Source organism: Pongo abelii, chromosome 2 (genome assembly GCF_028885655.2).
Source record: "Pongo abelii isolate AG06213 chromosome 2, NHGRI_mPonAbe1-v2.0_pri, whole genome shotgun sequence".
NCBI classification, from domain to species: domain Eukaryota; kingdom Metazoa; phylum Chordata; class Mammalia; order Primates; family Hominidae; genus Pongo; species Pongo abelii.
In genome coordinates, this window is record NC_085928.1 from 57328469 (window position 1) to 57905184 (window position 576716).

Here is a 576716-nt window from a genome sequence, read left to right on the forward strand (position 1 = left end):
CAGTGTATGGGTCACAACCAGTTTGCTACTGGGGGCCCTTCCTCCTATCTTCTTCTGACTGGTAAACAGAGTTTGTATTAAGGAGCACCGTCAATGTAGAATGCTCCTCATTCCTTGCATATAAATACCATAATCTGTGAAGGCTGATACAGACATGACTGGGAGAAAGAGAGAGAGGAAGAGCTTGCATATTATCTATATTTCATAGATAATATAAGACTATACCTAGAAAACCCCATAGACTCTGACCGAAGGCTCCTAGAACTGATAAACAACTTCAGCAAAGTTTAGGGATACAAAATCAATTTGCAAAAATCAGTAACGTTTCTATACACCAGTAACTTCCAAGCTGACAGCCAAATCAAGAAGGCAATCCCATTCACAATGGCCACAAAAGGAATAAAATACCTAGATATACAGCTAACCAGGGAGGTGAAAGACCTCTACAATGAGAATGACAAAACACTATTCAAATAAACCGGAGACAATACAAAGAAATGAAAAAGCATTCCATGCTCATGGATAGAAAGAATCGATATTGTTAAAATGGGCATACTGCCCAAAGCTATTTACGGACGCAGTGCTATTCCTATCAAAATACCAGTGACATTTTCACAGAATTAGAAGAAAATATTCTAAAATTTATTCTGAACCAAAAAAGAGTCCTAATGGCCAAAGCAATCCTAAGCAAAAAGAACATAGCTGGAGGTTTCACAATACCTGACTTCAAACTATACTACAAGGCTATAGCAACAAAAGCAGGTTGTTACATGGTACTACTACACACACAATCAGACAATATCAATCAATGGAACAGGTTAGAAAACTAGAATTAAAGTTGCACACCTGCAACCATCTGATCTTTAACAAAACCAACAAAAACAAGCCCCGGAGAAAGGACTCCCTCTAGAATAAATGCTGCTGGGATAACTGGCTAGCCATAGGCAGAAGATTGATACTGGATCCCTACTTTCCACCATATACAAAAAATCAACTCAAAATAAATTAAAGACTTAAATGGAAAGCCTAAAATTAAAAAGGCCCTAGAAGAAAATCTGGGAAATACCATCCTAGACATCGGCCCAGGCAAAGACGTTGTGACAGAAAAACTCTAAAAGCCATTGCAACAAAAACAAAAATTAGCAGGTGGGATCCAATTAAACTAAAGAGCTTCAGCACAACAAAAGAAACTATGGACTGAATAAACAGACAACCTACAGAATGGGAGAAAATATTTGCAAACTCTGAATCCAACAAAGGTCTAATATCCAGAATCTACAAGTAACTCAAATGAACAAGCAAAAACCAAAAAGCCCCATTAAAAAATGGGCAATTTTAAATAAACAGACACTTCTCAAAATAAGACATACATGCAGCCAGTGAACATGTGAGAAAATGCTCAATACCCTCATCATTAGGGATATGCAAATCAAAAACACAATGAGGTATCATCTCACACCAGTCAGAATGGCTATTATTTAAAAGTTAAAAAAAAAAGAAAAACAGAGGATGGTGAGGTTGTAGAGAAAAAGGAACTTTATACACTGCTAGTGGGAGTGAGTATTAGTTCAGCTGCTGTGGAAAGCAGTCCGGAGATTCCTCAGACTTAACCCTGCAATCCCATTAACGGGTATATATACCCAAAGGAATATAAATTGTTCTACCGTAAAGACACATGCGCATGTATGTTTGTCACAGCACTATCCACAACAGCAAAGACAGGGAATCAGCCTAGATGCCCATCAGTGGTGGACTGGATAAAGAAAATGTGGCAGATATACACCATGGAATACTACGCAGTTATAACAAATGAGTTCATGGCCTTTGCAGCACATGGATGGAGCTGGAGGCCATTATCCTAAGCAAACTAACGTTAAGAACAGAAAACCACATGCTGCGTGTTTTCCCTTACAAGTGGGAGCTAAACACTGAGGACACATGGACATAAAGAAGGGAGCAATACACACTGGGGCCTATTTGAAGGTAGCAAGTGGGAAGAGGGTGAAGATCAAAAAACTACCTATCACGTATTAGGCCGATTACCTGGGTGACGAAATCATCTATACACCAAACCCCCATGACACAGAATTAACCCATGTAACAAACCTACATGTGAATGCCTTGAACCTAAAGTAAAAGTTGGAAAGAAACAAAAAAATAAGAGAGGTTGGATGAGTCAAAGAGATGTTATTAAAAACAATGGAGAAGTAAAGGACTCTTTGTAACATAATTGATGAACGTGATAGCCGCCAAAAGCGTATGAAAGCAGATAGGGAGGCCAAGAATGGGGAAAGCTGATAAAAGAGATGCTAATGGCAATGAGAGAAATGAGTGTTCCAGAGAGTTGTTATATTGTGCTGTGTTGTAAAGCTGGAGAAGGCTAAGGTGAAATGACCCTACCAGTAAGAAGAGAATAACTGAGTTTCTTAGTGTCTGAGCTAAATGCTGGCCAAGTAGAATGAACTTTTTAATGCACCTTCTGGAGTGATTTTCAAATTTTTGTGACTCTCAGGCCATGACTATGAAATAAGGAAGGTGATTTTCTTAAAACTAAATAAAGTTGGTTACTGTGGTACATAATGTTTTATTTTCCAGCATGTTTTTACAAAGCAATGGTGTTAGAAGATAACCCTCAGATTACGAGGGTGGTGATATATTATTTGGGCAGTGATGTATGTTTGTAGTCACATTGGTCCACTGAAATATAAAACCATTTCGTTGAGCGATCAAGAGGTGATGTTAAACCAAGCTTGCTTAACCTTGAGGTAATGTTGGAGTTAATTTGTATGTGGACCACAGGTGATTTGCATCATAAACTAAAATATAACTTCGAAAAGATTTAAACTCTCCATAATCTCTACACATATAAAATGACCCTTCTCCTAAGAACTCTGAGTTTCTAACAGCAAGTTCTTACAAGGCTTACAAATCAGCTAAATTGACTTTTTAAATCACTATAAAAATGAAGCATACCTGCAGCAATCAGAATGCCAATTATTTGATCTAAAATTTATTTCAGATAAATTACATTATAAACTATCAAAACCCAGACTAGAACGGATTATAGCATGGTATTGCATTCATTGATCTCTCATCAATGGCCAGGAAACATTACTGAACAGTCAAAATATACAGTTTCATAGTTTACCACATGTCAGAAGTTTTGAGAAGACAAAGGTGATATGATTTCAGTGTTTTCAGAAAAACTCTGAGGATTCATTTTATATCAGAAACCCATCGAATTATGTTGCAAAAAGAAACCTGTGTTCTTCTTGTTCTGTGGTAGAAGGCAAAGAATAGAGGAAAAAATATTTGGCATAAGACTTCTTTTAAAAATAAGTACTTCAGCATGATTATCTAATTTAATGTTTTGTCTGCTCAGCATGGATTTTTCCTTCTTATGACATTACTGTTCTATTTTTCTTTACAAAAACAATTTTGGTAAATCTGGCTCCAGACCATCTTGCTCTGAGGGGATGGAAAGTAATCTATATCCAAACAGATTTATAATGAGAAGTTCAGGGACAGGCATGTGACTGTACCTGAACTAGGGTACAGTGAGTTAATCACAATCCTCTTTTAATTTTTAATTTTTTTAGAGATGAACGTTTCACCATGTTGCAACCAGCCTGGTCATAAACTTCTAGGCTGAAGGGTTCCTCAAGCCTCATCCTCCCAAGTGCTAAAACTAAGGCACACACCACTGCATCCAGCTAAGCCCAAGATTCTTTCAGAAATCTTTCCGAAAGACAAGTGAAATTGCTAAGCCAAGACCTGCCACGGGTCTCTGTATAGTGAGAGCTCACCTAAGAATCGAGCCAACACAGAACAAAAGAGCTAAGAGATGGATAGAGGGAGGGAGTAGTGGAGACAGGGGAAGGCTGACCAAGTACTGATGTCATTCTTTGGATATAGATCCTCCTGAAGCTCCCTCTCTTACTCCTGGATTTTTCTATTGTGTGAACTAATAATAACCCCTTTGTATGTGTGTGTTGTTATTGTTGTAAGCACATTTATAATGGGAAATATGTCACTTAAAACTTAAAGATTTAAGTTTACAGAAACTTAAAGATTTAAGTTTACTTGAAGGTGGAATACATTATAAAATTTTGAATTGACTGAGTCAAAGTGAAATATGAGAAAGGTACAATTTGTCTATCCCAGGGAGATCACTGACATTACCTATAATGCAACAATAAAGTAGTGGGCTAAAATATGCTTTGTTATATTTTAAGATTCTGGTGATGTACCCACTGTAACTGGAATTCTAGGTTAGTAGGTATAAAAATGTCAGTAAGACAGCTAGCTACATCTTTTATCCTACATCCTTACAGAGAGACCAAGAGTGTGTCTCCAAATCTCACACATCTGAAAGCAGAAATAAGGGAAAAATACTGTTATTTTTAATTTTCTTTTCATTTAGTCATTTGTTTGTTTGCTGCTATGAAGCTACAATTATCAAGACAGAAAGATACTGGGAGAATAATAGACTAATAGGTTAATGGAAGGGAAAAGAAAGTGAAGAAATAGATTCTGCTTTCCCTCAAAGTCACACCCAGGCCGTTCAGTGGAGATGGTAAGTCTTTCACCAAATAGTCTGGAAAACTCAGATAAACATGAGAAAAAAAAATAGTAATTTCAACCACTATCTCCCAATAGTAAAAATGTAATTTAAGACCACTGTAGACCTAAACATAAACTTATACTATAACATTTCTAGAAAACAACACAGACAAATATTTCTGTAAACTTGATTTAGGCAAGGATTTCTCAGAAAAGACCAAAAAGTAAAAAGAAAGCACTAACTACAAAAGATGAAGAAATAATGCATTCTATTTCATCTAAATTAATAAAAATGTCATCAAAAGACACCATGAGAGGACAAAAAGGCTAAAACAGTATTTATAATACATATTTTTGACAATAGATTTGCATCTAGAATATCTAAACTACTGCAACTTGGTAATTTAAAAAAACCCACAACAGTTAAAAATGGGTAGAACATGGAAAGACTTCACAAAAGAAAAAATTCTAGTAGCTAATAAGCATATTAAAAGATAGCCAATATCATTAGTCATCAAGGAATTGCCGACTGAAACCACATCATGTCAAGTAGAACACAATGGAAAGAACTGATAATACCAAATGTTGACAAGGATGTGGAGCAACTGGAACACTCACACGTTGCTGGTGAGAGTGTAAAATAGTATAACCACTTTAGAAAACTCCTGGACATTCTTATGAAGCCAAGCATTTGCTTGCCCTATGGTTCAGAAATTTCTCCCTTCAATATTTACCAAATAAAAAGGAAAATATATTTTTAAACACAAAACGTTGCACATGAAATTTTAGAGCAAGTTTATTCAAAGGTCGCCTCAAACAGGAAACAGCCTAAATGCCCCTCAGCAGATATATGGAAAAATAATGTGTAGTCATAACACTAGAATACTTTTCAACAGTAACAATAATATCAATACAGAATTACTGATGTATGTAATAGCAGTAAATTACTCTCAAAGATATTATGTTAAACAAACAATAAAACCCAGACACAAAATATTATCTACTGTGTGTTCCCATTTATATGAAGTTCAGGAAAAGGTTGTTTCTATGAATCGTGTACCTCATAGCACTTAGCTTAACCCTAACTCTAATCCTAATAACGTTACTTCCATTTCAGCTTCAATTGCATTCAGGGACTTTCCTCTGCTTACTCAAATTAAAATCTCCCTCCTGCTTCAATTCCACCCACTTCCCCACATGTCATGTCCTAGGGGAAAGGAGAAAAGGAAACAGGAAGCAATGGTTTGTATACCCTATATGACGGAGTTTGTAAGATGGGCAGCAATGGACAGGCTTCACCCTACATTAAGTAGACATGTTTTATAGGGGGTGTGAGCAGCAGTAAATCCTTACACCTTTAGTATTTCTGACCTAGATAAATTGGCAGGAGTAGAAAACAATAAAACTACTGACCTATGGTACTAAAATCAGAACAGTGGTTGCCTATGTTAGGTAGGGAGTAACTTGAGAAGGGTTCAAGGTAACTTTCTGGGGTTATACAAAGGTTCTAGACTTTGACTGGGGTTTTGGATATGTAAGTGTATATATTTTCAAAACTTACTGAATTATAAACCTAAGATTTTTGAATTTTCTTATATCTAATTTTTTCTTCACTAAAAAATGAAAACTATTATGATTAACAATACAACCTACCTTCCTTCCTTCCTTCCTTCCTTCCTTCCTCCCTCCCTCCCTCCCTTCTTCCTTCCTTTTTTCTTTTCTTTCTTTTCAGAGGTGATCTCACTCTGTTGCCCTGGCTAAAGTGAAGTGGCACAATCGTAGCTCACTTTAACCCTTAATTTCTGGGCTCAAGCAATCTTCCCACTTTAGCCAAAGCACTGGGATTGAAGTGTGAGCCACTGTGCCTGGCCATTAACAATATTTTTTCTCAGTGTAGGAAACAACAAGCAAACATAAGATCTTAAGACCATAGGTGGCCGTCTGTGGCCAGTAATCTGTGATTCCTGAAAATCAGTTAACCTTCAGTTTTATTGGATTGGAAACGTTGAATTCTTTGTGAATAATATATTTAGTTCCGGGAGAAAGCAGCGTATCAGGCTGAAACGAAGGAAAGCAGAGCTTGGATCTCCATCCCCATCCTTCTGGAAAATTCCTACTAGAGAAGTTGGTGAAGCACCACATCTGAATTTCTGAAATGGAAAGGCTTTCAACCTAACATCTATATTCAGCACAATGATTAATAAAGCGAATGGCTGGAATAGAAACATTTTCTGACATGGAAGAAATGAGAATTTAACTCTGAAGAGCCCCTTCTTAGGAAGCTCTTTGAGGATGTGCTTCAATCAAATGATGTGCTTAGGAACACACAGGATCCCACCTGACCCCACACAGGATCAAGGAAAGAATACAAGAAAAGTCTCAGCATGGCCATTGTGTCTACCAGGAGCAGAAGGCATCCAGTTTCAACTGAGCAGGAAGGAGGATTCTCCAAAAGCAAAACAAGTGTGTACTGGGGGGGTGGGGTTAAAGGAGGGGTTGGGTCATGAGACAACATCAGAAAGAATGTTTCTTATGTCAGACAACCGTGCAGGTTGCAGATTACTGCAAACCCTTCAAAAAAGCCTTTAATATGATCCCCAAGAGGATCAGCCTGTGAATATCTGCCACACAGAAGACACCAGTGGCTGGATTACAAAAGCACCAACGATATAAGACATTTGTTACTTTTCCCCTAAACGTCTCACCCCTTTGCAGGACCCAGGAAGTATGAGAGTGGTAGGAGAGTTGAAGGAAAAGGGAAAGGACAGACTCTATTGTAAGTCTCTGAGTCTAACCTGAGACAGCCTGAGCTTGTTCAGGAGGGAAACTGGGAATTCCAAATAATTCAGGTTTAAATTGGAGTAGTCTGGACGTAATACCTAAAGATAGTCACAGTTAACTTTTTCTTCTACATGAAAGTAACTAGAAAGGGATGGAGGAAGGAGAGTTGACAGAGCACAGGTTTAAACACAGTGATTAGAGAACAAATCCCCTCTACTCGCCCTGGTTTTTACCCACTGAGTTCGAACTATTCAACAATCTACTTAGAGTCTCTGCCACCTGCCTGTTCTGATGATCAAATAATAAGCATTTTTTTCTTCTGTTACAACCACCTATGTTTCATTCCTGGTCACCAAATGGAGGCACACCACAGCATCTGATTCAACATATTGGTTGTTTACATCATTGTGCCTCTGTAAATATGGTTCTTGTGTGAATCTACATAGACCAATATGATTACATTCTCAATCTGATAAAGCTTTGCACTTTCCTTTAGTTATATTTTGCCTTAACTTTTCAAGATTCAAATGAGAAATCAGCAACTATGTTTTTAGCACAATAAAGACTCTTAATAATTTGTTAAAATACCTAAGTATATATTAACTTACTTGTGTTTATTTGTATTGTTTATTTGCCTGTGTCTGAAATTATGGTGTTGTATATTCTGAGGATGCTGTATTGTTTGGATTTGGATCTTTTTTTTTAACTTCTGCATGTTTTTGTTGGTTTACTGAGTGAAATAGAGTGAGTCTTCTTACGTGGGCTATACTGTAGCCATGTTTAACCAGTTCTGCATCTACTTACATTATGTGGCCAGAAAAACAGACAGATAGATGGATGGATGATAGGTAAGTAGGTAGAGATACGTGGGTAGACAGATATAAATATTTACATGTAACAATAAACATAAGTATTTCCTATATATGTAATATAAATTGTATAAAATTGAGGCAAGTTACTTCATAGTATTGTGAAGATTTATTGAAATAATTTATATAACAATATTGCCTATCAAACAAGTGCTCACAAATATTGCTTATTATTTTCAGAATAATATGCAAAGTTATTCTCTCATCCCATAGCACATTAAGAAACAGGGACACATTCCAATTATAAAAAAGTGGAAAGCACAGTACTGGGATTTAGAAGAACTAATTTTCAGTCCTGCCTTCTGCAACAAGCTAAATTTGTGACTCTTACCAAAATGTCCCAGTTCTATGGGCCATAATTTCTTCATCTATAAAATTAAAGGGCTAATATACACTTTCTGTCTAATGTTTACCTCAGCCTTAAACGTCCATGATTATATTACTTTAATAAGTTTTCAGTTAGAGAAGTTTTGTAAAACCGAACGAATTAAAAGGGAAATTTGGAAACAAAGACTAAGTTAAAGAAATGTATTTTTTCATGGCCATATATGCAATAGACTTGGCAGAACAGATTAAACAATAGTTTGGAGTTGTTACATTTAACAAGTATTTACTGAACATTTACTATAAGCAAGATTGCGTAGTAAAAGACTGGACTCAGAACTGGGACGCAAAGGGATTTCTGCAAATTTGGGGGACCATATCTCCAGTAAGATAAAAGTAAGATTCTATATTTATTAATAATTTCTCTGTAAAGCTATAGCCACAGCACAACACCTTATCTGCACAGCTTTAGCACTATATTTGTATAGCCCCAGTACCTTGAACTCAGACTGCTATAGGAACTAAATGCTACTCGTGAATATGTTTTTCTCCCCGGTAACATTTGGAGCCAAGTCCATCTATCAATGGCTGACTCTGTGGCAGCTGAGAAACCACTTTGGGAACACTGCCAGCTCCTGCTTCTGGGCTGATTTCTAATAGATGTCCTATCTTTGTGAATCCCCAACTCTTTACTTCAGCTGCTGTCCTCTCCACTAACAAAAGGAGCCTCCCAGCTATTTAATGCACGTGTGGAAAGCCAGGTAGCCCAGTGGATGCAAGCACATCTGGATTAGCATTGCTCTTTCCCACTGACATGCACACATGTCGTATCTCATTGCAGCTTGCTCGCTCTGCTTCAGAGCTGCTTGTGAAGGGCCAGGCAGTTTGATAGGTTTAATACAATGACTTTGGGTCATAGAACCACAGAAGTGACATTAAAGCATTAGGATGGATGTAAGATGTCACAATTCAAACACTTCACAACTGACCACACACACAAAAAATTTACCTGGGATAACAGAAGTATTCAAGTGAAGAGACTGAAGCATTCAGGAGCAAGCCACATCTGCCCCCTTTGGAATTATATGACACCTTCTGATGAGGATGTGACTTCAGATTCCCATTTTTAGGAAGGTTTCATTAACACCACCAAGTGTGGGCCAAAAGTTAAAATAAGACATGTTTATTTCATATGGCACATAATTTCATCTGGTAAATGCTGTGTTCTCCCACAGCTTGACAATAAGTACAAAGCTAAATAAAAATGGTAATTATTTTGCAAGCTTTCCTCCAGCTTACGAAAAAATGAAAAAAGATACCTTGGGACTTATTTTCGAGATACAGATTCTTGAAATTCTTTATTCTTTTATCAGCTCTGTTGCCCAAGGGGAAATCTGTACAACAGGCATCATATGTCTTTAATAATGAAGCAAACTACTGTAGCTCACTCTTTCGAGCAGCTAAGAAACTCAATTGTGTGTAGGAAATGCCGGAAGAGTTTGTTCTACTAGAGCTGTAAATTCAGCAATATTCAGGGGGTAGTCTCATTTCAATCGAAGGCAGCAAGACAAAACTGATGAAAACATTTTAAAGGATGTTCCACATGGAATGAGTCTGAGGGAGATTTCCCATGAAGCAAACACCATCCTTATAAACCTGGGAGTTCTAGGACTCTTCCACTCCCTTTTTTTCATTTGTTTGTTTAAAGGTTCAAACTCCATAGGACTTCTTAAAACCATTAAAGTTTCATCCTTCTTGAAAAAGGGAAAGGATATTTTTTTAAGTGTCCTATAAAATTTCTTCAACTGATAGGTTTCCCCTGTGATCTAATTTACAAATCTGCATTTCAGATTGAAACTGCCGAATTGCAGTTAGCAACCGGACAAGATGCTGTTTCTAATGACACTTTGTTACATGAGACAGCACATTATATGCCTTGCTGGCAAACAACAATGGAAGATACATGGAAGATAATGATAAAAATAATTGTATTTAAAGCATTTTGTATACATTTTAGCCATCATTTCCATATGGTCTTCTAGGATCTTCAAGTTGATGTTCTGTTAAGTACTATCCTTTAAGATTTAAACTAATGTCAATCCAAAAAAGTCAATTCAAGGTACTACACATTCAAAGTCATTTTTCTTTAAAAACATCCATTCAGCAGAAAAACATGTAATTTTAATGAAAGAAAAGGAGCTGGTTTACTTAGATATTTTTATATGGGAGACCTGGGCACTATGGAAAGCATCATACTGAAAATAGACCAGCTTTGTCCTTAGCTAGGTCAACTAGGGAACAGCATTGAAACTACCTGGGTGCCTTTGGTAAATTGAAAGATCGTGTGAGATCTTAGCTAATGTGCTTTCTAGCTTTAAGACTCATCATAGGTCTAAAATTTACATGTCACTTGACAACAAGCCTAATTCAGGGCAAAATCCAAATGAACTCAATGTAAATACTGCTCAAAATAACCCCTTATTTCGAGAGAGAAATCAGATTTAAGATTCCGTTTACAAATGACCTCTTTTATAACTTACAAATGGGAAGACTCTATCTGTCCTAAAGTATCTGGACAGCCCAACTGAAATAACTCAATGTTCCTGTTTCAGAACTTAGTGTATTAGACAAATATCCTTACTAAAAACTTTTTTAGATACAGTTCTAAAAAGCATGCTTATTTGACTTTCTAATCTAGAATAATTTAGAAGCAGAAAATTAGAAGGGGGCATGACCATATTGGCAGGCCATCAAAGAACAGCAAAAAATGACAGCTGACAGCCTGACAGAAAGGGGCATGTCAGAGGAACCATAATATACACAAAATCATTTTAAAAGTAAGGACAACAAACTGACCCAGATATTTAAAAAGCATAGCCTTTGGGACAAATGTCTCCTGGAATAATTACTTCACTGTACACTGTACAATTGATATGCACAGTGACGACCCTGAATTGTCAGAAAAGCATTAAGTTATACACCCTGCTCCAATAACGCAGGAAGTACGACCAGGTCAGAGAAATAGTCTTATCAAAATACTTAGCTTACTTTTTATAAGCATCAGTAATTCAAGTGGTTTATTTTGTGGAAAATCTCATTCCCAATGATGTTAGACCACTAAGAACCAACTATGTTTACAGGAGAATATAAGATACTTAATATTCCTGCCAGATGCTGACTCATAGCTCAGGAAATAAAAGGAAAATCAGATGATTTATTTGTAAACTAAAAAGTGAAATACAGCTACAAAGTCTTCATAATTATAAGATTTGGTATCTTCAAAATATTTCTTTGAATATCTGAACATTGATTTTTCACTCCTCTTTGGTCAATCACTTATGTTGTTTCCAACAGTACCCTAATTGAAACTATGTATCTCAGGATACTTTGTAGATTAAATACAGAAGAAAAGGCCCGAGATAAATCAGAAGGACATGTGTTTGTTTAGGTAGCTGTCCAAAGGAAGGACAAGCTTCCATTCTCTTAACACTAGTGGTGCTGGCTTTGTTTCTCTGTAACTCCTCAGCTGTGCCAGGCCAGGGGCACTGGTTTAATCTCAGGAATGTCTCCCTGCATGGTTGCAAAATGCTTTTAGCAGTTCCAGCTTCCCATGTCCACAAACCAAGATGTGGCGCAGAGCAGAGAATGTTTTCTTTTCTTAATTCTCTCTCATAGAGCCTCAGAAGACCTCTTTTCTGTTATCCTTAAAAAGACTCCCTCCAATTTCACTTTCATGAATCACATTAATCCATGTACCTGAGGCCTGTGACCAGCAGAATGTCACTCAGTAATTGGCTTAGGTCTGGATCATTGATGTAATCACTGTGCCATGTGGCATGAGATTTGCCTGAGACATTCAATCCCACTTTTGAGGCTGTGGTAGGGGAGGTGACCCTGGAGGAGTCAACTTCTGTATAAAAATTGGGTTTTTATGAATTTGAGGGGAATTCTAGGTAGCAACAATCATTGATTGCTGAAATAAAATACACGTTGTATGTACAGAATTTTCCCTTTCCTTTTGATTTTTTTCTTTGGTGTGGTTTGCCTTACATAAGAAAAAATATTTTTTATTTAATAATGGAAACTTCTTGGGTCACAATGACTGGAATCCATTTAAATTGTTTAAGCAAATGAGGAGACACTGGAGTATAATTAAGATACATTGTCTTGTTTTCCAGAACAGTATACTTTCCATTTGTCTAGGGAAAGTATGTTTAATGGGAGCAGACTTATTTCGTTTTTACATGCACTTACACTTTTCTGGTAACAAGAACTGGTTGAAGGATGAACAGCTGATTCAAGCTCAGCCAATCATAGTTTCCTGTGTCCCTGCCTGGATTGTAATTGAGGGGATATATACATGGTGTAAGCCAGTTCTGGCTGCCTTCCAAAGAGTTTTTTTTGGTTGGTGTTTTTTTTTTTTTTTTTTTTTTTTTTGAGACAGAGTCTCGCTCTTTCACTCAGGCCAGAGTGCAAGAGTTTTATAAGTAGGAATTGTGAAACTTGAGGGAGGGCGATTGAAAGCCCATTTTGTTTTATCTTGAAAAACTGTGCATGCCTAGAGCTGCTAGTGGTCATTGCTCCGGCCTTGTGGAGAAAACAGGTTTCAGAGAATAAAGCCAGAACTCAAAGATCAGCAGCACAAAGAGGTGGAATGAAAGAATCCTGGAGACATCGCAGCACCTGATTCTAGTTGTTCCAGCAGCATTCTTAGCCTTCCAGTTTATTTGGGTAGGCAGTTTCCAGAATAACCTTTTTCGTTTGTTTCTTCTATAGATTGGCTACATATTGCTAATTTTCTTTTCCAAAATATGGAACTAATTTACATCATTACTGACATATTTCATGATAAGTCAGCATGGGTTTATTATTTAAAAGATTACATACTGGATACTTTTTTAAATGCATATATTACAGAAAAGTAGTAGTTGTGAAGGAAATCTCCTGTAGCAGAAGATACATAGCCTTTGGGGTCAGGCAAGCCTGAATCCAAAAATCTTGTCCTCCTGCTTGCTAACCACATAATTTGTGGACAGTTACTTGAGCTTCAATCACTTCCATTACAAGAATGGGCATATCAGTGCCTAGCCAGCATCCAGTTAAAAGCCCAGCATTTAATTAATACCTCTTCCTTTTTTCCTGGAAGGCAGAGATCTGTTTTATTTCTAATTTAACCACAGATTGTTTTATCTAGGGAGTTCATGTTACCCACCTTTCTGCACATCATCTTAATTTTTACCTGAGAGATTTAAAAATCTCTATAAAACCTATTTTTTATAATGTTTAATATCTCAAGATTTGTTAAACACTGTTATATCTTCAATTAGAAATGAATGATTTGGCCAGGCTCCTGTAATCCCATACCTATAATCCCAGCACTTTGGGAGTCCAGGGTGGGATGATCGCTTGAAGCCAGGAGTTTGAGACCAGCCTGGGCAACATAATGAGACTTCATCTCTACCAAAAAATTTTAAAAAGTAGCCGAGCATGATGGTGGGCACCTATAGTCCCAGCTACTTGGGAGGCTGAGGTAGGAGGATCACTTGAGGCTGCAGTGAGCTATGATCATGCCACTGCACTCTAGCCAAAGTGACAGAACAAGGCCGTCTCAAAAAAATTTTTTTAAGTGAACAATTTGCATCAATGCAAAAGAAGTAGCTCTGACCTTTAAAATTACCATTTAGAGAATAATAGTACTTTTTGTTATTACTCCATTGCTCTTCGAACCATTCATGAGTTAGACTTTTTTTGGTTGGTGGCATTAAGCCAAGTACAAGGTGATAAAACTGACTGGGGCTTTGGTATTTCCAAGAAAGCCATTCCCAATAGTCAACCAGAAAAAAACCTCAGAGACAGGCTCTCCAGAACAAATTAGCTTATTTGGGAATAGCAGAGGGTTGCAATCCAGGATTTCATGCTGTAACTGAACATAGGCATATTCAAGGGAATGGGGGCAAAAGGAAGATTTGTAAAGCCAAAAAGAATAAATGCACTTATGTTGCTTTAAAACAAACTTCATAGGTGACAGAAGTCATTGCAGGTATTGGCATTTGGTCAAAGGTGCACCCAGCCATTGCTAGTTAAGTGACCTTGTGCAGGTGGCTTATCTGGAATATTGCAGTCTTGAGGAAGTTCTTGTGATAAGTGCTGCTACTGGTCTGCGTGCAGAAATGTCCTGTGAAGAGTCCTGTTATAGGCATATATGCATGAAAACTCCCTGCCATGGCCTCTCAACTCCATTTTGTTAGAATTTGAAATAAGTGACTCCATTTTGGCACCAGCAACTTTCATGTACTCTTTATATTCTCTTTGCTTTGTTCAGTAACACTTTGCTGCAACAAATTTATATCTTTGGAGATTTAAAGGTATACTTAGAATAATGCAAAATCTACCTGTGTGAAATCATTGGTTTTGTGAGGCTGCCAATTATATACTAACAATGTATACAACCATATAAATGTCATGTGTTAATGAACTTTTATAGTAAAATCATGACTCTATATGATTTATCAGAATTCCTATATTGATAGCTATGTCTTTGTAGACTTTTTCAACTTAATTTGCAAGCTGTATAGGAAATATTCATTAGTATATGTTCTTGCAGTCTGAATTATTTTTAAGCGTTTAATGAATCATTTCAGCAAGTTCACTTTAATTCAAAGAGAATACTTTATTGCTTAGCCTTAAATTTTAAATTTATAGGTATGCTTACTTCAGAAAAGCACCTTAATTATTTAAAGCTTTTCTTAACATATGCAGATATAAAACAATAGTTTTTTGAAAGCCGAAACATTTTTACACCAGAAGAGACTAGAAGAAATGGATGAGAGTAGAAACACTGCTCTTTTTCATTTCCTTAACATGCATTTGTCAGCTAAAGTTACTTTTCAGGTCAGGAAAACTTGTATGCTAATCCCTTCTGATGAGAGCAGGAAGGAACCATGCTGGGACTTTGGCTTTTTTAAGTAAAAGAATATTGTAATATTCAGAATGGTAGAGACGTGTGTAAATATAACCTTACATTCAATTTAAAATTCTTTTCTCACTTTTATATTTTGGGGGGGTATAAATATCTATAACCCACAAATATATACACACATACATCTTTAAATTTATCCTTATTTTTTTCATTTACCAAATTTTTCTGAAAAAAAAATTACCAAATTTTTCTGAAAAAACTCCTTAGTGAAGTTTTCAAATCTCAAATCTCTTTGTAATTATTGCACCATGACACTTAATCCAGAAAGCCTCTAGACACTTTTATTCTAGGAGGAAAAGGATCAGATATTACATAAGGCTAGAGTTGTACTCAAGAAACTTGAGAAGTAAAAGGTATTAGAGGAAATTGGAAAAGGGCAGAATGTTGAGTGTTACTTTACAGTAAAATAAGCAATTTGATTTTTCTTTCATTTAATCCTTATTCTTCCCTAGCAACACACATACACACACTTATACACATGAACATGAACACGCAGAAATCACTGTAATTACAGAAACCTTAGCCAGTTGGCAGTTTGCTGCTTTTTCTCAGTGGGCAGAGATAACAAAAGTGAAAGACATTTGTCTTTATGTTTTACTCTAGACCCGTTCTTGAATTTGAGGAACCCGCTGAGGTTAACAATCATGGATATTCTCATACTATATCTGAAATAGGTAAGGAGGAATGGTAGATTATGGCACACATTCAGGATGGGAGTTTTGTTTTGTTAGTATCAGGGGAGGTTTGTGAGGAAGTTAAATATAATAGTAGCTATGAGTGTTTTTGGTAAAGGCAAAAGCAACTGGTAGTCACTGAGAAATTATTAGCATCAGGAGGAATATAGGTGTGAGTGAGACTGAAAGAATGAGACTGTGATCATACAGGGGTATATGGGATTTCAAGATTTCCGAGGGGTAGCAGCAGCTCCTCTTCCCAGGTCTCAGTATATAGAGGAAGCAATGACTATGGTATCTAGACTTCAACACTTTTTGAGAGTAATAGAAGATTAGAAAATGACAGCTGTGAGAAGGGGTGAGATATGGTATGAAACTCAAAGAAGTAAGGGGTTTTGCACAAGGGTAGAAGAATAAATGTTGGGAAACTGCCGCGCTTTCTATCATAATGAAAATGATTTCATCTCTGTTTTACAGTCATGAAGGGCATTCTGTAAAACATAATGGGTATGCATTCTGTTGTCTGAGAGTAGTGTCAGGTGAGGCCACTTTCCTGTTATTTGCTAGCCTCCTACATACTGGCTTGACGTTGATACATTACCTTTTAATGAATAAATTCATTGAACAGTCAAGGTGGCGAAGCAAAATAAACACTCTGAGCATTTTATTACTCATTAGAGATATTTGGTCATTTGTAAGGTTGGCATATGGCTGTGTTTTCACTTCCATTTTCTTCAGCTAAGTCATAATGCTCAATTGTGTCTTCCTTCAAAATGTCTCTTATATTTATACATTCCTCTCCATTCTCTTTTTCTCAGGAGTAGTTCAGTTGGAAATCTGAAACTATTTTCTCCGTCTCTCACCTTTCTTCTCTTTCAATCATTTTAATGCATCAGTATGATTAATCTTTGCAGAAGAATGATGTCATGATCTAATTTTATTGTGCAAGAACATACACAGTATTGATTCTCCACCGGGTACAATATTGAGTTCTATTAAGGCCTTCATAAATCTATGTCTTCAGCTTTGTTCCCCCCCACACCCCACCAAGCATGGTCTACTTTACTTTGGCTGTTGCTCTCTCTGTCCTGTGCCATAAAATGTTTACACTCTCATTTGTGCCTTTCCTGATCCTATTTCATCTCCTTCAATTCACCTTGCGTCTCCCATCAAGGAATTCAAGTTCTGCTCTGCTTTATGGCCAAATTATTGGCCTGTCTAAAAAAATTCATTTGTAATATTCCCTCCTACCATAACCTTGTCTCAATTTTATGCATATAACTATTTCCTTGTTTTGTGTCTCCAAATAGGTTTTAAGCTATGAGAGGGAAAGTGCCATCTTGAATGGTACAATCTTGTCTCCTGCCATTGTGCTTAGGAAGATGATATTGGTGATATATTGGCAGTCATATGTAGCCATCATTGTGTTCTCAGCATGCCATTAAAAACAACATATTTCTTGACTGATTGCCTTGATATTTTTCAATGAGTTTTATCAAATGTTTACTGCTTAGTATGACATTTTTATGTTGCTTGATCATTTTCCATATCAGGATTTGCCAAACACTACTGCCTCTTCTGAATTAGTCACCTGCTAAAATAAACTCATAAGAAAGCCATCACTAAAATTATCAAAGCCAAAACACAAATGGACTTTGATTACAGCTGGATGTTAACATTCAGATAAAAAGTTTTGACCATTCAATTTGTAAGTCTCCATTAAAAGACACTCCAACGACCTCAGCCTTAAGCTTCAGGAAAGCCAATTCAATTTGTAGTTTCATAACCTAAGAAGCCAACACTAGGTTACTCAGTTCTGTGGCAGAAAGTAATATTCAGAATCATCTGAAGGTCAGTCATGAGTAAAATCTCCAGTTCAATAAAAGAAATAAAAAATAAATAATTTTAAAGCGATGCATAACATAGCATTTCGCTGCAGTTAATTCTATTTTCCACCTCTTTGCTATAAGACAGTCCAAACACGAGAAATTATAATTCTCTTTAAACCCTGGAAAACATTTTTATGAAGAATTAAGTGTGAAAGTGACTTAGGTTCAACAGTAATGAAAGTATTCCTATGCTGCAAACTTATATTGAAGAAAATTCAGACAAACTAAATTTCTACAGTTAGGGGAAGGGAAGTCAGGCTACACATTTTAAGGTAGAAGACAATCCTGCTTAAGTTTTGTGTGGCTTTTGCTCTGGCTGTTGCCATTGTTCTTCTCCATTGCCTTCCATAAGTTAAAGTAATCTGAATAAGCATTCTTGTGCCCTTACCTGCAACACGAAATAGTTAAATCTGATCAGCCCTTCTACAATGAGCCACTACATAATAAAAATTTGATTATCATTTCAGTATGTTGGAGTTAGTGAACTGCCTTGCATGAATCTTTTGTAAAACAGGCAAGTAAAATACCAGGGGGTAAACGATATGTTTGGGTACAAATTCTTCCATGGGAAAAATTATTTGTCACACTAGAAATTAATTGGGCATATTCTCTGTACAACCATATGGCACTGATATGGTTTGGCTCTGTGTCCCACCCAAACCTCATCTCAAATTGTAATCCCCATGTGTCAGCAAGGGAGATGACTGGATCATGGAGGTGGTCTCTCCATGCTGTTCTCGTGACAATGAGTCAGTTCTCATGAGATCTGATGGTTTTGTAAGCATCTGGTGTTTTTCCTGCTTCTACTTCTCTCTCCTGCCACCACGCAAAGAAGTCCTTCCTTCCCCTTCACCTTCTGCCATGATTGTAAGTTTCCCAAGGCCTTCTCAGCCACGTGGAACTGTGAGTCAATTAAATTTCTTTTCTTTATAAATTACCCAGTCTTGGGTATTTATTTATAGCAGTGTGAAAATGGACTAATACAGATACACTGCTTTGTGGTTTGAAAAAAATGAAAGCAAGCCATGAAATATAAGGACCTGAGCGCTGAAGAAGCACGACACACAAACACGAAATAATCACAACAGTGAAACAACATTGCATAAAGATAAGTCACTGGGAAATGTAACATGCTATGAGTTCATGAGTACAGGACATCTGTGGGTCAAAAGATAAAATTCATTTCAGCTATTGTGTTGAAACATAATATTTGTCTATGTGCTTGATGCTTATCTTATCTCCTTTGAGGGAATTTAAAGTGGGCTTTGAGCAGGAAGACTTTTCGCACAAAAGGAGTAATCAAAATCTGAGGTCTGTAAGAGGGAGAACAGAAACATAAATAGGCTAGGCAGAGAAAAGAAAAGTTTGGAAATCAGGGGAGTATAGAAATTCATCAGGAGGTGAATGCAAAAACTGCCAATTCCTTCAGTGAAGCCACATGATTGTCCTCCCGAGGCCCCTTCACCAGCTCATCAACTTTGCTGTTTAAAGATATCTTCCTGGATTTCAAAAGCAGCATAGAGTGAGTGTCCTTTCCTTGGAGCTTTATTCAGCACACAACTAGCAACTGACACATCCAAGGCAGCTTCTAAACAAAGTTTTGACTACTTGTGAGTTGCTATGTAACCCAGTGGTGAACATGGGAGAGGTTTAGGGTTGCACCTAAATAGATTTATTGTGTGTGCATATTCACATATAATTTTATTTATTGCCCTTCACTTAAGCCATTTCTTTTTTATGCCAAGTCTCTTGGTCTGTGGCCTTAGCATGGCCATCTTTTCCTCTCCCATTTTCATTGTCATTTCACTGTGCTGTGAAAAGGATTTCTCTACCCACACACAAAATACATTCTGGGAACAGAGTCGTTAAATATGAAAGTCACTGGTGTGTCAGCTTCAGCAATTATATGAGGTCGTTAGGTTGACCATGACTTTATTTCCACTTTTCTTGAATATATTAAGGTTCTAGTTCTTTTAATTCTGATTATAAATAATTTTTTTGGTCAATCTCCAGTTTAGGACTGTGATGTTTTAAAAGAATTAATTTTTCTTTATATTCCTTGGCTCAGAGCTTAATTCAAGTTAGGTTTCTTCTTTTAATCAAATATTTTCTTTTTTCTAGGCAGTTTCAAAGCAAGAATTGTACATTAGTTGATAGAACTGATGTGTGTGCATCCACACCAAACTCACACAGTGAGCAAATAAGACTCAGACCCAGTTCATTGTTTATTAAGAACTATATGCCCAAATGGAAATAACTATGTAGAAAGAAAGATACTTGTAACATTTTCCAGCTCACTCACCAAAAGGCACCAAGCTATTAGGTTTTATTTCTTTAAAAAAAATGAGGCAAACTCTTTCTTTTCTTAGAATAATAAGTTGGATTTTTTTCCCCACTATGGAAAAATCAATTTGATAGAAAAGAAATTATACACTGAATAATGTCAGAAATGAGCCCATAGGAAAAAATCTTCCCAAGAAAAAAAGCAGAAGATCCAACAGTCTGACAAAATTCTCAGAAAAAAAGATAAGTACAGGTAGGGCTGAAGAAGCATGCTAGAGTATGAATCTAATTATGTATTTGAATTTGAAGATAAAGTATTCGACACTGGTGAATATCTACAGAACTCTTGTAAAGACAGAGACTTTTTTTTTTTTAAAACAAAGAACTACTTGCCACTCCTTAATAAACTTGATATTTACCATCACCCTGTACTACAATCACTATATATTCTCAATTATTTCCAACTGGTTTTACTCTTCTTATGCAGACACCCTTTTTAACAATGCTGTTTCTAACACTAAAAGATTCCTTTCCTTCATTCCACCTCTCGGAAATTTTCTTAGCTAAGAACTAAAATAGAAAAAAAAAAATAACAAAAATTCGGCTTATCCATGGGTCAAGTTCACATGATCTAACCTACCAGTTGAGATAAAACAACGATGAGACAATTATTTTAGGTATGTTTTATCAGCTCCTGTAGTGAATATTGCAAACCATTCTCAGCTCTTCACAAGTTCTCAGTTTGGCGCTCCCTCTTCCTCTTGGTGCAATGGACCTCTCCATTCAACTTTAAGGTGAAGTGACATGCCAGTGAAGCCTCCACTCATTTCCTGCTTCATCACCTAATAATCTGAGTTGATACCTCCACCCTTTTACCTCCCTCTCAGGAAGAATTGCCCTCCTCCTGTCCAAGTCACCCTCAATCTGTTCTCCTGATCCCAACCCTCTAGCTGGGCTCAGTGGACCACACCGGCAATCCCAGCTACTCCAGAGGCTGAGGCAGGATCACATGAGCCCAGGAGTTCCAGGCTGCACTGAGCTATAATTGCATCACTGCACTCCAGACTGAGCAGCAGAGCCAGGCCTCCATCTCTAAAAAAGAAAAGAAGAAAAAAGAAAAAAGAAAAAAAAAGAAAGAAAGAAATTTTAACCCTCTCAACCTCTGCTAAACTGTCATCTTCAATTTTTATCTCTCTACTAGCTCAAGGTATATTAGATTTTTTCAAGGTGTATTATAAAGCTATCCTTTCTTTCTCTAAATAAATAAATAAATAAATAAATAATACAGTCCGCATTTGCTAGTCATCAACTGCTCACTCACTTCTCAGATCTTCCCAACCTCCTTCTTTTATTTCCAAGCGTTTTATCACCAGTTTTCTATAAAGAATCACCATTAACATTTTAAATGGTAGATTTAATGAGTTTTTACTTAGGACTTACCCTACTTCTCAGCAACATTTCTTACCATTGCCTGTCTTTGTTACTGTTGCCATTACTTCTGTTCTAAAATTCACTGCCCTTTGTTACACAACTTTGTACTTTCTCCATTCCTTATGTCTCTCTTCGTGCTACCATCCACCATTCTCTGAGCTTATCTGCTTCACACCATGTACCTGGGAGCTACTGGAAGGGTCTGAGGTCAGCAATTTTATTTCCTAACTTCACTTACCACTTCTTTGTACACGGCATTTTCATTTCTAGCTCTAGCTCCTGAATCTCCTGAGATGGAGATTGAAATTTTAGCAGCATGCTGGGTGTTTCCACATGGATTAGCCTCATGCACTTAAAATTTAAGAAGTTCGTGCCAGGCGGCTCACGCCTGTAATTCCAGCACTTTGGGAGGCCGAGGCCGGCGGATCACGGGGTCAAGAGATCAAGACCATCCTGGCTAACACGGTGAAACCCCGAATCTACTAAAAATACAAAAAAAAAAAAATTATCCGGGCGTGGTGGTGGCGCCTGTGGTCCCAGCTACTCGGGGGGCTGAGGCAGGAGAATGGCGTGAACCCGGGAGGCGGAGCTTGCAGTGAGCCCAGATGGCGCCGCTGCACTCCAGCCTGGGTGACAGAGCCAGACTCCATCTCAAAGAAAAAAAAAAAAAAAGAAGTTCGAGATCAGACTCCTCATTGATCCTCGACTTCTGTACTGTTTGTTTCTATGTCAATTATTGGCATCACTATTCTTCACCCTTTAATTTTACAGTTATTGTTCATTTTTATTTTCCTCAAGACCTCTTCTTGACATATTTTATACAAAGAAAGAAAACAGGCTAATTGTCATTGTTTCTGATGTTTTAAACTACTATGTACTAAATAGATGTTAGTTTTGCTATTTTTTCATTTTTCTATTTGATTTTAACTGATAATAAGAGACTCTTTAATAGTTTGACAAAAATGTTAAAAGGTTGTAAAACAATTGTTTTTTTCTTTTTGATTAAGATCATTTTGCATGGTTTTAGCTTATACTGTCATTTTTATAATTCCTCATTACTCTGCAAAGCAAGAAGGCCCGGGTGCACTATGAATTCAGTTTCAACAGTCTTTGCACATGTACTGCACTGTGCATGGGGTGCTCTTCCTCAGCAACTTCATTACTCTTTTTAGAGTAAGGGCATCTGCAGATGGCAGAAGGGAAGTTTCGCCATTGGCTTTCAGCCATCCTCCTGAGAATTAACCACTTCGGTGCTGTAGGCAGCTGTGATAATCAAAGAAGCTTCCAGCAATATCTCGGTATCCTCCTGAGAATCACACTGACTTTAGTGTTTCAGAGAGCTGCATTTATTAGCAATGACTTTTCTGTAGTTCCATCATTTCTGGAATTTCTGAAAGCCAGAAGTAACTTCCTGACATTTGCTGTACCAGGATTTCCAACATTTGTCTCTATGCTCCTATAATAAATCATGTTGTGTTTGTAATACCTTTAGTGATGTCTGTTTTCTTGTCTGCCCCTGACTGATAAATCATTTGGCACCATAAGCACTTCCTAGGTAAAGAATCACCTGAAGATAGTATTTTTTATTGGCTATTTCATTTAGTGAGATTTGTAGGCAGTAATGACTTTATCATCGGTGGAAAATGAGATGAAAGTCCATAAAATGCAGACAAAACAGTTACTTAAATTGTCACTTGTAGTTACCTGGCATACAGAGCCTAATGAAAGTGAAGCTGGAGAGTCCAAGTGACTTGGAAAAGAATGACAAGGAAGCGATGAGCACAAGGACTGTGGGGGAAGATGTCTACACTGAGATTAAAGAACAAAAATGCTCAGGATTTTAAGTTCTCAGCTCAAGGCATGATCAGAACACTAGAATGCCTATACCTGGACTGGAATCATCTTTTATCTTCTGTAGCCTCAGGACTGATGTATTAAAAAATCAGACCCAAACTTTGAGGCTGCAGCCTGCAAAATTACCATGCAAGTTAAATTCACAACCTCAACAGTTCTATTCAGTAAAAGGTAGGACACTGACCGTGAATAAGTCAGGATGCAACCAGAAAAAGAGAAACTGTTCTGAGAGCTTAAAGCACAAAGAATTAAAAGCAGAGGTTTGTTTACACTGTTGACGAAAGAGGCTTAGAATCTATTTAGGATCACCGATACACATCCCTACCTGTGTAGCTCTACTGAAATTTCTCTGGTTTCAGCCCATCACCATCTCTGGTGTAGCAACTGAAGTAGGTTGTAACTGGTAGCCCAGCCTATGACATTTATTTTCTTCAAAGTACATTTCAGAAGATCTTAAAGCACATCTCTGATTTGCACCCTACAACGAAATACAAAAATTGGCTAGTGTTCTGTAGACTTGTGGTCAAGTCCTAACTCACAGTGGGATAATGGGCAAAGACTTCTCTGAGTCAAAATTTTCCGATAAATAAAATTTTAACATTGGCATAGACTGGTAGATTTGAAATACTATTCACTTTGGGATATTTTGTTAAAAGCATTACTATGTGGGATTATAAACAGATTAAAGTAGAGTTCCTACGAATGAGGGCTCTCAGCGCCACGAAGCCATGCCCAGTAAGCAGCCCCAAACTCTGCTCCGGCCCCTCCCTGCCCACCATGTAGCTGTTAATGAGGATGTCCCATTGCATATTTTGAAAATCACTACATTAGAGGATTTTAAGGTTTCTTCAGCTCTAAATATTATTTTTTCTCTCACTTTGTAAACAATTTTTAATGACTCTAGAATCCATAAGAAATTAAATTCAGTCTTCTTAGCTTAGACATTGAAGGCTATTTATAAACTGGTTCTAACTTACTGCATCTTTATTTTTAAATCATTTTCTTCACAGACACTGTGCTTCCATCATTTTGAACTACAAGTTCATGTTGAGGGAATTCATGTGTGTTTAGAGAGCATTCGATGTAATTTCCTAGTTCTAATATACTAATGTGCTTTCTTTCTGTATGTCTAGAGCCCTGCTCACCTACCTACTTGAATCTTATGTATCCAAGGCCAACTTCTTGATTGATTTATCAGTTGAGATCATTTAGTTTCATTGATAAGTGAACCATTTAGGATTGTATTGACTGCAAGTAACAGAAAATCCTAAATATATTAGTAAATACATAAGGGCTTTTTTTTTACATGAATAAAGTGAGTAAAGGCAGCTCAGAATTGTATGATTGGAAATTATTGGAAATCTGCATCCTTCTTTCCCATCTGCCACGAAGCATGTAAAGTTGTCTCATAGCTAAGATAGACGCAGATCTCCAGCATTTTATACACATTCCAAGCAGCTGAAGGAGAAGCTTGTTAATAGTAAGTGTTCGAGTTTTCTGTTTTTCCTATTAAGCAGTAATCCCAGAAGTCCCACCCAACTTCCTCTTTTGTCTAGAATTTAGACACATGGGTGAAACTAGTCATTTGGCACCTGAATAATGGTTCTATTACTGTGGAAGACAGAATAATGGACATTAGATAGGTGACTCTTAGACTCTGACACAATAACAAATCTATTTGCTCCTTTGTGACTACAGTCAATTTACTAAACTGTGAAATTCTATCTTATGTATCTTTACTTTCCAAGAACCTGGCACAGTATCTCAATATATGAACGAATAATAATGAATCAATAACAACATTGTCTATTTTAAACTGACATTTGGCTAGCTAGTCAGAATGTCAAGAATAGACCCATTTTGTGCTCGTACTATTTCTATGAGAAATACTAGGAATAACTGGCCAGGAGAGACAAAAATAATTTTTATTTGAGAATGATCCTTCAAAAGAACAAAATGAAAGCTGAACATTATTAACTTCATTTTTATGACTGCCTGTCAATAAAGGTAGGGTATAATATATATTCCTGTATCCAATATTATTTTTTATTTTGTCCCATATTAACAGCTTCTCTTAACTTCTCACATATATCTAGGTAAATGATATATTATACATTTTTTAATGATTTAGATATATAAAGGAATGGAAGTTTCATTAAGCACATGTAAGCATTTATTATTTTGCCACACCAAGAACATTTATTAATTTTTGTATAGACTTTCCAACGTTTTACACATTAGAGTGAGATGTAACACCCTGTTTTTACAACATTAAGCAGAAATCTCCATGAATTTAGAAAATCCAGGTTTTATACTAATAAAATATCAAGGGAAGCTCCTGCACTTCTCATTAGCTTTAAGTGGTTCCTCAGCAACCAGTCACAAAATATTGAAACAGATCACTGTGGACAATGCCATCACACTAGGAGCCATATTTAAAACATCTACTCATCTATCTATCTATATATCTATGTACCTATCTATGATCTGTCTATCCATCACCTACTTACTGCCTTTCTCCAAAAATAATGCAAATAGTTTACAAATATACATATACTACAATAAGTGATATAAAAATGAATTTTAAAATATAGGCAATAGTAATCAGCAAGAAAGCATTAGGCTGAAAAAAAAAAGCAGATCAATCCAGCAATTAAATGAAATGTTTATCCTAATATCCTGCTCTGTTTCTAGAAGTTGATCGTTAATCTGGTTTTCAGATTTCTCATAACCCAGAAACATTCATTCAAGAGAACTCTGAGGTCAGTACTTGGGGATCCAATTAAACACCTCTCATGATCCCATGGAGATAGAGAGTAGAATGACAGGTACCAGAGGCTGGGAGAAATGTCTGGGGGTAGGGGCAGAGAGACTGGCTAACGGGTACATACATACAGTTAGACAGAAGGAGTAAACTCTAATGTTTTATAGCAGAGTAGGGCGACTCTAGTTAACAACAGTGCATTGTGTATTTCAAAATAGCCAGAAGACAGGACTTGAAATCTTCCCAACATATAGACATGATAAGTGCTCAAGGTGATGGATATCCTAAATTCCATGACTTGATCCTTACACATTCTAGGCATGTGACAAAAATCACACACACTCTATAGATGTGTACAAATATTATTTATCAATTTTAAAAAACCTATCAAGAGATTTCTGAATCTAAAGAAATGAGATCGTCCATTGAGTTAATCACAAGATCATCATTGTAATAGAAATGTTGACTCCCAGATCAGGTGACCATGGAGGAAAATGGACTGCAAACGCACAACACACACACAAAAGGGAGTTAGAAGGAGGGAGTTATTGGTCATAGACACATTAAAAAAAGGAGAGATAAATTTATCTTTGTGTCACTGTATACTGTGTTTAGGAAAATAGAGCTTTTTCCCCCCGAGATGTTATTGATGTTCCCTGTGAATGAGGACTGAATTGAACACTGTTAAATGGGTTTGGGAAATACTGAATTAAACAATGCTAGATCAATTTCCTTATTTTAGGAATTTTCAGGGCCTTTAATATTTAATTTGCATCATGATTCTGTAAGGGGGAATAAAGTATATAAGATTTCCCAGATTTTGTTGGCAATTACGGGAGATGGCATGCTGTTTACATTACACTGTTCTCCCTCTTAGACACAGGAAGACCCAGCCCGCTCTGCAGTTAGGTCAGGGCAATATGAATGAGTTTTGACTAATAGGATGGGACAGAAAGGACAGTGGGAAGAGGATGAACCACTTCCGTGCCTGGACATTTTTTTTTTTTTTTTGCAGTTCTTCAGTTTTCTCTTTTTCCATTGTGACTTTGGAGGCCACAGATTGAAGATAGCATAGCTACAGGATGGATGAGAGTCCCTCTCTATTCTGTAGTGAGATGTGATAGAAATGAAAAATAAGCTTTTGTTTTGTCCAGTCATTAAGATTTTAGGATTTACTCGTAAATTCGTCCTAGCTTCTCCTAGCTGAGAATTGCAGTCACAGCTCCTAAATTTTGAACATCTACAAACATCTTGTCTCTTAACATGAAATGTAGCTCCTAGATACATGGCTGAAAAGTATGCGCCCTAGAAGCTGTTACTCTTTATTTAAGTTACTGAAGAGTAACTCAATGTGAAAGACATTTTACAAAATATCCTGAGTTTTGTTTCAGAATGTTTTTATTTGTTCACCTGTACACGAATACCCAAATAATAAGTGCAACATCTTAAAGGAAGTAATCCAACACAGATCAACAAGAGACCTACATATTAGACATTTGCTTTCACGCAATCATGGTTTTACACCTTTGCTTTGTCTGTTGCTCAGGGAGGATGCTGAAAAACAATTGGCTGTCATTTTTCCAGTCACTTCAGAAAACTGCGTTGAGGCTCCTGATCCCAGTGTCTTTCAGCCCTGGTTTGTTTCCCTGGGACATCGGATGTAATTTGTTGTAACACTGTACTTCTCCAGTGAAGGAGAACTATCTATTCAGGTATCTGTTTTTATTTTTCACACACACACACACACACACACACACAGAGTTAAACTCTACATCTGGTTTGGATTTCACTAGTTTTTCCACAATGTCTCTTTTTTGTTCCTGAATCACATCTAGGATACCACATTACATTTAGTTGTCATGCCTCCTTAGCCCCCTCTGGACTGTCTAGGACAGTTTCTCAGACTTCCTTGTCTGGCATTTCTTTGTCTGGTCATGTATTCTGCAGAATATTCCTGTGATAGTTACTCTTATGTGTCAACTTGGATAGGCTATCATGCCCAGTTATTTAACCACATCCCAATCTAGGGGTTGTTGTGAAGGCTGACACCAACGATGTTGTGGCTAACATCAATGATGAATTGGCATTAAGTAAAAGATATTACCCTCGATAGTGTGGTTGGGGCCTCATCAAATCAACTCACCAGCTTTATTAAGCTGCAATTAATAAATGAAAATTGTATATATATTTATGATGTGCAATGCGATGTTTTGATATATGTATACATTGTGAGATGATTAAATCAAATTGACATATCCCTCATCTCACACTTAACCATTTTCTTGTGATGAGGACAATTAAGATCTACTCTTTTAGCAATTTTCAAGTATATAATAAGTTGATATTAACTGTAGTTACTATGCTATATAACAGATTTCCAAAACTTATTCCTTCTAACTGAAACTTTGTACCCTTTGACCGACTTCTCCCCACCCCGCAACCATTGCCCCAGTCCCCAGAAACTACCATTTTACTCTGCTTCTATGAGTTCAACCTTTTTAGATCCCACATATAAGTGAGAACATGTAGTACTATTTGCCTTTTGGTGTCTGACTTATAATTTTGTTTCTTTTTAAATGAGTGGAATGGGGACTTTAAGTTGAGAAATAAAGAAAAGATAGAAGCATCATGCTCAAAATTTTTTAAGAAATGATGAGGATAAAGGTGAAATATAAACAATAATTCCTAGTTCTCCTTATGGCAGAGACAATAAAGAAAATGATAATGACTTGCTGAGGAGTCAAATGACAGTATACAGTCATCATGAGGCAAAATACCCAACGAGGAAATGAGGGAGAGTGTGAAAGCAGGGGCTGAAAATGGAGAAAAAATGCAGATAGAGGATGACCCCTGGCACGAGCTCTCAGTCTTTGGGGCAGTCCTCCAAAGTCATGCCTCATATCTCACAGCAAAGTGGGGCATCCCACTCTCCCATGTGGCTTCAAGTGCCACCCTGTCCTCCAACAAAGACATTCAGATTCAATTAAAGGCAAGCAAGCAAAATAATACAAAAGAGAGAGCCCCTCTTTTGATCCCTGATTTAGAGATTTCTGGTGATCCTCTGTGTAACTAGCATAAGACAGCTGAGAACAGTGAGATCAGCACAGCCTAGACAAAAGGGGCGCAGTAATAATAATTTTGCAGTTTAAGAATAAAAATGTGCTTAGCACAGGACACAGTAAAAAGAAAAGCCTCAATACATGGTAGCCAATATAGTATGTCTTTTAAAAAATAGGTGTTTCAGTAAAGAATTAGGTATTCTACTGCTTTTTCTACATAGAAAAGTCCCACTGAGTGATGCCCACTTACCATAAGAAAGAACAAGAGGGAATAGAGAGTGATTTTGTGTTTGTATGTGTGTAATATCATATGATCAGTTGTAATCAATAATTGACAGCGTGGCTTGGGGTGTGTGTGCAGTGAAATTGCACACAGTATTTTTCATGTATATTACTGGAGTCAATGGAAAGTGACACTACAAACAGTTAAAAAAGAATCCTTATTGGACATAAATAAAGAAGGGATAAAGTTATTTCATCTCCTTCTGCTTCCTTTCTAAAGGAAAAATAGAAGACTCATAGCTAAATAGTGTGAGGTGAGAAATTCCTAAAGATTTGAAACATATGTATTGCATTTCATTGCACAGATCTAGAACCTTCTTTAAATCCAAATAAAATCATTTGTTTGGGTTTGATGCTTGTATGTAACCAGAAAAATACCTAAAATTGAGAACAAGTACCACATACAGAGATCAAGTGATTCATTGGTTCAAGCCAAATATTAGAATTAGTGAACTTTGTGTGTTTTCAGTTGACTTACAAATTATATATCTGTGTTTTTTCCACACATTTATATGTGTTATAATATGTATATGTTGGATGAGTTTATTCACACATTTACAGCTTTCTATTTCCTGTATTACCTTAGACAAGTATGCATAAACAATCTGAACACTTACTTCATTTAATTCATATTCCTGCGTGGCAAAGTAATTTGGTGTGATAGCATTTTTGTCGGTTTTCTGTTTTGTATTGCCGTACTGTTACTACCAGACAGCTGTTGAAATTTCAGGCCAATGGTTGATATCCCTCCCCCATCTTCAAGAAATTAACATCTCGTTGTATAAACATTTATTAATAACAATGTGTGTTCTTGAGTACAGACTTTCATAACGAAAAAAGATGAACCAAACTGTTTCTACCTACGAGCTCTCTTTTGCAATTCTTGCTTCCTCTGTCAATTATTCCTTCTACCTGTAGTCTACCTAGGTTGTGAGTAGGAGGGGAAGAGGGAAAGAAATAGAGAACCTCAACACTTGGTTGCTATGATGGGATCTAAGGCTATTTCATTTTGTATACAGTTTACATTGCGCTCTTGGTTACCATAGAGATATTGTTAAATGTCATTCACAAGGTTGGGCTGTATTAGTGCAAAGCCTGAGAGTAGCTGAAACACTAGGGGGGCATTACACCCACCGTAGGGGAAAGGAATTCACTGGGACATCCGAATGTTCCAAGAGGAAACACAAGCAATGAGGCACTGAGCATGAATAGCTACAACTTGAGCCCACCTCTCCTGACCACTATATCACACTATTCTTTTAAAATACAGTTCAGGTTTCTGAGTAAAACAGTTTACACAGCATATATGAGGGCTAAACACCTCTCTCTGGTCCAGCAGAAATGACAAGAAAAACTGTAAGTCATAAGTAAGCTTCTGAATGACATGTTGTTAGCATAAGCATATCTAACACAAAATACATTTTTTAAATGTACATAAACTTTGCTTTCTCTGCACGGTTTTTGCCAAGAGTTAAAATCCAGATGTAACACTTTATGGAGACAAAAACACTTATAGCTACTGTATTATAATTCCTCACACTACCAATTAAGAAATTCTGCCCTGAAGTATGAATGTTTCTCTGAAATTCTCTACAAATCACCATTAATAAGATAATAGGGCAGAAAAATTAGCAGGGAGTTCATTTGATTTTTCCCCCCTAAAGGCTGGCTTTAGTTAGAAAATTTATCTACATTTCTATTCTAACACATTGTGAATGATAAACGAACTCTACTGCTTAAAGGACATGACATTGCTATGCTATTTTCTCTCATCAGAATATTCTACCTAGCAAAGTTCATAGCTCAGTGCTTGTCCCCTTATAAGGAATAGAGAGGGAAATGAAACTCACTACTCTGAAGACCTCAAGTTTAGGGCATGACTCAAAATAGCAAAAAGAAATAGTCTGAGAGGCACAAGGCCAGCCAGAAAGCTGATTCACTGTTTTGGTCTCTATCAAGTCTGTCTGTTCCAGCTCATTCTACATAGGAAAAGCAATAAGGAAGCTATTTTACATTGCTTTCATCACCAGATTCAATGGCTTCAGGACCAAAGACAGTGAAAAGGTATTTTTCTGGAAACTTAAAGCTGAACGCGAGAGGAAAACACATGGCCCTTCATCGCCTCCCCGCAGATCTGTCTGCACTCTCTTCCATTCTCTTCTGTATTATTTCAAGAACAGCCTTCTTATTCAGACAACCTCCTGTATGATCCCCACAGCAATGGCTATAACCCTGATGGGTGACAAATGTTGAATTGGTATTGCTAAGGCGAGTGCTTCAGTCAGAGAGAGAGAGAAAAAAAAAAAACTTGCATTCTTTTATAGCTGTTACAAGAAAAGTCAGTTTATTATCACTGGTTAGTTTTTGAACTTGAGGAACACGGTGGCTAACTCTCTTATCTTAGGTTAGAGACACACACGTCTGCTAAGAACAGGGCAAAGTGAGAAACATTGTATTTATAGAAAAGAGAATATGAGAAAAGTTGACTCAGAGTTCAAGTGGTATAAAGTGGGAAACATTCTAGGAGAAATGTTTACAATTCAATTTATGGCTATTATGAGCGATGGTATTTTCTGAGTAGGCTATTTATTTAACGACAACCTTATGCATCACTACCATTAGGTGTAAATCCTATTACAGATAATAGGGCAACTACTAGAACTCGTTTGCTAATATTAGAAAATGATAGCAAGAAATCTGTACTCATGTCTTCTAGAACATAAAAAACCGAAACAGCAAAATATTTATTTTTAAAAAGTCGACAAAGACAGGTCACTCATTTCTGATGTTGGTAATAAACACGTCAGAGAAAAAACATTATAAGGCACATTATAAGAGTAAAATTTTGCAACTGTTTTGATTATTGAAACATTTAGCCAATAAAGAACTTTCTACAAGATGACATAACAATGAAAATGTTACTAATACACAAATGAAAAGTCCTTCAGTAAAAAATATTAGAATATTAGAATGTTCCATAAAGGTCAGCTATGCTGTGATATAACCCAACTGCTTTCCATTTTGGACTCTTAATATTTTATTTGTTTGTATGGGTTTTTGTAATTCCTACCTAGCAATATGCATTTATTGATCTTCTGGGTGGGGGAGAAGGGCACTTGACAGGGGCAATTAACTTACATTACATTGTTAAATCCTAACTTTAGACTGTGAAATCTAAAGAACCTATTAGCAAAATCAATCAATATAATGAAAATAAGGCATATAATTAGTCCGTTCTTCCTCACTTTGCCACAGAGGTCAAAATGAAAAGTAAATGTGTTCTAGGTGTTAAATAATTTATTGTAATTTAAAAACCATACCTAATAAACAGTATATCTCTTCATATAGAACACATGCAAAATTAAGGAACTATAAACTAGAACATGAAATATCAGGCTCCATGGTTCTATGTTGTGTTTTTATCAATAACTGTCACAGTACATGGATCATGCCAGTGCTAAGATATTAATAACGTCCACGCAATGGGAAAACTATTACAGATGACTTTCAGTAATTTTCCCCAGCACTTATCATTATCAGCTGACACTGCTGATTCTTTCAGGAAATCAAACTACTATTCTGTTTAGAAGTTAAAGTAAATAACACCTTTCACACTTAGATACTCAAGGCTTTATTTAAAAACAGTTTAAGGATGATGGTTAATATACAGTATAGGCTTGGCTATAAAAATGTTTCTACTGCTTATCTCTCCTACTGAGTTTTTAATGAAAGAACTCATTTCTAATTAACTGCAAATAATCGGGCTAAAAACAAAAAACAAGCAGTCAGTACTAATATTAGGGAAAAATTAGTTCTTTTTAAAAAAGTAGCAGATACTTTATGTCCCATAAGTGCATTATAATCTCTCAGTTATGAATCAATGATCTTAGACCTGTGTCCTGGTATTTAATTAACCAAGGAGCAAATTCATGAAGAAGTATTCTACTGAGTGGAGATACTTAATTTAGCTTCTAAAAGTGTTCACGTTTACAACGAAGGAGTAGCTTAGATATCAAAATTGGTTAGTGTGATTTCAAGTTACAAAATTGTGCCTAAAAAAAATATTAATCTCCATGCTTCCTAGTCCAACATGTAGATGTGAATGTATGCGGAGAAGGTATTAGAGTTGAGATAAGGCACAATAACATTCATTTATAATCAAGCCCTATAATAGCATTGCAAAATAAACATTAGCAAAGGCAATTTTACAAAAGCTTTTTATTGATTGAAATGAAAGACATTTTCTGAAATGCTACAATTAGCATTTCAGGGCTTCAGAAAGACTGAGGTACTGGCATTTAACAAGATACTTGGTGGACAAGCGATCACAAAATGAAACTTACACAAAATGAGACATGGATGAGTTCATACGTAATGGCTTTTATATTATCTTGGATATAATTCTTTATTTTATATCACTACTGCGTATTTATTACATTATTTCTAAACACAATTTGAAAAAAAAAACAAAGAAACAATCTTGGTACCTCATAATTTACACCAAAAGATATCAGAACAAATAGAGCCACCAAATATCCATCTTAAATACTGTGTACATTTAACAGAAATAATCATACATGACAAATGATTCAAATTTGAATTTAAAAGGATCAAATAATTAGCCAGGAAAGCAAAATGTTTTTAACATATTATATATAGCACTTCCATTTGAGAATCCTAGCTGCTAAGATGACTTGAAAACATGGTCAAGGATTCCTAATATTTTAAACATATTCTCCCATCTACTTAAATAAAAGTTTGCTGTATTTGCATAAACCAATATTGAATTTCAGACACCTGATGGTTTTGCTAGACAACTGTATTCTGAAAAGCATACATGTTATAAGCTGTGGGACAGTGATAACAAGAAAACAAAACACAAATCTGCATCTGGTGGAGCTGAAATCAGGCCTCTTCAATTCAGCAGATCCATATTCTGAAGGATGAGGGCCACTCTGCTTGGAATGTACACCTACGTCAAAACAATTATGTCAGTGCAATTGAAGAAAGTACCAAACGGCCTGTCATTATGTCAAAGAAACATAGGCATGACGCAGTCTCACATCTGCCTAAAGTTACAGTTACCTTTACAATTTTACAAGCTCTTAGAAGGCTCAATTTCACAGTTTCAACAGTTCTAGCTGCAACATGACTACCATAAAGCAACCACCACTAGAGGGCTCCATACGACTTAATGAAAACCAATGCTCCTTACACAAGAATGATGTGAATGGCCCGGTTACTGCCGTGTTGAGGCTCTATCAGGTGGTGAAGGAAGCCTGCCCTACAGTTTGCAATGTTACTACTTCACTTAGATGAAGAAAAGCAATATACAAGGCACTGGTTTTGCATCAAGACGCTTATTTTTAATCTTGTCTTTGTTTTTTTCCTTTCAAGAACAAAAACTGAAATGTAATATAAGGAATCCTAACTCTCAATTTAAACCAATGAATCAGCTTGCCACTGCACTTAAACTAGGATTCAGATTCTCTCCATGGCGTGCACAGCCCTGACTCGCTCCTCCCTGCCTAAATCTGATATCCTAGCTCAGCTCCTTGCTTGCATCTTCACCCACTACACTCTAGCCACAGGAGCCTTTCAGTTCCTTGGACACAACAAACACTCCCTTTTGTTGGATCTTTGCCTATGATGTGCCTTCTGCTGTAAACACTCTTTGCCTTGCTGGTTCCTTATCTCTTGGAAAAATCCCAGCTATGTGGAGAGGCTTTCCTTGACAACCCTAGATATGATAAGTTCTTCTTTTCCAATCATGGCAGCTTTTTCGTTTCTTTCTGAACACTTAACACAATTTGTGAATGATTTTTCAAGTTTACCATCTGTTTCCCTCATTAGACTATGAGCTTTACAAAGGCAGAAGTCATACGTTTTATTTCTAACTCTCAGTTGGTGCCATTGAACAAGGCAGATGTTGATGACTGAATTAAAAAAATGAACAATGAATGAAGGAATAATAGTGGATCAATAGGTGCGTATTTAACAAGATATTATCTAATATATCTGAAATTTTTTTATAAAATTGAGAAGTGATTTGAATTGCTTAATGCTTATTTATATGCTAGTTCAAACAACATATCTAAGTATTAACAAAGCAAACAGTAAAAATAATATTGTAGATGGTTGTCATTGTGACAATCTGTCTTCATCTCTGACTTTGCTGATATTTTACTATTTTCAGTCACTTTATCTCTAAATGAAAGCTTGCCTGATGGTTTAAAAAAAAAAAAAGCTTTCAGAGGTTAGAACCAGAATGAAGGTGCAAAGCAAACATGACTTTAGGAAAAAAATCAAAGAAATAGAACAGTTGATTTTCACTGAATGAGACTTGTATGTCCAATGCATCTCAACTCTACAAATGTTTTCTCTTAAGGTTTCACAATAAAGAACCCATACTACTCTTAAAAAAATCAGACATATTGATACAGTTGGTTAGTTTTTAACATCAAAAGTTAAAGCAGTTTTAAAATGGTGGCACTTAAATTTATATTCTGGATTTAATGGCTAGAGAACAGTTTTTCTAATCTTCATTCAAAGTAATAGTGATTTAGGAAATGAAAGTCATCTGCAAAAGATTAACAAATGCCAGCAGTCGCTGTGTAGCTCAATGTCTCATGGTCTGTTTTGCAATACAGTATTTCCAAAAAGATAAATATTACATCCATGTAGTCACTAAGTGTGAGAAAACCATGTATTTCAGTGCTGCAAACTGTTTCCCTAGAGTTTACACATTGTATTTAATATCTCATAACTATCATATCACATCAGAATTTCACTGCTAATGCAATCCTTTCCATGCAATGTTTTCTCTTTGTCATACGTAAGATGTTATGAGACTGATTCAATAAAAGGAAGCTGGAGTTATCCATGAATAAAGCAGGACTATTACCAAAGATCCAGACAGACCCAGTCCAAAGGAGGGCACATTTCCATAATCAAGCTACAGACAAAATGAACACGAACCAAAGCAAAGAAGGAGAAAAAAAAAAACAAAAAACAGCCTGATTCAACCCATTCCCTCCCTACATCTTAGCAAAACATGTACAAATTGATAAAGTGACCTACTCTTCTACAGGAGTTTCCCATGTACTTATTAGGAGGTCTAGTCTACATCTTTCTTTCTTTCTTCCTTTTTTTTTTTTTTTTTTTTTTTTTTTTTTTTTTTTTTAAGATGGAGTCTTGCTCTGTCACCAGGCTGGAGTGCAGTGGTGTGATCTCAGCTCACTGCAATCTCCGCCTCCTGGGTTCAAGCCATTCTCCTGTCTCAGCCTCCTGAGTAGGAGTAGCTGGTATTAACAGGCACGCAACACCACACTCAGCTAATTTTTGTATTTTTAGTAGAGATGAGGTTTCTCCATGTTGGCCAGGATGGTCTCAATCTCTTGACCTGGTGATCTGCCCACCTTGGCCTCCCATATTGCTGAGATTACAGGCGTGAGCCACCGCGGCTGGTCATAGTCTACATATTTCATTTTGGGGATCACAGTAACTGGATTTAACTAATCAGTGGGACAGAAGGTTCAATTCGAATGGTTCTGAATTGTTCTGCCATGAGCAATCTAAAAATGAAAACCAATCTAAACATTTTAGTAGAACCAGGAACTGGACAAAAGAATTTCAGTTCCCTCTACATTGAAAACATTTCTCTTATAGAGTATCGTCCTACAATGCAGGTAAAAAGACTCTGATAAGTCCCAGGTTCCTGGGAAAGTTGCAATGAAACACATTAGACAGGCCTAGGATAAATAATGACAGGTCTCTGTTAGTGCGTGTTATAGTGACATATCTCAGATTTGGGTCCTATGCAATTGTGATATCTACTGTTTCATTCATAACCTCTATTTCATTAATGAAATATAATAATAATTACATAATGATAATTTAGAACCAGTCTTACTCTTTGATGTTTTGGCATTTTAGCTTGTCTAAATTTAAGAGGTTTTTTTTTCTTTCTCAAAGGAGTTTCGCTCTTGTTACCCAGGCTGGAGTTCAATGGTGCAATCTTGGCTCACCGCAGCCTCCGCCTCCCAGGTTCAAGTGATTCTCCTGCCTCAGCCTCCCGAGTAGCTGGGATTACAGGGATGTGCCACCACACCTAGCTAATTTTTTGTGTGTTTTTAGTAGACACGGGGTTTCTCCATGTTGGTAAGGCTGGTCTCAAACTCCTGACCTCAGCTGTTCTGCCTGCCTCGGCCTCCCAAAGTGCTGGGATTACAGGCGTGAGCCACCGCGCCCAGCCGAGGGTTTTTTTTTTAAAGGATGCCATAACAAAGTTCCAGGTTTGTAACATATGCACCGCAATATATTCCCATTGTGGCATTTAATGGTTAAAAAATGCTTCAAGAATACTCACTAACTGATGCTGGTCTTTTTATGTAAGGAGGTTTATGATGACAGTTCCGTCATACTTAGAGACCTCTTAATGCAATATGCTAAAAAAAACCCCTTTGGTCCACAATTGTACAGTATCATTAACAGAAATACTTTGTAATAATATACATATATTTCACTGCACTGTTAATTACCAGAATGTGTTTATATTGCTCCAGAGCTCTTGTGGTATAGGCAACATGGAAGAATTTCCCTAAGCCAGTGATTTTTCTTAACTATGGCTATTTATGGAATTTTGAGTTTTCTTCCGAGTATGTAAATCAATTTTCTTAGTGGTTAGAAAATTACTACTAATTATACTAAACAACGTAAGATAATCAGAGCTAACCCTTATGATGAGACAATTACAGACATGAACAATTTGGGGTTCCTAAAATTTAGTCTAAGTATTGGCTCTGTAATTCTCATTTTATCATTTTAATTTATAAAACAGTTTTGATTAATATGGCAAGAGAAAAGAAACATGAACACATTTAAGTAGATTTAAACACAATCATTTAAGTATATTTAAATATAAAAAGTATATTGATGTACCTGTATATAGAAACCACTTATCATTCATGATAATATGCATGCTGATAAACATATCTCATATGCTCATTTATTAGCCTGTAAGCCCTAACATTTGATACCTAGAATCGCCTTAAGAACATGAGACAACGTAGTATACAGCCATGAGTTTCATTTTTTTCTAGCTATATTAATAGTCTGCTCTTCACAAAGAATCAGAATAGCACAGTACAATCCAACTCATTTATTAAGAGAGTCAAATGCATGCTAATCTACTCAGTTATTTTGACGACTTTAATGACTTAATTGACTCGCTAACCATGAGTGTGGCTAAGAAAATAACTGTTCACACAATGGTCTATTTTATGTCATTCAGGCAAAATGTTATTTTCCTCTAGGACTATATTTTCCTCTAGGACTAATAATTGACTTGCAAAATTTAATTACACAATTTTTGAAAACACAGCGTCAAACATTTAAAAAAAGAAAATTTTAAAATTAAAAAATATTTAATACTTTAAAGGGTAATTAAAAAATTCCTTTAGAAATTGTTAAGTTTAGAAATAGCACATACACATATAATTCTGGTAGAATGAAAACATCATTCAGTGGGTCAGGCATAGTGGCTCACGCCTGTAATCCCAGTACTTTGGAAGGCCAAGGCAGGTGGATCACCTGAGGTCAGGAGTTTGAGACCAGCCTGGCCAACATGATGAAACCTCGTCTCTACTAAGAATACAAAAATTAGCTGGGCATGGTGGTGTGCGGCTGTAATCCCAGCTATTCGGGAGGCTGAGGCAGGAAAACTGCTTGAACCTGGGAGGTAGAGGTTGCAGTGAGTCAAGATAATGCCACTGCACTCCAGCCTGGGCAACAGAGTGAGACTCCGTCTCACAAAAAACAAACAAAACATCATTCAATGAAAAAGTCATCAGATTCTTTCATAGTCTACATACACACTTCTTTTTCATAATAAAAATCACAGTTTTTTGAAAAATAAAATGATATAAAATAATTTTAGTTTTCACATACATGCTTTAGTTCATAAAATACTTTTCTAAGAAAAAATAAATTTTATTCTTGTATTCTAATTCTCATTATTTTGCATTGGGGTTAGGAGAAAAGTGACGCTAGTATTTCTGTATAGAAATGTATATTAGCTCATCTAACTAATATACATTTAAAAAGTAAACTAAAAATCAAGAATTTCTTTCTTCTAAAAAACTATTTTCATAATTTTGAATAGAGCAAAAGATATTTTCCAACTGTTAAGTTGTATTAAAACTTATAACTGAGGGGCAGTAAAAATGATACATCTATGCCAAATCCTATATTTAAATCAAGTCTACTTTTGAACCTCCAAATTTAGAATGAGAGTAAACACATCTACTTCTTATTGATAAGAAACCTAATTGCCAAAGTAATTAGTGCTAAACCTACTGCTTTATTCTCATTTTCAGCATCATCATTCAGTTACTGTAAAGAAATCTAATTCATTTAAGGCTCAATAATCTCTTTTCTCCCATTTGTGCCATGGAATTTGGTTTTATGAATCAGAGGAGAGAAAGGAAGTCCCCTGCCTCCAATGCACTGATTAACATATAGGTTAACATATTAAGTTCCTGTATCAGGAATCAAAATATAGAGAAATGATTGTGCTAAAATGGAGTTTCCAATAACTGCCAGTAAAGCAGACTGGCGGAGCTCTGCCCTATCACTTTTGGACATTTTTGACATACTCTGACCTTAGCAAATACATTTCAATGGCGGTATACATGCAGTTATCCCTGGCTTCACAGTTTCAACTGAGGGAGCACACAGAGACAACGCTAGAGTGGTACCTGCTGATGCTGCAGCATGTATGGCTATTTTAAGATTCCTTCGGGCTGTTTGTTGCTATCTTTGAAAACAGATTCGACACTTATTCAGCAGATCCTTTGGATTATTAAGCTTGCAAATTAAGCTTTAGCAAATGCTGTGTACTAGTTATGATGGGCAAAAATTTCACGGAAGAAGGAAAAATTGTGTTTTGTTCTTCCTTCCTCCTTTTAGTCTGCGAGTATGGGAGGTATGAGTGATCTCACTGGAAGTGGTATAAGACCTACAGCACTTATGATCATGTTCAAGCAACTCCACTGGATCCCAGCACATATGACTCAGTTTAATAAGGAGTTCTCTTATAATGAAGCATTATTAGAATAGGTACATTTGTTAATGTGATTTTTTTTCCTCTGGCTCCTTGCTGAATAACTTAGGTAAAAAAGAAAACCTGTTTGCCTAGATTTTCTGTATTTTACTCATCTGTGTGGGCTCCCTTAATCTGACATTAAAACAAGTGATCTTATCATCTGGAGCCTAAAGGTGTATTTAAACGAGTAATTCCTGAAGCACTGTAGTCATCGAAAACAAGATGTTGCTGCTGGGAAGAGAGAGCTAGCCCTTATCTCACGGCTGCATTGGATTAGAATTCTGTTGCAGGCAGCGTTCAGCTCTTTTCTGTTTCCCATGTCCTTGCAGTGCTGTCCTCCTCTATGTATTACTGATACTTATGAGACATTCTTTATTCTAACTGATAATTTACAACTGCATTTTCCACATTGGTGAGATCAATTCAATTAGTGATTGAAAAGTAATCTCCTGATGTTGCTGCCACTGGTTAGTTGGCTTGTTTTAAATAAGCCAGCATATCTTTACTCTCACAAAATTGAAAGGATGCCAAGATATTTTCTGCCCACCTCAAAAGAGTCTGAGCCGTCGCCTAAGATTATCATTTCCCCAAAGCTGGGAGAAGGTATTCTCAATTGCGTGTCCTCGAAACACTTAGTATTTTGACATGTTTAAACTACTGAATAATAATTGCCTCTCCATGACAATAACAACTTTAAAATACATGTGCAATAGCATTTTATGGTTTCCAAAAAGCTTGGGCATGTTAAAGAGTTTCTGCTTCCTCAGAATCTCTTGCTGTAGGGAAGATAATATGAATCATCTTCATTTTACAGGTGGGGGAAACTGCAGTGCAAAAAAAATTAAATTACTCAATGTCTCAGTGAGTAAATGGCAGACTAGGGTCAGGATTCCAGGTCCTGTGCCAGGGTGTTTTGTGATCTTTTCACTGTACCTTCAGATTCCTCATAACAGAACCCTGTTGGGGTACACGGACATTTAGAAAAGCTGGCTATGTAAGAATTTTGCTGTTTGACTCTTTCCAAGTCCTTTCAGTCTAGTTCCATCAGTGAAAGTTCAGTTTTATTGCAATCAGTTGCTCCTTCCCCGTGACTCCCCTTTGTGAGCTGAATCATCTTTCCTAACCCCTAAGGGCATCTAACTCTTTTGATTATTTCAGAACTTTATGGTAATATTCGTATTCACTTCCAAAACTATTTTTATCGATCTTATTTTACATGTCAAAATTGAATGTTCTCACATAGTAATAATTCCTTGAAGAATGTGATAGCGCCCTTGAGCCCTCTCTCTTAAAAATATATATCTTTCTCCAAATATATCTAAAGCTGTATCAACGTCATCATCAACACACACCCATATGCACACACATACATTTAGGGCAACACCTAATTCTCATAGGACTTTCCATTGCACTTTCCTCACAACCCATAATCCAGCAACTCACTCTTTGTAATCCCTGCTCTTTTCAATGATTTTATGCTATGATCTTTGGCATATCACTTTTATATATAATATGGCAGCTTACAAAGTGGAGTGTTGGAATCACTCTGAGAGGTGGGAAAACAGTAGAAAGATGGAAGACCTAGGGGTACCATAGAGATTCTCATGCCTGACTTCTATCTAAACTTTTGAAAAGCGAGAGAATTTAATGAAATAAGAACTTTAACAGCTATGGCAAAGTCATGTATTTGTTAGGTACCTCCTAGAATTAGGAATGGTAGATGTGGTTTTGAACCTACTATATGGCCATAAATTAAATAATGAATTCCTCTGAATCTAGAAACTTACTAAATTCTACATATTTTAAAGAATTTAAACATAGTAGTTTAAAGCAACATTCTAACATTCTATTTGTGTGAACACCACAATGTAAAAATTAGTTATGTCATATAATGCTTCATTCAGTAATATAAAAAATCCAGAGAATTTTATAACTAGAATGAATTCAGTCTTCAATTTACTACATGAAACAAAAGATACATTTTTCATTGACTCTTTTAAGGTGTTTTAAATTAAACTTCATTTGCTAGTCAATAATGTAGAAATCTGCTTAATATAAAATGTTATGGAGAAAACAAGAACAGAAGGAAAGTGAACTGTTGCATAAAGAATAGAAATGTTCATAATTGAAAGAAAACTAAAAAACTGCCCTCTGCTCATTTCTTGAGAAACAGTTTTGAATCCTATTAATATTTAATTTTTGCCAATTGTCCCCTAAATATCCTTTACTATTAGTTTTTCCAAAACCCAATTTTTACACACATTACATCTGGGCAAGCGTAGTCCCCTCTCCCTAACCCCTTTCCTTCATGCTTTTATTCCATGTTGCTTATTTGAAGAGTTGTTTATTTGAACAAAAACATTACTATAAGAATAAAAGAGTAAATTAAAATAGCAGGAAATAGGTTGAGAAACTTACTTACCAAAAGGGAATAGGGACGCCCATTATGTTCAAAAGCCTCAGAAAAAAAGTCAGTGCTGTGGTCCAGTCTCTGATGCCCTCCATATTCTGCTGCATCTGAATCTAGCACAATTTTGAATGTACAGCTCTTAAGGAATTCACAACAGTTGAGGAGTTGAATGAGACACTGTAAAATATGTGCTGAGAGAGCAATTTAGAAGTGAGTTTTTGAGCAGTGTTAAATCATAATTTGTGCTAAGAACTCATTTCTTCTTTTATAGTTCTATGTTTGAAAGGGGCTTTATAGGCTATCTACTGCACACACTCATGAGATCCCTGTTATGCTTCCATCACGACTCATCAAGTGATCACCCAGCCTGGGACGAAACACACCTAATCTACTTTTCTCTTCAAGCAACCCATTCCACTTGTTATAAATTCTCCTCCAAATTGAATAGAAATTTTGCTCCTTGAGATTATACTATTTCTACCAAGACAAGCCACAAAGAATAAGTTCAACATGTAGTCATCTTTTAAATATTTACTAATAGTCATACTATCTCCATGTGTCTGCTAGATATATTACTAAACACATACAGTCAGTCCTCCATATCTGTGGATTTTGCATCTATGAATTGAATCAACTTCAGATAAAAAATATTCAAAAAAGAAATGCATCGTTGCATCTGTGCTGAACATCTGATTTTTCACAATAAGTTGTTAGATAGTATTAGCATATTTACCGTAAAATTAATAAAAGCTATCATTATGTTCAAATTTATAAGGCTCAAAATGTCTAGAAATGGTACTTGATACAAAAATCTACAATTAAATATGCATTGGTATCTTAGAAATCTTAAGTTTCTTCTAGCCTAAGTAGAAATACAGACAGTTTAAGTGCTTTTTGTTTTGATTTCCTGGAAAATATATCATTAATCTCAGAAATATTAGTATATTATCATTACTGCAAAAATTATCACATTAATAGAACCTGTGAGCAAGGAAAAATAAGCCATCAGTTTCAACCCTTGAAAATCTTTGTCTAAGTCAGAGATGAAGATGGACATGCTACAGAAACTTTTGCTAGTAGTGTTGCCTCCATTTTAGTCAATCCAGGTCAGGCTTCTCTAATTCAAACTGAAACTGATAGAATATTACTGAGTTGAGAAAGAGAGAAAGACTGAGATTCAAATGATGACTACTAGGCACAGGGACATTTAAAGTCACTCAATATAGCTGAAAATGATTTGAGCCTATCAATATATTAAATGCTGAAATCTGGATAATGAAAATAAATAATCAAAGACATGGCAAATAATGAAATATTGTGGAATTAAAAAAAACTATTAACATAGAAGTTTAGCTTTTGTTCTTCAAAATACTTTGACAAACCTTTCAAAAACTAAAACAGTACAGTTTAGAGAGTAATGTTCTAGAATACTTTAAAAAACAACTGAATTAAAATATCAATTAATGAATTACTGGTTCACAACGTAGGCTTTTGATAGCAGTGGCTAAATAAAGCAAGTATATCATCAAAAGCAATGGTTCCCAACCTAGGTGTTAAGAATCACTGACTGGTACTTGATACAAAAATCTACAATTAAATATGCATTGGTATCTTAGAAATCTTAAGTTTTCTTGTCATGTTATTGTAAGTTCTCACTGAGTGAGTAGTTATATTATTATAAGGGGTTGGGAATCTATATATGCATTAGGCATTGTCTAAAGACTAAATTATGTTGTTATACATGTTTGACACTGTATTTCAAAGAACGTACATGTTTTTACTATTAAAATGCAGATTATATTGTTCCCTTCTTTGTGTCCATGTTACTCAATGTTTAGCTCAAACTTGTAAGTGAGAACATGAGGTATTTGGTTTTCTGTTCCTGTGTTAATTCAACAAACACCAGGGCCTACTTGAGGGTAGAAGGTTGGGGGAGGGTGAGGATGGAAAAACTACTCATCAGGTACTATGTTTATTACCTGGGTGACAAAATAATCTGAGCACCAAACCCCCACAACATGCAGTTTACCCAGTAACAAACCTGCACATGTACCCCCTGAACCTAAAAGTTAAAAAGAAAAAAGGAAAGAAACCATCAGGCCCAAACATTTAATGTGCCTTTTACACAATGAATGATCAATTATGGGAATGTGACAAGACACAAGAGCTTGTGCCGGGGGCAGTAAATTGTGGGAAAACAACGAGGAAATATATGGGGGAAACTGTTGGAAGACAGGGGTTATTTTAGTAGGTTTGTTTGTACAGGTCTATTTTGGAATGGCTTCCCAATGTCTGGTGATGAGAATGTCCTCCTATTCCTGGCACAGGAAAGGCAACTTTTTCATGGGTAATTTTATGATTTGCTTTTAGGTAGAAAGGAGGAGATCAAAGAGCTCTTTCTGCATCTGTTGTTTCTCAAACAGCTTCAGCTCAAAATAATCAATATGCCAAAGTGGCATATTTCGGGGTAGCATGTTCTGAACCCCTTCCTAACGAAATTCAACTTCTCACTAATACTAGAGATGACTATTCCTCCTATGAACACTTTCATTTTAGTCACCTGAATTATAATTTTTAAAATGTTATAGGAAAATTATTTAAGGTTGCAAAACTAAAAATAAGAATTCCCTCATTTACTTAGGGGCACTTTTTTTTTTTTTTTTTTGAGACAGGGTCTGGCTGTCACCCAGGCTGCAGTGTAGTGGCACGATCTTGGCTCACTGAAACCTCTGCCTCCCTGGGCTCAAGCAATTTGTCCCACCTCAGCCTCTCAAGTAGTTGAGACCACAGACACATGCTACCAGACTGATTTTTATATTTTCTGTAGAGATGGGGTTTCACCATGTTGCCCAGGCTGGTCTCAAACTCTTGAGCTCAAGCAATCTGCCCACCTCGGCCTCTTAAAGTGCTGGGATCAGTGAGCTACCATGCCTGGAATGCTTTTTTTTTTTTTTTTTTTCTTAGTAAAGGAGCATGTTCTCAACAAAATTATTTCTCTGACACAGAATTAAATAATATTTAATCGTTATTTTCAATGTTACAGTAAAATAAAAATCACGTGTCCATCATTTTACATGCTTTTCCCCCAGTAAAGTACAGACTGAGCTTCACAAACCAAAAAATGCAATTTTAAAGTCACAAAATTTAATAGTTTTTGTGTATACTTTTCTCAATCAAAGGACAGTAAAAAAACAATTGCTATATAAGGATTCATTTCTCTTTGACACTGAAAGAGATCATCATATTGAAAATGTTAGAATCTACTTACTTTATATAATTGGTAGCCGTAAAGGGAAAGCTTATAAAAGCCATAGAGAAAGTTTCAAAACATTGGTTTAGACATGTTTCTCTGGCCTATAATTTAAAGAAAAAAATTTTCTGTGTCCAATTGTGCAATCACCCAGTTCCGTGTCTACACTACCCAGGGAACACAATAGCTTCCTTTAGAAAATGTGGCCTTTAAAATCCAGAAATTTATACAAATTTAAACACTAAGTGAAAGGTAATGCATGTGAAAGAGCTTTATCATTGTGAATTGCTACCATATATTATTCAACTATCAGGAAACTACATGTTTTAGGAATACTGCTTAGAATTAGAACAAATCCTTTTCAAGCAGGTTATTTGAGCAACTGATTTGTTTGTTTTACACGTTCTCTCACTTGGGTACTCCCTCACTCTCTCTCATGTGCATGCACATACACACAGATGCACACATATGTACATACATGATACGGGACCCACACAGCACCACAATTCCTACATCATCCTTTTTCTGTGAAAATTTATCTCTGAAAATATGACTCAAAGCCAATGTATACTTATTTTAAACTACCTTCGTTATATGGTTTCCAATACATAGCACACAGGATAAATTTAGCAGGACACCTTAAAAGATCATCTGTTATCCATAGCTACCTCCCTATGCCTAGCAGAGGACCTTCTCATAATAGGTTCCCAATAAAACTTTGAAAATGATATTCAGAATGACAACACTGACTTACCAAGAAAAGCCAAATTACATATATTGTTTTTTATAATTGAGGAAAGTACAATAAATTATCTATACTCCCCCATTCATTTACTAAGTACATACAATGTACAAGATATTGTGCAAGAAACAAAAATAACGAAGACATGGTCTTCAAGTACATGTGACTTACAGCCTGTAAAGGGAGATTAGGCATGCATACGAACATGCATAAATAGAGCAAAAAGCAATATGCAATGAGAGGGAGAGTCAAGGAAGAAAAATATGAGGGATGAGCCATATATGAAGACTTTTGAAGGCTGGGTTAAGGTCTTAAGACTTATTTTATTGGTTAAGTGTGATAGTGTTTAAAATTCTTGAGAAAGTGTATCACAATAAAAAAAAATTAACCTGGAGGTTTGTAAACAGTATAAAACAGACAGTGGAAAGACTAAGTCGGGAAAAGCAGTCAGGAGTCTAACAACAGTCCAAGGATAGTTAAGTATGGCTAATCTCTGACTGTGGGAAAGAAGAGACATAGACTGAGTTTTAGAAGTACAAGTGACAGTACTCAAAAGCAAGGAAACTGAGACTGAATTAGGGAATCAGAAGTGGAAGGGGAGAGCAGTTGTGCCCAAAGGCAGACAACTTGTTAAGTGGTAGAGTTGGGAGGTGCGCGTAAGTCAAATGTAGATCTGATTACTTTACTCTCTATATGTGGCACCAATTTTATGCCAAGAATACGGCAGTGTTTTCATATACAGTTTCTTGTTTATTTCTCAGGTTGAAATTCTTCATATTGTTATATTTGAGATAATTCATAAAGGAAAGAGGTTTATTTTGGCTCACAGTTCTGCAGACCATACATACAGGAAGCATGGTGCTGGCATCTGCTTTTGGTGAGGGTCTTAAGAACCTTACAATCATGGCAGAAGGAGAAGGGGTCCAGGCATGTCACATGGCAAGAAAGGGAGCAAGAGAGAGCGAGGAGGAGGAGTGAAGCTCCTTTAAACAATCAGCTCTCATGTGAGTGAGAACTCACTTGTTACCATGGGGAGGGCACCAAGCCATTCATGAAGAATCCTCCCTCGTGTCCCAAACACCTCTACCAGGCCCCACCTCCAACACTGGGAATCACATTTCAACATGAGATCTTAAGGGGACAAATATCCAAAATATATCACATTCCAAGCATAAAGAGGACAGAATGAAAATGACAAGAGAAGAATAAAAACAGAAAAATCAGATAAAATGATATCCATCTAAATTACTGACATGATTAGACATACAAGATTGCCATTCCTAAAAGTAATGTTGAGGTCTGAATATCTGATATTTACTATACTTGTTCTAGTCCATTTCTTATTTGGTCCATTTGATCATTTTATTAGTAAATACAAAACACTGGACCATAAAATTTACCTTGTTCAACTGGAAAAAAATACAGTGGGGAAAGAATGAAAATTTTTTTAATAGTTTTTTTTTTTTTTTTAAAAGGAGATCAAATAGGTCCCTATCAGTTTGGATAGCATTTTAAAATATTATGATTTCTTATTTTAAATTCAAGAGCTTCCTAAGTATTTGATATATCTATCAACAGGCTGAAGTAGATAAGTTTTCAGCCATTATTTTATAATCCATGTCCTTAAATTTGAACCAAGGAAGAGCCAGTGTTCTGAAAGAGGCCTGTACTAATAAGATTAAAGAACAGTGAAGGCATGAAGACTCTTAAATTCAATGGCTCTTCAAATACTTCAAAAGCTGCTGTGTTTGCTCAGGCACTTGATAAAGTGTCTGTTCAAAGTATAAGGATTTTGATGTAAGAAGTACTATCATTTATATCATTCTGCACTAAACTCACTTCACTCCCACTGATGAGGCTAAGGAAATTTATTGTAAGGTACAACCCTTGAGGTTTCAAATTGAGTGACAAAAAGAAGAGTTCTCCAGTGACTAGATGACTATAACGATGGCAGAGCGGGTAAGTTACCATGTATCTTCAAATCTAAGACATCACCCATTTCAAGATGAATTATTTTATATATCTCTAATAAAGTGAAAAAATATCACTACCACATCAATATTGTAAGGTACATTCCAACTGAAGAGAGGCTAAAATGTGAAATAATGTAGGTTTTTGGAATATGAATCTAGCATGTTATTTTATATCTAATTCTTTAATCAATCCATTCATATTACCATGATTAAAATAATGCCCAGGAGCTAAGTGACCCCAGGAAAGAGAATTTATACTGAAGGCGGAAAATATCAGGTTCAAAATTCTAAGGAATGTTTTAATTAATGGAAATGTGAACAAATGTCTGGTAGGGTAAGAACGGTTGCTGAAAAGCAAGGAGAGTTTTATGATTTTAGTAGTCTGAAGAGATCTATACAGCACAGGGCTTGCCACAATGTTCCAACACAATCCTTCCCTTTTTATGTTACATGGATTGAATTTTATTTATTGCTGGTTATACTCCACAAAACCTAAGGTTATAGCTATCTAGCATCTCAAATAGATCTGTCCATTTATTTTATAAACATGGCTAAATTATGCCTACTTTATTGTCCCGAATCACAGAAAAGGCTATGAACTACAACTTTCAGTTTCTTTCTCTGGTCTCTTTCCAAATGCAGGAGTGGCAAAGACTTGTGATATATTGCTATATAGATAATGAATGTGCAGGTCTGTTAGTGTGTGGTGGAGGGGTGTCGTGGTGGGGGGGGCGGTGTGTGTATGTGTGTGTGTATTTGTGTATCTTATTTAGGTAATTCCATCTTTACTTCTGTGATCTAGAATACACATTAAACTTAAACAGTCATCATTAAAAATGATAGTTCTGCTAGCTAGCTATTTGTAGAAGACTGAAACTGGACCCTCCCTTACACCATATACAAAAATTAACTCAAGATGGATTAAAGACTTAAATGTAAAGCCAAAACTATAAAAACCCTGAAAGACAACCTAGGCAATACCACTCAGGACACAGGCGAGGGCAAAGATTTCATGACGAAGACACCAAAAGCAAAAATGGACAAATGGGATCTAATTAAACTAGGGAGCTTTTGCACAGAAAAAGAAATTATCAACAGGGTAAACAGACAACCTACAGAATGAGAGACAATTTTTGCAAACTATGCATCTGACAAAGGTCTAATATTCAGCATCTACAAGGAACTTAAATTTACAAGGAAAAAAACAAACACACCAATAAAAAAGTAGGCAAAGGACATGAACAGACACTTTTCAAAAGAAGATATACAAGCAGCCAACAATCATATGAAATAAAGCTCAACATCACTGATCCCTAGAGGAATGCAAAACTACAAAGAAACACTATCTCACACCAGGCAGAAGGGCTATTATTAAAAAGTCAAAAAATAACAGATGCTGGCAAGATTGTGGAGAAGAAGGAACACTTAAACACCATTGGTAGGAATGTAAATTAGTTTGAACATTGTGGAAGACAGTGTGTTGATTCCTCAAAGACCTAAAGACAGAAATACGATTTAACCTAGCAATCTTGTTACGGGGTACATACTCAAAGGAAAATAATTCATTCTATTATAAAGACACAGGCAGGCGCATGTTCACTGCAGCACTATTCACAATGGAAAAATCAGGTAATAAACCTAAATGTCCACCAATGACAGACTAGATAAAGAAAATGTGGTACACATACACCATGGAATGCTATGCAGCTATTAAAAAGCATTAGATCATGTTCTTTTCAGGGACATGAATGGAGTTGGAGGCCATTATCCTTAGCAAACTAACACAGAAACAGAAAACCAAATACTGCATGTTCTCACTTAAGCAGAGCTAAATGAGGAGAACACATGGACACATAAAGAGGAACAACACACCCTGGGGCCTCCCAGAGGGTGGAGGGTGGCAGGAGAGAAGAGGATCACGAAAAATAACTAATAGGTACTAGGCTTAATGCGTCGGTGATGAAAGAATCTGTACAATAAACCTCCACGACACAAGTTTACCTGTATAACAAACCTGCACTTGTACCCCTGAACTTAAAACATAAGTCAAACAAAAAATGAGAGTTCTGATATTTTAATTACTTTTCAAAACTATTTATGGCCATGTGATCTTTATGATTATATTTCTTTCAATGGAAAATATCCAGTTTGTTTTTTTTATCTCCCTGACTTTAGTTTTTAAAAATCCCCCAATATTATAATATTTCTAAAATAAAATTTATAAGAAAGTAATGTGGAATTAAACAGAGAACTTGTCCGGGCGTGGTGGCTCATGCCTGTAATCCCAGCACTTTGGGAGGCCAAGGTGGGCAGATCACGAGGTCAGGAGATCGAGACCATCCTGGCTAACACTATGAAACCCTGTCCCTACTAAAAATACAAAAAATTAACCAGGTGTGGTTGCGGGCACCTGTAGTCCCAGCTACTTGGGAGGCTGAGGCAGGAAAATGGCGTGAACCCAGGAGGCAGAGCTTGCAGAGAGCCAAGACTGCACTACTGCACTCCAGCCTGGGTGACAGAGCAAGACTCCATATCAAAAACAAACAAACAAAAAAACAGAAAACTTACTAATGAATGTAATCAAAGCAAATTTTAAAATATAACAAAATCCAAATACAACTTTTTTCTTTATACATATATGTGTGTGTGTATATATATGTGTATATATATATATATATTTGTTGCTATTAGATTACCTTAAAATTTTAAAGACGTTGAAAAAAGCAAGATCTTCATGCATAAGCTAAATATGCATTCAAATTTGTGAACACTGTCTTCGTTAAAAGTTTAAATGACACCCGTACATTTTAATTAAGTGCAAAACAGAAGCATATTTCTATTATAGTCTAGGATGTGCTCATTTCATCAACAAAAGGTTTCTGATTTTACACTACAAAATAAATTCCAATCCCTGCAAGTATGCTTCTTCGGCCATACATTTTTAGAAACTCTACAATGCAAAATAGCAATAAAACAAGCTCAAAGGATGAGGGGCTCAAATGTCACTATCTACCAGGTTAATTAACGGATTACTATGCTTTTTGAAATGCATTTTCATGCAAATTATTAGTTTATTTTTAAGCATGCTTAATGACATATCAGTAAATAGCAAATCAAATGGTAATACAAAATTTCGAGTACTACATATTTCTCTATGTAAATAGGACAATTATTCTAAATACAGAATACTTCTGACTAACCTACTTAGAAACTTTTCTGTATCCTAGAAGATTATATAACTTAAACTAAAAAATGTCACTGTTTCTCAATAATTTGAGAAGGAAGAAAAATAGAAAAATGTGCTCACACTTCTGCACTAACCTCTCCCTAAAACTGTTGCTCTCTGTCTGTGCCTTTAGGATTCTCCAAAGAACTTGTAAATTCAATTATCTAATGAAGCGATGGCAGTTATTTAGAACTGAAAAAGAAAAAAATAACAGATTTTTATTCACCTTTTTAACCACATCTTTTATTATCAAAATGAGTTTACACCCTGCAGACTGAACACTTTTTTTAAAAAAATTGTGCTTTTAAACTCAAAATAATTTTGATTCAGGCTATAAACACCTTCCCCCAAACAAACTTACTCTGGGAACAGCCTTCAATGGAGTCAAGTGCAATATATCTAAATAAAAACATAATTGGAAATGGGGACGTCTCTGAAAAATAAAGACAATCATAAGCAGTAAGAGAGCATTATCCGAGCCATTTCAGGCAGAAAGACAGGGATAGGAAATAGCATTCTAAAACACTAAAATATGGTGAGTACCTCCATGGGCTTTAGGGTCTAACAACTGCATTCTAATTCCAGTCCTACCAATTGCTAATCGTGTGTCTCTGAGAAAGTTACTTACTTCCTGGAGGCTCAGTCTCTCATTTGTAAATGGAGGTAACACATCAGAGGGTGGGTGTAGAGATTATCTGAAGCAATCTATTATTGAGTGCTTAACACTCTATGTAGCACTGGGAAAAGTGCTCAAATTATTAGCAGCTGTGGCTATTACCACTATAGACCCTGGCTCACTTAAATTGCTTTCTCAAGGGATGAAAAATATAAAAGTGGGTCTATTAATTCTTTATTTTACTTTTTATACTTGACTTGGCCTCTTCTTCCTTTATGATCTTTATTTCTATTCCTCTTTCTCCGTGTCTTTGTTCTCACTAGAATTTGCTATTTAAAAATTTTTACATTAAAGTTTAATCATACAGTACATAGAACTCTTTGAGGACTAGAGTCTTTTTTTAAATTTTAGGGTTTGTCTTTTTTTTTTAAAGAAGGTACTTCTCAAGTTTATGAGAAATACTGAGAGAGCTTTTGGTGACAATCCTACCTGAAAATTAAATACCTCCACACACGCTCCTGCACCTGCTTTGATTTTTCACCGTAGTATTATCAGCTTTTAACATATTATACATTTAATCATTATATTTGTGCTTCTCAGCCTTCTGGCTAAGATCAAGTGTAGTATCTGTTCTTATCAGTTTAATTTTTGTCTCTCATTATTAAAATACAATCTATATAAGAAATTTCTTTTTTTTCTCTGCCACATAGGACCTAGATTAGAACCTGGCATTTGAGTGAGTGAGTGTATCTTTTCATTATTTTCCTTTGCAGTCTCCTCCCTGGGTTTTAATTTTTAATCTATGCATGTTTTTGCTAAACTTTAAGAAATAATTTCATACTACTTTGGTCATCAAAGACCAAACTTGAATTTTTCCCTTTGTTTCATAGAGTTAACATGTAAGATCTGTATAAATATAACTTCTATCACAATTCCATTTCATTACCTATAAAGTTTAACTTAGACATTTTAAAAGATTTCATATTCTTTATAAATTTACAATAGAATATTTATAACAGAAAAAAAATCCTTCATTTTGGATAATTTATAATAAAGCATGTTAGTTTGAAGCAATTAATTCTCAAGTTAACTATTTTGATTGGTATGAGCCTTGAAGATAAACATTTTATATAATTCTTAGTTGACATGGATACATGATTCCAAGTTTATTCAAGTCGGCACAAACTCAAAGACTTTCCGTATCTACTTTACTGGTTAGCTTTCTCTATAAAAACGACTGAACTTAAGCACAGAACATCAAAGGGGTTTGTCAAAATAATATATCTAATATTTTGGCAGAGCCGGAATATGCTGTTAGGTATAACAGTTTCTACCACTCTACCACCATCTTCCAGATAAAGCCTGCAAAGTGTATAAACTTTAATATATTTAAAATTTGGAAATCTGATTATTTTAGCTGTGGTGGTAGAAACATCATTTTTCTTTATTTGAAGTCTTAACTTATTTGGAGTCATATAGTTAATGTATAGTCCTCTTTCTCTTTTAAGACTAGATAGAAAATCACAGTACAGGTCTCACTCAGTGCTGTAGCAAGCCGAAGAACAGGGGCTAAACTAGTGTCCCATGAAAAATTGTAAAGCAAAGCTTGCAGGTGTGCATATCTGCATCATCACTTCAGTCTTTCCTGAGCACTTCTGGGCACATAGCCCATAACTACATCAGATTAATTATTGTGAGGAGAAAGATTCAAAGTAAACATTTCCCCATATGCATTTAAAAAATTGGGTACATTTTATACTGTTTGGGTGATGGGTGCACCGAAATCTCAATCACCACTAAAGAACTTACTCATGTAACCAAACACCACCTGTTCCCCAAAAACCTATGGAAATAAAAAATAAGCAAAGGGAGTTTTAAACACACATGCATGGAGATATTTTAGTCAAAGGTACAAACTTTCAGTTATAAGATGAATAAGTTCTGAAGCTGTAATATACAATACAGTGACTACAGTTAATAATAATGTGTTATATACTTGAAATTTGCTGAGAGCTGACCGTAAGCATTCTCACACACACACAAGAAAATGGTCACTACGTGAGGTGAGGAATATGTTAATTAGCTTGATTGTAGTAACCATCCCACAAGGTATATGTATATCGAAACATCACACTGTACTTTAAATATAGATACTTTTTATTTATCAGTTATGCTTTAAAAACAAAAATAAACAATGGGGAAAGGACTCTTTAATAAATGGTGCTGGGTAACTGACTAGTCATAGGAAGAAGAATGATAGTAGATCTCGACCTTTCACCATATACAAAAATTAACTCGAGATGGATAAAAGATTTAAATGTAAGAACTCAAACTATAAAAACCCTAGAAGAAAACCTAGGAAATAACTTTCTTGACATCAGTCTTTGCAAACAATTTATGGCTAACTCATCAAAAGCAACTGAAACAAAAACAAAAATTGACAAGTGGGACTTAAACTAAAGAGCTTCTGAACAGCAAAAGAAACTATCAACAGGGTAAACAGACAACATACAGAATGGGAGAAAATATTTGCAAGTTATGAATCTGACAAATGTTTAATATCCAGAGTCTTATGGAATTCATAAGGAACTTAAACACTCAACAAGCAAAAACCAAATAACCCCATTAAAAAATGGGCAAAAGACATGACCAGACACTTCTTACAAGAAGACATACAAGTGTTCCCCAAACACATGAAAAAAATGCTCAACATCACTAATTATTAGAGAAATGCAAGTCAAAACCACAATGAGATACCGTTTTACACCAGGCACAATGGCTATAATTAAAAAGTCAAAAAACAACAGATGCTGACAAGGCTGCAGAGAAAAGGGAACACTTACATACTGTTGGTGGGAAGTATATTAGTTCAGCCCCTGTGTAAAGCAGCTTGTAAATGTCTCAAATAACTTAAAACAGAACTACCATTCAACCCAGCAATCTCACTACTGGCTATATATCCAAAGGAAAATAAATTGTCCTACAAGAAAAAAAAAAAAAAGACATATGCACTTGTATGTTTATCACAATACGATCTACAATAGGAAAGGCAGGGAATCAACGTAGGTGCCCATGAATGGTGGATTGGATAAAGAAAATGTGGTATATGTACACCATAGAATGCTGCATAGCCATTGAAAAGATGAAACCATATCCTTTGCAGCAACATGGATGTAGCTAGAGGTCATTATCTTAAGTGAATTAACACAGGAACAGAAAACCAAATACTGCATGTTCTTACTTATAAGTGAGAGCTAAACACTGGGTACACATGGATATAAAGATGGAAACGATAGATACTGGGGATTACTAGAGCCGGGAGAGTGGGACGGAGGCCGTGTCTGAAAAACTACCTACTGGTGCTATGCTCACTACCTGGCTGATAGGATCATTCACAACCCAAAACTTCGCAACACACAAACAAAAACAAAAGCAAACAAACAAAAGAACCTCATGTAACAAACCTGTACATGTATGCTATAAATCTAAATAAAAGTAGAACTTAAAAAGATATATATATACACATACAGTTAGAAAAAAATTTTCCACTGACATTCATCTGTGCTTTTGAGTGTCAGACACCAGGATAGTATTACCCTGCAGAAAAACATTTAGTCAAAGGCATCATTAACCTCTACAAATATAAACAGAGAAAAAAACTAAAATTAGTGAGACACACTTCATGTACTTCAATGGCATTTCTAGAGGGCAACAAAAAGATGAATTATCTGGTGACCAAATGTAAAACTGTACTGAATTTAGAGAAACTAGATTTAAATCACATTGATTCAATTACTAGAAATATGACCTTGTGAAAACTATAAATCTTTCTGATTCTCACATGTAGATTGAGGACAAAAAATGCTTGCCTAACCAGTATCACTGGAGATGATGTGAGGATAAGATGGGTTAATGTAAATAAAAGCATTCACATATTATAAATTGCCATGCGAATTTAACTTTTGGTACTAATTTTGATCTCTTAAAATAAGCTTGTATTTCAGACACATGATTCATATGACTAATCTAATTAAATTCTCATAAAAATTGAAAAAAAAATAAGCTTATATATATCTTAAGTAATTTTGTTTCATTTGAATGGGCTGAGCTAGGTTATACTAGAGTTTTTCAGTTTCAAAAATTTATAATTCCATGCTGCCCAGTTTTGCCTAACAGTCATTAAACATCACAAAATTGCCCACTGCTTGGTGAATAGGACACAGGTCAAGGTGGGGAGACTCATTAGGGAACATCTTCATAGAGCTGATAGCTGAAGGGTGGGTGAATTTTTCAGGGAAAAGTGCAAGAAAAATGAATAAATGGATTTAGATCTTAAAAAAGATAACATGAAGAACAGGTGGAAAGAAAAAGAAATCAAGACAGTGCTGCAGGATACAGAGAAAGGGAAATAAGAAAGAAAGGTGGACAAATAGTACAAGAGTGAGGAAGGGATTGAATAGGGAGCAGAAGAGTTTCAATTCCAGCACTGTGAAAGGACTGAAAGGAATCACTGTGTCGTGGTGAAATGGGAACTAGTACATGCGAAAAAACAAAAATCAAAAACAAAACAAAAAGTAGGACAATAGAAAAAAGACAACAGACAGGATTAGTACCTACTTGTCTTTCCTTTTTATAAAAATTCCTTTTTATTGTTAAAATTTCTAATGCATTTTTAGAAGATGACGACAGTAAGGATGTCCATTACCCTTACTACTTGCTAAGCTCAAACGTGGGCAACACTGGTGTTAAGCCTTGCACGCACATTAACTAATCATGAACTAATTTAATTCTGACAACAATTCTATGAATAGGTGTTCTACAGATGAATAACCAAGAAACAAAAAGGTTATTTTCAAAACAAAACTAAGTGGCAGAGATGGAACTTGAACCTCAGATAGTCATATTCTAGAGCTCAAGCTAACCACTATCCTTGCAACGAGAGCAAATTTGTTTGTTTACAAATATAAGAACAAGAAACACTTGTTACTTCTGGAGACCTGTGTTACATGAGCCAATGGGAAATAAAAATGTTAGAAGAAGAGAACAAACTGAAGAAAATAATGTTTCAGAATTAGAAAATAATGCTACTACCAGAGAAAATTATTTTTCCTATGTTTTCTTTAGCTGGCAAAAAGGACAGATGTTAATAGGGAGGCCGGCAAAGTGAAAATTGGCTCTCTCTCTAAATAATAAAGAACACATGAGAAAAAAAAAACCAGTAATGTTTATAATTTTACATACAAACATAATAATTTTTCATTTTAATTATGTTCTTGAAATAAAATGATCATTGTGTGACAATAAAAGGTATTGAGTGTAATCATTTCATTCAGTTATATGTTAATGAAATAATTTTATTTGATATTATCTAAACACTTTCTTTATTCAACAGCTGATACCACATAACTACAAAAAATAACCATAATTAATTTTGCAAATTAATGCTTATTTATAGGAATTAGGCATTTTCCCATCATTAGGCCAGCAGAAACTACATTAATAGAATTAGAGATGGTTCTTACGCATGATTACAACTGAATCCACTGCTTCCAAGAACACACTGTTTATGGCTCTAATATTTCCAACTTTCTCTGAGAAACAGAAACTTCTTTTGGTTGTAGCTTTCAAAAATGCTTAGGAGCCCTTAGGTAATTTTAGCGAGCCAGTAATTATATCACGTCTTAATTTTAAGAAATCATCTGGGATACTCAGGTAATACTTTTATGTAAATAGAACACTGACCACTCAGTTTGATCCTGTGAGATTCTGATTAAGAAGAGCTTAACAGAAAATGTCAGAAACACGAATAATATCTCACTTAGGCAGGCAGGAGATACTCAGTGAAAAAGGTAATTTCTACTGGCCAGAAGGAAAAGTAATATAACATCCATGTTAGAAATTTAGTTTAGACAGAATGCTCTATTTAAAACACACTGGTATCAGGTATAAAGATGACTAATATAATTCATTTTTTAAATAGAAAAAAACATATATTTTGGGTAAATTAAGTAAAGCCTAACTTTAAAAGGAAAGGCTCAATGTGAAATCTTTCAGGCCAATGATACTACTGCACCAGCATAGCTCGTTTTATTGCACTTTATTGCACTTTACAAATACACATTTTTACAAATTGAAGATTTGTGGCAACGCTGCATCCAGCAAGTGTATTCACGCCATTTTCCAATAGCATGTGTTCACTTTGTGTCTCTGTGTCAGATTTTGGTAGTTCTTGCATTATTTCAAACTTTTTCATTATTAATATATATTAATATATGATTGTCTATTCATAATTACATTATTTTTACATTGTCATTATGTCTATGATGATGATCTGTGACCAGTGATTTTTGTTACTATTGTAATTGTTTTGGGGCACCACAAATCATGCACATATGAAACCACAAACTTAATAAATGTGTGTGTTGACTCCTCCAAACTACTGGCTGTTCCCTTGTCTCTTCCCCTTTTCTTGGGCCTCCCTATTGTCTAAGACCATATTGAATTTAGCCCAATTAATAACCCTACAATAGCCTCTAGGAGTTCAAATGAAAAGAAGAGTGGCATGTCTCTCACTTTAAATCAAAAACTAGAAATGATTAAGCTTAGTGAGAAACGCATGTTCAAAGTTGAGACAGGACAAAGGCTAGGTCCCTTATGCCAAAGAGTTAGCCAAGTTGTGAACGCAAAGGAAAAGTTCTTCAAAGAAATAAGAAGTGCTGCTCTGGTGAACGCATGAGTGATAAGAAAGTGAACACCAGCCTACTGCTGATAGGAAGAAGTTTTTGGTGGTCTGGATCTAAGATCAAACTAGCCACAACATTCCCATAAGTCAAAGCCTAATCCAGCAAGGCCCTAGCTCTCTTCAATTCTATGAAGGCTGGGAGAGGTGAGGAAGCTGCAGAAGAAAAGTTTAAAGCTAGGAGAGACTGATTCTTAAGGTTTAAGGAATAAAGACATCTTCATAACATAAAAGTTTAAGGTGAAGTGGCAAATGCTGATGTAGAAGCTGTAGCAAGTTTTCCAGAAGATCTAGCTAGGATATTGATAAAGGTGACTATACTAAACAACAGATTTTCAATGTAGACGAAGCAGGCTTCCATTGAAAGATGCCATCTGGGACTTTCATAACTACTGGGAAGACAGTGCCTGGTTTCAAAGCTCCAAAGAACAGGATGACTCTCTCCTTACGGGCTAATGCAGCTGATGACTTTGAGTTGAAGCCAATGTTCATTTACCGTTTCCAAAAACCTATGCCCTTATGAATTATGCTAAAGTCTACTCTGCTTGTGCTCTATAAATGTAACCACAAAGCCTGGATGACAGCACGTCTGTTTACAGCACGGTTTACTGAGCCTGTAAGCCCAAGCTTGAGACCTATTGCTCAGAAAAAAGATTCCTTTCAAATATTACCTCATTGATGAAAGCATCTGGTCACCCAAGAGCTCTGACTGAGATGTACAAGGAAATTAACGTTGTTTTCAAGCCATCTAATACAACATGCACTCTGCACCCCATGGATTGAGAAGTAATTTCAACTTTCAACTCTTATTATTTAAGAAATATATTTTTGTAAGACTATAGCTGTCATAAGCAGTGATTCCTCTAATGAATCTCAGCAAAGTAAATTGAAAATCTTCTGGAAAGGATTCACCATATTAAGAACATTTGTGATTCATGGGAGGAGGTTAAAATATCAACACAATAGGAGTTTGGAAGAAGTTAATTCCAACTCTCATAGATGACTTTGAGGAACTCAAGACTTCAGTGGAAGAACTAACTGCAGATGCAGTGGAAATAGCAAGATAACTAGAATTAGAAGTGAAACCTAAAGACATGACTGAATTGCTGCAGTCTCATGATAAAACTTTAATGGATGAGGAATTGTTTCTTACAGATGAGCAAAGAATATGGTTTCTTGAGATGGAATCTATTACTGGTGAAGATGCTAGAGATGGCAACAAATGATTTAGAATATAATATAAACCTAGGTAATCTTTATCAACTAAGTGGTGGGGTTTGAGAGGATTCGCTCTAATTTTGAAAGAGTTCTACTGTGGGTAAAATGTTACCAAACAGCATCACATGTTACAGAGAAATCTTTCATAAAAGGAAGAGTCAATCCATGTAGTAAACTTCATTGTTGTCTTAGCCACCACAACCTTTAGAAACTCCACCCTGATCAGTCAGGAGCCATTAACATCAAGGCAAGAGCCTCCATGAGCAAAAAGATTATGACTTACAGAAGGCTCAGATGACCATCAGCATCTTTTAGCAACACAGTATTTTTAAATTATGGCATGTACATTGTTTTTTAGACATAATGCTATTGCACACTTATTAGACCACAGTATAGTATAAACATAACTTTTATATGTGTTGTGAACCAAAAAATTTGTGTGACTTGCTATATTGCAATATTTGCTTTATCGCAGTGGTCTGGAACCCAATCTGCACTATCTCCAAGGTATGCCTGTAGATTGCCTTCTTCCATATTTGCAGTCTAGGAAAAGAAATGGTTAGCTAATATGGTAATGAGTATAAAGTACTTTCAGAGTGCAGGACATATATTAAGTTTATAAGAGATGGTAGATCTTATTATGAAGACCTGCTCAGCAAGCACATCATAGTATAATAATATATTAATTGTGAATTCTACAAAATTATGATGTATTTTATTGATAATAGCTTATCAATTTTTATACCATTTAATTAAATTACTGTTTTAAGGGAGAAGCAAATCATTTTAGTACTATTTGTCTTTTAATTACATAATTTTAAACCTTCAGGACTTATTTCACCACTAGATAGCTACATACTCCATTTATCCATCCATCCTTCCGTCTGTCAGTCAGTCTAACAGTTCATCAACCCTCTATCCATACTCCTGTCAGAGATTTAGCTCTCTGTTTACAGGTACCTAGTGTATTCTAAGTAAACATATCATTGTTGATATATGGGTAATACTCTGTCTTATCATTCATCTTGAAGTTTACAAACACATAATAGTATCTCCTTTTTAAAAACTGATGAAAATGATCACCTTGGGCAAAATGTTCCTCCTGCCCAACCCCAGTGAAGGATACTATTACTAGGTGATTATGCACTATCTTCTTTAAAGGTTATAATATTTCTGATTTATTTTTCCTCCAGAAGGGCAAGAAATAGAAGATAGAAATTTTGACTGGGCTATTGTTAGATGACTTTCCGAAGTGAAGAGGTAGGTCATCATTGCACAACTGAGCTATGAAACAAAAAAAAACCGAACTGCTGTTAAATATCTGACAGCACTGTGATGGCTATTCAAAACAACAGGACCCTGGTCCCCCTTCAAGAAAAAAACCCCAAAACTAAATACATTTGTGTGCAGTAAGGGCTTACTCACTATTCATTACTGCCTATAATCTTATGAATATATATTAAGGCAATCTAAAAGTGTTATAGCAGTTGTAATATTTTAATCATGCAAAATACTTTTCTTACTTGGTGATTCATCCCTAATTCCTGGGTAGAGAAATGAAGCTAAATCATAGGCTTTTTATGACAAAGGGAGGGGAGGGTACTGGTCTGTCATTATCATTAAATCACAGGGGTTGTTAGACAGTGTTTAGCAATGAAAAAAATGATCAAAAGGACCTCTATGTTTAAAAGTATTAGTCATTTCAAAACTAAAGACAGTGAACCTAAGCAATGAGCATACATCCACTATGAAGCTATTTTAAAAAAGGAGGACCTATATTAAATATAAAATTGTTAGTAGGATCATCTGTTTCAGCTCTCATAAAGCTCATCATCAATAAATTGCAGCATAACATAAAGGAAAAAGAAACATGCCTGTATCTGGTGAAAGTCACTGTGTAGAACTTCTGGAGAAAACCCTGAATTTGCTTTTTTACCAAAGTATCCAAAACCTGGAAAACTAGAAAGTTGAGATGCTCTATTTAGTCAGACCAGAAATTATCCTTTACGTATATAATCTGGACAGAATGTGGTAGTTAGCTAATCCTAAATTAAGTCCTTTGTTTTTATTTGTTGCATAAAGCACAGATTCTAATAAACACAGAGTGTTACATCATCACACTTCAAAGCCTTCTGTAAACCAAGCAACTCACAGCAACATCTCTGCCTTCAGCAATCACACTGCAGTAAATCACCCAAGTGACCTTATTTGCTTATTAGAAACTCTGTGTACAGGTTGCAAATGTCAGAGTATGAATTTACATTTTAAAAAGTGTATCTTGCAGTGGTTTAATGAAAATATTTCAACAATCTCAGGTCAAATTCAACTATTTATACCTCTGCCTCCTTGGGTTTAAAGATTTTGTCCTAGATTCACATATTCTTCACAAGCCATACTTCATGAACACTCCTCTTAACATCTCAACGTTGTAACAGTTTGAAATGCCATTTGGAAAGGGGGCTGTTACTACACTATCATTTCCACTCCCAACTCAATAGTATGCCGATAAATAATTTAAACGTTTGATTCTTGTGTTGTTTATGGTCTCAGAATGATATTTATCTGTATATACCAACACAAATACTTTATAAATAAGCTGGGGGGGGGTTTAAAATTTATATTGTATATCATGTATTAACTTAAACTGATGTAACACATCAGTTTAACTCTGAAAATAGAACCATGACACATTCATATTCTACTCTAGAATACAGAAAAAAAAATCACAATAATTGACCTTCGTATGTATGTTTTGCTTTAAAATTATTTTTCTTCTTGTGGAAGATGGCAAAAAAGATCACCAAGAAGAATTTCTGGGGAAGAATTTGTCAGGGGTTATGGCAGGGCAGTGAGAAAAGTCAGTTGATTAGAAAGAAACCTGCCTGGGCCATGAGTCTGTATGTAATTTTCTCATTCTACTTATATTCCCAGAAGTATTTTCAAAATTATTTTGAACATTACAGAAATAAATCATCAATAATACCACCACTGCTACCACCCCCAACCACATGTACATACTCCAGGAACAGAAAGAGGCACCAGGGTGTAACAGAAAGAATATGGGCTGTGGAAAACACTGCGTAACCTTTACCTGCCATGGGCTGGAGGAAAGGCTTCAGTTAATTAAAGGCCTCAGTCTCTACAACATGCCTTATAGTGTGGTCCAAAATACAGTCATAAGTTGCTTTGTGCACTTCACTTTATTGTGCTTTGCAGATACTGTGTTCTTTTCAAATTGAAAGTTTGTGGAAACCCTGGCTGGGCAACTCTGTCGGTGCCATTTTTCCAACAGCATATGCTCATTGCATGTCTCCGCAGCACATTTTGGTAATTATCGCAATGTTTCAAACTTTGTCATTATCACTATACTATATTAAACTGAATACTTTATAAAAATGATTAGCAAATAGAAGGCCCACAAAAGAGGGGCCCTAATACTCACATTCTCCCCACATCATTTAAAATGTGGTATAATCATTTGTATTATTCAAATGGATTAGAAAGAGCACTCTGGCCTTGGGAACAGAGTTTTCTTTCTGATTTAATGCCAACTTGATAATGTTCTAGGTGAAGAAATGCCACTAAATAAATATAATAATGATTCTGATGATATAAAAGGCATTATGTTTCTTTCTTTACGGCTAAACAATGTGAAAACTTAAGTGAATATAATACATCAGGAAAATGTATTTTCTTTCTAAGCATGAAATATGAAACCTGCCTATTTATTAAGTACATTTAGGTCTCAGCATTACCCACATTTCTATCTATTGTATTAAAGAATATTGGTGATTATTACACTGAAGATTAGCAGCTAAAAAGACAAATGTGAGACTATACAGGCAAAAGGTTTTTGTTGTCGTTTTGTTTCTTGATTTTTTCCTAGAATATGGCTGTAGATTCTATTGCAGAAACAGTAAGATGTCCTCTGGTAGTCACCATCTTGATTTTTTCCTAGAATATGGCTGTAGATTCTGTTGCAGAAACAGTAAGATGTCCTCTGGTAGTCACCATCTTGATTTTTTCCTAGAATATGGCTGTAGATTCTGTTGCAGAAACAGTAAGATGTCCTCTGGTAGTCACCATCTTGATTTTTTCCTAGAATATGGCTGTAGATTCTGTTGCAGAAACAGTAAGATGTCCTCTGGTAGTCACCATCTTGATTTTTTCCTAGAATATGGCTGTAGATTCTGTTGCAGAAACAGTAAGATGTCCTCTGGTAGTCACCATGAAGGCTACATTCAAAGCTTTATTGATACAAATCAGTCTTGCCTCTCAGTTTTCCAAAAGTATCCTCTATTTTGAAGAGATAGTTAAGAGCATCCTTAAACTTGGCTAACTCTTTGGCATAAGGGACCTAGCCTTTGTCCTGTCTCAACTTTGAACATGCCTTCTCACTAAGCTTAATCATTTCTAGTTTTTGATTTAAAGTGAGAGACATGCCACTCTTCATTTGAACTCCTAGAGGCTAACTGTATGTATGCTCAAAAAATTCAGACATGTTACCTATAGCAGGGTTATATTTCCTAGTGACAGAGGAAGTTTAAGTGGCTTCTTTAGAAAAGTTAAATTTGTTCTGGCACCAAATCCTGCTTCCCAGGGAATTAAAAATTTGATGAATTTTATTACTTGATTAACACATGCAATCTTGCCACTGTAGACTCTTCACAGTAAAAATCTGTATTCAATTCACTTGCTCAGTAGTTGGAAATACCAATGGCATACAATATTTTGCTAAAGACAGAAAATATACCATTTAAATCCTAATTTTTAATACTTTCTATATCTGAATTCATTCTATAATATTGAACTACACTGTAGGTTAAAAGCACAAGAATAAAGTCAGAAAGATAAAAGGCCAAAACGAGACAAAAAATGCAAGGGAGAAGAAAAAGGAGTCTTAAAGCTAAGCTTGGAACAACAAAAAGTTAAAAGAAGAGATCCATTGGCTGATTATGGGAGATGCTACAATCCTAACAGATTAATAACAGAGAATTGTCCTGTAATATTCTTTTATCTTTTCTAATAGGTTAGAGGGTCAAAGTTAATATTGTACTTTTTCATGTTTAATGTTAAATTTGGGATTTTAGGTTGAAATTATTAACTGAATAAATAAAGAAAAAGGAAGATATGACATAATACTAGGATACAAAAGAAAAACCCAAGATTTTTATTTGGATGGAAATACAATGTGAAAGGAAAATGTGATGGCTGCCAGGAAAGCCAATACAACTTTAACTCCGTGAATAAGAGAGCAGCATCAAGATAAAGGAAGGTAATGGGGCTCTGTACGTCATACTTGCCAGACCATATCTAGAATACTCTGCTGTTAGTGTAGGAGGAATGTGAACGATGCTGGGTGCATTTTGATAAGGGAGATGCAGTGGTAAGAGGTTTGGAAAGTATCATGAGAATCGATTTAAGAAACTAGCAGTATCTGGTCTGGAAGAGTGAAAAACCAGGGAGAGGTGGTAATCTAAGAAGTATGTTAAATGTCTTTCTGATTTGAATGGCTGGCACATAGAACATGTGTTAGCCGCAGAGTATAGAACTAATGCATTGATTTTAAGATAACATTTTTAATTATTAAAAAACAATACTGTTTATCTCATGAAATAGTGATATTCCTAGCACTGCAAAGTATTCGAGTAACAGGTGATCATTTGTAAGAAATTTCTAGATGGGACTTCTGCACTGAACTGGGAGGGTGAAGCAGAGTACCTCACAACAGGAAGATGTTGTGATTTCAATTTCAGAGTTATGGCTGGTGTTATTAAAATATACTTAATTAGAAGGTGTGTTGTAAATTATGTTGGAAATGCTCTCCTGCACCTTTCCTGCCCCCCCAAATTTAAACTATATAAAGTAAAAACACGATACAATTCTCCCATTACCTATTTAGACCATTACATCTTCAATACTTTGTGAGTATTCAAAGAGAATTATTAAAATGCAAATATTCTCAGAAAAAGCAATAACGTATGTGAATGTACCACTTGTTAACAGAAAGACATGGAAGAGATGGGTTGTAAGAATAATTAAGGTCCAAGTGGGCACAAATCTGTAACAGGCAAAATGTGGGAAACAGGTCAACAATATTTCTTCAAGGTTCTCTTGGAGACCAAATAGATGACTGAGGATTCAACTATAATTTCTATAAAGGATGGCTCAGTTTTCCAATGTCCGTATCATTGCAACTTATAACTAGTATAGCTTCCAGAAGAGGTGACTAATGTAAAAACATTCAGTATTTATTTATTAAAATAGGACATCTTCGTGTAACAAGTACCTATAGACATTTAAGCAGATAACTAAATTTCAAAAGACCCAATTTGTGTCAAGATTTTCAAAACCGAACCAGGCTTTCATATACAGTGTAATTCTGTGTCATCATATATAAACTAACATTTGGGGGTCTTGCTGACTTATGGGGGTCATAGTAATACACTATACTATATAATATAGATAATACATATATTACTATGTATGCTTTCATAATATTCAATATTTGTTAAAGTTAATATATTAATATATCTTAGATAGATCTTTATAGCTTGACCCAAGATTTTTCTCCTAAATATCATCATGGAAAATTCTATACATTTCCATTTGTTGACAATGATAAAATAATTTTTTAATTTAAATTTAAAATTTTTATGGGTATATAGTAGGTATATACGTTTATGGGGTACCTGAGATATTTTGATACAGGATACAATATGTAATAATCACATCAGGGTAAATACAGTATCCATCATCTCAAGCATTTATCCTTTTTTATGTTACAAACATTCCTAATACACTTTTAGTTAAAATTTTAAAATGTAGAATAAATTACTGTTGACTGTAGTCACCCTGTTGTGCTATCAAATATTAGGTCTTATTCATTCTATCAAACTATGCTTTTGTAGCCATTAAGCATTCCATTTCCCTCTCACTACCCCACTACCCTTCTCAGCCTCTGGTAACCATCCTTCTATTCTCTTATCTCCATGAGATCAACTGTTTTAATTTTTAGCTTCCATAAATCAGTGAAGATGTGCAAAGTCAGTCCTTCTATGCCTGGCTTATTTCACTGAACAAAATGACCTCCAGTTCCACCCATGTTGCAAATAACAGGATTTCATTCCTTTTATGGCTGAATAGTATTCCATTGTGTATATGTACCATATTTTCTTTATTCATTCGTGTACTGATGGACACTTAGGCTGATTCCAAATCTTGGCTATAGTGAACAGTGTTACAATAAAAGGGGAGTGCAGATATCTGCTCCATATACTGATTTCTTTACTTTTGGGTGTATACCTAGCAGTGGTATACTGGATCATATGGTAGTTATATTTTTAGTTTTTCTGAGTAATCTCCATACTGTTCTCCACACTGGCTGTACTAATTGACAACCTCACCAACAGTGTATGAGGGTTCTACTTTCTCCACATCCTCACCAGGATCGTTATTGCCTGTCTTTTGGAAAAAAGTTATTTTAACTGGGGTGAGAAGATTTCTCATTGTAGGTTTGATTTGCATTTCTTTCGTGATCAGTGATGCTGAGCACTTTTCCATACACCTGTTTGCCATTTGTATGTCTTCTGTTGAGAGATGTATATTCAGATCTTCTGCCCATTTTTAAATAAGATTATTAAATTTTTTCCTATTGTTTGAGCTCCTTATGTATTCTGGTTATTAATCCTTTGCCAGATGGATAGTTTGCAAATATTTTTTCCCATAATGTGGATTGTCTCTTCCCTTTGTTTCCTTTGTTGTGCAGAAGCTTTTTAACTTGCTCTCATTTCATTTGTACATTTTTGCTTTGATTGCCTATCCTTAGTTTAGGCATAAACTATGTCTAAGATTTCAGTCTTTAATCCATTTTGATTTGTTTTTTGTATATAATGAGAGACAGGGATCTAGCTTCATTTTTCCACATATGGATATCCAGGTTTCCCAGCACCATCTGTTGAGGAAGCTGTCCTTTCCCCATTGTATGTTCTTGGCACCTTTGTTGAAAATGAGTTCACTATAGATACATGGATTGATTTGCGGGTTTTATATTCTGTTCTACTGGTATTTGTGTCTGTTTTTATGGCATTACCATGCTGTTTTGGTCACTATAGCTCTGTAGTATAATTTGAAGTCAGGTAATGTGATTGCTCCAGTTCTGTTCTTTTTGTGCAACATGTCTTTTGCTATTCTGGGTCTTTTATGATTTCAAGTAAATTTTAGGATTGTTTTTCCATTTATTTGACAAATATCATTGGTATTTTGATAGGGATTCTTAATTTCTTTCTTGACCTAGCCTTGGATTGGTATGGTCATTGGTATATGGCCATTCAGGAGCATATTGTCTTATCTGAATGTGTTTGTACAGTTTCTAAAATTCTTCTTATTAACTTCCGGTTTTATTCCATTTTGGTCAGAGAAGATGCCTGATATTATTTCAATTTTTTTGAATATTTTAGGACTTGCTTTGTGGCCTAACATATGGTCTATTCTTAAGAATGTTCCATGAGCTGAGGAGAACATGCCTTCTGCAGCCGTTGGATGAAATGTTCTGTAAATATGTATCAGGTGCATTTGGTTTATAGTGCTGATTACATCTCACGTTTCTTTGTTGATTTCCTGTCTGAAAGATTTGTCCAAAGGTGAAAGTGGGGTATTGAAGTCTCCAGCTGTTATTGTATTGAGGTCTATCTCCCTCTTTAGCTCTAATAATATTTGCTTTATATATATGGATGCTTCAGTGTGGGGTGCATATATAATTGTTATATTCTCTTGTTGAATTGACCCTTTGTCATTATATAATGACCTTATTTGTCTCTTTTTATAGGTTTTGTCTCAAAATCTATATTATCTGGTATTCATGCTGCTACTCTTGCTGTTTTATGCTTTCTGTTTGCATAGAATATCTTTTTCCATCCCTTTATTTGCTAGTGTATGAGTGCTTTTATAGGTGAGGTATGTTTATTGTAGGTAGCAGATATTTAGGTCTTGTATTTTTATCCATTAAGCTACTCTATGTTTTTGATTGCAGAATTCAGTCCATTTACATTTAATGTTATTACTGATAAAGACTTATTGCTGCCATTTTGTTATTTGTCTTCTGGTTGTCTTGTTGTCTTCCTTCTTGTCTTCCTTGTTGTGAAATTGATTGGTGATATGTTTTAATTTCTTGCTTTTTATTTTTTGTCTATCTGTGGTAGGCTTTTTGATTTGTGGTTCTCATGAGGCTTGCAAGTAACATCATATAATCCACTATTTTAAACTGATGACAACTTAACTCTGATTGCAAAAACAAACAAGCAAAGAGAAAAACTGATAAAAACTCTACCCTTGAACTTCATCTTGCCAGCATTTTAACTTTTTGTTTGTATTTGTATCTTATTATAATTATGTCTATGTCTTAAAAAGCTGTTGTAGTTAGTCCATGCAACACAACTGAAGCCTTATCATATTCCATATTTGTCTGTGTACTTATTATTACGAGTTTTGTGCCTTAAGGTGATTTCTTATTGCTTATTAACATCATTTTCTTTAAGACTGAAGTACTCCCTTTAGCATTTCTTGTAGGTCAGGTTTAGTGTTAACAAAATCCCTCAGCTTTTGTTTGTCTGGGAAAGTCTTAACTTCTCCTTCATATTTGGAGGATATTTTTGCTGGATATAACATTCTAGGATAAAAGTTTTTTTTCCTTCAGCACTTTAAGTATGCCATGTCACTCTCTCCTGGCCTGTAAGGTTTCCACTGATAAGTTTGCTGTTAGATGTATTGGAGCTCTCTTGTATGTTATTTGTTTATTTTCTCTTGCTGCTTTTAGGATCCTTTCTTTATCTTTGGCCTTTGGGAAATTGATTTTTAAATGTCTTGAGGTAGTATTATTTGGGTAAAATCTGCATTGTGTTCTATAACCTTCTTGTCCTTGAGTATTGATACCTTTCTCTGGGCTTGGAAAGTTCTGCGTTACTATCTCTTTGAATAAACTTTCTACCTGAATGAATCAATCTCTCTCTCTCTCTCTCTCTCCATCCTCTTTAAGGCCAATCACTCTCTCTCTCTGTCTCTCTCTCCATCCTCTTTAAGGCCAATCACTTTTAGATTTGCTTTTTTGAGGCTATTTTCTAGATCCTGTAGGCATGCTTCATTCTTTTTTGTTTTTTGTCTTTTCTATGCATTTTCAAATACCTCGTCTTCAAGCTCACTAATTCTTCTGCTTGATCAATTCTGCTGTTCAGAAACTCTGATGCATTCTTCAATTTGTGAACTGAATTTTTCAGCCCCAGAATTTCTGCTTGATTTTTTTCAAAAGTATTTCAATCTCTCTGTTAAATTTATCTGACAGAATTCTGAATTCCTTCTCTGTTAAACTGCATTTCACGAGCTTCCTCAAAACTGCTATTTCATTTTTTTTTTTTTTGGTCAGAAAAGTCACATATCTTTGTCTCTCCAGGATTGGTTACTGGTGATTTATTTAGTTTGTTTGGTGAGGTCATGATTTCCTGGAAGGTCGTGATGCTTGTGGATGTTTGCCAGTGTCTGGGCATTGAATAATTAGGTATTTATTGTAGCCTTCACGGGTCAGCCTTGTTTATATTGGTCCTTGGGAAGGTTTTCTAAGTATTTGAAGACTTAGGTGTTGTGATCTAAGTCTTTGGTCATTGCAGTGGTATCTGTATTAAGGTGCTCCACTCTTGTTGACTCATAGAGGTACTACCTTGATGGTCTTCATTAAGATCTGAGATAATTCACTAGATTATCAGGCAGAATCTCTTGTTCTCTTCCTTTACTTTCCCCCAAACAAAGTTCGTCTCTCACTCTATCCTGAGCTGCCTGGAATTGGAGGAAGGGGTGATGCAAGCAAGTTCACTGCCAACACCACTGGAACTGTGCTGGGTCACACTTGAAGCCAGCACAGTACTAGTCCTCACCCAAAGTCTCTGGTGACTATTGCCTGGGTACCAGTGATGTTTATTCAAAGGCCAAGGGTTCTTTAGTCAGCAAGTGATGCATCCTGCCAGGCCTGGGTCCTTCCGTTTAGGGCAGTATGTTCCCTTCTGGCCCAGAGTAGGTCTAGGAATGCCATGCTGGCGCTATGGCCTGGCACTAGGAACTTTAGAAACCTACTTCATGCCACAATTTACTGTGGCTGAGGTGGCACCCACATTGCAAGCAATGTCCCTTTCACTCTTCTCTTTCCTTTCCTCAAGCAGAAGGAGCCTCTCTCTCCATGGCCACCACCACCCCAAGGCCATGGCACCCACTGCCTGGTTATTGCTGATGTTTATTCAAAGCCCAAGGGCTCCTTGGTCAGCAGTTGGTGAATTGTGCCAGACCTAGGTCTCTCCTTTCAGGGGAGTGGGTTCTCTTCTGGCTCAGGGAAGGTTGAGAAACGCCAGCTAGGAGCTAAGGCCTAAAACTGGTGGCTTTAGGAATCTGCTTGGTGCTTTCTTTTACTGTGGCTGGCTGATCCCCAGGTTGCAAGACAAAGCCCTTTCCACTCTTCCCTCTCCTTTCCTCAGGCAGGCGTCTCTTCCCACTGCCAATATATCCGGGAATGTGCTGGGTTACATCTGAAGCCAACATGGTTCTGGGTCTCATCAAAGGCCTGTGGTAATTGCTACTTGGCTACTGTCGACGTTTACTCAAGGTCCAAGTGTTCCTCAGTCATTAATTAAAGAATCCTGCCAGGACTGAGTTCTTCCCTTCAGGGAAGCAAGTTCCCTTAAGGCATAGGGTGGGTCTAGCAATGTCTTCTGAGAGCTGGGGCCTGAAATAGGGGCTTCGGGTCTCTGCTTGGTGTTTTATTTTTACTGTGGCTGAGCTGGTATCCGAGTTATAAGAAAAAGTCCTCTTTACTCTTCCCTCTCCTTTCTTGTGTATCCCATGTCCACTGGCTCTAATCCCAGTACGACACCAGGACTTGCTCAGATTTATCTGGAACTCCAAGGTACTTTAGTGTGCAGTGTTGGGTCTAGCTGGAACTCAGGTTCCGAATGCTGGGACAGCAGACAATACCCCTCTGCCTAGGGCTGGTCTAATGGCTCTCTTTGAGGGTGCTGGGTGAATTCTGCCCATGTTACCTTCTGCTGTGACAGGGCAGCAATGAGTTCCAATGCAAAGTCCCACAATCACTGTGTTTTCCCTCCCCTAAGCAAACAGATTCTCGTTTTCCATGTCCCACGTGGTGCAGCCAAGGGGTGGGGGAGGGTTGGTATACGGAATTCAAGACTGTCTTTCTTACCCTCTTCTGTGCCTCTTTGCTTGAAATAATGTTAAAATGAGGTACTATGATCGCTGACCTGATTTTTGGTTCTTATGAAGGTGCTTTCTTGTGTGGATAGTTGTTCAATTTGGTGTTCCTGTAGGGAGGACAATGGCTGGAGAGTTCTATTCAACCATCCTGCTCAAATTTATATTTTCTACTCCCGCAACTGGCTTCCTCTCCTGGCTTTGGTATCCTCAGGAATAATACCACCAGCATACTTTCTATTGTTCAAAGTGAAACCTTACATTTTCCCTTCTATACTCCATGTTCAAACAGATTCTGAGTTCCTTCACTACAAGAAAGGGCTTCGTATACTTTTTCTATTCTATTGACATTACTTTAGTTCATGCCCTAATTATCTTTTAGGTGTACTGCAATTTCTCATAATTAATATCTGTACTTCCAATCTCTTTCCTCATGAAAGCTCCCTTACACACTGGTACATGAGAACTTTTACTAAAGCCTACATTCTTATCAAGTAGCTCCCTAGTCAAAAACCTGCAGCAACTCACTATAAAATCATAGAAAAAAGACTAATTAATATGGCATTAAAATCTTCTATTATGTGATCTCCATCTATGTTTTCAGCTTTATCTCTTAATACTTCTTTCTATAGTCATCATTCTCCAATTAATCTATTGTACTGTTCATTATCTAAGAATAGTCTATGATTTCTAATAGCTGAAATGGCTTTCTTCATTTTTTCCTGCTATAATCTTGTCCATTTCCCAAGTCTAGGCTTAAAAGTCTTTGTCTTAATCTCAGTATCTCTCCCCTCCTCCCCTGCCACTTATTTTTTCATTTTTCTTGTCCTCTCTTCTCCCATGGAACATTCTTGCTCCTTGTTCCTTTTCCACTTATTGCATTAAGACTTACATCACAGTTTGGGTTTTATACATCTCTTTACCTCCACTTAAGGGTCAAGGACAGCACTGCAAAGATATAACAAAGATTGAAGTAGATACCAGTATTCTGTAAATGTATTTTGGTTTGATTATATTACACTACCAAGTATAGAAGGGTTTAGTCTAGGAGCATTACTTTAGCACCCGGGCGGTGAGAAGGATCATGTACAAATTGCTACATGTCTAGTATTTGTTTGGATTTTTTTATGGAAATGAAGAGGATATTTGTTTCCCAGAATAGTACTGTACTTCTTTAGTGTAGATAACCCATCACATTGATTTATTTGTCGGCATAAAGAGACAGACAAACAGAGCATTCTGTGGGTTAACTGGGGCACATTCGTGCTATCAGTCACAACTACAGCCTCCTCTCCTAGGTGCTCTGATGTTATGTGGAACAGTGATTGGTTGGGTGGGAAGAAAGTAGGGAACCATCTCTCTTTCCCCTCAATGTCACTGAGCAGCACAGGGTGGTGACAGATGCTGCAGGCTACTTACTAAAAAGCACTGGCTGTTTTCTTCTTACTGTCAGAGTAAAATTCTGTCTGGGTGTCCACTTCATCAAGTGATGTCTTCCTGAGACTCAGGGGTAATTCCTGATTAAGTCACTCATATTAATATCATTCCTCTTCCTAGAAAATTTTTCTGGAAGATGTGAGACCCAACTCTGGTCAATAAAATATGAAAGAAATTTTGCTAAAGAAGTAACTTCATTCTTGAAGAGATACACAAAAAAATCTGTTTGCATTTTGTTGTATCTGAAGGTGGGTGACACTTGGAGTCATGGCTCTTATCTAATGATTAACAGGTGCCACCCTTTGGACATTGCTGGCACCCTGAAAATTGAAAGCAAAAAGAATAAACTGGGGAACTTGATACTGTCACAAGTGCTGGGGAAACTAGACTTTAGGGTTTTTATTATGTGACAAATATATTTTCCTTATTATTTGAGCCAGCTGAGTAGGAGGGTTTCTTTATTGTAGCTGGAGCCACCCTGACACATAGGACTTCATGTTGGCATCAGGCACCTTGCTCAGGTGGCAGATGCTAATCATTATTACGGCTTCAGGGGACAAGCACATTATTTCTATTGCCTGCTTGAAAAATTGTGCTGATTTGTTGCTAGGTCCTGAATCTGCCATTTTTTTCATGGATCTAGTAACATGTCTTTAAAATATACTGTACATTTCCTTTGTAATAATTATCAAACTTACAATGCCTAATATTTGTAATAATTATCAAACTTACAATGCCTAATATTTATCTTCTTTACTAGTTTAAAAGCTCTATGAGGGCAGTGACTGTATCTGCTAGGAGAATTCCCATATTTACAGTAATCAGCTCAGAGCTGTCACAGAGGTGTTCAGTAAATAGGAACCCAGTAAGTATCTGTAAAATGCATGAAAGAAGGAGTAAATGAACACACAGAGAACATCAAAAACATTCTCCCTGGTTATTTCTATTGCTCACACCTCCCCTGCCTTGCCTTCTTACCAATTCAGGACTACAAAGGTATGCTGTGTCTTGAATTTTAGGAGAAGAAACAGAAAAAGGAAGGATGCTATCATTACAACTACTGTTTGCTCTCTCCCACTGAGTGGAGGAAAATAAACAAGTCTCAGAGGTAACTTACAAAATATTTTCATAGAGTAAAACTACAATCATCTCCAATATTGCTTACTAGCTCTAAATATTATTTAAGAAATATTATTTAAGAAATATTTAGTTACACTTTTTAAAGCCTGGTCCCCTAAGTCCAGAGCCTCTGCTATTATCTCAGAAGACTTCATTTATTGTCTTCTGTGTTGGTGGATGTGGGGACCTGGAGAGCAGGGCTCCATATTGAAACCTTCAGGACAGCAAGATCCACAGCTCTTTCCTTTGATGTGAACCACGTCTGCACTAACCTCTCTGTTTAAAGCCAAAATGAAACTTAGGAATAATTCAGTATAACTGAGCCGAGCAAAGATTTATCCATCAACTATTTTAAGTTCCTCATTTTTCAGATGAGGAAAATGAATGTTTCTGTCATTAAGATCAACCTTAGTCTTTTTTTTTTTTTTGGTCCTATAATGTAATAAAGAAGTGAATGTGGACAGTCATATTCTCTGGTAACAAAAAGGATATTTCCCTGGCAATGCTGTTCCAACTCGGTAGTCAGTGTAGCTCTTGCTTGGATGGAAGTTGAAAATGAAAAGAAGACCTGCTCTTTCAAAAGCAATGATCTTATTGCCTTCATGTTTTTCACTCACATACGCCTGCAAGAAGTAACACACATGTTACATTTAAATATTACCTAGATGCTGCTACAAGTACATTATTTTTTGTCTTTCTCAATAGCCTGGTTATTAAATCAAAAATGAGTATTTCAGAACACTATATTTTTTTGAACATGTTACAATTTTGCTGTACCTAACTGTGAGCCAAGAACAGTCTCAAAAATTGTTTAGTGGAGTATACAAAGCTCACCAGCCACTTGCCAACCTCACAGCACAAATAGAGAAACAGTGTTGTGGCTCAGGTTTTAAGTAAAACCACTGTACCTATACATACTACAAAGTGTTTGTTTGTATATATTAGACCTACTTATAAGTGAATTTTCTTTAAGACTTTTAGTCTCCAGCTTAATGCGGTTAGGTACATAAAATTACTTTTTAAATTTTAATGTAAACATTGTTATTTTAATATAGTTTCTGAAATTATAGTTCTCTTAAACATTTTACGTTTTTACCCAACTTTGTCAGATTCAATGGCAACCTAAAGTCAATTACAATACTTTTTTTTTCTTAATGAAAAGATAAGGTCTGAAAAGAAATTACATCTGTAAACTCTCTTCTTTTATTCATTATCATGTATTTACAGTTGGCTGTGAAAAGCCTTTGCTTTTTCAACACCACCCTCACTCAGCCCCAGCTTTGAGAGGACTTATTGCCATGCATATCCGCAGCACCACTCTTGGTAATTCAGAAATGTGAACTAAAGCTCTAGAGTAAACAGGGTGCCTTTTGGTATTCAACGTTGTTCCTATTGAAAAGGAGCATCATTTTGCTCTCTCTTCTGGAAATAGCATTACTAACAAACGTGATTAGGGCATTCGTGTCATGGAACAAATCTTACTGAATATATAAATACCTTTGTTCAGCCATTAAAAAAAAAAGACTCATAGACACCAAAGTAAAAACACATCAACAGTAATTTCAAACAGCCCCAGTATAAAGTAAATGGATTATAACGAAGACATATCATATGTTAATTTTTGCCAGGATAAAAGAAGCCTGTATACAATTTTCACTTGTTAATTACATTTTCTAAAATTTGTTGAAAACTGAGACGTTAATTCCAGAGGACAGACAGGCTCATGAAAAATACAAAACAGCATGCAGGTATAATGGCATCTATTGAAATGACAAGTTAGAGACCACTAAAGAAGAGAAAAAAAAAAATGAATAAAGAAATTTACATGTTGTCAAAGTAGTTTCTTTATGACAGCATAATTATTTACATAAAAAAGTGCTCCAAACAATTAAGATGTTTCCGCAGTAATTTCCAAAATGGGTTCCCTGCAGAGCTTTTATTGTTTATTTTAACCAATAAAAATACAAATTACTAAATTTAAACAGTAACAACAAACAAACCAGGAAACTAAGCAGGGCATTATGTTTAAGATTTTCATTATGAATTGGAGAGACTTCAGTGACATGTTGTGACAACCTGAAGTATGGTACAGGACACTACACACTGAATCATAAAGTGCTGTTTAAAAGATCTGCATAGAGATTTAAATTGGTTGCCATTCTAGGCATGTACCTCATTGGTGACTAAAACATAGCATTCAGAGTGAAGAGCTTACCTGTGGAGCTGCAAGCCAACCACATCTTTCTTCCAATCTATTCATATCCCTGTCAAAATTATTTAGGAACTTGTAGCGAAGAAGGTCATCATCAGTTAAATGAAACTGCCGTCTGGCATAATGGTAACTCTCATTATTTCCTCTTCTTGGGAAGTCTAACCATTCAGGATGCCCGAATTCATTACCTGAATTAAAAACAAATGTAAATATCACCCTGTAATATTAGAATTTCTTACTAATAATAAATCAATAATTATATGTTTTTAATGTTTTTTAAATTCAGTTTAGGCTATCATTTACTAGACCTGTGTCCTGTGAATGATGTACAGGTGTAGCTCAAAAATAGCACGGTCTAGCACAGGAAGTACCACATTTGGACTCAGAAGCCCAGGGTCCAGCTTCAGTTTGGCTGCTCATTACTTGTTGCACATCTTGGTTTCCACAAGCACAAACTGAAGACAATTATCGATGTCATACTTATTTCATTTCTGAAATAATCTCTGCGATCTCAGAGTAATTTCTGAAATCTCTATTTCTATAATCTGAAATCCGTACAATGCTTGACAACTTCCAAAGGCTTTTTGTGTAGGTTATTTTTTGATCCTCAAAGGAACTCTCTATTTTATTCATTTCACAGATGAGAAATCCAGAGCTCTGGCCAGTTAAGAGACTTGCCCAACTTCACATAGTAGGAAAGCAACCATTAAAATTGAGTTCCTCTCATTAAAGTCCAGTTTTTCCTACCACATCACATTAGGCAAATATCTTGTAAACTTCAGGTGCTAAGGAAACTCAGGTCATTACTTTTACTATGAATTTTCCATATTTCTTTTTCAGATCTATTTCTTACTACTAGAGTGTGTACCTTTCATTTCAAGTGTGCCTGCATGCTTATGCTTATTCTTCTGTGTGTTTAGCTGAGACCCCTGGCTGGGGATTTATATAATATTATCTCTCACTATAATGATCAGAACCAGAAACCCAATAAACTTAAAAATAAAATAAAACAGTAACAAATATATAGTTTCCATTTTGAGAATCAATTTTAGATATTAGTCATCTAACCGATTGGTTCTTATTGTTACCCTTAAGTTCAATTTCTACTTTAAGCCTTCTTTTCTTTCTCTAAAAATTAAATGCTACTTTCCAAACTTTTCTTTCAGTGCTACAATGAATTATTGCTGTGATTTTCTAATTAGTGCTACAAATTTCTAATTAATGCTGCAAATTTCTAATTAATGCTATAAATTTCTCCAATGAGTTAGAAAGTATCATAGCCAATACAAATGTGTCCTACTTCAAATAAACTGCATATTAATATTATAACAAATAAAAACTAATAAACTAGGATGTAATTCAAAATAATTTACTGCAGAGGTGCTTTAAATAGTGAACTTTACACTAAGAAATTCTGCAACTTACATTTAACTTTTCAGGACCACATTCATCCAAATAAAAATATCATCCAAATAAATAGGTGTATAGCAGTTTCTTAAAAATTAAAGTGTCTACAAACATTTTGCTCAATTCAAATTTCAGTCTAAATGATAATATTTCTTAAGATGTTGTCCACAGTGTGTCATAGCAGAGAGCCGACTTTATGAGGCTATATTAGGATGCTTTAAATTGACACAAGGAATGTCCCTCTGCTATATTTAAAGGTCCTATCTAGGTCTAAAATCTGATTCACATCAGCCCAAGGTATACCCATGGCACAGCTTACTCCTTCAACCATGAAACTAGCAAAATAATGTACCTGCAGAATTGCAATTGGAGCAATCTTTACTGATAATGAAGGGACTTCCAGTCTGGGAACAAGTATATGTCCACATACCAATCAAAGGACTAGCGGGATTTTAACTAGTGGATGATTTACGAGAGACTAGAAATGCCATGAGGTAGCGATAGTATATTAGCCTACAAACTGGATCCAGGCTTCCTATAGGCAAAATACTTTTCTTCTGGGACAGCCGTGGATCTCTGGGTTGATCCCAGTATTAATAAGCAATTCCTTTAGCCCTCTTCCATCGAGACTGTTACATCATTGTTATCATGATGACAGTAGAAGCAGCAGCACATGCTTAATTTCTGTTTATCATGTGCCAGGCACAATTGTAGGCATTGCACATGAATTAACCCTATCTTCGACAATTGTCTAAGGTAGGTAATATTATTATTTCAATTTTACAGATAAGGAAACTGAGGCACAAAGATGTTACACAGTAAATAAGGAGTTGGGCCTGTGAACCCAGCTAGTCTGGTTTCAGCCCCCTGACTCTTAATTACTACTATAGCATGTTGTGCACAAGTAAATTCTATGGAAATACAGGGCCAAGAATGACCAACTTCTCATACCTGGACAGAGATTCCAGGTATGTATCAGATGCACAAATGCATCAGAGTGAGAAAGTGAGATGTAGTAAAAAGTTCAGTTTAGCCACAAAATAAGACTTGTGGTAAGGAGATAAAGCAGGATCATTAGGACGAACCACATACATTTTGTACCTTATATTGCAGGCATTAGGGAATCAAAGGCTATTTTAAAGTAGGGAAATGAGAATTCCAAATGTGTTTATTATTAAAATATCTCTGGTACCATGTGGAAAAAAGACTGGATATCAGGGAAAGTTGAATGGTAGGAAAACTGGTATGGAATCCAATGTATAACAGATGATGAGATTCTGTGGAAATGGAGAAAAGAATGATCGATTCAAATGGCATTTCTGAGATGGAAATAACAAGATTTGATGACAGACTGACTGAATGGAGACGGTGAGGAAAAGGAAAGTCGGAATGCAATTTTGAAGTTTTGAGTTCAGGAGGCTGAATAGTGACAGCGTTAACTACACTAGAGGAAAACGGTGACAGAAAGTTTGGGGTAAGAAGATAATGAGTTCAATTTTAGGCCTGCTAAATTTAAGACACGAAGGATACATCAGCATCTGTAGATTTAGAAGAATGATAAAAATAAGGTCCTGAAACTCAAGAGAGAATTGTAGGTGGGGAGAAAGAGTAATTTATAAAGCCTCAATAAGCAAAGATAATGAGAGCCACCAGAGAAAAAACACCATGGCCAGCATACCAAGGAACTGAAGGCAGAAAGAAGCCATGTCAGGGAAGACTGAGAGCAATGGTTAGCAGGGTAAAGGGGACATTAGAAGAAAACATAGAAGGCTAAGAAGAGTCCCAAGGATGGTGGTCGGTAGCATTAAATGCTACCAAAAAATAAAATCATAAATAAGAACTTGCTACATGATCTCCCCTCGGATGCAGAAATCAGATGGTGTAAAGCTATGCTTTGCAATCTATACTACATTCCAGAATCACCAAGGAAGGCTGTTAAAAATGTTCACCCCTACCCCCAATGATATGGACACATTACTTCTGGAGTGATTAATAGGCTAGAATCTACAGTTTATCAACTTCTCCGTAATATTGTGAAAGTAGTCAGTTATATAACATGATGCCCATGGATGCAGATTTCCAAGTCAGCAAGACTTGGGTTTAAATCACAGCTATGCCACTTATGAGTGATGTGAATATAGGCAATGTAATCTCTCTAGTGCTCGGTTTCCTTATCTGTAAAATCATCATTCTGAGGAGAGAACCAGCTGCCCACACAGGGAACAAGGATGAATCCAAAGGGTTGCTATAGCTATTTGGCTCTTCTTCATACAGGTTTTCATGGAATGGCCTTATTCCATTCTTTAAAGTGCTGAAGTTCTGCACAGATGCATTTATTCATATTTTAATAATACAAACATATATCCCAAAGCCAAATATTAATGTGCTTTGAATCATCTACTGTTTTAGATCTTAAAGACAGAATTGAAAATGAAAATAACGTTGTTACAAGACACCCAGACTGATAGGGTAAATCAGATTACTATGTTAGGAATCCTATATCCACCCTCATGGAAGCCTCACTATTCTACATGTTCACCTTGCAAAGCCTCTGAACAAGCTCTCAAAGGTTATTTGTAGTTTAACTGGCAGTTGATTATATACCACTTAAAATTAACATTTTAGGCACTATCTAAAAGTAGAGTTCTGCTCTGGCTAGAACACTCCTGGCACCTGATGACCTCCCCAGCTTCCCATTTCTTCCTAGCCTGCTGAGAAAATGTGACCTGAGGTCACGCTGTTGCTGCTTGCTATCTTTACCAACCGCCTTGGGTAGATTAATGAGGTGAAAACAACAAATTCATTTTCACTGTATACTTTTGCTTGCTCTTAGTATCTTGCCTTGGTAGTGGAGTTTTCAATAGTACAGAAATGAATGGTGAGTTTGACTAAAACTATCAGAGGATGGTATTAACTCATCGCACAATCTGATTAAAAGCTAAGTAACTGCTCCCCAGGAAAAGACACACACACACACACACACACACACACACACACACACACCACGATACAGCCTCAGAGGGTTCACGGACTCCATAAAAATGTGAAATTACACTATTATCATTTATTTCTAACATTCCAGTGTGAAAAATTCACATGCTTATAATCTACAGCATAAATAAAGGTGATGGGCTGCAAGTTGCCCCCCCCACCTCGCCCAAATTCATATGTTGAAATATTAACTGTTAATGTGCTGGTACTTAGGTGATGGGGCTTTGGGAGGTGATTAGGTCAAGAGGGTTGAGCCCTCATGAACAGGATTAATGTTGTTAGGAAAGAAGTCCCAGAGAGCTCCCTTGTTTCTTCTGCTGTGGAGGATACGGTGAGAAGACAGCCATCTGTGAGCCAGGAAATAGGGCATCACCAGATATCAAATCAGCCAGTGCCTCGATCTAGGACTTCCCAGCATCCAGACTATGAGAAATAGTTTTTGTTGTTTAAGCCACCAAGTCTATCGTGGTTTGTTATAGCAGGACAAACAGGCTAAGATAATAAGGACTGAAGAGTAGCATAATTACAATTAAATAGGTAAGGCATGTAAATTATTTAGAAGCATATACAATACATAGTATGTGCTCAATAAATATTGACTTCTATTACAATGTTTTATTTTTCTTTTATTTATTAATTTATTAAGTAATCCACTTATAGAAATATTTTTAAAAATCACAATTACACACACACAGATGTTACAAAATAATGTTTTTCTTTTGATAAACACTGTATTTATTTTTGTCTATATCCACATCTGTATATTTATATCTATATTGATACCTATACATACATTCATACCTATCTACCAACTACCTACAACTTGTTTTTGAACAAAGATAGACTTGTATTACATATTATTTTGAAATTTAAAATGAGCATTTTGCATATCAATAAGTATGCATCTCCATGATGGTATTCCATTGTGGACCATGTAATGAAATTTTACTTAACCAATCACCTTAAGCTAGTAATTTTGACTTTTTGTAATATTTCTGTGTTATAAAAAATCACCAGTCTTTTAAATGTATCTTTGTACACCTGTCTGATATTTCCCTAACATAAACTGAATAAATATAATATCTGCTCAAAGGTAAACAACAGATATTCTAGGATCAAACATTTCCCAAGTTTTGAACACTGCTCATGATTCAAAGATACAGGCACAAGTTAGTAGATTCTCCTGAAAATAATTTTCAACACACAAATTATATTCCTTAATGTATATGTTTAGGATTCTACTTTAAAAGTAGAATATACATTAATGTATATGTTTAGGATTCTACTTTAAAAGTATTTTTCATCATTTATATTTAATGTTTCATTTTAGTGCCCTCTAAGATATATCAATTTAAAATATTCATTTATCATTTCAATACCATATAATGGTATTGAAAAATTAGTAAGCATTAAGAAAAAATTCATCTGGGGACTACTAGAGGCAGGAGAGAGAAAGCAGGGAGGGCTGAAAAACTACCTATTGGGTACAATGTTCACTACCTGGGTGACGGACATTCACACCCCAAACCTCAGCATCATGCAATATATCCACATAACAAACTGCACATGTACCCCCTGCATCTAAAATAAAAGTTGAAATTATTTTTAAAAAGTAACTAATTTTTAAATGGAGAAATTTAATTACATGAGGTTAATTTCAGTACTTAGAAAAATCTGAGAAAAAGGAAAAAGCACACAAAATATTTGGTAATATTTGGTAATGTAACTCATTTTAAGATTTTGTTTATATTTTAACTTTTACTTCATTTATCAAGTATAAATTCACTACTTTAAAGAGCATCTCAAGAAGCGTATTCATATAATATGTAATATGAAATTAAATTTCTAAGTTAGAAAATAGAACTTTAAAAAATTCAAAATAGGGTAATGATTCTATTTTATTAGAAAATCATTTATTAATCCCTATTAGGCATTTAGATTTTCTGAAAATGTTCCTTCAGAGAGGCCTCTTTTTAGACTGAAAAATATAGAAAGTTGCATATAACATAAGAGAGACAGAAAAATTGTATCAGTGATTGTAGACAAAACATTCTACAGGGTGGCTCTGAATGTTTTCTCTGTTGTAAACGAGCTGACAAGGGGCAAATTAAGTTTAATGTAGACAAATGCAACATTAAATTTCATATTTGGTTCCAAACCATAAACACAAGCATAAAATAAATGGAAGCAAATCACAGAAACACTTTCAAAGTGACCTTGGGATAATAGTGAACCATTCTTAAGGCTGGAGAGAGAAAACTGGAAAATGCCTGTTAGTATCCTACACTAGCTCACAGCTCACAAACCTAACGAAGAAAAATACTATCATTAAAACAAGTTAAGAATGTCCTTCTCAGCTATGATCTACAAATTACTTAGGATATATGGCAGTAATTGAGACAGTACAGTGAAATATGGTGACCCAAATGAGCCTATAAGTAAGGGCTGCTGTGTACAAAAATGGATCAGAAATCTAAATTTATTCAGGTGATGGCAAACAATATAATTGATTTATTTTAGTATAGATGACTTGAGAGAATGCAAACAATATGATCTGAATCAGCATTTGAATTTAAGCAATATGTATATTCCTAAATTATACATGAATATGATAGGTATACATACATATATACATAATACATGTATATGTTCCTCAATGAATGCAACAGGTGTTCACAACTTGGGGTTCATGAATTTCTAATGATTTTCTAATATTTCATGCAAAATGTTGTATGTATGTTCACATGTATTTTTCAGAGAAGGGAAATGTGTTCTTTGGATTCTCCAAGCATCCAAAGATTAAATGTATTTGTGAAAGAACCATTCACTATATTAGAATGTCAGCAACTAGAAGAATGGGTCACAAGTAAGGGCTTTTAAGCAAAATAAAAAAGAAAAGTAGAAAGCTAAGTTGAAGGAAGCATTTTTAAAACCTTTGGCTGGTTTATTCAACAGATAAGAGGCTTAGAAAAGTCACATTTAAACTAACTGTAGCGCACAGAGGCAATGACTGTGACAGTTAAGAACAATAGTTCTGAGTCCAAAATACGCATTACAAGTAATCTGGCACTAACCATCAAAGCATGATCGTTCTGCTCATTAAATTATGATTATGATCAGTAGTGTAAGACATAGAATGTTCCTCGATTCAAAATGAAGAGAGGATAATCATTTTTTGAGCCATCACTTGGGACCCTTTCTAAGAGAATTCAGAATTCATGACATGATTCATTGCATTCAATATAGTAACAGAACTGGGTGCTCCTAGAAATGAGAAATCTGAAAACTTTGGCTAAACCTTAAAACAAAATCACGGAAGCAGGTGACTAACATTGCTATAGTTAATGATTCTAAAAAAGTCTACCAAGTTCCTTCTCTCTAGTTCCATTTCCTCCTTACACAGCCCCATTCATGTCTGGTTAATTGTGAAAAACCTCTAAGCGCAAAATTCCGATTGGGACTCCTTCTCCTGTAATTAATTTTTTTGCTGTTTGATGTAAAGGTCCAAACTATAAATTGACAAGAAGCCAGCTGGTACAGTGATGAAATTCAAGGCAATATAACTAATGAAAAAGCCCCAGCTCTGTTGGCTGAACATTTTGATTAGCAGGTTTGTGTATTTTGTTTCTGTAAACTATAATGCATACTAATTTTACCTAGGAATTAATTAAAGTACATCAAAGCCTCCATGCTGTGGATGTTACATAATTTGTTATTGTTCCCCAGTTTACATGTATATAAAAATAATGTATAGTCCTAATGAGAATATAAAAACGTTAGCTCCTACTCCTCTTTACTGTACTAAATACTAACTTTTAAAAGAAAATATCTATATTAAAATGAAATTCTTTGGCTTGTCTCCGGTATTGCAGTGAGTACTTAACTCACCAAAGTGTGAAGCACAGCACAAAGCAATTTTTTAAACCAGGGCCTGTGATTTTTCTTTAAAAAAAAAAAAAAACAAAACTTGCGATCACCGCCCCTGCTCCCTTTGATACTAATCAGTGTGGTTACGGGAAGGGGCCACATCTAATGTTTCTCTTTCATTCTCCACAGCAAGCTCCAGTGCACTGCACCTACAACAGAGTCTCCTTAAATATTTGTTAAGATTTGATGTTTTCCTCTGTAATTATTAAATGTCCAACATAATTTCTCTGGAGGCACAGAAGCAAAATATAGTGATCAGAACCAGAAGATGAGAGAAAGGATGACATGCTGGATGAGGCCAACAAAACAGAACTCAGTGCTCAAGAGAACAGGATTTATCATTACAGTCTATCACAGCCTCCCTTTTGCCTCCAGACTGTGAATGGTATGTAATTCTTTGTTGATATCAAGCGTGCGTGTGTGTGTGTGTGTGTGTGTGTGTGTGTGTGTGTGTGTGTGCATGCCAGTTGTACTCCACCAGTCCACTCTTTTCCATGGTTTCACTTTCCATGGTTTCAGTCAACTGTGGCCTGAAAATATTAAATGGAAAATTCCAGATATAATTCATAAGTTTTAATGCACGCCCTTCAGTGTAGCATGATGAAATCTTGTGATGTCCTCCTGCATCCCAATCCAGATGTGAATCATCACTTTGCCCAGCATCTCTGCACTATCCACTACCTGCTCATCAGTCATTTAATGGCCATCTCAGTTATCAAACAGACTGCCATGGTATTGCTGTGCTTGTGTTCAAGTTAACTTTATGTTATTTTGAATGGCCCCAAAGCACAGGTAGTGATACTGGCATACTGTTATAATAGTTCTATGTTATTATGTATTACTGTTGTTAATCTCTTACTCTGCATAATTTATAAACTTTATTATAGTTACATATGTAAAGGAAAAAAAAACAGTGTATATAGGGTTCAGTAAAACATGAAGTTTCAGGCATCCACTGAAGAACATACCCAGTGGAAAAGGAGAAACCACTGTACACGCACATACACACACACACACAAACTCACACACACAAACTCACACACACACACAAACTCACACACACTCTCACTTTAAATACACACACCTGTACACACTTATATTACAGGCAACAGTCCTGATGAGAATATTAAAAACAAAAAAACAAACTCCTAACTCTCATTCCTCGTAACTGTACCAGGTTTGTCAGAGGTGTCTGAACCAGAGCAACTCCATCTTGAAGAGGGGCTGGGTAAAATAAGCATGAGACCTACTGGGCTGCATTCCCAGACGGTTAGGCATTCTAAGTCACAGAATGAAACAGGAGGTTGGCACAAGGCACAGGCCATAAAGACCTTGCTGATAAAACAGATTGCAGTAAAGAAGCCAGCTAAAACCCACCAAAACCAACATGGTAACGAGAGTGACCTCTGGTCTTTCTCACTGCTCCACTCCAACCAGTGCCATGACAGTTTACAAATGCCATGGCAACATCAGGAAGTTCCCCTCTATGGTCTAAAAGTGGGAGGCATGAATAATCCACCCCTTGTTTAGCATATAATCAAGAAAATAACCATAAAAATGAACAACCAGCAGCCCTGGGGCTGCTCTGTCTATGGAGTAGCCATTCATTCATTCCTCTACTTTCTTAATAAACTTGCTTTCACTTTACTCTATGGACTCTCCCTGAATTCTTTCTTGCCTGAGATCCAAAAACCCTCTCTTAGGGTCTGGATCAGGACCCCTTTCCGGTAACATCTTTCTGGCCACCATGGAAGGATCAATACTAAGGAAACTCCTGACCCAAAGACTAACTTTGGGTAAGTGGTGGGGTCCAGCAACATCTTTCTGGCAGATCATGGAAGAGAAGAAACTAAAGAGACCCCCAACCCAAAGGAAAATCACCTGCATGTACCAATTGGCCAACTTTGGGTACATGGGGTGCATATACCCGAGTGAAGAGTGGGATTGGATTAGAGGCCCAATTTAAGGGAGTCAGAGTCTCTCCTAAGACAGATTTAAAGGCTCCTCTCAGTAAAAGGCAAGGAAGCTTGACTGAACTCGGGTTCGAGGCCCAACTTAGGAAGGTTAGAGTCCTTTATAAGATTTAGGGGGTTAGTGGACCCTCTTAGTAAAGTCCTCGGACAAGAACGGGTTCAGCACTATGGGATGTTAACTGCTATGCTCTTTGGAGTAATCTGCTTTGCAGTCTTTGCTGACAGTTGCGGGTGACAGAATTACACAAGTAAAGGACCATGGGAAATGGGGAGTTTTTTCCTCCCTCAAAGGGGAAATTTGATAATTTTCCTCTTTGTTGCAGCTTGTTAGCCAGGGCTTTGGTGCAGCCAGCCAGGTCACTGGGGCCACTCAGGGCAAGGGAACCCAGAAGCCTGGCATGCCAGCAAAAGGATAAGAATTTCTTACTAGTCAGACTTCTAGGTTCGTTTGTTCTCTCTCTCTCTCTCTTTCTCCCTCTGGGCAAACTGGTTGAATGAATGGTAAAAATCACTGTTTATCTTCTCTGTAAATGTTCGATTAATGGGAAAAAAGGATCCATGAGGCTAATCTTAAGCTGTAGTGAATCTGGTGTGCTTTGTGTGCCTTTCTGTATTGTTTGGTCATAAAGAAGGGTATCTTAGGATAGAACGCTGGCCTAGGACACCATAAGCCTGCTGTTCAAAATGGCCCAGAAAACTGGTCAGTTACAAACTTCGCTGCAGGTCCCTGAAACAAAACTGAATGAAGTTCTCCTCTTCTCTTGTTCTAGATCCTTGGGCGCTTGACCTTTTAACCACATGGCAGTACTTTCTCTTGGTCTCTGCCATCACAATGGCTGCTCAGGTTCAGGGTTCAATTCCTGGCTTAGGAAATGAGTCCTTTCTGGTTTGATATCGGTGTGACATTTGCCATTTTTTAATTCTCTTCCCCTCTAGGAACCATCTTTGGAGTAATCTGCCTTGCAACCAGAATTTGGCTCAAAACAGGTTTTTCTTAGAGCACTAATCGACACTTTAATGAAAAATTGTAAAGGTTATAAAAATTGTAAGGGTTAAAAAAGGTTTATGAGTATCTTACCTTATGGTCAAGCACTAAAATTGGGTAGATATGTCAATGAATTTTATTAAGAATTGGTTTTAACATTAATAGTACACTAATGTAAAGGTGAAATTTGGCTTATTTGGTACAAAAATCATACAGGAAGCACTGTCACATGTGAAACAGTGTCTGGCTTTCTTGGGGCTATATTTGTGTAAATATGTTGTTGGTATGTGTTCCAAAATTATGTAAAACTCCTCTAATTCTAATAGGACTTAGTGTATGTTATTATAATTGTTACATAAAATCATATGCCAGAAAGGTAACCAAATTTGTCAATCATGTTTTTAACTGTGGCTGCCCTAAAAGATTTTGTCATTCACAGAAAATTGTTGTGTTGTTTTGATCCTCTTCAAAAGATTGTTTCATAATCAGTGAAAGGACTTTGATAGTTGCTCTTAAATGCAGGTTTCTGATTACTCTGAATAACTTTGGAATAGAGGAAAAACATTAAGGACTCTCATGAGAGCTGAAATGTTTATGACTATCAAACAGAAACAGGAGTTAACTGCATGGACTAAACTAATGTAAGATTAAAGAAACTTTTTTGACATTTTGCTTAAAAATTGCTGATCATTTGCTTTGTTTTTCAGAGTCAAGGTAACTTCTTTTAACCTACTTGCAGCTTTTAACAATTAAGTAAAGTATACTCCTGTGAACAAAATTTGAAGCATATTTGTTTCTCTCTACTTAATTTCTCCAGAATTTGGAAACTATTTGTGAGTATTCCTTTTTTTTTTTGAGATGGAGTCTTGCTCTGTCACCCAGGCTAGAGGGCAGTGGTGTGATCTCACTCACTGCAACCTCCACCTCCCTGATTCAAGCGATTCTCCTGCCTCCACCTCCTGAGTAGCTGGGATTACAGGTGCCCACCACCACGCTGAGCTAATTGTTGTATTTTTAGTAGAGATGGGGTTTCACCATCTTGGCCAGGCTGGTCTCGAACTCCTGACCTTGTGATTCACCCTCCTCAGCCTCCCAAAGTGTTGGGATTACAGGAGTGAGCCACCACCTCCAGCTGGGTATTCTTAATTTATGGCAATACAGTTATTTGCATAAGTGCAATAAGAATCTGTTTTCTTTTGTAACAGGAAACAATTAGCGAAACTGGTTATTTTACCAAGGCATTGACTGGAATGGTGTGCTTTCCTTTAAGGAACTGAACTTGACTTTAAAGCCAATAAAAGCCTCTTGGGAAAACTGGCCTCATACCTTGTCTACACAGTCTCTGTATAGGGTTCTTGACCAGTGATAAGCAAAGAACGTCACTTTCTGATAAGCCCAGGAGCCCCAAGCTATCTTGTGACTTCAAGAGTAGAGGAATTTATCCAACTCATAGATGTTTGAGGTTACAAACCCATGGCTGGGCTCAACTTAAAAAATAAGTCTTATCTGAGATTCCTTATGCAACAGAATTCCAAAGCCAACTAAAAAGTCTATATCAAAAATAATTATTCTTGCTGTACTTTACACAAATAAACAGGCCAAGCATAATAAGGCAAATCAATCTTACCATAATTTGTCTCTAGTAAAAATGGGAAACTGGAGAGAGAAATTAAATGACAAGAACTATAGTTCGCTTGTTATTATTAATAGATTCTAGTCTCATCAGTTGTTTTTGAGTTTTTTCCTGCAATTTAGGCTGACCCTGCTTACTCCTGTAAACCAACCTGTGATCTCTGGATGCTGCTCAAAAGAAATAAAAAGGATGAGTAATATAAAAATCTGGAGTCAATATTCTAATTCTGGGAACACTGGAACTGGCTAGCAACCCCATAACGGCTTGGTTCCAACAATTGCCCTGTTCATGGAAAGCCTTCTAATTCAGTTTACTTGGGATAATTTTACTTACTTTACTTTACTCTTGTGGAATACATTGCTGTTTTACTCCACGTGTAGGAATGCAGGATAAGCTTACTCAATGTTCTCTTAAACTGGACACTTATTAATCTTCCAGATATCACCTTTTTTTTAGCACTCAAGAGTTATGAATGGCTGTCACATACCAATGCTTTCTGACTGAGCTCCTCTCTACCCTGAATGCAAGAGACTGAAGAGCTCGGTAGGAGCTCGGTAGGAATATCATTGCTCTTATTCAGCCTGAAGAAATTACAGAAGATGGATCTTCATCCCTCTATAACCCTTAAGAGTTCTCTTATAAAATGGAGGGAGAACATATGTCAGAGGTGTTTGAATCAGAGCAACCCCATTTTGAATAGGGACTAGACAAAATAAGACTGAGACCTACTAGGCTGCATTCCCAGATGATTAGGCATTGTAAGTCACAGAATGAGACAGAGGTTGGCACAAGACACAGGTCATAAAGACCTTGCTGATAAAACAGGATGCAGTAAAGAAGCCAGCTAAAACCCACCAAAACCAACATGGCAATTAGAGTGACCTCTGGTCATCCTCACTGCTACACTCCCACCAGCGCCATGACAGTCTACAAATGCCATGGCAACGTCAGGAAGTTACTCTATGTGGTCTAAAAAGAGGAGGCATGAATAATCCACCCCTTGTTTAGCATATAATCAAGAAATAACCATAAAAATGAACAACCAGCAGCCTTTGGGGCTGCTATGTCTACGGAGTAGCCATTCGTTCATTCCTCTACTTTCTTAATAAACTTGCTTTCACTTTACTCTACGGACTCTCTCTGAATTCTTTCTTGCCTAGATCCAAGAACTCTCTCTTGGGGTCTGTACAGGGACCCTTTCCTGGTAACAGAGTCACTGTTTTAAAACAAAATGCTTTGGTCTCGACTTTCTCTCATGTCTTTCTCATGCACACTCCTCCTTTAAAAGATACAAGCCAAAGAATATATTCTAAGCCCCATGTTAAAGTGGTCATATGTTTAACTATAACAGAAGAATACAACTTTAGAACTACTTAAGCGTAACTGTGTATCAGATAACATGCTTAATTGCTTAATATACATCAGCATCATCCCTGTTCTCATAGAACTTACAATTTAATAGGAGAGATTTTACACAACCATAAAATATCCATTTCCTTAACATGATGGGGGGTGCTGGACAAGAGAGATCAAAAGAAGGCTTAAAGGATCTGTAAAAGTTAAAGAAAGTAGTAGGAGAGTGTGAAAGGAAAATAAATCCTGGGGCCCCAGAATCACTAAGCTAAAGGGAAAAGACAAGCTGGGAACCGCTTCTATTCAAAGTTACCCCTCTGCTCACTGAGGTAAATGCATATCTGATTGCCTCCCTTGGAGAGGCTAATCAGAAACTCAATGCAACCATTTTTCTCTCATCTACCTATGATCTGGAAGCCCCCTCCCCACTTCCAGTTGTCCCACCTGTCCTTCAAGTTGTCCTGCTGTTTTGGACTGAACCAATGTTCATCTTACATATAACTGATGTGTCATGTCTCCCTAAAATGTATAAAACAAAACTGCTCTGACCACCCTGGACACATGTCATCAGGACCTCCTGAGGCTGTGTCCGGGCACACATCTTCAACCTTGGCAAAATAAACTTTCTAAATGAACTGAGACCTGTCTTAGATATTCAGGGTTCACAGTGATATGAGACAAATGCTCCTGTTCCATCTAATCATGCCATGGTGACAAATATCCATACGCCCAATTCTAGAAGAGCTGAAAGGGGCCAGGAATGTGGTGCTGAATGTTAGAACTAGGGAAGCATGCTGGGTCCATACCCTCACTCTACCCCTGCTCTCCCAGACCTCCTCCTGATAAATTATGTATAACATCTTGAAACAACAGCCGAATGAGCCATGGGCACTTGGAAAACAATTTTCAACTTGAACTTTGGTTGATCTGGCCAAACCCATCAATCCTTTGTGTTATCTACATGATTACAATTGCTTTGGGTGATTAAGTTCTCATCAATAAGGCAAAGACAGGATAGTGGGTGAACTAAATTCTTAGGTCCAATGTTAAGAAGGTCATCAAAATAGACCAGGCGTGGTGGCTCACGCCTGTAATCCCTACACTTTGGGAGGCCGAAGCGGGTGGATTACCTGAGGTCAGGAGCTCAAGACCAGCCTGGCCAGTGTGGTGAAATCCTGTCTCTACTAAAAATACAAAAATTAGCTGAGTGCAGTGGCAGGCACCTGTAATCCCAGCTACTCAGGAGGCTGAGGCAGGAAAATTGCTCGAACCTGAGAGGTGGAGGTTGCAGTGAGCTGAGATTGTGCCACTGCACTCCAGCCTGGGAGACAGAGCAAGGCTCTATCTTATAAAAAAAGAAAAAAGAAAAAAAAAAAAAGAAGGCTGTCAAAATAAACAAACAAAAAATAATTTTCATCAGCAATGTCCATAAGTGCAAAATCAGATTTCTATATTCCGCATAAATGTGGCAGAATGAATATAAACACACTTATAAACCAGTTTTATTTGAAATGCTAAAGACTTATTAGCATTACTATATTGAACGGTAATTATACATCTCTTAATTCCTTTTTTTAAAATTGAGAAAATGGAAGATGATTTTAAATAAATGAAATGTAAAATAATCACAATATTAAAATAAAAGCAAAATCATTTATTGAGAGCCTCCTATATACACGGGCTTTGTGCTACAATTATTAACAGTTACTTCAAAAAATAATCTTCACAAAAACCCTTCAATATGGGAGGGAACATGATTTCTGTTTTCAGATAATAGATCAGAAAAGTAATGTGACTTTCTAAGGTTATACAGGTATGAAGTATCAAGACTAGTATTCGAACTTAGATGTCTCTGTGTACGTTTCATTGTATCTGGCACTAAGTACATGATTTGCACAACATTAACTAGAAATCTATTATGAATGTACAGGCATTAGGGAAGGTAATGAAAGAGCTATAAAAAGATGTGCAAGAGTGTACTTCCAATTCCACTATCAAGTGTACAAATGAAGTCTATTTATCACTGACCTCTGCTTTCTTTGTACCTTGCACATCCTGCTACTGCTGGTGTTAGGATTCCACGTTGTAGCTGTTTGGTCTCCTGAGAGTTTTTTTTTTTAAACTCCTGCAAAAAGGCTTTCGTGTTCTCCTGTGCGTCCACTTGTACTCGGATATATATTTTTTTCTTTACTAATGAAAGTATTTAAATAGCGTTATGCTGTGTTTTGTATGTGTGTGTTTGTATTGTTTTTGCCGATCTTTCTATTAGACTGGGGACAGATATCCTATATTTTCATCTATTATTTCCACTACAGGAAGCATTCAGTATACACTCAAAGATTTATTAAATAAATGTTGAAAGGAAAAAAAATAAAGTAAATGATGTCTGCTTGCATTAGTAGACTATGTATTCCTTATGGAAAATGTCTTTTTTTTTTTTTTGAATACCCAGTTGAAGTATAGAGACAGATAAAAAAGTGTCTAACAAATGTTTCTTTACAGATGCAAAATGGGTTTCTATGAGAGCCATAAGAAAAAAAAAAAACACAGACAGAAAGTACAACGGGGTAGAAAGAGGGTGGATAAAGAGGAACATATCTATACCATCAGGGAGAGAAATATTTAAATCAGAAGAGAACAGATAAAGCACTTCAGTTGTCTGTTTATCAGAGGTTAGGTTTCCTTTTCTGAATGCCACACTAATAGGAGACACAATTTCAAATGTTCACGTTGCTGTTCATACTTTGACCTATATGCCATTTTTTGGCACATTTTTAAATTTAAAATAAATAATAAAAATATAATAAGACGAGGATAAGACAATGAACAAAGCAAATGAGACTAAATCGAGAATGAGCGTTATACTTTTGCACACAATGTTGTAAGAACCAGATATTATTTTCTTAATACAAATTTTCATAGCATTTCACCATTCATTTTGAAGCCATTCTGATGTTGCATGAAACAGGAGACTCAAAATACTCTACTGGGAGAAAATTAGCTACACAAAGGAAATGGGTGGGGGGGGAAGGTTATTTTACAAAATTCAAACTGAATTCAGATTTTTTGCAAGTTAAGTTAAAAATGACTCAGAAAATAATTTGCTAATGGAGAACCTTGTAAAAATGTATAAATGTTTTGCATGTGAATAAGGCACCAACTGAAAGATTCCACACCATTTTAAGTAGTAGAAAATAAGGCAGAAAAACGGGATATGAAAGCAAGGAATAAATTAGCCGACTATGAAATTGATTCTACACATGTGGCTTTGTGGCTATTGCAACTTTAGGTTTAGACTCAAAAGTTTAGTAGTGAAGACAGACTGTGCTACTTTGTTTGCCTATGATTAGGATATGCTACCGCTAAGTCAGAGTTCCTGTGGTCACAGCAAACACACATAGTGACAGAGGTTAACAAACTTCCCTAGTCAATTACTCTTTAAGAGCTAAGAACAGACATTTAAAAGGGAAGCACACGGCCACAGGGGAAAAAAATAAAAAAGATTAGTAAGAATGTGTTTCCTTAAATACTCAGAATTTGATAACTGACATCGGTTTAATTGAATACTGGTATCATTCCAGGCTGGTGGAGTGTTTCTGTAAGAATCCAAGGCTTGTTCAAGGCACAGCCGGCTGCTGCTTTTCTAGGTTTCCATCTCCCACAGCCTTTCTTCTGTAGTCAGAGCTCTAACTCTCCAAGTAGAGAGACTTATCTATCTGCTTATAACTTAATCAAAGAGCCTGTATTGGTTTGCCTTTGGATGATGCTTCTATTGCTCCAGGTTCCTGCCAACAGCTAGTTAGCCTTGTCTGCTTCCCTGCTATCAGCTCTTGCTTCCTCTCAGGCCACTGGTGCCAAAGAAAGGAGAAAAAAGTTCCATAGCAGCATGACAGCTGGTGGGAAACACTGTGAACTTCTTCCCACAATAAGAAGAAAAGGTTCTCAGTGTTTGTACTTGCTTGCTTCAGCCCTCTCCCTTTGCTCTGGGTAATGCTGATTTTGATTTTTGAAAAATGTGACTATAAAGTTATGAATTGGGCTATCAAATGGCTTTGAAGGTAATAAAAGGGAGAATTCAAACATATACAGGTTGAACATACATAAACAAACAATCTTAGTGTCTTTACGATAATGGCACTTAAACACAAATCTTTTGTCACAACATACAAACTACCACCCTCCATATAGGTAAACCATAAACTCTTCCATATGGCTAACTCATTCTTTGTACATCTACAGGAGACAAAGCTCTAAATGACAGAACTAGTATAGCAAAGGAAAGAACACAGACGTGAAGCAATATAGTTAGTAACTTAATGGGTGCTGCATTTAACTTTTGTCATATCAACAGTTTCATTACTTAAATTATGCCATTTGGAGGCGCTCATCTCTACTATTCACACCCAGCTGAGTAAAGTTTCTTTGCTATCTTTTGTACTTTATCTCCCAATATGCAGACCCTGCTTCAAAGAGCCAGATGACATGTAATAATCTGATCAGGACCCAGGTTTCCTGCTTCTAAGCCTTCTCTCCAGTTAATTCTTTGACTTGCAAAGCCTGATTTTGCCTACAGAAATTCTGCCCATTCTTTATTAACCAAGTTAAATATCCCCTCCTCTGACTGAGACGTATCTTTCCTTCAGTCAGAAAAGCGTAATTTTTTTAGCTGGATAAACTGCTTTCTAGAGAATAGACATTTCCTAACATCCCTTTATAGCTCCTTGTCTTCTTCAACGACACACAAACAGGGTTGTTATGTGAAAATTATTTCAAAGGAGCTAAGTCCAATACAAATAGTCTCTTTTTGCTCCTCTTCTTCCTTGTGGTTTAGAACTTTGATCTGGACTATGTAGGAAGGACATTTCAGTTTTGTGCCTTACTTTGTACAGTGAGATGTTTTGTACATGTAGATAAATTCTATTTAACGTAATTGTACCTAAACTTGTAAATTTCCAATCTTCCAGTAAGAAACCTGGGTAGTGCAGAAGGAGACTTAAAACAAAATATGCTATTATCACAGATCAAATATCTTACATATTTAATGTTCACTTAATGTCAAATAAACATAATATATTCAACTTTAAACTATATAAACAAAGCTATTCACAGATTAATGAAATTGCTCACCTAGAGAGTAAAAAAAAATCCAAGAGAATTTAATTACCCTAAAAAGATTAAAATAAGAATCCAGAATTACGGCACAACAGTTATTGGAGTCCCTCATAAACTGGCACATGAATGTATAAAAAGGAAACTTTAACAAAGTTTTCCTTCTTGAAACTTTACAAAGAATCATTAAATGTGTCAGGTATTTGGGGGTAACGAGAAACTTTTAACACTCCAAGTGACAGATGTCAAGACTCATGAATATCTAAATATTCATAACTCAGGAGACATTCTAGACTACCATCCAGGAATATATACATACTTACTTTAATGTTCTTCCTGAGACCCATTAAAGAAATACTTTTTAGGAATGGTGGGAGCACAGGGTATAAACATCAAGAAGGTAAACCCTGTGAAATGATTTATTTAATTACAAACTATATTGCAGTTTTACGCTTTCAAATAATTGTCTGAATATAACTTAGTCCAGTCTCCAGTTAAATAAAGAATTTCTCCTATAGAATTTTTTAAAAGGCAAAATGATGTGTCATACAGTGGATGAAGCATGGAATATGGATACAAAGGACATAAATTTTAGGACTTAACTTAAAATTTGTAATATGTCACTTACAATGTGTAACCTCCTGCTGTGTAACCTTTTGTTTATCGAACATTTATTAAATAAAAAGCATCAACATAAACTCTTAACATAATTAAATATTTTCTTACAAATGCCCAGTAAAATAAGTACCATTATAATCCCCTTTCTTAAACGATGAAGTTGAGGCACAGAAAAATTGAGTAACAAGTCAAAAATGATACAGCTAGGAAGCTAAGCAGCCAGGATCAGAATGTAGACAAACTAGCTCCAAACCTGAACTTTTAACCATTAATTTTTGCTGTCCCAAAATAAAAATTATAAAAAAGATACCGACCTTGCACATTGTTTGTAAAAAGTGACATTATGCATGCAAAAATGCTGCATAAACTGCAAAAGTCTAAACAAATGCAACAGACATATAAAATTATGTGGAAGTGTATATGGGGAAAAGGTCACGAAGAATAAGGATACTGTGACTTAGCTACGGGCTGGATGTTAAAAATAAACAAATAAAAGGAACAACTAAGATGATTCCCAGATTTCAATGGTTAATTACCAGAATAATGAGGATAAAGAAGAAAGAAGAGGAAGAGGGAAGGAGGAAGGAAAAGAAGAAGAAAGAAAGGAGAAGGGAGAAGGACAAAAAGAAAGAAGAAGAAAGGGTATCAAGATTTATAGGGAGGATGACTTCAGTTTTGGATTTAGTGACTTAAAGGAGGCAGCAAGATAACCAGGTAGAGATCTCAGGCAGCTTCAAAATTTATGTTTGTAATTCAGAACAAAAGGTTGGATTTGGAGATAATGATATAGGAGTTATTTACATTAAAGAAATGGTCGAAGCATAAAAGTAGATGAGCTTTCTGAGAGAGGTAGGGGAGCAATAAAAGAGAACCAGCAGAACACCTGAGAAAGATGTATTAATACATTACAGAAGAAACTGAGGAGAAGGAGTCTGTGAAGGAGACAGGAGAATCATAACATAACAAAGAAGAAAGAGAAGGAGAACCTGAGGAGTCAAACTGAACCAAGAGGTCAAAGGAGTTCAGGTAGTGGGTGCAGAGATCTGCAAGTCAACGATGATCTTGGAAACCAAAGTTCGTGAATTGTGAGATGGCATCAGGGAAAGTGCAAGAGTTTGAGAGGTGGGTAGAGTATGAGGAAGCAGGATCAGCACACATAACTATATAATGAAGTTTGGCAAATAAGAGAAAAAATGATAAAATAGTAATGAGCTTTACGGGTTGGTAACCTATTTCTCAATTTGTAAAGTATGTATTTTAAGTCAATGTGTGTGTGTGTGTGTGTGTGTGTGTGTGTGTGTGTGTGTGTGTGTTGATAGTTTCTCAGGTTCATTTCCTAGTTCTTTTATTATAATTACCAAAATAATTAAAACAAATGAATATTAAAATCATGGTTAAAAAGAACCATGTTCAGTCCAATGCTTACTGCTGATATTGCATATTTTAGCCACCCTAAAAAAGAAGACATTTACTGTTTTATTTAATTACAATTTAAAAACAAAAACAACTTAGGTATCACATATATATCATCTATCTATCTATGTATCTATCTATGTATCTATCTATCTATCTATCTATCTATCCATCTATCTCATCAAGCTGCAAAGGAAATTCTGGTTGTTATAAAATATTTTTTGCTATGGGTCAGAAAATAGCAAAATGTCTGCTAATTAGCAAAATTCAAAAATTCAGTTTTCTAACTGTAAGTCCTAATAATTATATCAGCTTCTTACAATTGATCTTTCCAAGACAAAACAAGATAGCAGTTATGAAAATATTTGTGACTTATGAGGAAACAAGTCTTGTGTGTACCCAAGGTAATGATTTTAGGAAACAAAACCACGCTTAAATATGCAGATTTCAATATATTAAATGTTAATATGTATAATGATTATTTTCTTCACTAAAAAATAATTTTCATTATATCCATATAGTAATATCTCTATATTAGACCTTTCTATAATTTAAACATGTGACCTTGAAGTGAACTGATTAAAATGAACAGATGTCCTTGTCTTTTACTCAAAAAATGATGGGTGTCTGTAGGAAAGAAAATTAGAATTTAAAAGTATCAGCTCTTTATCTTAAGCTGTCTGGCCTTTGATGTTATATTTGCTCAGGCAACTCTTGCCCTCATTTAGTTGGGGGCAGCATATACTGGCAAGAGAAGGAGAAAAAGCAAGGAAGAATAAAGGAATTGGAAGTAGGCTGGCAGTCACAGAAAACTTTTTTTTCATTTTCAAAACAGTAAAACATATCTTAACTTTTAGCTACTTGAGAAGTATTTTCAAGAGAATAAGTATTCTCAATGCCAACGTAAGGAACAATATGAGGACAAAGTCTTTATTTTACAAAGTGGAACGTTTAGTAAAATGCTAATGCCTAGGCTGGGACTAAAATCTTACCCTTCTGCCCTAAAAGAAGAATTTACACATCAAACTAGAAAACTGAAACAATTATCATTAAGGTACTATTTTGAGGTAATCAGACTCTAGTGGGCAACCCTGGTGTAGAAGGCCCAGAAATGACAATATGAATAATGCAGTGTTGCTCAATTCTTTTTTCATTACGTATCCTCCCTACCTACTACTCCCTCACTTACCCTGCAGAAGCCTCTTCAGCCATTTTTTTCCAAATTGTATACCCACCCCATGAAGTTTTGATGCTCCAAATACTACTGCCTATCTGTTTATATGCTGCGGCACTCTGGAGAGCCACACACTATTGTATCTAAGGTTTTATTTGTTCTACCAGAAAAATCAATTTTTGCCCCTATTGGGGTTGATATCACCCCGCTGAGAATGCACAGATGACATACACCTGAAGATAGCCACGTTGCTGGAATTGGGTTTATACACTCTGCTTTATGCATAGAGGAGGTGTTCTGCCTGCATCAAGTAATCAAGTAATTGTTTGATTATACCTCTTCAAAAAGAATACAAAAGGAGTACACCATCAAACTCTCTTTAGAAGCTATCAGAAAAGCCTGCTCCAAAAATATTTGGAATGACTAATGAATCAATAAAACAGTAGCTTTCCAATGTTGCAAGCAAAATAACATGTTCAACTTTTCATTTACTCTACTAGTATCTATTTGGCCTCATTTATAGTACAGTCCACACACAAAGGATTTTAAAATACCCTAATTAAAAGAAAGAAACAAAGAGAGAGATCCTTATATGTTCACATAGCTTTCATGAGAGTCTTGCTTTAATAAATAAAATGTCTTCTAAAAAGTCAATAAATGGATTTCTCAGAATGCACCAGGCTTACGAATGGTTTATTTGCTCAACACATAATAATTAAGTTCTCATCATACCACAGCTTTACAGTCTATAGGTAACTAAAAAATAAGCTGATCTAAAAAAATATTTTAAGTGCACAGCATTTCTACATTATAACAAAAAGGTAAATACAATTTAAAATGTGGAGAAAGTCGTAGCACTTTAAAATAACATTTTTAATCACATAGATCAGATAATGTTTCTTACTAAACTATAAAAACCATATTGGAATAATCTAAGATATCTGACTGTCTTCTTGTTTATAGAAAGTTGATAATACAGCTGACTACTATGCTGGGAGGGAAAGGCTATAAAAATAACTCAGTGTAACAATTCCATAATAAATTTATCAATTTGTTATCAAGTATACCATGAAAATTTTATCTATGACCCATATAAAATAAAAACATAATGTATAAAAGATTAAAGTTCTGAAAAGGTATGAATTACCTAGGTTTTCAAACTTATCTTTGTCATTTCATCTTTTCATCTCCACATGGTCATCTCTGCGTATTTCAAAGTGGTATCTCTGAATGATGGTTTTGTGTGTGTTGGTGAAGCTCAAGCACCTATCACATTTGGCTTTATTAAATTTAACTTGGAAGAGTCTATTAGACAATTGTGTGCGAACAAAGTTGAAAAGCTGTTTCTGGGTTATTTCTCTTATGCTATAAAATTCCTTCATAAAAACTGAAATTAGGCTTATATTTTTAAGCTTAATAGTACAATCTTTTTTGCTAATTGTAGATGTATTTCCTAAGTGTATTTTTAGAGGAAAGACAAGTATTACAGGCATTTCTACAGAACTATTTATGGTTTTAAAAGTTATAGTATTATATTTTCTCATTTATAACTTACACTTCTATGGGTACAACTTACTTTAAGACACATAGTTATATAAAATGTTTTTTACAAATGATAAATCAGGTGGTAATTTTTGCTGTATTACAAAATTCCTTTAAAAATAAACACATTTTTCAACTGCACCTATTATTACTGTTTACAAACACCAAATTAAAAAAAATTACAGATGATAACGTATAAAGTGTTACACCTATACTACCTTATATTTTTAAAATTGCTTAAATCAAGTAGCTGTGTCAGTTTTGAGTTGTGAAATATAATGCAGAAGTTGATTCAAACCTGTACAGTCAAAGAAACACAACTCTTGTCTCATAGACTAAAACAACTTTCCAGTATTTGATTACCTAGAATATGAATATGCAGTAAAAATAATTTACCTGAAATAATGTAATAGTATTTTATTTTGTACATGATAAGTTAGGCAGAGTTAATGAATATCTCTTTTATTTGAGTCAACAGAGGGATAGAAACTTTATTTCCCTCGTAATCTTTAGCAAGACCTTATTTAAAAAAAAAAAAAATGAAGTGGATGATTTCAAACTGCTCCAGAGTGGCGGTATATAAAATTTACTGACTGATGTGACAAGTGTGGGAAGAATTTAGACCTACAACTTTAAACCAATATGAAAAAATTCTGGTGGCAAAAGGTCTTTCATTTCTGTATTTAGTTTGAGGTGACAGCCCCTTGAAATCCATCTTTTACACTGTCAATCAAGTAACATATCTAAACTGTGGATGTGGCCATGCCAATCTCCTGCAAAACCCTTCAAAAGCCCTCTGCTACCTGGCCTCTGCTTCTAGGTTCAGCCTTCTCTCTCATCACTCATGATCTAAATTAGTATGGTCCTCATTCTGTTTCACCTTCTTAGCTTTGTGTAGCCACCATTCCAATGACGGGACTACACAGAGGATCAGGATGGAGGTGAAAGGGATACTTTAAACTTAATCTCTTCTTCCAAAGCAGGCCTTTCTTCATGGCCTGCAACTTCCTTGCCTAAATATTGGTTTCATGATCTTTCTTGAAGTACTCACGGTGCTTTATGCAGATCCTGAAGGTGAAATTTATTACCTAACACACTTGCACCTGCCTTTCTTTGTTTCCTCTCTGGAGAGTGAGCTCCTTGAGTTAAGACTAAGTGTTCTCTTTTGTTACCCAGTTCCTGGGATAGCGCCCGGCTCAGCAGTAGGTGCCAAATTAGTGCAGAATGAAGAAATAACTATCACAAGTAAACAAAGAGGACCATTAAGTAATTTGTAACATTGGTTTATAATTTGGAAACAAACTACTTTCTCCCTTGATTTGTTTGACAGACCACAGTACAATACAAAATTTGATCTGTTGTTTTCCTCTTTGTTGCATCTCCTCTGGATGAATGACTGTAGTTAGAGCTGCACCAACACCACTACCAACATTACCATTCATTTCGGGCAAAATAATACTACTGTCTTATATAGGGTAGTGATGCAGAACCTACATTTTGGAGACAGACCAGCTGGGTTCAAATTCTAGCTCCTTTATAAATCTGAAAGCCACTTAACCTTACATTTCCCTAGGTGTGAAGAGAAGGGAATCATATCTACCTCTCAGGAGTATGACAAAGTTTTAAATGAGATTATATGTAAAGCACTCAGTGCACTGCCTTGCTCTGAGTAAATTTTCAAGAAATTATAGCCATTTTTAGAGTAGTAGGGTGCTAAAAGACTGTCAAGTTGAGACAAGTCATCTAAATAATCTGTATCCCCTCAACCTCTCAAAGAAAATATATCGCCAAAGAGAAGCCTATGTCTCTCTTAATGAGAAGAAAAAATGAAAACTAACTGTATTTTCCAAGCAACTGAGAGATTCTCTTTACTATTTTGAGATAGTATGTATAGGTCACTTTCATCTTTTTTTTTTAATGGGAGGGGGCCAAGTTGGGATGGAGAAGTAAGGACTCAGGTAATAATCTAAAATTTTAGAGGCAGAGAAATTCATCTTTTAAACTCCTAGTCTCCTATTGTTGAGTTGTTCAGTAGAAACGTTGCCAGAGCAAGATATCTGTGTTTACAGCACTCATCACTACATTCTATGAGATGACAGCCATATAGCTCACCAGTTTCACAATACATCTCACATTTTTCAGCCTATGGATCCTTCCAGCCTGCATGAATAACACTGACAGAGTCTGGTATTCAGTCTTTGTGCTAAAATGAAGCCTCTGATCAATTCTTTTCGGAAAGAAGATCTGTAGGTTTTCTGGTAACCTCTAGAAACTTACAGAAAGTGTGCTAAGTGGCTGTGAGCCAAATAACAAGCATTACTAATATAGCAAAATTAGAAAGGCAAGAATTAGTGAAGGTGAGAGATGATTTAAGAACTTAACAACACGGCAGAAATACTGTGAAGAAAACCCCTACCATGGTACTCTGTAGAGTGATGTCAGGAAAGGGGAGGGCTATTCATTTGTTTGCATGTCCAACGATAAAGTGAGGCTCTCGCTCAGGTGGGTCTTTGGGATCAAATCGAGGGAAGGCTTAATTGAAGATGTAACACCAAATTACAGACTCAAGGCTAGAATTAATGCCCATTGTATATTAATTTATCTTTATTCCTAGAGTAGCAATCTATTCCCCTGCACCAGCCCTTAAAGGTGACCTATCCAGTTCCCTGTATTTAAGGGAATCTTTTGTGAGTCACTGGGGCTCATGGTTAGAAAATGAAACTTTGAAGTGCTTATAAAATGCTAGGTAATTAAGTAATAAATAAGGCTTGATAAAAATTTATATATTTCTATATAATGTTAAAGTAAACCATACCTCCATTCTGCAAACTCAATTGTCTATAACCTAACAATGGAGCTGGAGAGGTTTAGATGCTATAGGTATCCTTCTAAGCCAGAGTTGTGTGGATAATGAATACATTCAGGGAGGGAGAGATGGAGAAAGGGAGGGAGGGAGGGAGGGAATGAGGGAGGGAGGGAGGAAGGAAGGAAGGAAGAAAGGAAGGAATGAAGAAGGAAGGAAGGAAGGAAGGAAGGAAGAAAGGAAGGAAGGAAGGAAGGATTGTTATGGTTTAAATGACAATATCCCCTCTAAAATTCCTGTAGAAATTTAATCACCAATGGAACAGCATTAAGAGATGTGACCTCTGGGAGGTGATTAAGTCATAACGGCTCTTACATCACAAATGGAACTAACACCTTTATAAAAGGGCTCCACATTTAAAGGAACATTTTCCTGCACCTCTGTGCATTTCTCCATGTGATACAATGTCCATCCTCACATGGACATTGCCTCAGAGGCATGATAACAGAGGTGGACCTAGCTTAGATGGATGAAAAACAGAGAATATCTGCACCTGGTCACACCTGGGCACCGCAGTGGGTGTATTCCTATGGCTCCCACTCCATCTTTAAAAGGGCCTCAACTGGATACAGCCCAACTGAGGAGAAATTCAAAAGGAGTCAATACCACAGCCACTGATAATCACAAATATCCCAAAGGAAGAAATGTAGCAGTATTTCCGGGGCATCCTATCCTGAGACCAAGACTGAAAGAATTAGAGATAGTTAGGTTCAGTTGCTTCTTTTTTTCCTCTCCAGAATATTAGTATAATCTTTTTATATTTGTAAAAGATTTTCTGTATTCAGTTTGGTAAATGTGGGTGGGTAGAAAAAAATGTGGGTAAGTTACATAAGCAATGTTCTCTAAAGTGACTCTTCTCAAAGGTTAGGATCATCAGGAAGGATCTGAGATGAAATTGTTCTTGTGAAAGCAAACCTGGCAGGAGTTTTTCCAGTAGTGGGCATTTAAGTCACCTGGGAAAGAGGGCTAAAGACATTCTCTTGCCTGGCTTCCAGTGATTCCGGCACAGTCCAGGTCAATCTGTCTCTCTCAACTTTCATTTTTGCATGTTCTTCCATCAGTGGATCTCTATGTTATACTTCCACAAATTAAAATCATTTGGTGTGATTTTTCAAAACAACTACTGCCAGAGCCTTACACTCAGCGATTCTGTCTCAAATGGTTGGGGTCAGGCTCTTGGGCTTCAATACGTTAAAGCTCCCCAGGTAATTATAGCAGCACTTCCTTAACTCCTAGTGCAATGTCATGCTCATGGTAGGTTCTCATTAAATGCCAGCTAACCCTGGTTAACAGTGTGCTGTGAATCAAATCAGGGCTATTGCTTTTAAGTCTGTGCCATTTGGAATATATGCTATTTGTATCTCTGAGCATTTTAACAGAACTTCAAGCCATTTACAACTGCTCATATTTAGAATTTTGCAGTTTTTCACAGCTCAGTTTTATAGACTTCTATGAGTCATGTTACATTCGGTAAACTTGCCTCAACAAGCTAAAAGAAAATGCCAAAATATAGCACTCCCACTGTTCAGGAGAGTGTATTTTGTCTTTCTGTAACTGCCTCAATTCCAGCACTTAGCAGGAAGACATTTAAATCTTTATTGTATTCCTATCTATCAGAAAAATAGAAGAATTTACAAGTTTGACACTAAACAACCACAGATGGAAGATTTGAAGTAAGATCACACGTTTTATACTGAAGTCTAACGTAGCAATCAACAAACGCAGACTGACACTTAGGACAAAATCCATCTGACTTCCCCTGTGGCTTTGGGGAGGATGGAACATATTCATTAAAGAATGTCCTACAGAATTTTCAAATGTCAAAATACAATATAATTATATTGAGAAAATCCTTTAAATTTAGTAATGGAAATTTCATAATACTGCTGAGAGAGAAAATTGCCAGTTGGTAATTATGCCTCTTTCTCCACAGGTATCACTCATTACAGAAACTAGAATAACATCATGATAATAAGAGTGCTAAACAAGAAAGCAGGAAAAACATATGTACACGTATCAGATGACCTACATTATAAACAAAAAATACTTTGTTCTCTATTGCCATGATTTTTGTTTGTATATAAATCTATTTACATACATTTTGTATATATCTGTATACAAATCTATTTATATGCAAACAATATAAGAAAGGCAGAAAGGCTTCTGATTTAAACTTTATTTACTGATGAAAATATATTTTAGAAAGCTTCTCAATAATACCCAGCAGCAGCCCCATTCGGGTTTGCTTCATTTCTTACGGGAAATCCAAGTTCAGCCTCCTGGCCAGGCACTGAGAGTTGAACTCACCACATACCACAATCTGAACTTTTCCCCCAAAATCCTCTTGCTATGCTCACTACAATTTCTGTTCTAAAACAGGAGAACTTTCCTATATCTTTTACGACCTCTTAAAATTCTCTCTTCTCTTCCTAGCCTTAAGAATCACCTGGGAATCATTTTAAGATTCTTTTTCAATGCCCCAGCCCTAGCCAAGACCAATTAAATCACAATTTCTAGGTATTTGTCAAAGACATCAGCGGTTTTGAAACTCCCCAGGTGATTCCAATATACAGACCATTTTGAGAACCAGTTGTCTGTTGCTTCTTTAATATGTTAGTTATTTGCTAGTACTTTCAAAATCCTTCCTTTTTTTTGACAGGTGCCTGACAAAACTACAATCCTTGATCAACACTAGCCCTCTAGGAAAAAAGGCACACAACCAAGAGGCTGGATCAATTTGTACTCCTGATTACAAATATCTAACGAACATGCAATATTACCTGGACACCCTACTATAGTTCTCTACTATTTTCACTCCTAGAAATGTCTATCTCATACCTTCTATTCTTTTTTCAAACATCTTATTCCTTCCTCCTTTTGCTCTCAAATGATAACCCACTGAGAATATAAAAGTTATCAAACATGAACTTTTTCATCTTCACAAAACCCCACTTACAACCAACCTGCACCTGTATTTTCGTCTTTTTTCTGGGGAGAAGGAGGACTTCTGTATAAACATTTACCTCTCCACTTGTGCTTTGGAACTACAGTTCTCCTTTAGGCAGCCCCTTTCCCTTCTACATTGATCTTGCTCTCACCACGGAATCATTCCCTTTGAATAGGCCTTTTCTGAACACAAACATGTTCTTATATTTCATAGGAAAACAAACCTCTCTTGATCCCCATCCCAGTCCAACTGCCATCTTATTTATCTGCTGCCTTTATTAGACAAACACCTCAAAAGAGCTGTTTGCAAAAGCATTACTTGACTTTCACTTTTAAACCCACTCCATTCTGGCTCTCACGCTCATCATCCCCTCAGAATCATGCTTGTCTAGTTCACCACTGGCAACTTATTTGTCCTCATTTCATTCAGCTGTTTAGCATCATTCAACATGGATGGCCATCTCTTCTTTTTTCAAATACTATATTTTGGTTTTCAAGGTGTTGAAATCTCAGGATATTTCTTCTTTTTTCCCTATCATTCCTTCTCAGTCTGCTTTTATGCCTTCTCTTTGTTGAGATATCAGCGTTCCTCTGGGATCCTGGACTTTCTTTTCTTCCTGGTTCATGGTTCTCAATTCCAGGAGCTGACCTCATTAGTATCACGGCTGTAGCAAAATTCATATGTTGAGAAATACCAATTGTATTTATCCAGTTTTCTTGAGTTCAAACTGTTTACCACTTCATTTGAGTATTTCAAAGAAACACGAAGATAACATACCTAAAACTAAACTCCTCACCTTCACTTCTAACCTGATTCTAGCCTTATTTATCTCATACACAGTGGTACCAACAGGTAATGGCTGCTTAAGCCAAAAACCTGAAGTCATTATTTGATTCCTCTATTTGTCTTATGGCTAAAGACTATTACTAAGGCTTCTTGATTAAGTCTACCTCCAAAATTATAACTTGACTCTTTTTGCCTCTTTCTATCTCCACTGCTATCATTGTCACTCTTTTGACTACTTCAACAACCTCCTGAGTGGTATCCCTACATTCACTCTTGCCCTAGTCAATCCTTAAAAAGCAACAAAGGTTATCTTTGCCAAACAGATTGCACCTTTGTATGACTCTCTTTAAAATGCATCTGAAGTTATAATGCAATGTCCACTTCTTTACCAAGACTTATAATGACCTTTATGATCTAACTCCTGTCTGCCTCTCCTATTTCTTGAGTACAAAGTTATAGTGACACTAGTCTCCTTTCATTTCCTTGAATTCCCCAAGCATTTTCCCACCTCTGGGCTTTTGAACACTCTGTAACCTCTCTTTAGAGAGTGTTTTTCTGTGATCTTTACAAAGTATGTTTCAAATATTTAAAGATCTAGCTTACAGCCATCTTTGAATTCTCAATTTTTTTTTTTTTTTTTTTTTTTTTTGAGATGGAGTCTCACTCTGGCACCCAGGCTGGAGTGCAGCGGCACGATCTGGTCTCACTGCAACCTCTGCCTCCCAGGTTCAAGTGATTCTACTGCCTCAGCCTCCCAAGTAGCTGAGACTACAGGTGCATGCCAACATGCACGGCTAATTTTTGTATTTTTAGTAGAGACAGGGTTTCATCACGCTGGCCAGGTTGGTCACCAACTTCTGACATCATGTGATCCACCGGCCTCAGCCTGCCAAAATTGTATTCTCAATTTTAACAATGTTTTTGTTTTCTTTGTGTCACCTATCATTTGCATTTTTTTTTCACCATTTCTCTCTGTTGCCCTTAACAGAAATTAAGCTTCCTGAGGAAAGAGGCTTTATTTATCCTGACCACTTTGCATGTCAAGCATTTAGTAGAGTAACTGAAACAATTCCTAGTACGGAATGTGTACTTAGTAACTACCTGAGTTAAATGAATGAGTGAATGAAAGCAAGCATTCCAAAAGTTCCCAAATGCTTTAAGGACTGTTCTTAAAAGGCTGACTTAAGGGAGGAAAAAGACTTAAAAAATATTGTGTGTCTATATCTGTGTTAGACACGAATGTGTGTGTGTATATATGTATATATATATATATATGTGCATGTGAGTATATGTGAAGACATGTATGAGTATGTATGTGTGTGTATATATACATATATAAACGGAGAGTAGCATTTATACACAGACTGTGAGCTAAATGGAGAGATTACATGTATACACAGATTGTGAGCTATCTAGGAGAAACTATTGACTATTAAAATGCCATAAACATTCCAGCTACCGCCCCCAAAATATGAATTGACATTTTAAAGATCTAAAAAAAATACCGAAGTAATTGCATGTGACCAATATTAGAAAAGAGCTATACTTAACATGTTACTTCAATTCACTAGTGACACAACTGTTTTATGGAACATTTATATTTATATGATAAAAATTTAATTTTTCCCAAACGTCCAAATCACATTTGAAAACTAATTTTTTAATGTTTTGAGTATAGTTATTACTGACATTAGTACTAATAAGGGTAAACAATAGGGGAAATAAAAAAACTAATTTAAATGTAGGACATTAGGAATTAAATTTTACTTTGGTTTCAATGCTAAGATAAAAAATGTTACAGGACATGTAAACTGTGAAATATGCCATTTAAAAATATTTCTCTTATAGCAGTAACACATAGCAATATGTAAAGGCCAATTAATATTTTTTGACCTTGTTGTTCTGCCATTTACATGATATGGCATTCCACCAGTGAGTAGAAGATGTGGCAAGGGGACAGAGACGTGCATGCCCTCGCCATTTAAGAGCATGACCTGTGAGTTGCTTATACAGCACTACCATTAACATCCTTCTGGCGATAACTGCTGGTCACATGACCTCAGCAGGCTTCCAAAGAACCTGGGGAATGTGCTTGTTATTCTGGCCATCCATGTACCCAGTTAAAATTTGGAGGAAAAGTGTTAATGGAGAAAACTAGCAGTCATGACCACAGCTATGAGAGAGCAGATGGAGTATCTATCACACAAATACAACACATCAGTAAACACTTAACTGAAAAACTGTTTCAAACATTGATTTCTAATAAAGAAAATAATTGCCACTTTTCTTTGCTTACTTATTTTGTTTTATTTTATTTTATTTTTTTAATTTCAAGATTTTGCCCTTGTTGCCCAGGCCGGAGTGTAATGGTGTGATCTTGGCTCACTGCAACCTCCGCCTCCCGGGTTCAAGAGATTCTCTGCTTCAGCCTCCTGAGTAGCTGGGATTACAGGTGCCTGCCACTACACCTGGCTAATTTTGTGTATTTTTAGAAGAGATGGGATTTAACTTGCAAGGCTGGTCTCAAACTCCTGACCTCAGGTAATCCACCCGCCTCAGCCTCCCAAAGTGCTGGGATTACAGGTGTCAGCCATCACGACTGGCCTGCTTACTTATTTTTATAAAGCCAAAGACAATATTAATTTTCAGACTAAAATATATGAGTTACTAGGTGTTTCTTTTACAGTGATAACTTCTAATTAACCTAAGAAACAGAATGTTAAATTCGAAAAAAAAATTCCTAAAGGCATGCAGTTGACATATTTTACAGAAATCTATGGGATTAAGAATTTGTACCATTTGTTCAAAGTATCCTGATTGCCAACACAGATTCAGAACTCATAACTGATCTATTGGCTCTCAGGATATGGTTGTTGTACTAAAATTACAGATGTTTCCCATAAGTGTGAGCAAGATGTTATGAATCTCCAAGCATGAAAGATATTCCCAAATCTTAAGAGGGAGAAGATGAAGGTTGATGGATTTCACACGAAGTAAAGTTGCATAAAGTTACCACATGTGTTTTCAAAAAGTTCATGATCTTTATGATTTAACACCTGCCTGATTTTTACTTCCTGTGTATCAGGAAATGAAATTGGAGACTGGTGTAATTGTAACTTAGTACTCAAGAAGTAGGAAGCAGAGATATCTGGGTGGAAAGGTAGGCAGTAGCTGGATCATAAAGGATGTTATAGGCCTTCATAAAGGGGTGGGCACTGCATTATAAGTTCATTGATCATGTGTATATAGCATGTCTTTAAAAGCCTGAATTGGAACACCACTAGTACTTAATTCTCTTAATTCAGTTAGAATAAAAGAAGGTATGGGTTTCTAAAGAGCCTAAAAAACCATAAACATAATTATATCTGTAAACGTGTCCCCATACATGCTGGAAAGTAGAAAAATAACTCCATTTTTATTTTCTACCAAGTGCCCTGTATAAAAGATAATGATAACATGATTGCTTTTAATGGTAGGAATTAGGCTTTTAAAGTCAAGACAGTATACACTCAGGATCTAAAGTCTTCTTTAACAGGAAAAGCAACACATTACTCTGAAACAAACAAAAAAAAAATGGAGGGAAAAAGGAGGTACATTCAAGGTGGAAGGATAGGAAAAGACAGAATTCCAGGAGTCTGACTTCCTACATCATGTCCCATAGCGTTATCTGCACACACAGCTCCTCATATAGCTTTTTACTTATTTTCTCCTTTTATTACTTTTCTTCGTTGAAGAGGGAAGAGATTAGACATGGAAATAATGAGTTTGATTTGAATGAATTAAGGAATGAATGAGCAAACAAATAAACCAATGGGTTTAGTTGATTCCAGATTTCTTCTGATATTTCAACTTATGTGTTAACATCTGATGTCATGGGGAATATGTTTTATGATGACAACACAGGTTTTCAGTTATCTGGAGCACTGAGCTACATTACAGAAGTGAAATGTTGCTGGTTTTGTTGATTTAAGTCTGCTAGTTCAGTATTTTTTTAAATGAGAAATGTGAATCATTTATGTTTCGAGGTATACCCGGAGAGTTATATAAAGAGTATTAAATTTCAAATAGAGTGAAGCTAAGACTCATTTAAAAAGTGCTCTTCTATAACACTATAATCCCCAGGAGGAAGAAGAAAATGACAACTGATGAAAGTAAAGCCTCTGTTCCAAGAATAATTTTTACTTTAGTTCAAAGGTATTCTGAACAAGTGGAATATTAACATGACAGTACTAAAAGTGATTCAGGTCACTCTACATTTGAATCTTTACCTACACTTTATGAAACTAAAGAAGAAGTCAAACCAGGGTGGAAAACAAAACAATTTTGATTTAAATAAAACTGGCAGTAAGCTATTGATAAAAAAGAGTCCAGTACCCATAAAGAAACCTAAAGGTTATTTTTTTTAACTTCCTCAGATTATCAGATAAGAGACTTGATTACTTGAGAACTGACATGGTTAGGCTTTGTGTCCCCAGCCAAATCTCATCTTGAAATGTAATTCCCATAATCCCCACGTATCAAGGGAGAGACCAGGCGGAGGTAACAGAATCATGGGGGCAGTTTCCCCCATGCTGTTCTTGTGATAGTGAGTTCTCACAAGATCTGATGGTTTTATAAGGGGCTCTTCCACCTTTGCTTGGCACTTCTCCTTCCTGCAGCCTTGTGAAGGTGCCTTGCTTCCCCTTCACCTTCTGCCTTGATTGTGAGTTTCCTGAGGCCTCCCCAGCTATGCTTAACTATAACTCAATTAAACCTCTTTCCTTCATAAATTACCCAGTCTCAGGCAGTTCTTTATAGCAGTATGAAAATGGAGTAATAAAAGAATGAACAAAATATGTGGATTTAGCTGTCCAGTATAACTTTCTCCTTACTATTGCCCAATGTAGTATAAAGTTACAAAGATCTTTCTGAGAAGCCAGAAAATGTTTCACAAAATACCATTTGTGTCCCAATGATGGCAAGATTTTTAAGCAGGTTATTTTTTAAGTTCACATTTAAAAAGCCATTAGACATTATTTCATTTTCAAATGTATGATTAATTTTTAAATTTTGTTTAGTTAGCAGATTCTTCAAATTACATTCTTCCTTGCCTGTCAATATTTAAATCAGCAAGATATGTTCTTAATTCTTGTATTTCAATTCATGCTTTACTTGATATTTTAAAATATCTGTACATGTTTAAATATTTAAAATGAATTAAATATTTGGTTTCTTCACTTGTTTTTTTATAATTCTATGTAGCGTTTAATAAGAAAATCCTTTAATGCCCTTATTTTCACATTCTATGGAATGAATATTGCAGTATCAGGGTTGGTGTTTTTTCCGTAGCGTGATCACTGGACACAGTAGTCAATTTGCCTGCTTAAACCAGCACGTTCACAGCAACACTCCTGAGGTCACGTGATAAGGCCATATGACTCTAATCCCTGTGCCTCAGCTGACTGAATTAGCAAAGGATAGCATTTCCATGATAACCAAATAAGCACCAGAAAGCTGAGTAGAACACACTCACTGAGGTCATCCTATGCATAAAGTTGATGTTTTTTATATTTATTTTTGAACATGAAAAATACTTAGCCAATGATTATTTTAAAAAAATAAACCATAATGCCACAAAACCACTGATACTAGTTCTAACTGAAGAGTTAACAATATTTTAAAGTGACTGAAACTCATCTTTTCACTAAACTTGCCAATCAGAATGGCATGTAAATTGTTTTCTTTAGGCCCCAGTTTTTTTCATTTATTCGAAGTTTAATAATCTTAACTGGCTGTAATCTCAAATTACCAGTCAACTGCTTCAAGACTACTCTTACTTAGACTTTTACTGATCTCATACATAACCTTGTGGCTTCCTATTCCAAGTTGGTTTGGCTAAAGCATATCATATTTTTACCAACAATCTCCAAAACAAGTTTCCTACATATTTACACAGCATTTTCTGCTTACCAGTATCACTGAACCTAGGGCATGCATTACTATAAAGGTATTTGTCTATTACTTGCCTGTATTCCCTTTTGGGTTTTAAGGCCTTGAGGGCAAGAACTATTTTTCATCTCTGAATACATACCACTTAGTAATACCTGGTATAGCATAGATACATATAAATGTCTTAAGCATAAAGAAATTTTATAACATTTTAGAATGCATTATGAATATATTAAATTTATAGTTTAAATTAATATATAACTCAAATACACTAACTTTTCAAAGTGAATTTGCCCTAACTCAATTTGCCTTCTCTGTGTGTGTGTGTGTGTGTGTGTGTGTGTGGAGAAATTCTGTGCACAGGTACCATAAAAACAGTAAATTGCATCTGATGCTCTATCTGATGCATATATACACATATAATTATATACACACAAACGAAACGGCCAATTCATAATAAATGTTAACTGATCAATATGATACTGGCTTATCCCAAAAATAAAAACAAATTGAGGCAACTCTCAGACTTCCTCATACATGAAAGCTAAGGCTGCCCTTTGAGCAGCGTCGTTCAGGAGACATCATTATGACTAAAAAACTCAGAAGGTAAATTGGTGAGACTTAATGCAGAATGGCTTAATTTATTACATAACATAAATTAGGAAAAGAACATTGATTTTTAACAAATCACTACATTTACTGATATTTTAAAGTAGAAATGAAATAATCTTTTATTTTAAACAACGTACTATCAGACAACATTCTAAAAAACACAATTAAATGGAATTAAGACATCAGCATTCAGGTACCATATAGTTAATGGAATAACTGATAATATTAAAAAACAGTAACTGTCAATTTAAATAATAGTTAACTATAAGCTATATGCCTGCAAATACTCTGTGTTTTATGTAAGTATAAAAGTATTAAGTCATTTCACCCTCAAAACAATCTGACGAAGTAGGCACCCACTTCATCACTGAGCCGATGAAGGCAGAGTTGATGCACCTTACCCAGATCACACAGCTAAAAAGGGAAAGGCACAGATTCCAACCCAATAGTATTCTTAACCACTATGCTGTACCTTTTCTCTAAAAAGTATTCATAAACCATGTATTTGTGGCTAACTAATCTAGATACTGATCTCAGAGTAATTTTCATTACAATTTTCTCAAATTGGAAATCAGAAGAAAAAGGCAACTGACCAGCTGCCGAATTTTTCTGGTTGTGCAAATTTAGGCATGTCCCTATATGTCTCTGAGTTGAAGTTTTAGCAAAATGGACTCAGAATGTCTAAGTAGCATATTTTATTACTTTTTTAACTTTTGGCCCCAGGTTTCTTTTGAACAAATATCTGGTATAAAAAATAAAAAGGAAATGGAATGTTCACTAAGATAATAGATATGAAGTGTTTTAGAAAGTATAGAATGAGGCCGGGCGCAGTGGCTCATGCCTGTAATCCCAGCACTTTGGGAGGCCGAGGCCGGCGAATCACGAGGTCAGGAGACCGAGATCATCCTGGCTAACATGGTGAAACCCCATCTCTACTAAAAAATACGAAAAATTAGCTGGGCGTGGTGGCAAGCACCTGTAGTCCCAGCTACTTGGAAGGCTGAGGCAGGAGAATGGCATGAACCCGGGAGGCGGAGCTTGCAGTGAGCAGAGATTGCCTCACTGCACTCCAGTCTGGGCGACAGAGCGAGACTCCATCTCCAAAAAAAAAAAAAAAAAAAAAAGGATAGAATGCTATGTCGATGTTACTTACAAAAATAATTTAGTCATTGCTGATCTCCCTTCTATATTCAATTATTTCATATGAGTATATGATAGAAGAATAAAAAATAATACAAATCTATTTACTCATAAAACCATTCACAATAACCTAGCAAATCAAAAATGCATAGTAAATGTTTCACAGCTATAACCAGAGTGAAATAATTTTTTTGAAATTCAAAATTAGAATACATAAGACAAAAACGAAACAAAACAAATCAGCCAAACTGGTATTCTAAAAAAAATCTACATTAATCTTAATGATTTTTGATAAACAGAACATATATCTGAATGCCTGACAAATAAATTTACATAAACATGTTTTTATAAAAATATGTGCTATACAAATGTATAGTTGTTTTATTTCTTTTGACTCACTGTTTCTCTCCAGGAGGAGAATAAAAAATAATACTCCAGAAAATTAACAAGTTTAGAAATGCCTAAAAGATAGGTAAACAATCAAGTTGCTTCTTAGTTTTGAAACAATTTCTTAAATTGCTCTTTTTAAACATAAATTTCTATATGCCATTAGAAAATATTCCTTGCTTATAACTAAAACTGGTTATTGCAGCTAATGAACTAATGCTAAAACAGTATTACAAGGCAATACTCCATATACACACATACACATGCACACACACACATATATATACCATATATGTATACATACACACACACACACAAACACACACACATGCAGAGTCATGTGATGGAGGATCACATATATCATGTGTGTCTGTGTGTGTGCACGTTATATTTTTAAGAAAATTTTAAGAGCCTTGTGATGTGCTAGATATGGTGCTAATTCCCAGACATATAAAATTGTAAACAAAACACAAATAACAACTGTTTTCACTGGGTATTAAATTCACTTTAAAAGTCATGTATTTAATAGTTTTCCAAGTATAATTTTCTTAAATACCATGAAAGGTAAGGAGAAACTGTATAAACATGTATTTTAGGGAAAATTAACCTAGTGTGAGGCTTTAGGGAAGACTCCCTCAGGAAAAGACATTTGAGAATAAAGGATTTGGTCAGGTATGGCAGGGAGTGTTTGAGTGGGATGATTCCAGGCAGGGGTAGAGTGCAGAGTGGAGGAAGGTTCGTTCATTCAATGAATGGAAAGGCAGCCACTACAGCTGCAGCAGAGTGACCAAGGCGGAGACCCGGAGACCATGAGAGCTTTCCGAGGCTCAGAGGACAGCTGGAGAGCATAAGGGTCATAGAATGCCTTTTTTTAAATTTTTTTATTTTTTGAGACAGAGTCTCGCTCTGTCGCCCGGGCTGGAGAGCGGTGGCGCGATCTCGGCTCACTGCAAGCTCCGCCTCCCGGGTTCCCGCCGTTCTCCTGCTTCAGCCTCCCGAGTAGCTGGGACTACAGGCGCCGCCACCACGCCCGGCTAATTTTTTTGTATTTTTAGTAGAGACGGGGTTTCACCGTGTTAGCCAGGATGGTCTCGATCTCCTGACCTCGTGATCCACCCGCCTCAGCCTCCCAAAGTGCTGGGATTAAAGGCATGAGCCACCACGCCCGGCCACAGAAGGCCTTTTAAGCAGGACAGTGACCATGATCAGAAAGGGAAAAATAATATTTAAAATCGTGACAGCTCATAGGATATATTAAATTTAATAAAACACCACCAGTAATTAGAAATTATTCATCCATTAGAAGATTATTGATTTCAAAGTTAGTAGACAAACACTGTATTTAGGTAAGACACTAAGAAAAAAAAATTAACTTGCTATATTGGAGTTTAAAATATTAGAAGGTATTTGTTTCAAGGACAAAAGATTAAAAGATTATACCAAAGTATAATCTCAAAATCATATTTGATGTAATAAATATGATCAATTTACAAACATAGAAAGATAGATGGTAGAAATAGCTATAATTATTTATTTTGTTACTATTGAAAGTTCCATGAGAAGAGTGTCTAAAACTGAATGGATGCTCAGCCTGCCCTCAGTTAATAGATACAGTTAAAGTGATATTAATATAAATATTTCTGAAATTTTATAAAGTTTCTGTAGATTCATCAATGTCCTAGCTCTCCAGAACATGCTTTATCCTAGGTAAGACACTACCCAAAAATCAAGAAAATAAGTCACATTATAAAATATCATTAGGCCTTTCTTCACTGACAAGTTATCAATTTTACATTAGCCATGACCATTAAGTCTCTATCATGTGCAGATAGCTTGGTTTTACCACAGGCCAGATCTGATATCTTCAACAAAGGACAGCATCAGGAAAAGGAATCTATTAGGTACTTCCTGATAAATTCTAGACTCTGGTAGAGGCATCTGAGTTGATGTTACTTATGTAGCTTGCAGACTAGAGCAAAAGACTCAGTCAGGATTTCTATATTTTCATAGGTAGCAGGCTACAAGGATTAATGACATAAGACTGCCTGCGTGAATTAGGTGTCCATTTTATTTTGGTTCTTTGAAAAATTGTTTTAGTTTACAGATACATAAGGATTTCCTTCTGTAGATGATAGTAATTTTGTACTTTTGTAAATGAAATAAAGCATTTAAAATATCTCACTAGGTCCTCAGTTTCCTTACTTTACGTGGTGACATGGTTATTTGCATAGGTTCATACAGTCTACTTATTCATCAGGATATAGTTAAACAAATTGGTTATATAACTAAGGCCTTATGGAGGTGCCCTTATTGGAGAATGATGCATCCTGAGTCAGGCACAACCATTGCTTTTAAGGAACTAAGGCTGACTTTATTTCTGGAACCAATCATTGCAAAGTCCATCCAGGGAACTTGACCTGATACCTGGCTGACGCGACGCAGTCTCACAAGTCAGGAAGGTCATTTCCTGGAAGGCTAGAGATGTCAACAAATTTCAGTGACCCTGAGAATAGAGGATACACCCAAAGTACAGGTAGTATAGGTGAAATCTGTGTATGCTTTCTTGGGGTTGGCTTCCTAACCTCCAGTTAGTAATAAAGGCTTTTAAAAGTTCAATCTGAGATTTCTTACAAAAATTTCCAAGTAGAAGTGAATAATTCAAAGATCCAGGGCTTTTTTAAAATTAGAGATAGGGTCTTGCTTTGTCACCCTAGCTGGAGTGCGGTGGCATGATCATAGTTTATAACAACCTCAAACTCCTAGGCTCAAACAATCCCTCTGCCTCAGCCTCCTGGTTAGCTAGGGTACAGGCACGTACCACCACACCCAGCATTTTTTTTTTCTCTTTCGGTAGAGATGGGGCTTTTCCATATTGTCCAGGTTGGTCTCTAACTCTAACTCTTCGCCTGAAGCCATCCTCCTCCCTCAGCCTCCCAAAGGAATCAGATTAAAGGTGTGAGGCACCATCCACCCTGAGTCTTTTATTGTAGAAAAATAAATCAGCCTTTTGTATATATTCCCCAGTCTTTGTGTCTTTCTCTAGTCTAAAAGCTGTTAAAATTTCCTAAAACTCGAATGTTTCAATGTCTGCTGTTCACCAAATAGGACAGTCAATTTTTATATTTTATTTCAAGAGCTTTCAGACAAAAATGACCTTTCAGTATTCATATTTTTCTATTTTAAAGAATAAATTTCTTGGTTGGAGCCAAGATGGCCGAATAGGAACAGCTCCGGTCTACAGCTCCCAGCGTGAGCAACACAGAAGACGGGTGATTTCTGCATTTCCATCTGAGGTACCGTGTTCATCTCACTAGGGAGTGCCAGGCAGTGGGCGCAGGTCAGTGGGTGAGTGCACCGTGCGCCAGCCGAAGCAGGGGCGAGGCATTGCCTCACTCGGGAAGCTCAAGGGGTCAGGGAGTTCCCTTTCCAGGGGTGACAGACGGCACCTGGAAAATCGGGCCACTCCCACCCGAATACTGTGCTTTTCCGACGGGCTTAGGAAACGGTGCCCCAGGAGAGTATAGCCCGCACCTGGCTCAGAGGGTCCTACGCCCACGGAGTCTCGCTGATTGCTAGCACAGCAGTCTGAGATCAAACAGCAAGTCGGCAGCGAGGCTGGGGGAGGGGCGCACGCCATTGCCCAGGCTCGCTTAGGTAAACAAAGCAGCCTGGAAGCTTGAACTGGGTGGAGCCCACCACAGCTCAAGGAGGCCTGCCTGCCTCTGTAGGCTCCACCTCTGGGGGCAGGGCACAGACACACAAAAAGACAGCAGTAACCTCTGCAGACTTAAATGTCCCTGTCTGACAGCTTTGAGGAGAGCAGTGGTTCTCCCAGCACGCAGCTGGAGATCTGAGAACGGTCAGACTGCCTCCTTCCTCAAGTGGGTCCCTGACCCCTGACCCCTGACCCCCAAGCAGCCTAACTGGGAGGCACCCCCAAGCAGGGGCAGACTGATACCTCACACGGCCGGCCAGGTACTCCAACAGACCTGCAGCTGAGGGTCCTGTCTGTTAGAAGGAAAACTAACAAACAGAAAGGACATCCACACCAAAAACCCATCTGTACATCAGCATCATCAAAGACCAAAAGTAGATAAAACCACAAAGATGGGGGAAAAACAGAGCAGAAAAACTGGAAACTCTAAAAAGCAGAGTACCTCTCCTCCTCCAAAGAAACGCAGTTCCTCACCAGCAACGGATCAAAGCTGGACGGAGAATGACCTTGACGAGCTGAGAGAAGAAGGCTTCAGACCATCAAATTACTCCGAGCTACGGGAGGATATTCAAACCAAAGGCAAAGAAGTTGAAAACTTTGAAAAAAATTTAGAAGAATGTATAACTAGAATAACCACTACAGAGAAGTGCTTGAAGGAGCTGATGGAGCTGAAAACCAAGGCTCGAGAACTACGTGAAGAATGCAGAAGCCTCAGGAGCCGATGCGATCAAATGGAAGAAAGGGTATCAGCCCTGGAAGATGAAATGAATGAAATGAAGCAAGAAGGGAAGTTTAGAGAAAAAAGAATAAAAAGAAACGAGCAAAGCCTCCAAGAAATGTGGGACTATGTGAAAAGACCAAATCTACGTCTGATTGGTGTATCTGAAAGTGACGGGGAGAATGGAAACAAGTTGGAAAACACTCTGCAGGATATTATCCAGGAGAACTTCCCCAATCTAGCAAGGCAGGCCAACATTCAGATTCAGGAAATACAGAGAACGCCACAAAGATACTCTTCGAGAAGAGCAACTCCCAGACACATAATTGTCAGATTCACCAAAGTTGAAATGAAGGAAAAAATGTTAAGGGCAGCCAGAGAGAAAGGTCAGCTTACCCACAAAGGGAAGCCCATCAGACTAACAGCGGATCTCTCGGCAGAAACCCTACAAGCCAGAAGAGAGTGGGGGCCAATATTCAACATTCTTAAAGAAAAGAATTTTCAACCCAGAATTTCATATCCAGCCAAACTAAGCTTCATAAGTGAAGGAGAAATAAAATACTTTACAGACAAGCAAATACTGAGAGATTTTGTCACCACCAGGCCTGCCCTAAAAGAGCTCCTGAAGGAAGTGCTAAACATGGAAAGGCACAACCGGTACCAGCCACTGCAAAATCATGCCAAAATGTAAAGAACATCGAGACTAGGAAGAGACTGCATCAACTAACGAGCAAAATAACCAGCTAACATCATAATGACAGGATCAAATTCACACATAACAATATTAACTTTAAATGTAAATGGACTAAATGCTCCAATTAAAAGACACAGACTGGCAAATTGGATAAAGACTCAAGACCCATCAGTGTGCTGTATTCAGGAAACCCATCTCATGTGCAGAGACACATAGGCTCAAAATAAAAGGATGGAGGAAGATCTACCAAACAAATGGAAAACAAACAAAGGCAGGGGTTGCAATCCTAGTCTCCGATAAAACAGACTTTAAACCAACAAAGATCAAAAGAGACAAAGAAAGCCATTACATAATGGTAAAGGGATTAATTTAACAAGAAGAGCTAACTATCCTAAATATATATGCACCCAATACAGGAGCACCCAGATTCATAAAGCAAGTCCTGAGTGACCTACAAAGAGACTTAGACTCCCACACATTAATAATGGGAGACTTTAACACCCCACTGTCAACATCAGACAGATCAATGAGACAGAAAGTCAACAAGGATACCCAGGAATTGAACTCAGCTCTGCACCAAGCGGACCTAATAGACATCTACAGAACTCTCCACCCCAAATCAACAGAATATACATTTTTTTCAGCACCACACCACACTTGTTCCAAAATTGACCACATACTTGGAAGTAAAGCTCTCCTCAATAAATGTAAAAGAACAGAAATTATAACAAACTATCTCTCAGATCACAGTGCAATCAAGCTAGAACTCAGGATTAAGAATCTCACTCAAAACTGCTCAACTACATGGAAACTGAACAACCTGCTCCTGAATGACTACTGGGTACATAACGAAATGAAGGCAGAAATAAAGATGTTCTTTGAAACCAACGAGAACCAAGACACAACATACCAGAATCTCTGGGATGCATTCAAAGCAGTGTGTAGAGGGAAATTTATAGCACTAAATGCCCACAAGAGAAAGCAGGAAAGATCCAAAATTGACACCCTAACATCACAATTAAAAGAACTAGAAAAGCAAGAGCAAACACATTCAAAAGCTAGCAGAAGGCAAGAAATAACTAAAATCAGAGCAGAACTGAAGGAAATAGAGACACAAAAAACCCTTCAAAAAATTAATGAATCCAGGAGCTGGTTTTTTGAAAGGATCAACAAAATTGATAGACTGCTAGCAAGATTAATAAAGCAAAAAAGAGAGAAGAATCAAATAGATGCAATAAAAAATGATAAAGGGGATATCACCACCGATCCCACAGAAATACAAACTACTATCAGAGAATACTACAAACACCTCTACGCAAATAAACTAGAAAATCTAGAAGAAATGGATAAATTCCTCAACACATACACCCTCCCAAGACTAAACCAGGAAGAAGTTGAATCTCTGAATAGACCAATAACAGGAGCTGAAATTGTGGCAATAATCAATAGCTTACCAACCAAAAAAAGTCCAGGACCAGATGGGTTCACAGCCGAATTCTACCAGAGGTACAAGGAGGAACTGGTACCATTCCTTCTGAAACTATTCCAATCAATAGAAAAAGAGGGAATCCTCCCTAACTCATTTTATGAGGCCAGCATCATCCTGATACCAAAGCCTGGCAGAGACACAACAAAAAAAAGCAATTTTAGACCAATATCCTTGATGAACATTGATGCAAAAATCCTCAATAAAATACTGGCAAACAGAATCCAGCAGCACATCAAAAAGCTTATCCACCATGATCAAGTGGGCTTCATCCCTGGGATGCAAGGCTGGTTCAATATACGCAAATCAATAAATGTAATCCAGCATATAAACAGAACCAAAGACAAAAAACACATGATTATCTCAATAGATGCAGAAAAGGCCTTTGACAAAATTCAACAACCCTTCATGCTAAAAACTCTCAATAAATTAGGTATTGATGGGACGTATCTCAAAATTATAAGAGCTATCTATGACAAACCCACAGCCAATATCATACTGAATGGGCAAAAACTGGAAGCATTCCCTTTGAAAACTGGCACAAGACAGGGATGCCCTCTCTCACCACTTCTATTCAACATAGTGTTGGAAGTTCTGGCCAGGGCAATTAGGCAGGAGAAGGAAATAAAGGGTATTCAATTAGGAAAAGAGGAAGTCAAATTGTCCCTGTTTGCAGATGACATGATTGTATATCTAGAAAACCCCATTGTCTCAGCCCAAAATCTCCTTCAGCTGATAAGCAACTTCAGCAAAGTCTCAGGATACAAAATCAATGTACAAAAAGCACAAGCATTCTTATACATCAATAACAGACAAACAGAGAGCCAAATCATGAGTGAACTCCCATTCACAATTGTTTCAAAGAGAATAAAATACCTAGGAATCCAACTTACAAGGGATGTGAAGGACCTCTTCAAGGAGAACTACAAACCACTGCTCAAGGAAATAAAAGATACAAACAAATGGAAGAACATTCCATGCTCATGGGTAGGAAGAATCAATATCATGAAAATGGCCATCCTTCCCAAGGTAATTTACAGATTCAATGCCATCCCCATGAAGCTACCAATGACTTTCTTCACAGAATTGGAAAAAACTACTTTAAAGTTCACATGGAACCAAAAAAGAGCCCGCATTGCCAAGTCAATCCTAAGCCAAAAGAACAAAGCTGGAAGCATCACGCTACCTGACTTCAAACTATACTACAAGGCTACAGTAACCAAAACAGCATGGTACTGGTACCAAAACAGAGATATAGATCAATGGAACAGAACAGAGCCATCAGAAATAATGCCACATATCTACAGCGATCTGATCTTTGACAAACCTGAGAAAAACAAACAATGGGGAAAGGATTCCCTATTTAATAAATGGTGCTGGGAAAACTGGCTAGCCATATGTAGAAAGCTGAAACTGGATCCCTTCCTTACACCTTATACAAAAATCAATTCAAGATGCATTAAAGACTTAAATGTTAGACCTAAAACCATAAAAACCCTAGAAGAAAACCTAGGCATTACCATTCAGGACATAGGCATGGGCAAGGACTTCATGTCTAAAACACCAAAAGCAATGGCAACAAAAGCCAAAATTGACAAATGGGATCTAATTAAACTCAAGAGCTTCTGCACAGCAAAAGAAACTACCATCAGAGTGAACAGGCAACCTACAAAATGGGAGAAAATTTTCGCAACCTACTCTTCTGACAAAGGGCTAATATCCAGAATCTACAATGAACTCCAACAAATTTACAAGAAAAAAACAACCCCATCAAAAGTGGGTGAAGGACATGAACAGACACTTCTCAAAAGAAGACATTTATGCGGCCAAAAAACACATGAAAAAATGCTCACCATCACTGGCCATCAGAGAAATGCACATCAAAACCACAATGAGATACCATCTCACACCAGTTAGAATGGCAATCATTAAAAAGTCAGGAAACAGGTGCTGGAGAGGATGTGGAGAAATAGGAACACTTTTACACTGTTGGTGGGACTGTAAACTAGTTCAACCCTTGTGGAAGTCACTGTGGCGATTCCTCAGGGATCTAGAACTAGAAATTCCATTCGACCCAGCCATCCCATTACTGGGTATATATCCAAAGGACTATAAATCATGCTGCTATAAAGACACATGCACACGTATGTTTATTGTGGCATTAGTCACAATAGCAAAGACTTGGAACCAACCCAAATGTCCAACAATGATAGACTGGATTAAGAAAATGTGGCACATATACACCATGGAATACTATGCAGCCATAAAAAATGATGAGTTCATGTCCTTTGTAGGGACATGGATGAAATTGGAAATCATCATTCTCAGTAAACTATTGCAAGAACAAAAAACCAAACACCGCATATTCTCACTCATAGGTGGGAATTGAACAATGAGAACACATGGACACAGGAAGGGGAACATCACACTTCAGGGACTGTTGTGGGGTGGGGGGAGGGGGGAGGGATAGCACTGGGAGGTATACCTAATGCTAGATGACGAGTTAGTGGGTGCAGCGCACCAGCATGGCACATGTATACATATGTAACTTACTTGCACATTGCGCACATGTACTATAAAACCTAAAGTATAATAATAATAATAATAAAAATAAATAAATAAAATAAAATAAAATGTAATGAACTTGCCACAGAAATGTAAGTACTAGATCCAGTATCAGATCCTATACCTAACTACAAAATCTATGTTTTTCTAACTAAAAATGTTTTCCTATCTACATTTTAGTAACATAATTTTTTTGTTTTCTGAACGCTTCTTTACAGATCATAGTCCTCAATAAATAAATCTTTGCAAAAAAATAAATAAATAAATAAATTTCTTTTTGTCCATCACAATATCTCTGAACCTAAGTTTACACATTTATAACCCAAGTATACTGATATAAAATTATCTAAAAGAAGACCAATAATACCAGCTTGCCATGGTATAATATGATAATTATATCTTTCTTGGATTTAATGTGCAAATACTATAACAATAAAATTAACTCAGAATGATTAAGTTCAGAATCATAATTCTGGATGTTAAAAACAGGTAAGCCCACTTGACAGCAATATTCAATTAAATATCAGCTTTTAGACTATACTTTTGTATCATATATTAATATAACAATAACCTTATAGTGATTTAATTTTATTTTTGCAATTTACACGACAGTATATGAAATAAATAGTTGTAATTTTATATTCTAAATCTGAAAAGCCAAATCAAAATATTCTACATGATTTATGTCATTATAAGTTAACATTTTAAACACAAATTGGATATGTGCTTAACTCACACTTACCCATGAAATTGAGATAGCCTTCTCCACCAAGCCCATGCGTAATGAGTCGAATCATTTTATGAAGCTGTATTCCACGATCAATAACTGGAGTAAAAGGAGTCAGGACACTCATGTTTGTATACATTTCGGCATCCATCAACCAAAATGCCAGCGACTTATCCCCAACCAATGCCTACAGAAATAAAAGTAATGGAGATAAATGAAAAAAAGAAAGTGCTAAGTAGTTGTGATTTACAATAGAACAACACATGGTTACAAATGTTAGGAAACATCGTAGAAGAGTTGGGTAGATTAATATTAATTTCAGGTATTTTCCACTGGTGATTTTCTAGGCTCAAGGTAAGCTGGTAAAATATGTTAGACATCAACACATTTGTTTTCAGGACTGGACTGATTTTTATTTTTAAAATAGGTTGGTGAAAGATTCATGATAAGGTACCTAATATCTGTTATATGTGAGCTGACACCTCACATTTTCTGAAACATTTATTATAATATTGAGAATATTACATAGATTTTTAAAATAGATTGTATATAATGATTTTATTTGCTTTGAAAGAAGTTTCTGAAAAATCATTGATATACATAATATATATATTATTTTGCTCATATATATGAGTAATATATAATATTGTATGTGTATAAATATATCACAATAGTTCCTTCCTGCCCTCAGCAGAGAAAATAAGTTAAGAACTTTTATTTAAGTGTAAATTTGCTTTCTCATTGTATTTGCCATTTAATCTAAATTTAGTTTGTTTTACCTGAAAATATAATAATTATTAACTGAGGCACGTAACTCAGAAATGCCCTGAGTAACAGCAGAGAGACCTCCTAAAAATCTGAATTATTTACAGTTCAAAACATCTAATGCAGTGTTCATCATGGACAAAACAATAACATAGAGTAAAATGTATAATAGAAATTAACCCAGAATCTCAGTACCCTATTACAGTTCTTTTCATTTTCTAGAAAAAAATTTTGTTTACAATCTTTTCTATCTTTAACCTACTTTAATTAAAATGATTTTTCTTTAAAAATTGTTATACGATTTGTATCACTACTTCTTAAACAACTCACCTTCTCTCTACTTGTTTTGAATTATTTAATTATGTTTTTAGCTATAATTATTTATTTCTATAATCTCTGATTCTATTATAAAATTATTTTAATAACTTTTGATCAGGTTCATAGATAAAGCTTATTCTCATATCAAGTTGCCCTCTTATAAAATCCTGTTGAGATACTGGTGAAATTAAGTTTACAAATTTAATTGTTAAGGATTTATCTAAAATGTTTAAAATAACATCCACATTTTTACTATAAATTATATATGTTTATTTATTCATTTTTATGTATTCATATACATTTATATTTTTTATCAGGCTTAAGAATCAAAGTACATTTGCTTTTAGAGAGAACTAGGCAGCTTGCATTATTTCTGCTGTCCTGAGAATTCCTGAATATATAAGACAGGATTACCTGAATTTTTAAAGTACGAAAGAATTCTTGGTAAATCTGTTTCTTTACAGATTAGGTAGAAAGTTACATAAGAAATCTATCTGTTTCATCTTCCATTTGTTCATGCCACTTATTTGTTTACTCTTTCATTCATACAAAATAAACATATGCTGGGAATTCACTATGTGCTGCAACTTCAAAGAGTTTGCAATAGAAAGCTATAATTTATGCATATATTTTAATTTTCAAATTGTTATGTATTTGGTGAGAGTTTCCCCCTCCCCACCCCCACCACTTACCTATTAAACTAATATTATTCTTTTCTAGATTGGGTTCTTCTTTTTTAGATAAGTATTTATCTTATCTGCTCTATAGACAAAGATAATATAAATTTAAGTTGATAAGAAGGCACAGCCCCAATTTGGAAGATGCAAAACTTAACATGCGTTTACTTCAGAGGTCATCAAGTTTCTCTAAGGGTGGGCCACTTTCTCTGTCTCAACTACTCAAATGCATCATTTTGGCACAAAGGAGAATACGTAAACAAATGAGCGTGGCTCTGTTCCAAGTAACCTTATTTACAAAAACAGGCAGCAGGTAGGATTTGGCCCATGGTCTTGGTTAGCCAACCCCTGCTTTACTTACATTTTCTTAACAATTAGAGGAGACACCTGAAAAAATCATGTTTGCGTTAAATGGCCAATTTCTGCAAAAATGATAGAGAAACTTATTTAGTTTCAATTTTTTAATAAAGATACTTTAAGTAACTTCAAACATTTTATTGTCTACATTTTAATCTACGAAAAGTAAATTTTATGTTGATGTGTATGAGAATTAATATGAACTTAAATAAGTGGCCTTTTTTCTCCATTTTAAAAATATTTATTAAGTGATTACTAGGATCAGTCACAGTGCTAAAGGCTGGAAATAGAAAGACAATGAAAAAAAAATTCTGTCCCTAAAACATAATGGAAACCTGGAGGATGGGACAACTAATTTTTCCCTACATGACCCAAGGCAGGCTTCATATAGAATGCGACGTCAGAGCCAGGCAGTTAGGTCTGAGTAGGAACTTCCCAGATGCAGATGCGTGGGGAAAAGCACAAGATTGGAAAAAGCTGACCTATTTGGAATGGGTAGGGATGTCAAAGTATTGAAGAACAGGAGGCTGGGAGAGCTGGGCAGAGAATAATGCTGGAAACTTCGGCTTGAGCCAAAACAGGAGTGGCTTTGAATTACAGGCTTCGACCAGGGTACCTGGGTTGACAAGACGAGCTTTCCTCTTTAGAAAATACCTTAGGCTGTATTCGAGAAGACAGACTAAGGCTGCATGGAACAGGGGGCAGGGAGGTCAATTAGCAGGAGATTTCAGTGACTGAGGGGAAAAAATGAAGAATGCTTGTCAAAAGCATAAAAGAATACCTCTAGAAGGCAGCCTAAGACGGAAACTAAAATAACCCTAGTCCAGCACCAATTTGCTTCATTATGATAAGGGAAAACATATAATACTTGCAACTGCAATGTATAATCTAGTAATTATAGTTTGGCAGGACAAACATACTACTGCATTTTGAAACTGGAGTTTCTCCATCTACAAATTTAACATTTTTTCCAATATACGTAGTTGTATTGTAAAGATATATATTAATACACACACACACATACATACATACATTATAGTAACTACAGAGGTTTATATTTCGATATGTTTATATTTAAATATGTTATTAAGGAGAGGGAAGGAGGAAGAGAGAGAGAGAGAGAAATAAATGAATTTATGCACATATTCATTTACCTGATCATGGCTCTCTGCATAAGCAATGCACTTCTCAAGGTAGCGCCTGTTTGTGAGCGTGTATACTATATCGCCCATGTTCCAGTCTTCATCTTTAAACTCTTTAAGTAGCTAGACACAAGAGAGAAAAATAAGCTTCTGAGTAAAGCATTACTTTTCTTATTTTTAAATCACAATCTGAAGGTATGCATTATATCAGTGCAAACTATTTGGTATGCACATATTAGCCCACCCATCTAGCAAAGTTATCACTGTTTAAACTTTTACTGAAATCACAGCTTTTATACAGAATGTCCAAATGACAGTGGTGTAGAGTGTGTGTGTGTGTGTGTGTGTGTGTGTGTGTGGTGTTTGCTTTTGTGCAGACAGTTTAATCATTATATTTTAGGATCTTTGCAACTTTTTTTCTGTAATAACTGTCACCTCTTGATTAATGCCCACAGTAATGTTATTGCACGGCATGTCTTTCTATAACTTGTACATGGTAGAGATACACTTGTTACATTTATTTGTTTATATGAAAAAAATTAGTAAAAAAAGTGTTTTGCTTCATTTTTACAAAGTGATAAAACAACTGTTTCAAAATTTAAAGCTAATTATCATCAAATAATTACCCTCTTAACAGACCACACATTTTGTGTCTGCATTTCAATTTCTAGTCAGTCTTCAGTCTGGCTCTGTCCCTCTAACACTATACTTTTATGCAACTGAACTTGCTGAGGTTAAGCTTGTGGTGTGAGCTTTAGTAATTGCTCTCTCTTAAGTAGATTCTTGCTATACATATTGACACTGCTGATCCTATCTCCTGCGCCTGAACTTCTCCCTTTATTAGTCTACCACTGTGAAACTCTTGCTTTATATTGTTTTGTTTCTTCCCGCCACTCCCGACATACTATAAATTCTCTTCCTCTGTTTGTCCTATAAAGGCTGATGTTCCTCAGGATTATGTCCTAAATTTACTCTCCCTCTTTAATTCAACACACTGTCATACAATTATGGGAACATAAGCAGTTCTGATCATTGCAGTGCGAATCTTTGGGCACCAGAAGGCAGAACGTGGAAGGCAGAAGAGCAACCATCCGTAGATGTGTAGCCTAATCCACGAGAATCTTTCTAAAAAGCAGGCATGAGTGTCAAAATAAGAGAGAGATTTGAAGATGCTATACTGCTGCTTTGAAGATAGAGGAAGGAGCAATGAGCCAAGGAATATAGGCAGCTTTTAGAAGTGAGAAAAGGCAAGGAAATGGCTTCTCCCTTACAGCCTCCAGAAGAAATGCAGCCCCGTTTACACTTTGATTTTAGTCCCAGTAAAACCCATTTCATTTTTGTAACACATAGAACTGTTGTGAATTTGTGCTGTTTAAGCCACTAAGCTTGTGGTAAATTGGATATGGGAACAATAGAAAACTAATGTATAGACCTACACAAATGGGCCAGACTAATTTTTGATAAAAGGGCAACAGAAATTCAATGGAAGGTGGGCAGATGTTTTAACAAATGATGCTTAAAGAATTGGATACCCATGGGTAAAAAGAGAACGATAAAGAACCTTGAGCTAAGTCTTATATATTGCACAGAACTTAACTCAAAATGGATCATGGGCTTAAATATAAAAAACAAAAACTATAAAACATTTAGTAAAAACCATAAGAGAGTCAAAAATTTCTTAAACTTGATACCAAAAGAGAGACCTATACAAGGGAAAAAATGATAAACTAGCCTTCAACAAAATTCTTTAAAAATTGCTCTGTGAAAAGCCAATGTGAAGAGGATGAAAGAACAAGCGTCAGAGTAGGAGAAAAAAATTGTCAACCATATATCTGGCAAAGAAGTTGAATCTAAAATATATAAAGAACCCTCAAAACTCCACAGTAAATAAACAATGAAATCAGGAAATGGTTAAAAGACATGAACAGATACCTCACCAAAGAGGGTATGCAGGAGGCAAATAAGCACATGGTTGGTATCCAGCATCATAAACCATTCGAAAAATAATAAAACCACAATGAGATATAACTACACGCTGATTATAATAGCTAAAATAAAACATAGTGACACCACCAATGCTGGTGAGGATGTATAGAGGCAGGTCTCTCAAACATCACTAGTCAGAATGTAGAATGTTACAGCTACTTTGGAAAACAGTTTAGCAGTTTCTTAAAAGATTAAATAGGGAATTAGTATATGGTTCAGTAATTGCAGTGTTTGAGCATTTATCTCATAGTTATAAAAACTTATGTTGATAAAAAATGATAAAAAATGAGTACACACATGTATACAGTAACTTTATTCATAATAGCCATAACCTGGAAGCAACCTGGATGTTTTTCAATGGGTGAATGGTTAAACTGTGGTATACCCCTGCCTTGGAATCCTATTCAGTGCTGTTGAATGCAATGTTGATATATGCAACAAGAATGCTGGATGTAACAACATTGGAAGTTTTCTTGGATAAATCTCGAGAAAATTTTGCTAACTGAAAATGCCAATCCAGAAGGGTCACAAACTGCATGATTCCATTTATATAATATTTTTGAAATGACGAAATTATAGGAATGGAGATCTCATTAGTGGTTGCCAGGGGTTAAGGGGTTATTAGAAGCAGGCAAGATGAAAATAAGTAGGTGTCACTCTAAAGGTAACATGAAGGAATCTTGTGGCAATGAATGTGTTTTGCACCTTGAGTACATCAATGTAAGTATCTTGGTTAAAATATTGTTCTACACCTTTGCAAGAAGCTACTGTGTCTGGAATTTGTGGGTTCTTGGTCTCACTGACTTCAAGAATGAAGCCGCGGACCCTCACCCCCACGGTGAGTGTTACAGCTCTTAAGGTGGCGCGTCTGGAGTTTGTTCCTTCTGATGTTTGGATGTGTTCGGAGTTTCTTCCTTCTGCTGGGCTCGTGGTCTCGCTGGCTCAGGAGTGAAGCTGCAGAGCTTCGCGGTGAGTGTTACAGCTCTTAAGGCCGCGCGTCTGGAGTTGTTCGTTTCTCCCGGTGGGCTCGTGGTCTCGCTGGGTTCAGGAGTGAAGCTGCAGATCTTCGCGGTGAGTGTTACAGCCGATTGGTGTGTTTACAATCCCTGATCTAGATACAAAGACTCTCCACGTCCTCACCAGACTCAGGAGCCCAGCTGGCTTCACCCAGTGGATCCCGCACCGGGGCTGCAGGTGGAGCTGCCTGCCGGTCCCGCGCCCTGCGCCCGCACTCCTCAGCCCTTGCGTGGTCGATGGGACTGGGCGCGGTGGAGCAGGGGGCGGCGCTCATCGGGGAGGCTCGGGCCGCACAGGAGCGCACGGAGGGGGTGGGAGGCTCAGGCATGGCGGGCTGCAGTCCCGAGCCCTGCCCCGCGAGAAGGCAGCTAAGGCCCGGCGAGAAATCGAGCGCAGCACCGGTGGGCCGGCACTGCTGGGGGACCCAGTACACCCTCCGCAGCCGCTGGCCCGGGTGCTAAGCCCCTCATTGCCCGGGGCGGCGGGGCCGGCCGGCCGCTCGGAGTGCGGGGCCCGCCAAGCCCACGCCCACCCGGAACTCCAGCTGGCCCGGAAGTGCAGGGCGCAGCCCCGGTTCCCGCTCGCGCCTCTCCCTCCACACCTCCCCGCAAGCTGAGGGAGCCGGCTCCGGCCTTGGCCAGCCCAGGAAGGGGCTCCCACAGGGCAGCGGCGGGCTGAAGGGCTCCTCAAGTGCCGCCAAAGTGGGAGCCCAGGCAGAGGAGGCGCCGAGAGCGAGCGAGGGCTGTGAGGACTGCCAGCACGCTGTCACCGCTCAGTACCACTGGGGAAAACTGATGAATGAGCATACCAGATCTCACTGTATTATTTCTTACAACCGCATGTGAATCTACAATTATCCTAATATCTCAAAAATGTTTAATTAGAAAAACTATATTTATTAAAAATACTAGGTGCTCAATAAATATTTGGTGGAATTAACAGATCAATGAATGAGTTCATTAGACACATACATCACCTTAACACAAACACTTCAAAAATGATCAAATAAAATGGAAGGAAGTATAGTAAATTTGGCATAATTTAGATAGTCAAATATTTGGACAGTAATTGATTAAACTAAGAATGATATTCGAAACTAATGACTTTGAAATAATACAACTAGGAAATGATACATAATTTGCTTTTGAACAACAAAAACATGAATAAAATCTAGCATTCTAATCTAACTCATACTGTATGGGTAGACAACATCGCAGGCCATATACATTCTGAGTACAGTTGTCGTCTGATTTAATAACTCTTGTGTGTTTGATTCACATGTAAGGAGAATGGGAGCCACTTATTGAATTGTTTTTAAATGCACCGGTTACAAAAGTAGAGGAAAATCACTGTGTCTAAGGGTTTTATTGTAATACTATTTTAACTTTAGTTTTATTAACTAAGGGGGGACCCAGTTTGGTGATACAATAAGAATTTTAAATAATTACATAAAATAGAAGATGATAACTGCTTTCAGAGAATTTACAATCTAAAACAGGATGGTCATATCCCAAATTTAGGATAAAATATTTTTCTATTTGATAACTATGATTATTATAGTTATCATGTATAATAAGTAAGTATGATACATTGCCTAATGCATTACCTTCATCATACAAAGTAATAAAATGTTTATTAGGTTAAATTTCAATTTTTTAAGCTACCATGAATACTCAGAAAGAAAATACCTCACTTTGTGCTGTTACTGACTGAAAAATAATTCTAGGTTGACGTACACCTTAAAAGATTATTGAATGTGAACAAAGAATGATTAAGGCTTTTAGCAAAAGGTTAAAAAGTAAGATTTGTCACTTGTGAGGAAAAAAAGTCTACATGAAAAAACTAGAAACAGTAAGAGATGGGGCTGATAAGGAACCTTATACCTAGGTGAGAAAATTGAAAACCACAGCATTTTTTTTTTAAAGTAACAAATACAAGCTACCTTCCCATGTATTAAAGGAGAATACTCCTTTGTTTGTTTGTATGTTTTCTAAGTAAAAACCTTTATAAAATAGTTGCTTTTTGACCTGATAATGTTTAAGGAATCATTATAAATGTAGGAGCATAAGTTATGATGGTCGAAATTTAATGTCACAGCTATGCATTGCACAAATTGCCCGGGGGGACAGGAAAGACAGCTAAGAAATGATTATAGTAACCACTTCCTTAAGAGTAGGCTCTACAGTTTTTCTACCAAAAATTAAGCCCTTCTACAACTGTGGTCTCATGGCACCAGTTCATGTCTGAAATAAAGGGCTCATCAGAAAGCTATGATTATTTGTATACATATCTGACTCCTTATATATATATATATTCAGCCCATGAATGTCGACATGGCTGCTAAGAAATGTTCTATATCAAACCTAAGTCTACATAATGACATTAGTCCTTTAGGCAAACATTAAATGAAAAAAAACAAAAACAAAAAAAAACCAAACTACTTGAACTGTCATTAAATTTAATAAAATTTTATTGATAAATGATGTGCAAAGTACCATGTATAGTTATTCATTCCTAGTGTCTGACAAATGGTAAGGACTTTTTAATGTTGAATAAAGGAATGGATGAATCCAATCCAAATTTGTTGAGGAAAAACCATACTATTAAGCAAGTACTGGGAATTAAGGAGTAACTTTTATATTAATGCATGATCTGTAGGCATAAATGAATGCTTTAATGAAGTCTAATGTGTATTAAATATAGAGCACTGAAGTTTCATATAATTGCATTGATAATGCAAAATTCCATTTATACAGCTAACATTATATTAATCATATTTTCCCTTTGCCCGAATACGTATAAATACTTTAAACCAGAACTTTTAATATTTTGAGAAGCACCTCATTAAAAAGCATAAGAATCGACAGACTAATGAAAGAATTTAATACTTCAATTATAATATCTGTAACTAATGATCACAACCAAGAAATAAATTAAAGATAAATGAAGCAACACAGTATTCACAGAAACAAAAAATATTTACATGGACTCTTACCTGAATCCACTTATCTGGAATTGCCATGGCTAGTCGATAGTCGAAACCGCCCCCTCCCTGGGAAATTGGAGAGCACAGAGCTGGCATTCCTGATACATCCTACAACAAAGAATATCGGTTCATAATGATCAAACTTTTAGTAAATATTCTGACCGTAAAGCCCAGGTCAATAAATGAAAACAATAATAGGGGCATATATTTTTGGGCTGCTTTGGTAACATAAAAGTTGATGAAATTGTGATAGCATATCTCATTTCCCAGAAAGATTTTTGCTTAATATTTTCACTCCAGGCAAACTTTGAGCTCATGAAGCTATTTATTTCTTTTCTTCAGTATCGCCTAGAGAACACAAAATAGTAAAACTATTATTGCTAAAACATAGTTTCTTATTTTTGAACTACTGTAAAACATTTTTTATTAGTTTTGTTGCTTTCACCAAGCACAACAATACATGTGGCATAAATCTGTTATAGTTGTTCTTTCTGTATGTAGCCCTGATAGGGAGTGTATTTTTGTGAACACTAGCTTTTGATGAAATGGAATGTAGAGTTAGTACATTAACAGTGAAACAGTACAATAGCTTTTACTAGAGTAGGTTACACTTAGAAGAGGTCTTTGAGATTAGGTAGGGATTTTCATTTAGCAGACATAGAAACAGAGGCTTATTGAGGTGAAGGGATCTCTCAAGATAGAGAATTTTTTTTTTTTTTTTTTGACACAGAGTTTCACTCTTGTTGCCCAGGCTGGTTTACAGTGGCATGATATCAGCTCACTGCAACCTCTGCCTCCCAGGTTCAAGCAATTCTCCTGCCTCGGCCTACCGAATAGCTGGGATTACAGATGCCCACCACCATTCTTAGCTAATATTTTTTATATTTTTGATAGAGATGGGCTTTCATCATGTTAGCCAGGCTGGTCTCGAACTCCTGACCGTTCCAAGACAGGAGTTCAAACTCCCGTCTCGGCCTCCCAAAGTGCTGTGACAACAGGCACGAGCCACCACACCCAGTCGAGAGAGAGGATTCAGATATTCAGCTTTTTGACAGGGGGTCCTTTCTACTCTAGACAATTAGTATCCAATAATTAATCAAATAAATAAAATTAATTTAAAAATGGGTTTCAAAGATTGGTACAGGGACCCAGATGTAACAAAAGATATTATTAAGACAACTTTAGGAAAATATGCGCTAAGTATTATCAATTCTAATTCCACAATATCTTTCAAATAAGTTACTTTCCTTTGCTCCATTACCACAGCCACAATCTTATTTAGTCTTCATTACTGCTTGCCTAGACCATATCCAAATGGCATTCCCCATCTCTACCTTCTCTTTGTACTAACTGCTGTCAAATTCATATCTTATGAGACAGTCCGCTCCTATTGCTGACCTTCAATGGATTTCAATAGCCAACAATAGAAAATTCAAATTCCTTAGCTTAAGATTCAATTCAACAATTACACACTAAGCATTTACTATATGATTTACTATCCAATTAGCTACTCCCCTACTCCCTGTTACAGTGTAAGACCCATGAGGGCAAGAGTTTATAGTTGTTGTTCACCGATATACCCTAAGAATCTAGAATAGTTTAATAATACTTGGCACAAGCACTTTATTCAGTAAGTACCTGTTGATGAATAGTGAGGTGCCCTGAGGGATTAAAAGATAAGACATAATATCTGACTTTCCAAGATTAATAAACTAGGACCTAAATACACACAAACATACTTATAATTATGAAATGACCATGTGATGTAGTTGTGATCATTAACTAAAGTGCACAGAAAGTGAAATGGAAAGACATCTTTCCACCATTATTTCCTACTATTTCATTTTAATTACTAAGTACTTCGACCACTTTGAAATATTCCCCTTTGCATGTACTTGTTACAAGCTTTTCTACATCTGTCAATGCCCAAAGTTTTCCCTAGATTATGATCCTTACTTCCTATAAAAGACTATCACATACCATAAGCTCTCTGAGACTCAGGTCAAATGCTTCTTCTTTTTTTTTTCTTATGGAAGGAAGGTATAAGTAAATATACTATATGGTAGAATACATCCATAAGAAAATAAAATGTTTGCCAGTAATCTTATTTCTGCATAGTTGTTCATGGTTTATAAAGTAGAAAAAAGATCAGTAGAAAATAAGCCATTTCAATCATTCTATTTATCAAAATATAAGTTACATTTCCACAGACAGGATTGGATAAATATGTATTAAATATCAGGCACCATATTAGGAACTAGAATTACAGACACAATGCCCTCTGAAAAGAGTTTCGAAAGACCAAACTGTCAAGAATGACTGGTGATGGGCTGGTATTAAAGATCAAGATACATTTTCTCAAGAAAATATTAAGGCATGTTCTGTATCCAGTCTCAATGTTGTTTTAGGAAATAGAATCTGCTAAGAAAAACATATGGTAATCATGAAACCCAATCATCCCATAGACAGATTTTTTTGGATAAACATAGAATTCAATCCTTTTGAAAAGCTTGAAACCTATATTTGTCCCTCAAGCTTCTCAAAAAAAAGTATCAAAGAACTGAAGCTCACCAAATCACGGCATGCAATGAGATGCCAGACCAGTCATTCCTCATGATTGTTTCCTTACCCTTCTCTAGTTCTGTTTTCTTACACATTGTTACATTTATTTCTTACTATATAAACCTCTAATTTTAGTTAGTCAGAGAGATGGATTTGAGACTGATCAAAGCCTTCTTCTATGGCAATAATCATTGTCTCAGTGATTGGCTTTCTGTGCAGCAAGCAGCAGGACCTAGACTGAACCCCTGGTGATTCGGTAACAATCATATAGTCTTGACTCCTAAATCTGATTTCTAGAAAGCTGCCTCATTAATGCATATGAGTTGTTTCGGCCCTCCTTTTGAAGGTGGAAAGTTAGTGACTGTTCTTTTAAAATTTTTAAGAAAAAAAAAGGTAAATCATAAAGGTCATCAAAATAAACATACTCTAAATATAAAACAATTGATGCCTATTCATATGGCATATGAAAATGATTCTGTGTTTGGGATGAAATTAAAATAGTTCTAATTTTTTACTATCTAAAGAGCACTTATAACCACTCCAGAGGGAAAGATATATCAACCAAAAATGTTTTAATTAATATAGCAAATATAATAATGTAAAATGGTAGATACATTTGAGCAAAATAAGGTTTCAATTTTTGTAATTGTCATTATAAATAAATTCATATTTCTACTAAAGGAATTTAAATAAAATCACATTGCTTATTCATTCAAATACATTCCTTTTCTTAAAAAAATAAAGTTCATGGAGATCAATTCTACATTTGGAAGAGACTCCCGCTAGACAGAAAAGTGATGTATTGAAATTGAAGTAGTTTTCAATTTAAGTAGAATACATTGAAGGCACATCTTGTTTTTTAAAAAAATCTAAAACCAAGTAATATAAAGCAGGCTAAAGTCTCAAAGTTTCATTGGTAGAAACACTGATAATCAGACCAGAGCTCCCTAGATGATGAAACTATTTTACTTGAAATGAATGGAAAGATCAATGTAACAATTTTAACTTTCATGTATTAAATCATTGCTTCTTTTTCTTCAGTACCCACTTTTGATTTGTGCTGTCATTAATTGTTGGTAGTAATTTGTCATTTGTAATATCTCTGCTTTGGACTGCCATAAATATCATTGACAAAATAATTAATTTTTTGATGTTTGACAAATAAAATACAAATATACAGAAGACAAAAGTTTAAAATACACTCTGATGTTAAAGATATTCAGCACAAAAAATATTAGCACAAGTATTAGTAAGATGTGCTATGATCAAATGTAGGTAGGTCATGACTGTGAAATAATACTGGGTGTCTAAATTGTATGATAGGTTGCTGTTTGTTTTTTAATTGTACATAAGAACCAATTTCAGGAAAGGCTACTGTCTATTCCCAGAAAATACTTAGAAAGTAAAATGCCTGAAGGGAATAAAACTATTCTCCTCTATCCAAACAATGAAATCATACCATTTGTAAAACTGGAGATTTCTGATTTTGAGAAATGGTGGATATAAAAACAGTCTATACAAAAAAATAAATACTACAGGAAGGAGACTATTCCATTTCATGCCAATAAACTAAACACCAACAATGTAAAAACACACCTTAATTCTAATTCTTTTTAACAGTAGTCTTACTATTTTTACATGTCAACCACTATACTTTGTATAGAACAGTTTTAACATGCTAAATTCAATTTTAATAATAATTCCTAGTTAGAGAACGTAGAAAACCAGAGGGATTTTAGCACTAAATCTAAATTAGCATAAACATTTAACAAACTTCTTAATTTATCACATTTATCACCAAGAGGGGAATTGTCAATTATGCATATATGGAATTATATCATTACAGTGCAGCTTTGGGACAGTTAATCATGAACCTTCAAGAATCATGAATAACTAGTGAACATTTGGCAATCTGAGAGCAATAACATAAACAAGAAAGGTAATCACATCAGAACAAGAAAGGCTTCACAGAAGCTTGCAGGCAGCGATCCATCCTATCTCTAATGACTGAGCCAAAAAAGAAAAAAAAATAATAAATGGACAGACACACATTAATATTCAATTCTTTTCTCTGCTGAAGGTCTCATAGCGAAGGGCCTGTCCACTGATTAGGACATTTAACTCTCCAACCACTGGCATTTTCTTTTTTAACAATAGAATGGTGACAAGTAATTAGTACACATTATCTTCGAATAGGGAAACAGTGAATTCTAAATAACGTGCCACCCATACAAGATAGCTGCACTATACTCAGGGTAGAATTTCATTTACGCAATCATTGACAACATGAGATTGATTAATCAAATACTGTATGCGGACAAAATGCTCTCTATTAAAGGGGGTCAGAAGGTAAGACTTCACTATGGCTTTACCTCAGCTATTGTTATAGAATCTGGACACAGCGTGTGAACCAAATGATTTGCCAACATGAGGTAAGTCAAGGCATCTTCATCTACTTGTAGTCCGAAATATTCACTGTAATCACCTGAGAAACCTTGACCTTAGAAAAAGAAAATCAATATGGATATATTATGTTAACAAGCAAGTCTTAACTCTGCACAAATACATCCACCAATTAGTTTGTTTATATGAATTTTGTTATTGTAGCAGTTTAATGATAACATAAGCATCAGCAAATATACTGACTTAGAAAAGTACTACATGTCAACATTCAGAGTTGAGACAATTCTGCAAATCAATTTTGTTTGACAAATGCACACACATGAGAAAAACAAAGCACTTTAAAGATTTAATTTAATTTTAGCTAAATTATATGGCAAAAAAGTGAAATCATACTAAAGGGAATTCTAAATATCAAATAATTGTCAATACATTTTCTGTCACATTAAGATCTTAATGTTAGTTCGTATTAGATCCCTTTGAGGTAAGGAAAAGAAAATAGGAAAACCATCATAAAATTGAGACATAATATTTATATATTATTTCAAACATGCACTTCAATTTATGCAATATGGAGTTCCCTATGATAAAGAGATTATATGTTCTCAAACTTCCTCCTACCTCCTCTTCTCCCACATCCTAACTTTGGTTGGTTATAGTATATTTCACTTACTTGGGTTATACCATTTACTTTCTATTCTTTCAGTAATTTACTCTTATTGTTATAATCAAATCAAATTTGTGCTCAATATCAGCCTTTTACCGTTTCTCTACATCTAAGTTCTATTGATTTTTTTTTCTCAGTTTGCCGGAATCTATCACTGAGGGATATTTTCAAGTATAATTATGGAAGTCTTATTCTTCAAGTTCTTTCATGTTTGTATTTCAGCAGCAATATAACTACCAAGTTTCTCATTTTTGTTTGATGCTGTCATTCTTTAATTTTAAAATATTTAATTGACAAATAAAAATTGTATATATTCAAGGTTTCCAAGGTACTGATTTGATATTGGTATACATTGTGTACTGATTACTATACTCAAATTGACACATCCGTCACCACCCATAGTTACCACGTGTGTGTGTGTGTGTGTGTGTGTGTGTGTGTGTGTTAAGGATACTTAAAGTTGGCTCTCATCAAATACCAAGTAATATTATTAACTATAGTTACATCAGATTCCGCCTAGCTTATGCACCTTAAAATGAAAGTGTGCCCTTTGACCAACATCTCTCCATTTCCTCCACTCCTCAGCCCCTGGCAACCATCATCCAACTAGCAAATGTTTGAGTCACACTTTGTAAGAATTTGGCAGACATTGCTTCTGTAAATAGAATACTATGAGTCCGACCATTTTTTTTTCATGCATGCAAGTAAATTGCAGGTAAATTCATGACTTCCTGATGAATTTCTCTTTATTACTGAGTTTATAAATCAAATACTGTGTCTTGATATTAACTGCCTTATCTCAACTTTTCTGGTATTCTATTTGACCTTCTGCTGTGCAGTTTCAGGGATTTTGTTTGTTGCTTTCTCTGTCATTCCAAGGGAGAAAAAAATGTTAAATAACTCAATGTTTTTCTTTAACCATTTCTTGGATTCTGTATCTATAAAAAACACATCCCATATCCATAAACTTTGGTTCATTTCTCTAATACCACGAATCCCTGGAATATACTCCTCTCTCAGTGAGGTAGTTTCTGCAGGGGCACGTAGGTGTTTAAATCTAGGAAAAGATTTTTCTTAACTTTTGCCATGCTTGCCTTTGCATACCATAAGTCAGCTTCCCCGAAACTGGAAAATGGATATCAATAAAATCTGCTGTGTTTTACAGATTCAACTTCTTTCCTAGGAACATTTCAAGTGGGCAGCATCATGAGTAAGATCAAGCAGTAGCACATTTTGAATGTTTAGCTTCTTTCCTTGGCAGTCACTTTTCAAGATTTACAGGCACGTTTTTCACGCCCTTTGTTTTTTTTTTCTGTTTATTGCTAGTGAATATTTAGCCATTAAAAAATACTAATAATTGGCCGGGTGTGGTGGCTCACTCCTGCAATCCCAGCACTTTTGGAGGCCAAGGCTGGCGGATCACCCGAGACCAGGAGTTTGAGACCAACCTAGCCAACATGGTAAAACCCCGTTTCTACTAAAAAAATACAAAAATTAGCCGGGTGTGATGACACCTGTAATCCCAGCTACTCGGGAGGCTGAGGCAGGAGAATTGCTTGAACCCGAGAGATGGAGTTTGCAGTGATCTGAGTTCACACCACTGTACTCCAGCCTGGGCAACAGAACAAGACTGTCTCAAGAATAATAGTAATAATAATAATAATTGTTTCCATGTCATCTGTTGAGGGATTAGTATTCTGTGATACTACTTCTTTGTACAACTTTTAAACTGAGAGTCTGATAAATATTTAATTTCAAATTAATTTATAATTTAATTTTAACCAGGTAAATCTACAATTAAAATACTTATTTTATTCAATGTGTAATATGTAAAAACCTATGCCTTCACAACTGTTCTCATTATTTTTTATTTTCATTGGAAGTGCTGTAGTGTTCACATCCTAAGGGTGTTATAATAAATGGTTTCCTCAAAAAAATTTTAAGCTACACACGAATGATAGCATACTCAGTAGATATATTTCAAAGGAAATGATTACCTTTTGTTTACTTATAAAATGTACTGATAATCTACCTCTTGCCAAAATGGGATAATAAATTACTGCAGAGAGAGCATATGTAATGGAACTAACAAAAATCAAGACACCAGTAATGGCTATTGCAGCTTCTGCAATTAACCCCAAACCTGATTATATCAGGTTACCTACCTACTCCATGGTGATGATAAAGCATGGATGTAACACCATCAAAACGAAATCCATCAAAGCGATATTCTTCCAACCACCATCTTATGTTTGACAGAAGGAATCGTAAAACTTCCCAGCTAAAATATAAGAGAAATACATATTTAAGCAAAATGTAAAGAGCATTTTCCTTAACTGTTATGTTTGCTATTAACTAAAATTATAGGGCTCTATCTCAAGAATCATAATGTTCAAGAAACATAACATATATAAAAGTCACAAAACTAACAAGAATCTCAGTCGGTTGATGAAACTCATTCTAAAAGGAAAAATTATTAATTTTTATAGTCCACAAAGTCACTTAATATCTAAGAAAATTTAGGGAAAACATTTTTTAACATGAACTCCAAAACCAGAGACCCTGTCTTATTCAATGCTGTGTTCTCAGCAACCGGAAAAATGATTACTACATAGTAGTGTTCAAAAAAACCAAAGGAATAAAATCTATTACCAGTCCCTGAATTTTTAAAAAGGCTTTTCATGTAATATAACCATAATTATGTGATTTTTCTCCTTTCAGAAAAAGCATTTTCATTATCAGTAGAAAAAGTACTTTCACTGACTTTTTGCTTAAAATATTTCCTCATGCTACAATTTCAAACAGATATCATTCAGAATAAAAAGTAAAAGATAAAAACAGAAAATCAACCACATGATAAGCAATATTACATTGACTAGACTGTTGTTTCGTGGAGGTAAACAAAAGAAAACCTAGTTACCAAAAACCACATGTGTAATAAAGTACAAAGTTTTACGAGTTTAAGAGTCCTGCATCCATAAAAAGAGAAGGGAAACAAAGAAACTGTATAGCTCAATTAAAAACACCACACGAAACAAGTCTATTTTTGACAACTGAAAATAAGGCATCATCAATTAGTATTTTCTTTAGTCATATAGTTATGGTTGAGTTCTCTATCTTATTTTAACTGTGGTGTTAAGACTTTAATACCTCATTTAGTTTAATGACAAAGCTCCATAACAGTGTACACAAATCTTTACCCCAGTTGAAATTTATGTATTTTTAAAACCTTCCATATATTAAAGAACAATCTGACATAAATGAAGATTAAGTCATCAAAATTAACTTCAGAATTGTAAATCCAAACTTTGGGGAAAGATGAGTGTTGTTAGTAATTAACTGTTTTAAATAAGCTACTTTGAGTTTTGAAAACTTACTAAGTTAAAAAAAAAAACAAAAAGAAAAGAAATCCAAGAAATCTAATAGATATAAAAGGGAGACAGGAGGTTCAAGATTTTAAGGTTAAGCAACCTTGAAGATAGTATTTGCTTATGGTTCTATAATTGCACATTCATACGGTTTAAGGGTGAAATCCTGTTTAACAGAAGAAATGAACAGAAACAAGGAGATATACTAGAACTGTATAAAATCAAAATCACTCTATTTTGCATAGGACTTTTCATTACCATATTGTTTATAGTTTTCTTATAATTAGTAAATTTTATTTTTCAGAGTTTTAGATTCACAGCAAAATTGAAAGGAAGATGAAGAGAGTTCCCTGTCCCCAAGCATATATCTATATTTTGTAACAAGTTTGCTATACGAGAATTTAGAAAGAAGACTTGAATAAAGTTGCATACAAATAATCGTTTGAAAATAATTTTTTGAAAAGAATATACTCTTCTAAGTAAAGGGAAAGATAAGTGAATTATATTGCAATTCAGTGAAACACAGAAGAGGGAAAGGACGTGAATTTGATCACTGAATAGAAAGAATTGTCCAGTGTCACAGCAGGTTTCATCAAAGTCAAAGGTAATGAAAGTCCTGTTGATTCCTTTTACTGCAATATTTAATCTATTCTACTCTTGACCAAAACAGGAAATAAACTGTGTCTAAAAATATTAAAATAAAAAGACACATTTGGGAATAACTATGTTAGTAGACAGATTCTTGGCATGTATGAACAACAAAAAAATTCCTGTGATAATCAGAAAAGAAACAATAGTGACGATGGAGCACCTAATTAAAAAGTTCTCATGGGTTAAAAACTGCATGCTATTCTTCAGATCTCTGAAATACTCTTACACATTGTCTGAAAATCATAAACAGTCTTTTAAAAACCACTACGAGATTAAAGTGATAAATCAAATTTCTAGTGCTTTTAATTTCTTTTATATTTTATGAATCATTAATGAAACACAATAGACAAAATTTTATGAGAGTAAACTATCTAGAACAAAATAGTAAATAACAAAAATTTAGAAAGTTTTATTTTTTAACCAAATATCAGGAAATGGATCTAAGAAAAAGCCAAATATAAAATTTAAAATTAGTAGCAGCAAGTGCAAAGCAAAAGTTAAAAGTATTAATTCTCTGGCTAAGTCAATTTTCTTTTTTTTTTTTTTAATATACTTTAAGTTTTAGGGTACATGTGCACAACGTGCAAGTTAGTTACATATGTATACATGTGCCATGTTGGTGTGCTGCACCCAGTAACTCATCATTTAACATTAGGTATATCTCCAAATGCTATCCCTCCCCGCTAAGTCGATTTTCTAAAACCAGATTATTCGTATCAGTTACGCAAAAATAACTAGTCTTATAAGGGTAACATTTTATAAATAACTAGCCTTTGTTGCATAAGAAAAAATGAATTGTCAGCTTCTAAGGATAGTAGTCTTAGTTATGCTATGTTAAATTTTCTGCACAAAAGCACAACCTTTTTGTATATAATTATAAAATACATAGGACACATTACTGGAGAAAAAACTTCTTCCCTAATCATTTTGTCTCATAGGTACCCAGAGTTCAGAATCAAGTGGAAGATTCTCAAATATACATTAAAGATCCAAGTATGTAAGGACATCCAGCAGAGGTACCCTGTTCTGCACCCTACCCTCCAGCAGCCACATGGAGAATGAAAACAATAATCTCATACAGGAATGAACTAGTTCACTGAATCTAAGATTTGTCTTTGAAATAGAGCAAGCTTAAAGAATACGTCACCAGTGAAAATACTGATTTCTGAAAGATGTTCAATATTATTTCTACTGTCATAATTTCCAAATTCAAAACTCATAAATTCCATTTTTCCTTTTTTGGGGTGCTGAGAGAAAGAGGAGTTACGAATTATTCCAGACTATGACTGAATTAGAAATATTGTTCAGTGTTCTCTCTAGTAGTAAATGAACTGAATCACCTCAACCGAATGGTTTGCCTTGAGTCAGAGTATGACAATGTCTGGTAAAAAGTACAATAAAAAAAGCAATTTACTTTTTCTACCTCAAAATGTCATCAAACAGCCCATAACACAGTTGATTAGAATCTCATAAAAATATACAGCAGAATTTAAGACACAGTTTTATTTTGGTGCGTTCCAACAGACAAGCCAGGACTTAGATTACTCCATTGGCTTACAGCTTTTATAGCCTGTCTTTACAAACCACTTACTGGCCAGAAGCCTAATTTCTGAACAATTGGAGGAGCTAGATGCTAACTTTTAGATAGTGATGTCAAATATATATATATACATCTCATTGGTCACAATGAATGTGTTTAAGAAGTAACCCATTTTAGCTCTTAGCTTTATATCTTAAAGTAATTAACACATACATTAGAAACTAGCACTGTGCTACTCACACTGTGCATAGTCAATTGATGAGCACACTCCCAATTTATTTTTTGGAGCAAAACAAAATCTCTAATATACAGAAAAAAACAATGAAATGCAATTGACTTTCTTTTGAATCATAAACCACTAAAAAAATGTTTAAATCAAAGGTGCCTAATATAGAAACTGAATACATCGATGGATAATACATACATTTAAGGATTTCTGGCAATCAAAATAATCATGATTCTAATTGGCTTAGATGTCTGAAATATTCAACCTGTAATCAAGTAATGAGGATTTATTAAGGAAATTTTGTCACACACAGATAATTCCAATATTAAGGTTTTTAGGAAATATCCCTAAAATCAAAAACTGTTGATTGTCTCACATTCTGCCAATAATCTTTATAATGAAATATAGACAAATTCTCTCAGTGAGCAACTATAATCAAACATAATGACATTTATTTAATGACATTACATTTTGTAATCCAAGCTTATTTGCCTAATGTTCTATTTATTTGTGGTCCAAAAATACCTCTGAGATTTTCAAAATTTGCAACTTAGTTCACTGGATGTTACTAAACCTAGTAATATTGTATATTAATAAATAAGAGACATTACTAAGCAGTGGCTAAATATCAAAAAAAAAAAAAAGGAAAAAATGATGTTCCTCTTAGATATTCCTTAGGCTTTTAGGCTGAATGGGTATTAAACAGTACATCATAAAACCACGAATCAAAAACCTCATGTTTTGATCTATGTATTTCAATTGAGGCAGTAGATTGTAAGGAAAAATGAGAAAGGTATAGAATGCCAAAAAAAAGTCTTAAATTACAATAAAAATGACATTTTTACAAAGGTATTCTAAAATGTCAATGTTTAATATAATAACATGTAACATCAAACTACCTGGTTTATTTTTAAAAATTAAAAGAATTAATCAATTTTAATTAAATTAACCAACAATTAAAAATATTATGTTTTGCTCATAATTTGTATAAGTTACATTACAAACTCAGCCAATTGGAATTAAGAGAAAACTTGAAATGATTGAAAAGTAGTAATTCATATCTAGTAGTAGATAACAGTATCATCAATAATAAAATAAAGTGTATCTGGATTTTAGACACTGAGAATTATATAGAGGCTACTGTATATATTAATTTCAAATACTATTAGATAATGAGTAGCACAAAACTCTAGTGAGACAAATTGTTCATTCAACTACTAAAAACTTGTAATAATAGAAATTTCAGAATGTAGGTAATTATTATAAATTATGGTTTTGAAGTTTTCTTTTCAATATCACATAATTTTCTGGATTTTATTCTGTGCAACTTTATTTTATGTAAATTAATATATTGTTTAATCAGATTATATCCACTGAGCTCCAGTTATCTATATCCATTAACAAAATAAAGCATTTTCTTCCCATAAGGCCTAAATTGTACTTAGCATATTAAATACTTTATTAAAATTAACTCTATTTGTATTACATGTAATTCCAATCAGGTATTCTCTAGGAAATAAGTAGAAAAGGATGATATGGTGCTTTTAAGGCTAAATGATTCCAATTAGACTTTTACTAAAAAATAAAATACTTGAGAAATTTCCAAGTCACGTTCTTCTCTAATTTAACCTGTATTCTTAAAAATTGGTTATCTGTCAAGTAAGATTAGCAAAAGGCAAACCTGAAGTGTCTGTGACTGTGACTGTATGTACATAAAGTGTGTGTGTGTGTGTTTGTGTGTGTGTGTGTGTGTAGGAATTGACAGTGGACAGCAGTGAGAATAAAAGTGAAGGCTAAGAGTCTGATATGATGGAAAAAGACAAGTGTAAAAGAAAAAATAACCCACTCTAATAGAGCACACCTATGCAAACCTAGATGGGAGAGCCTACTACTACACATCTAGGCTATATGGTATATAGCATATTGCTCCTAGGCTACAAACCTGTATAGCATGTTACTGTACTGAATACTGGAGGCAACTGTAATGCAAGGGTAAGTATTTGTATATCTAAACAGAAAAGGTACAGTAAAACACAGTATTATCATCTTATGAGATCACCATCTTATATGTGGTAGCTTGTTAAAATGTCATGTGGTACATGACTGTACATACATATAGACATAGGTATATACACACGCACCCATGTTTTTCAAACAAGTTTAAAAAATTCTACCTTATCTACAAAATAAAGCTAATGACTAGTTCAAATCAAGTGGCAGTGACTTGAACATATGTAATATGCATCATGACAAATGTCATATTAATACCATAAATGGTAATCAGCTTTAAAGAGCTTATTTTAAAGGTAAAAGTTTGGAAACATTAACAATTCATATACTCCTTTTTCATTTTTCCCTTCTGATTTATTTCTAATAGATTAACTATCATATTTAGATAAGCAATTGGCTGGGTGCAGTGGCTCATGCCTGTAATCCCAGCACTTTGGGAGGCCAAGGCGGGCGGATCACGAGGTCAAGAGATCGAGATCATCCTGGCCAACATGGTGAAACCCTATATACAAAATTTATCTGGGCGTGGTGGTGCATGCCTGTAGTCCCAGCTACTTGGGAGGCTGAGGCAGGAGAATCGCTTGAACCTGGGAGGTGGAGGTTGCAGTGAGCCGCGATTGCGCCAATGCACTCCAGCCTGGTGACAGAGTGAGACTCTGTCTCAAAAATAAATAAATAAATAAATAAATGACTAAATAAGCTATTATAATAATTTTATGATTGAAAAAATACACGCCTCAATTTGATAATTTCCCATTATCTCATTTAAATTTATAATTATGTGTATGTATTTATTTACTTATATTTAGCCAGTTTTATTTTAAATGATGACTTGAGGCAACTTATAGAGATACATATATCTAAACAGTATCAGCCTCCCAAAGTGCTGGGATTATAGGCCTGAGCCATGGTGCTGGGCTCTAAAAAGCATAAAAAATAATTTAGAATAAAGATCTTATACAAACATAAAGTATCTGGGAACTGATTTTTATTGCAGTATGAAATAATTATTTTACAGACTACTGACTTTAAATATACTACAACAGGATTTTCCTTCACTATTACCTCAGAATGATACTTCAGGACAATATTCAAGGAAAACCCCATCATAACGTATATAAAGATGCAGATATTTAGGATAATACTACAGAAGTTATTTTAAAGATACAACAGTGTACTTTGAGACCAAAAAATGGATAAGCATTTTAGAGAGGAGATGAACTGGGAAAAACTAGCTGTACAGCAACTGAGGTAGGGAAAGGTGAAAATATAGAGGTGCCTAGTTCTTCAAAAAATGAATGGTGTGTGTGCACATGCATGCATGTGTGTGTGTTCTAGGAGCGGGAAATCAAGGAAAATATATAGGGTCTGCTATTGATTATATTTAAATTTCGAACATCACTCATCAATGGTATTTGAATTTGCACTAGCTTTGCTAAATAATATATACATTTCTAATTATATTTGGATACATTCCCACAAGCAAAAGGAGCTAGCTTTCAATGGGCTGACCGGAGTGGAGCAGAATAGAAAGGGGAAATGTGATATTATATAGAAAAAAAAAAGGAATTCAAAGTCACCAAGTGTCTACTAGCTTCCAGACTCCACCCGTTACACAGCCTCATTTAATAAGGCTGTGATATGATATTTTATGGTTTGGGAAACTGAGGTTTAGAAAAGTTAAAAAACCATGTCCAGGGTCACTCAGGTAATAGGTACAGGTGCAGCTCAACCTTTTGAATCTAAAACCTCACCTCTTAACTGCAATTTTATACTCCACATTCAGCATGACTACATTAAAAATTATTTCTTGTTTTTGGCAATGTCCTGGTACAACATCTTTTAAAACCCTGTAATTCCCACATATCCATAATTTTAATATGTGGTCATGCCAGCTGTATTAATCTTCTCTAAGTCTCAGTTTTCCACAATGTAAAATGGAAGATAATTTCTGCACCCTCCTGAATGGGGATTAAATGGAATGGGTATAACGTGATGGCAGTGTTTGCTATGCTGCCAATCATGAGAGTTCCTATTAAATAATAAATTTTGAATATTTGTTTAAATATTACATATAAATTACATTTATGGCTGTAATATATCAATGTGTTCTATTAGTTGTGATTTTCTCATACTGAAATAAATCATAAAGATAAGCATGTTTTAGCTAACATCAAAGCTAAATAATCCCTTTTTTAAATTCAGCATTTATTTTTCCTAGAGTTTTATTTTATTTACCTATTTGTACATTCAATATGCATTTCTTAACTACCTGCTTCGTACCAGGCACAATGCCAGGTGCTGGGGACACAGCTATGAATAGCAAATACAAAGTATCAATTTGTGTGGAGTTTAGGGTCTAACAGGAGAAACAGACATTTTACAACTACTAACACAAACACACTTAATTACAATAGTGATAACACAAAGAATAAATATGGCAGTATGAGACTGTATTGAGAGAGAAACAGTTAATCTATTCTGAGGAAGTGAAGCTAAGCTTCTCAGAAAGTGAGAGTGAAAGTTGAAGCCCATAGGATAAATTGGACAATATAACACTCATTCAAAGTTATTGGAAATCACCTTACATTAGTTCAGAAAAGCCCTCAATCCACTTTTGACAGGCACAGCAGGAATATATTTTTATTACATACTATCAGTTCACTAGTGTAGTCGTTAACATAGGACTTCCTTTAAAGATAGATTCAACATAGTCAACAAAATCAGATTTTGTGGAAAGGTATCTATTAAATTAACCATTTGTCTTAGTTTAAGCTCCTATATCAAATTGCCATAGACAGAGTAGGTTATAAACAACAAAAATGTATTCCTCATAGTTCTGCAGGATGGAAGTCCAAAATCAGGGTGCCAGCATGCTCAGATTCTGATGAGGGTCCTCTTACGAGCTGCAAAGTGCCCATTTCTCACTGCATCTTCACATGGTAGAAAGAGTGTGAGGGAGCTCTCTGGGGTCCCTTTTCTAAGAGCGCTAATCCCATTCAGAGCGTGGAGCCCTCCCAAAGGCCCCACTTCCTAATATCATCACCTTAGAGATTAGAATTCCAACATACAAATTTCAGAAGGACAGAAACATTCAGAAATAAAAGGAAGAGAGGATGAAGAAATAAGAAAAGGACATTTTTCTTTATGTGTTAATTTTGTGTGACTGACTCCCTACATAATGCTTAACTATTCTTTCTTGTTTTAATCACATTTCTCCAGAATTTTTCTATTCAAAGAAAATACTTTTGAGACAGTCTTTCCAGCAGCATACATATCTAGAAACTTCCCACTCGATACTCCTTCTGTACCAAATCTCATCTTTTCTTGGCTGACTCATGCCCCAATTCTTGTCCTCTTCATTCCAGACTCTGCTTACTCTCTGCCTGGAGAATGCATTCCTTTCCTCCTTACTCCCTATGGCTTCTCTATTCCTAAACTAGCTATCCATATGGTCTCTTATTCTCTTTCCTTCCATTTTCCTCTTCTAACCTCTTCTCCTCTCTCCCTTTCCTCTTTGTTAGCCTCTCTTCCTTCTTAAATCTTGATTGCAGACGCAAATGTAAAAGCCTGTCAAGCAATCCTAGGAACTGCTTATAATTCACTAAATATACATATTTATATACGATTTTGCAAAAATAAAGATATCAGGTACTCTGACTTCATGAATTTCATGAGAAAATTATGTCATACTTCACTTAATGAAAATTAACTAAGCATTTTTAATATACAATGAAATAACACTGAATTAGAAGTCAAGAAAATTATGTTCTAGCCAATTTTGCAAAAATCAGTACATAAACAGATAATCTCTCTGAAAATCAGTGTGATAATTTTTGAAAAGAGGGTATTAGATTATTTGATCTCCATCTTATATATTTTTATACATTTAAATTTATTTTATTTTATTTTGAGACAGTCTCTCTCTGTCGTGCAGGCTGGAGTGCAGTGGCGCGATCTTGGCTGCAACCTCTTCCTCCCAGGTTCAAGCAATTCTCTTGCCTCAGCCTCCCAAGTAGCTGGGATTACAGGCGCCCACCACCATGCCCAGCTAATTTCTTGTATTTTTAGTAGAGATGGGGTTTCACCATGTTGGCCAGGCTGTTACTGAACTTCTGACCTCAAGTGATCCACCCACCTCGGCCTCCCAAAGTGCTGGGATTACAGGCGTGAGCCACCATGCCCAGCCTATAAATTTAAATTTAAACTGAAAAATTAATTCAAGATTAACATTTCTGAGTTTTAGCATACAGACTAATTTGAATGATTTCACTGTATTCTACTAGAATACAGACACAAAAGTTTATGACATTAAATGTGCCTTAGAAAATGATAGAATAATGGCCTGAAAAAAAATGACATCCACACTCAAAAATATTATAAAACCAAATTCAACCAGCACCGAATCCCACAATCTCAACTGATAGCCCAGCACAAGGTTCACAAAATCTTCTTATTTCTTACATGAATGTCATGTGAGAGAGAGACAAACTGGTTCATGCAAGTAAGTCCTGTTTTCCCAACGTAATCATAAATTATTGTCTAAATGTTAAGAACCATATCTTACGCCTTTTATTTATATTAGTTTCAAACAAACTGACCTGAACTAAATTAATAATGTACATAGAAAGCTAAGACACTCACATAATAAAATATTAACTTTTCTTTTCTTTTTTTTGAGAAAGGGTCTCACTTTCTTGCCCAGGCTGATGTGCAGTGGCACCATCTCATCTCACTACATCCTGGACCTCCTGGGCTCAAGTTATCCTCTCACCTCAGCCCCCAAGTAGCTGGGATGACAGGAGTGCACAACGACGCCAGGCTAATTTTTGTATTTTGTGTAGAGGCAGGGTTTTGTCATGTTTCCTAGCCTGGTCTTGAACTCCTGGACTCAAGCAATCTGCCCACCTCGGTCTCCCAAATTGCTGGGATTAATTTATCTTTTAAATACAACATTAACTCGGAAGCAGTAAAAATAAACAAATTGAAAAGTAATATATAAAGTTAAATAATGTTTTCATAGTCATTGGAAATGGAATCGGAAATTAAGAACAACAAAACTCTTTACTTCACTAAAATAAAGGCACATAAGCAATGATTATGATACTTTTTGGAAACCTACAAAAGTGGTATTTTCATGATGAAAACTTACGTAAGAAATTATTTAACTGAAATATTCAAATAATAGATTTTCCTCTTCTTTTCTTCCTTTCCCCCCACAGCTTACAATTTCTCTTTAGAGACCTTTCATAACATGTTTAACACTATAAGAAGTAAAATCATTAAACTCTTCACTGATCATCTTTCCGTATTGTTTATTAGAAGTTTTAACACACATGGGCATTCATGCAAACATATACCTCAATTTTTTTTTAAATAAAAAAAATATATGGCCAGCCTTTAGTGAGAGTAAGCTCATATTGGTGAATGTATGGCCTACATTGGAATAAAAATGCTTATGATTAAATATTGAAAATTTCCCCAAATGTAATATAAATCTCTAGTGATGACAACAAAAGGAAGAAACCACAAAAACATCAGTATCCTTAAGGAATCATCAGCTTCTTTTTGTTTGCTCCAGTTATAAATTTTGCATTTGCACATTGCTGCCTAGACTTTCAAAGGGTTCTGCAATGATTAATTTAACAATCTACCCATATTGCTCTAATATAACCAAAAACTTTTACATATATATAATTTATAATATCCGAATCAAGGATAAACTAGTGGCCAAAATAGAAGTTCCGACATCCAGGCATGTTATTAATGCAGAAATGGCCAAGTGTCACCAAAATATGGCTACTTAAACAAATACTTCTCAAGCTTGGGTGCTTTACCTCTAAAGATACATGGAAACACACATAACAGTGCATATTTATGACAGTCAATTTGACCTGATTATTTGACAGTAAAAAAATGAATGTGTAAAAATTCTAATACTTACAAATATATATTGAATGCTTACTAAATAAATGGCAGGCCTTGTACTGAGTGCTTTGCATGAATTATTTCATTTAATTCCCACAATAACCCTCAAAGGAGCACATAATAATAGAGCTTGGCACACTTTTTTGTACAGAGCTAGAAAAAAACATTTTCGACTTCGTGGCCACGTAAGGTCTCAGCGTTGCATGACTCAACTCAGTTGTGGTAGGGAGAAAGAGGACATAGGCACTGTGGAAAGGAATGGGTGTGGCTACATTTCAATAAAACGTTATTTACAAAAACAGGCAGCAGTCACACTTGGCCCACAAGCAATATCCTTTGCAGACCCCTGCAATTAAAATTCTCATTTTACCACTGGTAGTGTGTAACATTCATATGCCCACACAGCTGGCCAATGAACTCAGGTCTCTTATTGCAGAATCAAAGCTGCTAACTACTACATATATCTGCTTCTTGCCAGCAATTTACACAGCTATTCTATGGTAAAATAAAAAATATATATATTTTGGAGTAAAAGGCAAACTGATATGTTTATAAAAGACAAAACAAAATATTAGAAGAAACCTTGCATTTACAATGCTAGTGATGCACACTCTAGGAAATAAAAGTCTATGCTCCCCAAAACATCAAGATATCTGATGAAATTTAGAAAATTCAGTCTATGCTTTAAAAATGAGCTTTCTTTAAAAAGTTGTATACTTTTTAAAGCTCCTCGGAATCTTTTAGGGTTCTTCTTCATATATAATGACACGGAGGAATTGCTAAAACCATGCACCAGGTGCTATACATTGTCATCAATGTCCATGCCCATTTGCAAATGTACAGCGTATGGCCAGACTGAGAATAATGATTTATGTTCAGGTCAAAATCCTGCCCAGGCAGGAAGACCCTGCGCTATTTAACAAAGTCTGATTTCACTTGGAATAAAATCCAGTCCACAGTCCTGGTTACAGGTCCAGTATAATCTGATCCAGTCTAATATTTCAACTACTGCCCACTAAGCACACCAGCTATAGTGCCCTTTTTTCTGTTCTTGAAGCACAGACAAGCTCATTTCAGACATAGGTACTTCTTACCAGCTATACTCTCTGCCTAGAATTCTCTTCCCTTGAGTCAGACCCCGGCCAACCGTCAATTAGATTTCATGCAAATATGATCTCTTAGAGGACTTCTCTGGACACCCAGTTACTCTGCCAACCATATCACTTTCAGTTATGTTTTGCTTAGCATTTATGTGATACTATGATCTTTTCTTGGTTTATTATTATTTACCTTATGTGCTATTATGTAGCATTTTAAAATTGATTATCAATCTTCCTCAATATAATAAATCTAAGCTGTAGATGTACAGATGTCATGTTTATTTAGTTGTTGCTGTATTCCCAGAGCCTAGCAGCTGGCCTGGTGCTTAGAAACCATACAGTAAATATTTGTAAAATAAAGAAATGAATGACACATATCATTGTTCTGCAGGCTACACCATATTGCCATTTATGGTTTTATTCACTTCATTTTGGTCAATCATGCACAGAAAAGAAAAAGTTGTTTAGACCTCACAGAAAATGATTTAAAATTCACAGTGCCTTGTTATTTTATTCAAAGAAGTTCCTTTTTAGAACTGATAGTCATTGCTGTCTAAAAATGGGGGAAAATCTATTGTTTAGCTCTTCATAAAGTTTATTTAAAAAATAAATGGCAGGCCAGGAGTGGTGGCTCACACCTGTAATCCCAGCACTTTGGGAGGCCAAGGTGGGCAGATCATGAGGTCAGGAGATCAGGACCATCCTGGCCAACATGGTGAAACCCTGTCCCTACTAAAAATACAAAAATTAGCCAGGCTTGGTGGCGCATGCCTGTAATCCCAGCTACTCGGGAGGCTGAGGCAGGAGAATCACTTGAACCCAGGAGTCAGAGGTTGCAGTGAGTCAAGATTGCGCCACTGCACTCCAGCCTGGCGACAGAGCGAGATTCCATCTCAAAAACAAATAAAAACAAAAACAAAAACAAAAACAAACTAAATAAATATGGCAATTAATTCTGCTAACTATTCATTTTGTCTTGTCATATTTTAATTATTTGAAATTTATGTATTTTTATCTTTAATTTCTTTTGCATAATATTACCTTATTTATGTAATTTTGTCAAAATGTTTCCCAGTTTAAAAATCATTTTATTTGACCTTAGTCAAGTCTAAAATGTCATCCATTATGCAATTAGTAACAATTTAATTCTTTTTTCTTAACTCTTTTCTAATTGAATTTCCCAACACTTAAGTTTTATTTTAATGCAACTTTTATGCTAGAATGTTTATCATTTATTACTTTTTTGTATTTGTTATTATTTTCTAAATTTTATTGTAGGACAGCATAAAAAGTATAGATAAATGAAGATCACAGATAAGAAGAGCCAGGTTTACATAAGAAATGTTATGCTCCTGTTCATCTATGATTAACTGCGTATTAGCCCCAGAAGTCCTTAGGACTAAATCCACTTTTACCAAAATTCATGTTGTTGAAAAGTCACTAAATTGGATACTCACTGAAACTGATGTTCTCTTTCAGCATGTCAGCATGTCACTATTCATATATAACTATCAAGGGTTTTCTGGGTCAGTGTTCAACTTTCCTATGCTAAACCACTGATTTCCAATAAGAAGGAATTTGTAACCTCAACCCTACCACATCCTCCTCTGTCATCTCTGTTTATGAGCTATGCCATATGTCAGTACTTTTGCACAAGGAAAGAAAGGGGAGGCACCATCTAGTTAAATCCACTGTGCTTCTTCCATTGAAAACCCTTCTTGAGAAGTATTTTATTTAAGAAATATAAATTCTGAATGTTATTACTTGATTAAATCAGGCATTTAGGAAAGCCGCTTATTTGTGCAACACTATCTTTCTCCTTTCCAGAAAAGCCCTCCTAAATTACATTTTCAAAACCTCTTTCAACCTTCACTAAAGGTCACGGAATACATTTGTGATACCTGCTATTTCACTGACATGTAGAACTGTCATTGTGAACACTTGCCACAACATTATTCAATGACCCCCAAACAATACATACATGAGATAATAGCTGTCAGTTATGATATATCTGTTAACTCCTTAAGATGATTTCCTCTCCCTTTTGGCTGCTGGCAGTCTGCATGCTGGGATAAAGAAGAGAAGACTATCCTTTATTGGGAATCCATAATGTGTCCAGTGCTTTATCCATATAATCATATTTAATTTTCTCACTATATTTTTGGTAGGGTAGAGGGGAGGCAAAATCTTTACCTTTACCTGTTTAGGGTATCCAGCTGGGTCTGAGAGTTAGATTGACATAAGACAGATTAACAGGAGAAAAGCATACAAATTTATGTAACATAAGAGCCTTCATAAGAAAATGTTGACTCTGCTAGATGACGAGTTAGTGGGTGCAGCACACCAGCAAGGCACATGTATACATATGTAACTAACCTGCACATTGCGCACATGTACCCTAAAACCTAAAGTATAATAATAAGAAAGAAAGAAAGAAAGAAAGAAAGAAAGAAAGAAAGAAAGAAAGAAAGAAAGAAAGAAAGAAAGAAAAGAAAGAAAGAAAATGTTGACTCAAAGAAGTAGCAAAACCTGAATGCTTATAAGCTGGGTTGAACGAAGAATCACAAATATGGAAAAGTAACTAAAACAAATGGAGACACTAAAGGAAGAGTAGAGTTATTTTTCACAAGGTCTGTTTGTACAGAATCCTCTAGTCCCATCTCTGGTGATAACATTTCTTTCCTCCTGGCATAAGGAGGGCAGCTCTTACATAGGAGTTACATCTGCTTTCAGGAACAAAAAGGGGGAATGAAAGTGTACTTCTTGCGCCAGTTTTTCAAGTGCCTTTTACTGAAAACTCAAAACCAGTAATATGCCAACGTGGCCAATTTTGGGGTGACAAATCCTGAACCCCTTCAAGGAGTTATCATCCTCTAATTACTAATGAGGAAACTGAAACAGATATTAAGTGATTTTCCAAAATCACTTGGGCAAACAAATGAAGGACTGGAACACTGGTCTACATCTGTCTGTCTCTTCACCCTCAAAAACACTGCTGAAAGCCAAAAAAAAATTTAAAGTCAGATTTTACTCTCAGACACAGAAAATATACCAATGATTACAGGTAATATATTTCTATACTTCTAAAATCTTATTTTCTAATTTTGCTCTCTAGGATTTTGGGGTTTTTTTTGTTTGTTTGTTTTTGCTTTTTTACTTTCTTTTGTTATTTTGCTTGTTATTGATATATTAGTGAAGTTAATAAAGCTTTGGATGTTGTCACAAGCAGCTCATGGACTTGATGGCAATCCTCCCAAACTTGCCTTTTCTAGAGCCCACTTATTCACAAATGTTTTCTTTTGATTTATACCTTCACAAAGTGTTTCATTGTTAATACTGTTGGTTGCTAATGGTCAAACCTACTTTGGAAAGAATTGCGGTATTAGAACATTTTACTGCAGACGTTAGAGATTGTAAACATATAAATTGCTCACAACAGAGTCTCGTAGAGCTCAAATTTGGCACTCAGACTTGTTACTAACATAAAAATGTGATTGAAATTTATTCACAGCCAGTTACAAGAGGGATAAATGAGGAAAAAAGAGTAAAAGGGTATTTAAAATCAATAAAGATACAAATGTGAGGAAATAATGCAATAGGCACAGAAACATGTGAAAGTGTCAAGAAAATAATGGATTACACAAAAATTAGTATTGCTCTAAAGTATAAAGTCTTCTCAAAATTATCTTACTTTTCCAACTATTATGATGCCACATGTCTGGCCCATTGGTTCAAATTTTGAGTTTTTCCCTAGAGCAATAGCAGTACTAAGTCAGCAACTCTCCCTATCATCATCCAAGGATACAACCCCTTGACCTTTGATATAGCATGTTAATCAGTGAATTATTTTAAGAATCCTTTCTTTTACAGACACTTGCTAGTCTTTGGCAATAGTTTTACAATAAACTGAAAAGTATCTCTTTTAAAGTTGAAAGAGTACTAAGCAGTTGAAGATAAATATGTTCTTGTGAATAAAATTTTGTCCATGTTCATAAACAAAAGGTCTACATTTGTTTCTCATAATCCATAAACACTTCATAAGAAAAGACCCCTTTGAAGGTTATCTTATTAAAACAGGAAAAAGAACACCATTTTTGAGAAATTGGGGGTGGCATATATATTTCTAATGTGGCTTTTGAGAGACAAGGTTTGAATATGGCCCAGGAACTTCAGAGGTACTGTCATCACAATGGCTGGCAGAAACAAAAATACCATAGCTCTCTGAAGCACCAAGGCTTGCGGAGAACACCTGTGACTGCAGGTGGCTCTACTTGAAAAGAACTGCACCCCTTTCCTCTTCAATGGGGGGCACCGTGTTCCACAGTGGGTCAGAGGTGACCAGGGTGCTTTCAAGTTTAGTTTTATAATTTTGAAGAACTGGATTGTGAGCACTGACAAGTTTCCAATTTAGCCCGTTAAAAACATAAAAGTGGTCGGCTTTCCCTCCTTTAACATAAACCTTCATTCACTAACTACAGCAGGAGATTTCATCTAGTGACCTTCTTTTGAAATCCAATTTAAATTAAATGATTGATTTTAAGATTTTGCCAGACATATACTGAGGCTTTAAAAAAAAAAAAAAGTAATCTTTATAGTACTCTCAATGGAGATTAAGTCAGGTTAGAAAAAAAAAAAAATTGTCACTAGTGATTTTTTTCCCCTGCTACCTTGTATACAAATTATTTATAGACGTCTAGAAGACAGAACAGCACCAAATCTTCAGACACTGAAAATATTTTGACACAATTGCACTTTTCAAGTATAAAATAGCAAACAAGGATGTGGTGGATGCATTCCTGTACTGGGCAATGGCTAAGAAATTTCTGACTAAAATATAATATGAAAAGTCAGAACTCATCTGGTATAGTACATTCAGTTCAGTATTCCACATTTAAGAGGGATATAGACAAATTCAGGTTTGTTAATAAATAAGAATTCAAAACCAAGTAATGCAATAGGAAAAACAATTAGGGGAAAATGGAAATATGCACTCTGGAAATAGAAGAAGCCCCAGGGCATAACACTCAAAGGCACATGATGTAGAAAAGTGATTGGATCCGCTTTGTGAGCTTCCATGGGTTACAAATTGGTAGACAGATTCTAAACTCAATATAAAAAAGAATTTTCTAATGGAGAGACCCATCCAAATATGAAATGAGCTATCTTACAAGATCAGTTTCATCTTCTGAAGACATTCAAGGGAAAGGTGAATTAGGGATGCTAAAGAAAAGACTAAAGATTAAACTATAATATTGAGGTCCTTTCCAAGTCTAGAGTCTGAATTTTTTAGGATGAGAATTGTCTATAATTGGACAGCTCTCAAACTGATAAAGAGGGCATGTCAAAGTAAAATACTAGCATATAATGAATAGCATTAGTTAGTAGAAGAAATAAATGTAACTAAGACATAGTTTACAAATGCTTTTTTGATGAAGAGTCAGGGAATATCCAAACACAAGCAACACGACAAGTTTTTGAATTGTGAAAACCAGGATATACTGAAGAAACACGAGAAAAACCTCAAGAGAAATCATATTGGAAAAAAGCATTTTTGACATCATGCCTAGTAAAAGCAAACACTATTACTAATCTTACTAATATGCATTAATCAGTACTAACTTAGCAGTGGTGGGAAGAAACAAACACTAGTTTAAGAACGCAAACTTTCAAATTGTAGGAATATTAGAACTTTTTAGGCAGGAATGGTTCATAAGACATTTACTTTATCAAGATTACGTATCTACTAAAATCATGCCACTCTTAAAGTGTTAAATCCACACTCGTTTAAAAAAAAAAAAAAAAAAAAACTTCAAGAAGCTCTCTGGTTCCTCATGTTGCCTCTTCCTGCTGGCTTTATTCTGCATTTGACTTTAGTGCTTCGTCAAATCCATTCCAGATTTCCATTTGATTTCGGTGGACTTTGAAGATGGATCACCACGTTCATTAGGATGAAATTATTTGGGAATAATTTTATTTTCAAAGTAAGGATTTTCATCAAAATAAAAATCGATCCTGTAACCTGATTTAATATCTTCAAATTCTGTCACTTCAACTCTGGTCAAATAATGCAGTGTGTCTTCGTCCTCCTCGCCAAGCAGTGTGAACACTTGGTGGATGGTTGACAAATGTTGTTACACCCAAATTTGGGATGTTGGTGATCAGTTCTGACCTCTTCTGAAAAAGTGGTTGGCGATGTTTGTTACATTTCTATTCAACTTTCAAAATCTCCTCACATTAAGTCTATTTCATTTTGTATCTCATCAATGTGTTCAATTGCTTATCGCTGTTCTTTTTGTCCCTTCTTCGGCAAGCCTGAAGGAGCAGATGTCTCCTTCGGTCCCACAGCAGGAGGTGGTCCAGAGAGCTTCTTTACCTGATTTACTGATCATTCTGATGCAGGTGTGGATGAGTTAGGAGAGTTCATCAAAGATGACATTTGGCCAAAACCATTACAGTACTACTTGGTTCCTAATATGGATGATGAAGAAGGAAAAGAAGAAAAAGATGATGACGATGATGATCATCATCATCGTGCAAAGGAGGAAGGATGATGATCACCTCCATCGTGCAAAGGAGGAAGGATTAGAAGATACTGATGAAGTAAGGAATAAGGATGAAGGTGAAGAAGATGAAGATGATGAAGGGGAGGAAAGACAGGAGGATGAAGGAGAAAATGACTAATAGAACACTGATGGATTCTGACCTTCCTTTTTTAAAATGTTCTCCAGTCCCTGGGAGCAAGCTGCAGTCTGTTTTGTTTTTTTGTTTTTTTTTGTTTTTCCTCTTGTCCTCAGTCGTCCTGTTCTTGAGGTCTCTTTTCTCTATACCATGGTTCTCAACTTATTTTGGAGAACATACCTTGAGCAGAATAGAATGGGAAAAGAGTCGCTACCCCTTTCCGCTGAAAATTCATTTTTATCCCTTCCTGTCTGAATTCTATGGAATCAACACCACCAAGCTCTGTGGGAAAAAAGAAAAATCCTGCTCCCTTCACGCTACTGGAAGCTGGAGGGTGCTAAGCCCCTGTGTAGTGGTGCATAGAATTCTAGTTTTTTCCTCCTTTCTCTGTATATTGTGATCAGAGAGCACACTGTGTCTCTATGTGAATATGGACAGTTAGCATATACCAACATGTATCTACTTTCTCTTGTTTAAAAAAAGAAAAAAAAAACTTAAAAAATGGGGTTATAGAAGGTTAGCAAGGGGTGAGTTTGAGATGTTTCAGTGGGTTAAGTGGACATTTTGACAATATGGTTTCTCCTTTGGCATGTTTAATTATGATATTTGACAGACGTCCTTGCAGTTTAAGATGACACTTTCAAAATAAATCCTCTCCTAATGACGGCTTGAGCCCTGCCACTCAATGGGAGAATCAGCAGAACCTGTGGGGTCTTATTTGGTATTAACATTCTCTATTGTAATTTTGTTGTTTATTTTTAAATTTTCTCTGTTTCACCAGAAAGGAAAGATGATGCTCAGTTTTAAACATTGAAAGTGTACAAGCTTTGTTACAATAAAACTAAACGTGTTCACACATACACATCGAAAAAAAAAAAAAAAACCTTAAAAGTACTGTTTGCCTTCATAAACTCTGGAACAAACAAAGGTAAGTTGCTTAGTGAACCCCAAAATCTGAGTTACTTTTTTTTGTTTTTTTAGAGTCAGGGTCTGGCTCTGTTGTCCAGTGGTGTAATCATGGCTCACTGAAGCCTGAAACTCCTGGGCTCAAGTGATCCTCCTGCCTCAGCCTCCCAAGTAGTTGGGAATACAGGTGTACACCACCACTCTTGGTTCACAATTACTTTTAAAGCATCTATCTCATCTAATATCACTAGGTCAACAATTTTTAAAATATGTTTCTCTATAAATTTGGTGTGTGTCCCCTATAGCTCAATCTAATCTAAGGGGGGAAAAAACCCTACCATAACTTCTGAACTGTGAAACTGAAGATTAGTTCTCAATCAAAATGTTCTTAATTGGCATTGATGTTCTAAGTGACTGCATAAGCAGCAGATGTCCCTGATTTGACTAAATTAAAATACAAGTTGCTTTTTAAGAATCTATTTGAGGCCAGACACGATGGCTCATGCCTGCAATCCCAACTCTGTGGGAGGCTGAGGCGGGGGCTGGGGTGGGAAGTATTGCTTGAGCCCAGGAAATTTGAGACTTCTTTTCTACAAAAAAATAAGGAAAATCAGCACAGTGACTCATGCCTATAATCCCAGCACTTTGGAAGGCCGAGGCGGGCAGATCACGAGGTCAAGAGATCCAGACCAGCCTGGCCAACATGGTGAAAACCCTTCTCTACTAAAGATACAAAAAATTAGCTGGGCATGGTGGCACGTGCCTGTAATCCCAGCTACTCAGGAGGCTGAGGCAGGAGAATCGCTTGAACCTAGGAGGCGGAGGTTGCAGTGAGCCGAGAGATCACGCTATTGCACTCCAGCCTGGGAGACAGAGCAGCATTCCATCTCAATAAATAAAAAAATAAATAAGGAAAATTAGCTAGGTGTGGTGGCATGTGCCTGTGGTTCCAGCTACTTGGGAGGCTGAGGTGGGAGAATCGTTTGAGCCCAGGGCCCAGGAGCTCAAGGCTACAGGAGCTCAAGTACTCCAGCATAGGTTACAGAATGAGATTTTTTTCTCAAAAAAAAAAAAAAATTTGTATTGTTTTAAAAATAAAGAATCTATTTGAAAACGTATTAGCTATGTCAATAGGTTTTGGAAAATGAAGACTACTGCCAAATGCCATCAAGAGGGAATACTTAAATAATTATTAATTGTGGGTATATTTTCTTCCAGCTGCTTTAGAATTTGTATGCAAAACCAAAATTCTTAAACTTTTTATCTTGAGAAAGCCGTAGATTTATATGCAGTTACGAGAAATGATACAGAGGGGTACTGTGTTCACTTTACCCATTTTCCCCAAATAACATCTGGAAAACTATGGTACAATATCACAGCCAGGATATTGGTATCAATACAGCCAAGATACAGAACAATTGTATCACTAGAAGGAATCCTCTTGTCCTTTCATAGTCACATCCAGAGCACTCCTGTTTTCTCACCACCACCCTCAGCCCTGGAAAACACTAAATTCTTCTCCATTTCTTTGTCACTACAAGAATGGTAACACAAATGGGATTAAACAAAATGGAATATGTCCCTTTGGGGATGAGCTTTTGCTACTCCACATAATCCTCTAGAGATTCATGCAAGTTGTGTGTATTAATAGATTACTCATTTTTATTGCTGAGTAGTACTCAGCAATGTACTACATGATATGGATGTACTACACTCTTGTTTAATATACTGAAGAACAAGTGGGTTGTTCTCAGGTACTGGCTATGATGAATAAAGTTGCAATGAACATTTAAGTGTATGTTTTTGTATGAAAACAGTTTTAATTTATTTGGAATACATACGCAGGAGTGCAACTGCTTGCTGGCATGTACGACAGTTGCATATTTAGTTTTACAAGAAACTACTACACTGTTTTGCAGTGATTATAGCATTTTATATGCACACCAGGAATGATCCAGTAATCCTTACCAGCATTTGGTGTAGTTACTATTTTAATTTTAGCAGTCTGATAGATATGTAGTGATATCTCATTGTAGTTTTAGTATCCATTTCCCTAAAATGATGTTGAATATATTTTCATCTGCTTATTGGCCATCTATATATTCCGTTTTCTCGCCATTTTATGATTATTTTAACTGTAGCATTTTGATACATTTATGTATTGTGGATTTGAGACCTCTTTGGGTATGTGCTTTGCAAACATTTTCTCTGAGTTTCTAGCTTGTCATTTCATCATCTTAACAAGAACTTTATATCACAATCTTGAAGTAGTCAAATTTATCAATTTTTCCTTGTATTGACAGTATTCTCATGTCAAGTCTAAGAACTCTTTGACTAATCCTACAGCTGAAGATTTTCTCCAGTTTTATTTTTCTAAAATTTTCACATTTTACGTGTTAATCTATAATCTATTTTAGTAAACTTTTGCATAAGGTAGAAAATTTAGGTTGAAGTTTATTTCTATGGATGTCCAACAGCTCTGGTATCATTTGTTGAAAAATCCATCATTCCTCCACTGAAATGCTTTTGTACTTTTGTCAAAAATTAGTCATGCATATTTGCGTAGGTCTATTTCTGGGTTGTCTATTCTGTTCCATCAGTATATCTATCCCTCCACTGACACCATACAGTCTTGATTACTATAACTATGTAAGACTAAAAATTGGGGAGACTGATTCCCCCCACTTTATTCCACTTTTACAAGATTAAGTGTTCTAATGTTTGTCTTACCATATACTTTTGAAATAATCTCTATGTATACATCTATAAAAATGTCTTCCAAGAATTTGATAGGAATTGTCTTAAACAGCTTTTGATTTGGAGAAAAATGACATCCTTATTACTCTGAGTTGTCCAATCTATGAACACAGTATGCACCTCCATTTATTTAAATTTTCTTCTTTCATCAGTGTTTTATAGTTTTCATTATACATTCCTGTATATATCTTATTGGATTTACATCTTACTACTTCTTTTAAGAGAGAAAAAAGATGAAGGGAGGGATGTAGGAAGGGAAAGAGAGAAGGAGGGAGAGAACAAGTGTTTATAAATAGTATATTTTTTAATTTTAATAACCCCTGTTCATTACTAGTATATAGAAATACAACTGCAACCTTGCTCATCTCATTTATTAAATTCTAGAGGGGTTTTGTTTAGATTCCTTGGTATTTTCTATATTCTATATATACAATCATGTCAACCACAAAGAGAAAGGAAAGTTTTATTTATCCATTCTGATCTCTATGTCTTATGGATTTCTTTTTATTTATTTTTGGCTTTATTTCATTAGCCAGAATTCCCAGCACTGTGTTAAGTAAGAATGGTGATAGTGGACTTCTTTGTCTTGTTCCCAAAGTTAGAAAGAAAGAATTTAGACTTTAGCCACTAAGTATATTGTCCCATTTCAGTTTTTAACAGATCTTCTTTATTAAGACTTGACAGTTCCCCTCTGTTCCTATCACTCTGAGCCATTTTATTTCAAATGGGTGTTTAATTTGGCAAAATACTTTTTCTTCATCAACTAATATAATCTTTTTTCTTCTTTAGCTTGTTACTGTGTTGGGATTTTAAATACAAAACAAGCTTAATATTTCTAGAACAAACCCTACTTGGTTATGTTGTATAATTCTTTTTATATATTGCTGAATTGTATTTGCTAATATCTTGTTAAGAATTTTGCTCCTAATTCACGAGGAATATTGACCCGCAGTTATCTTCTTATTACTCTCTTTATCTGGTTCTAATATTAGGGCAATACTGGCTTCATAAAATGAATTGGGTAGTGTTCCTTCTTTTTCTCTTTTCTGGAAGAAACTGTACTAAATTAGTGTGAATTCTTCTTCAAATGTTTCAGAAAATTGTCCACTGAAAAGACATGTACATGTAGGTTTTCCTATGTTACATGCTTTTAAGTTACAAATTAAATTTTATTAATAGTTACAGGGTAATTATAATATTTCAGATTTGGTAAGTTGTGGTAGTGATTTTTTAGAAATAGATCCATTTCATCTAAATTACCAAATATATGTATGTAGAGTTATTCCTAGTATCCTTTTACTGTTATTTTGATGTCTGCACAGTGACATAAGTTAAAAATTAAAGAGAAGGAAACTTTATTGTATTTAGCCGTACTTTTACTCTTTCCAATTTTCCTTCTCCATTTCATAGAATGTCCATTAACCATTCTAGGATAAGTCTGCTGGCAACAAATTATCTTAGTTTTCGTTCATCTGAGAATGTCTTAATTTGATCATCATACTAGAAGAATATCTTCACTGTTTTCTAATTAATAAACTTGTAAGAAATATCTTAATGCACAAAGCATTTTTAACTTATAGTTGGCCTACAGCCTTAGAATAAATTACCTTATATTTAATAATTCAATGATCATGCTCTAGGACTTATTAACGTAAGTACTCGCAAATTGTTTCCCAGAAAGCTAGCAGAAAATCAGACACCAAGAAAAAACTGTAAAGAAGTGATCCCTAGTTGACCTCAGAAAACTCAACTCCACACTCCATGATTCTACATGATCCCACTGAAGAGGATCATTTATCGTGTTAATTTTTAGGCAGGACAAAGAGGAATAAACTTTGAATAGCAGTGAGAAGTTTCTTTCGCCTTTGACATTCTAAATCAGGAACTGTTTCCTCACACGCTGGTTCACCTTGGCATTTTGCTTCACTTTTCTCTCACAGTTCAGAAATTTCATTGAGGATGCATATCCTATCCTGAATCTCCCTTTGTATTAAGAGGTTAGAAATGAATTTAGGCCAACTCTCATTTTACACATGTAGAGTAAGTCCTTGAAAAAGAAGCATTACTTAGTTACTTGCATACTTACTTGAAAAATTAAGACTAGAGCTAAAGTTATTGATGTTCCTTTAGTGATATTCACTCTTCATAAATCTACTCATCAGTCATTTTCTCAGCCTGAAAAACTGCTACACACCCAGAAAAGAAACACCGTACCTAATATACTTTTGGAAATCTTTGAACTTATATATGAGATTCTTTTTAAAAAATGACTCTTTAAATTATATCAAAATAATGCAAACATGCAGAAAATTACTATATAATTTTGTAACCTATTGCAAGGAACATGTAATTTTCATTCATTTATTTTTAAAAAGGGATCTCTGGTAAAATCATCAATAATATTGATATGTTTAGCATTTGTCTCTGCCCTATAAAAAGAAGAATAACAACAATATTTTGCAGACCCTCAGCACCATGGCTAAACTATGCAAGTAGTATTCATTCTATAAAAAAATTGTCCTTCATATTATCCAAGTCTTTATGAACTTGATCCAAATTTGTCTTGTAAATATATCTACACATACATATATGTTAAGATAATTTACCATTTTCTCACTTAGATGGAACAAAATGGTTTTATGGTCTTCTGCTATATCTGTCCATGTTGAAATTAGAATAAAAAGAAACATATTTCACATATATTAAGGGTACAACTATAGATTATCATGCTAATTTTTTAAAACTGACAATTAGATTATTTATTTCATTTGAGTGTATATGTCCACATTTGCATTTTAATATAAATTGTTTATTGATTCCATTAATCAAGAGAAAATAAAATGGGAAGTTGGAAATTATTTAACACTTAACACATCATTTCATGGGGGCTCATTAAAATAAAGGCTTAAAATTATGACTATGTGGGATGGAAGAAAATTATAAAGCAAATAATTATATACATAATTGTTTTAAAATTATCCTCTAGGTTGGAGACACTCACATTTAAAAATTCTTTAGGGACTTAATTAAAATAGAAAGAATTATCACTTTTCAAAAATATGACCAAGAGATTTAATTTTGGCTTTTCACATTTATTTTGACATTTTAAAATGCATTTTAATGTGAGGAAACAAAACACCATTTTACATTTAAAATGAAGTTTTTCTTTTTACCTTTTTTTGTAGATCTCTTAGAGTAAAACCTTTTCATAGTAAGTTAAAAAGTGTAGCATTAAAATGTCATCACCATTAAAAAACATATAAATTTATAAGGTAAAATAGCTCCATATTTAAAAAATATACTTTGCAAATTAGTTTATTACAAAATAAATCATAATTTTTATTTAAAAATATTGCTTTCATAAATTGCTCAGGAAACTACATTAAATCAATGATATAAAACATAGCAATTTAAAGGCTGTCATATATGACAGCATGAGAAGGTCAAATTATTTTTGACATGGAAATAATTTTTTTTTTTTTTTTTTGAGACAGAGTCTCGCACTGTTGTCCAGGCTGGAGTGCAGTGGTGCGATCTCCGCTCACTGCACCCTCCGCCTCCTGGGTTCAAGTGATTCTCCTGCCTCAACCTCCCGAGTAGCTGGGATTACAGGTGCCTGCCACCATGCCCGGCCATTTTTTTGTATTTTTAGTAGAGATGGGGTTTCACTCTGTTGGCCAGACTAGTCTTGAACTCCTGACCTTGTGATCTGCCCGCCTCAGCCTCCCAAGACATGGAAATAATTTTTAATAACAAAAGCCAAAATTAATGGCAGACCATCTTGTTTTAATATATGAAATTTAAAGAGCACTTAGTATATATACTTTTATTTTAGAAAGAATTCTAATAGTTAATGAGCATTTATTTGAGAGCAAGCATATGCTATGGAAATAAAGTCAAAAGGCAAGTCGCTGAAATGACATGTGGTCCAGTAAAAGGACTAAAATGGGGAGGGTTTTTATTTTGGGAAGTGTAATTTATACAATATTAGATTTGTTTAAGTAGATTATACTTAAACAGTATTTAAATAAAAAAGGGAAGTCCTGATTGAGTTGCAGTGAGGTGGCGGGGATGAATGTCAACCAGGCAGGAATGAGGATGAAGACAGGAGACCTTCTATGAAAGTTTCTTATAAGATAAGAAAGATATTTGGCCTTAAAATATAAGATAGTCCATAAAGCAAAGTAGAGGAGGGAGTGCATTCCAAATGAAAGGAAATGTCATGTGTAAAGTCACAGAGACTCAGTATATGAGAGGACAGCAACACCTAGGAACTCTGCAGGGAGACGCCATCAGCAAGAAGAGACCTCACGGAGGCAGGCCCCTGACCTTGGAGTTCTCAGTCTCTATCACTGTAAGAAATAAATTCCTTTTCTTTATAAATTACCCAGTTTCAGTTATTCTGTTATAAGCAACAGAAAAGACACCACTGAATGTTTCACATTTGTGAGTCACATGTCAAATTTGCATTTTAGAAAGCTTACTCTGGTAACACTTTGGAGAATACATTTGGTGATGGATTGAGTGTATTCGAATCAACTGTCTCTCAAGGTTACCTTATAATTATACCTCCTGTTGTGGCTTATTATTTAATGCTATAATTTAACAGATTCGACCTAGAAAATTGTGAATCTTTTTATTGTTGTTACCATTTTGGAAAAGTTAAGTATATGAAAATGTAAGGGAAATGGAGAAACACCATTGTCATTCAAACATTTTTGAGGGGATCCTAAGAGACTGCCCTCCTCCTGGCTTTCAAAGAGCCGTGGTTGTGACTTAAGGGAAGTCACAGCATGCTTTGGTCTCCTTATAAGGTTGTTCCATAAGCCAAAATATTCAGTGCCCTCATCCAACAACTCTTCACCCCGCAACAGAGAATTACACCTAACCACATCTTTTGTACCTACTATCCTTCTTCGGCTGTCCTGTCCATGCTTATCCAAATTAGAATTCTCACAGTCTATTACCCGAATCATTCCTTTACATCACTCTTCTAGTCCTAACAAAACTCCACCCTTAGTTGAATCTGATCCCTAAGGAATCCTATCACATTCCCTTAGTGAACTACTCTCTCCCACTCTTGCAGTGGACAACACCATACTTCCTCTCACCTGGAATTTCCAATACCTCTCCCTCACTCACTTTCACTGGATGGCCTTGCCTTCTATTTAAATGAGAAAATGGAAGCAATTAAAAAGCATCAACACCCAATCAAATCTACCATATACTTCACCTACTTTCTTATTACATCAGATAAATTGCCCCTGCGTTTTTCAAAGAACCCTCTCTATCAGCTCAATCCCATCAGCTGAACTATCACCTACCTTAAAAGAAACTTTTTGACTTTTGACCTCCATTCCAGCTACCAAACCCACTTTTCTACTACTTTGTAAATATCCTCTCTCTATACATAAAAGTTTTCTACACTTGCTGCCTTCACTTTCTCACTTTCCATTTTCTTCATAACCCATCTGAATCAGAATTTCAGCCCAACCATTCCAACAAAACCATTTTTAGTCCAAATAAATGACCATCATGCTAAATCAATGGCCAATTCTCAATCCTCATCTAAATTAAACTCTGCAAATGCAGCTGGCATTTTGAGCATTAACTCCTTCTAAAACATGCTTATTTAAATAGGTCCTCCCATTTCACCTGCATATCCTTCTTTATCTTCTTAGCTCCCAGCTTCTGTTTTTCTTCCTGACCTCCTTATGTTAGAGTAACTTGGAGCTCAGTAGCTCAACCACATCTTTCTTCACACACACTCTTCAGATGATCTGATACAAGCTCACTGCTTTGAATGCCTTTTATAAACAGATGATTTCTGACTCAAATTGCCAGTCCGAACCTCTCCACTAAATTCCAGGCTTATATTTTTAAGTGCCTACTCAATATTTCCACTTATATAGCAAACATACATCTCACACTTGTGATATCCAAAACTAACCTCTTGATTTTCCCCCAAATCCTTCTCCTCCCAGTTCCCCATGGATTTGTGAATGGCTACAGTGTACCTTATGCCAGAAGTCCCATTTTCAGAGGCCTGTTTACCTCTTGGTCAAAAACTTCAGAGTTAACTTCTTTCTTCCCCTCATATACAACCAATCACTCAGCAAGTTTTTTTTCTTTAAATCAGTTATACTTTCAACATGCACTCCATGTTTAATTTAATTAATTATTAAAGCCCCTGATGCTACTGCACTCATCTAAGACAGCTTCTCACTGGACTACTGCAATACAAATATCTTAAATCTGCCCAAAAGTTCTACATCTGCCCAACATCTATCTTCCTTCTAGAATAGAAAAAAACGATCTTTTCAGTAATGTCATACCATTTCCCTGATCCAAACCTTTAAAAAGCTGTTAAAACAGCTCCCCATCAAACACAGAATAAACTGAATAAAACAGAAGAAAATTGAATCTCCTTACAAGGGCCTACAAGGTTTTATATGATCTGACAACTGCCAAACTCTCTGGAGTCTCGTGAAATTCTCCCTCACTTACCAATCTACATCTCCCTGGCCTTCCTTTAAACACACCAACCCCATTGTCCCTGCAGGGACTTCACAATTCCTTTTCTCCTCACTGTTTGCTTATTCTCAGAATATGATATTGCATGTCACTTCATTCAGGTCTCTGCTTAAATATCACCTTTTCAGAATGCTTATCTTGACCACACACTAATAGACAGCCACTTTACAACATAACACTGAATCTTTCTAGCTGATTGCCTTTTTCTTCATAGTACTTGTTGCTACCTAGAAATGTACTCTGTATTGTTGGTCTTCCTCACCAAAGTATAGGGCTCTGAGGGTTGGCGTCTTATCTGTTTTCTTCACTGCTTCATTCCCAGGGTTCAGGAAGGTTGGGTATCCAGTAGGTACTCAAACTTTTGTTAAATTAGTTAATTTAGCATCTATGGTGTGCCAGACATTATTATTATTATTTGAGACAGGGTTTCACTCTGTCACCAAGGCTGGAGTATAGTGGCATGACCATGGCTCACTGCAACCTCCTGGCCTCACTGCAGCCTCCAGGTTGCCTGGGCTCAGGCAGTCTTCCTGCCTTAGCCTCCTGAGAAGCCTCATGATGGACTTCAGGTGAGAGCCATCATGCCTGGCTATTTTTATTTTCATTTTTTTAAATAAAGATGGGGTCTCACTATGTTGCCCAGGCTGCTCTTGAACTCCTGACCTCAAGCATTCTTCCTGTCTTGGCCTCCCAAAGTATGAAAATTACAAGCATGAGCCACTGTGCCTGACCCAGACTTATTTTTAATATAGAATCTGTATTAGTCCATTTTCATACTGCTATAAAGAACAGCCCAAGGCTAGGTAATTTATAAAGGAAAAAGGTTTAACTGACTCACAGCTCCACATGGCTGGGGAGGCCTCAGGAAACTTACAATCGTGGCAGAAGGCGAAGAGGAAGCAAGGCACCTTCTTCACAAGGCGGCAGGAAAGAGAAGTGCCGAGCGAAGGAAGACAAGCCCCTTATAAAACCATCAGATCTTGTGAGAACTCACTCACCATCATGAGAAAACATGGGGGAAACTGCCCCCATGATTCAATTACCTCCACCTGGTCTCTCCTTTGACATGTGGAGATTATGGGGATTATGGAGATTACAGTTCAAGATGAGATTTGGGTGAGGACACAAAGCCTAACCATACCAGGATTCTCACAAGCATATTACTTAGGCATCAACATTTGTTCATAAAGCCTCCTGCTCCTAACATGTAATATTCATATATTTAATACAGAAACAGTATTTCATATCTATTTTTAAAGTAAACCTCCCACTTGCACACTCTAGAAATGTATAATCTTGCCCTATTGTCTATAAATTTTAGGTGTGTTGAGATTATGAATTGCAGAAAACCAAAATATTAAATAATATATGATCAACGGGTATAAACTTTTGGACTTTAGATGTGATACACACACATGCATACACACACACATAACATGTAAATAAACAGGAAAATAACCTAGTGGATATTTATTTGAGCTAGTTCATATCTATAAGGTAACATAAAAACACACACAATACAAGAAGCATATCTCTACTTTCTATGGGATGTTAATGTATCCTGCAGAAAGAGTGGAAAAGAATCAAGTCTCCTTCTGGTTTGTTCCCAGTGTGTCTGAATTAGCTACATTTATGCTCAAATAGCCTAAAATATTCACATTTCTTAAGGAAACTTTCTAGCAGCAGCCACTTTTTTCTACCTGCTAAAATAATCAGTATAGCAGGGAAAAGAGCCAACCACAGGGAAGACAAAAGAGTAGGGCCCTAAAATAAAGCCACGGCTACACTTTTCCTGACATAGACTCAAATCCTTCCCTGCCTCAGAATCCTGCCTGCCCTTATGTTATGAGGGAGGGGGAGGGGGAGGGGGAGGGAGAAGGAGGGATGCAGTGGGGGGAAGAAAAACACAGAAACCAAGAATAGAATGCTTCACTCCTGCCTTGATAGGAGATATTTTCAGGTCTTTATCAGTTAAGAGAATACTATCTAAGACTCTAGACACTACTGATAGCTTCTTCTCAGGATATTTGATTCTGACATTCCTATTTTTGCATTGGCTATGATCTTTTAATATTTTTACACTTCAGTCACTGGAGGCACCTGGAGTCTGTAAATTAAGACTTTTAGAAAGAACATAGAGACTTTTAGAAAGAACATATCTTTCCTAAAACTGATAAGTACCAATAAAAAATAAAATCCTGGACTTTTTTTTTTTAGACTGTGTCTCACTCTGTTGCCCAGGCTGGAGTGCAGCGGCATGATCATAGCTCACTGCAGCCTCGGACTCTTGGGCTCAAGCAATCCTTCCTCCTCACCTCCCAAGTATCAAAGACTACAGGCATGCACCACTATGCCCAGGTAATTTCATTTTAATTTGGTGTAGAGAAAGGGTTTCGCTATGTTACCTAGGGTGGTCTTAAACTCCAGTGCTTAAGTGATTCTGCCACCTCAGCTTCCCAAAGTGCCGAGATTACAGGACAGTCACCATGCCTGGCCCTTGACTTTTATTTCTGGTTTTTGGCTATCTTCTTTCAAATATCACAAAGTTTAATCACCAAATGTACAGCTGATATCTATTGGAGTATGGAGAGAAAAGGAAAGGTAATGAGAAAGAAAGAGAAGGAGAGGAAGAAAGGCAGCCAGAGAAACTTCTGATGGGCTGATGAGGAAAGGGTGAAATTGTGTTTTATTTTAAAAAGCGTAAATACTGAAGCAAGTTGTGCTATTATCTTCTGCTAGAGGAAATAACCATAAAGAGACTTCATTTCCTTAACTTGTATGTTGTAAATAAATAGTACCACATGTTGATGCTAGTTTAGGGGCGGTAAGATTTCAATAAAGTAAACAACAAAACAATGCCGGCACTGCTCAGTAAGGAGCAGCTCACGCTCGGAAACAGCAGAGCCTGAATGCCAAAGCATATCTATTCTAATTTCATCCACTCACTAGCTCAAGCTATTATCACTATATCTGTATTGGTTAAGGTAGTAGTAAAAATCTTCATTTTCTTTCAAGGACATAAGGTTCAAACAGGATATTCTTTACAAAACAAAAGTTAAATGACCATTAACAACGTTTATAGCACAGAATTTACATATGTACACTTATGCAATGGAATAGCTCTTAAAGGTAAAATCAAAAGAAAATTGGTAAGTTGTAAGTATTTCAGAATATAAAACATAAATACAATCACAACTTATAACTACAGATTATAAATAAGTAAAGGATAAAAAGAGGAAGCCTTGAGCAAGCATTCCCGACGAACTGATTTTAGACTGGCGAAGATAAGGAGAAGGGGCTTTTACACTGAGGACCAGAAAATAAACAGGAGATGGATACCAGGGAACTACTCCAGGCAAAGAAAAAAGCATGCACAACAGCCCCAGTGCAGGAAAAGCACTGGAGTGGCTAGAGCTTAGTAAGCAAGAGAAAAAGGATGTCAAGATGAGACTAGAGCCAGACCCTTCAAAAACCCCATAAGCCATGTTCAGACTCATTTAAAAAAAAAAAAAAAATCTCTTCTATGTGCATCTGAAGTGCTTCAAGGTCTAATACATTTGAAAAATGAAGTATTATTGTATAGCACTTACTTGGAGATTCAAAATGTATACTAGCTAATTAGATTCCAAGAATTTTGATTCTAAAGAAGTGTGCTGAATTTGATTTAATTTGGGGTTTTCCAAGTGTATTTGAGCACTGAACACCTTTCATGTGCCACACTTCCTAATTTCCTGCTGAACTTTCCTCCTTGGTGGATTATTTCCCACTTTCCCAAATAAATTATATGGAACAAAGAGCTATAATAAACCTGGATGCCATTGTTATTTCGTGAATGAAGTGAAACACCATTTTCTATATCTGGGTATAAAAGGACCTAAACTATTCAAAAAAGTATTACTTCATAGAGATACTGGGCTTCATTTCTACTCATCTGGACAAACTTTGACAGTCTATTCTCTAGCAGGCTCTGAGGCACTTGCTTAAGGAAGAGGATTATAACATCTATATTCTAATCCGGGAGAACTAGCATAAATGTACTCATTTATTTATTCATTCAACAAATCCGTGTTTAAATGTGTCAAGTACCGTTCCGGTCCTGAGGAATAAAGTGGGAAACAAGATAAACATGGTCTTTGCCCTGCTGAAACTTATATTATTGGCTTCGTATAAAGGAGAAAAGCAAACTAAGTACAATAATAATGCAATCCAATAACTGGTATAATAAAACACATACTCACATGGAAGAGAACAAAGAATGGAGGTGAATAATAACAGCATTTTTAACATAGGGTGGGGAGTAAGAAAGAGAATCTGGATTTGAAAAATCATGTGGAAGTAAAATAAAGAGGGGAGGACCTGTAACAGTTAAATGAATGTGTGTTGTTTATGTGATACATCAATTCGAGCTCAACTGAGAAGTCTAATTTTAGAATAAACCATGGCAGTTATAAGAAACAATACTAATTCTTATAATATGCCAAGAACTGTTGTAAGAAAATTATATATTTTACACATATATATATAACATATATATTTGTTGTTGTTGTTGTTCTTGTTATTTCCACTTTGTCGCCCAGGCTGGAATGCAGTGGGCAGTGGTGCAATCATACCTCACTGTAACTTCAAACTCTTGTCCTCAAGGGATCCTCCCACCTAAGCCTCCAAAGCACTGGACTACAGGCTAGGATTACAGGAGTGAGCCACATTGCTTGGCCACATATTTTTAATATTTTAAATCTTATAATAGCTCCATGAGATAGGCACCCTTTAAATTAGTATTTTAAAGAAGAATCTGAGACACACAGAGTTTACGTGACTTGCCCACTCCAAATTAGAGAAAGGGAGGGGCCATTTGTTCCAGAGGCCTTTATGACAATTCCACCCCCTTTCAGACTCAGGTGCCCCTCTTATATGTGTCATCAACTATCAATATGTCACCCCGGGCTGCATAAGCATACATATTGTGTATCATCCTCTTTAGACTTTTAATTTCCTGAAATGGGGCCATGTCTTTCTCTTCTTCAAGGTGAGCAGGTGCAGCATAGTCTCTACAACAAAAAAGGTACTGAATTCTTGAAAGAATGAATATCATGGCCGTGAAGGAGAACTCAGGAAAAGCATACAGATAAGAACATGAAGAAGACCCTAGATGGAATCTTGTGGACTCTAACAGTGAGGGCAAGAGCTCTGGGAAATCTGAAAACCGATTTATTCATGTGATAATTGTGGAACAATGGCAAATGATAGAAATCAAAAATTCTGATCAGAGTTAGGCAAAATGCCAAAGAGCCAGTGATGAGTTTCTTCATTACTGCTAACATTGTTTTCTCTATGTAAATGATCATGTCATATTTACAAAATTTAATTAATGAAACTTCTTTGAAAATTCATGACAAAACTCAATTGAACAGTCTATTTCACCATATATTTATATATTCTACCCATCATTTAAGCAAATAGCCTACCCTTTAAAATATAAAGGAGAAAGAACAATTGCATATATATAGCAATAGAGTATGTTACTAAATTATTTATTTCATCTTAATCCCAGGATAACTAAATTTTATACAACTAAATCATTCATTCTAATTCACTTATGCCTGAGTCATATTTGAGAGGTAAAAACAAGCCAAAATAATTACTTACATGTGTTTACTGGCTGACAAATTGGTGATTTTACTGGTAGTTCTATAAAACAATTCTTGGCAACTGATTAATAATTAGTGACTATTTTGTTTAAGTTACATGTTTAATTTCTTGAGAAAGAGACATTTAGTACTTTTCATAAAACATATACTTTTTTAGTTTATTGCTCCTAAAAGGGTTTATTGAAAAATAAAATATTATAACCACCTAACTCAATAAATGGATGTAGATTTACCCAATGTAATGACTACAAAGCTGTAACAGCAAGAGCCTTCAGACTACTTGCTATACCTGTGTCATTCAATGCAATTTACATGGGGCTACTGAGCCCTGGAAACCTGGCTAGGGAGGCCACAAAACTGGATGTTTAATTGTATTTTATTATTATTATTATACTTTAAGTTTTAGGGTACATGTGCACAACATGCAGGTTTGTTACATATGTATACATGTGCCATGTTGATGTGCTGCCCCATTAACTAGTCATTTAGCATTAGGTATATCTCCTAATGCTATCCCTTCCCCCCTCCCCCCTCCCCCCTCCCCACAACAGTCCCCAGTGTGTGATGTTCCCCTTCCTGTGTCCATGTGTTCTCATTGTTCAATTCCCACCTATGAGTGAGAACACGCAGTGTTTGGTTTTTTGTCCTTACGATAGTTTGCTGAGAATGATGTTTTCCAGCTTCATCCATGTCCCTACAAAGGACACGAACTCATCATTTTTTATGGCTGCATGGTATTCCATGGTGTATATGTGTCACATTTTCTTAATTCAGTCTATCATTGTTGGACATTTGGCTTGGTTCCAAGTCTTTGCTATTGTGAATAGTGCCGCATGCTTCAAAGAGAATAAAATACCTAGGAATCCAACTTACAAGGGATGTGAAGGACCTCTTCAAGGAGAACTACAAACCACTGCTCAATGAAATAAAAGAAGATACAAACAAATGGAAGAACATTCCATGCTCATGGGTAGGCAGAATCAATATCATGAAAATGGCCATACTGCCCAAGGTAATTTATAGATTCAATGCCATCCCCATCAAGCTACCAATGACTTTCTTCACAGAATTGGAAAAAACTACTTTAAAGTTCACATGGAACCAAAAAAGAGCCCACATCACCAAGTCAATCCTAAGCCAAAAGAACAAAGCTGGAGGCATCACGCTACCTGACTTCAAACTATACTACAAGGCTACAGTAACCAAAACAGCATGGTACTGGTACCAAAACAGAGATATAGATCAATGGAACAGAACAGAGCCCTCAGAAATAATGCCACATATCCACAACCATCTGATCTTTGACAAACCTGACAAAAACAAACAATGGGGAAAGGATTCCCTATTTAATAAATGGTGCTGGGAAAACTGGCTAGCCATATGTAGAAAGCTGAAACTGGATCCCTTCCTTACACCTTATACAAAAATTAATTCAAGATGGATTAAAGACTTACATGTTAGACCTAAAACCATAAAAACCCTAGAAGAAAACCTAGGCAATACCATTCAAGACATAGGCATGGGCAAGGACTTCATGTCTAAAACACCAAAAGCAATGGCAAGAAAAGACAAAATTGACAAATGGGATCTAATTAAACTAAAGAGCTTCTGCACAGCAAAAGAAACTACCATCAGAGTGAACAGGCAACCTACAAAATGGGAGAAAATTTTCACAAACTACTCATCTGACAAAGGGCTAATATCCAGAATCTACAATGAACTCCAACAAATTTACAAGAAAAAAACAAACAATCCCATCAAAAAGTGGGCAAAGGATATAAACAGACACTTCTCAAAAGAAGACATTTATGCAGCCAAAAGACACATGAAAAAATGCTCATCATCACTGGCCATCAGAGAAATGCAAATCAAAACCACAATGAGATACCATCTCACACCAGTTAGAATGGCAATCATTAAAAAGTCAGGAAACAACAGGTGCTAGAGAGGATGTGGAGAAATAGGAACACTTTTACACTGTTGGTGGGACTGTTAACTAGTTCAACCATTGTGGAAGTCAGTGTGGCGATTCCTCAGGGATCTAGAACTAGAAATACCATTTGACCCAGCCATCCCATTACTGGGTACATACCCAAAGGACTGTAAATCATGCTGCTATAAAGACACATGCACACGTATGTTTATTGCGGCATTATTCACAATAGCAAAGACTTGGAACCAACCCAAATGTCCAACAATGATAGACTGGATTAAGAAAATGTGGCACATATACACTATGGAATACTATGCAGCCATAAAAAATGATGAGTTCACGTCCTTTGTAGGGACATGGATGAAATTGGAAATCATCATTCTCAGTAAACTATCGCAAGAACAAAAAACCAAACACCGCATATTCTCACTCATAGGTGGGAATTGAACAATGAGAACACATGGACACAGGAAGGGGAACATCACACTTCGGGGACTGTTGTGGGGTGGGGGGAGGGGGGAGGGATAGCATTGGGAGATATACCTAATGCTAGATGACGAGTTGGTGGGTGCAGCGCACCAGCATGGCACATGTATACATATGTAACTTACCTGCACGTTGCGCACATGTACCATAGACCCTAAAGTATAATAATAATAATAATAATAATAATAATAATAATAAAATATGACACATAATAATAAAATAAGACACATATACTGTGTCTTTATACATATATACCTATGATAAAGTTTTATGTATAAATTAGGCACAATAAGAGATTAACAATAACTAATACAATAGAACAATTATAATAATATACTGTAATAAAATGTATGTGAATGTAATCTTTCTTTCTCTCAAAATATTATACTGTACTCACTCTTCTTCTTGTGATGCTATGAAGATGATAAAATGCCTACATGATAAAGTGAAGTGAGGTGAATGACCTCATTGTGACGTAGCATTAGGCTACTATTGAAAACTAATCAAAAACTTATGAACTGCTTATTTCTGGAATTTTCCATTTAATATTTTCAGGCTAAAGTACTATGAGTAACTTAAATCACAGAAAGTAAAACCATGGATAAACGGGGGAGCCTACTGTACTCTGAAAGGAGTGATTTTTTTTTAAGTCTATCTTTCCAAAATTTCTGACAAACATATGCTCCAAGCATATATATTGAATAATGCAGCATAGTATATGTGTATCTCTAACTTTACCAAATAATACCAAATTGTTTTCAAATGTGGTTGTACACGTTTATCCTTTGTATGCGATTTTTTCTGTATTTTTTTTTGTTTGTTTTTGTCATTGGGTGAGTTGTTCTTTTTGTAATTCAATGACAAAATCAAAAAGTAGTGTATGACTTAAAAATCCTTTTAAAAATAATTTTAGAATTTTCCATTCATGTCATGGTTACTTAGTTTTTAAATAATCTTGCTAATCATGATGGTGTCATATACTCGTTAGCTAATATACTGATGCATAATAATCCTCAAGTTAATACTTATCATTGAGAACTGATTTGGTCATGATGTAATATCATTTATAATTATGCTAAAATTTTGTTTAGAATACTTGCATCTGTGGTCATGAAGGCTTACCTCAGGAATGCAAGACTGGCTTACCATTAAAAATCAATTCTAATTAACCATAGAAAAGCCATATGGTAAGATATCATAGAATAATTACCTCTGATACAAAAATCCACTCTGAGCAGGGATAACCCCTTGAATTTCCTTCCACATACTAACTTGTAGAAAATGCCCACCATGGTTAAGAAGCCCCAAATATTACATATAGTGTCTATACTAAGAGTACTTTATTCCACATACTTATGACCCTAAAAAGGCCAATTGGACTCACTTTTGTTTCTGAAAACAACTCTAGTTGCTCAAGAAAAGAGAGTATCTTTTAGCCCAATGGTTACCATATTATGAGCTAAAGCTGATGAAATATAATTATATTAATTTTGTGTCCAAACATAAGTTTAAGGAGGAAAAACATGAGCATTAGATCTAGTTTGCTATCTCCTTTAGAAGTCAGTATTTTATCTTTGAAAAATATTTAACAAACAAAAGATATTCATTTGAAGATTCAGTAATGGTTATAGCATAATAGTTATTTAAATCCAACTAGTTTTCATTGTCTTAAAAGTGCATTTATATAGCGCCAGAGGAACGTGCAAACGGAATTTAAAACTGGGACCACTACATGATATTCATTATTACTAATTCTAGAAACTCCTGAAACTTACGGGTGACATACTCGTCAGAAAGTTCTCTTTACCAAATACAGGACAACCCAATCACTGTGATGAACTGTCCTTACTAATTTAGCAAAGCTAGAAGGCAGTTCAGCTGAGTAGACAGAAAACTAAAACATGGGCAGCTCCTGATTGGAAATTTATTCATAGCAGGTAATGAAATAGCACAGTCAGGATCTCTGCTATTACTCAGAGTAAGAGATTTAATTCTGATAACTTTGATGATGGCACTTGAATCACAGATTCTAAACGGTGACAGGCTGTGACATATAGAAAGGATAAAATGAGCATCAGCAACATATCTCTACAGAAGCAATTCCATGACATCAATTTTTTCAAACAGTAAATATAATAATTTCAAAAATTATGATAAAAGTTTTCAAAGAAGAGGCTTAGGTCTTAAGCAAGCCATGTGCCATATTTATGTCTGTTTGTCAATGGGTTATAAAATTAATCAGCCTAACAAATGTAAGGGGTGGAAAAATTTATATTTAAAATATGAAACATAAATTGTAGTTTCTGATTTCATCTGAATAAGGAACAAACTCAAAATTACAGGCAGAGTAGCTATTTTATGAAGAGGGTGAAAGTGAAGGATTGGGTTATGTATTTCTATGCATGTAAGGAATATTCATTAAATGCGTTCACATATAGCTAAATACAAGTATGTTGTTCACATTTTTAAAATATAGTTTTTTTATTTTGAATTTTGTGTGCCTTTTTAAATTTTCTAATATCTACAATGGCATTATTTTATAATGAAAGGTCTATTTTTTTAAAAAAAATTGGCTATTTCAGACATAACTCTCTGATAATTCTCATAACAGAAATATGGCTGAGTAAATAATATTTCCACATGAACAGGTATTTCAATACATCTATTTTGAATTTGTAAAGTAGCATATTCGTTGTGTGTGGTTAAAATTACTTAACACCCCTTCAAAGGGAGGGGCGTTAAGGAATTTTAAGGCTATGTGCAAAAATTCTCTTATCTAACAAGTTTTATTAGATAAACTAACAAGTTTTCAAGTTTTCTTGAAACTGTGATTGACCAGTAGTTTTCAGCAGAAATGGCACTCTGCCATGTTCTAAACCCAGACCATATAAAATGGCAGCTTGCACATCCTGTCTTTTGGGACTATCACTCTTGTGAGAAAGCCCACATTGTCTGTGGAGTGGGCTAGGAGGAGGGGAGCTGGGGTCCTCAATCTCACAACCAAGACTGAGCTCCTAGCTGACAGCCAGCACCAACTGTAGGTCATGTGAGTGAACCATCCTGAAAGCAGATGCTCTGTCCCCTATATGAGCCACCCCAGCTGACACAGGTGAAGAAAAGAAGAGCAGTCCACACTGAGGTATACCCAAATTGTGAGTTTAGGAACAAAATAAATATTGCTGTTAAGTCACTAAATTTTTGGCCTACTAAGCAGCAATAAATAACCAAAAGAGCAAAGTAGGACTTTGATCATGAATGCTAAGAAGTATTTGTTTAAATGAATTTATATACACTGGCTTTGGAGGATTTTATCTATATTGTTTAATAATGTCATAACTAATTGTGATGGTTTATACTGACTGTCAACTTGATCAGATTGAAGGATGCAAAGTATTGTTTCTGGATATGTCTGTAAGGGTGTTGCCAAAGGAGGTTAACATTTGAGTCAGCGGACTGGGAAAGGCAGTCCCACCCTCAATCTGGGTGGGCACCATCTCATCAGCTGCCAGCGCAGCCAGAATAAAAGCAGGCAGAGGAACGTGGAAAAACTAGACTAGCTTAGTCTTCCAGCCTCCATCTTTCTCCTGTACTGGACACTTCCTGTCCTTAAATATCAAATTCCAAGTTCTTCAGCTTTTGGACTCTTGGGCCTTTCACCACAGACTGAAGGCTGCACTATCGGCTTCCCTACTTTTGAGGTTTGGGGACTCAGACTAGCTTCCTGGCTCTTCAGCTTGCAGATGGCCCACTGTGGGAATTCGCCTTGTGATCCTATGAGTCAGTTCTCATAATAAACTCCCCTTGATAAATATATATAGCTTCATATATAAATATATATATATATCCTATTAGTTCTCTCCTGCTAGAGAACCCTAATACATTAATAGTATAAAAATATAGAAAATACTAATTCTATAAAATGGGAAAATTTAGATATTGGTCAAACAGAACGACATGTAGAATAATACAAATGCAATTTAGTAAAACTATATTTACAGAGGACTAAGTCTATGTGACAGCAGAAAAAAAAAAAACAAATAAAATGGTCACAATAAAAAATAAATTAAGCTAAAACTATAGGATGCTTTATTTACCAAAAGCATGCACATGAGAAAGATTAATAGTTAATTCAATAAAAAAGAAGCCAAGTATTAAATAACAATGTTAAGTTTGTCTCAATTTCTGTAATAGAAATGTTTATGAAAACAATGATGTATGATCCCTTTTGTTTAGAAAACTGGCTAAGTTTAAATGCACTTTGGTACAACAAGGTACGCTACGATAAACATGTGAATAAAATAAAAATGTTGTATAACATAAAAATCCATCCACTTAATGTATTTCTTTTTCAGGTATAATTCTACAGAAGAATTGTTTTAAAACATAAAAATCTAACTATTTAATAAATATATTTCCTTCATAAGGCACAGTTCTACAAAATAGTCAACCCTCATTCATCCAAATATAAACCAGAGAGTTCAATTAATTGAATTTCTTGTGCATATTCTACTTCTATAAGATGTACTCGATGTAATTAGTAGAGTTATGTAATTGCAGTTTTTTGCCAATAAAAGGGCAAAAACCAAAATTACTTTTGCACCAACCTAATATATCACAGAATTAATACAGATTTAGTCCTTTTTATTTGCCATAAATCTGTGGCATAAAAATAAATGTTCTCAAAAGGTGACATGAATACAAAATACTTTCATGAGCAAAGTTATATTAGCCCCCAAACTCTGCCTCCTTCTATAATAAAAAGCCTGAGAGTAAGAATGATTAATCAGTTTGTACCAGGGTGAGGCTAGGCCAGGAACCTGGCTACCATCTTGTTTCTTTTCTCACCTATTACACTGTCTTATCTGGCATCAGTGATTCCTGAATGGCTATGAAATATAAAATAATGTATGATATCCAGAAATAATGTATGAATTTCCTTCATATATAAGTCATCTAATTTAGGTTGAAAAATCAGACTTCCTCATTTTATAAAATTATTTGCTGAGACACTTTTCTATACAGCCTATTTTCCAGGTATATTTATGTTTATGTATGATGCAACACTGGAAAGAAAATTCATTAATTTTTTTCAAAAATACATACACATATACATAAAATATACATAGTATGTATATAATACATATACGTATTTCAAATATGTATATGTATTATAAAGATATGTATTATACATTACTTGATACTTTGCTACTTTTAATATGCTTGACATTTTCATTTTTTCACTTACAATAAATAATAAACACAAGTTCATGGTTTTTTAATTTTTCTTTTTAATTTTTGCCATATGCTATTTAATCACGTAAAACACCCTTCTCCTTAGATGGCAGAAGAGGTCAGAGATCTGTTTGATCTTAACAAATGGTTTCAACACTAAGCCTTAGTTTATTTATCTGTAAGATGGCTATAACAATAGTGTTTACTACGTGTAAGTAGAGTTGCTGTGCAGATTAAATAAGATAAAATAGGTAGCTAATATATCTAAAACACTTGGCACCATACATGAGACATATTATATACTAGTAACTGTTGTTTTATAGTTATAAGTTAATTTAGCTGTAATCAAAACGATGTAATTTTAAGATATGAAGCAATGAAGTATGATTTTTTTAAATGGCCTACTTAAAACAATATATTTCTCTAGTAAAAGGAGACTGGCTATGGTTTAAGTCAACTTGATAAAGTGGCCTTTTAGATATTAAAAAAATGATTCACAGTAAAATTTTTAAATGATTATATAACCAATATATTTTACATGGCATAAGATATGTAAAATTGAAACTTAATGAAATATACCACAAATACATGTGCTATACAAAACAAGGTAAAATCCACTGTACAACAAAAATAAATCCAATTAAGAACACTAAGTACCAGTGAGAGAGTACACACACAATGAATTTAGTGAAATTCTTAAAAATTAATCTTAAACAGCAACAATAGAAAACATTTCTATATTGTATGTACCTACCTGGAGTAGGCAAACAATCTGCTATCCCAAAGATCATGAGTCCCTCTAGGTCCGGAATGAAAATAACAGGAATCTGTCCCATCAAACATATTCAATCCATCTGCTGAATTTTTTGAAGCATGGCTGTGTACTACATCTAAGAGGACTATGATACCCATGGAATGAGCTGTGTCTACCAGTTCTTGTAGCTCTTCAGGTGTTCCATAACGGCTAACAATAAAGAACACAGCAAAAACAAGATTACATCACATTTAGAGGAAACAGCCGATTGTGCATCCATTGTTTCACCACCACAGTACTAGACACTTGAAATATCCAAACAGCATGTGACATGATACTTGGATACAACTCAAATTTGCTTAATATTTGATATTAAGCAAATTTAAAACCATTAAGTTAGAAAATCATTTAAATCGGGTTATTAAATGCAGATTTATACCCCACCCAAAATTCACATTTTGAGGATGTAAATAATAAAACTCTGCTTCTCTATTTTCAGAGCTTCTGATTTCCACCTGAAGCAAGTCATTCCTGCTCTCATGTTTGCCCACTCCCCATTACTTTCAGGGTGTACATTTGAGATTGAGGGGCTCTTCAAGAATTTATTTGAATATCCATGGTACCTTGATTGAAGTTATCCTTCCTGCACTTATTCCAAAAATAGAATGGCCACAGTTACCAGTGGGCCAAGATAATGTGCCACATTTGTCACCACCCAAGTAAATAAGACGGGTAGCTCACAAGCAGGTGTGTTTGTGTTAAAGGTAGCCCCCTAGTCTGAATGAAATAGGTAACAAAAATTACTCACAGAAGAAGGCCTTTCTTAACCTGTGTAAAATTTTGACAATATAGTCATCCCTAGCATCAACTTTGCCCTTTAAATAGTCACCCTTGCCTTCAATTGTTTACTGTCTCTCTTCCTCAGTAGACTATATGCTCCTTGAGGGCAGCAGCTATTACTACCAGGCTCCTCATGATATGGTACAGTGCTAAGTATACAGCAAGTCTCCCGATAGCCAACTCCACTGAGCAGCAAGAGCTGTCTTTTTAAACTTCAAGTAAGATCATGTCACCTACTTAAAATCATACTTGTGCTCCCATTCATCCCAGGGTGAAGACCATTGTCCTGATCATGGCCTAATGCACCATCTACTGGCTCTTTCCAATAATGCTAAATATCCTATGACACTCTCCCACACCCTCTTTTTATTCCAGCCACCTATCCATTTTTATACTCATTGAACAACATGTTCAATAATAAACAGCCTTAAAGTTTTTTTTTCATTCAGCCATTCACTCATTCCTTCATTCATTCCTTTATTTGTTTGCCACTTACTAAAGTCATCTACCATGTGCCATGACATTTTCTATGTTCTGGAGATACACCACCGAAAAAAATAAACACCACTGATCATATGGAATTTACATTCCCATTGGGAGACAACAAACAAGCAAAATACGTAGAATATCAGATAATAATAAGTGTCCTAAAGAAAACAAAGAAAAGCCACTGGTGGGAAGGGAAGGTTTGCTATTTTAAATAGGGTCATCAGTTAAAGTTTCATGGAAAAGGCAACATTTGAGCAAGAAAAAATGTCAGAAGCAAGGCATAAGAATATCTAAGGTTAAGAGCATTCAGACAGAAAGGAATAGCAGGTGCAAGGGACTGGGGCAGGGATGAGCTAAGAGCATTTGAAGAAAACCAAACAGGCTACTCTAACTGGAATGGTCAATAAAGAAAACAGGTGAGCTCTAAGAGTCAGCCAAGAAGCATATCAAATGAGGCCTTGGGAACCAGTGTGAGGCCTTTTGCTTTTATTCTGAAGGAGACAGGGATTCATTAGTGGTTCTGGGCAAGAGAGCGACATGATCTGAGTTTAATTTTTAAATGATTACTCTGGCCACCATGCAGAAAAATTGACCATAATTGGTAGAACAAAGGTAAGAGAAGGGGAAAGGCAGCATGAAAAAACAGAGTGACCAGTTAAAGAGCTATTGAAATAATCCAGGTAAAAGATAATCACAAGTTGGACATGGGTGGTGGCAGTGGGGGCAGTTGAAGCAGCCAGATTTGGGATATATTTTGAAGTTACAGATGGCTAGATTTTTTAATAGCTAGCGTGTAGGGAGGAACAGAAAGGGACAAGTCAAGTATAATGCCAAGATTTTTGGCTTGAACAACTAGAAGATGAAAATGTCATTTACTGAATTAGAGAAGATGGCAGGGGGAGGAAGTTTGAAGTTAAGATCAGAAATTTAATTTTGGACACATTAAGTTTGATATATGTATTAGATAGCCCAACATCAAATATATACTTTCTGAAGTTCATAAGATAGGTCAGAGAGACTTAAGTTTGGGAGTTAACATATAGCATATATTTAAGCTACAAAACTGGATGAGACTTGATGAGATCCTCCCGAATATTTCATATAGATGAAGAAGAGAATGGAACTAAGTTCTGAGTATTGGGACGTCCAATATTTAGTGGTCGTAAAGATGATGAGGAAAGAGCAAAGGAAATTAACAATAAGCAACAAGTGAGGTGGGAAAAGCAACAAGAGGAGGTTAAAATATTCTGGAAGCCAGGGAAAGAAAAAGGTTTCAAGAAGGTGACAGTAACCAGCTGTACCAAGGGGTGCTGACAGCTGAAGTAAGCTAAGAATTGCCCATTGTCCTCAACAATGTGAAGGTCACTAATACCCTTGACAAAAGCAACTTCAGTGAAGAGGCAGACCGCATACTTGGAGTGGGCTCAGGAAAGAACCGGAGTGGAGGATTTGGAGACAGTATTATAGATAACTTACTGAGGGAGAACTAATATAAAGAGAAACAGGTAAATGAACCAGTATCTTCTTTCTATGTCTGGAATGTCACCTACTTATGCCCACTTCACCCCTTTCCCCAGTTAACTCTTAGTCGTGTTTTAGATCTCACTTGCAGTATTTGTTCTGATCTATTCTAAACTGATCAGACTTCTGATTATAGCTCCCGGTCATTTTCATTTTAGCTTTTATTACAGTTAAAAATAATAATCTGTATGAACAATGATGGGAGCAATGTCTATATGCCATACGTCATAAACTCCATGACACTGACTGTTGGACTTCTTCGGGCTGTGGTCATTTAGATCAGCACCTCTTAAATTGCATAGAACCCCTTGGTGTCTTTTCTGTCCAGAGAGAATTATTCCATCCATTTCAGCCTGGAGGGAAGGGCAGCCCTTCTGTGAGTAGTAATTGTTGTACCAAGGGACTCTCTGGTGACCCTCCTAGATGAGTCAATCTCTTTCCAGAAAACAATGTGCTCTCTCACAATAATGGCTTTCATAGGAAAAGATTTTCTGACTAAAACGTGGGCTCCAAATAAGTGACAATTTCAGCAGGTAACTGGACATTCTATATCACAAATCATCCCACGAGGAGTGACATAAAATCAAGGACAATTTCTAAGGCTGGATGAGAAGAGAGTCTATGACCTTAGTAAAAGAAAATGTTCAGCTTCTATTAACTCTGTTAACCCTAAAATGTTACACAATGTTATAAAAAATGAACAATTTCATTTTATTTCTTTAAATTATTGGCTCAAAATAAAAGTGAACACAATGAGTCTCTGATTTTACCTGGAAGCTGCAAAGAAGCTTGTGATTTGGTAACCAAAGCTGGCATAGTAAGCATGCTCCATGATTGCCATCAACTGAATGCAGTTGTATCCTATATAAGGCAATGGTCAAATCTAAATTAAAAGCCACGTTTAAAAAAAAAAGTAATGGGGAAAAAAAGCATCCTTATTCCAAATACATTAAAATTTACAATCTAGAAGCTTTGGTCATCTTGAAAAGTTCTACTACTTTAACATTTTTTTGTTTGACCTTCCAACAACATTGGATAGTCTCTTAGAGCTGTATTCTGACTAGCTATCTGTCTTCATTTTAACAAGCAATAAATAATATGCAAATTTACTTAATTTGGTTTTAGCATATTAAAGATGGCAATCTCCATATGCTAAACATCAGTTACACTTGTAATATTCATACTGAAGATTATGAAAGCTAAATAAAAATAACCAATTGCATGACATATACTTTTTATTTTGACTCTATGTATTTCCATATATTTCAGTCCTTTTTTCCATATAGCATAAGAAATAGCACCGAACCCATATTTTCCACAAGGTAGCTTTTTTTTTTTTTTTTTTTTTTTTGAGATGGAGTCTCGCTCTGTAGCCTAGGCTGCAGTGCAGTGGCATGATCTCGGCTCACTGCAAACTCCACCTCCCAGGTTCAAGCAATTCTCATGCCTCAGCCTCACAAGTAGCTGGAACTACAGGTGTGTGCCACCATGCCTGGCTTTTTTTTTGTATTTTTGGTAGAGATGGGGTTTCACCATGCTGGTCAGGCTGGTCTCAAACTCCTGACCTCAGGTGATTCACCCACCTCAGCCTCTCAAAGTGCTGGGATTACAGGCGTGAGCCACCGCGCCCAGCCCGCAAGGTAGCTTTTATACAGTCAGCATTAATGCTTCTACTTTCCACTATATAATTTGCACCTAAAAAATTATTTCCAAGTTGCATATATGAATGTATGTGCACATACAAACACACATCACCTTCCTTTCTTCATCTGAATATGTTTTGTTCTAACAGTAAATAAAGTGACTCAAAAAAGTAGATATTGTGTTTTAAAAATCCATAACATTAAAAAAATTCTAATATATTTTTAATATAAGCAAATAATCAGATGAAAAAAGTATTGGTCTTAAAAAAGCTAAGAAAAACAGGTTTTTCTTCTTGAAGTATAATTTGGTAAAATGTTCGAATATGATTTCATTACTTTAGAAGTTACAGTTCTGTAACATACATAGTAAATATTCTTATTCTGCTCTCAAAGTCCAATTCATATAAGCTTTATAATTTTCTTAAGGTTTATATAAGTTCATTTTTAATGGCAGTTCATGTAACTATACAACTATACTTGTAAATACACTTATAAACAAAGATATTAGATTAGTTTCATTCTTCTGGGCTGATACCTTGTATCAAGCACAAATTTATAGTTTTATTCTTAATTTTTATGGCATTAATCATTCCTGGATTCACTTTCATTCCAGGTACTAGGCTAGACAATTCAAACACAAAGATGAATAAGAGAATCCTTGTACTGCTGAATGTTCTGCAAGAACTGTGTCATAAGCAATTTATTACTCCATAATATGAAAGAATATCTCAAATATAATAATTTAGCATAATATCTATTAATTATCATTAATACTAAATACTCTATACATTTAATTAATTTTGGTTTCTGGAACCTGACTTTACCATCACAGATAATCCATAAATAACTGAAAACTTTCACCATGGCTTACAAACCTTTCTTCTACCAAAAATTTGGACTCCCTAGCAGAAGCAGTATAATTACATGTACTTTATCCTCCTGCCTAGTCATTGAAGCAGGTGATAAATATACTGTTGTATTATTTTAAATATCATTACCTATAAAAACAACAGATTTAAAGCACACTGAATCAATAATTCAGCAACATATTCTTTACTCTCCTGCTTGTTATGAAGACAGGATCTGTGCCATTACAGTTCAACACATGAACATCTAGCAAAATGTGTCTCACATAGATATTCTATAAATGTTTGTTAAATAAGTCATCCAGGCAGGGGCCATATAAAATAACTCTGATACAAAATGAGTTCCAGGCACATTACAAATATAAGATTTTTTTCCTTAACAGATTAAAATGAACAGGCTACAGTCAATGATCACTTAAATTGATAAAGGTTTCCTCCAGTAAAAAAGTAATTATGCTTACATATTTATCTATAATTTTGGAAGTCATCAGTTCACATTACTTAAAATTGAAATTGGAATAATATCTTTAATTCTTATGCTCTAACTTATTCCATTTCTCTTTTCTATGCTATCACTATTACAGGGCAATTTGAGAAGCCTAAAATAAAATGCATTTCTAATACATATTTAATCTCCTAACACAAAAAAGAGACACTTGTAATTAGCTCTTCTAATAAGAGAACAGACTCATTAAAATTTTATCTGAATAAAAATCACAGTTATTACTTACCAAGGCCTTTGATTCTTGGTAGTACATTGCATGTAAAATGTTTATAAGAAGCTACTTTTCCTTCATGGGAAGAAATTCCCACATGAGATTCATAAATTCTTAGACTCCGTGGCTTCTTTGGTCTGGAATGCTGAAACTACAGAATATAAAATTACATATAGAGTTAAGCCAGGAATTCTGGTATGACACTACCTGATCAAGTATATTTTTAAAAAGTGGTGAATATACTCAAACACCTGGAACTATTCTTACATATAAAAGGCACCGGCTATACTCACTAAATTTTCTTTCAGGAAAAAGTCCTTATGGTCCTGCTAGTGGACCTATTTTAAAAGATAAATCATATAATAGCTTACGCCTTATCATTGAGTAAAGATTTTTTTTTTGCGCTTAGGCCTTAGAGAAAATGTAAGAGCCATGAAATACATATGTAATTATCAAATGCAAAGTATATATCAACAAACTCCAATGATTTAAAGGACAGAAAGTGAGTTCAAACAATCACAGAACACTTGTCACTAATATGGTGGTAAAAATTACCCTAGTTAATACATTCATGAGATGGTCTTCCCTATTCCGTGTTTCTAAGAACATTGATCCTAATTCAAACCCTGAGAAATACTGCACTAAAGAGTCTCTGATCAATCAGAAATTGTAGTTTAAAAAAAAACCAGTATCCCTTACAGATTAGTATATAGCAATTTAGTATTCTGTTTTCTTTAACCTCAAAAACATAGACAACACAAAAACTAACTTCTATATGTTACTGGCTACAGAAGACAGACTATGATATTCATACAGTATAGAAGGAATACTATGATGTAAAATATTCAACTGTCAGTGAAGAGAAGCATTGAACATTACTATAAAAGTTATAAAAGTAAAAATTAATTTTCCTAGAAATATTGGAACAAGAATTTATTTAAAGATTTGTTGTTCTCACTTCATATGAGTGTTCTGGATCCCAGTGTATCCAATCATAATTCACATTATCACCTTCACGAACCACATACTTCGCCCATGGTGAAATACGATACAAGATCTCTCCGCTTTTACTAGTAATAACTACCTAAAAAGAGAATGAGATGTTATTGCTTTAAAATACATCCAGAACTCTGATAATACATAATGGTTTAGGAGCACTGCTACAAGTAGGAAAGGAGGAATGATCTTAAGAATCTAGACCACCATACAGATGTGTGACCTTCAGGAACATAATTCTATCAATGTTGGTTTTCTCATCTTCTGTTACTATATCATCCTTAAAGTAACTTCCAGCTTGAACATTTTATGGCTTTCTGGCAATTTCCACCACTGCAAACCAGCCATAAGGGTGCTTACTTAAACAAACAGTAGATATACTAAAAAGACAAGAATATTATTTGGAAGCTTCTGTCAATAAATCAATCAATGGGAGCAAATCATCCTACTCCATTAAAAAAAGCAATTAGTGAGTTATATAACCATCTCTTTCATTTCCTTTCTATAGCAACTAATGAAAACATATTCAGGAAGCTAAAGAAGAAAAACAGGTTTGATTAACACTTACAACGTGCGTGCACAGACACATACAAATATTTTCCACACCTTCTCAACTTCTTTTACCTCCTATTTGCTGTATTCTTTACCATATAAACCAAACATTATCTCCTTTAATCATCCATTCACATATTTGCCAACAATATGACTACTATTTTTGATAATAAAAAATAATACTTTTTTTATTTTTTTAACTGAATCTACCATTAAGACTTAGAACTGAATAAATGATTTTGAATTTATCCAGCCATATAAATGGAACTTCCAAATGATTGAAATGATAGCTTTTTATTTATTTTATTTTTTTGAGACAGGGACTCACTCTGTCACCCAGGTGGAGCGCAGTGGTGCGATCACAGCTCACTGCAGCCTCAACCTCACAGGCTCAGGTGATCCTCCCAATTCAGCCTATCGAGGAGCTGGGACTACAGGCACGTACCACCATGCTCAGCTAATTTCTGGGGGGGCTGGGATTTTTTTTGTAGAAATGGGGTTTCTCTGTGTTGCCCAGGCTAGTCTTGAACTCCTGGGCTCAAGTGATCCTCCTGTCTCAGCCTCCCAAAGTGCTAAGATCACAGGCATAAGCCAATGCACCAGGCTGAAATTGTAGCTTTTACACAAAGTTGCCTTTTTTACTAAACTTTCTAAAAGGAGGTAGAATACAATTTTTAAAATCCAGATTAAAAGCTATATTATATCCTCATCATGGAGCAGAACGTATTCTTCAGTCTCCTCTAAGAGAAAAGATTTACTCACAATTCTTAGTAATTAAATATTTGTATAATGCCTTGTAGTTTATAAAGACTTTTACTTTCTTATCTCACTTGATTCCAGAAAATGTTTGTGACCTAAATATTAAGTGAGATTACATAAGTTGCCAGAAGTCCCAAAATAACCAAGTGGCAGAGCCAAAAGCTCAACACCGAGCTTCTGATACTCACTTCTCTTCTCTGAACAGGCTTCCACAGCACTTCCTTCAGATGCCAAAAAATAATAAATTATGGTTTATGATGGAGAGGCCAGGTAAGTGGTGAAAGGAATGTCTAACTTACATGAATACAATTATTTCTCCTTCATTATGCCTCCCACCTATTAAAGCTAATCATCGCCAGGTGTTGCTATTATTCAAGCGATTATCACAAAACATGAATCAATAAGACCAACCTACTTCAAGATTATTTTAACCTTAAAAAAAAAGTCCCTTAAGCTACCTGAATTTGTAGCATAATATAGTACAGTAATATGTTTAAGAAAGGGCCTTTTGCTCACTCATCAACCCAGAACAAGGTATGAGGAAACAAAATCCTATAAGCCAGTTTTCCGTGACTGCCACTTTGGCTAATCTATCCATCTATGCTTTCTCTGTTTTGTAAACGGCTCTATAATACCTCCAAAGGCCGATCATAAACTAATAATAATTTCTAAAGGTGTCTGTTGGCAGAGAAAATACTTGCAATTTTAAGACATGAAGAATCTACTTCATGCTGAATTTAACCCCCACATCCTTTGGAACACTAATTCATTCATCTTGCTGTACACACAAATGTCTCCAGAGGCTACTGAGTGATGGGTGTTGAATGTTGGAAGGAACAATACCTGCATGGTTCTCTGATGCTCCTATATCTTTTGCTGGGTATGCCAAGAAGGCAAGGCCCTGACCATTGTTAAGGGGAGCCGTTTCTTAGGGCTGTCCTTCTAGTGAGCAACCTTCAAGGATAACATAATGATGCCCTTGAAGACACAGAGCTGCTACAAAAGAAGGGATTCTCCAGGCTCAATATTATCCAGCTATGATGCGAACCCAACGTGTGAGCAGCAGCCATCTCGGTCATATAGTGTCACCCCTATGGGGCTTGGAGGACAAGGGGAGCCAATGAAACTATGATACCTACTGTGCCATGAGTAATAAAATAATTTTTCTCTGTTCTAGGAGTCCTGGACCAGAATCGACAATATGGTAACAGGTTAACTTCTAAGTTTGTAGGTAGGGTAAAATCAAATCACAGACTTGACAAAGGAGTATTTGCTCATTCACTGAATAATTTCAATATTTTGTTTCCAAAGGTTCTGTCTTCTGCTACTCTAACAGTCATTTCTACTAGGGTTGCTTGTTGAGTCGAGTATTTTAATTTCCCCATTTTCTCCTTCTCTCTTATTCATGGAATTGCAATCAACTGTTAAGGGAGAGCGAAGCTTTCTACCAAATCCCGAACACTGACCTGTGATTGTTACATAATAAATATCTCTACTCTTTAGCCTCTGAATTTTTCAAGTATTTTTGTTACAGTAACTTAGGTTTTTGTTACTAGTACATTTGTCTATAGTAGCTGTCTCACCTTGCTTTTCACTTTCTGTTCCTAAATTGTTGTAATCTTCATAAGCAAATAAGAGTATCATAATAAGTCTAAATAAATTTAATTTGAGAGACAATGCAAAGAGCAAAGACTATAGCCTTTATGGACTAAACTTTGCTCACAAAACTCTTTTGGTGAGGGGGAGGGTACATCCTGCATTTGTGTTATGCTCCAGTGAGTTCAAATTCCCGTCGGAAAAATTTTTAGAGAAAACTTTATGTCATTTAACTCACAACCTCAAAATGTCATCATGCTATGGAGCAAACTGAAAGAACGAACTGGCTTGACTGATCTTTCAACAATAAGTCTGGTAGCTAATGTTTAAAAGAGTTCACTTGATACTGTCAAATGGGAGGTCTGATACACTGCTAGTGTGAGTATAAAGCAGTATAAAATTTCTGAAGAGCAATCTGACAATCTGCATCAAAAATTCAGAAAAATTAATTCCAGGTCAGGCACAGTGGCTCACACCTACAATCCCAGCACTTTGGGAGGCTGAGATGGGAGGATCACTTGAGGTCAGGAATTTGAGACCAGCCTGGGCAACATAAGGAGACCTGGTCTCTACAAAATATTAATGAAAAATAAAATTAAATTAAGTTAAATTAAACGGCATGATGATGCATGCATACAGTCCTCATTAAATAGGAGGGTGAGGCGAGAGGACAGCTTGAGCCAAAGAGCTCAAGGGTACAGTGAGCTATGATCATGACACTGCACTCCAGCCTGGACAACAGAGAAAGACCCTGTCTATAAAAAAAAAACATAAAGTTAAAAGAAAAAAGTAACTGCAATGAATCAGCAATACTAATTATAAAAGCTTGCCTCATGGAAACAATCAAGAGATGAGCCCAAAAAACTACATCCTGGTCTACTAGTCTTGGTGCTACTTCTATTAGCAAAGAGAGAGTGACAGAATAATGTATAGTTGTTAAAAAATATACTATTTAAGCATATTAAAGGTTGCAGAAAAAGTCTTCTAAGTTATATGAAAGAATATATTGTATCTTTCTAATGTAAATGCACAAAAACTCACAGCCTAAAGTATTTTAGAAGATATAAAAATATCAATATGGTTACCCATGGATAAGGGGATTGTTAGTAGTTTTTATTTTCTAGCTATACGTTTTGATATTATCACTTCATTTACTGGTATAGATTCTAGATTCCAAAAATATAAGCGGTTTAGTAAGGATTACAAATATACGAATCATGTAATCACACATACATCTGCAGAGTGTGCTACTTAAGGTGTACATCTTGTGTACCTTAAGTATATTAACACATTAAGAAATACAACTTAACAAAATATATCAAATTACTTGAAAGAAATATAATAATGAAAATAATACCATAATAATACCAAATAATACCATAATAATCCTTTTTAATGAGCCAAATTATTTTTTTGAGTTACAGGAGGTTATCATCAAAAGACATTATTGGATTACATAAATAACTTAATAAAAGAAACTTCTAACTGTGCAAAAGTCAAATTAACTTAGTGAATGGTTTAAAGTCAAATTTTATTTAGAACATGTCATTTAAAACTCAAATACACAATATAAAAAACAGTAAATGTTGAAGACAAAAAAGTGTGTGTGTGTGTGTGTGTGTGTGTGTGTGTGTGTTCATTCATGCTTGGAATATATTTTAAAATGCTTCTTGCAAAACACAAATTTTCCATGTACCGGAAAACTACTGAGATAATACGTTCCTTAGGTGGCCAACAGTTTTATATAAAAACATCAGATATGTTCAGCTGGTTAGAAGTAAGTGTTAGCATATTTTGAAAGATGGTAATGAATGTAGCTGTAGGCTTCATGAAGGAAAGTGTAGCATGCTAACAGAAAATGCAGTTATTGAATCATATAATTCAAATTGCCCCAATTATACTACAAATATCTCCTAATGTTGTGAGGAGAAGCTTTTCTTTAAAAAATTTTTGCTTAAAGCAGAGTGAAAAAAAAACATATTGATCAAGATAACTATTTGATAGACTACAGGTCAAAGTGAATTATCAAACAAGTGATTTCTAATTTATAGAAAAATACTACTTCTACTTCTTTTTTATTTCACTTTTAAAATTTCAACTTTACTGAGTTATAATTAGCAAAAATTGTATCTATTCAAGGTGTAAAACAATGTTTTGATATATGTACACATAAACCCAACATATTTTAACAACATGTATATTTTTGTTTCTACCAATCAGATGAGACGATGGCCACAGAGTATTTGCCAGCTGTTAATCCTTTAATAGCTGAGTTGTCCCGAGTTCTGGAAGTTCTGGAAGAAACATGAGGGTGGTAGGAGTTGTACTCACAAAGTCCCTGAGCAGTACCTATTTATCAAATATTAAAATATTTTTATTTTAATAAGTATAGCCATACCAGCATACAATGCTGAATATCAGTATTCTGTGTGCATATATATGTGTATGTGTATTTCCAGTGAGACTGAAACACACACACACACACACACAGAGACACACAGACAGGACTAGCTAATTGTTATTTTTAGTAGAGAAAGGGTTTCACCATGTTGGCCAGGCTTATCTTGAACAACTGACCTCAGGTGATCTGCCCACGTCAGCCTCCAAAAGTACTAGGATTACAGGCATGAGCCACTGCACCCGGCCTATAATTAATTTTTAAGTAATTTGTAGAAGAGGGTGGAAGGAACATAAAAAAGAAAAAAGTAATGAAAAATTTGTAATTAAGTAGAAAAATAAGTGATATTCCAAAAGAAAAGCTAACAATTCTATCAATGACCTGAATCCCGAAGAAATAAATGTGTGTTTTTGTTATTGTTGTTGTTGTTGTTGTTGTTGTTACGGAGTTTTACTCTTGTCGCCCAGGCTAGAGTGCAATGGTGCCATCTCTGCTCACTGCAACCTCCGCCTCCCAGGTTCAAGCAATTCTCCTGCCTCAGCCTCCTGAGTAGCTGGGATTACAGGCACCTGCCACCACGCCCAGATATCTGTATTTTTTTTAGTAGAGGAGGGGTTTCACCATGTTGGCCAGGCTGGTCTCGAACTCCTGACCTCAGGTGATCCACCTGCCTCGGCCTCCCAAAGTGCTGGGATTACAGGGCTGAGCCACCACGCCCGGCCAAATGTGTGTTTTTAATAGTCTCAAATATCTAGTGTAAACATTATTTCAAAATGCATAGATAGAATTTACAATTGCTAAAACTTTAAAGTAACTTAATATAATTTAAAGTAAAGCTCATAAATTTCATTTCAACCAAACTAATCTTTTACTACTTATCCTTGTTTTTGTTTTGTTTTGTTTAAAACAGGACCTATTTGTATAAATTCTATCCACAGCTCTGCTTGTCATTTCTGCTGAGCCAATTTAACATTAATGAAGCTTATGTGAAGAGTATGTGGGCAAGAATCTCTTTGCCATTGTGTGAGGCTGAAAATGGCCTCCCAAAAGATATCCACACCCTATGCCAAGAATCTGTGAATGATATCTTCTGTGACAAAAGAAAGTCTTTGCAGATGTGATTAAAGTACATATCTGGAAATGGAGAGATTCTTACTCCATTTCCAGATTCTGCAGGGGGGCAATCACAGAGGGAGATTTTACATATAGAAGAGGAGAAGACAATGTGACCCAGGAGGGAGAGAGTGGAGTGACGAGGATACTAGTGAAGGAATGCCAGCCACTTCCAGAAGCTGAAAATGTCATGGAACACATTCTCCCCTAGAACCTCCAGAGGGACTATGGCCCTGACAACAACTTGATTTCAGCCTGGTGATACTGATTTTTAACTTCTGGACTTCAAAGCTATGAGAGAATACATTTACATTGTTTAAAGCCAACATATTTACGCAGCAGCCTTAGGAAACTAATACAGTCAATAAGGGAAAATTTGGAAACAATAATTTTTCTATGAATAAAATGGAAATAAACTTAGTTGAAATTTGTCAGTACTGGAAAGAGTTAAAAGATATAAGTTATCTTCATGAGTAGTCTAAATAATACATTTGTCTTGTGTTCATTTCCTACTCCCAAAAAGTAGACAAATATGTACTAATACATTACAGTGAACTTCACTAAACAAGGTAAGTCTCCTTGACGATTCCCAGGTAAAGCAAACTCCTTCAAAATAAACATTGCTGAGTTCCAGACTTGAGAGAAGAGCTTTTAAAAATGTGAATTTGTGTCCGGGTGTGTGGCTCACGCTTGTAATCAAAGCAATTTGGGAGGTCAAGGCAGGTGGATCACCTGAGGTCAGGAGTTCGAGACCAGCCTGATCCATATGGAGAAACCCCGTCTCTAGTAAAAATACAAAAATTAGCCAGGCGTGGTAGCAGGTGCCTGTAGTTCCAGCTACTCGGGAGGCTGAAACAGGAGAATTGCTTAACCTGGCAGGCGGAGGCTGCAGTGAGCCGAGATCACGCCACTGCACTCCAGCCGTCTCAAAAAAAAAAAAAAAAAAAAAAACCAGTAAATTTGTAATACACAGTTTTTATACCTAGCCTTCTTCCCACGTAAGTATTTTCAAAGATTAGACAAAAACAATCACTGCATACATGATGTAAATGAAGGCTCTAAATTTACCATATGGAAAAGCAAAGGGAATATTTTTTTCTACCCAATACCTGACATATTTGCTTCATTAAACAGAGATGAAACTATTTAAGTAAACAGATAATCAGTGAACCAAAAAAAATACCTATTGAAAAAATTGCATTCTGAATTTCCTAATTAGGAAGATGAAAATCAGAAACACTCTTCATCGTAACTGCTAGTTCATTGTGAACTTTGAGTTTATATTTCTATTAATGGGGAATTAAAATAAAGAGATCACTAAAATTAAATAGACCTTGATATATAAAAGACCACTTCCTGGGTGAATTTTTCTAAAACTGTACATAGTTAATCAGTAAGATTATATAAATTAGGGTAATATTTAGGCTATAAATGACATTATATATTATTTAATTAAGCCTGCTGTGGGTACCAAATAAACATAACTGTTTTCTTGAAATTATTTTAATTTTCTGTTAATTTTATCTGGATACTAAAGTTCATATATTTTAGAAATCTCTTTCTTTGCCTCATAATTTAGTTCATAGTTTTCAATTAATCAAATAAACTTATACAAGACATATGCATATAAAATCATCCTTGTGAGGCTCTTTACATCTACAATGTTCAGGAATTGAGAGAGGTGGATAGAGAGAGATTAAATGATTAGATTAAGCCCCTGAGCTCTTATATTATGCAAGACTGGACACTATACAGGAGAAAAGAAGATATCCTGGCTAGTAGCTTAACTAAAAAAGGATAGAAATTAGTTGAACTTCTAAAGCAATAACCTATAGATCAAATTTCACTAGCTACCATTATTTTAGATTTCTTATTTTAAAACATGCCATCATAATGTATTTTTTTTCTTTAATAAAAAACAAGAAACCTTTCCAAGGTTGAATCCATAGCAACAGCTTGAATAGGATAAAGGGTTTCTCTAACAAAAATAAATACTTACAAATCATAATTTTAAAACTTCATTAAAGGAAAAGACTGAGTATATTAGCTATGAAAAATAAATCTGTAATGTGATACAAATGAGTGTCAGATCAGTTTATACAAAACTTTGGGATAACAGACACCAATGTATAGAACAAAAAAAAAAAGACTATTTTTGAGGTATAATACACATAGCTTCTTTGTCCCTGACAACACCAATTAGAGAATTATAAATATATTACAATCTCATTTCTGTAATACTTACACATGAGAAAGAAGAAACTGCAGAATATTGTGAAAGTAAATAAAGGTCAGTAGTCACTTCTAAAACCAGGTCCTGACTTAGAACGATTTAGAGAGACAGAAGCTTCCGCACCTGTAAAAAGGAGTATTATCCCCCAAGGTTTATACCCTAGTTCCCCTATCTTCTAGCCTAGTTAAGGAGTATTACAATTGTAATATGTTTTTCTTTCTCTGTTTTTCTACTGAGGCAAATCTTTAAAGAAATAAAGAAACAACTAAGCAGGACTGATAGAGTGTTTGCTTCATTTCAAGTACATTACCTGAACAAAAACCTTACAAACTGAGGTCGCTACAAAAAGACAAAGCCCAAAGGGATTATTTGAGATTTAGGAAGCAGGCATTGAAAACGATATCCCTGAACAAGTGAGAATAACCACTCCTAAGTGAAAAGAAAAGGAACAATGCTGAGATGTTGTAATCATGTAAAGATTGATTAGGTGTCTTAGACTAGAAAACAAATGAATTACACATGATACAAAAATATGGGATTTAAACATCAAAGATATTGAAAGATCAATATCGTAATAAAAGAAAAAGACTATGAAAAGGAGAAAAAATCAGTGAGTTTTCATTACTGAAAGAGTGTGCTTCAAAGAGACTCATCCATGTGCAGTGAAGGTTAGAATTCTATTAAGTAAACAGAGTTATAATCTGGTATAAAGCCAATAAAAAAAATCTAAGAAGTATTTTCAGAAGTGATAGGATAGGGAAAGCACTATCATAGGATGAGTTGAAGTTCTTTTAAAAATATTTTATTAAGTATAATTACAAAAGTCTATGTGGTGATAAATTCAATCATTTGAAGAAAAAAATATGATTCCTAAGCAATCATTCTTTTTTTATTTTTTTTTTATTTTTTTTTTAGACAGTCTCACTCTGTCACCCAGGCTGGAGTGCAGTGGCATGATCTTGCCTCACTGCAACCTCCGCCTCCCAGGTTCAAGGGATTCTTCTGTCTCAGCCTCCCAAGTAGCTGGGACTACAGGTGCATGCCACCACGCCCGGCTAATTTTTTTATTTTTTTGTGTGTTTTTAGTAGAGGCAGGGTTTCACCATATTGGCCAGGTTGGTCTTGAACTCCTGAGCTAGTGATCCACCCACCTTGGCCTCCCAAAGTGCTATGATGACAGGTATGAGCCACCGCACCCGGCCCCTAAGCAATCATTCTAAGTGCCATTGCAATGAAGTAAAATATAAAGCATGGAGGGAAAAAAAAGAAATAACTCAACCCCTAAAAGAAATCCAGAGAAGTTCTGAAGACTACACACAGAATACATAATTCTAAAAATTATAGGATCTTTTAAGAAAACATACAATTACCTATTCAATAAACATTAAGACTATTACATCCAAGAATATAGTTAATGACTATTAAATAAACAGTTAATGATGAGATGAATTCCTCTTGAATCTTTAAATACTCTTTACAAATTAAGGTCTCACAGGTTGGAACACTATCATTCTTTTCTCTCCTTTCTTCTACAAAAAATCTGTATTTTGCCAGGTATAGGTGATATTAGAGGAAAAAGAACTGGAAATAGATATGTATGTACAATGATGAAAGTAAATACAACCAACAAGAAATAAGAAAGCGATGAAATAGTTTGTATTATGGGAAAGAGATAATGACTACCAGTGAGAAGTAGCACTAGATATGCATTTGGATAATTTCTTGTCAATTGATTTTTTTTAACAGCATTCCAGTAAGTTATAAAAGATGGTCAAGAATTGGAGTGACCTTTGGATAATGGACTCAGGCACTGGAGGTGGAAACAGTGATGTTGGGAAGAAACAGTGGTAAATAATAGGATTCTACACAATAAAGCCTGTTACTTTCATCCTTCCTTGTTCAGATATATCTAAATATTTAAACATAAATGCCCCCATCTTGTGTAGATAAAGCAAAAGCACAAGGCAGCAAACTTTGAGCTTGATCTCTAAATGTGACAACCCCTCTGGAAAAGTAGAGAAAACTACTGAATAAACTAGTGAATATAATTCAGTCAATAAAGAACAGGTCTGGGAATTACTCACCCGACCAATGAGTGAGGCATAGGGAATATTCATCAGATGAGACGCAGTGACCTATGGCTGACTGTTTAAAAAAAATTGTATGTTCATGAGAACATATAATTTTCAATTTGAGCACTAGTCACGTGGGGAAATGTAATGCTACTGACATATTAGGATGGATAAAGATGAACATACTGAGGTGCAAAAAAAAACACACACACATACACTAAACCACACACTTTAAATTGAAAAAAGTTAAACATTAATTTTGACATTTAACATAAACTTAACTGGGATATTCAATAAAAGAACCCAGCTTAAACATAAATGTTTAAATCATGAATGAGATTGTATAGTATGTACTTTATCAGGAGAAAAAGGTTATTTCCTGTAGGTATACCTTTATTCATTATTATTTGAAGGTATACTTGGCCAAAGTGCAAATACTTTTATTAAACATAACCAAAAATAATGCCCACCTAAACAGTCACAAACTGTAATTTTCTTCCTTTTTCTGGCACAGCAGTGAAAGATCAAATACCAAACAAAAGCTCTCTTGAAAAAAAAATCGGATGACTACATAATTTAGAAGAAAAAAGCATGAAACATTTTTATTTTTTAAAAAAAGTATTTCTAAAGAAAAATTTTCCAGACTTTATAATCATATTTAAAATATACTATGCCCACATTGAAGGAAGAAAGAAAAAAAGATGATAAAATACAACATATTTCACAGTACACAGATACAAGAAAAGTAAGTTTGCTAATACATTTAAAGTATCTATGGAATCAATGTTTACATTAAGGGATCAATCAGGAAACAGAACTTTATGGACAGTATAATTTTTTAGATAATGGTGATTCATTTGTACAAGCATTAAATAAACAGAGAAAAAGAATGCTTTTTATAATTATTTTTCTAAAATGTATCCCACAACCTGTCACATTAAACACTTGTTGAGATTGATTTGTATAACTCCGTCGTGCCTGGAATACAAACATTTTCCCCTTTAATTCAGTAAGAATATATTAGGCTTTTATATGTATCTTTGACAGCAGTTTTCAACCCTGAAAGCAGTAGGAACTCCTAAAGAATATCTTAAAGATGCCTGAGCCTGATTTCTAACCACTGCTACCATCCTATCAATTGTTCTTGATTCAGATTTTGTGACCTGAAATCTAGTGCTTTAGGAGATAAAAGCTAGACCTGAGAAGGTAAAAGACAGAGTAGCTACAAGTACCAGTGTTCCAGTAATAAAATGATAGATGTTTATTTTTAAAAAATAATAAATTATCATAAAGGAAAGAAAACATCAGGTTACAGGGAATATATTTCCTAAAACCCTGGTAATAATACTTTTGCAAATCATAAATATTTTGCAATAAAATTTGTCTCAATCTCTACTTTGCATTTTAAATGTATTTATGTTTTAACAAAAATTTACAATTATATTTAATCCTTCATTGCCTAATCTTCCTACTAATTTATTTATTTTTTTAATTTTATTTATTTATTTTTTAGACGAAGTTTGACCCTTGTTGCCCAGGCTGGAGTGCAATGGTGCAATCTCGGCTCACTGCAACCTCCACCTCCTGGGTTCAAGCGATTTTCCTGCCTCAACCTACCGAGTGGCTGGGATTACAGGCATGCCCCATCACGCCCAGCTAATTTTTGTATTTTTATAGAGACCTGGTTTCTCTATGTTGGTCGGGCTGATCTCGAACTCCTCACCTCAAGTGATCCACCCACCTAGGCTTCCCAAAGTGCTGGGATTACAGGTGTGAGCCACCGCACCCGGCCCTTCCTACTAATTTATTCTTCTCAAATAATAAAATTTAAATATCTTTATAAAGTTAAGTTAATCTCACTTAAATCATTGAAGACTTCCATGCTGGCTCAGAAATTTATCCATCTGTGGTCCTGAGCATACCTATGATTGTTCTTAAACTCACATCATTTATTTATGAAAAAGTTTCCACCATACTTGGGAATGCTGTCATAAAAGAGTCTGGTAAATTTACTCAAGCTTCTGATCTTACCCTGTTGTTCTAACCCATCAATATTTTTTAAATTTCCCAATTTCCATACTATGTATCACATCAATCATTTTGCCAAACATTAACAGTTTTGTCAAAAAAAAAAGAAAGTTATCAATGTTACTTTAAATGCCATTACTAAAACTTGATACTTTTCTTCTCAATACATAACTTTTATTTTAAAATTGTAGCAGATATTGGCTCTTCAGTCAGTCAAACTGCCTTTCTGCATTCTTTGTATTAGAGAGCATGGAAAGCTTAAAATCACATTCTTCTCACTCCCTTGCAGCTAGATTTCAACACGGTTAATGAACTCATAGAAGAAACGGAAGCTAGATTTCAACACGGTTAATGAACTCATAGAAGAAACGGCAGCTAGATTTCAACACGGTTAATGAACTCATAGAAGAAACGGCAGCTAGATTTCAACACGGTTAATGAACTCATAGAAGAAACGGAAGGAAGACGCAAGTACATGACGTAGATCACACAGGGATCAATCGTTTTTGCCTGAGAACGCAGAGTGATGCTTAATCTAATAAAATCCATTATCTACATAGTCACAAAGAGTGGAAAACTCAAAGATAACTATCGAGCTGATACGGAAGTGCTAGGAAGGGAAAAGTATGGTCCCTTTAAATAATACAGAAGAGGGAAGGAAAGTGCTGGGTAGAGAAAGCTGGGTCCCTGGCTAGGGCTCCACTCCCATGGACCTAGGGGAGGACAAGCACTCCTGCCTTCCAGCCCAAATGTTGCATTTTCCAATACCACCCTGGCCTGCCATGAACCATCATGGGCCCATAAAAAAAAAACCCAAGACCCCAGCAGGCAGACACACAGGTGGCCAGACATCGAGAGGACCACATCAGCGTAAGCAGCTGGAGGGCAGGAGGACGTGGAGGGGGCATGCCAGCTGAAGAGCACCCTAACAGACACCAGCACGTCCGCAGGCCATATACTGGTGGGACAAGGCAGAGTTTGGCCGGGGCAATCTGAGGAGAGCCAGAGCCACTGAAGGGCCCAAGTGCAGGGGAAAACCACCTCCCTACTAGCTCTGCCATCAGCAGAGAGCTACCTCCACTCAATAAAATCTTGCACTCATTCTCCAATCCCAGATGTGATCCTATTCTTCTAGTACACCAAGGCAAGAACCCGGGATACAGAAAACCCTCTGTCCTTGTGACAAGGTAGAGGGTCTAATTGAGTTGGTTAACACAAGCAGCATATAGACAGCAAACTAAAAGCACACGGTAGCACACGCCCGTTGGGGCTTCATGAGCTGTAAACATTCACCCCTAGCCACTGCCGTGGGGTTGGAGCCCCACAGCCTGCCCGTCTGTGAGTTCTCGCAGAGGTTTGAACAGCAGGGCACTGAAGTAGTGAGCCACACCCCCATCGCGCACCCTGTGAGGGGGACAAGGGAACCTTTCCCATTTCAATGTCATCATTAATTCGTTCATGACACTAATAATTTCTATTTGTACCTTCCTACACATAATTATGTGCACATTCGGAATCAGCTTTTTCATGAGAAATAATCATAAAAAGGGGCTGTGCATGGAAAAAAAAATTTTCTCCGTGCATTTGGTTTCAAAATTCAAATTTTAAAATTTATTTTTTATAAGCAGAGTTTATTACAGTTATCATGCAAAAAGACACAGAAGTTGGCAATCCCTAGGAATGCTAGGGGCAGAGAGGATGAAGAGGAGGGGGAATCTGTATTTCAACTAAGATGAGAAGCAGTACTCTTTATGAAAAATAAGAAGAACATAATTTGACTTAACCTAGGACCTCATTCAGAAGAACACAACACATCTGGAATATCAGAAAGTTTGGAATCAAAGTAAGTTTGAGAGAAGAAGTGGAATAGGGTTCACATGAGCAAAGCTGGAGGCAGAACCTGGATTGAAGGCTTAAAGAACGGTAAGGAAATGGCAGAGCCTGGAAAATTAAATGGCAAAAAGAGAAAACTTGAATGTGTCAAAAAAAAAACCAAAAAAACAAAAAAACCTGCCAGCACTACGAAGACAAATAGTACAGATAGGTCCAAACCTGAGAGCAGCTGGGCCTCAAATGCCCCAACATTTTGAAAAGAAAAAGAAAACCAACAAAATTTCTTCAGATGTTAAAATTATTTTTATATAATAACTCATTAATTTTAAAATGAGTTCATGTCTCAGGATCAAATGGAAAGAGGTGCTGCTCAGCTGAGAACAACGTGTTCATGAGATTGCTTATAGTCTATTCACATGAACAGACATTTGCAAAAATCACCCACTGTAATTACCAGTGCAAAACATTACAGATTATTTCATTATTATTATCACTTCAAACCTCTCAACATGACTGTAAATGTGACTTCTTAAGTCAATGACATAGAATTAATTGGCAATCACAAACTAACTATATTTAGCATAATGATAGAGTAAACCTTGTTTAATATAAATATGCAAATGTCAATGGCATTGTTATTTACAAAGGCAACAAACAAAAGCCATCACCTGTATATTCTTCAATTTATATTATTTCATTACATTCTAGTTTGTATATGAAATAATGCCTATTCTGAGAGAATTTTTTAATTCAAAGGAAGTTTGCAACAGTGTTTCATAATAGTAATACACATTTATATATACACACATATATATTCACATACATTATTACACTACACATCCATTTAATTTCTGTAGGTTGAAGTAGTGTTTTTAACCTCTTAGAAATGCTGATTAAATAAATTCTTTAAGTAATTTATGAAAATTAAACAAATGAAAATTACTAGATTGATGTTAGACATGAGACTTGTTGGCCAGGCGCGGTGGCTCACGCTTGTAATCCCAGCACTTTGGGAGGCTGAGGCAGGCGGATCACCAGGTCAGGAGATCGAGACCATCCTGGCTAACACGGTGAAACCCCGTCTCTACTAAAAATACAAAAAAATAAGCCAGGCATGGTGGCAGGCACCTGTAGTCCCAGCTACTCGGGAGGCTGAGGCAGGAGAATGGCGTGAACCCGGGAGGCGGAGCTTGCAGTGAGCCGAGATCGCACCACTGCACTCCAGCCTGGGCGACAGAGCGAGACTCCGTCTCAAAAAAAAAAGACATGAGACTTGTTAAACTAAAATAACCTACTGTTAGCTCTTGTAAACATTTTCTTTCTACATTACATGCAAGTGGTCTTCTTGGGATATGTTAATGGTTAATTTTAAATTTTAAAACTCAAGCACTTCTTTATAATCTGTAGGCAAAGTTACAAAGGAGTACACAATAAAAACAAAAACCACATCCAGCAAAACACTCAACATTGTTGAACAATTTACAGGGTAAATTCAGAGCACTTCTATGACCCAAATGCAGGAAGCAGGGAGGGTAGAAAATGAACATTTTGTTCTTCTAAGCAGTGGTAATGAAGGTGGAGCCCTGATTTTAATACCTCAAGAAAACATACAATTGTTATAGAATTATGTTAGCTATTATAAGAAACAGACTTGAGTGATCAAGAATAAGTATATTAATAAATTTTATTTCTTTTTATAATATTCATATCAAAGTAGAATGCTTAGCCAGAATAAATATTAATTTATACCTTGTAGACATCACTCTATTAATATGCTTAGGCAGAATAAATATTAATTTATACCTTGTAGACATCACTCTATTAATAATGGGTATGGACTTGATTCTTCAAGTAACTAACATAATAATGCACCTTTTGAGATTTGCATGATATGTTAGGAGGGGTGCAGCAAACTGAAGACTAATAGGCACAGTATAATCATATTTTTATGATAATAAAAAGCATATAAATACAGGAAGGCAGAGGACAAGGGCAAGGACAGTTTACAAATGCCTAAAAACTGATGAGCAAGAATACCCATAAAATCTATCAAGAGTGGATGGTAGCCTGGAGGGCCAGGCCATTAATGATTATAAGAAGCGCTATTTTTCTTTCCATATATTTTTAATTAAGTCCTATTTTTTAAACAGGCATTATGAATCATGTTGCACAATTACAGAAAAAGTAAAACTGACTCTCTTCAACTAAAAATAAAGGCATTTCAAAGATCAAAATAAAAAGTTTTCCTGGGTTGAAACACATGTCAAATGTCCTGTTGTTTTCCACACATCTCAAGAAATATACATGTGCATATATGTATGAAAGTTTAACTTTTTATTAATGTAAAAAATCTCCAAGGAAAATCTATTCCAGAGAAAAATATTATTTTAAAATCTGTATGTTCAGGAAACTATGTAAACTGAAAATTTGAAAAGAACAATTTCAACTCAACCAAAATGCCATGCCTTGGCTTTCCAAAAGAGGGAGACGTAACTCCACTGCCACAAACATATCAATGTGATACATAAATGATCTACTCAAATACAGAACTTATTGAGAAAATAATTTTAGGGAAAAACTCTAAATTATGTGTTTATTTTAGCCTTATGATTTTAATTGCCTAAAAAGCACAGTTAAATCTATGAAAAAATATCATGATCTACAATAATAAAATGAAAGCTGTTCCAGCTCCTTCACAGAGAGCTCAATTGTAGAATAAAAATGTGACAAAAGACTTATAGTATTTAGATTTTGAAAAACAGGTTTAGAGATGAGAGATGTCAGTTACTAAAATTTGTACCTTCTGATTGTTATTTGAAAATTAAAATTTAGTATTATTCTGAACTAGAGACAGAATGCTACTCATTTCTTACAATGATTATTAAAATTCTCTTATTTCCTTGAGCAGTGGTTTGTTGCTCTTGTTGAAGAGGTCCTTCACATCCCTTGTTAGCTGTATTTCTAGGTATTTTATTCTCTTTGTAGCAATTGTGAATGGGAGTTCATTCATGATTTGGCTCTCTGCTTGTCTATTGTTGGTGTAAAGGGCTTGTGATTTTCGCACATTGATTTTGTATCCTGAGACTCCACTGAAGTTGCTTATCAGCTAAAGGAGTTTTGGGGCTGAGATGATGGGGTTTTGTAAATATAGAATCATGTCATCTGCAAACAGAGACAATTTGACTTCCTCTCTTCCTTTTTGAATACCCTTTATTTCTTTCCCTTGCCTGACTGCCCTGGCCAGAAGTTCTAATACTATGTTGAATAGGAGTGGTAAGAGAGGGAATCCTTGTCTTGTATCAGTTTTCAAAGGGAATGCTTCTAGCTTTTGCCCATTCAGTACGATATTAGTTGTGGGTTTGTCATAAATAGCTCTTATTATTTTCAGGTATGGTTTATCAATGCTTATTTTATTGAGAGTTTTTAACATGAAGGATGTTGAATTTTATCAAAAGTCTTTTCTGCATCTACTGAGATCATCATGTGGTTTTTGTCTTTGGTTCTGTTTATGTGATGGATTACATTGGTTGATTTGCATATGTTGAACCAGCCTTGCATCCCAGGGATGAAGCTAACTTGATCATGATGGATAAGCTTCTCTGATGTGCTGCTGGATTCGGTTTGCCCGTATTTTATTGAGGACTTTTGCATTGATGTTCATCAGGGAAATCATTCTACTATAAAGACACATGCTCATATATGTTTACTGCAGCACTATTTACAATGGCAAAGACATGGAACCAACCCTAATGCCCATCAATGACAAAGTGGATAAAGACAATGTGGTACATATACACCACGTAATACTATGCACCCATAAAAAGAAATGAGATCATATCCTTTGCAGGGACATAGATGAAGCTGGAAGCCATCATTCTCAGCAAACTAACACAGGAACAGAAAACCAAACACTGCGTGTTCTCACTCATAAGTGGGAGTTGAACAATGAGAACACACGGACACAGGGAGGAGAACAACACACACCAGGGCCTGTTGTGGGGTGGGGGTGAAGGGAGGGAACTCAGAGAATGGGTCAGTAGGTGCAGCAAACCACCATGGCACACGTATATCTATGTAACAAACCTGCACGTTCTTCATGTGTATCCCAGAACTTAAAGTAAAATCAAAATAAAAAATGAAAATAAAGCTATATTAATCAAAAATAATAATAATTAAGATAACAAGTATACACTGGTACTGCTCAAGCAAAGCAGAATGTAGGGTGAGCCAGTAATAAAAGTACTTACTGTATTGAGTTCTTATAATGAGTCAATGACAAAATATATCTAAATTAGTTAGCTGTTAATGGGAAACATTCAGTAAGTGGTAGCTGCTTATGTTGGTATTTTTCATGCCTCCTGCTTTGGCTAACAAAGCAAAAAAAATCGATGAGCTGTTTATTCTTATCTTTTAATAGATGATGCTGGGTCTAGTAATGAGATAATGAGTGTTTAATAATATAATCATACAGAGCTCTCTTTGAGAGGGAAAGGAGCTTTATGTCTATTTAGTTATGTTTACTATAGTGATTCTCCACCAAAAGAAGGAAAATCTGTTTTTCAAATTTAAAAACTTGAAACAGCCCATCACGCCTCTTCCACACACCTAGCTCCTTAGCTTGATAGTTACTTCCACAGAAAGCTGATTCTACTGAGTGGACTGTGTCCTAGCTCTTAGGCTTGTTGGAGCAGATAAAAATTAAAAATAACTAATTTATTAGATTATTTCCTTAAAGGCGGTAATTTTTAAAATTCTGATTCCCTATGCATATTACAATACCGGATACACAGAAGATATTCAATACATATTTGTTGAACTAGTGAAAATACGAATAAATAGCACTCGGCAGCTAAAAATCAACCTTATGAGGTGATAGACTGTAGTGTAACCCTGCAACCGAAGCTCCACCATGATTGGGAACTTCCCTGTGCTTCAACTAGAACATTTGAGGGTCACACAATCAAGGAGTTCAGAGATTTCACAGCTGCAGCTGGTGCCAAGGAGCTGTTTGCTATTTAGATTGGTTCTCTTAGTCAATTGATTGTAACAAGTACAAATTCAGTAAAGTTAATCTGCCAATTATCTCAAAAAAATAAAAAGGAAAAAGGCAGAAAAAATTTCTGCAACACTTTTTAAAACGTAGTAAGTTCAGTTCTCAAAAAAAGTTCCGAACCTAAAATAAAGGTTAAAAAAACAGCCATTAAGACCTAAAGCAGCAATGAAAACAGTAATAGTTGCCGTGCCACAGTTTCTATAAAATTAGCCCTTATAATGTGTCGAAGAATCAAATTGTTTGATTTACTTCTTCAAAGACTGAGTCTCCAAATGGCTTTAACACTCAATAAATATTTTTTGAGTGTCTACTCTGCCAGGCACTGTTCAAAGAATTGAGAGTATACAGGAGTAGGAAAAAAAACAAAACAAAACAAAACACAGCAAAGGCCATGCTCTTGTGGAGCTTATACTGACATGGAAAGGGGACTATTTATATTGAATTTTAATTCCTCTTATCATATACTATCAGTATTTTTCTCTTTTTTACTATAGATTAAAAAGAACCTTGACTGCCATCTCTTGCTAAAAGTCTTATTACAAAAAATACTCTTCTCTGCTTACTATTATTATGTGTGGCAATATATTATTAAATTTTACATACACTTACAATTTCATTATTTATAAAATATTTTTAACAACCTACAAAATAAACATACTGTGCATTTTGATTTAATATATTTAAGTAACTCTGAGTTAATATTGTTAAATACCAATAAAAACAACAACTCAATCATAGGATTTATTATGGTAAATGTCTAAGGAAGGAAGACACAAGGGACATGGAAATATTATATAATTATATGACCATGGAATAAAATCAAGTAAGTGTGAAAAGATTTAGATCGCTTCTCTTGTAATCAAATGCCTTAAATCTGTAATCCAGACTTTGGAGCCCATCCTTCAGACATCCCTTGATGAGACAAGAGCAGCCAACTCTAACTGCTCTGCAGACCTTGAATGCAAAACCACATGGTCAACGAAAGCAGAGGGAGTGTGGAGGATGCTCAGCCTGCCTCCAACAGGGAGACCCCTGGGCTAATTCAGGTGGCTTTATCACAGAAGAATATGATGAACAAGACCGCACCACCACCATGTCAGAGGCCAGAAAGAGGAAGAAGCAGAAGCAGCAGTATCCAAAATGCATGAGCGTCCAACACAGCATCCCCTCCCACATCAATTTCATCCGATCTCTTTACAGATAAAAATCCTCTCTACGTTGGCTGATTTCTGAAGACAGGTTTCATTTTTCCATTAAACTTTCTGTATCCCAAGCTAAAGTTTTACAATTACTCAAAATCACTTTTAATATATCATTTCTTATATAAAGTTTCCAAACTTGTGATAATAATACAACTAAGTTTGGTTCCTTACCAGCCAAACAATTGTAATCTAACCCAATTCAACTCATCAAGACCTTCTCCTAAATTTTCCTCTATTTGTACATTTAGACTGTTTCTCCCACAATTATCATGCATCAGTTGTACATTCTAATAGTTTAAATGAAACTTGGCAAACAAGATAAAAAGAAAATGATAAGTTCAAGAAAAAATAGGAGGGAGGAAAGTACCTTTAATTTGGATCCATGAGGCACGAGTACAGATTTATTCTGCTTTGGTGGGATATACAGCTCCCATTTTCCATAGTCCAGTTTTTTATACGGGTACGAAAATGGATTCCAACCATCTAAAAAAATAAAGAAGATCAGTTAACAACAGCATGATAGGACTAATAGTTAATGAATTTCAAGAAAAACAAAATACTGCTTTACTTGCATAAAAAATCAAATTGTCTAAAAAAATCATTTTCTAAAGTGTTAGTCAAAATACTGGTAGTTTAGAAAAGGCAGGTTATTCTTAATTTATTTATAAAAAATGCATTTTAAAGTGTGCTTTTGCATTTTATAATTAAATTAAGACTATAACATTTTCAGTTGTGGTTTCAACTCTAATACTTCTGTCAATAAACAGAATGCAAAAGAAAATGATGGATCCTTTCTTTAGAAAACGCCATCAACAAAGAGACATATTATGAACAAACAGAAATGTACATGCCATGGTAGAAAAATAATGAAAAACCATTAAAATCATATAACATTTACTGAATTTCATAAGAGTGTGACAGAGCTGACATAAAATCTAAAGAAATGCCTTAAGCAAGAAAGGTAGAAGGTTATATAAAGTATAGGAAGTAAAGAAAAGGTGGAATGCAGACATGGAAGAAAGTAAAACAAACAAGAGCAGACTCACACACACCAAACTTATCATAAGGGAGACATTAAAAACCAGTGAGTAAAGGACACACTATTTAAAAAGTGGTGCTGGAACAATTGGTTATCCTTATGAAAATAAAATAAAATAGATCTCCACCAACTAATATGTCCCCAAATCATTTGAACATGGATTAATACTTATACATGATAGGCAGAACCATAAAATGCTTAGAAGAAAATACAGACAAATATATTTACAATATTGGAGTATAAAAGGTTCTTTAAGTAAAATATTTTTAAAACTATAAAACTTTAAGACTGATAATTCCGACCATTAAAACTATAAACTTGTCACCATAAATAGATGAATCGATAGACTGACAAGACAAGCTATAAATTGGGAGAATACATTTGTAATGAATATACCAAAAGAGAGAGAGCATCCATAATACATGAAGAACATTGTAAGTCAATGAGACAAAACAAACCAAGAGAAAAATTGACAAAAAATATATTCAGGAGAGGACACTTGAAAGGCCAATAAACATGTAATGATACTCAAGCTCACTGTTTAATCAAACAATCACAAATTAAAACAACAATAAGATATCATTTCGCACTCAGGACACTGGCAAAAATTAAAAGTTTAAAAATATCATCTAGTCAGCAACGATATAAAACATTGCTGCTGAGCGTATCATTGGTAAAAACAACTTGGTATCATATGTGATGCAAAATTGAAGATATCTTAACCCCATAGCCCAAAAGATTATTCCCTGAAGAATCTTTTGTCATAGCCAAAAAACTGGAAGCTATCAAAATTTCAACAGCCACAATATGGGTAAAACGTTGTAGTATAATTAAACAACTGGATGCTATACAATGGTATAAAATGAATGGATTATAGTACCAACATATGCAAATATTCCACACACAAAAGTTAATTTTAAAAGAGTACAGAAGAATAGCATTTATATCAAGATCAAGAACTATCGAAACATTATATGAAACTTATTGATACATATGTATGTAGTAAAAATATTAAATCAGAAATAGGAATATGAAATACCAAATTCTATGGTGATTCCCTATGGGTAGAAGAAAGGGAACACAAGAAGCTTCAATAATATCTGTATTATTTTTTGTTAAAGTGAGTTGTATACACATAGATGTTTATTACACTATTTGCTATTTGTTTATGCCTAAAATATCTCATGGCATAAAAAAAAATCAAGCAGCCTTGTGGCATATACTGTGTCACTAAGACATTACATTCTCAACTAAGGACATAATAAAGGAATAATCAGGAAACTCATTTTATGCCATTTTTTCTTCCATTACACATTTCACTCTTCTCTCTCAGCCAGGCTGAATACTGGGGGTAAAACAGGAGTAAGAAATAAGATTTAAATAAAGGTTCTTCTAAACAGTTACCTGTTCTCCACCATGAAGACAACCTGAAAATGTCTAACAGCAGTTTATCTTCAAGGGCAGCTCTACAAGTTTGGTGCTGCTATACTCCTCTTCACCTAAAAACCTCAAATACATCTCACCTATACATGCTGTGACATTCCATTACCAAAACAAAGAGTTTAGTCCATAATTAGAGAAAAAAATAATAATAAAAGCTTGGAATATAAAAATCTAGGTACTAGAACACTATATCATTCCTGCATTTCTTTTTAGCTAATCACTTAAGACAAGCAGCAGATCTTTTCCCGGTTAGGTAGAACTGAAAATAAAGGGTACAGTTCATTAGTTCATTCATTCATTAAATATGTACTCCATGTTTAATGCAGGCCCTGTTCAATGCCAAACCAAATTTAGTGTTCCAAATTAGTCATATCTCATAAAGAAAAGGTTAAATTGAGTTATAATAGACCAATATAAATGAGAAAATATACAATGGTGTATCCACTAAAAAATTTACTAAAAGATTTGGATATTTTGAAAGTGAAACTTCAATGATATATGAAATTTAGATATGCAGATTTATTTGTAAGAGCTGTTTTCAGCACTGTGAAAATGGTTTCCAATTATCAGTTTTTGGAAATTGATGAGCTAGTTCTTTAGCTTGGTATCAACTATTGTTTCAAGACTATTTAAATAAGCAAAGTATTAATATTTGGTAAAGAAAAATACTTTCACTACATTCCATTTTTGTTTTATAATAGTTTAATTATATAAAACTCCAAAGCACATGCTGATTACCTGTAATTATACACTGTAAAAAACTTTTTTTCTTTGCTTTTTCAAGAGTTTCATTTTAGTAATGCCCCTTTCCTCTTGGGAACTCAGGTGTTGGCTTTCACTGCAGGTACTCTTTTCTTGCCAAACACAAATCTTTAAAGCAAGACTTAGAAAATCTTCACAATATTTACCCCCACCCAAAAAAATCCAGTACATTAGCCATCATAAACTATGTAGAGCATACTAAAGATTTCGTATGGGAGAGAAAGAAGAAAGTCTGCAAGCATATACGTACAAAACTATTTAAGACTTTTCCATTAGTCAGTTTTCTCTCCAAACAGATCCTTCTTCAGCTACCCCACCATCAGTTTTTCCATCTCTTTCTCCAATCATTGCTAAACCCTAAATTCTCCTCTTTCTCATTCTTTTATTAGTGTTTCTTCTTTCCGTTAAAAACATGCGCACCAACCAAAATATCCACTTCTACCACACTACATCACACAAAGGATTTTTTCCAATAAAACCAGTTCCTGCCTTATATGAGTTTCTCAAAATATCTAATAAAAACAGCTTTACTCCACAGAATACACATATCTTAATATCCAGAAACAGAATAATCAGGAAAATCATTGGATTTGGATCTGTGCTTATAAACTTAACATTAAACACTTAGCTAAGAAAGAAGGAACTATCATTAAGGTGTATCCAGGTGTAATTGCAGGAACCAATCATGGAAGCACGCAGTTAAAAATAAATACATAAAATTCAACTTCAAATTATTGGTATAAAAATACTGAAAATTGATTTTAAGTAAAATTTGATTTAGAAAAACACAGAAGGCAAAATAATATAAGCTGGTAGACACATATTAGGGAAATGCATGTCTTGCAAAATAAGTCATGTGACTCTACTACAGAATATAATTGAAAATAAAGTAATAATATTAATAATAATAAATAGTACCAAGCCATATCAGAGCCTATCTAAAGACATATTTATAAAAAAATCAGGTTACTCAAACTTTTTTTCATTTAATCCTACACAACTTATGCTGAGTACACGAGAGAGAATTAATTATGTAATGCGAAGAGTTTCCATTGCTATGCAGACTTGAGGATGGAAATAAACATGACTCTTCATCATGTGTGACAATCATTTGCTTCTCTACTAAGCATAGAACTACACATAGAACTAGAAAGGTCTCTATCTAGGTCAGTGGGTTCTCAAACTATAGTTCACGTGAGAATCACATGAATTTGTTAAATACAGATTGCTGGGTCCCAGTCCTAGAGTTTTTTATAAAGATCTTTGGTGAGGCCTAATAATTTGCATTTCTAAAAAGGTCATAGGTGATGTTGATGCCAGTGGCCTAGGGACTACACTTTAGAAACAACTGCCCTGGTTAAATTGATGTGTTCGCGTGTTCTCTACTTAACAGTAATTTTCTAGATGAAGTTAAACTAAAATTTTCCAGATGAAGTTAAACTAAAAGGCTATCAAATAATATATCAATAGGTAAAGGGACTTCTGAAATCAAAAATGTCATAAATAATCCTTTGAGGCAAGTGTTAATCACATGAAATATAGGATTTAAGATTCAGGATTGACTGGGGTTGTAAAGCCCAGGAAGGATGACCAGTGAGAATCAGATTAAACACGCAATCTCAGAGATCAAGGAATTTAAATGTATTAATGTGAGGGAATAGAAATGATAATCAGAACATGAGAAGACAACATGCATTAAAACCATTATTGAATATACTATTATTAGTGTCTACAGATAATATTCTCTATGATATTCACACCAAAACATTGCTTGGTTAAAAAGTATAAGCAACTGATAACAAAATGAATAAAAATTTAAAGGTTTATTTTTCCCATAGAAAAGTGATATTAAACCTTTTAAATGTTAACAATATTAACTCATATTCCTGTCTACTCTTCATTATCTACCATAACCTAGATATTGCTAGCCTCAAAGTTACGTACCCCAAAACAATGTGTGCTTATTATTTCAGTTTTGGCGAAATTTTAAGAACATGTTTCCTATATGCATAGATTATTTTATTACGATATCTGCTAAAACATTTGATGTTTATCAAGTAAAGAAAACCTGATACAGTTCTCTGTTTTAATGATAAAATGTTAAAATTTATTAAAACTTAGGTATACAAATAAAGACCATACAGGCACTATTTACAATTGAGATAAATGTAAACAAATATAAAGATCTTTATGACGATCCCCTTTCATTTAATGAATAGTAAATATATTTTCTGTTTCTTATGATTTTCTTAATAACATTTTCTTTTCTCTAGCTTACTTAGTTGTAAGAACACAGTATATAATACATATAATGTATAAAATAAGTGCTAATCAACTGTATGTTATTGGTAAGGCTTCTTGTCAACAGCAGCATATCAGTAGTTACGTTTTGGGGGAGTCAAAATTTATACTCTAACTTTTGAGTATGTGAGGAGTAGGCACGCCTAGCCCCCACAGTGTCCACAGGTCAGCTGTATAATCTTGGAGCAACATTTAGGAACCTCCAAGAATGTAGAAAGGATTCTGATACTCTTATGCTTGTCTAGTTTCTCTTGATAGAAACTTTTGGAGTGGCATATTAATGTTTTTGTTTACATTGTGACTAAGTGGCATTCTTGGAGTCCAGCGTATTTTAATTTGCAGTCTTAAGTCTGAAATAAAGGTAGATTTTAATTAAAAATTAAAATAAAATATTTCTAGGAATCACTTGGCAATTAATATGTACTAATTACTCTTAAAATAAAAATATAATGTATATAAACATAGTATTTGAACATCTCTTACTAAAGAAGGTCTTACAGAGCTAATTTACAATAACTAATTTTTTTTGGCCTTCTGTATTTTTCTTTATTTTCTTTTTTATTTCACTGAAGTTCTGGGATACATGTGCAGAATGTGCAGGTTTGTTACATAGGTATACATGTGCCATGGTGGAAAACCTGATATATTTCTAAAGCAAATATTTTAACAGGTATTTTATTAACAGGTTTAAATTCATCATATCTGATAAGGCATAAGATTCTATTTGTCCACAGACTCAAAACAAGCTGACAAAATTTAAATCGAGATATGGAAAAGAAACAGTGTGATGCACAGTTTAATATGAACTGCAAACACACATTCGGCAAAGGTGATCAAACATTAACTAAGGTCACTGTATCAGGCACACAAACTCTATGTTTATCTCATACCCAACAACCTTTCCTTTTCAAATGTACTAATCCTCACATAAAATTCTCAAATGTCAGCCTCCTTCAAACGTTCCCAAACTCTTTGATTCACAGTGGAGTACTACTCTTCATCAGCACTTAGCCACTTCATTTCTGCAGCGTTTTTGAGTTTAATATAAATTTTCCTTCTACATGGCTGAAAAGGTTCCAATTTAGTATGTAGGGCCTTCCATTTTTCAGGAAGATTCCAATGTGCTAAAGAGTTTGGTTTGCACTTGGGCCAATCCCTGCCACACCCAGACAAGCAGTGAGGCAAGATGCCTGGCAAATGCAATAGGCGAGGCTAATATACAAAGGCTAATATAAAGTCAGTACTAGCCCATATGGCAGATATCAATCCCATCCCATCTGAAAGGATATCCTCGGGTCAAAACAGTTGTTAAATATCTGGAATATCACCACTTTGGAGCTAGGAAACATCCTTCCTCACCATATGATGTCATTTAATTACTTTGTATCATGCAGAATGTATAAGAAATTATAATGCAAAGGCTTATAAAGATTGAAGTTTGGCTACTTTGCTTGTATCAAGGAAGAATCTTGTCATCGAGTATAGAGCTGGAACTTCCTATGGCATTGTTCTTACCCAGGATTATGAGAGAAGCACTCAGTGTCTGAGGGGTGACAGACAGTAGTCCTTTCTGACATATAGCCCTGTGCTGTTTGATTTTCTGTCCTCCCCTCCAGATAAGTCTTCCTCCTCTCAGTTGGGTGCAAAGGAATCACCCTTCTTCCACTTCTACTGGCAGCTAGTACCCCGGGAAGGACCTTAGTAAGACACTTCCCCTCCCTATCACTATTACCTTGGGGAAACTACTCTTAACACATATTAGTTTAGCTTAGGTGTGGTTTTCAAGAACAGTCTCTAAAGCATATCAGAGTGCCACTAAATTCAGAACCAATGGAATACTAATAACTCATTATTTAAAGAAACATAGTGCTCAATCATGTATATCTAGCTTTCTGGAAATTAGAAAATAAATCAAATACAGTCATTTGTTCATTACTTAACAATGGGGATACATTCTGAGAAATGTGTCAATAGGTAATATCATTATGGTGTAAACATTATAGAATATACTTATGCCAGCCTACATGGCATAGCCTACTACACACCTTGGCTATATGGTATAGCTTATTGTTCCTAGACTACAAACCTGCATGACATGTTATTGTAATGAATACTGTAAGCAGCAGTGTCACAATGGTGAATATCTGACTATCTAAACATTAAAAAGGTGAAGTCAAAGTAAAGTATTATAATCCTATGGGACCACCTTTGTATACGCAGTCCCTCATTGACCAAAATGTCATGCAGCATATGACTAAGATCTAGAGCTTCACTTACTAAATTGTTATTTAAGGTATTTATGGGAGAAAATAGTTTTATTATCAAAAAACTGTGATTTTAAATAAAAGTATGTTTCTTTATTTCTAAAATAGTATTTACATTATGGTACTTTCTATGTAACAAAGGCGACGATAAATGGATATACATCATTGCTTGTAATTTTAAATGAAATTAACAATGTTTCATCAAGAAGCAGTATTTATACCATGATTCTTCTTATGTAAGAAAGGGATTGATAAATATTCTTGTTTATGATTTCCGAAAGCACAGAATACAGCAAAGAATGCATAGAAATTATTCTGAATATGAGAAGAAAATGCACAGATTAGTAGTCTTCCAGGATTGTACTCATTATATTGTGACTACAAAACCATGTAAATAATTCATAAAATGGGAAAACTTAATAAGTTAAAAAGAAGAAAAAATAAGAAAAGCCCTTAAAATATAAATATGCTGAAATAAATGAATGTAATTGCATATCAATAGTAGCATATCAGGCAATCTGACTCGACTGAATATAAAGAAAGTATTGATAATTTTATTAAGGATGATAAGAGTTATTATGTTACCAAAAACATCTACTGATAGTAGGAATTGCACAAAGAAGTATTAATGACGAAATTGTACATTGCCTGAAGTTCGGTTTAAATTATGAAAAGCAAAACAACTAATGTACATCAGGCAAGGGAATAGATGAAACAACACAAGCTAAATATTGATAAGTGTCAAAGCTGGATGAAAAGAACATAGAACCTCACCTCTATTATTCTACAGAGTAAAATATTTCTGTAATAAAAACTTAAAAATGAATGTTATGAGGTCTCTGTGCACAAATAGGTGTCCAAATCTCTTTTCTTGCTATCAATTATAAAAAGTGATATTATAAAGCACAGGGCATAAGGTTTAATACATTTATGGTTCTGAATGCAGATTAACAAACTACTTTCTGGTAGTTTCCATTCATACTCCAATCAGCCGGATATGAGGATGTTCAACTACCCATAACCTCATCAACTCTGGGAATTATCATCTTAATAACGGGGCATACCTGCCTTGGTCAATCAGGGTTCACTAAGAGAATTAAGCCCTAATGTGTTAAGAATCCATTGTATGCAATAAATTAACTTCCCTTCAGTGCATCTAGAATCGTATTAGTTATGTATAGTCCTTGGGATAATTTGGAAAATAGGCACTCAAATAATTTCCTGTGTTCTGTGGATCAGATGCAGAATCTTTCATTATTGTTCTAGCTGTAACCAATAGCTTTCGATACAGTTTTCATTTCTTTTCAAAACAGACTATAATTGTAACTGATTATTCTCTCCAATACTATTGTTGCTTGTGAAAAACTGTATGGTGGGTATTATATTTTCCTTAAGATTTTTTCATTAATTTCTAGTTTTATTGAAATGAAGTTCGTCAGGAGGCTTACTTTGTAGCTCAATACAGGGGCAATCAAACTATTTACTTATTTACCAACCTATTTACATGCAGGAGTAGAAACCATTCAATTATCTCAAAATAGATTTTATGGAGAACTCCAACATTAAAACTATGCAAAGCATATAAAAACAGAGCTGATCTGGCTAAAATGCCTCTATCTGGCCACGCATTCTCATTTCTTACCCTCCCTCTCAGAGCCCACCACATGGAACTCAGTTCCAAAAAGTGCTCCAGTGTATAATCTATCTTTGTAGACATTCCACAGATTCTTGAAAATATGTAATTTCGTTTCATTCAAATTCTCCATTTATTTTCAGTTTACTTGACCCGCTGCAAGCTAACAGTATATTAAATACTACCATGACAAGTGAGTTTGAACTGTTACCCAATTTCGGCTGGGCGCAGTGGTTCATGCCCGTAAACTCAGCGCTTTGGGAGGCCGAGGCGGGTGGATCATGAGATGAGGAGATCGAGACCATCCTAGCTAACATGGTGAAACCCCGTCTCTACTAAAAATACAAAAACAAAATTAGCCGGGCGTGGTGGCGGGCGCCTGTAGTCCCAGCTACTGAGGAGGCTGAGGTAGGAGAATGGTGTGAACCCGGAAGGTGGAGCTTGCAGTGAGCCGAGATCACGCCACTGCACTCCAGCCCGGGTGACAGAGTGAGACTCCGTCTCAAAAAAAAAAAAAAGAAAGAAAATGTATCCAATTTCATACAATTCATGCCATCTATAATTGACCAAAAATAAACATTATTTAGGATCTAAGGATAATGACATTTATCTTTGCTGTGACTTGCATTATTGAACTCTTTTTACCTAGTATTATGGACTGAAAGTTTGTATGCCCCCCAAATTCATGTTAAAATCCTAACCCCAAATGTGGTAATATTTGGAGATAGGGACTTTGAGAGGGAATTAAACCATGAGGGAAAGCCTATGAATGGGATTAGTACCTGTATTAAAGGAACCCCAGACAGCTCTCTTTCTGTCTCTTGGTCATGTGAGAACACACTGTGAGAAGACAACAGTTTGCAACGCCAGAGAGGGCTCACACCAGAACCCAATCATGATGGCACCCTGATCGCAGGCTTCCACCCTCCAGAACTGCAAGAAATAAATGTCTGTTGTTTAGAAGCCACCCAGTCTGTGGCACTTTGTTGTAACAGCCCAAACCCACTCGGATACTTGGGTTTGGTTTTGGTCTGAACCTGACTATCCTTTCCTTTTGTAATCTCTCAGTAACAGTAAACTGGAGGAAAACTAATGGTTACGGCTGGAAAGTGAGACATTATTTGCTTAGAAAGAACACAGAAAGGATAAAGCATGAAGGAGAAGAAATGTAGGAGAATTGCGAATGCCATATGGTCTATAACCAGAAGTAGCAACAGTCATCCTGTGGGCCAAGGACGGCTCTCAAGTACGTTTTCAGTAGCTAGCTAGCTATCCATTTCAACAAACATTTGGGGCCCAGTAGGGGGGCTCTTTTTAGACAGGGAGCACACTCTAGTTCCCTGTTACATGCCATATCACTATCAACTGCAACTTAACTGATTCATCACTTCCTTGGTTTCAGCACGTATTTGAGTTTAGGAACTCTCCTCTATACCCTAAAACACAATCTTCTGTCTTAAGATATCCCACCTGACCCAGTCCATGGTGTGGGAGCATGGCAATGGTTTACAGCAATCAAGAAGGCACCTACATAGGTCTCCCTCCTAACCCTATAGCCACTTATGAAAATACACCAATAAAGTTAAAATAATGGTTTCTAATATAGCTAGCAATGTAACAGATAAAAACTCATGTGTCTATGGCCAACTGGTTTTCAACAAGGATGACTAAGACCATTGAACGAGGGAAAGAATAATCTTTAAAACCAATAGTTCTGGGACAACTGGATTTCCACATAAAAAAGAATAAATTTAGATTCCTGCCTCGAAGCATATACCAAACTAAATCAAAATGACTCATGTCGGAACTAAAACTAGAAAACATACAGCAATCTTTGTAATCTCTGTTCTTTAATATCACACAAAAAGTACAAGCAGCAAATGAAAAAACATAATCTGACATCCTCAAAATTAAAATTTTTGCATATCAAAGGACACTATCAAGAAAGTGAAAAGTCAGTCCACCAAATGGGAGAAAATATTTTCAAATCATATATTTGATAGGGGACATGAATCTAGAATACTTAAAGAATACTTAACAATTGAATAAAAAAGACAACCCAATTTTTAAAATGAGCAAAGGATCTGAATAGACATTTCTACCAACAAGATGTACAAATGGACAATAAGCATACAAAAGGATGTTCAAGGGCTAGGTGTGGTGGCTCACATCTATAATCCCAACACTTTGGTAGGCCAAGGCAGGAGGGTTGCTTGAGGCCAGGAATTCAAGACCACCCTGGGCAACACAGCAAGACCCCATCTCTACAAAAAATGACAAATTAGCTGGGCACGGTGGCACACGCCTGTAGTCCTAGCTACTCAGGAGGCTGTGGCAGGAGGATTGATTGAGCCCAGAAGGTCAAGGCTGCAGCCAGCCATGATCAAACCACTGCACTCCAGCCTGGGTGGTAGGGCAAGGCTCCTTCTCAAAAATAAATAAATAAATAAATAAAAATAAAAATAGTAATAAAAAAGGGTATTCAACATTATTAGTCATTAGGAAAATACAAATACAAATCAAAACCACAATGAGATACCACTTCATGCACACTAGGATGGCTAATGGATAATAAGTGTTAGCAAAGATATGGAAAAATTTCAAAGCTTATATACTACTGGTGGGAAGATAATACAGTGCAGGCCCTTTGAAAACTCTGGAGTTCCTCAAAAGCTAAAGACAGAGTTACCATTAGACACAGCAATTACACTCCAACCTGGATATCCAATTGAAATGAAAACACATGTCAACACAAAAACTTGAACATAAATGTTCATAGTAGAATTACTCATAATAGTCAAAAGGTGAAAACAATCCAAATGATCACCAATAAATGAATAAACAAAATGTTGTATATTAACAGAATGAAGTATTATTTGGTCATTAATAGGAATGAAGTACTAATACACACTACAACATGGAACCTTGTACACATGCTAAGTGAAAGAATGACATCACAAAAAAACACATACTATATGATACCATTTATACGAAATATTGAACACCAGCAGATTCATAGACACAGAAAGTAGATCAGTGGTTGCCTAGTGCTGGGGAAACGGTAGGATGATAGCTAAAGCATATGGCATTTCTTTTGGGGTGTTGAAAATGTTCTAAAATGAACTGTAATAATGGTTGCACAACTATTTTATTATACTAAAAACCATCAAATTGTACACTTTAAAATGGTGAGCTGTATGCTATGTGAATTATATCTCAATAAGGCTGTTAAAAAATAAAACATTTTTAAAAAGTCAGGTAGCCTTTATTCATCCACTTCTACTGAGCTTTTGCCCTAGAATAAAATCAGGTTCTGTTGGAGATGCTGTAAAGGAAAAGACCACATAGTGAGATATATAAAAATTTAATGCTGAATAGTTAGCTTGGTCAATAAGTAGAATAAAGACTCAGGATGGATAGCTGAAGACTCTATGAAGAAAAAATGATTAAAAATTTCAAGGCTTTGCCAAGGTAGAACAACTAAACAACATTCAAAGCTATAAACATATATAGGTATCCTCTTCTCAAACCCAGATTAATTAGTGGTGGTTTCAGAGGTGATTACCAACTTAAGCAAACTAAGCTAATGATGATGATGTCAGAACTTATCTTTTACTCTGAATGAGACCTACAAGGAACACAGATCTAAAACTTTTACATAGCTCCCAAATGTTTTGCTATCCAGACACAGGTTTGGTAACCAATGCCCTATGTTATTATTTAAGAAACCTGACAAAGAATTGAGGGAGGGATTTTCTTTCATTTTCCATATACATTTCATATATATTTGAGGAAGAAGAGCTGTAAACAACTTTATATCAAATAATATACTCCCTTCAAAAAAATAATTTGAGCAAAGGCCATCTCAAAACTAATGATATAGAAATGAAGAGTCTTATTGTGACAGAAATAACAAAATCATTACAACAACAAAAAATAGGAAGACTTGGTGACACTGATTCCAGTAGCAGTAGTTATGGCTTGTCCTTAGTGCTTGACATTCGACATCTAATTCGATTACCTCAAATGTCCTATAAAGTATCACAATTTTCATTTGAAGAATGAGAAAATACACTCCAAGAGGGAGAGTAACAAAGACCAAATCACAGAGCTACTACATGACAGGGCCAGTATTTGAATCATATTAATCTGACTCCTGCTTCTGTCTGCGTGTGCTCTTATCCTCTATGACACGTATACAACAATCTAGATTCAGCCCAGTATCTATCTACTGGGTAGAAATGTGGATAATACCTGTCTTAGACAACTCAGGCTGCTATAACAAATACCACAGACTGGGTCACTTAAACAAAAAACATTTATTTTTCACAGTTCTGAAGGCTTTGGAAGTCTAAGATCAGGGTGGCAGCACGGTCCAATTCTTGATAGCGCCCTTCCCAACTTGCAGAGTACGGTCTCCATGTTCTCTCACATGGTGGAAACAGGAATCCTCTCTCTGGGGTCTCTTATATGGGCACTAATCCCATCCATGAGGGCTCTCCCGTCAAGATCTAATTACCTCCCAAAGCCCCCACCTGCAAATACCATCACATTGGAGATTAGGGCTCAACATATGAATTTTGAGGAGATGCAAACACTCAGTCCACAGCAGAAATTTAACTAGATTTTATGTTTGCCCTCTCAATTAAAGCCATCCTGGAATCTCATGCTTTAGCAATCAAAATTTCTCTATGAAATTTTTTTTCATAGAAAAGCTCACTGGTACATTTTTGCGAGCCCTGAAAACATTAGGCATGTCAATATAGCAGCTACACCAGAAATAAAGCTACATCAGTCTGTCAAAACAGAGGATCCCCTCAACCACACTGCTGGGATAAGTCACCATCCCCAGCAAAGTAAGTGACAGAGCATGATTCAGGCTACTCTCTGGATATTCAACCTTAAATGACAACAAAGTGTTTTGTTAATGTTTACAACATGCCCAGCATTAACCTTGGTGTTACAGCCTTGTGGAGGATAACAACAAAAGTATCATAAAAGAGAATGACAGCAAGCCAGAGAGACCAGATAGAGTAAGAAAATAATAAAGATCATGCATTTTACCACGTAGCTTCCAGGATCTCCACAGAGAGGTAAACTTGTATACTCTACTTCCTTGCAGCAGAAGGTTTTCTGTTTCACAGAGAAAATGGGAGCCAGCAGACAAGAACTCCCTCAGCTTTCCACTCTCAAACCTACGAACTGGTAAGTGCAGGCACCTTTACCTCCTTTCCTTCAGTCTGTGAGAAAGACGTTTTGTTGTTGTTGTTGTTGTTGTTTTGTTTTTGTTTTTCTCTTGGTCAAGGCTAATTCCTTGATTCCATTTTTGTTGTTGTTTTTTGTTTGTTTGTTTGTTTTTTGGTTTGATCATGCAATAGCATGATCTCAGCTCACTGCAACCTCCACCTCCCGGGTTCAAGCAATTCTCCTGCCCCAGCCTCCCAAGTAGCCGTGATTACGGGCACCCGCCACCATGCCCAGCTAATTTTTTTATTTTTAGTAGAGACAGGGTTTCACCATGTTGGCCAGGCTGGTCTTGAACTCCTGATCTCAGGCGATCCACCTGTCTCATCCTCCCAAAGTGCTGGGATTACAAGCGTGAGCCATCGTGCTCAGCCGATTCCAATATTTTCTTTTCTCTTTTGTACATTTTTTTTCTAATGTTCTGATGTTTTCAAACATGCTCTCAAGCTCTTTATTCTCAGCATTCAAATATGATGAGTTGATGCACTGGCTGAAAGAACATTAACAACAATGAAGAAAACCTCTCTTTTTGATCCAAGTCATTCTCTGGCTATCCTACCACTGACAGACCAATTTCCTAACTGCCATCTCTACTTCCTCGTATCTCTTCAGCTGCTAAAATGTGTCTGAAATACTCTGGCAAAGGTTATCATAGACTTGAAAATTTCGAGTCCCAACAGTTCTCTCCAGACTTCAAGTGGCATGCATTTTCACTGGCATTGGAAACTCCTGCTTCCCTCTCCTTGGGCTTCAGTGATACCCATCTCAACTGGTTCTCTCAAACCACAACAATGAAGATGGGGATGAAAATAAAGGAGTGCATTTGAAAGCTACTTCCTTGGTAAGACGACTGTTTGGTTATTAGGGGTGGCAGAGAAAAATAATGTTTCGCTTGAGTGGTTCTTTAAATGGGACAGAGATTATGAAAGTAAGAGAGAAGGGAATTTTAAGAAACTAGAAGTAGTCATCTACAGCATCTACTACAACATCTACTACTGCAAGAAGATAAAGGAAGAAAAGATACCTATATGGAGGAGGGAGGGAAGGAAGGTAAAATAGGGAATGCAGGTACATGGGATACTAACCTCTACCATTATTTTTGTTTCTTATTGCAAAAGAAGGATATATTCTGCATAGAAAAAAATATATAGATAAATTTTAAAGACACTGGCCGGGCGCGGTGGCTCACGCCTGTAATCCCAGCACTTCAGGAGGCTGAGGCGGGTGGATCACCTGAGGTCAGGAGTTTGAGACCAGCCTGACCAACACAGAGAAACCCCGTCTCTACTAAAAATACAAAATTACCCGTGTGTGGTGGCGTATGCCTGTAATCCCAGCTACTCTGGAGGCTGAGGCAGGAGAATCACTTGAAACCGGGTGGCGGAGGTTGTGGTGAGCTGAGATCACACCATTGCACTCCAGCCTGGGCAACAAGAGCGAAACCCTGACTCAACAACACAATAAAATAAAATAAAATTTAAAGACACTAAAACATACTCAAATCACATCCACCTCTACATTATCAATGCCTTAGTATAAAATCTTCTCATTTTTATTATATAGGTATTTATATGCATATGCACGTGTCTATACAGTATAAACTATATATAAAAGTATATACATACACTTTTTTAACTTACAATTTTGTAACATTTTGTCACATACTACACAGTCAGCATCACCCATATTAATACATATTCATTTATTACAGTAGTTCCCCAAACTGGTTATCTTTAAAAGTTCGAAAACAATAGAAACTCTACTACAGATCTGTCAATCAGATCCAGGAGTGGATCTTTACTTTTATAAGCTCCCTACATGTTTGCTATGCACACACAGGTTTTCTAACCAATAGTCTATGGTATCATTCTAGATCATAGACAATCTGACAGAGAAATGGAAGAGGTAAGTCTTTCGTTCTAATGTATTTAGGGAAGAAGAATGATGAGCAACTTTACATACAGAGGGAAAGAAAGCAGCAGATGGAGAGGCTGAGGGGAAAAGAAGAGGAAAACAGATGTACAATATTAAGGACGCAAAAGAAAATGGGATTCAAAGTATGGATCTGTGACAGCAATTTCTTCTACCAACTTTTGAAAGCACATGGAAAGGATAAATATATAGAGATATTTTTAAGAAAATGATTGGAAAGTCGAAAATTTTCCTTTCTGGTGGCTTCTCTTTTCTCTGAAAAGTCAAGGCAACTATTATGTGAATGAAAAATGAGGAGGTAGTAAAATCATGGATTCTGAGGAGAGCAGTGAAACTGAAATAGCTACCATGGAGAATGTAAGAAAGAGCAGGCTCGGGGTGTGCAAATGATTTCTGTGGAATGTTGATGGCCATGATTCCGTAGAAGCAGCAGTTCACATCTCTATGTGATTTTCCTCACTGTTCCCAGAAGCTATGCAAAAGCAGAGAAAAAATTAGACTTTACAGATTCACAAGGTGAGCACGGTGGAAGCTCAAGGTTTGAAAGAGATGAAACGTTCAAAAACAGATCAAGAGGTCTGGAGTAGCATCAAAGAAAAGTAGTCATGTCACAAAACATTGTAGATCGAGACGCCCCATTCAGTCTGGAGTATTTAGCATCAGGGAGTTTAAAACAGAAAAATTCTGCCACAGTAATCTTTATAGCTTTTACACAATAAAGTTTGATAACGCTTTCCAAAAATTCTGCTCATCACTCACCAGCAGCCTCATTCCACACCAAAAAATCTTGCTTACTACCCCATCACCTTTCCTAAGCATATCAAAACGTCTAAAAAGCAGAGCCATTCAAACAGATCTGCAGATGCATGAGTGGAAAATAAATCCTTACTATTGTTACACAAAGTATGGAAATACTGTGCTACTCCACACTACTGTGGATATAGCTGACTTGTGTACCAAGAGTGATAACTCCCTCTGAACTCCCACAAGTAGCCTAAATCTACATCTACCACAGCACTTACCAACTACACTTAATACATTTGCTTATACGTAGCACTTACTAATTTGTCTATATTGATTTGTTTTTCCCCTGACTGCCAGCTTTCTGAAGGTAGGGATCAAGTTTTATTCTTCTTTGCACCCCAACGCCTAACACAGAATCACCCACAGAGTAAGTATTCAACAAGGATTTACTAAAATAAATTTTCACCTTTTTATGCCAAATGAAGATGATATTAACTTGGCAACTGAACATGTAATAAAGAATACAATTAACCCAAAAAAGCATTTATTTTTAGTTTTGCAAATGAGCATAAATAGTATTCTTTTAATAAGACTCCATTATATACTAAGATTATATTAATAAGAATTATACCTGTATTTAGCAAATAATATAAATGATTAAAATGCACAAAAGATTTAGGTGGTTGCTTTTGTTAATCTTTTCAATTCCTATGGGTCACTAACCAATTATGTAGACAGAGATTTAAAAGCAAAATTACAGTAATTTTAAAAAACATGAATGACATGAATGTATTTACTTGTATTTTAAAACAGATCTTAATTTTCTCTTTTATGTCCTAAATGCCAAAAATAATATATATAATATACATATTTAATACTATATATAAATTATACAGGCAATTACTATTATGTATATAAACTATATCCATTCAACATATTAAATATCACCATTTAAAAAAAGCAATCTTCTAAAATATTCAATAGGCTATTAATCCAAAAATTCACAAAATGCCAAATTATCTATGCCCAAACACTAGTAGCATCTAAAATAAACCTCTATATGTGATTTCTACATTTATAAGACATATAGGACATAATTTATTAGACTATGTTCCTTTTTTCTGAAATCTAAAATCCAAGAAAATTGAATCACTTTTAAATGAACCAATGTGTTTATTAGATCTGTAGGGTGTAAGAAAACTTCAATTGCTACTCTATGTCATGCTGATACAGGCATAAACTCTCAGGTTAAACTTCTCTCTTTGTAGTACAAGTTTCAATTTGGATTTTAAAAAGCTTGAGGCCATCAATTTTCACATCTTTCCTCACTCCCATTTCAGAAATCAGGGACCCAATTTTAGGAAAATACTCGCAAGTCATATGGAGGCTTAACATGTTCAAGAATAAATCTGACTGCCATTAGGGCAATTCCATTAAGATAAAGAACATTTAATCCACCAACAATTGTCATGTTTTCTGTCTTTAATGTAAGAGCCATTTGTTTAAAGTCGAACAAAGTAAATAGCCATGTTTTTATTAACTACTCTACTGATTAGATTTTAAGAACTCTTAAATTTGAAACAAAATCATTAAAATGTTTTTGTCACTTTTAACTACTTCATAAAATAGCCTGCAAGGCCCTACGTTATCATCTCACACACAGCCGCCCACCACTAGCAGGCGAGTCCACTGTACCAGTTTTGAACTAAGCCTCTTCCAGCCTCTCTTGACCATTGGCCATATTGAGACAGCCAGGAGGGAAGGGGTCCCCAGAGAAACTCCAACCAGTCTGGGCCCTGGGAGGAGTATGCATTTGGTATGTTCCTGCTGGGAAGTTAGTGTTGTTTGCAGTGGGGAGGAGCCTGGCCCCTCCTTTTCCTGGGTGGAACCAGGGATTCAATTCAAAGCACACCAGCGGGGATTCTAGCTTTGTGGAGGATCCCTGTTTCCCATTTTTTCCCTTTTCACCCAATAAAACTGTGCCTTACTCACCCTTCAAATTGTCTGTGAGCCTAATCTTTCGTGGCTGTGTGACAAGGCCCTGTATTTAGCTGAACTAAGGAAAAGTCATGCAACAATAGGTCCACTAACAAACATTATAAATCTAATGCTCTAGAGACAGAGAACTATGTGCTTTCTCTGTGCCTACCCCGGTTTCTAATGAGCACAGTAAGATCTTCACAACTATGAAGTCCTGCCAGAAATCATTGTGTCCTCCAGAAATAAAGTGGACTTAAGCTCTCTGACATCCGCTAGACACTCAACACCAACAAAAGTCATATGTTCATTCCCTCAGTGCTAACACTGTGTGTGCATACTTCATCTCTAAATTCCTCTTACTAAGCTTCCCAAAGAAATGAATAAACTCTATCTCAGTTGTAACACTATCAATCAAATAAGACAGGAAGCACTAGATACAAAAATACCAACCAAAAAGTAGTAAGACAGATACTTGTCCAGCTCTGGTACTGGATCAGGCACACAGCAAACAATACATGTGCATTAAATAAACAGTTACCAGAACTACTCACTATTTTATAGTTACATGTACATGCCTGTTTAAAACTACAATAGTAAATTTTTCCAATATATTTATGAAACATTTGCTAATCAATTAATTGGGATATCATTAGCACTTATCCTAACAGAATGAATAACTCCAAGCCATTCCATAACACCATCGTCACCATGAAACACAAATTTAAATGATGGAAATCCTCTTTTTTGCTGTTGTTGTTTAATAAAAGGGTTAAACCATTTATGACTGTCTTTATTTTGTTTCTATTTTATTCTACTTTTTATTGTCTTTATCATCTTGCTGTTTTCCTCATTGTTGTCTCATTTTATTTATGATTCTCTTTATTGTCTTGCTATATTATTGTCCTATGCTAGACATTACAATTGTCTGTAAGCATGATTAAGTCCTACTAACACAAAGCAAAAATGAATTAGTAAAGAAACATTTACAGTGAACATACTAGATTTTAAGAACTATGCTAACAGCCCTAGCATACAAAATTTCATTTCATTGTACTTCCTATGGAGCACCGTACACAGAAAGCTCTTCCTATGTGGCCGATGATGAAGGTGTGAAACAAAATAAAGTCCAGATGAGGATAATCCATCTGCTTGCAACAACAAGGGACTCCAATTTTCTGTATGCCTAACATGACCATGCCTTCTTGTTCAAGCCTCGGAAAGTGAATGAATCTCGATCTTAAATGAGAAAAGATTAACAACTCTATAATGTTGCAATTTCCTTCCAGTTAATGATAATATATTTACAGGAGATTTCAGTTTGTGATTCCTCACCCTGTGAAGAGGAAGAAAAAGGAGAACAAAAATGGACTAGTTTATAAAAAAGCTTTTCCTTTAAAAAATGAAATGAAAATTATAGTAAATGACTTAGCTTTTAACAATGTATTTTGGTTTAATATGTACATGTACAATTACTCCGAGATACTTTGTGCTAGTCAGCATGACCTAATCATAAAAAAAATAAATAAAGTTTGAATTCTAAAGTTGGTTGGATGCAGTGGCTCACACCTGTAGCCCAAGAAGGCCGAGGCAGGAGGAGGCCTTGGAGGGGGGATCATTTGAGCCCAGGAGTTCGAGACCAGCCTAGGCAACATACCAAGACACTCCTCTCTATAAAAAATAATAAAAATTAGCGGGGTATGGTAGCACATGCCTGTAGTCTCAGCTACTCTGGAAGCTGAGGCAGAAGAACTGCTGGAACCCAGGAGCTGGAGGCCACATTAAGCCGTGATCATGTACACCTTCCTAGGTGACAGAGCAAGACCAGGTCTCAAAAATAAATAATTAATTAATTAATTTTTTAAATAAAATAATACAGTTGAACCAAGCACCTAAGGTAATATTATTATTCATCTGGGTAGATCTTAGGCAAAAGTAAACCAATGAAAGAGAAAACCCCACTTCTGACTCAGTAACTCTTAGAGGAAGGGATCTGTAACGAGTTGACGGACAGGAGCCAAGGGCGTGATCATAGATTGGGGCTGTGGCAATTGCTCTGAACCTTATTACCCATGCCTACTCCTATGGCTTTTCTCAGGTGGGAAAACTGCCATGACCCACACAGCCCAGACTTCAGCATCTTCTTACAACAAGGGACACCCACATCCTGAAACCAGGTGATGCAGAGCTAGGGCTGGGGGCAAGCACAGTGAGGACTGGTAGTTGGTCACACATCCTTCTATATTCACCATATTTTTATTTTTAATGCCTTGGATTAAGAGTGCTCAATTAGATAGAATCACAGAATAAGTTTGGAGGCTTCTAATTTCTTCTAATTAACCTAAAATGATTACATAAAGGGGAAGTTTGCAACTTGGCCAACTAATGTGCACAATATACAGTCTCGTTTATGTTTGCTTTTCAACCTCAATAACTTCATGCTTCATATGCTTTAACTTTAGAAGAACAATGTCCATCGGGCAGTATTATGAATAAGGACCTACCCCATCAAGTGAAAACATTAAAACACCAGGACATATAGCCAGCTGTGCTAACGAGGTGTTAGGAGTTGAGAATGCAGAGCCCCCTTTTGCTCTCAGTTTTTAGTTTGGTTTGTTAAGTTTGGTAACGTTCTCCATCAAGAAAAAAGTGAACCATATTTTGATCCAATATACTGTTATAAAATGCTTTCAGAAACTTTCTTTATATGTTCATTGTAATAATTCAATTAAAATGTGCCTTTTTTGGACTAAACTTTACAAAGAATTCCTATTAAAGGCAAGTACTGAATACAAGTTAAATACAAACTAACTATAAATTTAATTTAAGATTTTAAACCTATTTCTAACTTAAAGAAAGGTTAAAGCAATCTACTTTTAATTAAATATATCTATGGCAACTTAATTTTAAATCTTAAGGTTTTGCAACCCAATTTTTCATGATAAGAATATTACTAAAACTCATCTGCATTGAATGACAATCTTCCATTCCTCTCGGCTCTGACTCCATTATCTCTCTCATGGGAATGAATGCTTTGCTATGACTGATGATGAATAAGATATATAGGACAAATGATGCACTTTTTCATTTAAAAGACTAAAAAGGAAATTCACTTTAGTCTCCTTTCTGCCTAGTTTCATTAAAATCTAAATGCAGCTATTCTAAGAGATTTTTTTCTAGCTCAGATCAGCTTGACAAAAAAGGTCTCATGTATCATTTAAATCAATTACAGATTCTCTGGAAATATACCTCAAACTTCCAGTCCAACAGTTTTGGTTTAAAAATAAACACATGAAATATTACCAAAAAAATATGCAATCAAACACAATCCTCAAAAAACAGTATCCTGAAGGAGTATATTGTTTATAATTATTATTAAATTATATTCCAAGAGTTACTTTTTGACTTTAGAAAGTACTTAGGAAAGTATCAGTAATTACTTCCTAACGTATCTTTATAAAATTGTATCTATTTTTATACCAAAAAAATCACATAATGGCCACAACTACTTATAATAACATCAAAATTTCAATTTAATGTTATTAATATATAAGCTCAGGCAATGACTGCTGGTTAGGAAGAAACCATCCATTTCCTCCGCTAGATAGGAAGGTTATTGTCCCTCTTGTGAATTGCTTGAATTTCCAAGACTTATTTAACACAGTATTTGGCACACAGAAGAGACTCAATAAGTACTGTTACTTAAGGGAAGGAAAGCAGGTGTAGATGAGAAAGAAGCTATTGAATTTAAATTCTGGATCTTTCATATAGTCTTCTAATATCAAGAACCCTGATAGATTTTTGAAACACACAAACACACACACACAACCACCTATATATATCATATACATATAAACTATATGTATAGTGACTTACATGTGAATATCAACACTATTTGGAGGAAAATACCATTTTAACAGAGTAAGCACCTTATTTTAAGATCATATTCTGTAACTACAGGAAAAAAAGGAACAGAATAAAACTTTGATATTACTTGTCTAGAGTTTAGATGTATTGGTAATCATGTATAAATTGTTTCATGATATTTTAGAAGTCTGTAATAATTGCTACAAAGTTAATTGCTTGCTTTACGTGAATTAAGAAATAAAGTACCATCTTTTTTTCCTAAGAACTCAGAGCCTTTTTGAAAGCCTGAAACTCTCTTTTTAACACTAGTTACTAGGCTGGCTGAGGAATAAGACGATCAAAGCAATATCTAAGAAAAAGGAAGGATGGAAGGAAATGAGGGAAGGGGGGAGAAAAGGAGTGGGATAGGTAGAGAACGAAGAAACAGAAAGAGAGGAGGAAAAGGAGGAGGAAGGGAGGGAAAAAGGGAGGAAAGAAGGTGGGAGGGAGGAACAAATGAATCAAAAATGTTTTCTTCCTCTTTGAACAGAAAGATACATAATAGTATGTGCAAATGTAGCCATTTAAAGAAAGTAGGGGTCACTTAGAAGCAAATAAAATCAGAAATGGCTCTGGTGATTTATGTTCTTTTGACACAGCTGCTTCAAGAGGCACAGCCTTACTCTAGATTGCAAGAGTGGGCAAAGGAGGAGGGGAGAATTCTCCAGCTCCCCGCCTCCTTCTACTCTCCAGTCTTCCACCAGTGCTACCCACTAAACCAACTCAACAGAAGCAGAAGCCAAGGGAGCTCGGCTTGGAAATGTGGAGAGTACGGCAGAGAAGGATGAGTGAAAGGATCATAGGGCAAATAAGGAAATGACCAACACGGCAAAATACTGAATTTGGTAAGAGCATCAATAACCAAGACAACCCAAGAGAATCAAAACTATATTGTTACCCAGTGTAACGCCTATGTGACATAGCTGAATTTCTACCCTGCCCTAACTCTGCTTATCCTTAAGAAACAGGATGCCTATGATACAGTTTCCTTTGTAGCCAGACTAGCTGAGACTGGTTAGGACCAAGACAGCCGACTGAAGGACGTCAAAAAGACCTCAGGCTTCATTATGATCTCATTTCCATGCTAAATGACACTCCCATCAGTGCCATGACAGTTCACAGTCACCAAGACAATGACTGGAAGAGGCCATAAAAGGACAAAAAAGGCAGCACTCCAGTTCTGAAATGTTCACCGCCCACTTCCAGAAAAATCGTGAATATTCCTTTTGCTTTTAATGTCCAACTCCTTCATTAGAGAAACACTACATTTTAACCCCCTCATCCTTTACTAGTCGAGAAGTTGATTGGTGAGCCAAGCTCCCTCTTCTCAATTCCACGGCCACTGAATAAAGCCTGTACTACTTGACATACATTTTCCTAACAGTATAATTCACAAGAAATAATAGAAACAACCCAAATGACCATCTACTGAGGAATGAATAAACAAAATGTGGACTACCTATACAGTGTAATTTTATTTGGCCATAAAGAGTACTGTTACATGTTACAAAACAGATGAACTTTAAAAATATTATGCTAAATGAAAGAAGCCAGACACAAAAGCCCACATGTATGATTCCATTTCTACGACATGTCCAGAACAGACACAAAAGCCCACATGTATGATTCCATTTCTATGACATGTCCAGAACAGATACAGCCATAGAGACACAAACTAGATTGGTGGTTGACAGGGGCTGGTAGGAAGAAGAGGGGAATTAGAACTAACTACTAACAGGTATGAGGTTTCTTTTGGGGTGATGGAAGTGTTCTGAAACTAGATAGTAATAATGGTTGCACAACATAAAAATAGAGTAAAAACCACTGAAGTGTGTAGTTTAAAGGAGTGAATGTTATGTTATATGAATATCCCTCAACTTTTAAAATATTAAAGTGAAAAAGAAATAAAATAAATACAAAAAGTGAGAGTATTAACAGGCCTTCCAGATTTGGGTTAAAACTCACGTACATGTCCATGGTTGTTAAAAGGCAATGGCATCAATATTGAAGGTCATTCCTTCTTGCTGAAAAAAAGTGTGGTATTATTTTCAGCTTCCTAATCGCTAAATAACACATCTGAAGCAATTCTGCCACTGATTTACAAGCAAGTAAGATGGCTAAGTCATTTTTTCAGGAGTCCATAATGAGAGGGCGGTCTCTGGCAGTCATAATTAAAATGAATACTTTCATAGTTTTACATGATGAACTGGCAAGCTATAATACAAAGAAGCAAAAGTTTCCTTTTCCCCCCACCAAGATCTATTCAAGCTTAAAAGTATCTCTAGTTTTTTCCTTAAAAGGAAATAGTTCAACAGGGGTTGAAAATATAAAGAATACAAGACAGTAATAGGGAAAAGAAGAAAATAATCTGACATGAAGAGAAAGCTACAGATTCAAAGCTTGACAATAAACCAGACCAAGCGTCAAGACTAATCGGTGAATTCCAATTCAGCTGCATGAAACAACTGCCTGGATGAGCAAAACAAACAATGCTGAACACCTTTGACAGATTTACCACATTTTTGTAAACCTCTCCACAACGCAAAACGATACTCAGATAAGCTACCTGTGGCCTAAGAAATTATCAACAAATTAAATGGAAGTTGCCTTAAACGTCTATCATAAGTGACAGCTTCTTAGAATAACGCAATTTGAACTTAAAATGAATAGTTTTGTTGTGATCAAGATACAAAAAATTTGATATATGTTGTAATCAGTCACACTTGGGGCTAGATGTGACTGTTATAAAATAGAACATCAGTTCTCTATGAAAACATCTAACTTGATAAGAGAATATGAATAATGCACTTTCTTTGTGTAAGTAAATGGTGAGCTTAACAAAGCCAATTTGACAGATAAAGTTATGAAAATTTAAAGACAACTGCTAAAGAACAACCATAAACAAGATAATTTTACAGACATTAACTACAAGTGAAATACCAAAACTGAAACCTAAGAAAAAGCACTGTATTATCTACAGAGCATAAATTTTGAACAGAGTATTTTTAAAAAGCAATATGAGGCTAGGAAATGTATATTTATGTTACACAGTTCAAAATCTACTTTCTAGAATTAAGGTCCATACCAGGAAAAATTCTCTCAAACCATGTATTTCCTATACTCTGACACCATAACAATCATCAACACAGAAGAGGACTTCTGTGACCAAAGGTACGGGAACTTCTCCCCACCACCAAGCAGCAGACACCAACTGGGTATCCTCCAATTCAATCCTGACACAATCTACCAGGAGACAGTGTCAGATCCCACAGGTTGGGGGCTCAGTCCCCAAGACTGCCCCCCACACCAATAAACAGCAGTCACAAGTCTGGGCCTCCTGAACTTCAAGTTGGGATTCCCATGGTCCCCTCTTTGGGTTCAATTAGTTTGCTGGAGTGGCTCGCAGAATTCAGGAAAGCACTTACTTATGTTTACCAGTTTTGTATAAAGGATATTGCAAAGGATACAGACAAAGACACGCATAGGGTAAGGTATGGGAGAAAGGGCAGACAACATCTTTTTTTTTTTTTTTTTGAGGCAGAGTCTCACTCTGTCACCCAGGCTGGAGGGCAGTGGCGTGATCTCGGCTCACTGCAACCTCCGTCTCCCAGGTTCAAGAGATTCTCCTGCCTCAACCTCCCCAGTAGCTGGGCCTACAGGCACCTGCCACCATGCCCAGCTAATTTTTTTGTATTTTTAGTGGAGACAGGATTTCACCATGTTAGCCAGGATGGTCTCAATCTCCTAACCTCGTGATCCGCTGGCCTTGGCCTCCCAAAGTGCTGGGATTACAGGCGTGAGCCACGCGCCCAGCCCAGGGCAGACAACTTCTATGCCCTCTCTGGGTAAGCCACCCCAATGTGTTCAGCTATCAGGAAGCTCTTGGAACCCAGTTCTCTTGGGTTTTTGTGGAAGCATGCCTTCCCCCAGGGTATGAGGCAGGACCCTCTCAGGGTAGAGTCTTAACAACCACAATCAGAAAGGTAAGGAAAGATTAGGGTCCTGCCTTGGAGCAGGTGGAAGGAAGAAGGAAGAAAGATTCTGTTTCCTGAGGCCTACCCTTGAAGTCTAACACACCCAGCATTTTAACGAAAGACTATAACAAGGGATATGGGAATTATGAGCCATGAACCATGGATAAAAACCTAATATATATATTATATTTTAGGTATTATATATTATATTAGGTATGATATCTATTAGGTATATTAGGTGTGATATATTATATACATATAATTTTATATATATATTAGTTTTATATATATATATATCTTATAACACGACAAGGTCTCTAACAGCTATCTCCTAAAATCCCAGAATGTAAAGATGCTTTTCAGTAAAAATAATCCCATTAGGCATTATAACAAAGCTCCATGATCCAGCACAATTGGGGCCAGAAGTTGCTATGTATGTTGAAAATATTAGTTAAAAGAGGGAGTAATAAAGTACACACACACACAAAATAGTAAACATGTTATTTTAACTTAAAACCTAAATAGAATTATACATTCGCCCATCTTGTCACATAAAACTAAAGTTTGGGTCCTCTGATAAGGATTTTGTAGCATCTTTCTTATATGAACATACATCTCCAATGTAACGTTTATAATTCCCAACCCCCTCTGGACAAAAATGAATGAAAGCTAAAAGGTTCATGTAAAATAATCTACATGCAAAAGTCAATTAGGTTTATATCTTTTCTTTTCAAGTTCATACTTAATTCAAAATGCTTTTTACAACTTGTCCTTATTGAGATTTTCCCAATATTCAATAACTTTCTTTCCTGTCATATTCATAGATCATCACTTTATATAAAATTATGATATAGAATTATAATGGGAAAAAGCAGCATTGGCGGGAATGGGGGGAAAACTGACACACAGTATAACTGGTAGAAGCAGAACTGTATACGTGTAGTAGACTATAGTCTACTACCTGTGCTCAGTACTCTGTGGGAATCAGTCAGCAGCATTTACAATGAAATCTGTTAAGCAAAAGTAAGTTCACTATGTCTAGTAAACAGAGACTGGTTAAGTAAACCTCCATTGTACATATACTCCATTGAAAGTGAACAACCCATTAGGTAAAATAAATTAAGGTGGTGAGAGCAACAACATCAGGTTGGAAAGCCAAAGGAAGTACTGCAAAACTTTCTACAAAACACTATTTGCTGAATACTTACTTTAGGTTCACATACATCGAAGAGGTCACTTCTCAGCATAGGTACCGGTTTGGTTAACAAACCTAAAGCCTTCTATTTGTGCCTTGTAGTTCGCTACCACTTTGCCAAAATAAACAATATCTAGAATCCCAAGGCTGCCTCCAAAAACTTGCTTTCCAGGAAAAATTTCCAATAAACCTAATTGAAGGGAAGCCACATAGCAAAAAACGCATTAACAGATAACCCAGAGGGAGTTGAAAATGTCTATTGAACAAAAGACTCCTTGAAGGTCTCTCTGAGTTCAGAAGTCAAGAAATCTTCTCAACAATCTGTCTGGATCACTACCCTGCCAGAACAATTCTCTTCCCACAGACTCTAAGATATCTAGAATATCAAAAAATATGGAAAGTTTACACTGTATATTACAAAGATGGGTCAGACGTTATTGTTCCCAATTTTTCATGAGCCTTATATTAGTCAGGGTTCTCTTAGAGGGACAGAACTAATAGGAGAAATATATAAAGGGGAGTTTATTAAGAATTAACTTACGCAATGGCAAGGTTCCACAATAGGCCGTCTGCAAGCTGAGGAGCAAGGAGAGCCAGTCCAAGTCCCAAAACTGAAGAACTTGGAGTCTGACGTTCAAGGCCTGGAAGCATCCAGCACGGGAGAAAGATATAGGCTGAGAGACTAGGCCCGTATCTTTTTCAAATTGTTCTGCCTGCTTTATATTCACTGGAAGCTGATTATATTGCGCCCACCAGATTAAGGGTGGATCTGCCTTCCCCAGTCCACTGACTCAAATGTTAATCTCTTTTGGCAACACCCACACAGACACACCCAGGATTAAAACTTTGTATCCCTCAATCCAATCCAGTTGACACTCAGTATTAACCATCACAAGCCTCCATAAAAGATGATTTGGCTTTCATGCCTCATTCACATAAGGCTTGGCCATGTTATTTGGCTAAAGAAATGTAAGTGCAAATCACATATGTTACTTATAAGCTTTTTAGAGCCATCCTAGAGTTTGTTCATTGCTCTTTCTCTCTCTCATGTGATCAGTGTGTCCCCATATTGGGGTTACTCCATTAACCTGTATTCTGGAGTGAATTTGACAGTTTCGGGAGAGCGCAGCTGACAACTACAGCCAAAATGAACAAGAAAGAGGCCTTTGTTGTGTAAGCCATCAAAATGTTGGAGTTGTTTGTAAAATGTCATGCCACAGTGAAAGCTGACTAATAGAGACAAAAAAAGATTAGATGAAGAAACAGAATCCAAAAGAAGCTGGTATCAGAATTACACCCCTGAACCAGAAACGGCTTTAAACCAATAAATAATGATCACTGATTTTCATATCAGTGTTTCTCAGACTATGGTTATGTACCAATTACCTTTCTTAAAAAACTTTAATTTCACTATAGACCAACAATTGTGTAAATAAAATTAATTATTCAAAAACTGAAAGAAAAAAGATTTAAAACTCCAGCAGAATTTTTGTATTATTAGATTCTACAGAAATAAAATGACCCTGCCAAATTGCTATCAACATTCCTAAATGCTTATTCTCAATTTCTGACAATATCACTGAAAACAGATTACAGTTCACAGAACCCACTGGTCCACAGAGCACATGTTGAGTAGCACAGTTTCAGAGCATGTGGGATTAAGAAATATGAAGGCTTTTATCACACTGAAAACTTATATAACTGAAAAAAAAATTATAGACAAAATTGGTCCAAAAAAACTGTTAAAAACTTCTTCTTGCTATCTTTCCCACTCTGCAAAAATATCAGTGGTTCCTTTTTCTATAGGCATAAAAATCAGGGTTTGTTTCTTTTTTCCTTTCTTTCAGTCTATCAGTGATAGACATTTAGGTTATTTGAAAGGTGCCTAGCTCCCAGACTTAGTAATTTTAAATGAAATGCTTTCCGTTATAGCAAATAGGAACCCAATTATTTTATATTGACATATGTAGTTTACTGCCTTTCTCTCTTATTATCATCTAGATACTGGAAAGCAGCTAGTTATTTTCAATTATTTAGCAACCTGCCATAAACATGATTGAGAACCAAAACTCCAAGTATATTTTAAATCACATCTGATTTTCTAAAGAATCAGTCTTTGCTGTATTGCAGATGATTCAAAGTTTTAGAAATTCATCTCAGCCCTTTAAAGTAGTTTCTAGTTTAACCAGAAAGACTTTTTCAGTGGTAAGAGTCCAATCCTGATGAATGTCAATATATATACACCATCCTTCTAGGTCACTGCAGCAGCTGTTAGCTAAAAAAAAATAGTTGTTTAAAAATGACTGGAAGAAAAAGAAATGATTGTTGTATTTTCTCACAAAGAAAGAAAAATATATGTACCATATTTAAATTGAAGCTGTTTTCCTAGTAGTTTTTTTAAAACGTGGATGGCAAATCTGCCTTAGTTTTGGCAGAACAGACTATTTTACTTTTGCAAGGCTCAACTGCCTTTTGAAATTAACAGTAATTTTCTGAAATAAATAAAATGACCTTTGTAAATAAGAGGGGTTTTTTTTTTAATCTTGCCAATTAACATTTCTGTAGCACTGATTAAGGTACAAAATTTCTCACATTCACAATCTAGTTAGTACCCAGAGCAAACCAGTTAGGCAGTTAAAACAATTATGATCACGTTTATCCCCAATGAGCCAGAGGAAGAACCATTGTTTAGAGAGCTCAACTGTGTTTTCAAACTCTAACTCCCATCATTTTTTATTTTACACACCAATTCATGATGATTTCTTTATTCTTTATTTGTATTTATCTATTTATTTTCTGGTAAAGATAGGGTCTATCTCTGTTGCCCAAGATGGTCTCAAACACCTGAGTGATCCTCCCACCTCAGCATCCCAAAGTGCTAGATTACAGATTACAGGTGTTAGCCATTGAACCCAGCAGGCAATTTCTTTCTTAAATAGCATTTATATTTGATTATTCTAAGTACCTGTAACTAAAATAGTCTCAGGTCAGTAGGCACAAAAAAAAAAAGAAAAAAAATCTTTCTTTTTGCTCAACTATTATTAGGAAAAAACAGATTTTATGTTAATAAGGGAAAAATAAAATACAGAATCCCTGAAGAGTGTGCATGTGTGTGTGTGTGCGTGTGTTAAGGCATGGTTAGTTCAGTTATCTAAGAGTATATTTTCACGTAGGTTGTCATCACAATAAAAATTCTGTGTTCACTAAAGTCATACTGACCCACGTGTATATCTTTTTTTACAAAGAAACCTTCTAAATGCATCATTGGCTCATAATTCAGGCTCCACTCTCAATTTTCAAATTGTTTGTTTGTTTGTTTTTGAAAGTCAAAGCCCATTAGTGAAAAAAAGCTGAGATCCCATTCACAAAGAGACTTTGAGATCCTATAACTCTGAGCATAAAAAAAGACATCCTTTCATCTAAAAAAGAAAATAGACATTTAAGTTTCCCAATATACTGCCTGTCCTTAACTATTTTCTATCACAATTTCATTTACTGTAGTCTTTTCTTATCTCTTCAATAAAAATAAAGGCCCACTGATTACATCTGCTGCTTTTCATGCCCTTAGTTACTAAATATTTGTTGATTGAGAATCATTAAATGAATGTTATCACAAGGATATGGAGAAATTTAAAATTATGCAATACATCTTTATAAAGAGTGGAATTTTAAAAGTCAATGTAAATTGGGAAAAAAAGTTAACAGAGGACATTTTTACAATAAAATATGGGCCAGGTCATTTTAGTTTCCTGTTTACAAAACTTTTTTTAATTACTGTACTTTTAACATTTAAGTATTAAGTCCAAGAACATAAAATTTTTAAATGCAATTCTACAAACACACACAGCACAACTTTTAATAAATGAGCAATAGTCATTATGACAGTTTACAAATCCAGTTTTCATATAGTCCCTTTCCTATATTTTTATATTTATAGAAACTATTAAGTGGGTTTCATCATAAATACGGGGGTGGGGGAACCAAATGCAACTATCAGATATTAATGGTGGTTCTTATAGTAGTTGGGTATCTTTACATAAAAATTTAACTTAAACATTCTCAAGATCCTCAACCTCTGCATGGAATTTTAAAAAAGAAAACTGTAAAATAGAATGCCTTGATTATAGGCAGATTTCTAAGTGGTCTAGTAACAAAAAGTCAAGGCAGTCACTTAGAGAAGATGGGGAAATACTTGTGTTTATGTAAAAGAAAAAATTATTAATAACAACCATGACTTAAGTGAGTAGTCTCTTATCCTCAAAATACATTTAATAATTACCACCAGGCCAAGCTAATCTGAATTATCATATCTCATGGTCTTTTACAAAAGTATCCATGAAATTTTCCAACAACTCTCCAGACACATCTAATTTTTGGGACTACACCATGAAGTATTTTCAATCCTTAGACCTGTACTTTCCAATAAAGAAGCCAGTAGCTACAAGAGGCGATAGAGCACTTGAACTGAGGCTAGTGCAACTTAGAAACTGAATTTTATATTTTATTTCATCTTAATTAAGTTATTAATTTAAATTTTAAAAGTGGTATTCAAGTCAGTTACTGGAAACCTCTTAATTTTGTTTGGAAAAAACTGGGTATATGAACATACTTTTAAACTGAAAATTTTATTAAATTTAAATTTAAATTAAGTGCAGTCTGCCCTCAAGTTGCACATCTACTGATTCAACCAATCTTAGATTGAAAATATTTGGAAAAGAAAAGTGGATGGTTGCATCTGTACTGAACACTTAAACAGTCTTTTTTTTCTGGTCATTATTCCATAAACAATACAGTATAACAAATATTTATAAAGCATTTACATTGTATTGGGTATTGTAAATAATCCAGACATGATTGAAAGTATAAGGGAAGATGCGCCTAGGTTATATGCAAATACTACATCATTTTATACAAGAGACTTAAACATCCTTGGATTTTGGTATCTACAAGAAGTTGTAGAACAAGTTCCCCATTGACACCGAAGAATTACTGTATTTGCAATGAAAACTTACCATCTGAATTAATACTTGCTGTACCCAGATTTCAAAGATGTGGTACAATAAAAGAATGAAAATCTCATCAATAAAATTTACATTGATTAAATGTTAAAATGATATTATTTTATATACTAGGTAAATATAATTTATTATTAAATTTTATTCTACTGTTCTCCTTTCACCTTTTTAATATTGTTACTAAAATCTCTGAATTACGTAAGTGGCTTGCATTTTATTTCTGTTGGACAGTGCTGTCTTAGACAATGCATACTAATATAAAACCCAAAGTTCTGTTAAGTCAGGTTCCTTGAAGAATAATTTACATTGCATTAACATTTGTTCTTTATACATGTACATTTCTATAAATGTTGATAAATTCATACAGACAGGTAACCAGCACCACAATCAGGATATAAAACATTTTCACCACCCCAAAAAGTTCCCTCACGTCCCTCTGTAATCAACCTTTACCCACCACCCCAACCCCTGACAACAATGATCTGTTTTCTGTCCCTACAGTTTTGCTGTTTCTAAAACGTCATAAAAATTGAATAACACAGCATGTAGACTTTTGAGCCCAGTGAAATCAAATTTTAAATATTATACCATTCTGTGGTATTAAAGGATTATGATCATTTTGATATTCCTTTTCCTTGTATCAAGAACCTTTACCAAGGCCTATTTTTTCCAGTTACTCCACTTTCAAAACTGAACTTTCTTCCTTGTCATCATTCTAGTAATGCATTTACCCTTCAAGAATAAAACTTAGTAGATTGTATTACAGTTATTTACATTACAGCCTTTCCTCCCACCAGACTCTAAGCTGGAAACCTGACTTTGCTTTCCACAGCGTTAACTCTGTCTAGTTGGAGTTAACAGTGCAAATGACAATGCTGAGAAGATATTTCCCTTTGTGTTCTAAAACAAGGTAAAGGAAAAAAAGAAATGAGTGATGGAGGTTACCCCCCAGATTAGATATCTACTTTGATTGAAGACACCAAAAAGAGTAAAAGGCTATACAGAGGATCCAAGAACTATGATGCCAGCCAGCCAAGTGTGAATGCTAGCGGAGCTTTATGCCAATATTTTTACCTGGATTGCTACTGGTTTTGTCAGAGCTTGCAAGCAAAGTCAAGTAAATTTGGAGTTGTCTTCCTAATAGCATTTTTCTCATAAACCTTGTTATTTCTAGTACATGATTTTACAGAACATAAAGTCTTTCAAGAATACACATATCACATTATAACAGAAACAGCTGTACCATACAAAGAGCTTAATAAATTCTAAGGCTCTATCTGAAAAGCCTGATATTTATTTGTAATCATTAATGTTCATATGGTTAAATACATGAAATATAAGAAATATATGTATTAAATAGTTAATAAGATATTACTATTTAGTTCAATGCTTTCAAGTACTTACTAAAATCTCCAGTAAGAAAAACTCCTTCTGCTCCCGGGGCCCATTCTTTGCAGTATAAACCACCATCAGCACATCTGTGGACGCCAAATGATTCATAGCCTCTGGAAAACTTATCAATACCACCTTCATTTTCTCCAATGTTCTTCAAAATTTGGCTAAACTGCTTATACCTTTGAAGAAGTGTGAAAGAAAATAAGTTAGAAAATTAAACAGTCTTCTAGAAAAGCTACTGTAATTAAGTAACTGCTTTAGTCTTATTCAGGGAAAAAAAAAGACATTATTAAAGAGGAATAATATAAATAATTTCATTTATTAGTAGAGGTTACCTGGTAGGATAAAATCACTCTTATTTAAAATAAACTGAGCTAATCTAACTAGCATTTTTTGTAACTTCAAGCACTGGTATGAGAGAGGAAATATGATGGTTATACTATTTCATGAATTTTTTAAAAAACTAGCATTACAGCAACTTCCATGTCGAGACAGTGTAATGGAACCGACTCTCTACATTTCTCTCCTCTGATTCCTAAGAAAATGAAATAACACAGTCAAAATTCAGCAAGAAAAATAAAATTAGCCTACTGCAGGGTTTGGCAAACTTTTCCTGTAAAGGGGCAGACGGCAAATATTTTAGGTTTGGCAGCCATATGGTCTCTGTCACAGCTACTCAAGGGTGTCTCTGAAGTACGAAAGGGGTCATGGACAAAAAGTTAATGAGTGGGTGTGGCTGTGTTCCAATAACACTTTATTTACAAAAACAGGTGGTGGGCCAGATTTGGCCTGCAGCCTTTTCCTTCCCTAAAGCAACTAAGCATGTCAAGAACATATACCATATCAAAGCACAAAAGCCAGTAGCCACAAGAAGAAATCACAGATTCCTAAGCAGGACAAAGAACAGCACATGCCTGCTCCTGACCCTCTCCCAGTTCCCCTGGATCAGGTACTGGTACACCAAAAAGTACTACCCTATTTTCATTAGTATCCCCTATATTCAGTAAGAAACAAACTAGGAAAAACTTGGTAAACTGGAGAAGTAAACCATGTGGCAGGTGCTCTATGTCAGAAGTGAAGGTTCCAGAACTATACAATGAACTAGGCAATGCCAATAAGCTTCTCTACACCTCCCCATACCCTCGGGGTTAAGGAATCTTTCCCAGAAAGATGGCAGGAATCGAGGCACGGGATATCCAGGGAATATACAAAATTTGAGATGCAGAATAATGAACCATATCTCAACTTAAGCTACATAGAAAACGGACCTTTTTACAAATATTTCACATTATACAACTTAATTAAAAATAAACTCAAAAGAATAAGAGCTGAAAGATTATATGACAACAGAATGAAAAGTAAAAGACTGCAGACTTAAGGAAATAAATGGAGGAATAAAGTATATCAATAGATAATGATGAGTAAGTTAGACTCAACAAAAAAAAGTACATAGTATAGCAAAAATAGCAAATTATTAAATCAATAAATAATTGAGAATTGAAATAATTAAAGAAAAACAATGAATTTGAATATATTAAAGAGAACCTAAGAGATACCCAACATAGACCAAAAAAAGATCCAAATATGGATACAGCTGCTGACTGAAAAATGAAACCAAATAAAATGAATATAGAAGTTATAAAACTGGAAAATTATCCTAAAGAATTAAATCCACATATTAAAAAGAGCATACAATGTTTTAAGAAAGGTTTGGGAAACAAAGACACACAAAATGTATCCCAATTTAAGCAACTGAAATTCAAAAGATAAAAGAAATGAGTCTATAGACAACCAGGCAGAAAAAGGCAACATTAATTAAAAACCAAAAGATAAAGCCAACTCCACACAATTCTAAGAAGGAAAAGTAGTAATCTAGGAATATCCTAGGAGACAAGTTTCTATTCATATCTAAGTGATTTTTAAAAATATTGTCAAATTTAAAATTGAGTTTTAGTCAATGACACTAATGAACCATTCTAGAAGAAAAATAAGCTACTTTACATTTTTCTAAATGGCAATTAAAAATTAAAAACAAACACATACAAGAATGAACAGTCATTGTAGGAGTGTGTCTAAGAACTGACTCCTTAAATATAGAACCTTGGCTAGACAACTGTGGAACTGTGTGAATGTGATCATGAAAAAAGGATCTCAACTGACAAAGTAAAAATATATTTAAAAAAAGGCATGAGTGAAAGGGGGATGAAATTTTATAGCGGAGAGTCACTCAATACAGAGTAAAATTTAAGGTTGTCATCATTTACTTTTTAATTTCTTTATTAATCTTAGATGAGCATTTAAGAAATAACTATTTAAGGTAAAGAAAGTTGTATATGAATTCCAATAATTTCTTCTTTCCATTTCACATTAGTTTCATTGTTTAAAGTTAACAGACATTTCTTTTCTCATGTCTCATTATAGTATTTCTATCAAGCATTTTCTCTAACCTGCTATCTAAAGATAGGCATATAAAAATATCAAGAATGATATACCCTTAATATCAATGAGGATTATTTTGGTGAGGTTTCTTTTTACTTTCTCTGTTGCATTGTTCTAATCACGTATAACAAATAACTACCATTTAAAAAAAATTAAGTACAGTTTTCCTAAAACTATAATTTTTCACATTATTAAAACAGCAACATAATTTTATATAATATTCATAGGAATTTTACTGAGTATGTAAAACTAGGTTTATAAAATTTGAGGAACTGAAATCATTTGAAATAGATCTATGGAGCAAAACCGAGTTTCTGAAATAGTATTAAGCAGAAGTAAAAATTCAGTATGTGATGAAAGGGCATTTCAAAACAGTAAGAAAAGGATGGCTTATTCAATAAAATATTGAAATCTATAAGTTTGTCATAAAAAAGTAGATCTCTAAAACCAAAATAACTTCCAGAGAGATCAAATTTATAAACTTTAATATTTTAAAAATAAGTAAGTCCAAGAGATCATGGAAAATGAAATACAAGTGGCCAATAAACATTGGAAACAATGATCAAACTCATATATAACTAAAGAAGTGCAAACCTAAACTTCAAAATTCAATTTTCCACCTAAAAGACCCAGAAACATATGATAGTCTATATGGATGGGATATGGTTCAGGAGAAGACATTTTCAAATGCTCTTGGTTGAAATATAAATTAGAAAACAATTTGGCAACAGCTATGAAAATTTCAAAATCACACTCTTCAAGTAAATAACTCTATTTTTAGAAATTTGTCCTTTGGATATACATCACACAAAGATGCAAAGACATCTATGTATACAATAATATTTATTCTTTATGGCATTATTTATACTACAAAACCATGGAAAATAACCCACCTTCGCAACAGTGGGAAACTAGGTGAATAACTGTGGAATATCCAAATGATAAATTATATGACAACCATTAAAAAAATGAGGTAGGGCAAAATGTGCTGATATGGAATCCTGCCCGAAATAATCCCAGTCTCACAGATAGTTTTATTCAAGGGGACATAAACTGAACCACCCCAAGGAGCCAGGCCAGGCAGATGTAACAAATATGAGGAGCTGACCCCACACAAGAAACACAAAATTGCAAAGCTGATGATAACATAATTAAGGAAAACAATGCAGAAAGAAACTGTTGAGATGGAAAGTACAAGCCTCATCTAAAAGCACAGCCTCTATTTAATAGTTACACCTCATTGCTGCGTAGCATAGTTTGTCCAATCATGTAATTATTCAAGAACATAAAAAAATACAGATTTTTCTATGAACTCTTCCTAATTTAAACAGTGGCAACTCTTTCAAAATACTTAAAATACTTACCTAGACAAACAAACTAGATATGCAGGCCTGATGGAACACCATATGCAAACTCTTTAAATCATATGAGAAAAGGTTCTGTGTGTGTTTTTTTTTTTTAACCTCTTCCCAATATCAGTCAGCTATACTTCTTGGAATATGGAAATGCTAATCCATATTAAGTTACGTAAATAATAACAGGCAATAAAATGACCAAACAGTGTGGAACAATCAACAAAACAAAAACTGAACTTAGGGTAAAAAATATACACACACATACACCCTCATAATACAAGGAAAACTACTGATTTTCCAAAAAGGTATAACGTTGGGAGGATAAACAAATGTGGTAATAATTTTACTTTCCATGTTGGTATAATACCTTACGATAAATTTTTAGATTTATGTAAAGTTTAAGTTTAAAAAATAATCATTTTTAGAAAGTTTCTTATTTTCAAACATCCCATTTAGTGAAATTTCAATGGAACCACGATTATAGCATTATATTACTTAACTAAATATCTTGACTTCCCTCAAGGTCAGCCCTACAGCTTCTGATACAGAAATACACATTGCACTTTGAAATCATTGTGGCTCAAAAAGGAAAATGCCTGAGGATACAGCAAGCTCATCATGCCTGTGCCCTCTCCTATTATAGTCATCTCTCCTAATATTTTGCTATGAATTTAGAGGATATTTAAAAACTAGGTCAAATTTTTGGTAACCAAGAACATAAAATGAAACTACCACAGGAACTAGCATTTTGTATAGATATAAAGAACTGTTATAAAAATTATCAGATGTGATGTCTATATCAATGTTTTAAATCCTCTGTTACATAGGAAGAGACAGAGGCAAACAGAGATACAGAAATTGTCCAAGGTCAAGAAAGTAATAAGCAATAAGGACATCACATCACTAATCACAAAAGGTAGATTTCAAGTTAAATCTCCAATTAAAAGTCATATTTCACTTTTAAAGAAAGTTATTTATGTTGTTTTACTCTTAAGGTAATTAATCTTTTTTTTTTTTTTTTTGAGACAGAGTCTCGCTCTGTTGCCCAGGCTGGAGTGCAGTGGTGCAGTTTCGGCTCACTGCAAGCTCCGCCTCCCGGGTTCACATCATTCTCCTACCTCAGCCTCCCAAGTAGCTGGGACTACAGGCGCCCACTACCACGCTCGGCTAATTTTAAGGTAATTAATCTTACAATTATATTTAACCTTATAATTATATTTAATTAATTTAATCTTATAATTAAGAGAAACAGGGGTAGCTGATACTAGCTTTATTTCTAGAAATAGTCCACGTTCAAATCCTGACTCTGTTACACACCATATGTGACTTTGAATAAGTCCCTTAATCTCCTTTTTCCTGATTTTTTTAACATGTTAATTGGGGGCTCGGGGGAACCTCACAGATTGTAAGGAATCAATGAAACACAGCAGGAGCATTCCCCACAATATTCAATAAACGGTGGCTGGAACTTTTCTCCACGTCAAAGTGGCAACACTATAGTGTACTTTTCACTTTATCAATTTTCTTTTACTTACTACACTTGCTTAGATTTTAAAACACATATTAGCTATTAGCAACATTACGATTTTTCCCATCAAGTTCCAAAAGTGTTTAAGAATGCTTTCCATTTTTTTCCTGGAATAGAAAAATACAAATATAAATACACTAACACATATCACACACTCCAAATTGATTTGAATATATGAGTTATGGAAAGTCTGGAAGAAAATAAAGTTGACTGGACTAGCTGGGGTGGGGTGGAGGGGCGGCAGGGAGTTACTACTAGGAGATAGGTATAAAAACAAAATGAAACAAGCTAAAAATCTTTGCTCTCCTGGAAGGCAGTTGGTTCATCCCAGATCAGTACTGAAGCTCTAATTACAGACAGCATTGTGAACACAGGAGATATGTCAGTAGAGATGGATCATCCCTTACCTGGAAATGTATTGGGTATAGAATCCATTCTCAAGTGCTTCTGAGCAGGCCAGAAACCCAAGAAACACACGAGTAAAACTCCTTTCTTAATAGCTGATTTTTAAGATTTTATTTTGTCATTTGCTTCCTATGGGAGACTTGGATTCGAAGCAAGAAAAAGCACAGAAGTAAAACTTCAAGAGAAATTTTTAATAGCTCAAAAGAGGGAAAATAGGGTTAAAGGAGTGGAGAGTTGAAAATTTTTGGAAGGGTAAAAAAGCTCTCCAACTTTCCAGCACCATCTATTAAATAGGGAATCCTTTCCCCATTTCTTGTTTTTGTCAGGTTTGTCAAAGATCAGATGGTTGTAGATGTGTGGTATTATTTCTGAGGGCCCTGTTCTGTTCCATTGGTCTATATCTCTGTTTTGGTACCAGTACCATGCTGTTTTGGTTACTACAGCCTTGTAGAAAGCTGAAACTGGATCCCTTCCTTACACCTTATACGAAAATTAATTCAAAATGGATTAAAGACTTAAATGTTAGACCTAAAACCATAAAAACCCTAGAAGAAAACCTAGGCAATACCATTCAGGACATAGGCATGGACAAGGACTTCATGTCTAAAACACCAAAAGCAATGGCAACAAAAGACAAAATTGACAAATGGGATCTAATTAAACTAAAGAGCTTCTGCACAGCAAAAGAAACTACCATCAGAGTGAACAGGCAACCTACAGAATGGAAGAAAATTTTTGCAATCTACTCATCTGATAAAGGGCTAATACCCAGAATCTACAAAGAACTCAAACAAATTTACAAGAAAAAAACAAACCACCCCATCAAAAAGGGGGTGAAGGATATGAACAGACACTTCTCAAAAGAAGACATTTATGCAGCCAACAGACACATGAAAAAATGCTCATCATCACTGGCCATCAGAGAAATGCAAATCAAAACCACAATGAGATACCATCTCACACCAGTTAGAACGGCGATCATTAAAAAGTCAGGAAACAACAGGTGCTGGAGAGGATGTGGAGAAATAGGAACACTTTTACACTGTTGGTGGGACTGTAAACTGGTTCAACCATTGTGGAAGACAGTGTGGCAATTCCTCAAGGATCTAGAACTAAAAATACCATTTGACCCAGCCATACCCATTACTGGGTATAAACCCAAAGGATTATAAATCATGCTGCTATAAAGACACATGCACATGTATATTTATTGCAACACTATTCACAATAGCAAAGACTTGGAACCAACCCAGATGTCCATCAGTGATAGACTGGATTAAGAAAATATGGCATATATACACCATGGAATACTACACAGCCATAAAAAAAGGATGAGTTCATGTCCTTTGTAGGGACATGGATGAAGCTGGAAACCAACCTTCTCAGCAAACTATCACAGGGACAAAAAAACCAAACACCACATGTTCTCACTCATAGGTGGGAATTGAACAATAAGAACACTTGGACACAGGAAGGGGAACATCACACAATGGGGCCTGTCATGGGGTGTGGGGAGGGGGGAGGGATAGCATTAGGAGATATATCAAGTGTAAATGACAAGTTAATGAGTGCAGCACACCAATATGGCACATGTATACATATGTAATAAACCTGCACGTTGTGCACATGTACCCTAGAACTTAAAGTATAATAAAAATAAATAAATAAATAAATAAATAAGCTGTCCAACTCAGTCTTTAAAAAGACTGCAGGTGTCTCACAGAAACTTTCTTTCTTAAGTGAAAAATAACCAAAATATACAAAATTATTCATATATTAAGACTGCCAAATGAAAGTTAACCATTCGGGACTTTAAAGTGAGTATTTTATGTTCCTCAATCAGGGCAATTATTCAACAAAAATACCCAACATACTTATTGCAGGATAAACATATTTATTGTGTGCTAATAATTCAGTTACGTAAAACAAGATCCTTCTTGTAAGATGTTCATCCGTGCAACGGGAAACAATGTCCAACTCATGAAAGGATAGGCCTGAGATAAGCAAGTGTTCACAGAAGAATGAGCAAGACCAGGAAGGAACTAGTGATTTTGATTGGAAGAAGAGATTAGGAGAAGGCTTTAGGGAGTAGCTGGCATTTGTGCTGTATCTTGAAGGATGAGTAGTACATTTTGACAGCTGGAGAAAAGACAGAGAAGCACATTACATGTGTAAAAATTGGATGCTTCTTGAAGACATGACGACTAGCTGTGTGTAATCAGAGCAGGAGAAAGTGGAGTATTCCAGTGGCGAATTGGGATGAAAAAGATTGTCTGCAATCAGATAATAAGTGGAATAAAACATAAAATCCTTAAAAACTTTACAGAGGAGATAACTGATATGATCAGAGACATGTTTTACAGGGAGCAGTTTGAACGATGAATTTTATTAGGCAGAGTCCATAAATTAATAAAGTATTTATTAAGTAAACTATTAAGCACAGATATTGGCAGATCCTCCTGTTATACAAGAGTGAGCAATGAAAAGAATTTTTTAAATGACATCATGGTACACATGGTTTCTTATTTTTGAGAACTATTTCTTATTTTTAAAATGTTGTAAATGTCATCAAATCACCAAATGCATCTATTTTCAAAATCCTACATAAATTTTCAGTGGCATTTCCAATCTGTATTCAACTTAGCACACACTCTTCACTTCATCTATCAGAAAACAGTAGAAATGAAACTGAGCAAAGGTGACAAGGAATAGTGAAATCCACCTATTTATTATACAAGCATTACTGAGAGTCTACTGTATATCCAGTACTATGCTAGTCACTGAGAATATAGAGATAAAAGACATTATGAAGTCCACAACTTGAAGATATTCTCTGTTACGTATGGGAGACCGCAGAAGAGAAAGCAAGGAGTAGGAAAGCATTACATAAGTTACTGATAAAGACAATCAGAAAACAGAATGTAATTCTGAATGTAATTCTTTCCTTTGAACTAAACTAAATGGTATTCTTCACTTTGAAATTCCACAAAGACTGGGAAAATTATCTATTTTGAACCCTGATGTCTTCCTAGTACATAAAATACTGGCACATAGTTAAGTATTCAATGAACAAATATTTAGTGAGCACCAATTATCTGTCAGATTCTTTCAGTGGTGATAAAATGGTTAGAGTTAGGTTCAAGATTATGATTATTATGTTTGAATTTGAATCCTAATCCTACTGCTTACCAACTGTAACTAAATTTTCTAATCTGAAATAAGAATAATAATGGAACTTACCTTGTAAGTCTGCTTTGAAAATCAAATGAAATAATGTACCTAAACTTTTTAGCACAATCTTTCATCTGAAATAATGAATACACTATTAATTAATGTATTCAATAAGATTGATGGAAATGAGATAAACAGAAAAATTAATAGACTATTAAAATATACAAAAGATATAATTCCTGTAACTATATTAGATATAATATAGGTGGCTTCCTGATTTAGTCAGTCCCACTGGCTCTCCTTGTATGCTTGCCTGACTGGCCCTATAGAGGCTGTGTCTTGCAAGCAGCTCTCTGATGAGGCCAGATACTGCAAGTCTTGATCAGTTTGAACTGTTATAACAAATAGACTGGATGGTTTAAACAACAAGCATTTATTTCTTACAGTTCTAGAGGCTGTGAAGTCCAAGACTGAGAACCAGCAGATCCAGCGTTTGGTGAGGGCACTCTTCCTTGTTTTCCGATGGCCACATTCTCATTGTATCCTGACATGGTAGACAGGAAAGGGAGGAAACAAGCTAAACACTCCCCAGTCTCTTCTTATAAAGCCACTAATCACTTCAGGAGAGGGCCCTTGTGATCTAATTAATCACCTCCCACAGGTACCATCTCCAAACATCATCACATGATGGATCAGAGTTTCAACATTTACGGTCTGAGTGGGTATAAACATTTAGTTCATAGCAAAATAAAATGAATGTGTAGAAGAATAAAGGCTCCAAAGGACAAACTTTGACTATTACGAGACAGAAAATGGGAAGAAGTCCTTAGATAAATTCCTCACTCTTCCTCTTTAACATCCTGTGTGACCAAATGACCAGCTATAAAAGGAGATATATCCTCTCACTTGAGAATTCAATGCATCAGCTTGGGTGTCTATCAAGATCAAATGTATACAGATCTACACAGGTGAATAATAAACTGGGGATGTGATGACCCAGTGGAGACTGCCTGCTTCCACGAGTGAAAACACAAACCTCCCACTGTTCTTCAAAATGACTGCAAACTACTCTGTGCAAACTACTCTTAATTGATTAAAAGTGAGCTGCAGACAGTTAATTCCCACCATTTCACTTCTGCTCAAACTGCAGGTCGGTGGTTTTTCACTCAAGCAGCTTTTCTCACTATTATAATCTTTATGAATGCCTAGGTTCATGAGATTTGAAACTAGCTATTAAATGAGTTGTTTCATATATGGAATTAGTCTAAGACTAATTGGTATATACCACCTACTATGTGCCAGGCACGGTACTACACAAGAAAGAATAGATTTACAAGTAAAAGACTGAGTTATATTGCTAGTCCCATTAGCAACTGACCTTCAATTTTCACTTAACAATCTCAGAATTTCTGCTTCCTCATTTATAAAATGGAATGATAATATCATTGATGTCAAGGTGGCTGTGCTTATATATAAGCAGCCCACAAAAAATAAATTATTTTATGACACGTTACATCTTTCTTTTTTAAAAACATAAGAAATGAAGATCTCATTTAGTTGTACATTAACTACTTTCAGCAAATCATTAGTCTCCAATTTCTAAGTAGAAAACTTAAAACTATGAAAAAATTGGAATTGTTCTGCTATGCTAATTTTAATAGAAAAATAAAATTTAAACATTAATCCCATTACAAGCATACACTGTTACTAATTTTAATCTTTTTAAATTTTATTCATATTGTACCATCTCTAAAACACAATCAAATGCATTGTGTACAATCTAATAAACACATCCTCAGTCCACATTTAAGAAAAAATTGTTAGTCTCTTATTTTCTGATGTGAAGGAATAAAAGCTAATTACGTCATAGTTTTCTTCTTATTTAGTCTAAAGTTAAGTGCAATGAAAATTGGCTTTCAGTCTCAAATTAGTAAAATATATAGAGAAGTTATGGTTATGAAGAGTTCATTAAGTATTTGGTGGGGGAGGAAGTATGAGGTAAATTCAAAATTATTATCTTTTAAAAGTTGCTACTATTTAAAATAGTGTCCCAAAAGTAAATAGCGGCTATTATTTGTTAAATATTCTTTCTTAATTTCTGGCACTGGGCCATAGATGTGAGGGGTCAAGGGAGATCACTGCTAAGATCTTTCTAGGTCTAAATCCTATAAAATCAAGAAAAGAAAAAGAAATGTTCTTACTCAATTAACAAAAAACTGGACAAAGTCCATTTAGTGGTAGCATTTAGAAATCCTTAAAACTCTCCATTTCTTTTAACAATAAAGTATTTATTTATACTACATTATTCTACATTCAGAATAATGGAAACACTATCACGTTTAATGACACAACTTAAAGAACCTACTATAAAGCCATTAATGTAAACATATTTTGACTTAACAGATTAATTAGAATAAATTTAACAAAATATAGCTAGAAATTAATTTTAATCACTGTGCCTTGTCTCTTGGTTGCAAGCAAATTAATAATATATTGCCCTTACAGTTTACTGAGGTATGATTAATGGTCAATATTAAAATTTCTAGAGTCTTCTGGCAAAGTGAAAACCTGACCGCCTAACAAATGCTCACACATACACACATCTGAATGCAATAAATCAGAGTTACTGAAGGTAAGCCCTGTGAGATGGCCCATCTGGTCAGGCCTGGAAGTGTCAAGTATTGTCCCAAGCACTTTAAGCTGCCAGCCTCTTTATCAGCCACTCTCTTTCCAGTCACGCTCCTGTTCAGGTCTTTGCTACATGCTCTGCTGATTACCTTGGAAAAGGGCAATGCTGTAACTGTTCAACTGACCTTTCAGTTTATTTTCTCTTGTGTAATATGAAACATGAGCTAACACAGTCTTAGTCTACTCATTTCTAGGAAGAATTCTGACTTAATGTTTCACCAGCTCTTGGCTCAAATAACATTCTGCTCTTCTGTATTCAGGTGTCTCTTTTTGGAAAAATTACGTGGCAAAGACCAGAGGTATGGGCTAGACAGATAGGAGCTTTAGGTCCTCTGCAAGGTGGACCACATCTGCACAGTAGTATGCTCCTGAGAATGTATGGTCAACCAACCTGCTGAGAAGCAATTCCAATCTTTTAAGTCATCACTAGGATATTGTTCTTAATGTGACTTTCATTGCATCCATGAATAGTTTCAAAGTGATGAAGCTTATGTCTTTCCTGTCTTTCAATATGAATGTTACAGTTACTCGAACATTGTCAAAAATGCTATACTCACCATGGGAAAAACAAAATGGAGAGGGAGGTTAAAGAATTGAAAGGTACACACTCTAGACCCAACTCTAAGACACTAGCGATGTGACCTTTGGAAAGATAAACATCCAAAGTTTTAGGTTCTTCTTCTACAAAATGAAGAAGTTGAATTGAAAGGTTCCATCCTATAATCTATACTCTAAACTTCTTTGATTCTTAGTTGGGTACTAAATTTTCCCAACCCAGAAAGAAAAAAAATGCACCCCAACACAAAGGTTACCTTGCACATTTCCCACATAAACCAAAAAGTACATATTTTACCATGTACAAGAAACATAATGTTACATTTATATTTTTTCTTAAAATAAAATGTAGGGTATAAACCACATAAGAAATATAATAGACACAGGAAATTTTATTTTATTTATTTAGTTATTTATTGAGAAGGAATCTCACTCTCTAACCCAGGCTGGAGTGCAGTGGCACAATTTCAGTTCACTGCAACCTCCACCTCCTGGCTTCAAGCAAATCTCCTGACTCAACCTCCCGAGTAGCTGGGACTACAGGCGTGCACCACCACGCCTGGCCAATTTTGTATTTTTTAGTATAGGTGGGGTTTGACCATGTTGGCCAGTCTGGTCTCAAACTCCTGACCTCAGTTGATCCACCCGCCTCGGCCTCCCAAAGTGCTGGGATTACAGGCGTGAGCCACTGTGCCTGGCCAACACAGAAAATTTTAAAAAGAGAAATAATCTGGACAGAAAAAATAATAATAATTTATAAATATTACAAATTGTAAATTATAATGACCAGTATCTTATGGAGTACTTACTATGTTCCAGGCATTGTTCTAACTTACAAATGAAAGCTTACTTAAGCTCTCACAATAACCCAACGCCGGGAGAAGCAGCATTATTCCTATTGCACAGATGAGAAAACTGTAGAGGTTAAGCAACCTTGCTCAAGGTCACACAGCTAGTCTGTGTGTGAAGCTGAAATATAAATCCAAGATTTTACCTCCAAAGCATTGGTCCTTGACCATTCTTAATATCACCCCAATAAGTATGTTTTGTTTGTTTGTTTTTTGTTTTGTTTTTTGAGATGGAGTTTTGCTCTTGTTGCCCAGGCTGGAGTGAAATGGCACAATCTTGGCTCACCGCAACCTCCACCTCTCGGGTTCAAGTGATTCTCCTGCCTCAGCCTCCCTAATAGTTGGGATTACAGGCATGCACCACCACACCCAGCTAATTTTGTATTTTTGTAGAGATGGGGTTTCTCCACGTTGGTCAGGCTGGTCTTGAACTCCCGATCTCAGGCGATCCGCCCACCTAGACCTCCCAAAGTGCTGGGATTATAGGCACGTGCCACCATGCCCAGCTACTTTTTGTATTTTCAGTAGAGACAGGGTTTTGCCATGTTGGTCAGGCTGGTGTCAAACTCCTGACCTCAAGTGATTCGCCTGCCTCAGCCTCCCAAAGTGCTGGGATTACAGGCATGAGCCACCATGCCCAGCCTTATTTTATTTTATAAAGTCAACAAAGAGAAAGAGACACATATGATTTTAATTGCTCAGAGAATTTTTATTTGGGGAGTGTTCCTGTCACAATAAACTTGAATTAACTGATCTGAAGCAAGATCTGGGAACAAATGCTTTTTGAATATATACTTTAAAACATAGTTTGAAGTATTATTTTGATAGGTAGTTTGAAACTATATATCAGAAACATAAAAATTTATATCTTTATGATATATAGTTTCAAACAAGATGGTTATATCAATAGTAAAGTAAAAACTAACAAACACTAATTTTTTTACCTAAAACAATAATCAAAGATCAGAAAACTTATATAAATTGATACTTTGCATATCAACAAACCCAATCACACTTATGAATTTATTAAATATAGCCAGAGAGCCATGGACGTTAGCCTTGTGAATGTTTTTATATTAGGAACAGGATAAATGAATCAGTTATCACTTTGACAATGGCATAGGGCACACTACATTAATATATATCAAAGAATCTCAGGAGATATATGTATTTCCAACAACAAAAAAATCCACATCTTTTGGACTAAATAGCAGCGAAATATCAAAGATCTATCAAACACTGACAGTTCTTTGCCTTTACTGAGAGACAAAGGTTTCAAAATTCTGTCAGGCACAAAACTACAAAGATCATAAGAGCTTTCACAGTGGCTGCCTACATATTGGCAAGATCTTTTTTAATTTATAAAAATTCAAGCCTTATATCTATATCTATCTAGCTACATATATATCACATTGTATAACATATGCATATATACACACACACACACACACACACACAGTGTGTGTGTGTGTATATATATATATATATATATATATATACACACAAACCCATAGATTTTATAGCCAATAACCTAACACCGATGAAACAGAATAGGTCTGAAAGCACAGGTACAGTTTGGCAAGTACAGTGGTCCTCTGCATTGTGTGCATGTCTCAATCTATTACATCTCCTCCATTACATATTTTATTCTTTTAACTATTTACCCAAATTGAAATTGAGATAAGGTATTTAAATGTTACTGAGTAACTCTACTCTGTAGGTCTTGTAATGATGTAATGTATGAATGTAAAATAACACTTATACATTTCACTTACCATATTATCAACTTCCTCACCAAATGAAACTACTATAACCAAGAGCACAATGCTACAAGCAGATTTAAAAGAAAACCCAAAGTTAAATTTCATGTAAGTACAACTAAATCTGTGTGCTAATAATGTCATACTGATACTTAATTTAGTAGCCTATTCAACATCAGTAAAAGGGAAACTTTAAATTCACCTAAGCCTTGTATTGCTTATGGGGAACAGTTTTTCAATTGTGTGATCCCAAAGTGCTCTGACCAGACATACTGATACAGATAATTACTGTTTTGGCCTATTCATAATTAAAACAAGTGAAATAGTGAACTCACATAGGCACCTCATTACTTATGGGTCAACCTTTCCCAAGACTGAGTTCACGGAGAGCTTTGACCAAACTGCCCAAATGGTATAATTACACAGTATTATAAATTTATCTGCTGACATATTTTCCCTACCAGATTATAGGTGCCATGAAGCCAAGGATCATGTTTTGTTTAAAATTATGTCCTCAGCATCTAGTACAGCAACCATTAAGAAACAGAGATTGAACAAATGTTTCTCTCAGCATGTTTTACCATGAGACGCTTGTAAGAGTAGAAAATTTCTTAACAATCTGGGGTGATTTCAATAACTGATACTGATTATTGCATTTACTATGTACCTAGCACTGTGCTAAGTGCCCCCCAAACAACATCTAATTCTTTCTATTCTGTATGTTAAAAATTCTGTACTGGTTGCACAGATGAGGAACCCAAGAATCAGAAAAGTTAAGCTACTTCACTAAGGGCACTCAGCAAGTTATTAGCAGAACCAGAATTTTAAAAGATCTTTTTATGTTAAAGTACCTTAAAAACAGTCATCATCATCATTGTAATAACTTGTAACAGTGCTAATTCAACACAATTTCAAATCCCTCTTAAGAATTCTCAAAATTCTTATAGGAAAACTTAGCCGTTAGAATGAATACTCATGTATAACATTTTCAAATTATTAAGCACTGTCCATGCATATCACAGATATTATGTATGTGACATTCATACATTTAATATTGAAGTGTTGGATCTACATTTAGCGACATAAAAAGATGTTCATAATACACTAAGTGCAAAAAAGAATCAAGTTTAAAGGGTTGCCCATTTAATTATGGATGTATACTAATATATAGAAAAGTTATCTGATACACTGTATATCAGAATGTAACTATGGTCTCTTGATAATGGGGTTAACAATGATTTTTCTTTGCTTTTATCTCTATTTTTCTATTTTTTCCTACCATAAATATACAAAGACAAAATATTAAGTAAATTATGAAAGGATCTATAATATTACTTTAAAATTTATTGTTTAAAAATAATTTAAAAGTTTTAAGGTAGAGCATGTTTAATCAAATTGTCTACTTTAACAAGTTTGAAAGTTTATTGAAAAGTAGATGAGGAAGAAATGAAGACAGCCAAATAATGAAAACTTATATCTCATTAGCAAGTCTACTGTTCAAATCACTATAATAGTAGTCATAACTATCCTAATCCAAAATATGGCCAGCTAAACCTGACCATTCTGCTGAAATGGAATGTATGAGACCCTTCAAGGCTTCGATGGCTCCGTCTGTATTCAGTTTTCCTACCCCCTTTAACCCACTTATTAACTCATTCAAAAAATGTTTAGGTTCTAGGGTATGTGCATGGGCACACACACGTGTGTGTGTGTGTATATATATATGTACATGTACATATGTACAAGTAAATATGTACATATATACACATATATAATCTCATACTTACATACATATAATCTATTCAAGTCTCTAATACCTAATCAGATATCTAACAATAGTAGGCACTCCTGAATAAAATATCACTGGAACAAAATAAAAATGAAAAAAACGTGGTACCTGTCTTCAAGAAATTACAGGTTGGTAAGGCTTCTCTAGTGTTATTTGCTCATAGTATCATATCCTCAAGGATATAACATATCTAAAGCTTTCTGATACTTCCTTATTCATTTTCAAAATGTCAACCCCACCCTATACCAGAAACAGACATATATCCTCGGTATTAAACAAAAGTAATTTTTTTTTTTTTTGTATTTTTAGTAGAGACGGGGTTTCACCATGTTAGCCAGGATGGTCTTGATCTCCTGACCTCGTGATCCGCCCGCCTCAGCCTCCCAAAGTGCTGGGATTAGAGGCATGAGCCACTGCGCCCGGCCAAATAAAAGTAATTTTTAAAAAGAAGTCTGCAATATCAAAGATGCCATATTTAAATAAAAACTACCACAGAAAGGACAGTAAGATAAACCATTTAATTTTTTCACCTTAGATTTTTTCTTAAAAAAAAAAAACAGTGAAATACATCTTAAATTACTTCACTGCCTGTTGCACAGAGAATCCCAGTGATAGATCTATTTTATTATTGTTTGCTTCAATACCTATTTTCCTTCTTTCTTCTTACTTCCAGCAACATTCTCAAAACCACGCTCACAAACAATAAATGCTAAAAGTAGTGGCACTGAAGCATGACGTACTCATTCTCTGCTAAGACTGGTTACCACCAAGGCACAAATGTCCAGCTCCGCACCCTCAAGAACAACATTATTTCTATTTAAAAACTCCCAGAGAAGAGAGAGGCAGCCAGTAATTATGTATCTATCTGCTTTGCTTCCTGCTCACGGCCAGCATGCAGTACTATGAAAAGCATTAGTCATGCGGCCTCAGAAATCAACTTCAAAATCAAAGCTTGAGCTTTAGTCCTGTGTTTGCTTGTTTTGCTTTCTTTGTTTTTATTTCTAATCCTTGGAAAACACAAGGTTTCAAATTCCCTCCCTTTAACTTGCTACTAGAATCAACACCTAAACAATAATTGTACTCCATCAAGAACTGGGCAGCTCAACAACTGCTGAGAAAAGTATATTTGACATTTTTCTCCACAAGACTCCATTCTCAGTTCCTGTACTGGTTCAGTGAACATGGCTATAATTGAGAAAAGCCCAAATGCAACAAAAGATCCATTCCACAGGAAATATATATGTTTATCTTTAAAATATTTTATATAACTCACTTTAAGTGGAACTAGGTTTGTCTCCAAATTCACATTAAAGGTCGTATTTACAAGCATTTTCTTATTAACATTCTAAATTTAAAAGATGGAAATGCTTCCCAATATGATAATAAGTGCATTAAGATACTCTTCACTAATTATTTCCTACAGTTCTATAGTACCAACATGTGGATTAAAATTATGATCTCTAATCAAATTCACCCCTGCTCTAAGATCTTTCTAGTCAATAAAAAGAATCACAGATTTTTCAGGAAGGAAAAAACCTTTTCTGAAGAAAAATAAATAAATAAAAGCTCTAACTCATTACAGAGTATTCCAAAATTTCTATTTCCAGTTTCCACAGCTCTTTTACATCATTCCAAATCCCTTTAATAGTCACAACATCTTAGGTTAACAAACAGTGATTTAATGATTTCATCCTTACACATGAAAATGTGATGTCTTTCATTGAAAGAAAAAAATTTTCATTCACCAAAAGCAAAAATTAGTTTTGCTAAAAATAAAAAAAAATGCAAATCTAAAATTTGAAAAAAATAAAAAAGTCTTCATATCTAAGCACTCTAAAATAAAATGCTAATCACATAAAGTCTATAAAGCCAACAACTGCATTTAAACTTACATATTACTCTCAAAACGTGTGTTTCTATGTTGTCCATCTGCATCTCACTCAGAGCTATTTGTTGAAATCAAGATTTCTGAGATGCTTGCCAAAATGCCTGTTACTGGACTCAATTTCTGGACATAAGGCCTACAAATAGACATATAAACAAAAACCTTTTCATATAATTAGTATGTACACTAAACCCTTTTAAATGTCTGCTGGTAGACGTGTTGCTTCTGTACCCTACTAAAGACTTTATACACACTGTCACTTAGGCTATGCTAAATTTATATTTAAACTTTTTTTATTATTATACTTTAAGTTTTAGGGTACATGTGTACAATGTGCAGGTTAGTTACATATGTATACATGTGCCATGCTGGTGTGCTGCACCCATTAACTTGTCATTTAGCATTAGGTATATCTCCTAATGCTATCCCTCCCCCCTTCCCCCATCCCACAACAGTCCCCAGAGTGTGATGTTCCCCTTCCTGTGTCCATGTGTTCTCATTGTTCAATTTCCACCTATGAGTGAGAACATGCGGTGTTTGGTTTTTTGTCCTTGCGATAGTTTACTGAGAATGATGATTTATATTTAAACATTTTTTATTCTTCAATAATAAATTAACCTTAGCTTACAGTAACTTTTCTATTTTATAAACTTTCTAATTTTTTCTTAACTTTTGGACTCTTTTGTAATAACATGTAGCTTACAACACAATCATGTTGTAAAGCTATACAAATATATTTTCTTTCTTTAAATTTTTATTTTCTTTCCTTATATCTTTTGGCCTACCCAGGGTCAAGATTATCAATATCACTGTCTTCCACCTCCATATCTTGTCCCACTGGAAGGTCTTCAGGAGCAGTAACACACATGGAACTGTCATCTCCTATGATAACAATGCCTTCTTCTGGAATCCCTCCTGAAGAGCCTGCCTGAGGATGCTCTATAGGTAACTAATTTTTTAATATACATAGTAGTAGTACACTCTAAAATAACAATTTAAAGTCTAGTATAATAAATGCATAACTGGTAACATGTATTATCATTATTAAGCAGTATATACTGTATATAATTGTATATGCTCTACTTTTATATGACTGGGAGCACAGTAGGTTCGTTTTCATCAGCATCTCCAAAAACACATTAGTGCATTGCACTATGGCAATATGATGGTGATGTCACTATGTGATAAACATTTTTTTAGCTCCATTATAATCTTATGGAACCACCACTGAAGATGTGGTCCATCATTGACTAATAAATCTTCAGTGGTTATAACTGCATATAGAAGATTCTAAGCAACACTGGGGCATGACATGAGCTGTGTTTCAAGCTTGTACCAACAGAGGGATTCTTCCAAATGTTCCAAGCAGTCATTCCCTAGAGTTGATGATGCTCTTTTGGCTTTGGGCACCCAACAAAGTGATGCCCAAAAATGCTCAACATATTGCTTCTTAATAAAGGTTACTTGAACTGATAATCAATAGGACTTTTTTTTTTTTAGCTTTGTAGAGGGATATGAACCACATTAATAACTCAGTTTTACCTGGTGTCCCAAGTTTGGTAACATTCAAATATATTTATTTTTCATAGGACCATATTTCTCCTTTCAGGATTAGAAACTCTAACAATACATCCCCCTTCAATCCCCCTTCAGGATGTTCCTCTTGAGGGTGCAGAGCTGGGCTTTTGTACTTTGGTGGTAACCAGGCTTAGCAGAGAATGAAGATGAGTATGTCATGCTTCAGTGCCACCGCCTTTAGTATTTATTGTTTGTGAGTGTGGTTTTGAGAATGTTGCTGGAAGTAAGAGGAAGACAGGAAATGGTTATTGAAACAAACAGTAATAAAACAGATCTATCACTGGGACTCTCAGTGCAACAGGCAGTGAAGTAATTTAAGATGTATTTCACTGTTTTTTTTTTTTAAGAAAAAAATCTAAGGTGAAAAAAATTAAGTGGTGTATCTTGTACTTTCTTTGGTAGTTTTTATTTAAATATGGCATCTTTGATATGGCAGACTTCTTTTTTTTTTTTTTTTTTTTTTGAGATGGAGTCTGTGTCTGTCGTCACGCTAGAATGCAGTGGCACAATCTCAGCTCCCAACAACCTCTGCCTCTCAGGTTCAAGCGATTCTCCTGCCTCATTCTCCCGAGTGGCTGGGACTACAGGCATGTGCCATGTCTGGCTAATTTTTGTATTTTTAGTAGAGACAAGATTCCACCATACTGGCCAGGCTGGTCTCAAACTCCTGACCTCGTGATCTGCCCTCCTCAGCCTCCCAAACTGCTAGGATTATAGGCGTGAGCCACCATGCCTGGCTGATATTGCAGAGTTCTTTTTAAAAATTACTTTCATTTAATACCAAGGATATGTGTCAGTTTCTGGGGTGGGGCTGGCATTTTGATTATGGGTCTATGTCATGGTGACTTATTCAAAGCTAGTAATGATGGGTGGAGGAGGGTATGGGATCCTGTTTCCTTTTGTTCTCTTCCCTAAGGCAGAAATGATATCCACAGTAACATCCAGTCAACCTAATTTCCAAACTGAGACAGTTCAATGTCCAGGATACTTGATATTCCTTCATAAAAATATGAAAATGCAAACACGCTTAATTCCTGGGCAAAATTCTCTTCACAACTCCTTTAATCATGCAAACGTTACACATTTTCTTCTCTTGGTGCACTATTTGTAAAACTTCCTCAAAGGGATCCGCGGATCTTACCACTATTGAAGAATAAACAAAAGAGTCACAAATCACTAATCTACCAAGAGAAAGGGGAAAAAATCATTAATCATATGGCGTCAGAAGATCTCTAATCCTACAGATGGGAATTTGACCAAGGCATTCCTAGAACAGCTACTTTTTAAGAAAGGTTATCAATCCAGACTTTAAATTTCTATACTTTTTTAATTTGAATTTTCATAGATTTTGGAGGCACAAGTGCAGATTCTTACATACATACATTGCACAGTGGTGAAGTCTGGGCTTTTAGTGCACCGAACAAATTTCTGTAGTTAAGTGTTTACAATTAACTAATTATGAATCAGCTGTCAATTAGCATTCATTGCATAATGTAAAGCCAAATGTCTCCAGTGCAATTCTTCAAATTATGAGAAACTTTAACAAATTTTAAGCTAAAGTACAAAAGAGAATATGAACGTCAATATAAAATGAGACTTCAAGTAAAAATAGGAAAAAAAGTAGGCAGTATATGTTTAAGCTTCTTTTGGAAAATAAATTCATGCTGAATAAATTGAAGTGACATTTGGTTTCTCATAATTCCAGCCTGTCCTGATGGCCTCCAAAGTAACAGATTCTTAAGTGTAGCCTTCTTTCTCTAAAACTGACACCTAGCCAGAATTGCCGAGGCAAAAGATTATTTTTAAAGCTGCTCCTATAATATTATTTAGAATCAAATTATATAATTATATAGAATTATAAATTAACCCTCCCAATTACCAAAAGTTAGCAATAAAAATTGGTTGCCTGGCAGTACCTATTTTATTTGTATACAGATTAGCTGTTAAATCATTAACATTATAAAACATGACAAATGAACCAAAAGATATAATAATACTGAGGGGAAAAAAAACTATGTCAAACTTCCTGAATTCAAAATGTCTCCTTGAGCAAGAATCTGCCTCATCTACATATCATAGAATCAAAAATGTCTGTCATCCTAAAGATAAGTAAATGTATTGGAAGTAATTTAAACTCTGTAAAAGGAAATACAAAAACTTAGTAATTTCTGAAGTAGGACTCCTATAGAAGCGCATGAGGAGGAACTATAATAATGCAAAAAATGATATAATCAAATTATAGTTATATACTTTCTAGTTACTCTGACTACAGATCTATCCTAACAGAGATAGATAACAAAAATAATGCAATATCACATCATCCAATTTTTCCTCTAAGAGCCAAGAGAGGCAGGTAATAACAGAAAAGAAACTGGACACAGTAAATGCGGCTAGCAGTGGATAACCAGTCTAGTCTAGAGCTCAGACACTTAGTTTAGCCATATATTGCAATGGATTATACAACAAAAATATATTCTAATTACTACTGGAAAGAGAGAAGGAGGAGAGAGGGGAGAAGAGAGAGTGAAAAAAAGACAAGAAGAAAAGGAAAAAGAAATAAAAATCCCTGACCAAAAAAAAGTACAATGTGAAAGATCAATACAATGAAATTAAATCAAATTCTAATCCCAAATCAAATCACTACTGCTGCCTTCTTACACAAAAAGATGTATAACAGAAAAGCTAATTAAATGTTTCTCATTAAAATTCTTCAGTGTTCAAAGTCTATCAAGTATCGTCCATTTGCCCCTCCAAATTCATCCCCCCTCCTTTTTTTTTTTTTTGCACACCACTCTCTGACTCAAGAAGCTGGTATGTGGGGACTGCTTTAGAATACCCATGCTTTTCTCTGTAGACAGCTACTCTCTCTGAAAAGCAGTTTTTAGCTTACTAGGTGCTAGCAGAGATTAACAACCTGCCCATTAAATATTAAGTGACTATTTAAACTGCCTGTTTGGAACCGAATATTACCTGTTCTATCAAACAAACCCTCAAAACGAACTTGCAAAATGAAATTCCACTATAAAATGGAAATAGTATATACAAGACCAGACCAAAGCATGTTTAGAAGGCACAAGTAAACTAAACTACCCAAACAAGTGACTTGAACTCCAAAGTCACTCCTACTATGTTTCCGCCTCTCCCTTAAACCCACAGGTTTGGTGTCATGGGCAGGTCCCAATGGCCAGGAAGTTAAGAAGGAAAATGCATGAGCCTGTAGAACAGCTCCATCTGCACAGTATGCCTGCACAAGCTAGGAGTGAATTGTAAGCCCACTCAGTGACAGCCTCTCCAATGAGCAGAACTAGGTTGTACATGTGGTTTTCCACTTTGGAATAAAAAGTAACTACAAGTACAGTTCTACATTGACTTATGAGCTAGTAAGTGCAAGTTCTGGCAAACAGGGCACAATCTTGGGAAGAAAGTAATTTAGAAATCAGTGACAGATATTGACCTCTAGGAAGAAGTACAGAGTAGGATGATACTTATGCCCATATAAATACCCATCATAGAACACACAGGCAGGAATGGCCTCTTAGACATCAGATGAACACTGATGGTCAATTCAGTGGATGTCAGTCAGCCAGTTTCCCCAGCCAATACATGCTTTGCTTACGTACAAAGCTGCTAGGGTTGCAAGAATGGATGCTATACATGGGTTCATGGTCTTTCCCTCACCATGTTCTTCCCCTCACCATATCTGACTACCATATATGCTAAGCATGCAGCCGACAAACAGCAGGACGCCCCCATAAACCTCAGAATGTTACCATTCTATGGACTGATCAACCAACTACATGGGAGCAGGCTGATACCACTGGATACCCCACATGAAGGAAGGGGAATATTTGTGTCCTCACAAGAAGAAATACTTATTCTGGGTGTAGATTTGTCTTTGTTGCCTACAGTGTTTCCAACACCATCAACAGACTTAATTTATCCTTTGTCAATTGCTATGTTACATGACACAACAGGGCCTGTGACCAGAGGGCATACTATATAGATGATGAGCTTACACTCAAGTAATTCACTGGTATTACTATGTGCTCCATCACCCAGAAACAGCTGGCTTTATAAAATGGTAGAAGAGTCTGCTGAAGTCTCAATTATGATATTGGGTAGGAAACAGCTTGACGGGTTGAGGTTCTGACCAGTAAGATACAGTATATGCTTCAAACTAGCAGCAAATATATGGTGTTATCTCCCCATAGGCAGAATGTGGATCCAGGAATGAAACAGAAGAGGTGGGACTAGCCCTTTTCACTGTAATAACTGATAAGCTACTGGAAGAATTTTGCTTCACTCCCCAATTTTAGGCTTGGTGAGTTTGGAAGTCCTCATGTTCAAGGGGGGAATTCTTCCAGCAAGGAACATGATCATATTTTCAATTAATTGAAAGCTAACACTACTCTGAGGCCATTTTGTGCTCTTCATGGCCTCAGAAAGAAAAAAAGCAACTTGGGTGGCAGTTTCACAATAGAAGCCAGGAGGACTGCTGAGAATCAGAAAATATACCAGGAAGTCTTTTAGTTTCAGTAAAGGAAAACTGCAGCAACCTAATAAAAACACAGCCAAAGACTGAAATCCTGTAGGAATGAACCTCTTAAAGGTTAACTTCATAAAGAACCCCGTGTAGCCAATACGGAGGCAGCTGTGATTACAAACTGAGTCTTGTGACCATCTACAGACATGAAGTCTGTAGCAAATATGTTTATATGACTTAAGCCAGTTATTTTCTCTTTTTTGCTGTGCTACCTTATATGAAGAGCACTAATGGTAGCCAATATGTTATGTTTCAAGTAAGGTATAACCAGTTTTACATCACTTGATGATAGGGTAGCTGATGGGACTTTGTGGATTACCTAAGTGAGGATCCCAAACTTTTAACCCTGAAAAAAGGTAATATAGGCTGAGAGGCAAAGGAGAAAGGCTGTACCATACATCTTTAATTTAGCCCTCAAGGCCCATTTTCCAACATCCTACACCATTTTCTGCCCTGGGAACACCACCTCTATGGACTATATCACAGACCTCTGGCCTGAGCAGGGTTTGGCCATTTGAAAGGTCCAGGAAGAGATTATGGAGAAGAGGAGTATATCAGGAACTTATTCTCCAGGTCCCTCCCTGCAATTGAGTCGACTATGTCCCCTGAACTAAGATCCCTGCTACTATCAAAATGGATGACTGTACATGATTTTCTTGTTTCACATTAGATGAATGGCTCCTTCTTTTATTCCTTCAGGCCTGCAGGTATTAGCAACTCAAAAGCTAAGCCACTGGCATTATCCACTATGGATTCCCTATTACCATATCTTTACAAACACTCACTTTATAAATTAATACTCCTTAGATGATACTATTTTGATTGTCATTTGCCTCCTGTTGAAGCCTGATATGGTTTGGATTTGTGTACCCACCCAAATCTCATGTCAAATTGTAATACCTAATGTTGGAGGGGGGCCTGATGGGAGGTGACTGGATCACGGGGGCAGATTCCCCCTTCCTGGTCTTCTGATAGTGAGTTCTCATGAGATCTGGTTGTTTTAAAAGTGTGTAGTACTTCTCCTTTCACCCTCTTCCTCCTGCTCCAAACACGTAACACGTGCCTCCTTCCTCTTCACCTTCCGCCATGATTGTAACTTTCCTGAGACCTCCCCAGCCATGCTTCCTGTACAGACTGCAGAACCAAGAGCCAATTAAACTTATTTATAAGTTACTCAGTTTCAGGTATTTCTTTATAGCAGTGTGAGAACATACTAATACAAAACCCTACATATATAAGTCTAAAATCTCTTCTTAATCCCCAAAAAACCACTAATTTTTGTTTCTAATTATTATACAAAAACTCCTGTTAATGGGAAAAACAAAAACAAAATAACAAACAAAAACTTCAGACAATGATTACAGCACCATGAAGACAATTGTCTGCTTTGTTTATTCCTATAGCCCAGCACCTAACACAATGTCTGACATATACTAAGCATTAAAATATAGTTGTTAAATCAATGAATATACATAACACTATGAGAATTACATTAAGCCACGTCAAAAAATAAAATGAAATAGAAAGGCTGCTATTAATCAAGATGACTGTCCCTCAAAAATATGATATACGAGACTATAATACAGCATATTTTATATTAGCCAAACATATGCAGCAAGTCCACATCCAACTAAAATCCCAGATTCAAATATATTAAAAATATTCCAAATAAGTGTGGTCTTTGTCCCTACAATCTATGAGATTTATGCATTTTAATCTGCAAGCTATAAATATTGAAATCCAAGCTATAGTACTGTCCCTATATCTAACTAAATGATAACCCGGGCCCAGGTCACTTAAATTTTTTCCCATTGTTCATTCCAAAAACTTTGAAGTCATCCTTGATTCTTCTCTTTCTCTCACATCCAATCCATCAGGAAGTGCTTTTGACTCAGCTTTCATAATAGATTCAGAACGAATTCAATTTTATAATTTCTTACTATCACTCCTAAGATACTGATTCAAGCCACCATCATCTCTCATTTGGATCACATAATAGCCATAACTAGTCGTCCTGTTTACATCCTTGCCTCCTACAATCTATTTTCAATATAGTCACCCAGAGTAATCATTCTAAGTCATAAGTTCATGTCATTTGTCTTCTCAAAATGCTTCAGTGGCTCCCCATGTCACTCACAGTAAAAGCTAACCAAAGTCTTTACAGCAATCTATAAGTACTTGTGGTGTCATCTGATCCTTCCTCCCTTATCTTTCTTAATGTCCTTTCTTACTGTTCTGTCCCTAGCTCATGCTGTCCCATACAAACTCTTCTATTTGCTGTTTCCTGAATACTCTAGGCTAGGGGTCCCCACTGGTCCATGGCCTGTTAGGAATTGCGTCGCACAGCAGGAGGTGAGTAGCAAAAATAAACACAAAGAAGCTTCATCTGTATTTATAGCCACTCCCCATTGCTTGCATTACTACCTGAGGCCACCTCCTGTGAGATCAGCGGTGGCATTAGATTCTCATAGGAGAATCTAACAGGGTTCACATAGAACCCTATTGTGAACTGCACGTGCAAGGGATCTAAGTTGCGTGTTCCCATGAGAATCTAATGCCTGATGATCTGTCACTGTCTCCCATCACCCCCAGACAGGATCATCTAGTTGCAGGAAAACAAGCTCAGGGCTCCCACCAATTCTACATTATGGAGAGTTGTGTAATTATTTCATTATATATTACAATGCAATAAAATAGAAATAAAGTGCACAAAAAAAATGTAATGCACTTGAATCACCCCAAAACAATCCCCCTGCCCCCCATTCATGGAAAAATTGTCTTCCACAAAACCAGTCACTGGTGCCAAAGTTTGGGGACCCCTGCTCTTGGCAAACCCCTGTGTAGAGGCTTTTGCACTGGCCATTTCTTAGGTCTGGTACACTCTTCTACCAGACAGTGCATGACTAACTCCCCTGCAGGTCTTTCCACAAATGTCAGCTTCTCAATAGTTCCTAACCTGAAATACACCTATTTAAAACTGCCCCTCCACACTCAATTCCCGTTTTTATTATATTCTTCTATGTTTTCTTTTTGCCATAGCATTTATCATCCAATATTTGTGATGTTTATTGTGTATCACCTGTCTCCCGCTGCTGCAAAGTAAGCTCCTCAAATGTATGAGCTTTATAGTCTCCTCGTTCACACTTATATTCCAAGTATCTATAACAGTACCTGGCTCATAGTAGATACTCAATAAATTGCTGGCATGAATTCTGTTTCTACACTTGAACAAAAGGTGAGAGTTGTACAAATTTGCCTCTCCTATCTATATAAGTACTTATTTTCTGAAACCATCTATTATTTTGCTAAATACAAACAAGATTTTATTTGATTAAGAGCATTAGGTATAATCAATCATAAACAACTTGAAGGCAAAAACTCTGGTTTATTTCTAAAGTTTTCCAAAATAACTTTTATTCTTACTTTTATATATAAAGCATTATACTACAGAGTTGTATTTGTAAATGTTATCTTAACTTTTACATATGAAAGTATGTGTGTAAAATAAATATACTAAATTTCCTAAATGTATTTTCCAGTTGAAAAACTTCAATTTAAAAAATCGCCATTCAAAAATAAAGCTCAAGTCAAAACGCTACAGAGAAATTTGTATTTTAGAGGTCTGATACTGTGTAAGTTGTTCAAAGCAAGTACCTTCTTTTCAAATTACTATCAAGTTCTTTGTTTTCCTTATTTAATTAAACACAAGTCATTTGGGGAAAAGAACCTATAGACTCAATAGTGTTGAATCAATATTTGAACACAGTATTAAATTAAGTTTTGCAAGATTACCAACTTTAAAGCACAGAGTTTATCATCCAACATCTGGCACGTGTGAGTCCTACTAAACCACCTAGGCTACTTGCTACTTCCTGATCATCAGATTCAAAAGCATGTTTGCTTTAGGGTACTAGTTTGAGATGATGTTTTCTACGTATCTAGATGGTCAAGGTCTGCATGAGCCATATTACGACGAGATCAGAAAACTTTTATCACCCTGCCCTAAAACAATGAAGGTGTTCAGTTCTCCCCGCTAGCTGAAGACAATGTGTCTCTAATCTAACTGGCACAGCAAGAAAAAAAAGATGCCGTATCAGTTGTGGCATTCCAGGTGCAAAGGAGTCACCCACTTTCTGCAGTTTCAGTTACCTGAGGTCAATGTGGTACAAGAATATTAAATGGAAAACTCCAGAAGTAAACATTCATAAGTTTTAAACTGTGTGTCATTGAGAATAGTGTGATGAAATCTCACACTGTCCCAGCTTCATCTCACCTGGGATCTGAATCATCCCTTTCTCTGATGTATCTATACTGTCTATTCTACCTGCCACTTAGTCATTTAGTAGCTATCTCAGTTATCAGATCAAATAAATAGTATATATAGGGTTCAGTACTATCTGCAGTTTCAGGCATCCACTTGGGGGCCTTGGAACATATCCCCCATGGATATGGGGTGACAAATGTATACTGATACTACATTTTGGAAAGCAAAGCACCTAAGAGTCACTCTCTGATTAGGATTATGTTACTCCATATTTGATCTCCAAGATCCATTCATCCAATCAGCAAATCAAAAAAAGATGTTACATTCTCCACTGAGACTGAAGTCTTTGAAGGTAGCCCTGCTCTGTGCAATGTTTGTAGGGATGTAGCACTGCTTAAAGTTTTGTCTTTTGTTAGTGAAGGGCAGTTTCAGGGGTTTCCACTTAGTCTTCCTAAATAGTCCTCACTCCACAAGGGGTCAATGTGAAAATTCTGCCAATTTCCAGGCTTGACGCAATCATGCATTCAGGAAGTAGGAAAATCACAGGATTATTCAGCCAAGCCACTGGACCCATGGCGATGCAGATGCAGCTGAAAGGCAATTTTCCAGGTGACTTCCATAAGCCTTGACTCGAACTGATATGCCACAGTGGCACTGTGGTCCCCCCAAGGATTAATCCAGGACCCATTTTTATTAATTTTCAAAAGTCTGGGCTTTTTCCCAGTAAACAGCAAGTCCCTTTAGGAAAGCCTTGGAAGATTTGAAGTATACATTTGTGGTAGTATTTCATGTCCTTTCTCAAGGGAAATCAGTCTCACCTTCAATCAAGGGGCTCCAAAGGGCTCCTATATCAGTAACAAATGTCAAGTTTCTACTCCACACAGCTAGATTTCCCCAGTTATAGAGATCAAGTAAAAATATGGTAAATGGCCAATTTATTATATGCTTAAGGACATTATATCCAATTAGCCACGACCACTAAAGGCTGCATTTCAAAACACTGACTGCCACTCCACATCTAAGCCTATTATGAAAATGATAGCTACTTTATCCATGAAGCCAAAGCACCGCCAAAAAAGCCCTTTGCCACTCCAGAGCCCCATGATCCCCACTGAAATCAATTCTAGCTCAATGGCAGCATATCCCAATGAGATTTCCCAGCTGAGAGATACCATACAGGTCTGCTCTCCTCACCAAGACATTTTTCAATTCTTAATCATGGGTATGTCCTCTGGAATCTCACAACGGTTGGAGTGAGGAGGTACAGGAGAGGACTGCATATAATAAATGTATTCTGCCACTTCACTTTCCTGTGCCTTCCTCCTACCTGCACAGCTAGAGATGTTAAGGGATCTCAACCGCATGGAAATGTTGGCCATTGCTGAACCCAAGTTTGAATCAAATAACCAGGCAAATTGCTAAAGCCATTTCCAGGTGCTGAAGTTAACACATTAAATCCAGACTCCTGTTAAGAACACTCCTATACATAAATTTGGCTCCATCTGAATTAAGTACACACATATTTATATGCTGCATCCTCCTTAGTCTACTTAGAATTCAACCCCACACATTACTTCCAGATTGCTGCTAATACAAATTAGCCTGCTACCTGATATGCCAATCATCCCCATGAAAGACTGGGATCTGGCTCAGTTTTAACCCGGAAGGAAATGAGAGGTAAATGTACAGTTAAAGCACTAAGAGAAGAGTATCCCTTGGCTACAGGGCTTCCGAAATAATCTCCAGCCTCTGATTTATTCCTTCTTAATCTTAATATCTGGCAATCTCTCAAATCACAATTTTTAACATTTACACAACCACTACCCCAACTAAGCTATTAAACCACGCATCTGGAGTACTGCCTCTTAACGACTTGAAATTTGATTGTTATATACCATTCACCCAAGGAAACTGTAATTAAAACATGAAGCCAATAAAAGGTTATAAACAGATTTACCTTTTTAGAAAACTCATTCTTGTAACTCTATGCAGAATGGAAGAAAGAGGATGGAGTAGTAGAAGCAAGAAGGCTGGTATTAAGTTGTATCAGACATTGGTGGCTTTGGACTAAGAAGGTAGCAGTGAAGATGTACAGAATGGCAAAATTCAATAGGACATAAATGACGGATTGGTTGGACAGGTGAGGTGGAGGAAGAGATAATAATAACAGACTTCTACTGAGTAGAAATAATGCCATTGACTAAGAGAGAGATGGTCATCTCCACGTGTAAATCAGAAGGCCAGAGAAATGGTCTGGGGTATAGATATAAATTTTGAAGTAAATGAATATATATATATTTATATATATAAATTTCATATTGATATTTAAAGCAATACTACTCAAATGTGTGCCACAGACCACTGCTGAGTCGCCAACTGTTTGTCACTGGTCCATGATAACATAAGTACTGAAATTGAGAGTAAGCATTTAGAGACTTTTATAGCAGTTTTACAGAGAATTTTTGTATGTGTTGAATCTAATTTAAAAACTGGTACTTTTATGTCTTCTTTTTTTAAGTTAATTTTTCTAGTAACTCATTTTTGTTGAATTTTATATAAGTATCAGTCTCTCGTAGATTAAAAATGTGTTTTTTTTTTTAAAAAAGACTCTTCACAGGTTGGAAGGCACTGACTTAAAGCTATTGTAATGAATGTAATTACTTGCAGAAATAAATCTGAAGAAAAATTCTAAAAAACTTTCATACCCTGGAATGTAATTCCTTGGGTCATTTTATTTTCCATATCTCCTTATCACAATTAATAATATTCACAGAGCACACACTTCTCGCCAGCCAGTCTTTACATGGATTATCCCATTATTTAATCCTCATAAAATGTTGATAAAGCTGTTATTATTATCCTCATGTTATAGATTACAAAATTAAGGGTTAGGAAAGTTAAATTACCCATAGTGTCAGTCCATTCAGGCTGCTATAACAAAATACCTTAGACTGGGTAGTTTATAAACAAAAGAAATTTATTGCTCATAGTTCTGGAAGCTGGTTAGTCCAAGATCAAGGTGCCAGCAGGTTCCATGCCTGGTGAGGGATCTCTCATAGTTTCATAGTTGGTGCCTTGTTGTTGCTTCTTCACGTGGTGGAAAAGGTAAATGAGCTTCTTCATGCCTCTCTTATAAAGGTACTAATCCCATTAATGAGGGTAGAACCCTCAGGATCTAAACACCACCCAAAGGTACTGTCTCTTAATATTATCATCTTGGGGGTTAGGATTTCACTATATAAATTTGGGAAGAGGGAATACAAACATTCGGACCGCAGCACATAGCAAATAGTTAGGGAGCTAGGATTTGAACTCAGGCCAGCTGACCCAAGTCTCAGCTTTTAACCACTGCAGCATACACTGTCAGCCTACCCTTCAGTGATTTTATATATGTAAAACAAAATATTTCATGTGAAACTCATTAAAACTTCTAAGTGTGTGATGTCCAGACCCAAAAATTTATTTTGAGTATATAACATCTTAGTTACCAGGTAAATTTTATATACTACAATTTATCACTGGATTATTCCTATTACCTCCAACTAGCCAGTAAATTACTCAAGAACAAAAGACAGGGGTGCACTTTCTAGAAGATAACATATTGCTGGCAAATATTGAGTGAGTTGATGCCTGTCTCAAGAGCATTGGGACCTAAGAATTGATCTTTCCTTAATAGAAAAATAAAATATCTCACCCTGTCCGTCAGCTTAGGTAACACAATAATGTGGTCACAGATTCTCTAGTTACCTTTTTTTATTGAGAGGTTTCATTGCTGACTTGAGTTTTTCCATGAGGCTTCCAAAACTGGTTAAGCCAATTTTACCTTGACTTATCATCCTTTGAAAACTGACATATATTCTATTCCTTTAGAAAGTATTTCTGCTAATTTTCTTATATTTTTAACCAAAAACACATATCCAAACATTATATAAATTACACATGCCTTTGATTAAGTTTCTACAATTCCTTTCCAAAGTCCATAATAAACAATTAAAAATAGAAATCGGGCCAGGTGTGATGATCACACCTGTAATCCCAGCACTTTGGAAGGCCGAGGTGGGAGGATCACCTGAGCCCAGGAGTTCAACACCAGCCTGAGCAGCATAGCAAGACCCCATCTCTATAAAAAATTTAAAAATCAGCCAGGAGCAGTGGCATATGCCTGTAGTCCCAGCTACTCAGGAGGCTGAGGCAGAAGGATTGATTGCGCCTAGGAGTTCAAGGCTGCAATGAGCTATGATCTTGCCACTGCACTCCAGCCTGGGCAACAGAATGAAACCCTTTCTCAAATAATAATAATAATAAATTAACCAATACATATTACAGTGTATTGGTTATTTATTATTTAATCTATTCTTTTCCACTTTTGTCTAATTCACACCTGAATTTTGTCTTAGCGCCAAGAAAATAAGATTTTCAGCTATACATAGAGGATCTCTCTCTTTTTTTTTTAAGCTGGTATCTACCCATATGTAAAGCTGGCCTTTAAGAATAGCCAAAACAAAACAAAACAAAAAATAAATAATCATGAATTACATGGTCTCATGTTGCAGACCACTTAACTTCTAATTATTATTTTTCTCATAAACGCAGTAGGGAGAAGAGAACTAAACCTGAGGGAAATGGCTACAATAACCAGCAAAGGCCAGTCAATAAGGCCCAGAATTGAAAATGAGGAGTATGAGATACTTAAAGCCATTATGAAATTTTGTTGTCTTTTTCCAACTATACAAACTGCTAAGAATAGTGCCTCCAGATCACCTGTTTAGTGGCTGAATCTGGAAATTACAACAAACTCCTACTGTACTGCCTAAGAGTGTTGGAAAGCGCGCACACACACACACACACACACACACGCATGCAATTTATTTAAAATCAAATTTTGTCTAAAAGAATGCATCACAAACATTAAAAGCTAAAAGGAGTCTTAGGGAATTCACCCTCTCCGTAACTGAACTGAGGTCCAGACCACTAATTATTCAGCCCTAAAATCTCTCTCTCATACACACCCATACAGAAAATGACAACTGACAGGGATTTAAAAGGTTAAGAAAAAATAGAGCACAGAGCCAACGTAAGTCATACAGCACCAAATCTGGTTATTTATGGCTTATTCAATTTTTTAGTATTTCCTGGGTTATAATTGAACCTTAACTAAAAATCAAAACAAAATTAAACCACAATGTCATTAACAAATAACAACTAACAATAACATCTATATAAAAACATCTTTGATGCCATAAAATATTGTGTCTAAAACTTTAACATTTATCATTGTATTTTCAGCCAGATCTTTCCATTAATGCAAAAGTGGTTGTTAATAATGTATAATAATCAGTAAGGTTGCAAGCTTGAGAAATATTTAGTTCAACAAACCATTTGATTTTTTTTAAGCCAAAGAAAAAGTATTGTGATGCACAATACTTTGCACCTGGAGTGCATCACAATGTGGTAGAGCCTTGGTTGTATTTAAAAGTGTAAATTCTGTTTCAAGCATTTCCACTCCACTTGAGAAAGAGCAACCACAAAATTCCCAAATGTCAACACAGATGGAAGTCGAGAGGAACAGCAATGAAATCTAAAATGCAAACTATAACCTAAAAAAGAAGTACTCTTCCTTTCTCCTTAATGTGATGATGAGTATCCCCAAAGAGAGGAAAAGCCCCATTTTTTCCCACGTTTGTACACAGAAATCAGCACAATTAATGGGAAAACATTCCAACTAATACAAGGCATAATATAAAAGCCATGCATACCTCACACAAGTTCTATGTATATGTGGTGTGTATACAACAAAAATATACACACATATAACATGTATGATACATAAAAATGTATAATACTCTATATATAATATATAATATACAATACTCTACATAATATATAGAGTATTATACATATTATATAGATTATATATAATATATAGTTTTTTATATATAATATATAATATATATTATAACCAGAGTTCTAATTTTAGTTTAGCCCTCCACTTCCCCATCTATATTCCCTAGAATCTCTTGAAAACCTTGATACTATAAAAAGATATTTCAAAACCTACCTCAATGTAAACCAGTAGTGCCTTAAAATAAGACAGCAAAGGGTTTCTCTTGTATGTTTCTGTTTGCCAGACTTGCCCCCATTAAAAACATAAATCCTTCTAGATTATATCATTATAACCAACTTCAGACCCAAAGAGTAGCTTTGAGAGTCTCTACTTAAAATGCTGTCTCCTCTCAAGCCAAAAATTATACCTAATTCATATTCATTTGGGATGGAAAGGAAGATAACCTGTTTCATTCACTTTTAAAATAGCACTTTAAAAAGAGAATTTGCTACCTATTAAATGAACTTGAACGTTATTAAAAAAAATCAGCAAATCAGTCTCTTATTCTAGTGTGAATACTGTTGTTCAGGAAAATGCTATGAACAACTTTAAAAGTTCAGGTGGACAATTAAAATTCTATTCATTAAAAAAGGATGGTTTATGACATAAATAACTGAAACAGATTTGAAATATATATGAAAACTGGGCATGTCTTCCCCTTAGTAATAAAAATGAAATAATATTTTTGTGAACCAAATAATATCAAAGAAGACATAGGCACCCCATCATTTGCTATGCTATAAACACAAAAAGGAAGCCTTCTTAGGAAATCCACATCGAATTTTAACAGTGAAGGTGAATGAAGCCAGGAATGATAGAAATTACTACTGGCCTGGCTGGAAAAGCATGTTGGGCCTGAGGCGAAAGAAGTTTTTTAAATAGGAGAATGTTCTGAAATAGAAAGCATGTTAAACAGAATTGCCCGAGGACTGTTAGGAAATGAAAAATTACACTAACTGCATTGGGAACAGCAACCTGATAAAAGCACAATGCACAAATTACAATCTTCTTCATGAGTAGTATTAGACATGAGAAAGGTTAAGCGGTATGTGAGAGAGGTTTTGCCCACCACAGGCCACTACATGATAAAAGAATTACTTCCAACCGTTTCTAGGGACCCTCCAACAATGACAGTAATAAATATTTCTAGATTCCTAATATTACAGAACAAGCTAGACCAGACCCCTAGTCAATACATATTTGCAAAACACCCCTGAGTACAAACCTCTATTCTAAATTCTATAGAAAACACCAAAAGACAATAATGTGTTCCCTAACTATATTTTTCTCTTCTTAAATTCAAAACACACAGCCAGCATCCCAGAGACGCTCAGTGAGTCAGCACATACTAAACAGCATAGTGTGGAGAAAACAACATGGATGAGAGCAGGAAAACAACATTCCACTGGAAGAATGTGACTGATTGCTCATGAAGGCAAATACTTCTAAAAATGGCAATGTTTTCACTATGAATATGAGGTTAACTATTATTTAAAGTGAGATATGCAAATATAAATAAAAAGTATAAACACTGAAGAAACTACCATCTAGAGAAAACAAGAAAAGCAAGTCATGAAGAAAAGAATATAAAAAGACACAAGGCACACACACAATCATGAACACACACACACAGCCACAATATTATCACTAGTTTTAAGTTTAACAGAGAATCAATCTTTCCAACCCCCCTCTCTTACAGGCAAAGACCAACACAAAAATAATGCAAGTCATAATGAGTCACCCCACTTTAGCAAGATTCTTGGGACAACAAAGTTAGAAACAGCTGTTAATCTGGGCCGAATCCAAGTGAAGTTGGAATATCCAGAAAGGTCTAGGGCTATTAAAGCAGACAGCAGTCACCTGATCTCAGTCATTTTATCAAGAAAGACCAGATTTACTTGGTCTGGCCCATGTTTTTGTTTTGTGTTGTTTGTGTTTTTGCTTTATAGGACGGACGTGACGCATTTAGCATTAAAAAATGACATGAATAAGAATTACCTCAATGAAAAGGTCAATGTGGACTAGCCATGCCACGTAACTTAGGGCAAACATGACCACCTACTCAGCCACCGTTAAGTATGTGGCATAGCTCCATGTTTACACTTAACATATCATCTATTTATTGATCTTCAAATATAAAAAAGTCACTGGTCAATAATTGCGGAGTCCCTATCTTAGGCTAAGTCAGAATTTCTTTGGGTCTAATTACCGCTGTTATGAACACAGGGCTGACTGAACCATTCTCCCTCCTTAATCTTCCCTTGAATCTCTTTGTGGAGTAATACCAACTCTTTTTCTAAAAGCTTTTATTTCAAATACCCACCTGCACTGTCTAATATGGTAGCCACCAGCCAAACATTGTTATTAAGCACTTGAAATATGGCTAGTCCCAATTGAGATGTGCTATAAGTGTAAAATACACAACAGATTTCAAAGACTTAGTACAAACGACAGGTAAAATATCTCATCAGTACTCTTTTGGTTACATGCTGAAATGATACTTTGAATACATTAGGTTGAATAGTGTAAAAATTAGTTTCCTTTCTACCTTTTTTAATGTGGCTACTAGAAAAGTTTAAATTACCTGTGTGATTTATATTACATTTCTATTGGATAACATTGGTCTGGGCAGGACACTTAACGTGGGATCAGGAGGAGCATGAGCATTCAGTACTCATTTCCTTTTCTGGAAACCTCCTCTCCAGATAACACTCATAATGTCCCTTGACTCATTCAGGAACGCAGCCACTTAGCTTACTCAGGAATTGCCTCACTCCCATTAAAAACAGCCCATTATCCCTCCCAAAATGGGCTTATCTGTTATAAAGAAACATGTTGCTGTGTTTTCAGATATGATTTACAAGCTATTTTAGAGGCTTCAGTGCTCACACAATGTGGCAATTCTTACACAAGCACATTTTTCAACTGAACCAATTTTGCAAGTAAACTTTCACTGTAACCAAAGCTGTATAAAAGTTCAAATGATACCTTCATTAAATGTTTTAATGAAGATTAATGTCTTAGCTCTTACATTATTTATTTCCACAAAACCCACAGACTTCCACATTCTTAAAGACTCATTCTAATTTTAATAGAGAAATAATTTTGAGAACTTAAAGCAATTCAAATGAACTTCTTTGTCATATATGTATTATCCCCTTCCTTAATAGAAGAAGATATGCTTTCATCTGTATTACACTGAACTTTGTGACTAAATATCTACTCTGTGTTTATTTGCCTAACTGAGCTCCTGTCAGGCAGGAAGCCTATCTTACTCATATTTGTTCTGCTATCATATAGAAAAGTGCCTGTGCCAAAGAGGGTGTTAGGAATAAATTTCTTACAAATCTGCAACAGTAAAACTCACAGTACAGATGTAAGAAAAAGCAACTTTGATAATACTAACAATAAAACCCTTTTTACCTATAATAAGAGTTAGGAAACTTATTGTGACCACCAAAAAATTAAGTAACTTGGTTAACCTCATCAGTATATACATGTATTACTTATTTTTAAAAATTTGAAATACATACTTATAGCTTACATATTTACAGAATAAAATTTAGCCCTTTGCTAACTGCATTTTGAACAGAGATATGGGACTACCTGCTACTGAAAGTGTCCTCTGGGAAACAGCAGCATCAGCATCACCTGGAAGCTTCTTAGGAAGGCAGACTCCGACCCCAACGCACATCAAATGACGTATACGTAAATTGTACCAATCATAATTATTGTAATGATGGTGATGACGATTATCAGTAAACTTGGTAGAGACCACTTTTGGATGCTTAGTGCTTCAAATTCATCACAATGAGTTACAATTGTAGAATAAATATTTCCTCAAAAACAACACAAACGACAGGTAAAATATCTCATCAGTAATCTTTTAAGTTACATGTTGAAATGATAATTTGAATACATTAGGTTGAATAGTGGAAAAATTACTCCACTTTACCTTTCTGTTTAAAGGTGGATAAATTTTTAGCTATATTATTCATAAATTTTCTAAATTTTGCCAAATAAACGTACAAACAACTTCCATCTCTCAACAACTAATCAATTTCTATTTGGAAAGTGGCATGCTATGATTTCTAATATATTTATAGGATAATGAACCCTGATAAACATCAAAGAAAATATTAATATTGGAATAAACTAAAGGCTAATTTCATTTAGATAAGACATGAATTTTGTAAAATACTGACATTAGTTAAGATTTAACCAATTCATTCTTACAAATAAAATTATAACAGAAAATATTAGATTTACTTGTCATTTAAGTCAAGTAAACAGACAAAATGAATGAAACTTATTTTTAAAAGTAATAGGTGTTTGTTTTTTCTCTGTACTTCAATGGATATAAATAAAGGCAATCGTTTTCATAATGTAGAAGTGAAGACTGATACTGTGAAATGAGAGGGTTCTGAGACTAAAATATAAAATGTTTTAAGCTTTTTTTTTCTGAGACAGGGTCTTGCTCTGTCACCCAGCGGGAGTGCAGTGGCACAATCTTAGCTCACTGCAGCATTGACTTCCCAGGCCCAAGAAATCCTCCCACCTCAGCCTCCCAAGTAGCTAGGACTACAGGTGCTTGCCACCACACCTGGCTAATTTTTGTTTATTTTTGGACAGATGGGATCTAACTATATTGCCCAGGCTGGTCTCAAAACTCCTGGGCTCATTCAGTCCAACCACCTCAGCCTCCCAAAGTACTGGGATTATAAACATAAGCTACCACATCTGGCCAAGAAATGAAATTTTTAAAAATAAAAAGTCAAATTAAAATGATAAGTCAAATTAAAATGATAACCACTACAGTTATGCAGTATACATGAATTATACATTCATACAGACTCATATGAAGAAATGTTTGGAATATAAATCAATAATGTGACATGATAGAAAAAATATGAAAATCAAAAACTGAAAAGAAAAAACCTTAACACGAGGCACCTACTTGAGAATAAATTACTATATATATCACAAATTTTTGCCTGGCTTCCTAAAGTTTAGGGTTTGTCAAAGCTTAAAATGAGATCTCATAAATAAGAAAACTGACAGTTTGTTTCTACGCTTTCGATAACCTATAATATGTGTAAAAATTATCATTGCATGTACATTTCCGTGACACCTGATCAAAGATGAGTGTAATTTTGGTCAGGTCACTTCTCAATACAAGTTTGTCAGTTTATGATCATTAAAAGGAAGCAAACACACATAAGCAATAAAATAAACCTGGACTTAAACCTAAAACATTACACAAAAAATTAACGCACAATGGATGACAGACTTAAATGTAATATGTAAAACAATAAAACTTTTAGAAAAAAAAATAGAGAAAATGTTCAGGTCCTAGAGCTAGGAAAAGAGCTCTTAGATATGGCAACAAACCCATGATTCATTAAAATAAATGAATAAATTGAACTTTTTAACTTCACTAAAATTTAAAAATTTTGCTCTGTGAAAGACTGTTTAGAAGACAGAAAGACAAGCCACAGACAGAAAGAAAATATGTGTAAACCACAAATCTAACAAAGGATTTATGTGTAGAACATATAATGAACTCTCAAAAAACAAAAATAGGCCAGGCTCAGTGGCTCAAGCCTGTAATCCCAGCACTTTCGGAGTCCGAGGCAGGCTGGTCATTTGAGGTCCAGGAGCTGGAGACCACACCAGCCAACATGGTGAAACCCCATCTCTACTCAAAATACAAAAATTAGCTGAGCGTGGTGGCACGCACCTGTAATCCCAGCTACTAGGGAGGTTGAAGCAGAAGAATCATTTCAAATGGCGAGGCAGAGGTTGCAGTGAGCCGAGATCACGCCACTGCACTCCAGCCTGGACAACAGGGCAAGACTCCATCTCAAAAAACAAAAACCGACAAGTAAAAAAAGAAAAATCAATCCAGTTAGAAAATGGGCAAAAGACATGAATAAACATTTCACCAAAAAGAACGTACAAATAGAAAATAATACTTTAAAAGATTTTTCATGTAATTAGGCATTAGAAAAATGCAAATTAAAACCACAATGACATAGCACTACATACCTATTAGAGTAGTTAACATAAAAAATAGTGACGGCCGGGCGCGGTGACTCACGCCTATAATTACAGCACTTTGGGAGGCCGAGGCGGGCGGATCACCAGGTCAAGGGATTGAGACCATCCTGGCTAACACAGTGAAACCCCGTCTCTACTAAAAATACAAAAAATTAGCCGGGCGCAGTGGCGGGCACCTGTAGTCCCAGCTACTCGGGAGGCTGAGGCAGGAGAATGGCAGGAACCCGGGAGGCGGAGCTTGCAGTGAGCGGAGACCGGGCCATTGCACTCCAGCCTGGGTGATAGAGCAACAAGACTTCGTCTCAAAAAAAAAAAAAAAAAAAAAAAAAAAAAAAAAATTGTGATAATACCAAATGTTGGCAAGGATGCAGATCAACTGCATCCAGTGGAATGCAAACTTGTACAGATACTGTAGAAAATATCTAGAGGCCAGGCGCAGTGGCTCAGCCTGTAATTCCAACACTTTGGGAGGCCGAGGCGGGTGGATCATGACGTCAAGAGATCGAGACCATCCTGGCCAACATGGTGAAATCCCGTCTCTACTAAAAATACAAAAATTAGTTGGGCATGGTGGTGCGCGCCTGTAGTGCCAGCTACCACGGAGGCAGAGGCAGGAGAATCACTTGAACCAGGGAGGCAGAGGTTGCAGTGAGCCGAGATCGCACCACTGCACTCCAGCCTGGTGACAGTGCAAGACTCCGTCTCAAAAAAAAAAGAAAAAAGAAAAAAAGAAAATATCTGGAAATTCCTTATAAAACTAAACAAATGCTTGCCACATGACCCAGCTATCACAGCATTCCTGTGCATTTATCTCAGAGAAATAAAACCTATATATAAATATTAATATCTTAGGTTTATTGTAACATTTGTAATAGCCAAAAACTGGGAACAATCCAAATGTCCTTCAACAGGTTAATAAACAAACTGGATGGATGGTACATCCATACAATGGAATACTACTAAGTGACAAAAAAGAACAAACTATTGATATATGCAACATGGAGAGATCTCCAGGGAATTATGCTGAATGAAAAAAAAAGCCAAAAAAAGCCACTGTCAAAAACTGATATATGATTTCATTCATAGAACACTCCCCAAATGAAAAAAATTACAGACATGCAAATCATATAACTCACTGGTTGCCAAAAGTTAGGGATGGGTGGGGGAGGGGCAATGTGCGTATAAAGGAATAGCAGGAGAGCATTCCTTTGTAGTGATGGAACAGTTCTACAACTACATTGCAGTATCAGTTACATTAATATACACATGTGATAAAATTGTATAGAGGTGTAGACACACACAAATAAGTATACGTTAAAACTGGAGAAACATAAATAAGGTCTGTAGTTTGCACCAATGTCAATCTCCTGGTTTTGATACAACCACTGCAGTTATGCAAGATATTACCACTGGGGCAAACTTAGTGAAGGGTACAGGAGCCTTCTCTAAACTCTTTTTGCAACTTTCTGTGAGTCTGTAATTATTTCAGAATGATTTTTTTAATACAGTCTAACACAATTTACAATTGTCTAAACAATCTCCACTATGTTTTCAAATGTCCTCTGACTTTATAGGTACTTGGAACCTGCTAAAACCAACCCTTAGGTTTGATACTACTCTTATTTCTATGTACTTCTTGTTTATATGTTGTATTTGTGAGTAGAGGTTTGCCTAATACTGCATGGGTACCATACAGTTTTTAATTAGAGGCACTTTGGAGAAGTAAAGCAAGAAGAGGCCTGTTAGTTTCACTACACTCCTATCACTAGTAAGCACAACTTAAACCACAAAAATAACACTGCCAATCAAAATGGTCAAGAGGATGGAAGACTCCAAGGTGTAGGCAAAAAGCAAACAGGCCAACAAAAGTGTCAGAGCAGAAAGAGAAAAGCTGAGACAAAATAATAATAAAAAGCACAGAAATGACAACCATGAAGACTGATAGTTATACATCTTAAGCTTTAAAAAGAAAAGCACGGAAAGGTATAATGTTAAAGCCTCATAAGCTTGTGTGTAGTTAGGTAAAAAAAAATTCATGCTTTAAAGACTTAGCATAAATTAATGGACATTTTTAATTTTGTTCTCCTTTTCCTTTTAATCACACAAATTTTCTATTCTCCAAATAACTGAAAACTGATCATTTTTTCATGAGCCCAAGATAAGATGAAAAAATTATTAGTAATTAACAAACCAATTTCATCTCAAAATATTCTTTTTTATATATATATATATATATATATATATATATTTTTTTTTTTTTTTTTTTTTTTTTTTTTTGGCTCTGTCGCCCAGGCTGGAATACAGTGGCGCGATCTTGGCTCACTGCAACCTCCGCCTCCCCGGTTCAAGCGATTCTTCTTCCTCAGCCTCCTGAGTAGCTGAGACTATAGGCGCGTGCCACCATGCCCGGCTAATTTTTGTATTTTCAGTAGAGACAGGTTTCACCATACTGGCCAGGCTGGTCTCAAACTCCTGACCTCGTGATCCGCCCACCTCGGCCTCCAAAAGTGCTGGGATTACAGGCGTGAGCCACCACACCTGGCCACATTCTTGTATTTTCTAAGAATATTCATGAAATTAAAAAAAGAAGATAGTGGAGCTAGGGCCAAGTAGCTGAAGCGACTGAAACAGCTTAAGACAGAGCAGTGAAAAGTCTCTGTATACCCCCCGCACCCCGCCAAAAAAAAGAACCCAGAAAAACAAAGATCAGGTCTAGCAAAGTAAAATCCATAACCAGAGGCTGGTAATACTGAGGGGTGTTACTATAGACTCCTCTCAGGAACAGTAGAATGCCTGGATCCTGCACAGAATGATTTGTGCATAGATGTGATTTCAGAGGACTACAACATGATCTCACTGGGCTTTTCACCAGTGTAGTTTCCTCTTTGGAGAAAGGAAAAGAGCCCTGAGAAGTTATGATGGATGAGACAAAAGGAAACATTTCAGGAAGATGTGTGTGCAACTGAAAGCCTCGATGATCCAGGCTCACTTTCAGCTAAGGATGATCATGGGACAATTGTGATCAATAACCTGTAAATGGGAAGAACCACTTGAAGTTTACAAGAAAGCTAACATATGCTTCACTAAAATAGACATAGTAAGCTAGCACATGTTCCAGCTAGAAACATGGATGTGGTGTCAGGCTGTGCCCAATCATCCTCTAAGCATAAGAAAGGAGACCATATGCTAAGGATAATATAGCAGAAAGATAAAGAAGGATGTATTTAAGCTAAAGTCCAAACCACTGACCTTCGCTTTTCTTCACAAGCCTCTATTTCTATAATTCACTGCTTGTGGGATATTCTGTTAATTGAAAGCGTGCTAGGTTTTCTATGACATGAACCTAAATGCATAACTAATTTTATCATGTTTCTGTACTAGTGTGTATATCTGTATTGTGTAGTTATTCATAATCAAATATAACCTGTGGCTAGGTGTTATTAATGGAAACAAAAACAGAGTGATGACATTGAGTATCATGTGATATCACTGGTAAAACAAACAGTTAATTCTTTTTGCTGGGTATTTGGAAAACTTCAACTTTATGCAAGAAGTACATTTTTATATTTGGTTTCTGATTATCATATTTTGGGTTGTAGAACTAGTGTATAAAGCCAGAGATTGTGTCTCATTAAAATTAATCATTCAATGGATCTACTAAAATATATATGAATATTCCATTCATTTGTTTTATGCATCTTATGGCAAAATCAAACCTATTGAAAACAACTGCAGCCATCAAATATCAAAAAGCAAGGGAGGAAAAAAAAGAGAAGGCAAAATATTGGATTTACAATTTTTTCTAATTAATATGCACATATCATATGTTCATACTCCACTAGAATTCTTTCATTTTCAAACTTTTATGCTGCTATTATATATTTTTTCTTCTTCTACATTAGTCTTATTTTCAAAGTTACTCCTGCTATTAGTAAACTCAGTATGACCATTCCTCTAACCATCCACAGTTCAGGAGGAAGAAAATCCCTGCAGCTGTTTGATACCCAAGAATATGAACACTTAGCAGTCAGATGAAAGAAGAGAAAAAGACAGAAAAGGAAGATCAAGACAAGAGTGATTTTGAATTTCTGCAGGCTAGCATTTACCTCTCTCAATAAAAGGAGCTCTGTGCTCATTATATCCCAGGACTCATCTTGCCTTCAGCTTATAGTAAACTGGCAATTGCTTTATCATTTCCTCTCTAAATTAAGGATCAAAGTTTAAACATATTCTTTTCCTTCTCTATTAGATTATGATTAAAATTACCACCTGCCTCACCTCATTCACACAATCACTCCTGCTAACAAAAAAAAGAAGGAACCCCCAAAGTAAGGCACAGTTAACTAGCAAAACAAAGAGTTGTGGGGAATTTCTGGTCATGGTATTTATCTGATAATTGATTTCAGAATATAGTGTTAAAGAACCAAACAGTAAAATCTTCTGAAAGTAATATTCTAGTAAATATTTAACTTGATATATTAGTTTGCTAATAATATCATCATCAAACTATTATTTGTTTACTGAGCATCTTTACATGTATTCTTAGTCCTCAAGACACCCTACAAAGTGGATTCTATCCATCTTTTATGGATGAAGAAATCAGTTCACAGAGGCTGATTAATTTTCCCTAGGACTCAAAGCTATTTAATAGTTATGAGAGCTAAAATTTAATTGTATAATAAATCAATGAATGTAAGATGTATAACATATTTTAAAACTCTACACAATCATGTGTTTAATGTAGAGTCTTACCTTTTGTCAAGGTACTGGGTTCCTGTTGCCCTAAACACAAAACACAGTGGGGATTCTTCTGGATATTAAACACAAAGGAGCCCTGGATTCAAAACAGTGGTGAACATAAACTGATGAGCTCATATTGCCATAAGAAGAAAATCAGCTCACTTTACAATGAAAGGTACCTTGTAGTAGCAATTTTCTCCAAAGAATACACTTTCATATTTTCCTTTAATGCCTATAAATGTATAATCAAAGTTTAATATGTGCTTTCAAATAACAGCAGCATGATATACTTATCAGTCTAAAACTATAGCATATTTCACAGAGACAATATTATCATCTCACTGGCTGACCAAGGCCCAGTTTGATGAGAGCTGAAAGGAATCCTGTAAGTTACAACACACACAGTCATTTCTCAGGAGGTGGTGCAGCAAGTGCCAGAGCCTAAACTAAACCAAGATGCTCCATGAAGTCATTTGAAGGCACTTTGAAAATGAGAAGAGGTCAGAGCCTGTTGACCATCACTGTAGAGAATTCAGGAATGACTGGAGTTAGTAAAGATTTCAGCTGCAAAGGGCAAATGAATCTACTAGTGCAGAAGAGCAGGTCATGTATATCTTGTTATCTTCAGATTCTTCACTGCCTTCTACAGTCACTGACATCTGACTTCCTTCAGAGCCCACAACTTGGCCAGGCGCTGAGAAAAAAGTACCCCATTCCACTGTGATATAAAACTTCTGTGCTGTGAGAATCAATTTTTGGTGTGGTTGGCCAGAGCAATTAGGCAAGAGATAGAGCTAAAGGGCATCAAAACTGTAAAGCAAGAAGCCAAATTAGCCTTGTTTGCAGACAACATGATTATATACCTACAAAAACATAAAGACTCCACCCAAAAGCTGTTAGAAGTGGTAAACAAATTCAGTGAAGTTGCAGAATACAAAATCAAAATATAAAAATCAGTAGGATTTATATATGCCAACAGAGAATCATCTGAAAAAGAAATCCAGAAAGCAATCCCATTTACAATACCTACAACAAATACAAAATACCTAGGAATCAATATAACCAAAGAAATGAAAGATCTATACAAGGAAAACAATAAAACTCTGATGAAAGAAATACAAGAGGACACCAAAAAATGGGAAGGTATTCCATGCTTATGGATTCGAAGAATTAATATTGTTAAAATGACAATACTAGCCAAGCAATTACAGACTCAATGCAATCCCTATCAAAATGCTGATGATATTCTTTACAGAAATAGAAAAATAAATCCTAAAGTTTAAATGAAACCACAAAAGACCCCAAATAGACAAATAAATCTTAGCAAAAAAAAAAAAAAAAAAGCTGGGGACATCACACTACCTGGCTTCAAAATTTATTATAAAGCTATAGAAACCGAAACAGCATGGTACTGGCATAAAAACAGACACATAGACTAATGGAACAGAATGGGGAACTCAGGTCTAAATACACACATTTGCCACCAACTCGTCTTTAACAAAGGTGCCAAGAACTTAAAATGGGGAAAGGACAGTCTATTCAATAAATGGTGCTGGGAAAACTGGATAACTATATGATGAAGAATGAAACTAGACCCCTAATATCTCATCATACACAAATGTCAAATCAAACTCGATTAAATAAAGACTTTAGTCTAAGACCGGAAACTATGAAAACTGTAGCAGAAAACATTGGGGAAATGCTCCAGGGCATTGGTCTCTTACACAAAGATTTCTTGTGTAAGACCTTAAGAGAGGCTATCAAAGCAAAAATAGACATCAGAGTATAAATCAAGCTAAAAAGCTTCTGCACAGCAAAGGAAACAATCAACAAAGTAAACAGACAACTCATAGAATAGGAGAAAATATTTGCAAACTATCAGATAAGAGATTAATAACCATAATGTATGAAGAACTCAAATAAACTGATAGCAAAAAAAAAATCTGATTTTAAAATGGGCGAAAGATCTGAACAGACATTTCTCAAAAGAAAACATATAGTCAACAGGTATATTAAAAAAAATGCTCAATATCACTAACCATCACAGAAATGCAAATCAAAACCACAATGCAATATCATCTCACCACAGTTAAAATAGCTTGTATCAAAAACATAGGCAGTAACAGATGCTGGTTAGGATGTGCAGAAAGGGGAACGCTCATACACTGTTAGTGGGAATGTAATTACCATAGCCACTTGGAAAAAAAAAACAGTATACAGGTTCCTCAAATAAGTAAATATATAACTATGATATGATCCACCAATGCTACTACTGGGTATATATCCAAAAGAAATAAAATCAGTATGTTGAAAAGATATCTGCACTCCCATGTTTATTGCAGCCCTATTCACAATAGCCAAAATACAGAATTAACCTAAGTGCTTATCAACGGATGAATGGATAAAGAAAATACAGTATATATACACAATGGAATATTATTCAACCATAAACATTAATGAAATCCTATCATTGCAGCAACATGGATGGAACTGGAGATCATTATGTTAAGTGAGATAAGCCAAGTACAGAAAGGCAAATATCACATGCTCTCACTCACATGCAGAAGCTAAAAAAGTGTTTCTCAGGAAGATAGAAAGTAGATTGGAGGTTACCAGAGGCTGAGAAGGAGAGGGGGGGAGGAAGATAAAGGAGGAAAATACATATAAATTTATTTATTACTACTGAACTGTGGTTAAAAATGGTAAAAATGGTGAATTATACATATAGTACATTTTACCTCAATACAATTTTTTTAATTTCTTTTTATTTATTTATTTATTATTATTATTATACTTTAGGTTTTAGGGTACATGTGTGCAATGTGCAGGTTAGTTACATATGTATACATGTGCCATGCTGGTACGCTGCACCCACTAACTCGTCATCTAGCATTAGGTATATCTCCCAATGGTTGCTAACATACCAAATCCAAATTACTTTCTAATTCTAATTAGATACCAATGTGAAAATTATTTTATTTCTAACCAAGTAGAGCTCTTCACTGTAATCGTAATACTTAACATGTAATACTTATCATAAAACCTCTTCTCCCATTCTTGGACACACAGCCACAACTTGACATCAGATTCTCTCAAACTGACTATTCCTTCAGAGATTAAACTTCTAGTCTCTGATGAGCATGAAAGTATCTAATTAAGAAACTATTTTCTTGATTTATTCTGGTCATCTTTAGCTCTTTAATTGAGCATATATTCCCCTTCCCCAGATTGTCACATGAAACCTCTACTAACTACTCCTGTTCCCTGTTCATCTACCGTAGTAATCCAGACATTTTTAGCTCCAGGTCAATTGACCTTAGTTAGACTCACTGGTATGGCACAACGGAAAAATAAAGTCAGAAGACATTCAGTCAGCCACTGGCTCATTCAAATATTACACTAAGTATTTACCGTGAGGCAGGTCCAGTTCTACAGACTGAAGACTACAACAGTGAATAAATAATAAGACATAGTACCCACTCATGAGAGCAAACAATCCAGTGGAGGATACAAAGAGTAGAAAGACAACTATATTACAGTAGATGCGCATCCATAGGATAGTGGTCCACGGTGGCAGAAAAGAAGAAGGACCCCCTCAACCAGCCCAGAAGAAGCTTTGAGATAGGGCGAAGTCAGAGAAAGCATACAATATATCCCTAAGCTGTGTCCCAAAACATGTATAGGAGCTATCCTAAGGTAGACGCAAAGAATGCTTAGGCAGAAGCAATAGCATGTACAAAAGCACAGCTTCACCGAGGGCTAAACCAAAACATGTGGCATCTAAGACAGGATAATATGATGTCACACTTTCCAGCTGATACTCAAACATTTGTTAAATGTTTCTCTTTCATGGGGTAGAGAAATTATTTTATATTAAGAAAATATTAAATACAGGAAAAGATTCACTTATTTAACCCACTCCTACTAAGCTAAAACTGTCACTCTTCTGACAAAGATCAGAAAATTTTTCTAATTCTTCAACTTTCTTATCTTTTATTCAGTGATTTTTCCAGATGCCCCAATTTCTTGTGTGTGGACAAAATAGAAATGAAAATCTTCAATATTCAAGAAAAAAGGAATGCATGTGGGAAATAGATATCATGTTTCTGATTTATTTTATTGGTATTCTAGTATCTTTATAGAATGGTCCCCAGAGATCCGAGCTGCCCCCTCCCTTTATGGCCCTCTGGTTAGATGGTACCGAGAGGGAGGCTGAAAAGGTCAACAGGGACCAGATAATGCAGAATCTTCTAAGTTATGGGAAGGAGGTTGTACAGAACTCAAGAGAAATGAGGAATGGTTGAAAGGGTTTAAGCAGAGGCGTACCATGATCAGATTTGTTTATTTCAAAATCCATTCTACTTACTCTGTTTCGAATGAAGAGGAGTGGAGAAGTTAGAATGGAGTGAAGATCTGAAAAAAGAACAACAGCTACAAGGTTGTTTCTGTAAACCATACTAGAGATGCTAGCAACCTGAACTAGGATGGCAGCAGTAGGAAGGCAGCATGGTACATACTTAAAAGTTACGGGCTACAATTGACTAGACTCGAAGGTATAAGGAAAGGAGGAGAGGGGAGTAATTAGAAATCACTCGTTACCTTCTAGGTTTGAGCAGCTGGTAGAGGAAGAGTCCAGACACTGCGATTGGGTTGACAGGGACAAACATGTTTGGAATGAAAATCTTTAAGTTCAGTTTTATACATGTTGAGATTTGTATTTATAAAACATCAAAATGAAGATATAAATAAGTCCAAGATAAAGAGAAAGATCTAGAGTGGAGACAGATGTGGGCAGCCTCAGTAGACAGATGGAATCCATGGGATGGATGAGAATGTCTAGGGAGAAAATATACAATAGAAATACATAAATGATCCCAGGAAAGAGCCTTGAAAATCTCTCACATTAAATGGTCAAAAAGAGGCTGAGAAAATGAAAGAAAAGCAAGATTATGGCTTCAAAGAGCCAAGAAATAGTCCAACATGTACAATGCTAGAGATAAAAAAGAGTAAAGAGGTATCCCTAAATTATCATGAAGTTGTCTGTGAACTGGTTGAGAACAGTTTTAGTAAAGAAAGATTAATCACAGTTGCAGCACGCACTGATGCCATGTATGCTCAAGCCTGTCACTTAGTTTCTTCATCTGCAAAACAGGAAAAATGCCCACCGTCTACTTCATGGTTTTGTTATGAGGATTACATTAAATACCATATCTGAAACTGCTTTATAAACATTAAACAGAGGGTATAAAGTAGTAGTATTAAAATTGTGTTGTGTTGACAGTGTTCACAAATGCCAATTCTCTGTTTCACCCACAGGGCAAGCTGATGTGCACTGGCCGATGTAACGTATCAGCAGCGTGGACTCACTGCTAGGCAAAAGCCGTAAGAAATAGTGCATAGTTCAACATGCTTCTCTTTGCACTGCCACTACCTCTACAGAAGCATGTTTCAAAACAAATCCTTCATAAGCCTAGATTTTTGAGTGACTGCCATGAGAGCCCTCTGGCTGACTCATGCTGACGTGTAATATGGGGACAATTAAATGCTGTTTTAAAGCACTAAGATTTTGGAATTATAACAACTAATTGTAGTGTAACAACAAGTAAATAACTAAATAAAAGGTAGAAAAACCAAGTGGAAAATGTTATTTTGGGAGGTCATCAATGAGACGACATGGAGGTGGTTAGTCATGCTAATAATGCACTAATTTTTATTTTATAGCAGAGTAACTCATTAATCCTCTACACTTGATTCAAAATTCTCACAGGTACAGAAGCTGAAAAGAACAACTAATGAAGGTGATATGGTTTGGCTGTGTTCCCACTCAGATCTCATCTTGAATTCCCACGTGTTGTGGGAGGGACCTGAAGGGAGGTAACTGAATCCTGGGGGCAGGTCTCTCCCATGCTGTTTTCCTGATAATGAGTAAGTCTCACGAGACCTGATGGTTTTAAAAAGGGGAGTTTCCCTACACAAGCTGTCTTCTCTTGTCTGCCACCATGTAAGACATGACTTTCACCTTCTGCCATGATTGTGAGGCATCCTCAGCCACTTGGAACTGTTAAGTCCAATAAACCTCTTCCTTTTGTAAATTGCCCAGTCTCAAGTATGTCTTTATCAGCAGTGTGAAAATGGACTAATACAAAAGGGGAAAAGGACAAGATAAAGAAGGGAAGGAACATCCAAAACATCCTAAGGGAACATCCAAAAAATTTCAAATGAAAAGACATCTGTTGGGGAAGGATGAGACAGTCCATCAAAAAGAAATTTCCTTCTTCATCACCTTAATTATATATTGTTGTACGTACCTCAAATTTTCTTCACTCCTTAGTAAGCATACTTTGCACCTAAGTGTTTGACTGGTTATGTATTTGTGTTAGGCCAAAGACACACAGTCCAAATGGATTATCGGAAATAGATGGAAAATTGGACAAGGAACTAAGACCAAATTGTATGAAGGAAAAATGTTTTATTCTTCAAGTGTTAACAATAGAAGTTACCACTAACAAATGCCAAATTACTATTTGATATGCCTAAATGGAACATGTGTGCTAGCAAATGGCCATTACTCAGAACCAAGGACAAAAGTAAAATCCAGGTCAGAGTGAGACATGAGGGCCCACTGGGCGAAACTTTTCACCAAGCACACTGGATTCTCTTCCCTTCTTTATCTTGGCCTTTATTCCCTTCATTAGTTTTGGCAAACCATGAAAGAAGATTATAAATGCTTCAATCCCAGTGGAGTTGGAAATAAAGTACATGAAAGAAACACTTCATAAAGAATGTTTATCTGTTTGTGTCATTTAAAAAAAAAAAAGGAGGGGGGTGTAGACAAAACATTTCCACAACTCTTCTTTAATAAATATCTTGTGTCCTTTTACAAAGCACACATGTAAATTAATGTCATGGTTACAAGGACATCAAAAAAAAAAAAAAAATCTGACCACTACCTTTAATCACTATCTTTTGTTCTAAATTTTTTCTATTTCGAAATCAAATCCAACCTTAAACCTATGACGATTATGTACTATGTGTCTTTGAAAGCATATACTGTAAATTCTGAAAACAATTTCACAAGGCTGCTCCCAAAATGGTTTATATAAGAGCATAATCATCAGATTAAGTGACGGACAGCTCAAGGTGATTATTTTACAGAGGGCTCATTCATTACTATATACAAGCTCAAGAATGAAACTTCATATCCCTTACAATCCCTAGAGCAGTGTTTCATTTATAGGAGTTCCTCAATAAACACTTGCTGATTTGAATGCATTTAATACCTGAAAATGCTAGGACACAAACAATTTGCTCGGCTTTTTTCAAACTCCAAATCAACCCATTTTCATTACTCTCAACGCTCCTTCATGCCAGTTAACTAGCTGGATGTTTTCCAACACTCGAAAAATTGGCCATGTATATTCTGTTGCCAGGATAGTTTCCATTCTGCAGTGTCTCTCCTAAAAGGGGAGAAACTATTAAATCAAAATGGGGTAACCTCACAAGTATAACTATTACAACTTGTATAATAGCTCTTTTACTTCAAACAACAACGACAACAAAAAAAGACCTGTACCTTTTTAGTGGAACTTATTAATAGAATTATTAGCCCAGTAACTAAAGCGGTATGGTACACAATGGTAGAAGACAAGCTAAAACGACATTGGCCTGCAAAAGTTTTGCTTTCCTGACCTTTCTCCCTATTCAAGATGGCAAAATCACACACGGACAAATGTTGATGTACATTTAACTTATCAATGTTGATCCAAGGGAAGAAAAAATTGATCAATGTAGGTGTAATCTTCCCCTAAATGAGGAATATTAGCAAGGAAAAAACAAAAGTTAGGATATAGTGTCTGCTTGAAGGAATCCTCTTAGATATAAAATCACAATATTTGCTATGAAATAAACTAGAAAGTTTTAAATGCGTAATTACACTTGCCAGGAGTTACGCCCACGTTACTCCACAGGCCCACGCTAGCGCGTGCCAAAATCAGAAAACCTGCAGTGGCGTTGAGTCACTCCCCAGCAGCACTACCGGGAATAAGTGTTGGAGCCACAGCACGTACCCTATGGCGCAAGACCGCTGATTAGAACAGAGGGGGAAGGGGATGAGGAAAGAAGTTTCTTCAGCGCCCGCTCCGGGGACCAGAGCTGTCAACCTGCCACTACGGAAGCCACAGAACCCAGTTACCCGAGTCACCCCGAGCCCCGCCCACTCAGGTTCCTCCCCGCCTGGGGCGGGGCTGGCGCGCGAGGGCCGAGGGGCGGCCGGCGTCCCGAGTCGGCTCCTGGGAGGCGGGCTGCCGGTCTAAGTGGGGGTGGTGGGAGTCTGGCGGTACCTGCGCTGGAAGTCCACGGCGTAGGGCTTCAAGTACGGGTCGATCTCCAGGAGTCTGGCCAGTTCGGGCACGTCAGCCAGGGCGGCATTGAGCGCCGCCTCGGATTCCTCGGGCCGAGCCGCGGGAGTCACCGGAGCCGCCATCTTCGCCGCAGTCCAAGTAGCCGAGGCCCGAGAGGGTCGAGTGGGGCCTGATCGGGCGCTGGAGCTCGAGCTGGGTCGCGGCGGCTAGGGCGGAGCCGGAGGGCGCCTAGGCGTGTCGAGGCGAGCCGAGGCGAGCTGCGGCGGTCCGGGGCCCTTTATAGCCGAGGCAGAAGGCCTCCTGCCCTTTCTCCCCGCGCCAGCGGGGAGGAGCGGATCCTGGGGTGATGCCGGGACGCACGTCCCGAGCTGGTAGGAGGCACCGAGGCCTCCCCGCCCACTCACGCGGCTGGCACCTGGAGGCCGCAGGGACCTGCCCTTTCCTTCCCTTAACGGTTTTTTCCCTGCCGGCGGAGGTCATTCTAGGAGGTGGGTCCCAAGCTGACCTCGCTCAGCCTTGGCCTTCCTCACCCTGACCTAGTCTTGGCTCCGGAATGGATTCCGCTTTTAAGTACACACTTAACCACCCACTGACAGCGCCCCCTTCAAATTGGACATAAGGGGTTTTTTTGGAAGGGACCGTATTTCTCAAAGTTCTGAGACTTTTGAGGGGCAGTATTTCAAACATACCATGTAAATTCACAGAGGGGAACAGTCAAGTGTAGCTAGAGTACTACTGCTGAAAATGTTAATACCACTTACAACCAGGACTCTCCTAAGTTTGCCAGGTCACGTGAATTTAAAATTAACCAAGACACAGAATCCTGGAATACTGTTGGAATTCTGCTGTTCTGGTACTCTTCTGCATTACCAACAGCTAAGAATTATAACCCATGGGAAGAACTTTTCTCATTCTCCGTAAGGCCAAAAAGGAAAAGGCATTTGCCTGTGTTTATAATTGTTACAAGCTTTTCAACGATTAAACTTATCTTTGATAACACAAATGATATCATTGAATTGGAACGCCACTCTGCCACTTACAGTGATAAGGCAAGAAACCTCTCTTCCTCTTAGCTTGGGAAGCTCCCACTTGGAATTCCCTTCTTTTATTGCCACTGACTAGCTTCTATTTCAATAATTGCTTTTTAAGAATACAGAGTTGGACTCCAAGAGAGATGGACCCACCAAACCCAGGAGGATCCAAGCTGCTTTACACCTAGAAACTGGAGAGGATTGAGGATATTTTTCTCATTAAAACCTAGAACTGGAAAATCCTAGGGGTTATGGAGGAGAAACAGTATTAATCAGCCTTGGGCCTTGAATTTTAAAATATTTCAAAGTAAAGTTTTTATAAGGGGTTTAATAGACTTGAAAGATAAGTGGATATGAAGACAGACCTCAATGTGAAAAAGTGAAGGACTTGAACGACTTTAAGACGTGCCTTCTTTTCCATAAAGATGACAAAAAACATGCAGACATTTGTAGAATATAAAGCACTAAAAAAGGAAGGAAATTTTAAAAAAACCCGAAGCAGGACAACTATTAATAACAGACCCACAGATCTATATCTCCAAGCCTAAACTTTTTTCAGAAACACAGGTTTGTATCACTGCCTGTCTACTGAGATCTCCATTTAGCTGTCTAGGAGACCTAAACAAACTGTCTGCAAAAGATAACTTAAAATCCGTCTTCTCGTCCTTCCTGCTATCACTCTTATGCAGGCTACTGTCTTCCTTCACTTGGACCGTAATGTAGCTCTCTAATTGACTTCCCCTCTTCTACTCTTTCTCACCTCTACTCCGTTCTCTGTACCAGTGTTTCTCACACTGTAATGTGCATATGAATCACCTAGGGATCTTAATTCAATTCTGGAGTGGTGCTTCAGATTGCATTTTAACAAGCTCAGAAGTGATTCTGATGCTGGTGGTCGGGGACACAGTTTGGTGAGACTACACTGAGTAAATCAGATGATGTCATTTAGCAACTTAAATAGCATACTGTTTCACTTAGGGTAAAATAGAAACAGCTTATCATTCTCTAACAAGGCTTGTATAATCTGGACCCTGACTACCTTTCCAGCCACTTTTCTCATCATTTTCCAGTTTTACTATGCTCTAGTCACACTGACTTTCCTGGAACTCAGTGAATTTGTTGTATAATAGCCTCTAAGATTATTTGCTTGCTGTTCTCTCTGTTGGAAATTCTCAGGGAGCTGAGCTCTACTTGCTTAATTTTTTCCCAGCCTTCATTCCAGCCTCAGCAAAAATGTCAGCTCATACCTGAGAAACTTCTGATTGTAGACTCCTCAGTGTCTTCTGTGTAACTTCAATCTCTTCTATGCAACAGTTAACAGAATCTAGGTGTTTGTTTTTCTCCTATTTATTGACCTTTCCCTTTAGAACCTAAGCTCTCCACGAGCAGGATCCTAGTGTACATATCTGCCTACCTAGGTGGTTCACCATTGAGCACATATTTATTGACGTCCCATGTGCCAGCCATTTTCCCACGTACTGTGGATAAATGATAAGACAAGTCCCAGTTGTCATACTCTATTGGGGGTAGGAGGGAGAGGAGACACAATTACCAGTGAAATACATAAAATAATACAAAACAATGTCAGATAGTGGTAAATGCATTGTTGAGAATTAAAACTGAGCAAATATCTGTGTTAGTTCCGGTCATCAAGAAAGGCCGTTCAGAACTGACATTTAAGCTGAAGTGTGATGACAAGAAGAAATGAGCCAGGAGAGGAAGAGCATTCCAGAATGGCAGAGTTCGTGCAATGGAGGAATTGAATTGGTCTTAAAAAAAAAAAAAAAATCTAGCATACCCGGTGTGTAATGAGGAGTAGCAGGAATTGTGGTGCAAGAGCTAGGCAGCTGTTTGTTCATATAGGCCCTTTAATGTCCATTTAAGGGATGCTATTGGAGAGTTTTCAGCAGAACACTGATATGATATGGTTTAATTATTAAAATATTCTATGTGGCAAATGAATTATAAGGATACAAGAATGGCAATGGGGTGCCATTCTTGTGGGAGACAAGGGAGACAATTAGGAGGTGATTAACATTGCCTAGGTAGGAAATGATGATGGCTTGGTCTGGGGTAGCAGAGAAAATGATGAAATAAAGATTTGGGATGCATGATATAATGAATGCCTAAACTATTATGAAGTCATTTAGTGTCTGTATTAGTTACCTAGGGCTGTAGTGATTAAGTACCACACACTAGGTAGTTTAAGCAACAAAAATTTGTCACCTTACCCTAGTTCTAGGGGCTAAAAATCAAGGTATCCACAGGTTTGGTTCTTTCTGGGGGCTCTGAAGGAGAATTATTCCATGCCTCTCTCCTAGCTTCTAGTGATGGCCAGCAATCTTTGGCATTTCTTGGCTTATAAATGCATCATTTGGATCTCTGCCTCCATCGTGACATGGCATTTTCCTGTGTCTCTGTCTCTTCACATAGTGTTCTTTTTATAAGGTCACCAGCCCTATTGAATGAGGGACACACCCTATTTCAGTATGACCTCATCTTAACTAATTATATCTGCAATTATTATATTTCCAAATAAGGTCATATTCTGAGGTACTGTTAGGTTAAGATTTCAGTGTATCTTTTTGTGGAGAAATACAATTCAACCCATCACATTTTTGACACACCAAAACAGAGGAAATATTTGAGAAATAGAATTTATAAGATTTGGTGACTGATTGGCTATGAAAGTGAAAAGGGAATTAAAGATTGAGCTTCTGAGCCTGGGGCAATTCTGTCTAGCAAAAATAAAGAAGTCCTTGAAAGAGGGAGAACTGAGTTCAAGGTGTCAGCTCCTGGATACCCAAGTCAATATGGCAGCTGGAAATGTAATTCTGGTGCCTAATAGATCATTTAGGAATGAAGATAACAATTAGAGAATGACCCATGTGCGGCTACTAGCTAACAGTGGCAAATAGGAGATCCTCAATAAATATTTTGAAACCTTTTTTTCTTGATATTTGAGTCTCATGTCACATGTTTGCTTTTCAGTAGTTTGCATTATAAAGCCAAAGAGTTACTGATAATGTGCTCCAACACAGATGAACCTTAAAAACATACCAAGTGAAAGAAACCACTCACAAAAGACCACATATTATATGATTCCATGTATATGGAATGTTCAGAATATGCAAATCTACACAGAAAGAAAGTAGATTTTTAGCTTCCTAGGGTTGGAGGTCAGGGGAAACGAAGAGTGAATGCAAGTGGATATGGGATTTCTTCTTGGGATAATACACATTTTCTAAAATTGGTTGTGGTTATGGTCTCACAGCTCTGTGGATGTACTAAAAACTATTTAATTGTACACTTTAAATGGATGAATTGTATGGTATGTGAATTACATCTCAAAGCTATTTTTAAAAAGACTCTGAAGGATAAAATACTACTAAATATGCTTTTTAAAAGGCAAACAATTTATAACTACTAAAGATAAACTAGACTATATAAATATACCCTTTAAAATTACATATCCCCCTCGTTGAAAATCATTAGCAATGAAAAAGAAAATCAGAGAGCTGAAAGAAAAAAGAGGTAACTTTTTTTTTTTTGAGACGAGTCTAGCACTGTCGCCTGGGCTGGAGTGCAATGGCGCGATCTCAGCTCACTGCAACCTCTGCCTCCCAGGTTCACGCGATTCTCCTGTCTCAGCCTCCCGAGTAGCTGGGATTATAGGCGCACACCACCATACTCTGCTAACTTTTTGTATTTTTAGTAAAGATGGGTTTTCACTATGTTGGCCAGGCTAGTCTCGAATTCCTGACCTAGTGATCTGCTGGCCTCGGCCTCCCAGAGTGCTGGGATTACAGGTATGACCCACGGTGCCCAGCCAAATAAGTAACTTACTTTTAAGAACAAGGAATAGTGTTAAAGGAGAATGTGGCTTCTGCCAAGAAAAAGGAGAACTTTCAGAAAAGAAGAGAGTGATCAGTGATAGCCCTATCTTTTAAAACGTGATGGAGGACCCAGGGTCTATGGTTGTTTCATTTTCTCATCGTATGTGCTTTTGACCTCAAGTTTGTCTCCTTATGGTCATAAAATGGCTGCCACAGCTCTACACATCATTCTCCCATAATGTGTCTGGAATTGGTGGGTTCTTGGTCTCACTGACTTCAAGAATGAAGCCATGGACCCTCGCGGTGTTACAGCTCTTAAAGGCGGCGCGTCTGGAGTTTGTTCCTTCTGATGTTCGGATGTGTTCGGAGTTTCTTCCTTCTTGTGGGTTCGTGGTCTCGCTGGCTCAGGCGTGACGCTGCGGACCTTCGCGGTGAGTGTTACAGCTCTTAAGGTGGCGCACCTGGAGATGTTCGTTCCTCCAGGTGGGTTCGTGGTCTCGTTGGCTTCAGGAGTGAAGCTGCAGACCTTCGCAGTGAGTGTTACAGCTCATAAAGGCAGTATGGACCCAAAACGTGAGCAACAACAAGATTTATTGCAAAGAGCGAGAGAACAAAGCTTCCACAGTGTGGAAGACGACCCCAGTGGGTTGCCACTGCTGGCTCCCGCAGCCTGCTTTTATTGTCTTATCTGGCCCCACCCACATCCTGCTGATTGGCCCATTTTACAGAGAGCTGAGTGGTCTGTTTCCACAGGTTGCTGACTGGTGCGTTTAGAATCCTTGAGCTAGACACAAAGGTTGTCCACGTCCCCACTAGATTAGCTAGATACAGAGTGTCGATTGGTGCATTCACAAACCCTGAGCTAGACACAGGGTGCTGATTGGTGTGTTTACAAACCTTGAGCTAGATACAGAGTGCAGATTGGTGTATTTACAATCCCTTAGCTAGACATAAAGGTTCTCCAAGCCCCCACCAGACTCAGGAGCCCAGCTGGCTTCACCCAGTGGATCCCGCACTGGGGCAGCAGGTGGAGCTGCCTGCCAGTCCCGCGCCGTGCGCCCGCACTCCTCAGCCCTTGAGGGACTGGGTGCTGTGCAGCAGGGGTCGGTGCTCGTCAGGGAGGCTCAAGGCTACAGGAGCCCACGGAGTGGGGGAGGCTCAGGCATGGCGGGCTGCAGGTCCCAAGCCCTGCCCCATGAGGAGGCAGCTAAGGCCCGGTGAGAAATCAAGCGCAGCGCCCGTGGGCCGGCACTGCTGGGGGACCCAGTACACCCTCCGCAGCCGCTGGCCTGGGTGCTAAGCCCCTCATTGCCCGGGGTCAGCGGAACCGGCCGGCCGCTCCGAGTGCGGGGCCAGCCAAGCCCACGCCCACCCGGAACTCCAGCTGGCCCGCAAGCGCCGATTGCAGCCCCGGTTCCCGCTGGCGCCTCTCCCTCCACACCTCCCCGCAAGCTGAGGGAGCCGGCTCAGACCTCGGCCAGCCCAGGAAGGGGCTCCCACAGGGCAGCGGTGGGCTGAAGGGCTCCTCAAGTGCCGCCAAAGTGGGAGCCCAGGCAGAGGAGGCGTGGAGAGCGAGCGAGGGCGGTGAGGACTGCCAGCACGCTGTCACCTCTCAATAAGGCCACATAAAAGGTAAAGAAAAATGCATTTCTCCTGTATCTTTGCCAAGAGGAAAACTTTTCGCAGATGTCACTATCAAACTTCTTGTATCTCTTTGGCCAGAACTAGGTCACATGCCTACCCTGAAACAAGTGGCATAGAGTAATGTAACTTCTATGAGTAGCTTAAACTAATTGTGATTTACTGCTTGAGTTGGGACCACCTTCCATTAATGTCCAACATATGAATAAAATGGTGGTTCTGTTCCCATGGAAGAAAAGGGATGGCTGATCAACATGTGTGCCACATTTTTCTTTTCTATTCATCATAGATTCCACTACCCATGAAACTTGCCAGTGCTGTTAACTAACTTGTCGCCTTGTGATTTTACCATATTCACATGACAAAACCCCAATCTGGGACCAATCAATTCGCCTTCTCCATTCCTGCATCCAGAGTGCTACGAATGTCACACAGACACACACAGAGACGCACACAGACACACACACTGACTGCAGGAACTAATTTCATTAAAAATTTACCTTAGCTTTAAAAATCCTCGCCTCACACAAGGCCACTACAGTTTTACCGGCCATATACTACGTAAGGTATGCCCAGCAATTGAAAGCATTCACTCTACTCTGAGAGAGGAGCCTTCACTTGCCCCACCACAGAAGTGCCTCCTGCTTCTCAAGATATGAATTCCTTAGAAGCGTATTAACCTGCCAGGCACGGTGGCTCACGCCTGTCATCCCAGCATTTTGGGAGGCCGAGGTGGGCAGAACACGAGGTCAGGAGATCGAGACCAGCCTGGCCAACATGGTGAAGCCCTGTCTCTACTCAAAAAAAAAAAAAAAATACAAAAAAATACAAAAAAACCAGGCATGGTAGCACGCGCCTGTAGTCCCAGCTACTCTGGAGGCTGAGGCAGGAAAATCGCTTGAACCCAGGAGGCAGAGGTTGCAGTGAGCTAAGAACGCGCCACTGCACACCAGCCTGGGCAACAGAGCAAGACTTCATCTCACAAAACGAAAAAAAAATGTGTTAACCAAGAGAAGGCACCTTTTTCTATTCTACACAATGGCACAGTATATGTGATAGTAGCCTTGTCCTTCTCTTCTTTTTTTTTTTTCTCTCTCTCTCTCCCTTTCCCTCCCTCCCTTCCTCCCTCTCTCTCTCTTCCTGTCTCCTCCTCTCTTGCCCCCCTCCCCTTTGCCCCTTAATGATAACACTCTTCTTTCTTCATTGCCAGGCATTTGAGATATTATCCTATTTCAGTTTCTAGTGCACTGTGGGCTGTCTGGGCTGTGGCTCTGCATGGCCCCTGTGGGATAGGATAAAGAAAACAAAACAGAAGATTCCTGAACAATGGGGAGAGCCCAGCTGAGACTGGACATCAAACACCTCAAATAGTGCTGTGTGGCTGAATCGTTAGATTTTGTTCAGCATTGCTTAATAGACTGAGTATGTAAGCTCAAAGTATAAATATTTTAATGAAGTTAGGGTTAGAAATGCAGAGGATGAGTACAGCAGAAGGTCAGTAGGGCTGAGAAGCTTCTGGCACTTGTGAACATGCCATACGAATGCTTAGCCATAGAATTCAGCTGGTTAGGATGGTTAAAACAATAAAGGAATTGGGGAAAATCTTTGTTAGCACTGGACCATTGATTTAGCAAGGATAAGAAAACTGGTTGGTGAAATGAAAGTTGTTCTTAGATGTTAACAAAGACTCTGGATCCGGACTGCCTAAATTCTGATTGGTGCTTCATCATTTGTAACCTTGTCAAGTTACTTTACCTCTCTATGGCTTCGCTTTCTTAACCGCCAAATGTGGTAAGGATTAAATAAGAATATTTAATAATTTAATACGTTCTTAGGATAGTGCCTAGCATATTGTAGATACTATATAAGTGTCAGCTATTATTATTATTAATGGACTATGAACTTACTTTAAAAGGAAACGTGGCTTTTTCAGCAATGGATATATAACAGACACTCAGATTTTCCTATAATAGTATTTAAATTTATTCAGTGATTCTGGATATGAAATACTTAAACACGGAGGAATTATGAGGATGGATAACTTTATTTAATATTAAGTACTTAATATTAAATACTAAATGAAATATTGAAGTGCCTACCATGCGTATGGCATAATGTTAAAGCATTATGATGATATAAAGACCTGTGATATGATCCACTAAGGTCTTCACAATATTAGACATTTTGTAAATAAAATGTCAACAATGACAGCTCCAAATACTATACAGTTGTATTAAAATTGTATTTTAAGATTTAATCATAATTTTTAATCCCATTATTTATCTCTCTGTTGCTGTTTTGTTCCCCTCCTTTCCCAAATGTATTAATTTCTTTGAAATTAAATAATTCGAGTATTTATTCCTTTACGTTCCTCCACGAAAAGATCTAACACTGGATGAGGCAATGGTTACACAATTCTATAAATTTACCAAAAATCATTCCATTAGACATGTAAAACAGGTGAATTTTATGTATGTAAATTATACCTCATAAAGCTATTTTAAAAATTTAGCCATAAAACTATCTCAGAATCTCCATTGGAAGGTAGATTTAATGCCTAGTAAGTGTTGGTTCCCCATCTACAAACTAACAGCCACTTATTTTCTTAATTCAGCAGAGGTTGTGACCACCTAAACTTCCCCTCTAACCTTCCCTTCTTAGCACCTACCCAGCTTCTCAAGAGAACCCTGGGAAAAGAGACTGTCATTCCGTCTTGAGACCTATTCACCCTCTAACATCTCTACTTAGATGGCCAACTGACGAGTGTTCAGGGTGATGGGGATTTCTGCCACCTGAAAACCAGAGTAAAGCAAACAGCCTTTTCCTGAGATGGTACTTAATAGTTTTTAAATGATAATGATTTTCAATTACTTTTGTCCTACGTTGAATGAGAACCAGTAACCTCAAGGTGAAAGCCTCTGTTAGGACAAATCCTCTGAGCATCTGGTCCTCTCCATTAGAAGAGAAACAACTTCCCTGAATCTCAAACCTACCTGAAAAAACTGGCAATTTTTATTTCAAAGTAACAGGCTTCCTTTATGCCTCTATGTTATCTCTAGTGATCATTTTATATCTGAAATTTTAAGTACTCCTTGGTTGTTCCTTATTTGAAATATTTGCAAACATTTTAGGCATAAAATTATGTAAGAATGGATTTGATAACTGAGCTTATCAAGAAGAAGTTATGTTGGAAGAAGACTAGAGTGACTCTTTAGAATAATAGCTAATAATACACAGTGTCTTCTACAGTCTGGGTACTGTTCAAATGTGTGTGTTTGTGTGTGTGTGTGTTTTAATATAAAGTTATGTATGTGTTTATGTATTTTAATATAGTTATATTTGTGTGTAGTTTAACATAAAAAGGTGTTTGTGCGTGTGCATGTGTGTATGTATGTGTAAAATCCTATGAGAAAGGTACAGAGCCAAAAAAATTGCATAAAGTGGTGCACCTAGCAGGAGTCAGGATTTTAACCCAGGTAGATCTTTTGCACAGTGCATGCTCTTAAGAACTGTTTTATACTGCCTCTCAGAAAGATGAATATGAAAAATAATAGCATGTTTGCTAAGTATTTAAGACAAAACTCAGACAAGCAAAATTTAAAAGATATGAATCTATTAACTTTACCTGAGTGAAACCCAAGTCCCTGACAAACTCAACCAATCCAGAATAAAGCAAAGGTCCAAGAAATGTGGTGGTGATGGGGTGTGTGTGTGTGTGTGTGTTGCGGGGGGGGCGGGGGGCAAACTATCACATAAAATTTAAGTCATGAAGCCCATGGATTAAATCTTCATTCAATGTACTAATCAGAAGACACTTCCGACTATTGTCACTTATTGTAGTAGCTGGAATGATGGTCCCCCCAAAATATATCCAAGTTCTAATTTCTAGAACCTGTGAATGTTATCATATTTGTTTGTTTAAGCCTCCATGGAGTCAAATTCTTACCTTATTTGGTATAAAGATGAAATTAAGTTAAAGATCTGAGGATGAGGAGATCGTTTTGGATTATCTGGGGTGGTCTAAATCCAATGACAACAGAAGAGACATGCAGAGGAGACAGTTACAGAGAAGACTAGGAGACAGTCAAAGATTGAAGGGATGCAGATACAAGTCAAGAAATGCCAAGAGGCACCTGAAGCAAGAAGAGGCAAAGAACAGATTCTCCACTAGAGTTTCCAGAGCAAATGTGGCACCGACAGCACTTTGGTCTCTGACTTTTGGCCTCCAGAAGTATGAAAGAATATGTTTCTGTAGTTTGTTTGGCGGCCTCAGCAAACTTAACACATGTGTTTAGTCTTTTTGAAATGAGTTCTCAGTGATTGTAAGACAATCGGTAGAAGTGTACCAGCTCAAAGCAACTCAGTGAATTTAGGAGGGAAAAGCAGAGTTGCCCTATTATAGCTATTAATATATCTAATAAGAGTCACAGCAAGTAATCTTCCTCGTCTCTTGCTTCACCCCAATAGGAGGATTCGATGTAGTGCTCTAATTGGCCTGCTAAAAGGACAAACAGCTTTGATAATATTGAGATGAATTATAATTATGATAGATTAAAATGTGTTAGAATACTGCTTCTGTGAAAAATGAATCATAATCATCTCCAGAATCAACTTTCGAACATTACATTTCTAAATTCCACATAGCTTATAGTAGTGTTTTGCTCAAGAGAATTCTCTTTAAAACTATATTATCACTGGAGTGGAGAAAAAAAAAGCTGACCTAAGTAAACTTTGGAAAACAGTGTTTTGACTGGATACTGGAAGGCTAAAAGCAAGAAGAAATGTACATAAACACTGTATTCTAATTGGCAGATTTAGTTTTCACAGGGGTATGGGCTAGGAATTCAGAAGCTACTCTTCAGGTATACTACAGTTGAACAAGTAAGATGGACGTGACAAATAAGCAATAGGAGAAAAATATTATAAACCCCGTGGTGCTCAATTAGAATCAGATGGCTGTGTTAACTCACATACACACAAATAGGTAAATACAGAAATACGTGTGTGCATGTAGGTGGGTGGGTGGGTAGGTGTGGCTGTGTGTACATGGGTTTGTATAGTATGAATATTTCTTAGCTCTGTCTACTGAGACAGTATAGAAGCAGTGACAAAACAGTGAAAACAAGCATACCCAGCGCCCAGCTCTTTACACCATACTCCGTTAAAGGAAATGGCTAACTCTAGGGTGAGGTAAGGAAAGTGAGAGATGAGTTTGGATTTTATAGTGACAGAAAGTAAAAGTAAAAAGTGTTTATATATATTTATGTATATATTCCACTCACACACATGGGGCACGAACACAAGAGTCAACCCAAAAGAGTCTCTGTGGTCCAAGCAGCAATCCTTTGAACAACAAAATAAATAACAGTAGTATTAGATTATAGCCTAAAGAGTAAAGTAAATACCTATGAGTATACCCTAATATAAATAATAGATTAAGCACATCACTAAATTGGGGAGAAAGAAAAAAAAATTACAGAAAAATTCCAAATTTATATACAGCCTCCCCGCTCAGGAGATGGAGCTTAATTCTCCTCCACTTGACTGTGGGCTGGACTTAGTTATATGCTTTCAAATAATAGAATATGGAAAGAGGAAAACAGTAAATTTATAGGGGAGAAAACTGTCAGACTCACCTTAACCAAATGTCAATATTAATAGCACCACTGATAAGACATGATATGACATAACCTTTGATGTGATGAGAAACACATTTCGCCTCTGAGATATTCTCCCTCAAAGTTCATTGATACTTTTTTTTTTTTTTTTTTTTTTGAGACAGAGTCTCCCTCTGTTGCCCAGGCTGGAGTGCAATGGCATGATCTCTGCTCACTGCAACTTCCACCTCCCAGGTTCAAGCGATTCTCCTGCCTCAGCCACCTGAGTAGCTGGGACTATAGGCGCGTGCCACCACGCCTGGCTAATTTTTTTTTTTTTTTTTTTTTAGTAGAGACGGGGTTTCACCATGTTAGCCAGGCTGGTCTCGATCTCCTGACCTCATGATCTGCGTGAGACAATATCAGACAAAACCAAACTGAGGGAGATTATGCAAAACACATAACTAGTACTCTTAAAAATAGTCAAGTTCGGCCAGGCACAGTTGCTCACACCTGTAATCCCAGCACTTTGGGAGGCCGAGGCGGGTGGATCACGAGGTCAAGAGATCGAGACCATCCTCGCCAACATGGTGAAACCCCATCTCTACTAAAGATACAAAAATTAGCTCGGTATTGTGGCGTGCACCTGTAGTCCCAGCTACTTGGGAGGCTTACGTAGGAGAATCGCTTGAACCCGGGAGGCAGAGGTTGCAGTGAGCCGAGATCGCACTACTGCACTCCTGCCTGGCAACAGAGCAGGATCCCGTCTCAAAAAAAAAAAAAAAAAAGGTCAAGTTCGTGTATGAAAAACACAAAAGACAGAAAATGTCACTGATTGAAGGAGACTAAGGATGCATGATGAGTAAATGTGAAGCAGTGTCCTGAAATGGATCCTGAAAGAGAAGAATGTTAGTGGTGAAATACGAATAAAGTCCGTAGTTTACTTGATAGTATTGTTCCAATGTCAATTTCTTCAATTTGACAAATGTTTAAGGTGCTAGCAGAAAAAAAGTTGTGTGAAGGGCATATGGGAACTCTGTGCTATCTTGCCAACTTTTCTGTAAATATAAAATTATTCCAAAATATATTTTAACCTATAATATTAACGATGATAAAATCTTAATATTTATTGATTTTGGAGAAAATACATGCAGGCTTAGAAAAATAGTATTTCACATAGTTTTCTATAATTTTTTCTTAAACAAAAGATATTATAATACTAATTTCCCCCCTTTTTCCAATGATAGTTTGTCCTTACATAAACCTTAGTTAATATTTAAATGAAAATATACAATAATATTTTAATAATGTCATAGTTAATCAAAAATTTCTCTCTTCTAGTGGAATTAAGTGTAACGGATTTTCTGAGTTTCTATTAACTCTTTGAGTTTACAAGGCTGCCACTTAGTTATCCAGTGGCATAGTGTTCTGAGAAATTTAAAGGAACTGCTACAAGTACCTAATTAATCCTTACAAAGTTGAGATAATCTGATTCATTAAAAGAACAATGTGAGCCTGGCACTGAACTAGAAATTTTTAATTACTATTTTGTACTTTGCCGATAACTTGATCTTCAGTGAAAGAAAGTGACTGTCTCTAGGTGATATACCAAAATGTTTATGGCACTGAGCTGTAGGAAATATAGCAAATCACAGGTAAATGACCTAAATTTTAAGAATTTATTTTTCACATGTTGAAATTATATTCCTAGGCTATTTGATTCTTAAGACACTTTGACTAAGAACTCATTCTACCTATCTTTTTAAACAGTTATTTCATTTTAATAGTTGATACAAAATGTTCATAGCATTGAATCACTTAAGTCATTGAACAATCTGACATTACTTTCCAGTCTGAATTAATTCTTCCACTGTTTGCTTCCACCTATTTTTATTAAAATGTTTTCTTCTTTTCTAGAAACATTTCCCACTTCTTAAGATTTTTTTTTTATTATTAGCAGTTGTAATAATGCCTTTTAAACTTGAAAATATTTACTGTGCTCAAAGAGAATGTGGTGAAAACTAGAATATTGGTCTTGATATTGAATATTAAAAGTTTTTTTTTTCCCAAAGATCCTGTTCTTATGTGAAACTAACAATCTAGGTATAAATTTACCTGTATCAAAACTTCTTTCAAGAACTTTTTTAGAGATAACTAATTTCGCAGATATTCCTGCATACCCTACATTTAAAAACACCTACCAAATTAACTCTCATTGGTAAGATAATATTTCAGGAGACGGCTTATCATTTTACCTGAAAGAATATGAAAATATTTCACTGTGCTTTTGAGAGAAAAAAATGTTTGACAGAGGAAGGTTGAAACTTTTCTTCAGTAGGATGAAGTCAGAAAATTCAGTAAGATCTAAGAATAGCTCTCATATAAAAGGATCATAGAGGCTGGATTTGAGGTACACATTTCTGTGAAGTTCTCACTACTTATTAAATGGCAGATACTCTTACAGTATCTGTTTGTTTGTTCTTTCTTTCTTTAGTGAACAGTTAGGATTAAATTTCTTGCTCATTAAAATTGATGCTTCACCAGAGTATGGGATTGTAATTTAAATTTATATATATATATATATATATATATATATATATATATATATATGCATGTGTATGTAGAAGAAACTTTGATTCAATATTTTACCATAAGCTGGATTTTCTACACAAGACCTATATATAGTGTGTCTTGATCTGCCTATAGCTCATTTCCATTATTAAGATCAGCTGAGACTTCAGCTTTCAGCCAAGATGGAGTAATAAGGACGGGATTTATCCTACTGCATAAAAAACAACAACAAAAATATCACATCAAGATACTGGGCATCAGATAACCAAAGACTGTGATTTCTGAGGATGGAAGACAAATGAGGTGAGTTGTGTAAATGTCTTAGCTTACTACAGTGAGAGAATTTCAAGCTACCATTCAGGGAAGAGGAACACAGGGAGAGCCTGGCCTGAGGAGATGGAAGCTAAGAGTTCAGAGAGAACAAGCTGACTAGAGTTCATAGAACAGACTATCAGAAAGGAGAAAACTTCACAGAGAAATAACCTTAGAGTCATGCAGAAGGTACCCACTGAGTATTCAACACAGTACTGATCACTGTATTCATTTGAGGAAACTGCCAGAAGCTGTGAAAGAACCATCCAAAAGAATTAAAGAGAACAGTGCTTAACATTCACACAAATGTACCAGACAAAGTACCTCTTCCCTACAGCCAGACTGGAGGATTGGCTAGAGTACTCAAAAAGGTCTTGTCTCAGTAGTTGAAAGTAATTTGCTCCAGACTGGATAATGTTCTGAACCCACCAAACGAATCTTAAAGAAAGGCCCTAAAGGACCTGCTTCCATGTAACTTAACTGCATATAAGTTACAAAGTTTAAGAATATAGAAATATAAAATATCTCCTCAACAAATAAAATCCACAAGGCATGGAATTTAATCAAAGATTTACAGACCTACAATTAAACAGGAAGATATAGCTCATATTGAGGAGTGTCAATTAAAAATGACAGAGGTGTAAGAATTAGCAGACCCAAAGACATAATTGTTTTACCTGGTTTCCATATGTTTAAAAAGTTAAGTAGAAATATTGAAGACAGGAAAAAAGTCAAACTTTTAGAGATGAATGCTGTAATATCTGAAATGAAAATTCAGGGTAGCGAAGAAATAACAGTAGAAATTATCCCAAATTTAAAACATAAAAATAATAATAAAAAAGAACACAAAGAACATGAGTGAGTGTAAAACAACTTTCACTCATGTGTATAAGGTGATATGTAAGGTGATATATATGTGGTTGCTTAAAGTTGTTTCACACTCCTTCAAGTTCTTTGAATTCTTTTATCATTATTTTTATGTTTTGAATTTTGGATAATTTCTACTGCTATTCACTATCCTGAATTTTCTTTCATTTCAGATATTGAAGCATTCATCTCTAGAAGTTTGACTATTTTCATATCTTCAATTTCTGAATATATAAGCATATATATATGCAGACATGCAATGAAACAGGCATATATATATCCCTTTATATATATATATATATAAAGACATACATATATAAACCTTTATATAGATAAAGACACTCACACACACACACACACGTAATTGGATCTCTGAAGGAGGGAAAAGAGAGAGCACACAAAAAATAATTGAAGAAAGAATGGCCAAAATTTTCTAAATTTTACAGAAATTGAACACACACATTCAAAGAAGCTAAATGAGCCTAAACACAAACATCATGATGTAAACTACACCAAGGCACTTTATCATAAAATTACTCAAAACCAATTATAAAGTGAAAATTGTAAAAGCAGCCAAGGGGAAAAAAAAAAGATATATTATGAAGAGACAATGATTGGGAAGACAACAGATTTCTCATCAATAAAATTTAAGCAAGAAGACAGCAGACCAACATCTTTAAAGTTGTGAAAGAAAATACTGACAATATAGAGTCTAATGCTCAGTGAACATATTGTTCAAAACTGAATGCAAAGTAAAGGTAATTCAGACTTATAACAACCTAAAAAATTTATCTTGAGAAGACCTACACTATCAGAAATTTTCGAAGAAATCTACCAGGTGCATGAAAAGTAACACCAGCTAAAATATGCATTTAAAGGAATGAAGAATACAAGGAAAGGTAACTATATGGGTAAAAATATAATAAGAAGATTTTGTTTCTTGTAGTTTAAATTTCTTCTGAAGATAATTGAGGCTGGGTGCGGTGGCTCACACCTGTAATCCCAGCACTTGAGAGGCCAAGGCGGGCGGATCACCTGAGGTCAGGAGTTCAAGACCAGCATGGCCAACATGGCGAAACCCTGTCTCTACTAAAAATACAAAAATTAGCTAGGCTTGGTGGCAGGAACCTGTAATCCTAGCTACTTGGGAGGCTGAGGCAGGAGAATCACTTGAACCCCAGAGGCAGAGGTTGCAGTGAGCCAAGATCACGCCACTGCACCCCAGCCTGGGTGACAGAGCGAGATTCCTCTGTCTCAAAAAAAAAAAAAGGTAATCGATTGTTTAAATAAAATGTTACATGCGATTATTAAAAAATACTTAATCCAAAGGAAGACAGTTTATAAAAAAGAAAAGCAGAACAAGAACAGATGAGACATGTAGAAAACAAATAGAAAGTGATAGATTTAGACCTAACTCTGTTAATAACCATATTCAATATAATAGGTCCAAACATTCCAATAAAAGCGATGTTTGTCGGATTGGATGAAACAGGAAGACCCAGCTCAATGCTACTTAAAATGAATTCACTTTAAATATAAAGATACAAAAATGATGCTATATTAACACTATTCAAAAGGAAGATAGTTTTTAAGAGCATGGGTTCTGGCCAGACGCAGTGGCTCACACCTGTAATCCCAGCACTTTGGGAGGCCAAGGCAGGTGGATCATGAGGTCAGGAGTTCGAGACCAGCCTGGCCAACATGGTGAAAGCCAGTCTCTACTAAAAATAAAAAAATTAGCTGGGTACGGTAGCACACGCCTGTGGTCCCTGCCACTCAAGAGGCTGAAGCAGGAGAATCGCTTGAACCCGGGAGGCGAAGATTGCAGTAAACTGAGATAGAGCCACTGCACTCCAGCCTGGGTAACAGAGCAAGACTCCATCTTAAAAAAAAAAAAAAAAAAAAAAAAGAATGAGTTCTGAAATCAGATTGTCCAGGTTTGAATACTGGTTTCATCTTTTAAAACCCTGGCAACTGTGGGCAAATTTTTATATCTTTCTGTCCTCATCAAATGGGGATGGTATAGTAACAACTGCATCATGAGTTTTTGTAAAGACAAAGTAAAAGCTTATCACATTGTAAGAGTTGAATAAATATTAGCTATTATTAAAATCCATACATCTGCTTGAGAAATTTGGCCCTGAAAGGAGAAAAATAGATATATTTCTCCTTATTTCTGGGTCACACAGTTATGGAGAAATTTAAGGACTTATGATGTTATAGTAACAGATATCACACCCTAATTAGAATTTTTTAAAATTGAGATTAGTACTTCACCAGACTCCTTCCTTTCTGTCCCTGACTTCTGAATCAGGAGGAGAAATTTATCTGTAGCCCAGGTGCCTCACCAAGTTGCTATACCTACTGTTCCCAGCCCTACACTCGGGTGACCATGATTCTCATAATTGCTGACCACCAAGATAAGGGCATGCAGAATGAAAGGTATGAGAAGGCTGTACTAGTAAGAGCTTAATTTTGAATATAAATATTCCGATTTATATATCATTTTCAATAAGAATCATTCATAGAATGGAATATATTCTTTATTATATTTATTAAAATATATTCATAAGAGAAATATATTTACAAAGGAATACATTTACTCTTTTGATTATACTATTTTTTGCCCCTCAATCTTTCTTTGCACTTCAGTCTCCCACTGCAGCAATAGAGATAAGAACACAGATAAAAAATAAACATCCTTGAAAATACTTTGTGTAATTAAAGTAACATCTGGCCAACTAAAACTAGAGTTAAACGAGCACATTTGGTAAGTTATTCAGTGAATTGGGTTCTGGCCAGTTGTGACCTCTGACCTTGGGTTTGTTGAGATTCCTTTGCATACTGTTGAGAAATTTCTTCTTTTTACCTAGACTAGTTTGAAGTGATTCTTTACTACTTGCTTTCAAAAAAAGCTAGACTGACACACACTCTTCTCCATCTGGCTCCTTTCCATATGCGTGTAAACATATTTCACATCTTCCCTTTCACTGTAAAGCTTCTTAAATGAATTTATAGTCTATAGTTTCATTCCCACTCATTCTCAGTGGTTTTTGCCTAAACTCACTGCCAAAATTGGCAAGTGAGTTCCCCATGAAACCGCCGTGAGGTCCATGACAATAGCTGTAGTAATACAATCCCAGTTTTCGTCTAGCTTAAATTTTTTTTCAGTAGTATTTGACAACATTGACCCTCACCCTGAAAACTCAGCCCTTAGTTTCTTTAATAAAAAATTTTCTGGATTTTCCTTTTCCTGATTTGACTGTACCTTCTTGTTCATCTCCTCTGTCAACCTCTTTCTTTCCTAACTGATCCTTAAATGTCAGAGATCTGGAATTTCTTCCCCTTTTTTCTTTTTTTTTTCCTGCTTTTAATTTTTTTTCAGATGGTATACCACTGTATTAGTCTGTTCTCACACTGCTACAAAGAACTGCCTGAAACTGGGTAATTTATAAAGGAAAGAGGTTTAATTGACTTACAGTTCAACATGGCTGGAGAGGCCTTAGGAAAGTTACAATCATGGCAGAAGGGGAAGCAAACACATCCTTCGTCACATGGTGGCAAGAAGGAGAAGGGCCAAGCAAAGAGGGAAATGCCCCTTATAAAGCCATCAGATCTCCTGAGAACTCACTCACTATCATGAAATCAGCATGGGGTAACTGCACCCATTATTAAATTACCTCCCACCGAGTCCCTCCCACAACACATAGGGATTATGAGAACTATAATTCAATATGAGATTTGGGTGGGGACACAGCCAAATCATATCATGCCATCCTTGGCCCCTCCAAATATCATGTCTTCACATTTCTTTTTTTTTTTTTTTTTTTTTTTGAGATGGAGTCTCACTCTGTTGCCCAGGCTGTAGTGCAATGGCATGATCTCTGCTCACCACAACCACCGCCTCCTGGTTTCAAGCGATTCTCCTGCCTCAGCCTCCTGAGTAGCAGAGATTACAGGCACCTGCCACCATGTCCAGCTAATTTTTGTATTTTTAGTAGAGACAAGTTTTCACCATGTTGGCCAGGTTGGTCTCGAACTCCTGACCCCAGGTGATCCACCCATCTCAGCCTCCCAAAGTGCTGGAATCACAGGCATGAGCCACCGCACCCAGCCATGTCCTCACATTTCAAAACATAATCATGCCTTTCCAACAGTCCCCCAGATTCTTAGCTTATTCCAGCATTAACCAAAAAGTCCAAGTCCAAAGTTTCATCTAAGAGAAGGCAAGTCCCTTCCACTTATGAGTCTGTAAAATCAAAAGCAAGTTAGTTACTTCCTAGATACAATGGGGGTATAGGCATTGGGTAAATACACCCATTCCAAATGGGAGAAATTGGCCAAAACAAAGGGGCTACAGACCCCATAAAAGTCCAAAATCCAATAGGACAGTTATTAAACTTTAAAGTACCAAAATGATCTCCTTTGACTCCATGTCTCACAGCCAGGTCATGGTGATGCAAGAGGTGGGCTTTCATGGCTTTGGGAAGCTCTACCACTGTGGCTTTGCAGGGTACAGCCTCCCTCCTGGCTGCTTTCATGGGCTGGCATTGAGTGTCTGTGGCTTTTCCAGGCACACAGTGCAAGCTGTCATTGTATCTACCATTCTGGGGTCTAGAGGACAGTGTCCTCTTCTCACAGCTCCACTAGACAGTGCCCCAATGGGGACTCTGTGTGGGGACTCCAACTCCACATTTCCCTTCTGCAGTACCCTAGCAAAGGTTCTCCATGAGGGCTCTGCCCCTGCAGCACACCTCTGCCTGGACATCCAGGCATTTCCATACCTCCTCTGAAATGTAGGTGGAGGTTCCCAAACCTCAATTCTTGTCTTCTGCATAGCTGTAGGACACATGTAGGCATGTGGAAGCTGCCAAGGCTGGGGGCTTATATCCTCTGAAGCAATGGCCTGAGCTGTACTTTGGCCCCTTTTAGCCATTGCTGGAGTGGCTGGGATGCAGAGCATCAAATCCAAGGCTGCACACAGCATGGGGGTCCTGGACACAGCCTGTGGAAACAGTTTTTCGTCCTAGATGTCTGGGCCTGTGATAGGAAGGGCTGCCTGGAAGGTTGGAGACATTTTTCCCATTGTCTTGGCAATTAACATTTGGTTCCTCATTACTTACGCAAATTTCTGCAGCCAGCTTGAATTTCTCCTCAGAAAATGGGTTTTTCTTTTCCATTGCATCTTCAGGCTGCAAATTTTTCAAACTTTTATGCTCTGCTTCCTCTTGAATACTTTGCTACTTAGAAATTTCTTCCACTAGATATCCTAAATCATCTCTCTCAAGTTCAAAGCTCCACAGATCTCTGGGGCAGGGGCAAAATACTGTCAATCTTTTGTTAAAGCAGAGTAAGAGTGACCTTTACTCCAGTTCCAAACAAGTTCCTCATCTCTCTCTGAGACCACCTCCACCTGGAGAGTGACCTTTACTCCAGTTCCCAAGAAGTTCCTTGTCTCCCTCTGAGACCACCTCCACCTGGTCTTCATTGTCCATATCACTATCAGCATTTTGCTCAAAGCCATTCAACAAGTCTTTAGGAAGTTCCAAACTTTCTCACATCTTCCTGTCTTCTGAGCCCTTCAAACCTCTAGGAAGTTCCAAACTTTCCCACATTTTTCTGTCTTCTTCTGAGCCCTCCAAACTGTTTCAACCTCTTCTTGTTACCCAGTTCTAAAGTTGCTTTCACATTTTTGGCTATCCTTACAGTAGCACCCCACTCCCAGTACCAATTTACTGTATTAGTTCGTTCTCATTCTGTTATAAACAACTGCCCCAAACTGGGTAATTTATAAAGGAAAGAGGTTTAATTGACTCATAGTTCAGCATGGCTGGAGAGGCCTCAGGAAACTGAGAGAAAGGACTAGCTGGATTTCCTAGGCTGACTAAGAATTCCTAAGCCTAGCTGGGAAGATGACTGCGCCCACCTTTAAACATGGGGCTTGTAACTCAGCTCACAGCCGACCAATCAGGTAGTAAAGAGGGCTCACTAAAATACAAATTAGGCTAAAAGCAGGAGGTAAAGAAATAGTCAAATCATCAATCATCTGAGAGCACAGGGGGAGGGACAATGATTGGGATATAAAACCCAGGCATTCGAGCCGGGAGTGGGCAACCCCATTTGGGTCCCCTCCCATTGTGTGGAAGCTCTGTTTTCACTCTATTAAATCTTGCAACTACACTCTCTTCTGGTCTGTGTTTGTTCCGGCTCAAGCTGAGCTTTTGCTCACTGTCCACCACTGCTGTTTGCCACCGTCGCAGACCCACTGCTGACTTCCACCCCTCTGGATCTGGCAGAGGATCATGGGTGCTCCTGATCCAGTGAGGCACTCATTGCTGCTCCCGATTGGGCTAAAGGCTCGCCATTGTTCCTGCATGGCTAAGTGCCCGGGTTCATCCTAATCAAGCTGAACACTATTCACTGGATTCTACGATTCTCTTACATGACTCACAGCTTCTAGTAGAGCTACAACACTGACCACATGGCCCAAGGTTCCATTCCTTGGAATCTGTGAGGTCAAGAACCCCAGGTCAGAGAACAAAAGGCTTGCTGCCATCTTGGGAGCAGCCGCCACCATCTTGGGAGCAGCCGCCACCATCTTGGGAGCAGCCCACCACCATCTTGGGAGTTCTAAGGACAAAGACCCACCCTTAACACTACAATCATGGCAGAAGGGGAAGCAAACATGTCCTTTTTCACATGGTGGCAAGAAGAAGTGACAAGCAAGGAGGGAAAGCCCCTTATAAAACCATCAGATCTCATGAGAACTCATGCAGTATCATGAGAACAGCATGGAGATAACTGCCCCCATGATTAAATTGCCTCCCACTAGCTTCTTCCCACGACATGTTGGGATTACAGAAATTGCAATTCAAGGTAAGATTTGGGGGGGACACACCAAATCATATCAGCCATGTACTCAGTTGCTCAAGAGAGAAGAAGCATCCATGACTCCTTTTTTAATAGCCCACATAAATCTTAATAATTCTACTTCCAAATCACTCTCAGGCTTATCCACTTTTCCCAGCTCTACTGCCAGCCATCCTGCTCTGATTCCCAGCATCATTATCTCACCTAGACTACTGCAATGGCCGTCTAGTAGCCTACTGTATACAACTGATCTCTTTTCTAATCAATTCTATACTCTCCAGCTAGACTGTTATAAAAAATAAAACCTAAATGAAAAACATGTGTTTAATCACATTAATAGCTTTCCATTTCTCTTAGAATTAAGTCCACATTTTTTTAAAATTATACTTTAAAATTTAGGGTACATGTGCCAACGTGCAGGTTTGTTACATATGTATACATGTGCCATGTTGGTGTGCTGCACCCATTAACTCATCCTTTAACATTAGGTATATCTCCTAATGCTATCCCTCCCCCCTCCCCCCACCCCAAAACAGGCCCCAGTGTGTGATGTTCCCCTTCCTGTGTCCATGTGTTCTCATTGTTCAATTCCCATCTATGAATGAGAACATGTGGTGTTGGTTTTCTGTCCTTGTGATAGTTTGCTGAGAATGATGGTTTCCAGCTTCATCCATGTCCCTACAAAGGACATGAACTCATCATTTTTTTGGCTGCATAGTATTCCATGGTGTATATGTGCCACATTTTCTTAATCCAGTCTATCATTGTTGGACAATTGGGTTGGTTCCAAGTCTTAAATGGCTTAGGAAGAAATGGTTTCCCACAGTGTGGACAGTCCCCACCAGTATCTTCAAGCTTACCCGTTATGCATTTCCCTTTCTGTGTTTTATTCATGTTTACTCTTTTTCAGCTTTAGCCCATAGGCTAGAGAGCTAATAGTAGTAGTATGGGACCTCCAATGGACTGATTCTTTCCTGAGCTTGGAAACTCTAAACAATTCCCTACTTTTCCCTAGCTAATATGCACCCATCTTTCAGGTCTTAAATAAGATCTCATCTCCTTGACCCCTGCCAAACACTAGGCGAGGTTCTATAGCATCTTTTGCATACCCTTTATAATACCTATAACACATAAGTATCTACTTAATGTCTGTATTCTCTGCTATATTATAAACTCCATGAGGGCAGAAATCAAATCTATTTTATTTCTATATTCCTAATTGATCACAGGCCAGGTTGATATTAAATGCTAGAAAGTATTAAATGAATGAATAAACAATAAATGACTTTTTCCCCATCATCTACTGTATGACTATTATAAACATTTTGAGATTAAGCAAATGCATTCCCCAAATCTGGGCTGGTTCTTGACATAACTGGATTAGAGTTCTAACTATATACTGTGGATAGATATAAGGCCCACCTTTCCCCAAATATCTTACCTGGTAACCTGTCATAACTTCTTTTTCATGCTATTTGTTCTAAAACTGCCCTGCCTCTACCCACACTCACCTGGGTTCCATAATTAAAGATTAGAAATATTAATTACCTTCCAAAAAACCAGTGTTAAGGGCATGTCATTTTTTTTTTTCCTGGGGACAGAGCACTACTTCCCTGTCTTTGGCCAATTGGAAGGATTATATTATCAGATTTGCTAATTGTTGAACTGCTATCCCTCAGAAGATGAGAGAAAGAACACACAGCTATTAGTAAGGGTTGTGGTCTTCACCTAGAATAATAGGGCACCCTCTAATCTTTGCTACTTTGGAATACGAAGAAAATTGTTCATCAGAAAGAGAGATGACACTGAAGACTTTTCCTGCTTCACAATTTTTGGAAGTAGTCCAAATGTGTTTAAAATTGATAGGTATTTTTGGGATAATCCTTTTAACCTGGAAAAACAGAGTGGTTCCAAGATATTGAACCCATATGCTAGCTTCGCTGATATCTGTTTTTCCGTGTCACTGGCCAACTAAATGCAGAATGAATGAGATTAACTCCACAGGAGTAAATGGTGCCAAATTCTATGACATAGGTTGGAGGGAACCCAAACACAGGCCTTAAGCTACATCCTAAAATCAAGGCAGAATTAGCAGAATTACTTGCACATGAATTTGATTTGAAAAAAAGTAGAGAGGAAAAAAAGGCAGTAACGTAAATATAATGTTCTTGATAGTTACACTAAAAGTAATAGAAGGGGAAAAGGCACATAAGTGTATATAAGCTAACCACATTTTATCAGTTCTGCGGTGCTCCCCTTCTCCACATTTTTCATCCGTGAAATTGGAACGCATGGTACAATTCATGTTTTGTCCAATTTAATTAGAAACATGTTTTCTTTCTTAGTAGTACACATAATGGTGTGCCTTTTAATCAACGACATCTTAGACTGATGAAATACAGTATTTGCTTATAAATATATACTGATAGCATGGGCTCATTATCACATTTTCAAATCGTGTTACAATTGGCCACTTTTTTGTATTTGGCAGACTTTCTGCATAAGTTATAGCCTGAGAAAGAGATGAGAAATTTACATAATAGGTATGTCTGATGGAGAATTATAACATGCCAAAACCTCCATGGATAGCAACAACCTAGAAAAGGATAATAAACTCTGCAGCATCAATTATCATTGCACAAGTGAGTAAAGACCCTGTAAGCTAGAGAAACAAGTCATTGAAGAGGCAGAGATAGAGACAGACACAGATGGAGGTTGAGATATGGGGTTGGGTTGGAAGGAAGACAGGTGGGAGGGGAGAGACATACAAAGAGTGAAGGAGAGAGTGAAGAAGAGAGAAAAAACACATGATTTGCAGATATGTAAAAGCACAAATATACTTTTCTTCTATTTAAAGATGACAGGAATATCTATGTCGTTAGGCAGAAGAAATTCAAGATTTTTTTTTAACTGAGAACTTTCTTTTTAAAGTTTACATTGAGTGATAATGTAATTAGTTGAGTGGGAAAATGCCAAATGAAAATGAAAATCCTAAGACATGCTATATATGAATGTCTTGGGAAATTCTCGCAGATTCCTTTTTCATCTCAAGCCGTGTATGTCAGTGAATTCTGCCTAAAGAAAAAACTATCAAACTGGTGGCACCAAAAATAATCAAAATATGTCCAATGGTGCTTGAGAATTTCAGAGGAAAGAAGAGCTTTTTGTTTAAAAAAATAAGTTTTGAAAAAAACTAATCTTTTGATGAACACAAAACAAGAACTATTCACCAAAAAAAACCCCTCTATATTGCATTACCACAAATGTTCCTTACAATGCAGTGTAACATTACTTTACAAGTTACTATTAATCAAAAGTCACTTTCAGTAAGGTATACTATAGCTGACAAATGGCTTACCCTAGTAGATTCTTGGTTATTTGTGTATATTTTTTCTGAAAAACAATGTCAAGTTTCTTAAAATATTTGTTTCACATATTGCAGAAAGCTCCAGAATAAGGCAGAGGAATTGAGTCCAGGGGAAAACAACTTGCTTTTTTCCAATCAGATTAGATTAAACACTGATTATAAGCCTTAAAAAAAACAAAGACGCTGTTCGGGATGCAGAACATCAAGAAGAGAATGGTGGCACCTGCTGTCCATTATCCCTAATGTCCTCCCTTTGGTTGCAATGCATGATACTCCAATGCATGAGGCATGGTCTTTGCCTCACTGGCCATAACTCCTGTTGGACCATGGAGCAGCTGCTTGCTTGTAGTTCATTTACTTTTTTCTGTTTTTCAAAATAGCAAGATCACCCTGTATGGATATCACTTCCTGACCAGGAGAGCAGGATTCCATTTTTGTGTATACTTGTAACCCTAATTTTTCTCACTGGAAGAATGGGCTTCTCTTCATATCACATATTCATCTCCCAGAATGTTTTGGGTAGGAAATGAGGGGTCAGGTGTGGTGGCTCATGCCCATAATCCCAGGACTTTGGGAGGCCGAGGTGGGAGCATTGCTTGAGCCCAGGAGTTCAAGACCAGCCTGGGCAACATGGTGAAACCCTGTCTCTATAAAATATACGAAAAGTTAGCCAGGTGCGGTGGCACACGCCTATAGTCTCACCTACTCGGGAGGTTGAGTTGAGAGGATCACCTGAGCCTGTGAGGTCGAGGCTGCAGTGAGCCATGATTGTATCACTACACTTCAGCCTAGGGAAGATCGGAGGATTACTTCTCATTGGCTTCTTCCCTACTGTTATATAAGTACTAAGTATACTTATATAAGTGTGCTAAGGATTATAATACCATTTTTTAGAAGTGAAGCCCTTAATTTTATCTGTTGTTTCAATTGATTTATCTTGCCCAGTGAAACAAAGTTTAGGAATATTAGCAAATAAAATATTCTTTGTAATCAGCCTTTGTCAACCAATATAAGGTTGTTACTTTGTTTTTTTTTTTTTTATCAAAATGCCTGTTATCCATAATAGTTTGGTATATATGTTCTCTTTTTCTCATGTTTATCAAAGAGATAACACCAAAAAAAGTTTTAAAATCCCCTATACAGATGCAAACTTTAAATTTCAAATGTGTTAGCATTGATAAAGGGATAAATACCATCATTAAATTTTATAATTTAAGTTTTTTATTCCAACAAGATGCTTAGTACAAATGTTAAAGAAACAATTTAATATGTGTGGCTACTTTTGTTTTGTTTTGTTTTGTTTTTTGAGACGGAGTCTCGTTCTGTCACCCAGGCTGGAGTGCAGTGGCGCAATCTCGGCTCACTGCAAGATCTGCCTCCGGGCTCACGCCATTCTTCTACCTCAGCCTCCCTAGTAGCTGGGACTACAGGCGCTCGCCACCACGCCCGGCTAATTTTTTTTTTTTTGTATTTTTAGTAGAGACAGGGTTTCACCGTGTTTTCCAGGATGGTCTCCAACTCCTGACCTCGTGATCCACCCGCCTCGGCCTCCCAAAGTGCTGGGATGACAGGTGTGAGCCACCGCGCCCGGCCCATGTGTGGCTACTTCTTATTAGAAGGAAGAAAGATCACACAGAGCTTTTTAGAAAAATTAATTTTAATGGCAATTAGCCCCAAATAGTAGTTAATTCAGATGAAATTGTTGTGACATCACTTTTCAACTTGCTAGGCTAACATAGTAGGGGCCAGCTTACCGTCAGTCAACTTTTGGAATTTTTCTTGAAAACTCTGGAAACTAACCTAGCCCTTTGATTGTAACATCACCTGTATATCAGCCTCCAGGATTTGCTGAGTTAATGTCTCAGTAGACCTACTCTGTAAACTGTTACTTTTCCATTTCTGAAGACTAATGTTCTTGGCCAGCACCATATGATATAGATTAATGATTAGACTCAGCATCCTCTAACTACCCTATATGTAACACAGCCCTTAGTTGGCAAATCCTGCTTTTGACAATTGAAAACATAAACATAACAAATAGGATAATAATACACACAAATCAATTAAATTGATTTGAGCTTGCAAAGTTGATGCATCATTTAGTTTTTCATACAGATATCCTTAATCAGACAGTGCAAGAGCATCTTTTGGTTCCCAGTTAACTTTTTCTTAGAGCACTGAATCTCAAATATACTTTAGCACTACATTCATTTTAATAGTCATTGATGATGCTTGGATTTAAAGAGTGTGAGCATTCAGTTGTAATGTTCTCAGTAATTTAAAAGGGATTTGCGATTTTTGCTTTTGAAAGGAGGAAAGGAATTTATCAGAGCTGTCACAAATCTTTCATACCCTGATACCTTACCCACTTCCCTTCTCCAATCCACAGATCTGTTATTAAATTCTACTACATAGGAAATATGAATAGTCATTGAAACTGTTTCACTGCCAAGATTTGAAAGCTGATGCTCTGAGAAATGTTCCCAGTGTATATTAAATGAACACCAAACTCCCTGGCAATAAAGGGACTGATATGAGACTATCACACAGTTAAATTTAGAAACAGGGTTAAAAATAGTGCCACGGTTTTCATTTCGAGGTCACTCACAGACACATTCTCAGAGTCCTGTGGATTCTATCACAGTCAGATTTCATTTCACTTATGGGGTTGTGTCTTATCTATTCAGACTATTATGAATTTTGAAGATAAATTTTTAAAAACTAATATTTATTAAGCATCTACTGTATTCCTGAGATTGTGCTAAATGTTTTTCTTTGTATCTAATAATAACAGTAACAATATAAGAATAATAAAATTTGCTGATATGTTTTGGACACTGGATAAAGACAATATGCAAAGTGATTTCCATTCCTAGTTATACTTTCTCTCACCAAAAGCTTGTGAGTTTTGCAAATAAAGAAATTCATGTTTACAGAAGTTCAGTAACTTGTTGAAAGTGGCTGACACTTTTACTAAATGGCAGAGCAAGATTTGAATGTCAGTTTCTTTGTCTCCAAAGCCCATATCCTCAAAAGAATGTCAGTACAAATATTTTGGAACCAGATTGTGTCTCAATGCCTTCATTTGTGAAATGCTGATAGCAATAATACCTACACCAATAGATTGTTGTCAAAATATAATTCTGGAATACACTTAAATTTTATAGTGCTAGTGTCTGGCACATGGTAAACATCCAAGAAGCATTAGCTGTTAGTATTTTTGTTTAATGACAAAAATAATTATTAGGTTATTGCATTTCAAAAGATAGTGATATTTTCTTTACATTCTTATTTTATGATTACATAGCACTAAAAAAATCATTATAAAAAATTTTATGTCATTGTAACTTCCAACTGCTTCTTTAGAGTAGTAATATTTGCTACTTTCAATTAGCAAAGTTTGGAATATTTCTGCAAATATTATTTAATTTAATATTTCTTGGATCTATGGCCTGTTGTGTAAAATCAACATGTCATAGATAAGAACATATCAAAAGCAACATCCACTAAAAGCTTTGCCATTTGATCCTCAAAACACTATTTCATTTTCAAAATTTATTCTCATTCTAAAGAAAAGGGGAAGTTAACTTAAGGCATCCGGCCAAACTCTGCTGTTAGTTCCTTCCGTGCAGATAATATTCTTGAAGTTAACACAATACTGTATTTTTAAAGTTATCCCTAAAATCCATTTCTTTCTTAACCCTAAGGGGAAATTATATCAATCTTTAAGACTTCAGTCTATTTATTTGTTATTTATGCATTTTCTAGTAGCAGCCAGACAAAAAGGCATTCTAGCAGAATAGCTGACATTAAAACGGCTAAGTTTTCAACGTCTTGATAAAACATCTTTTAAGGCTGAGATCATTCTCAATTTAAAACAACAATAACAGTATATAATACTTGCTATTCCCTTCTCCAGACTTTTGTTTTCCAGTAGAGCTGACCGCTTGGCAATAGCTGATTACTCTTGCTGAAGTGTTTTTGTAACTGACATCACTTAGCCACGTAAAACACCAGTTTTAATCCAACCTTACAATTAGTAGAAGGCTTTTGAAGTGCACCGAAATGTTAGCAAGACATTCCAACAGAAGGTGGTTTCTTTTAGTCTGCTAAGTCAGGAAAAGTGACCTGTTAATATTACTTTTTAGTGATGGATGTGTTTCAAAGAGGTCAACACTAAATGAATTATTCAATTAACACTAGTTGTCTTTAAAATAGTAAGGTTGGTGCTATAGTGCAGTGTAGAAATCCTCAGTGCTGTTCAGCAAATATTTCTGGTCTTTGGCTACCTACTAGAATTTTCTCTCCTGGTTTATTTTTTTGTTTGTTTGGTTTACGTAGGTGAGTCGATATGACTAGTTCTGACTCATGGAGTCATGAACAAAAGTAACATGGGTCACTCCTGGGCCAGAGCATGAAGCTGTCAGAGTAAGATCCCTCATGAACTGCCTTTCCGGCTTCCACAGTGATTGAAAATACTCTAGATTGTGCGTATACTATCCATCAGCCTGGTTTCTCAAAAACACTGAACAGCAAGACCCTCAAGCGATCTGCACTGGAAATATAGAGTGAACAAAACAACAAACATTTGTGCTATCCACTGAGACTTTCAGGGTTGGTTGTTACCACAGCATAATCAACCCTATCCTGGATGATGCACACAACAAGAATTACAAATGAAAAATTTGTGACAATTCAAAAAATAAATTGGAAAATGTAAACTGACACTTAAAAATTACTTTTATAGTCTTGAATGGCATACCTATCCTTGCTGGCAATAGGCTATCAATTTTGTTTCATAAAAATTTAGATTCTAAAATTGGATCCATGATTTACGAAATCAATACTTGAGTAGTCACTATGAAGCAAGCACTCACAATAAATGCAATATCTTAAACTTTATTTTTAAAACATGTTTAACTTCATTTTAAGTATACATGTGATTATAACTAAATTTCTAAGAGTGAAGAACTAGAATGAATTGTTTTATAAATCAATTATAACTTATGTGCACTGAAATTAGTATTTCTTTAGATTATTCATTTTCATCTTGTGAGAACTATTATATTGTCATAATTTAAAAAGAAACAATAGAGAAAAATTACTCTTCATCTGTGCAAAATTCTTTCTCTGACAGGGACACCAAGTTATGGTTGCTCTCCTTGCTTTGATCAGAAATGTACTTCCTTCAAACTTCTTCATTTTGTGCAATAATCCAATTGTGTACTATCATTCATCACATATCTAAATATTGCATGAATTGTTTTGTATTTTTACTATGTGGCACTTCCCAAGAATGATGAGTTACCTATGTTTGAAACTTTACTATGAAAAGCAGTACTTAAAAATGTTCCTTAATATTTTCCAATTGTCATCTAATTCTACAAGTGGAGAAGACCCAGATGAGCCTATTACTACTTGACACATTTTAATGTATTTCAAACTACTTCCCATTTATTTTCTACTTTCCACACCTAAGGGCACAAATATTTGTAGCCACTCAATAGTGACGTCGTAGTCATTTTGAGCTGCTATAACTAATACCATAGGCTGGGTGGCTTAAACAGCAAACATTTATTTCTCACAGTTCTGGAGACTGAGAAGTCCAAGATCCAGATGGAGGCTGATTCAGTTCCTGGTGAGAGCCCTTTTCCTTGCTGTATTTCCACATGGTGGAGAGAAAGGGATCATCTCTCTCTTGCCTGCTTTTTTTTAATATATATATGCATAAGGACACCAATCCCATTATGAGGTCTCCACCCTCCTAATGCCTCACCTCTTAATGCCATGACAATGAGGATTACAGCTTCAACACGCAAATTTGCTGGGGATTGGGGGGAGGTCGTATAACATAAGGCATTCACTTCTAATCCTGCATCATTTTCATTAAAACATTCAAAAAGTAAACAATGACCAAGTTTCAAAAACTGTAGCTCATAATGATGCAATTATGTTATGTACAGAAAAGAACCTGTGATTGTTAATTCTAAAAGAACTCATAATCATTAATTTTATAGTTTTATAAGTCCTATTCATTTAGGCAGTATTTTCTTAATGACCTTTACTAATACTTGCCCTCAGAAAATATTTTTTAAATATTTAATTTTTCTGTCTCATCCATGTAATACATGAATACATGATTTTTTTTTGGTCTGCAAAGTGGCATAACATAAAATGTATTAATGGATTTTGCAAATTACTATAACCCATAGTAAGGTACACACTATGAAGCAAACAATCTTTTGGTTGTTAAGAAATGTGCTGGGCGCAGTCACTCATGCCTGTAATCCCAGCACTTTGGGAGGCCGAGGCGGGCAGATCACCTGACCTCAGGATTTTGAGACCAGCCTGGGCAACACGGTGAAACCCTGTCTCTACTAAAAAAGACAAAAAAAAAAATTAGCTGGGTATGGCATTAATCCCTGTAATCCCAGCTACTGGGGAGGCTGAGGCAGGAGAATCACTGGAACCCAGGAAGGTGGAGGTTGCTGTAAGCCGAGATCATGCCACTGAGACTCGGTCTTCAAAAAAAAAAGAAAGAAAAAAAAAGAAGTGAAGTGACTTCATCTTGGATGACTCAACCTAAGTTGTGTGAAATTTGTTTATTTAACAACTGAGGCCAGGCGCAGTGACTCACGCCTGTAATGCCAACACTTTGAGAGGCCGAGGTGGGTGGATCATCTGAGGTCAGGAGTAGGAGACCAGCCTGGCCAACATGGTGAAACCCCGTCTCTACTAAAAATACAAAAATTAGCTGGTTATGGTGGCGGGTGCCTGTAATCCCAGCTACTTGGGAGGCTGAGGCAGGAGAATCGCTTGAACCCGGGAGGTGGAGGTTGCAGTGAGCCGAGATCTTGCCACTGAACTCCAGCCTGGGCGACAGAGAGACTCTGTCTCAAAACAAAAAAACAAACAAACAAAAAACAACTGAAATTTGAAGTAAGGTATCAAAATTTAGTTTTTTCATGGAAGGGTAAACAGTGATTTCTTTCAGAATATGTGTCTTACTTTGATTAAAATTCTTCTGTTATGCTGCACAGATGAAAGTAACAACTGTTTTTGTTTTAAATGATAACACTTGATGCTAAAACTGAGCCTAGAAGATTAGATACAGATTTCATAGGATAGTACACATCTGTGCACTAATGTTGGTTCTTAAACCTCCATACCCCAAGGTCATATGGAAGTACCAGTTTCTATATTCTGTTCATTGTTGTGTGAAAAAACAGATTGACAGTGGCTATTAATATTTCTACAGTTTGTTCCTATGCAAATTTAAAAGCATATGCTAACTACAACACAAATGTTATGTTGGAATATTGACTCATTTCTGCTTTTACCTGATTATTTAAAAAAACCCACACATCTATCCACCTTTATCAGTTTTTAGTATACTAAAATAATCCATGTGTATAAGAAATGATACCTTATACATATTCAGTTATCACCTATTTAGGATTTTAGAAAGTTGAAGCAATGTAGACAGTCCACAATGATTTAAAATAAAAATCTTGTCATATGTTTTAAGTAGGGTGAAGTTAAATTTTATTTATATAGCATATGCCAAATATGACAAAATGAAGCAATTCAGAAAGGTCCAAGATGATCAGCCATGCATTCCAACATTTTCCTCAGTAATCTTCAAAATAGAGAATCTACGTATAAATAGTCATAAGGTGGTCATTAACCCATGTATTTTAAATAATTTTGAGGTGGCTTATAATAAAAGCATAGGGAGGGAATGCAAGACCATTAGTCCAAAATTAAGAAAGAAAAATCAGATTGTAAAAGATTAAAAGGGGAAATTAAGCAGAAAAATATCTATGAAATAACTTCTAATTAATTTCCTATCTGAAGAAAAAAGGCTTGAATATCAACTAAAAGAGTGACAAATAAATGTATGTTTATGTTTGAAGTTTAAAGGATATTCTTGTTTACGCGTATATAATATTTTATAATTTCCATGTTTTTCAAAAATTTCAGTCAACCAACCAATAAGATCCCAACTGTGTAAGAACAAGAGGGTAACCGATGCATTGAGAAGTGGTGAGGGGGGAAAATAGTAGCATAAAACTTAGTTCTAAGCAGAAGTGAATACACCATGTAGCTCATAAAGCTTACGCTTCAAAGCCCTGAACTTTGATGAGGCTCTTCCACAGCCTTGTACCTAATTTTGTATTCATAATTTTGAAGTTTTATTTTCCTAAACACAGCTCCCCAAATTGTAAAGACTTGAGGTTCCATTAAGCTAAGACTGGCTTCCGGCCTGTCAAGAAAAAATGTGGTTGATCATAGAACTCTCAGTGCTTAATAACAGGAAAATCCCCAGTTCATAATAATGAACATTTTTCTAGTTGATATTCTCATACAGAAATTTAATATTAGATGCTTTATGTGAAAAAGATTGAGCACTATAACAAAGTATAGACCCTTGTCAATGATGTTACAATATGACAATATATCACAGAAAAATGCAGCATTATTTTACATACAGTGTGTCTTTATATAAGCAGCAAGGGCATGCTATTAAACCATATTTCACAAAGTGTTTTTTTTTTTTTCAGGATGTCACAAAGGGACTCTGGAATTGGGTTTGCCAGGAAAGTTTGTTATGGGGCAGAGGGTAGAAAAAAGTAATACCAAATGTCAGGGGGACAAGAGGATATAGTAGAAGGAGATGAGCTAAATGAACAATCCAGCCACAGTAGAGCAGAGAGATGAACCACCTTGTGGAACTACAAGATGCAACAATTTGTGTAGAATTTTCCGTTGTTATCATGCATAAAATTAGAGCAATAAAATTAAAGCATTATTAGTAATGAGGAAACTGTATTTTCGATGCAGCTAACTGACAAGATGATATGAAGGTAATTGGTCATGAGAATGTTTAGCATTAGTAATGGAGTATCTATTTTTAAAATTGCCTCACCATAATTAAACTACAAAAAGTCACTGTGTTTCATTGCAGAACATTTTTACATACCATATTAAAGAAAAAATAACCATTTCCAATGAAGTATGGATATTATTTCTCAGTAATAAGCGTTAAAAACAGGATTTGTTCATTGCTTTATCACTGGCACCAGCATATACCAGACTCTGAGTAAATATTTTTTAGTGAATAAAAAATTCACGTCTAACAGCCATGAAACTCTAGAAAAATGTATGATATTTCAATTTTGTTGTGAAGGGTACAATATAGGTATAGATATACTTATTAATCACAGTAATTATTAGAAAGAACCCAATATGCAATAAGCTATATATACATAGTAAAGAATTAGAACTTCATATTATAAATTTAATACATTGCGAACTATTAGCTAATCAAAATAACCATGAATTATACAATGCAAATGTAAATTACAAAATCAATAGTTTTTTTAAAGATTACTTGTGGGGGGGGATTTTTTTTTTTTTAGATGGAGTTTCACTCTTGTTGCCAAGGCTGGAGTGCAATGGTGCAATCTTGGTCCACTGCAACCTCCACCTCCCAGGTTCAAGCGATTCTCCTGCCTCAGCCTCCCAAGTAGCTGGGATTACAGGCATGCGCCACTATGCCCGGCTAATTTTGTATTTTTAATAGAGACGGGGTTTCACCATGTTTGTCAGGCTGGTCTCAAACTCCTGACTTCAGTTGATCTGCCCACCTTGGCCTCCCGAAGTGCTGGGATAACAGGCGTGAGTGACTGCACCCCGCTGGGAATGATTTTGACTGTTTATATCACTTTCAAAAGCTGTCCGAGAAAGTTTATCTGCCTTTACTTTCTCATATAGCAAGTAGAAATATTTAGATATCCACTAGACTCTATAAAAACACTAAAATTTGGGACAACTTTTTATTATTATTATTATTATACTTTAAGTTTTAGGGTACATGTGCACAATGTGCAGGTTTGTTACATATGTATACATGTGCCGTGTTGGTGTGCTGCACCCATTAACTTGACATTTAGCATTAGGTACATCTCCTAATGTTATCCCTCCCCCCTCCCCCCACCCCACAACAGTCCCTGGAGTGTGATGTTCCCCCTCCTGTGTCCATGTGTTCTCATTGTTCAATTCCCACCTATGAGTGAGACCATGCAGTGTTTGGTTTTTTTGTCCTTGCGATAGTTTGCTGAGAATGATGGTTTCCAGTTTCATCTATGTCCCTACAAAGGACATGAACTCATCATTTTTGATGGCTGCATAGTATTCCATGGTGTATATGTGCCACATTTTCTTAATCCAGTCTATCATTGTTGGACATTTGGGTTGGTTCCAAGTCTTTGCTATTGTGAATAGTGCCACAATAAACATACATGTGCATGTGTCTTTATAGCAGCGTGATTTATAATCCTTTGGGTATATACCCAGTAATGGGATGGCTGGGTCAAATGGTATTTTTAGTTCTAGATCCCTGAGGAATCGCCACACTGACTTCCACAATGGTTGAACTAGTTTACAGTCCCACCAACAGTGTAAAAGTGTTCCTATTTCTCCACATCCTCTCCAGCACCTGTTGTTTCCTGACTTTTTAATGATCACCATTCTAACTGATGTGAGATGGTATCTCATTGTGGTTTTGATTTGCATTTCTCTGATGGCCAGTGATGATGAAGATTTTTTCATGTGTTTTTTGGCTGCATAAATGTCTTCTTTTGAGAAGTGTCTGTTCATATCCTTCACCCACTTGTTGATGGGGTTGTTTGTTTTTTTCTTGTAAATTTGTTTGAGTTCATTGTAGATTCTGGATATTAGTCCTTTGTCAGATGAGTAGGTTGCAAAAATTTTCTCCCATTTTGTAGGTTGCCTGTTCACTCTGATGGTAGTTTCTTTTGCTGTGCAGAAGCTGTTTAGTTTAATTAGATCCCATTTGTCAATCTTGGCTTTTGTTGCCATTGCTTTTGGTGTGTTAGACATGAAGTCCTTGCCCATGCCTATGTCTTGAATGGTATTGCCTAGGTTCTCTTCTAGGGTTTTTGTGGTTTTAGGTCTAACATTTAAGTCTTTAATCCATCTTGAATTAATTTTTGTATAAGGTGTAAGGAAGGGATCCAGTTTCAGCTTTCTACATATGGCTAGCCAGTTTTCCCAGCACCATTTATTAAATAGGGAATCCTTTCCGCATTGTTTGTTTTTGTCAGGTTTGTCAAAGATCAGATGGTTGTGGATATGCGGCATTATTTCTGAAGGCTCTGTTCTGTTCCATTGATCTATATCTCTGTTTTGGTACCAGTACCATGCTGTTTTGGTTACTGTAGCCTTGTAGTATAGTCTGAAGTCAGGTAGCGTGATGCCTCCAGCTTTGTTCTTTTGGCTTAGGACTGACTTGGCGATGTGGGCTCTTTTTTGGTTCCATGTGAACTTTAAAGTAGTTTTTTCCAATTCTGTGAAGAAAGTCATTGGTAGCTTGATGGTGATGGCATTGAATCTATAAATTACCTTGGGCAGTATGGCCATTTTCACGATATTGATTCTTCCTACCCATGAGCATGGAATGTTCTTCCATTTGTTTGTATCCTCTTTTATTCATTGAGCAGTGGTTTGTAGTTCTCCTTGAAGAGGTCCTTCACATCCCTTATAAGTTGGATTCCTAGGTATTTTATTCTTTTTGAAGCAATTGTGAATGGTAGTTCACTCATGATTTGGCTCTCTGTTTGTCTGTTATTGGTGTATAAGAATGCTTGTGATTTTTGTACATTGATTTTGTATCCTGAGACTTTGCTGAAGTTGCCTATCAGTTTAAGGAGATTTTGGGCTGAGACGATGGGGTTTTCTAGATATACAATCATGTCATCTGCAAACAGGGACAACTTTTATGGACTTAACTATTGATGTATTTAAGCCCTCATGACATATTCATTTGGGAGACTGGAGAAATCTTTCTTGAGGATGTTAATGTTCCTTTTACTTTGTACCTCTAGACTCCCGAAGAAAAGCCTCGAAGGGTAAAAGAACTTAGAAAAGAACTAAAACGACTTCTTCTGAAGTGTGTGTGGAAAGTAGAAACATAATGGCACAATCATATTGTGGCAATAATTGCTGTTTCTGTGCTCATTGTATGGTTTTGTTAATTTAAGCATTCCCTGAAACAGAGCCAGTTTCTTATCCTCTATTCTCTTGCTGTGTCCTTGTTTAGTGTCAGCAGCTTGGAACTCTATTTTAGACATTATGAAATAAATTAAATGTAGAGTTATTTAGAATGAATCAGTGGAGAAATCAGAGACTTTTAGTTATGATAATTTGTTCCTATTTAAAACTTTTATACTCTAAGGACTTACTCTTCCAGCCACCCCTTTTCTTTCAGAGCTGGAGAAAACCTCTAGATGATATACCGAAAAAGAGAAAAAATATATAAAGTATTTTTACTCATTTATATATTCCTTTTACCGATTAAAACATTTAAGATACCAACATGTTTTTTTAAGTGTGAAAAACAAATTCATTAATTACCACCTGGGTCACCCATTTGAACTTTTGAATTTAGTCACCTTATAACTGAATTTACATTTTACCTAAAGGACTTGTACATCTGCAGCAGTTATCTGACTATACGTTTCTAATTTTGAGTTATAGCAGATGACATGTCTCTAAGTTATATAAGTAGAGCCTGTCTATTCTTGTTCATCTTGAAAATTAAAACTTTGGAACATATTTTATAATGGAAATTCTAATTCACATTATTTGAGGGAAAATTATAGATGTTTGGAAACAAGAATATGCAATAACAAGAAGATTTGCTATATTTGACACAAAATGTTTCTAGCCTGAATCAGAAATAGAGCTACAAGTGCATCATTCTGTATATTATTGGGAGAGAATTGGTGAATTTTGAAGTGCAAGATCAGACAAAGAAAATTAAAGAAAATTATCAGCTAAAGTAAAGTAGTACTTAGGTGCAAGGAAAGGACATAAAAACACAAGAAAAAGCATAGATAGGGCAGGAAGTGCACATGTTAGAAATAATCTAGGGGCTAAGAATAGGTACTTTCCTCAAGCAAATACAGAATTAATCAAAAGAATGACATCTAATTACAAGAGAGTCCTGGGCTAACAAATATAGAGGCCTAAGAAAAATAAGAAAATTAACATTTAATCTGAAAGGGTTAACCTCAGCCATGATTATCTTAGAAATTGAAATGGAAGTGTTTCTTCCTGGCCGTAATGAATCAGCCCCAAAGTCTGAAGCTGTTCAGGACCAAGGAAAAGGCAATTCTATACAGCCAGGTAGATTTTCTCATGCCAGTTGTTGGAGAATCATGTGTAATTATACAGCTGGAAATAACTGCAGAAGCCATCCAGGCCAACTCCTTTATTTTATACATAGGAAAACTGAGGCACAGGAGTATCACTAACTTCTCCAGTCATCCTCTTAATAAGTAGTGAATTTGAGCTTCGAATCAAAGGCTGCGGATACCTAGTACAGCATTCTCTAAATTACACAAATATATAGAATCACATGCACAGAAGATTTTGAGTGATTGTTTTCATATTAAAAAGGTGATTCATATTTGACATTTGTATATGTATTTCTGTGTGTGTGTGTGTGTGTTCATGTGAATAACTTAAAAGCAAAGCAGGACATTTTTCTAAACAGTATGCTCTAATCACAATTGATCAGATTGTTTCACACCAAATGGACCCTTCCTAATTTGGGTATGTGTATTTAGAAATGGTCAGAAGAAAGCTGTCCAAGTACAAAATGTCTCCTCAGACCTGTCTTTCCTTTGTGTAGTAATATTTAGCCTAGTATCATGGTCTTTTGAAAATATTTTTAAGAATTGCTTATTATTTAAATTTTTATTCTGCAGTTGTCTTGTCTAATGTCTGAGGAATCTTCCATATTTGTCTTTGTGTGTGTCTGATTTTGTGTTTTTATATTGTTGTAATTTCAAAATGTAAATAGTTTGCTAAATTGATTTTTTTCTTTTGAAGACTTGGTCAAGGAGGATTAGAATTTATACTAATTAACTGATTGCTGAGATTTTATGGGAAAGAATCACTCAGGGAAAAGTTGTATTGCTATTAAAACTATTTTGTCTACTTTTAGGCAGAGATATCAAGAGGAACTAAAATAAAGTTTAAGTGATTGCTGAAAATCAGAGGCTAATTTTATGATGCATATAGTCACCCCAAGAGTAAACCAAATTAGAAATTTAAAGATGAATCCTAATCTGAAAACATTTTCTTAAAAAAATCTTTGACCTGCCTAGGGAGTATCACAACTTCTTGATATAGTGAAAAGATTATGAACTCTGGAGTCTGAATGCAAGATTGCACTGGGGAGATTTCTTAGACTCTGTCAGCCTCAGTTTCTCCCATTGAAAAATAGGGATATTCTGTTGGACAGCATTGATCTTACATGTAGACATATCAGTCTTTCCTGATGCAGACCATGACACTTACTGAAAATGAGAAGTTTCTGTCCCGCCCTCTATATGTCGTCCCAGAGCCAGCTGGCAACATTAGATCCAATTCTTCAAGGTCTTTGGCCTTGATCCTATGTGCTATGAACTCTGGTGCAAGGTAAGAGAGCTCTATGAAGATGTAAGATCCAGAATTCCCCATCACCCATCTGCCCAACCTGAGCTGTTGTGGTGATAAACTTCAGGAACCAGGTGAATAAGTCTTACTTTAGACATAGGTTTCCTCAGAAAACAATCTGGTGAACTCTTAGGGTGTTTAAGATCTATTCTTGGACTAAATGTTGGCCAAAGGTTTCTACCTGTTTCTCCATGAATCTCTAATTTCTTTTCTTTTCTTTTTCTTTTTTCATTTCTTTTTTTATTCCTTCTTTTTTTTTTTTTTTTTTTTTTTTGAGACAGAGTCTCACTCTGTTGCCCAGGCTGGAGTGCAGTGGTGGTCTCGGCTCACTGCAACCTCCCCCTCCCAGGTTAAAGCGATTCTCGTAGCTCAGTCTCCCGAGTAGCTGGGACTACACATGTCCACCACCATGCCTGCTTAATTTTTGTATGTTTTTAATAGAGACGGGGTTTCACCATGTTGGCTAGGCTGGTCTTGAACTCCTGATCTCAGGTGATCCACCTGCCTCGGCCTCCCAAAGTGCTGGGATTTAGAGTGTGAGCCACTGTGCCCGACCTTCTAATTTACTTCTTAATCCTTCCAATCTTGCTACTTCCTCCCACCTTGTTGTGGATTTTTGCAAGGGCGCTAGCTATTGAAATGCACTTGGTTATTGACCAAAATACTTTCTTTCATTTTGCACTGGATACCCTTTTTATATTGGACTTAGTTGTTTCTATATTTCAAGCTATCACAGTTTGGACCTGATCTACATAGAGTTAATGAACACCATGTGGAAATCACACTGACTTTGCATAATATTTTTCCATACACAATAATAAAATTAAATGAACATTAATTCTTTTACAAAACCCCACCCACCCTTTCATTGACAAAAGGAAAATCAAGTAAACAACTTTAACGAGAAGGCAATAGTATAATTTCTTTTTGGATTTTGTTATTTTCCTCTCTTTGTTTTGTCCAGATTTTAGCAGGACCATTGGATCATTTGTACTCAGGTTGGTCTGCCTATTTGTGAGAGAGTATTCTTCACAAATGGGATGTAGTTATGCAAAAAGATGAGACCTGAATTTATACTTTGGCTTTAAAGTTGAAATGTTAGTTTACATTATATGTCGTAACTAGCTCAGAGAGAATTGGTGCACGCAAGCACACTGGAGCTTGGTTTCCTAATGTCAAAAAAACCTTCACTTTTCACATTCTTGTTCTTGACAGAACATATTTTCGTTTATTCATTCCACTAATAATCTGTGAAATTAAGATATCTCCATCTCAAAAAAAAGAAAGAAATTAGAGATTCATGGAGAAACAGGTAGAAATCTTTGACAAAGAAATTATTTTCTGAAATCTTCATTAGAAGTTAATTCCTGAATTGATAATTTCTTTTACATTTAAGAAAAACATAGTTTTAACTACAACAGATGCTCCCACATATATACATGAAATTCAAACAAAATTGTGAAAAAAAAACTAGTTGAGTCTGAAAAAAAGCAAAAAGCAGCTATTTAAAAACTGTACACCAGCACGAAGAAGAAGAAAAAGCTGTAATATTTACGTTTGCTTCTACATATCATTGTCACCTATCAGTTGTTATCTTGAGATAATTCAGGATGAAAACTTTTGTGATTTTCTTTGCTTACAGATTGCATACCTTCTTAAGCACATTAAAGCTTCCCTGTCTCAGTTCTTTTCCTGAATTTCACAGCTGAAATTGTTAAGCTATTTTTTCCCTTATACTTAGCTAAAATCTGCTTCTCTGGGCCTCTACCAATTGATAGAAGGTAAAAAAAAAAAAAAAAAAAAAAAAGTCTCTACCCATTGATAGAAGGTAAAAAAAAAATAGTTCATAAATTCAGAAGTCAGTAAGACTGGGGACACACTGTTATTATCTCCAGTAATGTGATATTTTTAAGTTTTAGCTTCCTTATCTGTAATACGGAAATAGTAGCAATTGTACTGTGCCTGAATGTGGAATATAATAGGAGTTTTCTACATCCCAACTCATTCCCCTACTCCTTTTTTTCCCTCCCTCCAGAAGTATCTGTATCATTGAGGCGTCAAGATGGAAATAGTTGAATTAATGTATGTCAGTGTGTAAGTAAGCATTAAATTGCTACTACATGTAAATATACATGTTGAGGCCAGGCCCAGTGGCTCATGCCTGTGGTTCCAGCAGTTTGGGAGGTTGAGGCAGGGGAATTGCTTGAGGCCAGGAGTTTGAGTCCAGCTTGGGCAACATAGCAAGACCCCGTCTCTACAGAAAATTAAAAATGGCCAGGTGTGGTCGTTCACGCCTGTAATCCCACCACTTTCGGAGAATGAGGCAGGTGGCTCACTTGAGGTCAGCAGTTCGACACCAGCCTGGCCAACATGGTGAAACCCTGTCTCTTCTAAAAATACAAAAATTAGCCAGGCATGGTGGCACATGCCTGTAATCCCAGCTACTCGGGAGGTTGAGGCATGAGAATCGCTTGAACCTGGGTGGTGGAGGTTGCAGTGAGCCAAGATCTTACCTCTGTACTCCAGCCTGGGCAACAGAGTGAGACTCTGTCTCAAAAATTAAAAATTAAAAAAATTTAAAAATAGCCATGCATGGTGGCATGTGCCTGTAGTTCCAGCTACTCAGGAGGCTGAGGCTGGAGGATCACTTCAGCCCAGGAAGTCAAGGCTGCAGTGAGCCATGATCATGCCACTGGACTCCAGCATGGGTGACAGAGTGAAACCTTATCTCAAAAATAAATAAATAAATAAATAAATATGCATGTTGATTTGTGGTACATATTATAGTACATATGTTGTGAATTTAATTTAGAACTCAGCATGCTTCAAAAAGATTGTAAGAATTTTCTCTTAAATACTTCCTTGTCCTTCTGTTTCTTCTTTCTTTTTTTATAGCTACCCCTCTTAACTGTTTCTCCACTCTCTGTTCCCCGTATCCAATCAGGTATCAATTCCTATTGACTCTATTCTAGTTTTGGTTCACATTTGAACCCATATTTTCTTTTCCACTTCCGACTCTACCCCAAGCACGCATTAACTCTTCCTTCCACTATAGCATTCCTTTCCCAACTAGTCTATTTGGCATAAGCTATGTCCTTTTTCATTCATTCTATAGACTCCATCTGGCTTATTCTTCCAAAGCAGAACTCTGATCAGAAAATTGCCTTGCTCAAATATTGTCAACAAGTTCACATTTCTTAGAAAATGAAGCCCAAGCATCTTTTCTTGGAAATTAATACTTTTTATGATAAAGCCTACTACACTGCTTAACAAACTCTAATGCGCTGCCAATTTTGATACTTGCTGCTTTCCAGCTGCACTTTCCCACTCTTGTCTCTGTGCGATGTTTTTGTCTTCGATTGTCTTTCCTTCTTTCTAGAATTTTTACCATCTTTAAATACAGATACCACCTACATATTAAGCCTTTCTTGATGCCCTTAACTAAAATTGATCTTTCTCTTCTTTGTGATTCTACTGTCCATTGTGTCCATCTTGCAACATTCGTAATCTTTTGCCCAATTTATGTGAACATGTTCAATCTCCCCAACTGTATTTTAAACTTCTTGAGAACAGTCTTTCCATCTAGCACCTTAGCTATCAGAGTTTTGTACATGTAATACAGAATACTTTTTTAAAAAAATGGAAATACCATCGTGAGTTGGCAAAACAGAGTCTATTTCACAAAGGAGGACAGTCTTTGAGTTTGGGTGGAAGGAATTTAAGGAAAGAATTTTCATGACGTAGGTATGATAGAAGGTAGTCATCCTGAGTGAAGATTTGTTTTGGGAGGAGAGTTAGGAAGTAAGTTTAAGTAATTTTAATAATGAAGTATCATCGTAGAGATCTTGAAAAACAAATAGTTTAAAAATGTATAGGATGGTGAAGCAGAAAGAACATTATGCCAGGAGACCTGGATTCCAGTCACAGTTTAACTTCTGATAGGTGATGAGACTTCAGTAATGACTTTTATGGGCCTCAGTTGATTCTGAGTAAAATTAGCAGATAAAACTCAATGATTTCCAGTCTATTCTAGCTTTAACCTCTCATGCCTATAAAGAAATAATGGGCTACTTTATGTTTTTGAGCAATTAGTGCCATATAAAAGTTGTACTTAAGGAAGATAGAAAAAGATCAAAGAGGATAAAAACATTAAAAATACAGAATTTTAGCAGCTTTATTATTTTATGCAAGTAAAATTAGTTAATTAATTTGGAGAGGTCTAATTATATAAATAAAGTGTTACAGGTTAGAGTATCTATATCTTTTTTTCAGTTTATTGTTTACTGTTTGAATATTGAAAATTCTTACTATAGAACTATAATAGTCTTGAGAAGTTGCAACTGTTATGCATACCCACACTCAAACTATTTCATACAAATAAGGTTCTAGCTTTAATTTTAAATGCCTCGAGGCAAACAGCACCGTCTTTTTCCGGCTCAAATAGATCCAATTACCTCTAATGACCCGGCTACAGTTTATTGAGTGTCTATGATCCAGGTGCTTTTGCTGAAGTCTAAAGTCATATTTTATATCATTTTGTGAGAAGTCATCGACCAAATGAATAAAAATTACTGAGACTTTCCTCCACATTACTATTTCTTCATGTAAATATTTATTGAGCTCCTACTGTGTGTAAGTGAATATGCTAGCCCCTCACAGAGAAGAGAAAAATGCACAAGACAGTCTGATCTCAGGGAGCTTATGCTTTGTTACAATAGAGCAAACATGCAAAATAGACTGAGCTTATAAAGAGCAAGAACAAGCTCCTGACACACAGCAGATACTTAATAAATGACTATTGACAAATTACACAAAAGGTAGACTATTTTAAGTACCACCAGAAGTAGGGACCGGGTGAGGCAATGGGAACTCATAGTCTTGGGGTTATCAGAAAAAGTTTGTGAGGAAAGTTCTATCTGAGTTCTTGATAGAAGCAAATGTTTGGAGGTCAGCAGGGCTGTGGATAATAGGGAAGGAAGTTTCTTATAGAGGAAACAGCCAGAAAAACATTAAAAAGTGGGATAGCCTTGGACAAGTTTTAGAAACAGGGAATGGCTTAATTTGGCTGGAGGATAGGAGAATAGGGTTGATAAAGTTAGAAAGCCAAATGGCTGAAAAGTACTTTCTGTAGGTAACTTGCGAGTCATTGAAGATTTTTAAGTAGAGAAGTACTACAAAAGATCTTTGGTTTTTCTTTTAGCCATTATACTTTAATATGACTTAGGGTGATTCTTAAATAACACATTTCAGCGTTTAAAAATTCATGCACTAAAAACAGGCACCAAAAACAAGGACAAAATCAGAATAAGAAAACACGTAACAGCCTTTTCATTTCTCACCACTCTGGGCAGTAATGTCAAGAATCAACTGGATTATTTATAGTTCTCAGTTAGCCCTGGAGGTGGGTGCTCAGAGAAGTAGCTGCACTTGGTGATGGTGCTGAAATAGTTATAGACTTTACATTCCAGCGTATTTGAGTGTCTATTGACATTAGATCTACTATGTAACACAATTTTCTGGTAGAACATCATATAAATCATATTAGAAAATATTTTTTGTTAACATGTAAGAAAAATGTTAGATTTCTATTACTGTCTGCTCTTTGCCCTAAAGTTATGCTAGGAAAAATGTTCTTTCCAATCATCAAGAGGAAAAGGTACACTATTCAAACAGTGTCATCATTAAATAATTTTTCAAATGATGTTATCATATTCTTTTGGTTTGTTCTGGGAGATATAATTTAAATGCACTCATATGTTAAGAATCCAATTAAGTTTTAAATGTATGTTTAACCTAAACTGGCATAATATAAACTGGCGTAAATTCTGGCTGAATTTTCAACTTTAAATTATTATTACAAGTAGATTATTTTACCTTAATTATCATGAGCTTATTCCTCAAAGTGTGCAAGTATATTTATGAAATTAAAAGTAATAAATGTCTACTATGATGTATTGCAAAAATATTGTAGAATATTATTGTCCCCAATTCTTCATTCTTTACTTGTTATAGAATTGCACACCCTTTTGCAAAGTGATTTTGTATTATTTCCTTCTTACTAGGGTAGATGAAATATATTTCCGCACTTTATTGAAGTTGGGCTTGGCCATGTGACCTGTCCTAGGCAATGTGAATTGCCAGAGAATGAGCAGGAGTTTCAATGTGCCAATGTGGCTAGGCTTGAGTTCTTGTGTTTCTGCTCCAAGAGAAAAATATGCTTGAGTAGCCTCTAGTCCCAGAGTGATGAAGGCAGGTGGAACAGGTTTGAACCCAGTCCCAGGCCTGGAGTTTAGTCAAGCCTAGCCAAGTCCTGCCTGGTAAGCCCAGCTGAAATTAGAGGATCTGCAGCCACCCTACATATTTATAAATGGAAAAACAATAATGTTTGTTTTTGTAAGCCATTGATATGTTAGTGGTTGCTTATTATCCATCATAATTGTAGCTAGAATTGATTATTACATATATTATTTTATAATATTTTGATAGCTATAAATAGTTACCCAAATAATGGTAAGAAATAAATGAATAAAGCGTTAAGACTATGGGATTTGTTATACGACATTGAATGTTAATTACATGTCCCAATATAAATATGTCTCAGTAATGATGATAACATTTTGATGAATAAAAATATAGTCCTCTTAGGAAACCATTTTTAGTCTTTTGAGGCCTACAAGAAAGTTCAAAATGAAAAGATTGGGCTACATAGTTTTTATATAGAAAAACTTCAATTCATCTGAAAATTCCTGCTCCTCAAACTAACATTTTTATAAATTTTCCTTTGTTATCTTAAAGCATAGCATTAAAAATTGCTTATCAAATTACATCATTTATCAGCTGTACATTGTAACCTCTTTATAATTGAGTTTTTAGTGAACATGATGCAGAGTATAAGTTACCTTTGTTCTACTGGAGACTTGTTTAGAATTAGCGGCCAGAAGAAAAAATTTTGTAACTTTAAATCTATATACCAATGCTTGGCAGGAAACAGTTCCAATGTCATATGAGGATATGTTCAGGAATAACAAATCCAATTGAATAAGTTTCTCAATTTTAATGGATGGCCTACACTATTCAAATAAGCTCATCTAAAATTTTTAGCATGAATATATGTGTGTATATATACATATATATATATATATATACATGTTAAAGTTGTGTAATTATACAGTGAATATTTCCATTTCAGATGTCAGAGACTTCTTGTCAAAAGCCAAGAACTATGAGTGAGTGGATTAAAATACTTTGCTTCATAAACAAGTTGGCCTATTTTATTTGGCCTACTTTTTTAAAAAAGCAATTTCCTTTCATAGATAAGATAGCAATTGTTGAACAATTAGCCTCATAAAATATTATTTCACAATAAGATGGGAAGAAATAAAGGATACCAAGACCATTTTCTTTCTATGAGATTAAAACCATTTTCTACATATTTGTCTATCGATGGCATAATAGACTCATTAAGTTAACGTTTCATTGTTACATAGCATCTCTAATTCAAATTTCTCAGTTTCAGAAAGAAAATCTTTTGACAATACTTTGAATAGGTTCTAAGTGGAAGATTTTTGTTTGGTAAGATTTTCACATTAAAGTTTATGTATGATGTAGAATTGATTTAGTAAAAGCTATATTTAGTTAGCTGGTTAATTCTTGGATGGAAAAGAAAATAATTATAGCTAGATACTTAGCTTTTTAAACATGTATTATTTTCTTGGATATTTGAACATCATAGTTACTTTGGCTTTTCTTTTTGCAGGATCATAATAAGCCACTTCTCTCCATCCTCCAATTAAGCACAAATATTTATTTAATTTTGTAATTAATTATATATGTTTTTAAAATATAAAGCTTGCAGCACATAAGACAACATAATTAAGGACAAAGAAGACAAACTCAACTAATGAACACAGAGTTGAAAAATAGAATTCTGAAAAATTAAATGAACTCTTGCTTTGCATGTCAGTGAAAACCTTTTGTTATTTTCTGGCAGGATCTGGATAGACAGAAGCTTTCCCGTGTATTGACAGAACTGCAGAAAGCCCAATTAATTCTTCAACTTCACTAAAGTCTGTTTTTTTTTTTCCTTAGGAGTAATTCCAAACAATTCTAAAGCAAACAGAAAGTATTCACAGTATAAAAAGTTTGGGAGTACTTTGGCTTAGTTTTATTTTGGACTTTGTAAAGGCAGTCAGAGAATGTCACAAACGCCAGCTTTAGACAAAATCTGCAGCACATTAGGCTTGGCAACTTACTCACATTAAAAAGATCAATTGTTAAGGTCATGGGAAGGAATTGCATGTCCAGAGAGTCAAAAGAGGAAGGTAGATGAAAATAAAATACTACAAATGTATATAAGTGTGTATATTTTAGATTGCATGCAATTTCAGCATTTAATTTATATGGTACCTGCATTTGTGCCCTACTGTTTTAAGTATAATAGTCATCTTCTCAACAATAGTGTAAACTCCTTGAAATAAGCTTTGCATTTTATAGTCTCTTTAACCCTTAACACAGAATCAAGGCTAGTGCTGAACATTCAATAAATAAATATAGATTAATTGATTAAGATCATAATTCAAGTTTGCTAGGACAATGCAATGTTAGAATGTTCATTGCAAACAATACAGTCATTAGGGGTCCAAACTGACATGATATGGATAGGTTTAGGTCACCGCAACATTGTTTGTTTATTTCTCATTTTAAGGTTGCTTTACTTGCCATTGAAGACAATTTTCACTGCAATTAAAAATATTTCTTTTCTATTTAAGTGTGTTCTGAGTACTTCTTTTTATTGTCTTTTTTTCCTTTGGTTTTGTGCAAAAAGAAAAAAAAAACAACATTATAAGCTCTTTAAGAATTGCTTTCTTCACTTTCAGACACACATTTAAATCCTGTGTAGTGAGAAGACTCTGCCTTTTTGGACAATCCTTTGATCCTCACTCTCCAACTAAAGTTTAGGAAGAAAGACACTATTGAAATTCAACACAGAGTTTTAAGGATTCCAGCCTTCACTCCTCTTGGCTCCATCTAGGAAGAGCGGTAAGTCAAAGAAAATCCTAATGACACGTGGTTAGCATTACTCCATGACATTTCGAAGCTAGAGGAGAGAGAAAATTTAGCATGCATTTTGTTAATGTCTTTTGTGTCCATTAAAGTCTCACCTTTGCAGCCCAGGGGAGAGAGGACATGACCTCTCTCAGACCAAGATCTTGTCATAAAGTTCTAAATAGCAGTATGGTTTTAGAAGGGCCACCCTCTCTTCCATGGACCATTGTATTCCTAGAAAAAGTTTTAGTAGACCTTTGACTTTGACGTTCTATGTATTGAAATGTTGCAGCTTTGTTGCAGACATATATAATTGAGTTTCTATAACCTTGCCTCTGTCTGACTGCTTCACTGGAATTGGGTTGGTATTGGAACACAGCTCTCTTCTATAGGGTCTATGACAGGAGTTGCAAAATCTTGTTGAGACAAAGGAATTGACTTACGGTATGTTTTCTAAGCCATGAATTATTTTTACATAACCTTGTGATAAGGAGTAGAATTTTTACAAAAGGAGTAATAATTTTTATTAAACAGAACCTCTGGGCTTATTACTGGAGAAGAGGATCCTTGGTGATTGTGTTGCTGGTTGTACTTGGCTCTAACTCAGGGGATACTGCTTTAGAAAAAACTACTGCTAACAGTCCCTGGACAAATATTTTGTGTGTCACTAACCGTTGAAAACCTGCCATGATTTCAATGTATAGTAAGTGGCATATTAACTAACATTCTCATTTGTATGAGAATTCCACATGAGTTATCTTTTGGTTCATTGGACATAGGTCAATGAAAAATGAGTATTGCTAGCACTAGGCAGCTTTCTATGCTTTATGTCTTTAAGCTCAATGAATCACTCTAACATCCAAATAGCATTGCACAATTTATACTTTCTAATCAGGAATATAATTTCACAACATCACGTTTGCAGCACAACCATAGCATTGTAATTTAGCATGCGTTTTGTTAATGTATTTTGTATCCCATTACAGTCTCATCTTTGCAGGCCAGTGCCGTATGTTACCAGGCTAGACTAAACCTCTTAAGTAAAAGGAAATAAAAAGTGGTAAAATTACACTAAGACATATGCTATTTGTTACCCACCAACAACCAGCCTCCTCTTCTTATTTCCTAACTGAACCCTAATTTTGTTCAAGTTCGGGGAAAATGTGCTAAGCAAAGATGTGCCCTACTCCCAGTGTGTCCAGAATTGGTGGATTCTTGGTCTCACTGACTTCAAGAATGAAGCCACGGACCCTCGCGGTGAGTGGTACAGTTCTTAAAGGCGGCATGTCCGGGGTTTGTTCCTTCTGATGTTCAGATGTGTTCAGAGTTTCTTCCTTCTGGTGGGTTCGTGGTCTCGCTGGCTCAGGGGTGAAGCTGCAGACCTTCGGGGTGAGTGTTACAGCTCTTAAGGCCGCGCGTCTGGAGTTGTTCCTTCCTCCCTGTGGGCTCGTGGTCTCGCTGGCTTCAGGAGTGAAGCTGCAGACCTTTGCGGTGAGTGTTACAGCTCATAAAAGCAGTGTGGACCCAAAGAGTAAGCAGTAGCAAGATTTATTGCAAAGAGCGAAAGAACAAAGCTTCCACAGTGTGGAAAGGGACCCGAGGGGATTGCCACTGCTGTCTGGGGCAGCCTGCTTTTATTGTCTTATCTGGCCCCACCCACCTCCTGCTGATTGGTAGAGCCGAGTGGTCTGTTTTGACAGGGCGCTGATTGGTGCCTTTACAATCCCTGAGCTAGACACAAAGGTTCTCCAAGTCCCCACCAGATTAGCTAGATACAGAGTGTTGACATAAAGGTTCTCCAAGTCCGCACCAGAGTAGCTAGATACAGAGTGTGGACTGGTGCATTCACAAACCCTGAGCCAGACACAGGGTGCCCATTGGTGTATTTACAATCCCTGAGCTAGACATAAAGGTTCTCCACGTCCCCACCAGACTCAGGAGCCCAGCTGGCTTCACCCAGTGGATCCCGCACCGCGGCTGCAGGTGGAGCTGCCTGCCAGTCCCGGGTCCGTGCGCCCGCACTCCTCAGCCCTTGGGTGGTCGATGGGACTGGGCTCCGTGGAGCAGGGGGCGGCGCTCATCGGGGAGGCTCAGGCCGCACAGGAGCGCACGGAGGGGAGTTGGAGGCTCAGGCGTGGCGGGCTGCAGGTCCCGAGCCCTGCCCGGCGGGAAGGCAGCTAAGGCCCGGCGAGAAATCGAGCGCAGCACCGGTGGGCCGGCACTGCTGGGGGACCCAGTACACCCTCCGCAGCCGCTGGTCCGGGTGCTAAGCCGCTCATTGCCCGGGGCGGCGGGGCCCGCCGGCTGCTCCGAATGCGGGGCCAGCCAAGCCCACGCCCACCCGGAACTCCAGCTGGCCCGCAAGCGCCGCGCGCAGCCCCGGTTCCCGCTCGAGCGCGGAGAGCGAGCGAGGGCTGTGAGGACTGCCAGCACGCTGTCACCTCTCACCAGCACAGGATATGAAACATGAAGGATATATGTCACAACCTCATTCTGCTTTCATCAGTGATTCAGTTGGGGTTTGCCTATGACTGAGGTCTGGCCAGTAGGAGCTGAGAGAAAGTCTGTTGCAGGACTCCTGCGAAAGGTTTCTTCCTAATAAAAGAAATATGCATGAGGAGAAAATACCTCCATCTCTTTCATTTCCTGCCTTTGGATGCTGCTATGAGGATGTGATGCATACAGTTCCTACTGCCTAGGGGTCGGGGATGATGAAGATGGAAGACATGCAGAGCCTGGCAAAGCAGGGAGGTTAGAAAGAGCTTAGGTACTTTAAGGCCTTGTTAGGCTACTGAGCCAATACTTAGATCTACTTCTCTCTGGACTTCTTGCTGAATGTCATAATAAATGCCCTTATTGTTTAAGCCGCATTTAGCAGGGTCTTCTGTTACTTACAGACAAAAGCATTCTGACTGATAAAAGAAGTTAGTTAAAAGAATGCAGCTTGTTCCAGTGTGGCTGCTTCTCTCACGGGCAAATGCAAGGCAAAAAAAAAAAAAAAATTAAAAATTAAGAAGCTATAACTGGTTTACTCATGAGCTTTTTGTGGAGCTGGTAGTTTAGAACTTGAAATGAATTTTCCCCACAGAAATGTTATAAATGGTGTCTGGGTTCCCAAGGTAAGCCCATAAGGCCTATTTAATCCAATAATGCCATAAAATCTGTACGGTCTAGTAGAATTGGACCACCTTGAAAAACAATGTTTCCTTTGGGACAAAAATTAATTGAGAAAAAAATGCAAAGATCCAGCTTGGAAAAACATAAAATCATCATGCTAATAACAATAAAATTGAGGACTTTTCACCCCTCAAGGATTGGGCAGTACGTACAGTTGTTAACCCAAAGGTAATGTTTATACCTGTTGCTTGGGAGTCAGTGTGAGAGGTGAAAGGCTAGACAGTAATACAGGAGAAAGGTAGAAACCTGGTAAAGGGGTGGGGACGTGGGCACTAAATGATTTCTTTCCCCATTACTCCTCAGTGCCAAGAGTTTATCTGCCTGTTTCTGTAGGTTTCTAATAAAACAATCATCTTCATCTCTTTTCCCTGAAGTATTCCTAACTTGAGACACTTTTAGGCAGAACTAACAGCATGATGTTGGTGTCACTGCTTACCTGGTTTTGTCAGTCTGAATACCAGATCCTTGATGTTGATGGTGAGGTATCGGCCAACACTTAAGGTATCTATATATAAAGGCTATTTAACCTGGTATAAAGTGGCAAGATATTTTGCTGATATTAATTTGTCCTATGTTCTCACCACATGAACCTGGAAGATGTGAGAAGTCTTGCTCATCACTTCTTCCAAAAACTTGAGAAGGTTGTCACGTTTTGTGCTCTGAGTTCTGAACTTTTTGCCTTGTGAAGGTCTTGACCCATTTTTGTGGCAGGAACAAATGCTAAACTGGTCAGAGTCCCAAAAGAACACTGCGTCTACTCTTTGTTGGATTGTTTTGTCTTTAAAGCCTAAACTTGTGGAGGGGGAAGGTAGACAAACTGGGGAGAAAAAGGGCTTTTCTGGGGTTTCCTCAGAAGCTTAGGGAGTCAATGAGGATGTGGGGTGCCTTTTGTTGAATGACAGAGATCTGAGGCCTTTGCCCACTCAGAGGCCTTGAGATGTGAAAAGATCTTTGATGAAGTAAACATTGGGATAACAGGAGAAAAAAATGAATTCTTGTGATAGACAACAAAAATTATTAAAATGATGATAAAACTATACATAGTTGATCAAATGTAAATTATATATAAAGGATATGTATCCGGTATGTCCCTAAAAACTTCTATGATATTTCCAGTGAATTCCTGAGCCCTTGTAAATATGAGGATGATTTCTAGCACATCGCACTTAAAGTCTTCTTCATACACAACCCAGTATTATGAGGGTTGCTGCTAGAGATTTTTTAACTGAAAACAACCATAAGAAGTAGCAATGTGGATTAGGTGAACGGTTCCTCCTTTGCTATTTCAACATCTTTTCTTTTACTTAAACCTTCATTTCTATCCTCTATAATTGCAGGAGTTATGTGTCCCCTGCCTCTAAAGGAAGGGACAAGAATGAGCTCCTTGGAGATTTGAGGGCTGATGAAAAAGAGCACTCAGACATATTATGTCTTGTACAATTACATTTCATGCAGTAAGCTCAAAGTACTTTCTTAGCCAGACATCTGAGAAAATACTAAGCTGATGGAAGCTCCTTCTCCAGGATCCTAGTTTCTTTACAGGAAATGTATCTGGATCCCAGCAAGGGTCATCTGCCTGTCCGAGGTAAAGCCTCCCAGGTCAGGGCCATTCTTGGTGGGGTTCATCAAGAGTAACATAGTAAAAATTTTCTATTGCTATGTAACAAATTACTTCAAATTAAGTGGCTTAAAACAGCACATATTTCTTGTCTCACATCTGTGGGTCAGGAGTCTGACCATAGTTTAACTAGGTCCTGTTCAGGGTTTTATAAAATTACAATCAAGATGTTCAGAGAGTTGTGTTCCCATTTCAAGGCTTGACTGGGAAAGGCTCTGTTTGGAAGCTCTTTCAGCTTGTTGGCAGCATTCATCTTCTTGAAGCTGTATGACTGATGCGGGTTTTGCTGGGTGTCATCTGGAGACCACCCTTAGGTTCTAGAGGGCACTTGCAGTTCCTACAAATCACCTCCAGTTTCTTGCTGTGTAGGCTTCCTTACCCATGGCTGCTTACTTACTAAGCCAGCAAGGAGAATCTCTTTCTCTATCCTGCTAACACTGAGTCTCATGTAACATAACATAATCATGAGAATGGCATTCTATCACCTTTCCCTTATCCTACTGATCAGAAGCAGGTCGTAGGTCCCACATACACTCAAGATGGGAGGTTACATAAAGGCATGGACACAAAGAGACACCAGGAGGTGCAAATCATTGGAGTTTTCCTTAAGTTCTGTTCATCACACCAACTTTATTAAATCCTAAACACACTCCACATCTCTGAAATAATTACCCGATATAACAGCAAAACTTGCCTTTAGCATTTCTTCCAGATCCAGGTTCTGTATTACAATTTTTACTTTGTCATTTGCATTATCTTGTACCATAACATTTCAACAATGTAATACTAAGACGTCTGTACACAAGTACAAATAAGGCCAAGAAGACATTGGATCTTCAAGGCTTGGGCTGGGCCTACCACATGTCAGCCCTGCTTCTGAAAGCCAAGCGGAAGAAGTATACCAGAAAGGAACAACCAGTTCATTGCATCTTTGCTACCATAGGTTACTACTGAACATTATTGGTTCTCTAGTGATGATACATTAAATGGTTCAGATCCTTGGGCAGATTATGGTGGTATTCCATATTTGAGCCCCAAATCATAGCTTTCTGTCACTGTTTCTGCAGTTATAAATTAGAACAATAAGGAATTTCTCTCCTTAGGAAATTCCACTGAACCCAAGTCAACCATATATACTCTCTCTCTTCCCTGACAGCGAACTCTCCTTAGGGATCTTATGTGTCAGCAGAATTTAGTCAGGGCTATCTTCCCCTGGGTTTTTCCTAATTTAAATGGCTTTTCCTAATTTCCAATCTCAGGAAAGTGGTTGAAATTTTGCTTTCTTTATTTGCCAAGAGTTTCTTATGCAAACTGGTGCACCCATTTTGGGGTCTCTGATTACCAAGAGTTAGGTGAAACCTGCTAAATCTAGTGGAAGATTTGTTCACTTAGGAGTGACTTTATGCCTTACATTTGCATAACTGTGTAACTGCACAGAGTAGAGAAGATTGGCTCCAAGGCAGCTTTCTTTTTTTTTTTTTTTTTTTTTTAACCTCTGCCTAAACAGAGAAGCAGCTGGTACTCTGCTCAGTAAAACAAATTAAAGCCCTGCCTCACCAGGCATTCCAGGCTCCCTATTACACTGGTATTTTATTATACGCAGCCTCAAAGCAGTCTTTAAGTACTGAGTCTTTATCAATTGAATTCTATGGGAGGTTTTACTCTTCTCCATTATGCTCTGCCAAATGCTGGCTGGAGCTGTGTGACGCTACAATTCTCTGTCATTCTATCCCCGGAAATCTTTGTCTGTGTTCTTTATGCATGTTGTGGCTATGGGAGCAGTGTTTTAAGGTCGCTTTGGTGGAAAAAACCCAAACTAAAAACAGCTACTCGACTGGGCAGAAACAAGGAGGCTGTGACCTTTCTTTTTGGCACGTTAAACAGTCATTCCAGGAGGCAGTGGACCGGGTGTTACTGTTTAACTCTTTCACACAGTCTGACACCCTGCGGGTTACACAAGCACATGGGACTTTTGAGATTTTTTTCCAGGGCCTTTAGTGGCTAATAAGTACGAGTAGGATGGGGAAGTTGGGTAAAAATGGTCCTGCTATGTTATTTATTCTCCCTACTCACCCCTCTCTCCAAGAATGCATGGACACCTAAATTTTAGATCTATTATTTTCTATTTAGATCTATCTGTGAACACATAAATAAATGCTAATGATGGCTTTTGAGTACTGAAGTTAGATGAATTTATATTTTAGAATGAAACTTGACTGAGACTTACCTGGGAATTTGATTACATCAGAATCAAAGATCTTGTTTGTGAAAAAATAAGAATGGGGAGGTAGAACAAGTGTCTGAGTTTGGAATATCACCCCTTCCCTGATAAGAACCATGCACTAGAACTAGGGGACTGGGCTATGTGGAATGAACGCAGTTGTTCATCATAATCTTCTTGATTCTGTGTACTCAGCTATTATTGGGTAAATTTAAGAGAAAATTGGGGATAAGAGATAGTCACAGGAAGGATTAGTTGACTGGAAAAGAAAATAAAATTGAAAAAGAAATCCAAAAGCCACAACAGAGGAGAGAGAAGGGGATGAGAGTTTCTGTAGGCACTGCTCTTCAAAGATGTAGCTGTTTCCTTATAGCCTTTTATATATAAGATGATCTAGCTTGTGTGGAGCTAGCTCACCACCGGCACACACACACACACACACACACACACACACACACACACACACACACACACACACACATACACACACACACACACACACAGCTAGCTCATGTGAAACTGCCTTGGGTATTATTTTGGCTAATATAGCTGATGCAACTCACAATGGTCCAAGTTTTTAGTTACAGACAACAGAATCCTCTCTAGTTAATGAAAGCAGAAAGTGATTTATTAAAAGATAATGGTAGCTCATAAATCACTGGGATAGTTGAAAATAAGTTTGAAGCTGAATGCTGAAACACCTCTCCAAACCATTTCACAGAAATGGAGTACCCAGGGAGCTGTTGCCTCTGCTGTGATCAGGAATTTGCTGAATCAGGGAGCTGCTCTTATAACTGGGTGTTCTAGAATAGGTACTTCTGCCAGTAACTATATCAGTAATATGGTGTATCAGTAAGATGGATTTTATATTGCCTGCCTTTTCATGTGACTAAGTTCTAAATTAAATACTTATGCCAGTGTGCAAAACCTAAGTCATATCTTGAACCTTAGCTGCAAGGGAATCTGGCAAGTGTTTTTTTTTTTTTCTTATTCTTCTAGTCTCTGCATGCTAGGAATTAAAAATAAGTGTTGATTAAGACACACTACTGTATTCTGCCACTCTATGGAACTTAATAGTCTACAAAAAGATCCTTATTCAAAATGAAAGAAAGGATGACCAAATTTAAGTAAAAGAACAACAAATAAGGCAGAACAAAGCCAAAACAAGAAAGATGGGGAAATATAGCCTAGATCTGAATTCCTGACTTATGTAGATCCACACATGAATAAGAAACAGCTATTTTGGACTTTCTGTGAGAAAAAAAGAAACTTCTGTTGTGATGAAACAATGAGGTCTGGGGTTATCTGTACAGCATTTAACATTGCCCTAGCTAAGGCATCCTAGTCATTGATGTTTCTCCTACTAAGCCTACAGTTCACTAACCTGTCTTCTACAGTCTAGCCAGGATGATGTTTCTGATCATTGTTAGCATGGTACATAAACTCCTTTGAGACCTTTTCCCAGCCTGTCTCTCCAGTGTCAGTTCTTGAAAATTCGCTCCAGATTTGCTCCATGTTTCAAAGGATACAATTACTGACCGTTCTTACTGGTTATTGCTCCTATAGCTTTGTAAATGGTGTATCCTCTTCCCAGATGCTTTCCTGATCGATATATTCTTCCCTTCAATGACATTAATTTTCCATCCTCTACAGTAGAACTTTTTCTGAGCATTTATTACATTGTGACTTTATTACTTCTTTACTTATCCTTCTCCTCTATTATAAAATGATCTCCTGGAAGACAGATCTATCTTATTCAACATGTTATCTCAGTACTTAATGTAGTGCTAGGTAAATGATTGATTGTTATTAAATTCATTAACTCATTAAACATGTTTGGATTATATTTTATATGAGAAGACAGGCAATAAACATGCAGATAAATACATATGCAAAAATTTTAAAGTATAAGTGTTATAAAAATAAAAACTCATGGGATAGAGAGAGGCTGAAGTTGAGGTTGGGAATTGCTCCATAAGCTTAACAAAGTTTGAATCCTTTAAACTCTGTGCTTTAATTTCCTCATCTATTAAATGGGGATGATGATAGAACATATATCATCAGTTCTTGAAATAATTAAATGAGTGTATACATCTAAAATGCTTAGTGGAGAGCCTGGCACATAATAAGTGCTATATAATTGATTGCTATTAATTACTGTAAATTTATCTTCTTCATATAAATTAGAAAAATGTGTCTTCTTCCTATAAACTAAAGAAATTCAGCCTCTTCATATAAGTTTTAGTTTTAGCTTAAACCAGACATAATTAAGATGCTAAATGTTCTCATAAAAACTCTTTCCCTCTCACACAATTAGAAAATGATTTCTGCAATAAACATACGTGTGCATGTGTCTTTATAGCAGCATGATTTATAGTCCTTTGGGTATATACCCAGTAATGGGATGGCTGGGTCGAATGGAATTTCTAGTTCTAGATCCCTGAGGAATCGCCACACTGACTTCCACAAGGGTTGAACTAGTTTACAGTCCCACCAACGGTGTAAAAGTGTTCCTATTTCTCCACATCCTCTCCAGCACCTGTTGTTTCCTGACTTTTTAGAAAATGTGGCACATATACACCATGGAATACTATGCAGCCATAAAAAATGATGAGTTCATGTCCTTTGTAGGGACATTGATGAAATTGGAAATCATCATTCTCAGTAAACTATCGCAAGAACAAAAAACCAAACACCGCATATTCTCACTCATAGGTGGGAATTGAACAATGAGAACACATGGACACAGGAAGGGGAACATCACACTTCGGGGACTGTTGTGGGGTGGGGGGAGGGGGAGGGATAGCATTGGGAGATATACCTAATGCTAGATGACGAGTTAGTGGGTGCAGCGCACCAGCATGGCACATGTATACATATGTAACTTACCTGCACATTGCGCACATGTACCATAAAACCTAAAGTATAATAATAATAATAATAATAAAAAAGAAAATGATTTCTAAAGCAGGTTTATGTGCATATGTGTATAGTATGTATATGCCAGTGTAATAGGGTGCCTGCAAGTGTGTATATATTTGTACATGCCATAGCTTCTGTGTTAGTCTGTTTGCATTACTATAAAGGAATACCTGAAACTGGGTACTTTATGAAGAAAAGAGGTTTATTTTGGCTTATGGTTTGGCAGGGTATCCAGGAAGCATGTGTTGGCATCTGCTTCTGGGGGGGCTCAGGGAGCTTACAATCATGGCACAAGGGAGAAGGGAAGCTGATACAATATATTACATGGCAAGAGGGGAATCAAGAGAGAGAGGGAAGAGGTGCTAGGCTCTTTTAAACAACCAAATCGCATATGAACTCATAGTGTGATAACTCAGTCATTACTGCAAGATAACTTTTATGTTCTGCTTCCTTTTTATTCATAAGCTCCAATTTTAAGTCATTTCTTTGCTCCCATATCATATCATTGACTGTTAGAAGTAGCCAGGCTACTTCTTTAACACTTGGCTGCTTAGAGATTTCTTCTGCCAGGTATCCTAAATCATCATTCTTAAATTCAAACTTCCGCAGATACGTAGGGTAGGGACACCATGCACCCAAGTTCTTTGCTACAGAGTGACAAGGATAATTTCTGCTTTTGTTCCAAATAAGTTCATCATTTCAATCTGAGACCTCTTCAGTTTGGCCTTCACTGTCCATATTTCTATTAGCATTTTGGTTATAACCATTTAACCAGTCCCTCAGAAATTCCAAAATTTCCCTCATCTTCCCATCATCTTCTGAGGCCTCCAATCTCTTCCAGCCTCTTGCTGTTACCCAGTTCCAATGTACTTCCACGTCTTCAGATATCTTTATAGCAATGCCTTACTTCTCAGTACCAATTTTCTATGTTAGTCCATTTTGTGTTACTATAAAGAAATACCTAAGACTGGGTTATTTATGAAGAAAAGAGATTTATTTTGGCCCATGGTTCTGCAGGCTATACAGGAAGCATGGTGCTGGCATCTCTGGGAGCTTACAATCATGGTGGAATGTGAAGGGGGAGCTGGTGTATCATACGGCAAGAGATGAAGCAAGAGAGAGAGGGAGGAGGTGTCAGCCTCTTTTAAACAAGCAGATCTCATATGAACTCATAGAGTGCGAACTCACTGATTACCACTAGGACAGCATCAAACCATTCATGAAGGATCCATCCCCATGACCCAGACACCTCCCAGGAGACTCACCTCCAACTTTGGAGGTCACATTTCAAGTGGAAAAAACATCCAAACTATATCAGCTCCTGTGGAAATAATATGGTTTGAGGAGGAATCAGACACTTATTATTACATTATTTTTATACTAAGAAAATTTATTTTCATATAATTTTAGAAGTCTATTTTACAACTTAATTCTAAAATTTGAGTTAATTATAGCTAAAATTTAATACCAAAATTTTAGTTAGTGAACTAAAAATGTCAAATCAAAATCAACCCTTACAAATCAACCATTGAATAATTTAATGTATATATTGTTCTTCAAAAGTAAATCACATGAACAGCAGGAAGTCTCCCCATTAACATCATCCTTCCAATTATAATACATACTTCAGTCATATTCATGCATTTATAATCTTCCCCCACCATGTTGAACAGGTATAAGTTGTTTCCATTTAAACTTATACAGATCTATTATTTTGTCTTTTGCAGGTTTCTTTTAAACACAATTACCTTGAAGGAAAAGATTAGTTTATGAAAGGAATTTATGCATAAAAGAAAAAAAATGATGCTCAAGTTGCTTTTCAGTTTTAGAGGGTTTTTTTTCCATATTTAAAGACTGCATTATGAAGTCATTCATTCTATAAATTAAACCTTTGATTCCTAGTAGCATTATGCAAAGCTAGTATATTGTACCTATTTGTAAATACATTATATTAGTGAATGGTGTCTTTTTCTTTGCCCAAATTGCCAAAATGTTTCCACAACATACAAAGGACATCTTAAATGTTACCAAAATAGAAAGTTTTTGTATGAGCTATACAATATAGAGTGTAGTCACTCTATATTGTGCTCAAAGATATGTGGAACTATGGAAGAAAAGAAGCAAAAGCCCTCTGAAAAAGTTAAAGGCACACTATATAAATATTATGGAAAAGTCACCCAGGGACATCTAATCACTGAAGCACAACTACTGAACATAAACATAAAGTGTAGTTTCATAAAACTAGGCTTTGGAAAAATTTTCCCAATCCTACCCTTTTCTTGCTCCAAAAGTAACTGTTGACACTTCAGATTCATCTCTTTATGATGGAAAAAATCATCAAAAACAGAGCAGTGGAAATGGGGCAAAGCTGCAGTTGCTTCCAAATTCCAGACCATTTTGTCACTGTATTTTGAACAGCAACTGACATAGAGTGTTAACACTCTTGTGTTTTCCTCATCCTATAGATTGTATTTTCATGGGACAGCACACAATCCCAGGGATGGAACAGAACCTGAAAAGACGTGGCATTTAAACAGCTAAGATGTTTCTCTATCTCTTTATCTAGTCTTAACCACTGTCTTTAGTAAACAGAATTAAAAAGAAAAAGAAGGGCTTGAAAAGGCCTTTATAATATTTGTGAATAGACAATGGAGTTTTTCAAGGCGACAAGCAATCAGAAAGGAGAAGAAGAAGGATACTCTTTCCCCTAAGAATTCAAGAAGAAAATGGACTTGGATGTATTTATTCTAAAGTGTTGTGCAACTGAAGGTGTGTTCATAGGGTAAACATCCTATCAAACACACGTACATACACATACACAGACAACAGAAACTATTTATGAAAAAACGCTTAAGTGTTAGCAAACTGCTACTATTAAAATGAAACTGCATATCTACCTAAATAACTATTTATTATAATATTTGTATGTGTAAGTGTTGTAAATTAACTAGTAAGAGAAAAAAGAATGATGAACAATCTAATATTCAATATTATTTTTACAATGTGTATGTATATAAAAATAAAGCTTACCCTCCTGGGTGATTTGACCATTTGCTGTACAAGACCCTTTCTCACATATTCTCTTGGAGTTCTCACAGCAGTTTTAATCCACATAATTTAACTTCTTTATCTCTCAGAGACACTGATGAGGTCCACTTTGTTTGTCTGTTTTTGAGACAGGGTCTCATTCTATTGCTGAGACTGGGGCAGTGGTGTTGTCATGGCTCGCTGCAGCCTCGACTTTCTCGGCTCAAGGGATTCTCCTACCTTAGCCTGCCGAGTAGTTGGGACTACAGGTGCAAGCCACCAAACTCAGATTTTAATTTGTATTTATTTATTTGTTTTGTAGAGATGGGGCCTCACTATGTTGCCCAGGTTGGTCTCAAACTCCTGGGCTCAAGCCATCCTCCCGCCTCAACCTCCCAAAGCGCTGCAGGGGAGGTCACACCAAAAAATCTGCTTTCAATGAGTTCTATACACGTGACAGAAGACAAATGAAAGAATACTTTAGTCTCTTGGGCAGACATTGATCACCACAGGCCTGGGTATGATCTTGCAAGCCCTTGAGTGGCGAAAGGTCCTGGCAGGTCTACTTTGGTGTTGAGCAGTGTCTGTTTACCTCAGAGTGCGGTATAAATATTATCATTTTAAGATAGGAAAACATTGCCCTAAGGAAGCCCTGATTTTCTAGGCTTCAGAGTTCCTTTGAATTTCTTTATTTTGTGCAGATAGTCTTTGATTATACTCTGTTGTATCTACCTCTATCTCTATTTTTATCTATATCTGTTCCACAAATATTTCTTGAGCATATACAATACACCATGCACAGTACGAATAAACAAAATATGATTTTGATGAATACTGTGCAGATAAGCAAAGCATAAAGTAAAAACATAGTGTGTGACAAGTAATGACTAGAAACTTTGTTTAATTTATACAGTATTTCTGTATGTTATGAAATAAGTCTTTTGCTTATTCCAAAACTGCAACCACTCTTTCTTTAGGTCAGTTTAATTTCCTTGCTCTTCTTCTAAGTATGAAATGCTGTTATTTGTTTGCGTCTATAAACTAGAGTACACCAACTGGATTATCTGTTACTCTCAATATTATTGATTTGAAAGATCCTCCTCTTGTTATTTCTAATGAAACAGCCAAAATATCCTAGTATTTCTGTTTGTGATGATTCAAAATCAATGAAGCAAGCTATTTCCCTTGAATGCTGTTATCCATGACAAAGGAGCTAACTGCTTAATTCTAGGGGTCTGTTATTATTTGTAAACTGGTTCTTAAATAAGGATACTTAGAGATGCCTCTTGCTCCAGATGGTACCATTTAACTGCCTGTGTTACTCATGAGTGATTTTCTGCTTTAGCTTTAAACAAATACTTAACACAGCAATTCTGTTATCAAGAATTCTCTCTCAAAATTGGAACAAAATCCTGAAGTGCTACATGAAGTGGCAGCACAAGCAATTTCCTCATGGGTTAAAAATAAACGGAGCATGACTGGGCTGGTAGGTGAAAAAGGGAACTGTAGCCAACTAGAAAAAGAAAAGACCTCTGGTCTGTCTGAAGACCTGAGTGCAAATCTTTGCTTGACAACTCATTACCCTATGACCTGGGTAGATCACAAAAAAGTAGGGATTAGGTCATTCTTTTCATATGATTTGTTTATGAACTAAATAAAATAATATTTTTCCATCACTATTTCTGATGAATATTAATAGATGTTACCAGAAAAAAAAGCTTCCGTGGTTGTAATCATTTGAGAAACACTAAGTTAAACCAGGAATTAAGTTTTTAAATGTGAAACACTTCTCAGCCTTTACAATGCTCATATGTTTTGTGACTTTTAGAAAAGACATAGGTGATGTGTCTTCTAAATCTATGTGGCTCCCAGCCAGCAATATCCTATGGAATACATTTTGGGAAATGCTATCCTAATCTTGAAAGTGCTGTTCAAAGGTAAGCTGTTAAAAATTTAGATGTTAACAGTATTTACCTGGAGCCTATGTTTTACTTATTTGTGTTTTGAAAGATCTTATTTTTTAAAAAATGATTCCTTTTTTTCTTGAGCTGCCATAGGTAAGTTTAACTTCCTTTTTCTCTTTTTCTAACTATGAAACTTTGTTTCTTGCCCATATCCATGAACCCAGAGTTAAAAATTAATAATACTTCCTACCTGATTATCAAAATAAACCCATTATATATAATATTTTAAAATAAATTTGTTAGCAGTTATGATAGGTAGTACATCAAGTACTTAAAAATAAACAAATGAAAAGGAAAGCAAAACAAAACGTATTTGTGTCTACAGTTCAGAGAACCCTAGCTGTACTTCTCAGCTTTGTGCTTAAAATGTAACCAGATATTATTTTTGCCTTCATGGAATTTCTACTCTAGAATTTTATCATAATGTAAGCTGAAACTGTGTATAAATTTTAATGCTATTTTTGCATTCCTCTTGGTAATGCATTCAAAATGTTAGAATATTTGAAAAACAGCTCAAGTACTGGATAAAAATCTTGGATTCAAATTCTAAAGGGTCACTTACTTGCTCTATGATTGCTACAATTTACTCAGCCTCAGTTTTCTCATATATTAAATGGTTATAGTGATATCTACCTTCTAGAATAGTTGTGAAGCACAAGTAAGGAAATTATTAGATGACACTTACTGACATGCATTTGTTACTCTTGAGGGATAATAGAAGAGAAAGTAATATATGTACTTACTAAAATAAAAATGACTTTTGGTCATTTCCTGAATTAGGAAAAAAATACATACATTTCTGAATTAGGAAATGACCAGAAGTGCCCAGTTTTTAAAAATTAGAAACAAATATATTTTTATGAAAGCAACTCTAAATGACAATGCAGTGATTTTCAATTTATGTTTCAAAGAACAATACAAAATAGCTAATCTATGTTGCATATCTGTGTCTATGGAAGTCTTTCTTTTAATCTTTCATATTTCTTTTCCATGCCCTTTTACATGTTCATTGTTACTTAGCTCACATAATAGGATTTGAATTTTGGTACCCCTCCTTTAAAAATTCTAAACTATGTTAGTTTTTTTAAATTAATATATAATAGTTGTACATGTTTTGGGAATACATGTGATATTTTACATGTATACATGTAAAATGTGTAATAATCTAATCAGGGTAATTGGAATATTAATTTTCTCAAACATTTATCTTTTCTTTGTGTTGGAAACATTCCAATTCTTCCCTTCTAGTTATTTTAAAACATACAGTAAATTACTGTTAACTACAATCTCTCTACTGCACTATTGAATTCTATAACCTATTTCTTCTTTTTAACTGGAATGTTGTATCCACTTACCAACTTCTCTTTCTCTCCCCTTTCCTCCCTACCCTCGCCAGCCTCTGTTAACTATAATTCTACTCTCTACCTCCATGAAATATACTTTTTTAACTTCCACATGTGAGTAAGAATATGTGAAAATTGTCTTTCTGTGCCTTGCTTAATATAATGACTTCCAGTTCCAACCATGTTGCTTCAAATGACAGGATTTTATTATTTTTTATTACTGAATAATATTCCATTGTGTCTATACACTGCATTTGCTTTATCCATTCACTCACTGATGGTTGATTCCATATCTTGAGTATTGCGAATAGTGCTGCAATAAACACTGGAGTACAGGATCTTCTTGATGTACTGATTTCCTTTATTTTGGATATATACTCAGCAGTGGGATTGCCAGATCGCATGTGATGTGGTTTGGCTCTGGGGCTCTGTGTCCCCACCCAAACCTCATCTTGAGTTGTAATCCCCATGTGTTGAGGGAGGGACCTGGTGGGAGGTGATTGGATCATGGGCTGGTTTCTCTCATGCCATTCTTGTGATAGTTTATGAGTCCTCATAAGAGCTGATGGTTTTAATGTGTGACATTTCCTCACTCTTTCTCTTTCCTGCCACATTGTGAAGGAGGTGTTTGTTTCTCCTTTGCCTTCCGCCACGATTTTAAGTTTCCTAAGGCCTCTTCAGCCATGCAGACCTCTTTTTGTTTATAAATTAACAAAAGTCAATTAAACTTTTTTGTTTATAAATTACCCAGTCTCAGCTAGTATTTTTATAGCAGTGTGAAAACGAACTAATACAACATGGTAGTTATATTTTTAGTTGTTTTGTGTTTCCATAGTGGCTGTGCTAATGTACATTCTCACCAACAGTGTAAAAGCAGCATCCTCTTTCTCTGCAACTTTGCCAGAACTCATTCTTTTTTGTCTTTTTGATTATTGCCATTTTAACAGAGGTGAGATTATATTTCATTGTGGTTTTAATTTGCAGTTCTCTGATGATTAGTGATAATGAACATTTCTTTCATATACCTGTTGGCCATTTAATTTTTATGTTTTGTTTTTGAGAAATGTCAATTTTAGTCTTTTGCCCATTTTTTAATGATTATTTTTGTTATGGAGTTATTTGAGTTCCTTTTGTATTATGGTTATTAATCTCTTGTTGGATAGATAGTTTGCAAATATTTTCTCTCATCCTGTAGGTTGTTTCTTTACTTTATTGATTGTTTCTTTTGCCATGCAGAAGCTTTTTAGCTCGACGTAATTTCATTTGTCTATTTTAACCTTTGAGGCCTATGCTTTCAAGCTCTTACTCAAAACACCTTTGCCCAGAACAATGTCTTGTAGCATCTTCCCAGTGTTTTCTTCTAGTAGTTTCACAGTTTCAGGTCTTCTGTTTAGGTTTTTAATCCATTTTTTAAATATTTTTTAATATACTCTAAGTTTTAGGGTACATGTGCATAACATGCAGGTTTGTTACATATGTATACATGTGCCATGCTGGTGTGCTGCACCCATTAACTCATCATTTACATTAGGTATATCTCCTAATGCTATCCATCCCCTCTACCCCCACCCCACAACAGGCCCCGGTGTGTGATGTTCTGCTTCCTGTGTCCAAGTGTTCTCATTGTTCAATTCCCACCTATGAGTGAGAACATGTGGTGTTTGGTTTTCTTGTCCTTGTGATAGTTTGGTGAGAATGATGGTTTCCAGCTTCATCCATGTGCCTACAAAGGACATGAGCTCATCATTTTTTATGGCTGCATAGTATTCCATGGTGTATATGTGCCACATTTTCTTAATCCAGTCTATCTCAGCAAAGTCTCAGGTTACAAAATCAATGTGCAAAAATCACAAGCATTCTTATACACCAATAACAGACAAACAGAGAGCCAAATCATGAGTGAACTCCCATTCACAATTGGTTTTTAATCAATTTTGAGGTGACTTCTGTATATGGTACCTGATAGGGCTGTAGTTTCATTCTTTTGCATATGGAAATACATTTTTTTTTCCAGCACCATTTATTTATTAAAAAGACTGTTCTTTCCCCAATGTATGTTCTCAGCACTTTTGTCAAGAATCAGTTGGCTGTAAGAGCATGGATTTATTTCTGGGTTCTCTATTCTGTCCCATTGGTCTACCTGTGTGTTTTTAGGCACACACATAGACCAATGTTGTTTTGGATACTATAGCTTTGTTGCATAATTTGAAGTTTAGGTATTGTGATGCTTCCAGCTTTGTTCTTTTTGCTCAGGATTGCTTTAGCTATTTGGAATATTTTGTGGTTCCACATAAACTTTAGGATAGTTTTTTCTATTTCTATGAAGAATGTCATTAGTATTTTGATTGGTATTGCATTGAATTTGTAGACCACTTCGGGTAGTATGAACGTTTTAACAAAATTAGTTCTTCCAATCCATGAGCATAGGACACCTTTCCATTTTGTAGGGCCATCTTTAATTTCTTTCATCAGTGTTTTATAGTTTCCTTGTAGAGATATTTCACTTTTTAGTTAAATGTATACCTAAGTATTTTTATTGAATCCTAGTCTATCTTACAGCCTCTTTTAATTTTATGTTTCTGATGGTCTCAGGAATAATAATGGCTATATTAATTATTTTTATTTTAAAATTATTGTCTGCATCTTGAATTGATACTTTCTTCCAATTTCAGTGTCTGCTTCATCAGTGCAGTGATCATTGGCACATATGAAAATCATTGTGAGCATTGGTGTACATTATAGGGGCAAGCACTGAGCACAGGGGGAGATTTATAGCTAACTGTTGGGTTTTAAGATGTGATGGGAGATTGTTCTCAGAGATCAAGTGTTTGTTTATTAGTAAGTGGAGGTAAGCTAGAATATGACAGCACCACCTCTGGTTTCTCCAGCAGTGATGGCTGGCAGATTTGAGAGTAAGGGGTTGGCATGGCTGTTCTCTTGCCCTTAACAAATTTGAACAACCTATTTCCTTCATTTTTCTGCCTCTTAGACTAGATTTTTCTGGAGTTCTCATGGCAATACTCACTTCATAGCAAATCTCTCTTTTTCCGATATGGCACTAATGGTTACTTAGATCTGTTAAATTTTCCCATTGGTTTCCAACTCTTTGGTATATTCAGAAATTCTTTTGCTTTCTGGTTGGTACTTCTACGAATTTTTTCTAATTTTGTAATTGCTTGTTATTTCCTTCCAGTGGGAATTTTTATGGGGAGAGGGAGAGGTAAAGTCTTGTGCTAGTCATCCATCTTGAGCTGGAACACCTTAAAATGATTTTCTTTCTATTATATTGTCCTTTAAAAACCACACATTGTTACAATGGAAAATTTCTTTTTACTCCCCTTAAAGCATATTTGACTACAGCCACCAAAGAAATTTATTTCTAAACTTTTGGTTGATTTAATCCCTCAACAGAAAAAATTCATTTTTGTAGTTGAATATGCATTGTTCATTCATTCATACATTCATCAAATACTTGCTCAGCCCCTCTTAGATATTGGATTATGAAGAAATATAGACACAGTCTGGCCAGCAGCAGAACTATACTCCAATGTGCAAATAAGGTTTTCTTTATTGTTTTCTTTATTCTTCCACAAGAAGAGTGAATCTGTCTTTACCTTTCTGCTAATTTAACTTATTAGCATAGCATATGTTTACTTTATGTTTAAAAAATTGCTTACTATTTGTACACTAAAAATCTTCATTTTAACTTTGCAACCACTAAAAAAGAATACCAAAAGAGGTATGAAGCCAGGTGCAGTGGCTCACACCTGTAATCCCAGCACTTTAGGAGGCCGAGGCAGGTGGATCACTTGAGGCCAGGAGTTAGAGACCAGCCTAGCCAACGTGGTGAAAGACCATTTCTACTAAATGTACAAAAACTAGCCAAGCGTGGTAGTGCTTGCCTGTAATCCCAGCTACCTGGGAGTCTGAGGCATGAGAATTACTTGGACTAGGGAGGCAGAGGTTGCAGTGAGCCGAGATTGCACCACTGTACTTCAGTCTAGGCAATAGAGTGAGACTCTCTCTCAAAAAAAAAAAAAAAAAAAAAGGATAGAGGAAGCATTTTGGGATACGGATATGTTCATGATCTTGATTGTGGTGATGATTTAATGGGTGCAAAAATTATTTAATTGTACATTTTAAATATATACAGTTTACTGTATGCCCATTATACCTCAATAAAATTGTCTTTTAAAAAACAAAACAAACAAAAAAAAGAATACCTAAGGTGAAATATGAAGCTTCAAATACAACAGAAAATTAGACTGATGTTTTAATTTCACTGTCAATAATACCATACATTTTCTAGATAGTCTCACAGGATTGTTGCCATCATGTAGGATACAACTGATGGGCCTTTAATACAAGTGGCTGTTTTAGATTAAATTATCTGAATTTATCCCTTACAGGTCTCTCAGGACATTTAGAGTTAAAATGCATATTGCCTGTATTGAAAACAGATCTTCATGATATTAGACTAGGAAGAATTTCCAAAATAGTTTATGAAATTCCTCTTCTGCAGAGACTGTGGAGTCATCTTTGTTCTTATATGTCTATTGTAATTTAAATGTGGTTGTCCTTGAAGGTCAAAGACAAGACAAAGTACCCTACCAAGCTTCCATTTAATCTTATGACCTGCGGGCAGCTAAGCTTAGTCATCCCCAGTAAGTGAAGTGTGTGTGAAAATGACAAAATACACAGGAAACTGCATGTGCAATATGGAATTGGAAATGGAATATGGAAACCAGGTGAGGAGATGGCTTATTGATCCTGGAAATCTGTGCTTTTCAGACTAGGACATGCATGACCCCAGAGGTACAGAATGTTATGCCAGGGAACATTTGAAGTTGTAGAATACACATGATCCATCTTCCTACCATGTTGATAGTCAGAAAATAATTAGAGAAAAATATTTTGTATTTCATTTTCTTTCTATTATAACATATAGTTGTATTGTAGAGTAAAACCCACAAGTTTTTGCATTAATTAAAAAAATAAGACATTAGATTTCAAAATAATTTTGGGCTAATTTGGACTAATTTTCTCTAACAATGCTCCAGGGGCACCTCTTACCTCTCCTCTGCTATAATTTGTTGGAGATGGTCATAGAGCTCATCTGTAGGTGAAAACGTAAGATCTAAAATGCTGGCTTCGATATGCAGATTATTGTCACAGTTTGAGTAACAATAGTTTTTAATGCTAGTGGTTAATTTATCTAGCTATTTAGTAAAAAAAATTTGCTTTGAGACTAGCCTATTAAAAGCTGATCTTTTAGATATTTGATAAAATTGAGCCATAAACTAGCCTCATTACTATATATTTATTGGATATTTGTTTTGATAGATTAAATACTAACATCTGTTTAAAAGTTAATTGCCAAAGTACATCAAGCATGCAAAATCGTCCTTAGCACCTTTATTAGATGACACTACATGTAGTAAGTTACCAGCCTAGCATCTGCAGCTTTTCTTCTCCACACTGATTGTAACCAATCACTCTTTTTTCATGTATGCGCCTCCAAGTTATCATCTCAAGGCTGTGAAAGCTGAATCTCTACATGTTACTAAAATATTCTGAAACTCACAAAGAAGTTGGAGATAAAGTGCATGCATATTAAAATTACTCAAATGACAGCTTTATTTTTAGCTAATTTTCATTTATGGATGTCTCTCAATTTTCTATCTGAACAAAGATAGACAAAGGCACAAATTCAGGTGATCTTTTTCCATTTCTGACATTTATTTTAGAGATCTCTGCAAATAGAGAAATCTATCAATATGGCTCCACCTTGTTAACCTCATACCTTTTCCCACCGAGAGCCTCTAACATTTAAGCCCAGGGCCAAGGCCAGCACGGGGTCTGAGGGGAGAGCAGGCACATTCTTTTTCTCACTTCTCCTGTTTCTTCTTTGTCTTCGCTTTAGAAGACCACTGAGAAATAAACGTTTATTTACCTTCCAGTTTTCCTTTTATTCCAGTGGGGGACATCAGACAGATGAATCTATTGTAATTTTGGTATTTCTAAGCTTTTGACAGCAAATGAAAGTACGGAGATGTTTACTGTTCCACCTAGTTCATATTTAAGCAGCCCTGCAATCATGGGCTCAATAAAAATAACTTCAAGTATGAATTTTGGAATACTTGACTTGAAATCATGAATCAAAAACCTGTAAGTACTTGCTCAAGGTCTGAGAAAAATAAAAAAATACTGTAAAAGTGACTATTATTCAAACCTTAGAGTCGGAAGACAATGTACAGGTCAACCCTTTTCAGCAGTTCTGAATTCCTTTTACAAAACCCATATCTAAGGTCATTCAACCTCTTCTGGAACATTTTTATGGAAAAACTGTCTATTTGGATACTTTCAGTGAAAATTCATTGCCCCAAATAGCTGCCACATTAACCAATTTCACTGTTAAAAAGTCTGGGCTTAAAATTGATCCTAAATTTGCCATCATATGTTTATATCTACTGGTCCTGGTGATGCCCTCTGGAGTAAAATACTGAAGTCTTACCCTCCCCCGTGATGTATCTTTAAATATTTTAAGGAATCATATCTTCCATTAATCTAGTTACTTGTTGGAGCTGGCTTATACCAGGTTACAAGAGCCAATTTTTTAATTTTCCAGAAATTTGCAAGTGGTTGTTAAACTGGTCATTATTAAAAAATAAATTATGTAAATTTCCTGTTAATTAAATTATATTAAAAGCAAAGATCATAAATACAGCTCATTATACAGCTAACTATTTTACCACTATCTAAGGCTAAGGTTATTTATACCTATATCTGAATGGTATTAATAGAAACATTATATATTGATTGCTACATGTTATAGACTGAGTATTTGTGTCCTTCCCAAATATATAAGTTTAAAACCTAATCTCCAAGATGATGACATTAGGAGGTGGGGCCTTTGAGAGGTGGTTAGGCCTTGAGGGCAGAGTCCATATTAATGGAGTTGGTGCCCTTATGAGTAAGACCCCAGACCGGGTGCAGTGGGTCATACCTGTAATCCCAGCACTTTGGGAGGCCAAGGCAGGCAGATCAGCAGAGGTCAGGAGTTCGAGACCAGCCTGGCCAACATGGTGAAAACCCTTCTCTACTAAGTGTACAAAAATTAGCTGGGTGTGATGTTGCACATTTGTAATTCTAGCTACTTGGGAAGCTGTGGCTGGAGAATCGCTTGAACCCGGCAGGTGGAGGTTATAGTGAGCTACGATCGTGCCACTGCACTCCAGCTGGAGTGACAGAGTAAAACTTTGTCGCAAAAAAATAATAAAATAAAATAAAATGAATAAGACCCCAGATAGTTCATTTGCTCCTTCACCATGTGAGGAAAAAACAAGAAGATGGCCACCTATGAACCAGAAAGTGGACTCTCACCCAACACTGTATCTGCCAGTGCCTTTATCTTGGGCTTTCTTTCTTTCTTTCTTTCTTTCCTTCCTTTCTTTCTTTTTTCTTTCTTTCCTTCCTTTCTTTCTTTTTTCTTTCTTTCCTTTTTATCTTTCCTTCTTTCTTTTCTTATCTTCCTTTTCCTTCCTTCCTTCCTTCCTTCCTTCCCTCCTTCCTTCCTTCCTTCCTTCCCCCTTTCTCTCTCTCTCTCTTGCTTGCTTGCTTGAGATGGAGTCTTGCTCTGTCACTCAGGCTAGAGTGCAGTGGCACAATCTTGGCTCCCTGCAACCTCTGCCTCCCGGGCTCAAGCAATTCTCCTGTCTCAGCCTTCTGAGTACCTGGGACTATAGGCACACACCACCATGCTCAGCTAATTTTTTGTAATTTTCGTAGAGAAGGGTTTTTGTCATGTTGCCCAGGCTGGTCTCAAACTCCTGAGCTCAAGTGATCCGCCCACCTAGGCCTCCCAGAGTGCTGGGCCTAAAAATAAATATCTTTTCTTTGTAAGCCACCCAATCTATGGTACTTCGTTATAGCAGCCTGGAAGGACTAAGACACTGTAGTATTGATTATTTCTTCCCAAACCTTTGATCAGTGATGTCATCCTAATGGTTGGAAAGTGGCTATGGTTGGAGAATTTATACCATAGAAATTAACAAACGCTAAAAATTAGTACTTTTACTTTTCTCTCTCTTTTTTTTTTTGTTTTGGAGAGCTAGTTGTTGAACATTTCTTAGCACACTACTTTCCAATCTCTTATCTAGCCTGAAAATCTTATGCAGTTTCTTTTATTATCCGATAATCTCTCAAAATTCATTTCTCTGTGATTTTATGAGCAGCTCCACTCTCCAACACACCCTCCTCCAGAGGTCTGTCAGTTTCTCTTAGTATCTAGAACCTAAAACAAAATTCTCAACACTCAGTAGAAGAATTCCTACTGATGATTTGGACATTATTATTTTTTACAAGACCTAAGGAAACAGTTATTGTTTTTAAATAGTATGTAGGTGTTATACATACATAAAAGACTAAAAATATAGATTTCTACACCTACCACCAAGATCTTTCACAGACTCTAATGACATGCATAAAAAAGTACCATGGGGGGAGGAGCCAAGATGGCTGAATAGGAACAGCTCCGGTCTACAGCTCCCAGCGGGGGCCACGCAGAAGGTGGGTGATTTCTGCATTTCCGTCTGAGGTACCAGGTTAATCTCACTAGGGAGTGCCACACAGTGGGCGAAGGTCAGTTGGTGCGCGCACCGTGCACAAGCCGAAGCAGGGGCGAGGCATTGCCTCACTCGGGAAGCACAAGGGGTCAGGGAGTTCCCTTTCCTAGTCAAAGAAAGGGGTGACAGACGGCACCTGGAAAATCAGGTCACTCCCACCCAAATACTGCGCTTTTCCGACGGGCTTAAAAAATGGCGCACCAGGAGATTATATCCCGCACCTGGCTCAGAGGGTCCTATGCTCATGGAGTCTCGCTGATTGCCAGCACAGCAGTCTGAGATCAAACTGAAAGGTGGCAGTGAGGCTGGAGGAGGGGCGCCTGCCATTGCCCAGGCTTGCTTAGGCAAACAAAGCAGCTGGGAAGCTCCAACTGGGTGGAGCCCACCACAGCTCAAGGAGGCCTGCCTACCTCTGTAGGCTCCATCTCTGGGGGCAGGGCACAGACAAACAAAAAGACAGCAGTAACCTCTGCAGACTTAAATGTCCCTGTCTGACAGCTTTGAAGAGAGCAGTGGTTCTCCCAGCATGCAGCTGGAGATCTGAGAACAGGCAGACTGCCTCCTCAAGTGGGTCCCTGACCCCTGACCCCTGAGCAGCCTAACTGGGAGGCACCCCCCAGCAGGGGCAGACTGACACCTCACATGGCTGGGTACTCCAACAGACCTGCAGCTGAGGGTCCTGTCTGTTAGAAGGAAAACTAACAAACAGAAAGGACATCCACACCAAAAACCCATCTGTACATCACCATCATCAAAGACCAAAAGTAGATAAAACCACAAAGATGGGGAAAAAACACAGCAGAAAAACTGGAAACTCTAAAAATCAGAGCGCCTCTCCTCCTCCAAAGGAACGCAGCTCCTCACCAGCAACAGAACAAAGCTGGACGGAGAATGATTTTGACGAGCTGAGAGAAGAAGGCTTCAGACGATCAAATTACTCCGAGCTACGGGAGGATATTCAAACCAAAGGCAAAGAAGTTGAAAACTTTGAAAAAAATTTAGAAGAATGTATAACTGGAATAAGCAATACAGAGAAGTGCTTAAAGGAGCTGATGGAGCTGAAAACCAAGGCTCAAGAATTACGTGAAGAATGCAAAGCCTCAGGAGCTGGTGTGATCAACTGGAAGAAAGGGTATCAGCAATGGAAGATGAAATGAATGAAATGAACTGAGAAGGGAAGTTTAGAGAAAAAAGAATAAAAAGAAATGAACAAAGCCTCCAAGAAATATAGGACTATGTGAAAAGACCAAATCTATGTCTGATTGGTGTACCTGAAAGTGACAGGGAGAATGGAACCAAGTTGGAAAACACTCTGCAGGATATTATCCAGGAGAACTTCCCCAATCTGGCAAGGCAGGCCAACATTCAGATTCAGGAAATACAGAGAACGCCACAAAGATACTCCTCAAGAAGAGCAACTCCAAGATACATAATTGTCAGATTCACCAAAGTTGAAATGAAGGAAAAAATGTTAAGGGCAGCCAGAGAGAAAGGTCGGGTTACCTCAAAGGGAAGCCCATCAGACTAACAGTGGATCTCTTGGCAGAAACTCTACAAGCCAGAAGAGAGTAGGGGCCAATATTCAACATTCTTAAAGAAAAGAAATTTCAACCCAGAATTTCATATCCAGCCAAACTAAGCTTCATAAGTGAAGGAGAAATAAAATACTTTACAGACAAGCAAATGCTGAGAGATTTTGTCACCACCAGGCCTGCCCTAAAAGAGCTCCTGAAGGAAGCGCTAAACATGGAAAGGCACAAGCGGTATCAGCCGCTGCAAAATCATGCCAAAATGTAAAGACCATCGAGACTAGGAAGAGACTGCATCAAGTAATGAGCAAAATAACCAGCTAATATCATAATGACAGGATCAAATTCACACATAACAATATTAACTTTAAATGTAAATGGACTAAATGCTCCAATTAAAAGACACAGACTGGCAAATTGGATAAAGACTCAAGACCCATCAGTGTGCTGTATTCAGGAAACCCATCTCACGTGCAGAGACACACATAGGCTCAAAATAAAAGGATGGAGGAAGATCTACCAAGCAAATGGAAAACAAACAAAGGCAGGGGTTGCAATCCTAGTCTCTGATAAAACAGACTTTAAACCAACAACGATCAAAAGAGACAAAGAAGGCCATTACATAATGGTAAAGGGATCAATTCAACAAGAAGAGCTAACTATCCTAAATATATATGCACCCAATACAGGAGCACCTAGATTCATAAAGCAAGTCCTGAGTGACACACAAAGAGACTTAGACTCCCACACATTAATAATGGGAGACTTTAACACCCCACTGTCAACATTAGACAGATCAACGAGACAGAAAGTCAACAAGGATACCCAGGAATTGAGCTCAGTTCTGCACCAAGTGGACCTAATAGACATCTACAGAACTCTCCACCCCAAATCAACAGAATATACTTTTTTTTCAGCACCACACCACACCTATTCCAAAACTGACAACATAGTTGGAAGTAAATCTCTCCTCAGCAAATGTAAAAGAACAGAAATTATAACAAGCTATCTCTCAGATCACAGTGCAATCAAGCTAGAACTCAGGATTAAGAATCTCACTCAAAACTGCTCAACTACATGGAAACTGAACAACCTGCTCCTGAATGACTACTGGGTACATAACAAAATAAGGCAGAAATAAAGATGTTCTTTGAAACCAACGAGAACCAAGACACAACATACCAGAATCTCTGGGATGCATTCAAACCAGTGGGTAGAGGGAAATTTATAGGACTAAATGCCCACAAGAGAAAGCAGGAAAGATCCAAAATTGACACCCTAACATCACAATTAAAAGAACTAGAAAAGCAAGAGCAAACACATTAAAAAGCTAGCAGAAGACAAGAAATAACTAAAATCAGAGCAGAACTGAAGGAAATAGAGACACAAAAAACCCTTCAAAAAATTAATGAATCCAGGAGCTGGCTTTTTGAAAGGATCAACAAAATTGATAGACCACTAGCAAGACTAATAAAGAAAAAAAGAGAGAAGGATCAAATAGACGCAATAAAAAATAATAAAGGGGATATCACCACCGATCCCACAGAAATACAAACTACCATCAGAAAATACTACGAACAGCTCTACGTAAATAAACTAGAAAATCTAGAAGAAATTGATAAATTCCTCAACACATACACCCTCCCAAGACTAAACCAGGAAGAAGTTGAATCTCTGAATAGACCAATAACAGGAGCTGAAATTGTGGCAATAATCAATAGCTTACCAACCAAAAAGAGTCCAGGACCAGATGGATTCACAGCTGAATTCTACCAGAGGTACAAGGAGGAACTGGTACTATTCCTTCTGAAACTATTCCAATCAATAGAAAAAGAGGGAATCCTCCCTAACTCATTTTATGAGGCCAGCATCATCCTGATACCAAAGCCAGGCAGAGACACAACCAAAAAAGAGAATTTTAGACCAATATCCTTGATGAACATTGATGCAAAAATCCTCAATAAAATACTGGCAAACAGAATCCAGCAGCACATCAAAAAGCTTATCCACCATGATCAAGTGGGCTTCATCCCTGGGATGCAAGGCTGGTTCAATATACGCAAATCAATAAATGTAATCCAGCATATAAACAGAACCAAAGACAAAAACCACATGATTATCTCAATAGATGCAGAAAAGGCCTTTAACGAAATTCAACAACGCTTCATGCTAAAAACTCTCAATAAATTAGGTATTGATGGGACATATCTCAAAATAATAAGAGCTATCTATGACAAACCCACAGCCAATATCATACTGAATGGGCAAAAACTGGAAGCATTCTCTTTGAAAACTGGCACAACACAGGGATGCCCTCTCTCACCACTCCTATTCAACATAGTGTTGGAAGTTCTGGCCAGGGCAATTAGGCAGGAGAAGGAAATAAAGGGTATTCAATTAGAAAAAGAAGAAGTCAAATTGTCCCTGTTTGCAGATGACATGATTGTATATCTAGAAAACCCCATTGTCTCAGCCCAAAATCTCCTTAAGCTGATAAGCAACTTCAGCAAAGTCTCAGGATACAAAATCAATGTACAAAAATCACAAGCATTCTTATACACCAACAACAGACAAACAGAGAGCTAAATCATGAGTGAACTCCCATTCACAATTGCTTCAAAGAGAATAAAATACCTAGGAATCCAACTTACAAGGGACGTGAAGGACCTCTTCAAGGAGAACTACAAACCACTGCTCAAGGAAATAAAAGAGGATACAAACAACTGGAAGAACATTCCATGCTCATGGGTAGGAAGAATCAATATCATGAAAATGGCCATACTACCCAAGGTAATTTACAGATTCAATGCCATCTCCATCAAGCTACCAATGACTTTCTTCACAGAATTGGAAAAAACTACTTTAAAGTTCGTATGGAACCAAAAAAGAGCCCACATTGCCAAGTCAATCCTAAGCCAAAGGAACAAAGCTGGAGGCATCACACTACCTGACTTCAAACTCTACTACAAGGCTACAGTAACCAAAACAGCATGGTGCTGGTACCAAAACAGAGATATAGATCAATGGAACAGAATAGAGCCCTCAGAAATAATGCCACATATCTACAACTATCTGATCTTTGACAAACCTGAGAAAAACAAGCAATGGGGAAAGGATTCCCTATTTAATTAATGGTGCCGGGAAAACTGGCTAGCCATATGTAGAAAGCTGAAACTGGATCCCTTCCTTACACCTTATACAAAAATCAATTCAAGATGGATTAAAGACTTAAATGTTAGACCTAAAACCATAAAAACTCTAGAAGAAAACCTAGGCATTACCATTCAGGACATAGGCATGGGCAAGGACTTCATGTCTAAAACACCAAAAGCAATGGCAACAAAAGCCAAAATTAACAAATGGGATCTAATTAAACTCAAGAGCTTCTGCACAGCAAAAGAAACTACCATCAGAGTGAACAGGCAACCTACAAAATTGGAGAAAATTTTCGCAACCTACTCATCTGACAAAGGGCTAATATCCACAATCTACAAAGAACTCCAACAAATTTACAAGAAAAAAACAAACAACCCCATCAAAAAGTGGGTGAAAGACATGAACAGACACTTCTCAAAAGAAGACATTTATGCAGCCAAAAAACACATGAAAAAATGCTCACCATCACTGGCCATCAGAGAAATGCAAATCAAAACCACAATGAGATACCATCTCACACCAGTTAGAATGGCAATCATTAAAAAGTCAGGAAACAACAGGTGCTGGAGAGGATGTGGAGAAATAGGAACACTTTGACACTGTTGGTGGGACTGTAAACTAGTTCAACCATTGTGGAAAACACTGTGGCAATTCCTCAAGGATCTGGAACTAGAAATACCATTTGACCCAGCTATCCCATTACTGGGTATATACCCAAAGGACTATAAATCATGGTGCTATAAAGACACATGCACACGTATGTTTATTGCGGCATTATTCACAATAGCAAAGACTTGGAACCAACCCAAATGTCCAACAATGATAGACTGGATTAAGAAAATGTGGCACATATACACCATGGAATACTATGCAGCCATAAAAAAAGATGAATTCATGTCCTTTGTAGGGACATGGATGAAATTGGAAATCATCATTCTCAGCAAACTATCGCAAGAACAGAAAACCAAACACCACATATTCTCACTCATAGGTGGGAATTGAACAATGAGAACACATGGACACAGGAAGGGGAACATCACACTCTGGGGACTGTTGTGGGGTGGGGGAAGAGGGGAGGGACAGCATTGGGAGATATACCTAATGCTAGATGATGAGTTAGTGGGTGCAGCGCACCAGCATGGCACATGTGTACATATGTAACTAACCTGCACATTGTGCTCATGTACCCTAAAACCTAAAGTAAAATAATAAAAAAAAAGTACCATGAAAAACATAATGTTACAGAAATATAAATGATTATTCGAATTTATTGTTATTGTAGCAACTGTGTCCAGGTCACAGAAAATAATATTTCCACTATTTGTTTCAATAATCAGAACAAATGTCAAATATTGTTCTCAGTCTTGGTGTTTTGTTTTCATAACAACATGGATAAATGAGGGGAAGTCTTCAGAAGGTGTCCAGAATGGCAAGGTGTCTTGTTTTGATTCTGTTATTCTATCACAGGCATAGCTTTCTAACTATGTTTTAGTTAAATTAATACTAAAATTTGTTTACATTATCTTTAAAAATATTATTTCATAATTAGGTAATATACACATGAATATCTGAGAGTGGTTCTGTAATAAGCCTGCTTTCTACCAATTTTTTTAATTTAGCCAAGTAAACCATTATTAAAATTAGTTTCATTTTCCACCTTCATATTTTAAAAATAATCTTCCATATTTTCAGGGAAAAGAGAAAACCCCAAATCTTTTTTTTCTTTTATACTTTAAGTTCTAGGGTACATGTGCACAACGTGCAGGTTTGTTACATATGTATACATGTGCCATGTTGGTGTGCTGCACCCATTAACTCGTCATTTACATTAGGTGTATCTCCTAATGCTATCCACCCCCCTCCCCCCACCCCATGACAGGCCCTAGTGTGTGATGTTCCTCACCCTGTGTCCAAGTGTTCTCATTGTTCAGTTCCCACCTATGAGTGAGAACATGCGGTCTTTGGTTTTCTGTCCCTGTGATAGTTTGCTGAGAATGATGGTTTCCAACTTCATCCATGTCCCTACAAAGGACATAAACTCATCCTTTTTTATGGCTGCATAGTATTCCATGGTGTATATGTGCCACATTTTCTTAATCCCATCTATCACTGATGGACATTTGGGTTGGTTCCAAGTCTTTGCTATTGTGAATAGTGCTGCAATAAACATATGTGTGCATGTATCTTTATAGCAGCATGATTTATAGTCCTTTGGGTATATACCCAGTAATGGGATAGCTGGGTCAAATGGTATTTCTAGTTCCAGATCCTTGAGGAATCGCCACAGTGTCTTCCACAATGGTTGAACTAGTTAACAGTCCCACCAACAGTGTAAAAGTGTTCCTATTTCTCCACATCCTCTCCAGCACCTGTTGTTTCCTGACTTTTTAATGATCACCATTCTAACTGGTGTGAGATGGTATCTCATTGTGAAAAATCCCAAATCTTTTACAAATATGGACACCTAGACCTTTTGTAGCAGAATAAGAAACACCAAAACATATTCTTTCAAGTGCTATTATAGTTAATGAATACAATCAGGAATAATTAAGATGAAAAAATATCCACAGAAGAGATTGTGTAATATAGAAAACAGCTCATAGTACTATATACTACAGAAAGATAGGGACATGAGCTCTTTGGCAGAAATGAAATGAAGAAGACAGGGCAAAGGGTATTGAGAGTTGGGGATGAGGCCACAAAGATATCATAAATGCTATGAAGGAATAGGCAACATACTTTGTCAGCAGGAGGAGCCACTCAAATTTTTTGTTTGTTTGTTTGTTTGTTTTTAGCAATTGAATAATCTGAAACGATTGTTTTACAAGATCACACTGGCAATATTGTGGGCTGAAGGCAAGGTTGCAGAGTAATTACAATGTAATAGCCAGACCAAATCATATGGCAGTTTTTAAGAGGGCCAGTGGAAGCTGAAAACAATTCGGATTTAGCAATCTACATAAAGATGGTAGCTAAAGCTATAAAACATAAGCATACAAACAAAATAACCAAGGGAATAAGTATGAGAAAATATAAAGTACAATGATCATAATCTTAGGAAGAAGGTAAAACAAATTTTAAAAGAGGCATTACAATGTCAAATGTCAAGAATGAGAAGCAAAATAGCATATATGTTTTATTTGAGCAGTATTCTCTATATACTTCTTCATAAATATTGCCATGTTTTAATTAATATTTTGACTTGATTCTTTTCTTTGGATTTACTTAACCTATGTATTACTATTATAAATAGAAAAATCATAAATAGAAGATAACTATAAAATAAATAGAAAACTACTAATAACAAATTAAAGAATATTATATGTCACTGAAAATTGACTTCTATACAATCAGTGGTTCATGTACTACATTTTGGGAAATTCAAGACTAGGAGAAGCCACTCTTGATATATAGAGAATACTTAATGGAGTTGAGATTTAGGGAAAGAAATTAAATTGTTTGGGAGCTGGTTTGCTCTTGAAGTGAAATGTAGGACCAAGAATGTGGGGGGTACCTTTGAGAAACAAGAACTGAGGGCCTCCTGATGCTGAAGCATAGAGTTTGGACATTTGCATCAGAACCTCTGAGAGATGGAACTTTTCAAGCATGTTGTAAAAATTTTGCATTTCATATAGTGGTATGTCTGATACAACTAATAATAATAATTTCCCACCACCACTGGGAGATTTGTCTTCTTGAAAAGTGTCTTTTGCTGAACAAAAACAAAAAAAAGCTGTTCCAATAGAAGACTAAACAAGTCAATCTAGAGTGTAAAGCAGTAGTTCAAAATTTAATTTAATTGCATTGCATGAAATTGGTTTTCTTTACGTAATGTCAAAGAATGCAATTAGAAATAAAGAAATTTTTCCAAATCACCATTTTTTTTCATTTTAAACATAATTTGCTTTCCATGGGAAAATAACCTCTCCTTTCATGGTTGTTTGTAAAGTTGAAAGAAGAAGAATCTTTCATGGCAAGAAGATATGCTGGAATGTACATGTCCTCTCAAATGTTAAAAACTTATTTTGACTTGCAAAGAAATTGTCTTCATACAATGAAAACCTCTCAGGAAGTCCAACTGCTTATTTTTTGTTCTTTCAAGCGAAACAAATCGTCATTAAAAAGGTTCAGCTTCAAATTAAGACCTTTTAGAAGCTTAGAGGAACTTGCTCACAAAGGTTCAAATCCCTTAGAAAATGGCTCATTGCTGTCTCAGAAAGAGAGAAAAATAGCTACTGATGAGATTCAAATTATTCTCTATCTTCTCTTTCATTAATTTTAAACATAATTCATAGGTCATTATGCTTTGGAAATCAAAAGAATTATTCCTCATTGTAGCCCACCATTTTTCATCATTATACACATACAATATCCAATTTCACCTCACTCATTCAAAATGGCGCTTAAAGCAGGCAGAAAAGATTAACTCCAATACTTATATTTGGCTTTAATTCATAGCTTTATAAAGAGTTTTACTGGTCTAAATATGTATTTACACAATAGAATATGATGAGTCATTTCTAAAATGTAAACATACTAGTTTTAAAAATTGCTTAAATATGTATTCTGCCTGAGATTTTCTCAGGATATTCCTGTGAGATTCATAGCAAAAAACTCCCTTGTGTTTGAATAACGCTACTTCTCCACACATTACAAATAATAAGTGAGAGCAAAGGGTAGAGATACCTCTCAAAGCAGTCAAAATATTTTAATCCTTCATCTTTCTTCATGTTGAACAGTCACGGAAGCACCACCTCTCATTTCACATAGAATCGCCTTCAGTCTGTTCTGACTATGCTTTTAAGAGTGTCAGCGGGTTGCTGTTTAAAGTCTCTAATAATCAAACACCTGGGCAGATGTTTCAGAGAATAATAGTGTTCTCTTTCTATAAAGACAAATACAGCTCAGCAAAGTGGATTTTATTCTTGGCTAGACACGCATTTCACTATTTCATAAGTCTCTCTTTGCTTTTAAATGGTCTGTTGCACATTAAAAAACACTTGAAATCTTATTTCCTTTTGCTAGTGAGGATGATAATGAATATCATTTTGGGGCCAGTGGTAATGTCATCATATGTCTGAGGTTGGTATCTCTGTATTAACATGCCACTGCCAGTTCTGATTCCTGTCCAAGATGAGGTATAATAAAACTCTAGTCTCCCACACAGCCTGCTCTGAGTGAATTACTCTTTCTCTATCGCAATTCCCCTATCCTGATGAATTGGCTCTGTCTAGGCAGAAGGCAAGATGAACCCCTTGGGTGATTACAGTTCTTCTGATTATCCAACTTTCCCTTTTGGATCTCCACTACCTTCGCTTTTCTCACATATGTGTGAAGTCTGATTCCCATGATAACTCCCTTATCCCATCTCTATAATGGTTTCACTTCTCTTATTGAACACTGAGTGATAAGAAATCAGTACCTGAAACTGGATGCTACCAAAACAGAAACTAAACCATGAGACTTTGGAGCAAGGGGTGAGCATCAATAATATTTATAGAAAACTCACAGAGTTTTAAAGGGAACTTTACTACTAAACATACCATGTAGTTGAACCCAAAAGGACAGTGACAGTTGAAATTAAAAAGGTTTTGGGCCTCAACTTTACATAAGCAGGAAGCAGGTTGAGATAGTTTCACAAATGAAAAGATGGGTCATTTTTTTAAGGAAAAGGAAAGATATCTCAGAGGGAGGTGCTAAGACTCCAGAGCTGAGAACAACAGATTAAGGAATTACTCCTAGAGAGCAGAATTACTGTCTAATCAAGAAACAGTTTTTGCTTCTGATGGACTTGGGGAACCCAAAACATATTCCCAGCTGTATTCTGTTTTATTTTCTTTGTCCTTTTCTCTTTTCTTTTTCCTTCCTCCTTTGTTTGCCTGCCTGCCATTTTGGAATTGCTAGGAACTCATGACTGTGATTCCCATTTCCCCTTTTCTTTGCACAGAAGTATCTCTTGCAGTTGTTATGTTCCTGTCTTGCTATTCAATGTTGCTTATTTAAAGGTCAGATAACATATTTTTAAGTTCAAAGTTCTTTAGGCTAAAAGGAGTTCCATCTGATGAGCCTCATCCATATCTGTGCCTAGCTTAAATCATAAGATCTTGCATTTTGAGTCAGAGTCAAATGATAGTAATGTGACTAGATAAAACTTTGGGGATCTTATTTGGAAATTAATACATTTTGCATAGGGGAAGAATGTGAATTTTGGCCAGGAAACAATTTCTCCCAAGCCTAAGCATGCATGCCATTTGTCTCATGAAGAGGTAGAGTCTATTTCCCTCTTCTTGAACCTAGGCTGGCTTTATGACCTTTGTACATCAGTAGAATGCAGGAGAAATGATGCGGTGCCACTTTTAAACCTAGTCCTTATTAACCCTGAAATCTTTCATTTTTGCTTTCTTGGAGCCCTTGTAAGCAGCAGTGAATCCATATGGGTCTGGAGTAACTTTAATTCTTGCCTCCTCTGAAGAAAGAATTAGACTGAGGGGCATATGGCAGAGTGAGAGACCGAGGCACGTTTTAGAGCAGGAGTGAAAGTTTACTAAAAAGCTTTAGAGCAGGAACAAACGGAAGTAAAGTACACTTGGAAGAGGGCAGAGTGAGTGACTAAGCAATCACAAGTGCGTGGTTTGACCTTCGAATTGGGGTGTTATGTGTTGGCATTCTTCTGGGGTCTGTGTTACGTCTCCCCTGATTCTTTCCTTGGGGTGGGCTATTTCCCTGTGCAGTGGCCTATGAGCGCTTGGGAGGGGCCCCATGCACAGTGTGTTTACTGAAGTCGTACGCATGCTCACTTAGGTGTTTTCCCTTAAACTCTTCCACTTTTGCCTCTTAGTGGGCTTGTGCCACAGAAATCATGGAGATTCCAGTTCCAGCAAAGCCCCTGGTGGAATGCAACTTCATAAGTGACCCCAGCCAATGCCACCTGGAGCAGAAAAACAGCCCAGTTGACCCCAGGCAACCCATGGAATGATAAGAAATAATAAATTGTTACTGTTTTAAGTCACTGTATGAGTCTATTTTCACACTGCTATAAAGAATTGCCCGAGACTGAGTAATTTATAAAGAAAAGAGGTTTAATTGGCTCACAGTTTTACGTGGCTGGGGAGGCCTCAGAAAATTTAAAATTATGGCAGCGGGCAAAAAAAAAAAAGCAAACATCTTCTTCACAGGAAGCAGGAGAGAGAGATAGAGTGAGAGCCAGGGGGAAAGTACAACACTTTAAAACCATCAGCTCTTGTGGGAACTCACTCATTATCATGAGAACAGCATGGGGGAAACCGCTCCCATGGTTTAATCACCTCCCACCAGGACCCTCCCTTGACACGTGAAGGTTACAATTTGAGATGAGATTTGAGTGGGGTCATTGAGCCAAACCATACCATTCTATTGCTGGCCTCTCCCAAATCTCACGTTCTTCTCGCCTTTCAAAGCACAATTATGCCTTCCCAACAGTCCCCCAAAGACTTAACTCATTACAGTGCTAACCCAAAAGTCCAAATCCAAAGTGTCATCTGAGACAAGGCAAGTCCCTTCTGCCTATAAGCCTGTAAAATCAAAAGCAAGTTTGTTACTTCCAAGATACAATCTGAGGGTAAAGGCATTGGGTAAATTCTCCCATTCCAAATGGGAGAAATTGGCCAAAACAAGAGGGCTACATGCCCCATCCAAGTCCGAAACCCAGTAGAGCAGCAATTAAACCTTATAGCTCCAAAATAATCTCCTTTGACTCCATGTCTCACATCCAGGGCATGCTGATGCAAGAAGTGGGCTCCCAAGGCTGTGGGCAGCTCTTCTCCTGCAGCTCTGCAGGTTACAGCCCCTGTGTCTGCTTTCATGGGCTGGCGTTGAGTGTCTACAGCTTTTCTAGGTGCATAGTGCAAGCTGTTGGTGGATCTATCATTCTGGAGCTGGAAGACGGTGGCCCTCTTCTCACAGCTCTACTAGGCAGTGCCCCAGTGAGGACTTTGTGTGGGGGCTCCAACCCCACATTTCCCCTCTGCACTGCCCTAGCAGAGGTTCTCCATGAGGGCGCTGCCCCTGCCACAAACTTCTGTCTGGACGTCCAGGCATTTGCATACATCCTCTGGAATATAAGCAGAGGCTGCCAAGCCTCAGCTTCTGACCTCTACACACCCACAGGCCTAACACCACATGGAGGCCACCAAGGCTTGGGGCTTGCACCTTCTGAAGCAACAGGCCCTAGCTGTACCTTGGCCCCTTTTAGCCAGGGCTGAAGCTGGAGAAGCTGGGACACAGGGTGCCAAGTCCCAAGGCTGCACAGAACAGTAGCTGGGCCCTTGACCTAGCCCATGAAACCATTTATTCCTCCAAGCTCTCCCAGGCTGTGAAGAAAGCGGCTGCCATGAAGATCTCTGACACGCTCTGGAGACGTTTTCGCCATTGTTTTGGCTGTTAACATTTGGCTCCTAGTTGCTTGTGGAAAGTTCTGCAGTGTTGGTTTGAATTTCTCCCCAGAAAATGAGTGTTTCTTTTTTACCACATGGTCAGGCTGCATATTTTCCAAACGTTTACTCTGTTTCTCTTTTTAAACATAAGTTCCAATTTTGGACCATCTTCTTGTGAATGCATATGACTGTATGCTTTCAGAAAAAGCCAGGTTACATCTTGAATGCTTTGCTGCTTAGAAATTTCTTCTGCCAGATACCCTAAATCATCTCTCTCAAGTTCAAAGTTCCACAGATCTCTAGGGCAGGGGCAAAATTCCACCAGTCTCTTTGCTAAAGCATAGCAAGAATGACCTTTTTTCCTGTTTCCAATAAGTTCCTCATCTTCCTCTGAGACCACCTTAGCCTGGACTTCATTGTCCATATCACTATGAGTATTTTTGTGAAACCCATTCAACTAGTCTCTAGGAAGTTCCAAACTTTTCCACATCTTCCTGTCTTCTTCTGAGCCTTCCAAATTGTTCCAACCTCTGCCTGTTACCCAGTTCCAAAGTTATGTCTACATTTTCAGGTATCCTTATAGCAATGCCCCACTTCTCTTAATACCAGTTTCCTGTATTAGTCCACTTTTACACTATGGTAAAGAACTAGCTGAAACTGGGTAATTTTTAAATAAAAGAGATTTAATTGACTCACAGGTCCACATGGCTGGAGAGGCCTCAGGAAGCTTACAATTATGGCAGAAGGCAAAGGAAAAACAAGCACCTTCTTCACATGGTCACAAGAGAGATGGAGAGTGAGAATGAGGGAGGAAGTACCACATTTTAAAACCATCAGCTCTTGTGAGAACTTTACTATCATGAGAACAGCATGGGGGAAACTGCACTCATGATCTAATCACCTCCCAACAAGTCTCTCCCTTGACACATGGGGATTACTATTTGAGATGAGATTTGTGTGGGGACACAGAGCCAAAGCATATCAACCACTAATCTGGGGATAGTGTATTATGTAGTAATTGATAATTGAAAGACTTGCAAATAAATAAATGAAAGAATGAAAGGGTAAATGATTAGAAGAAGTGTCTCTATAAATGGAGGCAGATCTTATTACTGGTTGTGTTACCTTTTCCTCCCCAGCTAGTACCTTTTGTGAGGCTTTACACCCTTGATTGCCTACAGACACCAAGGTGCTTTGGAAAAATTCTGCACCTTTGTGTGTGTGAAGAGAAAAGCAAGAGAGAGAAAAAGAGTGTTGTTGACTGGCCCCCAAAGGTTTAGATCCAGATGCTTTTCTTTTTTTTTTATTTACTTCTTTTCAGAGCAGTGTTATGCCCATTATTATTTTTTTGAACCCTTCATTTCTAAAAAATATTGAAGTAATAAAAAAAAAATAAGGTAGGGAAACCTAAAGCCTTAAAAGAAAAGACATGGAAAATATAACTTCTATACTGTGGGAGAAAAGGACTTCTTAAACCATAGCTAAAACAAATTCAAAGGATCCAATACAGTAAAACTAGCAAAATGTCATCGATGGTTTTCATGTCAGTGCTAAGTGAATAAACTTTTTAAAAAGCGTGGAATAGAAGCAAAGTGATAAAGAAAGTTTACTTCAAAATAGAAGATCAGCTATACTCTAGCTGAGGATTTCACATTTGAAACTGGTTGTTTGGTATCTTAGTACCTCAGTGACTCTGGAGTATGTAAATGACAGACATAAGGAAATAGTGAGGAGGGGAAGAGATAGACTTTATAGATACTACTAAAAAAGCAATAATGAGGAATGACTTAACAAAATTCAAAGGTTTCAGATCATTTGAGAGCCTGAAACAGCAGATGGCAAATATAGTTCAATTCAGACAAACATTAAAAAAGATGCGTAGCGATAGAGAACTACAAACGAGGGCTGTGGAAACACATTTCAATGGACTAATCACCCAGCACGCCAACCAGAAAATATTTGAAAACTTTTAAGTATCAGCTTAGTGCAAAGAAACTGTCTTCTAAGATGAAGGGCAGAATAAAAATAGTCTTTTAAGTTTCTAGTCTTAACTCATGGGGGAGGGGAAGGAGTGAGGATAAGAAAAAAATATTTAGATGTAGGAAAAGATAATGATACTTTGTGAAGCATGAGACTCTTAGTCACAAACTGCAGGAGATTTAATTTCCTCTACGGAAATGAAAAAGCATTTTGGTAGGTGTGTTAACTTATTTAATAGGGTACATTTTAGTACCTTATGTAAGATGGCGTCTAAAAATAGCCAGGGGAATTTTTCCCAAGTGGAAATAGATTGTGTAGTCTGTAAACTACCAGTTGTTTATGCTGATAGTCTTAGGGACAAAGGAGGATTCCTACACATTTATATGACTGAGTCAGCTGAAGTATTTCCCCCTTAATATAAGTATCCTGTTACATGTGATTTTGTATTGAGGTAGTCACTTTTCATAGAAAAAGCTCAAGGGGAATCTTGAAGGCTTCATCGCTACTCTGTTAACAAAAATCTCATTAGGCTGTTCTTCCACTATTTACCCAGGACAACCAAGTTTGTCCCTCTAACTAGAGCATCTTTATTACGTGGTAAGTTGACCAAAAAACATGATACAGGCATTCAGGGGAAGCTAAGTACTCAGTCTGGTTGGGAAACCGTATGTATTTGGAGTTAAGTGCAGAGTTCCTGGAGAACCAAGAAATAATCTTTATTCTCCACATCACTCAGGGTTCTTTTGCAATTTCAGCAATATATGGCTAAAAATTATTTTTACTCTCAACAAATATTTTGGAAGAAAATGGGACAAGCTTATACTCTTATCCTTCTTTAAAGAGAATTTTGACACGGGTAAGAATATTAGTTATGTGTTCCTGAATTAACCTATGATGTCATAGTGCATTTGGGTGTGATGTTTTGGGACTTAATCTAAAACTGTCCTATCAGGAGTATCTAGAATTAAGACACTGAGTGGCAAGATAGACACAAATATGTCCATAGAAATATGGAAGGTTTTAAGCCAGAAAATCCTTAAATGAAGGTCTGTAGCAGTATCTCTCCAGATATTTAAAAATACAATGATCACCAAAATATGCTATAAATGTTTAAAATGGACTCTTATCGAAAGTTCAGAGGTCAAAGATGATGTTGTTTATGGTACTCCTAGAAATTGATTCTTCTTTATTTTTTCTTTTTGTTAAGAGTTTAATTGCCACTAGAATTATTTTCAAGTTAAGAAGATAAGAGGATTGACTTTTTAAACTTCAAAATGAACTTCCCTGCTATGACTGACTATATTCCCCAGTATGGAGAATTGTAAGTTTTCACAATGAAATCATAAACTTTTAGTGTACTTTTACTCTCTGCTTTATGCTTCATCCATCTGCCATATAGGAGCATTCTAGTTAGTGTACTGATGATAGCTTGTGTGCTTACCAGGTACAGTTTTAAACTTATTACTTATCATATAGAAACTGAAATGATATATATGCTTTAAAATATATTCTTATCTAAAAAATAATAAAAATAATTGATGACAAAAATCTAATTTTAGGATCTTTAAAGAAGATATACTTGGGATTACTATATAGAGATTATCTACTTAATTTAAAAAATAAATTTAGCTGAAAATTTTTTTAGTAAATTTCTCTTTCCTTCAGTTGGCATATAGGTTCATGTAAACATTGCTTCCCCAATTGAAAAAGACCATGTTTTTGACCTCACTAAACTTTTCCTCATTATAAAAGACCATGATTTTGATTTTCCTAAAAGCAAGTTTCCTGTCATTTATTTTTAAATTCTCTGTACCCAGCACAGTGCTTACAAATGGTAAGCTAGCAAATATTTTTAGAAGAAATACATGAATCGTAATGTAGTACTTCCTAATGGTTTCAACTAATGGCATCAAATTTAAAATACATACCAACTAGAAATTAAACTTACTAAAATTTTTATTTTACTAAAGTTTCATGTATATTCCACTCATATGAAAAGAGATAGAGGGTCACAAAAAATCAGAAAATACTAGGTAGCTACATTTTTGACAAGATCAAGAGTCACTGAACTCGTAGAGTAACAGGAAGTTATATTTAGAAGTAGACTTAAAATATGACAGTTCATGACATGATATTTATTAAGGAACACACTTCACATATGGGAATTGGCTTTTTGCCCTAGTATGGCTTGCCTTACATCTCTTTTATATAGAACAAACAAAAGTGCTTTTGTACATGACATTGTGGCAGGGATTCTCAATTGATTCTCTGATCTATTTATAAGAAAGGTTTTCTACTGCGTAAGTTACCATGTCAATATTCATAAAAGCTAAATGTAAAATTGATATCCACAATGTATTGTTTCTAAAATCTTATTCTTGGTTTTTTTTTTCTTCTTTGATCATATTCCTAGCACTTACTTAATACTATTTTCACAGACCACTGTCTTAATCAGTTCAGGCTGCTATAGTAAAATATTATAGACTGGATGGTTTACAAACAACAGAAATTTATTTCTCACAGTTCTGGAGGTGATAATTCAATATCATGGTCCCAGCATTATCAGGTTCTGGTGAGTGCTCTCTTCTCGATTGTAGACCGATGACTTCCTGTTGTAGTCTCACATGTTGTAAAGAGTGAAGAGAGCTCTCTAGGTTCTCTTTCATAAGGGAACTAATCTCATTCATGAGGGCTCCATCCTCATGACTTAATTATCTCCCCTAGGCTCCACCTCCATATACCATCACACGGGATTAGGGTGAATTCTGGGGGGATACAAACATTCGGTTCAATGCAACCAACATCCTCATGCTCTTCTTGCCTGAGGGTAGAAATAGAAAGATGGATGTCCAACAAAATATTTTCTCCTATTCTTTCATAGTAAATTTGTTGTTGGGCATGTAGCTGCCTAGCTAGAGACATTTCTCAGACTCTCTTCCAGCTAGATGCAGTCCTTTGGCTACATTTTCACTAATGGAATGTGACTAAAAGTGAAAATGACACTTCCAGCTATAGGTCTTAAAATTATTAGTCAAGCAAGTGTTTTTATACTTTCCCTTTCCTGTGAGCTGCAACATGGCCATTTCTGGGACTTAGCTATGGCCATATGGATGAGAACAACAGCCTTGTTGATGGCAGAATCACAATGTAAGGAACATGAATCTCTGAATGGCCTTATGGGGCAGAGCTGTCTGCTTACCTGGACTGCTACTTACATCTGTGACACAAGAAAGAATTAGAGTTATATTTTTTAACCTCTATACTTTGGACAGTTTTATTATAGCGGCTTAGTCTTCATCTTAACTAATCAGTTGGACCCAGCAAAAGTTTTAACTCATCTTAGTCCAGGATGAAATCAAACTCATTATTTTCCATGCTGGCACTTTTCCGTCCAAAATAAAAACAGATTTACTTGTATCTATTGATCAGTGCATCATATTAAAGGTGATATGTTCAGTTAAGCAGTGGGCACATGAAAACAATATTTAATTTGTAGTGACTATTGAATAGAATTTCAGCCTATGTTGAGGTGAAAATATTTAGGTTATTTAACAATGATCAGATGTATATAAACAGATTCCATCTTGTAAGATACTGAGAGTTCCAACATTACACAGTGCAGATCTCCAACTGAGTGCTGCTCTCCAACAGTGATACTAAAAGGTAAAAGCCAAAGAAAGACTTGGTACTTTTCATGGCCTTTACTTCATTTGTCCTAGAAGCTCCAGATGATTGATGGTCTTCTCAACCTTGACGTTATCCATCAATTCTTTTTTGCTTTGGGCAGTTGTATGAGTCATCATCTGCCTGACTTTAAGCAGACAGGTATGAAGTTCGGTTAATAATATATGCATTCATTCAACAGATGTGTGATAGAGGAATGAATGAACACATATTTACTTATTGAGTTTATCATGAATTAGGCATTATTCTGTTAACCAGAGATTCAGCAATGAATCAAAGAGACAAGTTTTCTTCCTGGGTAGAACTTGTCTTTCAGTTGGCATAGAGAAAAGTACATACAAGTAAACAAACAAGTCAATAAATAAGAAATATTTAGGTATTGATAAATAATATGAAGAAAATAAAAGCAGGATGACAGAGACTGACTCAATGGAGAGAAACAATCTTAGAAAGGGTGCCCCCAAATTCCTCTCTGAGAAAGTCATATGGAGCCATGTCCTGAATAACAAAGAGATGGCAGACATTGGAAAGCCAAAGGAAGAGTGTTTTAGGCAGAGGCACCTCTGGCAAGGTAGACAAGTCCTTGGAAATCTTTACGTTAATTTTTAGATGCCACATATATGCTATTTACCTAACGATCATCTAATAATAAATAACATGCTAGTGATATGAAATAAGAATCAAGGGAACTGATATTTCTATAGAGAGCAAAAACTCAAATATTCAGACCTCTGTCTTCACTTGGTTTAGTATTAGATGCTATGTGAATCAGGTATGCCAGTTTCCTAACTGCTGGCAAAGAGTTATCATCTAAAATGGATTCAAACAAGGGATCTTGTTTACTGTAATAGTTTATTTTACTTATACTATTTTTAGTGAGAAAATGTAAGCCCCATTAAGTGTAATGTTGTGCTTGGCAGGTACCATTAGGAAGTAACTGGCTTTGACTAGTAAAATCTCATGAATTGTTGTGACTTTACTTTTAATTGAGTCTAAGAAAGAGGCTGGAATGATTGAACAATAAAAAGTTGAGGAGGTCTGATGTTTTGATGTATCATCTAATAGACATAAATATAATTAAATAATATAGACAGTAACTTAGCAAAAGGAGGAAAATCGGAAGTTCCTCTTGAGCCATGCTTATTAGGAATCACTGAAAAAATACTGGAAATACATACACTGTTACTCTGTAAAAATTTCCAAAAACCTGAACTTTAGCTCTTCTGAGGATAAAGCTATTAAAACATCACAAGAAATGTAATCAGTATCTTGTAGAAGCTAGTAAGGACAATTTCACTGCTGAGTAGAGTATCTGTGACCTGGAAAACAATATAAGGATTAAAAAATGACTCTCAACAGTTATTTTAATAGGTTCAGGTAAATTGGAAATCAAGTATGCAATGTGGCACTTACTTTACCTCTATATCCTGTCTGCAGTGCATGAAAATATCAAAATGATATTTGCAATAACACAACATGAGCCAATCTATGAAATTTAATGTCCCAAAAAAAGATTCAGCATGTCTGAACAAGAATACAATGAAGAAAAAGTTACTATAATTATGAAACTTATGACCATCAAGTTACTTATGTTGTATACATTTGCTGCATCTTTTTTGTAAGCCTTTAAATAAGCAATCTAAGAAAATAATTTTCTGGGAAATGACTGAGATAACCAGAGATAAGAAATTAAAATGAATTATTTGGCAGCCACTGTATAGTCACATCAGATTCAATCCTACTATTGAAATTGCCTCTGTATTGTGAGCAGTTAGAAAACACTTTCTCAAATGATCAACATCTATTTCCAAAATTGTAGTTATGGATAATATGCATAGTTACAAATGATCATGGACTTCCTTCCAAGAATCAATTCAAGGAGAGGAATTCAGACAAATAGGTGCCTTTTAATAAGTCAAGTTCCAGCTGTGAACTTCAAGGCAATTATAAGAGATAAACATAAAGAGTCCAGGCATAATACAAAATAAATAAGTCCTATAAAATTGGAAATTTGCAGGGTTCTAAATCTTTAGGGATCCACAGGATGTTCACAAATGCATTTGGAGGGCAGGACTTTCAGAGCTGACATAAAATCGGACTCATTATCTTTCTGTAATTTAGTATTTCCTCTTATAAGAATTCTAAATAGAGGGTAGCTAGAATAGCTGAATTAATCAAAACCTTTTCCATCAGAAGTTCGTTACCAGCGCCCTTGGCTCTGTTCTCATCTCCTTCATGACTGCACATCTCTCTTGCACGACTTCAAAGAGGAATCTCCACACAGGAGACAGGAACGAGAGGCTGGGGGATGAGAACCGGGCCACCTCTGTTAAAAGAGAGGCTTAATTAAGTACATATTTGAAGAGTGCCTTTCACATGAAAAAGCAGTAAGAAAACTCAGTACTATTAACACTGATCAAGAAGTGCCTGGTCCTGGGAGCAAAGCCTTACCGAGATTAAGGAAAAAGTTTATATTCTCCTCCTCCAGGCAAGCATTTTTCAATGGGGTTCTTTATTGATCTGTCATCCTAAGAGAGTCTGTAAATCTAGCATCTGCATATTGATTCCTAGTTGGTTTGGAAGAAGAGGAAGCAGAGAGCAAAAGACACATCTTTCTTAAGTCAGAGTAAAACTGCAGCTTATAAATGTGCACTCATTTCTCTGCAAAAGGACTTATAGTACATGTAAAATTTGGAGGCGAACAGTTTTTGCGTGTGTAATGAGAAGATCTTAATTTTCATTTGTTACTTAGAAACTTAACTGGCATGATTTATTATTAAAATGACCAACGTTATTGTAACAGCGTGTTAAGGCCAAACTGTTATTTAATGTCATACCAATAATTTAAAGATAAATCAAAGCATGGATAAATATTAACTGTGATTTATGCAATTTATTAAGAATGTTAGACAAAAGTTTTCATCAGAAATGAAAACTTGGCAGGTATTTTCTAATGGTTCAAGTAGATGTACAATCATTGGAAGTTTAGAGTGAGGCACCATATTTCCACAGATATAAAGTCCTGAAGTGAGATGCCAGGTCGAAAAACAAATCCTCTGAGAAAAACAACTGGCTAGAAGGCTCTAATTCTGATGATAAAAGGACTGAGTAAGAAAGTAAAGTAAAAATATATTTGCGAGAGATTTCCTTGAAGGGAGCTGGTGCTGGGCTCTAAATCTTACCACCCCTCCCAAGGGTGAGGAGTGGGAGTCCATCCTCCTCAACCTGAAACTTAGAAAGAGGAGCTTCACTGGGAGTATTTGGAAAGCTTCAGAAATGGCTCCGGAATTTAGGGAACTCTGGCCTACTATCTGACACATGTCCTGACATTCTTCAGGGGAAGGCCATGACTTCTGAGGTAGCATGTTCAAAAGAAAGAAGAGTTTGTACAATAACCGCATTCCCACTAGTAACAGAGCAAAAGCTCATTTGCATTTGCTGTACACCAGATGTAGATGACAAGAGTGGGAGCACATTCTAGAGCCATTTGCAATCATGCTTGGCGGGACTTCCAAGATAGGCAATAGTACTCTAACCGCTAGTCTGTGTTGAAGAGGACACCGTGGAAGTTAGAACTAAGGGAGAAGTAGACATCTGAAGGAAAGGTACTGAACAAGCAGTCGCAGATGTTATAGCCAGGGAAGGTTAGCTTCCAAGGAAGGTCTGCAAAAGCTTTGAACATCTGCCAGGCCAAGTTCCTATAATACCATCGTGTGATAGTACCTGCCCAAGTAAAAGCTCCCTGTCTGCCTTTGGCCTCCAATCCTTTTAATTTGCATGAACAGGTGAGTAGAGGAGGAGATGAGTTAGACAGAATGACCCATTCCCTCCATCCTCTACCACCGCAATGACTACACTACAGTCAGGCTCTGACTGAAGAGGGGAAAAGTTCAAGGTTGTATTTTTGATTACTGTGGACCGAACAGTGTCATTTCTGAAACAAGACTATGCTTGTGACAGGAACGGAATGAGGAAACTTCAATTACCTAAAACCAACAAAAGGATCACGAAACCTTCAAATGTTTCATACAGTATTGGAAAACTACCTGCAATAGACACAATAAGACAAAGTAGGTAAAAAAAAAAAAAAAGTTTTGTCTTCAGTTTACCCTTTGAATTGTGCTTATTAAAGGCAATAATAAGCCTAAAACCAATTGTTTTTTCAAAGAAACCGCAGCTAAGAAGCAGCTGGTTAAAATGACATATCTGTCATTTTGCTAGCTAATCAAAGTAATCACCATTGAACACAAACATTGTTATAAGTAAAAATACAAATTTCAAACTGAAGGGGATCGTAGTTGAATAAAAAATTCACCAAGGCCTTCAGCCATATCTTCAAAGACATTGAAGCAAGAATTAGTCTATTTATAATTGTACCTGTAAAGCCAAACTGTTATTTAATGTCATACCAATAATTTAAAGATAAATCAAAGCATGGATAAATATTAACTGTGATTTATGCAATTTATTAAGAATGTTAGACAAAAGTTTTCATCAGAAATGAAAACTTGGCAGGTATATTCTAATGGTTCAAGTAGATGTACAATCATTATTTGAAAGGTTGATTAGATGCGTCACTTAAAAAAAAAGGCTCAGTGTTTCTATTTCCTTGTCTGAGTCTTCAATGGTGACATTAATAAGAAGGAAATGTCTATTCATGGAAATCTAAATATTTATTAGTTCAGCCATGCTGTTTGGGTTGTGAACTCGAGTTAGGTAAAATCTCTTTGTCATGATTTGACAAAAGTAGATTTTTTGATGACTTGAGTGGATTTTGTTTTCTGAAATCAATTTGGGCAACAGCGCTTCAATTCTACTAATTAGCTGCCTTGGCCCATTAGAAAACGGAGTTTCTGTCCTCCATTTTAGAAAGCAAAGACTAGGACAAAATAGCACATTACTGTAGTGGTAGCGAAGAGGCAGATAAGGTTTGAGCTACAAAGAACAGTTTCAAAAAAGTGGTTCTGAACAACCTTCAGTTAGTAAATAAAATCTGTGCAAATAGCTATTTGTGAAACTTGTATTATTTTCTCTTTTTTGAAGTTATTTGCAGGATTGATCCAGTGCTTAGAAAAATGACTGACAGATGAATCAGTTTTGAATCTCTCAGTTTCTATTCACACTGTCTAGATCAAACCTTCATCTTTCAACTAGGTTTTGACAATACCTTCTTTTTTCCTAACTTCCCTTACTTCAATGTTACTCTCCTCTAATGAACCCTTCATTATACTGACAGATTATTTTTAAATGCAAATCAGTTAACATTTGTTGTTGTTGTTTAAAATAAATGGTTAGACTCCCATTTCCTAAAGGAGTGTTTCTCTACAATTTTTTTCTGCCTTAACATGCAAGATAGCTGGTATTCATACAAAGGACAAACAGCATGGACGTACATAGCTTTAGTGTCATTAGCTATTTACTCCACTTTTTTCTTCCCACTCACTCAAAAAAGCATATTGAAATGCAAGAAACTGACAGGGATGTAAGACTAGAACTCATTTATTAGAAACAGTAATCAAATTTTTACTGACTGCTATTATTAACAAATTATTGGTATAATTGTGTATCAAGATGCTATAGTTAAAAACCCATTGGACTACAAGATAAACCCAAACTACTCAATTTGATATCCGTAGTACTAGCCTAACTCATTTTTTGCTCCTTCTTCAATTATATTTGCCTCTGACAGGGAAAGAATACAAATCACGCAGGACGGGAGAATTTCTTAGGAGGGAAGAACATGTAGAGATATGGGAAACCAGAGAGCAACAGACCTCTGGACTCCACAGTTCACCTAAGGCTGGTTTGGATCCATGAGTCTTCTCATACATTCAATGGACTATCTTAACTAGGCTTTCTTACATTATTGACAGTCTTTCAGCTTATTACTTTGACAAAATAATAGAATTTAAAATATGGATCTGTGGCATAGTTAAGTCACTATACTTGTTAGCAAGTCAGGAGATTTTAGGTTTATAATTTAAATTTCATAGTCATGTACATTTTTTACTACCATGTGAATTTTTAGAGGGGCAGAAAGTCACAATCAAATAAGTAGATTTCAGTTATTAATATTAGATTTGATTAACTTATGTATTTTTAATAAAAATATAAAGAATTCTACACCTATGAGATTTATAAAAATAAGATTAATTACTATATCTGCAGGTAGAGTAATTCATCAGAGCAGAGAACTGATGAATTACTGTCTCTAAGATAATTTATCTTTGAAAATTCTGTTCTAAGCTGAATGTGTAAAATTTCCCATCCATTTTTATAGCAGAGCACTTTTCTTAGCCACGGATTTAGTAAAACTAGAATATCTTGTGCACAAATGTCTAAGTTATGATAAAGAAAATCTCACATTCTTAAATTCCACATACATCTTTTTAATACAGGTTTTTCTTTCTAGGTTTAATTTTCTTTCTAAGCCCTCATTTGACAATTATGTGTCACCTTGAGTATGCTTTTTGATGAAATTTTCTGTCTTCCTAGCTAAATTATGGTTTCTTTGGAGGAGGAAATATGTATTCTATCTCTTTGTCTCCTGAATATATAGCACAGTGCTTTGAGGATAGTAAGGCAAATTTAGTTTAGAGGAAACTCATTTTGAGAGGAAAATTTATTCGCTATTTTTTCAAAGTGACAAAATCATTATCAATCAACAAATATTCAGATGCAAACACTCTCCTAGGTATGGCATATGTTTTGCGACACTTGCCCTCAAAGTCCTTTTACAGAGAGAAGCCACATACCCAAGGCTCATTTATAAAATACCTAAATGAGTGAAATATATATATATAATATATAAATATTTAATACAAAAGACCTATATGAGTGAAATATATGTGTATAATTATATATTATATAATTTTAATTATATTTAATTATGTATAATTAAATTACATATTAAATATGTATATTAAATTATATATTAAATATATATTATATATAAATACATATAATAAATATATATAATTATATATAATATATATTAAATTATATATAAATTATATATAAATCTATTATATATAATAGATATAATTATATATTTTATATTTCACTCATTTCGGTCTTTTGCATTAAATGATATTTTCTATAATTTTAGTATACAGAATAAGTAGAGATTTTTTAAAGATGACTTTACAAAACGATTATCCTTGCACTTGTACATTAGGTAAAGAGACAGTTTGAGCTCATTGATCCTGTGAGAAAAGGCTTCCAGGCACAGGTTTACATGTATTTGAATGTATCACTAATATTACTTTGAGAACTAGACTCCTCTTTTTTTTCGATTGCACAACCATACTTCTCAATAAGAAATCATGCACATTTTGTAATGTAGTTTCATATTTACAAAAAACTCAAATTAGAATCATGGAAGTACTGTAACAAATTTACTGCTACTTTTGCTTTGGCAAGTAGAGAAGTTCAAAGGCCAGAAATTGAAGAAAAATAGTGGTAAAGGCCACTATTTACAAAAATAAATGAAAATAAATTGTATCCATGATAATGTACAATATTTCAATAGTCTTGCACTGTCATGGCTAAGCTTTGTAAGTGAGGTAAGAACAAAGGCCGCTGATTTGCAATTTTAGTTTTACTAAATTACAAAGGGAAACTAAAGTTCTGGGAGCTCTAACCCTAGATCTTATATCATTTGGACGCCAGTTCTAGTGTATTTGAATTCCAAACGCATATTCTTTCCACTTCACTGTATTAAAGTTTACCTGGCCATTTATGCATACGTGCATATGTATGTGCACACACACACAGGTTTAATTTTCTTTCAGGTTCGGGGAACAATTTTGGCACCAGAGATTTCTCTTGGTTGATCAATACTATGTTAAAAATTACATAATAAAAATTCCTGCTTTTCCTGTTGCATCTTTGGATTTCTACAGTCATAAATATTATTTAAGCATTTATATATTCTGCTAGGTACTGAGAATAAAGAAGACAGTCCCTATATTCTAGGAACTTACTGACCGATTGAGAAAAACAAGTATGTGAACAAATATATACTACAGATAATTAAGATGAAATTAGTTTTCAGGTTCAAGGAAGAAATAACAAGGATGAGTGGACAATTCATTATATGGGAGCTCTAGTAAACTGGAGCCTCTGCCTTCTGAAATCTGTTCTTTGTTTGCTGTAGAGATAAGACAGTCTTATTACAGGGTCCTTTTCATAACTACAGTTTACCAAGTTCTTGGAAGGTGTCCAGCAGTGACCTCTCAAATGATGAATTTAGCTCTTTTTCTTGTGCCTTTCTTTAGTCTGTACATAATTCTGTCATAGGTGTTGAAACATTTTAGTCTTTATTATTTATTTCTTTATATGTTCTAACTTATCTAGACTTGCACCCTAAAGCCAGTGTCTTTATTCTCTGTTTAGCTAAATCCTAACACAAAATCAGGCTTATATAAGGCATCCAATAAATACTTAGTAAAGTAAATGAAATAAATGTGCAGCATTTGACAGTTTATAGTTTATAAATCCTTCTACAAAGTATGTGACATATATTTAATTTGTATATATGAATACATATGTATATACACACATATATGGAGGTATATGTATATGCGTGTATGTGTACATATATACACAATATATATTTATCATTATTATTTTAATACAAGGAAGAAATTGCATAAATAAGCAATATTTCATCTGAATTACTGAATTTTAAAAAATTCTAATAGTAATAAGCAAGACAGTCAGATCAAAGACTAATACATTTATTTTCATCTATTAAGAAAGTGATGCTTAGAGAAATTGTTATTAAGGCAAGTTGGGGTGGAAAGCCAGAACTGGGGCATAGGTTTACTGACTCCCAGATCAATGCCCCTCCATTTTACTACACTAGTAAATGCACTAACACAGGAAATAAGAATAATAACACCTATTTGTTCCTTTCACCCAAGGTTCTCAGCATGCCTTGCTAATTGTATCTACAGTCAGAGAAAATAAAGCTCTTACCCCTTCAGGATTTTGTCTAATTCATTCTGCAGCCAGTGGCTGAGCCCAAAATACAGCCCTTCTTTCATTTTGATCAAAAGATCATATTGGTTATGCCAACCTATTAGTGTCTAAAGAAGCTGTGAGTTAAATTTCTGTGCTTCAAAGGATAAAAAGCATTATTTCTGTTTTGAGATGGTATTAAAAAAAAGATTGTGCATGTAGGAGGTTCATTCAGCACACACACTTCTAACATACTTTTAAATCTATCTTAAAATAGAAATCTGTCTAGTTCCTCTGGATCTCTTATAAATTGCTAATGTCAATGCTAAGAATATGTTATTTAGTTTGAACTTTTAAAAACAGTATGGTTTATAAGTTAAGAATTATTACATAGGATCTCAATTAGATAATGCAAATGTTAGCGTTTAAGTGCTTATATTTTTCATCCTTATATCAATTTTGGGAGATCATATTTATAAAAGATGGTTGTCATACTGCAGCCAGTCTTTAATTTAGTTCTTTGGAGTAAGTGATGAATATGATCAAGCATTTATAGATAATATTTCTGGAAATAAATATGTGTAATAAGGTTAAATAATGAATCAGATTAGAAATAACAATTATAGCTAAAATGGTGGAGAAAAGTTTACATACTTGAAACTTGTGGGGTTAAACATACTATAAAATATACATATTTCATAAATTTTAAATCTTACTCTTTGAGCCTTTTACTCAAAGCCTCTATCTCATCTATATTTGTTCAACTATTGCTTCTTTATTATATAGGTACTTTGGTTTCTGCAGATCTAAGATAATTCTCCTTTTTAGAAATTATTACATAATAATCAAATATTTAATTGGATTCCCAAATAGCCCAATTGGTTATAGTAGCAAAAATAACGAAATTGTTGTTTTCTGGCTTAAGTACTGACACTGTTACATTATCTAATTTATTAATCTATAAAACTCTTTGGGAGTCTCTAGTTGGTAAGTTGGGACTTACTGCTCGATCTTGAACGACACCTGTTAACTTTCAGAGCTGGTTGCTCCCCATAATGTGATCCTTTCTGTCAGGAACATCCATTCCAACACCAGCCTTCGCTCTGCAGCATTTTCTAAGATGAGCACAATTGGCTAATCAATTTAATAACTATAATTATTGAGTACCTTAAATATGACAATAGTATTGTGTTAATTGCAAGAATATAAACATTACATGCAATGTTCTCAAAGAACTTATTAACAGAAGACAGAGCATGTTTAGCACAGCTACTGTACAGGAAAGTTCATGGCAAATAAATTAAGGGGTATATAAATTGAACAGGAATACATTTTAAAAAGCTAGATGTAAGATTCAGAGACAGTACAATGTATTAGTTTTGAATATTGTTTCTCTATCCAGACTACATCCGTTTAAATTACAACTTAGCCAATTAGTTGTTGAGTGATTTTGGGCAAGTTACTTGAACTTGCTAACAGATATTTATTATGTGTTACTTCTTTATTTATAAACTAGTGATAATAATAGTATACATGTACTTCAAAGATTTATTGTTAGAATTAAATAAGTAAATATACATAATAGTGTCTGGCACGTGGAAAGACTGTATGAGTGTTAGCTTTTATTAGTAGTAGCACTATATCGAAGAATAAGTAAGATAATAATGTATTGTACATGAAGTGTTTAACAGAATGCCTGTTTTATAGTAACCAGTCAAAAATGTTACTTTATTATCGGCATTATTTTACGTGCTGGATTGCTATGCTGTTTTGAGAAAAGTAAAACCAAACCAAATCAAACCAAACGAAAAAATATATGCACAGAATGAGTAAGAACTGATAGATTCATACAACTCTTTGTCTAATTAAAAAACAAATAATATGTTTTGATGTGTTTAAGAGATAGATTTTGAAAGTTATATGGAAAAGGGGATGAGGGATGGTCTAGGAAATTAATACCAGAGTACGTCTCAGGGTGAGACACACAAAAGTAAATAAAAACCACCAGATCTGGTATTGCTTCTGTATTCTGGTTGTGCTGAAAGTCAACTCCCAATATTAAACCTTAATCAGGTGCCATATGCTGGCAAAATAACTATTTTTATTCCCTGAAAAATGGCATAAGGGCTATAATGGTAAGATGAGTTCTAAAAAAGAAAAAAAAATCCACTAGAACCTAGAACTTCCTCTCCGTCCCAAAATAGCAAACAAAAATGAATATAACATTCTAAGTAAGATTGCATGTATTTACGCCTCCAACAAAGACTTGTAAGATACATCTCTGTTAACTCGACTATTTGGAAGAGAAGTCAAATGAATTTTGGAGAATGACAATGGGTTGTCATAAACATAACCACTAGCAATTCCAATTTCTGTTACTATTCTAGATTTGTTCTCTTTATTGGAACAAATCAGTGCAGCATCTGGTAACTGGTATGCAACTACTGAGTTAATGAATGCTTTATTTTCTATGCTTAAAGACTCTACCAAAAGAGTTTTGAATTCATTTGGCAGAGTTAGCAGTACTCCTACTGTCTTAGCTATAACAAAATTCCATAAAGTGGATAGCCTGTAAACAATAGAAACTTATTTCTTACAGTTCTGCCCACTGGGAAGTCCAAGATCAAGACACTAGTATGTTCAAAGTCTGGTGAGAGCCTGTTCCTTGTTGCATAGATGACATATTTTTTGCTACAGCCTCATATAGTGGAAAAGGAGGAAAAGTTCCCTTAGGCCCCTTTTTATTTTTTTGCAGATAGGGGTCTCACTACTTTGCCCTGAGCGGGCTTAAATTTATGATCCTCCCACCTCAGTCTCCCAAGTAGCTGGGACTACAGGAGTGTGCCACCATGCCTCACTATCTTTAGCCTCTTTTATAAGGGCACGAATCTCATTACAAAGTCTCTGTCTTCGTGACTTGATCCACCTTCCACAAGGCCCCACCTCCTAATATCATCACCTTGAGGGCTAGGATTTCAACATAGGAATTTGGGAACACACAAACATTCAGATTATACAAAGTGCCTACTCTTTCTAAATTCTAACTTGTCAGGTTTTCTGTCATAAACTAATCTCCAGGGATTTTGCTTAGTCTGCCATTTCTTAGAACATCATGCTGATCTGCTACACCTAAAGGTATCATACATATTAGATTTGGTGAGTAGGACTTAGTAAATAACCCATGCACATGGTGACTGATATGGTTTGGCTGTGTCCCTACCCAAATCTCATCTTGAATTGTAGTTCCCATAATCCCTACGTGTCCTGGGAGGGACCCAGTGGGAGGTAATTGAATCATGGGGATGGTTTCCCCCATGCTATTCTCATGATGTGAGTAAGTTCTCACTAGATCTGATGGTTTTGTAAGAGACTTCCCCCTTTGCTCTGTTCTGATTCTTTTTTCTACCACCCTGTAAAAAGGACATGTTTGCTTCTCTTTCTACCATGATTGTTAGTTTCTTGAGGCCTCCTGAGCCATGCTGAACTGTGAGTCAATTAAGCCTCTTTATAAATTACCCAGTCTTGGCCAGGTGCAGTGGCTCACACCTGTAATCCCAGCACTTTGGGAGGCCGAGGCGGGTGGACCACCTGAGGTCAGAAGTTCGAGAGCAGCCTGGCCAACATGGTAAAACCCGGTCTCTACTAAAAATACAAAAATTAGCCAAGTTTGGTGGCGGGTGGCTGTAATCCCAGCTACTTGGGAGGCTGAGGCAGGAGAATCGCTTGAACCCAGGATGTGGAGGTTGGAGTGAGCCGAGATCATGCCATTGCACTCCAGCCTGGGCAACAAGAGAGAAACTCCATCTCAAAAAAAAAAAAAAAAATTACCCTGTCTTGGGTATGTCCTTATAGCAGCACGAGGATGGACTAATACAGTGAGTTACATGCATGCCAGAGAGTAGGAAATAAACACATTGGAAATTTAGGGGATGGGACCTCAGAGGTGGAAGAAATGCTGCACATTATGGCGGCAAGAGGAAGAGTAGGTCAGGGCAGGCATTATGGAAATTTGAGTGGGGCCTTAAAGAGTGGATGAGTCTTTTGTTGTTAGAGATGGGGGGAAATGATGCATTTCTAGTAGAGAGAAAAATATGGCGGAAAAACATGGAAATGAGAGAGTGGAGCAGCACCAAAACTGTTTTGCAAATGAACAGTAAAAACTGGAAAATAATGTAACTGGAAATGAAGCTGAAAAGGCAGGTTGGGGCTTGAATTGCCATGCTAAGAGTTTGAGTGTTATTTTTGATAATGAGGTGTGCATTTGAGCTAGAGGAACTGTTTCCATAGACCTGTTATCCTACAAGAAAATGCAGGAACTGACAGGAGGAAGTGGGTGTGAGGGGAACATCCTATCATTTTTTCCCTTCCCCAACTCACTGACCTCAGGAGTCTGATAGATTATTATTGACTCCAAGGTAAGAGCTGCACCTTTAATTGAACACTTAGAAAAATCGGGTAGGTTCCTTTACCTAGACTTCTAAAATCTCAAGTTGTACAAAAAAAGACATAATTCCAAATCACACTTTCATGAATGATAATATCCACTGCTATGGCAGTTGCTTTGTCCGTTAGTTTTTAACCCTTTGAATAGCCAATCCCTTGAAAAGAGAAATTATTATAGCAAATTACAATAGCAAATTATTGATTGGATTTCTTACTTGGAAATGGCCTGAAAGAAAAGGAATTGTTGATATTTGTGCTTTGTAATGAAATGTTTTCATTAGCGGGCTATATAGAAAGATGTCACTGGTCCACTCTCAAGGATATTTGCAGTTTAATAGACTTCTCTTGGTTGCAGAAGGAGTAATAGCAATAGTGACAGTGGTAGTAATAATAGTGGTAATATTATAGGTCATATTTGTTTTGAATTTCCATGTCAAAAATAGTTCTCTCAATCCTGCCAACTACAGCCCTATGAAGTATTTGCTATTATTATTCCTATTTTACAGATGAGGAACCTGTTGAACAGAAAAGTCTGTGACCATAATCAAGGTCACACAGTCAGAAGGCATCCGAGCAGACACTCCACACTAGCCAGTGTGGGTTCAGAGACTGCACCCTTAATTACGTGTTGTTTAATGATACTAGTGGTATGATTCGTCATTCACAAAAAGATAATAAGTCTTGGGCATAATTACTGGAAACAGATTATAGTTCTTTGTGTTTGTTTGTTTTTGATGGGTGAAAATAATTAGCCTATATTCAAATGTGTGATCTCTTCCCTATTTGAATGTTTCTCTAACTCCAGCCATAATGAATCATAAAGGTGAATATGAATTATTATCATTCCTTCTTTTTAATCAAGTCACAACAGTTGTTAGTCATTTTTTAAAGTTTATGGCATTATTTTGAAAAGTATAGTTAATGTAAAATTTCACGATTATTCTGAAGTCGTGATTTTTTGGTCAATTTACTTCCAATATAGACTTCTTTGCATTACACAAAGGACTTTACTTTAGATTAAAGTGTTTGGCCTCATGACCAGTTACATTAACACTTTGTTCTCTGTACTTCATGTTAATGCTATTGCATTTGTTATAGACATGTGATTGTGTGGCTTTTGATTTTTATTTTTCTGTGTTCAAATATTTAAACTTCATTTGTGAATCCTGTTTTTAGTTCCATCATATAAGATAGCTCAGGGCTGGGTCCAGTCAATCACTCTAAATTCTAATCATCATAATTCTTATCTTGTTTGATAAAGGTATAAATTATGCCTAAAGGACAGTGTTCCTATGCCAGAAATAGGGAGGACCAATTAGTAAATGAATGACTCATCTTTTTGTTTATAATTTCCACAGTCTAATTTTGCTTAAGCAATGCCTCATGCTTTAATCATGAGGTTAGTGTATTAAAGTAATGGTTGATTTTTGGCTCCTCCCATATACTGTAAGACATGATATGCTAATATATTCAGACACCTAGGAATAGTTTCATTTATTGCTAGTGGTAATGGCCAATAATCAAGGCATAACTTCATAATAAGCAATCCACTTTCAGAATGAAAACACGTATAAAATAAGAAGTTTTAAATTTTCTAATTGTTGTCGTCTCCTGCAGATAATGATAGTTGAACTATTTTGTCAGCTATGATTTATAAGTACAGTATTCATTATGTTCCTATTCCTTTATATTTTACTATATTCTTTTTACCTTTCTCAAATGGGACATTTCCTCAAGATAATGTATATAATTATTCTCATTAAAAACTGGTAAACCTAGAGAAAATACTCTGTATTTTATTACTGAGCAAGTCTTTACCAAACAGGTGATTTTGGAAAACATTTAATACTCTTGTAATAATTAAAGCCTTTCTGTTTCATTCCAATAACATTTCTTAGCATTTCTCTCCAGGTGAGTACATTTTGTTTTTAAGCTAAAAAAAGGCAACATGGCCTGCCATATATCATATTTATTATTAAATGGCTCAAAATTTTAATTGCATTTTTATGTTAAAAAGCAGCATGTATTACAGAAATCTGAGGTCACTTTTAAAGTTCAAGAGACTTTTCAGAACGGTAAAATGTATATAAACTTTAAAAGAAATGTCAATGTTCTATACAATTACTGTTAAAAATGAAATAGTTAAGGATAACATGTTTTGAAAATTAAAAAGGAAAAGGGAAATCAAAATTATATTGCTTTTCTGGTGTTATGTTGACATTGTTGTAATTTTACAAGGTTTGCTATATGTTAATTTTTTTCCTTTATTTTCTCTTCTTTTTACATAAAAAATGTTGCTGTATTCCACTATGTAATGGGCAATTAAGTATTAGAACCAGCTGTTTCATCTCTGAATCTTTTGCTTATCATTGCTGGGCAAGAAGCAATCTTCAGTGGGACAAAATGAGAGTTAGTGTTATAAAATAAAAATAAATCAGAGAAAGTGAAAGGCTTTTTGGGCAGACAAGTCTTAATGGATTAAGGATGAAAAGGGCCAAGGTTAGGGCCCAAGTTCATGAAAAAATTTATTCTGATTACATGATCTTATGGCTTCTGAAATAATTATTTAAGCATGTAACATATATAGTTTGGCTTCTCATTAAGGAGTAAAGAATCGAAAGTTCTTTAGCGGAGAGTTGAATAGAGTAAATGAATCTGGCATTTTAATAGAAAAATATTACTAGCACCTATGAGGTTTTCCATTTTATGTTGATTGGCTTGCCTCAACTCATTTTTGGTTGTTTGCTTTTTGGCTAGCACCTTCATGAATCAAAACTTTCCATATATGGATGTTATTCAGCATGTCCTTTGTGAGTAATGGTTACAGGTATAAGGTGCATACAGGTGGATGTGAAGAAGGCAGTGGAGGATAACAGGAAAATGGAAGAGAATGAGGAAATATATGGTCCTGTGGAAGGAACACTGGAATTAAGGTCAAAGTTCTCAGCTTTAAATTCATACTGCACCCTTCTAAGAGTAACTGTGGACAATTTCTTTAATCTTCTTTTGCGGTTCACTTTCTCCATCAGCCTGTAGGAGAATACAGGGTCGAAAAAAAAATGCTTGAGATGCTTGCCTCATAGGCTCCTACATCAGATGATGTGTGATGGTGGCTTGTAAGTGGGGACACATTATTTAGATATTAGGGGATATTTGCAAACAAGTGCTGCAAAATTTGGAGCTCCTAATACATATTCCAAAATGTCTAATAGTTTCTCTGAAACATAAACATTTATGGTGAAAAAAAACTTATGAAATCCTAGGTACAGTTTGGATGACTCAGTTTTAACAAAACATCAACTATTTCCTATGTACTTCCCCAAACGTAAGAGTTGACTACAAAATAAAATAACCTGTCTTTCTTCTTAGATTTCTATAAGAAACTTTCAATGTTGTTGATTTGTTCATTGGCTGATTTTACATGTTCTCATTTTCTTTTTATAAAGCATATGTAGGAAGAAAGAAACCTGAATTAAGATTTGTGCCTTCTTGTATAATTTTTGTTGTAGCAGGCATCAACTGCAGGCAAGGCTGAATCCAGGTTTTGGGGGCCTGAAACTTAATCAATGTGGAGGACCTCTTTGAGGAAAAGCTTGCAAAATTACAAATACAAAATTAGATATGAAAGTGGAATTTCATGTAGAATGAGAGAACAAATTAAAATAAATCACATCTCTTTTTCTTTGATCTTTTTAGGCTATTTATTAGAAATGCTTACATAAAAATGCTTCGAGATTACAAGCTGACTTTCCCTCCTCATGTGGAACTTTACAAACCCCAGCAATTCCTAGCAGCCACATGGGCTGGTACAAGGTTTTTCTGACCCTGGCTGTGAGGAAAATCTGTTAAGCTCCTTTTTTTCTTGTTTCTCTTCATTGGGGCTACCAAAGTACCCTACACAACTCTTTAAAAAGCATGAGAAGACACTTTTTGAAGGATTACAATCTTTTACCCCTTCAGTGTAACTGTTAAGTGTTATCAGGCAACGATCACCAAAGGGTTCTTCATATAGTGTTTTGTTTGTTTGTTTTTTGTTTTTGCCTATGAATTTTAATAAAATTTCCTAGAGGTTAGACAAGGAGGCTTTGAATGATCAATTGCTTTCTACCTCAAGGTGATTTGTATTTTGTTTTGTTTTCCAACTACCTTTCTTCCTTCCTCCTCAAGGCTGGTGCAGGCTTCATTTACTTATTTATTTTTAGTCTCTTTAATTTCATGGCGTATAGTAGTCATTCTCAAACTTGGCTGCACATCATCTGGAGAGCTTTCAGAACTACTCACGTGCAGTTACACTCCCAGAGATTATTATGTAATTAGTCTGGGGTGATTTTACCATGCAGCTAAAGTTGAGAACCATTGTCTAAGACCCCAACAATCTATATGTCCTTAAGATCGATCAAGTTGAGAACCATTGTCTAAGACCCCAACAATCTATATGTCCTTAAGATCGATCAAGTTGAGAACCATTGTCTAAGACCCCAACAATCTATATGTCCTTAAGATCGATCAAGTTGAGAACCATTGTCTAAGACCCCAACAATCTATATGTCCTTAAGATCGATCAAGTTGAGAACCATTGTCTAAGACCCCAACAATCTGTATGTCCTTAAGATCTATCTTTATTTTTTTAAAGGGGCAGAAATGGCTGAAAAATCTAGTGGTAAATATGCATATAAGGCCCATTAATTTGACACTGTTTTGTTTAAAAATAAGAAGGCTGCTGGGTTATTTTCAAATAGTGAAGATAATTGTTATCTTACTGAATAATTCTTAAAATCAATTTGGACATTGCAATATCCTCTTAACCACTGAAAACAGGCAGAATTTAGAGATTAACTTCATTCTGGTCTTTAGAGTTACTGACTTTTGTAACTTTATTCAAACTAGATGGCTCCATTTATCAGGCTAGAAGTTTCTGGTTTCTTAAGATTTCTTAAAACTTTATACTTGATGATCCCTTTACTTGAGGAGAGTCAGTGGCAGATCACAGAGTACAGAGCAGGGTAAACAGAAAAGAGAGGGCTGAAAGCTGTGCTATACAGTAGAACGGCTCTAGGATGGGGAAGGACAAATGGGAAAGTTGGTGCGAGGTACTGATTCTCAAGTCCAAGTCAGACACTCCACCAAGTTAGAGGATGTGAGCAAGTTTCTCTGTCATTCTGTGCAGGGAATGACAGTGTAAAGATTTACCTTCTGAAATAGATGTTACTTCAGTGATGGGACTAAGGTGAAGAGATCCCTTTTTAAGTGTTCTCAACAACCCAGCAACTGAGGTGTGATGCTGATCCGAGTGTTTTTATTAGACTTTTTGATGTGGGTAGATGTGTACAACCAGAGGGCATGTTTTTTTCCAGAATGAGGCAGGATTCTGTAGTGGCCGGGACTGAAGCAAAGGCCACATCCTTTTGTGAGTAACACAATCAATTTAGCATGTTGTGACCAGCACTTAAAAATAAATGAAATTTAATAGAACTGGTAGAAAGTGCTGTGGGGTAACTGCTGCTTCACAGAACTTAAATGGATCAACCTAGACTCAGAGTGTGTGGAATGAACTTCCAACTAAGCATACTTAAGAGAGAAGAAACCTAGAACAAAGGGAATCCTCACAGTAGCTTGGTACTTTTAGTTCTAGAATATCTGAACAAAAGCTAAGAGTTGTGAGTAGGGTAGTGGAAGGCTGGGGATTATTTCAAGTGCCTCCTCTGGGAGTTAGGAAGAAAACAGGCAAAGTATGGTATTTTGATAGAGTACTGTGGAAATAGGATGTCTTGGTAGAGAAAACAGTGCATCTTGGTATAAGAAAAAGTTTTACTGTTTCAAATATTAGTGAAGAATGAAGGTAGCCACTAAAGGAGGAAAAAATATATACCAGGATGTCCACATTTCTAAGAGGAAAAAGAATATATAGCAGCTTGATTAAACCAATCACACTAAGAAAATAGGTAACAATGTATGATAAATGATAAACATAAAACAAGATTTAAAAAGTAAAATAAATTATTTAAATCATTAAAAAAATGTTTAAGGCAATTCTTCTGTCAACCTAAAGAAAAGAACTGAGGCAAAATTAATATAACTTGAGAGTTTATTTGGGCCACATTTGAGGACTGCAGCCTGGGAGCATCGTTTCAAGTTGCCCTGAATATACACCCTGATTAACCACAGTTATAAGAAGGTTTTCAAAGGAAAAGAGGAGACAGTTCCTAAGTGGTTTACCAAAAATTTATGTTAAAATAACATAGGCTATTATTGGCTATACATTGTTCTTTGTATCACAGATTTCAGGAACATGAAGATAATGGGTGAGGCAGCTGCTCAGGACCAAAATTACTTTGAACAATGATCCCTGAACATGGGGAGAATGTGACTGAAGTACCTACTCTTGTCTCTCTGGACCTGATACATTTTGAATACCTCACACAGCTCAGAACACTCTGAGCTATTTTCCTTTTCTCGCTTCTGTTGAAAGGAAAAGGGACAATAAGCTAAATAAAAACAGAAACAAAAATTCCAGTTAAATACAGCTTATAAAAATAATTGAACAAAGTAATAAATTATGCCAGTAAAAAAGATATATCTGGCCAGGTGCAGTGGCTCATGCCTATAATCCCAGCACTTTGGGAGGCCGAGGAGGGCAGATCATGAGGTCAAGAGATGGAGACCATCCTGGCCAACATGGTAAAACCCCATCTCTATTAAAAATACAAAAATTAGCTGGGTATGGTGGTGTGCACCTGTAGTCCCAGCTACTCGGGAGGCTGAGGCAAGAGAATCACTTGAACTAGGGAGGCAGAGGTTGCAGTGAGCCGAGATCGTGCCACTGCACTCCAGCCTGACAAAAGATGGAGACTCCATCTTAAAATATATATATATATATATATATATATATATATATATATATCTCACTGTGTGTTATGGTCCAAAAAATTAATAGCCACTATTTTAGGTAGTTGGATGATTTCAACCTGAGTATTATGTACTTGGTTGGTTGATTCACTTTTTCTTTCATTTATTCAACAAATATTTATTAAAATCCTTAATGTTTTTCAAGTACTGGGGAAAATGTATGCATTACAAAGAAAATAAGAAAAACAGTTCCTGATTTCATGGTGTCTACATTCTAATGGAGTAGATAAGTAATAAACTATTTAGTAAGCCAAAAATAACTTCCTGCTATAATAAGAGTTCTGCGGGAAAGAGACGGGGTGCTTGCTATAGAATAACAGGAGGTGACATAATGTAGAAGGTGTGATCAGGGAAGGTTACTGAGAAAGTGACATTTAGTTGAATTCACTTCAACTTCTGTTGGATACAAGATTTGAATTTTCACATCTGATATTTTACTGCTAGTTTCCTGTTTCTCAACCTCAAACCTCACATAACATTTATAAAGGGAGTTATTTCATTTTCCTCTATAAAATGAGGATCTAATTTCTACAGAATTACAATGGGCTCATCCACTTAATTAAATTATTTGGAATCGAATTAGACTTATTGTATTTGCCTTTAAGTTTAAAAATACATCTGAATGTGAAGGGAAGGAAAAGAAACTCTAAAACAAATCTCTAAACCAGTCTTCTAAAAATAACATCAAAAACCCAAGTAATTAGCTAAATAGGCTTCATATTCAAAGAGAAATTACCAATTAACCTTCCCCTGGCCCCCTATGAGGAAAGACAGCGAGAGAGTTGAAGAGTGAGGAATTCCTGCAGTGGGAGGATCTGATCCATTTTGCGGGACGCCCTTGCTGAAGGCAATACTCACTTGAAAGAAAATCCCAGCCACTGATTCCACTTAAGTTTAGAACCTCTTAAGGGCTGAAAGGGAGAGCTTTGTTTGCTGAGAGAAAAACAATCAAGATGCGGAAGGAGTTGGCTAAGGAAAGTCTGCCCAGAGTCAGGTCTGTTTTCTGTCAGTAAGTTTGGGTTTGGCAATAGATATAACCAAGACAATTGTTTTATTTTGAGCTCAATGCTGGTGAGATGCAATACAAACATTGTCTAAGCTGTATAATCTTAATTTGCTGATAAAAGGAGGATGTTATGTTTGTGTTATCATCAAATGCCTTTCTGGAATTCAGACACTATGTGCCATACCGACTGCTTCTCCTTGGTAGGTTAGGCTGTCCTTACGTGACTTACAGAAGCAGCATATTTTTAAAAAATCCTTACCTGAAAATTGAAAATAGAAAACCAAAAGCTGAGTATTCTCTTTTCATTGCTCCCATAACACTATCTGTCCCTCTATTTTTGTATTTAGTGAATAGTTTTAACACTGCTTATAAATGTTTTCCTTTAGATTATGAACTCCTTGAGGGATCTTGTATTTTTCTTTCTTTCCTTTCTTTCTTTCTTCCTTTCTTTCCTTCCTTCCTTCCTTCCTTCCTCCTTCCTTCCTCCCCCTCCCTCCCTCTTCCCCTCTCTCTCCCCCTCCCCTCCTCTCACCTCCCCTCCCCTCCCCTCCCCTTCCCTTCCCTTTCTGTCTCATTCTATCACCCAGGCTGGATTGCAGTGGCACGATCTCACTGCAACCTCTGCCTCCCAGGTTCAAGCGATTCTCATGCCTCAGCCCCCGAGTAGCTGGGATTACAGGCACATGCTACCATGCCCAGCTAATTTTTGTATTTTCAGTAGAGTCGGGATTTTGCTATGTTGGCCATGCTGGTCTCGAACTCCTGGGCTCAGGGGTGATCCGCTTACCTCAGACTCCCAAAGTGCTGGGATTATAAGCATGAGCCACCGCACCCAGCCAGATCTTGTTTACCTTTGTAATATCAGTGCCAAACCATTTCTGACCTACTTAGACAATGCTGAATTTAAAACAAAATCGGGAATGCTTTACCAACCTTACTTAAAACATATAAACTCACTCCAGCTTGGGCTTTTGTCCCTTTCCCTGTGATAAAATTATGTTTGCCAGTGACTGCCATGGTCTTCAGTGGCCGATACTGTACCTATCATCAACGTTGTGCATGATTAGCTTTGCTTTCCTTCTGGGACAACATAATTTTTTGTTTTTCTCCCTTCCTCAACCACTGGAGTGCCTCAGGGCTCAGGCCTAGGATCCTTTCTTCATCAACACTGTCCACATGATCTTATTTACTCTCTTTGAATGTGGCATCCACATTTGTATTGAAACCCCAAGAGCTCCCCGTTAAACAGCAGTATCATCCTGCTAGTAGCTTTCACTTGGTTACATAACTGGGATCTCAATTGTACCTGGCCAACATCAAGTCCTGATTTTTCTCCCTCAAGCCAGTTTCTCTGCAAATCTTTTCCTTCTTTATAAATGGCAAGTCCACCCTTCCAGGGACTCAGGACCCCAAATTTGGAATGTCCTTCACTCCTTTGTCTGCTACCCCACATAGTGAATTTACTACAACAATCTAGTTGTCTCCTCCCTCAATATGTATTCAGAAACTGACCACTTTCCCCCACTGCTATTACTATTGTCCAAGCCAATGTAGTCTCTGATTTGGACTAAGATTTGAAGCCTGAGCATTTAATTACAAAGTTCATGTTCCTTTCACCTTTTCTAGGTGGTTTTCAAACCTGGCTGTACATTAGAATCTGCTGGGAAACTTTAAAAACAACTAATATCCAGGCATCAAATCACCTCAGATCCCCTGATGTAATTTGTCTGGTGTGGAGCCCAGGCATGGGTAATTTTTCTTATTTTGATAATCTGTGGGTGATTCAAAGGTATAGTTGGGATTGCGAACCACTGCCATGTCATGTTGAAGGTGTGGGTGGGGGTTGAAGTATATCATAATGTAATGTTTTAAAAGTGTGGTCTGCGAACCCCAAATATCTGAGACAGGTCTCAGTCAGTTTAGAAAGTTTATTTTGCCAGAGTTAAGTATGTGCACCTGTGACACAGCCTCAGGAGGTCCTGATAAGATGTGCCCAAGGTAGTAGGGGCACAGCTTGGTTTTATACATGATTTTAGGGAGCTAGGAGACATCCATTAATATATGTAAAATGTAGATTGGTTCCATCCAGGGGGCTTCCAGGTCATAGGTAGGTAAGAGACAAACGGTTGCATTCTTTTGAGTTTCTGATTAGCCTTTCCAAAGGCAGCAGTCAGATATGCATTTATCTCAGTGAGCAGAGGTATGACTTTGAAGTCTGTCTGTCCTTTGTCCACTAGGAAATTCCTTGTGAGGGAGGTGTGTAGCTTTTTTATTTAGTAGCTATCCTTCTTTTTTTTGTTTTGAGATGGAGTTTCACTCTTGTTGCCCAGGCTAGAGTGCAATGGCGCAATCTCAGCTCACTGCAACCTCCGCCTCCCAGGTTCAAGTGATTCTCCTGCCTCAGCCTCCTGAGTAGCTACAATTACAGGCACCTGCCACCATGCCTAGCTAGTTTTTCTGTATTTTTAGTAGAGACAGGGCTTCCCTATGTTGGCCAGCCTGGTCTCGAATTCCTGATCTCATGATCCACCCGCCTCGGCCTCCCAAAGTTCTGGGATTACAGGTGTGAGCCACCATGCTCGGCTGCTAGCTTTTTAAAGAATAAAATGGGAGGCAGATTTGCCCTAAGCAGTTCCCAGCTTGACTTTTCCCTTTGGCTTAGTAATTGTGGGGTCCCAAGATTGATTTTCCTTTCACAGGTCCAAGATCAACAGCATCAGTCTTCTCTGAGGACTTGCCACAATTGCAAAACCCTGAATTAGAGACTCAAGGCTTACGGTTTAACAACCCACATTTTAACAAGCCATCTAATGCACAGCCAAGTTTGAGAACCCTTAACATAGAGATTAAGGGCCTTGACTTTGGGTTGAAAAAGATCTAGGTTTTAAATGGACTTTCAACACTCGATAGCCATGCACACTAAATCAAGTAACTCAACGCCTCTAAGCCTCAATTTACCTAGATGTGAACAAAAGTAATGTTATTTACTGCTCTGAAAAATAATGAGATAGTTAATGTAAATCACTTGGCCCATACCAATTGTTCAACAAATAGTAATGAATACTAAGGGGCATTTTGGAAAGAGTAATGAGTCAGAATCTGAGCCTATAAGTAAGCCTATTTTTAAAGATCTGGGGAAGATAGTTATGGGAATATGAAGTAGGTAATCTGAGAATTGTATGAGTATATTATGCTTTAGAAGACACTCAACAGCTAATATTGAAAAATGGACAAAAATGTCCAGCCTATGGAATACTTAAAGAGCTGGTTTCCTCAACAGAATTGGAACTAACTCATGCATATTGTTGGACATATAATAGTTATATAACTAATAGTTATACTAACATTTCCTACTTTTTCATTTTGTTAGATAAAGATATTGCTGACTTGCTTTTAGGGTCAGCTGTTTAAATACTCTTTGGATGTTTAGATAATAGATTTGGTCATGCAAAGTACTGATGGCAAATGGGTTGGATTTGAACTTTGGGCTTAAGTAAACTTCCTTTTTGAGCCAGGCCTCACTTCCTCCTTTTCTCCCTTAGAGATCCGGAGTCTAAAAGCATTTGTATGTGGCCAACAGGAGGAAGGCATCTGTTGAGAGAATGAAAGGATTCCTGAGATTTTAAATCAGATTCACCTGTTTATTCTGGCATTTTTCTTTTGCGGTTTAGTGACAAAGGACTTTGTATGTGTATGTATGTGTGTGCACATGTGTGCATCTTTAAGATATCCTTACAAGGTTACCAAATATTATTATCTGTTTTAAATTACTTAGAATGACTGCATGTTATATCTATCTATCTATCTATCTATCATCTATCTATCTATCATCTATCTATCTATCATCTATCTATCATCTATCATCTATCTATCTATCATCTATCTATCATCTCTCTATCATCTATCTATCATCTATCTATCTATCATCTATCTATCTATCATCTATCTCTATCAATCGATCATCTATTAGTCTGTCTATTTATCTGTGTGTGTGTGTGTGTGTGTGTGTGTAAATTGTAAAATAGTAATGCCAGAAAATGGCCTTATAGTCTTTTAGGGTATTTGTAATTGGATTTACTATTACCACTGAAATTGTCATAAATTTGAGGAATGTGAGGTGTTGTACAAAAGAATTGAACTCAGGCTTGATTCCTTTGCTTCAGAAGATGCTTCAAGTAGATTAGATAAAATCCTGGAGGTGCTTGAAAAGTTTTGAAAAACAATGAGAATTTAAACTTGAAGATAGGTAGATAGAAATGAGAATTTAAACTTGGAGATGGGTAGATAGAAATGAGAATTTAAACTTGGAGATAGGTAGATGGAAAGAAGAATTCTTGGGCAAGATGGAAGTATTGATTTGAGAACATTTGCTGAAAAATGTGAGTGCAGGGGATATTGCATAATACACTGGCACATACACATGAAGAGAGTTCTCAGAAACATGGCACAGTGTTGGAGAGAAAATGCCAAAAATAATTTTCCCATTGATCTAAAAGTTCAGTTTTTGGTTTAATATTTCTCATGAATTTAGGATAAAAACAATTGATCTAACTAATTGGTTTATGTTTAAATATGACTTTAACAGGTATTCTATCAGGATGTAAAATTTTTATTCATGGAGTTTAGAATATGATCATGTCACTTATGTGAAAAAATAACAATCAGTGAATCAAAAGATATACTATAGTATAGCAAATTTTGAATTGTGGTTCAGGCATTGATTTCATTAAAATTTCTGTTATTGAAATGAAAAAATAACATAAGCAGATATACATTTGGATAGTCAAAAAGGGAGAGAATCTCAGTTTATGCATTTAAGCAGTTTTCAGTAATACGTTACTGCAAAGTTTGTAATACATTACTGCAAAGTTTATAATACCATGAATTCTAGATCAGTACTCTAAATGAGGCAATTAAACTTTCGTGTAAGTACTTGTGTCTTTCTTCTGAAAAAATACCGGTCACTAATTTTCTGTTTCATATTTGTTAAAAAGAAAGCTTTATAGTTTAATTTTACCCTGGTTAACCTTAACTTTTCAACAGATTATTGAAGATTTGTAAGACTATTTACTCTACTAATCCATAAAAAATGAGGTTACCATAGTAACTAGAACGTCTTTAATACTCTGCTTATGTAACCTCTGAGATTCAGAATAGTTTTTCATCTGAACTCCTATCAGCTACACTGATTTCAGATGCTCTATTGAACTTTGTACTATAAAGGGAAGTGCTTTCTTTACTGATTATGCAAGCCTGGGTATTTTTAAACAATTTGTTCATAATATAGTCCAAGTGCCTTGGATGTTTGGGAAATTTTAAAGGCAGAAATAATTTAAAAGCACTTTCAAAAGACTGTGGGAATAGCAAAGAGTGGTGGTGGAATATTTGTTTAAGTAACTGTGGACTTAAGAGTTTCAATTTTCAGAAATGCCTTGAAGTAAAAAGGATCAGTCGTTTGATGCATATGTTATTCTGAGAAATTCTTCTATAGGGAGATTACATCTTGTTATTGGGAGACTATCTTATTAACTCAGATCATGTAAAGAAACACAAATCTTGCTTACTTCCTAATAAGTTCTGCTACAAATAATATATACATGATTTTTGCAAGGAATGAGTGGAATTGAGGTTCTGGAAATTTAACACACTCTTCCTATGGCTCATTTTCATGGTGTTGCCTCTATTTGGAATGATTTCATCATTTCTGCGCACCTCCATCCCTAGCATGCCCCTAATATTTCTTGGTTTACTTTTATTTATTCTTTACATCTTATCTGAGATGTCATATTCTCTAGGAATATTGCTACGTTAAGACTTTTTATACATGCTTGTATAATACCTCTTGAAGATAGTTTCATGACTAATTATAATGGTTGCTTCACTTGTCTGTCACTCACTTGCTCAGGTGTCCTGAAGGAAAAGGCCAAGGTATTATGGCTTGGCCTTGGTGCTGTGGGCTTGAAGACCCATTTAGTGCCTTCATTCATAGTAGGTTTCCAATAAATATTATGTCCATTAGCTGTATTAGTTTCCTATGGCTGCCATAACAAAATACCACAAACTGGGAAGCTTAAAACAACAGAAATTTATTTTCTCCAGTTCTGGAGGCTAGGTGTCTGAAAAAAAAGGTGTTAGAGTTGGTTCCCACTGGAGGATTTCAGGGAGGATCTGTTCCATGCTTTTCTCCTAGCATCCTTGCAATTACTGGCAATCCTCGGTATCCCTTGGTTTGCAGTCATCACATCACTCTAATCAATCTCTGACTCTATCTTCATATAATGTTCTCCCCTGTGTCTTTGTCTGTCTCTTCTCTTCTCATAAGGACACCAGTTATGTTGGATTAGGTCCACCCTGTGACCTTATCTTAACTACGTCTCCAAAGACCCTATTTCCAAATAAGGTTACATATACAGGTATCAGAGTTTAGGATTTCAAGAAATCTTTTAGGGGACACAACGCAGCCTGCAACAGTAACAGTCTAGTGCATTTTGCCTTTAGGACTGGATTGATATACAATCTTAACCAGGGGCAGGTTAGTCACTAAGTTGCTAACTAGTTCATTGCTTAGTCATTTTACTTAACAGGATGACATTCACAGAATGAAAAGTACTTGGTCTGATTATTTGAATTGTCTTGACATCCAGACCTGATAATTCCTTAGATAATTTTATGTACTGATAGTGGTCTCTGTGATTCAGTCAGCAAATGTATGAACTAGTTTGCTATATGGATACAACTTCAGCAGTTCTAAAAAGGATAAATTTATTTGCAGCAATTTCAGAAAGAATTAGGCCCAAGGAACTGTGTCGTATTCAGGGTTGTTAATTCTTATGTGTAACTCAAATTCTCACATTTTTAATTTGGGTCATCTTTATTTGGCACCCACTGCAAGGCAGGGGGAGAGGAGGCAACAGAAAAGTTATTTCTTGACATTTAGAAACTAGTTGATTAACATGCAAATTCTATTCGAAGTAATACAAAATATACATCTATTATTTTTGGTTCATCAGATTGAGTTATTTTTAATTTTAATAAGATGCAACAATAATTAAGTGATTTAAAATATATAATTTAATAGTGAACTAGTTTTGCAGTAGCAATGATTGCCAGGTTGCTCACGAAGTTCCAGGTACAATATCGGCTACAAGATCCAACAGGCAGTAGGCAGAGAATGGGACCTGGAAACCAGCCCACATTGGTGACGACCAGAGAAGTTTTTAGATTTCCAGGGAGAGGATAGCAAATAAACTCGAACTGGCACTAGGCAAGAGAGGGATTTTTACACGTGTGTATGTGTTTGTGTATGTGTGTGTGTGTGTCTGTTTCCTTTTTAAATATTGTTTTAGGTTAAAAGGTTGATGTGGTTTGGGATCCAATTGGGTGTGAATGTGGACAGGTGGAAATATACATGAATGTTGATGGTCTGTATATTTAGTACATAAATGGATATTGCAGCTACTGGTAGATGCTTTGCAACTTCCGAAAGATATGTGTCTTAGTTCTCTAAGTTAATAAGACGTTAGTGTTTTAGAATATAAAAAATTATCACAAGGGGTTTTCTTGTTTTTATTATTCCACTAAGCCAGCAGGGGGAAGTCACACATTACTTTTTGGTGGGCTTCAGAAATATTTCTTCAGACTTTTTCTTAAAAAGGTCCATGCTCTTAGTAAAAAAAAAAGTAAATAATTTAAAATAGAGAGCTTGTAGTTACGATTCTCATAAGCATCAATTCTAAAAAAGCAGCCTGAAACTTTAAATTCTTTACCTTTTCTAAATGAAAAATAAACACCTCAGTATTCCTGGCAGAAAATATTAAATAATTACCTTGTTGTTGAGATATGAATAATGTTTCCAAATGGTTAATTTTATTTGTAACATCAGAAATGTAATCACTGAATTTAAATGACACTGCAAAAAGTAAAAGAGAATCTCTTCGTCAATATTTAGTGCTAGAAGTAAATTATTTTGATATATGCCACTGTATTCTTCATCTGGTTTTTTATTTTTTGCAGTTTAAAAACATCTGAGGAAGATAGAAAACATTTTATCTTTCAAGATACAAACAAGAATAGCTCTTTGCCAACAGAAAACATAATATGCGGACTCTATGGCTATTGTTTCTGAGAATATAAGAGATGATTACATCACATTGTGTATTCTGTAGGAAAAACACTGTAATGCTTATGTGGCTAATAATGGAATGATCTAAGTCAATATATTGTTCAGTTTTGAGTGACATAGAAGAATTACACTATTATTCTATGTATTTTGGTTTCTGCACTAAGTTAATCATGTTCACTGTTTCATAATCAATTATCATTCACTTATTTTGTAAAATTTTAGCATCTGCATTTAATGTTACTCTATTGTTTCTGTTTACTACAGCTGGTTGCAATAGACACAGATGACAATTTCAGAGCTATGTATAAAAGGTCACAAAAAGTAAACATTCAAAACAGAAACATCTTACTTCCAGAAAGTATAAAATTGATGTATGAGTAAGATGTCAAAAGTTATGAAAACTGGAATGTGTTCATCTCATTATATGTAAATGCATCTATTTGAAAAATGTGTTTTTTAAAGTAAATCATTAGGTAACATTTATCTTAAAAATCATAAATTCTCCATCATTATGATTGTTCTATGTTGCCAATTACATATAAATGTTAAATTGCAGAGAAAACAAATAGAAAATAATCATCACATATTTAAAAATTTGCAAAAATATAAAAAGTTATAAAAAAATTCAGGTCAAGAAGTAGAACAAAGGGCATAAAAATAGTACTTACTATAAAGACAAAACCATATAATTTATATAATACATATTTTATAGAATTTTAGTTATACTAGACACACACACACACACACACTAAACGCTAAAATGTGGAGTAAAAAATTTACAGTGGGAAGGCAGGCAGAACAAGGTGACAAGATAGCTATACCTCCAAATCTATATCCTCCATCACCAAGACTTATTTCAAAATGTTAAACCTAGAAGTGTATCCAGTAACCAGCCTTCAGAAGAATATTTTTTCCAAAGTGCTGTTGAATTAAAATCATAAATGGCTAATGGAATAGGAATGAAATAATTATTTTCTTTCATTTGCTGGAGAAAATACTGAGCTATGAGCTTTTCTTTTCACTACTGGGGTTAAAATTTTAAGCATTCTAGATAAGTAAATCTTTTTTCTAAAGATTTACATTCAGCAGCTGAATTTTAAAGCTGTGAGAACACAGCAGTTATATGTTAAGCCTAGTGCAAACCTGACCTAGATTATTTTCACTGACTAAAAATTATGAAAAATACCAATAATTTTATTGGCAAAAAGATACATAGAATAAGTAGTAATCTTAAGAACTAAACAAGGCATCCAGACATACTGAAAAATATGGGGCAAAGCAATTAGAGAAAAATTAGTCATTTTCTTCTAGATAGATTATATATTCTTATCAGTAAGGTTTATGACTATTATCTTTATTTCCCCACCTGCTCTTCCAGGAATAGCTGCATGTAATAGTTACTAAATACATATTTTTTAAATGATCAGGTTTCCTTTTAATTCATGTAACATTTAAATCTGTAAATGTAATCACAGAAAGTCACCTCATTTTTAGCTTTACTGATTGGAGATGAGGATTGATATTACGATAAGAGTGATACAACATATGGTAGACCTAAGTGCATGAATTTTGTATTCCCAGGTATCATTTAAATTTCCTGTCATTTTATGTTGTTATTTGTAATATCTTTGTGTTAACATGCCTCATGGTAATTTAGGAGCAGTGACACAGTCTTACTAAAAAAAATGCTAGGGCTCTTGGCTTAAAATGTTCACTTGCATTTAATATTACAGAAATTTACATGTTGGGATTAAGTGGCCTGAAAATGTAAGATAAAATGGAAGTAACGCAACCTACTGCAATAATATTGTGCCAATATTCAGGCAGGGCACAGAGGAAAAACGCAACAGGTTTTGAAACCAATCAAATTAATCACAGCCTAAGCTGGACAAGAGAGAGGGAACGATTGCTATTCATCAGATCATGCTGTGATGATGAAGGAAACAGATCTGATAATTTGATGACTGGGCTATAGATACAGAATTTTGGAAATCTTTCTCAAGTAACTAACTTCTGGGAATGTGTGCGGTATTTCTATGGCTTGGAAGTAGGAGTTGAATCGCTCTTATAACTCGTATGTTTTAAGGTGAGCAACCCAGACGCAACAAAAACTGTTCAAATATGAGATCGAGCAATAATTCATGATTCACAGACAACAATCAGGGAAAGGGAGCTAATAGTATGAAACTGATAAACAGAATATCAGAGTAGTAGCCCTTGAGTATTATGAGCCAGAGATCTATACATGCAATTATAGGCTCCCACTTTTCATTTTAATGTCATGTTAACCCCTTAAAACCTTTTATTTGTGTCCAATAGAATCAATGTACCTAATAGTCCTTCAACTCATAGACTCTACCTCAGGGTGGTAATTTGAGAGCCTGGGATGCCAGCTGAGGGAAGACATGGGAAGACAGCCAAGATCAGCACTGCCTTTCTGTCAGCCCCTACTTGATTTTCCTTGCATCAATGGAGCTATCTAAAGAAATTGCTAAATGGAGTGATGGATGTATTTGTTAATAATGTCTTTATCTATATAATGAAGTGATGGTTGGTACTCCTGGCCTCTGAGAATTTTTGAATCCAGATTTTATAAAATATATGTCTTGCATTACTGTGAGGCAGCAAGACAGTGTATCTCTTTGAAATAAAGGTGAACTTGACTAAAATTTCAGATCTAACATTTTCTAGCTGTATGACTTTGGACACCTCGCTTATTCTCTTTTCCTCACTTTCTTCATTTATAAAATGGAGATGTTACATGTCCATTTATATGGTTCATATAGCAAACACTTCGTATGGTTGCTGTAAAGAGAAAATGAAATCATCTATGTGAACTGCTTACTGGAATACTGACAGGTAGAAGATGCTTACTTATTAATAGCTGTTTCTATGGCCACAAGATGCTCTTAACTATCTAAAATCTTCATCATTTGGAAATGAATACTATTATTTAAACTTGGGAGCTATCAAATGCATTTCATATTTTCTGTTTGAAAAATATGATGTAAAATAAGTTAATACCAAGGAAATATTGGTAGTTCACAAAGTCATTTGCAATAGTCTTCCAAGACTGAATACTTTGGGGCACCAAATTATGTAAGGCTAGATAAGTACTTCTGCATTTTAATAAGTGAAGCTGATACTATAACTTTTTAAAGTAATGATGTATTTTCATGGCTCCTGTCTCTGTAAAAGCCAAGTGTTCAAAGAAATGCATTAAAAAATTAATGGATATACGAATGCTTTTGGTCTCCACTCTCTTCTTGCTATGACAGACAAAACAACAGATGAAAGGAGAGCTTATTATTTCAAAGAGATAATTCCTTAAGTTAAAATGGCAGTGTTTTCTTTCTTTCTTAGGATTTCCTTTTACAGGAAGGGTTAAACAACTATTATAGGTTGAATTTTGACCTCTTCAAATTCATATGATGAAGTCCTAACTCTCAGCATCTCAGAATGTGAACTAACTTAGAAGTATGGTTGTTGCAGATGTAATTAGTTAACATAAGGTCATATTGGAATACAGTGGGCCGCTAATCTGATAAGACTAGTGTTCTTTTTCTCTTTTTTTAGACGGAGCCTCTCTCTGTCGCCCAGGCTGAAGTGCAGTGGTGCGATCTGGGCTCACTTCAAGCTCCGCCTCCCGGGTTCCCGCCATTCTCCTGCCTCAGCCTCCGGAGTAGCTGGGACCACAGGTGCCGCCACCACGCCCAGGTAATTTTTTGTATTTTTAGTAGAGACGGGGTTACACCGTGTTAGCCAGGATGGTCTCGATCTCCTGACCTAGTGATCCGCCCACCTCGGCCTCCCAAAGTGCTGGGATTACAGGCGTGAGCCACCGCGCCCGGCCAAAGACTAGCGTTCTTATGAAAAGGGGAAATTTAGACACAGACATGCACAAAGAGAGAACACCATGTGACCACGAAGGCGGAGATGAGGGTGATGCGTCCAAAGGCCAAGGAATGCCGGTGGTGGCCAGCAAAGCACCAGAGGCCAGGAGAGAGGCATACAATGGATTCTCTCTCACAGCTCTAAGAAAGAATCAACCGTGCTGAAACCTTATCTTGAACTTCTATCCTCCAGAAGCGTGAGACAATAAAATTCCGTTGTTTAAACCACCAGTTTGTAGTACTGTGTTACAGTACCCCAATGAACTAACACCAGATAATTAATTGGAATATGAATTCTGGGGAACTGTGTATAAACTTGTATTCATCTTCACAGAGTTATTGCTATGAAATAAGTTACCACGATTAAGTAGCTTAAAAGAACACACATTTATTATCTGACAGTTTCTATAGGTCAAGAGCCCAGGCACAGGTTAGCTTGATTCTCTGTTCAGTTTCTCACAAGGCTGTGATCAAAGTGTTAGCCAGGCTACATTCTTGTTTGAAGGCTTGGAATAGGGAAGAATCTACTTCCACACCCATTCAGGTTGTTGGCAGAATTCTTTTCCTTGTGGTTGCATGACAGCTTCCTATTTTTTCCCCTAATTGTTGCCTGGGGACTAGTCTCTGCTCCTAAAGGCTATCTGCTGTTCCTTACTTGGTACCCGCTACACAGTCAGTTCACAACACTGGCTGTTCACTTTTTCAGGGTTCTCTTACTCCATTCTACTAAGTATAGGCATCCAGTGGAGCCTTATGTAATGTAAGGTGATGTTAGTAGCATCTCATCACCTTTGCCATATTATATTGGTGAGATAAATTCACAGGATTTTTTTTTTTTTAGACTGACGCTCGCTCTGTCGCCCAGGCTGGAGTGCAGTGGCACGATCTTGGCTCACTGCAAACTCTGCCTCCCGGGTTCAGGCCATTCTCCTGCCTCAGCCTCCCAAGTAGCTAGGACTACAGGTGCCCGCCACCATACCTAGCTAATTTTTTGTATTTTTTTAGTAGAGACGGGGTTTCACCATATTAGCCAGGATGGTCTTGATCTCCTGACCTCGTGATCCACCTGCCTCAGCCTCCCAAAGTGGTGGGATTACAGGTGTGAGCCACCACGCCCAGCCAATTCACAGGTTTTATGCACACTCAAAGGGAGATTAACTACACAAGGATGTAACTTATTAGGAGTCACTCTAGGGTGGGCTGATAAAAAATGGTATTTTTGTTTGTTTGTTTTGTAACAAAAAAGCACCATCAGCATTCACATGTGCACATGTGCAGGAACACGCACACACACACACACAGACACGCAAAGCAGATCAGCTGTTCAATTAGAAAATCATCATAGCATAACAACGCCTGCAACTCCATCATAATCATGTTCTAAGGACAGGGCTGTAGAGTTCTATTTATCTGAGGAAGATTAACCACTACAGACCAAGCCAAGATACTCTGGAATGTCCATTGCCATTCTTCAAAAGGCTCTTTAGTTTTTCAATATTTCCCAAGCTATGATTAAACGTATTAACATCTTTTATATACATAGAAAAGAGATATTTAAACACCTCTGGTCTACACCTAAAATAAGAATGAAATGTTGGGGGGGTGGAGCCAAGATAGCCAAATAGGAACAGCTCCGGTCTACAGCTCCCAGCATAAGCGACGCAGAAGACCGGTGATTTCTGCATTTCCAACTGAGGTACCAGGTTCATTTCACTGGGGAGTGTCAGACAGTGGGTGCAGGACAGTGGGTGCAGTGCACCAAGCGTGAGCCGAAGCAGAGCAAGGCATTGCCTCACCCGGGAAACACAAGGGGTCAGGGAATTCCCTTTCCTAGTCAAAGAAAGGGGTGACAGACGGCACCTGGAAAAATCGGGTCACTCCCACCCTAATACTGCGCTTTTCCAACCATCTTAGCAAACGGCACACCAGGAGATTATATCCTGCGCCTGGCTCGGAGGGTCCTACACCCAAGGAGCCTCACTCATTGCTAGCACAACAGTCTGAGATCAAACTGCAAGGCGGCAGCGAGGCTGGGGGAGGGGCGCCCGCCATTGCCGAGACTTGAGTAGGTAAACAAAGTGGCTGGGAAGCTCGAACTGGGTGGAGCCCACTGCAGCTCAAGGGGGCATTCCTGGCTCTGTAGACTCCACCTCTGGGGGCAGGACATAGCTGAACAAAAGGCAGCAGAAACCTCTGCAGACTTAAATGTCCCTGTCTGACAGCTTTGAAGAGAGTAGTGGTTCTCCCAGCATGCAGCTGGAGATGTGAGAACAGACAGACTGCCTCCTCAAGTGGGTCCCTGACCCCCGAGTAGCCTAAGTGGGAGACACCCCCTAGTAGGGGCAGACTGACGCTTCACACGGCTGGGTACTACTCTGAGACAAAACTTCCAAAGGAACGATCAGGCAGCAACATTTGCTGTTCACCAATATCCGCTGCTCTGCAGCCTCCGCTGCTGAGACCCAGGCAAACAGGGTCTGGAATGGACCTCCAGCAAACTCCAACAGACCTGCAGCTGAGGGTCCTGACTGTTAGAAGGAAAACTAACAAACAGAAAGGACATCCACACCAAAACCCCATCTGTACATCATCATCATCAAAGACCAAAGGTAGATAAAAACCACAAAGACAGGGAAAAAACATAGCAGAAAAACTGGAAACGCTAAAAGTCAGAGCGCCTCTCCTTGTCCAAAGGAACGCAGCTCCTCACCAGCAACGGAACAAAGCTGGACGGAGAATAACTTTGACGAGTTGAGAGAAGAAGGCTTCAGATGCTCAAACTACTCCGAGCTAAAGGAGGAAGTTGGAACCCATGGCAAAGAAGTTAAAAACCTTGAAAAAAAATTAGACAAATGGCTAACTAGAATAACCAGTTCAGAGAAGTCCTAAAAGGACCTGAAGGAGCTGAAAACCAAGGCATGAGAACCACATGACGACTGCACAAGCCTCAGTAGCCGATGCGATCAACTGGAAGAAAGGGTATCAGTGATGGAAGACCAAATGAATGAAATGAAGCAAGAAGAGAAATTTAGAGAAAAAAGAATAAAAAGAAATGAACAAAGCCTCCAAGAAATATGGGACTATGTGAAAAGACCAAATCTACGTCTGCTTGGCGTACCTGAAAGTGACGGGGAGAATGGAACCAAGTTGGAAAACACTCTGCAGGATATTATTCAGGAGAACTTCCCCAGTCTAGCAAGGTAGGCCAATATTCAAATTCAGGAAATACAGAGAATGCCACAAAGATACTCCTCGAGAAGAGCAACTCCAAGACACATAATTGTCAGATTCACCAAAGTTGAAATGAAGGAAAAAATGTTAAGGGCAGCCAGAGAGAAAGGTCAGGTTACCCACAAAGGGAAGGCCATCAGAGTAACAGCTGATCTCTCGGCAGAAACTCTACAAGCCAGAAGAGAGTGGGGGCCAATATTCAACATTCTTAAAGAAAAGAATTTTCAATTCAGAATTTCATATCCACCCAAACTAAGCTTCATAAGTGAAGGAGAAATAAAATACTTTACAGACAAGCAAATGCTGAGAGATTTTGTCACCACCAGGCCTGCCCTAAAAGAGCTCCTGAAGGAAGCACTAAACATGGAAAGGAACAACCGGTACCAGCCACTGCAAAAACATGCCAAATTGTAAAGAACGTTGAGGCTAGGAAGAGACTGCATCAACTAACGAGCAAAATAACCAGCTAACATCATAATGACAGGATCAAATTCACACATAACAATATTAACCTTAAATGTAAATGGGCTAAATGCTCCAATTAAAAGACACAGACTGGCAAATTGGATAAAGAGTCAAGACCCATCAGTGTGCTGTATTCAGGAAACCCAACTCACATGCAGAGACACACATAGGCTCAAAATAAAGGGATGGAGGAAGATCTACCAAGCAAATGGAAAACAAAAAAAGGCAGGGGTTGCAATCCTAGTCTCTGATGAAACAGTCTTTAAACCAACAAAGATCAAAAGAGACAAAGAAGGCCATTACATAATGGTAAAGGGATCAATTCAACAAGAAGAGCTAACTATCCTAAATATATATGCACCCAATACAGGAGCACCCAGATTCATAAACCAAGTCCTGAGTGACCTACAAAGAGACTTAGACTCCCACACAATAATAATGGGAGACTTTAACACCCCACTGTCAACATTAGACAGATCAACGAGACAGAAAGTTAACAAGGATACCCAGGAATTGAACTCAGCTCTGCACCAAGTGGACCTAATAGACATCTACAGAACTCTCTGCCCCAAATCAACAGAATGTACATTCTTTTCAGGACCACACCACACGTATTCCAAAATTGACCACATAGTTGGAAGTAAAGCACTCCTCAGCAAATGTAAAAGAACAGAAATTATAACAAACTATCTCTCAGACCACAGTGCAATCAAACTACAACTCAGGATTAAGAATCTCACTCAAAACCGCTCAACTACATGGAAACTGAACAACCTGCTCCTGAATGACTACTGGGTACTTAACAAAATGAAGGCAGAAATAAAGATGTTCTTTGAAACCAACGAGAACAAAGACACAACATAACAGGATCTCCAGGACACATACAAAGCAGTGTGTAGAGGGAAATTTATAGCATTAAATGCCCACAAGAGGAAACAGGAAAGATCTAAAATTGACACCCTAACATCACAATTAAAAGAACTAGAGAAACAAGAGCAAACACATTCAAAAGCTAGCAGAAGGCAAGAAATAACTAAGATCAGAGCAGAACTGAAGGAAATAGAGACACAAAAAACCGTTCAAGAAATCAATGAATCCAGGAGCTGGTTTTTTGAAAAGTTCAACAAAGTTGATAGACTGCTAGCAAGACTAATAAAGAAGAAAAGAGAGAAGAACCAAATAGATGCGATAAGAAATGATAAAGGGCATATCACCACCAGTCCCACAGAAATACAAACTACCATCAGAGAATACTATAAACACCTCTACGCAAATAAACTAGAAAATCTAGAAGAAATGGATAAATTCCTCAACACATACACCCTCCCAAGACTAAACCAGGAAGAAGTTGAATCTCTGAATAAATCAATAACAGGCTCTGAAATTGAGGCAATATTTAATAGCTTACCAACCAAAAAAAGTCCAGGACCAGATGGATTTACAGTCGAATTCTACCAGAGGTACAAGGAGGAACTGGTACCATTCCTTCTGAAACTATTCCAATCAACAGAAAAAGAGGGAATCATCTCTAAGTCACTTTATGAGGCCGGCATCATCCTGATACCAAAGTCTGGCAGAGACACAACAACAAAAAAAGAGAATTTTAGACCAATACCCCTGATGAACATCAATGCAAAAATCCTCAATAAAATACTGGCAAACCGAATCCAGCAGCACATCAAAAAGCTTATCCACCGTGATCAAGTGGGCTTCATCCCTGGGATGCAAGGCGTGTTCAAGATACGCAAATCAATAAACGTAATCCAGCATATAAACAGAACCAATGACAGAAACGACATGATTATCTCAACAGATGCAGAAAAGGCCTTTGACAAAATTCAACAACTCTTCATGCTAAAAACTCTCAGTAAATTAGGTATTGATGGGACGTATCTCAAAATAATAAGAGCTATCTATTGCAAACCCACAGCTAATATCACACTGAATGGGCAAAAACTGGAAGCATTCCCTTTGAAAACGGGCACAAGGCAGGGATGCCCTCTCTCACCACTCCTATTCAACATAGTGTTGGAAGTTCTGGCCAGGGCAATCAGGCAGGAGAAGGAAATCAAGGGTATTCAATTAGGAAAAGAAGAAGTCAAATTGTCCTTGTTTGCAGATGACATGATTGTATATCTAGAAAGCCCCATCGTCTCAGCCCAAAATCCCCTTAAGCTGATAGGCAACTTCAGCAAAGTCTCAGGATACAAAATCAATGTACAAAAATCACAAGCATTCTTATACACCAGTAACAGACAAACAGAGAGCCAAATCATGAGTGAACTCCCATTCACAATTGCTTCAAAGAGAATAAAATACCTAGGAATCCAACTTACAAGGGATGTGAAGGACCTCTTCAAGGAGAACTACAAACCACTACTCAAGGAAATAAAAGAGGATACAAACAAATGGAAGAACATTCCATGCTCATGGGTAGGAAGAATCAATATCGTGAAAATGGCCGTACTGCCCAAGGTAATTTACAGATTCAATGCCATCCCCATCAAGCTACCAATGACTTTCTTCACAGAATTGGAAAAAACTACTTTAAAGTTCGTATGGAACCAAAAAAGAGCCCACATCGCCAAGTCAATCCTAAGCCAAAAGAACAAAGCTGGAGGCATCACACTACCTGACTTCAAACTATACTACAAGGCTACAGTAACCAAAACAGCATGGTACTGGTACCAAAACAGAGATATAGACCAATGGAACAGAACAGAGCCCTCAGAAATAATGCTGCATGTCTACAACTATCTGATCTTTGACAAACCTGAGAAAAACAAGCAATGGGGAAAGGATTCCCTATTTAATAAATGGTGCTGGGAAAACTGGCTAGCCATATGTAGAAAGCTGAAACTGGATCCCTTCCTTACACCTTATACAAAAATTAATTCAAGATGGATTAAAGACTTAAATGTTAGACCTAAAACCATAAAAACCCTAGAAGAAAACCTAGGCAATACCGTTCAGGACATAGGCATGGGCGAGGACTTCATGTCTAAAACACCAAAAGCAATGGCAACAAAAGCCAAGATTGACAAATGGGATCTAATTAAACTAAAAAGCTTCTGCACAGCAAAAGAAACTACCATCAGAGTGAACAGGCAACCTACAGAATGGGGAAAAATTTTTGCAATCTACTCATCTGATAAAAGGCTAATATCCAGAATCTACAATGAACTCAAACAAATTTACAAAAAAAAAACAAACCACCCCATCAAAAAGGGGGTGAAGGATATGAACAGACACTTCTCAAAAGAAGACATTTATGCAGCCAAAAGACACATGAAAAAATGCTCATCATCACTGGCCATCAGAGAAATGCAAATCAAAACCACAATGAGATACCATCTCACATCAGTTAAAATGGTGATCATTAAAAAGTCAGGGAACAACAGGTGCTGGAGAGGATGTGGAGAAATAGAAACACTTTTACACTGTTGGTGGGACTGTAAACTAGTTCAACCATTGTGGAAGTCAGTGTGGTGATTCCTCAGGGATCTAGAACTAAAAATACCATTTGACCCAGCCATCCCATTACTGGGTATATACCCAAAGGATTATAAATCATGCTGCTATAAAGACACGTGCACACGTATGTTTATTGTGGCACTATTCACAATAGCAAAGACTTGGAACCAACCCAAATGTCCAACAACAATAGACTGGATTAAGAAAATGTGGCACATATACACCATGGAATACTATGCAGCCATAAAAAATGATGAGTTCATGTCCTTTGTAGGGACATGGATGAAACTGGAAACCATCATTCTCAGCAAACTATCGCAAGGGCAAAAAACCAAACACCGCATGTTCTCACTCATAGATGGGAATTGAACAATGAGAACACATGGACACAGGAAGGGGAATATCACACACCGGGGCCTGTTGTGGGGTGGGGGGAGTGGGGAGGGATAGCATTAGGAGATATACCTAATGCTAAATGATAAATTAATGGGTGTAGCACACCAACATGGCACATGTATACATATGTAACAAACCTGCACCTTGTGCACATGTACCCTAAAACTTAAAGTATAATAAAAAAAAGAATGAAATGTTTAGAATTATATGGAAAAAAATAAGAATACGTTTGAATTATAAGAATCAAAAGAAGGAAAAATAAAATTTACCAAAATTATTGATGTATTTTGATTAACTACTTCTTTCAATGAGATATACAACTAAATATAGTTAGTAAAGGGCTAAAATACTAATATTGTAGATAAATTTTGGAAATTTTAATTAAACATAATTGGAAAAGTATTTTCCAAGTCCTAGATCTATTTATTCTGACAAAGTTTAGACATTGTGATTCAGTTATAATTTAGACATATACTACAAGGTAAATTGCATTTCTGTTAATACTATATTTTTCTAGGTATACAGCTTATAGATAAAAGGGAAAACATTTCAAAATTTAACTGAAACTTGTATATTATCTGAGTTTATATTAAAATCATGGGGTGTAATCTCTTACTTGTATCTTTACATTTTAAAAGATTTTTTTGAAGTTATATATGATTAGGTTGTACAGACATTCTGCAGAGTAGAAATTAAAATGTGCATACCATATAAGAGGGTCAGTCAGCAAGGATTGCTTTCTAAATTTTACATCCCAGACAGCCATCAGGCAGCCAGCAGAAAAATGCCTTTCATAGCCATGGAATCTCCAGTTTATATCTCTGACATTATGTTGAGATTCGACAGATGGAAGCCCAGCAGTAGACATGCAAAGTGGATGCCAAATGAGGCACGTATACATAGCGGAGTGGTGCCCCACCCAGGTGGTCACCTTCTCCTTTCCAGAACCTTTCACATGGCTCACTCCAAACTTGACTACGCTGTAGCGATATTGACATGTTCTTCAGTCATTGGTGAATGTCAGTGGGCTCTTGGCTCTCTGCATAAGAAACTTTAGCATGCTTTCTGTTCTGTACATATGTCCAAGTTGGCAGTCAGTTGGCATGGTTGCTGAAGTGTCTCTATCTGTCAGAAATTCTCCTCACCTTTGGGACAGAGATAGACAATATGAGTGTGTCAGCAAGAATGCAATCATTGGCTGAGAAAGGATGTCCTTGGAAATAAAAATTTTGCGATATTTTAGAAGCAATTTTTTAAGTTGTCTCTATCATTTAAATCAAGGATCTATTAATCTTCTCTAATACAGGACAAATCCAATTAAAACAGAAAAAAAATTATGGCAAGTTTAGCCAAGACTTCCATAATCTTTCATAGTTCATTATCATACCTTGAGCAATTGAGCCATGAGTAGAGATCAAGCTTATGGAGGACTAGAACAGATTTCTAACATAACATTATGCAAGGTATTAAAAACAAACTAATAGCCAATATTTTTAATAAATTAAAATTACATGAACAGTTTACAAGAAACAGAATTATGCAAGTACTCTAAATCAAGCTTGTCTAACCTGCGGCCCCAGATGGCTTTGAATGTGGCCCGATATGAATTTGTAAACTTTGTGAAAACATTATGAGTTTTTTTGTATTTTTTTTATTTAAGCTCATCAGCTGTCGTTAATGTTAGTGTATTTTATTTCAGATCTAACATTTTCTAGCTGTATGGCTGAAGACAATTCTTCTTCCAATGTGGCTCAGGGAAGCCAAAGATTGGACACCCCTGCCTAATGTTCACTAATAAGTTTCCAAATATTTTCAGCAGGATGTGTAAGTTTCTGCTCTCATATGCACATATGTCTATACTTCCCATTTATTCTCCTCATCACCCAGCTAATGGAAGACATCCAAATCATTTTTGCTTCAAATTTGTCAGGTAACCTGAAATAATTGGTTGAACTGGTTCCATTTTAAATGAACTTCTCTATTATCTTTTCATGTCCGTAATGTTATTTTTAATTGTTATATTCATTCATTCATCTATTCATACCAACAACTATTTACTGAACTCATGACCTCCTCCTGTTCAACACTTAAAGAAGTCCCTCCAACTATGCTCCCTAACTAATTGCATGAATCACTATCTGCTCACTAAAGACAAAAACTTGAGAAACATCCTTGACTTTTTCCTTTTACTCATGTCTCACATGCAATCAGTTCTTAGTCTTCTAATTCTATTTCCTAAATGTCACAGATCAGTCATCCTGTTTCCAAAGCCAACAGCAGTATTTTTTGCGATGTATTCAAATAACCGTGAATAGCACTGTGCAACCTAAACGTTGGGAAATATATCAATGTCATTCTCTTTTATGGTAGTAAGGACACATTTTTCACAAAAGGATAAATATTACCACTTTTAGTCATCCTTGGAAGAATAATTGTGAAATAGTATGAGTAGGGATTAGAGCAAATTTTGGAAAGAAATTTTTCCTCTTGCACAGGAGTGGAGGTGATGGACAATTGAGTCTCATTTTTAGATGTGGAAAAGTTGTTAAAATGCTCTTTAAAAAATTAAACTTATTATTTCACTAACACGCCTATATCAGGAATGGAAACCTTAAACTTTTGCTTTTCTTTTTTTTTTTTTTTTTTGGTGTTATTGATAGGATACAAACAGCAGACTAGAGATTGATAAGTCCCTATGCAGCCTGAATCCAGGACATTTCTGGTCTACTACAGGCCAAGGGGACTTACCTGAGTTCCAGTTCGATGGGTGAGTAAGCTGCCCAATGCCCTCCAAAAAACAATGAATAATATCTAGAACATTCTAGGGCAAAATAAAGAAAGAGAGGACTTGAGATAAGACTGGGCTTTATATTTATCTAGGCAAATACTGGCTGGGATCCTGACATCAGTCATCATTGGTTAAGTCCTATGTAGTTGCATTGGAAATTAGTGGCTACAAACATGGGATCTGGTGGTAGATTCAGCCCATGAGCTTGAATGTGGATCCTCCTGGGATCTTTACCAAATAATTTACCTTGTCTATGTCTTAGTATCCTCATATAAAAAGAGACATAATAATAGTAACACCCATCTTGTAATGGTGTGATGAGGTTTAAATGAGATAATACATATAAACATTTAGAACTCCATTGGCCGTGGAGTAAGTGAGAAATAAATGGATGATATATACTAACTCTGATTCCAATTCAGACCATATAGCTGAAAGTGCAATTTATACTGACTTCACTTCCACATTCTACCTGCCTCCAGGTTGCCCTCTCTAATCCATCCTCCACCATTGCTCACATAATTGCCAGAATGTTCCCTAAAACTAGAATTAATCATGTCATTTCCCCAGCCTCACTTTTTTTGGGAACTCTTCATAGCTTTCAGGTTAGATCAAAACTTCTCAAATTGAAATGTTAGTAGGGCGGCCATGATTTATCCTGGAAGGTTAAGAGTGAGAATTTGCACTTTTAATTACTTTGGACAGTAGGCATAACTCTGGCCTATCCCAGGCAAACAGAAACATGAATACAAAGTCCTTCTGGGGTCTGTTCTCCAACATCACCAGTCAGTTTCCTGGTCCTCTGCTGCAGCCACACAGACCCAACAACTGTCCTTGAACTATCATATTTTTCTGTGCCTTTGTACATATCGCTGTCTTTGCCTGATAACCATTACAACCCTCGCTGTCTCCTCCTCATTCATTCACAAAATTATATGTGTTCTTTTAAGCCATTGCCAAGTTTTGGAAATCTCCTTAGATTCATGAAATCTGAATCATTTATGTTTCTATGTGTAATGCAATCTGGGCTTTCTTTATCACTGTAGAAATAAAATGATAATAGTTGCCAGATACATAATGTCTTCAATGCCAATTACTCTGATATCAGGATGATTTTTTTATTTGTGTTTTCTCTAAACAACTCTGCAAAGTGTACTTATAATTTTTGAATTTTTAAAATTCAAAAGTAAGTGGTGGAGACAATGTTCAAGTTCAGAAAGATCTGTATCTAAGCACATCTTTTCGCCAAATTGGCCTCTCCTCTCATCAAAACAGTTATTACAAAGAATTGTGATAAGCTATTTATTACCTCTCTGCCTACATTATAGATTTCTTGAAGGTTAATATGATTCCTTATTCATTTTTGCTTTTAAATTTTCTGTACCTTAGTCCAGTGTTTGGCACATGATAAGACTGCTATAAGTGTTTGATGAATGAATACATCACTAAGTCTTGACCAATTTAATGACTGTGAAAAATAGCCAGTGTCTTTCAGTTCAAAGGCATATTTCCTGAGTTTTCTACCGTTGGACACATTTCTCCACCATGAATGGGGCTCTGGTTCTTATATCTCAGTTGACTACCTAATAAGGTCCTGAAATCCTAAAACCAGCACTGGGTTAAAGCATTTATAAAAAAATCAAGGTAATCTACACATAAGGGAAGGCACAAAAGGAGTACTTCATAGACGGATAGTGGATCAGGAAAACAAAACATTTACTATATTATGCATCAGGAATTTTAAATAAAGACTGCCTCCATTATTTTGTTTTAGAATTAACCAGAAATACTATTTTTCAACAACTTGCTGAGAGCATTAGCTAAATGAAAGTTTTGATAAGGTTAGGAAAAGGAAGAATGAGAGGTAATTTTGGAGCATAAGGGTACTGTGGAGGAGGCCAGGTCTTAATGGGATTTTGAAGCAGGGGACTTTGGATAGCTAGATGACAATATGGCGAGAGTGACAGTATGGTGGCTCTGAGATTCTGGTGATTTGGGGAAGGGAGGGTCAGCTCATGAAAGAAGGGCAGTGACACAGAAAAGAGTTTAGCCCTGGGAACACCCAAAGGCAAAACGAATCTGCTGTTTGACTCTCATATTCCTGTCGACTGCAGGCTGACTGCTGCAGGCACAGATGGAATACCTCATAAACACGATTCCTTGTACTACGGAAAGAAAAAGTGTCTGAGCATACTTTATGACATGAGCAGCTGAGCACGCAAACCTTTGGAAGGATCTGTGGAAATCAGTGACCTTTAATGCTTTGGATCTAAAGTGTTAAACTCTTACTATGCTATCCCAACACAATACAGAAATCCTCCCAGTTTTTATTTCTACTTTGGTTTTACTTGAATTACAGTGGGTGTGATTATGCAATATCCATAACATGGAGAGAAACTTAGACTATCAGAGCTAGAAGAGGACTTATGAATCCCCTGATTCAATGACCTCATTTTATAAATGAGAACATGGAAGCAAAGAGACGTTATATGATTTGCCTGAAGTTACTCAGCTAGATCGTAGTAAGCTAAGCTGGTCCAGGGTTCTGGTTTCTAGATTCAAGCTTCAGATTTTCTTTCCAGTAGTGCACAGTTCCAGTGACAATTATGTTATCAACTTACTGCTCTCTCTACATGGATAAATGTCTGATAAACAGTTGTTGCATATATGCATATATGTGTGTGTGTATATGTATATATGGAGACAGAGAGAGACAGAGAAAGAGAGAGAGAGACAGACTCTCACTATGTTGCTGGACTCCAACTGCTGGGTTCAAGCTATTCTTCTGTCTCATCTTCTCAAGTAGCTGGGATTACAGGAGAGTGCCATTATGCCTGGTTTGTTCATATATATTTGAATATTTTAGAGCTTCATATAGTTAGGGAAGTCAGGATATTTCTGATGAGAAGGGGTAGATGCTGCTATAGTTGATGTATAACATTGAAATATGAAGTATTGCTAAATTTATTACTAGTAGATGGAAGTATGGAGGACAATAGCAACTTATAGGAAAATGTACTTCAAGTAAGAGAAATTGCACAATGACACAATTGCCTCTTATATTACACTCCTTTTTTAAAAAAAAAAAAACTTGTTTCTCAATATGTAGTCTATAGGGCAACACTGTTGGCATTACTTAGGAGCTTGTTCTAAATACAGTTTCGAGTCTCATCCCTGACCTACTGGACAAGAATTTGCATTTGAAACAATCCTCAAGAGATTTATATGCACATCACATTTTTGGGAAGCACACTTCTAGAGCAATGACATTTTTTTTTCATTTTTCTCACCTTGAAATAAACCCTAGAAACCGATTTTCTTTTTAAAAGCACCTATGTCTGTATGAAAACTCAGATCAGGCTTTTATGAGGCTACAAGTACAAGAGAGTTAAGGTTAGGGTAAGAGACCTTTATGTTTTCTTCCAAAAATAAAAACTGTTGATCTGTAAAGGAACTAAAGTTGAAGCAAATATAAACTGGAATAAGATCAGGATTTTGGTCTTTTGTGGTTATTTTGGACACAATACCAAAACAGTTTCTTTGTTACAGGTGAGAGTAATTATTCCTCAGGGCCAGAACTCCTCAGTGAGGTGCCTCATGGCCCTGAGAGTGGGAATCATGTACCCTGGCCACCTTACTTGCCTCTTCCCAGTTCCAGCCTGTTATTCCTACACCACAGCATTTTTGTGGGAAGTGCAAGAGGAAGGTATTGGAAGGTGCCATTTATTCTTCATTTGTTCAACAACCACTCATTGCACATCCTTTATAGCAAAATAAATGAGACGTTGTCCCACAATGAGAACATCAGAGTTTGGATAGTTCAGAGGTGGCCTTCAGCAAATCAGTGCTGCAATAGGATCCTGAAACCAGAATTCTCTCTCACCTCTGCCAGTATTGGACACATGATCTTAAGCAATTCTCTTGGTCTTCTTTTGTCTTGATTTCCTCACGCTTTAACTGCGGGTGCTATGCAGGATAACCCTCAAGGTACTTTCCATCTTTAGAAGCTTATATTATTCTTAACTATGCTAGAAATGCTGAAAAAGTGTGGAATTTTGGAGTAGCCAGATCTAAGATAAAATCTTCAAATCACCACTGGGTGAGCTTGGGAAACTTATGTAGCCTATCCATAGCTCATTTCCCATCTGTAAAATGGAGTCATATTGCCAGCCTTGCAGGCTTGCATGCGACCGTCAAATGAAATCAAATGTGTAGCTGGCATCGTATCCATAGAAGGTATCAATAAATAGGAGCTATTATCAGGACATTTTTACAGGCTGAGGAAAGTCTCATGTCCTAGGAGAGGCATGGCAAATGGAAGGCTCAAGTTACTGTTTGTATTCTTCACCCGTGAAGGTGTCCATGAATTGAAATTAGCACTGTGTGTGAGCCTTATGGGATTCGAGTGTTGCTAAGGCAACCACTAATTTCCAAATCAGGGTAAACAGTTTCACAGAATGTACAGTTTCCTTTAACAAATTGGATTCCAGTGAAGGGCATACCTTTCCTTCCCCTGCTGCTCTGCACCCCAGTTAGGGTTGTGCACCTGCAGCTCTGTATGCCAGGGGCTAGTTTCATCTTCTGCCAACCACACTCTAAAAGTAACAGTCAGTAACAGAGATCCCTGAGGTCTGTCAGCTTTACCTGGTCTTTACCTTTTGTATGTTGTCAAGTTGGAGTCATTTTCTTGACTCACACGGTAGGGCACTGAAACAGCTCCTTGGCACATTTGTGTAATAGACTTCTAAGCAAAGAGGCCATGCGGTTCGCAGTCATGTCGTTCTGCCTTCCTTTCCCTGCCTCGCAACAATCCTTATTTCCCCTACTCACTCAGGAATTCCTGCAGAGAATGAACCTATTATTAAGCCAGCATTGCCTCTCTGCTACATTCTCGTGTTAAATTAGTCCTCTTTATTGTTGCAAATAATAGGCAACCACTTATATATCAATGAAAATTCACTGCACTGCTGTGGGATTATTTCAGCTCTCCATAAACTACACATCCTACCATTGTTTATGGGTAGCGATTTTAAGTCTCTCTTGCTTCTTTTTAAATCTTTTCTTGTGGGAGGTATGGCCAATCTTCCTCATGTACTTAGCATATTTTCTCCTTGAACCCCTCTCAACAATGGATACTGTAATAGTGGCATCTTTTTGCAATAATTCCTAGTGTTGGCTCCTGCTTTTGAATATTCCAGGAGCAAAGCATGGATACAATACTAAAAACACATAGAAGCATGCTAATTACCTTCTTTAGAATATTTATGATTTTTTTTTCTTTCTGGTCAAGTTCTGAAATCAGAAATAGCTTTACTAGCTTTTTCACAGCTACATTAGGAAAAGAGCTTGGTCATTCACTTTCCCTGAGGTTCCACCTTGTGCCAGGCACGACATTATGCCTCTTATGCATGCTATCTTCTTTAGAATTTAATATAACTCTGCAAAGTAGGTATTGGTTCTGTCCATTTTACTAATATGGAAACTGATTGGAATTTTTAAAGATTTAACATAAAAAAAATTTAATCTGGAAAACTCGTGCATCTCTGTGGTGCACCAACTCGTTCACTAAGCCAGACTTTTTCCCCATGCTACAAAAGGGCAAATACATGTATATCACACATAAAAGGGAGCATATACAATGTACATATTTACTGTAAAGAATAAATAGTAAAACAGACACCTATGTACTCACCACTCGCACAAGGAAAAGAATTTACCTTCCTACTGTGCTTGTCCTGGGCCTGGTGGCACTCAGATCCCTTGTTCTTTATCACAAGAGGGATGGCTCTTGCAGGTTACATTACCCCAGTTCACGTGTACCTGTGTTAGGTCGGTGTGATTCATGGCAGGAAACTGGAAGTCAAGGAGGAAGTGAGAAACTATGGTGTCTCCTTTCCTCATCCCATCTTGAGTAGCTTCCTTGACTGTAGCTGTGAGTTCTCCAAAGCTCCAGACAGGCCCATGTGGTTCTAGTCTGGACTCTGTTAAGATGACCTCCTCCCTTTTTCTCTTTGACCCAGAGATGATAGTGAATTTCTGCTTTTGCTAATTGCTGCATTACCTTACTCTATTTGGTTCCTTAGCTCTTCCATCACCTAAGTCAGTAATTCCTGATTAAATTGTCTGTGATGCAAATACTTGAAAGTTGCTTCTTTCTTTCATGTTTAGATCCTAACTAATAAATCTTAGAAGCCCTTGTATGCTTCTCCTTGATTACATCTCTTACTCAACCCCAGAAGCAACCATTTTTAATCTTAGCATTCTCTTGATTTTCTTTATTGGTTTTTACAATGTGTGTGTCCTTAAACACTGTATTTACTGTTGCCAGTTTTGCATTTTATATAAATGGAATCACGCACTGGTTTCTCTTCTGTGACTTGCTTTCTTTTTGCAACAATATGTTTTTGAAATTCATGCATATTGACATAGGCAGTGGTTTATTTATTGTCACTCCTATGTAGTATTCCACTGTATAAAATATCACAATTTATTTATGTGTTCTACTGTTGATGGCCTTTTGCCTGTTTCCAGTTTTCACTTTTATGGATATGCTACCATGAACACTTCAGTGTGTGTCTCCTGGTACATATGTGCAAAGAGTTTCTCTGGGACATACGCCTATGAACGTAGAGCTTCAGGGTTGCAGACCACATAGATGTTCAGGTTTACATGAAAATGCCAAATTCTTTCTCAAAGTAATTGTACCAATTTACAATCCCAACAGCAGTAAACCAGTGTTCCATTTATTCCAAATTTTAGCCTGCACTTGGTTTTATTAAGTGAGTATTAAAGATTTATATGTAGACAAATCTATAAAATATATTTAAATAAGTTATAAGGTACTCTTGTGTTGATACTATTTGTGTATTATGCAAGCAAATACAAACATTTCCACAGTTTCTATGTACGAAACTCTTGCTTTTTTGTAGATAAGACTCCCATAGCTCATTATGCTCAATCTTTTCATTTTATAGAGGTTAAGTGTTTTGTTAAAGGTGGCTAGTTAGAGTGTAAGAGGCTGAAAAAATTGTGGCTGTTTGTAGCTCATGTTTGAATGAGGCTTCAAGATGAAGCGAAAGAAAGAAGAGAGAGCAAATCATTCCAGAATGAGGTTCTAGACCACTTACTCCTAACTTGCTGAGGAGATGCCCCAAACAGGTTTTATAATTTTTAGCCCAACGCCTACTTGAGTAAATAAAGCATTGAGATTGAAAGGACTAAGAAAAATATTTCTTTGAAGAAATTTGTTGCATTCTCGTAGTATCCTCACCACCCATGGGAGAAGGAATAACGTGCTTTTCTCTCACCTTATGCTGAATCTGAGGCTTGTTAAGGGAACACCTTAAGAGCTTGACTTTGGTTGACTGCATATTTAGGCACATAAGATGGTGTCAGGTCCATTTCTAGAAAATCCTAAAGGCAAAGGCTGAGACTGGGCAGTTATACTGATGGGACAGTAAGGAGACCAGGCTTCCCTGGAAGCCACTTGTACTCTAAATGTTTGTCAAGTCAAAGGACCTACAGACTGCAATGGGCTTGAGAGATAGCTTTGTGCTAGAAAATTTGGCTGGAAGGACTGTAGGATCCAGAGAGTCTGAGCAGGGTGGGTTGCCAGAGGTTGAAGAGTGAGCTGTAAGCAACGCCGCAGAGGAGTCTTCACTGTGTCAGCTGAGCTACATTTGGATGTTCCCAGGGTGTGTGGATAAACATGGGCGTGGTGTCTTCCAGATATGTGCAAAGGAAGTCAAGGGAAAGATTCACTTTTGAATGCACAAGTTTAGAGAGCACCAACCCCAGATCACTGACATACCAGTAAGCCAGTAAAGTAAGACCTTTCTTGCTCTCTACCTGTCTTTCTCACTCCCTCTTCCCAGTCCCTACAGGACCTGAGTTATGAATGACAGGAAGAAGAAAAGAAGCACGTGGTGGGGAAATAGATAGAAAGCCTCACTCACCATGAGGTCCAGTGTTACAAATGCCAAAGCTGAGAGAGAGGACAACTTAAAATTCATAGGAATTTCTGAGTTTTGCTATTACCTGTACTGGACAACTTAATTACCTGAATGAAAATGTTTTGTGAATAAGAGTGACAGGAGAACATTTGAATGATGACAGAAATCATAGAAAAAAAGGCAGTTTGAATATAAACCGTTGCCTCTTCGCTATGTGAAATGCCAACTAAAAGTTCTATATATAAATATTTTTAAAGATCTAAACCCTTTGGGACAAAGACAATAGGAGAGGAGGCAATAGGAGATCCAGCAGCCAAAGTTTCCAAGCCTGTATGCCAGCAGGGCTACTGGTACCGACAAAGCAGAAGCAAGAAAGCTCAATCCTACAGATTGGGAAGGCCAATAATCTGTTTGATTTAATTAGAGACTTACTAAAAGGCTCAGAAGTTGGCTAACACTAGACCCTGTGGTGAAGGTGAAGGTGGGTAAAGCAGGATTATTAAATGTCTGTTTAAATAGCATTAGGCTGCTTAGGTAACCTCCAGATTGTTTGATGTCTGCCATAGCCCTATATATATCCCTCTATATTCCCAAATAATATACTTATATTCTCCTTTCTCACTTTTCACTTTCAGATATTATCTTCTAAGTCCCAGCTATTTACTTCCTCATACCATTTTCTATCCCTGCCAGTTTTACTGTCATTTTGGATGTTTAATATATGCTATTTACATTATTACGACTGTGTAAATGCCACTTACTACTGAGCCATTTAGGTTAGTTAATGATTTTTCCTAAAAATGTGTTTGTTTTCCATTGTATTAATACATTTTTCCTTTTAAAATATTGATTAATTGTATATAAACACACATACATGCACTCAGTGGAATAAAATGGTGAGTCATGAGGCTATTCAGTAGGATAAGAACACCCACATTCACAGGATAAACGCAAAACTTTAAGAAAAAACTGAGTCTTGATATCAGCAAAAGTGTCTAGAATTAGAACCACCAGGCAAGTTATATTGATTGGGGGGTTTGGTGTCACTTCTGTTCAATTAATTTAATATATTATATTCTGCATAAGGCACTTAGAACACAAGAATACTCATTTTTATATATGATTCATGCCTCGCCTGTAACATTATAGTGTTGACAGAGAGACAAATAACCAAAAGTCATATCACAATGTATTTGAAGAAGTGTTGTGGGGCTGATGATAAATCAGGGAAAGCTTCTCAGAGTTGTGACGCTTGTTAATGCTTATGAAACTGGTAGCAATTAACTAAAGGAAATTGAGGAGAGTGGAGTTTCAAACAAAGAGTAAATATTTACAGAGTTGTTTAGTATATTATGCTATAGAAAATATTGTTTAGTGTTGTCAAGGATGAATAGAGGGAGGGCAAATCTGGAAGGAGTTAGATCAGTTTGGAGCTATTACAATAGTCTAAGCAGGGAAGGATGAGGGGAGAAACGAATACTCTGTTTTGCAAGAGGAAGAAAACAAGAAACTGATTAGAGATTGCATTAGTCTGTTCTCAGGCTGCTAATAAAGAGATACCTGAGACTGGGAAGTTTATAAAAGAAAGAGGTTTGATGGACTCACAGTTCCATATGGCTGGGGAGGCCTCACAATCATAGCAGAAGGCAAAGGAGGAGCAAAGTCACATCTTATATGGCAGCAGGCAAGAGAGAGTGTGCAGGGAAACTGCCATTTATAAAACCATCAGATCTGGTGAGACTTATTCACTACCGTGAGAACAGTATGGGGGAAACTGCCCATGATTCAATTATCTCCACCTGGCCCTGCCCTTGGCACATGGGGATTATTACAATTCAAGGTGAGATTTGGGTGGGGACATAGCCAAACCATATCAGAGATCTAGTATAAAATTTGAATGAATAGGACAGTGTTATTACCTGCACACTGGGGATACAGAGGACTCGGTTACTTAGATGTTTTTGTTTGGGCTTATTAGATGAACAGTCACATTATTCACTGAGATATTCACACAGAAAGCTGATAGGTTTGGGTGGAAGATGATGAGTTTTAGATCTATTGAGTGTATTTTATCTATGGGACATACATATGAAGAGAATGATGAAGTAGGGTAACATTTTGAGATGTAAATGATGTTTAAATATTTTCTCCTGGAATCAGTAGATCTCCTAGTCCAAGCAGCTAGGATATTTCATCCTCACTGCCCCAAGAGAAGAGATGACCAACACAGAGCAGATAAAAAGAGTTAATTCTTAAGTTTGTTTCCATAAGCTTAAGCCCTGACACAAAGATTTTTTTAGAAATGCACCATGAAAAAAGATAAAATATTATTTTTCTGTAACTCTCTTCGCCTCCTTAGATTAGAGAACAGTTCTGTGGGTTTCAGAGAAGAAAGAAAGGGACCTCTCTCATTTAACTTGAGTCTGGAGATTTGGCAAATTATGATGTTCTCGTACAACAAGCAAGGGCAAGAACAGGAACAAGTCATCTTTTGCTGTGTCTAGGTAGACTGGCCACAGTGGGCTTCACAGATTTTCCCACAGCCATTAGTGGTTTGGGATCAAAAAAGGATTTTCCACATACCTTAGGATGTCTCCTACATGGATGAAAGAGAGCTGAACTTAATGCAGTCAGCAAAGAGGTTGCAGCACTGGTTTTTATGGATTGGTGAACAGAGTACCAACCAGGAACAGGGACATCTCAGCAAATGACAGAGTGAGTATGTAAACAGATTGATCTCCAACTCTCTCATGATCCCAGAACTTAAAAGCAAGTCTGGGGAGAGGGCAGATTGTTCCTTCAACTTACTAAAATTAAGCTTTAATTATCAAGTGAAATGGGTTCTTAAAATGGAAATAAAGTTCAATTATTGAAAAGTAAAGAAAACTTATTTTTTGAGCCTGTGATTTTGTGGCCTGGGATTCATACTTGCTGTATACAATGGGTGTTTGAATATGCTCTTCTGAGTTTCAAATGATTAAGCTCATCTGGAGGTATTGACTTGGAAGTCAACAATGTACAAGAATCAGATTACCTTGGTAACATGTGGAGCAAGAGAGAAAAAAGTTGAGGGTCAAATGTCTAAAGAACACCAAAATTCAAAAAGGTGGAAGAAGAGGGTTCCTTAAAGAATACCAAGGAAGCATTAATTTTTTAAGAAGGCCTATGTCTGAAGGTCTTACGTTGTTGCCTTTGTCCATTTCAATTAAAAAGAGTTAGCACCTATGTGTCTAGGTATTATAAGAAATATTATGTTTTGCTAAAACAAAATGTCTTTCCTGCCTTCTTTCATTCACACAATTAAGCTAAATGACTTCTGAAATTACTTGTTTAATATTAACTTCAACTCAGGCAGCAAGGAAAATTTGAGCATTGCTATGTATAAACAGTTTCATGAACTTCTATTAAAAAAAATCAGTGTCTATCTCCCTCAAACAAGGAACAAACACCAAAAACAATCTTCAAATAACATGCATTAGATTATGGGAAACTATGATTCCTCATAAACATCTGTATTAGAGAGTATCCTGAAAATTCAGAGGTTTAATAGTTTGGTAATTCTTGAGTCTTTATTAGAGTTTCAATTCCCTTCAAGTAAACCCATAGTAATTAATTTCCTCTGGCATGCATGCAGTATGCTGAAAGACTTTAGAGATGAAGGCTCTTATATAGGATGAAGCTGAAGAGGCTGCTGATGCTTTATGTGTCAGCCTTGGTAAAAACTGACGTTCATGTGTTTCTGTCAGTTGTCATCTGGGATGGATTTCAGTTGCCATTGTGAATATAAAAAGCTCACTATCCCATTACTCATTCCCATGAGTTATTTAGTCCTGTCTTTCTTTTTCTAAAGGTTAAACTCTTATCTTTCTGCTAAAAAGTTAGATAATTAACATTCTCACTTACAGTGCTTCCATAACATCTGTAGATTATGCACCATTAATCAAGTTCCTCTGCAGGCATGATTGACTTTTGCAAAGCAACTTGGGGAATAAATCCTTTCTCTTTAGTAATAACTTTGTTGTTATTATGGTTTTAGAAAAATCTCTTTCTGAGAAACTCAATTTAGAGTAACAGTCTCTAGCTACTTAAAATGGTTATCATAAAACCATGTAACAGAAATAAGAGCAAATGACATATTTTAAAACCTTTAAGAGTGCTGACATCTCTTTGCATTCAAAAACTTTAGAATTTGTGATTTCCAAAGCATTGCATATTTATAAAATCATTTGTATTGACATTTAAATTCTCCATTTTCAAATGACAGAAGCTAAAATTAAGGACATACACTTTATCAGCATTTTAACTTGAATTTACAATAGACTTGTAGGAAAAGATATATCAAAATCCAGATTTTTAACATTCTAGAATTTCTGTGCCTGAATTATTTGTCAAGAACACCTGCACAAGGCAAGTGCTGGACATTTATAGAAAATATGTCCTAGAAACGATTTGCTCATGAAAAAAATCTATTTTATATCTGTGATGTTTCCTTGACATTTTCTTTCTGCTGTAGGTTTCTCATAATGCTTCCTTGATCTGTCTGAGGAGATAAATTGTGAGAATTTTTTGGAAGCTTTAGAGATCTATTAAACATAGAAATGAAAACTTTTCTATCATAAGACCCTTTTTTCAATTTTCTTTCTCATGTTATTTTCTCCTTTCTTTTTACTTCCCCTATGTAGGTGGTAGAAAATATTTTTTGAAGAAAATAAACTAATATAAGGGTTTCTTTTGTTGTTAGATAACAGAAAACAAAAATGAATTAAGTCAGTAAAACTAATTGTAAATGTTTTATGCCCAAAATCATAAATGTCTTGGCCCAAATGACTCTTCCTCTAAATTTGGAATATAATCAAGATTTTCACAGAAAACAGATTGTCAATCTTGACACAGGTGCATTTTTTTTTTTTTTTTTTTTTTGCTTCCTCAGTAGTGGCCATAGAGATAATTTTTTAGGTAGAAGACAGAGTTATGGAGAGGGGAGTAACAATGAAAAGAAAACAAGGTGGTATCAGTAGATCATGATTAGTTGTACTGATAACATTATAGAGTTTAGGTATGTTCTAAAGGTTTTCCAGATAATCAAGATCTTTGTATAAGACTCAGGTCTCAAAAAGATGAGATATACTGTACTACATATACTAGTCAGTTATGAGTAACTTGTCTTCTATTTATTAAGAAATTTGCTTGTGAGAATCACTACATTTAGTGTCCAATTAAAGCTTGATCTCTAACCATTCTGGATTATTCACAATTACGTATACATTTTAAAATCTTTAAAAATTGGCTTATATTAACCTCTACTTCTTTCCTACTTGGTTAGCCTCTACTCATTCTTTAAGGGGCAATGAAATGTATTCTTTTTGAAGGTTTTGGAAACTCTTTATTCAGAAACAGTTTTCTCACTATGTGTATTAGTCTGTTTTCATGCTGCTAATAAAGACATACCCCAGACTAGGTAATTTACAAAAAAATGTGGTTTATTGGACTTATCCACATGGCTGGGGAGGCCTCACAATCATGGTGGAAGGCAAGGAGGAGCAAGTCACATCTTACACGGACAGCAGCAGGCCAAGAAAGAGCTTGTGCAGGGAGACTCCTGTTTTAAAAACCATCAGATCTCGTGAGACTTACTCACTACCATGAGAACAGCATGGGAAAGCCCTGCCCTCGTGATTCAGTTATCTCCCACCAGGTCCCTCCTACAACATGTGCAAATTATGGGAGCTACAAGATGAGATTTGGGTGGGGACACAGAGGCAAACCATATCATTATGATTCTATATTACCTGGAGCACAGCTTAATTAATCAGTTTGCATTTTACCTTTTTGCTTAGGTCTTGTGTTTCTCAATGTTAAACGTGATCTTGACAAGGACAAGGGGCAAATCTCAGCCATCATATCACAGCAATGAGCTCAGTGCAGACACAAGCAGTCATAGTTCAAAAATAAATGTAAAAGTAAAGAAATTTATATTAGAGTTAGAAATGAGAAGGGGCACAGTCAATATCTTGAGCACAGGAAATGCTTCTTTCTTCAGCTATATACAGCCTTCATGATTTATTATTACTTTCCATTGGGAACTAAATTAAGAGTAAAAAGAGCTAAGAACTGAGGTTTAAGTTGTAGATTGATGACACTGTAAAATTTAACATTTTGAGGAATAAGCCTTGTGACTAATATTTTGGAATCTTGCACTTAAATAAACTATTATTTAGGAAAAAAATGGGGAAAGACTAAGCATTTGGAAAATGAGAATGTACTTCTAGATTGATCTTACTTGAACTTTAGCAAATAAGCAAGCACAGTGATGTCAGAGTGTCTAGGATATCAATTATCAATTTTTACATAGAACCAACGACCAAGTAACCTTAAAAGTATATTGTACGAAGAATTCAGTACATATAGACACAAGTTAATTCTACTTGCATGTTTGTTCTCACAACTTTGAATTTTAAATGTATGTTTTCCTTTTTACTCTTAGGTATTCTGAGAACAAAGTTGACCAAGGAGATGGAAATTGTTCTAATGATGCTTCTAATTTAAGCACATGCAACTTTTCTGTCTTTTTTTCTCTCTCTCTGTTTCTCTCTGTCTCTCTCTCTCTCTCTGTCTCTCTCTCAAAAATCCTTGTTTAGACAAAGATTGTTTTTGGGGGGTGGATGTATTTTTTTCACTACTTAATATATGTGACTGACACACAGTAGGAACTTGATAAATGTTTGTGGACAGATGTATATTTCTATTCCACCAAGGTAGGTCATGCATAGAAACAGAAGACATGGTTCTTATTTTGTAACTCGTGATACCTGCACAACTAGAAAACCTCTAATACATATGCTCTAATCAGCTTCAGTAACATGCTTTCTGATAAAATTTGAAATATCTTCATTCTGTTTTCAGTCTAGCATTCAATAAAGATAAACTAATTACAAGGCCCTGTAAGTAAGCCAATGTTGGTCTCTGTCCCTTAAGTCCAGAGACCAAATTGATATTATCATTGGCCACTCTGTTTCCTCTAATAGATCAGTTTGGACTTTGATTGTAATATAATAAAACATATTTTCTAGAAGATGTAATAGTAAATATTGTCAACAAGAGAGAAATCAAGTATTTATTGAGCTGTTTGCAGAGTTTCCATTGCAAAAAGAATGCTTAGCTGTAACAGCAATGTGTAAAATTTATGGGCATCCAATAATCTTAACATTTTAGAGTTGAACTTTTTAGAGTTTAAAGAGTCATTATTTCCAGGACCTTACTTTTTAAATAAGGAAATAAAATGTAGAGTGTTTGAGTGAGCAAGGACTCTTAGGTGGTTAGTCTCCAGAAGAGAATTCATAACTCCTGGCTCCCCATTTAGCACCCATTTCAGTGTACCCCTACTGTGAGAGTACCCCATAATTTAATGAAATCCACATTCACACAAACTGTTAAACTAATTTGGCCATTAATGTAATGGAGAAAGAAATGTCTTAATGTAAGTAACAATAATACAAGCAAATTGGGGCAAGAGACTGTGTTTTTCTTAATTGATAGAAAACCACAGCCTCTGTATAATGCATATATTGTGAAGCACACGATAATGTAGAAATTTTCAGAACTTCAGTGTAGATAAATGATTCCATATTTCACAAGCCCTTGGCATTATGATAGGCCATATCTTTCTTGAGGTTGTAAATTTTATTTATCCTCATTTATCTGCCTCTTCAATAGAATTTTTTTTGTTCATTTGTTGTTGTTGTTTTTTCAAATCTAATGCGAATCTCTGTTTATGAAGGCTATTTTGTGCCACCACCAACAAAATAGAAGGCTCTATGTTTGGGAGGCTGGTGTGCAATGTTATTATTGGATGTTGTGAATAATTTTTTAAAGCACTCCAGCATTTGAAAAGCAGTATGTGAATCAATAAATAATTAAAATAATGATGATGATGACACAGGAAATCCTATGGGGAAAGTATTTCAAATTGAGTCATTGAATTAGTCTTTCAGCATTTCAAGGTATCAACCAGAAAGGCAGACAATAGAACATATACAAATTAATATCTTGGTCAGGTGGAGGAGTTAAAAAAGTCCTTTAATAGAACTGAAAGTGTAGCTATTGATTTCTTAGGAGATAGGATTGCTAAAGGCTGAATTGCTTCTATGATTAAATCACAAGCTTCAGCTCTGGCATCAGTGTTTCCTTCAGTCAAAATCACAGAGGATATCTGCAGATCCCTAGAGCTGTTTCTCTGAGTAAACTAGTAAAACATAAATATTTCCCTGAGGGGTTTTAATCCAGTGCTAGATTAGCTGCCTGAAGTTGATCATTTCAGTTTTTCTTGGAGAGATCTATAGAAGCTAGTTACCCTCTTGACTTTCCCTTCTGTATCTGAGAATTAAAATGGATAACGTTGAAACCTCTGCATTTACTTAGTGCACTGCAGGGCAAGATGGAAATGCAGGTTCCTAATGTATAAGCCTTTTACACTTCCACCTTCTGGGTTAGATATTACTGCTTTTGGTGTTTGAAGATATTATATCCTAGAAAGGGAATGTATATATTTAGAGTTCAGAGTTCATTACCAAGCACCTTTTAAATCTTGTGAGTAAAATAAACCACCATTAAAAAAATGTTATGTAACAAATTGTACATACATCAAATCCCCAAAACCCAAAATTCAGCTTGCAATAATGAAATGATTAAAGTTAGCGGGGTGAAAGAGCAGCAGCTAAGGTTGTTAATCAAATATGTTTACTGGGCAATCTCAACTGGTGGTATACAAACCCTGAGATAGTGTTGTTTTCCTCCAATCATTGCCTTCAACCATGCTTCATTGATTGTTCTTTTCCTGATCCTTAATGACATCCTGGGAGATCCCATAGCTTTCCCATCACTTTCAGTTATTAAAAAGTGCAGTCTAGTCTTGTCCAATTTAAAACTTCAATTTCATCACCTTTTCTCCTCCCAGTGCTGACCAAGGAGCATTGCATTTTCACTACTTTGCTCCTTACTGGATCAGACCACTCCATTGCTAATGTGGGAGGAGGCATTGCAGAAACAGCCAATACTCTTTTAATCTTGCTGGTGCTGTAAATACTGCTGTACAAAACAATGGCCAGCTATGGATGTCCTCTGGCAGGTATCAAAGGCTGCTTTTCCAGAACACAAGTGTAATTCTTTGGGGACCATGAGGTCTTCTTTCCATCTCATAATCCCAGAGGCAGGAGATTCACTGGTTCTATTTCCTCTAACCTCCTTTCCTGCCTTTCCTCCTCCTCCATCCCCAAGGCTCCACCCCTATTCTTATAACCTCTCTTCTCCCTGTGGCCATCCATTCATGAGAGGGGACCAGTAAGATGGCTCAAATCTGGGTACTCTTTGTACTATCTGCTTGACTTATTAAAATCTGCTGTTTTCTCACCACATTAAACTGTGGAAATTCAGCCTGCTCCATTGTTCTTATCTCTTTACTTTGTCTTTTCTAGGTAATTCTCTTTTCTGCCTGCTAAAATAGGCCCTAGAAGAAGATTGGTGGATTCGTGACATAAACCAACTTTCATCCTAAAAACAAGATGCCAATCTTTCCTTCTGGAAAGGGTTGCCCCCTACTTGCCTACTGGGTTAGGGTGATTATATGTTTCAATGTCCAAACCAGGTCACTTTTGAGAATAAAATGTGGCTGTAGGCATAAACCCGTTTATTTTGGAGGAGAGGATAGGGCGGTAGGGATGGTTGGTGTGTATAACAAAGTGGGTTTATTTTGGAGGAGAGGATAGGGTGGTAGGGATGGTTGGTGTGTATAACAAAGTGGGTTTATTTTGTAGGAGAGGATAGGGCGGTAGGGATGGTTGGTGTGTATAACAAAGTGGGTTTGGCCACAGTCAAGATGTCTGTTACCCAATTACTTCTGCTTTAGTTTAGAATATTAGATGTTTGATGCCCCTTTGTTCTTAGATTTCAACTTTTCAGATCATTTATCGAGTAAGAGGAAAAAAACATATTCAACATCAACTTAATTATAGACATTTAATTGGATGAAATCAGATGTTTCAGGAGTCACGATTTACTATAAATTTAATGTAACCCAATTATTTTCAAGTAGCTACATGGTAAGAAATGTGGTTTCCAAGACAAAGACCCTGACATTCCAAGACTATTGCCTTCTCAATAACTTTCATTCTATGAATATCTATTTTATCTCTCATGTTATTCATTATTTCCTCTCTACTGGCCAATTCTCCTCAACTTACGTAAATACTATAAAATACATTATATCTTACCTTACTGAAAAGGCGATTCCACTTTTTGTGTCGACTACTGTGCTATTTCTCTGCTCCTTTTCATTTCAGAACTTCTCAAAATAATTGTTTATGCACATTGTCAAACTTAACCTTCATTTTCCTTTCAGCCTTCCAAGATATCTCCCCTCTTCTCCACTCACATTGCTTTGTCATGATTACTAGTGGCCAAATCCAGTGGTTACCTCCATGTTTTCATCTTGACTTCAGCAGAACTCAGGGAAGTCGGCGTTCCTTTCTTAATGTATTTCTTTGTTTGTTCTCTGAAATATACATACTCTTGTTTTTCTTCTTACTTCACTAGTAGTCCAGTTTGAATTTCTTTGGGGACTTCTCCTTTTCCAAATCTTCAAATTATACAGTGATTCAGGGCTCATTTCTGGACCCTCTACTTTCCTTCTGTATACTCTTTTATTAGGTGATCCAGTCCTATAGCTTAACATTTGATTTCTATATAGGTGATTTTCAACTGTACGTTTCTAGCCCTGATCCCTCTAGATTTGTAGCCAATGGTGTTCTCCATACCTCCACTCTTGATTATCTTAAACCTTTTGTTCAAGACAGAGTTCTTGGACAGTTTCTTCGATATTCCTCAGATCAAGTAAATGAGACCACAAGCAGCCCAGAAAAAATCTTAGGAGTTAGTCAAAATTTTTCTCTTTCTCCTTCCTCCCATGTCTAATCTATCAGTTGAGTCCAGTAACTTTTATTCCAAAGTTTATTCATAACCTGTCCACATAATCTCTATCTTAAATGCTAACACCTTAGCCCAGATATTATAGGCTATCTTTAACCAGGTTATTTCTTGGTATTTCTGGTCATTTTAACCTTCTCTCCTTTCATACAACACTATTTCTGGACATTTTAGTAGACAAGTAATCATTTTTATAAGTAAAAAATTCTACACAACTCATTTTCCCTGATATAAAAATATGGATATTTAGTGCTCTTTAGGATGACTTTTATATTAACTTTTTATTTTCCACATATTCCCATAACTTATTTCTTCTTTAGTGGGTAAAGCAAACAAAGAAAATAAGCAAAAATCCCAAACTCCCTAGGTCCAGGTTTGAGACTTGAAATCCTTTAATAAACAAGTTAGCTCTCATTGATTATTTATTATAACAGTCATACTTTGGGTTATTTATACCATTAAAAATAACCTGCATGTTAAAAACATTATGTGCTTACCTTGTCCTTATATTACATAATTATGCCTTTTTACTTTTACCCTGACTGTAATGGAGAGGAGTGGAATAGGATATCAAGGCTTTTAAAACACAAGCATATGCACGATGTCAGCCAAAGTAGAATACATATGATGGACATTGTGGTTATTTCCCCAGATCTATTATTTTATTTCTTGGTAACTCCCTATACAACTTCTAAGAAGTGTTTTGGAGGAAACTAGCTTTATGTTTGGATCTGCGGTTGGGTCTAGTTGCCTAAAATCTAAGGCCATCAACAGAAATCTATCCTTAGAAAGGCACAGATTCAAGAGTGGTTATTTGATTCTATTTGGGTTAATGAAACATGAGAAGAGGTTTTCCTGAGAACTTTGGGGAGACAAATTGACTATACTTCTGAGATAATTTCCAAGAGTGACTATTTTGTTGCATTGGAGTTAGATTTAGAATCAGGTAGTCCTGGCAGTTGATTGTAGTCATCTTGTATTGGATAAATCAACCTTAGAATGAAGCAGAAATTCTGGGAGGCGAATCCATGACAGATAGAAAATGGATTGTTGATAAGATCATCCTATCATCCTGCTGTAGAATTAAGTCACCTCTGAGGCATATCTTCCAAGCAAGAAAACCAATGGATCTCTTTTTGTTAAACAAGTTTCAGCTGTGTTTTCCATTGGTTCCACATGATTACCTCCTAAAAGGTAGAGTGAATTAGAGGAAAGGGTAAACAACTCTGTTTATTTCAGTGTGTCCAATAACCTGAGAGATAAAAACATTTTGCTTTTGAAAGAAACCAGAGCAGGAAAGAAATGAAGAAATTTGATAACTTTATGACTTCAATTCACTTGTAGTGTTTTCACCATAGCTTCAATATTGTGTGAAGAATAAGCATCAGAAATTCATGTTCATATGTTAATACAGGAATTATTGTACAACATTGAAACTGTTTTCCCATTAATGAATTACTTCCCATTAATTAATTTCCAAGTAATGAATTACTTTTTTTGACCACAGTGTAAGCTATCCAGAAAACTGACATGGTTTGGCTCTGTGTCTCTGCCAAAACCTCATCTTGAATTGTACTCCCATAATTCCCACATGTTATAGGAGGGACCTGGTGGGAAATAATTGAATCCTGGGGGCGGTTTCCGCATATTGTTCTCGTGGTAGTGAATAAGTCTCATGAGATCTGATGGTTTTATAAGGGGTTTCTGCTTTTGCTTCTCTCTCATTCTCTCTTACCGCCGCCATGTAAAAAGTACCTTGCACCTTCTGCCATGATTGTGAGGCCTCCCCAGCCAGGTGGAACTGTGAGTCCATTAAAACTATTTTTCTTCCCAGTCTCGGGTATGTCTTTGTCAGCAGTGTGAACATGGACTAATACACTGATCAAAACTAGAAAGAAAGCACTGCCAAAAAATATGCTATTACCAAAGAAATAAAAAAGTGTAAACTGAAGTTAAAAGTATATTTTAACAATATGATAAAAATAATGAGATCACTGAAAGCACACTGTAATCAACCTCTATGCTTTACTGGCTTTGTTTAGGGGTGAGATGTCTCAAGAGCTATAAAGGCAAGCCTCTTAATCCAACATTTCTCCTCCTCCAATCTATTTAACTTTATGTCCTTTTGAATGGGAAAGCCAAATCATATTAATATTCACTTTTCTCCATTAATAGTATAAATTTAAATTTTTGAGGCATACAGGGCTCAAAAAAATTCTTCAGTAAGAAAACTGATTCATTCAATCAAATTTGGGGGCTTCAAAAACTATTATCTCTATTTTGGTTTTAAGAATCCATTTGTCAGTCAAGATCTAGAATATGATACTTTTCTTTTTTTTTTTTTTTTTTTTTTTTGAGATGCTCTGTTGTCCAGGCTGGAGTGCAGTGGAGCCATCTCAGCTCACTGCAACCTTCCCCTCATGGATTCAAATGGTTCTCCCACCTCAGACTCCCAAGTAGCTGGGATTACAAGTGTGCACCACCATGCCTGGCTAATTTTTATATTTTTAGTAGAGACAGTGTTTCACCATGGCAAGGCTGGTCTTGAACTCCTGACCTCAAGTGATCCTCCCACCTCGGCCTCCCAAAGCGCTGGGATTACAGGTGTGAGCCACTGTGCCCGGCCAGAGTACAACTCTTCCTAGTTTATCTCTCCTTGAAGTTAATATATCTCGGCGTTAAGGTCTAATTTTAGCTATGGAAGGACAAACCAAACAAACAAAACACTAAAAAAACCTTTGGGTTACTATTTCAAAATGCTAGCCTACTGTGGATACTTAGTTTACGTAAATCAGAGGTTTTACGGGTCCTCCCTTCTCTTCTTGGGTGGGAGTGGACTCTCATAATTCACTAGGTAGTTAGCAGTGTAAACTTAAATGTCTCTTCATTTATCCTCCACAAATGTTCCTCTGGGGTATGGGTTTCTCCATTGATGCTCTTTGGGACTGCTTTTTGGTGCTGTTGATTAACATTTGGATTTGCAAGTCATCATAGATTTAGTGGCTTTTCTTTCATGGGCATTTTGGAGTGCATGGATGGAGCAGAGCTTCTCCATTTTTGCACCTCGTCAAGCAGCCTCTGAAAGGCTAATGCACAAAACTCCAAGTATGTATGGTGGGAGAAGTTTCATAAGGATATTCCAACGTAGAAGGGAAAGAAAGCTCCGGACAGTTTGAACTTTCTTTTGAACTGGCTCTCCGAGGTCTTTACAGATGCGTCTTGATAAGAGGGGTGCTCCCATGGTTACTTCCTCCTTTCCCGACCTCAGTTTTGTTGTTTATATACTTCATCCACCCCTTCAAGTTTCCCTGTCTGAAACTGGCCCCATCTGCTGCTTGAAAGATGCTGACCTTCCTGACAAGTTGAGCTATTAAATGTATCTGGCTGGGCACAGTGGCTGATGCCTGTAATCCCAGCACTTTGGGAGGCCAAGGCAGGCAGATCACCTGATATCAGGAGTTCGAGACCAACCTGGCCAATATGGTGAAACCCCATCTCTACTAAAATACAAAAAATTAGCCAGGCATGGTGGCGTGTGCCTGTAGTCCCAGCTAGTCAGGAGGCTGAGGCACAAGTATCACTTGAACCCAGGAGGCAGAGGTTGCAGTGAGCCAAGATCGTGCCACTGCACTCCAGCCTGAGCAACAGAGTGAGACTCCGTCTCAAAAAAACAAAAGAAAACAAAACAAAACAAAAAAAAGCAAAACAACAAAAAGTCTGTATCTTTCCTGAGTCCCACAGTCTCAATGGTGCTCCCAGCATTGGGTAAGTCATCCTATATGTTTGCAAATTTGCAGTCTCCAGGCTCTAGTTCCCTGAAGGAAAGTTACAGTGAATCCTTCAATTTTATGATCCTTCCCCTACCCCTACCTCCCACTGGTGTTTTCACTGTTACACAAACTCTTAAGAAAGCTCATCTTAGAAATACAAACTTTTTAAAATAATAAATGTAATTGTGTATATTTAAGGTATACAATATGATGTTATGGAATACATATACCATAGATAGTAAAATGGCTACTATAATGACACAATTTAACATGTCCATTTTCTCATATAGTTACCTAATTTTTTTGTTTTTGTGTCAAGAGCAGCTAAAATCTATTCATTTAGCAAGAATAGCAAATACAGTATAATGTTATTAATGATAGTCCTCAAGTTGTATATTAGATCTGTAGACTTGTTCATCCTACATATCTAAACTGTTTTTCCTATTTTACAGATAGCATCATTTAAATCTAAATTGAGGAAAGAGCATTTCTTCCATTAGTAAAGCTGAGTGCTGCCAGTGAGTCGACAGCACTGTACACTGGAGCCCTTGGGGTCTGGCATCAGCCCAAAGACCTTAGTAGCTTTTAATGGTTGCTTTCTCTGTTGAGTGGGGACTGGCATGAGTCTTAAATTAATTCCTGGGATTCAGATTTTCCTCTGATGCGAAGGAAAGTGGTTGTCACCACATCTATATGGGAGTTCCTTTAAAGTCAAGCCAAAAGCTCATTTAATTAAAAAAATATTGCTTTTATTTCAACATGAAAGGTTTTGACCTTAGGCAATTTATATTACTCCAAAGGTAGTTTTATTATTTAGCAACTGGCAATTATATAAGCTAGCCATTCTCCAAATATTGGGAAGCATTTAATATACAGTATTTTGTTTGTACCTCTAACTTAATCTTTCCCTCATTCTACCTTGTATTGTAATTACATAATTAGTCATGTATTAAGGATCTTTAATGAGACAATTTCTGCTAAGCATGGTGAGGGAAATATGTGATCTTCCCACCGTCCGGGAAGCATGTGCATACGGATGTATTTTTCTCTCTTCCACTAGGTGGCGACATCCTTGAAATGGGGGCCTTGTTAATTATTGTATCTCCTATAACATGTAGCACAAAACCTTGTTCATCATCAGTATCCAAAATAATTCAGAGATTAGCCACAAGAACGGAGGATGAAAAAATCATTTTCTCAAAATTTGCAAGCCTATTACTGAAGTACATATCATCATACACTGACCTTTCTCTCAAAATGATCAGAGAATAGTTCAGATCTTTGACTCCTCTAGTCCAATCATAGACCTTGACATTTTAACCAGGAACAAAAATTAGTGTGGCTTTTTCGTCATGGCTTGTTGCTTGTAATCAAGTTTCAGTCATTGCTTCTGGTCAATCAGAATTATCACCTCCCAGGACCTATAGGTGAGGGTTATTTTTTTTCAAAAGAAGTTCTCATAATTTCTTCAGTGTGTATGTCTGTTTTTCTTTGTCTGGTATGATACTTTCCAGGCTGTGGATGCTTAACAAATGTTAAATGATAATTCTTTATTGACCTGACTGGGTTTTGGGAGCTCACAAAATTTTCAGGGAAGTGTTTTAAATGTTTTGTAATCTTTAGGATTTTAAAATGGAATTATGATGACCTTTCCAAAGCAAGAAGGCAGGAAGTTGCTGTAAGCTTAAGGCCAAGCAGTTAACTCTAATATGATTCGTCTCTTTTGGCTCATTAATTGCATCTAAGTGGATATAGAGAGCGGAAGCTTTTGTTAAATAACTGACACAGTTAATTCCAATTCGTAATATGTTCTGGGAGTGGTATTATAATAAAACACAAAATGGCCTCCATGGTTTAAAGTGGAGTGCAGAGTCAAGCAAATGCTGCATGGAGAGCCAAACTAATAACTCAGATTCTCCCTGTCTCCTCAGTGTCAGTGTAGATGCCAATTATGATGCTTATAAGCTCACGGTGGCTTCATTGCTGCCAAGACCATAGGAAACGAGATCCTGTCAATAGCCCTATACCACAGGTATTTTCTATTACTGCTGTCAAACAAAATGCCAAAAATGTAGTGACTTAAAACAACACAAATTTATTATCCTACAGTTCTGGAGTCAGGAGTCCCAAAGGGATCTTACTGGGCTAAGATCAAAGTGTCAGTAGAGCTGTATTTCTTCTGGAGGCTCTAGAAAAGAATCTGCTTCCTTGCCTTTTCCAGTTTTTAGAGGCTTCCTACACTCTTTGGCTAATGGTATGATTCCTCCATCTCTAAGGCCAGCAGTATAGCATTTTCAAATCTGTGTCCTACTCTGACATCCCTGCCTCCTTCTTGTAGGGACCCTTATGACTGCCTTTGGCCCGACTGGATAATCTTCTGCTCTCAAGATTCCTAACTTAAATTACATCTGCAGAGGCAAGGTTTCTTTTGCCATGTAAGGCAACATATTCACAGGTTTCAAGGATTAGAGCTTGGACATCTTTGATGGAGGGTGGTGGAAGAGGTCATTATTTTGCTTGTCATGTATTAAAAATAAAATTTCAAAGTATTTTAAAGAGTAATTTTATATTATGATAATTTTCCAAGATGTAAGAGCAGATTATCGTTTCAATATCAAAATGATGAAATTAAAAGTTGAGCAAATATGATGATCTGTGTTGTGGAAAAACAGGGTTTCCAATTGTCCTGGATTTTAATCATCTCAGTGCTGTGTATTTACTGTGTATATTTTCTGAGATAATGAGCTATAATGCCTGCCTCATAAGATTCTTTGGAAAGCCTTATGCTGTTTTTTGCATTGACACCTAGCATGGTAATTCTTCATTAACATTAAGGGAGAACTAAAGTTTTAACCATGAATTCTCAGTCAATATATTGTCTGATAAGTACTTGAGTTGGTCAGTAAGTGACATCCATACCAGCATTTGGGATGGCCTTGGTGTGGCCCTGAGAAGTAGGATGCACGAATGTTCTATGCATACTATCTCTTATTTACTAGGATAAGATATGCCAGTGAAAAAACAATATTCCATTTGACTAATTCCACTACTTGCTGGAAAGTTGTAGTTTCAAAGCCTTCATCAGAAAGAAATGCAAAGCTGAATGTTTAATATCGGGGAGTATCAGGTCTATGATCTCAGAGGTTAGTGACTGAACATTAATCATGTTAATATCTTCCATTAAATAGATTCTGTTGAAAAAGTAGAATGAATGAGAGCCAACATGGTGTTTTAGTCAGTTAATAAATAGATTGTTGTTATATCCAGGACAAAATGGATGAAAATTGAATTCTACATGATAAAATATTATTAGTTTTAACCTTAGATTGTCAAGTACTTGCTGTCAAAAATTCTTTTACATCTAATTTTTCCCCTCTTGGTTTTGCCTGTGTAAATAGATAGATTCCATTTCCTCTGTATTCCATTAGAATTTATCTAAAGTCTGAAGTCCTGATCTAATACTGTAATTTTATCATGTCATTTGATGTCAAGAGTTATTAACATTTGTTTGAAAATACAGTATGCACACTTTGGATGGCATCCTTATGTATCCTTTTAATCTAGAAATGTATTTTTTAATATTTTAGTTGGTCATAATTTGTCAAGATAAAATGGGCTATGATTAGAGAAACTATAACGTACTACTACATTTCTAATTTTAATAATGCATAAAATCACATGTATTAATGTATTAGGAGTTTTGATTGAGTGCTTCATGTAAAGGCTCATCTTATATAATACATTTTGATTTTGTTACTCCATCAGTTATATACAATTATTAATTTTTTGACATTGAATACATTTGTGTAACTGTGCCATCAAATAGCTAATAAGGTATAAAGAAATCATTAGCCTTTCTTTGGAAAGATATCTAAGCTGGCGAACTATAAAATTCTGAGTTCGTCTAAGTGTCACTTGGAGTTCTGGGGGTTGTCTCTCTTTTGAATTCAGAAATCATAAATTGAATATCTTCATATAGTTGAGTAAGTGGGAAATGAGCACTGCTTTTGCAATTGACTCGTAGATATGATCCTAGGCAGGAGGACAAGGATGAAGAGGGTAAGAACGAATAATAAATGTGTTTGAAAATGAGATTTAACATTTAGAGTACCAAAATTTTTCTAGTACTTTAAAGAATCAGTTTCTTTTTATTTTACCCTGTTTCCTAAAGAATAGACTATATGACTAATAGATTATTTCATTCTAATCAATTATTATTCTATCTTGAAATAAAACGTAAAGTCTTTAGAAATATTTCCTGCTGTAATAATATGTCCAAATAGGCTACAGTTTCCATGGATAAACCCATATTTTTCCTCAATACTTTCTTCCAATAACATTTAGTCAATATATTTTTTAAAATATTTTCAAAAATTTACATTGTTATCTTGACACTGGAGCTTAGTGATTTCAATTACAAACAAGTGAAAATGGAATCAGAAGTATATTTTACAGGGTGAAAAATTTCTTTACGACTTCAGCTCTTTTTCAGGCTTAAACTTTCCTTTCATTTTTTTCTTTAAGGATTCTGAAGAATTCCAGCTTCCCTACTGTTGTGTCTTACATAGATTCATGTTGAATATGTATTTCCCAGCATCTAGAGATGCTGATTCAGTGTAGTTGGTGACAGGTGTCTCAATGACAAAGGCAGGAGGCCTTTAAAATCTTCAGTTTGGGAGTGTCAGGATGGGTATGACATAGGCCCATGCTGACAATCTAAAATGAAGGCTCTTGGCATAATTGCTTTTCATTCAAAAGTTAGGAAAATGCAGCTGCGTCCTCTTCACCTCCAACTCCTGCAATCTCTATGCATAGAATGAAGAACTGCCTGCTTCATTTCTGAATTCTCTTCCTTCCTTCTTTAAAGAATTAAAGATCAATGAACTTAGTGCTATTCTGGTCCTTACTAAACTTGGCCTGGCTAAAATAATCAATTTAGCTAAAAAAAATTCTAATATACAGAGAAAGACTTTGTGTTCTTATTTATAAGAGACCGAATATCTCTTTCCTTCCAGTGACAGGGGCACACAGGCACTGCAGCACAACCTCAGGCAAAATAGAAAAAGAAAGGAGAGAGAAAGCACTGCCTTTCTCCAGAAATGACTCACGATATTTATTCGGATGACAGGAAGAATAAATTAGTTGAAGATTTATAGGAGCCTATTAACTCTTGTGCATGAGTTGTAGGTTAATTGAACTATAACAATATGTTAATCCAAGAATTACTTAGAAATGCATGACCCCTCCCCCCCAAAAAAAGGTATGGGTAAGCACACGTGTTAATCATTTAAAAAAATCCTAATTTAAGAAAAACAATAGTAGTCTGCAATGGGTTAAAAATCAGGGTATAATCAAAATAGTGCTGTATTTCTTCACATGGATTAATTACTTACATATTTTCTCTCTGAATTTAACTGTACACATATACAACACTTCATAATTTGGTAAGAAAGCTTTTATCACAATGACTTCCTGCACAGCACTTTGAATTGTTGAATAAAAGCTCTCTATAAATGAACATCATTATAACCTTAGGGCTTCTGGATAATTTGAATTGGTTTTACAATCCACAGTTGGGTAGTGTAAAAGGCGCCTCTGACGGCCGTAGGAGCAGCCTTGACAACTGTCAGCCTACCACACACCCAGTGCAATATCTCTGAATTTTATATCTGTCAAGAACAAATCATAGGTAAATGGATACCAATTCTGATAATGAAGCAGGCTGAAATGGTCTAAGACCTTCTGACTAAATTTAAAGGAAGGCAACATCAGAGCCAAATAACTATTGCCCAACCAACATTTTTCTTTTTGATTACACTGTGGTAAGGCAGAGAGACAGGTAGGTTTACAAATGCATTGAAGTTAGTGGTGAGCTTTGCATACAAATATATAACAAAATAAGTATCCTCATGTGGGCATTTGCAGGGTAAAACATGGGGTAATTTGAGGTATATAACTCTTTAAGTCACTACTATTATCAACTACCTTTGGTTGGGTTAAATAACTAGCTTCTACTGAAAGAAAAGCTCTTACCTTTTGAGCAGCACATTATGTTTTGTGATACATAAATCAAAAACTCCAGTGTAATCCTTGAATGTTATTTTCACGTGGTTCATTTCTTTCTCCCTTCCGCTCTCTTTTATTTCTATTTGTGGCAAGTGGATATGATGGCTTGAGTATTAAGACCTGTGATTATGAAAAACTTGCAGGTGGGACTGTTTATTTAAGTAACATTTACAGATTTCGACTTAGTAGATCCGGAGAAGTAATATTGCACTGACGTCTGTGATCGTGAACTAAATGGCTTTTGAAATGCCTTGAAGATTTAGTATCAGCTTTCCACGTGGCAAATGTACTATCCTGTTTATAGATGACCAAACTCTGAGTAGCTTTCATTAAAATATAATAACGTCATCCAAAATGAACTAAGCCATAGGTTTAATCAGGGTTTCTGTTACGTAATTTCAGAGGGCAAGTCAACATCTCTACATTCTCTTCAAAGTGTGGATTCCAATGGAGTATGACATTTGAGGAATGCTTTTGTACCCTGTATTTTTTCAGCATACCAGCTGCAGAGTGATTAGTGAATCATTTTAGGATATTACATACTAATTGCTAAAATGATTAAGGCTCTTTTCTCTCCTATACTCAATCCCTTAACCCATCATTTTCCACTTTCACAATTTAAACACAGATTATCCAAATTTTGGTTTACTAACATGCTCATTTAGCTGAAGATCAATTTTGTTTCTGAAAGATTCGTATGGGTTTTCTTGATCTTTTGCAACTGGGATTGCAAACCACCATTCTTGGCCAAAAGGATAGAGGGAGAGAGAGAAGGGAGATAGATAGAGAGAGAGAGAGAGAGAGAATAACTTTGCCTGCCTGGGGCTCAGACTTGGAGCTAAACTATCTCATCAAGAACAGCACAGCGAGTGTGGTGGCTCACGCTTGTAATCCCAGCACTTTGGGAGGCCGAGGCAGGCAGATCACCTGAGGTTGGGAGTTCGAGACCAGCCTGACCAACATGGAGAAACCTCATCTCTACTAAAAATACAAAATTAGCCGGACGTGGTGGCGCATGCCTGTAATCCCAGCTACTTGAGAGGCTGAGGCAGGAAAATCCCTTGAACCTAGGAGGCAGAGGTTATGGTGAACTGAGATCATGCCATTGCACTTCTGCCTGGGCAACAAGAGTGAAACTCTCTCAAAAACAAAACAAAACAAAACAGAAAAAACAAAAAAAAAGAACGGCACTGAAGCCTAAACCTGAAGAGATTACTGGTTTTCTCTTCCAAGGATAAACTTCGTAACATCTTTACACTAAGTAACATTCCAGACAGATGGAGAGGGCAAGACAATTACATTTTTTAAAAACTATTTGAGAATCTCTTTTTTTTCAAACAGTGGTTTTTACACAAAACATTCTCAGAATCTGAATATAGTGTGTTCATACAACCCTGATAATATCATACTCATCTCCAGAGATAAGAAAATGCTACTGCATTCTTGAGGGCCAAGAAAAAATTCTGACTGATAAAATGGTCAAACAGGGCTTGATAACAATTTATTTCTGACCTTTTAATGCCTTCTGTTCTTAATGATTTTCTGTCATTTCTGTCTAGTCTAGACTTGAAACTCAGTCTCAGAGGTGCTTAGCTTTATGTTGCCACTTAACTTTCAACTTCCATTTTCAGCACAGAAAGGTAAATCAGTAATTGTCACTCTGGCTTCTCAAGGTTTGTCAGGCACCCGAATGGGATTATGACATAGATCTGAAGGGTGTTTTGTGTGACTTTTACTTTAATTTTCACAAAATCATGGAAATGGCTTAGGACTTCAGGAACTCAATTATCCTGATAGCCTCACTTCTTTTATTTATATTTTTGTTTGACTACTTTGGTCCTTTCTGTCCCCTGACCTGTCAAAAAGTGATTAAAAAAAAAGAAGAAATTAAGGGACATCTTCACTGAGTTGCTTTCTTGGCTGACAGTTGTCTCTTTCTCAATGCTATCCTTTTTTTTTTCTTTTGTTTTATTTCCTAGGAGATGATGTGTGCATTTCTTTAGTTTGGGCCTCATGGCACATACGTAAAACTGAAGGAACCACCCTCTGAGGAAGTGTATTGTCCTGTATTTCAGAATATTTTAAAATCTGATTTGTATATTATCAAATGGAGCCCTGTGAGACAAAAACCCACCTAGAGATCTTCTTTGGAAGAGAAAAATAGGAAAAATGAGTCTCAAAGAAATCACCAATGGAGAGTTAAAACTTTTACTTTCCAATATATTTATCCACATTGATTTGTCTACAGATCTATGTATATAGATTGTTGAGTGTCAGTCAAAACTTCTTCCTTTATAAGTGAAAGGAGCTGAACTCAAATCAGCTTAAGCCAGAGCATTGCTATGTGTGGCTGGATTCAGGACGTCAAGCAGCTTGCCATTTCTCTCCTGTTCTCTTTTGCCCACTCTTTCCTCTTTCGGTTCTCCTCTTCTTGCCTGTGGGCTTTCTGTGTGTTGCCCTTATTCTCTTCTGTTAATGATTGGCTCTGCTTATATGATGGGAAAGATAGCTGTTGGCAGCTCTAGTGCAAAAACAAGAGACCTTCTTCTCCAGGATTCCTATTGCCTCTTAGAAGGAAGTAGTCAAACTGGTCCAAAAAGGGTTCCATGGCCACCCCTTGGCTCAGTCGTATTAGATAAGGGGTTGACAGCCTGGATCAAGTGCTCATCTCTACTGACAGGTGATGGACTATACCTGTGATTGATTGTCCTACGATATAAGATGGGGGAATGGTAGCTCATCAAAGGAAGATTGGTGTGCTGCTTCCAGCATGAGCAGTGCAAGAAAGCATGTTGAGAAAGATGTATTTACAAAACACAAGATCTCGGTTTATTGCTACACGTATAACCAACCAATCACATACCTGGGTGGGGGGTGGGGTATTTGATTTTTTTTTCCTTTAAAAACGTTTTCAAAGGCGGGACACGGTGGCTCACACCTGTAATACCAGCACCTTGGGAGGCTAAGGCGGGCAGATCACTTGAGTTCAGGAGTTTGAGACCAGCCTGGCCAACATGGTGAAACCTGTTTCCACTAAAAATACAAAAATTAGCAAGCCTTGGTGGTGCATGCCTGTATTCCCAGCTACCTGAGAGGCTGAGAATCGCTTGAACGTGGGATGCGTGGGTTACAGTCAGTCGAGATCACACCACTGCACTCCAGCCTGGGCAACAGAGTAAGACTCTGTCTCAAAAAAAAAAAAAAAAAAAGGAAATGTTTTCATAGAATGCATATATGACTATCTGGCTTTTTGCCTATAATGTATTTGATGGCTATATTCTGTGGCATACACATGGGAAAATTGAACTACTACTTATTCTCATCTTTACTCAAATATAGACAACATTTATTGAACACCTTTTATAGACGGACAATGACTCCAGGTGCTACTATTTACTTTTTATCATAACAAGCAACAAGAACACTTGCATTTTCATGGTGGTTTCATTTACTTTTCATCATAACAAGTAATAAGGACAGTTTACATTTTCATTGCGGTTTCATATCTGTTGTCTTAAGAATTCTCCAATAAATGTATTTATTCGCTAAAAATAAAAGTCATGAAGTTATAAGGTAACTTGTTTATGATTACCTGTGCTAAGTTTTACCATACTTAAAAATAGCTATTTATAACAAAAATCATATGAGATTTTAAAAGTACATATATATTATATATATATTTAAGCTTAGTATTATGAATAATAGAAAAGGACCTTAAGATCATCCTCCTGAACAGTTATTGCCCTTGAGTCTTATTTCAAGACCTCATTGACACATTGTTAACACTTAGATCAATAAACAATTATTGTTCTTTGTGAGATGCTGAGAGTAGATTTGGAGAGTTTACAGATAAGAGGCATCCTTTACTAGGAGCTGTCAAATGTCAAAGTAACAACTAACATGTATTCTATCTATCTATCTATCTATCTATCTATCTATCTATCTATCTACCTATCTAGCATCTATCTATCTATCATTTTCATCTACCTAATCTGTATCTGTGAGTCCTGAAATACCTGTATACATCTATTAATGGAAGTTATATAAAAAATATTTGAATTTTTTTCTTTCTGCAGATTTCCACGGGGAGCAGAGCTGATTTTCCTGGCTCTGGGCCTCATGGTGAGTTATAGTTATGATGGGGACAGCAGGTGCCTGTACCTCTGTTTAATAGAAAGCACAGTACCAGCAGAGATTTTCTAACTCTGCATTTAAAATCCCCCCAATAGCTATTATTACCTCTTAAAACCATTTGAGCATTAGTGCCAAATCAAGTGGAATAGTTTCATTTAAATAATTTAAGGTGCTGACTGATGTTCTCACATTGGTCGTAATAAATAATATTATTAATTTTGCGAAAGAGAGGAGAATAAGAATATTGTGATTTTGGTTCCCTGTCAACTGAAAAGTAGTTTGAAACCGATAAAAGGAGCAGATTTTCCTCCTCCAGGTTTGACTCCCCATGTATCCCACCTCTAGTCCTTTCATAGAAACCCCACCCTTTGTGTATGGCTCCGTGTACCTGCCCCTGCAGTGTGGCATCCTGTGGTGGGAAGGTTTAGTCTTCTGTGGAACAAGCTTATTGACCAGCAGGTTTTGCTCACTCACGTGTAAGGACATTCTGATTCTTTCCCTTGGGCTTCCTTTTCCTTCCTGAGAAAACCCTTATGAAGAATTCTTTTGCCCCTCTTATTGTGCTTCCAATCAATCTTTCATTTGATATGATATGAAAAAAAAGGAAAAAGAATCTTAAGACAATTCCAAGGAAAGAACTCTCTGTATACAGTAGCTACTCTTCCTTGTTTACATGATCTGTATTTAATCTGTGCAGCATGAGATAGCCATCACCACTCTATTTTTAAGAAAAAAGTTTGAGGTTATTTTGCTCTTTTCTGTACTGCCAATGAACATTAAAATATCACTATGTTTCTCAAAGTTCTAATCACAAAAATTACTTGAAAATATAGATTTCCAGTGTCCTCTTTGAAATTTGGGATTAGTAAATCCAGAGTGGGGCTTGGAGTCATATTTAATAATATCCCAGGAAAATCTTATATTTTTCAAAATATCCTCAGGTGACTTTAGTTTGGAAAATATTGAATTATATTCAATAATTTGACAAGTTATTGACAGTTACACTAGCTGATGTTCTGAGGTGAATATCAGCACTTATTATTTCTGTTTTTCCTTCTCATATTTTAGGTTTCACAACTACCTTTGTAATTTCTCTTGGAGCTTTTCATTACAGAACTAAGGTTGCCTCTGCTCAGCTGTATTCTTCTTTGAGGTGAAGTTTGACGGTCTTTGATTACTCATGACAGCCTAGAAGAGAGGAGAGGACAACCAGAATTAAAGGGCAATTGCTACAATATGGCTGATCTAGTGCTAAGGATGAGGACCAACAGGAAGTAACATGCTTTGATAAATGTATAATGAAAAATTTACTTGCAGAGGAAACAATGCTGGAAATGGCTAGAAGCCAAGAACATCTGTGTTCCTGGTATCCTAAATGTGTAGAAGGAGCAGATGTAACTGAATATATAACAGAGAGCCTGGCACAATTCCTAACCATGTGGAGGAGGGCTGTGGATGTGCACAGACGGCTTTCTGAAGCCCAGAAAAAATTTTAAAAAAATGCTGGGGAACTCCCAAATAATATTATTAGCTATCTTGAGAAGAGACAGATATTATTAGAGCAGTTTAATACAATGAAGGCAGCTTATTCAAATAAGAGAAAGGGAAGTTATTTATTGCACACAACTGAGAAGACTACTCTGGAAATACTTTGTATATAAATACAACAATACAATTACAAGTAAGCATAAATATGAGATATAAAGTAAAAGACTTGCTTCTTATACCTCCTATAAAACTATAAGCTCTTTCAAGCCTAGCACATAATCTTAGCTTTACTAAGTAGTTAATACTTTTCATGAGCTCAGCTAGTAGTTCTAAGAATGACTGGGCAGAAGTACCTAGAAAATAGAATAAAATGTAAAATACAATCGAGGAAGAGCCAGATGATATCAGCTGCTATTTTTCTTATTCCATTATATCAAGAAAATTTCTTTTAATCCTTTTTATAGATGAGCATCTGGGTAGGCCACAATAGTTGGCAGAATTTTAACATTGCATATGTAGTAGAGTGGACACACAAGACTCCTTCCCTGTCACCTTCCAGCTAGGATTGGACTGGCCATGTGACACAATTCTGATCAATGAGATGTAGGTGGAATTCTGTCAGGTTAGTTTTTGTTTTCCTGATAAAAATGGATAGACGAGGTTGGCATGTCCCTTAGCCCCTCCTTCTTTCCTATGATGTGGACATGATACTGAAGGTGCAGCAGTTATACTATGAGGTGATAATCAAAAGGATGACACAGATAATCTAAACATGACAACCTGAACATGACAGAGTGGAAGGCTCTGCTGATTCCTTAATGGCCACTGCACTGGCATTGGACTACTATCTCTGAACTTTTGTTTATGTGAGAAAAAAACTCACTAATTTGTTTAAGCTACTCTTCGTCATTATTTCGTAACTACTCTGTGCTAAACATTTTAAAATTTTGGGTTGGGGAAATACTGCCATATTCTTGTTTGCAAGAATTTTTAGTGTTGAAAGACACAGTGTGAACCCAAATATCATAAAACTATTCAAAAGCTAATGCTTTATTTTACATAGAAGAAATGCAATGGTGGCAACCAAATTTAAGATAGTGGTGCTACTTTGGCGCTAGAATATACTTTGAATGCTGCTTTCACATTTGGATCACCTGCCAAAAGGATACTGAAAAATCAGAAAGCATCCAGAGGTGTGATCAGGGTTGGTGAGGGGCTTGAATAGCATTTCAAAATGAAAATAATTACTGCAAATTGGGAAAGTTAAGCATTAAACAATGAAACCGGAAAAAAATAAAATTAAAAAAAACTTATAACATAATTCCCAAATCCTTGAAATGGTTTCAAACAGAGGAAGTAAACTTCTTATAGTCTTCACTAAAGAGTAATATTGGGATAGATAAAAATATTGGGAAGGAAGATTTCTGCTAGATGATAAACAAATACTTCCTGAGAGTTATACCCTCTAACAAGGAATGTGCTGTGTCATCTTTTGAGATAAACACTCCACTGGATAAACCTTTGCTGTAGGAAGAGTGTGAATCTCATTGATTTTTGAAGATCAGGAATCCAAAGCATAAAAGTTCCTTGATAATATCTATGTAATGAATGAATGAATTATATTCATTTATTTAAGCTCAAATATCATTAGAATCTACATTTCTGTACAATCAGAATATATGCATACTAATTGTAAGAGTCCCACCTCCACTATCTAGTTACTTTGCCTTATGTGGATATATAGGATAAAGCATCCAGCCAAGTGAGGGAATAAATGCATGCTGTCTACTCAGGAAGGAGCATTGCAGATGCCACACTCTTGGTAAGACTAGCCTTGGGGCCAAAGACAGTATAAGCTCAGAATGCTTAAAGCAAGTCTGGAAGACATCTTATCTCTTAAATTCCTACTCCCATATATCCATTATGGAGATTATGGCTCGTGAAAGGGTATAAAAATGATTATTATTTTTTTCCCTCTAGTCTTTGTTGGATGTGAAGCACAAGCTTCGGTTGCTGCATCTAGTCTCAGAAATTGATTCAAAGAGTTACTTATGCTTTCAGGACATAATTCTCTGAAACAGTTCTAGCATCAGTTTTTGCTATTGTGTGCTGTCTATTATTTGGGTTTCTGTCAACCAGACAAGATGTCAAGTCATGTTTCTTTGCTTCAAATTGCTGCATATTATCTATCCCCTGCTGAACTTCTTTTCCACATGTTCATATTTCAGTAGGAATAGAGGTGAATACATAAAGTTGAATGCTTGAATTGTTTTTAAAAGGCCAATTCAGAATATTTTTTAAAGTATTTTAGTGTGTCAAATGTGAATTGACACACAGTATTTTGCTCACAGCAAGCTAAAAATCTTTAGTATATGAACTTTTTATATGACTTAGTAACTAACAATTCAAAAATGTAAACCTGACTGTTTTATAATGAATGTTTTTGGAAACACATTTGAAATCTATTCTTTACCCAACAAGCTTGGAAATGAACGTCTTGGGCATTATCTTTTCTTCACTTGGCAAGCGTAGCTGCAGACATTTCCACTTGTCCAAAGAGTTTCTTTGTTGATATAACTTCCCTCAATTTTTAGTGAGGATTTTCTTTCTTTTTGGAAGAAACCGTAAAAGGAGTTTAAGCTGCTTTGTTACAATGCTAGAGTTTATCATTAGTCCTCATTATCCGCGTATTTGTCAAGAATGTTGCTCACGTTGGGGTAAATAATTTCATTTTATTCCAATATAGTTTTGACATTTATTTAAGAATAGCCAATTCTCAATTTCCCAGAGTAATGTAGAAAAGCCCAGTCACAGATTAGCCAAGTAATGTATTAGAATATGCAAAATATGTTATTTAGTAATTAACATATTCATCATTCAAGTAGAAACTAGTGTTCTGCAGTTTTGTTCAGCTATAACTGGAAAGTGCTGAAATTTCAAGTATAGTTATAACCATCAGTGGTAGAGATACAGCAAAATGTATTTTTAGTCAAAAGAATACAAAAGCAATGATAAACATAACCAAAAAATGCTTTAGAAAACAATTGCTATCTATCTACTTCTTTTGATGGCTTTGCACACGGCTCCTGGTGGGTTTTCATGGGTGAGGAGGTGGCAGGACAGGTGGTATTATTTCTATTGGGGCACTGACATGGTTGTCGGTGAGGGATGAGGGAAGAGGGATCCAGGAAATAAGACAGCTCCATAGGGAAACAGAATGATCTGGCAGTGAATGAAAGCTATGGGAGAGAAAAAGAAGGAAGAAAAGAAATTAAGAGTCACTGAGTATCTGTTACGTACCAACGCCTACATAGTACTTGATGTTTTACAATTGTGACCTCATTTCATAGCAATATTAACTCTTTGAAGTAGGTAGTCCCTCCCCAATTTGTAGATAAGAAAATAAAAACTCAGACAGATGAGGAAATTCACAGATTTACAAAGCCAAGTGGGAAATTAAGATTAGTTTTGATTCCTATGAGACATCTAAACAGATATGATAAGTAGACAATTGAGTGTATAGTTGAGAATTAGGGGGAGACGTAAAGGATGGAGGTAGAAATTTGGGAGATATCAGAGGAAAGATCATGATTATGTCATGTGTCTTGAGATCATCTAAGGTAGGACTAGAAATAGAGAGGAAACCATGAACTGTAGCTCTCTCAGCCTGGTTCCAAAGATGATTAAGCAGTTCCACACAAACTCTAATATTATCTTGACCACTTGAGGATTTTTATTATGAATATGTGGAAGATTTCATTTTTCAATGCATCTACTCCTCTTCCCCTGTCTTTATTTTCCTGTTAAAGAGAGAAGTACAGGCTGGGCACAGTGGCTCATGCCTGTAATCCCAGCAATTTGGGAGGCCGAGGCAGGTGGATTACCTGAAGTCAGGAGTTCGAGACCAGCCTGGCCAATATGGTGAAACCCTGTCTCTACTAAAAATACAAAACATTAGCTGGGCATGGTGGTGGGTGACTGTAATCCCAGCTACTCAGGAGGCTGAGGGAGGATAATCTCTTGAACCCAGGAGGCAGAGGTTGCAGTGAGCCGAGATCGTGTACTGCACTCCAGTCTGGGTGATAGAGACAGACCCCGTCTAAAAAAAAAAAAAAAAAAGAGAGAGAGAGAAGTACAAAAAATTCCATTCTAGCCCAGTCTGTGTCTGGAAGGTGTGAAGGTTGGTGGGGCTGGCGGTGGTAGGCATAGGACTCAGATTTAGTGTCAAAAAATTGTTTTCACTGTAACATATGTAAGAATTAAAATTGTGAAGGCAAAATTAAGGGATAAGCCAAAAGATGAAGGACAATAAAAGTGACACAAAACAAAGTGTTATGACCAATGCATAAATATGACCAAAGAAAAAAAAAGACCCACTGGACAAAAATTAATGATAAATGAATAACACACTAGAACAAACATCTTCTAGCATGTTGCATGACTCTTAGTAAGACAAAGACAAATAAGGAGGTAAACCAGCTCTTCTCAATATGTGTGAGATCCTGTTATAACAACATCTAGCCTGGTCTCTCCACTTGATGAAACAAGTTGGAAAATAATGGAGGAAATAGAGAAAGCAAAAAAACTCTGTATCTTAGAAGGCAAAGATAAACAAATGATCATAATACCATCAGGAATAAGAATAATAAGAACATAATTTATAAGAATTTAATAATATATTTGAAAGGATAAATTAAGGAGGATAGTAAATAATTATTCTCCATATTATCAGGAAAATAGATTTACATTGCTTGAAGTCAGAGTCAGATTTAAAGAAAAAAATACTTTCTAGCAGTAGCCATTAGTTGACAAAATTGTGATACACAATTTTGGATAAGCAGGTCCTGAAATGTCCAAAAGTGATTAATTGAGTAGAGTTAAATTTGTCAAATTTCCCTTGCCCTTGTCCACATTCAGGTACCTCCATCCTTAGGCATTTCTCTTTTCCCAGATCCTTTATTTTGTGTCTAGTTTTTGCTCATATTAGCTGCCAATGAATTTCTCCTAAGAAGTTGACTGCTAGGTTATTAGAGACAGGGATAGTGAATGGAAAGATTACTGGAACAGAAAACAGTAGTTGTGTTTCCAGTCCTGGTTCTTGCTAGTTTCCTGTGTATTGGTTTTAATAATTATAAAATAAGAGAGCTTCATGGAATACTATGCAGTCATAAAAAAGAGTGAGATCATAGCTTTTGTGGGAACATAGATGGAGCTGGAGGCCATTATCCTTAGCAAACTAATGCAGAAATAGAAAACCAAATACCACATGTTCTCACTTATAAGTGGGAGCTAAATGACTTGACTGACAAGTGTTATGTGATGTTAGCGATCCTGGAGAAAGTAAAATGCAGTCAACATTTGGCACAAGGGGTTTCAAGAATGCAATAGCCTATGTGGAAATGAGGGAAAGTGAGATGAGCAGAGAAATGTCCCAACTTGTTTAGGAAAGAGCCAGGGTATGACCCTAGAATCCACCAGAGGTGAAAGAAGACAAGCAAAACTTCCGGCATAAGACAAGAGGACATAACTACTTTTTCTGTACAAAGAAGCTTGTTAGCTATGTAGGGAAGACTCTTATTTTCAGTGGAAGCTAGTGCTGAGACATTTTCAGTTTCCAAATATGTTAAAGGAGGTGTCCTTCTGAAGAAGAGAATGAGATGAGATTAAGTGGGGCTTCAGGAGAAAATGGGCTAGTAGTAAAGAGATGATGTCTTTTAAATGGTAGAAGAAAAAAAAAATGCTGGGGAAACTGAGATGTCCTTCTACAAGATTTGAGAGGAAAATAATGTGCCCCAGCGAGGGTGCTCATGTTTGAGGCTTTCCATGCTGCTGATAACATGCAGACTGGAAGTGTGGTGTATGTCTTCTAAGCCTCAAAACTCATTGCCATTATGCTCTGTGGATTCTTCATGCTCATTGAGTGTTTAGAAGGTTAGAATTCCAGGACAATTTACTCTTACCTTATACCATGTTGATGATATGCTGGTTTCTGAGTAGCAGGTAGCCTTGTTATTCATTCAAGAACTAGTGAGTATCTATCACTTGTTAGATTCTGTGTTAGGTAAGTAAAATCAGATATGCCCGTACTTTGAGGAAGTGTAGACTAGGAGTAGAGGCACATATTAGTTTCATGTTTTAAAACTAAATGTACAATTGCAAAGTGTTATAAGTATCAAGGGACATAGTGTCATGAGAATCTTCTGACCTTATCTGATAATGACTGACTGGCTGACTATTCAGTAACAGCCAGCTGTTGACTCGTAGCTGGCAGACTATTCAGTAACTTCATTGGCTACTTTTGTTCTTGGGCAATTTACCACATGTTGCTTCAGTTTCCTCTTTGGCAAAATGGGATAAATAAGATGATCTACTTCATAGGGTGTTAAAATGGTATCTAGCATATGCTAAACATTCAATGTATTTTAGCCATTGTTTTAGTTCATTGGGGCTGCTATGAAGAAAATATCATCTACTGGGTAGTACATAAACAACAGAAATTTAATTCTCATAGTACTGGAGGCTGGGAAGTCCACGATCAAAATGGTGGCAGATTTGGTGTCTGGCGAGGGCCCACTTTTCTGGTTCATATAAAACACCTGATTGCTGTGTCCTCACATAGTAGAAGAAGCCAGGAGATTCTCTCAGGCCTCTTTTATAAGAACCCTAATCCCATTCACGAGGACACCACTCTTATAATTTACCACCCCAAAGCCCTGTGAACTAATACCTTCACTTTGGGGGTTTAGACTTCAACATATGAATTTCAAAGGGACTTAAACATTCGGACCATAGTGGCTATTATATTGTTATTATTATTTTAGTGAACCAGAGTCCTACTCCTTGCAGTTATTCTCTTAAGAAGATCCATTCTCTCATGCTTCTTTTGAGCATTTTCTTTGGTTTGCTGTCACATAAAAATCTGGAATAAAGAGCACAAAGATAGTGGAACTTGAAACATTAATTCTATTGTGATTATTTCTTAGCATAATAAAAAAACAAGAGAATGATCCTTTTGTTATCTATTCTCATTCTCTCATTCATGCCTTCCTTCATCCATGTATCAAACATTCCCTGAGAAAATAAAGCTAGGTGCCTGGGGGATGAAACGATAAATTAGCATCAATTCCTAATCTGTCTTTCAGTCTAGTAAGGCTGACAGACAAGTACAAAAACAGCTGCTGTGTAGTGAGAAAAGTTATATACTTGAGAACTGTACCAAGTACAGCTGAGGCACAATGGACCACTTCTGCTCAAATCGAGGAAATAAGAGAAGGCAAATGACAGGCAAAAGAGAGAGCCCTCTTGTCCTTGTTCTTCACTTACACATGTAATTAAAGGACACAAACCTTCTCGTTAGCATTTTCATCCACAGGATATATGCTAGAGAGAGCTATGAAGATTTCTAATGGTGCTCTATTAATCATAATGCAATTTTATTCAGGAAATAAACATAACAAGGATCAGGCTTTCAACATATGATTGACTATAGCAATCATATATAGTGTTTTCTGGCAACTTTACATTATACCATTCATTCGGTTTACCCACATGTTTCTCTTCTGTCCCAGGTCTCATCAAAAGAGCTAATAATACTGTCCTGACCTAGGTTGGTAGTTTTACACATTATTTCTCTTAAACTATCTCCTCTTGCTCCTTATTTTATTCTTATTTTCCCCTCTTACCCTTTACTGACAGTTTCACTGCTAGTCTTCCTATCCTTCTGTCCTTTCTATTTTAAAAACACTCCAGAATTACAAATTATAGGAACTGGGGAAAAAAAGAGCAAGAAATAGTGTGCTATAATAAAGTATGTTGGTGACAATTTTTAATGCACATTATAGGCGGGAAGACAAAGAAAGAAAAGCTGAACAGAGAAGCTTTTGATAGCAGAGAATGATTTAAGCCGTTTCTGATGCATATTTCCCTTTACATGTATTTTGTAAAATTTCTGCATGCTGAAGGTGAATTGACAACAGAAAGCTAATATTTGTCAGTTGATAAAGAAGAACTAGGTTTCACCAATGCAGATTTATTTCATAAGCAAATATTTTTGTATTTAAAAGGTGGTTGAGCAGAGCAATATAATGATTGCGTTTAAAAGTTTCATTACCTAGTGTGAAAGGATAGAAATACTTATTATTCAAAAAATGGGGAAGGAAAAGGTAACATAGAAAAGAAAGGGAAAAGTTCCTAAAGAAAAATGTAGAGTTAAAAGCAATAAATTATGACGAGTAGTGTATGGTTTATTAGACTTGAATAGATGGGAAGGTTGGCTATGTTAATATCTTTTATTTCAAGAGGGTGAATAAAATGAAAAGTAGGCAAAAAATGATGGCAGGTGCCTTGCTCTGCAATAAGAAGCTACTAAAACTACTATAACTGCCTGTGGCAGAAGTAAAACACCTTTTCAAAAAATGTTTGCAGAAGAGGTGGCACAGCACTGTCTATTTGCTGAAAGAATCATGGAAAAAGACTTCTGGAAGAGATGACAATGCTTGGGGGAAAATGTATGAATCATCTATAGTTAAAAACAATCAAATCAAAAAAAAGAGAATGGAGATAAATGGAAAGGGAAAGAGAAGAAGGAAAATATACCTGCGGATGCAGAAAATCTTTAGGTTTTAAGCAAGTAATTTCCAGACGGATAAAAGATTATAAAAAAGGAAGCAACAAAGTCAGAAATTGTGGATAAAATACTTATATCACAATGTTCTTGATTACCAGTTCAGCCCATAATCATTTCTTCCTGGGGCTCTAGTTATGGACCAGCAAAAACTGGCTCGGAGCCAACATTGCTGCTTAATGAGTTTTGATATGCAATTCATCTAGCATTTGGGGAAAATGTAAATATGGAAAGTGTAGGAAGACCTTATAAAGTGAAACAGTCATAGGAAATTCTTGGAAATTAAAAGAAAAAGGATTCTGCAAGGATGCACATTGAAGAACTATTTGTATCCATTAGGAAATGGAAATGGGAGATTTGAGGAAAGGAGAGTTTTGCATAATTCCTTTCATCAGTTTTTGTTTGGATTTTTATAGGAATAAGTCATAATTTTTAAATTTAAAAATTAATAAAGATTTTTCAAAGCTAAAAATGGACTAAACTCTCATTTGCATGTTGTGTTTAGTCAATAACTTTGTCAAGGCTATAGGACTGATTAGTTGGTCAGGTAATGAATAGTCCCCTATCCTGACTTTCTTTTGTAAAAGAGATTGAAGACAGTTAAGCACGAGAATAAATAAGATAGGCCATAAATTTTCTTCAAATTGCTACTATTTTTTTGTGAAGACAGGGTAGGACATTTGAAGTTTTGCATTCTCTTCTCCACTTCTCTTGCCTCCTTCCCAGTTACAACTTGAAGTTCTCTGTTAAAAATTTCATGCAACACTTGTTGAAATGCAGCTAACCAGGATCTATTTACAGATCCTTTTTTTTTTTTTTTTTTTTTGAGACGGAGTCTGGCTCTGACTCCCAGCTTGGAGTGCAGTGGCCCGATCTCGGCTCACTGCAAGCTCCACCTCCTGGGTTCACACCATTTTCCTGCCTCAGCCTCCCGAGTAGCTGGGACTACAGGCGCCCGCCACCACGCCCAGCTAATTTTTTGTATTTTTAGTAGAGACGGGGTTTCACTGTGTTAGCCAGGATGGTCTGGATCTCCTGACCTCGTGATCTGCCCACCTTGGCCTCCCGAAGTGCTGGGATTACACACGTGAGCCACTGCGCCAGGCCCAGATACTCTTTTTCTGTAACATGGGGTTGAGCCCACAGATCTACATTTTAAATAAATGTCCTTTAGAGCAGGCATTAGCAAATTTTTTCTGTATAAGGCCAGATAATAGATATTTTAGGCTTTGTGTGTCAGAAGGACTCTATTTCAGCTCCTCAACTCTGTAGCTGTAGCACAAAAGCAGCTATAGATAACATAAAATGGGCATGGCTGTGTTCCAATAAAACTTTAAAAACAAAACAAAACAAAACAAATAGAGCTATCAGAGTAGATTTGGTCTATGGACAGTAGTTTTCCTACCCTTGCTATAGAAGATTCTTTTCAAATGGGCTTAGAAGATATTTTGGGGATGTGCAATTTTACATCTAATAGTTTTGTTAAGTGCAACTCACAGGATTGTTTCTGAGCATGGAGATGTAAGAGGTGTCTTCTTTCCTTTCACAAGGATGGTTTTACATCAGGACCTGGAAAACTTAATTGCATGTGTAATCACGTAATTAAGGAGCTTAGTATACTAACTGTCAGTGATGAGCTATTACTACAGTGGCCTGCCGTTTTGATGAAATGTCAGTGGTGGAGTATTGCATGATTAAATGCCCCTGACAATGCTGATGATAATATGTCAGTGATAAGATGCTGTATGGAGAAATGTCCCTACAATAAAATGTTGCATAACAAGATCTCCTTATGATGAAATGGTCAACAGAATGTCACCAGAACAAATGAACGCAAATGAACACACACACACACACACACACCCAGAAATGACATGGCATCTTTGCTGCCTAACTACTTTCAATATAATTTATATTGATAGAAAGGCTTTTTACTTTTAAAATCAGGGAGTTGGTATATTTAAGTGCTGAAAAGTTTTTTTTTTTTTTTTTTTTTTTGGGGACACTGCCGGTGGCCCCTTTCATCTCTGTAGCTTCATATCCTGCAGAATGTTGTGGAGCAGGCGATCCTGGCATCTCTGAGTCAAGAGAGCTAGTTCAATCGCCTGCTTTGCGTTCCCCACCTCTCCCACCTCCTTCCCAGTTGGAACAGTAAGTTCTCTATGAAAGCTTCCGCAAATGATGACAAGAAGGAGAGTTCTCAGGGAAAGCAGCTGAGCTTTAATGCGAGTAAAACGTTCCAAATGTAAAACACATTTGAAAATCTAAATGTGTGCCCCCAAAACCACATCAATAGAACCTTTAATGGTCTTCAGAACCAGCCTTTTCTCTTCCTGTCGGTAGGAAGATTGTTTCAAATCTGTTTGTGCCTGAAGCGCTTTTGATTGTGACAGTCTTCTCATTCATGGGCTAAACATGGCGTCCCACCGGAAGTGCCATCTAGGTTCACAGCAATACAGTACGATATGAAAGTATAAACAGAAGTCGGAAGTGCATTTCTCCTCTGAGATAACAACTGAAACTAGATTTTCAGACCACCTATTATGCTGTGAAAAATAAAAGAGAAAGAAAAATAAGACCTACTCTATGTCAGCTGCCTGGTTCATAGGAATGAAACCTACCAGGTCATTATGGAGCCCTTTAAGTGACTCCTGTATGGACAGAATATCGATCCTTGCTCTGGACCAGTCATTAACATTTTTCATAAGATAAATGCAAAGATATTAACATCAGTGTGAACTTCTTTCTGCTTTTTTCTGGGTTGGCTGATCATAATTGATTAAAAAATGGATTGCTTCTTAACCTGGCTTCATTTTCCTCTTTTGCTTTGAGTTCCTGCCTAAAAATAAGGGCTCAGCCATAGATAATGATTGGGCTCCCCAACATATATTGTAAGTTATAAGACTTACAATTCTTATAACTCTGTTTCTCATAGTAATGAGCTGACTGGATAAAATAACAGTAGTTTTCTTATAGATAGACATGCTCCACCCTCATTATAGAACTATTTTCAAAAGCCAAGGATATTGAAAGTTATAACAGTAATGTCAGCCCTTATGATTAAATCATGAGGCACATGAGTTGTTCGTTTAAATTTGATGTTCTCATGATCTCAATATTTTTCATGCAAATCTTGTTATTTCTGCATCCTTTCACACTCCAGCTTAAATTGCTTGTCAATCGCCGTGCTTTTCTTGAGTGCAGCACTTCTGAGATTCTCCAATACGATTTTATACATCTATTTATATCTACTTCTTTAGTATATTTTCCCTTAAAGAAGACATTGGTACAGCATTCCAAATCACATTTAATGAAGTCTTTTGAATTGGGAACAGTAACTTTGGAGGCCAAAGGAGATGAGGCAAGAGGATTGGTTTGGCCAGAAGATAGGTGTGGGGAACTGTAGGTTAAGATAGGAAGAAGCCATTTTATACTTTAACTTATAGAATTTTAAAAAACATTTTAACTAGAGTGCTTACATTAGGGTTGATTAGAGCAAGGGCAAAGCTGCAGTCTAGCAAAGAGAAACACCATAAATAGGAAGATCATTAAAAGGTTAGTTAACGAAAAAAGACATTCGAAATCACCCTCACAAAATAACCCTTGAAATCTCACGTTGTTAAAGGGATTTCAGTTTTTCAGAATCTATAAGCCCACAATTTAAACTTTTCAAACCAAATGTTCTTTCTCTGTTTGTGTGTGTGTGTGTGTGTGTGTGTGTGTGAATACTACTTCTGATCATCATAATATTTTCAAATACTATCATCTGCTTTGACCTTGGAAATCTAAGGGAAAAAGACCAGAGACAAATATGCTTCAGTCATGTCACTCTCCTTTTCCCAAATTTTACTAGACTTGTACCATGAAGATCTACTATTGTACAAGCAAGTTTTAGTCCCCTGTCGCCCCTCTGCCCCCAGCACTCCATCTTGTTCACTCATACAGAGTAACATTTCGCCATGTATCTTTTAAAATCAGCTACCGTGCTTGCACGGGGCTGGAATGTCATTGGTATAACAAGACATGCAATAATGTGCACTCATGTAGTTGAAGACATTTCTAATTGATTATACATTTATTTGCCACACCACTATTCTCCTGGGAATATTGCTTAAGAAAAAAGTGTTTGAATAATCACATACTGTTTTAGGGATTCCTGATGTTTGCTAATGAATACACTACAAAGCTTTATTTTTCAAATGTGTTCTCAAATGTGTAACCTACTTGCTTTTTCCATGCATTTTTATATTCCAGAGGATCCTCTAGTGACAGAACATTTTCAATCATTTCTTCTCTTTGGTGGAATCAATTACCTCCTGATAGATTCTCTTTACAAGTTTAAAATTGCATTTAAAAACTCATCTCTTTCTGAATCCTAATTGGATGTACTTTGAACTCTACATTCTTTTACTGAATATTTGTTTATGAATCTTTCTATGATTTAAAGGGCTCCCTATCACATTTCCGGCCTGACTGCAATATTTAACTTATAATATGTGATTCCTTTGTGAAACAACATTATTGAACAAAGATTTTATTTGCTCTCAAAGGAAAGAACAGAAGCATAATCTTGACAAAGTAAAAAAGTTGAGAAGTAATCATATACTTAAAACATATATTATTCTGCCTGTGTGATTTGTTTAAAGTCACATTTGAGGATATCAAAAATAGAATTCCCTATGATTGTCTCCTTACATGCAGAATCATATATAGGAGGTCATTTATATTTTTTATGTACATAGTAGCCCATTAGCTTTACAATAGTCATTATTTATCAAATTCATCAATCTGCAATATAATCAAGAGGTGAGAAGGTTAGACATATATCTAAACAATTATACTATGTACTAACATTGACTACTGTCATATTTAAACCACTTTATATTGTTATTTGATTTTTTTCCAATAACCCAATTAGATGGAAAATTTTAGTCCCTTTTTCCAGGTGAGGAATATTAAAAAATGAGTTAAAGTTACCTGTTTGAACTTACATAATTAATTAACAGAAGAACTGAGGTTTAAACTTAGATACCACTCATTCCAAAGCTATTCTTATTCTTTTAAGCGGCACCCTATCTCTCAAAGTAGATGGTAAAAAGAGTCTTGATTTTAAACATGTGTAGTTTTACCCATAAAAGAATTTGGGGGCCCTATACTTAGAGCCACTTCTTTCATTTAAAAATAAATCTTACTGCTAGCTTAACTGATTTCTTTAGTCTGCATTACGAGAAACTGAACAGAAAATGGATAGAGGGAAGGCATTGATGTTAAATACAGATCTGGCAACTTCTCTTCTCTCAAGATCACATAGAAGACACACAGGCAATGGTCATAATGCAAGTTTTTATTCCCTCCTCCAGCACTTTGGAGAATTTAGTACTTTTACCAACACTGGCAAAATCCAACTGCAGAAACCAAACAGTAAAAAATCTAAACCCAGATCCATCTGATTTTAGGCAAATGCGAGACCAATCTTTGAAGCCAGTGTCACAAAATTTTAGCCTTAGTTTTTTTCTTTCTTTCTTTCTTTTTTTTTTGACAAGGTCTCACTCTGTCACTCAGGCTGGAGTGCAGCAGCATGATCTTGGCTCACTGCAACCTCTGCCTCCTGTGTTCAAGCGATTCTCATGCCTCAGCATCTCTAATAGCTGGGATTACAGGTGAATGGCACCATGCCCATCTAATTTTTATATTTTCAGTAGAGACAAGGTTTAGCCATGTTGGCCAGGCTGGTCCTGAACTCCTGGCCTCAAATGATCCACCTACCTTGGCTTCCCAAATTCCTGGGATTACAGGTGTGAGCCACCGCACCCCGGCCGTGTAGTCTTATTTTATTTTCTGGCCAGCGTCTTTAAAAATCTGAATTTGAATGCTGTTAGAATTTGAAATGTTCTAACATTTCAAATTGCTTCAGTCACAGGCTCCATCACACACTGCTGTCTTACTCTAAACTTGCTTAGTTCATTTATATCAACTTCTCAGCCCATGAATATATTTGAGTTTGCAACTCTTGCTCTAACATGTCATGTAAAGAAAGGCTCTTTTTGCTATTTACTCTGGTTCTACTCGTGGTTCTCACTATAATATCCAACAGTGTGGGGGTTAGGGTGAGATGATTTAACATTGGGTATTAAATTTAAGTAATTAAGATAAATACTACTTTAATGCAATATTTAAAACAATTAATGCCAAAAATTTATGATGACTGAAATAAAGGCATTATCTACTCCTGGCTCTGGTATCCAAACTGCCCTTTGGAGACTGTATTTTTATGCTAAAAGCCTTGAATCCAAGGCCTTCCTTCTTACTTGATTAGTTTCTACTCCATCTGCCTTACCTCCTCCTCTGAAAAATGTAGGGAGTAGCAACCAATCCTGATTAAAAGAGAGGAACTCAAACAGCAGATCCACATGGCTTTTTTCAGAGGGGGAGCCTACATTCAGTATGCCTCAAAGAAGCCCTTTGTATAGTTGATAATTTTAAAACAACAATAGCTAACACTTATTGAACACTATATTTAGGTTCTGTGGCAGGCGCTTATTTATTTTACTAATTCCTAACAACAATCTTATGTGATATAGCCATTATCTCCAGTTTCCACATGAGCCTAAGTCACTTGCCTAAGCTAAAGCCTGGTAGAGTAAGGGATTAAATTAGGACATTATAATGACAGAACACATAATTTTAGAGATTACTAAAACTGATCTGTAGTCATAAATAGAAGGCTAATTGATTTTAGCTTAAGAAGCAGGAAAGTGATATGCTAAAAGAATTTGTTATGTACAACTGGTTGTTTCCATGAGATAATATTTGGAGATTTTTAGCCAATGGTTTTATTTCTTTTACATTATTATTATTTGGATAATTACATTATAAATCTGCACTGGAACTATAGAAATTCATTGCCTAAGGTGGACAAAATGTACAGTCCAGGACTAAACAAAGTCATTTTTTGTTTTAAATTTGAAGATTGATTTATAAAATTTTCAGCACAGACTGTAAGCTTGAACACGCCCCAATTTTTAATTCTTACAGTGAGATATTTGATTTAAAAAAGCAGTCATTTTTATTTCCAAAAGATTGGCTTTATCAAGAACCACAGAACCTAGAAGACTCAGATCAGGTACAGCATAAATCAGAGCAAGGGGAACTCCAGTATGACCTAAGAGCTCTCAAGGAGATAAGAATCTGATCAGCAAGAGTAAGAGGGAAACTGAAAAGCATGGAATTAGAGTTAAATTTGCTGGTTTTCTGTGTGTAGACAAACAGGAAGCCTCGCAGAGAAGCCCCACATCCCACATGGTGCCTGAGAAGTAGAGCAGCACTTCCTGAGAGCCTGAGAGAAGTGTCATGTGGTATTGGTATTGCATGTCTCAGCATGGTGCAGGGAAAGTAGCTAAGATTAAGTGGATGTGTTTGGAATGAAGAGGATAGAGAGTAAGTGTACCTGAAAAGCAGAGGCCATGACAGGACCTCAGACACCCTCAGTGGATGAATAGGGATCAACCATAGTCAGCAGAGGCCATAAAAGATGGAGATGACCACAACTTGCTCCACTCTTCCATGTCTTCTCCCCGCCTAGCTTTTGCTCCACGTCATGAAGCTATGTCCAACTTCCTGGAGCCAGGGCCATCCAGGGAAAACCAAGAGGGAGGGAGAAAATACTGAACTGTGATTGTGATTGCATAGTGAACTCAGAGATTGACATGTAAATTGGAAGTAATTGTGTTTAATCTTGAATTTGCAAGACTGAAATTTCCTTTATCTTCCCTAATGAGAAACGCTTATTTGCAAGACTGAAATTTCCTTTATCTTCCCAAATGAGAAACACTTTAATTAAGTTTGCTCATGGAAGAATAATGGAAGGTCCACCTCTCCATAGCTGAGTTTTGTAATTGTAAAATTTATAACAGCTATAGGAAAATATCTTAACTATAGTATGGTACTATAAGCTTCAGTTATCTGGAAAATTAACAGGTGGAACACTGTTCTGTCACTATAGTAGAAAGCTAGAGCATCATTTCATGTACAAAATATAAGTTAAATTTAGTTACCCATCCAAGAGTAGAATAAGAGGTATAAGTTTTAACATTCTAAAGATTTTAATATGACTATCGTATATTTTATGACTGTTACATGTTTGTATTTAGAGATACCAGATTCTACCAAAACCAGTAAGAAAAGAGTAATATCTTTTTAGGCTCAGACATTAGTACGGACCTACTATTTTTCCCAGTATTTTTAAGGCTATCGAATGAAGTTTGATGATTTTTGCTGCTACATCTATATTCATTTTCTATATTTAATCCAAAAAAAGACCTCCTATGGCACATTTTACTAGGGCTTAATATATTTCTCATTCTAGAATCAGCCCATATTTTAAGTGTAAGTAGCACACTGAAAATCAGCAGTGGGAGAATGAAGAAATTGGAGTCAAGACAGGGTCCAGTAGAGAGGAAAAAAACAAAACAAAACACTGTTTTGGATTGTTCTTTCACATCCTAAGCAATTATGAATGTTACAGAACTAGAATCTGGACTTCTTTTAGCTACATGCTCAAGGTGAAATTAGTTTCATGTATATAAGGGTGCATGCTTCTGGGATTCATGATAACGGCTACAGAAACATCAAACATTCTGATAAATCAAAGGGAGAAATTTGAAAATTTTAAGAAGCCTCAAAAATAAAAGTTCAAGAAAATGCTATACCTTGGCAAAGATATTTCAGACGTTAGGATTTTTTTGTCTATTGGGATAATTTTTTCCCAGTATGTTAAATAAAAGCTAAGCCTAGGGTGGCATGATAGGAAATCTACAAACATTAGAATTCAGCAAAATCTTTCTCTTTTCTCAAATCAAGATAAGCTACTTTAGCAAACTTTAGCTACCATAAACTAAGGATCCTCCTAAACTACACATTTCTTTTAATAATAATTTGATAATTATAAAAGTTAAATTATATAATTTCTTAGTTTGAATTAACCAACATATTATTTCGACTCAGAGTAGTAAAGAAAAACATCCCTCTTCTCTATATTTGGAAACATCACCTGTTATCTGATAGAATAATTATTGTTGTTTTGGTTTCTAGATTAAAAGTAAATGACAGGGAGAATGCAAGAAGGGATTCCTGGGAAGAAGGCCAGAGGAAATTGGAGTTAGAAATTCAAAATGTATGCAAGAGTTTGTCTACGGAGAATCAAAACTACTATGTTTGGAAAAGGTTGAAATTTCATTATTTTGCAAGAGTTACATTAACAACTGCAAAAGCTTCAGGAATTCCAGGTAATCAAGGGTCTTAGAAGCTCACTGAGCCAGCATGCTTCTTCCCATGAGTGCTGCCTCTATAAAGCAAATTTTTCATTTTCACATTAATAGCATGGTTGAGAAGCTCTTGATAGAGTAGCTTCTGGGGGAATGGAATTTGTCTGAAGAAGAAATAAGCCTGGAAAAGCTACAGTAGCCATAACTAAAGGCTGAAATTTACCTCCCTACCAGGCCTTTTTTTTTTTTTTGAGTGAGGAAGCTCTGTTTTTGAAATCTTGGTGTGTTTTTGCCAATTCTAGGATTGCTTAAAATTATTGGGGATCAGAAAGAAAAGGATTTGAAAACATATCTTGTCAGCAGATTTTATTTTTTTAATTAAATAAGATTTTTAAAGAGACAGAAAAAAAGATGACTTTTTTCTCTGGATTTCCCAAGCAGTTGCATTTATGATAAATCTGTAGCCCACATACGTTCTCTCCTCTATTACTCTGCTGGTTACTGACTGAAGCCCAATATAAAGTGGTTGCTGCTCTCTCTCTCTCTCCATTTCCACCTCTTAACTCTGTCCTTTGTTCACTGTTCTCCTACCTTCATACATTTTCTCCCTGATGTCTTTTCTTATACACTGTTTCAAGTATAGATTTCCCTAGTGGAGTAATATAGCATGGTCTAAAAACAAAACAGAGCAGAATTCTATACTGATGTAGATGGCCCAAGTGATGTAGTGAGATTTTTAAAAAGGAAACCCAAAATCCGAAAAGAAAGAAAAGAAAGCAAATGGGAAATAAAGCAAAGAAGATTTAAAACCAAAATGCAGACTTGCAGCTCATTATACCTCTGACCACTTTACTCCAGAAATATGCAGAGGAAGGTTTATATTCAGAATAGTATTTAGTTTTACAAAGCTAATAACATTTCCCTGGAGGATTGGAAGATTATTAAATTTGATCACATTCCATTTTCTCACCTGATATGTTATACTGTGTTGATCTGTATCAACACATCCACATATCTGAAGGCATATATAAAGTATAATATATTGCATTAAATTTTCTGAAGTTTGCGTAAGTTAATACACTATACTATTTTGTAGCTTACTTCTTTTTAAGACATTTAAATCAAAGTAAACAGTCACAGTTAATAAACAAAAAAATTGTATTGAAATCTGATTTCAAAAAAATGGCACTAAATCTCAAAATTAGAATTTTGTATTCCTGCCCTGCCCCTTCTTACTCTCTGCTGTGCTCCCTAGTTCCATCACTTTCAAATCTTTTCAATTTTTTTGTCTGTATATTGTGTTCATCATGATTTCATAGACATATACCTCGTAAGGTGATTAACACAATCAAGTTAGTTAACACACTCACCACCTCACAGTTATCACCCTTGTGTATGTGGTAAGAACACTTAAGATCTACTCTTTCAGCAAATTTCAAGTATATGATACACTATTGTTAACTACAGTCACCATGCTTCAGGTTATAGGATAATGATTCCCTAGAACTTATTCGTCCTATAACCAGAAGTTATAAGTTTGACCAACAACTCCTCATTTACCCTATCCCTCAGCCCCTGGAAACCAGTATCATACTTTGTTTCTATTAGTTTGGCTTTTTAGATTCCATATATAAGTGAGATTATATAGTATTTGTCTTTCTCTGTCTGGCTTATTTCACTTAATATAATGCACTTCAGATTCACCCATGTTATCACAAAGATTTCCTTCTTCTTTATGGCTGAATGTTATTTTATCTATAATTCAGCCATAATATATATATGTATATGTGGGGACACATATACGTAACACATTTTATCTATTCATTCATCAATGGACAGAGGTTGTATCTATGTCTTAGCTATTGTAAATAATGCTGCAGTGAATATGGGAGTAAAGATAACTCTTTGAGATACTGATTTTGTTTTCTTTGGATATAGACCTGGAAGTGGGATGGTGGCTGGACCATATTGTAGTTCTGTTTTTAATTTTTTGAGGAAACTCCATACTGTTTTGCATAATGGGTGTACCAATTTACATGGCCATTTGCATGTCTTCTTTGGAAAAATATCTATTCAGGTTCTTTTTCCATGTTTTAATTAGGCTACTACTATTATTATTTTTCGCTATTAAGTTGTAAGACTTTCTTATATATTTGGGATATTAACTCATTATCAGATAAATAGCTTGCAAATATTTTCTCCCATTTTGTAGCTTGCCTCATTTTTATTGCCTTATTTCCTTTCCTGTGCAGAAGCTTTTATGCCTGTCGTAGTTCCACTTGTTTATTTTTGCTTTTGTTGCCTGGGTTTTTAGTGTCATATCCAAAACATCATTGCCAAGGCCAATATCAAGGGACTTTCCCCCTACAGTTTCTTCTAGTAGTTTTCCCATTTCAGGTCCTATATTTAAGTCTTTAATTCATTTCAAGTTTATTTTTTGGGACTTAGGTGTAAGATAGGGGTTCAAGTTCATACTTTTGCAAGAAAATACAGTCTTCTATATGTCATTTATTAAAAAGACTATTCTTTCTGTATTGTGTATTCTTGGCACCTTTGTTGGAGATTAGTTGGCGTTATTCCTGGGCTCTCTATCCTGTTGCATTGGTCTATATGTTTGTTTTTATGCCAGTGCCATGCTGCTTTGATTACTATAGCTTTGAAATGAAGTTTGAAATTAGGAAGCATGGTGCCTCCAGATTGGTTCTTCTATCTTAAGATTGCTTTGGCTATTCAGGGTCTTTTGTGGTTTCATACAAATCTTAGAATTGTTTTTTCTATTTCTGTAAAAATGCCATTGAAATTTTGATAGGAATTGCATTGAATCTATAGATTGCTTTGGATAGTATGGGAATTTTAATTGTATTAATTCTTTTGATCCATAAACATGGGATATCTTTCCATTTACTTGTGACTTCAATTTATTTCATCATCTTATTTCATCATCATTAGTTTTCAGAATACAGACCTTTCATCTCATTTGCTAAATTTGTTCCTAAATATTTTATTGTTTTTATAATATTTTAAATGACATTTTATTGTACACTTTTTCAAACAGTTCATTGACAATATACAGAAACAATTGCATTTACATGTTGTTTTTGTATGATAAAACTTCAATGAATTATTTTTAATGGGTTTTTTTTTGGTGGAATACTTCAGGTTTTCTAAATATACAATCATGTACCTATAAACAGAGATAATTTTATTTCCTTTTTTCTGATTTGGGTGCTTTTTATTTCTTTTTCTTGCCTAATTGCTCTGGTTAGGGTTTCCAGTACTTTACTGAATAGAAGTGGTAAGAATAGGCATCCTTGTCTTTTTTCTGATCTTAGAGGGAAAGTTTTCAGCTTTTCATCATTGAGTATGATATATCATGGAGAATGTTCACTGAGTGTTTGAGAAGAAGGTGTAGTCTGCTGCTGTTGGATGGGATGCTCTATATATGTGTTAGGTCCATTTAGTCTGTAGTGTTATTCAAATCCACTGTTTCCTTATTTAATTTCTGTTATGAGTGAAATAGTAAAGTTCCTTACTATTATTTTATTGCTATTTATTTTTCCCTTCAGTTTTGTTAACATTTACTTTATATATTTAGTTGCTCCAATGTTGAGTACGTAAACATTTGTAATTCTTATATCTCCTTGATACATTTGACCTTTTATTATTATGTAATGACTTGCTTTGGTTCTTGTGACCATATTTGACTTATTTTGTCTGATATAAATATAGCCACCCATGCTGTCTTTTGGTTACCATTTGCATAAAATATCTTTCTATATCCTTCAATTTTATTGTCCTTAAAGCCAAAGTGAGTCTCTTGTACACAGTATATAATTGGAGATTTTTTCTTCAATCTATTCAGTCACTCGATGTCTTTTAATTAGTGAATTTAATCCATCTATGTTTAAAGTAATTTTGATAGATAAGGACTTACTATTGCCATTTTCTTGTTTTCTGATGGTTTTGTAGTTCCTCTGTTCCTCTTCTCTCTTTTGCTGTCTCCACTGAAATTTTTTTATTTTTTGTTTTTTGAGACAGAGTCTTACCCTGTTGCCAGGCTGGAGTGCAATGGCGCAATCTCAGCTCACCGCTCCTGGTTCAAGCAATTCCCCTGCCACAGCCTCCCAAGTAGCTGGGACTACAGGCGCGCACCACCAGGCCTGGCTAATTTTTTGTATTTTAGTAGAGATGGGGTTTCACCATGGTGGCCAGGGTGGTCTCAATCTCCTGACCTCATGATCTACCAGCTTCAGCCTCCCAAAGTGCTAAGATTGCAGGCATGAGCCACCGTGCCTGGACCTCCACTGAAACTTGATGTCTTTTTTTGGCGATACACTTTTATCCCTTCCTTTCATTCTTTTTTGTATCTACTTTAGGTTTTTTGCTTTTGGTCACCATGAGGCTTATATAAAAAAATCTTATATTTATAACTGTTTTAGGCTGATAACAACTTTAATTTTAAAAACTCCATACTTTACCTCTTACATTTAGGTTATTGATGTTACAATTTACATTTTTTTGTATTGTGTATTCATTATCATATTATGATAATTGTAGGTTTCTTAATTCTTTTGTCTTTTAACTTTTATACTAGAGTTGAAAGTGTTTATGTACCATTGTTGCAGTATTAGAGAATTTTGAATTTGACTAGGTATTTAACTTTACCAGTGAATTTTATACATTAATACGATGTTATAATGTAAATTAACATCCTTTCAGCTTGAAGAACTCACTTTACCATTTCTTGTAAGGCAGATCTAATATTGATGATCTCCCTCAGCTTTTGTTTGTTTGGGAAAGTCTTTATTTTTCCTTGATTTCTGAAGGGCAACTTTGCTGAGTATGGTATTATTGGTTAGCAGTTTTGTTTTATTTCTTTTTCTTTTTCTGTTTTGAGTATATCATCCCACTCTCTTCTGACTTATAAGGTTTCTGCTGAAGAATTTATTTATAGTATTATGGAGGCTCTCCAGTATGTGTCAAATCTCTTTTCTCTTGCTGTTTTCAAAATTCTCTTTGTCTAGACTTTGGACAATTTAATTATAATTTATTTTGGTGTAAACATTTTCAAGTTCACCCTGTTGGAAGTCTTTAGTTCTCATGAATCTGGTTATCTATTTCTTTCTTCCAATTTGGGAAGTTTTTAGTCATCATTATTTTAGTAGGGCTTCTGCCCATTTTTCTTTTTCTTTTGCTTCTAGAACTCCCATAATATGTTTATTGTTTCACTTGATAATATTCCATGAGTCCTGTAGGCTTTCTTAACTACTTTTTATTCTGTTTGCTCCTTTGACTGAATAATTTAAAAGGAACTATCTTGAAGTTCGTTTATGATTTATTTTGCTTAATGGAGTCTTGCTGTTGATGCTTTCTATTTAATATTTTAGTTCAGTAATTATATTATTCAGCTCTAAGATTCTGTATTTTTTTAATATTGTTTGTATTTCTTTGAACTTCTCTCTCTCTCTCTCTCTTTTTGACAGTCTTGCTCTGTCATCCAGGCTGAAGTACAGTGACATGATTGTAGCTTGTTGCAACGTTCAACTCTTAGGCTCAAGGGGTCCTCCTGCATCAGCCTCCTAAGTAGCTGGGACTATAAACACATGCCACCATGACCACCTAATTTTTAGGTTTTTCTTTTTTTCTTTTTTGTAGAGACAGGGTCTCCCTTTGTTTCCCAGGCTGGTCTAAAACTCATGGGCTCAAGTGATCCTTTTGCCTTGGCCTCCCAAAGTGCTGGAATTTCAGGCATGAGCCACCATGCCCAGTTGGACTTCTCATTTTGGTCATGTATTGTTTTCCTAATATCACTTAATGGTCTGTTTTCTTATAGTTCACTGAATTTCTTTAAGATGACTATTCTGAGTTCTCTGTCAGTTAGTTCATGGGTCTCTATTTCTTTAGCGTAAATTATTGTAGCTTTATTAGTTTTCTTTGTCATGTTTATTTGTCATGTGATGTCATGTTTCTCTGATCCTTCATGATCCTTGTATCCTTGAAATCATGTCTATGCATTGGGAAAACAGTCACCATCTTCAGCCTTTACACGCTTGCCTCTGTAGTAAAAGAACTTCACCAGTCAACCCATCCTGGGGTTCTGAACAAGCCAACTGGTATCATCCTTAGGTAGGTATCTTTGCCTGTGTCTTTGGTTGGACAAGAATATTACTCATGCTCTGCAGTTGGGTAGGGCCACTGGGTAGGCTCCATGGTTGGGTGGGTCTACTGGCTGGAGTTTCTGGTGGCCCAGGGCTTCTGGCTGTGTCTGTAGTTAGATTGGGCCTCAGACTGGGCTCTGCGCTTGGGCAGGGTCTTTGGCTGAGCTTCCTGCCCAGAAAAGCCCTCAGACTATGCCTGAAAATTGGACAGTGTTGTTGGCTATGCTCCCTGCCTGACTGGGAATTCCAATTCAGTAGAACAGCTCTCTGTGTCTCTGGTCATACAAGGCTACCAGTTAAGCTCTGTGAATGGGTAGATCCACTGCCTAGGCACTCCAGCTAGACAAAGTCAGTTACAGGGATGTGGTGCCACCACCAAGTTGCACGTACTTACTGGTCACCGTGAACTCTACTCCCTTCTTTGTCTTTAGCTAATCCTAGGTGATCTAGTCCTTCTAATACCCTCAGAATCCTCCAGAAATTGCTTCTATTATCTTTGTAATTCAGTTTTTGTTAGTTCTTTTGTTGTTGTTGTTGTTGTTGTTTTGTTTTCTCAGGGGGTGTTTCAGCCTCAACTCTGGTTTCTGGGATTTTCTCAAAGGTGTTTTTGTTTGTGGATAGTTGCTAATTGGCATTTCTGTGAGTGAGAATAGAGCCAGGGACCTCCTGTTCCATCATGTTATTGATGTTACTATTGATTTATATGCTTTAGACCTTATCTGTTTACTTCTTATTGTGGCAGATAAGAATTTGGCTCTCATATAGCTTCTTCTGTTTCCCTTCCATTATTCTAATATCGCCATATCTCAATCTGAATATACTACATTTTCAAAGGCATCATTTGCATATGCAAAGGCAACACATAAACAGGAAAACATGGATTCAAGAAATCAAGATCTGGCATAGGAGTGAGGAGAGTAAAATTTCCAGATTCATAGTCGCACAGTAGGCTAGGACAGTTAGAGGTTACACTGGAACATTAAGAAGCTATTCTGGGGTTGGGGAAGGCGCATCAGTTTGAGAGAAAAATGTAATGGAAAAATAATCTGATATATTTGATCAAGTAGAAAACTGTACTGAAAGGCTGTTGGAGGGTCTGGGAAAAACTGGTACACAGAAAACTAGACAAATGAGAACAATAAGAAAATACTAGACTCTAGGCTGGGCACGGTGGCTCATGCCCATAATCCCAGCACTTGGGGAGGCTGAGGTGGGTAGATCACCTGAGGTTAGGAGTTCGAGACCAGCCTGGCCAACATGGTGAAATCCTGTCTCTACTAAAAATACAAAAAATTAGCCGGATGTGGTAGTGCATGCATGTAGTACCAGATAATCTGGGGGCTGGGGCAAGAGAATGGCTTGAACCCGGTTGCAGTGAGCCAAGATCGCGCCACTGTACTCCAGTGTGGGTGACACAGCAAGACTCCGTCTCAAAAAATAAAAAATAAAAAAGTTGGACTCTAGAAAAAAGAAAACAATTCAAGAATGGAAACTTAGTATGTTCCTTGACTCCACAATCAACAGTATTATTTAGGAACTATAAGAACCAAATTTAAGTTTAACTTCAAATTGGCATTCAAAGGCATTTAAATTATTAAATTTATTTTATTATATTTTATTGTGGTAAGAACACTTAATATGAGATCTGCCCTTTTAGGGGGAATTTACATGAAAAAATATATGTGTGTGTAGTGTCAACTGAAGAATGATAAGTTTCATAAATCTGGAAAGGAGAGCTTTATTTCTCATAAAGGGCTGTAGCCTGCCTGCAGAGTGGCTATTATGATAGGCTGGGAAGTATAGCCTACAGCCAGAAAACAGAAACAGACACTTTGAGAGTTGGAAGAATATGATAGGGATTTATGCTAAACAGGGTGGCCAAATATACATATTCTATAAGTTATAGGAGGAGTCAAGAATATTTATAAGAGAATAAATGTGTGCATTTGCAAGTGAGCTTCATTCCTCTCCAGGGGACCCATGTTAAAAAAAAATGGTGGTATGAGGCTCAGTGCGGTGGCTCATGCTGTAATCCTAACACTTTGGGAGGCCGAAGTGGATGGATCACTTGAGGCCAGGAGTTCAAAACCAGCCTAGCCAACATGGTGAAACACCACCTCTAATAAAAATACAAAAGTTGACCAGGTGTGGTGGTGCACACCTATATTCCCAGCTACTTGGGAGGCTGAGGCACGAAAATGACTTGAACCTAGGAGGCAGAGATTACAGTGAGCCGTGATCATACCGCTGCACGCCAGAGTCAGACTCTGTCTCCAAAAAAAAAAAAAAAAAAAAAGAGAAAATGATGTTAGCATGTTAGCATAATCTGAGGGTGGAGATTTCTGCTCTCTGACATCAAAAGGTGAAGCAAAGGACACAAAAACACTTAATGCACATTCTCCATTGACTGGTCAGAACCACCCTGTGGTTGGTGATCTCTTTTCAGGAAGAAATGCTGGTCAGTTTCTTTGTCAAAATGACATAAGGAGGGGCAGTGTCAGGCAGTTGGTTGATATCAGTGGCGGAGTCTTTCAAAAGGGCTGGTTTCTGTTTGGCCCTTAGGGAGGAAAGCCTCATGATGGTTAGTGACGGAGGGGATATAATGAGGCATGGGCAACCTCCCACCATGTCACGGCTGGGAATTCAGCTTCCAAGATTTCTCTGGAGTCCCCTTGACCAATCAGAGGTCCCTTCAGTTGGTGGGGGGTGCTTACAATTTTATTTTTATTTCTCAGCACATATGTATACATTTATACATAAATGCAAATATACATAAATGCATATACATAAATGTAAACTAGTAGTGAGGGGGCTAACAGTAATAGAATGTTTACTATTTTTGCACTAAATACTCTTACAAACACTATTGCATTTAGGGAAGCTTCTCGGTGTACTTGATGAAATATGGGCTTTGAAGTTAACAGCCATGGTTCTGAGTCCCAGCACTGTCAACTATGAGCTATGTGATCTTGAAAAAATTACTTAACCCCTCAAATTAAATGTTCCCCAGTTTCCTTACTTTTACAGTGACGATTACAATACTTATCTTGCAACGGGCTGTTGAAGGTATTACATGAGATAATATGGGCAAAGTGATTACTACGTACTACTCCTTCCGCTAACATTAATACTATACAGAAGGAGTTCAGAACATACCACCTCAAAATATGGTGCTCTGGTGTCTTGATTGTTTTTGAGTTGAAAACACTGAAAACCAACAACAGATGCAGGAAAGGGCACTGTGACCTAACTTAAAGCAGGAGATGAGATTCCCATGTGGAAGATGGCCTCCCTGTAACTGGAGGCAGAAAGGCTAAAGGCATTCTTCTTACAAGAGATGACAAATTGAAGCCAAGAGAAGTCTGTACAAGCAAACCCTGTTAAACAAACCCTTATTTTTCTAGTCACTTCTACATGATTAACTATCCTAGTCCAACTCCTCTTGCATTGTCATCTTTTCACAATTTTGTACTCTTTGTTCAACTCAGTATACAAGTGTTCAACTCTAAGTGGGCCTCCATCTCTTTAAGAGGGCTCTTGTGTCATGGAAAATATATAGTAAATAAATATACATATTTTTCTCCTGCTAATCTGTCTTATGTTAGTTTAATCCTCAGTCCCAGGTAAGAGAGTATAGGTAGGATTTTGCTTCCTCTACAATACTACTGTCATTCTATTGCTATTGTTACTATAACACCTACTACTACTAGTATATTTTATAAGCAAAGACGCTAATGGCTTAGACAGGTTAACACATTTAATGAAGATTGTATTTCTGCTAAGTGGAGGAACAGGGATTTAAAAATGGATCTGACTGACTCTAAAACCTTCCCAGTATATCATACACTCCCTATGAGAAGAAAAGTCATCCATAACATTTTAGACCTTTTGATTTGTAACATTGTATCAACCATCCACTGACCTCAGTAAGTTGTCTCAAAATGGGCAGGCTTACACTGGGTTTAAGAAACCAATCACTGTAAGATTTGGACCACAAGGTTAGAAAATTTCATGTTGAAACCTTTACCAGAACATTTGTCTCTGGTTTTCCAGTGACCAAGTGTAGAACTGATTAACAATAAAAAAAAAAAGACACTTTTTTTTATTGTGTCCTAGATATAATATTTTGGGTCTTACTTAAATCTTATGTTTAAGCAGGCTTCCTGTGACACCATGCTGGTGTGCAAAGTGGGGCACCACACCACCTCATTACTGCCAGGTGGGGAAAGAAGTCCAGATCCTTTTCTGTTGCACTCTTGGGGATAGTGACTTGTTACTACTGGATGGGGATAAGTACAGGCTGCTCAGTAGTCTATGCTGACACCACTGAGGCTGATAAGGGGAGGACCTCCTTGTTATGAATCCCCACATAGCCTGCACTGAGACTAAGGTGGTGGGAGAGACTTGTTACTGCTGGAAAGTGGTATAAGTCTAGGCTTTGCACTCAGCTTCCTCTGATACTGCTTTAGGGAGAGGAGGAGGAGGCCCCTCACTATCTCAGATTGGAGGTGGGAGTCCATATTCCTGTATGCTCTCCATTGACAACATGAAGTGAAGAGGATGTTTAACGTCCAGGCAGAGATATAGGTCCCAGCTCTGACACCAGCCTGGCCAGGGTGGGTGCTCCATTGCAGCTGACTGAGGATCTAAGTTTCAGCTTTTCATTTGGCCTTTGCTGATCTGAGTGGGAGTGGGACTGTGGTTTTTTTTCATAGGGGTTGGCTGGAGTCAGTTAATGTCTAAACGTTTTATTTTGTTATACTTCCCTTATCTAGTGCGTTGTCTAGAGACGACAGGCTTTTGTTGGGTTTTGTTGTATGTTTTTAGATATGCATCCATTGATATTTCTGGATGCTTTCTTTTCTAGCATCCAGCCTGAGATATACGAGGCTAAAAGGAAATATGATGAGCTCCCTGCCATGTCATTCCTCAGGTCCTGAGATCCCCAACTGATCTGCCTTTTTCTCTCCTTCCTCAAAGTATTATGTTTATTTTATTTTTTTTTATTTTTATTTTATTTTTTGAAACGGAGTCTCACTCTGTCATCCAGGCTGGAGTGTAGCGGCGCAATCTCGGCTCACTGCAACCTCCACCTCCCGGGTTCAAGCGATTCTCCTGCCTCAGCCTCCCGAGTAGCTGGGACTATAGGCATACCTCACCATGCCCAGTCAATTTTTGTATTTTTAGTAGAGATGGGGTTTCACCATGCTGTTCAGACTGGTATCGAACTCCTGACCTCATGATCTGCCTGCCTCAGCCTCTCAAAGTGCTGGTTTGTTTTTTTTAATACCGTGAACTCTGAAAATTTGAGACAGGTCTCAGTTAATTTAGAAAGTTTATTTTGCCAAGGTTGAGGACGCACACCCATGACACAGCCTCAGGAAGTCCTAACGACATGTGGCCATGCTGTTTGGGACACAGCTTGCTTTTACATGTTCGGGAGACATGAGACATTGATCAACATATGTAAGACGTGCATTGGTTCTATCCAGAAAGGTGGCAACAACGTGAAGCAGGGAGGGGCCTTCTAGGTCACAGGTAGGTGAGAGACAAATGGTCACACTCTTTTGAGTTTCTGATAAGCCTTTCCAAAGGAGGCGATCAGACTACGCGTCTGTCTCAGTGAGCAGAGGGATGGCTTTGAAGAGAATGGGAGGCAGGTTTGCCTTGAGCAGTTCTCAGCTTGACTTTTCCCTTCAGCATAGCAATTTTGGGCCCTAAGAGTTTCCTTTTACAATACATAATGTTCAGGGTTTAATATTTCTTAATAAGACCAACAGAGAGAAGTGCATCTACTGTATCTCATTTGGAACTGGAAGTCCTGAACTGACTTTCAAGTGTTCTGTTTTTCACTGAACCCAATAAAGAAATGGAGATATTTTATTCAAAGAATTGTGTAAAAACATGAACACAGAATTTGTTCATGGACGTGTATTGCACTTCTGAACCTCACACAGAACGCATCATTTCTAGATGATCCTGTATTGTGGGGTTGGACAATACAATAGTTATATGGATGGTAGTTTGAGCTGTGGGGCGGCCCCTGGATCAGCAGCATTAACATCAACAGGAAATGTGCTAGAAATGCAAAGATCCACCCTCAACTAAAACCTACTGATTAAAGAACTCTGGGGGCTGGAACCCAGCAATCTGTTCTTAAACAAGCCCTCAGATAATTTAGATGTGGGCTAAAGTTTGAGAACCACTGAGCTATGGGAAAACAGGTTCGGCGGGGCTGGGGACTCTGCAGTTTAGTATGGCCCTGCTGGTAGGAGAGTGCCCTACAGCCCAGGTATTCATATACTGTGCTACACTTGTGTGGCTTTGTCCTGGAGGTATCTCATGCAGCGCTTTCTTTCTCTTCCTTAATTTTGTGAATAAACCAGAGAAAAGAAAGTAACCATACACAGCACTGAAGTTACAAGTTACCTGCAAATTTTTAGAGTGAATGAACAATTCAAATCTTCTACTTATTCTATATGAGAATTAATATAGTCTGAGCCTGCCTAACATTTAAGTTGCAGAAAAAGAATGTTTAAGGACCCCTTGTGTAAAAAAAAAAAATGCTTAAAAGTCCACTACTGAAAATATTATATTTTGGAATTATGCTTAAAGTTTCACTACTGAAATTACTTTAAAGGAATTGGCGTCTTCCAAAATAAAGTAACACATAAAGCTGCCTTTTTCTTTGCACTATGAGAGGAATAAATTGAAAATGAATAGAGATCTAAGCCTCTGTTTGAAGAAGATCCAAGATCTGCAAACAGGCCATAAGGAGAGGGGAAGTTGATACGGACTTAAGTGGGAGTTGGCCAAAACAAACTTGGCTGCTTTGCAAGTTTCTCTGACTTGGTGATGCTGTGGGTGCCCGTCAATACAAAACTATTTCTGACCCAGTTGGTTATTTTCATCCTTTATTATTGGCAGCATTTATGGCATTTAACAATAATCCTATGCTAAATTTCCTATGCTAAATTTGTAGGCAGAGGAGCATCTAGCTTTTAAGTAAGATTGTTTTCTCAGTGTTTTGGCAGAGCACAAACTACGCACCATAAGGGACATTCTCTAACTCCTTTGAGCATTGTCCTTATTATTATTATTTCTTAAGGATATCACAATTCTAGATTGTCTTTTGACACTGTGATTCATCATCATCTACCTTAAGGATCCCGCAATGTTTAAAAATCTCTTGGCCCTCAGGGGCAGATAGAATCATATCTCACTTGCTCCCCTAAAAGGCACAAAATCAAATTACACCAAAAGGCTCCTTAGAGTACAGCTCTTTGCCAATTACTTGAATTATTTTCAGCCACTTTGGCACATTTCCTCTCCAGATGAAATAAAAATCTTTTACTCTGCCCCAGTGAAGGATTTCATATTTCTTAGTGCTTCCACATATACTGTATAATGAGAATAAAAGCTTCTCTGCCTCACAGATCTTTTCATACAGTGCCATAATGCAGGGAAAATAACATCCATTTCTAACACATGAAGCCCACATATTTTCTAAAGAAGAGAGAGACATTAACATTACACAAGAAAACCATTTGCTCTTTGCTTTAAATTTCCAAATTTGAGGACACCAGAGATTTCAGACTTCAAAACTACATACATCTGTGCTGAGACATAGACCCTCTAAGGTGCTTCATTATTGGCACTTAAAGCTGGTTTCATGAAACACCTGGTCTTAGTAAGCAATATCATCAGAGAGTGTCAGCAGGGCAGACAGATTTTAAAAGGAAGATTGTTACTTACCCAAAAGCCATTTTGAAGCGAAAAACAGCATTATCAGCAAACCAGTAACAATAACTTAAACATCCCCAAGTGCATTATTAACACTTCTAGCCCTCTAAAGATTAGATGACTTCTTTATAAAAGGTTTTATGTCTCGAGAGAACATATTGTTCTCTGCATTTATCATTTTACAAAAATATTATTTTTCACCAATAGTCTTACTTTTATTATTCCCAGTCACCTTTTATTTTTGCTTCTGATAAGTGTTATTTCCTCTCTACCAGTGCCTGCAGCAGCCTGCACTATCACTACCCATTGCTCAGTATTTGTCCCTTTTCTCAATAGCACAGCCCTTTGGATTGAATCTCTTGCCTGGAGCATTAAGAACTTGGGGGAGAAATCACTACTCACTGCTTTGCTTGCAATTCTCATTCGGACTAGTGCTTGCAGAAATTGAGCTGAACTTTCCGCACTGTTACTGCATCTGTAAGGTAATTGCCTAAACTTGTTGAGCCAATCAGAATTGCTGTTGTTGAGTTCTGCAAACGTGAAGAATCCGATGAAGCAATTCGCAAGCCATATGTGGTACATCCCTCTTTCCCCACTCAAAGTCATATTGCTCTCTATAGGATTTTGTGTGATCCTTATGAAACATCACACTCCAGAATTCTATTTTAAAAGCTTCAAACATTAGTGTTTAAAAAGTCATTCATATTTATCGGACCATTTTGTTGCCAAATTCTTGTATTAAAAGAGGGTTAAAATTCTTTAGTAGTACTTTAATGTTTTGGATAACTTACAGAAAAAAAATTATTTAAAAAGAAAGAGAACAGATACACACACATACATATGGTCTGTAAAATAGGGGAAATATTGTGTCATATGACTGTGTTACTTTTTTTATCATAAAATTTGTGTTGAGTGCAGGGACATTCAGAAATGTCTCATTATTATTGCTTCCTGAGTTGAAAAAATAGTTTTGTTTTTTGTTTTTTGTTTTTTGTTTTTTGTTTTTTGAGACGGAGTTTCTCTCTTGTCACCCAGGCTGGAGTGCAATGGCGTGATCTCGGCTCACTGCAACCTCCGCCTCCTGGGTTTCATTGATTCTCCTGCCTCAGTCTCCTGAGTAGCTGGGATTACAGGCACCTGCCACCACACCCAGCTGATTTTTGTAGTTTTGGTAGAGATGGGGTTTCACCATGTTGGCCAGGCTGGTCTCAAATTCCTGACCTCGAGTGATCCACCTGCCTTGGCCTCCCAAATTGCTGAGATTACAGGTGTGAGCCACCACACCCAGCTAGAATATTTACTATGTACACAGAGAGAGAGAGAGAGAGAGAGAGAGGGAGAGAGTGAGAGATTTATACCTTCAGTAAAAGCACAGGGAATGTAAAAGCCTTATCTGTTCTCTCATTTAGAGAAATAGTGAATGAAGAAATTATAAATTTACTAGACCACATTCCTATCCTCACTTGTTACAAAATTTGAAGTACTTTCCTACATGAGAGAAGATATTGCTGTGACCCAGTTGAATCCTCACTGAATGCTTAACTAGCTAAATTATCCCCTTCATATTTGATGTCACGCAGGTCAGTATCTCTTCAAACAGAGAATTACTAAAAACTAGTCCAATTTCAATAAATTTTAAAACACTTTTCTCTCTTGCAGATCAGTGGTTAAAAAGATAAAATAATCACCTAAAGTAACCATAATTCCACAGATCCTGTTACACATATTTACCTTGCTGTCTCAATCTTTTTCTTAAAAAGCCACATTATTCACAAATCCAAGAATAATGTACCGACTTGGCCAAGAAAAGTACTATATTGGGACTGAAAACAGAGGCCTAAGAAATTTAAGTTAACTTAAGACTATGCAAGTGATTACATTGACAGGACAGCACAGGTTATGCTGTTGAGTGAAGGCTGTAAGTTTAAGAAACTTGAGAGTCCACAAGAATGAAAGTGGGGCGGAGGACAGACAGAGCTGACTGCAGCACTATCCATGGCAAGCAGCTGAGGCATTTCAGTGCAATGTGGTAATTCTAATGATTAATGAAAATCATAAATGGTTGTGCGAGACTGTGCTTGTGCAATGTGCTACATAATCATGACTGATACGATCATTATTCCTGAGCCATGTGCAGGAAACCAAAATCTGGGATTTCAACAGGAACCGTGTTCTTATAGGACGTAATAAAGGTTGTAAGAAAAATAGGAGGAAAATAACAATGGACGTATATACCTTAGATTGAGCACAATGATAATTAATAACCTCTTAATAACAACATTATTCTAAGTGCTAAGAGGAGTTACACAACACCAAGATTATATAATATAGTCCTATTTCAAATAGAATTGTAATGTAATAAATTGAATCAGAGTAACAAAGCTGTATTCCATTGATCCATGAATAAAATATATGTATATGGACAGATGTTAAATATAGTTAATGAAAATATTCACACACAAGCAGATGTACTGGTGAAGCAGATAACTATTAAGATACGGAATGAGTTTTAAAAGGCAGTAAAGATTTACAGTAGGAGATAAAAATTGTTTTCAAGTATGATGAATGGAACAGAGGCTACTGTGAGAATATGGAACATTCTGAGAAAAATCCTAAAAGTACTCAACAGAAAAAATTGGATGGGAAACTCATATAAGAACTGAGTTAGGGAGGGTGGAACAAGTTGATAGGCAATTTGGAAATCTGGCCAGGAATTCTGATATAAAAATTCAGGAAATTAAAGGCTTTTCAGAGATTTGAGGAAAGAGCATGCAGGCATGCTTACAGAGGATAAAGCTGGCCATCAGAATGCTCTGAATATGAGGGCACAAAATAAAAAGTAATTAAGAATGTAAAAAAATTGATATAGATTTCTGCTGCAAAATCACTTTATCTATAATTGGAAGATTCTCAGTCCTGGCTAACTAAGGAGATTTTAATGCTAATTAGATTGTTGCAGTGAAAAGATCTTATTTTTTCACATAAATATCCTTTCCCCCCTCCCACTGACTACAAAAATATTTTCATTTCACTTTATCGCAGCAGCTCATTTTGATTACACTCAGACCTCAGTGCATCACCTACACCTACCCAGCTAATCTGAGTAATTAAAGAAAAATGGTGCATGATGCATTTATAGTTAAGTAAAATGAATATAAATCTCGCACAACAGCTGGATTCCTATACTTGGCAACATGGCACAGTTAGAGAAAAGCAATCATCTTCCTTTCCTGTTGGCAAAACACTTCACTGGTCTCTCCAATTTCAGCCCTCTTCAGGATTTAGTGCCTTCTCACTTTATAATGCATAGAACGCTACTTCCAGATGGACAGCCTTGTCATATGCTATTTTTATGCTGCACTTTAAAATTTTAAAGTGGGAGCAGTTATTCACCACACATGAAATGTATCACTTATTGTATACATTGGAGCAGCTTTTCAAATCAGCATGCTCAACCAGCTGCTGATGAGCTTTCTACACTCAAATGAAAGAACGGAGGCTTAAGTTAGACAGTCAGCATACATATGAATGTGCCTCTGTGTGAAGCTGATAGTTTGAGGACAACACAAAAGAAGAGAAGGTAAGACTCCTGCCCTTGAGGGGCTTCCAATCCAACATGGAGATTAAAACAAAACTTATACCCTTGACAAGAATTTTGAAGGCAGAAAGCATCCTAGTACCTGTGTTATGCATACCCTGGTGCTGAAGAAATGAGAGAGAGAGAGAGATCAAAATTGGGCTGGGGTGTTGGAAAAGGGCTCCAGAAGCAGTTCACTAAGTCTTAAAGGAAATTATTTACATTTCAATGCAAAAGACTTTATCGGTAGTATATTTTCTTTTTAGTAGGAAAAAAACTTCACAAATACCATTTAAAGCATCTACGTAATTGTTTTGGTTGGATTGTAAAAGATATATAAAGGCTTGAGGTATGACATTAGAAAATGAATAAAAAATTAGGTACTTGGATTTGAGATATACAGACAATAGAGAACCATTAGAGATAATAGAAGGCATGAAAATAGTATTTTTAAAAGAAAATTTATTTTATTTTAGATTCAGGGGGTGCATAACTCAGGTTTGTTAAATGAGTGTATTACATGATGGTGAGGTTTGGGCTTCTGATGATCCTGTCGCCCAAGTAGTGAACATCGTGCCCAATAGGAAGTTTTTCAACCCTTGCTCCCCTCCCCCGCTCCTCCCTTTTGGAATATCCAGTATATAATGTTCCCATCTTTATGTGTACCCAATGCTTAGCTCTCACCTATAAGTGAGAACATGTGGTATTTGGTTTTCTGTTTCTGCATTAATTCACTTAGGATAATGGCCCCTAGCTCCATCTACGTTGCCACAAAGGACATGATTTTGTTCTTTTTTTATGGCTGTGTAGTATTCCATGGTGTATATGTCCCACATTTTCTGTATCCATTCCACCACTGATGGGCACCTGGGTTGATTCCATGTCTTTGCTATTGTGAATAATGCTGCAATAGACATACAAGTGCATTTGCCTTTTTGGTAGAAGGATTTATATTCCTTTGAGTATATACCTGGTAATGGGATTGCTGGATCAAATGGTAATTCGATTTTTGCTTCTTTGAGAAATCTCCAAACTGCTTTCCATAGGGGCTGAACTAATTTGCATTCCCACCAGTAGTGTATAAGCCTTCCCTTTTCTCTGCAACTTTGCCAACATCTATTATTTTTTGACTTTTTAATAATAACTACTCTGACTGGCATGAGGTGTTATCTCATTTTTTTTTTTTTTTTTTTTTTTTTTTTTGAGTCAGAGTCTCACTCTGTTGCCCAGGCTGGAGTGCAGTGGCCTGATCTCGGCTCACTGCAACCTCTGCCTCCTGGATTCCAGCAATTCTCCTGCCTCAGCCTCCCAAGTAGCTGGGACTACAGGCATGTGCCACCACGCCCAGCTAATTTTTTGTATTTTTAGTAGAGACGGGGTTTCACCGTGTTAGCCAGGATGGTCTCGATCTCCTGACTTCGTGATCTGCCCGCCTCGGCCTCCCAAAGTGCTGGGATTACAGGCTTAAGCCACCAGCCCAGCCGGCCCTCATTATGGTTTTGATTTGTATTTCCCTGATGATTAGTGATGCTGAGGATTGTTTACAGTTGTCAGCTGCTTGTATGTTTCCTTTTGAGAAGTATCTGTTCATGTCCTTTGCCCACTTTTTAATGGTTTTCTTTTCCTGTTGGTTTGTTCAAGTTCTTTGTAGATTCTGGAAATTAGTCCTTCGTCAGATGCATAGTTTGCAAATGTTTCCTCTCATTTGGTAGGTTGTCTGTTTACTCTGTTGATAGTTTTTTTGTTTGTTTGTTTGTTTTTTGTTTGTTTTGTGTCTGTGCAGAAACACTTTAGTTTATTTAGGTCCTAATCAGCAATTTTTGTTTTTGTCGTATTGGCTTTAGAGGACTTAGTCTTAAATTCTTTGCTTAGGCCAATATCTAGAAGAGTATTTTCTAGGTTTTCTTCTAGGATTTTTATAATTCAAAGTCTTACATGTAAGTCTTTAATAAACATCATGAGTTAAATTTTGTATGTGGTGAGAGGTAGGGGTCCAGTTTTATTTTTCTGCATGTGGCTAGCCAGTTTTCCTGGCACCATTTATTAAGGAGTCCTTTCTTCATTGTTTATTTTTATTAACTTTGTCAAAGATCAGTTGATTATAGGTGTGTGGCTTTATTTCAGAGGTCTTTATTCTGTTCCATTAGTCTATGTGTCTATTTTTGTATCAGTACCATACTGTTTTGGTTACTGTCGCCTTGTAGTATAATATGAAGTTTAGTGACATGATATCTCCAGCTTTATTCCTTTTGCTTAGGATTGCCTTGGCTATTCAGGTTCTTTTTCAGTTCCATGTAAATTTGGGAATAGTTTTTTATAATTCTGTGAAAAATGATGTTGGTAATTTTATAATAATAGTGTTAAATATGTAGATTGCTTTGGGCGGTGGGGACAGTTTAATGATATCGATTCTTCCAATCTGTGAGCATGGAATGCTTTTTGATTTGTTTGTGTCATCTCTGATTTCTTTCAGCAGTACTTTGTAGTTCCCCTTGTAGAGATGTTTTTTACCTCCTTGGTTAAATGTATTCATAGGTGTGTGTGTGTGTGTGTGTGTGTTTGTGTGTGTCTATTGTAAATAGGATTGTGTTCTTGATTTGGTTGTCAACTTGCATGTTATTGGTGTTTAGGAATGCTAGTGATTTTTGTAGGTTGATGTTGTATGCTGAGACTTTGCTGAAGTCATTTATAAGGTCTAGGAGTCTTTTAGTGGAATCTTTAGGGTTTTATAGGTACAGAATTATACCATCGGCAAGAGACATTAGGTCATTTGACTTCCTCTTTTTCTATTTGGATGCCTTAGAAACGGCATTTAAAGAAGACTGGTTTGTTAACTGTTTGTAGAAATATGGGGCAAAGATCCAAAATCAGCTGGGTAACTCAAGCATTAAAGGGATAAGGGCCTGATCTTGAGAGCTGACTATAGAAATGGATAAGGAGTGGTATGTTCTCTATTAAATCTTAATTCTGTGTATAAATTACTTTTATCTTTTTCAAATAAGTTTGCTATTTTAGTGGCTTGTCAGGGTAGTCTTATGAAGTCAAGCCAATGAGAGACATTGCTACCATTTTTAGCAGGGCGATGGTGTGTGGCAATGCTTGCTGAATAAAGTGGGGTTACAGGAAATGTCAACTTTTGGGAAGCATCTTAATTAAAAAGGAATCTTTCTTTTTATTTCTTTCCATGCACCATACACTTTGAATCATCATCAAATGGCATTAACTCATAAATCAGATAATTGTTCACACCTTGGGCATTGAGTCATTTCTTTTCTGAGAGTAGTTTGCACTGAGTTTGAGAGACACCTCATCTTTCAGCTAAAGATGGTGTTTAATGATTCTATGGCATTCTGCTCTGTAGACCAGAGGGATATGATAAATCACTATTAATACTGGGCTGACTATAGATGTGCTTCTGTGAGTCTGGGGGTGGATGGTGAATGGGGTGATAACTGTATGATTTCTGAAAGCTCTACAGGCATTAATTTGGAATCCTGACTTTCTCTCTAAAACCAGTCATGAAAAAAATTGGCTTATGAAGTTTTGGAAGCGGAGAGTTGGGGTAGAGGGCATTTCTTTATATAAAACTTTGTTGTTATTGATATTTCCCCTCTAGAGACCTTTCCTGTCACTGCATAATGCTTTCTGTCTCTCAACCTACATGCAAATACGTTCAGTAAAATGTGTACAGAGAGCTAGATGGCATTCTCTTAACATTTGCATTTAAAATTTTGCTAGTTTACGTTGTTCAGTGAAAGTGCCTGTGTTTTATCAACTGTTAAATTTAAAAATCTTTGGCCTTTACATAAACATTGTTGCCATTCACTAGGGAAGTCAACTTGTTTTGGTAACAAATCCACTCTTTTTTCAAAATTTACCGCTCTGCTTCATCACATCTCATAATTGAACACTGGATTGTCATAGTTGCTATCTGTCTTAACAGCTTACCAACCTAACTACCTTACTCTCTGTGGCTCTGTGCATTACTGCCCTGACTACTGTCGCTAAAGCTTTCACCTCTTCTTTTCTACCTGCTTCCAAGTACCAGTATTGCTTCAATCACCTTCTTTTTTGAATCAAAGAAAATACTGTAACCCCTAATAAGTATGACTGTGCTTATGTGGACAGTGAAATAGAGTATCGACATTGCTCAGGAAAATACAGGCTCTGTGGTATATAATTTACGATGCTTTGGTTGCAAGCAACAGAGAACAATGTGCAAAATTTCTTAAGTGATATTAGAATTTATTATCCCAGATAAGAACCCAGAGATGTCATTTTAGGATTTGTTAACTCAGTGGGTCAACATTATCCTCAGTAACTTAGGTTTGTACCATCTCTCCATTTGTGTCCTGTCATCCTCAGTGTATTGTCCTATGTTCTCAGGCTACACCCCTTAGAAATATAGGTTTGCTGCAGCAACCTTGTATTAGTTTACTAGGTCTGCTAACAAAGTACCACAAACTAAGTAGCTAAGACAAGAGAAATTTGTTGTTTCACAGTTCTGGAGACTGGAAGTCTGAAATCAAGGTGTGGGCTGAGTTGGCTCCTTCTGTGAGATATGTGAAGAATCTGTTTCCTGCTTCCCTCCAAGCTTCTAGTTGTTTATTGGCATTCCGTGGCTTGTAGATGCATCATTTCAATTTCTGCCTTCATCCTCCTATGACGTTCTCCTTGTGTCTGTCTTTACATGACCATCTTCTTATAAGGTCACTAGTCATATTGGATCAGGGGCCAATCTTACTCCAATATGGTCTCATCTTAACTAATTACATGTGCAATGATCCTGTTTCCAAATAAAGTTATATTCTGAAGTATGAGAGTTAATGTTTCAACATTTTTTTTTAGGAGAACACAGTTTAATCCATGACAAAGCCCTTGTATCATATCCTCATATAGCAATGTTCAAAGGCTGAAAGAGCAAACATTTCCTTATTTTCCTTTTCCCCCAGTACCCCCAGCCCCAACAGACACAATAGACTTTCCCAGGTGTCTCATTGGCATGGAAAATATTGCCTGTCTTTATTTAAACCAATCAGAGTAAGTGGAATCACTATGATAGGCTTATATTAGAGTCTGGGAAACTTTCTGTGTAAAGAACCAAAAGGTGATAGTTTAGGCTTTGTGTGGCAGATACTTTATACTGCAACTACTCATTGTAGCATACATACATTCACAGACTATAATAAATGGATATGGCTGTATCTCTGTAATTTTTTTTTACAAAAACAAGCAGTGGCTGTATTTGACCTGAGGGCCAGAGTTTGTCAGCCCCTGCTTTAGATTAATACAAATGTACTGTCTGAAGTTGGTGACTGACCCCATCTTCTTGAAAGTGTAGAACTAATTTTTCACTTTATTTTTAAAGAAAGGAAGAAGTTTAATATTTTTGGGGAGGCAACATATGGTCAATGTAAGTATAGCATACAGCCTTTCTAATTTTGGGTCTCTTTTGGTACATCTTGCCATAACTACTCATTTGAAAATGCTTCCTTGCAAAAAAGGTGTTGAGTATAGGAGTCACGATGTCTTGGGAAGCTAGATGACTATTAGCAACTTGCTAGTAACAATCTGTTAAACCTTCTGTGCCTAAATTTTTCATCAGTGAATTGGAGATGATAATAATAGTACTACCTTATATCTAGAGTCTTATATCGTTTTTATGTAGATTAAATGATAACCTAGAAATGATCCTCCATTTACTTGAATGATTGTAAATGATTTTATTTTGAGTATATGGCCTATTTCCACATTGTGGAGGCACCAGAACTTGAGGTAAAACTTTATACAAACTTGCTTTCCCAAATAGTATTCTTTCTGCTAATAGCCCCTTCAGGATGAATGAATTAATTCATGTAATTATATATATGAATGAGCCATAGATACAAGGATGATCTACAATACAAGAAATAATAAGACACCAAGTTTAATTAATGATACTCATGATCACAGCTGGAGAAAAATGGACCACAGCACAATAGATTGAGCCTATGGATTTGGATTCTGTTGGCCTCTACAATCAATATGGATCACCCTAGGATGGAAAGAGCAATAGAGATCCATATTGATGATGACACCAGGGAGAGGCAGCCCTTGAGATCTGTGCCTGCATTGCTCTTGTTGGTTTTTATCACTTATTCGTAAATGCAGTGTAACTGATTCTGTGTTGTATTCTGTCATTGCTACTTGCTCCATAGGTACTGAATTCACAGCACTATTGTACTCAGGAAGAGAGAAATCTTAGAATGGCAAACTTGTCTTTTACTTCTTTTCTTCTCTCTATGACTCACATTAGTGATGTCATTCTACAGAACACTAATTTAACTACTACACATTTCTTTTTTTTTCAGAAAGCCCTTAAAACCTGCATAAGATGACATTATTGAATAAGCCCTCCCATCCTTTTTCCATATTTATTTCTAATCAAAGTTGGACTTGAATTTCCTTATTGTTGAATTTCAGAATTTTAGAAAGTGAAGAGACCTTTGCCATCATATGGAGCCAATCAAATCAATACGAAAAAGGATTGGATTGATGTTATATAGCCATTGATTAATGACAAATAATCAATGTTCTTTATGCTACAGAATTTGTATTGTGAAAAATTTCCAAACACATGCAAATTTAAGACAATAGTATAATGAGTCCCCTATGGACCTATTAGATTGGTAATGTGGGAAAGGCTCTACAATTTTCAATTCTTGCCTTATTTCCAGTACGCTTATGCTGACCACTTTTCCTGGTTTAAACAAAGCCATGACTGTTAATGATCTTAACTCTCCATTTATTTTTCAAATGTGTTCTATTTTGGATAATGAATTACATGGTCACCCTCTCAGCATACCTTACTAACCTCTGCCCACTGTCTAGCTCCATACACACTGACACTGGATTATTTTGAAACGAATCCCAGATCTTGTATCAGTTCATCTTTAAATATTTTTTGCACAAATAGATTTCTTGTTAAGAATCTTTAGCTTGCCATATGTCCATTTTCTCTAAAACCATATTAAAATACTAATCAAAAATAAAATATTTGAAAGTGCACAATGCCAGAGTCATGCGGGATAATATTTTCTTCCTCTTTTTCCTCCTCTTTCTTTATTTCTGAGTTGTGTTTTTATGTTCCAGATGGACTATTTTGACTAAATTGACTAATCAGTGTTGACCTGTGTGACTCATTATTTGACTTGAGGGACTGATTATTTAATGGTTTAGACAAATACATTGGTAGTTTTGGCACCTGCAGACGTACTTCAGTTGCTAAAAATATGATATATGGGATGTAGTTCAGGGCTATGGTAAGAAAAAATAAGTTAGATCTTATAATTATTTCTCCTGTATGACTTAGTAATTATAAAATTAAATACATAGAAAAAGCTCCTCAGTTTTAAACACGCTTCAAAAAGATCTAGAAATTGTCAATTTTTTTTCTACCACTATATAAAATATCTACTGGTATAACCTGCATGGATTCGAAGAATAGTTGAAACATGTGAGAGGTTTCTATCAGTCAATATGAGGCTTTCACATAATGTGCTATTTTGGAGTTGGGGGAGGGATTTGTTTATATGTAACACAATCTTTTGTGTAACATGGTGATTTAATTACCAGTTGTTGCCTTTTCCTTTCTAAATTTTAAGAAGGCTAAGACAGAAGTGATGTTGAAAGAGAGGACCAACATGGTTAACTCCTACTAAATAATTATTTTTAGATAAAGCAGACAGTACCTTTATTCCTCTCAATATCATCCTACTAAGCTTTCTCTGCTCTTGGAATTTACTTCCTAAGATTCCAGATTGAGCCATTGCAAAGATTACAACCACTTGGGAATATTCTTTTCAATACAAACCAATAGAGTCCCAGTAAATTTCCAGCTGAGACATTTTGAGCAAATTGTATGTCAGGTTTTTTGTGTAGTAGCAAAAGTCCCAAGACCTTTTGACAAGATCTGAATCTTTTAGTTCATTTGAAAAGGACAAAATCAAGACAGTCTTGTGTATGTGTATGTGTGTGTGTGTGCATGTGTGTGTGGTGTGGTATATAATGTACTTATATATTGCTATAAGGAGACATTTCGTCTTTAGATTTTTTTCTATAGCAGGATAAAAATCAAAAAATCAATTTCTTCTTCTGAATGCATTAAATCAAGAGAACAGTGGTTAGTCTGAAGTTTTGTTTTGTTTTTTTTTTTTTTTACATTAAAACCCTAAAATTCCTATTTATTATCTTCTGTCCCTTAAAATCCAATCCAATCTGGTTCAAGCACAAATATCATTTGTCATAGAATTGAAGATACTCGCATTCATATCCAATCTTGATCCATTTCTTGATTAGTTTCTCTCTCTCTCTCTCGCTTTCTTTTAAGATTTTTGTTTTCTCTTAAGGTCTCTTTACCTTTGGGGCATAACAGCTCAAAAAACCTCTGTGTTAGAAGTTACAGCATAATTCACTTTACTTGGCCCTGTGTTTATGACATGATCGGTATCTGTGAGCAGGTAGGGAATTGGAAAAAATGTTCCATCTGACTCTGAATGTGGCATAGTCTGATTACAGCAGACACTATGAGACAGATCTCTTTACTCTGATCCTAGGAATATCCTATTGCTCTTGTACTGACACCAGGAATAGTTCTGTCTTTTTAACCTTCTCCAGAGATCAGATTATTCCTGGTTCTGGGCCTTGACTGTAACTCTAGCGTTATCAGTTGTCAAGGCATGCTCTCTACAACCTTAATACATCCTGGCAATCACTATACTGAATGATTCTGTGTCCTAACCTCGAACAAATTCTCATCTTGGCCACGTTTTGCAAAAATGTTCAAGTACACATGAAGCTAATGAAAAGAGGTTAAACCCAAAGCTTTTAGCTTAATTGTGCATGCGGTCAAGGTAGAAGAGTCAGAATGCTGCATCTTCCTGCTGCAGTGACTTCTATTTTCTTGTAGTTAAGCCCTAAACCTTTCTAGGCTGGTATGCATAAATAAGAAGATAAGAGAAATGAACTTGTGTCCTGAATATGGAACTCTAAACACTTAGAAAAGAACCTCCCTTTAGAGTGGGCAGAAATCTGTTCATCTTCACAAACCTAAGGAACAAGGCACAGGTCTACTAACTGTAAAAAGATGGAGATAAGAACAGCTGGAAAAAGCTTAAATGGCACATTTTTTTCTCATTTACATCTTCTTCACGGTTCTGATTTTCCTCCAAGGAACCATTTCAGAAAGCAAATGAAGAAATGTACCTGGGAATTCATAATATGCTGAAAGAATTACAGAATGAAGATGTTTTAAAGTGAGGAAAAATTTTTGTAGATGCTGCTTAATTTTTTAATGGTCACCAGCCTTAACTGATATTCTATAGATAGGCCTAATGTAAATTTTGGATGAAATTTTGAAATACCTGAACATTTGTTTTGGCAAATGTCAGGGTGTCTTTTGGACTGAAAATACCTTTGTTAGTTTCAGAGGATCAGACAGTTTTATATGCAAAATGACTTTCTGGAGAAACAAGCATTTCATTAGGCAGCTGCCTGGAAATGCTAAGAGATGCTAATTGCTTGGCAGACTTGGAGGAGCAGGGAGCACAGAGGGATGCTCTTGTTACCCCAATTCATGGAAAGCAGAAAGTGACACTAAGCTGAAGCTAAGAAATCTGTTTTCTGGTTGTGATGCTACTTTCTTGATTCTTAAAGGAAGCTTTATATGTTTTCTGGTAAAACAGGTAAAAATTCAAGACAGAGCAGAACAATTTAAATTCTCAAATTCTGGAGAATCTCAAACCAAGTAATTGTCCTTGAAGGACCAGATGTCTCTCCCAAGAAATCATCATTCTCACAATGAAAAAATCCTCCAATATTATTAATAAGTACTAAACAAATAACATCATACTTAGAGTTAATTGCTGCTCATCAGTTTTAGTCCTAAGAAGCAATAATACAATAAGTACCTACCTACACATTATAGCTAATAAGCTGCTAACAGATCTTTACTAAAAAAAATTATTGATTTTTTGGCCATATTACTGCACATTTATACCTTAAACACTCAAGTCTTTAGTTAAGAAATTGCATCATTCATTGCTTAAAAAATGAAACAGCCTGCTGAATAAATGTCTTCTAATTATTAAATAACTACATTTTAGGTTTTTCAGAGTATTTGAATAGTTTCAAGAGTTATTTGGGTCTTAAACAAAACATAGTATTCTCAACAGTTATTTATGCCTCAAAGCAAAACCAAAGCACATTTATTGAGTGTTTTTCAATGTGTCAGGCACTGTTCTAGTGATTAGCATCTATTAGCTAATTTAATCCTTATGATGATCATATCAGGTTGGTGCTATCATTATCATCATCCACAATTTACAGAAAAGAAAACAGACACATGGAATTCAAGTAATGTGCTTAGAGTCCTACAGTCAGGAGACTGATAGAGCAAGAGTTGAACCCGATTAGTCTGAATCCAGCACCTATACCTTACACACTACATCAATGGTTCTCAAACTTTGGTTTGCATCAGAATTACTCAAAGCTTGTTAAAATACAGGTTACTGGGTCCCAGTTCTTTGGTTCAAGAACTTTGAACCAAAGTTCTTGGTTCAATATCTATAAAGTAGGGCCAGAAATCTGCATTTTAATAAGTTCCTAGATAATGCTGATGCTACTGGTCTGGAGTCTACGTTCGAGAACTTTGCACTGTGCTATAGTAGTATTTAATTTACTTAGAATCACACTTTCTTCCACTGAGATAGACTGTAGTCTCTTTGAGGGCAGACAGAGGATGTGTCGTATTCAGTTTTCAACTTCCTATAGCTAATGTTTGCAAGTAGCAAGTACCCAGTGTCTGTTCGAAGTATGAATGAATGAAAGACTCTCCAGAGTTTCTCTTTAAAATGCGAAGACCCTGGCAGTAGTATTTAACTAAGTTGTCATTTTATAAATAATTTAGCATGAATTCCTTTATTATAAATTAACAAATTAACCACCTGAAAACCCTGGAAGCAGAAGAGCGACACTGAGAAGAGAGAAGATTCTTCCTTTTTCCAGGAATAACCCTGCTGGGAAAATGTGAATGAGTTTATAAAATCCTTAGAAAATGTTGAAGGTGATAGAAAGAGCCGAAGCTTTAGAGACAGGCAAATAAGTGTTCAAATAAGGGTTTAAAATGCTGGTTCTGATGCTTACTAGCTGTATGACACTGGGCAAAAATACAGTGTGACCTTTATTTTCTCAACAGTAAAATCTCCTGACTCATAAGATTACCATGGAAATCAAGTAACTTAACTTATATAAATCATACACCAACAGTGACTGGTACTCACCAAAAGTTAGTTTTCTTTCTTCTCTAACACTTCTGATTCATGCTATAAATTAACACCAGACTTTCCACTTTGGCAAGAAAGTAGAAAGGATAGTAAAAGAATGAAGGAAGCAATATATGCATTTCTCTATCATTAAATAACATGTAGAATACACTTACACTTAGGCTACCTATTAAGAGAGTTTACATTATAGTTGTATCTTTCATATTTGATGGAGTTGAAAATCAAAGATTGATTTCTTTAATTATTATATTTTTTATTATTCTCTTGCACCACATATCCAGGTGAAATTGTATTGGCTGTGGCTATGTAATCAAGATCAATAATACTTAAAATATCAGAGGTGCAACGTTTGTCATTTCAGTGTATTCCCAGATTATTCTTAGAAGAGGTTTATCTTCTCTACCTTTAAAAAAGAGATGCTAAAACGCGAACATGTGAAATGATTAAAAGAAAAGTCATATGTTGTTAGAATTCAGCTATCTGTTAGGTGTTGCTTCTTCATTGAATTACAAATAATAGAACTGACATATTCCTGTTCATTTGTATTAACCACACTGAAAGTTTTGTTATTATAATAGTATAGAAAAATTTTCGTGTCTTAGAAATTACCTACTCATCATATGTTTTAAGAAGACCTTTTGATGCAACCTCTAATTTAGGACCGTGTTCCTTTTTTAAACCACTGTGTTTAGCACTTCCCTTTTCCTCATCCCATGGTACCTGGTTTTGGCAGGAAGTAAGTGACATGGAAATGTAGAGGAGGCTTCTAGATGCCTGTCCAGCTCAGCAAATATATTTAGTCAACTAGGATTAGTATATGTGTTATGGTAGTCCCTTTGCACTTTCATGTTTTTAGAAACAATTTTCCAAGCACATTTCTAAGATTTAGAGTCAGTTTTAAACAAAAGCATCCTTTGCCTTAAATCTCTAGTTTGTGTGCTTTCTCTGAATAAACAAAACAAAACAAAACAAAACTGACAATAATGATCAAAATGAATTGTTTAAAACATTTGCTACTTTCTACCCAATTATGCAGATAACACCTTCCATGCATAAAATGTCTCATTTTTCTTGAAAACATCCCCTTCCCTCTGGCCGTTGTGGTCCGTGTTTTCTTGTTGTACACTATGGACCATTGCAGAGAACAGGGCTGGGAGGTGTTCTAAGAATGCTGTAAAGCATTTCAATCATTGCTGCCACAGTTGTGTTTGGCACATCCTTGTAGTCACAGATTCATGAGGAATTCATATGCTCACAATTTTTTACTGTAAATGATCAAAAAACCCTCCCTGTGGCTTTATATTTTTAATGGTGCTCACTTCAAAACCTTGCAGCCTTGTGAAATGTCCTTTATAATGAGACCTCATTTTTTTAGATGTCAACACATAAAGATGTAAATATGCTAAGGTACTTGATAATAGGCAATGAACATTTTCACCTTTAAGTCTTAGCTACAAGCTAGCCTAAATTAAGAGCAATGGATTATTTATTATCGATAAAATAATTGTATCTCTAAAGTGCAATGGAGCTTAGTGATTGCCAAGAAGAGTCTAAATAAATATTCCTTTGTCTTCAATGACAGCAGGACTCAATCATTGCTTCTAAACCTTCATTCAGTCCCAATAGGCCTGTGGCCTATGATATGGTCCCATTTGTAACACAGGCTCCCTATATGATGTGGTGAAGAACTAGGTAGTAGCTGAAACTGAGACTAATTAATTGCTTGAGCTTATCATTTAACACACATTTATTGAGTATTTACAATGGCCTAGGAATGGTTCTAGGTGCTGGGGAAAAATCAGTGAAGGAAACAAGGTCTCCACCCTCATGGAGCTTATATTCTAGTGCAGGAAGATGGACAATACAAAAATAAATGTGAGATATAATTTCTTTTTTTTTTTTTTTTTTTGAGACAGAGTCTCACTCTGTTGTCCAGGCTGGAGTACAATGACATGGGCTCGGCTCACTGTAACCTCTGCCTCCTGGGTTCAAATGATTCTCATGCCTCAGCCTTCTCAGTAGCTGGGATTATGGGTGTATGCCTACACATCCAACTAATTTTTGTATTTTTAGTAGAGATGGGTTTCACCATGTTGGCCAGACTGCTCTCGGACTCCTGAGCTCAGGTGATCCGCCTGCCTCAGCCTCCCAAAGTCTGGGATTACAGATGTGAGCCACCACACCCAGCCATGTGATATAATTTCAAGTGGTGATAACTACTATAGAGGAAAAACAAAACAGGGTAAAGGAATAGAGATTGATTGGGGAGAAGGTCTAGTTTATATAGAAAAAATGAATAGTATTAGAACCTTCAATAGGTAATATTTCTTAAAAAGAGCCTTGGTCGGGCTGGTGGCTCACGCCTGTAATCCCAGCACTTTGGGAGGCTGAGGCAGGTAGACCACCGGAGGTCAGGAGTTCGAGACCAGCCTGGCCAACATTGTGAAACCCCGTCTCTACTAAAAATACAGAAATTAGCTGGGTGTGGTGGCATACACCTGTAATCCCAGCTACTCAGGAGGCTGAGGCAGGAAAATTGCTTGAACCTGGGAGGCGGAGGTTACAGTGAACCGAGATTGTGCCACTGCACTCCAGCCTGGGTGAGAAGAGTGAGACTGTCAAAAAAAAAAAAAAAAAAAAAAAAAAAAAAAAAAAAAAAAAAAGCCTTGGTAATTCTAATGTAAAAATAGTAGCACAAAAATTCTTTGTTGAATTTAATGAAGGAAACACTGTTTCCTCTATATTCTACAAGAATTATTGTCCTAAAAGGCCTCCCATGGGCTTTGATTAAGAGGTAAGAATTTCAAACTCAGGAGAAGAGGATAGTGGTGATGGTGGTGGATGCTCTGTATAGCAAAATCTTTAGTAGGAAGCCCTCTCAAGCACAGGGATCACTAATGTAAAAAGTGTAAATTAAGCTTTTATGTCATGTTCAGGGACAATGTGACCTAAGTAACAGTGATAGTCATTTCACTGCAAGCACTTGAATTCCATGAGATCTGATACCAGTATGTGTGATCATAAAGAACAGAAAAAATATTGATACAGGCATACCTCATTTTATTGTAGTTCATTTGATTGTACTTCACAAATACTGCATTTTTTAGAAATTGAAGGTTTGTGGTAATCCTGAATTAACAAAGTCTATTGGCACCATTTTCCCAACAGTATGTGGTCACTTTTTGTCCGTGTGTCACGTGTTGGTAATTCTTATAATGCTTCAAAGTTTTCATTATTATGATATCTGTTGTGATGATCTGTGGTCAGTGATCTTCGATGTGACTTTTAAAATTCTTTTAGGGCTTCATGAACCATACTTGTGTAAGAAGGCAGACTTAATCAACAATTGCTTTATGTGTTCTGACTGCTCCACTGGCTGGCTGTTCCCCCGTCTCCCATCCTCTTCTCAGGCCTCTGTATTCTCTGAGACACAATAGTTTTGAAATTAGAATAATTAACAATCTAACAATAGCCCCAAAAAGTGCTCAAGTGAAAGAAAGTGTCACACATCTCTCACTTTAAATAAAAAGGTAGAAATGATTAAGCTTAGTGAGGAAGGCATGCCAAAAACTGAGATGGGCCAAAAGCTGAGCTCCTTGTGTCAAACAGTTATACACGTTGTGAATGCAAAGGAAAAGTTCTTGAAGGAAGTGAAAAGTGCTACTCCAGTGAACACACAAATGGTAAGAAAGACAAACAGCCTTATTGCTAATATGGAGAAAGTTTTAGCAGTCTGGAAGATAGAAGATCAAGCCAGCCACAACATTCTCTTAAAGCAACCCTTAATCCAAGCAAAGCCCTAAATCTCTTTAATTTTGTGAAGGCTGAGAGATGTGAGGAGGCTGCAGAAAAGTTTGAAGCTAGCAGAAGCTGGTTCACGGGGTTTAAGTTGTCTCTGTAAAATAAAAGTGCAAGGTGAAGGGCTGATGGAGAAGCTGCAGCAAGTTATGCAGAAGATCTGGCTAAGATATTGATGAAGGTGGCTAGACTAAACAGAAAATTTTCAGTGCAGAGGAAAGAGTCTTCTATTGGAAGAAGATGCCAACTAGGACTTTCATAGTTAGAGAGAAGTCAGTGCCTGGCTCCAAATCTTCAAAGGACAGGTTGACTCTAGTTAGGGGCTAATGCAGCTTTTGATTTTAAGTTGAAGCCAGTTCTCATTTCCCATTTGGAAAATCCTAGAGCCCTTAAGAATTATGCTAAATCCACTCTGCCTGTGCTCTATAAATGGAAAAACAAAGCCTCGGATGACAGCACATCTGTTTATAGCATGGCTTGCTGAATCTTTTAAGCCTACTCTTGAGACCTACTGCTCAGAAAAGAAAAGACTCTTTAAAATATTACTGTTCATTCATAATGCACCTGGACACTCAAGAGCTCTGATGGAGATGTACAAGGAAATTAATGTTGTTTTCGTGTTCACTAACACGATATTCTTTCTGCAGCCCATGGATCATGAAGTAATTTAGACTTTCAACTCTTATTTAAGAAATACATTTGTAAGGCCATTTCTGCCATACATAGTGATTCCTCAGATGGATCTGGACAAAGTAAATTGAAAACCTCTGGAAAGTATTCACCATTCTAGGTGCTATTAAGAGCATTTGTAATTCATGGGAGGAGGTCAAAATATCCACATCAACCTTTTGGAAGAAGAGTTTGGAAGAAGTTGATTCCAACCTTTATGAATGGCTTTGAGGGGCTCAAGACTTTAGTGGGGGAAGTAACTGCAGATGTGGTGGAAATAGCAAGATAACTAGGATTAGAAGTAAGCCTCAAAGTAGGCCTCAAAGAGTTAGCTCTTTATTGCTGAAAAATGTACTTCAGCAAAAAAAAGTGCTAAATGACTGGATTACTGTCATCTCATTATGAAACTAATTGATGAGCAAAGAAAGTGGCTTCTCAAGATGGAATATTCTCCTGGTGAAGGTGCTATAAACATTATCGAAAGGGCAACAACAGATTTAGAATATAACATAAACTTACTTGATTAGGCAGTGGCAGGATTTGAGAGGACTGACTCCAATTTTGAAAGATGTTCTAGTAAGTGGGTAAAATGCTATCAAACAGCATATCATACAACAGAGAATCTTTCATGAAAGAAAGAATTAATCAATTCAGAAAACTTTATTATTGCCTTATTGTTTAAAAAATTACCATAGCCAGCCCAGCCTTCAGCAACCACCACCCTGATTATTCAGCAGCCATCAACGTGAGGGTGAGACTCTTCACCAGCAAAAAGATTACAACTTGCTGAACGCTCTGATGATCATTGGCATTTTTTAGCAATAACATATTTTTAAATTAAGACATGTACATATTTTAGACATCATGTTATTAAACACTTATAGACTATAGTGTGAACATAACTTTTATATGTACAGGAAGTCAAAAATTGTGTAATTTGCTTTATTGCAATATTCACTTTATTGCAGTGGTCTGGAGCCAGAACCACAATATCCTTGAGATATGCCTGTACATAGAAAAATTTTCAAATACATAAATCAAGGCTTTTTAAGTGGTTATGGGCAGCACTAAATAAGATAAGGAATAAATGGGTCTCAAAGAATTAGTTCTTTATTGCAGAAAAATGTACTTTGGGAAAAAGCATACTCGCCATCACATTAGTATATAAACTACAGTATATAAAGAGCCCAAAGCCTACTGTAATTTCTCATCGCATGCTCTCTAACAAATGTAATATGCTTCTACATCAAGAATATTTGATGGATTGAACATCTTTGTTTTTCAACTCGAGTCCCCATTACTATATGAAAGGTTCTTAAAGCATTCTATGAGTTGACCTCCTCAGAAACATGAATATTGAATGGGAAATGCCTTACAACTTAATATTCTATCCCTCTCAGGGGATATCTTTATTTATATAAGAACTAAAGCCTTAAAGGAAAGGCGGAAAGTTTTTTATGAGATTTCAAGACATCAGGGAGGTAAAGGAGATCTTTTGAGGAGGTCCTTAACATTTTACCAGCTTGTAATTTTACTTAAGAGTAGTGCAGAGGTATTCTAATTGCAGGAATGGGAAGAAAACTTCACCTTTTTGTTAACTTTATTGGAGGTCAGATTTTCTTTCTAAACTTGTCTATATTTATGTGTTGTACACTCACTACTCACAGTTAAAGCTTACTGCTTCACTTATTGAACTAATTAGGAAACACACATGCACATACACACATAGGGAGAGAAAGAAATAATACCACAAATAAAGCCCCAATCATTCCTGTTCAACATTCACTGCATCTTTTACACTTATGTGTATTAAACTGTCAGCATTTCACTAGTTTCTTCTTTTTTGTAATGCTTCACTCCAGTAGTAACTGAGAGTACTACAGCTTACAAAAAGGAACTTTTATCCATAAAAGAGCTTTTCTATTGAATGAATCAGAAGATAAAACCAATGCACTTTTAAAATATCTCTCTATTATTTTTTCTCAGCTTGTTGCTCTAGACCTTGAGTTTAAACTAGTTCGAAATCAATCAACTCACTCAGAAGTAGAATGAAAGACTTCTCAGAAGAAAGTGAGAACACAGGAAAATATATATTTTTAAATTACCGATCGTCCCTTACATCTCAGACAGCATTTTTCACTGTCTCGCACAGAATCAGGGCATGTGGTAAAGCATTTGGAAAGCGGATGCTGAGGTCGAGCAGCAAGCATTGGCATATAAATTGCAAGGTAGATTGAGAATCATTAGACGGGAGAATAAAACAAAGGGAAAAATAAGTGGCTACTCCATGAAAATAAAATCTATCTTTCATTAGTTCTCATCTAGGATGTAATGTTAATTGAGAGTAAATCTGGACTGATCTCAGAAAAGCAGTCAATTTACAATTTTACAACTCATAGAAACACTATAAAATAAGAATATAAACTCCTTGAGGTAACAAAGTATGTTTTCTACTTTCTTTTCAAACACTCAGAGAGTTGTCTTTACATAGGTGCATAATTAATTCCTTAGGAATGACCTATTAGATTAATTTTGGGGAAATTCATTCAATGAACAATTATGAAACTATAGAATCCCAAAATTAATGTTTCTCACAGTTAGTAGTATTTCTAATGGAGACTTAGTGACAATCTAGCAACATGTTGAGGATGCCCAATAGGAGTAAATCCTTCTAACATTAAATACGAATATGAAATAGAAGAAATTAAAAATGCTCCCAGGTGACCAAACCTCACTGTTCACTGTGTGCACTGGTGAAGGCTTTAGGAGTAAAGGATTAACAGTGCTTGTGTGTGTGCTGTGTCAGAATCATCAGTTAACCAGCAGACTAACATGCATTTAGTAATCACAATGACAAAGGGAGAGCCTTGGCTTAGAGGGAAGGGAATTCACTGGAGACATATATTACCATTAACTGAGGTAGAACAGAACCCATTTTCTTTCAGTTTCTCTTTTCTGACTGGCCATCCTTTTTTTTTTTTCTCTTTTGTTAACCTCATTTTTATGAGTGCTCTGAAAATATTGGCTATTGATTTTACAGTTATCATGAAGTTGATAAATGCTGAAGTTTCTGCCCTAGGACAACCTTTTAAAATAAAATTGTGAAAAGATGGAACATTACTAAAGGAAAGTAGCAACATCCATTAATGTCTGCTTCTGTTAAATATTTGTATATCATAATAATATTATTAGTAACTGAAGCTTCCTAACTCATTCATTAATTCGTCTGTTCATAAACTTGAGCTGTGTATCCACTCTGTGCCAGGAACTGTGCTTAGGACCAAGAATAAAAAGATACATATCTTACTCCATTCTCCAGGAGCTTTTATTTTCTGGGATACTAGTCCAGGACCAGTTGATGATGAAACTATCTTAAGTGGCATGCTACCGTTTTGTAAAGAATATTATAGGGGAGTAGAGAAGGGTGAGCCATGCTTTCAAGGAAAAGGTCAAATATAAGTTAAGTCTTGAATTCAAACTGGAATTAGGTTGGGAGAGGATAGTTTTAACTGAAGTTAGCTAAAACGTGGGTGCCAAGCACGGGCCTAAGTGAGTCACTGTACTGTCTCTAACTGCCCGTCCATCCTAGTGTTCTGCCTGCTAGGCCCTCAGTAAATAGAAGTTCAAGGAAGAAATCTACGTACATGGAATGGTAATGTTATAAATATAACTCTAAAATGTTTGAGTAAAATAAGATTATTTTTACAGAGCCAACATAGTAGCTTCTTAGAGTTTTTGTCATTGTTTCTGGTGTTTTCTCCTCTTTTAGGTCTCTTCAGGAGTAACAATAGTGTTCTCTTACATCAAGGAGTAAGAAAATTACAGAGCTAAAGAATAGGAGGAAATGAGATAGAAGTAATTCTAAAATCACAAATACTAGAAAAAAATTGCTAATGATTCATAAGGCATATTTTAGAGACTTCAATAGTAGTAGGCAGTCGTCCTGTAATTAATTCATGCAACTCAATGGAAGGTAGATGCATGTTCAATCCATGCTATTGTTTATATGAAATAAGTCCTTCAAACTAAAATTAAATACCTTTACATATGAGGCTAGTTGAATTTCATAATATTATATTTTATGGTAAAAGTTACAGGGTAGGCAAATATTACTGTGAATAGTTAATAATACTTAATATCTATTAAGCATTGCAAAGGTGGTTTTTTAAAGGGAGATCAGGCATCAGTTTGAGTATGGGAAATACTTTGCAGAATTTAAAAAATGGGTATCTTGTTTTGGCAAGAAGTAAAATGTATCCTTTATGTTTTGGTTTAGAATTTTGAGAATTTTTTTTCCTGCTTAAACAGAACTGCTGTTGATCTTTGAACAACGTGGGGGTTAAGGGTACAGACTCCTGCGCAGTCAAAAATTCACATATAACTTTTGACTCCCCCAAAACTTTACTAATGACGTACTGTTGACCGGAAGCCTTACCAATAACGTAAATATTTGACTAACACATATTTTGTGTGTTATATATATTATATATTGTGTTCTTAAAACAAGCTAAAGAAAATGTTATTAAGAAAATTATAAAAAATAGAAAATATATTTACTGTTTATGAAGTGGAAGTGAATCATTATAAAAATCTTCATCCTCATGGTTTCCCCATTGAGTAGGCTGAGAAGGAGGAGAAAGAGGAGGGGTTAGCTTGATATCTCGGGGGTGACAGAGGTGGAAAATGTGTAACAGTTGAAAGAGGCGGCAGGAGAGGCAGGCACACTTGGTGTAACTTTACAGAAACATCATAATTCCTATCTATCATTTTGCTTTTTCAGTTTTCTAAAAATATTTCTACATGGAACCAAACCTTCTTCCACCATTTGCTTTAGTTTTAGTGCCCATATCATAGAAAGGTCCATGTCATAAAAGAAGTCAAAAGCAGTCTTCAACATAACTCTTCTGACAGATTGCCTAATGTCAGTTTATTTTCTGGCGCTGTTTCTTCTTCATCTTTTTCTTCACCATCTGGCGCTGGATTGTAAACACTCATCTCCATCAAATCATCTTCTGTGAATTCCTCTAGTGTGGTTTGGTGTCTATTAGCTTTTGAATTTCTCTAAGATGTATATTTTGAAAGCCTTCATCCCTTACTTTTTAATTTTGTCATATCCAAAGTCTCTTTCATTATTTCCTTGATTGGTTCTGTTATAAATTCTGTGAGATCACGCACAGCATCTGGACACAGTTTTGTGTTCTTTTTTTTCCCAGCAGGAATTTATTGTTTGAGTCTTGATGGCTTTTGTGGATTTTTCTATAACAACAACAGCATCTTCAATGGTGTAATCCTTCCAGATTTTCATGATATTTTCTCTTTTGGGGTTTGGTGACATATTAATAGATTGACAATTTCTTTCCACAGAGTACTGTGCATAATGAGCCTTAAAGGTCCTTGTGATTCCTGACCTAGAGGCTGAATTACAGATGCTGTGTTTAGAGGCAAGTAGACCACTTCTATGCCTTCACTGTTGAACTCACAGAGTTCTGGGTGGCCAGGGGCAGTGTCCAATGTCAAAAGAACTTTAAAAGGCAGTCTGTTACTGGCAAGGTATTTCCTGACTTTCGGGACAAAGGATCAATAGAACCAATCCAGAAAAAGGGTTCTCCTCTCCAGGCCTTCTTGTTGTATAAGCAAAAGACTGGCAGATGGTATTTATCTTTTTCTTCAAGGCTTGTGGTTTAGGGGATTTGCTGTTTTACGGATAAGGGCAGTCCTCGTTGGAAGCCTGACTGTGTTTTCACAAAACGGTAGAGTTAGCCTATACTTTCCTGCCTAAACTCTGGTGCCCACTTCTCTTCCTTACTAATTAAATGTCCTTGGAGGCTCTCTTTACCCTGAATAGAGCAGTTTTGTCTGCATTAAAAATGTATTCAGATAATTATTCTTCCTCCTCAATGATTTGGTTAATGACGTCTGAAAATGTCTGCTGAATCTTGAGAAGTGCTTCTCATGTTACCTTGATTTTTTTTTTTAAGCCAAACCTTTATCTAAAATTATCAAACCATCCTTTGCTGGCATTAAATTCTCCAGCTTTAGATACTTCACCTTCCTTTTGCTTTAAATTGTCATATAATGACTTCATATTTTTCTTGAATCATATTAGAGTTGATAGGTATGCCTTTCTTATAGCAATCCTGCACTCACATAAAAACTGTATTTTCAATGCAAGATAAAAATGTATATCACAGTAAGTGCAAGGTTCATGCCTGCTGGTGTAACTGCAGTGACAGCTTTATATACATATATATATATATATATATATATATATATATATATATATATTTTACAATAGTCCTTACACTGTATTTATTTGTCTTGAAATGGCAGGCAACTGTGACTGTAGACCTCAATCTATCATACATATCAAGAGATTGAACTTTTTCTTATAATGTTATGACTTTTCTCTGCTTTTGAGAAGCACTTCCAGCATCACTAGTGTCACTTTGTATGGGTACCATGGAGTTATTCAAGGTTTACAATATTGCACTAAGCACCACAAAAATATGTGAGAACTGCAAGATTGTCATTTACTGCTATAACATAATTTACTGAAAAATGCAAGGATCTGCTCATGTGGAGACGATTAGCATCACAGTGTTTTAAGCAGATACTCTTAACACTTAAGCTCATCACAATAGCAACCAGAGGAGGCTACAAAGTTATTATAATAGAACAGTATGTACTAGAGTTAACTTTATGCAGTTATCATTTAATACTACGTTTTTAAAAAATAATTTCAATTTTTATTTTAGATTCAGGGATTACATGTGTAATTTTGTTACACATGCTGAGGTCTGGAATATGAATAATTCCATTCCTTAGGTAGTAAGCATGGTACCCAATAGTTAGTTTTTCAACTTTTTTCTCTTTCTTTCCCAGCTAGTAGTCCTCAGTGTCCATTACTGCCATTTATATCCATGAGTACCCAATGTTTAGCTCCCATTTATAAGTGAGAACACGTGGTATTTGGTTTTCAGTTTCTGTGTTAATTCACTTAGGATACTGGCTTCCAGCCACAGCCAGGTTACTAGGAAGTACATGATATCATTCTTTTTTATGGCTGCATAGTATTCCATGTTATACTGCATCTTTACATTTGTTTACATTTTTCTCAATAACAACTGTATGGTCTATAAGTGTTCATGTAAATTTTGATAAATTTTAACTTTATAATAGATTTGTATATATTTTATGGTACTAAATGATAAAATAGACTAGTAACTACATATAGTCTATGCATTCATGACATGCCTTTTTTTAAATTTTAAAATATTCCTAGGCTACATAGTTTGTCTCAGTTTTTTCAAATCTTTGTAAATCTCTTGAGTTTTTTTCAATAAATATATTGAAAAAAATTGCATATACATGGACTCATGCAGTTGAAACCTGTATTGTTCAAGGGTCAACTCTTGTCATGTTTTAATACTACACATTGTTATCAGAAGTAATATAAAGCAAATGACCCAATAGTGACTATCCTTCCTCATCCTCCCCTCATTTCTCTTCTTTTCTCATTAGGTCTTAGGTGAAAATATGACAGTGAGGTTTTGACAGCCTTGAGAGATGTGGATAAATAACTTGCTTTGTTTAAAACGAACAGATATCTCTTCTTTCATTTTCTAACAAATGTTTGGTATTGTTGACATATCAATGTGATTGGGTCATATGAGTAGTTTGGGATGTTTTTTAGATAAATGTATTTCCTTCTGACCTAATTCAAGGAACTTTTAGAAATCAATCCTAATATGCACAAGGCTCTGGACTAGCAGTTGTATAAATAATTTCTCTAATCCCCACAATAATTCTATGAGATAGGTACATTTATTAACCACATTTTACAAATGTGGAAATTGAAGCTTATAATTAACTTCTAAGGAATAAAATAGGGATTTAAATCCAGTTTTTTAATTCCAAATCTAATGGTCTTAATTATGTTATATTACATTGTAACATTATATTTAATTATCAATTATGTTATATTATAGTACACTTTTTTTTTTTTTTGAGACAGAGTCTCACTCTGTTGCCCAGGCTGGAGTACAGTGGTGCAATCGCAGCTCACTGCAACCTCCATCTCCTGGGTTCAAGCAATTCTTGTGCCTCAGCCTCCCAAGCAGTTGGGATTACAGGCATGTGCCATCACACCCAGCAAATTTTTGTATTTTTAGAAGAGACGGGGTTTTGCCATGTTGGCCAGGCTGGTCTTGAACTTAATGCCTCAAGCGATCCACCCACCTCGCCCTCCCGAAGTGCTGGGATCACAGGAGTGAGCCACCGCGCCTGGCCTATAGTTCACACAATTGTATTATTTATATCCTGGTATATTATTTGTGAGCTGGGGAAAATAGGGTTAAAGGTAGACTTTAGCAGCTGGATAAGTTTTTATTCACCCACGTAAATTAGACTTACAGAGGCAAGTCTAAACTACCCCCATAAATTAACTAAATGTGGGCATTCCCTCTAACATATTTGATTCTTACGCATCTACACTTCTCAACTGAATTTCAGCATAAACTGTATTTAGTTGGGCTTGAAAGAAACATAATACTTTACTGTGACTTTCGGGAAAGGATATGTGCACGCAGTGTACCAATTAAATTTACAGAATAAACTAATCATTTCTAGTTGTTTCTGTTGTGCATAAAGCACAAGGAATGCTGGTGCTATTGTTCTCTGAGGGCTTTTTATGCACTGTGACAGGGTGAAGTATTGCTGTAGGAAAGAGACTGGAACAGCGGAGTCTGGTCCTACAAGTCACCTCGTGTCTCACCTGGTTAATATCAGTGGAGTCTAAGAAGGTCCGACACCTGTATGTGATTCAGGGAATTAAGATCAAAGAGATTCTTCCATGATCTGAATTTGGTTTGCACTCCCAAGTGTACCTTGCTCTTGCAAATGTATTTTTCATTTTCACCGTCTGTAAAAAGAGGCTCGCTGCTTTAACTAGAGGCAACAAAACATAGAAGTAGAATCCATGAGTCATAAATTAGTGATTCAAAGATTCGTTACGTGTAAGCTAGAGAGGATACTTATTTAGGGCATGGCATTATTAGAACTGGTCATTGGTTGTGTTCATTGATTTAGTTGTCACCACAATTCATGTTATGGAAAATAAACATATCCATTAAGAGAGTTACCCTGGTAAGCTCTGCAAATCCACCTCGTCTAACACAGAGATGACAATTCTATCTTTAAGACAGAGAACTTAAGTAAAATTACCACTCTTCTTTACGGGTAGTATATGGCTGCCTGCCAAATGGTTCTAACTCACTGAGTAACATCTAAGAGAAACTAGGAAGAACTAAAATGCATGAGTGATACATGAAAGAAATCAAATGACAAAGGGGGAATTCTAGGAGAGGAAAGCCATTAGCAGAAATATTATTAAGCATGTAGAAAGACGTTCGCTTATAAAACATTTTATAATATTTTTAAAATAAATTTGATTTGGCAGGCTTTCACCAGCAATGTCAATTTTGCGATATTGTCCTCTCAGATATTTAGGCTGAATATTTTTGCTTTAATATATTGGAGGGTCTTGCTGACATCAACTTGCCTTTAAGACAGAGGCATCAAAGTACTCTGAAAGGTCACACTAACAAAATTACATGTGACCTCTCAGCTGAGAGCTCTAACTGATATATATTTTTAAAATTTTCCCTTTCTTCCCTGGAGGTTTTCATGACAGCATTCTCCCCTTTTAGAGGCTTACGAAATAAAGCTTATATCTTTACCATTTTTACCAATTAATACCATTAATAACTTAATAAAAATTATAAGTCAGTCACAGATTGAGACAGAGATTTAGCTTTAAATTAGTTCCAGTTGTGGAGTTACTGCCCCGTTGTCAGCATGAAATTTCCACTCCTAATTGTATTCACATATTTGGATCATAGGGACAATGAAATACAAGATTCTTTCTTTTAACAAATTTAAGGCTATTTTAAACACTATACAATAGTTAAATATAAGTATTATGGAATACATAACATTTGTATAGTTTGTTTTTTCAATGAGTCAGAAATAACTCAGCAATGTCCAGAAACTTTATAGATTAACATTTCGAATTATATATACAGCAAAATTCCTTGGTTTTACTCCATATTTTGTGGACATTCTGTAGTTCAACTTGCATGTTCAATTTTAAGTAGTCTAGGTTGGGGTAAACTAGACCCTATTGGCTAAATCCTGCTTCCCACCAGTTTACATATATAAAACTTCAGAAGCACAGAGCACCCCTTTTATTTATGTATTGGTTGTGTTTATGTACTGCTTTTGTGCTACAACAGCAGAGTGGATTACTTGTGATGGAGACTGTATGGGCTGCAAGCCTAAAATACTTACTATTTCGATTTTTTCAAAAAATATGTTTTGACCCTTATTTTATAAAATGCAAGCAGGAATTCTAGTCCTCATTTATTATAATAAAAATTATAAAGGTTTATGTATGTAATACATAGGAAGTCATACAACTAACATTTCTTGAATTTACATTAGATGCCAAGCAGAGTATTTATTGCCTGCACAAATAGAGATTAAAATTTGAAATTAAGAATATTCTATCAAAAGTTTCTCATCTCCAAACTTTTTATTGGTATGTTTCTCAGCAACCCAGAAAGTTGCCAACAATTCAACCCACAAAGTGAAGTTTTAACTCACTAGAGAAAGATTCAATTCCATTTTATTCCATTTCAATTACATATGGGAAGCTGGCCTTTGCATTTGCACATAAGCCAACCTAAGGTATTTAAAGTGAGACATATGTATTACTCTTCTCAGAATTCATTTATCAACCAAGTTACAGCAATCAAAGAGGATTAAGAGAGGAAAATTCTTTTACTGTATGCAATGTTATGCAATGTACCAAATCAAGGGAAAGGATAGCAATATTATAATTCTATGGTTCTAAAAATATGTAGATCCCAAATCGTTTAAATTTTTTTTTCATGGACATAACACTATATATTTCATAAGTAGGATGTGAGAGTGCCTCTGAACTGCCAAAAAAAATTTAGAGAGTGCAGAGTTCAAAAAACTAAGAAATAACTGTTGAAGTGGGATGATTATGATTCCCCCTCTTCAGTGTGTTTTTCCTGGTTTGGCACAAGCACAAAGGTTAAGCAATTACCTGCATTTTAGGCTTTGGTTTTTTTAGTTTTGGTTTTTTTATTTCTAATGTAATCATTTTCAAGCAGAAAACCGGACCACTGATGGGAACTATTTTAAAATAAACAACTTCCAAGAACAACATAAGAACATAATTCATTGGAAAGTTGTTACTGTAACAAATGTGCTCATTTCCCAACTTGCACATTCAACCATTTTGAATGCTATATAGATTAATTCATAGCCGAGGGAAAGGAAAGGTTTTCTAGACTTTATTTATTAAGCACTATGGCACAAACAAAGTGTTATAAGTAAATTTATCTTAAGTTCAACCCAATGGGCACAACACAGTACATTTTTAAATTGGCAAAAATGTTATATCCACTGTATAACTATAGCATGGATTACATTACAGATACATTTATTTTAACCAACTCCTGTAAAATTTTGCTGACCTTTCACTTGCTTTAGTTACATTTGTTATTACATAAAAAGGTGAACCTAGATTATCAAAATATAAAGGCATTAATTTATTTCATGTTTATCAGATTTTTCTTCTGAGCCAATTTTCTTTAAGGCTTGGTCTCAGAGTACTAGTAAGGATAGACTCATGCACTCAATCAGAACTGAGGTGGGAGTATATAGGAAGGGTTCATTTCTCCCTACGTAATGTCATATATGGATATTCAGTGGGAAAAGTGTGCTTAAATATGTATGAGAATAGCAAAGTTTTCATTGTAACCACCACACCCCCCTTTCCCTACCACCACAACCAAAAACCTATTGTTTCCAAAGGTGTTTGTCCTACAGCCTAGCCTTCTTTTTTCTTTTCTGTTCTTTTTTTCTTTTCTTTTGTGTACATCTCTTACCATCCCCTGCCATTTTTTATAATTTACTAATTTGTTATAATTACTGATTATTGTCTGTCTCTCTTGCTGCACTATAAACCATATGAGGGCAGGGACTTTATCTATTTTGTTCCTGCTATATCTGATGTTTCTGGAACATGCCCGACACATAGTAGAAATTCAGTACATGTTTGTAGAAGAAAAGCAGGAAAGAAGAAAGTAATGGCTACCCTTTTGAAGAATCATTGATTATCATGATCTATAAGATATAGCAACATAATGAAGCAAATCAACAAAATTAGTAAGAACCCGGAGATAACTCTTCGCTTTCTTCTCTTCCATGAGGATTATATTTTCCCTAACAATAAGACTTGATTGAGAACAGGTGGGAACTGAAATCCAGTCCACACTCCACTTGTCAAATCCTGAGCCCTGATGTCATTTGTCTTTGTCCAGAGAGTAAGTCTTTTCCTAATTAACATAGAAGCCCAATGTAGACAGCTGTAGCCTTTGCATTTACTCATCATTTTCTATAATCATCATTTTTGGACTGATGTTCTGCCAATTCAAGAAATAATTTTTCTTATTCAAGCATTTGACACTGATGATTTGCTGTAAATTGAGCATTTCTTTTCTATTACAGCAATTTGCAGATTATTATTATTATTTTTTGAGATGGAGTCTCGCTCTTGTCACCCAGGCTGGAATGCAATGGTGTGAACTTGGCTCACTGCAACCTCTGCCTCCTGGGTTCAAGCGATTCTCCTGCCTCAGCCTCCTGAGTAGCTGAGATTACAGGTGCCTGCCACCATGCCCGGCTAATATTTATATTTTCAGTAGAGACGGGGTTTTGCCATGTTGTATTTTCAGTAGAGACGGGGTTTTGCCATGTTGGCCAGGCTGGTCTCGAACTCCTGACTGAGGTGATCCGCCCACCTCCGCCTCCCAAAGTGCTGGGATTACAGGTGTGAGCCACCGTGCCCAGCCAATTATTTTTTTACTTAAAGTCTTATTTCAGTCTTTAGGAGAAAAACATTTTAATTACCCCTCACTGTAAAATTCTGCCATATTAAATGACTCAATGAATGAAGACTTCCCTGCATACTGGATACAATAAATTCTTTTTCTGAAATAGCGATGAATTTTGCTGTAGACTGAATAATTGGCTTCAATTCTTTACCTCTCCCAGTGACCACATTTTTACTATGGTTTTTCATGGGCAGAAGTTTTTTTCTGCCCTTTGAGTTGGGGCTTAGAATATGGCTTGCTTTAGTCAACAGCACATTGTCGAAAGTGATGTTGTATTTTTAAAATATAGAATGAATGATTGAAATCATATGATCATCTCAATACATGCTGAAAAAGCACTTAACAAAATTCAACATTCTTTTATGATAAAAACTCTTCCCAAATTAGATATAGAAAGACAGTACTTCAATATAATAAAGGCCTTCTAGGACAAACCTATCGCTAACATCATATTTCACTATGAAAAGCTAAAAGCTTTTCATACAAAATCACGAACAAGATAAGGGTACCCTCCCCTCAAGTCAATATAGCACTTGAAGTCCTAGCTAGAATAATTAGGCAAGAAGGCACAATAAAAGGCATCCAATTCAAAAAAGAAGTAAAATTATCTCTATTTGCAGATGACATGATCCTATTTGCAGAAAACTTCAAAGACTTCACCAAGAAACTGTTAGAATTAATGAATACATTCAATAAAGTTGCAGGATATAAAATCAACATACAAAAATCGGTTGCATTTTTATACACTAAACAATGAACCATCTAAAAAAATTTTTTAATCCCATTTACAATGGCATCATAAACAATAAAATACTTAGGAATAAATTTAGTCAAGGAGATGAAAGATCTGTACACTGAAAAGTATAAACCAATGATGAAAAAAATGGAATAAATCACAAATAAATGGAAAGATATCCATTCGAAGAATTCTTGAGAGAATCACTTGACCCTGAGAAGTTGAGACTGCAGAGAGCCAAGATCACGCCACTCAACTCTAGCCTGGTGATGATGAGACAGTCAGGTGGGAGAGGGTCCCGGGAAAACCTCCAACCAGCCTGCCCCCTGGAGTGGACATTCGGGAAGTTCCTGACATTTGCGGCGGGGAAGGGCCTGGCCCCTCCTCTTCCTGTGTGGAAACTGGGATTTGAACGGCGGGCAGAAGTACTCGAGCAGGGACTCTGGCCTAGTGAAAGTCTGTGTTTCCTCCTTTTCTTACTTTTCACCCAGTAAAACCCTGCTTTACTCACCCTTCAAACCAACTGTTAGCCTGAATTTTTATGGCCATGGGACAAACAAGGACCCTGTCTTTATCTAAACTAAGGAAAAGTCCTGCAAAATTTGTGGTGCACAACGTGGGGCTCGAGAAGTGGTAAGTGAAATGGGGACTCAAAACCTCTCGCTGTTGCTCCTAAGCATTTTTATCCTTGGAGTTCAGAGGGTGGGGGTAACATGCCCCCCAAACCCTGTTGCTCCCGGGCGGGGGGGCCAGGGAAAGGCCCTTTCCTTCCTTTTTCAGAATGAACAGGCAAGTGGGGGCTCCTCGCTGCCCCGCCAGGGCTGGGACACATGGCCCAAGGGTCCCACACAGCTGGCTGGCTGGTTCCCAGCCACAAGCTGCTGCAGACTTCCCCTTCCCCAGCCAAAGGGTTTTAACTCCATGGGACAGTAATTAAGCTTAAACTTTTCTCCCCGGTGAAGGAACCAGTTGCACAGGCATTTTTTTTTTTTTTTTTTTTTTTTGAGACGGAGTCTCGCTCTGTCGCCCAGGCTGGAGTGCGGTGGCGCCATCTGGGTTCACTGCAAGCTCCACCTCCCGGGTTCACGCCATTCTCCTGCCTCAGCCTCCCGAGTAGCTGGGACTACAGGCGCCCGCCACCACGCCCGGCAAATTTTCTGTATTTTTAGTAGAGACGGGGTTTCACCTTGTTCGCCAAGATGGTCTCGATCTCCTGACCTCGTGATCCACCCACCTTGGCCTCCCAAAGTGCTGGGGTTACCCGCCTAAGCCACTGCGCCAGGCCAAACAGGCATTTTTAACTGTTTCTTTTATTTGCTCTTCTCCACCCTGCGGGCAGTTAGCTTTTAAAGTTTTTTTTTTTTCTTTTAGAAGACTTTTTACTAGGCCACCCCCTGTCCCCCACCACAACCCCAAATATCGCTGTGTGTATTCTCTGCAAAGTTTTGGCTGAAATCAAGCTTCCATCTTTTTTTTTTTTTTACATCCCGAGGGCATGGCTTGTAACTCCTGTGGCAAGGCTTCCTTTAGCAACCGTGCCTGGAGGGGTAAGTTTTTGTCTGGTTTGATAGCTGGCTGTTTTCCTAGCCCTGTCTCTTAAAGGGCCCCACCCAGCGGCTGGGTTTTCTTCTGCCTATGTGTGTACTGTGTGTGATGTCTGTAAAAATAGTTCTAATTAATTTGCCTAGAGAAAGACAGGTGGGCGGATCACGATGCCAGGAGTTCTAGACTAGCCTGGCCAACATAGTGAAACCCCGTCACTACTAAAAAAAAAATTAGCTGGGTGTGGTGGCGGGCACCTGTAATCCCAGCTACTCGGGAGGCTGAGGTAGGAGAATTGCTTGAACCTGGGAGGTGAAGGTTGCAGTGAGCCGAGATCATGCCACTGCACACTGCACTCCAACCTGGGCAACAGTGTGAGACTCCGTCTCAAAAAAAAAAAAAGCGCTTAGACCAAGTATTTTTTTTTAAGGGAAATTAAAAGCTGTGGTACCTGTCAGTTCATGTGACTTTAATCTTTGAGAAATAAAAGCAGCCTTAAAGATTATTGGTAAAATGCAGCTGTCATTATAATGTAAATATGGGAACTAAACTCTGCAGGTCAGATGCAAAGTTAACTGCTTTTTGGGTTTTGAGAACTGTTGGACTTGCTGGCTTCACAGTTGGTAAGGCCTGGGTACATAGGAAACTAACCGTGCCCTTAATTAAGAAGGCAAACCTTGACTACACTTAGCACACAATGAAAGCAACTGACCAAGTTTTACCTTAAAGTTAAAAATTGCTAGGAGTTCATTGAAACTACTAGAAACAGAGTTACCTGCAAGGTGTGTAAGAACAGTAAAATGTGTTTTTTCGCAAATGGTTATAAGAAGGCATGGAAATGTAAACTTTTACCTAGGGTTAAAGGATTGTTTTGAGTTAAGTTAGGAAAAAGCTGAAGGTTCAAAGAAGGGGTGGAAGAACTGTAGAAATTAATCTTGTGGAAGAGGTTCTCTATGTGAACATATTGACTAAATTCAAAAAAGGGTATTATATGGTTTTTCTGTAAATCGAGCATTGAAATAAAAGCATAACAGGGTTTTCCTAAGGTGCTAATCTGCTTTTGCAAAATTTCTAAATGGTTATAAAAGGTTTTTGCCTTTTTAAAATTTCTGAGTCTTTATTTTGGCAAAATAAATAACTTATGGTAATCTGGAATTCTATTTCATAATATCAATTGTTTTAAACCTCGAACATTAGACAGCCTTCCCAAGTCAAACTTCAGTTTCAAAATTGTCTTCCCGGGCACCTGGCTTTTCAGGTACTTCAGAGGTGTCCAGTGTTTCAAGTACCCTGAAGTGTCCAGAAAAGAGAGGTAGACAGGATTATTTGACATGTTTGGGTACATGGGACTGCCAAAATGGTGCTTGATCCTCTTTAGGCTATATCTTGGTGAATAATGCTAATGTCTGAATATATGCTGTCAATCATAATTAAGGTTTTTACATTAAGCTATTGTAAACCAGAGAGGTAACCAAACTTGTCAATTGTGTTTCTAACTGTAACTACCCTGGAGATTTTGGTATTCACAGACAATTGTTTTCTTATTTTAAAACATTTTCAAAAGATGGTTTATAATAAGCTGTAGGACTCTGACAGTTGCTCTTAAATACAATTTCTGATTATATTTGAGACAATCAGCCTTCTAATAACTTTAGATATTTTAACATTGGATTAAAGAAAAATGTACAGGACCCATGAAGAGCTGAAATGTTTATATCAAGCAAAACGTGTTAACTAAATGGACTGAACTCAGGAAGCTGAAGCAATCGTTTTAACTTTTGCTTGGAATGTTGCTGGTCCTTGTTTTGTTTTTCAGAGTCAATGTAACTTAAACTGTTTATGGCCTTTAATATTTAAGTAAGGTATACTCCTGGGATCAAAATTTGGAGAATGTTTGTTTCTGTCTGCCTGATTCCTCTAGAATTTGGAAACTGTCTGTTAGTATTCTTAACTTATGGCATTATGGTTGTTTGCATCAGTGCAATAAGAATCCATTTTTCTTTTGCAACAGGACACAATTGGAGAAAGTGGTTATTTTACCAAGGCTTTGACTGGAAGGGTATGCTTCCTTTTAAGGAGTCAATCTTGACTTGCAGAGCCGATAAAAGCCCATTAGGGAAACTGGTCTCATACCCTTGCCAATGCAGTCCCTGCACAGGGTTCCTGACCTGTGGTCAGTAAAGAATGTCACTTTCTAACAGGTCCAGGAGCATCAAGTTTATCTTGAGACCTTAAAAGGAGAATACTCACAGGTATTTGAGGATAAACCCATGGCTGGATTTGGCTTTAAAAGGTCTTATCTGAGATTCCTTGTGGAACAAACTTCCATCGAATTACATAGGCCAATCCAAAGGTCTTATGTAAAAATAATTATTCTTACTGCACTTTATGCAAATAATCAGGCCAAGTATAACACTAAAGTCTATTTTGCAAACAACTGAGTCCTGTGATGATATGTTTTCTTTTTTTTTTTAACTTTGTTTTTTTTTTAATTTTATTTATTATTAAACTTTAGGTTTTATGGTACATGTGTGCAATGTGCAGGTTAGTTACATATATATACATGTGCCATGCTGGTGCACTGCACCCACTAACTCGTCATCTAGCATTAGGTGTATCTCCCAATGGTATCCCTCCCCCCTACCCCCACCCCACAACAGTCCCCGAAATGTGATGTTCCACTTCCTGTGTCCATGTGTTCTCATTGTTCAATTCCCACCTATGAGTGAGAATATGCGGTGTTTGGTTTTTTGTTCTTGCGATAGTTTACTGAGAATGATGATTTCCAGTTTCATCCATGTCCCTACAAAGGACGCGAACTCATCATTTTTTATGGCTGCATAGTATTCCATGGTGTATATGTGCCACATTTTCTTAATCTAGTCTATCATTGTTGGACATTTGGGTTGGTTCCAAGTCTTTGCTATTGTGAATAATGCCACAAGAAACATACGTGTGCATGTGTCTTTATAGCAGCATGATTTATAGTCCTTTGGGTATATACCCAGTAATGGGATGGCTGGGTCAAATGGAATTTCTAGTTCTAGATCCCTGAGGAATCGCCACACTGACTTCCACAAGGGTTAAACTAGTTTACAGTCCCACCAACAGTGTCAAAGTGTTCCTATTTCTCCACATCCTCTCCAGCACCTGTTGTTTCCTGACTTTTTAATGATTGCCATTCTAACTGGTGTGAGATGGTATCTCATTGTGGTTTTGATTTGCATTTCTCTGATGGCCAGTGATGGTGAGCATTTTTTCATGTGTTTTTTGGCTGCATAAATGTCTTCTTCTGAGAAGTGTCTGTTCATGTCCTTTGCCCACTTTTTGATGGGGTTGCTTGTTTTTTTCTTGTAAATTTGTTTACGTTCATTGTAGATTCTGGATATTAGCCCTTTGTCAGATGAGTAGGTTGCGAAAATTTTCTCCCATTCCGTAGGTTGCCTTTTCACTCTGATGGTAGTTTCCTTTGCTGTGCAGAAGCTCTTGAGTTTAATTAGATCCCATTTGTCAATTTTGTCTTTTGTTGCCATTGCTTTTGGTGTTTTAGACATGAAGTCCTTGCCCATGCCTATGTCCTGAATGGTAATGCCTAGGTTTTCTTCTAGGGTTTTTATGGTTTTAGGTCTAACATTTAAGTCTTTAATCCATCTTGAATTGATTTTTGTATAAGGTGTAAGGAAGGGATCCAGTTTCAGCTTTCTCCATATGGCTAGCCAGTTTTCCCAGAACCATTTATTAAATAGGGAATCCTTTCCCCATTGCTTGTTTTTCTCAGGTTTGTCAACGATCAGATAGTTGTAGATACGTGGCGTTATTTCTGAGGGCTCTGTTCTGTTCCATTGATCTATATCTCTGTTTTGGTACCAGTACCATGCTGTTTTGGTTACTGTAGCCTTGTAGTATAGTTTGAAATCAGGTAGTGTGATGCCTCCAGCTTTGTTCTTTTGGCTTAGGATTGACTTGGCAATGCGGGCTCCTTTTTGGTTCCATATGAACTTTAAAGTAGTTTTTTCCAATTCTGTGAAGAAAGTCATTGGTAGCTTGATGGAGATGGCATTGAATCTGTAAATTACCTTGGGCAGTATGGCCATTTTCACGATATTGATTCTTCCTACCCATGAGCATGGAATGTTCTTCCATTTGTTCGTATCCTCTTTTATTTCCTTGAGCAGTGGTTTGTAGTTCTCCTTGAAGAGGTCCTTTACATCCCTTGTAAGTTAGATTCCTAGGTATTTTATTCTCTTTGAAGCAATTGTGAATGGGAGTTCACTCATGATTTGGCTCTCTGTTTGTCTGTTGTTGGTGTATAAGAATGCTTGTGATTTTTGTACATTGATTTTGTATCCTGAGACTTTGCTGAAGTTGCATATCAGCTTGAGGAGATTTTGGGCTGAGACGATGGGGTTTTCTAGATATACCATCATGTCATCTGCAAACAGGGACAATTTGACTTCCTCTTTTCCTAATTGAATACCCTTTATTTCCTTCTCCTGCCTAATTGCCCTGGCCAGAACTTCCAACACTATGTTGAATAGAAGTGGTGAGAGAGGGCATCCCTGTCTTGTGCCAGTTTTCAAATGGAATGCTTCCAGTTTTTGTCCATTCAGTATGATATTGGCTGTGGGTTTGTCATAGATAGCTCTTATTATTTTGAGTTACGTCCCATCAATACCTAATTTATTGAGAGTTTTTAGCATGAAGCGTTGTTGAATTTTGTCAAAGGCCTTTTCTGCATCTATTGAGATAATCGTGTGTTTTTTGTCTTTGGTTCTGTTTATATGCTGGATTACATTTATTGATTTGCGTATATTGAACCAGCCTTGCATCCCAGGGATGAAGCCCACTTGATCATGGTGGATAAGGTTTTTGATGTGCTGCTGGATTCAGTTTGCCAGTATTTTATTGAGGATTTTTACATCAATGTTCATCAAGGATGTTGGTCTAAAATTCTCTTTTTTTGTTGTGTCTCTGCCCGGCTTTGGTATCAGGATGATGCTGGCCTCATAAAATGAGTTAGGGAGGATTCCCTCTTTTTCTATTGATTGGAATAGTTTCAGAAGGAATGGTACCAGTTCCTCCTTGTACCTCTGGTAGAATTTGGCTGTGAACCCATCTGGTCCTGGACTTTTTTTGGTTGGTAAACTATTGATTATTGCCACAATTTCAGCTCCTGTTATTGGTCTATTCAGAGATTCAACTTCTTCCTGGTTTAGTCTTGGGAGGGTGTATGTGTGGAGGAATTTATCCATTTCTTCTAGATTTTCTAGTTTATTTGCGTAGAGGTGTTTGTAGTATTCTCTGATGGTAGTTTGTATTTCTGTGGGATTGGTGGTGATATCCCCTTTATCATTTTTTATTGCATCTATTTGATTCTTCTCTCTTTTTTTCTTTATTAATCTTGCTAGCGGTCTATCAATTTTGTTGATCCTTTCAAAAAACCAGCTCCTGTTTTCATTAATTTTTTGAAGGGTTTTTTGTGTCTCTATTTCCTTCAGTTCTGCTCTGATTTTAGTTATTTCTTGCCTTCTGCTAGCTTTTGAATGTGTTTGCTCTTGCTTTTCTAGTTCTTTTAATTGTGATGTTAGGGTGTCAATTTTGGATCATTCCTGCCTTCTCTTATGGGCATTTAGTGCTATAAATTTCCCTCTACACACTGCTTTGAATGCATCCCAGAGATTCTGGTATGTTGTGTCTTGGTTCTCGTTGGTTTCAAAGAACATCTTTATTTCTGCCTTCATTTTGTTATGTACCCAGTAGTCATTCAGGAGCAGGTTGTTCAGTTTCCATGTAGTTGAGCGGTTTTGAGTGAGATTTTTAATCCTGAGTTCTAGCTTGATTGCACTGTGATCTGAGAGATAGGTTGTTATAATTTCTGTTCTTTTACATTTACTGAGGAGAGCTTTACTTCCAAGTATGTGGTCAATTTTGGAATAGGTGTGGTGTGGTGCTGAAAAAAATGTATATTCTGTTGATTTGGGGTGGAGAGTTCTGTAGATGTCTATTAGGTCTGCTTGGTGCAGAGCTGAGTTCAATTCCTGGGTATCCTTGTTGACTTTCTGTCTCGTTGATCTGTCTAATGTTGACAGTGGGGTGTTAAAGTCTCCCATTATTAATGTGTGGGAGTCTAAGTCTCTTTGTAGGTCACTCAGGACTTGCTTTATGAATCTGGTTGCTCTTGTATTTGGTGCATATATGTTTAGGATAGTTACCTCTTCTTGTTGAATTAATCCCTTTACCATTATGTAATGGCCTTCTTTGTCTCTTTTGATCTTTGTTGGTTTAAAGTCTGTTTTATCAGAGACTAGGATTGCAACCCCTGCCTTTTTTTGTTTTCCATTTGCTTGGTAGATCTTCCTCCATCCTTTTATTTTGAGCCTATGTGTGTCTGTGCACGTGAGATGGGTTTCCTGAATACAGCACACTGATGGGTCTTGAGTCTTTATCCAATTTGCCAGTCTGTGTCTTTTAATTGGAGCATTTAGTCCATTTACATTTAAAGTTAATATTGTTATGTGTGAATTTGATCCTGTCATTATGATGTTAGCTGGTTATTTTGCTCGTTAGTTGATGCATTCTCTTCCTAGTGTCGATGGTCTTTACATTTTGGCATGATTTTACAGCGGCTGGTACCGGTTGTGCCTTTCCATGTTTAGCGCTTCCTTCAGGAGCTCTTTTAGGGCAGGTCTGGTGGTGACAAAATCTCTCAGCATTTGCTTGTCTGTAAAGTATTTTGTTTCTCCTTCACTTATGAAGCTTAGTTTGGCAGGATGTGAAATTCTGGGTTGAAATTTCTTTTCTTTAAGAATGTTGAATATTGGTCCCCACTCTCTTCTGGCTTGTAGGGTTTCTGCTGAGCGATCCGCTGTTAGTCTGATGGGCTTCTCTTTGAGGGTAACCCGACCTTTCTCTCTGGCTGCCCTTAACATTTTTTCTGTCATTTCAACTTTGGTGAATCTGACAATTATGTGTCTTGGAGTTGCTCTTCTCAAGGAGTATCTTTGTGGCGTTCTCTGTATTTCCTGAATCTGAATGTTGGCCTGCCTTGCTAGATTGAGGAAGTTTTCCTGGATAATATCCTGCAGAGTGTTTTCCAAGTTGGTTCCATTCTCCCCGTCCCTTTCAGGTACACCAATCAGACGTAGATTTGGTCTTTTCACATAGTCCCACATTTCTTGGAGGCTTTGGTCATTTCTTTTTATTCTTTTTTCTCTAAACTTCCCTTCTCGCTTCATTTCATTCATTTCATCTTCCATCAGTGATACCCTTTCTTCCAGTTGATCGCATCGGCTCCTGAGGCTTCTGCATTCTTCACGTAGTTCTCGAGCCTTGGTTTTCAGCTCCATCAGCTCCTTTAAGCACTTCTCTGTAGTGGTTATTCTAGTTATACATTCTTCTAAATTTTTTTCAAAGTTTTCAACTTCTTTGCCTTTGGTTTGAATATCCTCCTGTAGCTCGGAGTAATTTGATCGTCTGAAGCCTTCTTCTGTCAGCTCATCAAAGTCATTCTCTGTCCAGCTTTGTTCCGTTGCTGGTGAGGAGCTGTGTTGCTTTGGAGGAGGAGAGGTGCTCTGCTTTTTAGAGTTTCCAGTTTTTCTGCTCTGTTTTTTCCCCATCTTTGTGGTTTTATCTACTTTTGGTCTTTGATGATGGTGATGTACAGATGGGTTTTTGGTGTGGATGTCCTTTCTGTTTGTTAGTTTTCCTTCTAACAGACAGGACCCTCAGCTGCAGGTCTGTTGGGGTACCCGGCCGGCCGTGTGAGGTGTCAGTCTGCCCCTGCTGGGGGGGTGCCTCCCAGTTAGGCTGCTCGGGGGTCAGGGGTCAGGGACCCACTTGAGGAGGCAGTCTGCCCATTCTCAGATCTCCAGCTGCGTGCTGGGAGAACCACTGCTCTCCTCAAAGCTGTTAGACAGGGACATTTAAGTCTGCAGAGGTTACTGCTGTCTTTTTGTTTGTCTGTGCCCTGCCCCCCGAGGTGGAGCCTACAGAGGCAGGCAGGCCTCCTTGAGCTGTGGTGGGCTCCACCCAGTTCGAGCTTCCTGGCTTCTTTGTTTACCTAAGCGAGCCTGGGCAATGGCGGGCGCCCCTCCCCCAGCCTCGCTGCCGCCTTGCTGTTTGATCTCAGACTGCTGTGCTAGCAATCAGCGAGACTCCGTGGGCGTAGGACCCTTTGAGCCAGGTGCGGGCTATAATCTCCTGGTGCACCGTTTCCTAAGCCCGTCGGAAAAGCACAGTATTCGGGTGGGAGTGGCCCGATTTTCCAGGTGCCGTCTGTCACCCCTGGAAAGGGAACTCCCTGACCCCTTGTGCTTCCCGAGTGAGGCAATGCCTTGCCCCTGATTCGGCTGGCGCACGGTGTGCTCACCCACTGACCTGTGCCCACTGTCTGGCACTCCCTAGTGAGATGAACACGGTACCTCAGATGGAAATGCAGAAATCACCCGTCTTCTGCGTGGCTCACGCTGGGAGCTGTAGACCGGAGCTGTTCCTATTCGGCCATCTTGGCTCCTCGATGATTTGTTTTCTTAACAAAAATGAGAACCAGAGAGAGAGAAATTATGTTTCAAAACTTATCATACATTTGTTATTAATTTCTAAATTATTAGCTGTATTTTTAAGCGTTTGCCTATATTTTAGACTAATCCTGCTTGTTCCTATGAACCAGCCAGCAATCTCTGGCTGCAGCTCAGAAAGAAAAAAGTGATAAGTAATGTAAAAATCTGTATGAATATTCCAGTTCTGAGCACTTGTCCTGCAAATCCTGCTGGGTGATGGGAATAAATAGGATGCTCCTCATCCAGAGGTTTCCTTTTTGGGAAAGTAAGACCAAGGGAGCTAACCAAAGCCAAGCACCATGCACCCAAATCCCAGCAAGCATAACTGTAGCCACCAGTTATCTGGGCATATCACAAGACATCCTTTCCTCTCCCTTGTTGGAAGAGGACTCAGTTCCATGGTTTCACCTTAGCATTCGGCTTATGATAAGGAGTTCATGCAATGCCCCCTGAGACACATTTTTTCACAGATTCAATTCCAAGCTCCGGGTCAAAAGCACTAAGAAAGAAAACTGGATCTGTGGGATCCAGAGGCAGTTAAAAGGCGCAGTGCAGGTGATTCCTGCTGACTAAGCCAAGCCCAAGCTTCCTGTTCCACATTAGTATTCATGTCATAAATGAGGTCTAGGGAACTCCAAGGCTACTGACAGTAGGTGAGAAAGAGACATAGGTTAGAATGGATAATTCCTATTCTCTAGGCCACCTTGCTTCATGGGTACAAGCCACTTTGGTACTCATGGTGACACCTGCCAAGGTTGCCAGAGCTCAGGGATGCAAGGATGGAAGACAGAAAGAGGATGCTCTTCTCTCTTTCCTCACTTACCAGGAGTATTTGCTAGAAAGAGAAGGGAGCCAGCGATGCCTGCTCCCCTTTTTCTAGATGAGTAGCCATTTATCTTCAGTCTGTATCCCTTTCAAATGCATCCTGAATCCCTGGGACTCCTTGAAAAGGCATCTTCTTTTTCCTCTCTCCTCCTCTGTTCTCTCTTCACTGATAGGTAATTGTGTCTCTGTACTATGGGACACACCCCTCAGATGCATCCTCCAAATTGGAAAGAGTTAATTTCCCAAACCTTAAACTGGTTGGCTTAGGATTGGGCTCAGGGAAAGGGAACTCAGAGGCCCAACATGCTGGCAAAAGGGTAAAGTTTTTTTTTTTTTTTTTTTTTCCAGTCAGGCTTTTGGCCTCCCTCTCCCTGTGCTAACTGGTAAAAGGCCTTGGAAATTTTTAGCTGTCTGCACCCCTCCCCTTGTTTCATTTTGATGTTTATTTTCTAATAACCTGGTTTGTCGGTTCTTGCCTTCAGGCCATCAAACTCCAGTCATGCAACTGGAGCCTCTGACAATGGCCCCTTCTGCTGGGAACCCTTAGATAGGCCTCTGCGGGAGCTCCGACTGCCGTTTCTGCAAAAGAGCAACACCATCGGCAGGAAACAGTTAATATCGGTTTTTGTTCTTATCCTTAATCTAATGGCAGTTAGATGTACCTCTTTAGCGGGGGGAATGCGACAGCCAGGTGGGAGGGGATCCCCAGAAAACCAGCCTGCCCACTGGGGTGGAGCCTCAGGAAGTTCACAACATTTGCAGTGGGTAGGAGCTTGGCCCCTCTTCTTCCTGTGTGGAACCTGGGATTTGAAATGGCCAGCAGGAAGCACTGTCAGGGACTCTGGCCTAGCAAGATTCCCTGTTTCCCTTTTTTCTTCCTTTTCACCCGATAAAACCCTGCTTTACTGACCCTTCAAACCATCTGCGAGCCTACATTTTCATGGCCAAGGGATGGACAAAAACCCTGTCTTTAGCTGACCTAAGGAACAGCCCTACAATAATGGGAGAGAAACACTGTCTCAGAAAAAAATTCTAATTCATGGATTAGAAGATTTAATATTGTCAAAATGTCTATACTATCCAAGGCAATCTATAGATTCAATAAAATCTGTATCAAAATTCTAATGTAATTTTTCACAGAAATAGAAAAAAACTCTAAAATTCATATGTAACAACAAAAGACCCAGAATAGCCAAAGAAATCTTGAGCAAGAAGAATAAAGCTGAGACATCACAATACCTAATTTCAAAATATGCTACTGTGCTATAGTAATCAAAACAGTATGATACTGCCATAAAAGCAGACATATAAACTAATGGAACGGGATAGAGAGCCCAGAAATAAATTGAAGCATTTAGAGTCAATGGGTCATTAACAAAGATGCCAATAAAACACAGTGGGGAAAGGATAGTCTCTTCAATAAGTCATGTTGGGAAAACTGGACATCCACATGCAGAAGAATGAAACTGGAGCCTTATCTCACACCATGTACAAAATCAACTAAAAATGGATTAAAGTCTTAAAGGTAAGACTTGAAACTAAAACTAATAGAGAAAAGCATAAGGGACATTGGTTTTGGCATTGGTCTCAGCAATAATTTTTTTTTGGATATGACACTAAAAGCACAAGAAACAAAGTAAAAAATAGACAAGTGAGATTGCCTTAAACGAAAAGCTTCTGCTTAGAAACAAAAAAGAAACACACACACACACCAAAAAACCCAGTCAATGGAGTGAACAGGCAACCTACAGAATGAGAGGGAATATTAGCCGATATACTTTATAAGGGGTTAAAATCCAAAGTATACAAAGAACTCAAAAGCAAAAAAGCAAGTAACTCACTTAGGAAATACGTAAAGAACCTGAATAGACATTTCTCCAAAGAAAACACAAAAATTGCCAGTGGACATCTAAAAAGGTGCCCAGTATCACTAATCATCAGGGAAATGCAAATTAAAACCACAATGATATGTTACCTCACATCTGTTGAGATTGCTATTATGAAAAAGACAAAAGATGAGTGTTTTCGAGTGTGTCAAAAAAGAAGGAACATTTGTGCACTGTTGGTGGGAGGGTAGATTGGTACAGCCATTAGGGAAAACAGTGTGGAGTTTCCTCAAAAAATTAAAAATACAACTGCCATATAATCAGCAATCTCATTACTGGGTACATATGAGGAAATGAATTCAGTATTTCAAAAATGGTATCAGTACTTGTGTGTTCATTGCAGTGTTATACACAATAGCAAAGATATGGAATCAATCAAAGTGTCCATTGATGGATAAATGGATAAAGAAACTGTGGTATACAGTGGAAATTATTCAGCTATAAAAAAGAAGTAAATACTGTTATTTGTGAGAGGACATATTAAGTGAGATAAGCCAGGCACAGAAAGTCAGATAATACATGATCTCACTTGTATGTGTAATCTAAAAAAGTCAAATTAATCAAGACAGAGAGTAAAATGGTGGTTTTCAGGGGTTGAGGAGTGGGAGAAATGGAGAGATGTTGGCCAAAGAGTACAAAGTTTCAGTTATACAGGATGAATAAGTTCTGGAGATTTAATGTGTACCATGGTGACTTAGTCAATAATATACGACTGAATATATATTGACTTAGTCAATAATATACGACTTGAAATATTCTGAGAGTAGATCTTAAATGTTCTTGCCACACCAAACAGAAAACATACTAACGATATGAGGTGATGGACATGTTAATTAGCTTGAGATTGGTAACCATTTCACAGTGTATATATATATATACACAAATATAATGCCCTGTACCTTAAGCATATGTAATTTTTGTCAATTATATCTCAATAAAACTGGAAAAAATACCTCATGCATTTTCACTTTTGCACCTCACCATTGCCATTAAGAAAAAAAAAATGGCTTAGTAAGCTAGCTGATAAAAGGATAGAAGATGTAGAAGAGAATCATTCCAGCTGACCCAGTGAACTGCAGTGTGAAGTAGATGAGCCCCAACTTCTGAAGAAGCAGAGCCACCAGTACCTTCAACAGCGAGCCTGCCCTCAATTAACTAAAACAGCCAACCTGCCAGTTCATAAGAAGAGTCCATTTGTTTCCATCCCCTGAGGTTTGTGTGTGTTTGTTTTGCAGTATTTTGTGACGATAGCTAAGCACAACAAAAGCTAACTCTATTTTGTGAATGCCCCTGAGCAACAAGTATACACAATTTACAAGGTGTATAACTGTGTACGATACCCCAAACCAAGGCAGGCAATTTTAATGTGCTTTCCAATATCTTCACTTTAATTGTATCTAGGTTTGTCTGCATCCTTTTTCTTAATGTGACTTGTATGTATGCATTTATGTTCTAACTCATGACATGTTAGCAAAGATATTATAACACCTTTTACATGAATACAAACATAAATGAATTGGAATAAGGAAAATTCATCTTAAGTCTTTTTCTGTTCTTTTTCTTTTCCTGGGCTTCTGAAATAATTCTTTTATTAGGCTTTTTACAATCATTGTAGCAATTATATCTGTTTTGTGCTTCATCCCTTATGTAAATTAATTGTCATCTCAGCGTATTGCTGTAAAAATAGGGATTCCTAGGGAAGATAACTTTGATAGAATTGACTGAATTATTCAGAGGCCAATTATCCAGTTCTAGGCTATTCACATTGTTTTTATTTTCTCACGTCTCCATACATTTGAATATTTCTCAGTCCATTAACGATCCATTTTGCTTCTCATTAACATCTCTGGTAAAAGGTATGGTGAAAGAACTAATTGATACTTTTAGAAATGATGAAACTTTTGAATTAACTAAACTCAGGATACACTCACTATCTTACCCCCTACCTTACTAAGACAAACAGTTGAGTTTATTTCATGTTATAGGTAAACTTAGACTGAGAAAAGCTTTAATTATTTTTTTTTTGCTGCATAAACGTATAAAGAGGGCATCAACGATGTCATCTTTTTCTAAGACTACAAACTGAAATTATAGCACTATTAGCCTCTAATAAACACTTCTGATTTTCTGTGGCACTCAGGTTGAAGGAGATAGTTTGCAGTCATATTTGTTAGATTTTCTTATTTATTTCACTCTCCCTTACCCCAGTCCCTGGTGCCGCCATTCTATTTTCTGTTTTTGTAAGTTTAGCATTTTTAGATTCTGCATATAAGTGAGATCATGAATTATCTTTCTGTGTCTGGCTTATCTCACTTAAAGTTTTTTGGGTTCATACATGTTGTCACAAATGAGCACAATTTCCTTCTTTTTTCCTAAACAGAATTCCATTGCATGTATACAGTAGTACCCCCATCCATGGTTTTGCTTTCCATGGTTTCATGGTTTCACTTACCTGCAACCAACCATAGTCCAAACATATTAAATGGAGAATTCCAGAAATAAACAATTTGAGTTTTAATTTGCATGTTGTTTCTGAGTAGTGTGATGAAATCTCACATTTTCCTGCTTAGTTGCTGTTCAGTACTATCCAAGAGTTCAGGCATTCACTGGGGGTCTTGAAACATGTCTCTCTTGGCTAAGAGGGACTATCATATACCACATTTTCTCTGTCTATTCATCTATTGATGAAAGCTTAGATTGATTTCATATCGTGGCTATTCTGAATAATGCTACAATGAATAAGGGAGTGCAGATATCTTTTCCAGTTACTGATTTCATTTCCTTTGGATATATGCCCAGAAATGGGATGGCTGGATCATATAGTAGTTCTATTTTTACTTTTTTGAGGAACCTCCATAATGTTTTCCATAATGGCTGTACTAATTTACATTCCCTGCGGTGATAATTATTAACTATATTGTATTGCAGTTCTGTGATGCTCGGGGCTCTGCAAACTATATTTCTCCTTTGCCAGCCATTTCCCTGTTACTTTCTGCCAATAGAGGCCACTAGAGGAGGATAAAAGGAAGTTGGAGTGAGAAGGCACTTGGTTCTTCCAGGTGTCTACTGCTCCTGCCAGCCTAGTCTCAGCAGTCACTCTTAATCCTGCAGTAGCTGTTGGTTCCGGTTTCTTGCATTCTTCCACATTCTGAGAACCAGCCTCATTACATTTCTTTAGAGAAACTAGTAACACTCTGGTAGCACACTTTCCTCCAGTTTAGCAAGGTACCTCTTTTGAGCTTTTGAGATACCCGCAGAGTAATCAGAGGCTCTTGTTCCTAAGAGATCTGAATCACAGCTTCTCAAGGCCTCTCTTCTAGTGTTCTGATGAATTCAACTTCTTACCTTGTTCCTTACATGCTAAGATTACTATCACTGTGTCAGTCCAATGTTCCCTTTTTGATTGTTGAGTCTTCTGATACTTTTTTTTTTTTTTGAGATGGAGTCTCACTCTGTCGTCCAGGCTGGCGTGCAGTGGCACAATCTCGGCTCCCTGCAAACTCCGTCTCCCTGGTTCAAGCAACTCTTGTGCCTCAGCCTCCCAAGTAGCTGGGGCTACAGGCATGCACCACCACACTCAGCTCATTTTTTGTAGTTCTAGTAGAGACGGGGTTTCACCATATTGGTCAGGCTGGTCTTGAACTCCTGACCTCAGGTGATCCGCCCGCCTCAGCTTCCTCCTCCAAAGTGCTGGGATTATAGTCATGAGCCACGGCGCCCAGCTCCAATAACTTTTTAAACATTTCTTACATTAGACCCTCTCTGTCGAACTAACTAGCATGGTTTCCATTTGCTGGCTATAGCCTGATGATATGGTGCTGAATTTAGATGTCCTGTCAATCACCTTAAAGACAAAGACTTTTGTCTTTGTAGCCCCTTCTATCCTTAGCTCATGGCTTGCTGTGGAAATGCTTGCTCTGTGTATAGTCATGGAAGATTTCCCTGGTCCCATGCTCTGCCTACTAGGCATCTATTTTACATCGTTTGTACCTAATATATTTTGGGTGTATATTGACTTAGCTATGTTAAGTGGTTCATTTGCACTGTTCCCCTCATCAGACACTGAGATCTAATTGTCATGCTTTCTGAATTCTTTAAATTGTCTCTCTCCCACATGTTGTCATTATTTGGCTCATTTCTATCCTCAGGGAATGATGTAGCATCCTAATCCTCATCAGCCACTTGATGAGACTGAACAGTGTCAATGTCAGCCTCATTCTCACTTGAGTTTTTATTATCTGCCTCTGAGTTGGCAAAATTTTCCTCCCACTAGTGTTGCTGTGTGGCTTTTACATTAAGCCTATTAGTTTTAAGTAAGGGATGGCCTTGGTCAGTTCTGGTCTGGTTCCCTAGTGCTTCCTTTCCTCACAGTATTCCACCAGTCATCATTAACTTATGATACTACACTGTGTAATAAAGTCTGCAATTAGTGCTGAGAAAATGGCTCAGAAGCAATATGTGTGCCTTGATTTGGCATTCTCTGTGTTGCTTTACGAAACCTGATTTCTCTTCCTGGGTCAAGCCAACCCTGAGGCTAATTGGCTCTTCTGTTCTATCATTCCTTTATGCTTCTATTGTTGTTATGCCTACAGTATTGTCATTGAAGCAGACAATGACACACACACAATACTGAAGTTTGGTACTGGCCATAGTGTTCAGAGATGAAGTAGTTTGCTTTTTCTGGTTTCTTCCCCCAAACTAGCTACATGAATAATAATATTTTGTACATCTCAAGAAATTTTCCCCCAAAGCATCAGCTTCACAGTATTATCTACATCAAATGTTTATGCACTTTTGCCATTTACTTTTCATGTATAGAGCACGTGGTAGCAGCCTCAGAAGAGAAATATTTGTTGTTGCATGCTCTTTTTAAATGCTTACCCACCATCTCTTTGGAAAAATTAGGAAAGCAAATAACCAAAGTGAATTGCAATCTAACTGAATGAAACGCTCAGGAAGTTTTCAAAGAGGATTTCTAAATATGTTGGCTCTTCCACCGTCTCTTTCTCTCTCTCTCTCTCTCTCTCTTTTCTTTTATTAGCCACACTTAGTAGAGTTCAATTTTCATACCAGCTGTCATATATAATTGAGTGTTAACCAAATGGGAAGATAGCATTAAAAAGGGGGAGAGAAGAGGAAGGAAAAGTCTCATTTTAGTAACAGAAAATACAAATTCAGAATTTAGAACTTTTTTTTTTTTAGTTTGTTTCACCTATGGAAGATTTTCTTCCTTCCCTTTCTCCAAAGTTGATTAGGCTGGGAATCAGACATAAATTTATAAGATTCTAGATACTGTTTTGGAGAAAAGTCCTTAAGAGATGTGAGTAAGGGAAGAAGACGGGTAGAAAGTGAAATTGTGACAGAAGTTTTACCCCAAAGAAAATCATAATGAAGAAGACTGGTTTAAAAACAAACAGACACACACACAAAAAAACTATGTGCCATGACTTTTTTTTCAAACTATTGAGAAGATATGCTATCATCATTTTCCCTGGCATAGGTTTTGCTTCTTGCTCAGAGCAAGAATCTAAAGATGTGCAGCATCAAAGTAATATTGATGGCTAATATATAGTATTTTCTATGAGCATCAAGAGTGGCAGTGTTTCTGACAGACAACTGGGTCAGATAGGACATGAATTCGAGGGGATCCACAAAGGACAGTGCTGCATTTTCCATATCTATAGGCTGTATCTGGGTCAAAAGAATGCACTTTGCCTTTGCTTCATACAACTTGAGCCAGCTGGACTCTATCCAGGAAGATAATGCTGACAAATCCTGGGAAAGCAAGCAGCAGCAGCTTCTCTCTCATCATGCAGCATATGATATCACTGTTTCTCCTGAGTCTCTTTGTCCCTTTGACATGTAGTAATAATTAAAGCACACAGATCTGCATTTATTAGAGGCCAAATAGCAGCCTTGAATATTGAGTCAGAAGTTTCTGTACCTGTAAGTCACATAGCAAAGTGCATAAAGCAACTCCATCTATGAAGGAATAAAGTCATCTCTTCATCCTTAACAGAGAGTGAAGAGACTGATTGAACATGTCATATAAACCAGCCCTTGTTCTGCTCTATGTACTTATTATACACATGCTCATTTAATGTTAAAAATAATGACTGTTTTGTGGATTAAGAATGTGAATATTGGCATCATTAAGAGCCCTGAATGTAGCTATTTTTATTCTCAATTGAGAGATGAAAAAACTGAACAGAACTTGTGTACAAGGAGATATGAACATGAATGTAGACAACTGCATTGTTTTCAACAGAGGAAAAATTTGTGGAAAGTACCCAAATGTAAGGAGAATAGCCAGGTAAATTGTCGCCTGTATATCTAATGGAATGCTATAAAACATCAATGTAAATAAAATACAGCTATACATGTCAATAGAGATAACCCTCAAAAATGTGTAGCCCGTATCTTTGCTATTGTGAATAATGTTGAAATGAATGATGGAGAGGAGATATCTCTTTGAAATACTGGTTTCATTTCCTTTGGATATATACCCAGAAGTGTGACTGCTGGATCATATGGTAGTTCTATTTTTAGTCTTTTGAGGAAACTCCACCCTATTTTTCAAAATGGCTGTACTAATTTGCATTCTCACCAACAGTGTCTGAGGGTTCCTTTTTCTCCACATCCTAACCCACACTGTTCCATTTTCATCTTTTTGATAACAGCCATTCTAACAGGTGTGAGATGAAATCTCACTGTGGTTTTAATTTGCATTTCCTATGTTAATTAGCTTGATTGAATCTTCCTACAATGTATACATAGATCAAAACATCACATTGTACTCCATAAATATAAAGTTACTGTCAAGTAAAAATAAATTAATATAAAATTAAAAAGAAACAAACCCCTAAAACTATGATGTTGAATAAAAACTTCTAACAAGAGTATGATTCTGCTAAAATGGAGTTCAAAATAGGCAAAGTGAAACATATTATTTAGGAACACAAATATATTTGGTAAAAATATAAAGAAAACCAAAAGAATGATAGATCATAGCAAATCCTCCGGAATGGAGAGAGAGGGATTTGGAAAAAGACACCCAGAAGAATCAATAAAGTTCTATTTCTTAAGCTGTGTGGGGGATACACAGATGTTGACTTATTATTGTTTTAAACTACTTATTATATATACCATTCTTTATGCATGATGCCCAGAAAGACAAGAAAATAACTAAAAGAAGACAAAGTAATTAACTTATAATAATCTAAATTCAGCACCATGTCCTCCATGCTACAACAGCCATGAATGATGTTCAAAATTGTGTTTACTTCCACAAATAAGCAGAAATCTCTGTTAAGACATGAAGAAGAGATACAGACACTGAATATAAGAAACAATATGCTGTATACAAATGCATATAAGAAACTTTAGATTCCACTTTTAATCCTGACTCGGGCTTGTTCATTCACTTTTAGCACCTTTGTTTTCCTATACATGAGGTATATTGCATGCAGCCCTTCAAACACTTGCAATCCAAATGAGAATTTAAAAGATTTACTAAGAAATGCCAGATAACCCTTGCCAACCCCCCTAGATTTAGATAAATAAAATATTATAATACCTAAAGGGGTGAAAAAATTTATGGCTAATGAAATTATTAGATTAAATTTCCAGAATGTGTTGCAGTATCATAACCATAATTATAGCCTCTTGTTTTTGAAAATAATGCAGAAGGCGGGACAAAGTCTATACACTGTAATTCTTTTTGAATTGTGCCCTTTTTGAATTGGTATAAAGTTATAAAATAAGTGTCCTTTGAATGCTACAATGGGAAAACTGTATTTAGGGCAATTTTTATTTTTTCATGTTTATTTAGGAAAAGCACTTGAAATTATTTTAATGGAGGAGAAAATTAAAGATTATTTCAATAGTTTTGGCACACCTATGAACAAGCTTTGAATATTGCTATTGAGCAAAGCAAGGGTGGTAAAATGGCAATTATTTGCTTTAAGCCAGTTGTTGTGCAAGAGCTTTGGGTTAAGAATCAGCAGACCTGTTCACAAGTTCACCATGTCACAGATTCACTGTGTAATTCTGCACTTTACTTGAATCATTACTACTAAAAGATTTGAGGGGGGCAGATGGCTCCTAAGGTCCTGTTCATTCTCATATCATCATCTTTTCTCCAAAACATGCCACACTTCAGACATAATTATGCCATCCCCATCCCCTGAACTCGTATCTCGGAGGGCCTTATTGACACCTTGGATTGTGGTCTTTCCTGTTAGGTGCTCTGTGTTGTAAACTAGTTCTTTGCTTTCCAGTATGGTCATGGGCAGGTGTCCTCAGCCCTCTCCTATCGTGATTGGCTGGGAGCCTGGAACCAGAAACTGGCCCATACCTCTGTTCCTACAAAGCTGCTGGGCTGTTTTCACTTTGCAGCTGCTTGACTTGAATGCCAAATTCTCCTAGTGAGTGGTGGCTGACCACCTGGCCAGGGCCATGCAGCCAGCTGCCACTTACAGCTTGAGGCTAAAATATAAGCATTCTAATGCCTAACCTCAGCCCCATCTGAACTCACTTCTCTCAGTTCTTTTTCTCTGTGAGTGTTAATTCAGGGTTGATTCTTCACCCCTTTCTTCTTTCCTCATTTGCTTACTTCTTCCCTTCCTTTCTGTAAAAAATACATATTTATAAATTGCCTATGAAGTACTGTACACTGTGTGTGGATACAGCCTATTATTTATATCTATGTAGATATGTGAGAATTGAAGTTTTGCATGCATGGAAAAAATCAAAATCTCTCAAACACAAAAAAAGAGAGACAGAGAGAGGTACCAAATTCCATTCTTTTTCTATTCCCATAGCTAGCATAATTTCATTTCCTGCATCCTCCTTGGAAGTCACCTGCTCCCAAATGGTGCTTGGTGGATTTAAATGCTATTCAAAAATCCCAGCTGACAGTTGTTAGCTGACTCTGTCTGTTTCTGCCATAGCTCAGATCTCTCCCAGGATGTTTTTGTTTTGGTATACAGGCAATGCCATGTATCCAACAGTTAACCTGATATATTTCTGTTATTCTCTTGGGTGCCTTTTTGCAGCTAAAAACTATTCCATGTTGTTTCCTAATGAGAATTTTGGTTGAACACGGAGTGGCAATAGCAGGTCAGTCCTTACGTTTAACCCCCAGTATTTCCTCTTTGTTTTTAAAAGCTTATTGGGCTAACGCCAAGGTAGCAGTTAGAATCCAGAATAACTCGGGGGAAAGGTTTATGAATGCATGGTGAGCTCATATTATCAGTTCCTATTTTAGTGTTTCAAAATCTCCCCTGGTGTTTGAAAGCATCTTGATAATTAAAAGAAAATATTGCCTCATAAAAATTTCATCTTCATTTCAAAGTAAAGCATTTTTTAAAAGACTTAGTTTTATAGAACTTAGATGAACTATGCTTACCTTTCTTCCCTCCCTCCATTCTTTCTTCCTTTCCTTTTTTCTTTCTTTTTCAATTTTTCTTTTTCTACATGTAATAAAGGTGATTGGTAGAAATATAAATGATTAGATCAGAAATGATTAGAAAATTGATTGCTTGATGTGACCTACTTTTTTTCATAATTAGGCAACAGACTCTTCATGTTATTGTCAAATACTCTGCCCTGAACTGATTTTGGCTTTGATATCACAGGTCATAGACTCATCTAAGCCTCTGGAGTGTACACTGGAATGGGAGCCAAAGAGCTTTAACAAATGTGAAATAAATACAATATTTTAACAGAAAAAATATGCAGCCTCAAATGCTTATCACTACAAATCTCTGATAAGAAGAAACAAATTTGCTAATATATGTATTTGTGTTTGGTGCTTATAACAATGGTATTCATGTGCTTTAATGAGGTAATATATTCAGATGATTTTTTTCATACTTTAAATTCTCACAGTGACATTGACCTGAAATGCCTGGGCCTACTGGAGAAGAACAAAGGGCTTATATAGTATATGCCAACATTGTTCCTTTCTAAAGTGATGCTGGGGAAGAATGCAAACATATATTTAGGCCCTGTGGTCTCATTTCGCTTAATAAGAGAGCATTACCACAGCCAAAAACACTGCTTGGTGACATAATGGGCAAGGGCCTGACATGCCCACACAAACAGGGGCATCAAGGGGCTATTTCAGATTCTTGATTTCTTGCCAAATAGTGAATAATCTTAAAATCAAATGTGCAGCAGTAATAGGCCCAGCTGGGAGGATTAAGAAATAAGTATCTATTGGGCTGCCTGATCTCTTTGTTCTTTAGGTTTAGAGTAGGATAAATGAAAAAGGGGAGGCCAAGAGGGAGTGGTTTAATATAGAATAAATTGTCTAAAAGGGATCAGTGAAAGCAGGATTATTGATGAGTTAGGGAGTGAGCTAGCTGACTTTTTATTTTTAAACTAAGACAGGATAGAGGTATGGGGATAAACTAGGAAATCAGATAAGAAAAACAAAGGATGCAGGCATATTGGCCTTAAGTAGTCTTTTTCTGTTTCTGAGATTTCTTATGTTCTTGTGCTCTGAGCCAAGATCAATTGAGATTAATCAGTTGTACAGAAAGCATTGTGATCACATTGCAGGCTTTTAAAGTTTAAATTTGTTTATTGAGCACAATTTGGTTAGCATCAGGTGCTGAAGTTACAGACACCAACACTAGCATAGAAATTACTTTATTTAGCTCCCAGTTGTAAGTTTCTATAGCAACTGGGGCCTATACCAGAAAGCTGAGATTCTTGTGCTCAAATGATTCAGGCAGAGATGGCAATATCATATTTGGGGGGGCACTTGCTTCTTTTTTCCACATTTTTTTCTGTCTTGTGAGAAGCCTTTTTAATGTGATTCTATCTGCTTAGTCATACTTTTAATTACACCTCTGCTTTGAACCCTCTCCTCTTGGCAGCAGTATAAAGTATCTATTTTGGTTGTGTTTCGATTTCCATTGACTAGTTAGTATGTTGATGCAGAGGAGGTGAATGTGATCTGTTTTAAATACAGTTGAAAATTCTGAATAGTGAGGAAAGTGTCCATGGTGACAAATGCAGTTAACCAATCCAGGAAGAAATTGGGATATTAATTCAAAAAGGAAACCTAATTTAATTTCTACATTATGCTTTCATTCTGACCATAAATGCAATGTCATGATAATTTTAAATATGGGGGATGTCCCTTATGAAGTTCTCTTTTTAAGTTTTTAAGTAAACATGTTCTTGGAAGAAAAGTGATTTTATTTTTGTTTTATGAATGAATGTTTTTATTGTAACAAATAGGACTTTTTTGGAGTGGCTTGTTATGGTAGAAGTAATATTTTATGATGCTAGTTTAGCCAATACTGCAGAAAGGCTTAGGAAAAAATAATTACATACTGGCTCCAATTATGAAAATAATCTCTACATTAAAAATATATAAATATAGTAGATTTTTTGCTGCCCATGCTTTGGAATGGCTGTAATCCAGGCATCTATCTATCTATCTATCATCTATCTATCTAGATCTATATATCTATATATATAGATACAGATCTATATATATAGATATATAGATCTGTATATGTGTATATCTGTATATCTGTATATAGATATACAGATTTCTAGAAAAAATGCACATCAAATAAAATAAACACATACTGGAAATACATGTTTTAAATAATATTATCTTTTCGATGAAACTCCACATTTTACAAGAACTGGCTTTTGATATTTGAAATAATCATGAACTGAGTAGTTTAAAGACTATTTAGTAGAAGATTGCTTATGGTATAATGTATGGCATAGTCTTTTAGTTTGGCAAATGACAAGAATAAACCATAAAAGCAAGGATTCTATTTGTGCCCTAATAAAACAAAAGAAAACAAAGGATTTCCATTTAATGTTCACATTTACTGCTAACTTGAGGCCTATTAACATTTGGAAAACACAAATTCTAAAGGCAGTGGCTAGCAATTGGCCAATTATAATTTCACGATGGAAAGAGAAAATCTTATTTCACTATAAAATTCTGTACTTGTTTTCTCCTTTCATGAATTACCGCACAGCCAAAGCACAATGTGTGTGAGAGGAAGGAGAAAATAGACTCGTTCCTGGTTGTCTGCAGAAATGCATCACCTCAGATGACTTTGATTCTCTTTGCATTCAATAGGAGATTTTCTTTTACTAATTTTACAACAGATTTAATTGTAATAAAATTAATTCAGATTGTGATTATCTGTCTCTATTTGTACTCAGTTTCTATGAGGAATCTTAAAATATCATCAGTTCCATAGTTGAGTGTCTGTGTGTCATTATTCCAGTAAGTCTATTATATCATGATATATCTAAAGTCACATAAGACCAATTTTGCTCTTCCAGGCAAGCAGTTTCCAGAGCTCTGTTAAAACTCTGAATAGATAATTGCTCCTTTAACAAAACGTGCATAGACAAAACATTTGATGAATAAAGAGCAGTTATTAACCTACACTCACATTTGTGAATATCAGGGTTTAGAACTATTACAAAATGGATTCTGCCATGAGTCAGTTTTGTTTTTCCCTTTCAAATATATCCATTACATATTTTTTTTTCCTTCAGGTAACTTACAGTAATATTGCTTGATTTGAAATGTACTGGCTCTCCTAATGTAGCAACTTGATTAAAAAGAATTAAATGTTTACTCAAAATCATAGTCAAATAGAATGTAGAACTTGAAAATAGTAAGTTGAATTTCTCAGTATTTTATTGCAGAAATGAAAATAGTAATTATTGGAGCAGATAAGTGATTTATACAATTTGGTTTTGTTAGCTAAATCCAAACAGGCTTACTTAAACATGTATTTGAATCATAAATTAGTTTTTGTAGTCACAAACCAATTATACTGGATTCTTATTAATTATTTGTTGGTAACAGTAAACAATCAATAGATTAGAGTGTCAAAAGCATTTGGTGGGGGGAGGGGTGTTATGTGCAGAAACATTAACCTAGACCATCTGAGGCTCCTCTCTTTAGAAGGCTTGTTTGCAAGATTGGCCACTGACTGATATCTGGGAACCTGGCTTCTGAAACACTCCCTTAACTGTTAAGGTAATTTTGCTGGGCCTAGACATTCCTATAAACAATGAAATTTATTGTAATATCTGCTTTCTTTTTGTAAGTCTGGAATTCTGGTAGTTGCTAGGCAAAAATGTCTATGTTCCCAGCCCCAAGTAAAACTCCTAAACTCTGAGTTTTAAATGGGTTTCAGTTGGCAGAAAAATTCACACATGATGCTGTATTTTTTTTTTGTTTTCTAGAGGGACAGTGTGCTCTGTGTGAGCTGTCAGGTTGAAGAAAGGTGATAGGAAACTTTCCATGGATTCTTCCTTGTCTTTACCTGATGTTGTTTTCCCTGTCTAACCCAGCTCTTAATCTTTACTATGTCTATATAAGAAATATTAGTGTTTAGTGGAACTATGTGCCTGAGCCTTGTGAGTCCTTCCAGTGAATCACCAAATATATAGGTGGTGCTGGGGATCCTTGAGTCAGAGTGTGTCTATTCTGGCTGATTTCAACAATGTGTGAGTTTAAAAGAAAATCAAAACTGAGCCATGGCATGGATTGAACATATGGGAATAAATACCTGCAGAGTAGATTAGCATTTTGGCAAATGTGCCATAATGAATATGCTTGTTGTCTACTAAATTCTCATTAAAATACAAATACTTAAGGTAATATAAAAGCTGGTGTCAGCTGTGAAAACAAAACGAAAAAGGAGATGCTGTGACAAAGTCTGGCATAATTTATGTTAACTGAACTATTGCCAGCTTTTGCTTTAAGTATATTTATTAAATTCTAGTGGAATCTGAGCTTCTGTTTTGATGGCTGCTTATCCAAATTAAGAAACTTTACAGGAGACTCCAGAATAAGAATGATCTAGTAGGAAACCTGATGTACAAAGCTTGTGTTGGGTGGAAGTAAAACAAAAATCACTCTTGGAAGCTTATAAACACAAAGCCTACACTCACACTAGTGTGAGGACTGAACTCACACCACTAGTGTGGTCTGAAATAATACCTGATCAAAGAATTCAATTTAAAGTGACTCTGGATTGGTAGTGGCCATGGTAATTGGCAGAAACAAACACAGTTCTTTCTGGAAAATTGTATTTCCAAAGCAGGCCTCTAAGAAGTTCTACTTATTGCTTGAGTTCTAAAGAACACAATATCATAGCCAAAAATACAAAACACATAAAATGCATGAAACCATGAGCAAGGGCCAGCAGAACAAACAAATAAACATACAATAAAGTCAATGAAACCCAAATGAAACAGACCTATAAAAGTTACCCATAAAAATGTCTCTGGAAACTAGTGGTTTAATAGGCAAACTCTTTCAAATGATTAAACATAATTCTTAAACTATATGATCTTATCTACATCTTGGAGGGAAAAAAGAAGAGCTTTCCATTTTATCTATGAAGCTAGCATGATCCTTATATCAAAGTTTGACAGGACACAGAAATATAAATTATAGACTAAATCCGCTTTACATCCTGGATATGAGTATCTTAATAAAATATCAAGAAAACAAATTAAAGGTTAGATTTTAAAATCATTTGACTTCTTTTGAGAAGTGTCTGTTCATGTCCTTTGCCCAATTTTTAATGGGCTTGTTTTTTCTCTTGTAAATTTAAGTTCCTTATAGATGCTGAATATTAGACCTTTGTCAGATGCATAGTTTGCTACTATTTTCCCCCGTTCTGTAGGTTGTGTGTTTACTCTGCTGATAGTTTCTTTTGCTGTGCAGGAGCCCTTTAGTTTTATTAGATCTCATTTGTCAATTTTTACTTTTGTTGCAATTGCTTTTGGCATCTTCATCATGAAATCTTTGCCCCTTTCTATGTCTAAAATGGCATTGCCTAGGTTGTCTTCCAGGGTTTTTATAGTTTTGGGTTTTACACTTAAATATTTGATCCATCTTGAGTTGACTTTTATACCTGGTGTAAGGGAGAGGTCCAGTTTCAATCTTCTGCACATGACTAGCCAGTTATCCCAGCACAACTTATTGAATAGGGAGTCCTTTCTCTATTGCTTGTTTCTGTTAGACTTGTTGAGGATCAGATGGTTGTAGGTGTGTGGTCTTCTTTCTGGGCTTTCTATTCTGTTCCATTGGTCTATGTGTTTGTTTTATCACCAGGACCATGCTGTTTTGGTTACTGTAGCTCTGTAGTATAGTTTGAAGCCAGGTAACATGATGCCTCAAGTTTTGTTCTTTTTGCTTAGGATTATCTTGGCTATTCAGGCTCTTTTTTAGTTCCATATGAATTTTAAAATAGTTTTTTTCTAGTTCTGTGCAGAATGCCATTGGTAGTTTGATAAGAACAGCATTGAATCTGTAAATTGCTTTGGGCATATGGCCATTTTAGCTATACTGAGTCTTCCTATCCATGAGCATGGAATGTTTTTCCATTTGTTTGTGTCATCTCTGATGTTTTTGAGCAGTATTTTATAATTCTCATCATAGAGATCTTTCACCTCCCTGACTAATTGTATTCCTAGATATTTTATTCTTTTTATTGAGATGTTTTACTGTAAAAAGAAGAAGAGAAATGAAGCAATAGCAAGAGGAAAATTGGTTAGGATAATTTTTATTTATTTATTTATTTATTTTTTCTGAGACGGAATCTTGCTCTGTCGCCCAGGCTGGAGTGCAGTAGTCTGATCTTGGCTCACTGCACCTCCACCTCTCAGGTTTAAGCGATTCTCCTGCCTCAGCCTCTGGAGTAGCTGGGATTACAGGCGTGCGTCACCATGCCTGGCTAATTTTTGTATTTTTAGTAGAGATGGGGTTTCACCATATTGGCCAGGCAGGTCTCGAATTCCTGACCTCATGATCCGCCCGCCTCAGGCTCCCAGAGTGCTAGGATTACAGGCATGAGCCACCACACCTGGCCTGATAATTTTTATTTTTTAAAAAAGAAGAGATAAAAGCAACATGCATATTAGTTGATTGGTTGATCTGGAGAGGGAAAATTTAATAATCAGGAGAGGGAGTATCCTTGGAGCAATGTCCTTGGGTAGACAAGAGTATGCAATATAGTGCGAAAGTGGATGGTTGGGCTTAAACAGTGATATTTAATTATAACATGAGGGAAGGCAGATAGATTTGTTGTCTTGCAGAAGTTGTCTTCTACTCACTTAACTTTCTCAATGAAAAACAATGTTCTCAGAATGAAGATGGAGAAGGAGTACTTAGAAGAGTCAAGAGTATCTAGCAGAATCAAGAATGAATGAGCTACAGAAATGTGTTCTGATTTCCAAGAAGCAAGAGAAGACCTTGATATTTGTAGTCATGTATTTAAAATGAGATCAACTGGTACAGTTGTGCATTTTTCTTGAACCACAGGCAGTTGCACAAGTGAGTGCAGAATAGGCAGAGTGTTGAGGTTTCAATAAATACATATCATACACTAAGAGAAAGTCAAGAAATCTGAGAGTGTAAGCACAGAATTTTTAATTTAAGGTATATCAATATGGGTTATCCAAATATCAATGCTATAGTAACATCCTGAAACAAAACAAGCACAAAGGTATAAATGCCTAAACTGAAGGAAACTTAAAACTCTCATGTTAAATCTTCAATGTAGTATTTCTAACTTGTGAAGACAGATTGGTAGGCAGCCATTTTTTTGCATTCTTAAAATAACTGGGGGCATAGTTAAAATTTTGTACATCAAGTGGTTGCTCTTATTGAATGTTGCAGGTGAGATGTGGTTATTTTTAGTTTATTTGAAATGTTGGACTGGAAAGTGGGGAGGGGGAAGCAAATATTTGAAATCTGGAAAATCCTAAACCTTTTGGTAAGAAATTGTAATTTTCACTTAAATTTTCTTTAAGGATATAAGAGGTTTATAATTGATGTAATTAAATTGAACAATAACCATTGGTGACTATGGAGTGTAATTATAGCCTGCAGAAAAGTTATAATCTAAGAATTGAAAAAATAAGATCCTGAAGTTGTTTAATTGCATCAGTTTTTGTATTTATGTGAATTTATAAACTGCAGTAAGTTTTGAATGAGGTTAATCTTGTTTAATATAAGTAAATAAGTCTGTAGACTGTGATCTCCCCAAACTAAAAAGTACAGTACTTGGAATTGTGTTCTTTATGGTTGTAGTGTTGGTAAGCACTAATATGCCGAAAATAGAGGAATTACACAGTGGAAAAAATAAAAATAAAAAATAAAAATAATCCTCTTTGTTAGGATTTCTTAGCAGAGATATCTGGGTAAAGTAATAAAAAGCTTGAGCTGAGTGAGAGACAGTGCAAATGAGGCAGAAATAATGCATTGTAGATACTGGTGGAATCAAAGTGTTGGGATAATGGAGATAAAGAGTTGGAAATTTAGGAAGTAACATTCAAACAGTGGGAGTCTTTTTTTTTTTTTTTTTTTTTTTAAGACAGTCACACTTTGTCACCCAGGCTGGAGTGCAATGGCACAATCTTGGCTCACTGCAACCTCCATCTCCCTGGTTCAAGCGATTCTCCTGCCTCAGCCTTCCAAGTAGCCGGGGCTAGAGATGCACACCACCAAGCCTGGCTCATTTTTGTATTTTTAGTAGAGAAGGGATTCACCATGTTGGCCAGGCTGGTCTCGAACTCCTGACCTCAAGTGATCCACCTGCCATGGCCTCCCAAATTGCTGGGATTACAGGCATGAGTGATCGCACCCGGCCTCAAAGAGTGGGATTCTTGAAACTGAGATTATAGAAGGTTGTAGTGATCAGTAACAAATGCAAAGGTATGACTAGGAGAGTGAGTGGTTTATATGTCATGAAGTATAAGATCTTTCAAAAGGAGTCAAAAGATTAGGGTATTGGAAGCATCACCTATGTGAATATTAAAATCACCACAAATGAAGATAGCAAATAGAGTTAGAGAATGTTAAGACTGTCCACAAATGAGGGGGTCAATAGATAACTCTAACAAGGATGTAAAGTCTACATACATATCCAGGAATTTTTAAGGACAAAAGTAGAGCATGAAAATGACAATGAAGGATAAAGATGATACCTACCCCATTTTCAGTCCCTGTGCTAGGAAGGCTGTGGGAAAAAACAAAAACAAAAACAAAAACCAGCTACCACTAGAGAGGGCTGTAGAGACCAGGGTGTTCAATGGAGATCTTGGTTGTCATTGTAGGAATAAGGGGTAAGAAATGTTCAGAGAACATATTAGGAGTATTGAGAATTTTGCCGTGGATGTATGGTGGATTCCAGAAGGTATAGTGGGGAGGTTTTAGAAATGAGGGTGGTGAGAGTCGGTTCTAGGATAGGAGTTGTATAGAGCTACATGGAGAGCAGAAGGTAGGAGACTGAGGGTAATCTGAGAGTCTTCTTCAGAGGCAAACAAACAAGAAAAAATGGCATGATGGCATTAGTACTGGTAGTCTTAAACATTCATGGGGAATTCATGCTCCCATGAGGAAGGAAGGAGCAGTAGGGAAGGGTAAATGTGGACCCTTTTCCACTCTTCAGAGGAAGCATAAAAGACAAAGTAGAGTTAGTGCTGTTTTGATTATCTCGATTCTCTGTTGGCTTGGCAGATGGAGGCTGATAGGTCTGAGGAGCATGGCAGGCCTCTCAGTGTTTCAGTGTTCAAGGCTCATTCTTGACACCCCCTGGGGTTGGTGGTGGTCTTCCTCTAAGCATGAAAGGCCTGTTCTTGATACATCTACAGTCCATTTGATACAAATGGGCAAGGCAACAAACAAAAAAACTAACAGAACATAAAAGTTTACCTTGAACCTAACTTCAATTTTATTTGTAAGATAAGATTGTAAGATTGACTGTATGTGCATATATATAATATATATATATATAAAAATGGAATGAAACATAGTAAACAAAATACTAAAAATGATAGTGCTGGGGGTGAGATTATAGGTGATGTGTCCACTCTTGTTTAGTCTCTTAAATTTCTTAAGATAAACACCCATAGTCAGAAGAAAGCCTTTTATTTAAGAAAAAAATGTTATTTTTAAAAATACTTTTTGTTGTTTATAGGGTTCTACATTTATAAATGCGTGCTGAACTGATTATGACATTTGACTGTTTGTTATGGATGTTGCTTAATTCTGAGAATACAGACTATATTTCTCAATAGTAACAGTAACTTTTAAGCAATTTCTAAAAAAATAGTTACTCATTTTTTGAAGGAAAACAAAGGATAGGTACTGTTCTCACAGCTGGTTTTTAGTTAAAATTATAGAATATGTAATTTAACTAGAAGAGAGTCATTTCAAATATACTTAAGTAGTTTAAATAATTACACGGAGACAATGCAGGTATTTCTCTGTTAGATAAACATATACTATTAGAAAACAGGATGATTTAAGGAAAATTCACAAATCTATGTTAAAACATTTAAATCAGTATTTTAATAACTGAGAAGGATTTTATGTGAAACAAGTAGCCTTTCTGAAATAAGCAATCAAAATAATTCGTTAAAGCAGTAATCACTAGTAAGCTTGGCTGTTGTACTACTTGATATGTAAACAAAATTGGTAAACCTTGTTGAAATAACACCTCAGGTACTTCAACTTTCTTTATTACTGAGGAAAAAATAGCAGTTCATTATCACTCTGAATTTTAATTTTTTCCCACTGGAATACAGAAAGGAAGATTCAACCAAATAAATAGTCGATAAGACCATAAATGAGAAGTAAATAATTTTTCAGCCTAGATATAAGGAGGACCAACTAAACTTAGTAATCGGGGCAAACTTTTGAAAGTATTAAAGATTAATCAAACAAATTCACAGTTGTTATAGGTTTACATGACTTATCAGTGTATTTAAGAACATAATTTGTGTGGAATAAAGAGGATTAACAAATTGATGTCAGATTTGCTTCTCTATCCTTTCACCTCTGTGCTTACTTTCCTCTCTCCCATACACTTCATTCTCTGTTATATTTTTCTTGCAAAGTTAAAATTTACATTTTAGGAAGGAAAGCATTTATCTACTACATGCACTTTTGACCCTGCTTCCCTCTCTTATTGGAAAACCCTTGTATCTCTTTGGCTGTATTATTTTTTCAAGATTGACTTTCTTCCTTTGTAAGGCTATACTTATCTGAGATGGTATCTGAACTTCTTTTGATGTACTTTTATGTATAAGCTTTATGTACTTTTATGAACTTTTAAAGTATGTGTTATATTTACATATATATTACCATAATCTAATAGTTTGTTTTCTACTTTATGAGAGTGTCAAAGGCAGGAAGAATCACTGATGTTTAGTGTATAGATAAAATTGGAGACTAAAAGCAGGTTTGGAAGAGAGTTAGAAGCCTCTGAGAATCATTTTGATAATCTTCTACTGCTAACTAATAAGGAGATAAAATGAGACCTAATTTTTGGAGATCTGAGTATAAAAATTCAGGTGTTTTAGAATCTAAGCAAAATCTTTGCTAGAAAAGTGCCACTCACTGAAGTGTTACAGATCTATGATATGACATTCATTCCCATTTAATTTATTTATCTTTTGCCACTAGTTGGCAGTATGACTGAATTACAGTTTGATATTCTGCCACCATATAAGTGCCCAGAGTATTCACTAATATTGACCATGTTTGGGAGTTCGGATATTAGCTGTCTGGAGTTAGGGTGGGATGCCATTAGGATGTCTCTTTGATATCTGAGACCTGTCGCTTAAACTTCCAAGTAAAATATATAAGTGATTCTCAGTCACACTTTTTAAAGTAATATCAGACTGACAAAGTGATAGAATGGGCTGGACTGCATATTACTTTGACTTAGAATTTAAACAAGTTTCTGCTGGAGGTCTGAGAAAGTGTCCATGTTGGGGTTTCTAATCTAAGAACAGAAAGACAAGTTATATAAGTTTGAGACTTAGGGCAAGGACAGAGAAATTGTTTTTAGTGGAAAGGGAGGATGGGATGAGGTTGGAACTAAGAATGTAGCTACACTTGCTTAGGTTCAAAGCCAAAGTATCAGGAGCAGGGATAATATAGTTTGAATATTTGTCTCCACCTAACTGTCATGTTAAAATGTAACTCAAGTGTTGAAGGTAAGGCCTAATGGGAGGTGTTTGCATCACAGGGGCGGATCCCTCATGAGTGAGTTGGCCCATCCCTATGGTGATAAGTGAGCTCTTGCTCTGAATTCAAATGAGATCTGATCATTTAGAAGGGTGTGACACTTTCCTCCCACTCTGTCTTGCTCCCACTTTTGCCATGTGATGTGCCTGTTCTCCCTTTGCCTTCCACCATTATTGTAACTTTTGTGAAGCCCTCATCAGAAGCCAAGCATATGCTGGTGCCTTGCTTGTACAGCCTGCAGAACAGTGAGCCAATTATACTTCTTTTCTTATAAATTACCCAGTCCCAGGTATTTCTTTATAGCAATGCAAGAACAGCCTAATACAGGAAATTGGTACCAGGAATGATGTATTGGTATAAATAAATATACCTGAAAATGTGGGAGCAATTTTGGAGCTGGGTAATGGGCAGAGGTTGTAAGAGTGTGGAGAACTCAGAAGAAGGTAGGAAGATGAGGTAAAGTTTGCAACTTCTTACAGACTGGTTAAATGATTGTGAGTACAATGATGACAGAGATATGGACAGTAAAATCCAGGCCAGTGAGGTCTCAGATGGAAATGAGGAAGTTATTGGGAAATGGAGCAAAAGTCATTTTTGTTAGGCCTTAGCAAAGAATTTGGCTGCATGTTGCTCATGCCCTAGGGATCTGTGGAAGTTTTAGGGTATCTAGTAGAAGAAATTTCTAAGCAGCAAAGTGTTCAAAAATTTGCCTGGCTGCTTCTGACAGCCTATGCTCAGATGTGGGGGAAAGGAATAACTTAATGTTGGAACTGATTTTAAAAGGGAAGCAGAGCATAAAAGTGGCAAATTTGCAGCCTGGCTATGTGGCAGAGAAAGAAAAAGTTTTTATTTGGCACAGGAATTCAAGAAGGATGTGAAGTAACCACTTGCTAGAGATATTTGTGTAACTAAAAAGGAGACAAGTGCTAATAACTAAGAAAATGGGGAAAAGGCCTCAATGGCATTTCCAAGACCTTCGCAGCATATCCTCCTGTAACAGGTCCAGAGGCCCAGGAGGACTGAATTATTTTGAGGGCCAGGGTCCTGCTGCCCTATGCAGCCTCAGGACACTGCTGCCAGCATCCAGGCTGCTCTAGCTCCAGCCGTGGCTCAAAGGGGCCCAGGTACATTTTAGGCTTTCATTTTGGAGAATGTAAGTCACAAGTCTTGGCAGCTTCCATGTGGTGGTAAGCACATAGGTGCACAGAATGCAAGAATAAAGAATGCTTGGCAGCCTCTGCCTAGATTTCAGAAGGTGTATAAGAAAGCTTGGGTGTCCAGGTAGAAGCCCATTGCAGGGGAGGAGCCTTCAGAGAGAACTTCTGCTACGGCAGTGTGGAGGGGCAATGTGGTGTGGAACCCCTACACAAAGTCCCCACCAGCCTAATGAAGCTGTGAGAAGGGAGCCACCATCCTCCAGACCCCAGAATAGTGGATCCACTGGTAGCTTTTACCCTGCACCTGGAAAAGCCACAGGCACTCAATAACCTGAGACAGCAGTTTTGAGCGATGAATGCTACAAAGCCACAGAGGCAAAGCTGACCAAGGCCTTGGAAGCTCACTCCTTCTACCACTGTGCCCTGGATGTGGGACATGGAGGCGAAAGAGGTTATTTTGGAGATTGAAGGTTTAATGTCTTCCCTGTTGGGTGGTGAAGTTGCATGTGGCCTGTAGTCAGTTTCTTTTGGCTGACTTCTCCCTTTTGGAACAGGATTGTTTACCCAATGCCTGTACACCCATTGTATCTTGGAACTAAATAACTTTTTTTTTTTTTGTGTAAATTTTCAGGCTGATATGGTTTGGCTGTGTCCCCATCTAGACCTCATCTTGAATTCCCACGTATTGTGGGTGGGACCCAGTGGGAGGTAATTGAATCATGGGCGCAGGTCTTTCCCATGCTGTTCTTGTGATAATGAGTAAGTCTCACAAGATTTGATGGTTATTATAAGAGAGAGTTTTCCTGCACAAGCTCTTTTTGCTTGCTGCCATCCAAGTAAGACATGACTTGCACCTCCTTGCCTTCTGCCATGATTGTGATGCTTCCCCAGCCACTTGGAACTGTAAGTCCAATTAAACCTCTTTCTTTTGTAAATTTCCCAGTCTTGAGTATGTCTTTATCAATAGCATGCAAACAAGCTAATACACAAGCTTATAGGTGGAAGGGACTTGCCTTGTGAGATGAGACTTTGGTCTATAAACTTCTGAGTTAATGCTGGAATGAGTTAAGACTCTGGGGGATTATTAGGAAGACATGATTGTATTTTGAAATGTGACAAGGACATGAGATTGGTTGGGGTGACTATCAGTGGCAGAATGATATAATTTGGATATTTGTCCCCACCCAAATCTCCTGTTGAAATGTAATTCCTGGTGTTAGAGGTGGGGACTGGTGGGAGGTATTTGCCTCATGCTGGTGGATTCCTCATGAATGCCGTGGGCCACCCCCTTGGTGATAAGTGAGCTCTTGTGCTGAGTTCATATGAGATCTGATCATTTTAAAGTGTGTGGCACCTCCCACCCACTCTCTCTTTCTTGCTTCTCCTTTTGTCATGTGATGTGCCTGCTCCCCGTTTGCTTTCTGCCATGATTATAAGCTTTGCAAAGCCCTCATCAGAAGCTGAGCAAATGCTG

At 36.4% G+C, this 576716-nt stretch overlaps 2 protein-coding genes and 2 pseudogenes across 4 annotated transcripts; 2 read left to right on the plus strand and 2 right to left on the minus strand.

Moving 5' to 3' along the window:
* Positions 1–33952: 33952 nt before the first annotated feature.
* GBE1 (1,4-alpha-glucan branching enzyme 1) lies at positions 33953–307090 on the minus strand. 2 transcript variants are annotated; one of them, XM_054551665.2, is made up of 16 exons: positions 303928–307090; positions 250106–250275; positions 215640–215755; positions 194396–194521; positions 193453–193588; positions 190983–191073; positions 187363–187572; positions 143777–143892; positions 140917–141044; positions 135992–136090; positions 130006–130116; positions 126750–126921; positions 78045–78229; positions 76320–76452; positions 43279–43394; positions 33953–34724 (listed from the first exon to the last, which is right to left on the minus strand). In XM_054551665.2, exons 1-16 carry the CDS (start codon positions 304068–304070, stop codon positions 34668–34670), a joined length of 2109 nt encoding a protein of 702 aa, XP_054407640.2. In that variant the 5' UTR covers positions 304071–307090; the 3' UTR covers positions 33953–34667. The 2 variants fall into 2 exon arrangements, 1 of the variants encoding a protein (XP_054407640.2); XR_010139153.1 differs by lacking the exons at positions 33953–34724; positions 43279–43394 and adding an exon at positions 59067–74839 and having other exon boundaries at positions 75443–76452.
* On the plus strand, positions 53662–53791 carry LOC112132965 (U2 spliceosomal RNA; annotated as a pseudogene).
* Positions 157404–163347, minus strand: LOC100432475 (protein SET-like; annotated as a pseudogene).
* An 87452-nt stretch (positions 307091–394542) lies between the features above and the next one.
* LOC129058510 (uncharacterized protein C9orf85-like) lies at positions 394543–476242 on the plus strand. 2 transcript variants are annotated; one of them, XM_054551666.2, is made up of 5 exons: positions 394543–394632; positions 394794–394907; positions 430288–430428; positions 473800–473845; positions 474926–476242. In XM_054551666.2, exons 2-5 carry the CDS (start codon positions 394861–394863, stop codon positions 474944–474946), a joined length of 255 nt encoding a protein of 84 aa, XP_054407641.2. In that variant the 5' UTR covers positions 394543–394632; positions 394794–394860; the 3' UTR covers positions 474947–476242. The 2 variants fall into 2 exon arrangements, 1 of the variants encoding a protein (XP_054407641.2); XR_008523656.1 differs by lacking the exons at positions 473800–473845; positions 474926–476242 and adding an exon at positions 439870–440051.
* The last annotated feature ends 100474 nt before the right edge of the window (positions 476243–576716 follow it).

Coding starts and splice junctions, on each gene's coding strand:
- LOC129058510 (XM_054551666.2), top strand. CDS start 394,861: ATGAACTTCCCTGCTATGACTGACTATATTCCCCAGTATGGAGAATT. Junction 394,908..430,287: donor ATTCCCCAGTATGGAGAATT/GTAAGTTTTCAC, acceptor CTCTTTTTTTAG/ACGGAGCCTCTCTCTGTCGC. Junction 473,846..474,925: donor TCCTGGCTCTGGGCCTCATG/GTGAGTTATAGT, acceptor CTCATATTTTAG/GTTTCACAACTACCTTTGTA.
- GBE1 (XM_054551665.2), bottom strand. CDS start 304,070: ATGGCGGCTCCGGTGACTCCCGCGGCTCGGCCCGAGGAATCCGAGGCG. Junction 215,756..250,105: donor TTTTCTTACTGGAGATTTTA/GTAAGTACTTGA, acceptor TTATTTTTTTAG/ATGGTTGGAATCCATTTTCG. Junction 126,922..130,005: donor ATGCAGAGAGCCATGATCAG/GTAAATGAATAT, acceptor TTATTTCTGTAG/GCATTGGTTGGGGATAAGTC.